The following is a 576,716-nucleotide window of genomic DNA, read 5'->3' on the forward strand; positions in this document are numbered from 1 at the left end:
GGAGACCTCACTACACTTTTGTCGTAATGGAGCCGATGTGTATCTAATATCGAGAGAAAAGCCTGTATGCGCTTAGCTAGTCAAAAGTGCCCCGCCAGTCGGCGACACATAGAGATCAGCAAAGAACCCCCCACACGCACAGAATGTTCTATGTGGTTAAGGGCTTGACGCAACCGACGGCAGAATCGTGGAGGCAGTGCTGACGTTCTTGGATCTTTCTCAAGGCCGGTGAAACACAATCAATTTTTTTTTGAGTGGGGGCACAATTTTGGTATTTAGTACCTATAAACACGCAGTTGTGTTTACTTACAAGAATATAGTCTTTTCTATATCGCTAGTCTTGAATTGAAACTGAACCTGCGCTCTGTCTACTGACAGTCTATTCTATAAGCTGCTCTTACTTGGTGTAGTTAGTGTAAGCATTCCTAGCATGTGTGTAATAAATGAATAAGAGTATACTTTACCTCTCATCAGTGGTGTTTGTTACTGAGTTCAGTTATACGGCTGACTCGATTGCGTTTTAATTATCCGCAGCGCATTTTCTTGCAAAATTGTCTTCAGAATATCTCGTTGTGTCTTCTATAAAACTATCTCAGTACTTGTATTTTTGGGCTTGAGCACCTGTATTCTGATATTTGTACTTTCAGAATACTTTTATGAATGTCGCTGCCCAGCCCTGATTTATGCCAACAGACGCGCTCAATTGTCTCGGAGCTACAAATAAAATGCATTATTTTGTAACATTGCGGCTCTCGTGAAGAAAAACTTGCTCTGCTCTAATGATATTCTAAACGACATTCACAAGGAAGAAACAAACATGGGGACCATTTCGTCTGTGCTATCACGCATTTGCATTTGAACAGAAAGCAAAAAAAAAAAGCTTGGCCAAATGACCTAAAATCATAGGTTTGCGTTCGCACATATAGCTTTTGAAGTGTGTCCTTGTGTAAATTAGGATGGTTTGATCAATTCTTTCTTTTGTTGATCTCTCAGTGTTCCAATCTTTTTTCTCTCTTTTTTTGTGAGCACGGCATCGGCTGTGCAGGGCCGAATTCCGTTCTGTGTGAGTAGCCACGCACAGTTCCAAAAACTTCCTCCCTGACAGGCTTGTTCCTAAAATCTCACGTCTTCGAGCTTTCAAGACAAAAGTACTTGCTCTTTTTTTGTTGACTCAGTTTAAAATTTAGGCAAACAGAGTTCTAGCATTTGCGTTAAACATATCGCACTCGTTATTTGAAAGTGCGGCAAACAAGAGCCCTCTGAGGCGCAAGACCCTAGCGGCGCGCTTCAGGATGGATGGATGGATGGATGGATGGATATGGCTGTACCGTTTAGATCGGGCGTTGGCTAGCGCCACCAAGCCGTAATACTTAATGACCCAAAACCTAGATTTATTTTTTTTCTTTAAAAAGTGCGTTTGAGGATTCGTACTTTGCAGTGAAGGGTTTAATTTTCACTCGTGCCTTGACTTTAGCCACCAATCAGATAACCTCCTTCTAGTTAGGTCTACCCGCTTAAAGTCTATTTTGCCCTCCCGGTCCCCAAACCCCACTGCTTTGAAAAACTCTGCGCCATCATCGTGAACTATAGGGTGAAGCCCTTTACAGAACATTATCAAGTGTTCGGTAGTTTCTTCTTCTTCTCCACACACACTGCATACTGTGTCTACCCCTTCGTATTTGGCCCGATATGTCTTGGTTCGGAGTACTCGCGTCCTGGCCTCAAACAGTACAGAACTACCCCGAGTATTATCATAGATCTTTTCCTTGGCAATTTCCTGCTTAAAAGTTTGATAGATCTCTAGTGCGGAATTCTTAATCATGACCATTCTCCACATGTCAGTCTCCGTTTCCTTCACTTTCTTCTTAACCGACAGTTCTTTTTTGGTTTTGCCATTTGCTCTTTTCTAAGTATTTACCAGTCAATTTCCTGGTTCGCTTCCTCCATTTTGTATCGACATTCTTCATGTACAAGTAGCTGAAAACCTTCCTAGCCCAACGCTCCTCCGCCATTTCTCTCAATCGCTTCTCAATTTTTATCTTGCTGCTAGCTTCCCTGCCCTCAAATGATGTCCATCCCATATCACCTTGTACTCCCTGATTTGGTGTACTCCCGTGAGCTCTTAAAGCAAGCCTACCTATTCCACGTTGCTTAATTTCTAATCTTGCTTGAATTTCTGATCTCATGCACAAGACCGCATTGCCGAACGTCCACCCAGGAACCTCGACCCCTTTCCATATTCCTCTTACAACATCATACCTATTGTAATTCCACAGTGCCCTATTTTTCATCACTACTGCATTCCTGTTACCTTTAGTCGTCACGTATATTTCGTGTTCCCTTAGGTACTTGGTCCTATTGCTTATCCACACGCCAAGATATTTGTAATTATCTGTTATATCTAGCGTGACCTCCTGTACTCTAAGCTCCTGTACCCTAAAATGGGAAACCTTTCTAAGCTGTAGAAGGGATGCATTCCTTCTGATCAATGAAAAGATTAGAAGAAAGGGAGCTCAGTGGCTGGCAGAAGTACATAAAGAAGATAGAAAGGCAGCTGCAAAATTTTGGAACCATCTAAACTCCCTAAAAAATGAGACGAGCCTAGAGCAGAGTTTTATAACTACAGCCCAAGGTGCAATGCTAGAAGGGGACGAAGCTATTGAATATATTAGAACAACGGTGACAGAGAAACTTCAACGAAGAAGTACTTTATGCACCACAAAAGACAAGGATGAATCAAGTGGTGCAATGGCTCCATTTTCACAACGAGAGTGGAAAAGGGCTGAGAAAAGGCTTCCTAGTAGTGCATCAACAGGCCCAGATGGCATTCCAATTATGCTGATAAAGACATTAGGTCCGAAGTCTAAGCAGGCTTTGAGAGAGGCAGTGAGCAAAATAAAAATCGATGGTAAAGTTCCCGATGGATGGAAACTTGGCAGGAAGAGCATGATCTATAAAGGAAAGGGGGACAAAGCTGACATAAACAACTAGCGTCCTCTAACACTGACATCAATGGTCTACAGGCTGGCGATGCAGATTATAAAGGGAAGACTGCAGGCATGCATAGAGAATGAGGGAGTTCTGGGGGTAGTGCCTGATCAGTGAGTTTTCCTTATTTGACTAAAGAGAGGTTGAAGCCCAGTCCACTTTGCGCTAATTTGGCCTCTAATCCTTGTAGGTACGTCATGAATAATAAGGGTGACAGGGAAAACCCCTGCCTAAGCCCACGTTTTACCTCTGCAGGCTTGGATACCTGTTCTTCCCACTTTATAACTACCTTGTTACCTTTATAGATATCCTTTAAAAGATTAGTGACTACATGTTCCACGCCTAGTGTGTCCGGTATTCCCCACAATTCCTCTTTAACCACGCTATCGTACGCTCACTTGATATCCACAAATGCTAGCCACAGGGACATGTGTTCCTTTTCTGCTATTTCGATGCACTGCGTCAGTGAGAACAGATTTTCTTCCAACCTCCTGTGTTTCCGAAACCCATTCTGCAGTTCCCCCCGAATCCCCTCATCCTCTATCCATGCCTGCAGTCTTTCCTTTATAATCTGCATCGCCAGCCTGTAGACCATTGATATCACTGTTATAGGACGGTAGTTGTTTGTGTCAGCTTTGTCCTTCTTTCCTATATACATCATGCTCATCTTGCCGAGTTTCCATCAATCCGCAACTTTACCATCGATTTTTATTTTGCTCACTTCCTCTCTCAAAGCCTGCTTAGACTTCGAACCTAATGTCTTTATCAGCATAATTGGAATGCAATCTGGGCCTGTTGATGCACTACTAGGCACCCTTTTCTCAGCCCTTTCCCACTGTCGTTGTGAAAATGTAGCCATTGCACCACTTGATTCGTCCTTGTCTATTGTGGTGCATAAAGTACTTCTTTGTTGAAATTTTTGTGTCACCGTTGTTCTTATATATTCAATAGCTTCATCCCCTTCTAGCATTGCACCTTGGGCTGTAGTTATAAAACTCTGCTCTAGGCTCGTCTCATTTCTTAGGGAGTTTAGATGGTTCCAAAATTTCGCAGCTGCCTTTCTATCTTTTTATGTAGTTCTGCCAGCCACTGAGCTCCCTTTCTTCTAATCTTTTCATTGATCAAAAGGGATGCATTCCTTCTACAGCTCACAAAGGTTTCCCATTTTCTTTCAACATCATCTGTCGGTTCACCCCGCTGCTTAGCATGTCTGGGTTTCCTAGAGGCTTCCTGGCGTTTTTCTATGGCTCTCTTAACTTCGTCATCCCACCAACTTTCAGGCGAAAGGCGCAGCAGCGCAGCCTAGTGGTTTCCGTGAAAACGGCCTCACCGAGAGGATCAGCCTCGTCCCACTACCCCTATCTAGTTCACTGTACCGCTAGGGTTTAGCGCCTCAGTGGGCACTTGTTTGCTGCGCTTTCAAATAACGAGTGCAATATGTTTAACGCAGATGCTAGAACTCTGTTTGCCTAAATTTTAAACTAGGTCAACAAAAAAAGAGTAGGTACTTTTGTCTTGAAAGCTCGAAGAGGTGAGATTTTAGGAACAAGCCTGTCAGGGAGGAAGTTTTTGGAACTGCGCTGGCTACTCACACAGAACGGAATGCGGCCCTGCACAGCCGCTACCTTGCTAACAAAAAAGAGAGAAAAAAGATTGGAACACTGAGAGATCAACAAATGAAAGAATTGATCAAACCATCTTAATTTACACAAGGACACTCTTCAATAGCTATATGTGTGAACGCAAACCTATGTTTTTAGGTCATTTGGCCGAGCTTTTTTTTATTTTTTTTGGCTCTCTGTCCAAATGCGAATGCGTGATAGCACAGACGAAATGATCCCCATGTTTGTTTCTTCCTTGTGAATGTCGTTTAGAATATCATTAGAGCAGAGGAAGTTTTTCTTCACGGGAGCCTCAATATTACTAAATAATGCATTTTATTTGTAGCTCCGAGACAATGGAGTGCGTCTGTTGGCATAAATCAGGGCTGGGCAGCGACATTCATAAAAGTATTCTGAAAGTACAAATATCAGAATACAGGTGCTCAAGCCCAAAAATACAACTACTGAGAAATATTTATTGAAGACATAAATAGATATTCTGAAGACAATTTTGCAAGAAAATGCGCTGTGGGGTAATTAAAACGCAATTGAGTCAGCCGTATCACTCAACTCAGTAACAAACACCACTATTACACACATGATAGGAATGCTTACACTAGCTACACCAAAGTAAGAGCAGCTTATAAAATAGACTGTCGGTAGACAGAGCGCAGGTTCAGTTTCTATTCAAGACTAGCGATATAGAAAAGACTATATTCTTGTAAGAAAACACAACTGCGTGTTTATAGCTACTAAATACCAAAATTGTGCCCCCCCCCCCCCAAAAAAATGATTCTGTTTCGCCGGCCTTGAGAAAGATCCAAGAATGTCAGCACTGCCTCCACGATTCTGCCGTCGGTTGTGTCAAACCCTCAACCACATAGAACTTTCTGTGCTTGTGGGGGGCTCTTCGCTGATCTCTATGGTTCGCCGACTGGCGGGGCGTTTTTGACTAGCTAAGCGCATACAGGCTTTGCTCTCGATATTAGATACACATCGGCTCCATTACGACAAAAGTGTAGTGAGGTCACCATGTCTTTGCAGTATCAATACATTCAATACAAAGGAAAAGTATTTGACTACTGTGATACAAGTACATTTTTAAAATGCATCTCGATGCAGGAACTCAAGGTATCTCTGAGATACTACTGAATCGCGATACTGACCAGCCCTGTGCTACAAATCTTGTGAGGGGTACAAACGACCACCCAGTCATTCGGTGCGGTCAAACGGCAGAAGTTTCATTCTGTTATACCGTGTTTTACAACATTGCGCAAAAGAATAATTGTTCTGCCGAGGTTTTCGTATCTAACTCAGCGTTACCACCACCCAAAATACCACGCACAAGCAACAACAATCTTCAGTGCCTGCTGTCAAACGCCGGTTGCTCAACTGAGGCTTCAGGAGAAAGGCACAATGGCACCACTACACCGCGCACGAAGACTTCCGTGTGTTTCGCCTCGCCGCCGTTCCTTGCTTTCGCTCTATGCTCGTCCCACTACCCCTATCTAGTTCGCTATACTAGCGACGCGCTTCAGGATACATTGATGGATGAATATGGATGTACCCTTTAGATCGGGCGGCGGCTAGCGCCACCAAGCCGTACTACTTAAAGACCCAAAAATTAGATATATTTTTTCTTTAAAAAGTGAGTTTGAGAATTTGTACTCTGCAGTGAAGGGTTTAATTTTCACTCGTGCCTTGACTTTAGCCACCAATCAGATAACCTCCTTCTAGTTAGGTCTACCCGCTTAAAGTCTATTTTGCCCTCGCGGTTCCTAAACCCCAGTGCTTTGAAAAACTCTGCGCCATCAACCTGAATTATAGGGTGAAGCCCTTTACAGAACATTATGAAGTGATCGGTAGTTTCTTCTTTCTCTCCACACGCACTGCATACTGTGTCTACCCCTTCGTATTTGGCCGGATATGTCTTGGTTCGCAGTACTCCCGTCCTGGCCTCAAACAGTACAGAACTACCCCGAGTATTATCATAGATCTTTTCCTTGGCAATTTCCTGCTTACAAGTTTGATAGATCTCTAGTGCGGAATTCTTAATCATGACCATTCTCCACATGTCAGTCTCCGTTTCCTTCACTTTCTTCTTAACCGACAGTTCTTTTTTGGTTTTGCCATTTGCTCTTTTCTAAGTATTTACCAGTCAATTTCCTGGTTCGCTTCCTCCATTTTGTATCGACATTCTTCATGTACAAGTAGCTGAAAACCTTCCTAGCCCAACGCTCCTCCCCCATTTCTCTCAATCGCTTCTCAAATTTTATCTTGCTGCTAGCATCCCTGCCCTCAAATGATGTCCATCCCATATCACCTTGTACTCCCTGATTTGGTGTATTCCGGTGAGCTCCTAAAGCAAGCCCACCTATTCCACGTTGCTTAATTTCTAATCTTGCTTGAACTTCTGATCTCATGCACAAGACCGCATTGCCGAACGTCCGCCCAGAAACCATGACCCCTTTCCATATTCCTCTCACAACATCATACCTATTTTGATTCCACATTGCCCTATTTTTCATCACTGCTGCATTCCTGTTACTTTCAGTCGTCACGTATATTTCGTGTTCTCTTAGGTACTTGTTCCCATTGCTTATCCATACGCCCAGATATTTGTAATTATCTGTTATCTGTAGCGTGACCTCCTGTATTCTAAGCTCACTACCTTCGTTATCATTGAAAATCATGACTGCTGATTTTTCCTTACTGAATCTAAAATCTAACCTATCTCCCTCATTACCGCAGATGTCAATCGATCTCTGCAAATCTTTCTTGTTGTCGGCCATTAGCACTATATCATCTGCGTACATTAACGCTGGTAGTGCCTGATCAATGAGTTTTCCTTATTTGACTAAAGAGAGGTTGAAGCCCACTCCACTTCACTCTAATTTGGCCTCTAATCCTTATAGGTACAACATGAATAATAAGGGTGACAGGGGACACCCCTGCCTAAGCCCCCGTTTTACCTCTGCAGGCTTGGATACCTGTTCTTCCCACTTTATAACTACCGTGTTACCTTTATCGATATCCTTTAAAAGATTAGTGACTACATGTTCCACGCCTAGTGTGTTTGGTATTCCCCACAATTCCTCTTGAACCACGCTATCATACGCTCACTTGATATCCAAAAATGCTAGCCACAGGATCCTGTGTTCTTTTTCTGCTATTTCGATGCACTGCGTCAGTGAGAACAGATTGTCTTCCAACCTCCTGTGTTTCCGAAACCCGTTCTGCAGTTCCCCCAGAACTCCTTCATTCTCTATACATGCCTGCAGTCTTCCCTTTATAATCTGCATCGCCAGCCTGTAGACCATTGATGTCACTGTTAGAGGACGGTTGTGTTTTATGTCAGCTTTGTCCCCCTTTCCTTTATAGATCATGCTCATCCTGCTAAGTTTCCATCCATCGGGAACATTACCATCGATTATTATTTTGCTCATTGCCTCTCTCAAAGCCTGCTTAGACTTCGGACCTACTGTCTTTATCAGCATAATTGAAATGCCATCTGGGTCTGTTGATGCACCACTAGGCACCCTTTTCTCAGCCCTTTCCCACTCTCGTTGTGAAAATGGAGCCATTGCACCACTTGATTCGTCCTTGTCTATTGTGGTGCATAAAGTACTTCTTTGTTCAAATTTTTCTGTCACCGTTGTTCTTATATATTCAATAGCTTCGTCCCCTTCTAGCATTGCACCTTGGGCTGTAGTTATAAAACTCTCCTCTAGGCTCGTCTCATTTTTTAGGGAGTTTAGATGGTTCCAAAATTTCGCAGCTGCCTCTCTATCTTTTTTATGTACTTCTGCCAGCCACTGAGCTCCCTTTCTTCTAATCTTTTCATTGATCAGAAGGGATGCATCCCTTCTACATCTTAGAAAGGTTTCACATTTTCTTTCAACATCATCTCTCGGTTCACCCCGCTGCTTAGCATGTCTGTGTTTCTTAGAGGCTTCCTCACGTTTTGCTATGGCTCTCTTAACTTCCTCATACCACCAACTTTCAGGAGAAAGGCGCAGCAGCGCAGCCTAGTGGTTTCCGTGAAAACGGCCTCACCGAGAGGATCAGCGTCGTCCCACTACCCCTATCTAGTTCACTGTACCGCTAGGGTTTAGCGCCTCAGTGGGCACTTGTTTGCCGCGCTTTCAAATAACGAGTGCGATATGTTTAACACAGATGCTAGACCTCTGTTTGCCTAAATTTTAAACTGAGTCAACAAAAAAAAAAAGAGCTAGTACTTTTGTCTTGAAAGCTCGAAGAGGTGAGATTTTTGGAACAAGCCTGTCACGGAGGAAGTTTTTGAAACTGCGCGGGGCGTGGCAACTCACAAAGAACGGAATGCGGCCCTGCACAGCCGATGCTGTGCTCACAAAAGAAGAGAGAAAAAAAGATTAGAACACTGAGAGATCAACAAATGAAATAATTGATCAAACCATCTTAATTTACACAAGGACACTCTTCAAAAGCTATATGTGCGAACACAAACCTATGCTTTTATTTCATTTGGCCGAGCTTTTTTATTTTTTTGCTCTCTGTCAAAATGCAAATGCGTGATAGCACAGACGAAATGATCCCCATGTTTGTTTCTTCCTTGTGAACGTCGTTTAGAATATCATTAGAGCAGGGGAAGTTTTTCTTCGCGGGAGCCTCAGTGTTACTAAATAATGAATTTTATTTGTAGCTCCGAGACAATGTAGCGCGTCTGTTGGCATAAATCAGGGCTGGGCAGCGACATTCATAAAAGTATTCTGAAAGTACAAATATCAGAATACAGGTGCTCAAGCCCAAAAATACAGGTACTGAGAAATATTTACAGAAGACATAACGAGATATTCTGAAGACAATTTTGCAAGAAAATGCGCTGCGGATAATTAAAACGCAATTGAGTCAGCCGTATCACTCAGCTCAGTAACAAACACCACTGATGGGAGGTAAAGGATACTCTTATTCATTTATTACACACAAGATAGGAATGCTTACACTAGCTACACCAAAGTAAGAGCACCTTATAAATTAGACTGTCAGTAGACAGAGCGCAGTTTCAGTTTCTATTCAAGACTAGCGATATAGAAAAGACTATATTCTTGTAAGTAAACACAACTGTGTGTTTATAGCTACTAATTACCAAAATTGTGCCCCCCCCCCCAAAAAAAAAATTGATTGTGTTTCACCGGCCTTGAGAAAGATCGAAGAATGTCAGCACTGCCTCCACGATTCTGCCGTCGGTTGTGTCAAACCCTCAACCACATAGAACTTTCTGTGCTTGTGGGGGGTTCTTCGCTGATCTCTATGTGTCGCCGACTGGCGGGGCGCTTTTGACTAGCTAAGCGCATACAGGCTTTGCTCTCGATATTAGATACACATCGGCTCCCTTACGACAAAGGAATAGTGAGATCGCCATGTCTTTGCAGTATCGATACATTCAATACAAAGGACAAAAGAAAAGTATTTCACTACTGAGATACAAGTACATTTTTAAAATGCATCTCGATACAGGAACTCAAGATATCTCTGAGATACTACCGAATCGCGATACTGCCTAGCCTTATGCTAAAAATCTTGTGAGGGGTACAAACGACCACCCAGTCATTCAGGGCGGTCAAACGGCAGCAGTTTCACTCTGTTATACCCTGTTTTACAACATTGCGCAAAAGAATAATTCTTCCGCTGAGGTTTTCGTATCTAACTCAGCGTTACCACCACCAAAAATACCACGCACAAGCAACTACAATCTTCAGTGCCTGCTGTCAAACGCACGTTGCTGAGCTGAGGCTTCAGGAGAAAGGCACAATGGCGCCATCCCACCGCGCACGAAGATTTCCGTGTGTTTCGCCTCGCCGCCGTTCCTTGCTTTCGCTCTACGCTCGTCCCACTACCCCTATTTAGATAGGGGTAGTGGGACGAGGCTGATTCTCTCGGTGAGGCCGTTTTCACGGAAACGACTAGGCAGCGCTGTTGCGCCTTTCTCCTATTCTAAATGGATATCAAGGGAGCGTATAATAGCGTGGTTCAAGAGGAATTGTGGGGAATACTGGACACACTAGATGTGGAACATGTAGTCACTAATCTTTTAAAGGGTATCTATAAAGGTAACAAGGTAGTTATAAAGTGGGAAAAACAGGTATCCGAGCCTGCAGAGGTGAAACGGGGGCTTAGGCAGGTGTGCCCCATGTCACCCTTATTATTCATGATGTACCTACAAGGATTAGAGGCAAAATTAGAGGAAATTGGGCTTGGCTTCAACCTCTCTTTAGTGAAACAAGAAAAACTTATTGATCAGGCACTACCAGCATTAATGTACGCAGATGATATACTGCTAATGGCCAACAAGAAGGAATATTTGCAGAGATTGGTGGACATCTGCGGTAATGAGGGAGATAGGTTAGATTTTAGATTCAGTAAGGAAAAATCAGCAGTCGAGATTTTCAATGACAACGAAGGTAGTGAGCTTAGAATACAGGAGGTCACGCTAGAGATAACAGATAAATACAAATATCTGGGCGTATGGATAAGTTATGGGACCGATTATCTGAGGGAACACGAAATATACGTGACGACTAAAGGTAACAGGAATGCAGCAGTCGTGAAAAATAGGGCACTGTGGAATTACAATAGGTATGATGTTGTGAGAGGAATATGGAAAGGGGTCGTAGTTCTTGGGCTGACGTTCGGCAATGCTGTCTTGTGCATGAGATCAGAAGTTCAAGCAAGATTAGAAATTAAGCAACGTGGAATAGGTGGGCTTGCTTTAGGAGCTCACGGGAATACACCAAGTCAGGGAGTACAAGGTGATATGGGATGGACATCATTTTAGGGCAGGGTAGCTAGCAGCAAGATAAAATTTGAGAAGCGATTGAGAGGAATGGGGGAGGACCGCCGTTTTAGGAAGGTTTTCAGCTACTTGTACATGAAGAATGTCGATACAAAATGGAGGAAGCCAACCAGGAAATTGACTGGTAAATACTTAGAAAACAGCAGGTTGCCAAACCAAAAAGAACTATCAGTTAAGAAGAAAGTGAAGAAAACGGAGACTGACATGTGGAGAACGGGCATGATTAAGAAGTGCGCACTAGAGTTCTATCGAACTTTTAAGCAGGAAATTGCCAAGGAAAAGATCTATGATAATACTCGGGGTAGTTCTGTACTGTTTGAGGCCAGGACGCGAGTACTCCGAACCAAGACATATCGGGCCAAATACGAAGGGGTAGACACAGTATGCAGTGTGTGTGGAGAAGAAGAAGAAACTACCGAACACTTGATAATGTTCTGTAAAGGGCTTCACCCTATAGTTCAGGATGATGACGCAGAGTTTTTCAAAGCACTGGGGTTTAGGGACCGGGAGGGCAAAATAAACTTTATTGATTGATTTGTGGGGTTTAACGTCCCAAAACCACCATATGATTATGAGAGACGCCGTAGTGGAGGGCTCCGGAAATTTCGACCACCTGGGGTTCTTTAACGTGCACCCAAATCTGAGTACACGGGCCTACAACATTTCCGCCTCCATCGCAAAATAAACTTTAAGCGGGTAGACTTAACTAGAAGGAGGTTATCTGATTGGTGGCTAAAGTCAAGGCACGAGTGAAAATTAAACTCTTCACTGCAAAGTACGGATCCTCAAGCTCACTTTTTAAGGAAAATAAATAAATATAGTTTTTGGTTCATTAGGTATTACGGCTTGGTGGCGCTAGCCACTGCCTGATCTAAAGGGTACAGCCTTATCCATCCATCCATCCATCCATTCATCCACCCTTAGAATGCCTCGATGCGCGCGCCCCCGCTTAGAGTGGTGTCAGCTTTTGCAAGGGCAGATGCCGCCGCCTCGGCTTCGGTGCCAGTGCGACCGCCATTTTGACGCCTCCGGCCGGTAGTTCGTGCTTGGCGTGTGAGGTGTTGTTGGCCAATGTTCATTCCCTTCCAGTTTTATGCACCCATCTCCGCATGACTATGCCCGGCTGCTGCGTGCCGCAGTGCTCGAATCACTCGAGAAACGAAGGGAAGTTGTACCGGTTTCCAAGAGACCCAAAAAGGCTTCTTTGGACCGTTAAAATCAAACGAGACAAGTGGCAACCGACTAATACGTCGCATGTATGCAGCGTAAGTAAACATTTTTTTTTTTGTGCGTCGTATTCTGACTGGTCAGCATTATTTAGGGCGCCGTTTTTTTTTATTTAGGTGCACAATGTAAACGCAGGACAGCCAAACGTCGTGCAGGGTACTGTGCGGCGTGCTCGTGTTAAAAGACCACGCTTTAAGAAAATGCGTCAAGTACGGGGGCTTCGGAAGCCCCCGTGTCGATAACATTTCATGGTTCTTCAAGGGCCTCGAGTGTGCTACTACATTCATAGGAATCGCGACTAAATTTAGTGCCCTTGCACGGAAAAGTGTTGCCTTGGCAGCAGCGTTGTGAAATCCTTCCCACCACCTACCCGTGGCTGTTAATTTCGTGCACTGCGCTTCGCAGCTATTGTGCTCGCGAGACCGGCTGCCGCTGTCGTGACCATCCACCTCGCGGCCCGAAGACAGACTTCGTGAAATTGCCGTACTCGCTCGCCAACTCGCCCCGACAGCGTACGCGTCGACCGGGTGCTGGCGGAGTTGAGCTGAACGAAAAGTAGGCAAGAATTTAGAAAGTGGAGGAGGGAGAAAATTATATGCAAGGGCAGAAAACGGGGAGTGAGTTCAGGCCGCGTGCCGGCGAGGGAGTACGGAAATCTGACGGCGCCTGACTGCTGCCGAGCTTCAAGAGTACGGCACGTAGAGTTCACGTAATTCACATAAGAGGAAATTAGACGTGAAATGCGCGCATACGGCCTCGCAGGGAATTAACATAGGCTCGGGTGCGTGGTAGGGGGATTTCACAACGCTTACGAGGCCTGCCCATGTTTATTCGTGCACGCGTTCGCACTGATCGGTCGAAATTTGAACGCCTCTTGTGAAATCAAGCCGTTTGAACATAAACATGCTGTTCCTGCGAAAAACTCGTAATATTACGAGGCCGGACTTCTGCCCGCCTTGTGTGTATCGTCGTATGTATACTTGGGAATCAGGAACACTTCAGTGACAAACAAAACAAGCGCTGTTATGGAGTGTTGTCATTTTTACCTGACAAATAAATTCGATTGCATTGGGAACTTGGAGGCTTGGGTACAATGCTTTCGATAGAACAAAATCTGTAACGCTCGCTATAAAGTCAGACCTGGTCCTTTGTCGGCACAATAGACTAATATTTTATTCACATGAATTCAGGAATCCTTACAGATTTTCAGTGCGAAAATTGAAAGGGTTATTATAACAGCAGGCTGGCTCTATGATCGCGCTCACTGAAGTGGCTTACGTGAAAGCGCGCGTGAGCTCAATTAGTTTCCTTCTTTTTGTGCTTCAATGTTGCTGCTAGTTCCTGCTGCGAATCATACTGCACGCATACATGAAATCTTGTTTATCGGCAGTGACAGACATTTGTTTTTCTTCTGCCAGTGTGTTAATCTCCAATTCTGGTTTTATTTGCAGGCTCACTATGAAGAGAACAACTATGAGCATCATCGTGCGGATGGCTGGAAGAAGTTGAAACCAAATGCCGTCCCAACTTTGTTCACATTTCATTTCGTACTGCATTTGGTTTGTCTTGTATCTGACTTTGATTTTCACTAGTGGGACAGCGCAGCATTAAGGCGCACAAATAAATGGCCTGTTCACTGAAATCGTGGGTGTCGTTTCATAAAGGTAGACTGGTTAAAGCATGTTACTCTCGGGTATGCTGCCTGCACAGTGCATGAAATGGTGAGGCAGGGGAAGGTGGTACCGAATGTCACATAATGGGTGTGTGTGTGCGTGTGTGTGTGTTATAAACACACACACACACGCAAGTATATAAAGTACGGCGATTCCCGCCTTTGCTATTCGGCTGATTCACAAAGACCCAAATATTGCATTCCTTTCAGCAAGCGTAGTAATAAAAGTTCATGCGCCCCTCCGTCTTAACGACGACAATGGTTTAACGCGAAGCTTTCTGGTGTGGGAGTTTGTGGCTCATTTCATTCAGTCCATGTCAGCCCCTGGCGCATTGTACAAGCACAGGCCACCAGTTTGTATGACGTGCGTTGTTCCATTTAACAATTAGGTAACAACAGCACTAAGAGGTGTCCAAGTTGCTCAAAAAAAAAAAAGCTCGCCAACGAGTACTTCTTCCCTACCTGAGCGAGCACCGCAAGCGGTAGTGCGCTTCGCATGCTGCCCCACTACGGCGGGAGCCGTAATAGCGGCCGTCGTAGCAGACGACACGGCTGTCCTCACCCTCAGCGGAGCGCGCGGGCATCAAGGCACCCTATTTCTCCTGAAAGTTGGTGGGATGAGGAAGGTAAGAGAGCCATAGCAGAACGTCAGGAAGCCTCTAGGGAACACAGACATGCTAAGCAGCGGGGTGAACCGACAGATTATGTTGAAAGAAAATGGCAAACCTTTCTAAGCTGTAAAAGGGATGCATACCTTCTGATCAATGAAAAGATTAGAAAAAATGGAGCTCAGTGGCTGGCAGAAGTACATAAAAAAGATAGAAAGGCAGCTGCGAAATTTTGAAACCATCTAAACTCCCTAAGAAATGAGACGAGCATAGAGCAGAGTTTTATAACTACAGCCCAAGGTGCTAGGCTAGAAGGGGACGAAGCTATTGAATATATAAAAAACAACGGTGACAGAAAAAATTCAACAAAGAAGTACTTTATGCACCACAATAGACAAGGACGAATCAAGTGGCGCAATGGCTCCATTTTCACAACGAGATTGGGAAAGGGCTGAGAAGAGGGTTCCTAGTAGTACATCAACAGACCCAGATGGCATTTCAATTATGCTGATAAAGACATTAGGTCCGAAGTCTAAGCAGGCTTTGAGAGAGGCAATGAGCAAAATAATAATCGATGGTAATGTTCCCGATGGATGGAAACTTAGCAGGATGAGCATGATCTATAAAGGAAAGGGGGACAAAGCTGACATAAACAACTACCGTCCTATAACAGTGGCATCAATGGTATACAGGCTGGCGATGCAGATTATAAAGGAAAGACTGCAGGCATGGATAGAGGATGAGGGGATGCTGGGGGAACTGCAGAATGGGTTTCGGAAACACAGGAGGTTGGAAGACAATCTGTTCTCCCTGACGCAGTGCATCGAAATAGCAGAAAAGGAACACAGGCCCCTGTGGCTAGCATTTTTGGATATCAAGTGAGCGTACGATAGCGTGGTTCAAGAGGAATTGTGGGGAATACTGGACACACTAGGCGTGGGACATGTAGTCACTAATCTTTTAAAGGATATCTATAAAGATAACAAGGTAGTTATAAAGTGGGAAAAACAGGTATCCAAGCCTGCAGAGGTAAAACGGGGGATTAGGCAAGGGACGTGTCCCCTGTCACACTTATTATACATGATGTACCTACAAGGATTAGAGGCCAAATTAGAGCGAAGCGGACTGGGCTTCAACCTCTCTTTAGTCAAATAAGGAAAACTCATTGATAAGGCACTACCAGCTTTAATGTACGCAGCTGTGGCTATATAGTGCTAATGGCCGACAACAAGGAAGATTTGAAGAGATTGATGGACATCTGCGGTAATGAGGGAGATAGGTTAGATTTTAGATTCAGTAAGGAAAAATCAGCAGTCATGATTTTCAATGATAACGAAGGTAGTCAGCTTAGAATACAGGAGGTCACGCTAGAGATAACAGATAATTACAAATATCTGGGCGTATGGATAAGCAATGGGACCCAGTACCTAAAGCAACACGAAATATACGTGACGACTAAAGGTAACAGGAATGCAGCAGTGATGAAAAATATGGCACTGTGGAATTAGAATAGGTATGATGTTGTGAGAGGAATATGGAAAGGGGTCATGGTTCCTGGGCGGACGTTCGTCAATGCAGTCTTGTGCATGAGATCAGAAGTTCAAGTAAGATTAGAAATTAAGCAACGTGGAATAGGTACGCTTGCTTTAGGAGCTCACGGGAATACACCAAATGAGGGAGTAGAAGGTGATATGGGATGGACATCATTTGAGGGCAGGGAAGCTAGCAGCAAGATAAAATTTGAGAATCGATTCAGAGAAATGGGGGAGGAGCGTTGGGCTAGGAAGGTTTTCAGCTACTTGTACATGAAGAATGTCGATACAAAATGGAGGAAGCCAACCAGGAAATTGACTGGTAAATACTTAGAAAACAGCAGGTTGCCAAACCAAAAACAACTATCGGTTAAGAGGAAAGTGAAGGAAACGGAGACTGACATGTGGAGAATGGGCATGATTAACAAGTCCGCACTAGAGATCTACCAAGCTTTTAAGCAGGAAATTGCCAAGGAAAGGATGTATGATAATACTCGGGGTAGTTCTGTACTGTTTGAGGCCAGGACGGGAGTACTGCGAATCAAGACATATCGGACCAAATACGAAGGGGTAGACACAGTATGCAGTGCGTGTGGAGAGGAAGAAGAAACTACAGAACACTTGATAATGTCCTGTAAAGGTCTTCACCCTATAGTTCAGGTTGATGGCGCAGAGTTTTTCAAAGCACTGGGGTTTAGGAACCGCGAGGGCAAAATAGACTTTAAGCGGGTAGACCTAACTAGAAGGAGGTTATCTGATTGGTGGCTAAAGTCAAGGCACGAGTGAAATTTAAACCCTTCACTGCAAAGTACGAATTCTCAAACTCACTTTTTTTAAAGAAAAAAGTATAAGTCTAGTTTTTGGGTCTTTAAGTATTACGGCTTGTTGGCGATCGCCACCGCACGTACTAAAAGGTACATCCATAGCTGTCCATCCATCTATCCTGAAGCGCGCCGCTAGATCTAGATCACTGTAGCATAGCACTTCCTGCACGCGGCGCGCAGCTCTTTCAGTACTATTCGACTGCAGCGCTGCCGCTGTGGGCAACGCGGAAGGGATCAGGCAGCGAGGCGTGGTGACGCCACTGAACATTTCTAGTACACTCTAACTTTGCTCAGGCCCCAGATCGCACCGAAACACTGTTGTTATACCTCTTTAAAATATATGTTATTGCTTGGAACATTTTCAGGCTATAAGGCAAACGGGCAATATGTATTTCAACCACCTTCTTCCTTCCTCCGTGGTTTCAACAATTTCCAAAAGTGACGGAACCAATTTCCAAAAGTACATCTGTGTAGTTGCTCGACGTACTTCGTCACAGTAAGTAATTTGCACAACGAAAGTGCTGCTGTTTGTATCTTTATTTAACGTTGTTTCAATATATTTATGGCAGTTTTAATATTACATATTCATTGTTTAAACATAGAATAAAATGTATGATTCCGGTAATAATTTTCTTTTAAATGTCTGAATTGAAAACAAGCTTGACGCATGGCAAACTTTTTTGCTGTATGCTAGGTCTAAAACGAAATAAGTTAAAAGATATTGTGGTGGGACGGCTGTGTTCTCACCTAGCCGTTCTCTGTTTTTTTTTTTAAATAGTAGTCAGGGCTAACAAGTTATAGAACATGTGTGTGTGGCTGCAAGCCACCGGTGATTGTGACTAAAAAGCCCGTAACTCTGAGCCAAGCGGTCACTGCACGCTAGTATTTTAGCTTGTTGAAGAAGTCATTTACGTTATTCATTACTCGTATTTCTTGCATGTATGATATGTTATTACTCACTCGCTCTTGCAACGCAGGTTGTTTTCGATCTTTTATTTTATGTTTTGTTTTTTTTTGCGCACGCACAGCTACCAAATTAACGTACTCGAACTTTAGCACCAGAACATGGCCCCGTTGATGCCGTTTCAAAGATCATTTCTTGCGTTTCCTTGTTGCCCCATCCACTAACGCAGCTTTTAACGATGGGCGAGCTTTACTCCACACCTCATCAGTTAGGTTGAGCATACTTTAAGTGGCCTGCGTGCAAATACAGCGCAATAACTACCGCGCGTAGCAGACGCCCCTCACTTTCCACGCGCGAAAAGCCCACGGGTGCCACGGGTATGGCGCAGCAGCGGCGCGGCGCGGAAGCTCACCGCAAAGCGTCCACGCGGGAGCCGGCGCTTTGGACACTCTTCATACTTTAGGTCACTCTAATGCAGGTGGCTGCATATAAAACTGTGGCGGGACCTTAGAGTGAGCTGGTGGGCAATACTGATAGTGCTCCAGGTTTCTGGAAACTGCGAACATATGGAAACGGTAAGCTTCATTTTATGCCACATTATGGTGGTACGTGGCACGTGCCGTACTTGTTTCGCTCTAGTTTTCATCTCTTGTATGTTCCTTGTGCACACCTTTACTGTTGACGTCATTACTATTCACTTTAACAGTGCAACTGCGAATAGTAGGTACGTGTATCATTACTGTAATTGTTATGCATGGTCTGTAATTATGCCCAGGATAGTGTATGTATGACCATTCATTGCGATGTCCGTACGCGTGCACTGCTGTTGCTGCCTGGTGGGGTCGGCCCCCTCGTCCTGACTGCGGTTTGGGCGCGATGTAAATAAACCTTGACTGGATTGCGATCTGCTTTTGTTTGTATTTGTTTGAGCGCTTTCATTTACGCGTTCCTCAGCTATTTGGAGTTGGTGTCTAGTCAGTGTCAGTATGCGACTTTCCTTGTTGGGCCACTTGACCACATGTTGTCGTTCTGCAGTTATTGAAGCAGAAGTCACTGAACGAGTGTGGTTGAAACCATAGGCGTGCGTAGGTTCCCGTTCAGGGGGGGGGGGGGGGGGGCGAAGGTTCATCGCATCGCCCCCCCCCCCCTCCCTATCATGTCAATGTATGGGCCGGACAGATTTTGCGCCTCCCCTCTTAGGTGACAAAGAAGGGCCCCGCCCTCTAGTCAATGTATGAAGCAGATTTTGCCCCCCCCCCCCCTCTCTGGCCCATCGTCCGCACGCTTATGGTTGAAACAACTGCAGTATGCACTCAATGGGACGGTCCACTGTCTGAGAGAACGTGCGAGTGCGCGCAGCTGGCGCTTGCCGCTGTGAATTCGTCGCCACTTCTTAACAATAAAAATAAGATAATAATCTGGTAATCAGCAGGCAGAATAAATGGTGTGCTATCCCAGCTGGAAAACATTTCCAGTCCCGGCCGGATTATAACACAGGAAATAGTTTCCAGCCAGATTTTTTCTGGTCGGAAATGGAAGCCATTCTGGCCGGGAATAGAAATCCTTTCAGCTAGAAACGAGAGCGGTTCTTGCTGGAGATAGAAGTTGTTCCAGCCGGAAACTTGAAATTTTCCTGCAGGAATTCGCAGTCGTTCTGGCAAGAAATCGGGGGCACTATAAATCAAAAAGCATGATGTTCCCAAGGAAAAAGTGCCTTTTCTGATGCAATAAGGAGGCTATGTTTTAGCAAAATATTTATCGCCTTCAATATTGTTCTTTTGTAGGCTTCATATTCTCTTCTTTATACTTTTCGTAGCACATTGGCAGCCACAGTCACGTCTCGGTGCTTGGTCTTGCTCCACTAGGCCAGGTATTCTTTAGAAAAAAAAAAAGTGAGAGATGGAATGCCAAATAAACAAAAACAAAATAAAAATTCACCGCATTCGCTCAAGAAATTAAGCAACTCAACTAGGGGCATAGGCGAATTATTTTCGATGGGAGGGAGAGTACCTCCTTAATCTGTAGGAGAGGCCGAACCAGACAATGTGGTTGAGGGTTATATGGTGCCCTGTATGCCACGGCAAAACAATATGGAGGGGGGGGGGGGCATCGCCCCCTGGGTATGCCACTTATGCTCACTGTTTCCAACTTTATTTTTTGGGGGTATGAGACGATTATTTATATCGAGCTTAGAGGCCAACTCCGGCGGTTTTTTGACCATGTCAAGGTGTTATGGTGTTTCTATGTTCCTGAGACACCTTGTCACGAGCTCAATAGCTGAAATGCTCAGGAAATTTGAAAATAACTTTTAATAAGCAAGCATGTGCAATACCGAAACCCAACCGAGCGCCATGTCTGCGTATGATGTACCATTTGGTAGAGCCGGAGCCCGTATACTGATTCCGCCGGCACAAAGTATGTAAACTGTGAAAGCCAGTCCAGCGAAGCACCAGCCAAACACCACAGAGGAAGAAAAAAAAAAAAAAACATTCCCATACTATAGCCGTGCCAAACCCCACCGCCGTCGCCTTGTGGAAAGCACAATAAACGCTGTAGTGGCCAAAGTAGCGATGTCATCGGCTGTGTCAATTTCGTTGACATGCTAAACATGACGTCACACAGACAGTGTTGCCAATAATTCTGGCAAGCGAGGTGAGGTTTCCGAGGCAATCTTTAAAATTCATTTTCAAATGATCAGTGCATCACTCAAACCTGTGATTTGTCATAAAGGACTAAAATGTGCGAAGGAACATACCCAGCGAATTTCATTGAAATTCATTGGCCTCGAAAAATCGCCGAAGTTGGGCTTTAAACTTCTTCGAAGAGGCATCATATGGATTAACTCGAACATATGTTACTAGTGACGCTTGTTGCATAGAGGCATGCACATCATAAACAAACCGATCACTTATATATAATTGCATACAGGCAGGTAGCATGACAGCATGATTAATGAAGCCCATGAACATTCGGGCCAAACGTTCACTTGTACTTGGAATATATAAGTGGAACACTTACCTCTAATTTGAAGAATAAGAGTAAAAAAAATCTTTGTCTCTTAGTCGGCGCTCATGTGACCAATACATTGTACACAGTACGGCAATAAAAACCACTGGAACATGCTGGGCATCACTTACAACAGAGATAAAGTTGAATAAACTATAGCTGTTTCATGTAACATTCACATAGGGACACCTCACAAAAATGACTAGCAAGCACCGAACGCACAGATGCACAGATCGTGCTACGACTAGCCGCCATGTGCTGTATGAAAATGCGGCGTCTTAATCATATATTCGGTAAATTGAACCACTGCATTTGATCATTTTTCTATTAAAATTTTAAAAATACAATTTTTTCATGTAATATTTATAATATAATCTAGGTTATTGTTTTTCAGTAATGTCAGAAAGCACCGAGAAATGATGCGGGAATAGTGCTAGGGAAATGTCAACGAAAATTGGCAGTGTGGTGTTGTTCATGGCCGCTGTGGCCACTGCATCAGCGAGAGCAAACTAGTACGTGAAGTGCTAGTCGATCGTGGCAATGAATGCTGAACCTTGAAAGTGAAGCTCTTTTTCTTAAGGAATTCCCTGCTATATTTTTGTTTAAAACATTAGCTGTTGGTGCAACGGCTGAATGAGCAATTGAGCAAGCAAGTGGTTGGATGTCTGCAGTTGTAGCATTAGTAAAACCGTGTCGATGGGGGCACATCTCTGGAGTACCGTAAAGGTAAAATAAAAGTACATTTTACCCCTGGCTTAACTTTTTTTCTCGGCAAACCCAGCATTATAGGGCACTCAAGATCAAGACCACATTTGCGAAATCGGACTATCGGCTGTGTGATGGAATATTTTAAGTCATCTTTAGGTTAATGTGCTCTCAGTTGTAGAGCAATTTTTTTTTGTAGCTGGATCATTTTTGTCAACTTTATCACTGACTCTGCACAAACAGTATAACTTCTTGCTGAGCAAATTATTTCCCAACTGAAGCTGGAAAATTTTCCCACTGGAGATATAACTTCTCATGGAGAGTGGAAAACTTCTAGCTGGAAATGGCTTTCCAGCTGGGAATCATTTCCATTTCCAGCCTGGAAATACCATCCCCTGCTGGGAATAGATCACATTCACAGCTGGAAATGCTGTTTCCAGCAAGAAACGGAAAATTCCCAGCCTGACGAGCCATTTCCTGCCAGAAACCTGGCTGGAAACTCCATTTCCAGCAGGAAAATCACAACCCATTGTCATGTGGGATGTTTGTTCTTGTGCGATGCGATTCCCTGCCATAGCGGCTGAGCTTCGATTTGGACAAAATGCAATGTGTTTTTCTCGGAAGTTGCTCGCACAGAACAGAACACACTTGGATGTGGTGGTGGGAGATCCGTTTATTCCGACTCAGGATTGCAGCTCCAATTGTGGAATAGCACCCGAGTTGGCCTGTTCTGCTCAAACCAGCCGGCTGCTTTTGATAAGAGACAAAGGAATCGATGCCCAATGTGGCAAGCATAGCGAGCCTGTCCTTCCGACCGCAGAAAAATAGATTGTCGCTAGCGTGTGCCGAGCGCTGAAATAGCTGGCAGAAAACGTAGGGCATAAAAAACCGGCCTTGCGATTCTACTTCACATTTCCAAATATCGCCGGCAGTTGGTGAACCGTGTGCTCGCGTGACCCCTACTAGCTAGAGGATGGTGCTTTACATGCATGCGTTGTGTGTTGGCCACCTCTTGCATGCACGGTAAGCTTTATTCCTGCGCTGCTCACATTCCGTTCTTGGGAGTTTTCATACCACCTGTGTACGCTCGTGTGCTCTTCCCCACTGAGCTGGGAAACACTCGCACTGCAGAGGTACTCGCGCACACCTCAACTGCACTGACATGTAGTCAAGCTCCAAGTGCCATCTCCAAGTATTATCCAAGTGCCATGTAATGCTTGTGCCTCTAAGCAGTTTTGGAAAAATGTAGGCCGTCCTTGCACGTTGGCTTGAAGTAGTAGCATATTTTCGAATTCACTGTGCAGCTGACCACAGGCCAGCCTCCAACAATGACACCTTCTTATGAGCTTATGACTGGAGACCAGACGGAAGAACTGAAGAGGCCTCCAGCTGAATCTAAGCAGCTGGTCAGCTCTTTGCTGACATAGGGCAACCACTGAAGGTGAATGCTTCCTCATTTGTGGAGAAAATATCCTTCGATCCGTGCTAAGGTCGCCAGATTGATTGCCTTTTCACAATGAGCATTGAGTGGGTGAATCTGTTCAGGTCAATTTTTAAACAAGTTTTCTTTGTTAACTCATCTCGTAGTGCAAAGAAAAAAAAACATTGGAAACAGGATAAGCGAGCGGACGAAGGGATCGTGCGTGCAATATATATATATATATATATATATATATATATATATATATATATATATATATATATATATATATATATTTTTGCATTACGTAATCAGTTATGCATTACCAATACCCCTGTCCAACTTCATACTCTTGTTTCTTCGGCAACTCTGTTCAAGTGGACCCTTCCAGCAATAACTGGCCCAGGTGAACAGTTTTTTTAAATTTATTTGAGCATACTGTTGACCCACATTTGTGAATCATTATAGGGAAGGAGTACATAAAAGTAACAATTTGTATATAGAAAGCTCTCAAGTAATGTCAAGTGTCAAAATAACAACAAAAAAGAGAAATAGTCAGTAAATGTCAACAAAAACAAAAGAAAAAAATGGTCGAAATTGGCATGACAAAAAAAACGCAAAACATCAACACACCATCCAATGATTTTCAAGTAACATAGTTGTCAAGCAAATGTTCAGAAGCCTTTACCTCTTTGTACTCGGCAGTGTGTGCAGGTCGTGCATTCCATTTTTCGATAACACTTGGAGAAAAACGAATTCCGAAAGACGTTCGTGTGGGTGCCGTTTGTTCTAATGACCGCACTGTGATTTGGTCTTCTCTAAATTCTACCAGGTTCTTGTATGTACATACTTTTATCAATATCTGTTTACTCCTGGAGAATGTGAACTAATAATTTTATTCTATTCCTCTTTTGCCTGACCTCAAGCGATTCCAATTTACATATGCTTAGCATCTCGGTAACTAAGTTTGCTTTTTTTTTGTACCTTGAACATATGAATCTGGCTCCAAGTCTTTGGATTCTTTGCAGCTCATTTATTGGGCATTTTGGCCTAATAAATAAATTTAGTAGGCCTTTTTAGAGCTTACTCTAGAACAAGCCGAATAAAAGAGTTCTATGCCATCAATCTTTGGTTGCATTTTATAGTTTTATGCAAAGAAAACACAGCTTTTTGTGCGATGAATAATAGGCATTTTCAACTTTGCTGCTCCAGTTAAGCTCATTTGATATCACAACACTTCGATATCTAAAACTGCAGACATTTGTCGAAACTGCACTGCCCATTCTGGAAATCGAGAACTTTTACTTTCGTGTAATATGAGCAAAAGTGGTTTTGGCATAATTTATATATCCCACCAGGTATGAAGACTTTCAGCACACCGGTTACTTTTTGCCTGATCGATTTCACAGATAAGTGGAGCATAAATGAAGCAGTCATTGGCAAACAGCTATTACTACATAGTTGGTATAAATAAAAACAATAAAGGGGGCATAGCATAGACCCTAATAAGTACATACAAAAAGCTTGACAAAGAATTATAAACATGCACCACTTTCCTTTGTTCCGTTAGGAATTCAATTTGAAACACCATTATTGATACCAACCTGACTGAGCTTATAAAGCAGCTTACCATGCGGACCTTGTCAAACACTTTTTCTAGAGATCGATGTAAATCGTATTAGTTTGTGGCCTGTGAAAATTCATCAACAGTTTCGATAAGTTGTGTAGCCGTGGATAGACCCCTTCTGAAGCCATGCTGATTGGCACAAAGCAGCTCTTTTGTTTCCAGAAAACAAATGTGTTTAGTGATTGCCTGCTCCTTTGATCTTGCAGCATGTTAAGGCCACTTTTGAAAATGGCTATAAGAACAGAGCAATGCCAACCTTGTAGAATGGAATAATTGCATAACAATTGTTAAAAAATAATTACCAGCATGAAAGACACCCACTCAGCGTATCGCTTTGAAAGTACCGCTGGTATTGCATAGGGGCCACAGGCTTTCTTTCGATCTTAGTTGAACTGTCGTTCCCACAAGCCCTCCTGATGAAATGAAAGAGGCTACATAGGACTTGCTCAGTAATATTCATTTCGTCTGGAATGAACTTTGTGCACCTCTAATAAAGATTGAACGGAAAAACTTTAGACCATCTGCTATCTGTTGTGTATCTGCTACAGGACCACCTTCTATACTTATCTGGTTTATCTTTGATTTCTTTGCTCCCAAAAAATGCCAGAATTTCGGGGGCGAGCTTTTAAGGAGGGTTCTTTGAGTCTCATTGAAGAACTTTCTTTTTAATTCTGATAATGCTGTTTTTAGGGTACTGCGCACTAGAACAGTGCACGGGCAGGGCCGGGTAAGGCATTGTTGGATCGGACCGAGGTTGCGCTCGTCGGTCCTGTGAGCGTCGGGCTCAGGTCTGGTTTGGGCCTAGTTTAGGCCCGGGGCTCATACATATAGCTAAAATAGTGTTGTACAAGGCTTAGCTTTGTTGTTTGAACTTATTATTCAGCCTATTTCGTTGACTGAAACGCTGACGCCTTTTGAAATAAAGCAAACTGCATCATTAGAACATGCCTGACACACTTGAAGTGACCTTCCGCATGGGCATTAGCTCTGTAGAAAGTTGCCTTTTTCTTTACCTTTCACCTCTTTTTTTTTTTCCACCATAGTCGCAGCTTTTTCATTTCTTCCACACATCTCCTTCTCCTTTATTGTCGTTGCCTCGAGCTGCAAGCCTGGAACCTCAGCTGCGAGCCGCAGATAGCCAGACTTTGCTCCCATGCTCGCACCGAGGCTTTCGGCGACTAGGCAACTCACTCTCGCGCTTTCGGTCCCTGCAGGGGATAGCGCTCTGGACATCTGAAATGTCCCATTCGACGGAGGACGCTAAAGAAGCCGCCAGTTGGTTCATTTCGGCACTCCAATAGAGAGTTGTTTTGGACGCCCTTAGGCCTGCCTTAATTTAAGACAACACTTTCAATGATCGAAGGCATAAAGATGATTAGATAAGAATCTTCAGGGTGCAGCGAAGACGGTGGCTCGTTCGCTAACAGATGAGGCTCGATTTGACACTGTGGTGGCGGCAACTCTGGAAAAAGGGTTGGTCAGAGAACCTTCTCATTTTAATTGTGAAAACGTAGTGTACGCTGGGGACATTTGCCTGCCAAGGAGTCGCCATGACAGTTTTAACCTATGCAACACTACCCAGGCTGCTGTATTCCTCCAAGAAGCACCTAGAGCATTTTTTTAAAGACGATAGGGTTTCTTGGAGTACTTCGACGTAAAAATTTGATCTGTCTCTCTGTCTTTCTGTCTTTCTCTTGTACATTTGTCTGTTTGTCCGCCATAGCAATACCTCGAACGGCATCAAGAGATACCCCAAACGGCCAACCCCATCTGCAGCGCCCACCAATATTGCTCAAGTTTCAGCGTTCATACTTCTGTGATTGTCAATGAAAAAGCAATTATTGTGCATATCTGAGGCACCATAACAACATGTCAATATTTTGTTTGACCTTATACTAAGAGAAGGCACACATAAATAATTGTGAGGACTGTAGCGTTTCTTATGCTGCGTTGACAGTGCAACGCGATGCTCAAAAAGGCAAGCGTTTCCAACGTTTTGCCAAGACGACAAAATGGCGGCACCTGCCCGTCGCTTTGCGTTCTACACCTTATCGCCTTCGAGACAGGCACGCATCTTCCTCTGTAGGCGTGCACAGGCCTTCTTTCGTTTTCGAAGATAGATAGCGCTCGTGTCTAACGTACCTTGATGCGCTAGTTCGCCTTCGCTTCACGTATCGAGACTCTCTAATGCAGTGCTTCCAGAATACAATTCATCGATTTTCTCAAGCAGAACACCAAATAAACGTTTTGTTCACTCTCTCCACACGCAAGGATATCGTATTTTGACTACATTTGCAGTGAAACAAATACGGGGCTAATTTTTTAATTTCACTAAATTGTGCAATGAATCAAGCTTGCGAAAGCCTTGATCGTTGTTCTCGACAGCCCCAGCTTGCATGCAATTTATGTAGGCTTAAGCTATAAATTTTTGTTATTTTTTGTATACTTTATGGGGTTTTATATTTTGTAGTCGTTCTTTGAAATGCAAAAATAAAACTGCTTGGTTTGCACTAAGTTCATGAGACAGCCAGCAATGACTTCAGTTATAGTTTATATTACCCTGCACTTATCTCGCAAAATGTTACGAGCGTAATTAACCAAGACTATTACCTAAAGCTAGTGAAAGTCGTGACACTGAAAGAAGTTGTGAAAGCATTCTAGAAAATATCTTATTTGGTGCAGGTATCTTCACAGTAACTGAAAATCGGACAGTGCCTTGTTTATGCTCAAGGCATAATTAGCTGAAACGGGCCCCGCCAGGCCGGGCCCAAACCTTTTGAGTCCGGGCCCAAACCTTTTGAGTCCGGGCCATGTACAGGCCATATTGAAAAACACGGGGCTGGGTTCGGGCGAGCCGCAGGGTGGCTTTTTGGGCCGGGCTGGTCTCGTGCAGGGCTCTATTGTGCACCTGTGCTAGTTCAGTTGACTTCTTTGGCGGCCTGCGTAGATTTTTATTCTCCAGTTCATGTGAAAAATATGGCCAGTTATCGATGGATCTTGCTGTTTCTTTTATATCGATTTGTTACAAATATCTCTATGCAATGACACATTTAAATTGCTCCCACAATTCCTCAACTGTTTCTGAGTGAGAGGCAATTTAAAGTGCAATAAACAATAAATAATGGTTCAAAGTAATCTAAGATCAAAGTATCATCCACTTTTTTGTAATTTTTGACCAACAATCGCTCTTTAGGCCCCAAGTCACCACAATGCTTGCTTATCAAGTTCAGTATGTTCACTGAAATTGTGTTATGGGCAGATAAGCCCTCCAGCATGGACAGGCTATAATCTTCAATCCTGGTGGACACAAACACCAAATCTAATACTGATCGAGATTCAGGTGCTGTTATTAGGTAAGCATTAACAATCTGCCTGAAATTGTGAAAAAAGGCGATCTCTAATAACTTATTTGCACTCGTTATCTCAGTGTGTTGACTAAACAGAGCCTTCCTATCAATGTGTCTTAACTTAGTCGCCAGCCAATATTGGTCGAGTGGTACTAGTTGCATGAGTGCAAAGAAATTCATTAAGCTCATCCAAAAAAAATTTAGGTGAAGTCACCGGTGGCCTGCAAAAACACCAATGTGGTACGCAATGTTTTTAGGAGATATTAGGGGCGAATCTCCTCTTAGGCTAACCTTGTCCTGCGTCTATGCAACCGAGAGAAGAGATGAGAAAAAAAAAAAGGCAGTATCTCTCGAACAGTATAGTACTAAATGGTGCCGTCTCGTAGAAGTACATACAAACTGCTGTTGAGTGAGGATATTCTAGATGGCACTGTACCACTACTCTCCGATTGGCTTCTGCACGGGTTGTACCTAGGTGCACGAAGGAGTGTCTCCCTCGGTCTCCTGGATAGTCGCCGTACGTTGTGAATCGTTGGTGGGGCATGATTGAAGCAGAGAGGCAGGTGCATTGAAGACGGTTGTGCTCGACTTCTTTGGGTCGCGTCTTGCTGGTGCTACCTGCGCATTGCCTGCATTCTCGAATGCGATTGGACGCATGGACGTGCATGCATGGACTGACGGAGGTACGCATGGACAGACCGACGGACAGATGGACAGGCAGGCGTATAGATGGATGGATGGATGGACCCATGGATGGGCGTATGGATGGACGAATGGACAGAGGCACGGATGGACGTACAGATGCTTCGCCCCACTCATCGCCATTCACTCCGTGAATATGTGATTTTTTTTACACCCACTGACTTCGACATATTCCTGTCCACCATTATGGCCCGAACACAATCCTTCATAATAATAGCAATGACCCACCGGGTGCATCTCTGTCACATCTGAACATAATACAATCATTGGTAATGCAGGTGCTTAATCAAGTTTTTGTTAATAACACATGGTGACTCGCCAACAGCAATATGTATTCCAGGTCAGCGATTTTATTAACAATGTTAAGAGCATTAGAAAGAATCGAGCATAGCTATGCTTGAAGGGCTTATTCTTTGTCGAATGCTGCAGTGAGCCAAGCTTAGAACTTGTGCCTCCATGACTTTTGTATGGGTGGTACTGATATGGACAATGTTCATTTTGAACTGTGTCCCACTCTTAAAGCTGCACGTCTATTTTAATGTGGTCACCGATCAGAGTTGTCTTTTTGCCATTTGCCCTGTCTGCAGCGGCACTCTCATATAATTTTCGCAAACTGAGGCATTTTCGTGCGCATAATCATTGCTGATGCTGGTTGAGCTCCTTTTCAACTTTTTGCAATTATGCAGCACACTTTCCTTTTAGGGGCTGTCATAAAAGTTGATTATTATTGGTTGACATGTTGTGGCCTCTTTTCTCCTGATTTGGTGGATTTTTTTGTATTGATGTTACTTCAATGCCCAGCCACTTTCCAAAATGTCGCCCACAACAACGTCCTCAAATTGGACTCGGATTCTTTGTACTGCTCTTCAGCACCAAAAACTAGAAGATTTCTTCTTTTGCTACCATTTTTAATTATGTTAACCACTCAGCCTGGTAAATTACAGTCTTTTTGAGGTGATCAAATTTAGCTCTCATTTGCGGGACTACTTGAAGAATATCGGACAGTCAGTCCGTTTCGTGGTTCAGGGCCGAGATTTACTCTGTAATAGCTTCCAGCCTACAGTCTGATTTAGCCTGGTTGTCTAAAATAGTCTGCAACATCTGTTCTATTGGTGGCCTGATATTCTCCTCAACGACTCCCAATTTCAGCGATAATATCATCATAGGCAATCAGTATAGCACAACATCGCCAATAGCGGGGCTAAACCTTCAGAAATATATCATCCCTACGGTAGAAAACAGTGCGACCCCAAGAAATAACCAGAAAGAGCAATTATAGCCATACCCCCTCAGGGGCATATGTGCAAGTAGGCGTTTGGTGCGTAGCGACACCACGGATCCAACCTAACAGGGGGTTCCTCTGGACCCAACCTAACGTGCCGTGGCAGGGTGGTTGGACCTTTAAGCCCCCCTCCTCCCCCCTCGTAAGAGGCAACACACCTCTTTGGCCCCGGCTTCACGTAAACGACACAGAAGGCGACAGCTTAGAAGACCAGGCAAACCACCTAGCAGCACACTTCAAGCAAGTTTCCAGCTCGTCACACTACTCTCAAGAGTTCCAACGGTACACAACAAGGGTGGAGAAGCAGGAACTAGATACCAAATGTACAAAATACGAGGCATACAACCAACTTTTCTCCCTAGATGAACTATAGGCATCTTTAAACTGCTGCAGCACTTTTGCTCCTAGATGTGACCATGTGGTCTATAAAATGTTGAAGAACCTGCCTCTCCAAACGCAAAAAACCTTACGTTAGCTCTACAATGCCATCTAGATTTCTAGCGACATTACTTTGAGCTGAAAAGATGCCGTTGCCATTCTCATTTTGAAAGAAGACGAGGAGCCATCCTCCATTACGAGTTGCAGGCCCATCGCACTGACAAGCTGCCTGTGCAAGCTTTTTGAAAAGATGATAAATCGCCGACTCGTATACTTCCTTGAAACTGACAGCCTACTTGATCCGTACCAATGCGGGTTTCGAGAAGGCAGATCCACCATACCACCTGGTACGTATCTAGGCACAGATCCAAGATGCTTTCCTCCATAAGCAATTTTTCCTATTGGCCTTTCCCAATATGGAAAAAGCCTACGACACTGCATGGCACTTTGGCCTATTGCGAGACCTCTCATACTAAGGTGTTCGAGGTAATATGCTGAACATAATTCAAAGTTATCTGTCCAATTGCACTTTCCGTGTCCGAAAGGGGAATGTTTTGTCTCAAACTTTCGTACAGCAAACGGGAGTGCCGCAAGGTGGTGTGCTGAGTTGCACACTTTTTATTATAAAAATGAATACCTTGAACGCCTGCATTTCACAAATCTTGCTCTATTGCACATATGTCGACGACGTGCGGATTGGTTACAAATCATGCAATCTCGCAATGTGCGAGCGGCAAGTTCAACTTGGCTTGAATAAGATAACAAAGTGGGCCGACGAGAACGGGTTCACCCTTAGCCCACAAAAGAGCACGTGCATTTTATTTTCAAGAAAGAGAGGTCTCCCTCCGGATCCGGACATCGCCCTGCACGGTCGGAGGCTACCAGGGAAATCTGAGCAAAAATTTTTAGGCATTATTTTAGACAAGAAACTAACATTCATCTCACACATAAAACATCTCAAAAACAAGTGCCTGAAAGCAATGACTTTAAGGTTTTATTGAGGACATCATGGGGCAGTAATAGAAAATGCCTGATGAATCTCCATAAAAGCCTTATATGCACACATCTAGATTATGGGGCGATCATATATCAGTCCGCAGCATCAAGTGCCCAGCAAATGCTTGACCCTATCTACCATTTGGGCATCTGCCTTTCTACAGGTCCCCACAGGGGCGTCTGCGCAAGCAGATGTTTGGTGTGTAGCGCCACGGACTTGAGCTAACGGGGGGGTTTCGACCCCCTCCCACGCCTAGCCGTGCGGGGCTTTGCCGTGTCCGGGGAAAAGGGGATCCTGGGGGTTGAGCCAATGCTGGGTGATTAAACCTTTAAGGCCCCCCAGTGGCGGCAATGCACCCCTTTGGCCCCGGCTTCACGTAGACGGCACCCCCGGACTGACCCGCCCAGGGGGAATCGGCAGTCGCCTTTTCCTGTCTCCACCTCACATCTTCGTCTTTTCTCTTACTTTAAATCTTTCTGTCCTTTACTCACTTCCATTGACTTCCGTGTTTCCTGGCGGCAAGGGTTAACCCTGTGTGGCTATCCTACCTTGGATACACCATATTCGGTTATAGTGGTGGCGTACAGCTGGCGTCTGCAGGGCCTGTACTTACAGACCCTGCAGCATCCCCTTGTAGGACTCCATGGTGGGTGGCTGGCGCCGCTGCTGAAAGTAAACATTTACATATGGCTAGTTCCTTCCCCCACTCCCTGATCGCCCTCAGAAAAGAGGGCGCACCGATGAAGTCTTCCAGTTTTTTGGTCACTAGAAAGTATTTTTTCCTCGATTCCACGTTATCCACACTGACACACCCGGCAAATCAGTGCGAACACTTTCACCTTTTCTAGTTTCAAAGTCTTTGATGGAAATCTTTGGCCCAGGATATAAAGCATCGAGAATGGCAAGTGGTGACCTCTTGTTGGAGCTCCGCGACCAGAAACAATATGAGAGACTGCCTAATCTAATGAAATTCGGAGATGCCAAATTAATAGTAACTCCACACCGAACCATGAACACCACCCGTGGCGTTGTTTCAGATGATGACCTGTTAGGGCTGACGGAGGCTGAACTACTGGAGGGTTTTAGTGAACAGAATGTCAGCAACGTCAAACGAATTAGGATGAGGCGTGATGGCAAAGTAGTTCAGACTAAGCACCTGATACTTACTTTCAGTTCAAGTGTACTGCCCGACTCCGTTAAGGCTGGTTACATCAAGCTTCGAGTGAGGCCATATATACCTGTTGTGTCTTCGCGGTTTCTGTGTGTGTGTGTGCGGGCGCACCTGTTGACGCCTCAGCTGGCCGCCTGCACCACATCAGACTTTTTGCTACTACCACGTGCGCATCGTTATCTGGCTAACACTACGCTGCCTATAAATACGTTATACACTTTTGAATAAACATTCTTTTCATTCTGCTGACTACGTTGACACATTGCTGGTCCGGCGCTGCTATGCGCACACCATGGCTATGCTACAGTGGCGACGAGGATGTTCACCACCCATGCAGTGAAAGATGACCCTGAACCTGACACTACGAAAAATCGAGCAACCAAGGCGATCATGGCTCACCACCAGCTTCCGGAATTCGAAGAGAGCAAAGATAAGTGGACGCCATACCTTATCAAAGTCGAAGCATACTTTGAAGCGAATGCCATTGAAGACTCGACTAAGAAAAGAGCATTGCTGGTTGCTGCCTTAAGCACGCACACGATACAAGTGCTGGCAGGGAAGGTGGCTCCACGCAAGCCGAATGCGCTGACTTATGAAGAAGTCGTGGCAGTGTTGAGTGAGCACTACGACCCCAAGCGACACGTAATCACAGAAAGTTACAGGTTTTTCAGTCGGTGTCAAGCGGAGGGTGAGCCCATTAATGAATTTCTGGTCGACATTCGCTGAATAGCTGATAATTGCAATTTTGGCAGTGCATTAAATCGCATGCTACGAGATCGCATTGTGTGTGGTGTCCGGTCAAATGCACTACAGAAGCAGCTACTTGCGAAGCAGGAATTAACATTAGAAGACGCTGAAGCGATGGTCCTTTCAGCTGAAGCTGCAGATAGTGGCGTGAAAAACATGAACGGATCTGGATTGACACCAGTGTTAAAAGTACAAGCGTATCAGCAGAAAACACCGCAAGACGAGAGACGGAGGGCTACACGTCAAGAATGCTCAAGGTGCAGTAGTGCAAAGCACAATGAGAGCGGTTGCACCTGGTCTAACGCTCGCTGTTATCGCTGTGGAGGACGCGGTCACCTTGCGAGGAAATGCTGAAGCCGCGGTCCTCACGAGCAAGGAACAGCAAGCAGGGCACAAACCAACGTTCTCACGGGGACGGAAGGTTCGACAGACGACGAACACGAAGCAGCGCACATCTGGGCCTTGGCCTCGGAACGGAAGAGTTGTCTGGTGCCACCAATTCGCCGAACGTTCTCTTGGTGTGGTGTGCAGCTTACCATGGAAGTTGATACTGGGTCGCCCGTTTGTGTTATCCCACGTCAACTGTACGAGAGGCACCGCGACCAATGGCCGAAACTGAGACCATCTAGTGTGAAATGATCCTGCTACACAGGACGACTGCCAGTGCTTGGGGAGCTTGCGCTCAGTGTTTCTCACAAGGGAGTGACGGCGGAGTGTGCGCTGACCGTGTTAGACTGTGCGGGACCAAGCCTCTGTGGTCGAGATTTAATTCAGCTGCTGAACGCCGCTGGTGCTCCGGTGGTTCGCGTTGCAGGAGACTGTGAGCCCACAGAACAAACGGGCAAGTCCAGTGTGAATAGCATATTCAACGACTTCAACGACGTGTTTTCCGAGGAACTGGGGCTCATCACAGGCCCTCCGGTCAGTCTGCACCTAAAAGAAGGTGCCGTACCTAAGTTCTGTAAGTCCAGACCCATTTCATATGCGCTACGCGACCGCGTGTCACTTGAACTTGATCGGTTAGTGTCCTTAGGCGTGTTATCACCGGTGGCACACTCGGAATGGGCGTCACCTATAGTCGTAGTTCTTAAGAAACACGGCGCAGTGAGAATCTGCGGTGATTTCAAGGCCACAGTGAATCCCGCGCGCGCCACTGAACAATATCCCTTGCCTATCATTGAAGATATGTTTGCGCAACTACACGATGGGGATTGTTTCAGCACACTGGATTTACGGGACGCATACAATCAAGTGGCACTGGATGAGTCGGCAAAGAAAATTTGCGTCATTAACACACCAAAAGGGCTTTTTTGCTACAACTGACTGCCTTTCGGAATAGCCTCTGCACCCGCGATATTCCAAAGAAAAATGGATGAGGTTCTAGCTGGTCTGGTGGGTGCACAAGCTTACCTTGACGACGTGCTCATTTCTGAAAAATCAAGCGACAGTGGTGAAAGGCTGAAAAACGTTTTGGAGCGGTTTCGAGAGAGAGGCGTAAAGTTGAGACACGATAAGTGCAAGCTGCGCAGCCCAGCAGTTACCTATCTCGGGCATCGCATCGATCGCGATGGGCTTCATCCGACAGAGAAAAACCTCGATGCTATCATGCAGGTGCAGAGCCCCCGTAATGTCAGCGAACTGCGGTCTTTTTTGGGAATGATCACGTTCTACGCGAGGTTTCTGCCTAACATGTCGACCACACTTTTTCCTTTGTATCAGCTGCTGGAAAAGAATGCGCGCTGGCACTGGGAACAGCCTCAAGAGCTTGCGTTTAAGGTTGCTAAGCAAAGCCTCAAAGCAGCCAAGGTTCTCGTCCATTTCGACCCTTTGAAGGAACTAAAACTTGAGTGCGACGCGTCGCCATACGGAGTGGGCGCGGTCTTGTTTCACACGATAGAAAACGTCCACAGGCCGATCGGCTTTCGCTCGCATACGTTAACACAGGCGGAGCGCAACTATTCACAGCTCGAGCGAGAGGCACTGGCACTGGTATTTGGCGTAACTAAATTCCGCGACTACCTTCTAGGTCGGGAATTTACCTTGGTGACTGACCACCAACCGTTGCTGGGCCTGTTGAGGTCAGACAGGCAGACGCCCAAAATGGCTGCTGCCCGGATCCAACGTTGGGCGCTTCAGCTGGGGGCCTACCGGTACCAGCTGCAGTACGCCCCAGGACGACAGATGCTGAATGCTGATGCCTTAAGCCGTTTGCCGCTGCAAACTACGGAAACTGACGAAGACGGTGAGCCACTCGAATATGTACTCTCGCTAAACCAGCTGAACAACGGTGTCGTGACAACGCGTGAGCTGAAGGCTTTCACCGCTTCGGATCCTGTCCTGGCAGAAGTCAAACGGTACATATTACATGGGTGGCCCAGACACTCCAACGGGCTGGCGAGGGACATACTGCCATTTTTTTACCGTAAGCTAGAGCTATCCATTGCACATGACCTTGTTTATTGGGGCAATAGGGTCATAATACCAGCCGAAGCAAGAGTGCAAGTGCTGCAGCTTTTACATGAGACTCACCAGGGTTCGCCGGCAATGAAATCTGTCGCGCGCTCTTCGTTTTGGTGGCCAGGCCTAGACAGAAATATTGAAGAGGTGTCTACTCAGTGCCAGAACTGTGTTCAAAATTTGCCGATGCCAACCACGGTGCCCGTTGTCAAGTGGCCGGAAACCGGCGAAAGGTGGTCCCGCATTCACATTGACTACGCAGGGCCGATCGGCGGAAAAATGATACTCGTCATAGTTGACGCCCACACGAAATGGCTCGAAGCCGTACCTCTGTCACATGCTTCAACGGAAACCACCATTAACTGCTTATGTGCCATTTTCAGCAGGTTTGGGGTACCACGCACAGTCGTGTCCGACAACGGGACTCAGTTTTCCAGCCATGATTTTGAGGAATTCGTAGCAAACAACAACATAGTGCACCTCCGATGTGCGCCCTACCACCCCCAGTCTAATGGTGCAGCGGAAAGGGCAATGCGTACTATAAAAGATGGCCTTCGAAAAATGAGGAGAGGAAAGCTAGAGGAGAATCTGATACGCTTGCTGTTTAACTATCGGAGGACGCCACAAAAGTGCGGTAAATCCCCAGCAGAGTTGCTCTTGGGTTACCAAATACGCTCACGGCTGGACACATGTTTTCCTCCAGCCCTTACAGGATCAAAAGAAGACCAAGAGGACTGGCTGCCGCTACCAGGAAGTGACGTATACGCCCGCAACTATGGTGCGGGGAGCAAATGGACGCTTGGCAATGTGAAGGCGACGTCTGGAGCGAGAATGGTGACCGTGAACATTCCGGACGGGGTCGTCCAGCAGCATGTTGATCAACTTCGCCCGCGACAGGGCTCGCCACCAGTAACAACTGCCACAAGTCCCAGCGAGTCAGACCAAGCAACGGAACCATCGCCTCCGGAAGCGGTAAACTCGAATGCAGGCATGTCTTCTCGGCTCATCCCTAATGATGCTGGTTCTGCACAACGTGCATCACCGAAGATCACGGCCGTCCCGATGAGTACCGGTGTCGCCCAACAAGCCCTCAGGCGTTCAACAGGAGAACGCAAGACAGTACAACGCTTTCAATTCTAAGGGGGAAGGAATGTTGTGTCTTCGCGGTTTCTGTGTGTGTGTGCGCGCGCACCTGTTGAGGCCTCAGCTGGCCGCCTGCACCACATCGGACTTTTTGCTACTACCACGTGCGCATCGTTATCTGGCTAACACTACACTGCCTATAAATACGTTATACACTTTTGAATAAACGTTCTTTTCATTCTGCTGACTTGTTGACACATTGCTGGTCCGGCGCTGCTATGCGCACACCATGGCTATGCTACAATACCAAACCCTTTCCGATGTTTCAAATGTCAGCGGTTCGGCCACAGTTCACAGAACTGTCGAGGCCGCCTAACTTGCGCGAAATGCAGTGCTGAAGAACACACATCTGATGCCTGTGAAAACTGTCTTCACTGTGCGAACTGTAATAAGAAGCATGCCGCATACTCACGGTCATGCCCATGCTGGAAAAAAGAAAAGGAAATTGTCACAATTAAACTAAAACAAAACATTTCATTTAGGGAGGCACGAAGGCAGGTGTCCTACCTACCAGAAATCAGCTTTGCCGAAGTGGCGCGTCAGGGGGCAGCGCCACGACGGCCCCCGGCGGCTGTCTAGCACACGCGTAGTGAGCCAACGGTGACGCCATCCGCCCCCTCGGTGGTTGCAGCCAGTGCTGCTCCGCCATCCAAGAATGACCCACCGACCTCCGGGCTGGGGGCCGCGATGGTCTCGTCTTTTGAGGCGAGGCCCTCAAAACAAACGCAGCGCTCGCAAGAGCGCGTGTCCAGCGCCTTGCAAGAGGCGGTGAACACAACACCGAGCGTGAGGGCTCAGCCAGCGCCTAAGGATCGGGGCGACTCCGTCGACCGATCCAAAAGAGAAAAATCTCGGGTCATGGCCCCTGGAAAGGGTCGGTGAGCTAACTTTCCGTCCTTGAGCACACAGCACAAAACACATCTAAAATGGACACACAGATATTACAGTGGAATGTGAGAGGACTTCTCCGTAACCTCGATGATATTAGAGAACTTCTTAATAAACATACTCCAAAGGTGCTGTGTGTTCAGGAAGCACATCTCAAGTCCACACAAACTTTTTAAAGCAATATGCGATCTTCCGCAAAAAGCGCGACGACGCTGCCGCTTCGTCGGGTGGTGTCGCTATAATAGTTGATAAAGGTGTTGCCTATAAGCAATTAAACCTCCAAACTTCTCTTGAGGCAGTTGCTGTCCGAGCAGTGCTGTTCGAGAAGCTACTAACAATTACTTCTATTTACATTCCTCCTTGCTGTCAACTTTTGAAGACACAATTTCAAAGCTTCATTGATGAACTTCCTCCGCCATATATAGTCGTTGGTGATGTAAATGCACATAATCCCTTATGGGGCGACTCCCGTTTAGATGTGCGAGGATGCCTAATAGAAGACTTTGTTTTCGTCAGGTGCATGTCTACTAAACAAAAAATAACCAACATAATATAGCACTACACACAACACATACTCTTTTATAGACCTGAGTATTGTCTCGAGATACATTAATTCCATAACTGGAGTGGTTCGTTCTCAAGAACCCCTTTGGGAGTGACCACTTCCCGATTATGTTGAAGTTAACAAAAGAAGATACATGCTCGCCTGACTTTCCTCTTTGGAACACCAAGTCAGCCAACCGGGAACTGTTCTGAGAAATTACATTTTTAGACGGAGATGACATTGCTGATTTTAATATAGACAATGCTGTAGCATACCTAACAGGTTTTATTATTGACGCTGCAGTGAAATGTATCAAGCAAACTAACGGAATGACTAATAAGCGTCGCATCCCATGGTGGAAAGATGATTGTCGAAAAGTGTGCAATAGACAAAATAAAGCTTGGAGACTACTCCGAAATTACCCAACGGCTGAAAAACTCGTCAATTTCAAACAGGTTAAGTCCCAAGCCAGAAGAACGCGTTGTCTTGCAAAGAACGTTGGAATAGGTACTTCTCCAGTATAAATTCTTACACTGATGAAACGAAGGTTTGGAATAGGGTAAACAAGTTAATGGGTCGGGAGTCACACCCTCTACCCTTGGTAAGTAGCCGAGGGGAGAGCCTGGAGGAGCAGGCAGACTGCTTAGGTGAACACTTTGAATATGTCTCAAGTGCATCACACTATACAGAAACGTTCTTAAGATTCAAAGATTGCGAAGAGCGGCAACACCTTAAATGTTAACGTCCGTCCAGGGAAACTTACAACTGCAGATTTTCGTTTGCTGAGCTTAAGGCATCTCTTGCGTACTGCAACAACTCGGCGCCAGGTGGCGATCGTATACTGTACGAAATGATCAAGTACCTTCACCCTGAAGCACTAAAAACACTCCTAACCCTCTTCAATACCATGTGGGAAGCTGGGTATACTCTATTGTCATGGAAAGAAGCTATAGTCATCCCGGTGCTTAAACAAGACAAAGACCCGTCCTTAGCCACCAGCTACAGGCCAATAGCATTAACAAGCTGCCTATGCAAACTATGAGAAAATGATAAACCGGCACTTAATCCACTTTCTAGAAAGTAGCAGCATACTAGACCCCCTTCAGTGTGGTTTCAGAGAGGGGAGGTCGACAATAGACCACCTTGTTCACATAGAGACATACATGAGATATGCATTTATTCATAGGCAGTTTGTACTTTCGGTATTCCTAGACTTAGAGAAGGCGTACGATACCACATGGCGATTCGGGATTCTACGCGATCTTGCCGCCATGGGCATCCATGGGAACATGCTAAACACAATTAAAAGTTATCTGTCTAACCGAACCTTTCGCGTAAAAGTGGGAAATGCTCTCTCTAGATCATTTACCCAAGAGACTGGTGTTCCCCAAGGGGGCGTGCTTAGTTGCACACTCTTTCTTGTAAGAATGAACTCTCTCCAGTCAGTTATTCCAAGCGCGATGTTTTATTCCGTGTATGTTGATGATGTGCAGATGAGTTTCATATCATGCAATATGTCTATCTGCGAACGACAAGTTCAGCTTGGAATGAATAAATTGTCTAAATGGGCGGATGAGAATAGTTTTAAAATAAACACCAAGAAAAGTACTTGCGTACTTTTCTCCGACAAACGAGGGGTAATGCCACTACCAAATGTTGCGATTAAGGGAGACCAACTCTCTGTGAGCAGCGAGCATAAATTCCTGAGAACCGCTTTAGATTCTAAGCCGACGTTTATTCCCCATATTAAATATGTCAAAATGAAATGTTTGAAAGCGATGAACGTCCTAAAACTTCTATCACGTACAACATGGGCTAGTGATCGAAAGTGCCTCTTGAAGTTGTACAAAAGCCTTGTCGGGTCGCGCCTTGATTATGCCTCTATAATTTATCATTCCGCAACGCCAAGTGCATTGAAAATCTTGGACCCCGTTCACCATCTGGGTGTCCGGCTTGCAACCGGTGCTTTCAGGACAAGTCCGATCCAGAGCCTCTATGTAGAGTCGAATCAGTGATCACTTCACCTGCAGTGATCCTATAGCAGTTTCACATATTTTATAAAGGTACGCACAAACATGAAGCATCCTTCTATAAACGATATGACCGCTGCCACCCCCTTCCATAATCGACCCTCAGTGAGAAAGCCGTTCTCTTTGCGTGTGAGAAACGTAAGTGAAGAAATGGGTGCTCCACTGCTATAACTTTGTCCTACGCCCACAGCCAAACTTTTACCGCCGTGGCAGTGGCAGCTTATACACTGTGACGCCTCATTTGTCGAGATCACTAAACATGCACCAGAAGCACATATTAAAATGCATTTCTGACAACTACAGTCCAACTACTCATGTGTAGAGTTCTATACCGACGCTTCTAAGTCGCATGCAGGAGTGGCTTATGCAGCCGTCGGACCATCCTTCTCGGAATCCGGTGTACTGCACCCAGAAACAAGTATATTTACGGCTGAGGGTTATGCACTATTGTCGGCTTTAAAGCATATACGGAAATCAAACGTACAAAAATCAATTATATTTACAGACTCATTAAGCATCGTAAATGCATTAAGATCACTTTTTAGATTCAGAAATCCGGTAGTAATTGAGTTGTATTCTGTCCTGTGTACTGCGTATATGTCCAACCAGCATGTTACTATTTGCTGGGTACCTGGCCATAGAAGCATCGAGGGCAATGTGTTAGCTGACCAAATGGCCACATCAATTATATTGCGCGCTATTAACCCTACCGCTACTGTCCCTGCAACAGACCTAAAACCCTTCCTACGTAAGAAACTGCGAAGCCACTAGCAACGCTTGTGGGACACAGAAATAAATAATAAGCTTCACTTGATTAAGCCCCAGCTAGGTTACTGGCCCTCCGCTACGAGAAGACGGCGAACTGATGTCCTATTCTGTCACCTCAGAATAGGACACACTTATGGTGCCCATGGCTTTCTGCTGATTGGCGATGAACCTCCTACTTGTGGTAGATGTGGCGAGAGGCTAACCGTCCTCCACGTCCTCCTGGAGTGTCCGGAAGCTGAAAGAGAGAGAAAGAAATATTTTCCTTTAGCATACTGCTATCATCTTCCTTTACATCCGATTATGTTTCTCGGCGAAGAGCCGCTTTTTGATGCAAAATCGGTTCTAAGCTTTTTAAAGGATATAGTATTGAATGTTTTTAGCCCAACAAGTTCATAGCGCATCCTCTGTTCAGAGGATACCGCTGTGATAGCAGCTTTCAATGAGCCCAGGCCTCCATGCTCTTGTTTTAAAGACTCTGTCGAGGCACTGGTGCTCCATGCCAAGTTTTTATTTCACATGAGTATCACTTTTAAACCATTTTATGTCTCCATAGCACACATCATTTGCCATTGCCATAATTTTGCTATATGTATATTTTTACGCACCTACAGCGACAGTTTTTTAGGCCCATTTACAGCCACGTCACATCTGTTTTAACCACACTGCACATCGCACAGTTCATTATCATCGCTCTGGTGCTCTTTGGCCATATCTGGTCCTTGCGCCAATAAACTCTACTAATGATCATCATCTTTATACTGGTGCTTTTCGCACCAGCCCCGTAGAAAGCCTCTACGGCAAGTCAAATGAGTGGTCGCTTCATCTGCAGAGAACCTACATGTCTTTTGTATATTTTCTTAAGGTGAACGCAGACAAGAAGCACTCCTGATTCTCCACTATTGATGATTTGTCGAGCTCGACTCTGTTTCAAAAGAGGCCTTCAATGAGGCAGCCCTACTCAGTTCACCTCAAGGGTCTAGCTGAGGAAACTGGTGTGTCACTTGCCACCCAGGCATCGTGTAGCGCGAACTTTTAAGAGAGGTTGCTGCTGCGGTGGGTACATTGAAAAACACCTGCCTCGCACCCCTTGGACACAAGGCACTTGTGCTAGTGTCAAATATGTTCACCGTGCTTTATTGTCAGAACCTTTCGCCAATCATTCACACTATACATTTCACATCAATATCATGACTTTATTACTTCTATATTTTACCCGCCTTAGCACGAGGAATGTTAAGGCCGTTTACACAGCCACCCTACACATTCATTGTTCACATCTGTTGTGCTATGCCCTGGCACTGTTCGGCCATAAAATGGCCCTTGCACCACAAAACATCACACATCATCAATGATAGCCATTCGTTCGTACTGTCCGCCAAATATTTGTCGTACCCTCTGGCGTGTTCGATATTTTGCCGCTCTTTTTGTAGTCTTCCAGCCGATGATATCACTGTTGTCGCCTTCTGGTAGCAGGAGAATAAAATCCTCAGCGCGTCATCGTGCTGATGAAGCAGGATTTTGCCGTACATTCCATGAGTGCTTTGTGCTCTTGTCGCCACAATCCAAAACCGCGGCACAATCTGGAAAAGCAATGATAGCCGTTCGTTTATACTGTCCACCAGATATTTGCCGTGCCATTGCAAGGATTTCGTCACGAGGTTTCCATCGTGTTATGGTCTGCCACTTGAGGTTGCATGCCACCTAAGCACATGGCATATTGACTGTGCTGTGGCATGCACCACTCTCTGACCGGCCCTGCTTGCAATAAGTAATCGCGACTTGACAACTTAGGACAACTCCTGTGCCATCTTTAGCAGCTACTCAGAGCTACCTTTTACCGGTACCGCCTACATGAGCCGACTGTCGTGCGAGATTTTGGTGCACTGCCGACAGAGCTTGTTCTGACACTTTCCCTGCACAGCAAGTTCTTGTCACTGCTCAATCAAGCCATGCAACTCGGCTGAGGGGGTTGTCAAGCTGCAAAACCTTTTGTGACCACTTTGGATTACCTGTATTTCAGACACATTGTTACACGAGTTCTGTTCATTTTGAACACATTGACTCAAGTTGCTGCAATACTGTGTGGCATGCATTGGCCACATGATGGTATTTTCTGTGTGCTACATTGTCTATCAAAGACCCTTGGCGTAAATTATTTATTTAATCAGTTATTTACCAAATACTGTGCACACATAGTCTAAGCACTGAGGGCAATAAAAAAAAATGCCAGGCCTGCACGGAAAACGCAACACAGTCACAGCAAAAGCTAGAAGAGTGGTCTTTCAGAGCCTTTTAGGACATTCATTGGGTAACTACTACAAGCACACTTGCTTGATACCCACTAGGGCATTAATAATAAACATTTTTGGGTAGTAGACAGGCATTTGCTATGCTATTTTTCGTCATTCTTCTGAGAGGCGTCGTAAGTTATTTTGTGCCAATTGTTCATGCAGTGGCTGACGACGATGAGGAATTGTAGCGGAAATGGGTATGCGCCATAGTTAATAGGGGAACAAAAAGAAGCTTCTGTAATGGATGGGAGCATTGGACAACCCAATTGTTATGCTATTCGCATTGTGCAACGATTGGTTGTTCTTTCACTGTTTTAAAACACTTTATAATCGTAGTGATTGCTTTCCCGACATCAAGCCTGCTTAAGGCAAGTTTGCCAACAAGTCCCAAGCACCAGTGTGGCTCAGTGATAGAATATGGGGCTGGCAGTCAGCGTACCAGGGTTCGTTTTTCTAATTTCGCGCGATGTGGTTACGGACACCAGCAGAGGCGGCGGCGGTGGCAGACAACTGCGCGTGACCTGAGTTGTGATCTCGTAAAAGCTTAGGCGACCTTAAGGTTTTCTCTTTAGGAGTTGAACGCGATAGTGATCTTCTGTTCTTAGTGTTTACTTCAAATGCTTAGTGCACGAAACCTTTTACGAACTTGCTATGCACGCACAACATGGCTTTAAGGAAACAGGCGAAGTAGCGTGTGTGCCTTTTATAGCGGGTTACCAGCTTCAAACCATGAAATCATTATCACAATTGCATGTTCTGATGCCAGATTGTGATTGGCACTTGTACCATTCATTATTACTCTGATTTAAAGGTGAACATCTTCAACAGATATCTGTCTGGGTGGGTGAACTTTCATACTAATAACATAAACTCTTCAGCCAAGTTTTATACTATGACTTGGTTGGAGAGTTTATGTTATTATTATTACTCTGATATTTCATGTATTGTGAAGCATGTGTAGAATATGGGTGTGTAGTAAAGCATGTGTCACTTTCACTGCATTTCAAGTTGAGCAAGTTCAATGTATTCACAGGCAGAAACGGGGCTTAGCCGTAAGTAGGAACTTGCTAAAACATCTGCTTGCCACATAAACAACCCAGGTTCGATTCCCACTTAAAGCCAAACTACCCGAGTTCAATCCCCACTCTGACCTAGGATGTTTTTATTATTTATTTTATTTTTGCATCATTCTCGATTTTTTGTTCCTGCATAAAATGATGATTTTTCGCTCACAACAATGCCGACAACAGAATTTCCGCGAAACGAGCTCTTTAACGCTATTATATTATGATGGTACAATAGTGAGCACATTTGGAAAAAAAAGTTAGAAAGAACAAGGAAAACAGAAACAATAATACAAAAATGCAGTCAATATGTTTGGCACAGTGCTATGAAACAGGGTAATAATGATGACTATTATGATGTCAATTTAATTATACTACAATTCTATTCGGTTATAGTATGAGGGAAAAAAAGAATGCTGCTCATTCTTGCAAAGTGAGGTGTTGTTGCATGGTGTCTACAATGACGGGTGGTTCTGGTTGATCAGGGCTTTAAATATAGAGAGGCACCTAGCGGGGGGGGGGGGGGGGGGGGTTGGATTGTTTGTGTGAAGCAGTTTGAAAAATTCCACTCTTTGTTTTGGTATTCTCATCCTGAGTGGTTAATACGGTTAGCTTTCATATGTTTTATGGGTAAATACACTCTGCAGAATTTGTTACATATAAATCTAACTGCTTTTTGCTCCACTGTCTTGAGGTCATTGATATTAGCTTTAGATATATGGATCCCAAAAAATACATGCAAATTCCTGTTTAGTTCTCAGAGACGTTATAGCATAGCAATTTCAAGTTTGTACCTCAAGAGGCACATACTGGCTGTACTGACATTCTATACACTGACTGTCTGAAACAAGCTATCAAGCTTGTTCTGCCCACTGCACATAATTTTTTTCTGCTTTTTCGTCTTGCGATGGATATTTTCACGTATTTTCAGCTGGTTGCTGCATTTTTTTGCTTGTGACTTTCAGGAGCAGCTACGAAATCACCATGCAACACTTTGGTGTCTGACAGGTGCCTCTCTGTGTGCGACTCTGAAAGAGAAGCTGTAATGAAACTCTGTGTGCTGGTGTACTGCAATCATTGCAGCCAAATGCCAGCTTGACCAAAATACAAATGCCTTATTTTGGGGTCTTTCTCCTTCGATACTCAAGTGCTGAAGATTGGGTGAATTGGTTCGTCGTACTTGAAGTGGTGTAGAGCATTATGGGAAAGTAAAAACATGGCCGAGCAGACAGATGCAAGAGGACACAGTCCAACTCTACTGTCTTGTGTCGGTCTGCTCAGCCATTTTTTCTTTCCCATAATCTGCTTTACCACTTCACTAGTCAACGACAGCCACATTTCTAAGCTTGACATATAAAGGGTAATTGACCAAGCCTAGGCACATTGGAATCTTTTTGTTCTGCTGCAATCAATGACTGTTGATGTGCTCCTAAACACCGTGATACTCAGTCAGCTCCTCATGCACCTGTTCAAGTGTGTTAAGCTCTGCCTTGGCAGGTGCATGCAGAGAAGCACCGGTTTAAAGAAAGAGCTCATGGAACCCCCCTCCATAACCTGGTCTTGAATCACTTAAGTGCGAAGCATTTCTTAGCAAACTTTGGCGAGTTTGACCATATCTATCTATCTATCTATCTATCTGTCTGTCTGTCTGTCTGTCTGTCTGTCTGTCTGTCTGTCTGTCTGTCTGTCTGTCTGTCTGTCTGTCTGTCTGTCTGTCTGTCTGTCTGTCTGTCTGTCTGTCTGTCTGTCTGTCTGTCTGTCTGTCTGTCTGTCTGTCTGTCTGTCTGTCTGTCTGTCTGTCTGTCTGTCTGTCTGTCTGTCTGTCTGTCTGTCTGTCTGTCTGTCTGTCTGTCTGTCTGTCTGTCTGTCTGTCTGTCTGTCTGTCTGTCTGTCTGTCTGTCTGTCTGTCTGTCTGTCTGTCTGTCTGTCTGTCTGTCTGTGATAGATCATAGATAGATCATAGATAGATCATAGATAGATCATAGATAGATCATAGATAGATCATAGATAGACAGGGCAGGGGGGGTGGATAGCTAGCTAGCTAGCTAGCTATACTAGCTAGCTATCGGGCGGGGGGGTGGATAGCTAGCTATCCGCCCCCCCCCACGCCTTGTCTGCTTGCCTGCGACATTTAGCTCATCTGGCCATTTAGACTATGGGATCTATACCAAAACTGGTATGGAATAACATAATTGTATGATGACCATAAGTGACTAGTCATAGCATATAAATCATGACATTCATGTCACGAATGTCATGATTTACATACATCTCATGGTCTTGCTACTCTTTCGATGGTTTCGTTCACATGACATTACAAAACTGGTATGGTGTGACATGAATGCATGGTGAACACAAGTGACAGACCCTAATGTGGAAATCATGACATACTTGTCATGTAAGTCATTAGTACACGCCACGCTCATGATGCGCTCGCAGTTGTTTCGCTAGCTTCACATTTACCAAATTTAATATTACGTGCTGAGAACCAACGATCAAGGTATATGACTGGGGACAAACATGATAATCATGAGGTGCATGTCATTTGAAAACATGACTACATGCCACACTCATGATGCAATTGCAGTCATTTGGCTAGCTTCACATGTACCGAACCGAATTCGGTACACATTATGGGACCTGAATAGATGAAGGTACATACTGGTGCAAACATGATAATCATTACATGTGTGTCTTGTAAAACATGACTACATACCACACTCATGATGCACTCGCAGTTATTTTGCCAGCTTCCCATATCCCAAATTTGGTATTACGTGATGTGAATGGATGAAAAAGGTATAAGACTGGTGCAAACATGATATTCAAGATATGCGTGTCATGTATCTTTACAGCATGGCTACATGGTTACATGCCATGCTCATGATGTGTTCACTAGTCATGGGCACGTTACCAGTAAAAAGTAAGTGTTACAGTTACAGTTATTGAAGGCATAAAAGTAACTCTGTTACAGTTACAGTTATCTATTTTGTAAACGTAACTTGTTACAGTTACAGTTAATGTGAAAAAGTAACGTCACTATTTTTCCGTTACTGTATAAAATAAGTAATTGATTACAAAGCAAATGATAGATTTGAATGAATAATGGCGTAGGAAGGCATGCAGGTAATGAAAGTTACATGTTGTGAAACCCTAGACAAAAAAAAAACCTGAAAGTCTGCCAATATAATCAATCGTTCTGTAAGGCTCACTTTGTCACATCAGTTCTTTTTTTTTTGTTGTTGTTCTTGTGGTTTATGCACACTTGGTGACAAGTAAGTTTACTTGCAAAATTCGTTACACTTTAGAATGAGTTGCTTTTCAAAGTTTTCATCAGAGAGCTTTCCCCTCTTGATGGACAAAATGTCGCGTCCTTTGCTGAATAGCCGTTCAGCCGGTGCACCAGACGGAATCCCCGTATTTCGCTGAATGAAAATCTTCTTAATCTTAGGGTACTTCGCCAGCTCGCTGATGTCAGTTCCGGGATTGCTGAGCCATTGTTGCACCTCGAAGCATGAAAGGGAGAATTGAGGCAACTGAAAAAATACGTCGTCTTCATCGGTTCCTTCACTGGCGGCTGCATTTTCATTGAAAATTGCTTCTAGAGCATGACACTCTTTCTCAAGAAGTCGTAACGTCACTGTTTTCCGCGCTTCAGTCATCCAGGAAAGCTTGAACTTTGGATGTACCACTGCTGCCAGGGCCAGATCGGCATCCTCCAAAACTTCAGAAAACCTGTATTGAAAAAGGTTACAGAAACAATGTATGGCCCTGTTGAAAACATTTCACTTTCATTCATACCATGGACAATCCGTGGTACGAATGCATATGCACCTCTGCAAGAGCACGCGATGAGATAGGACAGCAAGGAAATAGGCACAGAAAATTTCTCTCACCTTTTCTTGACTGCGTCCTGAAGACTGCTAGCAAGGGGTGTGCAGTACTCAAGCGGCGGGAGGGATCGCTGATACCGCGGTAGAGATTGAAGTGTTCACTGCAGGACGCCAATATACATATATTGTTCCCCTTGTAGTATATACAGCGCCTTTGCCACAGCGTACATCGCCTGGAAAAATAAGATATAGTCAATGCACTGCATCATGTTAAACAAATAATTGAAACATACCTTGCAGCATTCATCAATGAACATAGATTCCTCATGCTGCAGTCATGGCAACGAGAGTGCGTCGAACGTTGCGTCCATCCTTCCTTTCGGTACTTCGTTTAGGTATTCCATGGCGTTGAACAATGAATTCCATCGCGTTGCATTCGGCACAGGGAGATGCCTTCCCAAGGCAGCCTTTATTGCTTCGGCCGCCTACACAGACTGGCTTTGTTTTCTCCAAAGAGTCTTTAGTTTTGAGAAAACGGTCCTCGCCATTTCGCGGCAGGTCCCGTTGTTGCCGGCATTTTCAACATCCACTGAAGCGACGAGGTTTAGGGTGTGCGCGGCACACCTTCTGTGCCATGGCAAGTGGATATCTTGGGAGGAATCATTGTTCGAGCCACTGTCCAGTACCTCCGCAATGTTATTTGCCACAGAATCTTGGTCCCGTTCAGCTTCTCCAAAGACCCTGTGTCCCAAAAAATGGAAATATCCAACAAGTTAGCGCAGAAATGAGCTGGTGGAGGTTCAATATTTTTATACAGCATCCATATAATTTGATTGACTAATTTGTTAAGCTGTATGAAATAAAAGTGCCAACAGCTGGATGAAAAAATACGAGACAGGACAGAGCACTTCCTTAACAATAAAACTGTTAGAAAAAGCAAGGAGTGAAGGTTAATATCCATTAACAAATAAAGATAAACGCGACGACTATGCCGAAGCAGCCGTATAAATGCACCCAAAAGTTTGCGGAGGCTCTACTGCACATGCGAATTTCTGCTCTTTTAGCACGTGGCGCTTCTTAAATAGCTGGTAGCTGTGTAGCTCGCAAGGACTATACTACAGGCTGGAACATCTATTTGGAGGTTATGTTCTCAGACAAAGCCGGAATATAGCTTCCTCGGAAGTTTCGTACTCCGCACGTTTTTGGGGCGGTTTACATCTGTGGTACGCTTCTAACAGAAAAAAAAATATTGCATGGCACCGATGATCAGTAGCCTTAATATGTAATATAGCACAATAACGGGCTTTAGAAAATTGCAAATATCTTATTAAAACAGAAATCCAGGTCTTTTAAAAATACGAGGGACGACACAAAGCGTAAAGTTTCTGTTGTTTGTGCATTGCATTTGCCTCTTGTCTTTTCTATTCTCAGGGCTTTGTACAATATCTCTGTAGAATGTATTTGTGTTTTAATTCCTGACTCTATAAAATAACCACATGACTATTTAGATTTGCGGAGGATATGCAGAAGTTTGTCGTAAATTCTAGGGTTACAAAATGTGCCTTAGTATGCAACAGTTGAGGGCATGCGTGCAACTCTCCATAGTCAGTGAGATCAGCGATTGCAGAATGCCAGGCTCATTAATTTATTGCGATCATAAAAAAAGAACGCAGCTTGATTTAGTTTCTTTTTGGGAAGAATAAGATAATAAAAATAGGCAACCTCAGCGTACACAATGACATTGAAACAGAAGCAGCCTTTTAACCTACTTGAAGGCTTTCACAAAGTTCGAACCATTGTCCGTGATGACGACGCACATCTTGTGCAAAATCTTGTACTCCACAAATACTGCGTGGAGCGCTGTCGTGATTACGTCGTAGGTGTGACGACCTGAGAGCCTCTGGAACACAAGCGCTGCGGATCTTCTTTCCAAAGACTCTTCATCTATGTACTGAACCGTCACACCCAGGAAGCTTCTATGGAAATTGTAGAAGAAAAAGAGAATGGTTAATCTTAAAACTAGCGATATCAGTCTGGTCATTAGAATGGAGGAAGGGACCTCCATAAGTTTGCAACTACCGCACCAATTACGCGGACGCAAATATCCTAGCGGCATTGCGTTGCGGGCGCTGTTTTGCATGTTTACAAACCATTGCCATATAATTTAGAATCCACTTGACTAGATAGGAAGGTCAGCAATGCTTTCCATAATAAACGTTTAAGCTAGATCCGCTTCTTGAGCCTTGATTTACTCGTATTCATATGTCTTCTTTTTTCTTTTTTTTTGTATACCACAAAACCTTGTGCCACACAAGATGCATACTATGCTTACTCGCCTGCTTAAAAATTTTAAGTGTATTTACACAATTTGCTTATTTGGCTTACAAAACATATCATAAATGACTGTTTTCCCGGGCTCTACATTTTGCAAATTTCACGAAGCGACACAGTTCTGCAAATATTTCGGAAGTACATTTCGCAACAACCTGTGACATGTAATGCACCCATATCCACGGGCTGACAAAATCTCTGAACGAATCCTACGTTGTTTTATGAGATCGAGGGAACCTCGCAAATTAGGACCTTGCGAAAAGCAAACGTGCAGCATGCTCTCTATAGCCTACACTAAGAGCCTCACCTGTTTGAGGCTGTCCAGCAGTCAGCTGTTCAGCAGATCGTCGATGCCTTCTCCAAGGCGGCGATGAGGGACGCTTTTTGTTCCCTGTAGAGGATGTCGATCTGATTGACCAATGACTTCCTGTTCATCACCGTTGCCGATGGATGGAGTGCGTTAATGAAGCACCGGAACTGTTCATTTTCAACGACTGAAAAGCACTGCATGTCAGAGACTACGAAGTTCACAATTAACCTGTCTAAGCGACTTTGTGATAGAGCCTTGGGTCGACTAGTTGTTGCTGCAAGGCAGGACTCCAGGGTCTGCGTCGAGCTATGCCCCGCGTGTCTTTTGTCTGCCACAGTGTGACCATGCTCGGCTTTTCTCTTCTTGGAGTCGAACTCCTTCAGTGCAGTCGTATGTTTTTTCTGCGCACAACGAAAGTTTAGGTTAAATACAGTAGTTTCAACTTGATCGGCATAATTGATTACGTACAATGAAACATACACACAAAACCGGAATCTCGACATTTATAATGGTGAAACTTACCTCTAGATGTTTCCGCAGGTTTGACGAAGTCGTCTTGCTAGTAGAGTACTCTTTTCGGCAAATAGTGCACAACATTGTAATACTTGCCGCCATCGTCTTCAACACGGAAAAATATTCGCCGTAGGAAAGCTAAGGCAAGCCGCTGCTCCGAGTCGACAGGCATGGCTTCTAAACAGGAGGAGCAGGGCTGTGCCTGGCTCCTCTGCGGCAACGTTTCTCTGCGGTGCATCTAGCTATATTTATAAGGACGTACCAACGTCTCGTGGCACCAGTAGTCCGCCATCGCAGATGTGGCGCTTTCATAGACGTCCGGACCGGTCTGATATTCTAAAAGCCGCGTGAATTCATGATTGTCATGGTTTACTCCGTCTGAACTATTAATAACAAAGTTCCCTATTGTCCAGCTGTGTTCGACAAGCTCTGTGTACAAACGCATTTAATGGGTGACTAAACCAACGTTTTCTTTCGCGCTCTTCCTTATCATTTACTCAGAGGAGCTCAAGTGACAAAAAGGATATATAGATATTCACCTTGCCCCCCCCCCCCCCCCTCTCCGAAAAAAAAAAAAAAAAACAGGGGAGGGGGGCACGTGAACTTGGCAAGGTATGCAGTGGCAACATGTCTGATTTACGACATGTAGTTTTACGAATAAACATACCCTCCAGACACACTGCACTTCAAACCAGCCAGACAGGTATTTGTCAAATATGTTTCGCTTTAGACACGTAGTATACAAGTAAAGTCAGCACTCAGTCTTGTGCTGGGAGGATATTTCTTTTAGCGATCTGTTCCCTTAAACTGCGATGGGAGCTGTGGAAAGTCGAAAGGTGGAGAGGATATTGTAAAAAAAAATAGTTCGAAAAAATGAAAAGCGTTTAATGTCAGCCTCTAACGAGTGTGGCTGTTGGATAATTTTTTACAAAAACAAAAGTAACTGTAACTGTATTTTCTGTTACAGTTACTCAGTAAAAAAGTAACAGTGTTACAGTTACAAGTTCCTCTAAATTAAAAGTAAGTAGTTACAAGTTACTGAAAAAAGTAACTAGTTACCGGTAACACGTTACTAGTAACCAGTTATTGCCGAAGACTGGTGTTCGCAGTCCTTTCGCTGGCTTCACATGCGCCAAATTTGGTAAAACATGATGTGAATGGGTGACGAAGGTATTTGACTGGTGTAAACATGACAATATGACATGCGTGTCATCTAACAACATGATTACATGCCTTGCTCATGATGTGCTCGCGGCCGTTTCGCTAGCATCACGTATACGCTAGCAGCACGTTACGTTTTTGATATTTATAAATGATATAACCCAACAAGTATCCAGCCGCATGCGCATGTATGCAGATGACTGCTGCATATATCGTGACGTCACGTCTGCTCAAGATTCTGCTCAACTACAAAGTGATCTAAATGCTGTGTTATCATGGTGCACCACATGGAACATGACACTTAACTTTTCAAAATGTAATACCGTTCGCTTCACAAACAAAAAGAACATTCTAAATACGAATTACTTTCTTGGAGACAATTTTGGAAGTTGTGTCTAAATATAAGTACCTAGGCGTTTTCTTTACGAGCAACCTATCCTGGAACGACCACATTGAATACGTCGGTGCTAAAGCGAGCCGTGTATTGAACTTCCTGAAGCGTAACTTTAAACAGGCCCCACCTAAACTAAAGGAAACGCTCTATCTTTCTAACGTTCGCTCAATTTTAGAGTACGGTTGTGTGGCTTGGGATCCAGACACTAAAATATGTACTAATGCGCTAGAAAGGGTTCAGAAACGAGCAGCACGTTTTGTGTCTGGTAACTACGATTTCACTAACCGCTCTTCGTGCATTCCTAAACATTTGGGTTGGCCTCTCCTGCAGGACAGGCGCAAATTCTTAAGAATAAATCTATTTCATAATATTTATATTGGTAGCACTGGTTTAAATAAAGACGTGTACATTAAAGATCCCACTTATGTATCCTCTCGCCTAGATAACTCCCGCAAAGTTCGCGAATACCGATGTCGCATAAATACTTACAAAAACTCCTTCTTCCCGAAAACCACACACGAATGGAACAACCTACCAGAATATATTGTATCAACCCCGCCACCCTCATTTCAAAATGCTCTGTCACAATTTTCGTTGAAATGAAAGATGCCAATTTCTGTCTGCATTTCTGTTTGTGTTTTACTTTTCCTTGATTGCCTCGTGTTCCCGAGAATGTGTACACACTGTATAAGCTGAGCATGCTTACTTGTTTTGTTATCGGTATTCATACCCTGTATCAATTTCAAGTTTTATGTCTCCTCCCCCCTACTGTAATGCCCAAATAGGGCGCTGTAGGTACTCGAATAAATAAATAAATAAATAAATAAATACCAACTTTCATATTACGTGATGCGAATGGATGACTAAGGTAAATGACATAGCCTAACATGATAATCATGATATGCGCGTCATGTAAGAGCATAACTACATACCTAGCTCATGATGCACTCATGGCCATTTCGCTAGCTTCATATATACCAAATTTGATATCATGTGATGTGAATATATGATGAAGATAAATGACATGTCTAAACATGCTAATCATGACATGCTTGTCACATAAAACATGACTACATGCTACGCTCATGGCGCGCTCGCGGCCGTTTCGCCACATTCACGTAAGCCGAGTTCGGTATTACCTGACGTGAATGGACGACGAGCACAAATGCTAGGCGCAAACATGATAATAAAGACATGTAAGTCATGTACGGCACAATTTACGTCCACCTCGTAACCTTGTGCTAATTTTAATGTGATAAAACAACCTTAATCATTCGTGCTTTGCATATCATTGATTCCCACTGTATGGGAGATCTACCAATTTTTTTTCGCAACTTATTGTAGAAGCACATTCTTATTGTTGCTGTGTTTGTCACTGGGAATGGCCTGGGTCACTGAAGTTAACAGATGAGTCAAACAAGCAGATTCTTATTGTTGCTGTGTTTGTCACTGTGAATGGCCAGGATCACTGAAGTTAACAGATAATAAGTTGAGAAGACCAACCAAGGGTATCTGGATTGTATTTAGTACTTCTAAACTGCGCCAGAATTGACCAGGATTGCAAACCGTAGGGTAATTAACCTACTTGTTGGGTATTTTAGGAACTTCAGGTAGTAGAGGGTTGACATAGGGTAATTTCAACATTTCACTCATTCTTGATCTGTAAAAATTGTATAAGATCTGTGTGCTCTATACGAAGTTTAAATTCCTGGAGAGATTAGAATTGGAACTGTCTTAAGGTATGATGCCAAATGACGAAAATTTTTTTTGAGAACCAATAATCACTAGAAAACATGAGTCTGCAGTATAAAGAACATCTCTTTAAGCACATGTAAGTGATATAAAGCAAGTGATATTTTATGTTTATTTTTGATAATTAAATATTTCATTAAAAGTATGCCATATACATACACTCCTAACTCAAGTTCCGCCTGTTAAAAAAGTTTCATTTTTGCTGGCACATACAAAAAAACTTTGGCCTGTGCAATGAACCAAAACAAATGAGATCTTATGAATAGTAAAAACATAGTTATCAAATATCCAAAAAACTATACACTATTACCAGGGGCACCACGGTACAACCGGCAGCGTTATTAAATCTTATGGCACGATATTTCTCATTAATGTTTATTGCACGCCTGATAATGTGATGAGGAAGTGTGCCAAGTTTTAAGGAAAAATGTTGATTAGAAAAGAGCTACGACTACGACAGAAAAATTTTAGAAATATAAGTTTTGAGAAAATAGATAAAAACGGTGTGGAACAGATGCAGTGCTTACACAAGATACTCGGGAGGGCTAAAATTTGCAATATATGTAGCCAGTTCCGTCATGGACTTGGCTATTGTATGCTGCTTTTCTAGCGGCAACTCTAACTTTTTCGAGCTTGTTTTGCAGCAACAGTGACTTGATGAGGTGCTCTCATGCTGTGGTTCTAATCATTCGTGTGGCACGCTTTTCCAGTGTAGGGTTCAGCCTTCATCCCAGTTCGCTTAAAATATTAAATGTGCAAAGCAAATTTGATAGCTCACGTAAGTGTTTTTAAGTGTGAAAAATGCATCTATTACATTTCGCGTTTATCTACTGAGAATATTATGACTCTTAAGAGAAAAAATATTGTGTTGACAGTACTTTTAAAGCATTATTATATGTTTGCTCTTGATATGAGTACTAATAACCAATGAAATAATACATATTGTTATTGGGTGTACATACATGTTGTTTACCTGTTGGGTTTAACCCACCACGGTGAAATGGTTCCGCGGGTTTGTCAACTGGTTGAAGATGGCTAGCCAGTGGCAGCGACATTGTTGTATGACGTTGGCATAACTCGCACGTGGCAACCTCTCAGCGTACCGAGCGAGCAAGGCCTGGCCAGAAGGAACTGTGCGGTGCACGCTCGTACGTGTGAGGTACGCCAAGGTGTCCAGCAGTGGGAGCGTCCTGAAGTTCGGTGAGGACACAGTGCTGCAAATGCTCAGGCACAACATTGAGAAGGTCAGGCCTGTCAGGTTGGAAATAGTGGCGGTATAGGGCACCCTTTTGAAAGACAAAGTGGCGGATGGAAGCATCATTTGAAGATTCCGTACGGCTTATGATGTCAAGTAGCAGTGGATCCCGTTATTGTTCTTCCTAAATGTTAAGGAAGTCGGACGCTGACATGATAGAGTGCTTGGTGGGCGGGTCGGTGTCCTCAGGATCATCAACAGGGTACCGGGAGGGGCGATTGGCATCATGGTGCAGGCGGCCAGATTTGTAGGCAACCGAATAGAAAAACTGTTGCAGTTACAAAGCCCAGTGACCAAAGTGCCCTGATGGATCTTTCAGAGAGTTTAGCCAGCAGAATGCATGGTGGTTGGTAACTACCCAAAATGGTCGTCTGTATTGGAGCATTGCGCGAGCTGGGTCGAGCCCGGTAAGGCATTGTTGGATCGGGCCTGGGCCAGGCTCGGGTCATAAGCTTGAGGCTCGGGTTGGGCCCGGGTCTGAGTCAAGCCTGTATGACGCTCGGGTCTCATATATAGGGTGTTTCAAGAAATGTGTACGATATTATTTAAAAATTGCAGAAAAGAGGCATCTGCATAGCTACTTGCAGTGTTCATTCTCTTTACTTCGGCAGAATGACTCTTCTGATGTGTACAAAAAATAATTATGACAGTAAATAAATAAATTAACACAAATAAAGTTTTACACAATCTAAAACAATTATCTTTTCATTGAGGGCATTTTTTATATGAGTGGCAATTGCGCTGTTTGGGGCATTGCTTTTGGTTTTTAACCTAAATTAGCCTGATTTCGTCGTGTAATTACCAGTCACCATCTATCCGAAATTTCAAAGTGGGTATAGACTATTCTTGATAAGACTATCAATTTGACTCGACTGGCTATTTAATTGGTTAAAAAGTCAGTTGTTTTAATTTCTGTAATTACTGCCGTAATTAGTGCAGATGGAATGTTTCACCATTCCTTTCATCTGCGGCGACATCATTGAATCTTCAAAGACGAATAAACATCACGAAGTTATCATTTATCATTACAGGAGTTAAGCCATTGGCATATGCAGTTGTTTTGCCAAACGCCGCCAGCAAACTCGAAGTAACTCTGATTGGGTCGGACCGATTGTGGAAAGCAATGCCAAACAACAGTGAAGTCTGTTGGGTGTCGGATAACACAGCGTTAATTACTATCAACACGAAAATGGAGAGGACTCCCCAAGCAACATCATCCATCGAGGTGCAAGGTGGACAGTACTTGTATTCGAACAGTCATATCTGCGTCCTGCAAACCGATGTCTATGAGGAGGAGGATTTCTCTTACTCTTCACAGCAGATTTCGGCGCTCGATATGAGTGGTAGGATAGACATTTCCGAAGCAAGACATCGACATAAGAGGTTTCAACTAAGCCGTCGATTTTTGAAATGGTCCCCTTTGTTTTTTCTTGTGTGTCATGTTTACTTGCACTTTCACAATGATTTTTAGGTCGCAATGAAGTTGTGCTACCAGAAAAATCGGGAAAAGATGATAGCAGTGTTGCCATTTCCTTGAAGAAACGGTTAAAACCTTCTTTAAAAAGCTTGAGGCCGCACAAGAGAAACGGACATGCGTAGAAGATCGCCACTGATAAAATGTCAGAAGTAATTTGCGAAACAGGTACGGGAAGAACCCCTGTTGCGTACGATGCCTCTTCGAACGGAGCAGAGTGTACCCTTTATTGTTCTACTCGAAGAGGGTGTTGAAGACAAATACATTCTTTGCGTCGGCTCTCCCTTCGACAACGCGACAACTTCACAAGATGGAAACTGGCCTGGATGACTGCCGCTTTATCAGCACTATGCACACCTCAATTCCAGTGACACACATCGTAGGTGCCGTCATGGTGGCCTTCATGGCGCTCTCTCTGAGCAAAGTGAACTATTCTGGTCACTAAAATGAAACCCACATGTTAAACAAGTGCGCAGTAGTTGTGATGCATGCACACGATTTAGACTAGCTACAACACCTTGCCAAAAGGCAGTGTGTCTCAATCGAAGCTGCTTCAAGTCAACAGTACCGACAGTGTTGTGCCTTGTGGCTGTGGGGGAAGACTCTACCGTAAAAGGGTATATTGTGACTCTTTATTAAACATCAGTCAGTTAGATCAGTGCACATATTTGAAATTTAATTGAGGCTAACGCAACTCCGAAGGCTTTCCATCCTTTTGTCGCGCAGAGTTCGGTATCCTGATAAGGAAGTAACGTGCAAGACAGATAGCCATGAAGTGAAGTTAAAGCTTTTGACACCCATCATCTTAGGGTTAATCTAAACTCGAGAAAATAAGGGGAAACTTCTAAGTTTGCATTATTCGTAATAGAGAGGGTTTCGGAGAGATGGTATGGACTGTAAAATGCTGCCTGTGGAGAATAATAAGGAAAGGTTAGTGAAATTGTTAAGGTCGAGAGAGTAGGAAAGTACGCGCAACGCGGACAGAAGAGGCAAAGAAAAGCTGTGGAGCAGAGGATTGTTTATTCTTGGGCTGCTCGAATGTACGCCATGTTGTAGACAGCACTGCGCTGAGTGCCAATAAAGGCTCTGGAGATATTTTTTTCAACATACTTTGATATTTACAAAGATGGAAGGGTGGGGAAAATAACCTTCTTGTTTTTAGCTCGGAAATATAGTGTACGTAGGAGACAGACGAGGAGTCGACACAATATAGCTTTAATTTATGTAATGCTGTTGAGCCTGCTGTTCTCCTAACAGAAGTAGCTACAGCGTTTTTTTTTTATTGCATGGCGGAATAAATTACACTTGCACGAGATATGTTATTTTTACTCAACAGCCCTGATTCGCATGCAATTTATGTAGACTCAAACTCTAAATGTCTGCCATTTTTTACACTTCATGGGGGTAGTATATTTTGTAGTTGTTTTTTAAAGTGCAAAAATATGATTGTATGGTTAGCCTTGCTTACAGAAGGCAGCCAACTATGACTACAATTATTTTTTATATTACCTTGCAATTACCAGCCGAATCAACCAAAAGTACACAGAGTATACCAGTGAAAAGTCGTCCACAACATTCACTAGAATATTTGTTGTGTTAGGAAGGCATCTTCACAATAACGAAAGAGTGCACTGTGCTTCGTTTATGTTAAAGGAATAACTGGCTGAAACGGGTCGGGCCGAGCCCAGGCCTTTCGGGCCTGGGTCAGGCCTTTTGGGCCTGGCGGTATTTAAAAACACCGGGCTGGGCTCAGGCGGGCCGAAGCAAGATGTTTTCGAGACGTGCAGGGCTTGGGCCCGTATGGGTAAGGCCGGAATTTAATCACTGCCCAAACATGAGCCAAGCAATCATGCTCTGTGATGGAATAATTACGTTCAAGGGTGGATAGAAGGTGGCTGGCGTATGCAATAACGCAATCATGGCTGTGTTAACGCTGAGCCAGCGCGGCACCAATGCCATGTCTCCTTGCATCTGTATGGATTTCCGAAGAAGCAGCAGGGTTGAAGTGCGCCAGAATTGGAGGAGCAGGGAAAAGAGCGATGAAAGTCAAGAACGCAGAAGCCTCTTTAGAGCCCCATGAAAACGGCACGTCTTGTTCGGGGAGCTGCATAAGAGGCCTCGCTATGTGCGCAAAATTTTTCAGGAAGTGTCGCAAGTAGAAACATAGTCCGATGAAGCTGCGTACATCCTTCGCAAAATATGGAACTGGAAAGTTTTTGACGACGCTGATTTTTGCCGGGTCTGGTTGTACACCGTTTGCCTCTACTAAATGGCCAAGTACTGCGATTCGGTGGCGCCCAAAGTGATATTTAGGAGAGTTGAGCTGCAGGCCAGCGGGACGGAAGATGCCTAAGATGGCTGAGAGGCGCTTGCTCTATGCGAGTTTCAAATGTTGATGAAAAAACAACGTTGTCCAAGTAGCACGAAGAGGTAGATCATTTGAATCCTCTCTGCAATGAGTCAGTTGATCAATCAAATGTGTCTGGAGCGTTACAAAGGCCAAAGAGCATGACCTTGAACTGATATAGGTAATCAGGGGTGATGAATGCCCTATTTTCACAGTCCAATTCATCTACCTCAATCTGTCAGTAGCCGTAACGAAGGTCTACGAAAGAAAAATAGTCGGACCCATAGAGTCAGTGTAGGACAGCAGAACCCATTGGAGCTCGTCAATCAGCTGTGGCGTTAACTTGGAAGCAATCATGGACCTAATAGCGCTTTCGGAGCAAGTGTCAGATTGATGTTAAGCATAGGGGTCAGAAAAAGTGGCCATGGTAAAAAAATCTACTGCATTGTTTTCTAAGGTGCAGAACAATGCCAAAGGTATTGCTTACAGCCGCACTTAAAGTGTAAAACTAAAGTTGACATCTGGGAGGCACATGGTGTTCCTTGGGACGGCCAAAATGGTGTGCGGTAACCTAATGCTGTGGGTGATGGGGATATCGATGATAGAGGTCAGAACATAGTCACCGTCGCGAACTGGTAGTATTGAGACGATCTCTGCATAGGTCAATGTTTGTGGAGGAAGATGCGCATGGGTCGTTGTGCAGAGGCGAATCGGCCATTGTGCAAGCGGATCTGTTGCGGGCAAGTGTAGACGGAGTGGATTGGCTGAACAGTCTATGAGGGCCGAATGCGCGGACAGGAAGTCGTGGTTCCCGGCTGCGGCGGCTGCATTTCCGATGAAGGCGGAAATGTTGTGGGCCCGTGTGCTCAGATTTGGGTGCACGTTAAAGAACCCCAGGGGGTCTAAATTTCCGGAGCCCTTCACTACGGCGTCTCTCATTATTATATGGTGGTTTTGGGACGTTAAACACCAGATATCAATCAGTAAGTGGAGGCCTAAGATTATATCCTGGGGTCATTTATCAAGGACAGTAAAGAGAACAACGGTGTGTCGATCCGCGATGCTTACACGAGTGAAGCATATTCCAACGATACTTTATTCTGCCATCCGCAACACGAACGAAGTGGTCGCAGGTGTGAGAACCTTCTTGACGTTGCGGTGAAAATCACTCGTCATAACGGAAGTTGAGTGCTGGCGTCGACAAGAGCAGTCGCATGCAGACCGTCTACTTTAACTTCTATAATTTTCGTCATTGTGGTCAATAGAGCATTTTTAGTTAGTCAGGGCGATGCAGCGCCACCTCAGCAAGATGCAACACTTAATTTTCCGTCGGGGAACCTTGTGGAAAGACGGGGGAAGGTAGTCGGCGGGGCAGTAGAGAATGAGACTGGCAACGTTGAGGGGATGGAGAGCGGGAGTAGCGGTCTTCAGTAGCAGGTTCCTGGGCAAAATTGTTGGGGTTGGTCTCATGATGATAAAAGGGGCGAGCATGGAAGGTACGAGGGGAAGCTTGTGTAGGAGGGCTCCAGCAACTTATGCAATGGCGAGAAATGTGGCCAATTCGGTGACACGAGAAGCAGAGGGGCTTGTCATTGTGTGTTTGCCATGTAGATGGATTACGGAACATTGAGGGAGAGCCAGTTGCGAAGAGATGTGCAGGTGTGTATGGGGGCTGGAAGTCGGTGCGGGAAGCGGTGATGACGATGATGATGATGTTCCTCTTGCATTGGTGGCACTCGCCCACAGAGGGGGATTGGCCATAAACCGGGCGGCAGGATTTGTGGGTTAGTTGGTTTTGTACTTCAAAGCATTCAGTAGAGTTTTAGTAGGATGCAAAACAAATCGTAAATGTTGTATGAAAATGCTACACGAGCTAGCGGTCAAACAATCAGATAGTCTCGGAACAAGAAATAATAGTATCAATAGACTAACAAAGTAATATTTTTGTTTCCATTATGTACGCTCACACAGCAGAGCAAACCTCTCTGTGGCTATAACCTAATGTAATCCCTTCAAAGGACAAAATTACTGCCACATTTGTTTTTAAATCTAGCTTCTCAATTAGGTCGATAAGGTATCTTTTCTTTTGTAAAAATATCAGTGACAGAATAAAAAGGAATGATCTATCGTTCCTATTTCCTTGCAAGAGGGACATAATGGAGATGCTGCGAGTCCAGCTTTATGCAAGTAATAATTCAGGGGAGGGGGAATTCTACAGCATAATCTGGTGATTGCGATTTCTAATTGCCTAGATACACACCACTGTTTATTCCAGTAAAATTTTAGATGTACGAAGTCTCCGACTTTTTTTTCTAATGATAATTTGTCTATTTCCTTGTGCAAACAAGCATTTCTATATCTGAGTGCTGTTATGTAAGTGAAATCAGGTTAAATAAGGAAGAGTGGTTCGCTTTAAGATGCTTTCGCTAATGAGTCTGCCATCTTATTTAGATAAATCCCGCAGTGGCCAGGTGCCCATACCAAGTGAAATTTTCATAATTTTACTAGTAATAAACTACAAAACATACTCATTAATGTTAAATTTTTGCTGCAGAGAGTGCAGTACATACTGAGAGAGAATCAGTAATTATGACTGCTTCTGATTCGCTTGCAGGAAGCTTGCAAAGTGCTAGAACTATAGCAAATAATTCAGCCATGGATATAGGAGTATAGTCTGGTAATTGAACTGAAAAACACCACCAGTCCAGAGAAGGACAGAAGATGCCTACTCCAGCCTTTTCGTTTAATACAGATGCATCAGTCGCAATAATATTCAAGCTGGCAATTTCCCGCTGGACGACTGCTTTAATGAGAAGCAACGTGATTGAATGAGAAGGATCAGGGGACGTTGGTCCCACCGTAGCTGGAGCGGCCGCTTCAAGCTCTCACCTGACTAGTCACATTAGGTTACCACAGGTGTTTGGTAAACGATATGTGTCGAGACACGAGGACATCGGAGCGGTATTCGGAAGGCACTAGAAATGATGGTACATGCGCCTGCTTTTAGCTTGTTGGAGCCGGTGGCATTCTTATATAATGGCATCAAAAGATGACACATTGTTGAATAACAACAAGTTAAATGCATTGTTGACGATATCTTTGAGTATATGCACTACTATTTCAGGCTCGGACTTTTTCTCGTCGGCCTTGCGACATAGTGTGAGGACATCCTGAATGTAGCTTATGTAGTGCTCGGTGGAAGTTGGTGCGCGAGTTGATAACTCATTCTTCACGGCTTGTCGACGACCAAACAGGTTTCGAAAAAGCTCATAGATCTGTTCTTTGAAACTGTCCCAGCTGGTAGTGTTATGCTCGTGAGTGTCAATCCAGACATGAGGGGTTCCGTCAAGGTAAAAGATTACGTTTGCGAGCATGAGCATGGGATTCCACCTATAAGTGGCACTGGCTCGTCTGTAGAGGCATAGCCATTCGTCGATGCGGAACCCTCACGGCCCGAGAACATGCTAGGTGGTCTTTGAGGGCGGGAAGCATCACAAATATTGTTGCGGCCACTGAGCTGGCAGGCAGGGCAGGCGGCGTGGTGACCGGGGGTGATGAAGTCGATCTTGAGTGGTCATGTTGAAAGCCGCAAGCGAGCGTCTGCTTCGGAGTTTCGTGGCGAGGACGGGGATCGCACCACTTCACCAAATATGCTACGAGAAGTGCAGACTCAGAAGAGTAGGACACAGCTATATATTCAGCTGTTTAAGTGAGCAGCACCAGCCATACAGATTAGCTCACACCAGTCTATCTTTGTCCTCTTCATCTCCATGCCACTGGTACGTAGCAATAATAAGCTAATTGTATGATTTACATAAAATTGGCACTTTCAGTTTTGTAGGTGATGAATAGTCGATCATTTTTTGCTTGTTTTTTTGGAAAGAAACTGCGTAGGCAGAAGCTTTATGCAGCAAAATGACGAGCAATAAATTCAGCATTTAACATAACCAGAAAGCAGAGAATGACATTTTGCGATAAAAATTACTTTTTTCACTTGGCATCATACCTTAATTCAAATGTCGCCATCACAAAGGATAATACGTCAAACATTTTTGTGCTAGGTTTGTTTTTCTTGGGATGTTTTCTTTTTCTGTCTGTCGTCGCGCATCGGTTCATTGCATGGAGGAGTTTTTAAATTTTGTGACGGTGATTGGCTTTACTTAATAAAGCAACATCTTTATATGCCCCACCATAATGAAAAGTGATGGTCTGTGTCAATGCGAGTGTTGAAAAAAATTATCATGATATGACGCCATCTCATGATATCATTGTGGCATGACCTACTGGCAAAATGTTTTGTCATGAAGTCATTTTGGTGTCACTGTGGCATCACCATGTGATGCCAAATGATGTCACCGTTGCATGTTCATAAATGGACTGATCCCAAAGGCACCTTATACATCTTAACATTGTGGAATGTCTTTGTTACTCGGTGTCCTTTCTATCTGTAGGGTAAAATGTAGGGTTATAAAAAAGGTTGTGTATTATTGATCTTGGCATAGGCTGTTTTTCAGAAATTGGTTGGCAACACTGCATTGGACTGAAGAACAGCATAAGCAATGAACACAAGTGCACACTCCTGATAGACATTTATTTGTACAAGATCCATGTTCATATGCCCACACCTGCTTGTACAGACAAAGAAAGCAATGGAAAAAATTCAGAGGATCCCATGCTTGTGGGAATCTTTCGTGCCAAACAGCCACACAGTGACTGTATAGATGGTTTTGCAAGAGTCTGCCGGTCTCTGGCAACATTGTGCGTTCACCAGAAAACCGCCCCAGGAAACATCCGGTTTAGCTTGTTCTTGTGTGGGTTTAGCATTTGTTGTTGACCGCGGCTGCTTGTGTTCCAATATTTTATGCAGATAATATTACATTTCGATAAAGCACTTGCAGCTTGGGCGCAGCTGTGTCAAGCCAGGATGCAGTCTTCAAGCCTGAACTAATTTTATGTGCTAGTCAAAACTTTCTGTTTTGATCACGAGAGAAAACTGGATTCCCATTAAGAGCCCGTAGGCTTGTTCTTCCCACTTCATGAAAGGCAATGCAAAGCTCAGCGCACGCTAATGGCACAGAGATAATACTCAGACATTAGATTAGTCGAAGGTCCCGGTTACCGGGAATACATCAGTTGCTGTCGTCTCCCACTTGTGGCAGATACGTGTACTGACGCGTGAAATGGGTAACAAAACGTGAAAGCGAACACTGAAAATTTATCACAAAGGTGTTTCTTGTATAGTTTGAACAATAATAACGATGTGTACAGCTTGAAACAACATCAGGCACAAAGTAGCCATGCTCTGCATGAATCACCACACTGTGTATGTCATGGTGTCCATGTTTAGTTGTCGTTGCATTTTATTTCTTTTTTTTTTTTTGAAAATGACGCCGGCGAGTGGGCACTCATCTGTGCGAGCAAATGACTCATCACCTGTCTTTCTGCCGCTAATTAATATCTCTGCATTCTAGCTCATTTATGTTTTGGTGTTAACATGGCTTAGGTGGGTTCAACTTGAAAGTTTGATTCATGAATAGCTTACTCGTGAGTAAATCATACTAGTTAGCGTGACCAAGCCTCAGTTGATGTCAACACATAACCAGTACATTTTATATTTTCTTGGTCACAGGAACACTTTGGATCGCGAGCAATTCCAAAAGCCAATGATCTCTATAAAGAGTGCCCGGCGTGACGCAGGCGAAAAAATAATCGTTTTATCTTGAGGTTGTAGGGTTTGACAGTAGGAAGATTTTCAGTTCTAGTCGAAAAGCTGAATTGAACAACTTCACTAAGGATTGGGCAACTCTTCTCCTGCATGTCGACAATGTGGGTGAACTTTGAAGACGCGGAAAGAGAAAACACAGGTGTGCGCAGTCAATTTCTCTGTCCGTGTCTTCAAGGCGCGTCCACATCGACAGGCAGAACGAACTGGCCCAATTAAGTTGTCCTGCAGGTGCGGTCACTGCCAGAGGTAACACGGAGGAAGGGGCTGCGCTCATCGGAACGCTACGGTGGATATTTTGTGCGGTGCCTATCGGCCACACGAGCCGTGTTACCTGCAGCAGAGGCCGCACCTGCAACTGCCATTCACTACATCGAGCCCATTCATGTGGCCTCTAGACGTGGCACCAAATACATTCTAAGGAATGCGCCATAAATAATAGAGCAGCAAACTCAAACACACCACGAAAACACTGCCGGGACCATTGAAGAAACATTACCTGAAGTGGCGCACCAGAAGTCTGCTGGGGTAGGCCGTTCGGCGAGGCAGTTTGTTTACTAACACCAAAGCCGAATTTTTGGGCTTTTATTCTGGATTGCGGTGTTTTTGCAAGCAGTTGTGTGCACACCATGGGATCACCAGGAATATCAACTAAACTATTGTTTGAAGGGCAACGTATTGGTCTGACATAACGTTGAAACTCTCGCTACAGCACAGACATGAGTATTATCTAGGCTTGTACGAATAGTGAATTTTATGTTCGAAGCAAATAGTGCTTGTAGTCGATCAATTTTGAATCAAATTCATATGGTATACGTCAGATGTTATGAAAAAAATGGGCATATTTGTCATGACACAACTAACCTGCGCAATATTTTTTAAAAATTCGAACAAGGCCTTGGCAAGTACCATTCTTTTTGGTTCAAAAAAAGTGGAAACAACTTTAAATTGTAGTAGCTGTATTTGACTTTCAGTAGAATCCTAGTGATAACTTGCAAGATATGTTACGATATAAGATTGACTAAACTAGGAGCATATCAGCCGGTATGAAAAGCTTTTATGCGGAGGGTTACATGTCCATTCAACCTTGAAGTGGGGGCTTCCTGGCAGTGCGGATTTGGCCTTGATAAACCTTTTCTTGGCTTAGCACTCCTTCACAGCAGTGAAACCACCTATACAGGAGATTACATGCAGACATACATTTGTTCATTTCGAATACGACTTCAAAATTTTCAGCAATTTACATTGGAATTGAAGCAAATTTGAATACAGTGATATTTTTTTAATACGAATATTATCACAGGGTCGTGACGTGGCTGAAGGAAGGAGGCTGGATTGTCAGATCAAACTGTTTATTTGGGCAAACCTGTGCCCGGTAAACGGAAAGTCGTTACAGTAGCAGACTTGCACTGATGACGGCGAACGGAGCGTCGACAGTCGATCAACTGACAAGCGGCGAAGCATGTCGGCATTTATACTCTTGCCAACGAACGCTCTAGCGTTATCGCTAGTGGCGACGTAGGTTTCAGAATAATCTGTATTACTCTCGAAGCGGGCGTAATCTTAACAAAATGATCCACTGCAGTCCCGAAGCTTCTCGAACATTGCATGTGTAGTTTGCATTGAGAATTACATACAGTGTAATGGGGTGACAAAACTTGTGCAAGGGACGTGGCAGTATTGTCACCAGAATATTATTATCAAAACTGTCCACCTTATGGTGTGATGACTTGAATATTATGCGTAGCTTTAATCTATGCCTGCGAGGTTGAGCAATGCCTAAATATAGTTTGCTAAGTCATAGGAATGCGAACGTAATGTTTATTAGACAGGTATAAACTGCTATGACGCCTGTAGAATAGGAGTAAGTGTGTAATGTTTATCGCTTTGTCATAAAATCTGCCAGCACTGCAACCACAATTAATGTTGCACTGACCCTACGCCGACATTGGGCGTAAAATCAGTAAGGTCAATAAATGTGAACTGCCTTAGAAGAAGGCAGTTTAAAGTACTGTTGTGGCCCTACGATTGAATACCTGACTGCCACTCAAAATGCTTTGGTTCGATTTCTGCTTGAATATTCATTTTAAGTGCGGACAGGGACGTGGCTTGTTGTTCATCCATACATCTGGTGGGATCAATAAAGCACTCACTACCGGCTATAGCAGGGCTAGTGTTGCTCCAACCTGAATCAAGGTGATTGAACAACGTCTGGGGTGTAGTATAGAAAAACGAAACCGAAACAAGAAGGAAGAGTGCACGCACTGACGGGGAAAGCACACATGCCAGCGTTCGAGGCCTGGAGAACTGTCTCGCAGCAACTGAGCCAGTTCTTGGCTGGACGTCCGATCCGGAGAAATCGTGGACGTCCTTGGCATGATGACCTGTCCCTGTAATCCGGCTGGGTGACCGGCCCAGGGACCAGGTGGTGCTCTGCTCATCCAGCTGCTGTCCCTGACAGCTGTGCAATCGACGGACGAGGCCTGCAGTTTGGCTGGGAGACAGGCCCAAGGTTCAGGCAAGGTGCCGCTGCTCCCACCGCTGTAGAGTGGCTGCGAGTTCCGGTCTGCTGTAGGCCACTGCTTCGGCTGCCGTTCCAGGTGGCTGGCACAACCCTGGTATGCTGCCGGGACAAGTGTGGTGGCTGGTGAGCTACCGCTATCATACTGCCATGGGTGGGGCAGATAGCCGTCCCATGGCCCGGACTGACTTGGCTGAGGACACCAGTGAGCCTGAGGCGCATAGTGTTGAATGAGCGGCGACCAAGAAGCTACAAATGAACACAGCGGGAGCCTTTCAATCCTGACATGCATTTAGAAAGGCCTGCAGGGGACAGCCTGATTTTAGTTATGCATCTTTAGCGTTTACATTTTTCACTGTAAATATATTTTTGTTTGTGTGTGTGCACTCTTGAATCGATTGGATTTCTTGGCTGGTGGTCCTGGCCCAACAAAAACAGTGATATTACTTCACAAGGTCTAAACTAATATATTGAACAGAAGTAATCATACCAATTACCTGAAAATCGCTAAACTGTCTGCAAACACAGGGCAGATTCCAGTGAGGCACAGGAGATAGCGCCGTCACCTTGCCGACCGAGAGAATTCCCCTGCGCCGCGCTGTGTGGGGGAAACTGTCTGCAGGAAGTCAACATGACAAAATGTTCAAAAGAATTTTTTTCTAGGCCTCATTTTATTGTTAGACCCAACCAAATAAATCCTACAATTAATGAAGAATAGGGGACGATATTGAAAGGAATTAAAAAGTGGACAAAAAAGTACCCCTTTTTGTTGGTGGGACCCGAACCCACAACCTTGGAATCATGCATCTGATGTGTCTACCAATCGAGCTACCACATAATCCCCGTCTACTTTCATAGATTGGAATCTCTGTGTACATTGTCCCTGGGGCTGTTGCCGCACTTAGCCAAGATGCCAAGTGTGGAACACTTTTTGTCATCACATGCCACTGATGGAATGGATTATCTTTTTTCTCACCTTTAATTCATTTTCTATATACAAGATTGCAACTTATATAGTCTGTTGTGGTGGTGTCTACAAGATTAGAGCGTTCGCTACCAATGCGGGAGGAACTGGGTTTGATTCTCAGTGGTGACTGGGAACTCTCCAATTTTTTCCAATGAGTAGAGGAATACACTGACCCTGCACTCGGTTGTTCATGGATGCTCATCTCAAAAGGTGGTCCTCCCTATAAGGCCTTGCAAAGGCCCTTGGGCACACCTTAATCCACCACAGCCTTGGCGAAATAGTTGAGCATCCGCTGCTGCTGTAAGAAGCACAAAATTGTTGCTGCCGGGTACCCATTGGTGAAATAGATACAAGCACACTTCTGGCCTGGTGCTTGGCAGAACTAAGCTCTAAATTGTTGCTTGGGAGGGCACCCATCGTGTGGGAAATTGGCGGCATGGGATCGCCAAACATAAAATTAAGGTCATCCTCTTTTTGTTTTCAAGTACAACATAATACAACAGTTGGTGGAGTGCATTCTGTTGTGTCTAACAGTAAAATGTTGCCACCTTGGGTGCAGCTTGATGAAGGCCAGTCTGAGCTGCACCTGTGTGCACTTCGAGCCGACTGGTCTCAGCACGGGTCGCTGGAACCAGGAAAGCTCGAGGTGCGGGATCGGTTTGGCCGGACTCCACTTTTCTTCTGTGTCATGCTGGGTGATAGCCATGGAGCACAGATGCTGCTTCGTGCTGGGGCCAGGCCTGACCACAGTGACCATGCTGGGCAAACACCGTTGCATTTAGCTGCAAGAAAGGTGAGCTTGAAACACCATTCATCTTGCAGCTTGCTTACGATGAATGTTTTTCAGTGATTAGGGCCTATTCTTGTGAAGGGATTCATAGACAATCAGATTTGCTTTATTTAGAAAATACTGCGGTCACTGAAGACCAAGCAGGTGGGGAACATTACAATAAACAAATATGCAAACATCGAGAAAAAAATTAAAGGAATAATCAGATCAGATCAATCGATTTCGTAACGGACTAGTTTCTACAAAGCCATAGCTACGTGGGCAGGGCTATTGCATGTGTGCACTACATTGCCAAACAGTCCTTGCCGATGGTTTTATACACCAGCACAGCCACAATACATTAACGTTGAGGCAGGTCTGATTCATCTGGTAAGTGCACTGAAGCCTAGATATAACGAAGTATTGGTTATAACAAACTTAATGAATAGTTGGGTAATATATATAGTTTAGAAATATATCTTTGTAATGAATTTTCAAATATAACAAAGTTATTTTTGTGCGAGATACAACTTTGTTATAATGAAGTTTGAATACAGTAAAAGCTCATTAGTTTGACCCCCTCTAATTTTAAAAATTCAAATTCGGATGTCTTTTCATGTACTGGCCAGTGTACGAATTGCTTATTGGCATCAAACTCATTAATTGGGTCAAATTTGGTTGCAACTCGATTCATTTGGACAATCTTTCGAGCACGCAGAGTGCAAAGCATCGCAAAAGCGCAACCTAGAATAGTGAAAACAGTGTTCCCAAATAGCTGAAACCAGGCAGCACGGTCCGCATTGCTACCTCGGTTAGTTAGTGACCATGGCTTTGTCCATATGCCCAGTTCGCACAGGTACTTGAAACGCCAGATAATATAAAATTATAATTACTCTTGGAGAACACAACCATTGACTTCATGTTGTTTTGACGTGCCTTGAACAGGCTGCCCTTACCCTGAACTCGGATAAATGTCAGTTTGGCCAACGAGAGGTGCTTGGACATTTCGTCGGCAAGCTTGGTGTATGGCCAGACCCACAAAGGGTTACTATAGTGATCAATTTCTTAGCAATCGCAGTCGCAACGTCAGTTAAGGAATTTCTTAGGTCTTTGCTCGTACTCTGATGTTTTGTACCCAATTTCGCCAACACTGTATACCCTCTGACCTCATTGGGATGCATGGACAAGCCTTTCACCTGGAGAATGGATTGCGAATCTTCGTTTCGGCGTCTAAAGTCCATGCTCTTTTCCGCGCCAATACTCCACCATTTTGACCTTTCTGCCACAACAGAAGTGCAAACCGATGCAAGTGAAATAGGCCTCGGTACTATCCTCATTCAGGGTTTCGGGGACGCCGAGCATGCCATTGCCTATCCCAAGCATTTGTTGATCAAGGCTCAACAGAACTACATCATCACGAAGCAACAGTGTCTCGCTGTCATTCTTGCTGTGCAGAGGTTCCGCCAATATCCCTGCGACCATCACTCCACGATTGTTACTGATCATCATTCACTATGTTGTTTAGTTGACCTCTCTTATTCGTGCAGTCGCCTTGCTCGGTGGGCACAGGGCTTGCAGGAATTTGCCTTTGCAATTCATTACAAGAGTGCCAGCCAGCATGCATTGTCTTTCGCAGCTCCTGCTGCCATCAACTGCTTGTGACACTGACAGTTTTGACGAATTCCAAGCCGTCATTGGCTATGCACGTTTTCTTGACTTCTTCACCTTCCGAAAAGAACAGAGCAACAACTGTAGCTTGGATGCCCTTTTTGATTCAGCTGCTCAGCCGAAAAGCAACAATGGCTTTGTTATCTAAGATAACCTGCTCTATAAGAATTACGCAGCTGACAGCGCACACCTACTATTGGGTGTCCTAACGACTTTAGAATATGTGCTCCGTGCTATGCACGATGATGGGCATATTCTAAAGTATTTTCTGCTGGCCTAGATTGCTAAGGACCGTAGAAAAGTTGTGACAAATGCCAACAATACAAGCACCTGAACACTGTCCTGGTTGGACTACTTGACCCTTTCGCACTCTCAACACCTTTCGAAATGATGGGAGTTGATCTGGTCGGCCCTTTCTTGCACTCGTCAGACAACAAGTGTAGGGTAATTGTTTGTCTTGACCACTTGAAGCATCTTGAAGGGACCGCAGCTATGCCAGCAGTCACGACAGTCGATGTTTCCAGTTACCTCCCGTCTTCAGTCATACTTCACCATAGATCACCTCGTATTATTGTGAGTGATCATCCAGATCGTTGGTGACGTAGTTAAAGAGCTCTTGCGTCTCTGTGATTGTTGTTTTCGTTTTGGACTTCTTATCACCTGTAGACAAACGGTCTTCTCGAGCGCACGAACAGAGGCCTCGCCAATACTATTTATATGTATGTAAATTCAAGACACGAGAATCGGGATGACATCCTCCCTCTCATTATGTACTTCTACAACATGGCAAGGCGTGAAACCATTGGCTACAGCCCTTTCTATATTTTTTATGTTCGACCACCCTACGGCTTCCTTAACCCAATTCTGCTTTTTAATACTGATGAGGACTCTTCTATTGCTCAGACTCTCTGCCACGCAGAGGAAGCACGGCGTGTAGCTCAGCTTCGTACGTTGGCATCCCAGGACCGTCCCAAGATCATCCACAATTTGCGCCACAAGGATGTGTATTATGACAAGGGTGACATAGTTTGGCTGTGGCCGCCGCTTTGCAAGCGTGGCCTGTGTCAAAAGTTTCTGGCACATTACTCCAGCCTCTTTGTCATCTCGATCGCCTCAGTGACCTGACGTACTTGAAAGCTCACCTTTTTCATGACAGCTACCATTCTCAGCAACAGCAACTTGCTCACGTTGCGCGCCTTAAGTGCTGTCATCCACGCGACTCCGCATTCATGTAATCTTTAACCACCCGGCGGACTTTGTCTGTGGAGGGGGGAGTGCTATGCTAACGAGACAAGCACGAGTAAAGAAGTGGGGGACGAAGAACAATTGTCTTGTGAGCGCATCAGTGCTGGCGTGGCGGCCATTCAAAACTTTTCCATCAGCCCATCTTTGAATGAAAAAATCACAGCATATCCACGGAGTGAATGATGATGAGTGGGGTGAAGTGTCCGTGCACTCATCTGTCTGTCTGTCCGTTCATTTAGTGAACACTCCAAGTACCGCCATCTGGCATCTTTTCATCATATATTGATCATTACAAGTACCGCCATCCAGCAAACATTCCAAGGACTAAACGAAAGGTGGCTACTGTAGGATCCCAGGAAAAGGAGTCAGGGTCAAGCTGCCCCGATGTACGAAACGAGAACCTTCCTTTATTGTCTGTGTACATCGTTTATATAACAATGAGTTAATGCGTCCCCTGTGGTTGAAAGAACAAAAGCGAAACCAGAATTGAATACAACATACTGCCTCCCTTAATTTTCGTGGTTAGATGTTAGTACATATTATAACAAAAACCAAAGTATACACTACCCCAGTACATAGTACAAAATATACAAAGTTCAAGTCGTAAACTAAAAGTTTGTGATAGTCTTGAAGCCGAGCTGCTGGCCGGGGTCTTTGGATCGGCCTCTCTGAATGTTGCACTACTGGAGCTGGTTGCTGAAGTACTGAAGGTAGTGACTGCGTCCCTGAGAGCAGCTGCAGCTCGGGAGGCTGCACTACACCAGGAGACGGCGGCCGCGGCTCGCCAGGTAGCAGTACGCCAGGAAACTGTGGCGGTGGCACGGTGGGTTGCTGCACACCAGGAAACTGCGGCTGCGGCACGGCAGGTTACAGCACACCAGGAGACCGTGGCTGCGGCAGGGAAGTTTGTAGCCTAGGTAGCTGCGGTATCGTGGCTGAAGACTGCGGCACAGGCAGCTGCGCCTGGCGGCAAACACACACCCCTCTTCGGTCCTGGACAGCTTGGAGGCATTCCGCGTACGAATGTCTTCAAGCCTGTAAGAAACAGGCTCCTTCCTTTTTAACACTTTAGTTGGTGAGGAGAAGGAGCAGTTGCCCTTGAAGAGAACGGATGGTTTATTGACACGAACAGTGTCTTCTACATCCATCCTACGCTTTTTGGCAGCTCTCCTCTTATCCGCCCACAGCTTGCTGCTCTGTCGTTCTCCCTAGACCCTACGACCAATTCGCGTCAACTCTTTAGCCGGTTCTTTAGCAAAGGCTGATGCTGAGAGGCTGACGACATCCAGCCTGGTTCGGGGCATTCTACCATGCAGCACAATAGCAGGGGCAACCCCAGTGGTTGCCTGTGGGGAGCCCTGTATATTGCAAGGTAGTCCATGACTGCTTGTCGAAGCGGGTGCTCTTCGAGAAATGAAACTTGAACAAAGTTTTCGAATGTTCAGTTGAACCGGTATACTTGCCCATTCGCCTGGGGGTAGTACACTGATGAATGCAGCAGCCTGATGGCCCTGTCTTACAGAAAAGTAATGAATTCACGTGAAGTGAACTGAGATCCATTGTCGCAAATGACTTCTTCAGGGTATTCTTCACGGGAAAAAACACTTGTTAAAAAGTATTTCACTATGCTCGTGGATACCTCATGACAAAAATATACCTCTGGCCACTTGGAGTGGTAATCCACAAGCGTTATGGTAAATCTACTGTTGTGAGGTGTGTGCTCCAAGGGACCAACAATATCTAGGGCAAGCTTTTTACATGGTCTTCCAGGCCATTCAACAGGTTGCAATGGTGCTGGTAGAGTCCTGGCAGATTAATCGGCCACCAGGCAAATGTGGCAGTTTTTCACTGCTGTTTCCACTTCTTTATCCATTCGCACCCACCAGAACCTCTCTGAAGTTCGGCTTCGTGAGTGGGCATAAAATGTGGGCATGAAATACATCACTTCACCTTCTTTTCTGCAGCTTTAATATTTTGAAAGCGGCGTGTGAGGTGTCAAGCCTACTCTCGTGTGTCTGTGTTTGCATGTCCTGGCTAATAAGGGCCTAGAACAGCTTTTGATGGTAGACAATCGAGCGCGTTATTTTCTCTTGGCGTTTCTCTTTCTCTTTTATTTTTTTGCACTCTTCGTGACGCTGAAACGATGATTTACGTGGCATAGTTAGGGCACATACTCTCAAATTGTCTATAAATGAGAAATATAAGTTTTGAATTGTCTCCAGCCCTGCTTTGCCTTGCCTTCGGACCCCTCTCCTCCCCATCTTGCGTGATTATTGTGCGCTATTAAATTGTGATTTCTCAGCATTTTGTAATTCTTTTATTGTGCCTACGGAAATAATAACAGTGCAACTGACAAGCTCGAAATGCCGGTACACTCTGGGGTCTCGACGAGGCGAGTGCCTCGCCTTGCTCTTGGAGTGAACGGACACAGCAGACACCGTCGGTACCAACCAAACAACATACATACATTTAACTGATTTAGACGACGATATCGTCCGCTGAATTGATACATCAATCGTTATCAACACGCTACCATACAAACAACATAACACAGTAACACACCAAACACACAATAACATACCCAAGGCGGCATCGCCAACGCTTGACTTATCACATGGGCCCTTGGCGCGCAGGCCGTGGTACCACGCGCCGAAGACCCACGCTAGAGACAACCGTTTGCGGCAACCGCTAGGTGCAGAAGATGCTCGCTCAACTCTCACCCGCCACCAAGGCCTGCCATCCGCCAGGGGTCACCGCCGGCGCTACCATTCTACCAACAGTGGTACTCAACGCGAACACAACGCTACCTACGCTACCTACCACAACGCTACCTACCACAACGCTACCGTCACCCAAAATGCGGCCTTGGGGCGAGATACGTGCGCCACACAGCGCAAACAACTTTACGGGGGGTGTCAACACCCCCACATTCCCCCAACCTTAAATCAAACCATATCCTGAAAACAAAGATCAGCTACACAAGCTTTAACAAAAAAAAAAAGACATCGCATGTCCATAATGTCCTTGCACCACGACATCACCGCTGATCGACACTGCTGCACTGTCCGGCTCGACTTCACCTCACTACCGGCCCCGCAACAGCAACGTTGCCGTCGTCGCGATGACCCATCGCTAGCGCAGACACGTCTTCCAGCTGCGACCAGCACTCACGAGGGCGCCGTACTGCAGGCAGTTGCGCAGGTCCCAGGCCTCTCCATCGCCCGACCTCACGACCGCATTCCTGGCCAGTGATGCTGACGATGTGCAGAAGACAGCCGGCCGTGGATGACATCCCTCCCGCTGAATACATCAACAAAAAAAAACTTGAAAAAAAAAACAATGGAGCAGGACCTAGGGAAGGGAGCTTTGGGATTTTTGGCCACGTAGTATGATGGTCAGTACTGCTAGCTAATACATCGGCAGCGGCCGAGACGCCCATAGAAATAAAACAAAAATCACTTTTTGCTAACACCGTGCATCACAAGATAAAAAAAAGTGAGGGAAGCAGAGTGCAAAACCTCAACGCCACGATCCACCTAGTTGTGCCACGTGCGACAGGCGGCTGCGCAGAGCCTTAGGCCTAATGAGTTGCTCTGCAACAACCGGCATCCACCCAGCACCCAGCCTAGGTGCAGAAGAGGCAGCCGGGAGGAGACATCCACTCTGTGAGGTGGCCCTATCGCTCGCCGCACACAGCAGCTTACCTAGTGATCGGCGTCTACTGCCCCGGGCAGTGTCACGACGCCCTGGCATCGAGCCACAATACAAGTCTGTAATGACGCCCGGCTCCCTGAGCCCAAAGAGATAGAAGAAGCTATTTACAGAAAATCTGGCCATCCACGAGGCTTTCGTACTCACTCGCTTCGGGCCAGGCCTACAAACCACGTGCTCTAGGCCTTGCTCACCCCAGGATGCGGACTGCATGGCTCTGGTCCTAATTTACCAACGTTTCTGAAAACTAACACAACAACAAAAAAAACACTTGCAAGCAGAAACAAATAAAGCTCAACCTGCCGACAAGTTCAAACACGTTGCAAAACCAATCTCCTCGCTTCTCAACAAAGCACACCGCCAACGCTAGCAATGAGAAGTCCCCCCTAGGCCTACTGCACCCCGGTTCAAACAAAAGCTTGTACCGAACCGCAAAACTGTCGTCCGATACTCCAAGAGCCCCACGTTGGGAGCCAGTGTGGGGTCTCTACGAGGCGAGCGAGCGCCACGCCACGTTCTTGGAGTGAGCGGACACAGCAGACGCGGTCAGTACAAACCAAACATACATTTATGTAACTAATTTACATTGACGATACCGTCCGTCGAATCGATACATCAATAATGAATACGCTAGGACATCGTTACACAATAAGACGACAAACACACAACACGACAAACACGCTAACCCATCCCAGGCGGCGTCGCCAACGCTTGACTTACCGCGTGGGACCCCGGCGCAAACCCGCGGTGCCGAGCACCGGGGACCCACGCTACAGACAACCGTTCGTGGCAGCCGCCACACGCAGAAGAGGCTCGCTCAACTTTCGCCCACCACCAAGGCCTGCCTTCCGCCAGGGGTCACCGCCGGCGCTACCACTCTACCAACAGGGGTGCTCAACGCGAACACAACGCCATCTATCGTCCGGCGATTGTCACCTCCCCGAAACATGGCTTCTGTGCGAGACACTTGCGCCACGCGGTGCAAACAACTTTACAAAGGATGTCAGCACTCCCACATTCCCCCAACCTTAAATAAAACCATATCCTGAAAACAAAGAGATAAGCTACACAAGCTTCAACAAAATAATGACATCCCATGTCCAATAATGTTCTTGCACCACGACACCGTCGCTGGTCGACACTGCTGCACTGTCCGGCTCGACTTCACCTCGGTACCGGCCCCGCAACAGCAACGTTACCGTCGGCGCGACGAACAGTCGCTTGCGCCGACACGTCTTCCAGTTGCGACCAGCACTCACGAGGGCGCCGGACTGCAGGCAGTTGCGCAGGTCCCAGGCATCTCCGTCGCCCGATCTCACGACCGCATTTCAGGCCAGTGACGCTGACAATGTGCAGACAGCCGGCCGTGGATGGCATTCCTTCGGCTAGATACACAAAAAAAAAAAAAAAAACTCGACAGAAACAATAGAGCAAGGCCTAGTGAAGGGAGCTTCGGGCTTTTCGGCCACGTGATACGATGGTCAGTACAGCTAGCTAATAAATCGGTGGCGGCCAAGATGCCCATCAAAATAAAACAAAAGTTACTTTTCCTAACTGGTGCATCGCAAGATAAAAAAAAAAGAGGTGAGGGAAGCAGAGCACAACACCTCAACGCCACGATCCACCTAGTTGTGCCACGTGCGACAGGCGGCTGCGCAGAGCCTTAGGCCTAATGAGTCGCTCGGCTACAACCGGCATCCACCCAGCACCCAGCCAAGGCGCAGAAAAGGCAGCCACGAAGAGATGTCCACTCTGTGAGATGGCCCTATCTCTCGCCACACACAGCAGCTTACCAAGCGATCGGCGTCCACCACCCCGGGTGGTGTCACGATGCCCTGGCGTCGAGCCGCAATACAAGTCAGCAACGACGCCCAGCTCCCAGAGCCCAAGGAGATAGAAGAAGCTATTTACAGAAAATCGGACCACCCATGAGGCTTCCGTACTCACTTGCTTCGGGCCTGGTCTACAAACCACGTGCTCTAGGCCTTGGTCACTCCAGGATGCAGATCGCATGGCTCTCGTCCCAATTCAACAATGCTTTTGAAAACTAACAACAACAACAAAAAACAACACTTGCAAGCAAAAATAAATAAATAGAAAGTCAATCTGCTGACAAATTCAAACACGTTACAAAACCGATCCCCTCGCTTCTCAACAAAGCACACCACCAACTCTAGCAAAGAAGTTCCCCTAGGCCTACTCTACTCCGGCTCAACAAAAGCCTGTATCGAACCGCAAAAACTGTCCTCCGATACTCCGAGAGCTCCACGTTGGGCAGCCAGTGTGGGGTCTCGACGAGGCGAGAGCTGGGCTCTTGGAGTGAACGGACACAGAAGACGCGGTCAGTACAAACCAACACAACATACATTTATTTGACTAATTTATAACGACGATATCGTCGGCCGAATGATTCATAAATCGTAATTAACACACTATCATACAAACATCATAACACAGTAACACACCAAACACACAATAACATACCCAAGGCGGCGTCGCCAACGCTTGACTTACCACGTGGGCTCCGGCGCGCAGGCCGCGGTACCACGCGTCGAGGACCCACGCTAGAAACAACCGTTCGCGGTAACCGCCATGCGCAGAAGAGGCTCGCTCAACTCTCGCCTACCACCAAGGCCTGCCATCCGCCAGGGGTCACCGCCGGCGCTACCACTCTACCAACAGTGGTACTCAACGCGAACACAACGCCACCTATCGCCCGGCGGTCGTCACCCGAAATGCAATCTTGGGGCGAGACGTGCGCCACACGGTGCAAACAACTTTACAGGGGGTGTCAGCACCCCCACAACACTGAATGCTTAGCGCCCACATTGGACACGTGCTTTATGAAGACAAAAGTGTCGAAAAAATATGTCCTGCGAGAGTTGTAGTTAAACGAGTCACCGCTTTTGTGTTCATAGTAAAAGTAATACAAAAATATTTTCCACAGTATTTGTGAAAAACAATCCGGTAACTACTCTTCTAACGGCCTTTGGTACAGCTTGAAATAAATAATTTAGCCGCTTTGAGCAGCCTAACAGGAAAAATGCACACTAACTTATCAAACTACTAAAAGAGAAGTGAGCAGTTCCACCATACGCACATCTTGATAGAACTCGCCACGGTCGCTTTTTTTCGCCCTCTACGGCCATTGCTGAAACTTGAAAGTTTATGGGGCCTGCTTTTAGCTTCATCACAATTTGGTTTATAGTATAACTGTCAGTTCAAGGGCACGAATAAACAGAAAGAAAGAGAGAACAAGCGCTTGTCCTCTCTTCTTTTCTGTTTATTCGTGCGCTTGAACTGACAGTTATACCATGTATATCCAACTAGCCCTACTTTCGATTATGTTGGTTTATAGTGATGGACTATATGGTTTATAGTTGCATTGAAAATAATAGGTGGTCTGTAAGATGAGGTGCCATGCAACAATTTTCCCCAAGTCCAATCGACGCATCCAAAAGCATTTGCTTGTGTTATTCCAAATTCTGTTTTAAGTGGCCAAAATATGGTCACTGAGCATGCCTTGGTGCCCACGTTTTGACACCGGATGCTTGAACTGCGGCATCACCAGACAGTGACATTTTTGGTTTCATCATCATCATCATCATCATCATCAGCCTGACTACGTCCACTGCAGGACAAAGGCCTCTCCCATGTTCCGCCAGTTAACCCGGTCCTGTGCTTGCTGCTGCCAATTTATACCCGCAAACTTCTTAATCTCATCTGCCCACCTAACCTTCTCTACCCCTAACCCGCTTCCCTTCTCTGGGAATCCAGTTAGTTACCCTTAATGACCAGTGGTTATCCTGTCTACGTGCTACATGCCCGGCCCATGTCCATTTGCTCTTCTTTATTTCAGCTATGATATCCTTAACCCCCGTTTGTTCCTTAATCCACTCTGCTCTCTTCTTGTCTCTTAAGGTTACACCTACCATTTTTCTTTCCATTGCTCGCTGCGTCGTCCTCAATTTAAGCTGAACCCTCTTTGAAAGTCTCCAGGTTTCTACTCCGTTGCTAAGTACCGGCAAGATACAGCTCTTATATACCTTCCTTTTGAGGGATAGTGGCAATCTACCTGTCATAATTTGAGAGTGCTTGCCGAATGTGCTCTACCCCATTCTTATTCTTCTAGTTACTTCAATCACGTGGTTCGGCTCTGCGGTTATTACCTGCCCTAAGTAGACATAGTCTTTTACAACTTCAAGTGCACTATTATTTATCTCGAAGCGCTGATCCTTTCCGAGGTTGTTGTACATTACTTTCGTTTTCTGCAGATTAATTTTAAGACCCACCTTTCTGCTTTCCTTGTCTAACTCCATAATCATGAGTTGCAATTCGTCTCCTGGGTTACTCAGCAATGCAATGTCATCGGCGAAGCGCAGATTACTAAGGTATTCTCCATTAACTCTTATCCCTAACTGTTCCCATTCTAGGCTTCTGAAAACATCCTGTAAGCACGCGGTAAACACAATTGGGGAGATTGTGTCCCCCTGCCTTACACCCTTCTTGATTGGTATTCTGTTACTTTCTTTATGAAGCACTATGGTAGCAGTTGATCCCCTGTAGATTTCTTCCAGAATGTTTATATATACTTCATCTACGCCCTGATTCCGCAGTGTCTGCATGACGGCTGATAATTCTACTGAATCAAACGCCTTCTCGTAATCTATGAAGGCTATGTATAGTGGTTGGTTATACTCTGAGCATTTCTCTATTACCTGATTGATAGTATGAATGTGGTGTGCAAAGAAAAGCTGCTGGTGAGGATCAGGTAACATCAGATCTGCTGAAAGATGGAGGACAGATTGTGTTAGAAAAACTAGCCACCCTGTTTACGAGGTGTCTCCTGACGGGAAGAGTACCAGAGTCTTGGAAGAACGCTAACATCATCTTAATACATAAGAAAGGAGATGACAAGGACTTGAAGAATTACAGGCTGATCAGCTCGCTCTTTGTAGTATACAAGCTATTTACAAAGGTAATTGCTAACAGAGTAAAGAAAACATTAGAATTCAATCAACCAAAGGAACAAGCAGGATTTCTAACAGGCTACTCAACAATTGATTTTTGGTTTAAATAGAGATAACTTACACGCAAGTGACCCAGCAAAGTAGTTGAACCTGGCAACCCTGTTCCCTATGCCTGTTGCATGGCAAATGTGGATAAATTGACTCGGCAGCTATGGAAGCTGCTTACCTTCTGTGCAGGCTCACAGAAGCCTGGTGCGCCTTCTGCTGTCTGCTGGTGCACCCTGGGCTAGAGGGGATGTGCATGGATGCACGCCTCTGCACTGTGTAGCCACCGTCGCCTTGCCACAGGCACGCACTGTCTTAACCATGTTACTGGAGTGCATGGATGCCAGCCAAGTTGACTTACAGGACAAGCTTAAGGTACTAGATTTTGACTTACTATCAGAACCCAGCTGTGGCATGTGCTACCTGTGTGACCTTTTACACAATGAGAAATAGTGACCAGGGTTTGTGCTGGAATCAAATCCAGGCATGATGTTTCGCAGTCAGTGGAACATTATACCACAGAGAAATCTCAGTGATCGAAACTTCTTCAGGAAAAGATACTAGTATACAAGTGTTTTGTTATATAAGAAGTCACATTAACGGATGCAATGTTGTCTGGCTGATGCATAGAATCAAGCATCACATTATATGATTGGTGTTATGAGCAGTTGGTTTAAAACAGACCACTCATTACATTACAAAGGGCTCAGCCATAATGATCGTTATAATTTGCCTCGGCATCAACAAAGTGGACAGCAATCTAAGTTTTTGTGTTCTCTCACTGGCTGGACTTCCGAACTACGATTTTCTTGTCAGCCATATCTTGCCGCTTTTTGCCAAACGAGGTATGTTGGCTCTTGCTTTAAAGAGAGTCTTTTGAGTTAGCTCGCTTTTGGCCATGTAGCCGCCTCGATGCATCACGCTAAGTGTATCTACAAAATACTCCGATAGTAACTGTGACGGCAAGTTGGTGTGCTCCACGACTAGGTACAAGTAGTTCACTAGGCAAACAGTAGCCAAACATAAGTTTAAGGGCCGCTCATGTTGTCGCATTCTCTTAGTGTGCGTTTTTAATAGCAGCAGAATGTCATGCAGTAGGGCATGACAGCTTCATTTTCGATGGAGGCGAAAATGCTTGAGGCCCGTGTGCTTAGATTTACGTGCATGGTAAAGAACCCCCGGTGGCTGGAATTCCTGGACCCCTCCACTGCGGCATCTCTCATAATTAGTAGATCATGGTTTTAGGACGTTAAACCCCAATAATAATAATAATATTAAATAATGTCATACAGTAGGTGCATGCAATGCTTTACTGATGTTAAGGTCGGTTCCAAGCGAAGTGCTACTACTGACGCATGGTAGATACTTTGTTACTTGGCAAAACCATGGTGAATTATGGTGTGGTATGTACTTCCACCAAAGGAAACACCACAGGAACGACTATTGTGGTCATGTTTTTCTGTGTTTTTTTGTGATTCTCAGTGTTTCGTTGCTGTTTTTTTGTTTTGTACATTGGTTTTGCTGTGATCCATGGTGCAGTTTTAGTGCTGTTGTTGGTTGGATGCTTTGCTGTGGTAGACTTCATCTCCTTTGCGGTTTCTTTCTTTCAAACCTCGAGGTTGAGGGCTTTCCTCTACTGTGGCTTGGCTTGTGATTCCTATTCTACTAGCTCGGGCTTTGCTGCTGATGTTCACGCTACCGCTTTCATGTGAGCCATGTGGAGTTTGTTACCCTTCCCTAGCATGCTCTCTGATTGGTTCCTTCCTTAAACAGCTTGCTGGTCATGCGACTTGTGTGGCGCAGCTGCTCTGACACATTCATCTTCCTTCCTCCTCTGGTTGACCTGGCTGTACAAGGATTGGTCTAGCTAGAACAACTCTGCTGTTGGAAATTGATTCGTGAAAATCGTAGGTTATGTTAAAGGGGACCCTTCAAAACATCTAAGACCTCTTCGTTGCACATTCTTTTTACTTTCAGACTGTGTAGACAGAAGGCTGAAGAGGTTAGCACAGCTAGAATGGCAGCGATAGGGGCATGCAGCCTGAAGTCATTCAGCCTAGAACACTCAAAATATAACAAAATAGATGCCTGCATTCAACTTGATTTACACAAGGTCACCTGACTGCAGTTTCCTTGCCCTGTTACATTGGAGGGCGCTCCAATCTAATGAATTGAAAGCCCTATTTATCGGCATTATTCACATAAAAGCAGCGCCAATAACGAGGGACAAGAAAAAAAGGAGACAGACAGCGGCACTGACTTAGAACAAGATTTATTTGCTGGAACAGCGCAATATATACTTGAGCAGTATTCGGCAAATAAGCCCAACTAGCATAAGCAACCACGTTAGCTATTTATCAGCAGCTTGCATGCCTTTTTGCCATCTCTAATGTATTGATGACACTTTTGTAATCGTAACTAACAATGTAATGCTTGATGAGTGAACTGCACATCCTAATTGAGGCAGCTCGCAAATCCCTCTATTGTGTTTTCAGTGATGTAGTTCCAACACTGCCTATATCAACACTTTTACATTTTTTCCCATTCAGTTTATCCCAACAATGATGTCTGAAGCGTCCCCAGTGCATTTTGTCAAGCATAGTGGCGTTCAGTGCATTCTTTGGCTGGCGCTGCAGTTTTGAAGCTGGAGGTTTGAGAATGTTAGTCTATAAGGCACTCAGTAAAAAAGCATACTAAAAAATATGCAACCAAATAACGTTCCTTTTTTTTTTTTTCATGCAGTGTTGCAGTCACTTATTATATTACGATTATCTTATCACAGACCTATGCCCAGCATTGTAATTTTCGCTCCCGATAGTTCTGACGAGCGCCACTATGCGTTTATGTGATAAGTACTGATGTAGGCGCTTCAAAAAAAAGTTTTGTAAAGCCCGTTCAAGTGTGTTTGTCACTGCTTGCTCAATAACATTTTGAATGTATGTGCATTTCTGTTCTGATTCAACCTAGCTGTCTCTGTCATATCAAGGAATCATTTGAGAGCATAAACACGTAAAACAATTTTTCTCAATCGTGCTGGGTTTTCAATGTAGAGCACCATGCGTTGAAGCTGCGTTACTTACCTACTGGTCCATTTGGCTAAACACCTGTGTTAGCAAATGGAATTACATTTGAACAAAGGGGATGTACAGTGGGTACAAAGGGAATGTATTGTGGGTACACTATAAATGTTGGACAGCTTCTGCAAAGGCCTTGATATATGGGGGGCCCTGCCACGATGGTCTAGTGGCAAAGGTACTCGGCTGCTGACCCGCAGGTCGTGGGATCGAATCCCGGCTGCGGTGGCTGCATTTTTGTCAAAGGCAAAAGTTCTGTAGGCCCATGTGCTCAGATATCATCATCATCATCAGCCTGACTACGTCTACTGCAGGACGAATGCCTCTCCCATGTTTAATTAGTCATTTCGATCCGGTGCTTGCTGCTGCCATTTTATACCCACAAACGTCTTAATTTCATCTGCCTATCTAACTTTGTGTTTTCCCCTAACCTGCTTGCCTTATTTGGGAATACAGTTATTACCCCTAATGACCAGCAGTTATCCTGTCTACGCGATACATTTCCGGCCCATGTCCATTTCCTCTTCTTGATTTCAGCTATGATATCCTTAACCCCGTTTTGTTCCCTGATCCACTCTGCTCTCTTCTTGTCTCTTAAGGTTGCACCTACTATTTTTCTTTCCAATGCTCACTGCGTCGCCCTCAATCTAAGCTTAACCCTCTTTGTAAGTCTCCAGGTCTTTGCTCCGTAGCTAAGTACCGGCAAGATGCAACTGTTATATACATTCCTCTTGAGGGATAGTGGCAATCTACCTGTCAGGATTTGAGAGTGCTTGCCAAATGTGCTCCACCCATTCTTATTCTTCTAGTTACTTCAATCTCGTGGTTGGGCTTCGCGGTTATTACCTGTCATAAGTAGACATAGTCTTTTATAACTTCTAGTGCACTATTACCTATCTCGAAGCGCTGTTCTCTTCCGAAGTTGTTGTACATTACTTCGTTTTCTGTGGAATAATTTTAAGACCTACTTCTCTGCTCTTCTTGTCTAACTTGATAATCGTGAGTTGCAATTTGTCCCCTGAGTTACTCAACAAATTAATGTCATCGGTAAAGTGCAGATTATTAAGGTACTCTCCATTAACTATTATGCCTAACTGTTCTCATTCTAGGCCTCTGAAAACCTCCTGTAAGCAACGGTAAATAGCTTTGGGTAGATTGTATCCCCCAATGCTCAGATATGGGTGCACGTTAGAGCACCCCATGTGGTCAAAATTTCCAGAGCCCTCCACTACGGTGTCTCATAATCGTATGGTGGTTTTGGGACGTTAAACCCCACAGATCACGATATCTCGTGGGGGCTATAAAATAGGAGTACATTATTGCTGAACTCTGTGTTTGTGCAAATGATGAATTCTAGGGTCGAAGTGAATAGTGATTTCGGTAAAGTAATTTTAAATATGAACTCGCCAATTAACTTTCGGACCACAGTTCCCTGCAGCTGCAAAGCAACTTTCCAAGGCGACGTTCAGACCCGCATTGCAGCGGAGGGTGCTAAGAATCTCTGGGTCCGGACAAGCCACCATTGGAATCTTACCTTGGCTACATTTAACGCTAGAACGCAATATGGTGAGGCTAGTCTAGCTGTGCTATTCGACGAGTTAGAGGGTGTTAAATGGTATGTAATAGGGCTCGGCGAAGTTAAAAGAACATGTGTGTCTTATACAGTGCTAAAGAATGGACACGACACGTTCTACGTTAACGGGGATTAGTTGACAGAATAGAGCTAGGGGTGGGGTTTCTTATACACAAGAACATAGTAGCTGGCAACCAGATGTTCATCTACTATTTTTCTTGAACCAGTAGGGGAGACTGAAGTAACAGAAATGTTTTCTGAGCTTTCAAACAGTACATCATGTGACTTAAACAACATAAAAGTTCTTCAGTAAAATGTGTCATGAAATTAATCTGTGCACTGCTTACACATAGTATTTTTAGTGATGGAAGGGCTGCTCCAATCGCTCCAAACTGCTCCAATATAGAAATGCTGCTCCATGCTACTTCAAAGTGCAATATTTGCTAGTAACTGCGCTAAACCTGCTCCAAAGTGGTGTTGGCAAGCTAAAAAGAATGAAGTAGAGCCATGGGACCATCCCGTGAGCATAAGGAAAACCAAAAGCAAGCTGTATACACTATCATCTTAGTATGCTAATCCAGAAAAATTTCAAGGGGTGACAAAGATTAGGTCATGGTGCCCAATTTGTATTTTTAATCGGGTTTGTATATTTATTTATATAGGAATTAAATCATGCTTTCAAATCAAATAAAAAAAATTGAGCATGGGATCTGAGCTCAAACAATCGCATTGTTCTATTCAGTCTCTTTTTTTCACCTTTTTTCGATTTCCATAGTTCACACAGCTGAGAGGCATTTACCACAGGTACACAGTAAAAGGTGAAAAAGCCTTTGAAAAGGTTGAGTGCGCTATACTTAACTGTTAACTCAATTATATCACGTGCTAAAGCTAACTCTCAAGTAGGACACTTGCAAGAGGTGTCCTCCACAGCCAGAAAACTCCAGACTCTCTTGACCCCTTTAACCCCCTGTCCAGGATTTACGCCAACTATACTGCTTGTATACTAGCTGCATACTAGTATGCGGCATGTTTAATATTAAATATAAATATTCATCAGATGCTTAAGTGATGTTTTAGGCTTCAGGAGTCATTACGAGCATGCATCTGCTTCGAAAACACTAATAGCAACCTTAAGCTATAGCATTTTTTCTGCTCTGAAAACACTTCAGCCTGCTTCAAAGCACCATTTTTTTCTGCTCCAGAATCTGCTCCAAAAGGCAAAATGTCGCTTCCATCGCTGTATCTTTAATTTGTGCCTGCAAACCGCAACATTTCCTTCGGCTATGCAAATAGCAAAGCAATCGTGCATTACAAAAAGAGATACAGAAATGACTTTGACAATTATAGGCTAATTAGTATCTTTCCTGTTTTTTTAAATGTTTGGAAAAAATTATGCTGAAATGCATGGAGAAGTTTTTACAATGCAACAATAATTACTGATTCTCAGTATGGAATTTAGAAAAAACTGTTCTACAGAAATTGCTTTGATTCATAAAAAATAATATATTCTTGATGAAGTAGAAATAAATAAGTTAATTTTAGGCATTTTTAGTGGTTCTACCAGAGCGTTTCATTGCATAGTACACAGAATATTAGTTAAAAAATTAAATTGATGTGGTATTAGACGGCATGTTTTGGATTTAATAACATGCTATTTATCTCGTTGGAAGCAATACGTTAAAATCAGCAGTTTTCAGTCCAACACACATATTACAACCGGTGTGCCACACGGCAGTACACTTGGGCCTCTTCTCTTTAACATTTATATTAATGATACTGCGAACAGTGATGATCAATACAGATTTAATATTTATGTGGATTACACCATGATCCTTCTGTAAGCTGATACACACACACTGAGTTATCTTTCCACGGTAATAATAGTTTAGGTAAGCTAGAACTTTGGACAAAGGAAAATGCACTGTCAGGTAATGCAAATACTAAAACTAAAGCTGTAATTATTAATTCCGTAAAAAAAATGTGATACTTTAGTACATTTGTGCTATGAATTCCAACCAGTTTAAAATGATCCGGTTAATGAAATCACTAGGAGTTTATTTCGCACAGCTTTCGTAATGGAATGATCATATCCATAGCGTTTTAATAAAAGCATTGAGAGAAAATGCTATACTTTGGAGACATCAATCTGTTCTACCTTTGAAGGCAAAGCTTGCTATATACCATGCTTTATTCCTTTCAACTACTGCAGGCTAGTGTGGGTGACAACGACTAAAACTAATCTACGAAAAATCTAATCTCTTCATAATAGAATCCTATGCCAAATTTGTAACCTTCCTCACAGACACGCAGCAGATCACTTGTTCAGTGAACATGAAATCATCAATATATACAACCTATACATTTGCAGGCTTTTAAGCCCCTATAAGATCGAACAAAAAAAAAATGTTTATCTACTAACCCAGATATCGCCTCTATGAAACGTGAACAACCAAAATACCCCCACCGTTATCAACCACCTTGGAAGCTTCCTCCTACAAGAGCTATGGACAACAAAAATTATCAGCTATTGTTACAATTAAACAGATTATATTCATCAGGTGTTAACATAAAAGATATCGCCCTTTTTCAACTTCACCCATATTTTATTAATGCTCCTGACAATTAAGACCCTATCTTCAAAGTTTGTAGCTAACAATTAGGAAAAACAATAAACAAAAACCCAAGGGATGAAAATGCAATCATTGCTGCACGTAAATCATATGTTTATTGTATTTGTGGTTAACTTGTTGCGACTTGATTTACATTTCTATATATGTTTATAGCACTGTGTGTGTATGGTTTTTTGCCAGCAGAACCGTCTACAGTGAGTTTGAAAGCTTTATGATTCCTAATTTTGCTAATGTTGTGTTTTTTTGTTGGCTGTGGTGTTCTCTTGCTGCCACCGCCACTGCCTTATGTACATTGGAGGGTGAGAACTTAGTCAAGCGGATAGTCGCTTTTATTTTCACCCCTTCCATCAGCTGTGTATTGGTGGAAACGAACCATAATAATAATGATAATAATAATATTAATATTAATACAGTCGATCCCAGATATATCGAACTCGAAGGGGATCGTGAAATAGTTCAATATATAAAGAATTCGAAATATAAAATATGCATATTTAAGGCCTAAATTGAAGAATTTTAGGTTTCAAAAATTCTTACAAGAGCTAACATAACTATTCGCTGAAAAACAAGGTGCAAACTGCAGGTTATCTCACTTTAGTTAGTCCGTAAACTATACACAAGTATGTCTACCTAGATGCAACAAAAACTATTTGGCCTGATGGACTATTCCCAACAGTCCTCAAAGAGTGTCATGAAACTATTGCTCCATATTTAACTATTATCTATAATTTGTCCCTTGCAACTGGTCTTATTCCCTAAGATTAGAAGACAGCAAACGTTACACCAGTTTTCAAATCTGGAGATAAAAACTCAGAAAAATTTACAGGTCAACTTCATTAACATCGGTATGTTGCAAAATATTTGAACACATTTTACACATTTTACATACCAAGTTATTTAAATTCCTATTCACTCTTTTTACTCCCTCCCAGAATGGTTTCGCGAAAACGTTAATCCTGTAACACTCAACTAGTAGACACGGTTTTTAGAGATTTCCAAAAAGCATTTGACTCAGTGTCCTATAAGCGCTTGGGTGTAAAGCTCGCTGCATTATCTAAATAAAAATTTTCAAACATGGATACAAAATTAATTGAATAGTAGAACCCAGTCCATCGTCTTAAATAATATCAAGTCTTCGTCAATAGCAGTGACTTCGCGCAATCTGCAAGGTAGGGTTCTAGGACCCTTATTGTTTTTAATCTACATAAACAACATAGTTGAACACATTAAATCATTCATAAAGTTATTTGATGACGGCTGTATTATATATACAGCGAAATCACGACTGAATCTGATAGTCATATTTTACAAACCCATCTAGGTCACATAGCGAACTAATGTACTAACTAAGAGGATAAAACCATTCTAGTCTTGGTACCACCTGAACAATGTACAGTTCAAACAAGATAGTGCAGATAAGTACCTAGGTGTTCTACTATTATGTGAATGTTCATGGAGGCCTCAGGTTGACACTCATAGTCAAAGCTAGTGAGGCTTTAAGTTTAATTCTAACAAACCTGTCATGTTCGCATGTGAATTTAAAACGTATGGCATACACTACTTGTACCAGATCTATCTTGCAGTACAGTTGTGTCGCGTGGGACCCCACCAAAGTAACCTTCACTGCTGCTCTCGAACAAACCAAAAAGTTTCGATCATAGTTGCAAAATCCTAGAACACCCAGCTAAAACCAAACTGTATACCAATGCATTTTTTCCTAGAACTATTAAACAGCTTAGTAAGCTAACTGAAAAGCAAGTGCATAGTGAGAACGAAGATGTAATATTGCGATAGCAATTACATGGTCACTCTTGGCTGGGTTTTCCTGCCGGCGTCAGCGTCGCTGTCATTTACCATATATGTATACGTATCCCTATATATGAAAACGCAAGAAAGGAAAATAATCCAGAAAAAAAACGCTGGCGGGCGGAATGAAATGTCCAACCTCTGAATTGGAAGCGCGAGGTGTTAACCACTGAGACACGAAAAAGCACCTTCTTCAATGCTTAAATGGCAAGCTATTTTTACCTACCACTTACCGCTAGCGACGCTAATCTCGGGAGAACCTATTGTGTTTTCAGCATTACCAGCGAGATGGTGCAATGAGCGCGCGTCGCCGGATCGTCACGATGCAACAGCGTGGGCTCTTATCTCCCACGCGTACGTTGCCCTGCAGAGAGGGGACGCTCATGTGTGCGCACGCTTATCTCGCTTTGGGGACAATCGTACCCGTTGGGCTTTCACTGAAACGATTTTGTTGTAGTTACTGCACGCACAAAGGTCATTGTACACATTGCACAGTCTCCGTTTGTGAAAAGGACGCACTTTTCAGACACAGCGAAGTGAAAACCGAGACGTGTATTCGCGTTCATCTGTACCTGTGAGTACGTTTTGTGCGTCATTTGTGCGTGAGAAACGCGGGGCACATTTAAATCTGCTTGCCATTTTTCGTGTGATCTTCCCATTTGTTTCCATCGCATTTATTGCTTCTTCTTTGCGGCAAAGTTGTGAATTTTTTTATTCACTGCTGTAATCTCGTGCTGTAACTTGAACGAAGATGTATTTTAGCTGTTTATGTGTGGGCAAAGTTTATTATGTGTGCGAACGAAGATGTACTTTATTTATTGATGTAAATCCTCAATTAATATCATGTAAGGCCTTCGGGTGCTGCGGGGTTTCTAATGAATAAATAACAAAGACTTTACAATCTAAGAATTGATGATCTTGGTAGTGATAGTCTCGATGGCACCGTAATAATCAATATGTTTGCCAGAGCATTGTTATTCCTAAAGCCTTGTCTACACGTCTGAATTTCATTGCAGCAAACAGCACTGCACAGGAGTGCCCGTGCCTGTCACTCGGAGAACATGCTGATGCTGCTGAGGAAGGTGAGAGGCTTTGGCTGTAATAGTGCGCATTGTGTCTCACTTGTGATTCATGATGAGGTTAGGGAGTAAAGTAAGGTCTATTGTGACTTACTAGGGCCATTGCTGTCCACTGCAGAAAGGCTACTTTCGCATATCCCGTACTGCTGCACTCAGCAGTACGGGATATGCGGTGTCTGTCTGTCCGTCCGTCCGTCCGTCTGTCTGTCTGTCTGTCTGTCTTCTCTATTTCATTCCATTCTATTCACTCCATCCATCCGCCTACGTCTGGGAGTGCGCTTGGGTTCACCTTCTAACTTGGTGTGGACCAAAACTAGTCTAAGAGGGTAGAATAGATAGATAGTTAATTTTATTCGGGTCTGGAAGAATCTTCACCCCGTTTTTATAGGGGCAACACTACAGGCTGCTCCCACGTTGGGACAGGGAGGCCAAGCCTCACCGCCGCATCGTGGGCTTTCTGGACAGCCCGGAGTTGGCCAAGCCAGTCATGGCTCGTGAGAAAAGCAGAGAAGGCTTCCTCTGTCAAACCGTGGATTGTGTGGTGCTGCAAAAAGGGGCATGCCCAGAGCATGTGCTTAAGGTCGCTAACCGCCCCACAGTCGGGACACAGAGGGGAGACCTCTGTGTACCTACTGAGAAAAGAAGAGGGTAGGAGGGTTCGAAGAATATGACGGTTTGGTTAGGGCATGAACTAAGTGAACATTCTGTCACGTACATATCAAACCCTTTTCTCCAGACACGTGTGGCGCATACCCCCATACTGCGGCTGTGGGCATTTGGGTATGAGGGGGTATGCGGGCGTGTGTGTACTGGTGATTGACAGTGTGTCTACCCAGAAACGATGAGAACAGACATAGGTAACAAAATGTGACAGCATTAAAAAAATGGCGTTAGCAGCGGTCACTTATCAAATGCAGTGAATAAATATCGGGGTCCCAGCAGGAATCTAACCCAAGCATTATGCTCTACAAGCTATAAGCAACAGAAGTCTCAAATCACTGATACAGTAGATGTAACAATATTTTCAGCCCAAAAAGATGGAAACAGCTTATAGCATGCAAAAAAGCAGCGACCACTTATTTAGAGGTAGTGTCCAAATTTGGCTTTGCGTGCAGTTGTACAAGTTTCGCGAACCATGACATGCTATTGCTTGAATAGTGTAGCAATGTACTCAGACACTGCGACGCAAATACTGTGCTTTTCTTGAGAGCACCCCGCGAGGTTGATGTCAAGGTGTCTGTAATCAAACTGCGGTTCAATCGAATGCGGTTTTGTATTCAGTCAGAGTGTTATACGACCAAGGAAAGAAAGCATGGCCAGAATATTGTACCCTTTCTTGTTAACAAAGATTTTTGCTACACTTCATTCTTGAAGCCATACACCTCTAAACCTGACACGATCGCTGCACGGGAGTGCGTATAAGGGCAGGGAAGAGAGCTTCTTAGGGGGTCACGGATGTTTAACACCGTTCAAAGGACATGACATTGCGCTTTCTTTGTCGTCTTAATGTTAATTTTACGAAGAAGTGGGGCATAAATACTCACCGAATTTGGAACCATGCTGTTCGCACGCTATAGCTGCTCTGCTGTCTCCTGTCAAATCAGCCGTCCAAGTGGTTGCAGCTGCCACTACTATCCCACAGATGTGTATCTTCTTCTTGGCCCTAGTAGCGCATTTTAAAATGCGAAAAAAATTTAATTTATAGGTGTGGCATAATTATCTTACCTTTCCTTGGTACGCTTTCTTGAAATTGATGTAAGAATAACTTTTTAGCTAGAATATTGCACTTTAGACTGAATATTACACTTTGCAGTGTATGCACATACACTGCAACTATGCCCAAATTAAAGTGATGTCACTGTCCATATTTAAAAAAATTCCGTATAGACATGCATTTCTGCTTATACGATGGGTAAATTGACAAGCGTGATCACCCGTGCTTGCATTTGTCACTGATCTAAAAAAGAGGTCGGCCCAATGTAAACTGGCGACCTCGGGGCAAGCACACTGATTGACCTACTGCTGACCTGGTCAATGGCTAGTCACAGACTGGCCACTTTTTTTGGTAGTCTCGCCGACTAAACTGGCCACCGACTGGTTTGCCGACCCTTAGCCAACCCTCGGCCAATGGCCATGTCCCCTTGGGATTCCATGATTTTCAGTCAACAGTCGAGCCGCATACCAACTAGCCCATTAGGGTGGATAAAACTGTAGATAAAACATAGTTTGGGTAAACTTGCTGCAAGTAAAACATATGTGTCGCAAAGCACGAGCTGTGAGCACAGGTGTGAAAGTCTTATATTGGGCAACACGTGTGAGCTGATTATTCATGACCATGGCCAGGTGCATGACTCATCATTTTTTGCAAGGTATGCACTTGAACTTGTGTAGGTTTATACAGCATAGACAACACTCCTACACGTGCTGCGCATGTAATCGGAATGGAAGTAAGATTAATCGTTACGCGATCGGCCAAATTGGTGAGGGTTCTGGAAGACCACTTGTACCTATACAAATACCCATCCAACTTCTTTGCTTCCAGTCTGGAATTGCGTCCTGAAATCACTTGGTTTACATGCCAATACAGCCAAAGTATGGCTTCTGTAGAGGCGGACAGGCATTCCACAGTCCATAACTTGTGTAAGCGCTAAATACACGTACATAAGACGAGCGAAGGAGACGGGACAAGCTCATTGTGTCATTCTTAGACAGCACGAGCTGTGTCTAGTGCCTGCAGATAAAGAGGGCAGGTTTGCCGTTCTTCCAAAGAGCATATTTCTTCGGAATGCTTTTGAAGCTATTAACCGTCTATTTGACTGCCGCTCAGATATTGCCTTGATTTTTGTCAGGAAGAAAGCTAAGAAGCTCTGCAATGATCTCAAGCTTTCCAATCTAGTAAAGCTGATAGAAGGCTGCAATAAGCTCGTTCTTGATGTTTTCAGTGCTATGATGCAAAAGGATGGCATGCTCTTCCGTGTTATCGTATCTGAGGCTGGTACATAGTAAAAATCAGGGGCAGTTATATCAGTTGCTGTGCCAACTGTGTCTCAACAGTGACCAGTTCTCAGCAGACAGCAAAAGCACCCAGCCTTTATTTCGCACACATTTAATACCCGTAGGGGAAAAGGCACACAAGTGGTGAGCAAGCGCCGACGATGCTGCTTGCAGACGCGCATCACTTCAGCTTATTTACCCGATACATCCTTTTCTCTTGGAAAGAAATGAAATCAGTGTAATGTTTTGACGAGAAGCCAGTCTCTTCAAAATAACACAACATCTATTCACTTCCGAAGGGTTTGAGTTCACAGAACTTGCACGAAGTAGCCGACATATCTCAACCGCTGTGGTTGCCTTCTTTCGCGCTCTGTTTTTCTTGGTTCTCACATCGATGGTGCAGCGTCGGGTGCGCTTTCATCGTTAGATATGACCGAGTCAGTGCACACGTCCTCGTGCAAGTCATTGGGAATGTCGTCAACACTAGGCGAAATGCTGAAAGGTTCAGCCATAACCCTTAGGTGTTGGCAGTTGTGGCGTAATACACTGCCGTCTTTGGTGGCGACCTGGTACAACCTGGGTCAGCGCCCCCTCTATTTTTTCAATGCCTGGGTGAACAAGCGAATTTCAATAGGAAGCGGCCGTCGGTGCTAGTGTGACATTTCGCCGCTAGGCACCGCAACTGGAGTAGAGATGCCGCCGCGGTCTCCTCTCGCGCAAACGAATGCTGTTGCTGTATTCGGACGCATTGCTATACGGCTCGGTTTTTGGCTGTATTCACATTGTTTAAGCTTAATGCAATGGAAACTTGGAAACGAGAATCGTGAAGCACTTGTTGTTCTGAACACCTAGCTCATTTCGAAGGCATGTGTCGTTCAGCACTACTTGATCGAGGGGCTCACGCATCGTTTGCTAGGCCGATACCAGATAACTGATGCCAGTAATCCACAAAAAATCGTTTTGTCACCGTGGTGTTCGCTTGACTGAGAGTTGCTTTTTTGACTTACTGAAAGTTGATTTTTGAGAGAAGCCTTTGCTAGGACCTAATATTGAAAGCTTGGGTGCCTAAAGTTCCTCGATGCTTGCTACTCTCTAGTGGCGTAGCGCACTATGCACAAGCCTGTAGAGCTCATGCACTCAATAGCACAAAATGCCTCAATACTGCTTCCAGGGATATAGGTCATCACCCATTTCCTTTGCAAAGCATTACATGTGTTGCCACCGAGAAAAAGCTAATGTCAGAAAGTGAGGAACTATGGCAGGTGATTTCACCATTAGAAAGTTTAAACAATAAAATCATCATAAAATAAACAAGAACAGCTCCATATGCGGTGCAATTTCTGCAATCATTGCCTATGTTTTGAACAGGCGCCGTTAAAGTTTAAAGTTGAATGCTGACTCTCATCAACTTTTGTTTCATCAGATATGCTGAGTGGTACACAGCAGTAATATACACTGAGGCATGCGAATAATGAGGTTGCAATAACTTGATAAAGAAAATAAAACGTGAATGCTTTAAAACTCGTATGCATATATCAAACCGGTAGCACGGCTTGACACAGCCAGGTCAAAACAGCGCGCCACTACGTTCGTGTTACTTTTCATCTTCCCTGCATCCATGAAAGCCATCAAGAAGCACGACTGCATATTAAATTGCATGAAAACACGAATTCGCAAGCTTCCTAATACGCGCAGCCGGTGAGCGCCAGCATCCCGTAGTCTACTCGCGCAGCGTCATAATGCGACAGCGGCGAGCGGAGTCGAAGCGCGCACTCTGCGGCCTGAAGAGAGCGTTCGCCTAGGCACTGAAAAATAGAGGAGGCGCTGCTTGGGTTGATCAGTCGCACTCAGAACCTTTGCTTTCTGTGCCCACGAGTCTCCTCGTATCCTGACAAGTTGGCCTCTTTGTAATGGACCAAGACTATGTCTTGGGGGTCGGTACTATTCATGCTTCTTTACCCACTGTCTTGGAGCTTCGTTGAAGTCTGGAAGAGCTGTCCGAAGTCGTCGCCCTAGAAGTAACTCTCCAGGTGACTGACTGCCTTCTAGCGGAATGGTTCTTTAAGCAAGTAATCCAAGCCATTTTTGATAATATTTTCATTATTTTTTATTATTATATGATAACTATTTTTTCTGATAATAACCAGAGGACTTACCCAGTCCTTGGCTGCTCTTGCTTGTCTATAATGCCGGCTCTGACCATGCGGTCAATTTCTTCTCGCAGAGGCTCTCGTAAGGCAAGAGGCACATGGTGGGTTGTCTGGACGACTGGGACAGCTTCTTCTCGAAGAACCATGCGGTATGGGTGGTTGATACATCCAATCCTCAGAAAAAGGTGTCGATACTGCTGTACAGCTTCCTCGCTGCTGCTTATTCGGACATCATTGACATTCGGACATCATTAACAGTGCGTGAAAATAGTTCGAGCAGCTCACTCGCTGGCAGTTTCAGTATGGCCTGCCAGTCCTTCTTCACGACGAAGAAATCAATTGTTGCCGTTTTGCTTCAGACTGTCACGATGGTAATAATTATGCCAAGATGCTTGACGACTCCTCCGTTGTCAGATTGTAGGATAAGGTAACTCCTAGTGAAGGGTATTCTTGCTTGCAGCTTTCTGTATGCCGATAATGGCATGAGGTTTGGCTTGTGATCCTGTGTCAACTTTAAGTCCAGCGTTAGGCCGGAAGCTTGCGCTCTCATCTACCAGTCATAGTCACCTGCTCTTCCAACGCTGTTGACACAAGATGTCAAATTCCGCATCAGTATCCTCGGTGCTCTGTGCTTCCCCGTCTTGGTTTCTTGCCTTGCAACGTGCAGCGAAATGATTTTGGCCTTGGCATTTTCTGCATGTTTTTCCAAATGCAGGTCAGCTTCGCGGACTGTGCACACGCCCACACCTGCGGCACTTGGAGGTAGCCGGCTGTTCCTCATATGGCTGCTCCTGTTGTTTTATAGCATTACTCTGTCTCGGCTCTTGTGACCGAATCGCATTTTGGGAGGCCGACATCTCCGGGCCTTGTAGGCTTATTCCGCTTTAGCCAAAGTTAACTTATTATCTTGCAGCACCTTTTGTCTGACTTTGTCATCGTGTGTTCTAAATACTATTTGGTCACCAATGAAGGATTCTGCCAGCGCTGAGAATAATTTTTTTTATTATTTTATTTAAATATACTGCAGGCCCTTCTCGGCCCATGCAGGGGTGAATACAAATAATATAAGCAGCGAATAAATACAAATACACAGTATATCTTGGCACAGCTGAAAAAGTACATAACAAATTAACAACTCGAAGGACATAGCACTCAGCAGTATAGACACACATACACGTTTATACATATACATATATATACACATATATATACACATACATGCAGGCCAAATACATTAAGAAAAAGTATTATTTACAATATATTCTGTAAATGAAGCCAACGAACCAGAGTTTACAACTTCCTCGGACAAGTTATTCCAATAGGTAATCGCGTCAGAAAATAGAGCAATTTTGTGGACATTACTGTGGCTAACTGCTTGCCTAAAAGCTTTGCTGTGATTCGTTCTGGCTGAAAGTTTTGAAGGATGTTAAACGTAACGCTCCCATAATAATTTAAAGTCCCCATGATAAAGCTGGTAAATCAATTTGAGTCTTAATACTATCCTGCGCTGCTCAAGTTTTTGTAGGCTTTCCTTAATACGTAAATAAGTTACACTGGAATGCCGGGAGTACGCGGAATATACGAAACGCAAAGCTAAATTATACTCGTTCAATTTTTAAAATCAAGTACTGCTGCCAAGGGTTCCAAATAACGTCAGCATACTCCAACTTTGGTCGCACTAGTGCTTTGTATGCATTAATTTTAACCGTAGGAGGAGTGTTTCGCAGTTTTCTCTGTAAAAGGGACAACTTCTTTAGTGCACCCCTACAGACGTTCTCGACATGCCGTTCCCAGCTGAGATTTCTCCCGAGTGTGACGCCTAAATATTTAACATGATCTGTTCTAGTGATTATACTATGTCCCAAAGTGTATGTAAATTGTAGAGGCTTCTTTTTGTTGGTAAACGTAATGATATCAGTTTTTGAAGGATTTACTTTTAATCCCCAAGTTGTGCACCATGCATCAATCGAGTGTAAAGCATTTTTTTGTTTAATTTGGTCTTCTTCACTATTTATGACAGTGTATATTGTGCAGTCATCTCTGAATAGCTTAATCTGGATCGGTGGCTCCTCACAGAGATCAGCATCATTTATATCAACTAAAAAAAAGAAGAGGCCCAAGGACTGAGCCTTGCGGAACACCGGAGTACACCTCCAATTCATTTGAGACACACCCATATATAGTGACACACTGTCTTCTGTGTCTCAAATAGCATTCAATCCAAGTTACAACCTTCTGTTCGATTCCTATGGTGAGTAATTTCGTTACCAGATCCTATTGAGGAACAACGTCAAATGCCTTGGAAAAGTCCAAAAGTATGGCATCGGTCTGTCCTTTCATATTGAGCGTGCTGATTAACTCATGAGTTATTTCAGCCAGCTAAGTAACCCTAGATAAACCGAAACTAAATCCATGCTGTTGTGTGTAGATTAATTTATTATTTTCTAAGTAAGTAATGATAGCTTTAAATATAATGTGCTCGAATAACTTACAGCAAGTATTAGTTAAACAGACAGGCCTATAGTTGCTAATTTCTAAGGCGTAGCCGTTTTTAGGTACTGGGATTTTTTTTGCGGAGTGCCAATCATCAGGAATAACTGCAGTATATAATGATATAGTATAAATTCAACATAAATGTGTTTTGCCACCCATTCAGCATATCTATTAAAGAAAGTATGTGGTAGCTCATCAGGTCCAGGTGACTTCTTTACATCTAGTTTGCGCAAAAGGCAAGGAACGCCGTCCTCGTTAATTTCTACTTCTGGCATAAGGCAATCGTAATTGTACTGCAACTGAGCCTGTGTAGCTGTCCGCGTAAAAAGGGACTAGAAAAATCTGTTAAATTTGTTGGCAATGGTAGCCAAGTCAGTTGGACGGGACATCTTGAAATTATGCAAAGTTTCGCCAAAGAGTAGTCAGCAAGGCTCTCACTGGGTGACTGGACATCTCTGGCGACTATGTGCTGCCAATGCAAGAGCGTAAGTTTGTCCCCAAACTGGCTCTCGAATGCAGTCTTGAAATTTTCTCACGTGTCGAAACAGTTTTCTACCACGCTCTTCCAATCTTCAGCAGGGCCACAGAGCTTATGAAGCGCTACGGCGAGGAGAGTAGACGGTGTTCATGACGCTAATACTTGAGTACGCTTGACCTCTTCAAGCCATCGGTGTGCGGAAATGCTGCCGTCAACATTACAGGTTGGTATTGAAGCCGAGAGATCAGGTAACGTAGTAACTTGGACTGGAACCGTCGGCTGTTGTGACGTCAAAAACTGTTGTAGTGAGTCACTCAGCATTTTCGTACTTGAAAGCGACTACTCAGCTGTCGATTCAGGCCCACCTGATGGTTGACGGTTGTGGTCGACGTCATGAAGGAAGCGTTCAATCATTTCTTCCTTCGAGCCAGTCGTCTCCAGGTTACGGTGCAAAAGTTCGTGGCATATAAAGTTTGCCGTGAACCCGTGGAGGTCTTCCACAGTGGCCTCATTCCAGTTTATAAGCGGCATTGTGGTCGATGGACGGGAGGGCAAGATCGAAGAAAGCTTAAGGCAGGCAAAGGCAGTGAGACGGCAGCTAACACAAAACACCAACACACGCAAAATGGACGAGTGGCTTTGGTTTCCTCGGCATGTTTCGTCGATGACTAGACCAAATGTGAAGACTCGACGACGTAGACAAGGCGATTATATGGCAAAAACGACTTTAACAAACAGGAGCTATGGCATCGAAACAGTTGTGGTTTGTGGGTAGAAACAACACTACGAAACCGCATCTCAATTTGCTCAACTTGGAGCACAAGGCTGCCAGATTATTTGAGGTCTCACAGTGTTAAGTAGTCAATAGTGACCACAATATACCAGCTTCCAGACAGAGGCGTGTGATCCCAGCAGGTCCATGCCAATCTGATGAAACGGCGCCTTCGGTGGGTCTATTGGTTGAAGCAGTCCCGCTTATCATAAAAGTGCAATCTTGCATCGCTGACAGTCGCGACATGTGCGAACGTAGTGCTTCACAGTCTTTGCGAGACGTGGCCAGTAGTAGGAGCGGCGAATCCGTTGCAGTGTGCGTATATAGCTGAGGTGCCTGGATGATGGGTCATCATGACAAGCACCTAAAACCTCGCCACGAAGCGTGGTTGGCACAACAAGCAGATACGTAGCCTGTGTAGGATCGAAGTTCTTTTTATAAAGCACTTCATCTCGGAGGAAATAAAAAAGGATAGCGAGTGTGCAAAGCTTCAAGGAGGGTGAGAATTGCGTCCTTCTAGGTAGTCGATGAGCAGGATGAGCTACAAGTCGTCACGCTGTTGCTGAGCCAACCTGGTTGCTGAGACGGCAGAAAGAAAAGTCACCTTCAAGGTCAGTGCCTGCATTTTCTACTGGTGCACGTGAAAGATAGTCAGCGTCGGTGTAATTGCACCCAGGTTTGCGGACGATGGCGACATTGAATTCTTGTAGCTGAAGGCTCTATCGTGCTAGACGACCTGAGAGATCTTTGAGAATCTCGAGCCAACAAAAAAAATGGTGATCACTAAATACCTTGAATGGGCGGCCATACAAATATGGGCGGAATTTCGTTATGGCCCAGACAACAGCAAGGCATTCCTTTTTGGTCGCGCAAAAGTTTTTCTCCGCTGGGGATTACGTTCTGCTCACATGAGCGATCGCGCGCTCAGCGTCATTATGCTACTAAAATTATATTGCTCCTAGCCCAGCGTGGCTGGCATCTGTGTGTAACTGTGTCGGCGCTTTCGTCAAAATGACCCAGTACAGGCGGAGCCTGGAGAAAGTTTTGAAAAGTGTCGAGCAATTGGGGCTGATCTCGACCTCAAAATAAATTAGGCACCATCTTTTGTATGCTTGTTGAGGGGTTCAGCGATCTTCGAAAAGCTTTTGACATGGTGCCTGTATTATGCACAGAGCCCCAGAAATCGGCTTAGGTCACGCTTATTTGTGGGCAGAAGAAAAGTGACATCGGCGTGGGTTTTCTTCGGATCTGGGCGGATGCCGGCATGGCTCACAACATGACCATGGAACTTCAGTTCTTCATATCCAAAATGACATTTTTCGTGTTTGAGAGAAAGCCCCACTCTTCCGATTGCCTGAAGAACTGCCTGAAGGCGTTGGACGTGTTGTTCAAACGTGTCTGCAAAAACCACGACGTCGTCAAAGTAAACAAGACATGATTGCCATTTGAGCCCTGTGAGAACCGCATCCATCATTCTTTGGAAAGTAGTTAGCGCTGAGCATAGACAGAAAGAAAACACTTTAAACTCGTATAGGCCGTCAAGAGTAATAAACGCCGTCTTTTCGCGGTTGCCCTTATCCACTGCGTAGCAGCTACACAAATCCATGGAGGAAAAATATTTAGCGTTGCCTATACGGTCCAACGAGTCATGTATCGGGGGTAGAGAATAAACGTCTTTTTTGGTGACCTTGTTCAGTTTACGGCAATCAACGCAAAAGCGCAACGTACCGTCCTTCTTCTTTACTGGCACAACTGGCGAAGCCCAGGGACTGGTTGATGGCAAGATGACGTCGTCCTGAAGCATCTGCTGAACTTGGTCACGTATAGCATCTTGCTCTTTTTGCGACACCCTATAGGCATGTTGTCGGATAGGTCTCTCGGTGGGTTCCGTGATGATACAATGCGGAGCAAGGGGCGTCCGGTTAACCTTCGACGTAGTAGCAAAGCAGTCTTGAAGTGAACCGAGTATACGCAAAAGGGTGTCTCGTTGTGCCGAAGGTAGACTCGATTACGTCGAAAGTGCTCTCGACGGCCCCATCAGAGTGGTCATTCGTCATTATCATCATTTATTGAACCCTTAAAGGCCCCTTGCGGGGTATTACATAAGGGAGAGGCAAAAACACAATTCAACAGATGCATGATTGTCAATGGTAGAAAGCACAATCGAAAGTGAACTACATGGTAAAAAACAATGTCAACAGAAGGAAAAAATATATATATATACGTGGAAGAAAACGGCAACAATTGTAAATTAACTAACATATCAAGTGATTTGTGATTAGCTGTTTAAATTTTAAGGGGTTTTGTTCGTGCACTATGGATTCAGGCAGGTTATTCCAGTCTTCAATGGCAGTAGGTAAAAATGATTTATTGAAAGCGTTAGTTGAACCATGTAAGCGCTGTAAACATAGGGAGTTAAAGAGGCGACGCGATGAACGGGCGGGAGGTAGAACGGTATTGCGTTGCGACGGGAAATTATGGTATAGTTTGTGCAGAAGGCAGAGCCGAGTGACTTTGCGGCGAATTTCTAGAGGAAGGAGGTTGAGGGATAGTTTGATACTGGTAATACTTAAGCGAGAACTGCATTGAGAGGTGATGAATCTGGCAGCGCAATTTCGAATTGCTTCTAATGCGTCGATTAGGTAATTTTGGTGAGGGTTCCAAATAGCAGAAGCATATTTAAGTTTAGTACGCGTGAAGGTTTCGTATGCTAATTTTCGGATTTGCGGTGGGCAGGACGTAAGCGATCTTTTAATGTAGCCAAGTGATTTTGCTGAAGCGGTGACTAGTTGTTCTATGTGCTCGAATCATGTTAGTTTACTTGTTATTATTACGCCAAGATAACGATAGAAGTCGACGTGGGTTAAGGGTTGGAAGTTTACAGAATACTGGAAGGAAAAGTTAGTGCGCTTGCTTGAAACTTGCATGGATTTACATTTTTGTGTATTAAGCTGCATTAGCCACCGTAAACACCAATTATGTATGTTATACAAGTCATTCTGGAGTGTAATTTGGTCAGTGCAACATGAGATGAAAGTGAAGCGAACCTGGATGAATCATGGGCATTGGCAAGTTTTTCAAAATATGCAATGGCACTGCGTCTCGGAAGGTGGTGATATTTGTCGCTGAAATGCATGACGAGCAGGTGAGCATGTCTGTTGCTAGGCTGAACGATTTCTCCGGCAACGCGGATTTGTCGTGACATAAGGTCTCCGCAAATATTGTGTCAGACACGTCTCAATTCTACCTTGAAAAAAGGCTGCTTTGTGGCGGGTGAGTCAGAATCGTTGGTAACACGGAGCGCTCTCTTCGGTAATTATGTACTGTCAGCTGCAGCACTAAAAGGATGCTCGAACAACACAAGTAATTCACGGAGGACGATGACTGTGCCGTATTCATGAAGAAAGTTCACTCCCAGGATGATTGGCCGAGAGCACACGTGCAATAGTAGGAAAGACCCCCCCATAAAGGTCGACGTGCGGGTTTTAATGCGTGCCGTGCACATACCAGTAGACATCACCAGATGGCCACCCGCCGTGCGCAACGAGGGTCCTTGCGACGCTGTGGTAACCTTCCTCAGTTCAGATGCCAGTGCGGCGCTCATTACGGAATAGTAGGCACCGGTGTCAACGAGGGCGTGGACAGCATGGTTGTCAACGAAGACGGCTATTTTGGCAGAAACAATCTTTCTGCTGTCGGAGAACACAAAATCCGCAATGGTCATCGTCGGGTCATTGTGTAGAAGGAAGGTCTTTAATTGTTCGCCGGATCGCGACTTCACCCAGAAGTCGCGGTTCTTAGTTTTGCCTGCACTAACTTGGTGACTGACTCCTGAAAAAAGCAGAAGACATCCAGGGCAAACTGAGCGACGTAGACCAACGAGGCAATAGTGATCTCGACCGGCGGTGCTGAATAGTCGGAGGAGTTTGCTGGCCCGTGAAATAGGCTTCGATTTGACGGGGGCGCTCACTGTAGCATGGTCATCGAGCATCAAGGTGTAAACTGCGGAGACCTAGTTGGTGGTGCTGACAGTTCTGGTACTGATAGTTCCGGTACACGTGACCAGCTTCACCGCAGTGATAGCAGAGCGAATGGTTATCCGATGTGCGCCACAGGCTTGCCTTGCTAGCACTTTGTCTTGAGGCAGACAGCAGATAGGAGGGTGCGCTCGGAAACCTTGTGCCAAGGGGCGGACTCGAAGCAGTGTCTTGGAATAGGTGCATAGTCTAGTACATTGCCCGCATAGCGGGACCTGTAGCCGATGGCACAGGGGTTTGTGATGCCGGTGCCTATGTCAGGGCTGGGGCCTCAAGTATGGGTGGTGCAATAGGCACCAGTAATGTGACTGCCTTCCAAATTTCTCTGATTACATCTGCGAGGGCTGGCACGGGTGGATGGAACCCCACTGCCTGGAGCTGTCGCGATTCGTCTCGCACGATACTTTAAATGGAGTCTGCAAGGACCTGTCTCTCGCTGTCAGAGCCGACAGAGCATGCGGTGGCCGTTATGTGGCGTTTATATTGTGACTGCTGCTGCACAGTACGTTCCATCGTGGTTGCCTCACTGATGAACTCGGCGACTGCCGTCGGTGGATTGCGCATGAGTCCAGCGAAAAGCTCTTCCTTTACTCCACGCATGAAACGCTGTACCTTTTTTTTTTTCGACATGGCAGTGTCCACGCGCCTGAAGACCTGAAGCATGTCCTCGACAAACATGGAAACTTTTCGTTTGGCCACTGGTTCCTGCAGGATATGGCTTCTTCAGCCCTCTCCTTTTTTTCGGCGTTGCGGTAGGCATCGCGAAGCTATTGGCTAAACTCTTGCGATGTGGCAAAGGAGCCCTTGTGGTACTCGTACCATGTCTTCGCAGGATCTTCCAAGTAGACGTAAACTCGGCGCAGCTTGCGAACATTGTCGCATTCATTGACACTGGCAACTCGATCAAAGTGGTTGAGCCAGTCATCAACATTTTTGAAGATGTCTCTATGGAACAGTTTTGTTGCCTGAGGCGCATGAAAATTATGCGCGAGAGGGCATCACTGATTTCGACCGCCTGGCTTGTTTTTGGAGCTGTCATCTTTCTATGTGTCGACGTCAAGGGACCAAATTCAGGGGATAACAAATGCAGGCGGCGGCAGCTTCTTGCTCTGGGAGATGTAGCTGTCTTCAAGGTGCTGGGAGTAATGGTTGACACAGCCGAAGTATGCGTACCCAGTGTTTCCACCAATAATGGGGCAAGCAAAACAAGATGGACAGCCAAGGGTTGATTAGTACCCGAGCAACAAAACTGTTCTCGTCTTCTTTACAGCCAAAACGTGTATGAGCCACAGTGTGTTGTTCATCAATGGTGGCGTGTGTCAATGTCTACCACTTAGCGCTGGCGGAGCCCATTTTGGGGGAAATAGCGTGTTAAGCATTACCAGCTAGATGGCGCGATGAGCGCATTCGGCATAAGGAGCCTTGACGTGCGCGAGCTGGCACGCACATGAAGGCTGGCGCGCACATGAAGGCTCCCTAGCTCGGCAACCAGCTGGTCACAATGTGCCGATGCGCGCTCATCTCACACGCATGCTTTGTGCTGTGGAGCGGGAGGGACTTATTCGTGTGCTTATTCTGTGATGGGGGAGAATCGCGCACTTTCGGCTTTCACCGGAACAATGCGTTTAGTTGCTGGGCATACCACTTCGCTCGCTGCACAGGCGCCGATTGCGAAAAGAGCACGCTATTCAAACACATTCAAGTAACAACTGGGATAATTGCTGGCTCACACTCATATCTGTACTTGTGATTACGTTTTGTGCATTGTTTTCATTTAAACAGTGCATTAATTGTGAAGCTGTGAGCATTGTTAGTTCACTCTCGTCCTGTGTGTGTTATTTTCTTGCGTCATTAGTGCGTGAACAGTGTGCTGCACGTTTTGATCTGCTTGCCGTTCTCAGCATTACATTCCAAGTTGTTGCTATCGCATTCATTGCTTTGCACTTGCGGCGAAGCTTTGACTTTTTTTTTAGAGGTTTTGTGCTTTGTAGGAACGTACTACATGGAAAGCGCACGACGCTTTTTTTCTTCCGACTATATTCTTTATACCACATTGTCTTTATTATGCTTTATCATGATAATAAAGAAAACGAAATTTCAATGCTATATTATGAAACATCAAAATACTGTGGTGTTTGGTATGAAGTTAGTGATTAATTCTGACTACTTGCTGGATCAGCTTCAATGAAGGGGAGGAAGTGCTAGAACGCACAGTTCAGGTTGACGGAAAACGTATTTCAAGTGCGGGCCTCGGCTCTCATTTAGCTTGGCGTGATGCTGACGTATAGCACGGCGCGTTGGGCGTGCGCTGGCGCCTAGACTCCTGATGATGTCATCAATCACGGAGCACATTGAGGAGCTGTGTTGCCGTGTGCTGTCTTTGCTTGGTTTAAAGCAGCAAAACCGCATTTAAAACTTTAAAAAAGGAAAAATTTAAATTTAAAAGGAAAAAAGCGAAAAAATAAAGGGAAAAGTTTGAGAAATAATTACAAATAAACAGAGCAGAAGAGAAAGAAAAAAAAAGACAAATAAGAGAAAAGGAAGAACTGAAAAGGAACAAACACTGCCCTTCTTTCAGGGTTGGCATCACTAGTGCGGATGCCCTTACTTTATTTGTGGTACTTAGCCGACCGAGTGAGCAACAGTCTGAGAGACTGAAAAACAGTCACATGTAGGCCCAACTGTTCCTATTGCTGTCATGATCATCTGTCATTCAGTTGCAAGCCATGAAATAAAATGCCTTCAGCGGATGATCAGAATAATGCCGACGATTATGCTCGATGCGATCGTTGTGTTGTCACTTCTTTTTTTATGGGCGTGAATTGGCCAAATAATGTTCATCATCATTACTTGTATGGGTTCGGCTACCTTCACTTGATTACCACGTGACAATTATATAGAAAACAGAGCTGATTCAATTGGTCAAGAGAGTGCATGACTTGCAGCATGGGTAAACATATTGTTTTTGCAGGGTGCAAACCCACTGATGCAAGATATGGATGGCCGTACTGCACTGCACCTGTGTGTTGCCTCTTCACATCCAGCTGCATTGGAATGTACACGTCTGCTCCTGGTGAGGGCTCAGACAGTGCTTGACTGCTGATCCGTCGGTGACAGGATGGAATCCCAACCACGACGGCTGCCTTTTTGATAAAGGGGAATATGCTTGAGGTCTGTGTTGTTAGATTTAGGTGCATGTTAGATACTACAGGGGGTAAAAACTTCTGCATTTCTCTACTATGGCGTATCTCGTGATCATTCTCGTTTGTCTTTCTCGAGAATCTAGTGGTTTGGCACGATCTCATTGCGGCGTGTCGGTCTTGGGGCGGGTGGCAGTGTCTTTGTGATCTTCTTTGATTTTTTGCAATTTTCTTATCTACTTGTACTTTGAGTACCTTATTTCTCTTTCTTTTCCTGGTCTTCCCTTTGGACGGCCTCTCTTCTCACTAATGACATGCCTATAGAGGTCTTTTTGCTCATTGATCTTTTTTTTTACAGAATACTGCGGTCCAAAGACCAAGCAGGGGGGCATAATAAAAAGTGATTAACAATGTAACTTAAATAAAAGAAAGTTCAAGCAATAAAAACATGTTAAAGCAGTAGAACACAGGATAACATTTGAACAAAGTTAAATGGCAGCAAGAAATTGCAAATTGCAACCGGAGAATGCAAATCAAATACAACGTGAGACAGTCCGAGATCTTGAGTTGTACGGTTAAAAACGGAAAGATACATAGTTATCGAAGTCAGAATTTTCATTATCACAGAATGCTTCAAAAGGTAACGCATTCCAATCATTGATCGTCCGAGGAAAGAACGAGTTCATGAAAAGATTAGTACGTGCGAAGTAAGGTTCAAGAGTGTAGCTGTGAGTATGTCGAGTTTGTCTTGAGATTCAATTTCTTATGTAAGTTTCTGGACAAATGTTAAATTTACGAAAATAAAGTGAGTGTAGAAATTTCAGCTCGGCAACAGCCCTTCGGTATTGTAAAGTAGGGATATCATTAATGGCCATGATCGTTGTTGGCGAGTCATTTCTGTGGTAGGCATTAAAGATAAAGCGAACCGCCTTTCGCTGCACCATCTCAAGCTTCTTAACATCTTTCTTTATATGTGGATCCCAAACAACACTAGCATAATCTAACTTTGGTCTTATAAAAGCATTGTAGGCCAACAATTTGATTTCTGAGGGCGCTGTTTTTAATTTGTGTCTCAAAAAACCGAGCTTTCTAGAAGCAGATGAGCATGTTTTATTAATGTGGCTTGACCATGTTAGGTGGCTTGCAATTGTGATGCCCAAATATTTATATTCGTTCCCCTCAGTCAATGGACAGTTGTTGAGAGAATACGTATAATTAAAAGGGCGTTTCTTATTTGTAATATGCGTGACAACTGATTTATCGCTATTTAATTTCATTGACCAATCTTCACACCACTTAGAAATGGCACAAAGATTGAATTGCAGGCATTTCTGGTCATTCGGAGCAGTAATCGTTTTATAATGTATGCAGTCATCTGCAAAAAGCTTTATGTGGACTTGTGATGTGTCTATTGATTTAACAATGTCATTTATATACACTAGAAAGAGAATGGGTCCCAAAACACTACCTTGAGGAACTCCTGATGATACTGGTAGAATACCAGACATGCAGTCATTTACTTTAACATACTGCTTGCGATTGTGAAGGTAAGAACGGATCCAGTCAATGAGGTTAACAGGTAGGCCTAGGATATATAATTTAGAAATGAGTTTGCTATGCGTGACAAGATCAAAGGCTTTACTAAAATCTAAAAAAATCGCATCAATTTGATTCCTCGTATCCAGCAATTACGTAAACTCGTGAATTGTTGTAACTAGCTGCGTTGTGGTCGATAATTTTTTCCTAAATCCGTGCTGTAATGGCGACAGCAGGCAGTTTTCTTCAGAAAATGTTGTGATGTAATGTGCGACTATGTGTTCTAATAGCTTATATGATGTACATGTTAAGGAAATAGGTCTGTAGTTTGCAATGTTTAAACGATCCCCTTTCTTAAACACCGGTACTACACGTGCCATGCGCCAGTCATCAGGAATGAAGGAATTTTCGAAGGAGAGGCAAAAAACGCTTGTTAAAATGTGCCCAACGGGTTCGGCATATTTACGCAGGAATGTGTTAGGGATGTTATCTGGACCGGCTCAAGATTTATTTTTCAGGTTAAGCAGCAAAGAAAATATGCCCTCATAAGTTATGAACTCGGAAGACATTACTGCAAGAAGGTTGTCATGTGGTGATTCATGTTGGGGAGCAAAAAATACGGAGCAGAAGTATCTGTTAAACTGATCAGCGACAACCGACGCATCATTTACAATGGAACCATCAACAGTTATTTGACTGGGCGTAGCATCCGTTTGTTCTAAATATCGCCATAATTTTTCAGGGCTTTTCGTCAAAAATTCATGTAATGAATGAGTGAAATACCTAATTTTTGCGTCGGAGAGTTTGGAAGCAAGACTGACTTTTAATTTAGATATCTCACTAACTTGTTTTTTATGTTTTTTGGCTCTGTTTAGCCTACGATGTAAATGAATGATTTCTCTTGTCATCCACGGGCTATTTTTGTTAGTGCGAACATATTTGGAGGGGACAAATTTTTCATTGCAATAATGAATGCTCTCTTTCAGAGCATCCCAGAGAGTTGTGACGCAGCTCGGCATGTTATCACAAAATTCCCACAAACAGTCAAGTATTGCATGGTCATCGGCTTTAGCGAAATCTTTCATTAACTTTTTTTCTTGTTTTTTTGTGCAACTTCGCATCACCAAGCGGAAAGGAAAGGTACACCGCCTTGTGGTCCGACACACCATCAACCACATCCACAGAGTATGTAGAAATACCATTACTAATAAAAATTAAATCTATTACTGAACGGGCACTTCCAGCTTCTCTGGTGTACTTTGTAACAGTTTGTTTTAGATCACACATAATCATAGTATCCACAAGAGGGCTTATGTCCACATCGAAAAAGGAAACGGGGTCATGCCACTCAATGCACGGAATATTAAAATCACCGGCGAGTATCACCCTGTTGTTGGAAAACTGAGCCATATGATCGCACAGTTCGGAAATGTATTCAGGGGAAGCCGATAGAGGCCTATACACAGCACGCACGATAAAGACATGGCCCCAGTAGTTTACTCTGAGGAACAAACTTTCATGACCATCGATTTGGTTTATAACAACACCTGTTAACGGATACCGTAAAACAGTGGCTACGCCGCCGCCCCTACTTAACTGATCACAGCGAAAAATGCTATAGTTTGGCGGTATTAAAACGGATTCACAAACGTCATTTAACCAGGTTTTCGTGATTACTGTTATGTGTGGATCATGTTCAAGAAGCAACAGTTCAAGTTCGCCAATTTTATTTACAAGGCTCCGAGCATTAAAATTTAGTATCCTTATATATTTTACCTCTGCACACGTTGTACGTCAACGAGTGGCGTCCCGCTGCTTTGGAAGTGCTACACGTTCATTTCTGGTATTGTCCCATACAAAGATGGTGTCATCAATTTTCAACTTATCATGCAAAAGAGATACGCGCTTCTTATTCACTCGGTCAACTTTGGCGCTATCCCAAAGAAGCTTGCGCACGCGCAGTGTTTCATGACTGTAGTCATTTTGAATGAAAATGTTTGTCCCTTTAAGTTTGTTTGTATTTTGAATGACAGCCTGCTTTTCATTTAAATCTTGAAAATAGGCTATTACTGGGCGTCGGCCGGCACGGCGGCCAAAGCAGTGAATACGGGCTATAGACTCGCATTTAACTCCAAGTTTTTTCTCAAAAATGTCTCCAACAACACTTTTTCTTAATGATGCCTCGTTTTCCCCGCTATTTTCCAAAATGCCATAAACGATTATGTTTGACCGTCGACTGCGATCTTCAAGGTCAACAAGTTTTCTGCTTTGCAAAGCCACTGAATTTTGAAGGGATAGTGACGATGGTTGAAGCGCTGTAATTATCGGCAAGCTTTCTTTTGATTCTTTCATAAGTTGCTCTAGTGATATTAAACGTGAGTGAAGATCACGAGTGAGCTGTACACACTCGCTAAACCTATTTTTCATTTCAGTAACCTCGGCGTGAATATCGGCCTGTCCCTTCAGTACATTCTGTAAAATATCAGCTGTGGAGGGACCCGGGTTGCTTTCAACATCGCCACAAATCAAAATTCCAAGAGCTACGTAACAGTCATAAGCAATACTCAAACAAGCGCCTGGGCACGGCAAAACCAATAAAAACAACTCATCTCTACTCCTAATTGTAGAGAATGAACAACTAACCTGCACAGCGAGAACTTCTTGGTTAGCGGCACGGTCGCAGCCGTTTCGCCGTGCCCACTGGTGAAATAGTTCTGTGGTAGTGCTTTTATACTGTCCATGATGCATGACGTCACTGACATGCGCAGATTCTGAAGAGGGGTGTTCAACATGCCTGGCGTGAATGTTGATCTTGATTGCTGCCGTGTGTCTGAGCTTGCGTTGGTCGCACTGGGTCCAAGGCACACGTTGCACGAAGTTGGTACGCTGCAGGAAAACCTGCACAGCGACAACGAACTTCTTGGTTAGCGGCATGGTCGCAGCCGTTTCGCCGTGCCCACTAGATTCTCCAGTTGCCGCCGTGCCCACTAGATTCTCCAATTTCGCACGTAACCACCTGTAAAGGTGGTTTCTCTGCGGTATAGCAGTCCTAAGCTGTGAAAGCACCTAATCAGTTGCCGCGAAGCCTCACTTCAAATTTAAAGGGGCCCTGCAACACTTGGAGCATGGTCAGCAAACGCTGCCGATTGGTAGTCGAGGCTACTGAGAACACATAAGCTAAATATTGTAGCTCAGCACGTGGCCTGGAATTCACAATAAATTCTCAGTCAGATAAAAATTGCTCTCTTCTTTTGGCATATGACGCCACAATGTCAAAAATCACTCGTCACGGCCATTGTACCAGCCATTGGCCGATTTGAACACAGGGCGCTCGGTTGTGACTGGGTTCCTGCGGGTGGCCGCGACATGTCCACATGTACATGCGGGATCGCACTGAAAAGCCGAGTATTCAAAGAAAAAAAAAGAGAGAGAAACAGTGGTTAAGGTCGCGACACACACATGACATATTTTTTTTTCCCTATGCCATCTCTCCCGACTTTGCTTCAAGGGCTTTCATTGGGACGATAAGAGAGAATGCAATTGCAGCATGTGGCAAAGCTGAATAAGAAATCAAAAGAATGTTACAACTCTAAGCAGCACAGATATATGTCAGAGCTAAATATAAGAAAAGCCTGTTCAGGTTCCTTCGATACAAAACAATAATCCTGCAATCAATAAATTTAGAGTCAACTTGTTTATCTTCTGCAGAATTAGTAGGGTCACTTGATACAGTCGCAAAAGGGCTTGAGTGTCTTTTCACGTCAGGGTTGCCCTTCCATGTACCTGGTGCAGAAAAAGCTAATGAATATAAGGTGGTTACATTGGAAAAAGTCTCAAAAGTAGTAAGGACACTTCCAGATTCATCATCAGGACTGATAATGTCTGCACATCTGTAAGAAAATTCTGCGATTTATTCCTCAGTGATGTCATTACCTTTCTAAATTTTTCATAGGAAACGCATGGATCCATCCAGATTGGAAAGTAGTTAAAATAGTACCGCTGTTGGAAAAACAGGGTGCTGGTTATGTCATAGATAACAGCTAATGGCTATTATTTTGGCTGTGTGTGAACTCCCAGCACACATTTCTTCGGTACTACTAGTGCTAACAGACTCCTAGGCCGTGTGCACTGCTCTAGCAGCATCTCGCTCGTCATGCTGCCTTGCAGACCTTTATTATGCCAAATCATGTGCGAAACATCCGTCTGGTTTGGGTACCTGGCCACACTTGATTAGAATTAAATGAAGCGGCGGACACCCTAGGGGCAAAATTCGCTAAAGTGGCTGCTTTAAATATTTTAAAACCATCACACAATAACACGTTCGCACGATTCAGAAACTTTTGTCTGCATGAGGAACATACTAAATCTTCTGTACTAAGTGACACAAGTTTTCAACACCTTAGGTATCCCTGGAATAGTTCATGAGGCAGCACAAGACAATTGAAAGATACGTTAATAAAATTGCAATGCAGACTACCATCAAAGCTTTACTTACACGGGCCTAGATAAGATGAAGGTTATTGGCATTCCTCCGGAAATAATTAACTGGGTCATAGCATACTTAACGAACAGAAAACAGTACGTAGATATAAACGGTTTCACCTCTGGTTATTTGGGGGTGTTATCTGGAGTCCCGCAAGGGTCAGTTCTCGGGCCTATACTATTTAATATTTATATTAACGATTTAGTTCAAGCCATCCGACCTGGCGTGTCTGTTAAGTTATTTGCAGACGATTGCATAATTTTTAATACCATAAATTCTATCTCTGACCAGCATGACTTGTGTGAGAACTTAATCTACATAAAAGAATGGTGCAAAAAGTGGGAAATGGTAATTAATTTTGAGAAAACTGCATATTTATGTCTGAGTAACAAAATCCGAAAACTGGAGTTTACTTATAATGTAGGTGGATACGCTATCAGGCAAGTAGAAGAATTTAAGTACTTGGGCGTAACGATTACATCGAAGCTTAGCTGGACAGCACATATTGATGATATATGTTCTGCTGCCAGGAGAAAATTAGGCTTTCTAAAATATAAATTGGGTCGGTCTTCTAGTTCACTAAAACTTAGAGCCTATAAAGTCATAGTTCGTCCTTCTCTTGAATATGCCAGCATTGTGTGGGACCCCCACACAGCTGGTAATATACAGAAAATAGAAAAAATACAACGATTAGCTGCTCGATTTATATACAACCGGTATAGATGTCGCGATTCGCCGTCAGCCCTGTTGCAGGATGCGAACCTCCAACTTTTGGCCGATCGAAGGAAAACTGCACGGCTTAACTTTTTCCGCCTTTTATACTTTTCCAGATCAGGATTGCATGCACCAGATTACATAACACAGGACACAACCAGGTCTTCACGTCATAAACATAGTCGTAGCATTACACCTATATTTGCACGCACTAACATTTACAAGTATTCATTTTTCCCGAGAACTGTCTCTGATTGGAATGCTCTGCCCCATGATTCCCCTATGCTCAACACGCCGAGATGAAACTATACCCTTTTCTTGTTGCTTAAGTCTGCTTCTTTGCCTGTATTTGTCCCTTGTTTTTCACGAATTTTTAATGTACATGAATTTTGTTCTGCAGTGAATGTATACTGCAGCGGAAGTGTATGAATGTAGAAGAATTTTGAATTGTATTGCCCTCTCCTGCATGGACCATACTTGGTCCGCAGTATGTGATAAATAAAAAAAATAAATAAATAAATAGATTCGTTCTTTCCCCGCAATGTAACTGTTGTAATCAAGCAGAAACGATCGAGCACTTATTTATGCAATGTCACAGATATCAAAACCTAAGGCGAAGATATCTGAAACAGTCTTTTCAAAAAAGTGGCCTTGAGCTTTCTGCAGCGGCATTGCTCCCTTTGGGGGCGTCGGCACTAGGGCGCTGCGACAGGCTAATTCGCAATGCTGTATTTATTTATATCATTTAATTTGGGTGCACGTTAAAGAACAGCAGGTGGGCGAAATTTCCAGAGCCCTTCACTACGACGTCTCTCATAATCGTGGTGGTTTTGGGATGTCAAGCCTCACATATCAATCAATCAATCAATCAATCGAAAAACACTTCAACTCATTCAACACTTCAACGCATGACCATATGCACTACTATGAAATCATTTTGGAACTATGAAGAGAGTATACATACTGAAATAGCGGCACAGTTGACGAACCACTTGTGAGGCTTTGACATGTGTGCGTACATTTGTACAGTGATCCAATAGCGAAAACTAGTGCGGTTATACATGAAACGTCTCATTATCATTCGTTAAGCTGACTGCGCCCCTAGCTAGGGTTGTGTAGTGCATTGCCAACTAAGCTCACCCTGTCAGCGCCGCCCCCTGTAATGTGTAAGCGCGCGTTTTCTTAGATAAAGATTTTTTTTCTTCGTGCTCACTCAGCACGGGACCGAGCAAAAGTGCGAAGGCTATTTTGTCGAGCCAATGTGACAGTGGCGGGTTGCCTTGGTTTCCACAATCCTCGAGCCATACACGCTTTATTGACGCGAACCCACGCATGAGGGCACAGGAGCGGATGGCGTGGTGGGTACACTTACGTTAACCACAACAGTGCTAAACTGGGAAGCCACACGTACTGCCGAGCAGGCAGTACACTATTTAAATTGATTGAGATGTTTATCGTTGGTAGGTTTGTCGCGATGAAGTGCCGCTGCATTCGTCGGTAGCCGTCATCAGGCTTCCGTAAATTTCCATGCAGGCGTCACCGCACTTGCGCTGAAGCCCTAGTAATCACTGCATGATCTACCCAGGCTCTTATCGCAAGCGCTCAAAATCATAGCTTCTTCACAGTGACCGAATATTCATGAAGATCAAATATTCGAAATTTTAAATATGTGGTTATCGAATCGAATACGAATACTACAACTGCGATACTCAATGAATACTCGAAACTTTCGAGTATTTGCACACCCCTGGTTAAAACGTATGCTCGATAAACAGAAATATCTTCCACATGTGATTGATGATGCTATTAAAAAAGCTAGAAAACTGAAACGTGATGACCTTCTTGTGAAGCAGCTACCACAATACACCTTAACTTACAGCACGAACTTCTCCAACAATAACAAAACCCTTCAACGACATTACAACATGATGGAAGAAAGTGAAGGTCTGATACGCGCATTCCCATCTGCTCCTGGCTTCGTTTACCTCACGAACAAGCAATCCTAAAGACACACTTGTAAACTCTCAAGTCAATACTTCAACTCCCAACATTTCATGCCGACCTTGTCTAAAGCCTCGATGACTTGTATGCAAATCGATGCGAAAGACAAGCAAGGAAGCCAGCACACAATCCAAGTTTTCAATTAACATACGAGGAAACTTAACATACGATTCCTCTAATGTGGTATATCTACCTTGAATGCAACATGTGCACTGTCTGGCAGCATGTCACAGAACGAGCGTGCCAGCGCTGCTGCCATCTCTGCCCCGCTATCTTCAGGCGCGCCTCCTGTTTACGTACGCAGCCACCAGCGTGATTCCCCTCTCTTCGCCGGTCTTTGCGGGGAAGACGTGGAGGACTGGCTCGATGAGTAGAGCCCCGTGAGTGTTAATGATCGCTGGGACGATAGCACCAAGCTCTGTTACGTCTCTTTCTACTTGACCCCTGTGGTGAAGACATGGTATTTTAACCACATCATCGACATACCCGACTGGGCAACCTTCGAGCAGCAGCTCCGTCATGTTTTCGTCACATCGGCCATTCGGTCCGCAGTCGCGAAAAGAACCCTCGACACTCGCCAACAATTTTTTGGTAAATCGTACACATCTTACATTGAGGACGTTCTTGCGCTCTGCTGGCGTGCCGATACATCTATGCCTGAGTCGGACAAAGTACACCACACTTTGAAGGGTATAGGCCCTGTTGCCTTCAATGCCCTGGTTGCGCAGAACCCGGCTACCATAGCCGACGTCGCCACGACATGTCAGCATCTCGATACTCTGGAATCGGTTCGTCTACAACCAGACATTGGCAAACATTATTATATGACAAAGTTCTTTGTGACCTCATAAGAGACATAATACGTGAAGAGTTGCAGAACATGGGTTTCCCACCTTCTTCACCGTGTTCTCCACACTCTACTGAAGCGGCATTATGCGACATTATCAGGGAGGAACTGACATCTCTGAACTGTCCGGCTCACGTCCAGTCACCCTTGTCTCGGTCCACACGAACCTAAGCGCAGGTCGCTGCTACGCCTCCCAGCGAAGTAAACACGACGTTCCCGCTATCATCATAAGCATCAGTCGCTGCCGCTTCTCCCCTCAACTTTCGTTCGGTCCTGCCTAACCCTTCCTCTGCACACCTGACCGCACTCTCTTCAGGCACTCCTCATGGTTTCTATCTTTCCCTCTGGCGCTCATCTTGCCCAGTATGTTATTACTGCGGGTATCACGGCCACATTTCTCGTTTCTGCCGCAAGCGCCAGCAAGACGAGCGTCGCGGTTACGACATGCATGAACGAGATACTTCGCACTATCAAGGTCAACGCCATTCATCACCTCTGCACAGGCCTTCTTCTCCACCCGCACCGAGTGCGCCTCGTAACAGCTGGAACTCCAGACGCCGTTCACCTTCACCCTTTCGCCGCTCCTCCTCCCCACTTCGGCCTACCTCATTCGCCACTGCCGGTCATTCGGAAAACCAAGTGATGCAGTTTCTGGGGGGAAAAACTGCATTTCAAATTAGAACTGATATTCCTCCACCAGGCCCGTGCAACGTGATTTTGGTGGTAGTGGAAGGAGTGTACGTAGATGCTCTGGTGGACACGGGTGCAGCATTTTCCGTTATGCATGTTGATTTAGGCCAACGTCTAAAAAAAAGTGAGGACCCTTTACGATGGACCCACGTTGGTTGCTGCCCAGGGGTATACCATTCGCCCTTCCGCTTTCTGTACAGCCTGCGTTTTTATTGATGGTATCCAACACCACATTTAGTTCGCCGTCCTAACGGACTGTTTTCACCAGTTAAGTTTAGGGAGGGATTTCCTTTCTCCTGCCTCCGCGGCTATTTGCTGTTGTCAACGCGTCGTCCACCTCTCCGACACGGTCTGCACGCTCAACGACGACCCCCAGAGGCCGCTTTGTTTGACAGCTGCGGAAGATACTGAATTGCCACCAGGTCAAGGGGGAATTGTAGCTACTACCTCCAAAGACATCAACCATGGCGACGCCTTGGTCTCACCATCATTTAGTTGCGTCGGTAAGGGCATCATTCTCGCTTCTGGTGTAGTTCGTTTTTTCAATGGTTCCGCACTTGTCACCGCTGTGAATACAACATCCGAAAAAATTCTACTTCCTCAGAACACCACGGTGGCCTGTGTGATGGATCCCGAGCCTGCGTGCATCGTGCCACTTCATGCGGTCTCCTCCAACGATAGCCCTAGTGGTGAGCCTGCTTCTTCTTCCGCCTTTAATGCAGCCATTAGCGACAACTTGACACCTTCACAGACGCAACAGCTGCTTGCTTCGTTAAAGAAACACAAAAGTTCCTTCGATGTTTACTCTTCGACGTTGGGTCGCACTACTACTACAACACATCGAATTCACCCACTCTGAACATCTGTTGTACGCCGCCGGCCCTTCTGCTTGTCTCCTGCTGAGAGAAAAATTATCTAAGAAAACGTAGCTGACATGCTCAAATGAGAGGTAATTCAGCCCTCATCTAGCCCTTGGTCGTCGCCTGTGGTTCTGGCTCGTAAGAAGGATGGCTCCGTGCGCTTTTGCGTCGATTACAGGGCGCTCAACAAAATCACTCGCAAGGATCTCTACCTAATGCCTCGCAGCGACGACGCCGTTGATTCTCTACAAGGCGCGAAACACTTTTCCAATCTCAACTTGCGTTCCAATACTGGCAAACCACGACGGCTGCCTTTTTGATAAAGGGGAATATGCTTGAGGCCTGTGTTGTTAGATTTAGGTGCATGTTAGATACTACAGGGGGTAAAAACTTCTGCATTTCTCTACTATGGCGTATCTCGTGATCATTCTCGTTTGTCTTTCTCGAGAATCTAGTGGTTTGGCACGATCTCATTGCGGCGTGTCGGTCTTGGGGCGGGTGGCAGTGTCTTTGTGATCTTCTTTGATTTTTTGCAATTTTCTTATCTACTTGTACTTTGAGTACCTTATTTCTCTTTCTTTTCCTGGTCTTCCCTTTGGACGGCCTCTCTTCTCACTAATGACATGCCTATAGAGGTCTTTTTGCTCATTGATCTTTTTTTTTACAGAATACTGCGGTCCAAAGACCAAGCAGGGGGGCATAATAAAAAGTGATTAACAATGTAACTTAAATAAAAGAAAGTTCAAGCAATAAAAACATGTTAAAGCAGTAGAACACAGGATAACATTTGAACAAAGTTAAATGGCAGCAAGAAATTGCAAATTGCAACCGGAGAATGCAAATCAAATACAACGTGAGACAGTCCGAGATCTTGAGTTGTACGGTTAAAAACGGAAAGATACATAGTTATCGAAGTCAGAATTTTCATTATCACAGAATGCTTCAAAAGGTAACGCATTCCAATCATTGATCGTCCGAGGAAAGAACGAGTTCATGAAAAGATTAGTACGTGCGAAGTAAGGTTCAAGAGTGTAGCTGTGAGTATGTCGAGTTTGTCTTGAGATTCAATTTCTTATGTAAGTTTCTGGACAAATGTTAAATTTACGAAAATAAAGTGAGTGTAGAAATTTCAGCTCGGCAACAGCCCTTCGGTATTGTAAAGTAGGGATATCATTAATGGCCATGATCGTTGTTGGCGAGTCATTTCTGTGGTAGGCATTAAAGATAAAGCGAACCGCCTTTCGCTGCACCATCTCAAGCTTCTTAACATCTTTCTTTATATGTGGATCCCAAACAACACTAGCATAATCTAACTTTGGTCTTATAAAAGCATTGTAGGCCAACAATTTGATTTCTGAGGGCGCTGTTTTTAATTTGTGTCTCAAAAAACCGAGCTTTCTAGAAGCAGATGAGCATGTTTTATTAATGTGGCTTGACCATGTTAGGTGGCTTGCAATTGTGATGCCCAAATATTTATATTCGTTCCCCTCAGTCAATGGACAGTTGTTGAGAGAATACGTATAATTAAAAGGGCGTTTCTTATTTGTAATATGCGTGACAACTGATTTATCGCTATTTAATTTCATTGACCAATCTTCACACCACTTAGAAATGGCACAAAGATTGAATTGCAGGCATTTCTGGTCATTCGGAGCAGTAATCGTTTTATAATGTATGCAGTCATCTGCAAAAAGCTTTATGTGGACTTGTGATGTGTCTATTGATTTAACAATGTCATTTATATACACTAGAAAGAGAATGGGTCCCAAAACACTACCTTGAGGAACTCCTGATGATACTGGTAGAATACCAGACATGCAGTCATTTACTTTAACATACTGCTTGCGATTGTGAAGGTAAGAACGGATCCAGTCAATGAGGTTAACAGGTAGGCCTAGGATATATAATTTAGAAATGAGTTTGCTATGCGTGACAAGATCAAAGGCTTTACTAAAATCTAAAAAAATCGCATCAATTTGATTCCTCGTATCCAGCAATTACGTAAACTCATGAATTGTTGTAACTAGCTGCGTTGTGGTCGATAATTTTTTCCTAAATCCGTGCTGTAATGGCGACAGCAGGCAGTTTTCTTCAGAAAATGTTGTGATGTAATGTGCGACTATGTGTTCTAATAGCTTATATGATGTACATGTTAAGGAAATAGGTCTGTAGTTTGCAATGTTTAAACGATCCCCTTTCTTAAACACCGGTACTACACGTGCCATGCGCCAGTCATCAGGAATGAAGGAATTTTCGAAGGAGAGGCAAAAAACGCTTGTTAAAATGTGCCCAACGGGTTCGGCATATTTACGCAGGAATGTGTTAGGGATGTTATCTGGACCGGCTCAAGATTTATTTTTCAGGTTAAGCAGCAAAGAAAATATGCCCTCATAAGTTATGAACTCGGAAGACATTACTGCAAGAAGGTTGTCATGTGGTGATTCATGTTGGGGAGCAAAAAATACGGAGCAGAAGTATCTGTTAAACTGATCAGCGACAACCGACGCATCATTTACAATGGAACCATCAACAGTTATTTGACTGGGCGTAGCATCCGTTTGTTCTAAATATCGCCATAATTTTTCAGGGCTTTTCGTCAAAAATTCATGTAATGAATGAGTGAAATACCTAATTTTTGCGTCGGAGAGTTTGGAAGCAAGACTGACTTTTAATTTAGATATCTCACTAACTTGTTTTTTATGTTTTTTGGCTCTGTTTAGCCTACGATGTAAATGAATGATTTCTCTTGTCATCCACGGGCTATTTTTGTTAGTGCGAACATATTTGGAGGGGACAAATTTTTCATTGCAATAATGAATGCTCTCTTTCAGAGCATCCCAGAGAGTTGTGACGCAGCTCGGCATGTTATCACAAAATTCCCACAAACAGTCAAGTATTGCATGGTCATCGGCTTTAGCGAAATCTTTCATTAACTTTTTTTCTTGTTTTTTTGTGCAACTTCGCATCACCAAGCGGAAAGGAAAGGTACACCGCCTTGTGGTCCGACACACCATCAACCACATCCACAGAGTATGTAGAAATACCATTACTAATAAAAATTAAATCTATTACTGAACGGGCACTTCCAGCTTCTCTGGTGTACTTTGTAACAGTTTGTTTTAGATCACACATAATCATAGTATCCACAAGAGGGCTTATGTCCACATCGAAAAAGGAAACGGGGTCATGCCACTCAATGCACGGAATATTAAAATCACCGGCGAGTATCACCCTGTTGTTGGAAAACTGAGCCATATGATCGCACAGTTCGGAAATGTATTCAGGGGAAGCCGATAGAGGCCTATACACAGCACGCACGATAAAGACATGGCCCCAGTAGTTTACTCTGAGGAACAAACTTTCATGACCATCGATTTGGTTTATAACAACACCTGTTAACGGATACCGTAAAACAGTGGCTACGCCGCCGCCCCTACTTAACTGATCACAGCGAAAAATGCTATAGTTTGGCGGTATTAAAACGGATTCACAAACGTCATTTAACCAGGTTTTCGTGATTACTGTTATGTGTGGATCATGTTCAAGAAGCAACAGTTCAAGTTCGCCAATTTTATTTACAAGGCTCCGAGCATTAAAATTTAGTATCCTTATATATTTTACCTCTGCACACGTTGTACGTCAACGAGTGGCGTCCCGCTGCTTTGGAAGTGCTACACGTTCATTTCTGGTATTGTCCCATACAAAGATGGTGTCATCAATTTTCAACTTATCATGCAAAAGAGATACGCGCTTCTTATTCACTCGGTCAACTTTGGCGCTATCCCAAAGAAGCTTGCGCACGCGCAGTGTTTCATGACTGTAGTCATTTTGAATGAAAATGTTTGTCCCTTTAAGTTTGTTTGTATTTTGAATGACAGCCTGCTTTTCATTTAAATCTTGAAAATAGGCTATTACTGGGCGTCGGCCGGCACGGCGGCCAAAGCAGTGAATACGGGCTATAGACTCGCATTTAACTCCAAGTTTTTTCTCAAAAATGTCTCCAACAACACTTTTTCTTAATGATGCCTCGTTTTCCCCGCTATTTTCCAAAATGCCATAAACGATTATGTTTGACCGTCGACTGCGATCTTCAAGGTCAACAAGTTTTCTGCTTTGCAAAGCCACTGAATTTTGAAGGGATAGTGACGATGGTTGAAGCGCTGTAATTATCGGCAAGCTTTCTTTTGATTCTTTCATAAGTTGCTCTAGTGATATTAAACGTGAGTGAAGATCACGAGTGAGCTGTACACACTCGCTAAACCTATTTTTCATTTCAGTAACCTCGGCGTGAATATCGGCCTGTCCCTTCAGTACATTCTGTAAAATATCAGCTGTGGAGGGACCCGGGTTGCTTTCAACATCGCCACAAATCAAAATTCCAAGAGCTACGTAACAGTCATAAGCAATACTCAAACAAGCGCCTGGGCACGGCAAAACCAATAAAAACAACTCATCTCTACTCCTAATTGTAGAGAATGAACAACTAACCTGCACAGCGAGAACTTCTTGGTTAGCGGCACGGTCGCAGCCGTTTCGCCGTGCCCACTGGTGAAATAGTTCTGTGGTAGTGCTTTTATACTGTCCATGATGCATGACGTCACTGACATGCGCAGATTCTGAAGAGGGGTGTTCAACATGCCTGGCGTGAATGTTGATCTTGATTGCTGCCGTGTGTCTGAGCTTGCGTTGGTCGCACTGGGTCCAAGGCACACGTTGCACGAAGTTGGTACGCTGCAGGAAAACCTGCACAGCGACAACGAACTTCTTGGTTAGCGGCATGGTCGCAGCCGTTTCGCCGTGCCCACTAGATTCTCCAGTTGCCGCCGTGCCCACTAGATTCTCCAATTTCGCACGTAACCACCTGTAAAGGTGGTTTCTCTGCGGTATAGCAGTCCTAAGCTGTGAAAGCACCTAATCAGTTGCCGCGAAGCCTCACTTCAAATTTAAAGGGGCCCTGCAACACTTGGAGCATGGTCAGCAAACGCTGCCGATTGGTAGTCGAGGCTACTGAGAACACATAAGCTAAATATTGTAGCTCAGCACGTGGCCTGGAATTCACAATAAATTCTCAGTCAGATAAAAATTGCTCTCTTCTTTTGGCATATGACGCCACAATGTCAAAAATCACTCGTCACGGCCATTGTACCAGCCATTGGCCGATTTGAACACAGGGCGCTCGGTTGTGACTGGGTTCCTGCGGGTGGCCGCGACATGTCCACATGTACATGCGGGATCGCACTGAAAAGCCGAGTATTCAAAGAAAAAAAAAGAGAGAGAAACAGTGGTTAAGGTCGCGACACACACATGACATATTTTTTTTTCCCTATGCCATCTCTCCCGACTTTGCTTCAAGGGCTTTCATTGGGACGATAAGAGAGAATGCAATTGCAGCATGTGGCAAAGCTGAATAAGAAATCAAAAGAATGTTACAACTCTAAGCAGCACAGATATATGTCAGAGCTAAATATAAGAAAAGCCTGTTCAGGTTCCTTCGATACAAAACAATAATCCTGCAATCAATAAATTTAGAGTCAACTTGTTTATCTTCTGCAGAATTAGTAGGGTCACTTGATACAGTCGCAAAAGGGCTTGAGTGTCTTTTCACGTCAGGGTTGCCCTTCCATGTACCTGGTGCAGAAAAAGCTAATGAATATAAGGTGGTTACATTGGAAAAAGTCTCAAAAGTAGTAAGGACACTTCCAGATTCATCATCAGGACTGATAATGTCTGCACATCTGTAAGAAAATTCTGCGATTTATTCCTCAGTGATGTCATTACCTTTCTAAATTTTTCATAGGAAACGCATGGATCCATCCAGATTGGAAAGTAGTTAAAATAGTACCGCTGTTGGAAAAACAGGGTGCTGGTTATGTCATAGATAACAGCTAATGGCTATTATTTTGGCTGTGTGTGAACTCCCAGCACACATTTCTTCGGTACTACTAGTGCTAACAGACTCCTAGGCCGTGTGCACTGCTCTAGCAGCATCTCGCTCGTCATGCTGCCTTGCAGACCTTTATTATGCCAAATCATGTGCGAAACATCCGTCTGGTTTGGGTACCTGGCCACACTTGATTAGAATTAAATGAAGCGGCGGACACCCTAGGGGCAAAATTCGCTAAAGTGGCTGCTTTAAATATTTTAAAACCATCACACAATAACACGTTCGCACGATTCAGAAACTTTTGTCTGCATGAGGAACATACTAAATCTTCTGTACTAAGTGACACAAGTTTTCAACACCTTAGGTATCCCTGGAATAGTTCATGAGGCAGCACAAGACAATTGAAAGATACGTTAATAAAATTGCAATGCAGACTACCATCAAAGCTTTACTTACACGGGCCTAGATAAGATGAAGGTTATTGGCATTCCTCCGGAAATAATTAACTGGGTCATAGCATACTTAACGAACAGAAAACAGTACGTAGATATAAACGGTTTCACCTCTGGTTATTTGGGGGTGTTATCTGGAGTCCCGCAAGGGTCAGTTCTCGGGCCTATACTATTTAATATTTATATTAACGATTTAGTTCAAGCCATCCGACCTGGCGTGTCTGTTAAGTTATTTGCAGACGATTGCATAATTTTTAATACCATAAATTCTATCTCTGACCAGCATGACTTGTGTGAGAACTTAATCTACATAAAAGAATGGTGCAAAAAGTGGGAAATGGTAATTAATTTTGAGAAAACTGCATATTTATGTCTGAGTAACAAAATCCGAAAACTGGAGTTTACTTATAATGTAGGTGGATACGCTATCAGGCAAGTAGAAGAATTTAAGTACTTGGGCGTAACGATTACATCGAAGCTTAGCTGGACAGCACATATTGATGATATATGTTCTGCTGCCAGGAGAAAATTAGGCTTTCTAAAATATAAATTGGGTCGGTCTTCTAGTTCACTAAAACTTAGAGCCTATAAAGTCATAGTTCGTCCTTCTCTTGAATATGCCAGCATTGTGTGGGACCCCCACACAGCTGGTAATATACAGAAAATAGAAAAAATACAACGATTAGCTGCTCGATTTATATACAACCGGTATAGATGTCGCGATTCGCCGTCAGCCCTGTTGCAGGATGCGAACCTCCAACTTTTGGCCGATCGAAGGAAAACTGCACGGCTTAACTTTTTCCGCCTTTTATACTTTTCCAGATCAGGATTGCATGCACCAGATTACATAACACAGGACACAACCAGGTCTTCACGTCATAAACATAGTCGTAGCATTACACCTATATTTGCACGCACTAACATTTACAAGTATTCATTTTTCCCGAGAACTGTCTCTGATTGGAATGCTCTGCCCCATGATTCCCCTATGCTCAACACGCCGAGATGAAACTATACCCTTTTCTTGTTGCTTAAGTCTGCTTCTTTGCCTGTATTTGTCCCTTGTTTTTCACGAATTTTTAATGTACATGAATTTTGTTCTGCAGTGAATGTATACTGCAGCGGAAGTGTATGAATGTAGAAGAATTTTGAATTGTATTGCCCTCTCCTGCATGGACCATACTTGGTCCGCAGTATGTGATAAATAAAAAAAATAAATAAATAAATAGATTCGTTCTTTCCCCGCAATGTAACTGTTGTAATCAAGCAGAAACGATCGAGCACTTATTTATGCAATGTCACAGATATCAAAACCTAAGGCGAAGATATCTGAAACAGTCTTTTCAAAAAAGTGGCCTTGAGCTTTCTGCAGCGGCATTGCTCCCTTTGGGGGCGTCGGCACTAGGGCGCTGCGACAGGCTAATTCGCAATGCTGTATTTATTTATATCATTTAATTTGGGTGCACGTTAAAGAACAGCAGGTGGGCGAAATTTCCAGAGCCCTTCACTACGACGTCTCTCATAATCGTGGTGGTTTTGGGATGTCAAGCCTCACATATCAATCAATCAATCAATCAATCGAAAAACACTTCAACTCATTCAACACTTCAACGCATGACCATATGCACTACTATGAAATCATTTTGGAACTATGAAGAGAGTATACATACTGAAATAGCGGCACAGTTGACGAACCACTTGTGAGGCTTTGACATGTGTGCGTACATTTGTACAGTGATCCAATAGCGAAAACTAGTGCGGTTATACATGAAACGTCTCATTATCATTCGTTAAGCTGACTGCGCCCCTAGCTAGGGTTGTGTAGTGCATTGCCAACTAAGCTCACCCTGTCAGCGCCGCCCCCTGTAATGTGTAAGCGCGCGTTTTCTTAGATAAAGATTTTTTTTCTTCGTGCTCACTCAGCACGGGACCGAGCAAAAGTGCGAAGGCTATTTTGTCGAGCCAATGTGACAGTGGCGGGTTGCCTTGGTTTCCACAATCCTCGAGCCATACACGCTTTATTGACGCGAACCCACGCATGAGGGCACAGGAGCGGATGGCGTGGTGGGTACACTTACGTTAACCACAACAGTGCTAAACTGGGAAGCCACACGTACTGCAGAGCAGGCAGTACACTATTTAAATTGATTGAGATGTTTATCGTTGGTAGGTTTGTCGCGATGAAGTGCCGCTGCATTCGTCGGTAGCCGTCATCAGGCTTCCGTAAATTTCCATGCAGGCGTCACCGCACTTGCGCTGAAGCCCTAGTAATCACTGCATGATCTACCCAGGCTCTTATCGCAAGCGCTCAAAATCATAGCTTCTTCACAGTGACCGAATATTCATGAAGATCAAATATTCGAAATTTTAAATATGTGGTTATCGAATCGAATACGAATACTACAACTGCGATACTCAATGAATACTCGAAACTTTCGAGTATTTGCACACCCCTGGTTAAAACGTATGCTCGATAAACAGAAATATCTTCCACATGTGATTGATGATGCTATTAAAAAAGCTAGAAAACTGAAACGTGATGACCTTCTTGTGAAGCAGCTACCACAATACACCTTAACTTACAGCACGAACTTCTCCAACAATAACAAAACCCTTCAACGACATTACAACATGATGGAAGAAAGTGAAGGTCTGATACGCGCATTCCCATCTGCTCCTGGCTTCGTTTACCTCACGAACAAGCAATCCTAAAGACACACTTGTAAACTCTCAAGTCAATACTTCAACTCCCAACATTTCATGCCGACCTTGTCTAAAGCCTCGATGACTTGTATGCAAATCGATGCGAAAGACAAGCAAGGAAGCCAGCACACAATCCAAGTTTTCAATTAACATACGAGGAAACTTAACATACGATTCCTCTAATGTGGTATATCTACCTTGAATGCAACATGTGCACTGTCTGGCAGCATGTCACAGAACGAGCGTGCCAGCGCTGCTGCCATCTCTGCCCCGCTATCTTCAGGCGCGCCTCCTGTTTACGTACGCAGCCACCAGCGTGATTCCCCTCTCTTCGCCGGTCTTTGCGGGGAAGACGTGGAGGACTGGCTCGATGAGTAGAGCCCCGTGAGTGTTAATGATCGCTGGGACGATAGCACCAAGCTCTGTTACGTCTCTTTCTACTTGACCCCTGTGGTGAAGACATGGTATTTTAACCACATCATCGACATACCCGACTGGGCAACCTTCGAGCAGCAGCTCCGTCATGTTTTCGTCACATCGGCCATTCGGTCCGCAGTCGCGAAAAGAACCCTCGACACTCGCCAACAATTTTTTGGTAAATCGTACACATCTTACATTGAGGACGTTCTTGCGCTCTGCTGGCGTGCCGATACATCTATGCCTGAGTCGGACAAAGTACACCACACTTTGAAGGGTATAGGCCCTGTTGCCTTCAATGCCCTGGTTGCGCAGAACCCGGCTACCATAGCCGACGTCGCCACGACATGTCAGCATCTCGATACTCTGGAATCGGTTCGTCTACAACCAGACATTGGCAAACATTATTATATGACAAAGTTCTTTGTGACCTCATAAGAGACATAATACGTGAAGAGTTGCAGAACATGGGTTTCCCACCTTCTTCACCGTGTTCTCCACACTCTACTGAAGCGGCATTATGCGACATTATCAGGGAGGAACTGACATCTCTGAACTGTCCGGCTCACGTCCAGTCACCCTTGTCTCGGTCCACACGAACCTAAGCGCAGGTCGCTGCTACGCCTCCCAGCGAAGTAAACACGACGTTCCCGCTATCATCATAAGCATCAGTCGCTGCCGCTTCTCCCCTCAACTTTCGTTCGGTCCTGCCTAACCCTTCCTCTGCACACCTGACCGCACTCTCTTCAGGCACTCCTCATGGTTTCTATCTTTCCCTCTGGCGCTCATCTTGCCCAGTATGTTATTACTGCGGGTATCACGGCCACATTTCTCGTTTCTGCCGCAAGCGCCAGCAAGACGAGCGTCGCGGTTACGACATGCATGAACGAGATACTTCGCACTATCAAGGTCAACGCCATTCATCACCTCTGCACAGGCCTTCTTCTCCACCCGCACCGAGTGCGCCTCGTAACAGCTGGAACTCCAGACGCCGTTCACCTTCACCCTTTCGCCGCTCCTCCTCCCCACTTCGGCCTACCTCATTCGCCACTGCCGGTCATTCGGAAAACCAAGTGATGCAGTTTCTGGGGGGAAAAACTGCATTTCAAATTAGAACTGATATTCCTCCACCAGGCCCGTGCAACGTGATTTTGGTGGTAGTGGAAGGAGTGTACGTAGATGCTCTGGTGGACACGGGTGCAGCATTTTCCGTTATGCATGTTGATTTAGGCCAACGTCTAAAAAAAAGTGAGGACCCTTTACGATGGACCCACGTTGGTTGCTGCCCAGGGGTATACCATTCGCCCTTCCGCTTTCTGTACAGCCTGCGTTTTTATTGATGGTATCCAACACCACATTTAGTTCGCCGTCCTAACGGACTGTTTTCACCAGTTAAGTTTAGGGAGGGATTTCCTTTCTCCTGCCTCCGCGGCTATTTGCTGTTGTCAACGCGTCGTCCACCTCTCCGACACGGTCTGCACGCTCAACGACGACCCCCAGAGGCCGCTTTGTTTGACAGCTGCGGAAGATACTGAATTGCCACCAGGTCAAGGGGGAATTGTAGCTACTACCTCCAAAGACATCAACCATGGCGACGCCTTGGTCTCACCATCATTTAGTTGCGTCGGTAAGGGCATCATTCTCGCTTCTGGTGTAGTTCGTTTTTTCAATGGTTCCGCACTTGTCACCGCTGTGAATACAACATCCGAAAAAATTCTACTTCCTCAGAACACCACGGTGGCCTGTGTGATGGATCCCGAGCCTGCGTGCATCGTGCCACTTCATGCGGTCTCCTCCAACGATAGCCCTAGTGGTGAGCCTGCTTCTTCTTCCGCCTTTAATGCAGCCATTAGCGACAACTTGACACCTTCACAGACGCAACAGCTGCTTGCTTCGTTAAAGAAACACAAAAGTTCCTTCGATGTTTACTCTTCGACGTTGGGTCGCACTACTACTACAACGCATCGAATTCACCCACTCTGAACATCTGTTGTACGCCGCCGGCCCTTCTGCTTGTCTCCTGCTGAGAGAAAAATTATCTAAGAAAACGTAGCTGACATGCTCAAATGAGAGGTAATTCAGCCCTCATCTAGCCCTTGGTCGTCGCCTGTGGTTCTGGCTCGTAAGAAGGATGGCTCCGTGCGCTTTTGCGTCGATTACAGGGCGCTCAACAAAATCACTCGCAAGGATCTCTACCTAATGCCTCGCAGCGACGACGCCGTTGATTCTCTACAAGGCGCGAAACACTTTTCCAATCTCAACTTGCGTTCCGTATACTGGCAAATTCTTGTGCACGAAGAGGATAAAGAGAAAATGGCATTCGCAACCCCCAACGGGCTATACGAATTCAACCTTATGCCCTTCGGGCTGTGCAACGCGCCCGCTACATTTGAGCGCATGATCGATACTTTGCTGCGCGGCCTCAACTGGAAGACCTGCCTCTGCTTTTTGGAAGACATCGTCATTTTTTCGTCGTTTCCTCAGCCCCTACAATGTCTGGATGACGTTCTGACGTGCCTTGCCGCCACTGGTCTCCAACTCAACACAAAAAAGTGCCGTTTCACCATAAAAGCTATCAAGGTTTTGGGCCACGTCTTGACCAAAGACGAAATTCGGCTGGATCGGAACAAAATTGCTGCGGTGCTTCACTTTCCGCGCCTCGAAAGGCTGAAGGAGTGTCAAAGTTTTCTTGGTCTCGCCTCCTATTTTCGCCGTTTTATGCGCAACTTCGCATTAGTAGTGGCTCCTCTGCACCAGCTTCTTGCTTCCGACGTGCCCTTTCTGTGGTCAGAAGAATGTCAAACAGCCTTCGACCTGTTGAAGCGTGCCCTCACGTCCGAACATGTACTTCGCCACTTTGATGAGGCCGCACCGACCATTCTGCATGCGGACGCTAGCGGCCATGGTATAGGTGCTGTTCTGCTTCAGTGTGACACCTCTTCAGAAGAGAGAGTATTTGCATATGCCAGTAGAGTTCTAACTGCGCCCGAGAAGAACTATACCATAACTGAGCAGGAGTGCTTGGCTGTGGTCTGGTCAGTGCAAAAGTTTCATCCCTATCTCCACGGCCGTCATTTTATGATCGTTACGGACCACCACGCCCTATGCTGGTTTTCCACACTGAAGAACTTGTCTGGACGCTTGGCTCAACGGATTCTACGTTTACAGGAGTAGGACTTCGATATCACTTGCAAGTCAGGTAGAAAACACCAAGACGCCGACGTCCTTTCGCGTTGCCCGCTCAGCATCGGTCAAAGTTCAGCCATCACTTCTACTGCAGCGGCCGCGCTCGCCTCAATAGACCAGCTATTCTCAGATGACAAGCGCACATTTCACTCCTGCCAGTTGTCTGATACGTACTGTATGCGTATTATAGACCATCTCTCAGGAGCTTTCCTTCTACCTAACGCGCGACATCGTCGTCAACTCTTGTGATTTAAGCTAGAGAATGGAGTTCTGTATGGTCACATCTACCACCCACATGGTCAACGTTGGGCTCCCGTGCTACCACACTCTCTTCGACTTGACGTGCTTAAAGCCTTTTTCGACAATTGACTGTCGAACATCTTGCAAAAAAACTTACGACCGCATTCGAAGTCGCTTCTACTGGCCTGGTATTTCTACTAGCATCGCTCGCTATGTCGATTCCTGTGTCCCGTGCTAGCGTCATAAAATCCAGACAACTGCACCGGTCAAGCCTCTGCAGCCAATCCCTTGCCCCACAACACCATTATAAGTTGTAGGTATCTACCTTTACGGCCCTCTTCCTGTTGCATCTACTGGCAAATGATGAATAGTGATTGCCGTAGACCACTTGACACGCTACATGGAGACGTCTGCATCAACTGCCTCTGCTTCGAAAGTTGCCAACTTCGTTCTGCACGCCATTATTCTGCGCCATGGCGCCCTTCGTATATTGATTGCTGAGTGACCGTGGAAGGGTGTTCCTGTCAGAAGTGCTAAATGAAGTACTGCGCGCCTCTGGAATAACACACAAGACAGCTTCAAGCTACCATCCTCAGACTAATGGTCTCACCAAGAGGTTTCGCCGTACTCTTGCTGATATGATGGCCCTCTACATCAGTCCAGACCACAAAAACTGGGATACTCTTCTGCCATTCCTCACCTTTGTTTACAACTCGGCCATTTCACGCATCACCAGATATTCGCCGTTCTACCTCGTTTATGGACTTCCCCTGCTTTTTTCCTCGACGTTTCCTTTTTCAACAGTGAAGTCAAATCGTCTCTGTCTTTCAGCGAGGAATATTCAAAACTAGCCTGGTGTCGCGATCGCCCTTACATGAACACGGAAGCACGACAGCAAGATCGAAAAGTCATTTATGACGCATCCCATCGCCTTGTATTCTTGCGACCTGGTGACGAGGTGCTCTTGTTCACACCTATTCGTACACCTGGTCTGTGGGACAAGTTTCAGCCACACTTCATTGGGCCTTACACAGTTATCGACGCCACTTGTTCTGACGCCACTTGTTCCAACAGACCGCCGTCACCGCATCAAAGAGATTGTGCACGTGTCTCGCATGAAGCCTTTCAGGCGATGTTCTCTGTCACATTGGCTTGCTACGGCCAGGTTGGCTGCTTCGGTGTGTGGGGAATTAGTGTGGGCATTCATCATGCAGGTCTTTTCATATATGCATTATCATAATCATCATCATTCGTCTGGGTCTCTGTCCTCATCTTCACTGAGCGTCGCCACAATCATCATCGGGTGTGTGCACGCTCGGTCTCAGACTGCCCGTTCGTTGCTGAGCCCTTGGGCTGAATAAGGGCTTTCTCAACCAAACATCATAATAAATATATATATAAGTGTATAATTGTAGTCATGACATTTCAAGATTTCACGGTACTGTAACTGCGACGAGGACTGGACAATTGCAAATATCTTTCTGTGTTTCAGTGTAACTACCCTTTCTAACGTACTACTGTCGTTCATTTGCCCCACCGCGGTGGTCTAGTGGCTAAGGTACTCGGCTGCTGACCCGCAGGTCGCGGGTTCGAATCCCGGCTGCAGCAGCTGCATGTCCGTTTGAGGCGGAAATGTTGTAGGCCCGTGTGCCCAGATTTGGGTGCACGTTAAAGAACCCTAGGAGGTCGAAATTTTCAGAGCCCTTCACTACGGCGCCTCTCATAATCGTATGGTGGTTTTGGGACGTTAAACACCACATATCAACCAATTACTGTCGTCCATTTCTGTCTCTCTTACTAACCGATGAATGGTTCTACGCCCGACATGTCAAACAGGCACTGCATACACAACTAAAAGCCCCCAAACGCGGATTCTCAGAACAATATAGTTTTCACTTTAAATGCCCATTGCCGTATTTTGGCAGCACTGCCTGGTACCTCTTCAAAGCGAGACAGCGTTTTAAGAAACCTTTTCATCTGCCCTGCCTGCCCTGGAGCCTCGGGATGCTGTCTTACACGGTAGAAAGACGACAACCGGCAGTCCTACCACAGACGCCCATGCCACTGATACCTTATTATTGATTGTCGGTAAAAAAAAAAAAAACTTCCGCAACATTCAAGCCCTTACCTTAGCCAGCCACCGTCTACAATAAAGTGATCGTCACCAGCCACCGTCTACAATAAAGTGATCGTCACCAAACTACACAGAACGCAATACTTCTAAGAAAATACACACTCATGACACAACTCACATGGCGCAGAGAACCCTGGAATTGGTTGGTTGGTAACAACTTTATTGGAAGTCCGGCAGAGCTTTCGCCGACTAGACTTTATGTTCTCGATATTTTTTTGTCAATTTTTCCCCTTTTTTTTTATCTTAACCATTCTTTGCCTCTCATTTTTTACTCAAAATACTATAAATGTCAGAAAAGAATGTACCCTTGTTCCTGACGAAGGCCAGACTCTGGTCGAAACTGTCGAAATAAACGCTTTCCTTGTTACCGTTCTTACAGAGGATCTACTTCACTATATACATCAGAACGCAGCGAGCTCAGTGCTTGCTGCCATATTGAGAAGTGCGTGGCGCCGTCTGTTGCAAGCACGGTGAAGCAACACTCTCAACTGCCAGGCAAGCAGACTCTCTGCAAATCAAATGCGGAACTTCACAACTCGAGTCCAGCTGTAAGCATGTTTTGCGCTGTTCTTGTGCTGGAAGTTTACGCTGATTACGTGGGAAACGTCGAGGAGACCTTCCTCAACAGTCCGGAATGCCTGCAGCACTTGCATCGCAGACTACGGAAGCAGCTTCATCAGATACGCACTATTGTGATTGAAAGAAACGCAAACAACGGAAAGTGTTGATTTCGACTCAGCCGAACTGCGGCGTGCCTTGGCTGTGACAAGGCAGAATTAGTGCTGTAAGCTGGTGTCAACTTAGCGCTAGAATCTGGTTCCAACTTACGCACATGAACTGCATGTGTATCAATTGCTAGTCCTGCCTGGTACTCGGAACACACAGGAGCTTCGAAAGTGCCAGCTAGAACAAGATATATTGAAATGCTACGATGACGCTGGGCGAAAGCACGTGTAGATTCGCCTAGTGACAGTCAAGGCATGTCGCAGTTTGACCGAGTCGAAAGTCGTGCTTTCCGCGCCGTTCAAGTGTCGCGATAGTAGGCCATTTCAGCTGTACTGAACATGCGCGGTTCGTGCATCCACGCGTGTCGTAATACGTGTATCCTATTATTGCCATGCGGCCTGCGAAAGTGTTCGGCAATAGTTTTGTGCCTCATACTACAGGCATATTGCACGCAAATCGCTGTTGTAAAGTGAAACAGCTGGAGTCACTTTTAAATAAACGCAATAAGTGTGCTTATTTGTACACTTCATTGGGCTCGTAGTTTTTCCTGCTGATCGCAATTATATTCTAAGTTGGTGGAGCTCGCCATTTTGCGATGTGGACCGAAACCTGTGCAATCGCAAAACACTGCACTAGCACGATTTCTGCGATGCGCTGTGAACTTCACAAGCAGTGCTTAGCAATCTTTTCCTCTTGCGCTGGTTGTCGTCGCATCAGATGACAGCGCAGTGGTACCCAAATGACATATTATAAGTTGGGCGCAGCGTGAACAGGCGCTTTTTTGCATTCTAAACTTCCAGAGCCACTGCATTTCATGCTAGTGAGGTGCACCTTGGCAGTTGCTAACAAATTATGGCATCTCTGGGAGCGAGAGTATATCGCCGAAGGTGCCTGGGTTCGAGATAGGTGTGCTCTCATCTATATATATAATGCCCGTGCATATATTTGTTTTGAATGTCAACTACTGCCAACACGAACAAGTAAGTGTGTGAAAGCACACAACCTTATTTATTAGAAATCTAATAACATCGATTGGGGAACGAAAAGAAAGACGCACTCATTCAATTATCAAAACTACGATTTGTGTAATTGCAAGATAAACTGGCGCTGGCATAACGCCTTTCTGTAATCAAGTGATCAGCATGTGTGATCACTTGATTAGTATGCGTGATCAATCAAGTGAACTTCAACAGAAGATTTTAGCATGTGCAATAAAGCAGTTCAGCACACAAAAAGCGGGACATCGATGAAGAATGCAACTGCAAAGGCGAAAATCGCCAAGGCTATTTGTGTCGGATAAAGCGTGCCTCGTACCACTGATCGTAAGATAGATTGCTTGTGTATGCACTTCATCGCTATGGCATCATGTTTATGCCCAAGTTTAATGGATTTAGTAAACTTGTGCAAATATTCGAATGCTTCGAATATTCGAACAAATAGTCAAGTATTCGAATTCACGTTGATTCGAATTTAAATTATGAATATTTTGGAAGTATTCGCCATAAACAAATAAAAGTATGTTAGTTGGCCTGTAATGATCGTTTCAATGCAATGTAGGGGTGCTAAACCGTGAAAGCATTTAGCCAGAGAAAATGCTCTTTGCCATGAAGCCCTTCATTAAATTTAAAGGGGCCCTGTAACACCTATTGAACATTGTCAGAAAACACTGCCGATCAGTAGTCAAGGCTACCATGATCACGCGAAGCAATATTATAGTGCAGCACACGGCCTGTAACTCACAATAAATTTTCAAAGCTACAAATTGCTTTCTTCCCTTGGCAAATGACACTATACAAGCTCAAAAATAACTTGTCACAGCCAAGAAGGAATATACGGCTCTGCTCACAGTCATTGGCTAATATGAGCCTGGTGCGTTCGTCGTTACAGGGGCCGCCACAGGAGGCCGCCGCTCTTTCGTGATTATGTGCGCCATCGCACTGAAAAGCTGCGTATTCGAAGAAAAGAAACGTGCTCAAGGTCAGGAAGTGCGTGTGACGTATTTTATTTCGCTGTGTCCTTCTTCCTTGCTTAGCTTCCAGCCATTTCGTCGGAACAAGTAGCGAGAATGCGATTGCAGTGTGCAACAAATTTTTGGAACTCCGCTGTCACAGGTCCCGTTAATTTGGGAGGCGATCGCCGGGCTAATTCCAAGGGCCGATGTATCGGCCCCCCGAACCGCACCACGAAAGCGTGGACAATTTAGAAGTGGTCCTATTTGGCGCGCCAGCGGACGCCGACTGTGGCCCAAAAAACAAGTCAGAGCCGAGAGTTGATAAACAAAACAAAATTATATTCTCAATTAGGGCAGATCAAAACGATACACAAGTATGCACACTCCACAATAGTTGAATACAATATGTCGCCAATCAAACAACGTGCTACACAATACAATCAGCCACAATCGAAACAACGGACACCGACGACAATACGCACTACAATGCAGTCGCATGCATTGAACAACCAAGACTTTTAAAGACTAAAGAGTTAGAAAACCTATTCAGTCCAAAGTTCTTGGAACAAAAGTCTGAATGATACTCTTCCGAGAATCACTCACTCAAAGTCCAGCGTTGTTGTCGTTCCGCTGCCCCCGAAGTTTCTCTTCCAGGAAACCTCGCGTCTTCGATTGGCCGCTCTCCAAGCTCCAAACTTCTTCGCCGGAAACACGTCGGCTTCACACACGCAGCTGTTGCCACGCGTCTTCGCTCGATAGCGGTAGACACACGCTCTTGCCTGTAGCTCGAGCCTTCACCCCTCAGGTGGAAATCCTCTTCTTCTCCTCCTTTGTCACGGAAGACAAAAGGCTTTGCCCACAAGGCGGAACACCCTACGCACTCTGGCGCATATTTTATTCTTCTCCTGCTTTGTCACTAAGGACAAAACCTTCACCGACTACACGGCGGAATACCCTTTGCGCTCTGGCGTTAACTTCCTTCTTCTCCTGCTCTCCCATCTCGGCTGCTCGATGAAATACCTTCCGCGCAAGATTCCAGAAAGTTCTCATCATTTCATCGGCGCGATACGCAGCGAAGGCTGGGGAAAGGGCGAAATGATACGGGGGCCATCCGCGACGGATGACTCAACCCGGCATCACCACGCCCCTTTCCATCGAGAAAATTCCAGGGCTTGCTCGGCCGCCGATGCGAGGAGGTTCGTTGGCGAACCCACACTTCCGAGGGGAGAGGGGCGCGCGCCCGGGGAGTCTTTGGATGCTTGTTTTCTTTTTTTTTTATCGTTGACCTCTTGGCGCTTCGTCGCGAGAATTTGGCGGCGCGCCCTTTTGTGAGCGCTCGGTTTGTGACACTGCCCCCCACTTTAAGAATATTATCTCATAATATTCAAAACCACACAAACGAGCGCGAACAGTCACCACACACCTAAAGACTGTAACATAGTCCGTTTCTCATGGCTCGTCACATTCAGAATAGAACACTCAATACAATTGTACATTGTAATTCAATCTCACAATACATGAAATATAACCACAGGTGCATGAGTACAACACTCCATCACATATTCCAAACAATACAAATGTACAAAGTTCTCTCATTACAAAAATTGTACAATCCTATACATCACGTCACAGCACAAACACTTCGACACTTCTGACACAGGATAACACCCACATTAACACAACATATTGCACTCAGCCCTGCCAAACACAATTCGATTCCACCTCAGCACCTATCCGGTGTACCTTGAGCGGCGCTTGCGCCCTTTCTTGCGGTGCTCGCTCGACCTCTTTTTGTTTTTCCTCGTTCTTTTTCGGCGAGCCTTTCCCAACGACGGTATCTGAGGCGGCGTCTCAGCCGTCGTTGTCACTTCCGACACCATCAACGGGTCATAACGTTCAACGGGTCCTGTCTGTTTAAAAAATTTACCAGCTTGTACATGTCACGGCATTGGGCCTGGCTGGCCGACTCCGTCACCTTTACACTGTCGGTCGGTTGGGGTCGTGCCGACGTAAGTCCAGCTGCCCAGCACGTAAACTTATTCAATACGATGATGTTCTCATTCACTGTCTCTTGCGTCCAGGCTTCACCATGGGCTCGAGTGAAATCCTTCACGCGATTGTTCTCTGCTGTATCTCGCAGTCCCTGTGTCGGCGGGGGCTCCGTCTTCGGGTATTCCCCCAAACATTCTGGATCATTCGGCCCTCGCACCCCGTTGATGTTTCCGATGACGAGGTCAGCAGGGGGGTCGTCATGCATAGAGCCGTAACCTTCCCGCTGAAGTACGGGGTTTCAACCTCAATCTCTGCTTCGGGAAGCATCCGAACCGTACTGTCAATTAGGCAAACCGGTTTCGTTTTGCCTGTTAACTCACTTTCCCATACCAAATTTCTCCGCACGATAACCGTGGAGCTGCCGGTGTCTCTTAACACCGTAATCTTCTTGCCCGCAACTTTTCCAGGCAGCGTTGGCATTCCCTTCGTAACACCGGTTGGCTGTTTTGTCATTACAGCACCCACAGTAGGAAGTTTTTCTCCATTTTTCAACTCTACGAATCTGTCGGTGATGGCATTATCATCGGATTTCGGTGCTGCTAGCACACAGGATACCTGGTGAGTTTGACTCGCTCCGTTACGACATGCGTCTGCTTTATGCCCAGTCTGACCACACTTGAAATATTTTACTACCGTAGGGCTCGTAAAGTTAGTACGACAGTTGTTCGCGCGATGACCCACTCGATTACAAAGAAAACATCGCGGAACACTCTACGGTGCACGCTTTTTTTGTTCGGGTGCCGGATGTTTCGAATCTTCGGGACACTCCTTCTTGGCCTTGGCCAAATTAGTGCCACCTTGCGCTTCCAAGAATTGATTCGCTAATTCAAGCATGTCTTCAAGTGACTTAGCTCTCCTCTCTTTCAAGTACAGCGACAGGCTTGGGTGGCAACTAGTAAGAAATTGTTCTCTAATTAGGAGCTCTTTAAGTTCTTCGTACTCCTGCGCTGTCCCTGAAAGTTCAATCCATCTGTCGAAATAATGGCAAAGTCGGGCGGCATACTGCGTAGCCGTCTCACCATCAGCTGGCTTTCCTGTCCGAAACCTGTCCCGGAATCCTTCCACAGTAAATCTAAATCGCTTCAGCAAAGCTGCTTTCACCTTTGCATAGTTGTCTGCATCGGTCGGCGTCAGCCTACCGTACACACTGAGCGCTTCACCACTCAAGCAAGTACTCAAAGCAGTTGCCCATTGATGTTCCGGCCAATTCTGGCTCCTTGCAATTGTCTCAAATCTGTGAAGGTACGCGTCAAGGTCGTCCTTCTTTTCATCAAACGCTACGAGCAGCTTGCTTGGGTTCAAGCGGAAGCCGTGATCTTCCCGTTCGCTGCTTTCAACTCTAGCTTGGACGGGAGTTTCACTTCGCTGTTGCAAACGGAGCCGCTCGAGTTCCATCTTGTGCTGCTGCTGCCGTTCCCTTTCCTCTCTTTCTTCTTTCGCCCTCTCAGCTGCCAGTCTTTCTCTCTCCAGCTCCAACTTCAATTGCTGCTCTCTTTCTTCTCTCGCCCTTTCGGCTGCCATCTTTTCTCTCTCCAGCTCCAACTTCAATTGCTGCTCTCTTTCTTCTTTTGCTCTCTCAGCGGCCAACCTCTCTCTCTCCAACTCAGCTGCTTTTTCTTCCTTGGCTCTCTCAGCTGCCAACCTCTCTCTCTCCAACTCAGCTGATTTTTCTTCCTTGGCTCTCTCTGCTGCCAACCTCTCTCTCCACCGCCTCTTTCTCCTTCTGGCTTACCCACTTCCGTAGTTCAGCGCCAGAAAGACCCATCTTCTCACTAAGAGCGACTAACTTTTCGAGATCCATTGTGTCTCGCAAATAAAACCTTGCTGCGTGCAAAAAATATCTGCCTAAATCAGTATATCAGAACACTTTCTGCACTCGTTAATGAGAACACTGAACAACACACAAAATCGTTCCGATAGCACTATCAACAATTCGAGGCTCTTTCTCACTACTTTGGACACACTGTGCACCAAAAGGTCCTGTTGCGGACGCGAGATTAATTGTCACAGGTCCCGTTAATTTGGAAGGCGATCGCCAGGCTAATTCCAAGGGCCGAAGTATCGGCCCCCCGAACCGCACCACGAAAGCGTGGACAATTTAGAAGTGGTCCTATTTGGTGCGCCAGCGGACGCCGGCTGTGGCCCTAAGAACAAGTCAGAGCCGAAAGTTGATAAAAAACAAAACAAAATTATATTCTCAATTATGGCAGATCAAAACGATACACAAGTATGCACACTCCACAATAGTTGAATACAATATGTCGCCAATCAAACAACGTACTACACAATACAATCAGCCACAATCGAAACAAGGGACACCGACGACAATACACACTACAATGCAGTCGCATGCATTGAACAACCAAGACACTTAAAGACTAAAGAGTTAGAAAACTTATTCAGTCCAAAGTTCTTGGAACAAAAGTCTGAATGATACTCTTCCGAGAATCACTCACTCAAAGTCCAGCGTTGTTGTAGTTCCGCTGCCCCCGAAGTTTGTCTTCCAGGAAACCTCGCGTCTTCAATTGGCCGCTCTCCAAGCTCCAAACTTCTTCGCCGGAAACACGTCGGCTTCACACACGCAGCTGTTGCCACGCGTCTTCGCTCGATAGCGGTAGACATACGCTCTTGCCTGTAGCTCGAGCCTTCACCCCTCAGGTGGAAATCCTCTTCTTCTCCTCCTTTGTCACGAAGACAAAAGGCTTCGCCCACAAGGCGGAACAGGAACACCCTATGCACTCTGGCGCATATTTTCTTCTTCTCCTGCTTTGTCACTAAGGACAAAACCTTCACCGACTACACGGCAGAATACCCTATGCGCTCTGGCGTTAACCTCCTTCTTCTCCTGATCTACCATCTCGGCTGCTCGATAAAATACCTTCCGAGCGAGATTCCAGAAAGTTCTCATCATTTCGTCGGCGCGATACGCAGCGAAGGCTGGGGAAAGCGCGAGACGATACGGGGGCCGTCCGCGACGGATGACTCAACCCGGCATCACCATGCCCCTTTCTATCGAGAAAATTCCAGGGCTGGCTCGGCCGCCGTTTCGAGGTGGTTCGTCGGCGAACCCACGCTTCCGAGGGGAGAGGGGCGCGCGCCCGGGGTGTCTTTAGATGCTTGTTTTTTTTTTATCGTTGACCTCTCGGCGCTTCCTTGCGAGAATTTGGCGGCGCGCCCTTTTTTGAGCGCTCGGTTTGTGACATCCGCTCGTACTAGACTTATTCTAGAAACTTTGTGGCAGTAAGTTTGTAGGCAACAAGCATGTTTACTAGCTCCATGGCTACTTGAAAAAGTGCTGCAGGGTTTTTTAAAGGAACATGTTACCTTCAAATCAATTCTTCATTTTATTAAGCTTGTTATGACGGCTTATATGCTCAAAGTATAATAAATTTTAAACGTTAAGTATTTTATAGGTTATCACTCGCATCCTGCCAAAACTACTACTCAAGGTTGTCTCGACCTCCTTTGAATGAAAAAAATGGCATTTGCATAGAGGCCCTATTTCAATTTAAAAGAAATACTGTGCAGGTTAGTTAGGTCATGATAAATATTATCTTTCATTATATGTCATACATACCATTCTAATTCGATTCAAAATTATTCGATCAAAATCACTATTCACTTTGAATTCGCTTTGAACCTAAAAATCGCTATTCACACAAGCCTAGCATTGAAGCGTTACAGAACGCTCGTCGGAGTGCTGGCCTTGAACTCGATGTTATGCGATGCTCGTTTGCACTTAAAATGCCAGATGCAGTACACTGAAATAACTGTGTAACGAGGGTAGAGGGCATGGAGCTCGAGGATAGAAAAAGAAGAAGACTTGCTGTGATCGCAGGCTTGCGTTCAGTTAACCCTTGCGCTAAATAAAGCTCTCCTTCGCCGAGTTCGCCTGCTTGTTCAACAACCCGTTTCAAGTGGTGGAAGTGCTGGGCACATCTGGTCCTCACCCTGGAACTTCGCAGCCGCACACTCCAACGACCTCCTACAATGACTGATCCGGGGCCATCTCATGCTGCTACTTCAGATCTCGCACCTGTGCCTGTCTTCTGCGCTGGCGCTCTCCGGCAGCGCGACCCCCCCATATTTGGTGGCACAGAGGACCGAGATGTGGACAACTGGATTGCCGAGTATGAACTGGTGAGCGCCGTCAATAAGTGGAACGCAGCCGATAAGCTCACAAATGTGAGTTTTTACCTGACCGACGTGGCAAAACTATGGTACAGAAATCATCAAAGTGATTTCAGTACCTGGTCGGAATTGGCGAAAACCCTCGCGGAAGTCTTTGGCCGTCCTGCTGTCCGCCGCCTTCGTGCTGAACAGCGCTTGTCGGGCAGAGTACAGAGAGCAGATGAAACTTTCACGAGCTACATCAAAGATGTGCTTTTTCTCTGCAAGCTCGTCGATTCGACTCTGGACGAGGCAGGCAAGATCAAGAACATCATGAAAGGAATCGACGACGGTGCATTCCAAATGCTAACTGCAAAGAGTCCCCAGACGGTCGCCGAGGTGATTCAGCTCTGTCAAAGCTATGATGAGCTGCGTAGGCAGCGCGCTTCTACACGTTGCGCTGCTCAAGACACCGCGGACATCTCATCCCTCGACTATCGCCATGACACCGCCGACCACTCTGCGTTGATGCCAGTCATAAAGCAATTCATACGCGAGGAGGTCGCTCGGCAGCTATCTATAATCACAAGAACTACCGAGCCGATGGCACCCTTGTCGCCTTCACTTCGCCAGGTCATTCGATCGCAAGTTGCCGAAGCATTGCCGCCGACTCAGGCTCCCCCAACTGTTACCGCACCACTAACGTATGCAGCCGCAGTTGCTCAACCACGTGCGCCAGCGTCTCCGGCCATCTACGAAGCTACTCGCCACGTTTATTCGTCGACCCCACCTTCTCGCTCGCTGACCGTCCCATCTCCGGCTGTATATGAAACAGGTCAAAACGTTTATATGACGCCGCCGCCTGCACGACCATTTACGGTACCTTGTTCAGCGAACAGTGCCCTCATCGTCAGCCAATGGCGCACTCCAGATAATCGGCCGATATGTTTTTCATGTGGCATCCCAGGCCACGTAGCTCGTCACTGCCGTCGTCGCAGCTTCCCTTCTCACGACTTTGCGGGGGCCTCGCATTACATGCCCACCATGCCCACTCAGCCGCGATATCCCGTTCCTGCCAATCCACCTCTAGACGTACGTCCCGGTCGCCGACCATCCGGCGCAAGCCGTTCACCTTCTCCTTGTCGTCGATCTATTTCTCCGATGTTACGTCGCAACAGCCCACCGCGAGGGGAAAACTGACGGGCGCAGTTCCGGAGGCAAGAACTGCGTTGGCAGCGAAAATTTTAAGACCTAACTGCTGTCCCCCGAACGAAATCGAACTCTATATTGATGGAATTAAGGTGCACGGACTTGTTGACACTGGAGCTGCCGTATCTGTAATTAGCGAGAAACTGTGCCGAAACTTGAAGAAAGTGACCACACAACTTACCGACCTATCTTTGCAGACAGCTACGTCCCATCATATTCAGCCTTCAGCTTTGTGCACCGCACGAGTCGTCATTCAAGGTGCGATGTACGTCGTCACATTTGTAGTTTTATTCCGTTCTTCGCATGACGTTATCCTAGGGTGGGACTTTCTTTCGTCAAATTCTGCTTTGGTCGACTGTGCTCGTTCTGAACTCGCGTTGTCTGTGCCGTGCTATGACCCCGACGATGGTGCTTCGTGTAGAGTGTTTGCTGCTTCTGACGTTGACATTGCGCCTTTCTCAGCTGTTGTTGTCTCGGTGTCGTGTGCCTCCCCTCCGAAATCGCCTGTGTTGTTTATGCCATCGGTCCCATCGGCGTGCCGTCGAAATATCATGCTTCCGTTTGCTGTCGTCATTTTTCGCAATGGTCACGCTGCCATTTATGTGTGCAATCCGTCGCACAGCCCGTCATCCCTACTACGTGGAGAATGCCTGGGAAGCTACGAACTTTACGAGTGCATTCTTCCGGCTACTATACCCGATTCTGCGGTTTCGCTCCCAATTGGTGCTGTCACTCCTACCAACGCGCCTAATGATGCTCTGGACGTATTCTCGGATGCCATCGACTCTGAACTCGCACCAACTCAGCGCGAAGAGATTATAAATCTTCTTCTCCGCTTTCGTTCTTCATTCGATCGTGACCAGTCAGGCTTAAGCCGAACCTCTGCGGTCGTTCACCGTATTGACACCGGTCAACAAGCCCCGCTAAGGCAGCGTCCGTACCGTGTGTCATCTGCTGAACGCCGTGTCATCGACGAACAAGTGGACGACATGTTGAAAGGTGGCATCATCGAGCCCTCCAACAGTCCCTGGGCTTCACCGGTTGTTCTCGTCAGGAAAAAAGACGGATCCATCCGGTTCTGCGTTGACTACCGCCGACTCAACAAGATAACGCGCAAAGACGTATACCCTCTGCCGCGCATCGATGATGCTTTGGACTGCCTACAAGGAGCAGAGTTCTTTTCTTCATTAGATTTACGCTCTGGCTACTGGCAGGTGCCCATGGCAGAGGGTGACCGCCCGAAGACAGCCTTTGTAACACCGGATGGACTATATGAATTCACCGTTATGCCCTTTGGCCTCTGCAATGCGCCTGCCACTTTCGAAAGGATGATGGATACCGTCTTGCGAGGTCTGAAATGGAAAACGTGCCTCTGTTGTTTGGATGACATTGTGGTATTTTCAAGCGACTTTGCGGCCCACCTCAGCCGCCTCGAGCAAGTTCTTACGTGCCTTTCTACGGCGAGACTTCAACTTAACTTGAAGAAATGCCACTTCGGCGCTCGCAAGCTTGTAATTCTAGGCCACGTGGTTTCTAAGGACGGCATTCTCCCGGACCCTACGAAACTTAATGCAGTCGCGGCGTTCCCAAAGCCAACCACCATCAAAGAGCTTCGAAGCTTCATCGGCCTATGTTTTTACTTCCGGCGCTACGTCCGCAATTTCGCCTCCATTATCGCCCTCTTGACCAATCTTCTTGCCAGAAGTTCTGACTTGTCAGCGTGGTCGCAGGCGTGTGATGATGCATTTCAGGAACTCCGACAGCTCCTCACCACGCCTCCCATACTCCGACATTTCGATCCGTCTGCTCCAACGGAGCTTCATACGGACGCTAGTGGTGTCGGGCTAGGGGCAATACTGGCCCAACGCAAGGAGGGCTTTGACGAGTACGTCGTTGCCTATGCCAGCCGCACCCTCAGTAAGGCCGAGAAGAATTACAGTGTAACTGAAAAGGAGTGTCTCGCCATTATTTGGGCAATCGGAAAATTTCGGCCTTATTTATATGGACGTCCGTTTGATATTGTAACAGACCACCATGCGCTTTGCTGGTTATCTTCACTAAAAGATCCTAATGGTCGGCTCGCTCGTTGGGCATTGCGGTTACAGGAGTTGGATATCCGTGTTATCTACCGTTCTGGCCGGAAGCATTCCGACGCCGATGCCCTGTCACGTTCGCCATTGGCTTCAGAGCCTGTCGGCTCGCCTATCTCCACTAGTGCTGCCTTGGCCATCAGCATCTCGGACATGCCTTCCGAGCAATGCAAAGATGCTTGGATTTCATCTCTTTTGGACTTTCTCTCAAACCGGACGCCCGCTCCAGTTTCCAGGACGCTTCGCCGTCAAGCAGGACACTTCGCTATTCGGGATAACCTGCTTTACCGCCGAAACTACAGCTCGATCGGCCGTAAGTGGTTGCTCGTGATCCCCCGACATCTGCGCTCTGACATCTGTGCCACGTTCCACGATGATCCGCAATGTGGCCACGCTGGCGTGTTAAAAACATACACCCGCTTGCAGCTGCGGTACTACTGGCGCTGTATGTACCGTTTCATTCGCGTTACGTAAGGTCTTGCCTTACGTGCCAGCGACGCAAAATGCCCACTCAACATGCCACAGGTCCCTTGCAGCTGTTGCCATGTCCAGCACGAGCTTTCGATCGTGTCGGAATCGACCTTTACGGTCCGCTTCCCTATACTTCGAGTAGCAACCGCTGGGTCATTGTCGCTATCGACCACCTAACGCGGTACGCTGAAACAGCTGCGTTACCTTCTGCTACCGCAAAAGATGTTGCGTGTTTTATACTGCAAAACCTGGTTTTAATGCATGGAGCACCTCGGGAGTTACTAAGCGACCGTGGCCGCGTTTTTCTCTCCGATGCCATCAAAGCGTTGTTGAGCGAGTGTCGCATCATACACCGCACTACCACAGCCTATCACCCGCAAACTAATGGGATGACAGAGCGTTTTAATCGTACACTTGGGGATATGCTGGCCAAGTACGCTTCATCCGACCAGTCCAATTGGGATAGCATACTCCCTTTTGTGACATATGCTTACAACACTGCAACGCAAAGCACCACTGGATTTTCGCCTTTCTTCCTTCTTTATGGACGCGAGCCATCATCAACAATGGATACCATTCTTCCTTATCGACCGGACCCTTCAGAGATGACTACCGTTTCTAGAGCAGCAGCACACGCTGAAGAATGTCGGAAGCTTGCTCGTGCGTTCACGTCACACGACCAGATGCGCCAAAAACATCGCCACGACGCGTCAACCACGCATATGAGCTTTTCTTCGAACTCACTGGTGTGGCTATGGATTCCTTCTACTACTCCAGGACTCTCCCACAAGCTTTCGTCCAGGTACCATGGCCCTTATCGAGTTGTGCGCCAAACATCCCCTGTCAACTACCTTGTCGAGCCGCTAGATGCATCTCCGGACAAGCGCCGTCGGGGAAAAGAAATTGTACACATCTCTCGGCTCAAGCCATACCATGACCCTTCTGTCTACACCTGTCCTTAGGTCGCCAGGATGGCTCCCTCATCGGCCGGGGGTGATTGTAACGAGGGTAGTGGGCATGCAGCTCGAGGATAGAAAAAGAAGAAGACTTGCTGTGATCGCAGGCTTGCGTTCAGTTAACCCTTGCGCTAAATAAAGCTCTCCTTCGCCGAGTTCGCCTGCTTGTTCAACAACCCGTTTCAACTGAAATATTTTTCTCATTGTACCAGCAGTTTATTTTGATGAACTTCCTACATTTATGAAGTGAGGTTGAATTGATGGTACAAGCTTGCCAGGTCATTGATTCTCAGGAAACCGCGCCTCAAGATGAACGAAGGAGGAGGCCTATGTATGTTTGCTTTCGGATGGTTCGTTTTGAACTATTCATTTATGGCCGGTGCGTTGATGGGGGCTTTTTTTGTGGCACCGCCTGGGCAAAGTCTGATGTCTTTCGCGCCAAAGGGTAGCACAAAAAAACATGAGGGTGCACGGGCACTTATCGGGTGTCATGTGAGCGACCACGACATGCGCGGAGTTATATTATTTGTTGGCTCTACTTTTTACATAACTTCTTTAGCTTTGCACCTGATGTGTGAAGTAGCATTTGCCGCCTTAAGAAGCTGTTAGACATTAGCATTGCAAGCAATTCTTCCAGTAAGCGCAAATGAATTACTCGTACCAAACGAGTCTGAAAAACTTGAAGGGGCCAAACAGTTCTGCAAGCAATTAGACACAACAAAATGGCATGTGCCTTTCTTTCCAAAAGAATAGGCATTTTAGGTAGACTAAGGCACCTTGTTCAAAAAATATCAACCTACAAGTTGAATACGCTCTAGTGCCGGCAACCTGTGGGCCGCATGTGGCCTACAAAGCAGTGTTATAAGGCCCCAGTTCGACACCAAAACCTTCCCTCCCCTTTCCTGCTTTCGCTTCCTATTTCAAGGCCTACATGATGTTTTCGACCTCAAGTGTGGCTAGACATTGCTTTCATTACGCATTGTGCCTCACTTTCAGACTGAGCTTAAGTTAGCAAAAATATAGCCTAAATTTCGGCAGTATTGCTTATTATTCTCACGTTGGATTCCTTAGCCCACAAAGTATCCTCCTCTCAAGATTCGCCCGTGCTGCCTTGTCGGCTTCATTCCAACTTGGCCGCCTAGCTGAAAAGGCTGCCTACCCCTGCTCTAGTGCATTCACGACAAACGTACTGTTTCTTGGTGCACAGACTGTCACAAACTGAATTAGTTCTTCTCCAGTCCTTTAATCCTTTAAAAGTGTGCAATCTTTGTCACTACACTATACCACTAAGCACCTGTCATTTGTGTATTCTCTGCTATTCGTTTTGATGAGACTCTTTATTACGTAATGCTAAGTCTACGTACAGTTATAGTGCAGTAGCTCGGTTTCCCTGTTTTTTTGCGGCTGCTCTCTGTATTCATGTTTGTCTTCTGAAGGGAGACTCGGAAAGGGCGTGGTAAAACACGACAATCGAGGCTTTAGTTGCAAAGTAGTGTTTGTGTGAAGGTTTGTTTTTAATATTATTTTTTTTCAGGATGCTGAACCTTCCCTAACAAGCTGGCAAGATTACCACGGTTGCACGCCTCTTCATCTTGCTGTGGCTTCTGGCTCTATGGCTGTTATTGATTTACTGGTTAGTGTGACCCCTTTGCCCTAGCATAAAAGAACTTCAATGCTTTTGCGGTTTGAAGCAATTTTGTGCTGTGAAAGAATACTTAAGCAGACTCTTGTAGATGTTTGCTACGATTAACAATAGGGCAAAAGAAGATGCATTCTCCTGGTGTGAACAAATTGCCCAACTTGTGGGAAGTTTTCTGTGCTTGCATGCTTGATATTTGGCATTTCATCATTGTATTTTCGGATGGACCAAATCGGTAGTCAGCACTGATCAATTCACACGAATAGCCCCGCCGGGGTGGTCTAGTTGCTAAGGTACTCGGCTGCTGACCCGCAGGTCGCGGGTTCGAATCTCGGCTGCGACGGCTGCATTTTCGATGGAGGCGGAAATGTTGTAGGCCCGTGTACTCAGATTCGGTTGCACGTAAAGAACCCCAGGTGGTCGAAATTTCCGGAGCCCTCCACTACGGCGTTTCTCATAATCATATGGTGGTTTTGGGACATTAAACCCCACATATCATCAATCAAATCAATTCACAGGAACTATTCTCACTGATTAGGAATGTGCTTCCTGACTGTGTCATCAATGAAAAAGGTTCTTTATAAATTATGTAGTCATAAATAAACTACGGAATGCAAAATGCTGTGCAAGAAAAATACAAGGGCAGAAGGAGAGACTAGCATAGGCGCCCCCCTTAGGTCCGCGTGCTTTTCCCACAGTGTCTTTCGTTCATAATGCTACACGAACTTGCCTTGAAATTACGGTTCTTTTAAAGTTTATTGTCTTTTTGTTGTTCTTTAAGAGTTTACTATGCTTACCACTTCTTGCAACCTGTACTTAGTATTGCCACGCGCATTAGTTATTTTCTTCGGCTTCAGGGCAAACAGCTCACTGACGAAGGAATAGTCGGCGCCAGTGTGGATGAGAGCAGTTACGTTGTGGCCATTGATGAGAACGTCAAAATGACTTGTTTGTCGTCTTGCGTTGCTGTTGAGTCAGAGGTCACGGTGTTGGATTATGGCTACGTTGCTTTGCTCTGCTGCTTCTACTTTGCGTCGTTAGGTATTCTGGCCGTGAAGTTTCGATGTTGGAGCTGCGTTTGGGGTGTAGCAGGTTCTTGAGGCTTCGTCGTGTCGTGGTTGTCGACGGTGGCGGCGGAGGAATTTTAGTAGTTCGTTGTACAGCAACTGCACCTCCATTGATTGCTGCCCTTATTTTTTCGAGAAAGGGCTCGGAAATCAGCTGCAAGCAGGGCTGGCATACTGCCTGTGATGTGTAGCGGCCTGGCAACGGCAAACGGTAAAGTCATCGGTGTGTCAACAGCACTTTTGCGAGGCGACACACCGGCGATGTCGTGCGAGCGATCACTCCGCTGTGGGCACGGCGGATTGACCTTGAAACCACGCAGCTCCACCTGGCGGTACTGACAGCCACGGTAAGCCTGGCCAGCTTCGCAGTGGTGGCAGAGATGTCGGTGGTTCGGGCATGCCGCCCATCGGTTTTTTTCGAAGCGTTGCGCTGGCTGGCGGTCGGACAGTAAGGCAGCTGTAGCGGGGGTGTGTGGCGGCGAAACTGTGATGGTGCGGCCTCTTGATGTGGACGTGGAACGTAGCGTAGCGCTGCAGCAGCGTAGCTTATAGCCACCAGCTGCGCGGCTCCACTTGCTGAGGAACGCCCAGGGATTGCTGGATCTCGTGGCCCACAAGTCTGCAGTAGAATCCACTGGAGGCGTGGACGGAGGCAGGAATTTTCACAGCTCTTCCTGCACGATCGCTCTGATGATTCCACGCAGGTCGGCAAAGCAGAGCCTTGGGATATCGGTGAACTGCAGCATCGACTAGTGTACTGGTGGTTGCGCATGTTCAGGGTCTTCTCGGTAGTGGTCGCTTCTGAGACAAGCTCTTGTACACTCTTCAATGGCTTTCGCGCCAGCCCCACAAATAGTTCCTGTTTAGGCCCGCACATGAGGAGGCGAAGTTTCTTGTCTACAGGCATTTCGGGGTCTGTATGATGTATGATGGAAGAGTAGTCATTTCTTCCATTAAGAGCTTGACGGTTTCGTTGGGTCTCAAGATGAGTTTTGGCCTTCTTTTTGCGGACAACGCTGGCGAGGATAGCGAAGAACCTAGTTCGGAAAATTATCACAATTATTTATCTACAGTCTGCAGACGGGTTTGTACGTGGCTTGCCCTACGAGTGCGACCGAGAAGAAAGTCCCGCCAAGCTGAAACGCGCAAAGATGCGGCGACCTGACGTGGCGTAGAAAAGGCCCTCGAGTCAGTTTGCCATGGGCACGGGCTTATTAATCCAAGATGCAGCGCAGTGCGAGAGACGCGAGAGGGTAAACACTGTTCCACGGCTTCATGAAGGCACCATTGTGTGATTCTACCAAAGGGTAATCGGAATGAAAGGGCCTAAGCAAGGGGCACAGAGCATTACATCTCAAGTTAAGAGGAAAGTCCTGCGGGCTTCATTTCAGCATAGAGAACACCCCCTGCAGTTGTGCCTCATGTCAGCCTTCATTGCTCTGTCATCTGTTGTTGTAAAGCTTACTTCACCGCATGCGCCTTCCATTTTTTTTTGTTTATTTTGCTGTTGCTCCTTTCACTGTAAAAATTGTCTACTACACCTGGGGTCCCTAATTATGTGAAAATCTTTGATGAGGTATACGATAACAAGAAAAATATTTCTGTGCTCCAATATGGCAATTGCGCTGAGGGATAAGCGGGACCATTTGTAGGGGATCGTTCTGATGTAGGTAAAGTTATTGAGCAAGTGTGCGAAAACATTTGTTGACTAAGTTCACCTGTACGAAAAAAACAGAAAACAGGAAAATGGAAAATTAACAGAAAATGGGGAATGTATCAAGCTTTTTTGATTGGTCAGTCCTATCGTTCTCAATAAGAGGCAAATTCACAAGCTATCATAGAAGGTTGACCTAAATTCAACGCCATGGCAACACTGCAACCACCATTCGAAAGCATGGTAAAAAATTTTTCCTTGATAATAAGACATAGGTAAAAGATGAGTGACACATCATTGCACTAACTGTAATGGGCAATGTGGGAAAATAATTTTGCTCCACCTGGAAAAGTGGGACGTATATATGTGTCCCGCTGTGGTACAGAGGGTTGACACGATGCACAACTTTGTCGTACAAAGTTATCATGACAGGTGTGATTATGTTATGCCTCTCAGTTTATGGCTATTGCGAGTCGGGCACACATCTTTAAATTTAGTGAAAGTTGTCGCTTGGTCTGTCCTATATACGGCTGACGCAGAAGCCTTGCTACTGTTTCAACCTCACACAGTCGTACCGTGCACTATTAATGTCCCCTTATCCTAGCGAGGTTCATCACTGCTACACGATTTCGGGTGAAAAAGGCAACAGGCTAGGTCAACAAAATGGCACTTGATTGCTATACGTTAGCAATAACGGGTAAATGTCGCGTAAAAGGACATTCATATAACAAAGGGTAGACGCTTACACCTCTGTCGTTGTCGTCCTTGGCTCGCAGGGGGTTCAGGGTTTGTCCTTCGTGTTTGGTGGCTGGTGCAAGAGAGCCTATCTGGTTGTCGGCACGCTAGTTTTCTTCGCAGTCCCGGTTTTTCTCTCCCTGACCAGAATTCATTCCTTCGCTGAAAGAGAGAAAACCCAGTATGCATTTCGGGAAAGTAGAATCGCGAGTGCCGGCCGCGCGGTGTTCCATCTCTTCGCAAGAAGCTTTATGACTCGTGTCTCAAAAGTACAGACATGTCCTCGCAACTAGGCTGTTGCGCTCCTGTAAAATGGAAACGGTAGCGAGGTGCACGTGCTTCCCCAGATCCTTCTCCAATTAAGAAGGCCCCCGAACGACAGAGACTGAAACATGATAATATTTTGTTATTCATCACCAAGGAAGGCTAGAGTGGTGTGTTTCAATCCGCGCCCTCCTGTGATTGGCCCTCTGCCGTGGGTGCTGCTGGTGCCCCCACTCGTCGCTGCTGCATCTAAAGCAGCCACCACCGCTGCTATGCCCACTTGCACCATGGCCAGTCATCGCCACCACTGTCACCTCCGCCACTGTTACTGCTTCTGCTGTCACTTTCGCCGCCATTACGGTTGCCCTGGATCCAGCGCCAGTAGCACTCTGGTCGGGACCGCGCCCCGTTGACCCCGCCACTCAGGTTGTTGGTAATGGCTGAGAGTTGCCAGTTGGTGACGGGTCACGTCCAGCTGTGGCCCAGGCTGCTCTCTCCAGCGTGGTCTGGGCTGTCACACTGGGTCACGGGACCCCGGTCTGGCAAGCTCGAAAGTCTCATCTTCGGGGTTCCGTTCCATGGCGTCGAGGTAGCAGAGGCCATGAAAGTGCCCGGACAACCATGAGTCAGCTAGGTAGGTTTGTCTTTGTGACAGCAGCTCTGAGGCAGCTGGCTCTCTCAGCTGGGCTGGCCGTCGGTCACCCTGGCGCCTCTTGCGTAAAGGCCTGGTTATGAGGGCGATGGGGTAGTTTGTAGTGGCACTGCTTGGTAGGGTGGGGCCCTATCCCCATGACATGGATGGTGTTCTGGCGGTTCTGGCGGTTCTGGCGGTTCTGGCGGCGCCACTTTTCCTTTTGACTCTCCATCTGCTCGGTGGCAGTCCACACAGAAAAAAGGAAAGGTTAACACTGGCACAATTGTGGTGTGTGAACACTTGCATCTCGCTTTGAACATATCAAACACACGCAGATTTGTCTCCGCTTGTGCAGAAAGTAACGCGGTTCTGGGCTCCTCATTCGGTGTAGAGCGTTCGCCGCCTGCGGCCTGGAGGGGTACTGCCCGTTGTCCTCGTGCTCCTCCCGTGACACATAGTGTTTAGAGTCACATACGGGCACCGGTCCGCCGCTCGGTTTGCCTTTTATGTACGCGAGCCAATAAACGACCGAGGAAACTTTTTTTCGCACTCGGTACGGCCCGAACCATTTTAATGCCAGTGTGGTTGCAAACTGTTTGCTAGTATTGCTGAGAACATGATGGCGCCGCAGCAGCAGATTGCCCACTTTGTAGTGTACGTTCCGATGCGTGCTGTCATACTGCACCTTCTGCTGTGCCTTAGTAGTGCTGGGATTATGCTGTGCTTTCTGTGAAGCTTCCGCTAGCTTCTCGCGCAGCTGTGTTGCATAATCAGTACGTGCTGATGTCGCCACTGGCACTCCACTGTGATCCACGAGGACGGTCTTTCGCTAGGTTGAAAGAAGGTGTATACCCAGTTGTACGGTTCACAGTTGATCGCAACGCAGGGCCGATTTCTGGAAGGTAGGTATCCCAGTCCCTATGTCTTTCAGAGAAAGCAACAAGCATGTGCTTGATGTTGCAGTTGACTCGCTCCGTGGGTTTCGACTGAGCATGGTAGGTGGTTGTTTTCTTATGCTTAATGCCCAATGTGGCGCATGTGTCAACAAACACCTTCGCAGTGAAATAAGACACATTGTCTGTAATCAACTGCTCAGGAAACCCGAGCCTGGTGAAAACCCCCATCAACTTCTCTATGATCACTCGAGCCATCAGCTTTCTAAAGGGGAAAGGTTCGACCTGTTTAGTGAAGTTATTAGTGACCACCAGCAAGGACTTGATCTTGCTAGGAGTTGTGGAGTACAGGCCCATTACGTCACATGCTGCGATTTGACAGGAAGTCTGGCGGCTGTTAATCGGTTGCGTGAGGCCGGTCAAGCATCCGCCTCCTGGCTTGACGCTTTCGGCACACACGACATGAATGGGCCTTGCAAATTACATCCCGCTTCATGCCTGGCCAGGTAGCGAGGCGACACAACTTAGCGTAAGTCTTAGGGCCGCTCGCATGCCTAGCAATGCACGAGTCATGAAAGTAGCAAAGAAGTGCTCCTCTCAACGTGCGCGGTATCACGACTTTTAATGACTCACTTGTGTCATCGTCGGAGGAGATGTACCTCAGCAGGACGCTGTCAGAATCCAGCACATATGAATCCACTGTGCTCACAGCACAACCAGCTGTTGCAGAGCACTCCGCACTGACAGCAATACCAGCTGTGCTATGTGCGCGTTGGCCTCACTACCACCCGGCTTCCAGAGCCCGTCGAACACTTTTCGACAAAATCAATCTTTCTATTGAGCTTCTAACAGTGCCCTTCTGCAGAAAAGAACACCGCCCTTCTGCTAATGACAGCCTCTACGTGGTTCACGCTTATGCCTTGAACTAACGTTTGCTCCGCTGTTTTCGTTAGCGCAAGTGTCTCGCTCTCAGTTCGTTCCGAGTTGGTCGGGTGACTTGCCTTGTGTCGGACTGGAGCACGTGATAGTGCGTCAGCCGCAGCATTGTTCTTACTGTTGCGGTAGGGAACGATGAAATCGTAACACTGCAGCAGTAATGCCCAACGAGCCATGCGCCCACTTGGTTCGTTCAAGCGCCTCAATCATGTGAGCGCCATGTGGTCAGTCTCAATCACAAACACAACTCTATCGATGTAAAAGTCAAACATATGGAGAGCAAGAACTATTGCAAGACACTCTTTTTCCGTTACCGAGTAGTACTGCTCCGCTGGCGTCAACAAATGGCTCGCGAATGCAGTCGGCCGGAGGGAACCTCCATGCTCCTGAAGCAGAATTGCTCCTAAGCCCAGGTCACTTTCATCTCTGTGAATCACAAACTGGCTGTTCAAATCGGATATCTACTGCTTGGCCGTGTTGGCCAGCATTTTCGTGAGGTGGTGCAGTGTGGCCTCTTACTCTTGGCTCCAAGCCCAACGCTCATCATTCCTTAAGAGCTTCGTCAAAGGCACCTGCACTGCCGTGCAGTCTGGAATGAACTGGCGATAAAAGTGCACCATCCCCAGAAAGCACCTCAGCTCACTGATATTGTTCGGCGACGGATAGCTGATTATCGCCTCAAGCTGATACTTATCCAGCAAAATGTGACCCTCGTCAAGTGTGAATCCCAATGATGTTATTCGGGTCGACACTATCTGAGCTTTGTTTGGGTTCAGAGTGATGGCCGCAGACATCAATCTTTCTAGAACATCTCATAAGTGGCGCAAGTGCTCCTCGAACATTTTCAAGTAAACCACTATGTCGTCTAGATATGCAAGCGCGTGCTGCCACTTTGCATCTCCCAAAACACTATCAATTAGCCTCTAATATGTAGTGGGAGCGCCCACCAAACCAAACGACATTCTTCTGAATTGTAAAAGTCCTCTGTGGCATGTGAAAGGCGATTTCTCTTTATCCTGCTCATCCATCTCAACCTGAAAATATCCACGGCTAGCATCAAGTGTAGTTAAGTACTTCGCTCGGCCTAGGTTGGATACTAACGATGAAGTGGAGGGAAGAGGGTACACATCCTTCTTTGTAACCTCCTTCAGCCTGCAGTAGTCTACACAAAGGTGATACGTATCATCTTTCTTCGGAACTAGAACTACCAGAAAACCCCTTGGGCTGTTTGACCTCTCAACTACGCCTGTGTCGATGAGTTCATCCAAGGCGGCGTCAAGTGCTTTCTGCTTAGCCAAGCTGGTCAGTCGGGGATTGCATTTCCAAGGTCGTGCATCGTCAGTGTCAATTCTGTGCTTGACCAGCCTAGTGCGGTGGGGTGGTAAGTAAACACCACGTCGTACTCGTACAACAGCGACGACAGCTGCGTTCTCCTTCCGGTTGGCTCTGTGCCTCTACCAAAAGCGGGTGCACTGACCTTCTCTGTAACGTGGCACATTGTTTTGGCAGGGTGGTTATTCGCTTTCGTAGTGGGCCTTCCTCCTCGCGTACTCCCACCTCTCCCTGCGATTGGCATGCCTTTGTCAATGCGGGCACCTTCAAAAAAAGCTTTCGCGCGTCTACGTCACGCTCTTGGTAACCATCGTTTGCAATGTCAATGACAATACCCGTCTTGGCAAGGAAGTCTCGACCCAGGATTAAAGGCATTGACAGCCCAGGAAGATCCACGAAACATTGTCGCCTCGCGTGTCTTGCCCAGAGGATCACTAGCCTAGCCACGCCGCTCGATTGTGCTGTGCCCGTAGGAAGGCGGAAGATGGTGTTGCTCTGTCTCAAGCGAATATTATTCTGATGGAAATAGTGCAACACATCATCTCGAAATAAAAAAAAAAATGCTTGTCCCAGTGTCCCAAAGTGCTACGATCTTCTTTCGAGCCATTGTTAGCAGCTCGTTTGTGCTTGACCCAGTGTGCGGTCGCATTCCCGGGGGATGTGCCCCGGCACGCTGCGCCAATAGCAAGGACCAAGGAAACTATGCTGGCTCGATCGTAAGTCGCCTTGACCAGGTGGTCCTCGCTCCGAGTTGCACTGCTCGTTGGGCCTGCAGGCCAGCGTTAGGCCAGCGCGCTCCTGCAGTGGAATGTCACGCACGCCCTGGGCCGTACGGAGCACATAAGCATAGGGGTCCAAAGCGCAACCTGACAGCTCCTAGCCGCGTGGTACGTGCTCATCAGCGAACGATGCTGATGCGTTGGCCCCTAAACGCTTCTGAAGCTACCGTGCCGCCATTCCACGCACAGCGAGGCTCGATTGACTGCGCTGCCGGCAGAGGTGGGCGATAGGATCACGCTGCGAGGATGTCCCGTTGTATGCGCTTCACCTCGGTGGCAAGCTCTTCTGGGTCTGCAAACTTGCAAATCCTGAAGTGCGCCGCAAAATTCGGGCGCGCTTGTCACGTAACGCGCTTGACTTTTTTCTGCATTGGTGGCGTCAGTGTTAGCGAGACGATACAGTTCATCCATCGCCCGTACATATTCCAGCAAGCATTCTTCGGGATGCTGGGTGCGTAGCTCCAATTGCCTCCGCAAACACTTGCCTCCGCAATTGCCTCCGCAAATTAGCCAGTTGGAATTCGCTGTGGAAGCTGTCGTGGAACTCTTCTACTATGCCGGCATGATGTCCGGTTAGTCGGAATGATAGAGCCGCTTGCTCCTTGAGCGACATCAAGACCACGCACTCGAGAAGTTCGGCGTCAGGAAGACCCATCGTCTGCTGATAATTGAGTAACCGGTTGAGATACTCGTTGGCGCACTTGCAGTAATGGTAACCAGTGTAGGTAGGCATGTCTGCCTTGACACGTGGTCGCACATTCTGCATGGAGGCCTGCGCTGTGTTCTGCAAGGTGCTCGCGAGGCTTTGCATAACTGACAGCGCATTCTGTAAGAGTACTTCGCTCGAAGGCCAATTCTTGCCCGAAGACCCGCATACAGTTGCGGCGTGTGTCTGAGCAGCTTGTGGTGGTGCGTCTCTGTTTGCGTCGCGAGGTGTTGGAGTGCCATGCATGACGTTTCGGTCGTTGGCCTAGTCTCTGCCAACGCAGTCTCTGCAACCTCCTGGTCGTCCCGGGTGAAAGTACCAAAATCTACGTTTTTGGGAAGTCCTAACAGTGCCCCCGTGTTAGCCAGAGGATTGACGCTCTGCGATGCGACATCAGAAAACATGTGCAAATCTGGGAATTCTGATGTGCCTGTTGTTCTTCGTTCGGAGAACTGTCATAGTCGCTTGCGTCAACACAACTAGCCGCGTTGCCAAATTCCTTGCATTGGGCGCCAGATGAAGGGGGTCTGTCCTATGTACAGCTGACGCAGAAGCCTTGTTAATGTTTTAGCCACACACAGTCGCACCGTGCACGATTAACGTCCCCTTTCCGTAGCTTGTCTCATCGCAGCTACACGGGCTCGGGCAAATAAGGCCACAGGCTTGATCAACAAAACGGCACTTTATTGCTATACGTTAGCAATAACACGTAAATGTCGCGTAGAGGGACTTCAGATAACAAAGGGTAGACGCTCACACGTCTGTCGTTGTCATCCTTGGCTTGCAGCGGGTTCTGGATTTGCCCTTCCTGTTTGGTGGCCGATGCAAAAGAGCCCGTCCGACTGTCTGCATGCTAGTTTTCTCCACCGTCCCAGTTTTCCTCTCCCTGACAAGAATTCATTCCTTCGCGGAGGGAGAGGAAACCCATTCCGCATTTCGGGAAAGGAGAATCGCGAGTGCCAGTTGCGGGGTGTTCCATCTCTTCGCAAGAGGCTTTATCGACTCGTGTCTCGAAGAGACAGACATGTCCTGGCAACTGGGCTGTCGCACTGCCGTGAAAGGGAAAGGGTGGCTGGGTGCACATGCTCCGCCACAAAGTTCAGTTCTCGTTTACTTTAATTTTCGTTGCAAACAGTGCTAAAAACAGCACAAGAGAGAACCCATAAGTGTTAAATTGCATTCAGATTTATGAAATATGAATAGAACAAACATAGAAACATTTCAATTGAACTACTAGACTTTTCCATCTCAATTCAGTTGAATGAATTGCATATTACCCTAATACCGTATAACATATCATGCGTTCATTTCTTGATACCCTTGCATGGCTTCATTAAACTAAAGACTGGGGCATGTGCTACGAGAGCTGGGAAAGTTGTTTTTTCTTTTTGTTATAAAATGGATTTTGTGTACCTTTCTTCAGACTCAACGAAGCAACAGTGAGGTGAATGCACTTGATGACCTCTTCCGAACGCCACTGCATTGGGCAGCGATCTTAGGTGAGCATATCATCTTAGTTATGATTTAAGTTTCTGAAGTGGCGGTTTCGCTGCTGATTGGGGAAACCATTTTGTTCTTTCCTATATCGTACAAGTTTCTACGGGTGCATGCATCTTAATAGTTATTCTTCTCTTCGCAAGTTTGCTTTTAGAAATGGATTTCAAAGCCCATACTAACAACGTAAAAAAAAGTGGAGATTGGCGTGGGCGTGTCTTACATACAGTCTTCTTTTTTTCTGACTATTTCTTTAATTTCCCGGGGCACTGCTCTCGGGCGAATCAGCGTAGGCTGCTTCGTGTTCCCACCGTCTGTGCACTGAAAGAGAGAAAGGGGCGTGTCTGGTGGTCTTGATCGTAGAGTGCCTCGATGCGCACTCCCCTGTTCATAGTGCGGTTATTCTTCGAAATGACCGACGCCACTTCGCCGCGCGCGTCCACCATGTTTTGGCAGCGCTGCACTTGCTCAAACGTATACGCAACGGCTTCTGCCTTGTCGCCCGCCTGATTTGTTGCCAGTCCTGCAAATAACTGCATGCTCAGTGTCACACAGCACGAACTATTCTAGAAATGGATGGAAGGTGTTTTCTTTCCCAAGCAATACTAAAAGAAAACTTTTATTTGCAATGACAATGAAGAGTGGCAAGTGGCAGCCGACGAGTGCTGCTCTAGCATGCAGCGTGAATATTGCAAGCTTTGTTGCTGTTTTCTATCACCTTTCCTATCACGATGTTCGAAACAGCGTGTATAATACTAGTAACAATGTCACAGATTAAACCATTACAAGTTATGTGTGTGGTTTTGACTGTGTTTGTGACGTACTTGTACTTTAACACGGTCTGATGTTGAGTGAACTGTTAACCCCAATTTTTTTCATGGTGTTCGAACTGTTCTCATAAATTTGGTGTTCTTTTCGGGGCGTGCTTGGAAATAGTACTTTCGCTGCTGCGGATTTCTTCTTTTGTTTTGTTTTATGCACGAAGGTGTGATTGTGAAATTTTCGCGTCTGTAATTAACTGCAACAATTCAATCCGAGTTGTGTTTTTTTGCGCAGCAAGAGCTACAAATAGAAAATTCGGTGTGCATGCTCACATTGTTCCTGATAGTGCATTTTGACTTCATCTATCGGCTGGCGATAACTCGCATGCCGGTTAACTGCTATATGCCACATACAACCTCTCAGTAAATTATATTACTCGCGGTGGCCACTCCCATAATATACATTAACTCAGTAATATGCACTGATATACACTGATTCCTTTCGCATTTTATGCACAGAGTTTCATGCAAGTGTGTTCGACATGTGTAGTATGTAGGATTGCATTGTAGTCAAAACGGTGACATTTTTTTATTGTGATAGCAAATATATGGACAGTCTCAGCTGGTTTATTGTGATAGCAATTATATGGACACTCGGCTGGATTTTGCCACTGGTGTCGACGTCGTCACTCACCGTGTATGGATACGTAGCTATATATGAAAATGCAAGAAAGAAAAATAATCCACAAAAAGACTCCAGCGCGTGCAATCAAACTTGGGGCCTTTGAGACATGTGCGAGGCATTAACCACTAAGCCACTGAGGAGCACTTCCTTCAACATTCAAACCGCTAGCTATTTATATCTACTACTTACCGCTACTGACGGGCATCTCTGGGCGGGAGGGGGGGGGGAACCTCTGTGTTTTCAGCATTAACAGCAAGATGGCTGGTGCAATGAGCACACGTCGTCACATCGTTACGATGCAGTCACTTGCCCTCTCATTTTCCACGCACACTCTGTCCCGCAGAGAGTAGGTGAGTGGACTCTCAGCCTTTATCTCGCGGTGGGGACGATCGTACGTCTTGGCTGGCTTTGGAAATTTTCCGGAATGATTCTGTTATAGATACTGGGCGCACAAAGAACACTGCAATCATTGCACATTCTCCGTTTGCGAAAACGTCGCACTTTTCATGCGCAGCGACGTAACAACTGAGACACTTATACGCGTTCATCTGTACCTAGTACATTTGTGCATTAGAAACATGGGGCAAGTGCAATCTGCTTGCCATTCCGCGCGTGACCTTTCAATTTGTCGCTATCGCGTTCATTGCTTCGCATTTGCGGCAAAGCTGTGACTTTTTTACCATTGCCATTGCTGCCGTCATGCACCGTACATGTTTACGTATCTACATATTGGAAAACTAAAAAAAAAAAGCCGCCCATGCTCGGCACCCAGCTCGTCGCGATGCACCAACGCGTGCTTATCTCCCACATGTACTTTGCCCCATGCATGGGTGCAGGGAGTCAAGTACTTGTGCGTTTCCACTTATTCTTCGGTGGGGAAAATCGTGTGCCTTGGCCTTTCACTGGAATGATTGCGTTAGTTGCCTGGCCTACAAAAGTCAACTTCGCTCGCTAGGCAGGCCCCGTTTGCCAAAAGAGCACACTTTTCTAACGCAGCAAAGTAACAACTGGGATAATCGTTAAACGGACGGACAGACAGACACACAGACAGATGGACGGATGCATTCACAGACGATCGGACGCATGTAAGGATGGACGGGCAGACAGATGGACGCTTGCATTGATGGATGCATGCACGGATGTACGCACGAAGAGATAGACGGACGCACAGATGCTTTGCCCTACGCATCATTATTCACTACGTGGATATGCAGTGATTTTTTTTTGTTTCGCTAATCGGCCTGCTTCACTGGATGCGAGGGGAGGGGGGGAGTGGTTCTATGATTAGAAAAGAAAAGTGAACTCCGCAACTGTCTGCAGCTAAGTGGGACACCTCAGCAGTGGATGTCGCACACGCTAATGTCAAAGGGCCACTCACCAGGTTTTGACAATTTTGAGCTGACAAGCACAATGCGTAGACGAGGCGTTCATGATCACGTTTGCCGAAATTTGCAATGCTACACGCCGCGAAAATGGGTTAAATTTCAAGGTGAACGCTGCTTCCCCTCCCCTCTGCCGGCGCATGTCTAGAAAATGAGGGCATGACGAGGGAGTATGAATGGCCCTACGTACACGGCAATGCAGTGACGTTGGTCCTCTACGTAGACAACTCTGCTCTGACGTCAACAGTATACCACGTGACATGGCAAAAATTATGTTACACAACAAGCGTAGTTTATGTATTTGTTGCTTTAAGAGATTATTAAACCTCGAAATAAAAAACGAGATGCAATAAAAAAATTGTGCACATTTAAAAAAAAATTTTTCCCGTGAAATGCTACAAAATGCAGGGCTAATGTGCCAGCGTTTTGCATGTGTTCGTGTCCCCGCGGTCAGAGCATCGAGCAGACGACAGGCGTAGAAGCAAATGGAACGCTCCTACACGTTCGCGCACTGATTGCCCTCATCTGTTTTGACCGCGTCTACGCGTCTAAGTAAACACTAATGTAGACACTAGATCATATTACCACCACTCTCGAGGCAGTGAAATGCCGCAGTAATAGGATGCTCAGTAATAGTGTGCTCAGTAATAGGATGCAAGCCTGATGATCAGCGTGGGCACATTTGACATCGCTTGCCGAAAAATGAAGCGCAGCGCCTTACCTGACTGCAATGCATTGGCCTTCCGGCGACGCAGAAGCATGCGCTTGTTTGTGGTTGGCACTTCATGCCGGAGGATTATATCCTCGATCCGCGGATTGAGGATGGATTGAACACTGGGATGAGGCATGTGCTATGCCCAGACACACTACCAACGCTCTTCGTTCCGAAAAAAGGTGGTAAATGTCATTTTTTTTTTATTCCATTCGCAGTGTAAGGGACAAGTGAATATGATAACAGAGCATCATTTACTTGGCAGTTTGGTGTGCGTAGTGCATGCAGTGTCTTTTTGAATGTCGAGTGTGCAAAATCAGACACAAGTAAATAAATGCGCAGTGACTCAATGCGCGAAAATAATTGGAAGATACTTGCATCTTAGAAGGTTGTGTAGAAATTGCAGCAATGCCTCAATAAATAACAGATCAGTGTATTAAAAGTAAGCTTCGTTTTTACCTCCCGTATTTTCAAGATGTGGCCAACGCATGCAGCAATGTCAATGAAGCATCACAAACCGCAAGTGTGACTTTGCATCTTAATGCTGCATCAGTGGTGTCGGCGTGTTTGCAGGGTGAGAGATGCAGATGTAGGAAAACAGCGCTGCTGTCCACAGCCTGCACCCAGACTTCACAGGAAAATTGCAGACATCGTACGACATCTGAGAATGGTATCCGAACGCTCACAATCCCTCGGACGACTGCTACCCAGACAACAAAACAGAGGATTTCTGAAAAAAATACTGGTGAGCCGAGGCTGGCACGCTAAAGGTGTGGGCAATAATTAATATATCAAAATAATGACAATTACTTGCTGCCCTATTGAAAGTATAGAGCAAGATATTCGTACTAATTGTTCATATTTAGATGCTGCACAGAGCAGCATAACTTGGTATTGCACATTTTACACTCTTCACAGCGAAACTGCGCCTGCTGGAATACTGCACCAAAGTGCCATGTAAGCAAACACAGCAATGCAAATTTCGCACAGCTGCAAAGTTAATTATGGAAAGTGTTCTGTCGCTTTGAACAAATGCTACTCTTTTGAAAGCATTCATTTACACCAACAAGTCATAGTACATAACGATGACTAGGTGACAATTTTATTTGGACTTGTCAGTGAAAATGAAAGTATAATATAGGTCCGATTGGTGTGCTTTCATATTTTTTGAAAATATGGCTTCACGGTTCATGCTAGACAGACTGCTTACCCTTTGCATCTGTATATGGAAGAAACATTTGTTTGAGGGGTCCAGATGAAATTCAGCAACCAGTTCAAATATCAGAAAAGTAAATGTTTGTGTTTCTGAGAGCTTCAGATTGCATAAGAGAGAGGTACTGTTTTTGTGACAATGTCCTACATTATTGCAGGCACGCAGACGGACTTTAATGTTCGACTGCAGATCACAACAGCCATGCAGACGGACAGCTGCAACATGCCCTCGCCACCAGCAACACCTAAACAATCCTGTGATCCTCCTGCTTTAGCCTGGGAGTTTGGTGCCCCACCTTTGACACCAGTGCACAGGGCATCCTTTCTAGATGCTGATGAAGCTGAAGAAATGGAGTACAACATTGTAGGATCGTTTGACTCCAACTACAGACCTTCATCAGAATCAACAACCAGCTCGTGCGATACGTATGTTGCACTGAATCTGTTTTGTTCACAGTAATGTTCACAGTAATAGCTTTAGCAGAGTGTTGCACTTGGATAGCTCATGTAATGTGTTCCTTGCATATTCAAATTTGCAAACAAATCAAGCACAGTGATATTGATTGGCTGAGCAGTATGTATATTTTTGTGCAGCTGTACACTTCAATGAATGACACTTTTAGCAGCTGTAAAATGCAGTGACACTTAAAACATTTTGTGACAGCTGTGATTTTGTAAAGGCATTGTGTGTAAACAAAATACATGAAGAGAGTCCTCAGAGACACAGGTGGTACATTTTCATGAATCGTGTATTGCTCATAAGCATATTAGGCTCCTTAGCAATACACGACATACAAGGGCACTCAAGCATTACTAATAATAACATGTGGCTGTATCAAGAAAATTTCAAGAAAATACACATTCCCGACTGCTTGAAAACATGAGAAGCATATGTTCTAGTACAGAAAAAATGGTATTCTAGAAATTGATACCGCAAGGAACACAATGAAACTAATGTGATAGAAGGCGTAGCCAAGCATAGTACATGCTGCTTCTGGGTTAGTGACGGGAAGAAAAGTTTAAGTCAGATTAAACTTTCACTGTTTGTTGACATCAGCATGCTTGTTTAAAGCTATACATGTGAATAAACAGAACAGGTATTGTGCACCCCCTAATGAAATGAAAACGTAAACATATATTTTTGCGACACTCACTCTCAAAATATCTGCTTGCATATATGACAGTTTTAACTTTCAATGTGCAGAAAATCCACCGGTATGATTGACACACTAGTGCCTACCACAAGGTGTGAAGCCTCGGAGCCAACCACAACACTAGGATCTGGAAGCAACAGCTTTGCAGGACCTGCTGCACAGCATTGTAGGAAACCCAAGTTCATTGTTTTTGAAAGCCGCTTACAGCAGCTTTTACCTCCTACCTGCACTATGTGCCGAATGCCCTGGCACAAGCAGCTGTTTGTGGTTGGCTCAATGGTCACGAGTTTGAGCACCTGCAGTAATTGCAACAACACAGCAATGTGGAGAAGCCAGCCTCTTATTAGACAGAAGCCTGCTGGAAACATCTTAATTGCAGCCGGTCTGTTATTTTCTGGATGTCTTGTGGCAACAGCACTGCGATGGTTGAGGTCTATTAATGTCGAGGCCATAAGCTTCCGGCATTTCTACATTTACCAGAAGCTTTACCTGTTACTAACTATCAATAAGGCACGTTTCCATTCATTCAGCTATCAATAAGGCACATTTCCAAGTACAGGCATGCCACGGCAAAAGGTGCTAACAAAATGAATACTGAAAAATGCGTGCCGTTACTATGCATGCAATAACCATAGCCTCAGTGCTCTCCTTGTGTAGTGAGCAATAAGTGCATTGCATAAACACTTCATTGCAATAGGGGTTGTTTCTATGTTTCCACAAAGAGAACAAAGAACATTGAAGTAATTATATTCGTTGCCAAATGAAATTGCGTTATTAATGAGAATATGCTGGGTTGAAAGTATAGTATAATCTATATTTTAAATATTAGCTATTTCAACCACTGGCTGAATGTTGACAATCATCTGACTGACTGTACATTCAAATGTGCAGCGACGCCTGTGGAACTCGGGAATTCAAGCAATTGGAGCGACATGAATGAAATTCTTGTATGCAGCTTCCATGATCAGTAGCAGGCCAAGTTTTCGGCTGGGGATGGTCGCTACGACTTTCCGGGACACAATGCAAAGTACTTGACGTACTTTGCAATGAAAATACTTGAAACTCGGAGGAATCACATCCTGCATTGTGAACAGGTGAAAGTGCGAGAGGTAATCAAAAAAACAATGGTGTGATAGAAGTCATTCAGTGTAACAAACAAGTCTTTGTATGCTCTTGCACACAGAAGCTGTATCTAACAGCAATTCAATGGAGAAGGAGGGCCTGCAGAAAAGTCTAAGGAAGTTGGAAGAATGTGGCATGAAAGTGCGATCATTTACAACAGGTACTCTTAAACACTAATCATTGTATGAAATGCCAGTGCTGCTGTAATCATAAATATACTTGTGTAATAAATCCACTTACCAAATTGTTTGTCAGCAAACTGTTAAAAAAATTTACATGTCACAGGGATTGTACAAGCATTACGACATCCACTGTGCATGCAGTTATACGTGTAATTAAATGGGTCACTTCTTTTTAATGCCAGCAGCTGCTGACATTGGCCTTTCACATTGTGAAGCTTGAGTGCGCTCAGCCGCATGATTATTGTGGCCTATGCATGGCACGCGCAGAGATTAAGCAACCAATATCAGTTGCCTAAGAGACAGCTTATGTGAGGTATGCATAGCTTTAGCTCTGCTAATACGCCCTGCCATTCTTTGCAGATCGCCATCCAGGAGTCGGAGCATTCCTCCGAAAAAAGTAGTTCAAACACTTTTACGATGCATGACACATTTCTAAAGGTATGCCGAAACAATCAAATACAATGACTATGGTGTCACGGTACATGTAGTACAATCGAGTTCCCTTTCGTATTACGCAGAAGCTCGAACATTCACTCATATTTATCGCTGCTGTTTTTGCTCAGGTATCGCAAACAAGCTCAAGGATGCAAGCATGTCCAAAGGCTGTGCCATTATTGGAAAATGAATAAAAAGTGTAGTCAATCATTTGTATTTCAAGCTCCAGCAGGAAATGGCGATGGGGATTTGATAGTCAGCATGTGGTGTAGCATGCTGAATCACATCTGCAATCAGCATGTGGGCCACGAGGGACCATTCACTGCTTGCATACATGAGCCCCTTGAAGATAGAGAGTGGATGAAGCGAGGTAACTGCTGTAGGGGATATTGTCTAAGTGTTTCTTGTGTAACACTCGTGCATCTGTGCATGGACATTTGCATGGTTCAATATTTATGCATGATTCCTTTTTTGTAACAATATGTTACAGAACTACATGTTACCACTTTTCCAGGTTATGTCAACCAGCTGCTACGTGATGTGGTCAACAGATGTACAGGTTCCTCACACAAAGATAGTCAGCTGGTGATCCCACAACAGGCATGCTGGTGCATGACTGACGACTACGATAAACCTAATAAAGAATTATTAGTAGCACAGCTCAAATCAAGGTTTCAATGAGCTGTGCAATTTGCTGACATTTATCCAGTGCTTCCGTTTAGTCAGACGAAGCAGAGCATGTACACTGCATGTTGCTACTTGTAGGTCAATTATTTTGAGGTTAACAGCGACCCACTCACTTTTAACGTTGTACTGGGGCAAAAACATAGCCACGCTTTAATTGGAAGATTCTTTCTGTTGCGCCCATATTCCTCAAAGAAAAATGATAGCTGCTGTGATGCCTCAACGCACGAGCATTGTATTGAAGTGGTTATTTTGAGACTGTCCATCACAAATGTTCCGACTTTTTTTTTTTTTGTTAACTGTATAAGCGACATAGCCCCGTCGCGGTGGTCTAGTGGCTAAGGTATTCGGCTGCTGACCCGCAGGTCGTGGGTTAGAATCCCGGCTGTGGCGGCTGCATTTCTGATGGAGGCAGAAATGTTGTAGGCCCGTGTGCTCAGATTTGGGTGCACGTTAAAGAACCCCAGGTGGTCGAAATTTCCGGAGCCCTCCACTACGGCGTCTCTCATAATCATATGGTGGTTTTGGGACGTTAAACTCCACATATCAATCAATCAATAAGCGACATACTTTTATGTTATTGTGCTTTATCACTGTTCATTTATTGAAAAAATAAAATCACCTGCAACTCGGCCATTGTCATTCCTTGCTTTTAATCTCCTGTTTCTTTCGTGCAGTGTTCATAGTTGCAGTTGAACTGCACACATGCTCTCAAAAAAAGAAATGAAAGCAGCAGAAAACTGCTTCAAGCAAACAATGAAAAGCATTCACATTAGGGATCTGTGTGATCATAAGGTTACAAAAGTTTTGGATGTACAGATGGGGTCACAAAAACTCGGAATCGGTGCAATTTCTAATTAGGCTATGATCAATGACCACTAAACTTGCGCATGCATGTGTGTGCATGCATGCGTGTGTGTATATAAGAAAAAGATTGCAGTGCAATTACCTAGTCCAAAGGAGGGTGTTGAAAGCGAACGTATGTCGCTGAAGGATACTCGTGCTTGATCCTTGCTACAACACATGCAGGCAGAACGACTCTGTTGTGGTGTTCAAGCTCTTTCCACACCCATTTCTTGAACAGCCGGTACGCCACGAAGCGGTACTTCCTGTAAATAGGCAACCACAGCATCTGAAAATTGTTCCACCTACCAGCATGGACATGGTGTTTGTGTACACCCACATTTACCTGCATGTGGAAGCTGCCGCATCAAACTACACGTCGAAATACCGCTATAACTCGTTGCCCACCTTGCACGGGATTTTGACGTGTAGTTTTTTACACGTAGGCCTTCTGCCACCTCCGTTCGCAGATGATAGTGCACGTAGCCACAGCTTAGCGTGCCGGTAAAGAAGACATGGTTACGCTGCTAGTAGAAAGTTTTTGAATAGCGTGCCACGAAGCTTTGCATTGCGGTTGCTGCCACTCCGCATGCATCATAACGCAAAATGCCGTGAGCGTGTGCGGTCCATTTGCCAAAAATCCGAAATAGACTGCAGCCTGCAAAGCCCATTTGCGGGGAGCGAGCATGTGTTGGATTTGCAGGGCCAAACGCTATATGAAAACCTATATGTTGCCCATACTAAACAGATACGCCTGCAACGCCCGCCAACATTGTGGTAAGCCATTTGAAAACAATAGGGAGTTTTAGAGTAACAGTTGCAGGGGCTGCGGGCATAGCGGGCACCATATGAGTTTTATAATAGGGTTTGCTACCCCCAGAGAAAAGTCAAGGGACTTTCGCCCTGACCGCAAACCCAAATGCCCGGAAGCTACTCATAGCACTTTGCAGGGTTCGCGGGCGGCGATTGCCCCACGCTAGTTCGGATTTTCTGCGTGCGGGCCGCAGGAGGGTGACTCGCGTTACGATGCGTGTGCAGTAGCAGTGACCACACCGCAAGGGCTTGTGGTGCACTATTCTATAGCTCCTTCATTTTGTGAGTTTTTTATTTGTGAAGCTCCGCATTCATCTCGACGTCGAAGTCTGCCAAGATGTAAAACACCGCCTCGAGAAACGCCGCATTGAAGCACACATTTGCAAAATTTACATGATGCGTAATGCAATCGTCGTTGCCTTTGGCAACAACTTCCGGCACCCCACGACCGCACACATTTTCGCCTGCGTTGCTGCTTGCCACACAATGTCCACACAAACACCTGCATCGAAGAGAGTGTCACAAATTTAGTGAAAACAGTGCAGCACGGAAGAAGCCTGACCCAAACGTCTTCGCTACTGACAAGCTCTGAGCATGACATTGCCAGTTTTAACACACTCGAGCATGCAGTAAGAAACAGTAAGTGCACGAAGCTGATTAAGTGTAATATAACGTACCAACGCAAGCCGTCTCCTTCACCTAGAGAAGGTGGACTGTCGGGGCTCGGTGCGTCGTCTCTGACAGCGGTTGCAACGATGCGACGCGGTGTGCCACGATAAGGATCCATGATCCGTGCCAACCTTTCTAAACACGCGCGCACCAAAGCATTCATCCCGCAGAAACAGGCAGAAGACCACAAAATAACGCTGGTCAACAAAGCAACGCCGCTCGCATGCTCGAAGGTTGGGCTTGTTTGGGCACATCATGTGCACGTGACCTCTTGGTCGGATGCCTGAGAGAGTGGGAAAGAGATTTGGCTTGCAAAGGCTATGCGGGGAGCAGCAAGGGTTTCAAACTTGCCTCTTCTGATCTTCGCTTCGCTCCGCTTCAAAAAACCTGTTTTCTCCTCTTGTGATGAAGTGATTCGAAAAATTTTTATGCCAAAATGTTCCTCATTGGACACCCAACAACTTCCATTGTCTAACTAAAATTTGGTATGGGGCCTGTTGAGTGGCCCTTTAAGAAAGACAGGGACATCTATAGTGTGTGCAGAAATACTAGCTGTGTGTCGAACTTGGAGAATTCGAGCTGAAATAACGTCAGACGTATATAAAAGCACATATTCTGTGTCTTAATGGTAAGTGCATTATTGCACCGCTTTTCGTTTCGACACTCCAGGGAATCGTACCTCTCCATTGCTGTTTTCTAATACACAGTGTTCCGCATCACTAACTTGCCTAGTAAAGCTACCCAGTCATGTATTAAAAAACACGAACATATCCACTCGTAAAGTATAAAAGTGAATAGTGATGATGTAGCTGTGCACCACTCAGCCGCACCGCCATTGAGGGTCAGTATGGTCTGCAACCCTTTCAGGCGCGAAAAATTTGTTTACTTGTTGATATGCGTGCCTACAAACTCATAACTAGCAACATTCGTGAACAATTTTGCATTTGTGAGGGCAATTCCAGTAGAAAGTGCCTTTGCTCGAAAGCAAAAGGCTTCGAAGCCACGTGCTTGCAGTGCACACACTGTGGAGTGGACCAAGTAGCGACCGCTTTAGCAGACGATGCTCTTGTCTCCACTCTGAGCAGAGCGGAGGCGAACGAGCGCATCGAGGCACTCTACTGACTTGCCATGTAAATGTCTCTCATTAAAGCTGCTTGTCAACTCGCTTCGGGGGTCGTGATAATCTTTACTGAAGAGTCTTACGCACAAAAGAGTTACCACTTCTCTTTAAAGAGAGACATTTACGTGGCAAGTCAGGACCACCTGAAAGGAGTCGCACATGCTCTTTTTGAATGCAAAGCATTTCTCTACGTACTGAAAGTACTTTGAGCATCTATCTGCCTGCCTGCCTGCCTGCCTGCCTGTCTGTCTGTCTCTATCCATATATCTATCTGCCTACATCTGGGTGCTTTTGTAATCACCCCTTAATTTGGGCTAAACCATAATTAGCATGGCAGGGCAAGATGATTTGGAAAATCACTGGTCATGTTATAAATGTCACAATCTAGTCGCATATGCTGTTGAGCCCATCCCGCCAGACATTACTGGATATGCAGATGGCATGTACCACAGGCAAGGGCTCGTGAAGCGTGGCGTGGTAGGGTTCGCAAGAGCTCTCCCTGTCAGCAGGATCATATCGCAGATTTTCAGGGCAAAGCTCCTTGGCTCGAGACAAGTCTCTCAGCGCCAGTGTCCACTAGTTCTCGGGGTGAGCGCGTCTGGCATGATTCCTTTCTCTTTACCAGGAAATCGCTGAGTGTACATCTGCACGCAGCTACTCATCATGAACACCGTGGAAGCTAAGGCAGCTGTGCGGAGAGCTTGTAAGGCGACTGCGATATAGTGGCCTGCCACTAAGACATTGCTGGAAGAGCTCACAAGACCACCCACCGGGGTGGTCTAGTGGCTAAGGTACTCGACTGCTGACCCGCAGGTAGTGGGATCGAATCCCGGCTGCGGCGGCCGCATCTTCGATGGAGGCGAAAATGTTGTAGGCCTGTGTGCTCAAATTTGGATGCATGGTGAAAGATTCCATGTGGTCAAAATTCATGGAGCCCACCACTACGGCGTCTCTACTAATCATATGGTGGTTTTGGAATGTTAAACCCTACATATCAATCAATCAATCAGAGTTCACCAGACCGAAGAGGCCAGTGTCTGCAGCAATCGTGAGTCAGCGCCAGCATCAATCCGAAGGCGGCGGCAGCGGCGAGGGCTCACGCAGTCAAACTAAAGCGGGCTCGTGGACAAGTGGATCCCAAAGTGAGAGCCCTCGAAGTGTAGGTGGCACACAAGCGGCGGCAAGAAAACCTCGAATCGAAGTGGGTGCATGAAGCAATGGTCAAGCGCTGAAGCCGGTTGCTATCTAAGCTTGGTTGTGCCGACGTCGCTACAATTGCGATTTTTTCGATTGCTCGTTTCTTGTTCGACTGCTTGTGGTTTGACAACCTTACCACCATCGCCTCCATCCGCAACGACCATCTGAGGCGGCGCTATAACCGCCGCGCTATAAGGAGAGTTTCACGGCTTCACCTCCGAGTTCGCCCCACTCATTATTGTATACTTTGTGGAGAGCGTGGTATTTTTTGTTGTTTATGTCGCGGCGCGGTTTGCTTCTGCGACATTCTGGATTTCAGCAAATAAAAAATATTACGTGATGGAGGGAGAACTGTGGTGCCTCGCCTCCAATGCCATGCAAATTTTCTCACTAGTCCCGCCCACGTGCGACTAAGTCTAGTCAATAAGCTGCCGATTACCCAAAAAGAGTAATTCAAGGCGCCTATCTTCATTCTCTAATCGCTTCGTCGTCAAGTGGACGTTGACTTTCGAGGTGCAGTTGCACTACCCGGCGGGGCCACTTCAGTCAGGTGACCTGTGTCACGCTGGCCAATCTACCTCTTTTCCCCTCCTTTTAAACACTGGAATAAACATGAGAAAGCAGTCTCCTGTCAGCATCGTCGCAGCTCGGCCCTTATGTTCTAGCTCGGCTTTGTGTCGTCACTTTACACGCTCTTTCGGTCCTAGATGTTTACTGCCCGACACAACATATATGGCTTGACATGAAGATATTGCATTATCTAACGAAAACTACTGAAAAGCGATTCAGAATATGCTAAAATAATTTAAAACATGTCTCTTGCTCGTTTTGTATCCACTGGGTGATCTGTTCGCTTCTGCAGGGCGCCTGGAAGTGGGCCGCCTACTGCTTGAACGGTGTGCAGGCGCGTCTCTTGCTGACCGGGCAGGAGCAACACCCTTGGACTATGCTTGCTCTTCTGATGAGGCAGGCATGCTGGTCGCAATGCTGCTCTCTCATCACCATGCAGTGGAGAGCGTGGATACGGCTCTGAACGATGCTGCTCTCGCGGGGAATGTAGCAGCTGTGCGTGCGCTGTACTACTATGAGGTGCATCCCGAAGCTTCACGTAAGTGGTGGATATCATATGTGTTCTGAGTCGTACTTTGCGGGGTCTTTGGGCTCACTGCTGGGTTGAGGGTACGAAGTATATAAGTGAGCATGTTCTGGAAAAATCCACGTATATCTTCGAAGTGAATGCTGGTGATGAAGCGAATCATAGTACATCCGATTGTGAATCAGGGCCTTTTATTATGTTCTCGTTAACAGCTATTTGTTTCGTTCTTGTGAGCCTTTTGTTCTGTTTGATTGAAGGGTGGTTAAACATCTGAGTTTTTATGGTGAGTTTATGCACTTCCTGAACGCCCAGTCATCATGAATCAGTGCCTGCGTTCATAATGAAGTTCTCCCACTGTAGCCGCCTGGCTGGTGAAAGCATTAGAATAATCTGAGCTGTTTTCTATTGTTGTAGTATTGTGCCTCATTTCCAGCAGTCGCTCATGTACCGACAAAGTTGTTCCGGAGAAGCAGTATCGAGATTTAAGATCATCTTGTTTGTTAGGCCATCTATACCTGGCATCGATTTGATAGTAACCTTTTGTAAACCTGTTCTCAACTTCGCTTTACTGATCTCTCCGTTTAGTTCGGTGTTTGTATAATGGCGGTGTGCCACTGGCTTATTCCGTGATGTGCGGCTACCTCATCAATAAAAGCTTCTGCGATATATTCATATGCGTGTAATATTTTGTTTATGTTTTGCCTGTACGTTGCTTTAGTGTCCGCGGAACTCGGAAGGTACCTGAGGAGGTTTCAGGTTCAGAATACGGCTAACTTTTTATCTATAGAGGTGCATGTTTCCTCCCATTGTTGTTGTAGAGCTGTAGTGCTATGTCACAGAGCTGTTGTTTTGCATATGTGCAGGCCCCGCCGCGGTGGTCTAGTGGCTAAGTTACTCAGCTGTCTGGCCCGCAGGTCACGCGATCAAATCCCGGCTGCGACGGCTGCATTTCAGATAGAGGCGGAAATGTTGTAGGCCCGTGTGCTCAGATTCGGGCGCACGTTAAAGAACCCCAGATGGTCGAAAATTCCAGAGTCCTCCACTACGGCGTCTCTCATAATCATATTGTCACGTAATAGAACAGGGAGAACACACACAATGATTTATTGAGGGCGAACTTGTGCCCAGAAAAGTAGCTATGTCACAAAGAAGAGTCTACTAAAAGCGTTCCACCTACGTGTCCCTTTCTGAACAACTACTCTGTCAGTCTTCCCGGCTTGTGCTCATGCACCAGAGGCATGCGCTGCTCTGCCCAAGATGCGTGAGCACGAGTGAGGCACAGTAGACGCCCACATAGCGTCTCGTTGGTTGCGAGGCACTGTAGACGCCCACATAGCGTCTCGTTGGTTGCGAGGCAATGTAGATGCCTACATAGCGTCCCGTTGGTCCTCTTCGTAAAATAATTAGTAGGAGCGATCTCTGTGGCATCACTCCCTCTCCGAAATGCGCATTGTCTCGATGTGTGAATTCGGAAGGTTAATAGTCGAGGGGATAGATGTTTCATTCTCTTTCATGGTATGGCTTCATGCGGACGTGGGCGACCTCCGCATGGTTTTGCTGTTTCGAGCGCTCTTGTCCGTCAGGGATTACTTCATAAGTTAGGTCACTTAGCCGGCGAAGGACCTTGTATGGACCAAAGTACCGTCGAAGGAGCTTTTCTGACAGGCCGCGGCGTCGTATTCGTGTCCAGATCTATACTTGATCACCTGGCTGGTACTTGACTCCCCTGCGGCGCAGGTTGTAGTTGTCCGCATCCTTGAACGGTTGTTGACGTATTCGGTGCCTTGCCAACTCGCGTGCTTCTTCAGCTTTCTGCAGAAATTCGTCAATGTCAGATGGCTCGTAGTGGTCATTGCTGACTGGGAGCATGGCGTCGAGAGTTGAATTGACTATGCGACCATAGACAAGCTGAAATGGGGTGACGCGGGTGGTCTCTTGGAGGGCCGTATTATAGGCGAATGTTGCGTATGGCAGGATTTCATCCCACGTTTTATGCTCCAAGTCCACGTACATCGACAGCATGTCAGCGATTGTGCGATTTAGGCATTCCGTTAACCCATTCATTTGGGGATGGTACGCAATGCTTTTCCTATGACTGGTGTTCGTCATTATCATCAAACACTGCATCAACTCTGACGTGAAGGCTGCTCCTCGGTCGGTGATTACTACCTTCGGGGCGCCATGTCGAAGAACTATGCTTTGCACAAAAACTTGGCTACTTCAGCTGCCCTTCCTCGCTCAAGGCAGCTGGTTTCAGGATACCGCGTTAAGTAGTCGGTGGCGACTACGATCCACCTCTTGCCCGATGATGACATTGGGAAGGTTCCAAGAAGATTCATTCCAACTTGTTCAAATGGTGTAGCAGGCGGTTCTATGGGCTGCAGCGGGCCGGCCGTCTTCAGTGGTGGTCTTTTGCGCCTTTGACATTCGCGACATGTCTTCACATATTGCTGTACGGACGCCGGCAGCTTGGGCCAGTAATACTTCTGATGAATTCTGGCAAATGTCCGGCTGACGCCCAAGTGACCAGACGATGGTTGATCATGACAAGCTTCTAGAATTTCGGGCCTCATTGCTAACGGAACGACGAGTAAGAACTTCTCTTTGTTATGCTCGAAGTTCCTTTTGTACAGCACATTTTCACGGAGACAGAATGAAGATAATGTTCTCCTAAATACACGTGGGACCTGGCCGCCACGCCCTTCGAGGTGTTCGATCAATGGAAGCAGTTCTGCGTCAGCTCGTTGATGCTCCGCGATATCTGAGGCTTCCATCACACAGAGAAGTGTTGAGTTGTCTTCTTCTAAAGGAGTAGAGTCAAGTGGCGAGTGTGATAAGGAATTGGCATCATTGTGTTTTCGCCCAGACTGGTATACAAAAGTAATGTCGTATTCTTGCAGTCCGAGGCTCCATCTGGCAAGGCATCCCGACAGGTCTTTTAAGTTCGCGAGCCAGCAAAGTGAGTGGTGGTCGCTGACGGCACGGAATGGCCTTCCGTAGAGTTATGGTCTGAACTTGCTGATAGCCCATACCACCGCCAAATACTCTTTTTCTGTCGCGGAATAGGTTTTTTTTTGGCTTTTGAGAGGGTGCGGCTGGCGTAAGCTATCACTTTTTCTTCTCCATTTTGCCATTGTACGAGTACTGCGCCAAGACCAATATTGCTTGCGTCTGTATAGAGTTCCGTGTCAGCGGTCTCGTCGAAGTGGGCAAGGATCGGCAGGCTTTGCAAACGTTGCTTTAATTCGTTGAAAGCTGTTTCTTGTTCTGCACCCCAAGCGAATGATGCTTCGTCTTTTGTGAGTTTGTTTAGAGGTTCGGCGATTATTGAGAAATTTTCTACAAATCGTCTGTAGTAAGTGCATAAGCCCAAAAATCGAGGCACCTCTTTCTTGTCTCTGGGCTTTCGGAATCCTGCGACCGTCACAGTCTTGTCAGGATCAAGGCCAACACCTTCTGCGCTGATTACGTGTCCCAGAAAACGAAGCTTGTCGGAGCTGAACTGGCACTTTTCTTGTTTGATTGTCAAGCCGGCCGACTGGATAGCCTGAAGCACTGACCGCAGTCTCTCTACGTGTTGGTCAAACGTCGCAGAAAATACCACAACATCGTCAAAGTAGACTAGGCATGACTGCCACTTTAGCCCCGTGAGGACACTCTCGATCATGCGCTGGAATGTCTCTGGCGCACTACAGAGGCCGAAAGGTAGTGCTTTAAACTTGTACAAGCCATCCGGGGTTACGAAAGCGGTCTTTTCACGGTCTCTTTCATCCACTGCGATTTGCCAATATCCGCTTTTTAATTCGAGCGAAGAGAAATATCTGACGTGCTGTAGCCGATCCAATGTGTCATCAATACGCAGTAAGGGGTACACATCCTGCTTGGTTACACTGTTTAGTTTGCGGTAGGCTACACAGAATCTCAACGTGTTGTCTTTTTTTCTCACGAGAACTACCGGCGATGCCCACAGGCTGCTAGATGGCTGAATAACATCATCCTGCAACATCTCCTGCACCTGACTCTTTATAACCTCTCATTCTTTCTGCGAAACTCTGTAGGGGTGTTGATACACTGGCCTGGTTGTTTCCTCTGTTATAATCCTGTGCTTCACGATCTGCGTACGTGGACTTTTAATGAGGTGGAAAAACATTCTGCGAATTCATCTATCAGGTCTTCTAGGATTTTCCTCTTGGCTGGCGATAGAGTTCGGCTGATTGAAACTGGTGTTCCAAGGTCATGCGTAGTTTCTGAAGTAGGCGGCTCTTACGCAACGGCACATAAGTCGTTAACTTCAGTAAAGCTGTGTAGAAAAGCGGTGGCAGTGTCTTTTGCGATATGCTGAATTCCATTTCCGAAATTGGTGAGCAGTACGTTGGCAAGCCCACCACGTAAGCGAATATTGCCTCTAGCTATGCAAGTGCCTTTCTTTAGCAGCAGCTCGACATTGCCATCCACTATTCCTTCAGAGTCGACGAATGCGTCATTCCTTACGCCAACCAGGACGCTGCATCGCGCTTGCACGGTTACATCGCCATCGATAACACGCAACGCAGAACTTCCCATTTCCTCGTCTATGGCCAGCTTTGTCGAAAAAGAAATACTAGAATTCTGCAGGTTTATTATGGCGCCATTAGCTAGCAGGAAATCCATCCCGATTATTACGTCTCTCGAGCATTCTGGCAGAACTAGGAAATCAGCTGCATAAGTGGGACCCTGAATCCCGATCCTGGTGGTGCATCTTCCCAGAGGTGTTATCAGATGGCCCCCGCCGTGCGTATTTTTGGTCCACTCCAAGGCGTCAAAACTTTCTTCAAATCTTTTGCGATTGCATAGCTTGCGACTGAATAATCGGCACCCATATCAGCCAATACATTAAATTCCCGCCCAATCATAGTAACATGCAAGTCTGAAGAAATTTTTTCTTTACTTATATTCGTCGTGATTTTCTGCTCGTCGCTGCTTCGCTGGGGCCTTGACGGAGGATCTTTGCTCTGTCGGACATCAGCGGCCTTGCCTCCCCAGGTCGCTGGCTTTAGTTTTCCTGACGCGGGCTCGTTGACCGATGGTTTCGTGAATTTGGTGGTGAAATTAAACGTCTTGGACTTGGCGATCGATAACGATTTGGTGCTCGAGACCTTGGCTGGTGCTGGAAGCTAGCGGCTGGAGATCCGTGCCTTGAAAGGTACTGCTCTATTTCTATAGGCCTTTCATCATTACGCGGGCATGAAGCATACACAGAAAACCCAAGCAGACCGACCCTTCGGTATGGACAGTGTCGGTAAAGATGTCCAGCTTTTCCGCAGTGAAAACAGAGCGGTGTCCTATCAGGTGTGCGCCACACATCACTTTTCCGTGGTCTCTGCTCTCCAAGAAAAAGTGAGCTGGTCGAAGCTGACTGGCGGGCACCGGGAGTTGCGAACGAGGCATTTTGGACGGCAGGTTGGCGTAAAGCATCTGTGTACTTTGATACATGGCGTTCCTGCAGGGGTTGTTAAAGTCGAAGAGGTTGCACTTCTGGTTCCGGCTGAAGAATGGCGTGCCGAACTTCATCACGGATGACGGATGTGAGGGATGAAACTGTCGGCATGACTTGCGGTTGGAGAATGTTACGAAGCTCCTCTTTGACGATGGAATGCACCAGCTCCCTCGGCGTCTCGTTGCTGCTGTCTCGCTTTGCCGAAAGGATGCCCGCGGGCTCACTATCGGCACCCAAACTGTAGTGACGGGTGCGCTACTGCAGTGCTCTTTCCATGGTCTTGGCTTCTGTGCATAATTCAGCAACGGGGGAACATTCAGCAACAGGGGGAACACACACAATAATTAATTGAGGGCGAACTTGTGTCCAGAAAAGTAGCTATGTCACAAAGAAGAGTCTGCTAAAAGAGTTCTGCCTACGTGTCCCTTTCTGAACAACTACTCCGTCAATCTTCCCGGCTCGTGCACCAGAGGCATGCGCTGCTCTGCCCAAGAAGCGTGAGCACATGGGAAGCACAGTAGACGCCCACATAGCGTCTCGTTGGTTGCGAGGCAATGTAGACGCCCACATAGCTTCTCGTTGGTTGCGAGGCACTGTAGACGCCTACATAGCAACCCGTTGGTCCTCTTCGTAAAGTAATCAGTAGGAGTAATCTCTGTGGAAATATAGTGGTTTTGGGACGTTAAACCCCACATATCAATCAATGCATATGTGCAGAACTGTTGTGCTTAGCAGCAGCCGTTTCTCTAGTAACAATGAAGGTAACCTTCATTGCTGCTCTGGAACAAATACAAAATCGTGCTGCCAGGTTCGTCTTGGGACGGTACGGAAGGGGGGAGAGCTGCACTGCAATGAAGGCTGAGCTAGGATGGGAGTGTCTTTCTGACCGCCGCCAGAAGCAGAGATTAAAATTTCTTTACTGCATTTACTACAATAAAACTGGAATTAATAGAGAAATATACCTACACAACCCTCATTACACTTCAAAACGTTTTGATCATAGTTGCAAAATTCGGGAATACCCAGCTAAAACGAACATGTATGCCAATTCATTTTTTCCTAGAACGATTAAACAGTGGAACAGGCTAACTGAAATGCAAGTACATAGTGGGAACGAAGATATATTTTATTCACTGCTGTAAACCCATGCTGTAACCTAACGAAGATATATTATGTGTGAACAAAATTCTGCTATGTGTGTGAACGAAAATGTATTTCAGTTATTTATGTATGAACAAAGTTGTATTGTGTCGGTGAACGGAGATGTACTTCATTTATTGATGTAACCCCCCTGCTATAACGCCTTCGGGTGCTGCGGGGTATCTGATGAATAAAGAATAAAGAATAAAGAACTCTTTCGTTATCACGCCTATTCAGTTTTGCTCGTATTGTTATATCAGAGACAGAGTCGCATCCAGTGTCACTCGTCGTGCCTATGACTCAGTCGTCATGTGCGCATAGGTGTGCACCAGCGCCACAAAACACATGCGCCGCTCGAAACCATCTTGAAACCCCACTTGAATTGAGTGAGGATGAGCTTAAAGTTCTTAGATGACAGCACCTCAACTTCAAGTTTTGTGAAGACGATGTTTTGCGTCAGCCTGAGACATCCATAGCGATCCATGAGGCCTCAAGTTGTCTCCTCCGCTGCAAGTGCATAGCTGCTGACCTTTGTGCACAATTTTATAGCTAGTCTGATTACGTGCGAGGTCCACACTTTGCTGGATCCAGCGAGGTGTGCTAGCGCCGGCTGTAGAGGTTCTCCTAACGACAAGGTTTCCCAGGCACTTCCTGGTTCTAACTACAGAGCAGTGCAAAACATTTTAGAACTGCATACGATCTGGTTCTTTATGTAATACAATGTGCAAAATCTAAGAAATATGCTTCGACGCTTATATACAAATGCCAGCCTAAGCGGAGTGAGGTGGCTCATGGAAAGAGGTGAAGCTAGACGAAATAACGAAGTTCATTAGACATCTGATTTATAGAGTGATTGTTCACATCACGGCTACCATCTATATTGGAACAGCTGGAGGCTCTTATACCAAGACAACGAAAATTTACTGGGAAATGTGTACGAGTCCACTTGTGCCTCATGAAAAAGCAGGCAATGCTACCGCATAGCTCGAGCAACAGAGCATCATCTCGGTTCTGATTTTCTTTGTCTAGGTGAATAGAAACTTTTTGTCCAACATTTATTATTTTTTATGCATTTCCTGGGTAATTTTTTGTGAAGTGTATATTCTGAATTTTCGTTGTTTAGAATATTTTTGCACATATAGTCTTTTATATTGCTCTTATTCATTCCAAACTATTTTTGTTGCTCTGTAGCATATATTTTTTCGAAAAGAGCATTTCATTGCCCGAAAATTGGTATGCTGCAATGCGTACTGTAGTACTTTTCGAACTGCCGAAAACGATGTTCCCGAGACATGAAAAATAATCATTTCCGCGCGGTAACGGAAGAGTCAAGCCGAACTGGCCTTCGTCGGAAAGGCTTTGGGTTTCCCATCATCTCAGAATAACTTCTTTCGCCTGACACATTTGTAGGAGTTTACTGTCTACCTGTTACATTTTGGCTTCCTGGGGGATGCCTTGTGTCGCTAAGTTGACATCCTGCTTAAGCGACGTACTACAGTTAAGCCCGCTTATAACGAACCTGAGCCTGACGCGGCATTCGTTCGCTGTATTCCGAAGTTCGTAGTAAATGAAACACAGCTTTTAAAAAAGTTGCGAGAGAAAACACAAATTTTTTGCCCAAAAAGTCGGTAACGCATGTGGTTCGAAGAGCAGAAGAGATAAGGGCGATTTGGAGTTATTTCAAACGGCAGCATGCTCTTCGCCGAGGCCCGTGACATAAGCTGCATGAGGCACTGGCTCCAAAGTTTCGTCCTTCTCGCAATCCGATTCATTCAAATCGCTCTTGCTGCGTATTTCATTCACAATGCCCTAATCCGTGCACGGTTCTGGGGTGTCAGAATCATCATCGGTCGTAATGAAATCATCGCAACAGATACCCCACCCGCTCTGCTATTTCGGATTGACGATTCGCTGCCACAAACCGCCACCGCAATGGTCCTGTTCGGAAGCTTCAGGCTCGGCATTGGGCCTGATGTTGATGAAGTCTGCCTCGGGAAAACAGTTTCGCGCACATGTAGCCGTCACCGCCGTCGATGAAATATTCACTGTCTCCACAGCTGAATACCGGAATGCCCGAAGAGACAAGTTGACTGCCAGGTGGTCAACAACTATGAGCAAGCGCTCCGCAATGCAGCACCTAACGTGCGAATTACGCCTAAGCCAAGCAGTCCTACTTTCAACGTTTTGTTGAGCGGCAGCAAAAAACCTGCAAGGCCTCCCATCCGCCATCCTGACCACACACGCGCACCCACGCGACACATATGCCAGAACGCATGGTACAGCTCTCGGCCCGTTTCCTGTCAAAAAACGAAACTAATTCGAGCCAGCGTGGCTGGCGTCGCAGAGCGGTGGAGACGAGCGAAGGGGTTGTGATCAAGAGAGGAGAGCAGATTTCCGGGAGAAGGGCAAAGAGTTGCAATAGGGGGAAGAGAAGGGAGGATACGGCAAGAAGGCGATCTTGAATACGCGGGAATGAGGCAGGTTAGGTAGCTTGCTTGAAAGTTCTGCGCGGCTCGCACGTAGGAAAGATTCCCTGCAGGCGTAGAGGTCAAAGCACGGCCGCCTGGATCGGGGCCCACGGCGGTGTACAATGCATCGGCGGCCGTGGACAAAGAATCGTTCTGCTGCGCCAGCGGGTTTGAGTGGCTTCGCCGACCTCGACATTTTGTGATTCGTTCTGCGCAAATTAACAGCTGTTTTTACGCTTCCCCACGCATGCGGACGGCATGCTGAGCCTAGTTTGAAGTGAGCGAGAACAGGTTCTAAACACGAAATTAATCGCAAATTATCAGAGTCGGCGGGGTGGCGTACGTATGTGTACTACAACGATACGATAAAACAAGACGCAGACGATCGGATACAATCGGTGGCCGACGATGTTGGCAAATGGTCTGGTCACTCGAGGCCGGCGACGCCAACGACAGTACCAGCGAACAAAAACTGGGGAGATGGCCGACTGGTCTTCGGAATATCGGGGGCAGTGTAAAAACACGGGCCTCGTATGGCAATGCGGTGTGCGATAAGAGTAGCGGGGGGGACAAAGGGGGGAGGGTTGCGTAACAAAAAGCGGTCAGAGAGAGCAGCAACTAGAGCGGCGCAGAGGCAGGGTCGGCATTTAACAATTAGAATCTATGGACCCCTCGCCAATGCTTGATCGGTGGTTGGAAGTGGTTTCCCGGGAAGTTGGTAGAGCGTCGACTACGTTTGCTGTAACCGATCGGTGGCACTCGGAATTGTTCGTAATAAGTGGGATTTTGTGCCATTGAAACAATGTATATTTTCACGGTGACGCGAATATTGTTTGTTTTAAGTGGGGCTGTTATATGTGGGCTCAACTGTATTTTGGAAATAGTATTATCATTTTCATTGCGACGATGTCTGACTTTCTTCCAGTCTGCAATATTGAGTTGCTTGCCATTAGATTTGCTCGGCCCTGCTTTAATATTAATTTTGAGGATACTGCGGTCGCTTTTTATATCCTACACTCAAACCTCATTATAATGAAGTTGAAGGGGAGCCACAATTATGTCGTTATATTCATTATTTTATCATATCAACTATAACAATTTGTGTCAATGTATGCTCAGATGGGCCACACCTTATAAGCATGCAAAGAAGAAAACTGCCTCGTGGCTTGATGTACCACTACGCGACCATGCCTGCCACAGAAAAATAAACACAGTCGCATCTCATTGATTTGAACACGCTTAATTCGAACTTCCAGTTAATTTGAAATCACGCTGAGGTCCAGTCAAAGCTATGTGTATTCCAATAGGCGAAAAGGCCCTGTAATTCGAACGCGCAAGCACTTGCGATGGTTAATTCGAACATACCGCGCTCCGAAAATTCTCTCAGCACCATGCTCAATCCCGCCGCGGCACCTCTCACCGCTGCACGTGAAGAAGGAAAAGAAGACAAAAAAAAAAAGACTGGCGGATTGTTTGCTCTCTCTCAATGGCCGATCTGCGACGCGCCTTTGTCACACCTCTCCCTTTTCTTTCTCTGCATGTAGAGACTCTTCTCCTTTCAAGGCCACGTGCAGAGAGAAAGGAAAAAAAAAAGAAAGCTGTCACGGAGAGTCCTCCTTTCTCGATACAGAGGGTAGCAGCGATGACGCAGTCGCTGCCGTCGTCTTTAAGGCGCATAAGTGAGAGGAAAATTGCTTTGCTTCCCGGCCCCGCTTCTCGGTCATGTAACTGGTTCGCTGAACGCTTCTTCAATCCTGTCCGCTGGCTGTGTGAAAAGGATGGTTCTCTCGGCCGCGCGTGGCATGGCTGCAAGGTGGGTGCGGTAGTTTTGAAAGAGCCGCCCCGAACGAGCGTCAAACTCCGCAGAAAACGATATATTCAACACACCACGGTTGTTTATTTATAGACTATTTGACTAATTTAATTTGTTATATCTGTTTACTGCTCAATTTTACTTCATTATAATGAGGTTTAAAATGCATGGTTCTCAATGGAGCTTTCAAGGGAAACTTCATTTACTTTATTATATCAATTATTTCGTTATATCCTGTTACTTATAAGGAGGTGTGAGTGTATAGCCTGTTCAATTATAGAGCAAATACTACCAGAGAGAGCAAATATCAGACAGAGAGAGCAAATATCAGACAGAGAGCAAATATATATGCTTTAAAATAATCAATTGGAAATTCTTGTGAATGGGCCTCTAGTCTACGACACTTAGGCTATCTGAACGTGGACTCAATTGTATTGAGCGTTGAAACCGAACTACTGCAGCTTTCTAAGTGTAAATGGTTTTCTTGTTAAAATGTTCGTAAGCCTATCTGCACTTGTGCAAAAACTTGTGTGTTGCCTAGAGGACAGCCAACCATGGCTAGTTTTTCTAGGTTTGTAAAGAACATCTTAGGCACTCTGCTCACCCAAGGAACTGTTGTTTTGTTATGAACAGATACACGGGGATCTCTAAGAACAAGTGCTAAAATGTCACATACACTTGGCGGGTTTCAAGTTCGGCCTGGTGCGTATTAGATGCCAGAAGGGTTGCACTCTAGTGGTTTAATGACGGCATTTCAACATTATTTGCATGTACAGAACACAGCTCTGTATACGTGCTGGGTTTTAGCAGCAAGCTTCTTTGGCGGAGAAGACTGAGCACTGATCAATCTTTGAAGTAATTATAAAAAAATCACCGTACAAGCACTCCGTACAAATGGTTAACCAGCGCAAGCTGTAATGTGTAGTCCCGATGTTTGTTTTGAAAAGGCTGTTGACAATTTCATTTAGAGCACTAGTTACTCTACTATGGGAGAGCATAAAGCCGTCTCGTGGGCCTATACGATCATGATTAACAGCTTGAAGCGAATGGTGCATAGCAGTGGGTTTAACCAGACGTAGAAATAAAGTGTTTCACAACCACTGGTACATGTTTGTGCTTATTACTGAGAATAGACACACATTTTCGTCGGGTTTACCACTGTGTTTATTTCACATGCCGCTCATTGTGTCTCGCATGATCATAGTCATGGAGGAATGTCATGAGTGGTTAAATGCATTCTGCAATGTGGTGATTACAGTGGTTGTTCTCAAACCACAGGTGGGCACAGACGTCGCGGCCGAAGCCGCTGGATATACCACTGTAGAAACGGCCACCGAAAGCGAAGTTGGCACCGGTGAACGCGTTCCCGTCATCATCACATTGACGCCGCAACGCCGCATCGTTGCGAGCGACCGACATCGCGAGCCAACTCGGCAGAAAGGTCTCAGGAGAAATTCTGGCGTATGGGCTCGGCGCCACGGCTGCGACGACGTCACTCACAGCGCAGCCAGTGGCACGCGTGCTTGAGAAGGACGTAACTTGTAACGCAGCCAATGGAGACCGCTCATGATACCGCTGTCGAACGGATTTTTCTTTTTCGTAGCCATATACAGCTTTCGCTTTAAAACATTTGGCCTGTTTTTTTGTTTCAACTATTGGCTGCCACGAATTTTCATTCAGAGTGCGTGCGTGTGCAGATGCGGCGATGGTGGCTGCTGCCTCGAGAGGCCACCTCGAGGTGCTTCAGTTAATGCTGGACGTGTGCGGTGGCAGCGCCCCTCAGCAGCCATCGAATCAGCTGAGCCCATTGATGGCTGCTGCCTGTGGAGGACATGGCAGCTGTGTGCTTGCCCTGCTTGACGTTGGGGCCAGCACTCATGCTGTGGATGCAGGTGGCCGCACTGCCTTGCACTGGTGAGCTCCCGCGTTTGCTTCTTGCAGTAGTGGCAGGTTAATCTACAGAGTGAGTATCTCCCATCGTGTGGCATGCCTTGAGGCACGTTGGTTGAGCTACGTGCAATTAGGTCGTCGAAAAAACGGGGGAACCGACCCTTAAGCATCATGTTTAAAGGTGCCCTCCAATCGTTTTCAAGACTTCATTGTTTTACATGATTTGCTAGTGTGCTGCGCAGACTGAACACTTAAAAGGATAGTGCGGGAAGAACTGCAGCGATACACTGTAAGCAAAAATTATCCGAGTTTGGGGTTTTTTGCAGCTCATGACCTCTGAAAACTCTCTATCATTAAAAGTTACTACCTCGTGTTAGAGTAAAAAATGGTACATGAAATAGTTATATCACTACCTCGGATGCCAAAATGCATCCGAGGTAGTGGTAGAAGGATGTCAAAATGCAGTTTTACCTCGTGGGGAGTTTTCTACCCAAGATTTTTACCCTCCGTGTCAGGGTTTTTTACCACGTGACTGCAAGCTACAGCGGCTTCGACGACTTTTGCCTCATACCCTCTTCCTCCCCCCATCATATTCACTAGTGACGCTCTCAGTGAATCGGAAAGGTATGCGGGGACCATAGATGGTTTTTTTTTTTTTTTTCGAAGTTTGGTATGGCATTTTCACACCTCATGGCTGGCCTCGAGTCAACGCACTTTCACTGCAACTGGGAACAGCATAAACACAACGAGCCAGGAAAGCATGTGAAGAAAACAGGCAGGTGAAGAAATCGTCCCATAGATTTCGTTCCACAGAAGACGATGTCTGCTAGAGGAAAGTGCAGCCCGAATTGTCCACTCTATGTGTTAGTCGTTGTCAAACATCTAGCGCAAAGGCAAGCACTGATACGAGGTAGACTGGACAAACGAGCGGCCGCTGGTAAGCACAAGTGAAAATCTGGATGATGGTCAGTCTCTTTTGTTGGAAGTACATATGCGTATATCACCCCATAATACGCTGCAGATAGTGGACACATATTTTTCATTTGAGTTTCAAATGACGATGAAATTCGCACAGGGGATGTATTCTGTAATCGCCCGCTGTCTTTCATCGTATAGCTGTGCTCCTCAAAAAAGCCTAGTACGCCATCAGTACAGAAGTGGCACTGCTCTTTTATGCCCGTTGTCCTTAATATGTGCTGCTACTCTGTTTGTGCATTGCCGCTGAATGAAAATGATTCAGCTGCCGTCGTTTGTGTGTGCATAGGTATATTTTGTGGACTTGTTCGTCACCAGTGCCAGTACTAGTGACGCTAATAGGCCAGTGTGCTAGCTAATTATTGGATAATCAAAAAAGGTAAAATCGGGTGGGTTTGTAATAAATGATCGGTGTGACTCGTTGTGGCTTGAAGCCCACCGTAAGTTTACGCTTGCTCTTGAAACCGTTAATGTTTGTCGATGCAAAAAAGTTAGCTCTCCTACTGGCACAACATGGCAGGTCAAAATGTTGTGCCTATATACAGTGAAGCCCGCTTATAACGAACCTGACCATGACACGGCATCCGTTCGCTGTATTCCGAAGTTCGTAGTAAATGAAACTCGGCTTTTAAAAAAGTTGTGAGTGAAAACGCAAAGTTTTTTGCCCCAAAAAGTCAGTGATACATGTGTTTCGAAGAGCAGAAGCGATAAGGGCGTTCTCGAGTTCATTTAAAACGGCAGGGTGATCGTTCGCCGAGGCCCGTGGCATAAGCTGCATGAGACACTGGCTCCAAAGTTTCATCGTTCTCGCAATCTGATTTCTCCAAATTGCTCTCGCCACGTACTTCATTCACAATGCCCCAATCCGTGCACGGTTTCGCAGTGTCGGCCTCATCTTCGGCTGTAATTAAATCACCGCAACAGATGTCTCACCCGCTCTCCCATGTCGGAGTCGACGGCGCGCTGCCACAAATCGCCGCCGCAGTTCGGAAGCTTCAGGCTCGGCATCAGGCCCGACGTTGACGAAGTCGGCTTCGCGAAAACAGTTTTGCTCGCATGTAGCCGTCACCGCCGCCCACGAAATATTCAACATCTCCACGCTCAGCTGAATACCGGGACGCCCGAAGCGGCAAGTTGGCTGCCAGGTGGTCAATAGCTATGAGCAAGCGCTCCACAACGCGGCACCTAACGCGCAGATTACGCTCAAGCCAAGCAGTCACACTTTCGACGTTTTGTTGAGTGGCAGGAAAAAGCGTGCTAGTCCTCCTGTCGGCCATCATGACCACACACGCACGCCAAGAGCGAGCAAGATGCGCACTCGCGACACATATGCCAGAACGCGTGGAACAGCTCTGGGCCAGTTTCCAGTCAGAAAACGAAACAAATTCGAGCCAGCGTGGCGGGCGTCGTGACGCGGTGGAGACGGGCGAAGGGGTTGTGATCAAGAGAGAAGAGCAGACTTGCGAGAGAAGGGCAAGGAGCTGCGATAAAGAGAGGGGAGGATGCGGCAGGAGGACGACCTCGAAAACCAAAACACACGGGAAGGAGGCACGTTGGATAGCTTGCTTGAAAGGTCCGCAAAACTCGCTCGTAGAAAAACTTGGAAAGAGTGCGTGCGCGCGTGGCGGTGTTCGAAGAATCGGCAGCCATGGTCAAAAATCTTTTTGTTGCGCCGGCGGGTTTGCCTGGCCACGAACTTCGATATTTCGCGATTCGTTCCGCGCAAATTAACAGCCGATTTCGCACTTCCACACGCACGCGGAAGGCATGCTGAGCTGAGGGCGAAGTGAGCGAGAACAAGTCCTAAACACGAAACAAATCACAAATTATCGGAGTTGGTGGGGTAGCGTACGCGCGTGCACTAGACGCGAATATCGAATACAGTCGAACCTCGATATATCGAATGGCGCGGCGATCGCGACATAGTTCAATATATCCAGAATTCGATATAAAAAAAATCACAAAAAAATGCGTCAACAGCTTGCTGAAAACAACCAACGAACCGTTCAAGCGTGGTGCAGTAAATACTCACTTGAAAATTCAAACATATTATTTATTGTGTTGGTTTAAAATATTGAAAAAGAGTAGCCTGCTTTTTGTGGGCCATGGCGTGTTTGACGACTGCGTCGTCAATATAGTCCAGGCGATCCATAAGTGATAGGCCGGTGCCTTCAATCGCGCCGCAGTGGCGGCGCACAAGGGCCAAGGCAGCTACGACCTCAGCTGATGTCGGGAGCGGGGCACTATCAGCGCTTGCGGGATACACCTTGGCAGAGTCTTCATTTGGCTGCTCAGCAGTAGCTTCGGCGACAATCTCCACATCCGTGAGCTCCGCCGTTCAGAGTTAGGCCTCGCGCGCGCGACAGGCCTAACTCCGAATGCACGAACACTGCGAGCACAACGACCGATGCCTGCCGATGCTACAGCGGAGGAGCTTGCAACAAGTGCGCAGTGTGCCGTTGACACGATAGAGACTGCAACGACTGCAAGCTGCAAGGCTGCGGCGTGAGCCCGGGTGTAGGGCGCGCACATGGCACGCCCATGCCGGCTCGCCTCACTGCTTTCCCTTTCCCGTGGGCAGCGTGGGCCGCGTCCGAGACAGTCGTCTGTGTCCTTTCCCTTCTATACTTTCCTCCTCAATCTTTACCTACCACTCCCCTTCCCCCGCGCGAAGCCGTGTCGGTGCCTTGGTATTGAAAGACAATAACAGCTCCGCGCTTTTCTCTTCACTTTCCTCATTCAAGAACCTCTACCGCAAGGCTGCGGCGCGGGTACGCCCCTATGTTAGAGTGGCGCTCTCGGCGCCATCGATGTGTGCAGCATTCGTAAACGCCCGCCGCTCTACCGCTACTTTCGAGAGTTGCGGGAAAGCTCGCTGACTGTCAATGGAGCGCGGGTGTATTGGGTTGGCTGAGTTCGATATATCCATTATATGTCAGACTTTGTTCGAAATAAAAAATCAATAATGCATGCGACTTCCCGCGTGATATAGAAACCGTTCGATATAGGCAATAGTTCAATATATCCGTGTTTGATATATTGAGGTCTGAGTGTGCAGTCGGTGGCCGACGATGTTGGTAAATGGTCTGGTCACTCCAGGCCGGCAATACCAACGACAGTTCCAGCGATCAAAAATGGTAGATGGCTAACGAACCGGTCTTCGAAAGATCAGTGGCAATGTGAAAACACGGGCCTCAGCTAGCGATGTGGGATGCTCAGAGTAGCGGGGGGGACAAAGGACGGAGGGGTGCGTAACAAAAAAGCAGTCGAGGCTCCATCAGTTGGGGAGAGCGGCAGCTAGAGGGTCGCGGAGGCAGGGTCGTCGTTTAACAATAAGAATGTATGGGTACCTCGCCGATGCCTGATGGGTAGTTGAAATCGGTTTCCCGGAAAGTCGGCAGACCGCTGATTCCGTTCGCTGTAACCGATCAGCAGCGCTCGGAGACGTTCGTTGTAAGTGCGATTTTGTGCCATGGAACCAATGTATATGTTGACGGTCACGCGGATATTGTTCGTTTTAAGCGGAAGTTCGTTTTAAGTGGGGCCGTTATATGTGGGCTCGACTGTATACCGGATCGTCGAACTACAGTCTCTTCAGGTGATGTTTTATTCTACATTTGTTGTGTGTGTGTGTGTTTGTTTTCTTGTTAATCTCTGTGTCATCAATTCTACCATCATTCGATATTTAATAAATTCGTCGACTTTGTGCGAATGCACTCGTGCACTTTTTTTTGACCTCCTGAAATAACTCTCAGAAATTACCTCAAAAACCTTGTGAAGGCAGTAAAAAATTTCTCTCTCTGTACTCGCTCAAATCCTCAGTGTAGTAAAAAATTACTACCCTATACATTCAAAACTCAGTTAGCACGAGAGTAAATTTTTACTTTGACTTGTAAATAGTAAAAAAAGCCCAGAAAAGGTAGTGCACTAGAGGACAAGTGGTTTACCCAGTTTTTGAGATTATTTCAGGTAATTTATGTTTAGTTTGTATGGACACGCAGTTCAAAGTTATTTAGCCTAGGAAAATCAAGGCACAATTCAATAGGCGCCTACTTCAACTTCATTTTCGCGGGGTCATCTGACCACGTTTTCTTTGTCCTGGGCAGTAAGATGGCTGCCCAGTGAAATGAACTGAAAATCCTTACAGGCTGGAAGCTTTTATGCAATATTGCCCAATATTTTCGGTTGCCCAATATTGCCCAATATTAACCGCGGTATTATTCATATGAAAAGAAAGCTAAAGCGGCTCCGGAAAAAAAAAAGGGGCTCTGAAGAAATATCCAGACTTCGCTCAGAATTGAGGCGCACTCTGATGCTAAATAAAAAGCGGTTCTTTGTGAAACACTAACTGTTTTTTTTTAAACTTCCCCTCGAAAATTCTGGAGGTATCTGAGCAGTAGAAAAAATAAAATTGAAGAAATTTCAAACGATACAGGAACGTTAACACATGCAGCTGACATTGCTGAATATTTCAATCGCTTTTTTCAGTTTGTGTTCACCAAAAATGCAAACACCAACTTGGGCGAGCACTTAGAATATTCTACAGTTAAACCTGGTGATAACGAACTTCCATATAACGAATTGCTCGATATAACAAATTTTTTCGATTCCCCGCTTTTGCTCCATGGAAGCACATGTATTTGCGACCTCTATGTAACGAAGCAACAGCGGGAGACAACCTTGATATAACGAATTTGCCCCAAGGAAAATCTAGGAATTTTGCTCTGCATTTTGTCATTTTAGTACGAGTATGCGTCTTTCGCGGTTGCCCCGCCGCCCACCAAGCGCGAAGTGGCGGCGGCGGGCACGCGGGCCGCGTCGGCGTGAGACGGGCAGGTGGGTCTGCACCCCACGAGCCTGCGTGGCAGCTGTTCTCGCTGCCGGGTATGCCCCCCCCCCCTAAAAACACAAAAAACACAAAAAACTACTATTGTGCGATGGCAGTGCTACGCTTTTAGGTAGCGCCACATATGTGGGGCCGTGCTGCATATGGAGGGCGCTTTACCGAATAGTTTTACACGGTATTCGTGTCTGTGTCCGTGTCGTTCGCTCTTTGTTTTGACGCCGTGCGCGCGTGCATAGTTTCACTGCGTGCGCATGGTGTGGCCCCGGACGACGTTCAGCTATGCTTGCTTTTTTTTATGCGATAGCAATTATGTATGTGGACAGTCTTGGCTGCTTTTTGCGGCCACAATCATTGATCGTATATGTATAGTATCTATATATATATGAAAACTCAAGAAAAAAAAGCCACTGTATTGGACATGCGCTGTCTGTGTTATAGTGTCAGCGTGTTGACTGTGTTATCGTGATCCGCGCGTTTATCACTGAGACTGCCTCACCCCCACCACTTATATAAAGACGTGTTAATAAACCCTGCCGTTCTTGTTCCCATCAACATGTAGTTGCCTCTGTCCTTTGTCAGACACTTGACACGTTTTATGGGGTCAGAAGTGTCAGCGACAACGATGGAACTTCTCAAGGCTCCGCCCCCCTTGCAACTGACCGGTAACATCTTGTAAAATTGGAGGACCTTCAGGCAGAAGTTCGACCTGTGCCTGCAGGCGACCACACCGGAGCCTCCTCGAAGCGAAGCTGCGAAAGCGGCGCTGCTGCTAAGCGTAGCCGGTGATGAAGCACTCGAGGTGTTTTACACGTTCAAGTTCGAAGAAGACTAAAGCAGGGACGACTACGCAACGCTCGCTGGGAAATTCGAGTCCTACTGTGCTGAGGTGAGCAACGAAGTTCACGAACGCTACGTGTTTCGGTCAAGGAAGCAGGCGGAGGGAGAACCTTTCGAGAAGTTTGTCCGCGACCTCGAAAGGCAAGCTGCGCAATTAAACTTTGGAAAGCAGCGAGATTCTCTCATCAGGGATCAAATCGTGTTTTGCAGGAATGACTCGAAGCTGCGAGAAAAAAATGCTTCGAGAAAAGTCTTTAACATTGCTGAAAGCGGAAGAACTGTGTGAGATGGCAGAATCATTAGAATAGCAAAAGGAGGTCTGGAATGCCACGGAAAACTGCGTCGATGTTGTTTCAAGGCACGCAACAACATCGCGAGACAAAAGTGATGAAGATTGCAAGCAGTACCGGTGCAAAAAGTGCAATCGACGACACTTGCCAAGAAAGTGTCTAGCCTACAGTAAAAGATGCAATGAATGTCGCAAACTTCACCACTCCGTGGTTTGTTGTCGAGAAATGTATGGTGTCGGCCAAGTAAGCAAGGACAGCAGTGACGACGACTTTGACGTTCTAGAAATTGGAACTGACAGAGGAGGCAGCAAAGATTGGAAGGTGGAAGCTCAAATTGCCGGAGGAAACATCGCCTTCAATGTGGACACTGGTTCACAGGCCAACCTCCTACCATTCTCGGTGTACCGCAAGATTCCAGGGGCGGAAAAGTTAACGCCCACAAGTGCGATGCTGCGAGCTTACACCGGGGGCGTGATTACTCACTTTGGAACTGCGCAACTGAAAATCGCTATCGGTAACTCTTTCACCACAGTCAAATTTTTCGTTGTGAAGAATGGCCGCCAAGCCTTACTGGGACTTGAGGCAAGTGAAGTGTTGGGGCTCGTTCAACGGGCGGTGGCCAGTGTCAAAGCTTCAGAGTACGAAGCAATCAAGGATTACAAACATGTCTTCCGGGGGCTAGGCTGCCTAAAGAAGCCCTACAGCATAGTCATGGAACCTTCAGCAACGCCAGTCGTCCAACCAGCCCGGTGGGTTCCCCTGTGTCTGCGAGAGCCACTCCGAGATGAACTTCAAAGAATGGAACGTGCAGGCATCATCATGAAAGAGGATGGCCCCACAGACTGGGTAAGCCCCTTGGTCTTGGTTAAGAAAAAAGATGGCAGGCTTCATATTTGCATGGACCCAAGAAAGGTAAACGAGCATGTCAAAAGGCAGCATTATCAGCTCCCAAAGCGCAAGGACAGGGAAAGGGAATTGGCAGGTGCAGCCTATTTTAGCTGTCTAGATGCGAATTCTGGTTTTCACCAGATTTCACTGGACGAGAAATTGTCCAAAATATGTACCTTTGCAACCCCCTTTGGAAGATATCGTTATCTGCAGTTGCCGTTCGGCATTTCGTCGGCCCCCTGAAGTTTTTCGAAAACCGATGAGCGAGATCTTTGATGGCCTTCCTGGTGTACACGTGTATATCCACAATATTTTGGTGTGGGGAGCAACCAAAAAAGAACACGACGAAAGACTAGTGGCAGTCATGAAAGCGGCTGAAAAAGCGGGCCTCACATTCAATGCAGAAAAATGTCGGTTTGGCATCTCTGAAATGCAGTTCCTAGGTGACATCATCACTCGCGAAGGCATATCACCAAACCCTAAATTTGTAAAAAGTCTGATTCAAACGTCCGTGCCTAAAGACAAACCAGATGTGCAGTGCATGCTTGGTGTTCTAAACTATTTTGGTAAATATGTGTCACGCCTGTCTGAGCGAACGGCTTCTCTACAAGGGCTTTTCAAATCACATGTACAGTTCGAATATACTGACAACCACATAAGGGAGTGGAAAAGCGTTGTGCAGATTCTAAGCACAACACCAGTGCTAGCTATCTGTGATCCAAGAAAGCAATCAAAGATAACTTGCGACGTTTCAAAAGACCGCAATGGTGCAGTGCTTTTCCAGTGTCACAACAGCCACTGGCGGCAAGTGGCATATGCATCTCGTGTTTTATAGGACATAGAGCAGCGTTATGGGCAAACTGGAAAAGAGGCGCTTAGCATTTTTTTCGGCTGGGACAAATTTTATTAGTTCATTTACAGACAGAAGATGGTCATCGAGATGGACCACAAACCTCTGTTGTCTAAAGCTGCAAAAGGAATTGGCGACATGCCCCCCCGTCTGCAAAAGTTCTTTTCGAGACTTCTAAACTATGACATTGTTTTACAGTATGTCCCAGGGAACCTTATCCTGGCAGACATGCTGTCACGATCATCTCCGGCTCCTCAGGACGACACCAGTGGGGCTGTGGACGATGAAGTACACGCTGTTGTAGTCCTGGGTTACCTGGTCACTGAAGAGAGGCGCCAGAAACTGGTGAATGAAACGGCAAAGGACGACAACCTGCGGGCAGTCATCTCTTGCCTCTCAACTGGCGACAAGATCGAAGGCGAGCTAAAGCCGTTTTTTTCTGAACTTTCCCTTGTGAATGGCATATTGCTGAAACGCATGAAAGAGATAATACCAAGATGTATGCGCCGTGATATCCTGGGAAGAATTAATCCGGGGCACCTGGGTCTTCAAAAATGCAAAGAAAGGGCCAGTCATCTTGTTTTTTGGCCTGGCATCAGCCATGATATTACTACTATGATCCAGAGTTGCCCCACGTGTTGTGAATACGCTTGTAAGCAACAGAAGGAGCCACTGCTGATGCGCCCAGTCCCTGCTCGCACGTGGTATTCAGTTGGTGTAGATATTTTTTTCTTTTGCAGGAAGTTCATACATTGTGGCGTTTGATGCACTTAGTAACTTCCCTGAAGTCGAGAAACTTGCCGATGCCACTGCGAGGACGACCGTCACGGCACTGAGTGCCATGTTCACATGGTACGGGGTACCCATGGTAGTGTGCACCGACAATGGGCCACAATTTGTAAGTCACGAGTTAGCAGCCTTTGCAAGGAAATATGATTTTACTCATGTTACGTCCAGTCTTCGCTACCCACAAGCCAGACAACACAAACACTACCTCAGGGCGTCCTCAGTATGCCTCTGTGTGGACAATATGACGCCCTCAGAATGTCCTCTTATGGTACTAGAACTGCACTAATCCTGTCCCCTTGTCCATACACATAACAACCTCAGCACATCCTCAAAACAACACTTCAGGACTTTTTCAGTATCTTTTCAGAACAACGATAGCGTAGCTGGTTCGGTACTGTTGGCAGTGATATTACTTATGATTTTCTTCTTTTTATGATATTTCCATACATCAAAAGAAAAACACCTGCGAGGTCTCGTTTATATATCCTGTATCAATCAACAGAGAGGTGACAGTGCTGGACTATTACAGTAAAACAAATGAAGCTTGTTGACTGAAATTTATTTATTTATTTAGCAGTAATTAATCACAACTCACAGCTTTGTCAGGCATTCGAGTCCGCGTATAGTCTGAAAAAAGAAAAGCAGTATCAAGGCAGTCGACACAGCTCAATCAACCATGTTTGTAATCTTCCTCAAAAGCTTGATACAGTGTTCTCATCACCACGTGTATCGTGCCTAATGCACTCATTAGAGTAAGAGGCTCTGCTCTGACAGCCTACTAGTACACTCGAAACGGGCGTTGACTTGCCCGAGGTCGGGCCATGTGTCAGATGCAGAAGTCGATCATTTCACGTTGGGACCAGGTTGCTTCGGAGCACAATTCATCGCGATTGGCTGGTTTTCCAGGCTGCTTGTCTGCGTGGTTTGGCTGGAGACAATACATCCATGATCAGTCTGAACGTTGAGCGGCCCAGTGCACCCATCAACATGGCAATTTACCTCCCGTCGTCACCTACGACTTAAACTCTCACACATATCTCACTTTTAACGATGCACACAAACAACAAAGGACACGAACCTTCACTAGAACACTGCACGTTCCCTGAAAGACCCAGTCAGTTGGCTTGGAATGGCTTGGTCACTTGACTATCCAGAATGGTGCCGCATTCGAAAGAAAACCCGCCGCGAGTGTTCATATAATTGGTATCTCAATAATAACGCAGCTTTTTACTGTAAAGTAGGTGTTTTGGGTTACCTCTGCCTTCATTCCCCTGTTGTTTAATTTGTGCGTTATTGGGCCTTCTGTCATTTCTGATATATATCAATGATATCTTTTCAAAGCATGATCAAGTTGGAATTGGTCAATGCTTGGAAAAATTCAGTTATTGGTGTAACTTGGGATATATAAAAGTAAACTACAAAAAATCAACATATACACATATGACTAAAAAAACAGGCGTTAAGCCCTTTCAATATTCTATCGACGGGAAATCACTCCTCCATGCTAACCAATTTAAATATTTAGGAGTCACTCTTACTCAAAATTTTGCATGGCATACATACATAGACTATGGGTGCTTGAAAGCGAACCAGAGACTAGGTTTCCTGAAACAAAAACTACATCAAGCTACGCAAAATATAAAACTTATAGCTTACAATACCTTAGTTAGACAACTACTAGAATATGCCTCAGTCGTGTAGAGTCCTCATCAACACGGCCTGAAAACAAAATTAGAAAAAGTTCAATGCAATGACGTCCGCTTCATATGCACGAGTTGCTGCGGGTTAGACATAGATGTTGGAGTCCTGTGAACTGGCACAGGCACGAAGATAAAGGAACCAGTTGAAAGCTCTTTTCAGGATACTGCAAGGACAACTAAAAATTAACGAAGATTTGTACTTAAATGTGCCAGGGAAATGAAGCAGTCAGGTTAATCGCGACTGTGTTTTAGTACCGTACTCTTATCGGAGTGGTGTGTTTCGTTATTCTTTTGTTCCAGCTGCGATTGAGCTTTGGGATGCGTTGCCAAGCATTGTAGTAAATGCAAGTGATCTTTGCCAATTCGGAAAATTGCTGGACATGTATTTTAGTAATGGAGCTGCCAAATGATAAGCCTGTATGTTTCCTTGGTTTGAGTTTCTTTGTTTTTTTTCTCCCAGCTGCGTTTAAGCCTTGTAATACATAGCCAGGCATTGCTGTAAATGCAGGCAGCGTTTGCCAATTTGATAAAGTATTACACATGTATTAATTTATTATGCTTCCACTTGACATAGATGTATATTGGTTGGTTTGTATTTGGTTGTACCTTCCCTCCAAGAGCCCTCAAGAGAGGGCTGAAAGTATGATGAAATAGATAAATAAGAATAAATAAATAAATCACAAAAGGAAACTCTTCGTGGCGTGGCTTTAAATAATTTCTTTTGGTGGTTTTTTTCCTTTGAAGCAAATGAAACAGGCTTTTGCCACGGGAACATTTCCGAAGCCTTACGGGATTTTTTTAGGGAAACACAACAAATCGAATGTTGACCTTAACTGTGAACTTACTATATTTTCAACCTTATAAACTTGTTATTTTTTCTTTTCCTTTATTTACTTTATGTTTAATCTTTGTTTTTCAAAGTTTTCATTTTTAAACCATTTATTGCTAAACGTACTCGGCTTAAAAAATGACGTTATCTCTAAAGTAACGTACCATCTGCTTCATGGAATTGTGGTGGGTTGCCTGAGAAATATACAAGGAACAACCTATCAACCAATGACCGCCTCCTGACTGCTGAACTAAAATAACTTTTAAATATATTTGCGACAATGTGTGATGTGAAGCAGTTGGTGAGTAGTCGTATATACGGCATCCTGTCTTTCTTCCAGGGCAAGGTTGAAAATTGCACCGACAACTTCGTGCAGTGTATATGCCATGGCTATAAGTCCCCCAACTTTGGCGCTGCGCCACGCCCGTTTCCCCGCCTTTCTAGCAAAAGCGGGTCGCTCGGTACCCTGCTCCCGCCTTCTACCTGCACTCTCTCTGCACACGCTGTTGCTGTTGTATGGTCGCTCTGCTCATGCAGCATCTCCTGTAACTTGCTCCGAAGGTTTATGAAGATCATTAAAACGTTTTCGCGGTGTGAATCTTACCAGAACTGAGAGCGACAACCTTTGCCGGACCAAGCAAGTCAAACACGATGTCTTTGAGCGAGTGATGTGCATGTCGATGGTGAACAGCCACCTTTCTATGACATTAAAAGTGAGATGACGGTGCGAATTCCCGTTGTATGTGACAGGTGAAAGGCGCATTTGCTGCGACAGTCACGTCTTCTTGGAGCTGTCAACAAACCGCCATCACCACGCTTTACCATGTATTTGTATATATCCTTTGGATTTCGATTGCTTGGTAGCCAAGTTTGCAGCGGGGCTTTAAATTTGTTAAAAAATCTGTGTGAAGAGACAAAACTTACGTCTGCCCTGTTAAGTCCCTGGCACCATTGCAATGCACAGTGTTCAATTTCATAAGAGTTTCACTTTTGCCGAAGTTTTCATCGGATGTGAACGTCATATCGCAAATTCAATGCCACCTTGGATTTTTTTTTACTGCTCCTTTGAAAGCATAATGATGAAGTATTTTATGCCCACTTTGACCATAGGTGTTTCTTGCAGCGCATATTTCATTTCGAATAATATGCATACCATTGTTCGTGCAGCGTGTTCACTGATTCAAATGTCGCCTTGGTTGTTTTGGCAGCTCACTTGGTCCCAGTCTTGTTATACAATCCCCACAAGGATCTAGCGTGTTTTTGGTTGCGCCAAGTTTTGCCTTTCATAACCAGGTGTAATTTCGTGATACTATCGAAAATTTTATTGCCGTCTTGGTTCCTTTTTTAACTAGTCCTTATAGCGGCAACTGTATATCGCGCGCGGCTAAGACACATGCAAGGATATTATCATGGGGTAGTGACTTGGATGAAAGAAGCAGACTAGTTATGGATGAGACTGTTAATTTAGCCGAACTTGTGGCCCGTAAACTAAAGGTAAGATTATAGTGATGCCTACTGGCACTGACAGGGCTGAACAGAGCATTCGCTGTCGATCAACTGGCAAGTGGTGAGGCGTGTCGACATTTATCCACGTGCCATCGAATATTCTAGCGTTATCGTTAGCAGTGACGTAGGTTCCAGAGTAATCTGCAGTGTTCGCGAAGTAGGCGTAATCTTAACAAAGTGATCTACGGCAGTCATGAAGCTTCTCGAACACTGCAGGCATGCTTTGCACTGAGAATCACTGGCAGTAAAATGGGGCGATAACATAACCTGAGGAGGGAATGCAGTATAATATAACATTTTGCATGCCAAAACCAAGGTATCATTAGGCAGCATGCTGTGGTGTGAGACTCCATATTAATTTCGGCCACTTAAGGTTTTTTTTTAACGTGCACTCAAGTCTATTTGAGGTGTAAAACCGACAAGGATAACGGACAGAGGGTGCACACACGCTGAGCGCCACTTCTATTTGCATTGAGCGTCACTCCATCATACGCTTGAAATATGCAAAACCAACACACCCTGCCTGCCATTCTTACACCTAAATCTAAGCACAGTGTTACTACATTTTGCTCCCATGTAAATGCAGCTGGCTTATGCGCAAACTGAACTCATGACTTTGATCCTACCATCGGAACACCTAAGCTGGCTAACTTATCGGTGTGTGTTGCTTGCAAGACCTGTGCCTATAAACGCTCACCGTGAACACAAAGCGGGTGGCCAATCTCGAAATGTACAGCGATTGTCTATTTGCTGTAGCTTCAGTTTACAAATGTACGATCTTGTTTCTCCCCATTAATAGTTTGCAATACTGTTCACGACAAAAGATTCTTCAATGTGACAAGACCGTGGTAGTATCGACGAACTGCCACAATCCACTTTTGACTCCTTTGCTTCTGGCACTGCTTGCATTGGAAACGGTAGAAATTCACGGGCAGTTTTCAGCTCTGAGACATTTTTAAACCTTTGTAGCAGCTAACAATGCGGTAGGAGTGTGTGCCTGCTTTCTAAGATGACGAAGGAGCGTCACCCATAGCACGCGAAATGCGAGATGAACGCCCCAAGGAACATATTTTCGGTGTGCGCAATGGGAAAACAAAGCAAGAGCAGGCCGTCCGAACGACTGGAGCTTTACCCTCTCTCCGCTGGGGTGGCGAACGGCGCTGTGCCTATTTGAGCCTGTCTTTCCTATATCAGCTTAGCTGGCTTAGTTGGTACGTCTAGTAATGTCTTGCGCAAAATGGATTTTATGCTTCGACGTCTCTGCCGAACTCATGTGAGAGCAAATAGTAATGACTGGTAGGATCTTACGTCCCGAAACAATGATACAATTGTGATAAACGCCGCATAGGGGGACCAAGAAAACATTTTAGGGCAAAGATATCACTCTCATCGAAAGGAACTGAGGGCTTTACAGTGCAGTGATGTGCATATTATATAATGGCGAGGAACTCGGCCAGTTGGTACATGCCTAATTTGATAAATACCAACGGGGCAAGCGTGTTGAAAACGTATTGTAATCAGCGGTTGTCGGCACATTACTGTGGGGTCGAGCAGCGGCTGACTACGGTGATTTAGAGACAGACAAGCTCATGTGTAACGTTTGTTGCATTGTTACGAAAGCAGATAGCCAACTCTTAGTGTTGCCCCAACATGACGCCTGAAAAGAGTTCCTTTCCTGAAACACATTGCTAGGTGCTGTCGTGGCTTTCTGCTGACTGGTTCATGAAGCTATGTACGGCCTTTTACAGCCCCATCGTAAAAAAAAAAAATACATATAGCATCTCGCAGGGTTTCTTTTTGCGGCTTTATTACATGCTAGCTAGATCTTGAATGAGTCCCTTGAACCATTTGCCTTCTTCATAACTTTACCTTGGCCTTAAATAGACGTTTAGTTGACAGTACACTACGATCATCTGATGCAATTTTAGTTTCTGGAACTCTGACTTGCTATCATTTCAGGGCTACAGTTGGACAGCAAGCGACTATCTGTCGCCTGCTGATACAGCGTGGCTGCCGTGTTGATGCATCTGACAACTACGGGTAAGACTGCGACCTAATTCAAACCTAACCTAGGGATAAGCTGATTTGAAGTTTCTTTTATGTCAGCCCAAACACCACACCGTTACGAATATTTCAGTGACTGAGGAGCTTTTTTTGACAGAAATTCATAGGTATTTCCTTTTTGCCTTTGTGCTGTACAAAAACAGGTGGTTATGAGTTTGCATTTATTGTTTCGCCTTTAATGCAAAACGATGATGGCAAAAACCTCGCTATAAGGCATGACCAGATGACGTTTCTGTAGTTGTGTAAGCAAGAAAATGCGGGCCATAGCCAGAAAAGCCGAGCGCGAGCTGCCTGTTTTCACTCTAGGATGATTGTTGTGTCGGTTGTCACCGCCCGCTCAGAGCGTCCGTAGACCTATCGCTGAAGTACTACTTGAGCCAATAAAGCCCGTTTCACTTGGAACACCAGATTACAAGTACAACCATGTGACGTTGTATATTTGTGGTTTGATATGTACACGTACCGCCATTGTAGTTTTATGCTCTCTAAAGGTTAGGATAGATTGTCAGCACGTCTTTTCAACTTGCTTGCCGAGCATCTTGGGGGCACAACTGAAGGCCTACTGCATGCGCAAGCTCTGTACGTGATATAGAATACACAAAGGCTCGTATCACCGAGCTGCGTTGGCATCTGCCAGAGTGAACACCAAAGAGCCATGTCTCAATGAGGCAAAGGCTGGAAAAGACAGCTTCGGTAGTGAGGACGTTTTTTGACCTTGTTGAGTTTCCATGCGACGAGGCAGATTCCCATCGTGCTCACCCAGAGCTGTTGATGATACTTATTTTCTTTCAAGACTGTGGAAATCCTTTGTGTTTTCAGGCTGGCATACTCAGCCTGAAAGGCATACTCAGCATACTGAGAGAGAGAGAGAAAGAGTATAGGAAAGTTCGGGAGGTTAATTAAACTGAAATTGCCAACCCATGTGTCAGTTCCTTGATGTGGCCGATACTTTGAAAGCTGTTATTGGCACTTTTGAGTTTCTGGCGTCACTTATGCTTTCGCAAACTGACTGTTGCCTCGAACAATGCAAAGTTCTGGGTCCGTATCGAGGTAACCGCAGGAATAGTGTGCCCACGGCGCGCTGTGGTGCAGTGGTCGTTCGATCGCTGCGGTCCATGGTGGTGGCTTTTGGCTGATAGTTGGGACGATGTGGTTGTTGTCTTTTATGATGTCAGCTGCCCGTTGTCACAAATTCTGTGGCGTTCTAAACTAGAAAGGCGACAGTCAACAGTAAAGGGGGGTATTTGCTAGACAGAAAGCTATAGTTATTGGGTGCTCAAATGGCTTCGCAGAACCCAAGGGGAGCTGCAAAACTATATTTAAAGGGGTTGGTGGAACCCATTTTAGAAAAAAAAAAGTCGCCTAACCTTCACCAAACTAGTGAAGCAGAAATGTGTGGCCACAGGCGGCGGCAGCCGAAGTATCACTCGACAAAGTCCTGCCAAAAGCGGGCGGTGTCCCCAGTGAACACTATCCCGTAATTGCCACGTGAACGCTGCTCAACCCGCAACACTGCTGCCTAGTCTCCCATTGTGGCAAGGCATTCAATATCTTGAGTTAGCTTTGCGTCTTGGTTAGAAGCATCCACCAGTCATCGGCTTCTGCACTTCGCTTCGTGATTTCACGTGGCTTGGAAACCTGGCGGATCGTCGGTACGCAGCTCCAGTTTACGCTTGGCCACCCAGGTGTGTGCTTGGACTCAGACTATAGCATCGTCCTGGTGAACACGATTTCTCTCACGGTTCTGCTATCGGCGCTGTTCTTTAAACATTGTCTGCTGTTCGGGAGTTTGTGTGATCCCTGGCCTACCCATGTAAAAGTTGTAAGTTAAAACTGCTGCGCGCGAATTTCACTATAACGGAGAGGACGACGTGAGTGTAACATTGCAGCCAGAGAATGACGTAACTGTTGGGGCAGACAATGAAGAAGTTTTTAGGAACATGTGGACAGGCGAATATTTATTTTGTCTAGTCATATACAGCTTTCACTGTAAAAAAATTTCAAGAGCGTGTTTTTTGGGAGCACATTCGCGTGACAACAGACCATTCTGATTTATGGAGCGTTCTCCTGCGTAACATTTCTGCCTCCGGCAGACATCACACTCTTTTTTTGTTCAAGAGATGGCTGGAATGCTTTTGTTGCAGTTTTCTGTGGCATATGCATGCAAGCAAACATTTTTTAGGTTTGCATTTTTGAAGAGCGCACATAGCTAAGCTCAGATTGAAGTTGTTCAGATTGACTTGGCATGGCACTTTAGTTTGACCCTTTATTGCTGAAAAAAAAATAATAAAAGACACTTATTTTAAATTGTGAGTCGGTCAATGACTTTTCCTTGCAGTGCAAGCATTCCCTTAACTCATCCCCAAAGGTTTCATAACGCATCCATGGCTAAGAATGACTGCTCTAGGGGATAGTCCATCTTTGTCGGTGGAAGAATGGGCTCCTTGCGCGTCGAGCCATGCACCTGTTGCCTTTTTCTACAGGCCGCGGGTGATTATTGACAACCCGCCTTTGCCATCTTCCTTCAGGATGGTGATGCTGCTACAGGAGCATGAATAAAAGGAGGGACGTGCGCACATGCTCAACGTGCCTTTGATTCGCTAAGTCATAGCAGGCCATGTATATGCTGTTTGGCACAAAAAATGCGCGTAGCGCTGAAGGGGTTGCAAAGAATGTCGGAATCGGTCGGTAACGGGAAGGGGAATCAATTTGAGTGCACCAGAACTGAAGTGTGGGTTATTGTGTGAGATTGCATATTTGTGCAAAAAACTGCGCCACGAGCAGGAGCGACTCGAGAGGAGATTGGGTTAATTGCAGAACATTATTATATTCTATAATTGAGGGGGTGGGATACCTAGTTATAACCACATTGGCTTGGGCCCTAGTCCTCGTACGAATCACCTAGCCCTCCTGGACCCACGGTGTGAGCTCCACATCCACCTATCATGGAACCATTGAAGACATTTGTTTTACATGCAATTCTCTGGCACTTTTGGGCCATGTGCCAGATTAACATTTGAACATCAGCCAATGTATGTTGATGTTGCACAACTTGCATGCTGGCGAGGGAGTCCTGAAAGTGAGTGCAACGATAGTGTAAAGTTGGTCATTGGGAGTCGCATTGCCATGAGAAACTGAAACTGGTTGAGAGTCGACGTGAGCTCAGAGATAAGTCTCGCATGCGATGCACAACACTACGAGCTCCATCAATAGTTACCACCCCACTGCACCGTCCTGCGTGAAGCCATCGTCTTGAAGGGGAGCCCTAGTCCATACATCATCTTTATCAGTACTATTAAATAAAGCACATTTGACTGTCACCAGAAGCTCCAACGTATTGGAAGAAATGTATGTGTTTGGCGTTCAACAACCATATTAGTCACTCAATAAGCGGCGAAAGGCAGTTTGGTAGTTATGACAGTCGAACATGTATATATCAAAGTCAAAGGGGATCGCGAATCAGTTTGATATAAGAAAAATTCGTTATAAAAAAATAGAAGCCCCAAGAGCTTACCTGTAGCGGATCATCACCTACAATAGGCGCATTAAAGAATGACAACTAATTTCGCACACATGCTACAACAGAATGATTTATTTGCGTGAAAAAATCGCTAATCTTGGCCTGCTTCTTCGTTTTTGAAGTGTTGAAGACACTAGGACTCCTTATTGCATTGGCGTAATACAGAGCAGGAGCTTCTGCATGCATTGGGGGCAAAGGTTGGGTCACATTTCTGATTTCATGGCAAATGATGTCACCCAGAATCATCGCACTCGGGTGAGAAGTGGGGTGAACTTTTTTGAGCTCTTTGCGAACCACGCTTTGCACAAGTTTGCAGAGTGCTGCTAAATTCTGCCCACAGGGGAAAGGTGACACCGCGGTGACAGAAGCTTGGTGGTCGTACTGCAGAGAGCATTGCTGAAGTGCTCGTTTCATGGTAGTAGTTTCAGCAATAAACTAACCGACGGTGTTGGGGGCTTGCACATGAGTCCAGCCAAAAGTTGCTCCTAGACACCCCACAGGAGGAGTTGAACTTCTTTTGTCTCACCCCTCCCTGGGTCAGCGCATTTGAACAAGCGTGACATGTCCTCCACAAACATAGCCACTTTTTTATTTGGCTTCTCAACCCGGGAGTGCCGAGCCTTGTCGGCTTTCTTTTTCCTTTCGTGGTTTCAGAATGCCTGGCGTAGCTGTCCCTGAAATTCTTGCCAATTGGTGATAGACGGCTCATGGTTCTCAAACCAGGTACGGGCATAGTCTTCAAATGCAAAATAGACGTGGCGAAGTTTCTTGGTTTCATTTCATTCATTGGCGGCTGCGACCCGGTCTAAGTGGTCTAGCCAGTCATCCACGTCCTCAAACACATCACCATCAAACAACTTTGGGATGCGTGCTGCGAAGACAATGCTTGGGGTGGATGTGAGTCCATCTACGTTGCTCTCTTGTGTCCGACTTGCCTTCTTTGTGGTCATTTTTGCCAAGCTCGAGAGACCAAATTTAGGAGGTAGTCCTAGCAAGCGGCAGCTGTGGCGTAGCGCCGGGTTTTCTTCCAGAATCGTTGGAATGGTGGCAAAAGCTTGAAGCAACTTGAGTTTGAACTAGCGCATTGAGATTGTACCCAGCATCTCCACCAGTTTGTCGGGGTAATAAAATGAGTAAAAGTAACTGTGCAGCAAAGAGCGGAACAGCTTCGATCGAGCAGCGTGAGTTCGTCGTCGTCCTTCTTCAACAAAAGCATTCGCTACGCACAAGTAATAAATGAAACTAGCCACTCAACAGCCAGATACCTTCTACATGCCCGTGCTATTATCAATAGAAAGGTTAAGTTATTAAAGTGGAGCTTTGGTTAAGTAGGATTTACATTATGAAATAGAAACAGCGTGATTTTTACTCTCTGACAAAGGACTGCCTCTATCTGTAGTGGTGTTGAAGTGGTTTTTCTGGCACCACTATTATATTTTTCATGTATCACCTCTGCCGTAATAAAAAGAAAGGCAAGCAATGCGTCAGACATCGCAAACAACTCGTGCACTATACCACAATTGTCGTATATTGTGTCCCACTTTCACACAGGCGATGTTATGCAGGCCAGAATTGTCTAAATGACCATCTTCAGGACAGTAAAATACGCGAGGCAGAATTTCTACTGCCATTCCTGGGGATGCATCCTTCGTTTCGAAGAAACTATGATCATCTATTGACATCAAGCCAACGCACTCGCTAAACAGTTGAAGCAGTACAGACATCACATGAAGACTCATCACGTATCAGCCAGGCTGTTTGTCATAGAGAGAATTGTCATTTATGCAGGAACTCATGTCATACTTCAATGTTTCTTTTAAACATCTCGTAACATATGTACCTTTTGTTTGCAATGAAAGTTCACTTGAAATTCTTTGCTTCTTTGTGCCGTTTTCTTTTGCTCCTGTGGGAAAATAATACTGTTTTTATTTCGCAAGGCATGAAATTTGCAGACGCGAAACAAAAGGAACCAAAGCACGAAAATGGCATCTGTCCTCGTGCTTTTTAAATCGCCCTGTGTGTGCCCTGTCAATTCCTTCTTCTTTACCGAATTACTTCGTTACATGGGTTTACTTCTTTTCAGAAGACAGATCGTTTTGTTGCTCTCAATCTGGTGTGTATTTTTCAAATAAACTAACTAGAGGTCTCCCCCAAGGTTTGATACTGCACCCATTATTATTTAATGTAATACTGTGCATGATTCCTGTACAACACTAAATACAGGTGTACGTAAAGGCTGACGACATTGCATTTTTGATATAGCTGCAGATATAAATACACTGTGTCAGAATCTGCAGCATTATATGAACGCTCTGGACACGTAGTTGGACGATATCAATCTATCATTAAACATCGAGAAAAGCGCAATCTTAGTTTTTCCGCCAAGTATTCCTGTGCAGATTTTGCTTCTTTACAGACAGAAAGTTATCCCGCTGATGGAATCATTAAGTATTTAGGAGTGACGTGTAACAAAAATCTAAATTGGAGTTCACGTATAGAAAATGTGGCAGCTAAAGGAGCATAGGCGGTAGGGATGCCTGGTAAACTAACCGATAAAGGATCTGGTTTATGTTGTGATTTGCTCTTCATGATATATTGTATGTATATTAGCCCGATATAACTGACTGAGACTTGTTTTCTGGAGCACCCACCTACAAACTTTCACCGCTGGTACTTCTAGAACGCAAAGTGTTATGAGTGTGTGTGTCGCAAATGATATTTTATATAAAGAAGCATGCCAGTCTCCTCTTCTTACAAGGTTCCAAGTACGAATAGTTCAGACCTTCCTAAAAATATATATGCATCCCCAAAAAATAAATCGCAGTATGTTTTCATTAATCAGCCGATTGCCTTTTTTAACCAGCAGGGGTCTAAGATGTCATCAAACTATTGTTGTATAGAAGCTCTTGGTAGCATTACAAATGAACCTTCGTGAAGTACTGGTACTAAGGAGACCTATTAAGATGATTTTTATAGAGTTGGACAATAACTTACCTAATAATTGCAAAGATCTTCCCAGTAGGCATCTAAATGCTATTTGAAAGATCATTCGACAAGATTATAATTAAAGATTGTAATACAGCTGATGCTTCAGTTTCTGAAAAAAAAGGCTGCAGTGGGAATAGCATCTTCAGAGTTAGATTGGTATTGTTCGATTCATTTACTTGATTTTGTACCTATATATCTAGCGGAATTACTTGTATTTGTCTAAGCATTATGTAAGCAGCCTCTACTCATAACATATGATGTCAATCTTACAGACTGCCTATCTGTCTCTTCTTATTAACTGCACCAATTAAGTCAAATGCTTTAGAAGTGCTTTGTGCCCTTGCCCCTAGAGATTTACTTCTCATTTGCTCGGTATGGCTACCAGGTCATAAAGGTTTAACCCTCAATGAATATGCAGATGCACTTGCAGTGGCCTCACATAATGGTCCCATAATTTCTATATTGACGATGCTAGTATTTATCGCCGTCGCACGATTTCGAAAATTTGCCCCATCGATTATCTCTGAAAAATCTCGCTTGGCAACATTTGAGTTTTCTCATCTTAACTACCCATAGAAAAATTGATGGTGCTCTTCTAGAACGGCTGAAACATCAATTGCGAGACTACTATGTCCAGTCTCCCAATTGAATTTTCACGTACACAGTCATGGTCTGGTAAAGTCACCCTTACACCTCTACTGCAACTAGAGTGAATCTCTGCATCATTTTTCCTTAACATGCAGGTTATTTGCGGATAAAAAAAAATACCGTTAGATGAATCTCTCCGTAGGTCGACTTTAAATGTTCCTTATGGTGGTGATTTCCTTTGGAGCAACTGAAGAGGGCTTTAGCCACAGGAACGCTTGTGAAGCCGTATGTGATTTCCTAAGGGAAACAAAGCGAATAGAATGTTTTGGTTAGGCATAAATTCACTTTATTTTAAGCCTATTGCCTTAATTTTAATGGGTTTTTTGTTTCGTTTCCTTTGTTTATTCTATTTTCATTTCATGTTTTAACAATTTGTTCTTCTTAAAAACATTCATAAGAAAACGCATTTGGCAGGGAAAACTGTTTTATTTCTAAGATAAATTACCGTCTGTTTCATGGTCAATCTCTCGTGCTGGGTTACGCCAGAAATCTGTGGGCCAACCAATCAACCAACCCTTCTCTGAAGCATCTTGGTCATTTGACCCTTGACGCAGGCGTACAGCACTACACTATGCCTGTAGTCGGGGCTCAGCCGAGTGTGCCAGTGTCTTGCTTCAAGCGCATGCCAATCCAAACCTCACTGACGCACAGGTAAGCATCACTTTGTAGACTTGGTGCTGCGGCTACGAGAGCATTTTTGTGTGTCACTATTGATTTCGCTGATTGGACAAAACAGGGCTGCCACAAGCTTTGTGAGGATTAGAGGAAGGCACAAGCATAGTCACTTTAGAGTGTCTAAAGGATGAAACTCTTCCCAATCAAAGGAAGCATTATTAAAGAGACTTCAATAACTTCTACCTTTATACGGGGTGGTAGCTTCAGCCTATCTGCTCAAGTATGAGTGAGGTAGCCAAGCACGTCTTGGGAAGAGGTGCCCATGCAGATAAGCAACAGGTGGAAGCGTAGTTACGGCGGTAGAAGACTATGTGCCTTCAGACCCTCACCCCTTCTCTTTCAGTGTTTGTTGCCAAAAAATTCATCCTGCTCCACCATTCGAACCCGGGGCCAGTGCATTTTCTGTGGCGGTCTTTCTATGTTACATGCAAGGCATCTCTTTGACTTGCCTGTTTAACGCTGTCCCTCCTTTCGCACTGCACTCCCCTGGCCGCAGGTGTTGGGTTAGTGCCAAGTAGGCCTTGCCTTCCCTCGCAGTGCGTGCGCGTTGACATCACTCTCTTTCTAGCCTGCTGCCGTGTGTCATCTCTCTCGCTTCAGCCTCTCCACCGCTTGCAACACTCAAGCCCACTCCCCACTTGGGCATAATCTCACCCGCTTCACCTCTCTCCATCTATCACTGAGAAGAAACCACGAGCCGGCAAGTGCACGCGCGGCTCGAGAATCTTGGGGCGCCGACAATGTGGACAGCATGCTGCTGCTTCCCGCGCGATCGCGTTGACAGGCGGGACGCCTTCGCGGCACGCTTCCGGCTAGTGTGCGCATACCTTTCCCGGCTGTCGCCGGCATTGCGAGAGTTAGCAAAGCTGATCGCGTTCGTGATTGGCGACGTCAACACCAACGAGGCGCGAGCCAGGGAAGCCGAATGCAAGCATTGGTAGTGGAAGACCAGTGACATCAACGAGGTGCGAGTCAACACTGATCACGTTCGAGAAATCAGATAACGTGCGGGTGACACCGACAAGACGTGAGCCAAGAAAGCCGAGCACAAGCATCTTGAACGTGTCCCGCCTCCTCTGTCTTTGCATTTCAAACTAACGTTCACTGGAGTAAACGCTACACCGAGTTCCAGCACCTGCGTTGAGGGCCGTTTCAACCGGGTCAACGCCGTGCGCATCGCTGCTGCTTCGCATCCCATCAAGATTTCCTTCGGAAAGATGGTCCATAGTTTTTTTTTTCTCTTGAGCACACACAGATGGCGGCACCGCTCTGCTTTGCTGGCAGAGAGCATGGAGCAAGAGAAAATGTGTGAAAGATATTAAGCGCGTTCGTACGAAACCCAGGATTTGCCTTGATTCGTCTTTTCCATGGTGCGGCGGCGCATGCACTCTTCCCTAGCGGAGGAGTCAGGAAACGCCTCCTCGTCTTGGAAGCCTTGTCAGTCCTCCCTGCCCCTACCAAAACCTTACCAAAATGCTAGAGGACAGCACTGGAAAATGGAAAAAGTGGATTCTTCAGTCTGAAAAGCACCGGGCACTTTCCATCATTTCCCACGTAGTCAGAGATTCGACGGCAGGCGGAGGATTTCTTGAGGTTAATCTTAGAGCGTCACTGAAGTCTTGGTGGACCGTGGCATAAAACACCATCTTGCAAAAGGGTGCGCGAGGTCTCAACCACTGCACCTTTTTTTGGAAGCGGAAGAAACTGGGCAATATATTTCTCTGATAAATTCAGTGTTGAGACTAACGAAAACAACAGAGACAAGCATTTCATATCGCTAAAGAAGAGTTCAGAGTTGAGTACTGACACCATTCATTGCTCATGATACTGTGTGGCTGTGTAAAATATGAAACCACTGGTTTTATCAATAATACAGACCCCATCGTCACTGTGACGTAAAAAATGCCCCGACCTTCCCAAAGGGAATCGTGAGGAAATGTGAATCCATTGTGTAGCGTCCGTAGCGGCGTTCCGCACGCGAGAACCCAGAGTTAGAAGAATAAAAAAGTTTTTTTTTTTCTTACACCGTGCAGCCAATAGAGCCGTTCACCGCACGTGGCGTTTTTTCGTCGCGGTAAATGCGGTATGCTTTTCCAGCTCTCGTAGCTAGCGTTTACGGTTAAAAAATACTATGAGGTGAACAAAACAGCGTTCTCGGCTCGGCATTGGCGTTTCACAGCGGCGGTTCGAGCACTCATTCCAGAAAACGGTCGAGAGTCAGGCGCAAGCGGACAGGAAAGTGGGTGCAGCAAGAAGGGAGAGTGAACGGTGAGAGGAGTGGCAAAACACGCTCCCACCCTCTTCTACACTCTCTCGCACCATATGCTCCACTTGCTAGGGGCGAGGATAAGCACTCACGCCTGCAGATATTGCTATGGGAAAGGGTGGTGGATGGATACGGACAGACGCCTGACATAGCCCAACTAAGAAATGCATCCCTATTTAAAATGCCCCCAGCTACCTGAAGGGCATTGTCAGGAAGTGTGCATGTATTGCATAGCGTCCATATCGGCGTTTCGCATGCAAGAACCCAGCGTTAGAGAAATAAATTTTTATTTTTTACACCGTGCAGCCAATAGAGCCTTCGCCACCCGCACGGGGCGTTTTTCTATTGCGAGAAACGCGGTATGAATTTCCAGCTCTAGTAGCTAGCAGTGTTGCGGAATGGGCACCTTAATTCTATTCCGATTCCATTCTGGGGAATTGCAACTTGCCGTAATTCCATTCTTTTCAATTCCTTGGAATGAAAAAACTTAGCACATTCTCACTCCAGGAAAGGCCAGACAGGTGAATTCTATTCCAACAATTCCTCAACGTAGGAAAGGCATATGCTCCTAGCTTTATCGAGCTAAGAATGGTTGTGACAACATAATACTGATGTCAACAGATGCATAAGAACTGCAAAACCACACTAAACACGTTACCACGGTCAAGGGATAGTAGCTTGGCGACTTATCTCGTGCAGTACAACCACAATACTATTTGCTATAGGGGCACTTCTCTTGCTACCTATGGTATTTGCATGGTCAGCACAACAATATAAAAAAAAAACGAAAGTTAGTGAACAGTAGGCAACACATGCATTTACTCGTTTCGAGCGTATTTTACTACTTTTGCGGCACCTCTTTAATATAGGCAGCGGCTAGTAAATCTTGAAACTTTTGCTACTACTAACCAAGAATGCTTTCTTGCATACAGTTTTCTATATATACACTAGAGGGAACTCTGGCGCCAGTGTCTCTGGGAGCTGCAACGCATCGTGCCTCAGCGAGCATGGGAATTGTGAGTAGTACACGGATTTGCCCAGTCTTTGTACTTTACTATCTTTTTAGTTCACATCGCTTGAAGCTGCTTTTTCACAAAACAAGAATTGGCAAATGTTTGGCAGTTGCACTTCACCACCGTATTCTTTTAGGCTTACCATTTTAAATCAGGTCATGAATTCAAAACAGTCCATTCTTTCCTTCGAAACAATACCGAAACACTGCAATAAACGAAGCTACAAGTGCGATTCGCCGCCCGCTAGTACGAAGGCTATAGGTATATCAGTGTACTACCCATCATTCCCATGGTCGTTGAACAATTGCAGCGCCAGGTTACCCTCTGGTTAATTTTAGGAAACTCTATGCTTTCCTGGTCTTTTGAACTAGGTAAGTACTAAGCCACAAACGTTGCCAGATCTCTTGTAAACACCACCGTACATCTTGCAGTAATCGTGACACTCTTAAGAAAAATGTCGACCAATCTTAATTTTGTCGATTACTTTGGAATAACAATTTTGTGGTAAGGGATGACACACATATATAGAAGTGCAGAGGATGATGCGCACAAAATGTTCATTATTTTTTTAAATTCTATGGCTGATAACTAGTCCACAGTATGGTATTCCAAAATAGGAGCATAAATACCCTTAAAACGGCTGTTACAATGTACAATACCGTCTAAGTCTTGATATTCTATGTATGTGTTTGCACGTATATCTTCGTTTGTGATTCATTCATGCTTCTATGCATGTTTCTGTGATGCATATTTACCATAGTAATTCCATGAAGTAATTAGTGGCCACTAATTAATTTTATGGACGATTGCGCTTTGCTTATTATTCTATATATGCTTATATAACTTATTTATCTTGACGTGGCATTGCACATGTACCTATAAATGCCCATTTACTGAAAATTCAGTATTGTATTAATTTTTCAAGTCAGCACTATTCACAAACTCCTTTGAAAGCTGGCAAGTTTCACTAATCAGAATTTTACTACCTTCACTCACTAGGAGGTTACTGGTTCTTGTGACAAGTAAACAGTTACTATTTAGTTAGAGAAGAAGGATTGAATAAGCAGGCCTTTTTCTAGGAGTGCATGTTTAAAAGTATGATGTTTCAATATTGTTTAAGCTTAAATGCATCGATGCTAAAATGACGACTTGGCAAATTGTCTCGTAAGGATTCGAGGAGGTGCCGGCTTGGTTATGTAGAATCACCTGCTCTGGCTGGCTACCCGAACCAGTGCTTTCAAACGTCTACTTTTTGTCTCTCTGTACGGTTCATCTTGTACAACAGGCAAAGGCACCCATGTGTGTAGACAGGGGGGACAGTATGTTATGTGGCAAGACTGCCCGCAAGCTGGTATAGGAAAGCTTGCAATTAACACAAGCATTGCACCGTTGTCAATATGCATCACAACTGTACATCCAGGTACATCGAGGCTTATAATATGTTCTATTATTACTTGTGGGTAAAGATAGTGATAATCGCTTTGTGGTCACTGTGGGAAACTGTGATTGGCTCCGTGACCGTTTTTAGCAAGACGAATGTGCTCCTTCTGTCGAGCAGTGTATTCATGTTGTTCTTTTGGTGACTTTAATTTTCGAGGTCTTCAATGAACTCGAGAGTTGATAGCCTTACCTCCCATTCATATTTGAAAGTGCCAAACACACCAAGGGAACACGAACGACCATTTGACAACCTTCGAAGCCCTCATGTGAAGTGCGAAGCAGCTGCAACAGAATCTTTACCGGGAACAAGGTGGGAGGGGGATGCCTTGTTCACAGGTGCGCTATCATCCGGCATGTGGTTTTAATGCTTATTTTGTGTTTTCTTTATTGAAACAAATACTGAGCTCGGTGTTTGATTGCAAAGAAAAGAATGCCGTTCTCCTTGAAATGTGTAAGGCCCCTAGATCACCCAGAGGTCGAAATTTGATTGTGACGTTGAAGTTGTACATGAGTCGACAGCGGACGCATTCATTTGCGTATGTGACTACGTCTCCGAATGCCCTTCCACGGCGTCTGAGGTGAAAAACGAAAGCAGCGTGCGCATCTGTGAGCAGAGGACCACTCGAGCGCAAGCACCTCTTGGTAGCTTAGGGGCCTGTCGTTTTGTTCGTTGTTCACGGAGACCGAATTGTTTGTGGGGTAAAGTTTTGCTGCAAAATCGGTTGTCCATCCTTGGTGTTCAGTGGGGCAATATCCCACAGTTGTGAGGTACAAGGTGCATGTTCTCTAGGCATGGCTCATGGTAACTCAACGTTGTCACCACTGTTGTCAAGTGGCAAGAGTAGTGTGTCTTAGAGAGAGCCTCAAGGCTCGCGATCTGGTGTTGCCAAGGTCGAAATAGCGCATGGTAACGGGACACTGGGGCAATCATTCTGGAAAACGAGAATGAGCACGGAAAGTGACGAAGACTAGAATATGTACGCACACAAGCGCAGAACTTCCAGTTGACTTTATCGACGAAAAGCAGTTGAATTTAGAGATAGCATAACATAAAGAACAAGCAACAGTCACAATGACTCAGTTAAAAAAACAACACTACAGGTGTACGTGTGCATCACGTGCATGGGATGATGGGAGTGACCTGAGGTGTCCATCTAAGAATTCCATACTTCGGCGCTCTATAATAATCTAGAAGTGGTTTTTGCTATGGAGAACGTGTCAGTGATTTCTCTTTCATTTGTCGACTTAGCTTTTAATAAGAACTTCATCTTTTCCTGATGAGGCAAACATCTCTTGCAATGCAGGGTGAGATTGTTGCCAGTGCCACTGTGCTAAAATTGGTTGTGCTCTTTTGCACGCTCATTGAAACATCTGCTGGTATGTAAGAGAGGCATGTGCACGAAATCTCGTAACTAAAGTTGAAAGTGCAACTAAATAATAGCAACCATAAGTCGACTAGCCCGGCAACTTGCCTTACTACGAAAAATCATACCACTGTTAGCAGGTTGGCCAGGAATATATATAGCCGGGAAATCGGAATGCATAGCCAAAAAATAGCGTACCTGTACTGTCAACGGCAGTAAAATTGTGCAAAACTAGCCACGCCAGTGGGAGAACAAGTGTTACTATATTATTTAAATGACGAAATTAAAGACCCCTTTGGTAGAACTATAAACATAAATAAGTGCAAGAACATGTCTAAATCATAATGGCTAAAAGAATAAATTGTTGCCTATGGGGTGTCAGTTGTCGACGGTAAAGGGCAGCTGGTGTCCCAGGCCTCACTCTGTAAAGATAAAGTGACAGTTACGGAGCAGGTCACCATTGCGTTAGTTCTTGAGGCAGCAGAGATGTCTAGTGTGATTTACTCGAATTCAAGATCGGACGTTCGGACCTTCTCTAGACGTTTGATTTCGCAGCAGGTGGCCAGGTTCATTAGAGTGGTCGCAGACAGGCACGATGGTTTGGTGGTCACAATATTTCTTGGTTTTCAGCACAGGCTGAGGGCATTGATAGGGTCAATTCTAATGCCAGCCTCACACCCTTACACATGAATGCACGAACCGTGGGGGGGATGGTGAAGCACCTGAGTGGGACATTGACCTCAGAAAGGGTGCTTTGAGAACGTTCCATGAGATTACGTCCAGCTACAAGCTGTGTCAAAGGCATTTTCTCCTTCCTAATGCTAGGCTCAACAGAGCCCAGGGAATCACTTTTTGTCTCCTACAGACGGGCACATATCTCTGCCTACGAACGTATCAAGGGATAGAGCCAGACTTTCATGAAGGGTGTCTTTGTTGTGGCCTCGAGAGTGACATGACACGCAGGCCATGAATATTATGTAAGGACGTGTCGTTTACATTCGTCATCCATTCACATCACGTTATACCAAATTTGGTGTATATGAAGCTAGCTAAACGGCCGCAAGCGCATCATGAGCGTTTTATGTTGTGATGTTCTTACATGACACGCATGTCATGATTACCATGTTTGCACCAATCATATGCCTTCGTCATCCACGGACCTCATGTAACACCAAATTTGGTATATGTAAAGCTAGCGAAGCGGCGGCGAGCTTCTGTATTCACGGCCTTGCCTGCTTTGGGGATAAAAGTCACAAGTGATGTTTTCTATTCGGGAGGAAGCGGACAATTGTTCCAGACCTGGGTAATGCATTCTAGCAAATGGAGGTAGGCTGTGTTAAGGAGGTTTGCCAACAGTTTGACTTTATGCGGTCACGTCCTGGAGCCGTACCCAGCTAAGGGTACGAACACACTGGCAGCGCGGCACTCTGCCCCGCGCCACTCACACTCGCAAGACGTCGCTTTTCTGCGTAGAATTTCTGCTGCCGATCGAATTGGCACTGGGGTACTTTTTGCCACTTCCGTCGGCTCCAGCACAAGCAAACCACCAATGAGCGCCTGCTTTTCCTTTTTTCCTCCTTACATCGGTGGTGCCTCCTCACCCATGCCTTTTCCTCTCTCCGTATGTTGTGGGGAAAACAAGCCGCGAGCCGGCAGCTAGCAGGTGCGTGCGCTCACCTCGACATGTCCATTCTTGTCTCGCTTTTCTCGCGGCACAGCCAATGTGGACAGCATGCCGGTAGCTGCTAAGCGGAGGCACTGACTGGCAGGACGCCGCCGCCAGTGTTCACGTACCTTAAGGCAGCTTCAAGGTCATGCAACTGTAAATGGGCATCGAGATTCTGATTAAATTTGCCAGAGTACATGTACACCGGCCCAACCGGCTCCTCCTTACGACAGAGATATCTATCGCACAGAGTATCTGCCAGCTGAGCTGTCGTTCCTTGGCACCCATTCAGAGCCCGCCGGAGCTGCCTTTGCGTTTCCTCTCTCCTTTGAGACGGGTCTATGAGGCTACAAGATTATTGACGATGCCATACTACGTGCTCGCAACGTGAACAGAAATTATATAATTAAGGGACCAAACAGCGTATGTAAACCGACTTCCCAAACGAACCTTGTACTAACTTACTCCTCATCAGCGCCACGAATCAATAACATACTTTCCCGCCATTTCAACATGATCAGGCAAAGCAAACGATTTACTTCTACTTTCGCGAAGCCACCTCACGTGGTGTACCACAGGGATAAAAATCTGAAGGACATTCTTGTCAGAGCAAAAACAAACACCCCCAAAATTCAATCAGGGTGCCATACCTGCGGAAAAGCTCGATGCAAGGTATGCCCACAGATGGTCACAACACGTGAATCCAAAGCTAACTTCTCGGATTTCAAATTCTGCATAACTGAAAGCCTTAATTGTGACTCCAGTAACATAATATACATGCTACATTGCAACATCTGCGGACAAGAATATATCGGCCAAACAGACCTGCCATTTCGGCTACGGTTCAATAATCACCGGTACCACGCCACTTCTCTGCCGAAGCTACCTTTATCTAGACATCTGCGCCTGCCACAGTTTTGAAAATATCAGCGTAACTCTTTTGCAGTCCGGTTTCTCAAACAGGCGCGAGCGGGAACAGCGTGAGGCATATTTTATTTTCAAATTTCGAACATTAGTAGCCGGCATCAACGAGGACCCCGAAAACTCTCCTGCCTCCGAGAAGTAAGCCAGGAGGAAATTGGTGACAAAGATTGATTGCTGGAGACCATGCTTGTTTTTTCTGACTGACTCGTACGTGTACACTGTTTTTTCTTGTTTTTTGTTTTTCTTTTTTTCACATGCACATACAAAGTGTTTATGTTCGCCTACCACTTGATGACCATTGAAGGGAAACGGACGAAGATTAAAGGTAAAGAGCCAACCCACCCATTAAGGGGAAACCCTTTCTTTACGCACGCCGTCACGGACCCCTCCTGCCACCGCGGCGACAATCTTGGGTGGCCCGACACACGTCGAGAACTTAACAGCACGTGATAAAAACCGGATGTGGACGTACACGGACAGTTGGTTTTGTTCTCAGTGTTGACAGTGGTTCTTTTTTACTTTCTTTCTTTTCTTTCTTTTTCTTTTTTTTTCTTTTTTTCTTTTTGTCTTTTTTCTTCCCCCCCCTTTTTTTTTCTCTTTCTTTCCTTTTTTTAGTTTCCTCTCAGTCTCGCAAACATCTTTCAAGGCGAGAGGGACGCGGCAGCTACGAAGTTTGGAAGTTCATGTCAGTATAACTCATCCCCTGATGAAGGGAGGACCCCTCCCGAAACTGTTGGGAAATAAATATATTTATCCTTGTTGACAACCCTCCCGTTGTGCCATATCCTATATATATATATATATATATATATATATATATATATATATATAGATATATATATATATATATATATATATATATATATATATATATATATATATATATATATATATATTGTAACAGACTAGTAAAAGATAGAGAAGAGAAGGAGAGGAAGACGAAGAGTCTTGGCACGTTCGCAGTGTGCTGCCGCAAACGACCATCGGTCACCTCCTGTAAATAAAACCATTTTATCACAGCTCACTGTTACAGTTGTGGTGGACGTGCTGGGTTATCAACACCCGAAGACGGAGGGTGAACCGTAAGTTCTTCGACAGAGTCGTCGCATTGCTGGACTTCCACCGAATCCATCTGGGCTGGACATGTGCCACAACGCAAATGAACACCGACCCCTCTCGACTTCTGCGCCGACCAGTTCGGCTCCACAACTGAGAGATGCTCGTCCCTTTGCCGGCAGACCAGATGAAGACGTCGAGGCTTGGCTCATCCATTACAAACGGGTGAGCACCGCTAACAAATGAGATGCCGCTTCTCAGCTTTTGTACGTCGCGTTCTTTCTGACGGATACTGCATTAATGTGGTACGAGAATCCGAAGGAAACACTAACGATGTGGGACAGATTTGTTTCTGAAATCAAAGAGCATTTCGGCGACCCAACAACGATAAAGAAAAGAGCAGAACAGACGCTAATGCAACGCGCTCAAGTGCCAGGTGAAACTTGCACGACCTACATTGAGGAAGTCATAAAGCTATGTAGGACCATTGACTCCGGAATGTCTGAGGAAGACAAAGTCAAGCACATTCTAAAAAGAATGGCCGAGGATGTTTACAGTTTCCTCATCGCGAAAGACACCTTGACATCTGTTACCGATGTCATTCACCATCGCCGCACTTTTGAGCAACTAAAGACGAGGTGCATCACGCCGAAGTTCGGCTGGCTACCAATTGTGACGACCATCGCGAGTATAGACAGCAACCAGGCACTTGATCTTGTATCAACAATCCGGCAAATAGTACGTGAAAAACTCGGCCTGTACGCGCAAGTGGCAAACCGCACAAGCACTTATCCCCCCTACCAGCCACCAGAGTTCGAGCGAAACGTTGCTTCATTCTCCTCGCACCGAGTGGCGGAGGACTTTGAGGATTCTCATGCCACACCTCAGTATCAGCCACGTCTATACGATAGAGGCCCTGCCTATGACGCACGATCACGACGAGCACAGCCGCATTCTTATACTCAGGACTCTCAGCTGGACTACGTCCCGCTGCGGCAAGGACAGTACCAACCTTACTACCAAGATGTAACTTACGACGAATATAATGGATTCCAGAGAGTGGCAGAAACCCGTTCTTCGCGTGATAACGAACTTCCTCGCCAGCAGCAGCGGCCCAGGATTCGTTCTATTGATTATAGTATAAACTGTGACCCTCCCATGTGCTACAACTGTGGTTTCACTGGGCTTATCGCTCGGTATTGCCGCCAACAATGCCGCCAATCACGAAGGACACCAGCCATGTCTTCGCCACCAAGACCCGATGCTTCATATGACCTGCGGACAACCGACTTGTTTCCAAGGGACCGTTTTTCGCGCGAGACCAGACGCAGTGATTCGCCAGCATTCGAGCGGAGTTTGACACCACCATCCAACCTTTCTCGTCGCTCGCCGTTTTCTCTGCGTCGTTCTTCTCCACCGCCGGCAAACTAGCATCCGTGGCCAATAGAGGTGAGGTCGCCGGATGGTCTTTGCAAGATATACCTCTGCCTATTGTTATGATCAAAAACAAAGTGAATGTGTTGATTGATGGAATACCGACGATGGCGTTAGTTGACTCTGGGGCGACTGTGTCTGTGATGAGCCTCGCCTTCAGAAACCGCTTAGGTCGCAAAGTTATGTTTTCATGGGACGATACAATTACCTTTCGTGGTGTAGGCGGCGAGTGGCTTAATCCTCTTGGTGTATGTGTTGTCAGTGTTTTATTGGCTGGAAAAGTATTTGTATCGGAATTTCCGGTTCTATCTCGTTGTTCGCACGATGTCATTCTTGGTATCGATTTCCTGGAGCAATGCTGTCCTTTCGTTGACTGTGGTAGTGGGGAAATATCACTAAACAATTTGTTTCTACCGTCGCTTTCCGAAGAAGACTACTGTGGCGAAGACAGGAACACACTTAGTGTGATTGATGAAGTGATAGCACCATCTTGGTGCCTGACACCCGTTCGAGTCTCTTCCACAGCGGTTGATGATGCTTGTGTTGACCTCGTAGTGGGGCCTATACGCAAGAACTGTTTTAAGAAGGACATACTTGTGCCTTGTTCTGTTGTGTGCATGACAAAAGGAGTAGCAACATTGTGGGCGCTGAACTGTTTTGCCACGCCGGTTGTGCTCCCTCGCGGGATGAAGATAGCTCTCTTTGATGAAGCATCATGCAACTCGATAGCAGCAATAGCTACGGACCTCCCCATCTCTTCCTCTCCTTGTGATATTTCCCATAATGAAGATCTAATGCTTGCTATGATCAACAAGACTCTCAGTACGACGGAACGGCAAACGCTGGTGCAGGTCCTTTCCCGGCATGTGGCTGCTTTCGACTTCAAACATAGAGATGCACCCCTTCAGTTACCCTCGTTTCGCGCTCGTCACAGAATAGACACCGGCTCTGCACACCCCATTCGCCAAAAGCCCTACCGAGTGTCATCCTCTGAGCGCAAAGTTATCGCCAAACAAGTAAAGGACATGCTGAACAAAGGTGTCGTGCAAGAGTCGTCCAGCCCGTGGGCAGCCCCGGTAATTCTTGTCAGGAAAAACGATGGTTCCTGAAGATTCTGCGTAGATTACAGGCGTCTAAACACTGTGACGAAGAAAGATGTATATTCCTTACCGCGGATTGATGACGTCATAGATCGCTTGCATGCCGCTTCCTATTTTTTAACGCTTGATTTGCGGTCAGGCTATTGGCAAATACCTATGGAGCCCGGTGACAAAGAAAAGACTGTTTTCATAACTCCGGATGGCTTATTTGAATTTAATGTCATGTCTTTTGGCCTTTGTAATGCTCCAGCCACTTTTGAAAGATTTATGGACACAGTATTACGTCGTCTAAAATGGGAGATATGCATGTGCTACCTTGACGATGTTGTGATCTTTGTCCGTACGTTTGAGGAACATAACAACCGTCTCAGTCTTGTTCTCGACTGCATCGAAAAAGCTTGGCTGGTTTTGAATTCTAAAAAATGTCGCTTTGGCAAACGTCAAACTCTCGTGCTGGGGCAATTGGTCGACAAGGATGGCATCAGACCCGATCCTCGCAGGATAAAAACAGTGAGCTCTTTTAAATCACCGCAGTCCGCACGAGAACTTCGCTGATTTGTCGGCCTATGCTCATATTTTCGTCGTTTTGTTCCACGATTTGTGGAGATCGTGTGCCCGCTGACAAACATCTTGCGACAGGATGCAACCTTCAACTGTACACCAGAGTGTGACGCCACATTCTCACAACTCAAGTTTGTACTAACGTCAGCACCACTCTTGCGTCACTTCGATCCATCTTGCCCGACTGAGGTCCACACGGACGCTAGTGGTATCGGTGTAGGCGCGGTGCTTGTACAACGTCACAATGGCACCGAGCATGTCGTGGTATATGCCAGCCGTTGCCTGAGCAAATCTGAACGCAATTACACAGTTACGGAACAGGAATGTCTGGCAGCTGTTTTCGCCGTACAGAAGTTTCGTTGTTATCTTTACGGGAGGACATTTAAGATAATTACCGATCACCATTCGTTATGCTGGCTGGTTGGTCTGCGTGACCCCTCTGGCCGCCTTGCATGTTGGGGGCTGTGACTTCAGGAATACGACTTTACGGTGTCGTACAAGAGTGGCCGTCGTCACGCTGACGCAGACTGCCTCTCCCAGATTCCTCGTGCGACTACCGACTGCGATGCTGAGAATTTTGATGACTGCCTTGCTGCTGTTACAAGCACGTTTCCCAACGCGGCTGATTTCCAGAGAGAACAGCGCAACAATCTCAACTCTGATCCTCTTTTTGCCGCCGCACGTGCCTCCCAACACAGCGGTCGCTTTACGGTCCGAGACAAGTTGCTTTATAAAACTAACTACTCCAGGCCTAGAGCACGTTTTCTTCTAGTTGTCCCCGAAAGCCTTCGCTCTGATATTCTAGATGCCATGCGTGACGATACGACGTCCGGTCACTTCGGCTTCATGCGAACGCTGAACCGCTTGCAGGAACGCTTTTACTGGCTCAAGATGTACGAAACGATGAAGCATTACGTCGCTAGCTGCAAGACATGCCAACGTCACAAGCGCCCGGCCACCGCTACACCAGGTCCCCTTCAGCCGTTAACACCACCCAGTACAGCTTTTGAACAAGTAGGAATTGACATTATGTGTCCATTTTCGTTATCTAACAATAAGAAGCGTTGGATAATCGTCTGCTTGCGGGGGAATGTAACAGACTAGTAAAAGGTAGAGAAGAAAGGAGAGCAAGACGAAGAGTCTTGGCACGATCACAGTGTGCTGCCGCAAACGACCATCGTTCACCTCCTGTAAATAAAACCATGTTATCACAGCTCACTGTTACAATATATATATATATATATATTTATATATACGATGGAATGGATTATTTGTATAAGCAGAGAAGGAAAAAGTCGGTGGAATAAACATGGCAAATGAGCCAGGCCATGTCTCCCATTTATCGTAGCGTCACACGAGTCGACAGAATGAAGACCTGGCAGCCACTTTATCAACCGGCCATCATCATCGAAGACCTCAGCAAGACGCAGTGACCGAACGTGGACCACACAAGAGCATCCCAACTCTACACCATGACCAGTATCATGACATCACCATCAGCTGACCTTGACATCCCCAAGTACACCGGATCAGCGGACAACGGACCCGTACAAGACTGGTTCAACCTATTCGAGCACCACGCCGCCGCTGCATCCTGGTCGGAACGGGAGATGGTTACGAACTTCAGCAACTATGTCACCGGTGAGGCATTCAAATTTTACCTTACCCACATATTCGAGAACGACAAGTCTTGGCAAAACATAAAAGAAAAAATGATCATCTGGTTTCAAGACAATAATAAAGATTCGATTAGAACACGCACTCTCAGTGCATTCAAACTCGGTCATCGCAGTCATAAGCAGCCTTCCAGATTCGACCACGGAGCATGAATTTACAATTCCCGTCAGGTGATATTAGCCACATGCTAACCGAAAGACCACGTGGTCGTTTTCCCAACCTTCCACCAGGTTCCTCATCTGCGCAGATATCGCCAATGCTTAACTCTTCACTGCATAAAAGATTTGAATTCACTATTTATGACCCAGATGCATTTAATACTCCATGCCGCATGCGTACTTTGCAAACTGACTTGGCATCACCTGTCATCAACGTTACTGATAAGCCTAATTAAGCACCTCATAAGATCTTCGCATTTACGCATGATGAGTTAGTAAATCCGCACGAAACTAAACCAGACAACGACTGTTCACTGAAATCTCATTCGTTCAAAGTACTGAGCTCAGCAATTTCACAAAGACAGAAGCATTCACAATCAGCATCTTGTGAAGAAATGTCTTCTGCAGAAGCGTCTAGCGTTCATCAATCACAAGATCGAAGCGTCATGAATCCAGTATACAACTTCTCTGGGAATAATGACAACAAAAGCTCAGGTGCGACTTCTTACAACACAAGTACTCTTCAGGCAACAGCCAACAATGAACGGTTTATAAATACAGAAGATTCAAATGCACGAAACCCCCCACATTGTCTTTCGCCGGAAACTGCTGCTTGGTTCGCATCGTAGAAGCCTGCGAAAGACTTGCTAAGAATGCTGGCATACCACAATCAATGTCACATCATAAGCAAGTTGACGAAACCAAGAAACTACAATGTCGACGCACTGTATTTACTCAATTCTATCGCGCCCTCGATTGTAACACGCACCCAGTTTCCACGATGAAAAAAAAAAGCAAGACATCAATTGCAACGCGCACCCATTTTTCTCGTTGGCCCGCACGATCACACCACTCGAAAAAACGAATCTTTTCGGGAGCGTCTTTCATTTAAATATGAGATCCGGAGGAAGCTTGTGCCCATCTGAGATGTAACAGAGCATTGCCGTCACTGTAGTTTTACCGTGGACCGATATCAGCTCGCGAACTTGCTTCGCCCCCTTCTTTTCGACGGTTGTGGTGCCAGGCATGTCGAAGTAAAAAGGCGTCTGATCGCCATTCCCGATTTGCCCAAGCAAGTAGCCGTTGTTATGCCGCAAGTTTAGGACAAACCTCTGAAAACTGTGAAGGTTTTCATCGTACTCCTCCAAAAACTTTTCGCATATGCCCATTCGCCTTCGGAGGAAAAAGCCTTTCCTCTTCATAAAGTTAGTTAGCCAGCACCTGCTCTCTTTAAACTGGCTCCGCATTAGCCCTTTTTCTAAGGCTAGCTGCATAGCCCGCACTTGGAGCAGTTCTGTCGTCCCGGGTCGCTGTGCCGCTCGCTGATCAAGCGTATGCTCACCGAGCAGCTCTTCAGTTTGCGAAAACCGACCCTGCTGTGGTCCACTGAAGCCTTTGTGTGAAGTGTGGCAGCTTGGGCTAGTTGGTATAGCATGACGATACCGTAGTTATAGCACGAGAACAAAACAATAACACAGCTTGTGTCTTTCGTGTCCTTCATGTCTCTGTGTCGTCGTTTTGTTCTCATGCTATAACTATCGCTTTGTGTGAAGCTTTGCTGTCGACAATCTTCTGCTTTTGTTTCCGCCAGTCCCGCACACACGTTTCGGGAACTCCGAACGACCGCTATGCGGCCCGATTTCCGTTCGTTTCTGCACATGCGATGACTTTTCTTTTAAAAGCGGCATCGTGGTGCACTCGAGTTTTTGGAGTCGGCCCTTTCATGCCATCGACGCTAATGCACTACAAGATGACGAACTTCTCAGCACACGTACGAAGTGCCGCACATGGGAAATAGATAGGCAGAAATGGCCGACGCACGTAGGGGGCGGCCATTTTAGAAATGCCGATGGCAATAGAATGACCGTATTTCAGCGTCTCCTGCGCCGCGCAGCGCAGCAGCCAGCCCCACACAGAAGTGGCTCGTGCGCCGCACGGAAATAATGTCACTTCAAAAATTATTATCTAAAGCTAGTTAAATGTGTAAATTATTCGTGTGTAATGCGTTAAATCTACAAACATTTTACTGAGCAGGTGTTTAACGAGTCAATTAGTCCAGGTTTATTATTTAAATACATAATAGAAGTATTTTAAATACAGGGGGCGCCATGTGCGCTGCGGCTGCGAAAGGTAAACACTGCGAGATGGTAGCCGCCTGCGATGTGTGTAGGTGGTGTTATCAATTCAGACTTGTTACGAAACATGGTGGTGATGACGAAAATCCGCATAAGTGTTTTGGGTTAGCTGTGCCTTCAGTTCCCCTTTTTTTATTTGCATGTTTATTTTTCAAGTTTTTGTACCAAACCTGCATATAATGAAATCCTTTTCATAACGAACTTTTTGGAGAATTTATCAATTTCCTTATATTCTGGTTTAGCTGAATATATTATGGAAAGAAGTGCATACTTAAGGGGTCGTTTTTCTGTGTTTGACACAATATTGATGAGGTCTAACTGACAATAATGCCAAAAAAATATAGGGCAAATTATTAAGCCGAATTGTAATGTAAATGTGAAGAAATATAAGTGGGTGAAAAGATAACTTGTCATGGGCAGGAACCGAACCTGCGACCTTCGAATAACGCTGGGAAAAATCATGCGGACCCTGATAGAATAAAAGATAGGTTATGAAGACTTTCGTTGATTTGGCACTGTACATTTTCACTTACATTTTGTCCGGTGGACCAGACTTTGTTGAATTCTCCTGATGCGGTGTTCGATAGACCACTGCATAGTTAAGTAATGAAGAGTCTAATCGAACCATTTGTTGTTTCAAGAAAGAAAATAATGTTTGTTTGAATTTGGCCCTCAAAACACACCCTGCACTTTTTCCGTGCCACTATACCACAATGCACGTTGTCGCCCCTTTGGCTCACACTCGTCACAGGAAGAGGAAATGTGTGAGATGTATGTGAGTAGCTTGTGAGTGTTTGAAAGTATTGTTGCTTTCATGTCAAGGCTATGAGTATTGACTTCACTGTACGATCTGAGCTTGCTTAGTGTGCCCATTGGGAAGTATGGAAGCCGTAGAGCAGCTTGCACTATCCTTGGCAAATTGTGCTACAGGGCTGTCTGAACAACCAGCGTGCATAAAAGAAAGTGTGCACGATTCACTTTGTCTCGGTCTCTGTCTACTAGTAGTGCAGACAGCCCTGTAGCGCAATGTACCAACGATACTGCAAGCTGCTGCATAGCTTCCATACTTCCCACTGGGCATGCCAAGCAAGCTCACATCGTAAAAAGAACTCGATACTCATAGCCTTAATTTCAAAACAACAAGGCTTTCGACCACTCACAAGTCACACTGACATATATATCGTACTTTCTTGCTGCTTCCTGTGACAAGTGTCAGCCCGAAAGCCGACCACATGCTTTGCGGTGAACTGGCAAGAAATGAATGAAGGGTGCTTTCTATCTCGCACCTAAACATTTTTGTACAAAACTAAGCTTTCCTGAGAATCCCAATAGTATTCAGATTGCTTGAAGAGAGTTCCAGCTAGCATAGAAAAAATGGCAAACTTTGGAGAGTTCTGTTGTTTTTAAAAAAATGCCGCCATATCCACGAAGTGAATGATGATGAGTGGGCGAAGCTCCGGAGGTAAACCTGGTAAACCATGAATCCTTCGTACATTTTGCCCACTCGGTTTTATTGCAACGCTCCCCCTAGCGTACGTCGCCGCACTATATCTAACGATGACACGCGCCATATGTGGCATCATTCCTATTTTATAACACCTCACATCTTTCATAATCAACTACACGTACCGCCGTCTAGTTTATAACATCTTGCATCTTTTGGACGGACGGACGGACGGATGGATGGATGGATGGACGGACGGATGGATGGACGGATGGATGGATGGATATGGCTGTACCCTTTAGATCGGGCGGTGGCTAGCGTAATACTTAGAACTGAACGAGAGGTGGCTACATACAGGAGACGCACAGCCCACGCCTTAAGGAGCTTCGCTCCTAAAAGGCCTAGCTGGTAGCTAAACACGAAAATTTCGGAACTGTTTAGTAGCAAAACTAAACAAAACCTATTTTGTAGCTGAAGCGCTATTTCGAAGTTCCACAAGCAAGTATGGCTTTCTTATACATTTTTTTATTGTGCACACATTAGCAAAAGCAAGCGAACTTCGAGGCGGTGCCACGGTCTTGAAAAAGTTTTTCGAGTAAAAATACTTAGCCGTAATACTCCCTGAAATATATGAAAACTATGTCAATGTTATCCGCAGAATCTGGGGTGGTCGAGCGCCACATCAGGGACACTTGACATAGAATATATTGTTATGGAATCTAGTCAGTTATCTTTAATGACCGGCGGTTGTCCTGCCTACGTGCTACATGCCTGACCCATGTTCATTTCATCTTCTTTATTTCAACTACAACAGACGCTCAATGATTCAAACTATGCTCACTTATACTTCATTCTCTAGTCTTTCAATTTATTTAAAAACCTCTTATTTCAAACTTCATCATTCAGTTAATTCATACCTTTTGCAGTTCCGTACAAGAAAATATCTGCTGCTTTCCCACTACTGTCTAAAAATTTTCATGCTTATATAATCCTAATAGTCTATTCCGATGGAGGCGGAAATGTTGTAGGCCCGTGTGCTCAGATTTGGGTGCACGTTAAAAAACCCCAGGTGGTCGAAATTTCCGGAGCCCTCCACTACGGTGTCTCTCATAATCATTTGGTGGTTTTGGGATGTTAAACCCCACATATCAATCAATCCTAATAGTCTAAATATGAAAAATAAGCACCTGAGGCCTTCAAGGAAAAAGGCTTTGCTAGTAAACAAATGTATGAAACAAAGCACACAAATGGTAAACCATGATGCTTGTCAATAGCTATAAAGAGCTTTGTGCTGAAAGCACATACCGATGAAAGCAATGAAGGAGTTGGCGATTCATGATTTTTTTAAAAGGTTTGATCAGCAGTAAATGGCAAATAAACTTGTGGACCTTATACCTCTGCTTTCCCTTCATTTCGTGTAGTTAGGGTTTAATAACACTTGAAAATTTTCTAAATATGATGAAATCAATTCTTAATCATAATGTGTGGTGTCACCTCATCCAGTGTCATCTATCTGAGAACTCCTGATCATTCAAACTTCTTGATAATTCAAATGAAATTCAGAGGTCCCTTCAAGTTTTAATTATCGAGATTCAACTGTATGATATCCTTAATCCTAGTTTGTTCCCTGATCCACTCTCCTCTCTTCTTGTTTATTAAGGTTACACCTACAATTTTCCTTCCCTTCGCTCGCTGCGTCGTCCTTAATTTAAGGAAATAAACTTAAAGTGAAGGTGAAAGCTGAACCCTCTTTGTAAGCCTTCAGGTTTCTGCCCCGTAGGTAAGTACTGGCAAGATGCAGCTGTTATATACCTTCTTGGATAGGCTTTAGAGCGATTCAGATGAAAACCATAGGAGACACACAGAACATGGACGAGCGCTGACTTACAACTGACTTTATTTGCACTTGAACATGCCTTTTTATGTGCCAGAACCTGCCTCTATCACCTATACACAGAAGAGCAGGATAAAAGACAATATAAAGGGAACCCAAGATCTATAAGCAAAAAGAAAAGAAAAACACAAATGCTTACAGTGGGACCAAATATCAAAGATAATGCACACCTATATCACATAAACTGAACTGCGAAACCAAGAGGCAACATGATTTATACTCTAAAAACCACACCTTCAAAATAAAAGCTGACCAAGAGCAAGGCGTGAAACGTTTTAACTTGTCCTAGTGATAATTAAGGTGAGTGTCTAAAAGAAGAAGAGATAAAAAACACGGAAAGCACGTGGGGATGGAACAACAATACAGAACAACTTGGAGAACAGATATTGGCATCACTTACTAAGAACAACACTTTCTTGTGCTCTCGGCAGGCTTGCGCTATACATAAGCAAAAGTATGCTGAAGCAATAAAAACACGTGCAGGAACGGACGAAAGTAAATTAAAACAACTCATCGCTGGGGAGTCAAACCGTGCTCGGTGAATACGAACTCAAATGAAACAAGCGTTAGGTAGGATAAAAAACCAAAGCACTGAGAGCTTTGCAAGAGCGAAACAACACGTCAAATAAAACCCTCTAAGAAGTCAACCTCAGCATGGGTTAGTGATATGTTGTGAGTGAACAGCTCAGTAACCAAGCAAGAATAAAACGTTTTATTTTGCATGTCTTGCTTTTTATGTGCTATGTGATAACATCGTGGCATGATTGGCGACACGCTTGCATAACGTAGCACATTTCTCTCTTTGTCAGTTGAACCTTTTAGGTGGCCTCCGTAGCCTATTGGACCGGCGGAGCGGCAACAGTGCCTCAGCTTGGGTAAAGGGCGGCGACTCCCCGCCGGCTGGCATGGGTGAGGTTTCGTTAGCGTTGGTGGTGGATGGTGCCCCTGGCTGCGGAGTCTTCGAGTCCTTCGGGGTGCGCCGCCGCAGTTGGTTTGCATGACGACGTTGTTCTCCATCTGGCGTAGACACAGTAATTATCCGAGCCCCTTGGGTAGTGGTTGCCACTCCCGGCAACCATTTTGGCCGATGGTGGAAACTTCTCAGTCACACCGGCTGTCCTGCACAGAACGGCATGGTAGAGGGGCGCTCTTCAAAATTCCGTATCTGATAACCTAGCAGTAGTTCGAACGGAGACTTCCCAGCCTTTACCGGTGTTCGTCGGTAGGGCCATAAGAACTGACTGAGACGTGTGCTGAAGGTGCCACCATCTTGAGCTTTTCGAAGGCTTTCCTTGATCGTGCGAACCGCGCGTTCTGTCAAGCCATTTGACTGCAGGTGGTAAGGCGTCAGCGTCACGTGGTTGACCCCATTCATTCTTACGAACTTCATAATCTCGGCTGAGACAAACTGTGGCCTGTTATCTGAAACCAGTTATCTGAAAACCTGGCAAATATGAACCTTAAGGCTTGTACGGTGGCTTCCGTTATCGTACTCCGCCTCGATATGACCTCCAGCCACTTAGTTTCAGCATCTACAACCCTCAGTAGCATGTGTCCTTCGACGGGGCTTGTGTAGTCAATGTGCACCCGAGACCATTTCCGGCCCGTTTCTGGCCATGGCGCCGGAACCTGCGCAGAAGGCATCGCACTGCTTTGAACACACCTCTCACATTTGCGAACCATTCTTTTCATGTCTGCATCCAGCCCTGGATACCAAAAAATGGTTTGCGCAAGGTTTTTTATCGCCGCCATTCCTGGATGTGTTTCATATAGGGGCCTCAAAAGACTTCCAGCAGCCGCTGATGGCACGGCTATTTTATGCCCCCAATAAATGAGGTTCTGATTCACAGTCAGCTCATACTTTTTTTTTGGAAAAACGGCCTGAATCACTTCTCGGTCTCTCTCAGGTACTGCCGTCAGCCCTGCAGGATCCACTTTGGCACCTGCTGTAACATAGCATCAGGGATGGTTAGAACCACTGATTCTTTGGCACTGATGGGTGCTGCACTCACAGCCTCAGTGTATAATACAACCTCGGGAGCGTCGTCTTTTTCGTTGTCAGGCTGCACCTGAGGAATAGGGAGTCGGCTGCAGGCATCTGTGTTGCCGTTTTCGGATACCTTCCTGTAGGTTAGGTTGTACCAATATTCACTCAACAGCAGGGCCCAGCACTGAATTCGGGCAGCGGCCACCAGCGGAATTCTCTTTTCTGGACTGAACAGTCTGGTCAACGGTTTGTGGTCAGTTACCAGATGAAGTGGGTACCATACAGATAGTCTCTGAACCTGGTTATGCCAAATACGAGGGCGAAGGCCTTCTTTTTTAGTTGGGAATAGCTTTATCGGCTTTTGTTAGTCTTCGCCACCTGGATTCGATAGGGTGGTAAATTCCTCTGACTCGATGCAACAATACTGCACCCAGACCTACTGCTGACGCATCACACTCGAGGCGGATGGGCTTTCTGGATCAAAATGCTCCAGAATTTTTGCTCTCTTCTCAGCCTGTTTGGCTGATTTGAAAGCAATCTGCAGTTGTCTGCCCCAGTCCTATCTTACACCCTTTGCCAATAATGTGAATAAAGGCGCTAGTACGTCGACACATTGGGCAAAAACTTGCTGTAGTAATTTAACAGACCTAAAAATGCTTTTATTTCTCTTACCGAAGTGGGCTGGGGGGTGTCGAGCAGTGCCGCGATGTTGTCGCTCTTGAGGCGTAGGCCGTTTCCGTCAATGCAGTGTCCAAGAAAGGTGACTTGCTCTTTTCTTGACTTGCACTTTTTACGACGTAGGCGCAGGCTATGTAGCACTCAGGTGCTGTAGCACTTGCTCCAAGATCACACAGTTGTTTGCCTTCTCCGATACAATTATATCGTCCAAATATGCCTACACGCTGGGGATCCTGCTGAGCATGGCCTCTATGCACCAGCCTGTTGAAATAGTAGAGACTTTTGTGAGTGTTCAAAACGAATAATTTCTTCGAGTCCTCGTCAAAGGGCAACTGATTGTAAGCAAGGCAAATGTGCTGAAAACTTCTCCGCCGTTGAGATTCCTAAAGATATCGTCAACTCGCAGCAGCGGATATTTCTTCTTAATGGTAGCGGCGTTCACCATAAGACGGAAGTTGCCGCATAATCACACCTGTCCATATTTCTTGACTACGGGCATAGCGGGTGTGGCCTATTTAGCAGATTTCACCGGTGATAACACCCCTCATTTACCAGCCGATCTAACTCTGCCGACACCATTTGTTCGAGCGCATACGGCACCATCCGAGCCTTACAAAACCGGAGTCCCGCACCTTCTTTGATGGTCAGGTGTACTGGCAGCCCTCGGAGCAAACCCGAACCTGAAGAAAATACATCACTGTTCTTTGCTAGCGTAGTTTCAAGCATTCTGTTCACATTTTCTGCTTGTACACACACCACATCATTTCCAGTGAGTACCGGCACACCTGCCATACTGAAGCTATGGATAGTGTCACGGCCACAAAGTACCGTATTTACTCGATTCTACCGCGCCCTCGATTGTAACGCGCACCCGATTTCGGTGACAAAAAAAAAGTAAGACATTGATTGCAATGCGCACCCATTTTTCTCGCTGGCCCGAACGATCACACCACTCGAAAAAACGACTCCTTTCGGGAGAGTCTTCCATTCACATATGAGGTACGGGGGAAGCTTGTGCTCATCAGACGTGTAACAGAGCATTGCCGTCACTGTAGTTTTACCGTGGACCGATGTCAGCACGCAAACTTGCTTCGCCCCATTCTTCTCGACGGTTGTGGTGCCAGGCATGTCGAAGTAAAGAGGCGTCTGATCGGCATTCCCGATTTGCCCAAGCAGGTAGCCGTTGTTGTGCCGCAAGTTTAGGACGAACCTCTGAAAACTGTGAAGCTTTTCATCGCACTCCTCCGCAAAACTTTTCGCATATGCCCGTTCACCTTCGTAGGAAAAGCCTTTCCTCTTCATAAAGTTAGTTAGCCAGTACCTGCTCGCTTTAAACTGGCTCTGCATTAGACCTTTTTCTAAGGCTAATTGCATAGTCCGCACTTGGAGCAGTTCTGTTGTCACGGGCCACTGTGCCGCTCGCTGCTCAAGCACATACTCGCCGAGCAGCGCTTCAATTTGCGGAAACCGACCTTACTGTGGTCCACTGAAGTCTTAGTGTGAAGCTTTGCTGTCGACAATCTTCTGCTTTTGTTTCCGCCAGTACCGCACGCATGTTTCGGGAACTCCGAACGACCATGATGCGGCTTGATTTCCGTCCATTTCTGCACACACGATGACTTTTCTTTTAAAAGCGGCATCGTGGTGCACTCGAGTTTTTGGAGTCTGCCCTTTCATGCCGTCGATGCTAATGCACTACAAGATGACGAACTCCTTAGCACACGTACGAAGTGCCGCACATGGGAAACACATAGGCAGAAATGGCCCACGCACCATGCCGACGCACGTAGGGGGCGGCCATTTTGGAAATGCCGATGGCAATAGAATGACTGTATTCATTTTTTTTTTTCGTACTCGATTCTAACGCGCATGCGATTTATGAACTCGCTTAACTGGAAAAAAGGTGCGCCTTAGATTCGAGTAATTACGGTATTGGTCATAGACAGTCGATGATGAAGAGTTCGGCCTGAATGGTCTTGTCACTCATGGTTGCATTAAGTTGCCATTTTCCTGCGATAGGAAGTGGGCTCCTGAAACACCACAGCTTCATTTCTGTGGCCTGAAAACGAGGCCATTTGCCTCTGTGTTGCTCGAACACTGACTGTGGAATAATGCTCACAGGTGATTCCGTGTCTATCAACATCATGAGCGACACTCCGTTTAAACTTATCTGGCGAAAAATAGGCTTCACATGCGCGCTATGGGTCACTTGATGCGCGATCAGCGTGTACAACATTTCTCAGTCATCCGAACTCGCTTGTAGGTCTTGCAAAAGGGTATTTGCTTGTTGCCTCCAATTAGCGTCTTCACCCGACGCTTTATACTTTCGCACTAAGTGGCTGGGTTTCTGGCATCGATGGCATACTGTTCGGAGATGATTTATATCTGCTTGGTGAAAGGATGCTCCACAGTGGGTGCAAAGCCGTTGCTCATCGCGAGCTAACCCGCTTGCTTTCTTAGACTTTGTGCGTGAGAGGCCCGACCAAACAATATTTGTTGAGTCGGGTACTGGGGAGGGTAGTAACTGCATGGGCTGCGCGTTTTCCACAGCGGCCTTAGCAGCACTTACGAAGTCTTCTGCTTCCTTCAAAGTCAAGGAACTGCGGGTCAACAACAGGCGTCTTATGTCATCGTCTCGAACACCACATACAATGCGGTCCTGCAGCATGTGGCGCAACATGTCACCGAAATTGCAGACTTCCACCATGCGGGGAAGGGCGGCTACAAAATCCCGCACTCGCTCACCTTCTGCCTGTGTGTGCGTGAGGAATCGGTAGCTGGCTGCTGTTTCGTTGACGTACGGCTCGTAGTGGCTTTGCAGATGCTTGATGACTTCGCTGTAGGTGAGGTCGTTCACGCTTTTGGGGTGGCATCGTTCTTGAAGTACTTTGACAGTGCCATTGGACAGAGCCGCCACCAGCAGGGCTCGTCGTTTTGTTTTATCTGTGATTTCATGCGCTTGAAAGTATGCTTCCAAGCATACCTTTTAGGGGGACCAGCCTCCTTTTCTTCTGTGAATGCAGGTGCTTGTCCCGGTGCCATCACTGCCTGTTTCAGCAACTGCACTTCGAAGCCTGCTCCCACCGTGCCGATTCGTGCCTCGTCGCCACTGTTATGTCGGGAGTGAACGGCTCATTAACCAAGCAAGAACAAGACATTTATTTTGCGTTTCTCGCTTTTTATGTGCTACGCGAAGATGTCATGGCATAATTGGTGACACGCTTGCATGACGTAGCATTTAGGGTGACAAGGCATGCTTACACATTGATCACCAGCTTTTTTAATAAAAAAATGCTTCAACAATTTCGCAATCAGTCCTACTTTCGGTGCCGTTGAAATTTGGTGTGCAGCCACAACACTTACAGTGCTTGGCTAGGTGGCTACCAGCGTTATTGCGTACATTCAAGTTGTGCTCTCTTGCGCATTCGTTGAAACATCTGCCTGTCTGCCCTATGCAACAACAGCCACAGCTTAGTGGAAGGCCTTAAACCACATTCGACCCACACTCTGTGAACCTGTTTTTGTGCTGAGTCAAGCATTGGATTAATACTTGCCAATTAGTCATGCTGCATAATTTCGACAATTTAAACGGGGATGAGAAGACAACCTGAACATCATGCCTTGATGCTACCTTCTTAATGTTGTGTGAAATTTCGTGCATGTAGGGAATCACTTGTACCTTCCTCTTTCGATTCTCTCATTCTTTTTCTCTTTCAGACCACTTAGACTTTTGAAGCAACGACTTGGAAACCTCAGAGACCGAAATTGATGGTTACCCTACACTGCTAAAACGTGTTACTTGATCTTTGAAGCCTTCATTCATGCAATGTTCACAGGACTTTTTTAGGGCAGACTAGAGACAATTCATCACTATTCCCCTCTTGATGAGTTTTGAATGAGCGCTTTCAAATTGAAGTAGGCCTTTCTTTGACCTCGGACTGAACTTCCAGCAGATTTCCCCTGAACTGAACTGCAGCCTCAAGTCCAAACATTGTAGCCTATTCTGTTTTGGCAGCTCCCACATGAAATTAAGACCCGCACCATATTTGGTTGAATTATCGACTATGTCCTTCGCAGCGCCTTTGTAGCTTTCACTGCATACATCTTTTAGAATTACGAGGAAGTCGCCTGTGTATCTATAGAAACTACGTGTGAGTCCTGAATGTGGGATTAAATGCGCATTCCTACGATTGTCAGGAAAATGTCGTAAGGAACCGGAGCAACTGATGATCCAATGCAAATACCTCGTATTTGAATTTAAAAATTCTTTTCAAACTTTATAGCCGTTCACTTCAGATAGAATTCCAACAAGCGTAAGGAGTCATGACTGCGTATCCCTGCTGTATTCTGTAATTGAGACTCCCTGAAGGCTGGTATCTTTTTTTCTAAGGCGCTTAGTAATTCGTGATGTGGAACAGAATAATAAAGTTCTTCAATGTCAATGGAAAATCTAGTGCACACACCAGAAGGCAAACTTCCTAAACCTTTGACGTCTGATGAACTCCTAACTAAAAAAAGATCTCCGCTCACCAAGACATGAAGACGCTTCTGTGGGTATTCTGCGATGAGGTGTTCCCACATACCTCTTTCGGGGACAATGGCTCCAAGAGGTGCTCCAGCCTTGTGTGCCTTCAACGAAAACAAATTTTCAAAAGATCCCTTCCGTTGCTTGCTAACTTATTTTTCGAGGTGCCCGAGGTTTAGTTCTTCTTGTACTTGCAGGGCTTTTCTATTTTGTTTCTTGGGGTGGAAATCAACCTACTTGAAGTTCTTGACGATTGCGATATTAGCCTTTTCTTTGAACAAGGGTTCGAGAGCACTGAGAACCCACCTTCATTATTATCAGGAAGAATCCCCAGATTGCGCTTCTTAATGGCCTTGGAAACTTTTGTAAGAGGAGGCTTTGACACACGAAAAAATTCGATATTGTGCTGTAGGCATGCCACACCTTCCGACAATGCGGCATCTCTGTTTTGCTCACCACTGCATTCCGCAATCCTCTGTACCATGGCTATAGCATTTCCTGACTGCGCACAGAGGGTGTGAAACTGTACTTAGGCCCTTTGCTTCTTGATATTCGGTGGAAGATCTGTTTCTCTGAAGACCTATACTTGACTGCCTTCAACAATTGGCTTTCTTTGTCTTTTTTGGAAGCTCATGAGGGCTCTTTTCTATAGAAATTAAGTTGACGTGGCTGTCTGCTTCTTAAATGCGGCTAAACGTTTCACTTCTTCAGAAGTATTCTTTCCAGTCAACAGAAGAACCTCTAGCCAGTTATGGAGCAACCTGACTTGCCTTCAATACTCAGGCTTGAGCATTTTGCAGGCACTTCTTCAATGACTGCACGACGACTGAAGTAAGTGGTTTATGTGGCTAAACACTACTAAAGCACTGCTAGACTTTTTCACCTGAAGAAGGAACCTACCTCCAAGCCAGTACGTCCTGTGCAATGCTGCGATTTCTTCTGTCAACTCATGCAACTGCCTCGGCGTCACTTTCTCCGGCGATCTTTCCTGGTCCTCCCACATCACAAGCATCATTAACGAAACTAACCGTACATTAGGATCCTTTCGAAGGTACTTGCATCTTGCTCTGTCATCGTTCAAATTGTTAGCTTATCATGCTTGCAGCCCAAGTTAGAATACGCATGCTCTACTTGGGACCCACATCAAGCTAACCTTACTAAAGCACTTGAAGCAGTTTAAAACCATGCAGTTCACTACATCTATTTAGATTATTCTTTCCACAGTAGTGTTACAAAACTGAAATCTGAAGCACATCTTGATAACTTGGAACTCATAGGCTTTAGGTCTAAGTTGTGTCTTTTTCACAATTTTTATCATTTCTCTTCTCGCATTTCATTAATCTTGCCTGCTCATCGTCTGTCCTGCCGCACGAATTACAGCGAAGCGGTCTAACCATCACTGGCACAGACTACTGCGCATCTACGCTCCTCTTTTGTAAACACAGCAAGAGACGGGAACAATCTACCCAAAAATGCTGTGCTCCAATCCAACCTGCTAGCCTTAAAGTTGTTCACCGAGTCATTGTCACCACATAACAGCCCATCTCTGATGCAAGATCCCAAGCTGGGGTATTTGAGGCATAAATAAATAAAAACTGCGAAAGTACATGCAATCGGCACTCGTTACCACTCATTTTGAAGATGATGCTGATACGGAAGTGCATACTGATGCCAGTAACACTGTTCACGATGCAGTGCTCGTTCAGCATCAGGATCGCAAGGAAACGTCATAACCTGCGCCCGGCACTCTCTATATTGTGCTGAGGTGAGTTATTCTACTACGGACAAAAAATGGCTCGCAATCGTGTAGGCAATTACCAAGTTTCACCCGTCAGTATATCATGTACGAAACTGCATGGTCGCCTATGCATTACAGTGACGCACTGCCATGCCCTCTGTTGGTTGGCAAACATTGGCAACGCTACGGGAGGACTAGTACAATGGATCTTGTGGCTCGGTGTCACCATCGTTTATAAATCTGGCCGCAAGCATGAAGCGCCAACACGTTGTCGTGTGCACCCATTCATCTCGTTAATCAGAGAGATGAGGCGATGACGGTGTCCTGGGCGCTAATAGCTCAACGGACTTCAGCAGACACAGACATAATGCCGAATTCCGTTTTATGATATATAATTTTGAGTTCCGCCACATAGCCATACCACGCCATCTGGCTCGTTAGTTGTGTCTGTAAGAGAGTTTGTTGTACAAGAACGTCCATTCAAATGACCGTGTTTTCTTCCTGGTTGTTCCCAGAGACATGCAAGACGACATACTTTTTGCTTGCTATAATGAACCTACATCTGGCCACCTAGGCTTCTGATGAACACTTGCATAGAATTCTCACATACCTTTTGTTAAGCCATCCGGCTTAAGCCAGTTGAGGCACCTTGTATCGTATTTTCTGGCATATAACCCACCCTCACATATAACCCGCACCCTTAACTTTGATCTCCTCAAAAAAAAAAAAAAGAAAACTCATGTATAACTTGAATGCTTAGCTTAGAAAAAACTGTTTTGGGAAGTCACAACTGCACAGCCCATCACAATATTTTTTACAAACTTTATTTCGAAGTGATCGCCACATTGTTGATGGCGCCGATTCCCGTTCATTCAATCATCGCCTGACTCGCCGCTGTCGCTGCTGCCATTCGAGGCTTTGTACCCTATCTCGAAGACGCAGTTGTCTTCGGTGCCATTCAAGCAATAGCTGATGGCACACTTTTTTAAGCTCTTGTGCGCCATGTCGGCCGGAATCGCCCCGAACACATCCACGATCCACTAGCACGGCAGCTGAATGTCTGGCCTCTGCATGAGCCCAGTCAGTGTCGGGGCGTAACGGTCGTCAGCCATGCACTCGGTATACAGCCGCTTCACATGCGCTTTGAAGGGCTCATTCAGGCATGCGTCCAGTGGCTTTAGAATGGAAGTCATGCCACCAGGTATGGTCACAAGGTCTGTGCGGTGGTCAGTGAGGCGCGCTTTCACTGTGTCAGTGCAGTGGCCTCGAAACGAGTCCAACACCAGCATCGACCACCATGCCAACATGGCGCCTTGCTTATTTTTTCACATCGTGCGAAGCTAGTCACAGATGAAGTCACCATTCATCCACGCATTATCTTCTGTTCACACAACAATCCCGGGTGGCAGTGGAGTGCTGAGTAGCGTTTTGCGCTTGAAAATTATGTACGGGCTCAGTTTGGTACCATCCACCAAATCGCACAACAAATTGTGCAACGTAGTTTGGGGTTTCTGCCTGTCAGTACGCTTACAGATTTCGAGCCCTTTTTCTGCAGAGTGGTGTCCATGGGCATCTCAAAGTACGTGGGCGTTTGATCAGCATTTCTCACCTAGGAGAGCAAGTAGTTGTGCTCCTCCTACAGCCCGATTACGTAATGTTGATAGCTCAGCAGCTTAACCTTGTAGGCGTTGGGAAGCCGCTGGCACATAGTCATTCGCCGCGGCATCAAAAATCTGTGCCTGGCCATGAATACCTGGAGCCTTTCACGGTTCGCACGAAACTCGCGTGAGATGTTCATCTCGCGGGCCAACCTCAGCTTTCATTTGCGTCATCTACGTCGACACAGCGTGAACGCGACTCCTCAGCTCCTCAATAAATTTGACAAGCTGTATCTCAAGAAGTGGGTACGCACCAGTCTTTGGGCCGCGAAATGCTGGTTTCTCCTTGCGTGCACGTTCGAGAGAGGCCTTTTTTTTTTTTTCGCCAGTCGCAAATGCAAGACTCATCGACGTCATTCCTCCTTGCAGCAGCTCTGTTGCCGATTTATTCCACAGCAGTTTTTCTTCCACCGTGAAAGATTGCCGCCGAGACCCACTCATGGTGCCTCACCAGTACGGTGTAAGAATAAGTTGGGTGCTGAAACTCGCCGCTCCGCGCAAGGAGAGGGCGCGGGCAGTTTGTATTCACCGATGACCTTGAGCTACGAGTAGTTGCCGTTGCTCGAGTTCAGATAGCGCTACTGTATGGCGTGCCAGGTATTCACGCGGCACTCATTCTGAAATACGCGTGCCAAAGAGCATCTTCCTGAAAGCTTTGTGTGCATGGAATTTCGTGATTTAGAAATGGGTCGCCCTGTGTCTGTGAGCTGTGCGAGTGCATTTTTTCAGCTGATTCGTGCTTTGTGATTCAGTGTACGTAGACCTCGGCCCTGCATATGACTACGAGTACGCATCAGTGGCCTTGTTGCTGGCTGCGCCTCGAAATGGGCAAGTGGTGTTTTGTCCCAAAGTGCAAGTTGAGGTATCGAATTTGTACAGAGCGTGTGACGCTTTTGAAGGCTCTGCGTGAATCAGAGTGCTTAGACAAGTGCCGACGGGCAATTTCGAAAGCTGATGGAGCCTTACAGCCTACTGACTGACTATATGTGTGCGAAGCATTTCCCGAAAAAGGAATCTTTGCCACATAACATGCAGAATACAAGGGAAACGTTGTCACACGCACCAATAAACCTACGCTCACTTCAGATGCTGAGTCTGTCATCTTACCAGGCTGTCCAAAATACCTAACTGTGCAGCAAAAAAAAAAAAAAAAACAAGAAATAACAGGAGAACTTAGCAAAAAAAGAGACGCGGAATGGGAGGCTGCGTTCGTACGGCTCCTGTGGATGCGCAACTAAATCTGTGTTTCTAGAGTTTTTTCTTCAAGTGTTCATGAACCGTGGCTCGCATCGGTTCCGAGAAGTCATCAGGATTCTACCGATACCATATTTGACCACAGTGAATGAGTTTTTGTCAAGTTAGGAACAATTTCTTTTCCTGTGGAGCGGTGCCCTCTTTAACCCTAACGAGTGGCTCGGGAGACCGCGCTTTTGCTGGGCTTGTTCTCGCCTGCGGCCGGCCCTTCGGAGGCCCGGTGCGCGGAATTATTTTCTCACGATGGAGTATGAAGTGCACGGAGAGGATATTTCAGAAGAAGAGTTTACTCAAGATAAAGGTTGGCAGTCCGCTGGGGCCAGAAGAGCTGGCGCCAAAACACGCACTGCTGACTCTAACGCGCCTTCGTCGCAGCCGGGCGCACGCCGCGGCAAATCAAGAGGCGCTGCACTGAAGTCCAAAGTAATACGCGCGGGAAAGATGCCCTCCTTTCCTCAAGATGACATCAAGATTGTGATCCGGCCGAGAGGTGGACTCAATATCTCGAAAATTGGCGCAGCTACGGTGGCTGACGCAATACTAGTTGCCGCTGGCATAAGCCAGGAAGATTTGTGCCAGGATACTCTATGCCCGAATCTGCAGCAAAATATTATGGTTGCCAGTACTCCCAAGCGCGAAAACGCAGACCGATACATTCGGATGAAGCAAATACTCATTTCAGGCAAGGTGCACAAGCTAAGTGCCTATGAGACTGCCCCACACTCCACTTGCAAAGAAGTGATTCGCAACGTCCCACTTCAAGACGGCCCTGATGTCATCGATGCGAAGATTGTCAACACAAATAATCCACTCGCCTTAGCAGCCAAGAGAATAGCCCAAACTGGCACGGTCATCATCGCTTTCGACGGGTATCGTGTACCGAACTTTGTCAGGTATGAACCAGTGCTGATGCAGTGCTCACTCTACTGCAAGCAAATCGACATGTGTTATGCGTGCGTCCGTCTTGGTCATCGCGCTGACGTGTGCCCCACTCCCGGTGACACGATTTGCCGAGGCTGTGGTGCCGCAAGCCCTGACAAGCAACATGTGTGTACTCCCAAGTGCAAACTCTGTGGTGGCCAGCATCTCACGGCTAGCAAAGACTGTGCTCAAAGGTTCAAGATCCCGTACATTGTACGCCGTCGTCACAGTGAGCATGCCAGAATGGCTGGTGCTGCATCACTGTCCCCGCAACGTCACCTCGACACTGCGGACGAGTTCCAGTCTTCGTCACCCACCACGGATGCTCAGCGCAGAGGACGCCCCCGTTCCAGGGGACGCTCAGGAGGCCGCTCCGGATCCAGGGGCCGTGGTGCCTCCAAGGGATGTTCCGGCTCGCGCTCCAGGTCGACAGAACGTGCCCGAGGAAGTTCCACTTCTCAGCCTCGCTCCAACTCAAAGCCGGGGCACGTTTCGTCGGGGCCGACCAGGTCCCGCTCCCGCACGCCCACCACCTCTAACAGCAAGAAGCCGACACTCTCCTGGGCCGAGAAAGCCCGAGGAAGACGTGAGTCTTCTGGAGGCGACGAATCGAATCACGGTTTTCCCCACGCGAGTGAGCTCGACGAGATGCGAAGAGCTAACGAGCAGCTGAGGAAAGAAAACGCGCAGCTTAAGCAAGAAATGAGCAGGCTAGCAGCGAAGATGGCAGAGATTAGAAAGCTCGCGTCCTCGCCTCCTTCGGCGCAGCCCGCCCCAACCCCGGTCGCCATGGATACGTCTGGGGCACTTCATAGGCCTAGCGCAACTAAGCGCCGAGTGGTTGAGAACACACAAGAATAAGAGGCGGTAAACTTACTGTCGGATTTCCTTTGTGAACATGCAGGCTACCTTAGCGAAAACTCAAGAAGCCGTGGCGCACCCAAAGATGGGATTGGGAGCACTGAGGGAACCCATAAGCAAGTTAGAAGAGGTCGATGCGAGGAGAGACCCCGGTCCGACTCCTTTGCAGGTCCCAGCACAAAGCAATGTACTAGCGCCACCGACTGAGGGCGCGATCCTCCGGGCTGCTATAGCTGCTCAACGATCCCCTCAGCCTAAACATGGATAGTGTGGACGAAAACTTCAGAATCTGGCAATGGAACTGTGGCGGGTTTACTCACAAGAAGCCCATTCTACAGCAATATTTAAGAACTCTCAATGTTAAGCCCCAAATCATCGCTGTTCAGGAAGTTGCGTCTGGCACCCCCATCAAAATCTCGGGTTACCTAGTAGCGTCATCACATTCAGGAGGTAGGGGAATTGCCACACTTATCAGCAAAAGGTACAATTATCTATCGCGTGACCTCGGTGCAGTTTCCGATGGCATTGAGTACGTAATGACTGAAATTATAATGAACTCACCCAAGAAGGGTCTTCGAAGAAATAGCCTTTTTATTCTCAACGTATACTGCAGTCCCAGTTATCGCAGGGCGAGAGCAAACTCTCTCCTCAAAAGGGCTGTGAGCATGGCCAGTAGTTACCCCCTTGTAGTTGTAGGGGATTTCAACGCCCCACACAGCGTGTGGGGATACATGTATGATACCCTAAAAGGACGCGAGCTATGGCAGACTGCGACAAGAGCCGACTTGACGCTTATAACTGACAAGGATTTCGCCACTAGGAGAGGTAACTCCATATGTAGGGATACCACCCCGGACCTGACTTTTGTGAAGAATATAGATGGGGTCAAATGGGTCAACACGGCTCTAGACCTCGGAAGTGACCACTACATCATCGAGGTATCCTTCGCGATTGCCCGCTTTAGGACGAAAAAATTCAAGGTGGTCGACTGGGACGCTTTTCGCGACGTCAGAGCTGAGAGAGCACCGACGGCTGGGACAGACATTGAAGGATGGTACAAAGGAATCAGAGATGACGCCACGGCAGTGACCAAGGAGGTCGTCACTGACCTCGATGTTGAAAACATGGACAGCAGGTTGGCACGCCAAGCAAGCCCTACTCACGAGGTGGAAGGGACAGAAGCATAACAGGAGGCTCCGCAAGAAGGTTTCCAAGGTTAACAGGGCGATCAAGGAGCACTGCAAAACCTTGTGTTAATAACAATGGCATGAGCTCTGTGAGAGCATCGAGGGTCAGCTCAGATCTGCGAAGAGCTGGGGTCTTCTCAAACACCTTCTCGATCAGGGCAGCACCAGGTCCAGTCAGAGGCGATCCCTCGCGCGAGCCATCCATCTTGCTACTGACTCTACCCCGGACGAATTGGTTGTCAACAAGCTTATAGACAGGTATCTGCGAGTCGCGGATAGCTCTGCACCCACACAGTTCCCGGACTACGCGGGGTGTGACGTGCCGGAGTTTGACCAGGACTATACTGTGGCCAAGATACGGCAGGCTCTCTTTTCCCTAAATGCCAAATCCGCCCCTGGCCCTGATGGCATAACCAATAAGATGCTCAAGAACCTTGATGATGACTCCGTCGAATTCCTTACGGAAAAGATTAATGAGGTGTGGCGTAGTGGGGAGGTTCCCGCACAATGGAAGACGGCCTACACAGTTCTAATCCCGAAACCTGGTAAAGCACCAGGAATAGATAATCTAAGACCGATTTCCTTAACTGTCTGCGTCGGTAAGGTCGCAGAGCACGCCCTTCTGAACCGACTCAAGGTGCACCTCGAGACCAATGGCATGTACCCCCACAATATGATTGGTTTCAGAGCTGGTCTCTCGACACAGGATGCCATGAAGCTGATAAAGCATCAGATCATCGACCGGAGCACAGGAGGTACCAGAGCCATCCTTGGAATAGACCTGGAGAAGGCTTTCGACAACGTTTCTCACGAATTCATTCTCCAGTCTATTGCCAGCCTAGGGCTAGGGAAGAGGGTCTACGACTTCGTGAGATCCTTTCTTTACCAGAGAACTACCAAGCTCAAGATCGAAGGGTACTTCTCACGAGATATCAACCTCGGTTCACGCGGCACGCCTCAGGGCTCAGTTATTTCACGAACACTATTTAACATCGTGATGATCGAGCTCTCCAAGGAACTCGCGAAGATTCAAGGAATGAATCATATCATCTACGCAGATGATATAACCATGTGGTGCACCGGCGGGAGCGACGGTCAAGTTGAGGAAGCCATGCAGCATGCAATCGACGTGACCGAACGTTTCCTCCGCCCACCGGTCTCAAGTGCTCCCCATCGAAATCTGAACTTCTGCTCTACAAGAAAAGACCCCGAGGCGGCGGCCACCGTGACTGGAAACCTGCGTCTCAAAGTGAAATACGGCTTTTCGCTAGTGACGGGTCCCCAGTGCCAAGAGTGGATTCGCTCCAAATATTGGGAATGTATATCGAGTCCAACGGCGCTAACGGAGCTGCTTTGAGACAGATTACTACCAAGACGGAAAGTGCTCTCGGCCTCATCTGGAGGATCACCAACAGACACCGCGGAATCAAGGAAGACAATCTCATCCGCATCATACATGCGTTTGTGCTCTGCCATCTTTCGTACTCGGTGGCCATGTATAATTGGCATGTTGCAGAAAGAAGTAAGCTCAATGCCCTCATAAGAAAGGTTTTCAAGCTCGCGCTCAGCTTGCCTGTAAGCACTGGCACTGAAAGCCTTTTCAAGCTCGGTGTTCACAATACACTCGAAGAGATAATCGAGGCGCAAGAGCGCTCACAGCTTCTCAGGCTTTCCGGAACCAAATCGGGCCGCAAGATACTCGATGATTTGGGCCTAAACTCTATCGACCAGTGCCCCGATTCCATGCAGATTCCCAGAAACATCAGGTCTCAGCTGTGCATCGCACCCATTCCCCACAATATGCACCCTGCGCACAACGTCGGTCGGCGTAGGGCCAGGGGTAGAGCTCTGCTCGAGCACGTCCGTAGCAACCCCACTGATGCAAGCTTTGTGGATGCTGCGCCATATGTCCAACAAGAGGCATTCGCTGTTTCCATTGTCGACTCAAATTCCAGGCTCACTTGCTCCGCCACAGTACACACATCGAAGCCCGTGATAGCCGAACAGGTTGCAATCGCGCTGGCTATGCTAGATAGTCGCAGAGAGTCAATATACAGCGACTCCAAGGCGGCTATCAAAGCCTACGAAACCGGGATGGTAGCCCCTCAGGCCCTCCGCATTCTCCAAAGCGTCAAGAGTATCACGCCCCATTCTCTCACTTGGTTTCCCGCTCACCTGGGGTCGATTGAGGGCCCTACCTCTAACCCGAACGAGGGCGCACACGAGGCCGTGTCAGGACTCACTGACCGCGCTGCCTCCACAGTCCCTCTGCCTCGCTGGGAACCCTTACTTACGTTCAACGAAATAACAAAGCACTTCTATCTGTCAAGAAGGGTATTCCCTCTCCCACACCCGGCCTTGTGCAGGGCACAGGCAGTCACCCTAAGACTATTGCAAGCCGGTGCGTATCCTAACCCTGTGGTTCTTCATGCCATCTACCCTGAACGGTATCCAAGCGCGGATTGCCCCGCTTGTGGACTGTTAGCCACATTCAATCATGTGTTGTGGGAATGTGAAGCCATCGGCCCCACCCTCAGCAAGGACAGGTGGGCTGCGCTCTTGCGCAGCCCCGAACTTAAGGATCAAACCCTGGCCGTGCAGAGTGCCCGTGAACGGGCCGCCAAGCTCGGCTTGACGGTCCCAACGTGGGATTAGTCGGGTGGCGCGGCGTCTCCCCTGCGTCTTCTCAGGACAAAAATAAAGTTTTAATCAATCAATCAATCACTTAGCAAAAACAAATTGCTCTCCTGCCGAATTCTTGGAAGCAACGGGGGCCAGAGGTTCAACTGCATCGGAAGTGCCTGACGCGACTGCTGAAAGAACATCAGCTTTATTGTGAGTAGAGACAGTTTTTCAACAGCATGGTGACGATGAATCAGCAGGCACACATGCATAAGGTAGCGCTTTGACTTCAACAGTGACGGGCATCATCCACGTAAAGAAGAGGATGCTTCTCAACACGGCGCTGATCTGTGGGCCTATGCAATACCGACTCAATTATTCATCATGCGGGAAAAGTAATTTCTTGTTTTAAATTGAGATGCCACATTTTTTAGCTGCCTCATCTATGCCTATTTGAACCAAGCAAAATTAAAAGTTGTGTAACCAGTGAACGTATATCATTGTACATAATAATTCTGCGATGCAGCCGTGACGATATAATTAGTTTTTCATGTTTTATGTGGTCAAGCCAGATTTTCTCGTTTTTTGGATGTCTTTAGCGCTTCATCGTCGCCATCATGCAACATTGCTGGCGCACTTCCGACCACGGTACTTACGACATAATACCTTTCAATTAGTAATTCGAAGGCCTTAGATATTCTTAGATGCCTCATAAAAAGCGGAATATGATTGTCAACTTCCTGCGTCAGTGGCATAAGGGTCGAGCTGCACAAGATATACTCCTTTAGCTGGTGCTCTCGCTTCCACTGTCTCATAAGCACTGCATCAAGTTCAACTCCACGCGTCCTAATAAAATAGGGAAACGTATGGCTGACAGCACTGGCCCAACAGTCCCGACATGGTTGCGGTACGGGTTAACCCAGGGTCGACTTTTGGGACCCATTGAAGTTTTCCAACCATATAATGCTGCATGTACGGCCAGAGGAAATCTGCGTGAAGCTAACAGTAAGACCGCCAAGGGTAGTGTGTCAATTTAGGTTCTTAATAGAATGCATGTAAATTTCGTAATGCATTAGTTGAAAGTTTTCTGATGAAGTTCTTTATTCATTATGCTGAGTAACAGAACCCGACAGTGATTTCCGCGCATTCTCTGACTCTCTCACACGCACACTATTGCCTTCCTGATAGCTAGCCGGCCTTTGCCCTCGGGCTGCTATCTTTATTGCAAACACCTCAAATTTTCTCTCACAGACAATGCTGTTTTTTTTTGTTCTGAACCGAAAATGCCTACATCATAACTTCAACAAAACAAGATCTTAGTGCTCTCACATTAATATGCAACAGCTTTCTGCAGGCCAACTTTAGCTGCTGTCGGTGCATTTATATCGCAAAAACACTGTTAGCAAATGGCTTAATATAAAATTAAGAAATCAATTTTATTGCAGTAGAGTCACAATATAGTAATTTATGGACATCCATCTATGTCTGTTCATTGAGCGTAATAAACCAGCGAGGCTCTGCAGCAATAACCTTCCACACCCAGATCGAGTCGCTCACCAATGAGCGTCTTGGCCCACCCTCTGCGAGCGCCATCTGTTGCATCAAACAGTAACAGCCCAGGCGGGGAACACAATCTGGACGCGGCGCCGGGTGCAGTGTCATCACCTAACCTATTCTGACACCGTGCTCACCAGACAAGGCTGACCAACAGTGCAAGCTGGCCACACCCGACTCAGAGAAAGACGCTGTCAAATCGCTGCTGTGCCGTTGTTGACCAAATCAAACAAAGCACACAAAAAGTGAATGAACATGCTATGGAGGGGATTTGTCTATGGCCTGTGTTGGCTTTTATTGGCTTTGCACCAGACGATGCCGATGGAGATGCAGACTGCACGGGATGCTATGCGTTGCCGTGAAGCTGACCTCTGCTTCCGAATTTTTTTTATTCTTACTTTTTATTTATAATACCCTCAGGGCCAAAAAGGCATTAAAGAGTGGAGTGGGTAAATACATGATAAATACAAACAAAACAGTGGAATAAATACAAATGAAACAATACAATAAAAGACAGATAATATCAACATTTCTGCAGAATATACAAAAATAGTTATTTCCAAATATACAAAAACAGAAGCAATAGGCATAGGTAACAGATTTTCTTGGTTATACAATGTTAGCTGATGTTTCGTGAAAAGTTTGAAGTCAGTGATGGTTGCGAAATTCGAGGTAAGGTGGTTCCCATCATGAGATGTGCGGGGAATAAATGACTGAAAGAAAGACCTAGTGTGACATGTTACGATTCCTACCTTATTGCGATGATCAACACGGTTTGAAATGTACAGAGGCTGGAGTATCAGGCATACCTGCCAGGTCTCCCGATTCGCCCGGGAGACTCCCGAATTTTGACCGCTTTGTACGATTTTACGACCGAGATAAAAATCTCCCAAAAGTGCCCGCGTGTTTGTCTCAAAGCGGGCTCTAGTTTGGCAACCTAGCACGAATGCACACGCGCGGAGTGCCGATTGTCATTGCCATCGTTGAAAAACTCGAATGTGCCTAGTCGACCAAGCGGAGCCGTCACAAAAGCGAGCGAGCCTGCCGGTACTTCTCCGATGGATGGATGGATGGATATGGCTGTACCCTTTAGATCGGGCGGTGGTTAGCGCCACCTAGCCACCACCTAACATAATGAACCAAAAACTAGATTTTTTTTTCTTTAAATACTGAGGTTGAGTGTTCGTACTTTGCAGCGAAGGGTTCAATCTTCACTCGTGCCTTGACTTTAGCCACCAATCAGATAACCTCCTTCTAGTTAATTCTACCCGCTTAAAGTCGATTTTGCCCTCACTGTCCCTAAACCCCAGTGCTTTGAAAAACTCTGCGCCATCAACCTGAACTACAGGGTGAAGCCCTTTACAGAACATTATCAAGTGTTCGGCGGTTTCTTCTTCCTCTCCACACGCACTGGATACCGTGTCTACCCCTTCGTATTTGGACCGATATGTCTTTGTTCGCAATACTCCCGCCCTGGCCTCAAACAGTAGAGAGCTACCCCGAGTATTATCATAGATCCTTTCCTTGGCTATTTCCTGTTTAAAAGTTCGATAGATCTCTAGTGCGGACTTGTTAATCATGCCAATTCTCCTCATATCGGTCTCAGCTTCCTTCACCTTCTTCTTAACCGATAATTCTTTTTGGTTTGGCCCCCTGCTGTTGTCCAAGTATTTACCAGTCAATTTTCTGGTTCGCTTCCATCATTTTGTATCAACATTCTTCATGTACAAGTAGCTGAATACCTTCCTAGCCCAACGCTCCTCACCCATTTCTCTCAATCGCTTCTCAAATTTTATCTTGCTGCTAGCTTCCCTGCCCTCAAATGATGTCCATCCCATATCACCTTGTACTCCCTGATTTGGTGTATTCCCGTGAGCTCCTAAGGCAAGCCTACCAATTCCACGTTGCTTAATTTCTAATCTTGCTTGAACTTCTGATCTCATGCACAAGACCGCATTGCCCAACGTCAGACCATGAACCATGACCCCTTTCCATATTCCTCTCACAACATCATACCTATTGTAATTCCACAGGGCCCTGTTTTTCATTACCGCTGCATTGCTGTTACCTTTAGTCGACACATATATTTCGTGTTCGCTTAGGTACTCGGCCCCATTGCTTATCTGTACGCCCAGATATTTGTATTTATCTGTTATCTCTAGCGTGACCTCCTGTATTCTAAGCTCACTACCTTCATTGTCATTACAAATCATGACTGCTGATTTTTCCTTACTCAATCTGAAATCTAACCTATCTCCCTCATTAACGCAAATGTCCAGCAATCTCTGCAAATCTTTCTTGTTGTCGGCCATTAGCTCTATACCATCTGCGTACATCAATGCTGGTAGTGCCTGTTCAATGAGTTTTCCTTGTTTGACGAAAGAGAGGTTGAAGGCCAGTTCACTTCCCTCTAATTTGGCCTCTAATCCTTGTAGGTACATCATGAATAACAAGGGTGACAGAGGACACCCCTGCCTAAGCCCCCGTTTCACCTCTGTGGGCTTAGATACCTGTTTTTTCCATTTTATAACTACCTCGTTACATTTATAAATCTCCTTCGAAAAATTCGCGACTACATCTTCCACGCCTAGTGCGTCCAGTATTCCCCACAATTCCTCTTGAACCACGCTATCGTACGCTCCCTTGATATCCAAAAATGCTAGCCACAGGGGCCTGTGTTCCTTTTCTGCTATTTTGATGCACTGCATCAGTGAGAACAGACTGTCTTCCAACCTCCTGTGTTTCCGAAACCCGTTCTCCAGTTCCCCCAGCACCCCCTCATTCTCTATCCATGCCTGCTGTCTTTCCTTTATAATCTGCATCGCCAGCCTGTAGACCACTGATGTCACTGTTATAGGACGGTAGTTGTTTATGTCAGCTTTGTCCCCCTTTCTTTTATAGATCATGCTCATCCTGCTAAGTTTCCATTCATTGGGAACCTCTCCATCGATTATTATTTTGCTCACTGCCTCTCTCAAAGTCCGCTTAGACTTTGGACCTAATGTCTTTATCAGCCTAATTGGAATGCCATCTGGGCCTGTTGATGTACTACTAGGAACCCTTTTCTCAGCCCTTTCCCACTCTTGTTGTGAAAATGGAGCCATTGCACCACTTGATTCATCCTTGTCTATTGTAGTGCATAAAGCACTTCTGTGTTGAAACTTTTCTGTCACCCTTGTTCTTATATATTCAATAGCTTCGTCCCCTTCTAGCCTAGCACCTTGAGCTGTAGTTATAAACCACTGCTCTAGGCTCGTCTCATTTATTAGGGAGTTTAAATGGTTCCAAAATTTCGCAGCTGCCTTTCTATCTTTTTTATGTACTTCTGCCAGCCACTGGGCTCCCTTTCTTCTATTCTTTCATTGATTAGAAAGGATGCATCCCTTCTACAGCTTAGAAAGATTTCGCATTTTCTTTCAACATCATCTGTCGGTTCACCCCGCTGCTTAGCATGTCTGTGTTCCCTAGAGGCTTCCTGACGTTTTTCTATGGCTCTCTTAACTTCCTCATCCCACCAACTTTTGGGTTTGTGTCTTCTTTTCCGGGGTGACTTGTCACGTGCCTTAGCAAGCTCTAGCTCAAACAGTCTAATTAGATTCGTGTATGTCCACACAAGCAGCACCAAGATGAGGAGGCAGCTCCTCCTGGCTGACATGTAGTCACTGCTACCTCGACAGCAACGATGTGGAAGTACGTGTCGTGAGTACAGTCTCTTCACTCGTTAGTGAAGGCACATGAAGGCGGCTAGCCACGGAAATGGCGCGAGATGAAAAGCTAAGGAATGTGCTACGGGATCCAGAGGCTGGAAAATGTTTGGAGGGGCCGTGGAAACGATACGAGGGAGAGTTATCAAACGTACAAGGAGTCTTGCTCAAAGACTGCTAAGTGGTTATTCCGGCTAGCATGAAAGGCGAAACACTTGAAAGAATTTACCACAGGCACTTGGGAATCAACAAAAGCAAGGCCAGGGCAAGACAAGCCCTGGTCGGGAATGAACTCTGACATAGAATCGTTTTCCAGGCCTGTTTTATGTGCAAAAAGTACGCATATAGCCAGCTTTGAGAGCCTTTACTGATGCCCCCCATGCCGGACCAACCGTGGTACGGCGTCGGCATTGACATTTTTGACTACGCAGGGGGTCGTACCTATGTGTTTAAGACGCCCTGACAAACTTCCCTGAAGTTGAACTCCTGAAAGATATGATGGCCAAAACAATCATTGACGTAACAAGCGCGATTTTTGCTAAGCACGGCATTCTGTTGGAAGTTTGCTCTGACAATGGCCCTCAATTTTCATGACGTGAATTTGCATTGTTCTCACGACTGTATGATTTAAAGCACGTTACGTCTAGCCCAGGATACCCGCACTCTAATGGGTTGCCGGAAAAAGGCGTTCAGATAACCAAGCGCATACTCAAAAAAAAAAAAAAAAAAAAAACAAGTTAAGCAAAACAAGGTATCTAGTTGGAATTGCTTGCTTTCAGGACCACCTCACTCGAGTGCGGCGCATCAATAGCTAAGCTGCTGATGGGACGACGGCTTCACACAACTATTCCTGACTTCAAGGCAACACCAGGCAAGAGGTACTCTGGCGCCCTCAAACAGACCACTCTAGAAACCATTGGCGCACCTGAGCCCGTGAGATAAGGTCCTGAACAAGAAAGGTACATAGGCGACGAAAGCTAAAGTACTCAAATCTGCTGGTCACCGCAGCTCGTACACAGTCACAGAAAACAGCAGTATGCTCAGGCGCAACCGGCAGCACCCGCTACTAGCGTGGGAGCCTTTTCGACGCAACGACCAGGAGCACGACAACGACGACGACTTTGAGGTAGAGTCTAGGCGAAGCAACACGACAACATATCGACATGCAGAATGGACAGCTCCGTCTACGCCCACACAGCCCACGTGAGCCCTCCACGTGTGCCACGAAAGCGTATCGTATCTGTTTAGCGCTTTACTCGAACAGCTTATTTGTTAATGGCTTAAAGACACGCCCCTTCTAAATCCTATATATGTACACGTATGCAATTAAGCTCGTTCTATTTTCCACCAGTACCCAGCGCAGCATGTTTGGCTTCCTGAACAAGACGATACAGCATTGATTGCGCACCCAGGCACAGCCCGCAGAGCAGCCAATCAAAGAGTAGTGGTACAGGCCATCTAAAGTGTCCTCACTCAAGTGCATTTTGTATGTACTTTTATGAGACAGCATCATCTATTATACTGTTTGGAAGATACTGCCTTTTTTTCTTCTTTTTGTCTTTTGCCGGTTAAGCCTGATGCAGGGAGGAGCTTCACCCCTAAAAAGACGTAGTATCAGGTAGTATGTGGTTGCATCGTCTGACACGGAATGAAGAGCTGCTTGATAAATTAAAGTAGACTCTTGTTAATTCAAACTCGAAGGGACCTCTGAGCTTTGTTTCAAGTATCAAAAGTTCTCATATAGATGACTATGGGTGAGGCGACACCACACATTATGATTAGGCATTGATTTTTTGCATCTACAAATTTTGTAAAGTGTTCTTAAGCCATAACTGCATGCTATGAACAGAAAGCAGAGGTGTGAAGTCCACAAGTTTATTAGTCATTTACTGCTGATCAGACCTTTTAAAGAAATCGTGAAATGCCAACTGCTTCATAGCTGTAGGTGACAGCAGCGATGGCTTAGTAGTTAGAGCATCCGCCTCGCATGCAAAAGGTTCGTGGTTCAAATCCCGATGCCGCGCAGTTCCCAACTGGATAAAAACAAAAATCAGCGTGGTGATGGAACTGCATTACGAGGCCTGGGGTGCGGCCTCACCGATAACCACCGCCGGGAACGCACTCCCTCACCAGAGAAGGATTGGCCACCCTGGGGCAGTATCTGGCCACTACCTCCCACATGCATACTTCAAATAACTCACGGCCCTCAGTCCCCAGCAGCTGCGAAGCAACTGACCACGGCGGCGATCAGATCTGCAACGCAGCAGAGAGTGCTAAGAATTTCTGGATCCGGACAGGCCGCCATTGGAACCTGAACTTGGCAACGTTTAACGCTAGAACCTTATCTAGTGAGGGAAGTCTAGCTGTACTATTCGAGGAGCTAGAGGGTGTTAAATAGAATATAATAGGGCTCAGTGAAGTTAGGAGGACAGATGAGGCCTATACGGTGATACAGAATGGGCACCTCCTTTGCTATCGGGGCTTGGCTGACAGAAGAGAACTGGGAGTGGGTTTCCTAATTCACAGAAACATAGCTGGCAACATAGAGGAATACTATAGCATTAATGAAAGGATGGTAGTTATCGTAATTAAACTGAATAAGAGGTACAAGATGAAGGTGGTACAGGCTTACGCGCCTACATCCAGCCATGATGACGCTTCAGTTGAAAGCTTCCATGAAGACGTGGAATCGGCAATGAGTAAGGTAAAAACACAGTATACAATACTGATGGGAGACTTCAATGCAAAGGTAGGGAAGAACCAGGCTGGAGACCAGGCAGTAGGAGATTACGGCATCGGTACTAGAAACGCCAGAGGAGAGCTACTAGTAGAATTCGCAGAACGCAATAATTTACGGATTTTAAATACCTTCTACCGAAAACGAGGAAACCGCAAGTGGACATGAAGGAGCCCTAATGGCGAAAATAAGAACAAAATAGACTTTATAATGAATGCACACCCAGGCATCGTGCAGGACGTGGAAGTGGTTGGCAAGGTACGATGCAGTGACCATAGAATGGTACGGTCTCGAATTCGCCTAGACTTGAGAAAGGAACGACAGAAACTGATACGCAAGAAGCCAATCAATGAGCTAGCACTGAGAGGGAAAGTACAGGAATTCAGAGTCTCGCTTCAGAACAGGTGCTCGGCTCTTAGTGAGGAAACCAACCTTAGCATTGATACAATTAATGATAATCTGACGAGTATCATTACGGAGTGTGCAGTGGAAGTTGGAGGCAGGGTAGTTAGACAGGACACTGGCAAGCTTTCCCAGGAAACGAAGAATCTCATTAAGAAGCGTCAAATCATGAAAGTCTCAAGTACAACAGACAAAATACAAGTGGCAGAGCTTTCGCAGTTGATTAATAGGCATAAGGTATCCGACGTAAGAAGGTATAACATGGAAAGAATTGAACATGCTCTGAAAAACGGAGGAAGCATCAAAGCAGTGAAGAGGAAACTTGGGATAGGCAAAAATCGGATGTATGCACTAAGGGACAAAGAAGACAAAATAACTACCAATATGGATAGGATAGTTAAAATAGCGGAGGAGTTTTACAGAGATCTGTACAGTAGCCGGGACAACCACGACTTTAATACTATAAGAACTAGCAGTAACCCAGATGACACCCCACCAGTAATGATAAAATAAGTCAGAAAAGCTTTAGAGAGCATGCAAAGAGGCAAAGCTGCTGGTGAGGATCAGGTAACATCAGATCTACTGAAAGATGGAGGACAAATTGTGTTAGAAAAACTAGCCACCCTGTTTACGGGGTGTCTCCTGACGGGAAGAGTACCAGAGTCTTGGAAGAACGCTAACATCATCTTAATACATAAGAAAGGAGATGACAAGGACTTGAAGAATTACAGGCCGATTAGCTTGCTCTTTGTAGTATACAAGCTATTTACAAAAGTAATTGCTAACAGAATAAAGAAAACATTAGAATTCAATCAACCAAAGGAACAAGCAGAATTTCTAATAGGCTACACAACAATTGACCACATTCATACTGTCAATCAGGTAATAGAGAAATGCTCAGAATATAACCAACCACTATACATAGCCTTCATAGATTACGAGAAGGCGTTTGATTCAGTAGAAATATCAGCCGTCATGCAGACACTGCGGAATCAGGGCGACGATGAATTATATATAAACATTCAGGAAAAAATGTACAGAGGATCAACTGCTACCATAGTGCTTCATAAAGAAAGCAACAGAATACCAATCAAGAAGGGTGTAAGGCAGAGGGACACAATCTCCCCAATGCCATTTACCGCATGCTTACAGGAGGTTTTCAGAAGCTTAGAATGGGAACAGTTAGGGATAAGAGTTAATGGAGAGTACCTTAGTAACCTGCGCTTTGCCAATGACATTGCATTGCTGAGTAACTCGGGGGACGAATGGCAACTCATGATTACGGAGTTAGACAAGGAGAGCAGAAAGATGGGTCTTAAAATGAATCTGCAGAAAATGAAAGTAATGTACAACAACCTCGGAAAAGAGCAGCGCTTCGAGATAGGTAATAGTGCACTTCAAGTCGTAAAAGACTATGTCTACTTAGGGCAGGTAATAACCGCGAAGCCGAACCACGAGATTGAAGTAACTAAAAGAATAAGAATGGGGTGGAGCACATTTGGCAAAGAATCTCAAATTATGACAGGTAGATTGCAACTATCACTCAAGAGAAAGGTATATAACAGCTGTATCTTGCCGGTACTTAGCTACGGAGCAGAAACCTGGAGACTTACAAAGAGGGTTCAGCTTAAATTGAGGACAACGCAGCGAGCAATCGAAAGAAAAATGGTAGGTGTAACCTTAAGAGACAAGAAGAGAGCAGAGTGGATTACGGAACAAGCAGGGGTTAAGGATATCATAGCTGAAATCAAGAAGAAGAAATGGATATGGGTCGGGCATGTAGCATGTAGACAGGATAACCGCTGGTCGTGCAGCGTAACTAACTGGATTCCCAGAGAAGGCAAGCGGGTTAGGGGGAGACAGTAGGTTAGGTGGGCAGATGAGGTTAAGAAGTTTGCGGGTATAAATTGGCAGCAGCAAGCACAGGACCGGGTTAACTGGCGGAACATGGGAGAGGCCTTTGTCCTGCAGTGTACGTAGTCAGGCTGATGATGATGATAATGATGATGATGTCCACACTGTTTTACTATCCTCAGTGATTACTTTCTCAATTTGTTTAGTGGCTATTTCAATTTGCCTTTCTGAATAAAAATTTTCCTGTAGTTGCTCATCTTGTCTCCTTCCCACTTTCACTGCTCTTCAAACTTAGCTTGATACGTTTGTGATCACTACTCAGATTTCTGGAGCCACCTTCATCTATGTGCATTCCCCTGAGCTTATCATACATCCTATGTGACATCTGTGCGTAATCTATCAACGACTGCAGCCTTCCTACCTCCCATGTTGTTTTCCATTCACACTTCTCGGTACTGTTGCAAATGATCAAATCCAGCCTTTCACACATATCCATGATCATTTTGCTTCGGGTCGGTATACCCATCTATATCTTCTATGTGTGCATTCATATCTCCTATAATTATCTCGCACTCTCCTCCTAACTCCTGAATGTCCTTTGATATACACTCTATCATTGCCTGGTTTTCCTCTCTGGCCTTTGCTCCCGTCCACAAGTACACGAAACCAATGATTGTCATTTGCCCTGCCACTTTCTCTTTTAGCCATAAATGTTCCTTGCACTCCTGCTTGACCCTTTGCCAGTCTGTACATTTATGAATGAATGCCCCAATACCACCCCCCTTTCTGCTGCCTTCTGTTCTATTACAATATTCCCATGCGTAGTCCGCATTGTTAGGAGGTAGTTCCATGTCCCTGAAATGTGTTTCTACAAAACACTATACCATCAACCTCTCCTCCCCTAGCTGTTCTATCTCTTCCCACTTCAGCCTGTTCCTACCGCCCTGCATGTTATTATACCTTATGTCTGACTTGGCTCGGCGCTTGTGGCTTCGTTCATTTCTGCCCTGGACTCTACCTATATTAGATACTGGTGCCACTTTGGAATCGTATCTGTCCATACCACCTGTCGAAGAGTCTCCCTGGTTGTTTTCCTCGTTACTAGCTATCCTGCACACCGAAGGGCCCGCTTGCCCCCCATAAAAGCTACTGCGCGTCCTGCAAGTCGCCAACTTACCTCATGACCTAGCCGCCCATCGAAGTGAATTCGGTCTCGTTGAAAACCACCCCACCTATGCACCTCTCTGTTTATTTCCACCACCTCAAAGCCTTTCTCTTGACTCATCCATCATATCTCTTGGTTTGCATTGACAACCGCTCTTTGCAGGTTGCTATCACGCACAGGTACCTCCGGCATCGTGCATATCGTTACCTGTACCACAGGAGAAGTGGTGCGCATGTCATCGACGCCTTTCGCCAGTATTGTTGCTAGTCCTGCTGTATCTTCATTTAAGACATCGTTTAAACCACCTGAAATTATCATGACGTTTTGTTTATCAGCTGTAGTTTTGAGTTTTGCGCTTGCTTGCCTCATGACTGCTTCCAGCTTGCGTCCTTGGAACTCCCCTATTGCAACCCTCTTGTCACCTCTTACCCTCTCTTTGATGGCTTCTGTGCATCGATTTAAATTCGTGTCCCCAGCGATTATCACATGCTGTGACTTTTCAGTGGGAGCGTCCTGTACCTGGGGGTTACTTGCACCTGTGACGCCGGCTGCTTTGTCCCCTCCCAGCCCCACCACTACTTCGCTGAAGCTGGGCCTTGCAACAAATGAACTGGCTGAACCTGTTTTTTCCAAACTTGCTCTCTCTTTGTTCTCCGCAGTTCTGGTTGCCGGTTCCCTACTTTTCTCTCCGTAGGCTGCTCCTCTGTTTACCTTGGCTAGTGCTTCCTCGGTGGACTTCAGCTTTCCTCCCATAGCCCTCGTTTTCTCTTGCTCTGTCGCCAACGCAGTCTCGAGCTCGGTGATTCTCATCAGCATGTCACTCTGGGTAACCATTATTTTCTCCATTTTTTCCTCGACCTCACATTGCCTACATTTCGCATCAGCCTCTTCTCCTTCCGTTTCAACACTTGGGTCCACTTTCAAACCAACCCCACATCCTGAACACTTCACAGTCTTTTTAACCATGTCTTTCCGACACCAATTGTTCTATGACTTGTCTCACTCGATAATTACAAAACTCGAGCCCTGCCCTACGAAAAAGAGAAAGTCTAAGCTCTACTACAAAAAATTGCGTGTTCAATGTACGTGCACCTCCCCCATGGGGTGACAGAAAAAAAAGAAAAACAACAAAAAACAAAAAATCAAACACACACACACAAACTAATAAATACCTGGAGACTGACCCACGAAAAAGCCGTACAATAAAATAAGTGCTACAGGGATTTTAACTGCTGCCCTATATTCATAAAGACAAGCTCAAAACATGCAAAACAACTTATCTGCGCATTCGATCGGGAGTGCTCAAAAAACACATCCATCCACCGTGACAGTCGGAACCGTGAGTATGGGAATGCAGCGTCACCGCTCTGCGAGCTATGAGGCGCAAGGCAGGTGTGGTGGCGCCAACATCGGATTCTGCTGTATTTTCCCAGCTGATGTCGCTGAGTGATAGTACTAACACCGCTGGCACATTCACTTGCCGTTCTTTCTCTGAGCATTGCTTGTATTCTTGTGTCACGAGCGCTGTTGGCGTGGCTAGCACTGTGTTGCGTTGCTGTCTGCCATCGCACTCGGCAAAGAGCGAAAAAAATATCTTCAGGTATTCTTGAAGCAGTATATGACAGAGTTCGGTTGTGTTATCGCCTCACGGAAAGGTGAGGACCATGCGTTCTGCACGATCTGTAAGTGTAACATCAGTATATCCCACAGCGGCAGGACTGACGTGGTTGTGCACGTTTCGTCGAAGAAGCACTTCAACAACGTTCAGTGCCAGGAGAAACAGCATCTAATGCAACAATTTTTTGGTAAGCAAGACGACGACAATGATGTGATACGTGCGGAATGTTTGTTTACCGCCTTTCTGCTTGAGCACAGCATCCCGTTGAGTGTCTCCGACCACGTGGGACCCTTGCTGTGGAAGATGTTTCCAAAATGCGATGTTGCGAAGCGCTACGGCTGTGCTAGAACTAGGACTACAATGATTGTCGGCCAAATGGCAGGTTATGCACAAGAGTGTTCTGTGAGTGCCTTGAAAAGAGGAGTTTTCGCGGTTGCCACTGACGGCTCGAACGACAGCCAGGCACAGCTGTACCCCATCGTGGCCACCTTTTTTGCGGAAGAATCGGGTCTTATCGAGAGCAAACTGCTTACTTTAAGCACCCTGGAAGGCACTTCAACGGGGCGCAACATCGCCAAGTTAAGTATGGACAGTTTTGCGTCATTGAATGTGCCATTGTCTAATTGCATAGCTTTCTGCTGTGACAATGGCAACGTGATGATGGGCAATAAGAATGGCGTAGCAGCAGTGCTAACCGAGGCCCAAAAAAACCTTGTGAAAATTGGATGCCCATGCCATTTAATAAACATTGGGGCTGAAAAGGCAGCTTCTTGTCTCTCAGCGAAGGTGGACGAAGTCCTTGTGGGCATTTTTTATTATTTAAAAAGAAGTGCTAAAAGAAAATCTTCGCTTAAAGAGTTTCACGAACTGCACAATAAGTAGTTTCGCAAGATTCTAAAGCACGTTCCAACCAGATGGCTTTCGCTGGGAAAATGCCTGGAAAGGCTCCTATATCAGTGGGCACTGCTCTTGAGTTTTTTCCTTCAAGAAGTGAAAAGAGATGCCACTACAGGGTCCCAATTTCTGACCTACTACGACATTCCCAAAATGCCAGCACAAACTGAAGACACTGAGCAGCACAAGTTCAGACAGAAGAGAAAGAAGTCTGTTGAATGAACACCTGTGCCCGTGAAAAAAGTTAAGGCTACTGATCTGTGCAAGACTGGATCAACTTGCATAACACGTGAGGAACGACTGTTCGTGTTCTTGAGCTCGGAGCTTAGCAAAGCTTGTTGTCTGTTTTTAAATAATATTATTCCTGCTTTTGAGACAGTCAACTGCCCCCTGCAAGCACAGGCACCCCTAATACACTAGCTACAGCCTATACTTCTAAACCTTCTTGAGGACATCCTTTCAAGGTTTGTGAGGCCAGCACTGCTAAAGCAGTACAATGACATCTGTTTGATAAACTACCACAGCAGAAATGTGCAAAAGGATTATCAAGACTTGGTAATTGGACACCAAGCTAAGTGTGTTGTTGAAAAGCTCAAGCCAAGTGACAAGCCAAGTGGTTGCATCTCCCTAATGCCTACACTGCCAACCTGGCAGGTATGATTAGGTCATTATGAAGTGTAGGGTGATATAAAATTTTATGAAACAGTGAAAGACGGGCGATTTTTTGTCGGTGAGCCAATGGAATAAGTGATAAATTATTTTTCATTGAAGTCATACTTGCAGTGCGGTTGTAGTTGGAGAGGATGAATGTATCAGAGTTATTTTGTACTAGTTCAAGAGAGGTGATAAGATTAGCATGACTGGGATCCCATATGGCAGATGCATACTCGAGTTTAGGGCTTATGAGAGACTTATAGAGTATTAGTTTCAAGGAAGAGGGTGCTTTGGAGAAGTTACGTCATAAGTAGCTGAGCATGTGATTAGCATTGTTAATCACGTACTCTACATGAGTTGTCCAACTTAAGTTATTTGTGATGTGCACGCCAAGATATTTATAAGACAAAACGGAATCTAAGGGAACGTTTTTTAGGTGGTAGGTGTTATGATTCGAGTTAGTTCTTGATACGTGCATTATCTTACATTTCTTAACATTAAGTTCCATTAACCAGATATTGCACCAATTAGTTATCTTATTTAGGTCAGTTTGAAGTGTTTTAGTATCATCAACATTGGTGATTTCATGGTAAATAACACAGTCGTCATCGAACAGATGTACGTTAGAAGTTATTGAAGAAGCTAGATCATTAATATATACAAGAAACAATAAAGGTCCCAACCCTGAACCTTGAGGCACGCCTGATTGTACTTCAGTGAGTGGTGAATGATGGTCGTTAGCAGTTACGAATTGGAAACGATTAGAGTGAAAATATTCTATCCATTTAAGAAAATTAGTGTCGATATTTAGCAAGCTTAGTTTTAAGAGCAGTAATTTATGGCAAACCTTGTCAAATGCTTTGCTAAAATCTAAAAAAATACTGTCAGTGCAAGATGATCGATCCAGGATTTGATGCAGATGATCAGTAAATGAAGCAAGCTGTGTCTCGCAGCAGTACTGAAACCATGTTGCTCTTTAGCAAAGTATGAGTTAGACTCTAGAAAGTTAGCAAGATTTGAGAAGATTACATGTTCTAATAATTTGCAACAATTACTTGTTAGTGATATGGGTCGGTAATTAAGAGGTGAGTTTCTGCGGTCAGATTTATAGATTGGAACCACCTTCCCTATTTTACATTTGGAAGTTGACAAGTACTCAATGATTGTCCAAATATTTTACTTAGTATCATAAAACTAACTACGTTAGGGCTTTTAAGAAATTGGCTATTAATGCCATCATAGCCAGGAGCGGTGTGGAATGGTAACTTATCTATTAGTTTCAATATTCCAGGTACCTCAATAATTGCTAGATCCGTGGGCATGTAATTATATTGGTGCGCATAAGGGAGTATGATGTTGGCAGATGTAGAGTTCTGGTTTGAAAATGAATCATTAATAGCTGATGTGCACATGTTATCGGGGATATTAATTCCAGATGAATCTTTTAGTGATATAGTGTTGTTAGTGGTTGGGTTAATCATTTGCCAAAACTTTCTAGGGTTATTTTTCAGTGTTTCAGGTGGTGTTCTATTTAGGTAGTTGTTTTTTGCAGTTTTTAGAGCTCTGAAGTAGGTGTTTGCAGCAGATTTGTAAGTTGTCCAGCGCGAAGATGAAGGCGAGTTTTAGCTAAACGAAAGAAACGCTTTTTTCGATTAGATAGGCGTTTTAGATGACTGGAATACCACGGTGCTTGGTGATTGGAAATGAGTGTGTGATTTGAGATGTACTTATCTATCAATTTATGGACTGTGCATGCGAACAGGTCCCAGTTAGGTTGAACGGAACGAGATTCAAAATCTCTAACAAAATCATCGTGAAAGGGAGTTACTTCATTATTTATTGCTTCGAAGTTAGCTTTCCGGTAGTATCGTATGCGTTTCTGCTGTTTAGTCTTTTTTACTAGGGCTAATATTGATGACAAAGTTTAGCGAGATGTGGTCGCTGATTCCTGGTAAGTATGTGGCATCGGAGGCAAGGTCAGGATGCGTTGCCAGTATTAGGTCGAGAGTGCTTGCTGCATTACTTGTAATTCTGGTGACTTGAATTACTAACTTATTCAAACAATAAACAGAGCATGTATTCAGAAAGTCTTCACTCTGCTGTGAAAAGGGGGAAATACGTATCGGCATTGTGTTCCACGTTATGTTTGGAAAGTTAAAATCTCCGAGTAAAACATGTTGATGGGGTCATGCAGTTCGTTAACAAATGTGGATGGATGGTGAGGAAGGTGATCTGTAGCAGGTACCTGGAACCAGTTTACAGTTACCCAAAGTTAGTAAAGCCCAGGTTATTTCTAGTAAACTGTCAACTTGGATTGGTGGTTATGGTATGTCCTTCGAGACCGCAAGTAGTACGTCTCCTCCTCTATGCTCGGTGCGGTCGCAGCGATATACCATAAAGTTGTTTGCCTCGTGAAATATTTCTGAGTCTGTTGTTTGCGCGAAAAGCCACGTTTCAGTTAAAGCTACTATTTTTGCATCGCATGTATCTATAATGGATGAGAGGGCACAACGTTTATTGAGCACACTTCTGGCGTTAGCGAAGAATACAGATATCGGATGCGATTGACGATGCGATGATATGCCACTACCCCTCCTTTCTCCCTACAGTGCGGCATTTCGCCCAGTGGAGTCTCCGCGACCTGATTGGTTGCCTCGCGAGCGTATTTCTTCAACACGATCAAGGTCAAAGTTGTAGTAGAAACGTTCATTATTCATGAGCAATTTGTTATAGCGCAGTTTAGACTGTGGGCGCCCAGGATAGCTCTTTGCAAACTCGATTAGTTTTTGGCAAGAAGTGCGGGTACGTTGACAAAAATCTTCCGTCACTGAAATGTTCTTTTGTTTCAGCTGGTCACAAAGTGACAAAACTTTTTCTCTGGTGTTGTAGTTACAAAATTTGGCTATTATGGGGCGGCATTTGGCAGGTGCAAAAGGGCCAAGTCGATGTGCGGGATCGATTGACTCTGTGCAGAAAGATTCAAGTACTTCATTTATCGCTGCTGATAGCTTAGCTTCAGTTTTGTTCCAGGTTTCTTCAGCGTCAGCTATACCATGAAAGATTAGGCTGTCACGCCTAGATCTGTCCTCAACCTCATCAAAGCGTGTTTGATAGTTATTACTACGGTGCGTTAGACCAGATATTGATGCGTGTATTTGTGATAAATCATTGCCAAGTTGATCAAAGTCCTGTGATTTTTCTTCGAGTTCGTCTAGTCTTTTTTGTGTGCCGGTTATTTTTGTTTCTATGCTTTTTTACCCGTTTTTAATTGCTTTAACGTCAGCAGCTAGTTCGGTTTGCGCTTTCGAGTTTTGGAGTGAACGGCTGTGTATATCTTTGAGTAGTTTAAACATTGCTTTTATCTGCTCGGCGGGATTTTCTCGTAACGAATCAATATCAAGTAGGTTTTCAGAGCATGTGTTAGGTCCCGGGCTAGTTTCAACATCTCCAGATCGTAGGAGCAAGAAAAGCATGGAAAAACAGTCTCATACAACTATGCACAGAAAAGTGCGGGTGTGGGTTATATCCCCATATAACCCGCACCCGCACTTTTCAGGCGAATTTTTTCAATTGTCGGTGCCGGTTATATGCAAAAAAAATACAGTATGCTTTTCGATAAGATCAGCATGGACATTCTTGGACCATTTTCCCTGTCTGCTGTTGGCAACAAATGGGTGATCGTAACGACTTTCTGCTTAAAACGCTATGCTGAGACGCAGGCGATTCCACATGCCACGGTTTCTGAGGCAGTGCGCCACATCGTGTTGCGATACGGTGCTCCTTCCAGTGTATGAAGTTATAACGAACTTAGTAGACAGCATTAGTAGGATAGCTTATGGATGGTGTGATAGAACTAAGCACAACCATACACCGAAAAATGGTCACGTACCATCAGCAAGCCAATGGACTTACCAAACGACTGAATAAGACACTCGCACACATGATCGCAATGTATATGAATGTCTAACTCAAAGCATTAAACGGAATCTAGCCTTTACGCCACCTTCGCATATAACACTGCCGTGCATCACACTGCGCAATTCACATCTGTAATGAAAAATTATTCTTTATTGGGGCTAATGGTTTGTCAACGCTTGTTTTGCGTGTCGTGCGAGGAGATATGGACTTTGAGACAACGCGGTAACAACACACACGATGCCACCTTTACGGGCCACCACAGGTCATCAGCCGATTGGCTGACCTCACGCTCACAGTTGGCTCGAAATTTCATGCGCTTTGCCCCGCACTTCCGTCCATTGTCGTCGTTTTCTTCACTCATCACAATATCATTTCGCCTTCACCATGGCCGTGAAGTGCAGACAATGCTCGACTATATGCTGCCGTGTCATGACGCCTACGAGATGAAAACTTACTCCGAAGAATTTTCAGCGCCTGCTGAGGAAGCTCGGCACCTTGCTCATTAGCGAGTAATAGCAGCAGCTGGATGCTCGAAGCTACAACATCCTCCACAGGGAAGTGTCCTACAACCACATAGACCTAGTTTGGGTGTAGATAGATGCTTGCTTGCCCCTGAGCCGGTATTTTGACCCATGTAAAATTTTACGCTGCGTCAATGACGTGAACTACCAGGTGGTCAATGAGACATTGCAGGCACAGACCACGACATAAGTGTCCGGTCGTTAATGTTGTGCGCATGGAACTGTACACTGCGCGTTCCGTAACAGTGCTTTTTAGTCGTTCACTGGCCTTTGTAAATGCCTTTTATTTACTACTGAGAACTCGCTTGTTCGTTCATTGACTTTATTTTCATCATGTTCATCGTTTTGTTTTTTCACTTCATCTGGAACTTCTATTGTTTTTTCTATGCACACATGTTAGAGCATCAAGACAGTGCTGTTTCTATTTTATTCCACGGAAAGAAGATAATGCCACTTGCGTATAATGGGTCAAGGGCAAGAGCAGCTTTTGCCCCAGAAAAAAAGCTCCCGCCCGCACCTCTTCGCACGAAGTTCAGCCCGACAGGGGCCTTTTGCAAGTGCCATCACCTATAGAGAAAGGCAAAAATCAGAATAAGAACAGCCAGCCTTCTGAACAGGCATTGTAATTTACTTCTCATCATTATAACAGCACAGGGTACGAAGACATAAGTCTCATACATTACGGCTTTCTCGTCCGTGGCACCCACCAACGTGCAACCGTGGTGGGTGCCACGGTTGAGGACGACGTCAAGGCTTCCTTGGCACCTGCCACCACTGCCACCGCCGTTCAGAAATGGCATCTAGGTCTCCTCTGAGGATCCTGGCTACTACAACCATAGCTGTCTATCACAGCAGATCTCGTCTATGCATCTGCGGTCATGGATCTCGCCACCATGAGTTCCGGGATCGCTGTGTATTGCGCGTTCACGATCGAAAACATCGCCGCCATGCTGATTGCTGCGATGCCCGCATATTCCGTGGCCCTTGCCAAGGGCTCTCTTGGCGGCTCTCCCGATGATGTAGCACTGATGATCTACGCTGCCACGCGTCTGTAGCAACAACTGAGCAGCTTGGCTCTCCCTACTCCTCGTCTTGTGGCGCCTCCGTGAGTACCGGGACCACCGCGAGTCTGTTCGTAAACACCCCCCAGAGCTCGCAGGGAGCCTCACATAAGAGCGGTGCAGATCACTTGCGTGTTGTCGCTCCACTATCGTCACAACTCGATCGTTTGGCATCAAACCTTGGCTGCTCATCTGCCACTTTGCCCTCCTCGGTTGTTCGGGCAATACCGGAGCGCGGTTTTCAGGACATCTTCGAGTGGCTTTCAACCATCAACTCACTCGGCATCACTGCCGTGCAACACACAGCGCCATTCACACTATTCACATGCCTGGCCGAAAAAATCAGAAATGGCTGGTCGTCACATACCACTTTCGAGATGCAGCCAAGGCATGGCATGTGTGTGAAGGTGTCACGATACAGTTGTGGTGAGAATGGTGTGTGAGGTTGGCGAGCTTTTTTCTGCCCACTTTTTGTTGCTTGTGACCCTTTTCCTACTGACCAAGTCTCTACCACCAAGGAGAGCTGCGAAGCGCACAACCTCGATAGCACAGCTTGGGCTTCCACCATCGTGCCCTCTCGCAAAGACCCGAGGTGGTTAAGAGCACCATCCTGACGTAGCAACTGTGCCCTTTACCAACGTGCCCTCTCTCGACATCAAGCTCTACTGGTACACCGGCTCGATGGTCCATCAGTGCCCTTGAGCCGCACGACAAAATGGTTCCCCGGATGCCTTGAAGATGACATCGAACGCCACTTCTGCACTGCGCTGCCTGTCTCCGCTTCTGCCCCGGTGTTCGGTGCCATAACACTATTGAAAGAGACCGAGGCCATGCTTTAGACAGTGCAGTTTGAGAAGCCGGCTTCAAGTTTACCTTTGCTGAGGCACATGCAGATACCAAATCCCTCTATGCTTGACACGTATACAGTGAAGGTGCTAGTAGGGCTCAAGGCACGGATCCCTAGGTTTGTTGACCAAAATTAGGGACACGACCTTGGTACTGGAGATAGACATAGCAGCCACTACAACAAAAGTTCCACCGCATGTCTCGCACCAGACAAGACCACCCACAAGCCACTCAAATCACAGCAATTGGCAATGCCGCTTCCGAGCTCGCCCCCGCTGGAACACATGAAGGTGCGAGATATTTTGTAGCTGATAAGACTATGACTCAGTGAAGGAAACCACAAGTGTTCAGGCATATGCAGCTGTCTTCTATCTCGAGCCTCGAAACTGCAAACGCCCGTTACTCTGTTAGGCGGTGCGTTCCACTTAGCTCGTGGAACAGCAGAACATCGAGGAAATTTGGTCTATCACTTGCAAAGCTGCGAGGGCGGGTGCAAGTACAGAACAGACTTTCTCAGAGTGATTTGTTAGGTGAGTTGGTTCATTGTTAACGTAGCTTATGGCGAAAAAAAAAAAAAACATGAGAGAAGAACAAACGCAGCCACCACGCTTGTCCTTCTCTCGTGTTTTTTTCGTGCCATAAACTACATTAAGAACATGCTTTCTCCTTACAGGTACACTACATTAGTGCAATCGTTTTCCTGTCGATCTGAACGATGCCGCTAATGCATCAATACCAATCCCTGCACTTGACATGAAACCTTTCCTGAAACGAAAGCTCAAAGGTTATTGGCAGAACATGTGGAATAGACACATAGGTAATAAACTACATGTTCTTAAGCCACAACTTGGTCATTGGCCGCCACTATCAAAATCATGACATCATGACATGCAGAAATAACACTTACAAGGCTAAGAACAGGGCATACATACTCTACACATTCATATATTCTGTCCGCCGGTGATCAACCATTGTGTGCGAGATGTGGAGAATCACTTACGTTTCTCCACATTCTCGTCCAGTGTAATGAGCTGGATGCTCTGAGAAAAAAGCACTTTTTACTGCCCTACCGACAGCGGCTCCCACTACACCCTGGGATGCTTATCGGTAGGGATCCAATTTTTGAAATTCACTCATTGTTTAGATTTTTAAATGATGTACATAGTTTTCACTGCATATTTCAAGGTGATCTGTAGCAGGACCTGTGGTGACTACATCTCCGCCATAGTCTTATTATCACGACCTTTAGACATTCACTCTCACTGCACATATTTCATGCCACTGTCATGATTTTAATACTTACGTTTTTAACCGCGTGAGCACGAGCAATTTTAAGACCCCTTTACAGCCACGCATCATATCATTGTTCATATCTGTAGTTTATCGAAAGGCGCCCTTTGGCCATCAATTGGCCCTTGCACCATTAAAAAACCACTCATTATCATCATGACTCAGCTATAGTTCATCCTGAAGTACTACGAGAGAAGCGACAACGGCACCTATGACCATTTCTAAATAACAAGTGCCGACCGAGAGAAACATCTCTACTCCAGCATACCTAGACGTAGCTGCACCTACACTTGCGAATCCCACCTGAGGAGCAGTCAGAACTGCCCGCCAGAGACGTTTTCGATAACTATAGTGCTTCTCTGCCCAAGGTCTAGAGACGTGCGACTACGTATCATCGCGGCACAACTAAACTCTTTCGCCCGAAAGCATTTGTGCAGCTCGCCAGGTGATTTCGATGTGTGGCCCCAACCGTCTGACACGCAACAGGAAAAGGTCACCCTCCAGAGACGATTGAGTGATCCATAACGCTCGACAATACAGACGCATATAAGGAACTGGCCCAGCAATTTGTACTTTTAGACTCCAGAGGTCACTAACGAGGCTTCCTAAGCGATTTCACAGCATGGCGAAGCGTAATGTGGATGAAGCGGCACTAGGGCACGGGCACGCACTTAGCTAGCATGTGAAGAAAGGCTCAGATATGCTTGTTGGCTGCGGAACGGGGCACTTTGTGTGTGTGTGTGTGTGTGTGTGTGCGTGCGTGCGTGTGTGTGAAAACAAGTCTTCTCAATGGGCCTCACGTACTTGGGAAGAGATGAGAGACTTGTTCGGAAACCCTGACAGAGACCGATCCACTGGTCAAAACTGTTGAAAATAAAATTAAGACAACCGTTATGTTGTGTCTCATCTCTTCTCGCATATATAGTCTGGTACAGTCAAACCTCATTAGTGCATACTTCTTTTAATTATACTAATGGTTAAAACATAGTTGCGACGAATCCCCGACCGAGTCTCATAGAAACTAATGCATTCGCGGACCGCTTAAGCCGTATTGTTCGGCCTATGCCTTCCGGCTAGTGCGTACTAACTGTGTACCGCGATAAAATTTTGCGCGACAAAATTTTACTGCTTCGCTGAACTTGCAAATGCCACAATGTGCCGTGAACGGTTTTCCATCATGTTGATAAGTACGGAGGTCAGCCAATAACTTATGACGAGTTCCGTGTGATTGCAGCGATAACGCTGCGAGTAATCATCGGGGGAAAAAAAACGAAGGCGAGGTGGCGACCACCGACAAATGGGCCGATATGATTTATTGCCTTATCAAAAGCCTTATCACAGTAAGCATCCTGGTTATCTCCTCAGGCACGCGTGTGGTGTAGTGTCACTTTAGGCCTACTGCAGGCTTTTGGTGGGCGACTACCTGAACGCGCTGGGCTGCGGATCGCTACGGTTTCGTTTTGCGGAACCGTGTTCAAGTGTGCACCGCTTTATGGAAATGCAAGCAGCTCGCTGTCACGAAGTTTAGCGTTGTGGATCGCAGGTACCGAGAAACCTTGCTGTATTATGCCAACACGCGCACCGTTCAGCGGGCGTAGCGCTGTTGTTACCATGCTGCAAACTTTTATTCAGTGAGAGCCGGAATACGCTTACGTCTGCTGCCAGGACTTCTAGAACATTGCAGAGAACACATTGCTTGCGAAAAAGCTCTTCAGCGCCGCGTTAACCCAGCAGGGTACTTGCCAAGTCTGTGCAGCAAGCGGATTGGCAGTCACGGTGTGCGTAGAGTGAATGAAGTGCTGCAAGCGACTAGCCATGCAGTAAATGATTTGACCATGCAGTAAATGATTTTAAAAAAAGAAAACTGCATCAGTTCTTGCTTAGAAGCAGACTGCGGAACAACTGTATCATGGACAGCCCGTTGTGTCCGTTCTGTCCACGCAGCCTCCGTGGTTCTGTTGCTGTACCATGCTGCATATTTCGGATCCCCCTGTGGTTTCGAAATGCTCATTGGCGTCTCGATCGCGTCTTTTCGGGTGGTTCTTCGAGAGCCAGTAACTTTTCTGTAGCTTGGCAAAAAGAAAGAAATGGCTTTGCGGTGGGTACTTTATGCTATATTTCTCGTGGCACTGCATTTGTAGTTTGTTGGCGACGATGGCACATGTCAGGAGATCCAAATTCGTAGCTGGTGGTTAATGCGTAGTACGTTTCGTGCATAATTATGCCGCCATCCCCGGCAGGTACGTATTAACAAATTTTACTGTAGATGCTCCGTAAGAACGGTAACAATGGAAGCGTTTATTTCGACAGCTTCGACCAGATCTAGTCTAGCCTTTGTCAGAAATGAAGGTGCATTCTGTTCGTGATCATTTTTATAAGATTTCGAAAAAAATGAGAAGACGACGACATCTAACACAGAAAAAGAGAAACAAAAATGAAAAAAAAGAAGGAAAAAAATCGAGAACCTCCGGGTTTCACTGTGCTATGCCAGTAGCGTCATGACTGTGTATTTTCTTAAAAGTATTGGGTTCAGTGTAGTTGGGTGGCGGCCTCTTTATTGTAGACGTTGGCTGGCTAGGTAAGGGTCTGCTTGTCGCGGAAGTGTTTTTTTTTTTTTTTTTGACCGGCCATCATTAGTCAGGCGTCGATGGCATGCGCAGCTGTGGTGGGACTGCCAGTTGCTGTCTTTCTATCACGTGAGACATTGTCTACCACATGAAACGCCCATTCCCGTATTCTGGCAACACTGTCTAGTACCCCTTCAAAGTGACACAGCGCCTTCAGAAACCTTTTCTTCCGCGCCGCCTCCCTCGAGTCTCTGGACACCGTCTCACACGGTAGAAAGACGACGACCGGCAGTCTCACCGCAGCCGCCCATGCCATTGATGCCTGATTAGTGACAGTCGGTCAGAAAAACTTCTGCGACACGCAAGCCCTTACCTAGCCAGTCATCCTCTGCAATAAAGGGAGCGCCACCCGACTATGCTGAACGCAATACTTCTAAAAAAATACACACTCAGGACGCCACTCACATAGCACAGTGAACCCTGAATCGTTCTCGATTTTTTCACTTTTTTTTCATTTTTTTCTTTTTTCTGCCTTAGCTGTTCTTTCTCTCTCATTTTTTACTCAAAATATTATAAATGTGAGTGGGAACAGAATGTAACCTCATTCCTGACAGGCTAGAAACTGTCGAAATACGTAAATGCTTCCGTTGGTACCGTTCTCACAGAGGATATACAGTTGAGCCTGCTTATAACGAACCTGAGCGCGATGCGGCATCCGTTCGCTGTATCTCGACTTTCGTAGTAAATGAAACACAGCTTTTTAAAAAAAGTTGCACGTGAAAACACAATTTTTTCATGCCCAAAAAGTCCGTGATGCACGTGTTTCGAATAGCAGAAGCGATAAGGGTGGTCTCGAGTTCATTTAAAATGGCAGGGTGCTCGTTCGCCGAGGCCCACGGCATAAGCTGCATGAGGCACTGACTCCAAAGTTTCATCGTTCTCGCAATACGATTCCTCCAAATCGCTCTCGTCATGTACTTCATTCACAATGCCCTATTCCGTGCACGGTTCCGCAGTGTCGGCATCACCATCGGCCGTAATTAGATCATCGCAACAGATGTCCCACCCGCTCTTCCAGGTAGGAGTCGATGACGCGCTGCCACAAATCCCTGCCGCAGTGGTTCTGTTTGGAAGCTTCAGGCTCGGCATCGAGCCCAACGTCGAGGTAGTCAGCCACACGAAAAGAGTTTCGCGCACATGTAGCCGTCACCACCACCCACGAAATATTCATCTCCACAGCTGCATACCGGGACCCCCGAAGCAGCAAATTGGCTGCCAGGTGGTCAACAGCTATGAGCAAGCGCTCTGCAACGCGGCACCTAAGGCGCTGATTACGCTCAAACCAAGCGGTCACGTTTCGTTGAGCAGCAGGAAAAAGCGTGCTAGTCCTGCCGTCGGTCATCATGACAACACACGCACACCAAGAGCGAGCAAGACACGCACACACGACGCACATGCCACAACACGTGGAACAGCTCTGGGCCCGTTTCCAGTCAGAAAACGAAACTAATTCGAGCCAGCGTGACGGGCATCGCAGAGCGGTGGAGACAGGCGAAGGGGTTGTGATCAAGAGAGAAGAGCAGACTTGCGAGAGAAGGGCAAGGAGTTGCGATAAAGAGAGGGGAGGATGTGGCGGGAGGGCAACCTTGAAAACCAAAACACACGGGAAGGGGGCAGGTTGGGTACCTTGCTTGAAATGTCCCCGCTCGCTGGATTCCGTGCTGACCGGTTCTGCCCTCGTGATCTCCGATGACAGCGCAGCTCTGGCTGACTGGGTTGGTCCTACGTCACCTCCTGCTGCCGGTTCCTTACGACGACGTCAGCACAGCTCTGGCCAACTGGTTTAGCCCTACGCCATCTCCTGTCGCCGACAAGAGCTCTCGCAAGTGGTGCCCCGCCCTCGGGCTCCTGTGACCGTGTTTCCATCTTTCTTATCTCTTATGTCATCACTCCCTGTCCTAATGCATCTCTCTCTCTATATATATATCGTTAATCCTATTCTTTTTAATCCCTCCTCACCCCCATCCCTTGTGAGCTACTGTTGAAGTGTGGCACGCTGATGCAGACAGTTACGGCGCTCACTTTTCTTTTCCCTCTTATAATCACATTGTGTGAAAGGTCCGCGAAACTCGCACATACAAATAGTTGAAAAGAGTGCATGGCCGCCTGAATCGATACGCGTGGCGGTGTTCGAAGAATCAGCGGCCCTGGTCAAAAATCCTTTTGTTTCGGCGGCGGGTTTGCATGGCCTCACGAACTTCGATATTTCCGAAATTGTTCCGCGCAAAATAACAGCCGTTTTCACACTTCTGCACGCGCGCGGAAGGCATGCTGAGTCGAGTGCGAAGTGAGCGAGAACGAGTCCTAAACACGAAACGAATCGCAAATTATCAGAGGCGGTGGGGTAGCTTACGCGTGTGCACTAGGGGAAGACTATCAGATACAGTCGGTGGCCGACGATGTTGGCGAATAGTCTGGTCACTCTAGGCCGGCGATTTCAACAACAGTATCAGTGATCAAAAACGGGATGGACGGCCGACCGGTCTTCCTGAGGCAGGGTCCACGTTTAACAATAAGAGTGTATGGGTGCTTCGCCGATGCCTGATCAGTAGTCGAAATTGGTTTCCCGGGAAGTCGGCAGACTGCTGACTCAATTCGCTGTAACCGATCAGCGGCGCTCGGGGACGTTCGTTGTAAGTGCGATTTTGTGTCATTGAACCGATGTATATTTTCACGGTCGCGCGAATATTGTTCATTTTAAGTGGGGCCATTATATGTGGGCTCGACTGTGGTTGACTATTTGCAACGCTACACCACTTTTGCTACCATGCCTGCCTATATTTTTATATATATATGATGAGACCACGTCCGGTACAGCAGTAACCACGTTATATTTTTAATACATATGCACGAGCCAAAGAGGCCCAGTCCGCGGGACATACGATGATAATCACTACAGTGGTTTGGTCATACAGAAGAAGATGAAGTACATAGTCAAGGCTCACACTATTTTCCCCCCTTCGCGAAAGAGGGAAGCAAGTTAGAAAGGGTTGGGACGCCGAATATATGGTTTCAGTCGAGAGGCGTGGGCGATCTCGGTGCGGTGGTGTTGACGATCAGGAGTCGCGTTGACAGGAACAACGTGATAGTTAACTTTGGATGTTCGTTCCAGGATGGTGTATGGACCGAAATGTCGGTGAAGGAAATTTTCGCAGAGCCCAGGTGCACGAACAGGTGTCCACAAAAGGACTTTGTCACCTGGGCGGAACAGAACAACTCGACGCTTTGCATCAGTGTCGATTTTTCTCTTGTCTTGAATGGTAGCAGTGTTGGCGCGGGCGATTTCTCTGCAGTGGACGACGCGAACGGTGAACTCTTCCGGGAGAAATGAAGATGGAACGGAAGATGTGGACAAAAAGGCGGTGTCTAGAAAAAAAGTCGGTACACTGCCATACACGAGAAAAAAGGGGCTGCAATGCGTCGTACACTGTACGGCAGTATTATATGTGAACGTGACGAAAGGAAGTATAGTGATTCTGATCCAGTTGATTGTACATAGAGATTATGTCGAACAAAGTCCAGTGAAAACACTCAGTCAGACCATTAGTTTCTGGGTGATATGCTGATGTCGTCTTGTGGATGGTGTTAGAGGCCTGGAGGACTTGAGCAAGGACATGTGAAAGAAATGTCTCGCCACGGTCACTAACAAACATACACGGTGCGCCATGTCCTAAAGTAATGGCGCAAAGGAAAATATCGGCGACTTCAGAGGTAGGACCAGACGGAAGAGCTGGCGTCTCCATGTAGCGATTAAGGTGGTCTACGGCAGTCCGCATAAGTCTATGCCCACAAATCTAAAGGGAGTGGACGGGCACGGCAGTGGTTGCGATGGTCCCACGGGACAAGACGTGGTACGTTTTCGGTGCTGGCATGACGCGCAGGAAGCGATGTACTTGGCGACAGAAGTGGAGAGGCCAGGCCGAAAGCAGCGAGTCTTGAGGCAGTCGTAAGTCTTGTGGAACCCTAAGTGGCCAGCTGTCGCGTCGTCATGAAATTCTTGTAAAACTTCCAAACGAAGTGAGCGAGGAATGACGGGAACCCATTGGTTACTGAGAGGATGGTAAATTTGCCGACACATTGTTCTATCTTGAAGCTTGAAACGGGCAAGTTATCGTGTTAGGCGGCTGTTTGGAGCACGTGATAAGCCAGTGAGCCGATCGATGATTGTGCGGCAGTAGGTATCGGCATGTCGGAGCGAGGCAAGATTTGTGGACGAAAGAAGGTCCGCCGAGGCAACAAGCTCTTTTGAACCAGCAGCTGTCTGCTTGGTCACTTTGGTAGGCGGTGACGAACAGATGGAAGTTGACACCTCGGAGCAGGCAACGTGACAAAGCGTCAGCATTTTGGTGCTGTCGACCCGACCTATATGTGACGATGTAGTCATACTCTTGCAATCGTAGTACCCAACGAACCAGGCGTCCTGACAAATTTTTGAGAGATGACAACCAACACAGAGCTTGATGGTCAGCCACTGTTGTGAAATGCCGGTCGCATAAATAAGGGCGAAACTTTTGTTCGGACCACATGATGGCCAGACATTCTTGCTCAGTTATGCTGTAATTTTTCTCAGCAGGTGAAAAAGTACGGCTCGCCTAGGCCACGACTTGTTCTTCAAAAGTGTGGTTTCGCTGCAGAGGGACAGCACCGATGCCAAGTCTGCTTGCGTCAGTGTGTAGCACAGTAGGTGCTGCAGCATCGAAATGGCGAAGCACTGGCCATGATGTGAGGCATCGCTCGAGGGTGTGAAAAGCGGCTTTGCAGTCATCCGACCAGACAAAGGGTGCGTTTGTGGTCAGAAGTTTGTGCAGAGGAGCCGCAATAGTAGCGAAATCACGTACAAGGCGGCAGAAATACAACGCCAAGCCAAGCGTAGCAAATGCAGTCTTCTCTTTATCAGACTCAGAGCACAAGTCGAGACTTGAAAAGTGTGTTCTTCAAAAGTGTGGTTTCGCTGCAGAGGGACAGCACCGATGCCAAGTCTGCTTGCGTCAGTGTGTAGCACAGTAGGTGCTGCAGCATCGAAATGGCGAAGCACTGGCCATGATGTGAGGCATCGCTCGAGGGTGTGAAAAGCGGCTTTGCAGTCATCCGACCAGACAAAGGGTGCGTTTGTGGTCAGAAGTTTGTGCAGAGGAGCCGCAATAGTAGCGAAATCACGTACAAGGCGGCAGAAATACAACGCCAAGCCAAGCGTAGCAAATGCAGTCTTCTCTTTATCAGACTCAGAGCACAAGTCGAGACTTGAAAAGTGTGTTCTTCAAAAGTGTGGTTTCGCTGCAGAGGGACAGCACCGATGCCAAGTCTGCTTGCGTCAGTGTGTAGCACAGTAGGTGCTTGTGATGTGTGGTGCGCGTTCAAAGTGCGCGCCTTCGAAAAGTGCGCGTCACGGAAAAAAAAAACAAAAGGAGAAATACCAGAGTGCACGTGCGGTGCTGCTTAAACAAGAATGACGACGTTAAAGAGCGTCAAGCACGAGGATGCGTGGCAGGACGTGAAGTAAACAAAAGGTAAAACATCCAATGGGCAGCGAACACGGAGATTTCAAGGCCCAATGGCTTGACACCACGAAACAGTAGTATCTCCAATGAGAACGAGACAAGTGGGCCAGAGCTGAAGCAGGAGCCTGGGGAGACCAGAGCAAGGGGAATTCGAGGCAGGCAGTGCAAGCGGAAGGTCGTCACCGGACCGGGCGCTGAAGATGGGCCGTTGGGTTCCGGACCCGAGCCTACAGGACTTCCACCGGCCGGGGCCTCCTGCTGTCGGGTTCCCGCTCCAAAGGACCGTGGCCATCCGGTCCTGAACTCCTTTCCAGAGCCTGCGGACTTCGGTTCCGGCAGGCGAGCTACAGCCGTCGGGCTCCGGGCCCGAGCTGTGCGCCCAGCTGCTTGACTAGGTCGACCCTAGTTCCCGGACGCGTCGCCACCAGCCTGCGTTCTCCCGTCTCCGACGTGTCCACGCTCCTCAAGCCGAAACCATCACGATTTGGTAGGGCTTTTCGACGTGTCGCCAACAGCCAGCGTTCCCTCGTCCTCGTCCAGCCCACGCACTGACGCAGGAGTCACGGCGTTCCGGTTTCTCATCACCGCCGAAAACCAACTTGTGGGTGAGACTGCACCGATACTCTTGCGCTACTCCCATCACTCAGCCCCTTTCGAACGTTAGGTTTAGTTACTGACTTTGAACGTTTTTGTTGGGTGTTTACAGATGTGTTTCGTCATGTCCAGTCAACTGTTTATTAAGTGTTTTGTTTTGTGAGGAATCTTTGCCTTTTTTTCTTTTCAATTAAACTTTTTGTGTGTTTCTTGGAAACCGAACGGCTTTGTCCTTATTAACAAAACTCTCTGAGGCTCAGCCCGGGAGAAACAAATCAGCAACAAGAACCCGCATCACAAATTGGCGTCCGCGACAGGACAAAGTCGTTTGTTTTTCCAGTAGATTTTTTGACGCGGTTAACACGATGACGAACACGTGGGAGTTAATTGAGTTGGCGGATAAAATGGGACTGACGGGAGCGGAGTTTAGAGTATGGTACGAGGAGCGGATGGAGAGGGAGCGTGAGCAACGGGCTGCAGAACGAAAGGCGGCGAAGGAAAAGCTTGAATTGGTGCTTAGAGCTAAGAAGGAGGAGCTAGAGCGCGTAACGCGTGAAAATAAAGTGTTGCTAGAGCGTCAGACACGCATACTGAAGCAGCAGCTCCAATTAGAGAGGGTGGACTTCGAGCGGCGACTCGAGCTTGCGATGGCGAAAAGGGGGCAGCTGGCGATGCAGAAGGTCGAGCAAGCGGTGAATGTTTGCTCCGATAGCAGCGTTTGCTGGAGGGAAGTCGATTCCTGCAAGGTTGGCCTCGAACCTCGCGACAGCCTTACTTCGGAGCGAGAAGCTCAGATAGAGGAAGGCAGAGAGGTGGACAGCCAAGAAAGCAGGAGTCATGAGGAGTTTGTTGAAGCGACGGAAAGCTTCTCTGGCTGGGAACATATTACTTCCGTTAGCTGCTTGGGGACCTCTGAGAGGCCAAGCACCTATGAAGAAGAGCGCCTGGATATGGGCGACCTAGAAGCTGTGGAAAATGTTGTGGAGCAAAGCTTCGATAGCAGGGAACAAAGAAGTTCCATTCAGAATGAGGTGTGTATCAGAACGTCTCAAAGGCCGAGCACATTTCGGGAAGGGGTAGGGCTACCTCTCAATAGCTCCATGGAAGGAGCGCTAGAACGTCATTGGGAAGATGGCAGCGAATGCCATGAAGGCTCTGATATAGTGGCCACTGATTGTTTTGTACCGACAGAGGTAGCAGCAGGCACCACGTCAATGGTCCTAGACCATACGTATATCTCACTCAGAGAGAGAGGGGATTCTAGTTCACAGGATAGCGTAACTGCTATTTGTCCGAGAAAACACGATGGGAGTGCTGAAGCACTCTTCAAAATAAACAGTATCGAATCGGAGGTGGGCTCGATAGTAGGTATGGAGAATGCCAGACAGGGTCTTGAACCTGAGAACGTGATTGGTTTTGAACCTATAATTAAGTCCACTCAAGATGAGCTGTATAATGACCGAGCACAACGGCATCCCTTCTCAAGGATCCGGGAACCTCACACGCTTGTCGGAGCGTTTGGGCTTGCTGAGGGCACCCCGAGCTTGTGTTCATTAGATGGTGAAGTAAAAGAAAGCATTTGTGTGAGAGATTGTGGCATTTGGACATTCGTGTCTCAGTGCGTTTCGTGTCGACGCCGACGGCTCGAGACCGCGCCCTGTTCCTCTGTGACCGGTAAGCGTTCATGTGGCCGGCGGGGGCGCAGACACGCGTTTCAGCGAAAGTGCATAAAAGCATGTTTGCCACAGTTACTTTCGAAACGTGCGAGAAGGGCAGTGCGTCTGGTTTGGGACGCGATAACCTGAGTGTAGGGTTAGAAAACCGGTAGCTCTTTCTGGACTTCGACTTTTAGATGCGGACACAAGTAGCTTTGTCCATAGTCGATTTTGTAGTAAAAAGGTTTATTCCGGGTTTCAGAACTTTTAAATGCAATTGGGTGAATCTAAAGTTTAAGTGTGGACATTTGGACGATGTAGCGAACTGTAGCCCGGTGATGTGTTGAACTGCGTGGTGCAAATATGTGGTTTAATTGTGACGTAGTGCAGAACGCGCACTCATCGGCAGTTTTTTTTTTTCTAAAAAAAAAACTTGAATAAAAGGGGGGCGTATGTGATGTGTGGTGCGCGTTCAAAGTGCGCGCCTTCGAAAAGTGCGCGTCACGGAAAAAAAAAACAAAAGGAGAAATACCAGAGTGCACGTGCGGTGCTGCTTAAACAAGAATGACGACGTTAAAGAGCGTCAAGCACGAGGATGCGTGGCAGGACGTGAAGTAAACAAAAGGTAAAACATCCAATGGGCAGCGAACACGGAGATTTCAAGGCCCAATGGCTTGACACCACGAAACAGTAGTATCTCCAATGAGAACGAGACAAGTGGGCCAGAGCTGAAGCAGGAGCCTGGGGAGACCAGAGCAAGGGGAATTCGAGGCAGGCAGTGCAAGCGGAAGGTCGTCACCGGACCGGGCGCTGAAGATGGGCCGTTGGGTTCCGGACCCGAGCCTACAGGACTTCCACCGGCCGGGGCCTCCTGCTGTCGGGTTCCCGCTCCAAAGGACCGTGGCCATCCGGTCCTGAACTCCTTTCCAGAGCCTGCGGACTTCGGTTCCGGCAGGCGAGCTACAGCCGTCGGGCTCCGGGCCCGAGCTGTGCGCCCAGCTGCTTGACTAGGTCGACCCTAGTTCCCGGACGCGTCGCCACCAGCCTGCGTTCTCCCGTCTCCGACGTGTCCACGCTCCTCAAGCCGAAACCATCACGATTTGGTAGGGCTTTTCGACGTGTCGCCAACAGCCAGCGTTCCCTCGTCCTCGTCCAGCCCACGCACTGACGCAGGAGTCACGGCGTTCCGGTTTCTCATCACCGCCGAAAACCAACTTGTGGGTGAGACTGCACCGATACTCTTGCGCTACTCCCATCACTCAGCCCCTTTCGAACGTTAGGTTTAGTTACTGACTTTGAACGTTTTTGTTGGGTGTTTACAGATGTGTTTCGTCATGTCCAGTCAACTGTTTATTAAGTGTTTTGTTTTGTGAGGAATCTTTGCCTTTTTTTCTTTTCAATTAAACTTTTTGTGTGTTTCTTGGAAACCGAACGGCTTTGTCCTTATTAACAAAACTCTCTGAGGCTCAGCCCGGGAGAAACAAATCAGCAACAAGAACCCGCATCACAGTGCTGCAGCATCGAAATGGCGAAGCACTGGCCATGATGTGAGGCATCGCTCGAGGGTGTGAAAAGCGGCTTTGCAGTCATCCGACCAGACAAAGGGTGCGTTTGTGGTCAGAAGTTTGTGCAGAGGAGCCGCAATAGTAGCGAAATCACGTACAAGGCGGCAGAAATACAACGCCAAGCCAAGCGTAGCAAATGCAGTCTTCTCTTTATCAGACTCAGAGCACAAGTCGAGACTTGAAAAGTGCTCGGCACCTTGTAAAGTATCAAGAGCGTCGTCAATGCGAGGCATTGGGTAGACGTCCTTACGAGTAATTTTGTTGAGTGATCTGTAATCAATGCGAAACCGTACCGAGCCATCCTTTTTTTTTTTTAACGAGTACGACAGGAGAAGACCCTGCGCTTGTCAAAGACCTGATGATGTTGCGCACGAGCATGCCGTTAACTTGTTCTTCTATAAGCTTGCGTTCAGAAGCCGTCACACGGTAAGGGCAGCAGCGAATGACACGGGGTCCGTCGGTGTCGATACTGTCACGACGCGGACACAGCAGGAGTTTGATATAAAAGAGCTCACTTTAATTAAAAATGAAAGGCGCTCGTAAAGAGGACCGGGCAAGAGCTTCGTCTTCTTCTCTGGCTGTGCGAGCTATCCTCTGCAGGTTGAATGCGGCATTTGCCTCCCTCCAGGAAGAGCATCGACCCGATGTTCGGCTACAGAATACGCGGTGTATGTAGTTGACGTATTACGCAACTGGCTCACTGCAATATGGCTTCATCCGCACAACGTGTACGATTTCAGATTTTTGAGCTCGCGAGGAACTGTCAGGGATGACCTCATAATTCACGCCACTTAGACGCCGTATAACATTGTAGGGACCAAAGTACTTCTTCAATAACTTTTCACAAAGGCAGCGTCGGCGAATAGGGCTCCAGACCCACACTTTCTCGCCTGGTTGATAAGTGACGTATCGGTGTCGCAGGTTATAAGGTTGTGCGTCATAACTCTGCTGTCGGGCGATTCGCACGCGTGCTAGCTGCCGTGCCTCTTCAGCTCGTTGGGTAAAGGCTTGAACATCCGTGTCTGTATCCTTGCAGTCGTGCAGCAGCATGGCATCAAGCATTGTCGTCACTTCACGGCCATAAAGAAGACTAAATGGCGTGCTCCGCGTAGTTTCCTGCTGCGCCGTATTATAAGCAAACGTCACGTATGGTAGAACGTCGTCCCAATTTTTATGATCCACTTCGATGTACATACTAATAATATCAGCAATTGTCTTGTTGAGGCGTTCTGTTAAGCCGTTGGTTTGTGGGTGGTAAGAGGTAGTTTTTCGACGCGCTGTTCCACTCAACTCAAGCACTGACTTGAGGAGCATGGCCGTGAAAGCGGTACCTCTGTCTGTTATTATAATTCTAGGAGCACCATGCCTCAGAACGATATTTTCAATGAAAAATCGTGCCGCTTCTACTGCGGTTCCACTTGATAAAGCCTTTGTTTCTGCGTAGCGAGTAAGATAGTTCGTAGCGACAATTACCCACTTATTTCCAGTATGCGAAGTCGGAAATGGTCCAAGGAGATCCATTCCGATTTGTGCAAAAGGCATGGTGGGCACTTGAACTGGTTGCAACAATCCGGCTGGTTTTAAAGGTGGCGATTTTCGTCGTTGACAATCGAGACACGTGCGGACGTAATGCTTTACAGTGCCTGGAAGCTTCGGCCAGAAGTACTTTTGTTGGATTCTGGCCAATGTGCGCGTGTATCCGAGGTGGCCGGAGGTTGGCTCATCGTGGCAAGCGCTCAGGAGTTCATCGCGAATGGATGTCGGGACGACAAGTAAGTGGGCATTTCCGCTGGGGGCAAAGTTCTTCTTGTATAGGACACCACTAGGCAAGCAGAATGATGGCAGGCTCCTTGCAAATATCTTGGGAACGCTTGTAGACTGGCCGTTAAGAAAATTAATAAGAGGGAGCAACTCACTGTCTTCTCTCTGCTTAGACGAAATGGTGACCGTGTCGACCACTCCTAAAAATGCCATGTCATCATCTTCTGAGACGTCATCTTGCTTTATAGGCGACCTGGATAAGCAATCAGCATCAGAGTGCTGTCGTCCCGACTTATAGACGACCGTCATATCGAATTCTTGTAGGCGTAAGCTCCAGCGCGCTAGCCGACCGGATGGGTCCTTCAAGTTGGTCAGCCAGCAAAGAGAGTGGTGGTCGCTGACTACGTGGAAGGGACGGCCGTAGAGGTATGGGCGAAACTTCAGAACAGCCCATACTACAGCAAGACATTCCTTTTCCGTTGTGGAATAATGGGACTCGGCACGGGAAAGCGTCCTACTTGCATATGCAATCTCTCTCTCGGCTGAGTCTTGCCACTGAACGAGTACAGCGCCTAAACCTACGTTGCTGGCATCAGTGTGGATCATGGTTGGAGCGTCCTTGTCAAAGTGAGCAAGCACAGGGGGTGTCTGCAGGCGCTGTTGTAGACCGTCAAATGCTGCTTGTTCCTCTTCGCCCCATAAAAAATGGAACATCGTCCCTCGTTATGCGTGTTAAGGGCGACGCTATGTGCGAGAAATTGGCGATAAATCTGCGGTAGTAGGCGCATAGGCCAAGAAAACGTCTTACGGCCTTCTTTTCTGTTGGCACCGGAAATTTTCGGACGGCGTCGATCTTGTCGGGGTCTGGACGAACACCTTCATGGCTCACCACATGTCCTAAGAATCGGAGTTCCTTGAAACCGAAATGACATTTCTCAGGTTTCAGCGATAAGCCAGCGGACCGTATTGCTCGAAATACTAATAGCAGCCGTCTCAGATGTTCCTCGAATGTTGGTGAGAAAACAATGACGTCGTCGAGGTATACCAGACACGTCTGCCACTTAAGGCCTGATAGGACGGTATCCATCAGTCTCTGAAATGTTGCTGGGGCTGAGCACAATCCGAAGGGCAAGACTTTAAACTCGTAAAGCCCGTCAGGCGTAACAAAAGCAGTCTTTTCTCTGTCCCGCTCATCGACCTCGATTTGCCAATAACCGCTTTTCAGGTTCATCGACGAGAAGAAGCGTGCATGCCTCAGCCTGTCAAGTGAATCGTCAATACGCGATAGTGGGTATACGTCTTTTTTTGTCACGCGGTTCAGCTTGCGGTAGTCCACACAGAAGCGTAAGCTGCCGTCTTTCTTCTTAACTAGCACTACCGGTGATGCCCAAGGGCTTTTTGACGGCTGAATGATGTCATCATTGAGCATTTTCTGGACTTGTTCTTGGATTGCTTAGTGTTCTTTCGGTGCCACGCGGTATGGGTTTTGTCGAATTGGTCTTGCCGTCTCTTCCGTTATAATTCGGTACTTTGTCAGTGGCGTTTGATTTACTTTCGAGGTCGACGAAAAACAATCTTCAAACTGGCCGAGAATATCTAGAAGACTCTGCCTCTGCGCTGGCGATAAATCTGTGCTCACGTCGACAGGCAGTGGTGTTGAAGCGGCCGGCGTCTCTGCCTGTTGTACTGCGAAGCACTCGCGGAATTCTACAATTTCTTCGAAGTATGCAACTGTGGTACCCTCTGCAATGTGTCGACGCTCGTTGCTGAAGTTTGTCAACAGGACCTCTGCTTGCCCAGACACTACACTGACGAGACTTCTGGCAATAGCGATTCCTCGAGAGAGTAAAAGCGTCGATATTTGCTCCGCGACACCTTCTCCACTATGCTGCGTGTTACACGTGACAGAGACGAGGCGGCATGACAACGGTGGCATGGTCACGTCGTCAATCACGCGCATGGGCTTGCGCTGCGCTATGGTCCGCTGAGAAGGTCAGTACACCGTCCGGTATATTTATAATGGCACCGTACTCCCGCAGGAAATCCATACCCAAGATGGCCTGTTTACAACACTCAGAAAGAATAATGAAGGTTGCCACGAATGATGAATCCCCGATCTTGATTCGTGCGGTGCACTTTCCGGTAGGTGTCAGCAGCTGGCCTTCGGCTCCTCGAATTTGCGGCCCCGTCCATTCCATTTTTACCTTCTTGAGTTGGTCGGCCAGATTCGCACTCATTATTGAAAAGTCCGCACCAGTGTTGACCAGTGCGGTCACGTCGTGACCGTCAATTGAAAGTGTAATGTCGGCGGTGACAATCTCGTCTTTCGTCGGTTCATTCGAAATGTGTGGCACTTCATGCGGCGGCAATGGGAGATTTTCAAATCTTCGGCAATTCGCAACCTTCCCCCCTAAGGTCGCTGCTTTTAGTTTCCCCGGCGTGGACTGGGAGAACTTCATCTCGCCATGTCCGTAGTGCTACCTCTATTAGATCGGGGAAAATGACATGGGGAGGGCGAGCGTGACGGAACCCAGGAGAAACGTCTCGCGGGATTGTCGCGCTCGTTTCAACGTTGCGTCTTCCGTCGAAATAGCGCCGAGGGGTAGTGGACGGAAATCCTTGATACCCGGCAACGCGATGAGGACAATACCGCACGATGTGGCCTGCTTCCCCACAATGGAAGCACAGGGGCCTGTAGTCAGGGGTACGCCATATGTCGGTTTTGCGAAGTGGGGGTCGCATCGGCGTCGACGTTTCCCTGTAGTACCAAGGCACTGTCGGCGGCTGTTGCTGGTGGTACTGTTGAGGTGGCGGCACGCTAGATCTAGGCTGTCGACGGAGAATATCTGCATATGTTGGCCTAACTATTTCAGTGTTCGGCTCGGGAAGTGAAAGCGCTTGCCTTATTTCTTGGCGAACAACTTCTGTGACCGACGCAATCGCGCAGTCATTCGGTGTGGCGGCGAGCTTCTTCACCTCTTCTTGCACAATTTCTTGTATCAGGTCACGCAAAGAACGCTCGTCAGGAGTCACCGTGGTCACGGCGGTTGCGCTGATTTGTCCGCTGTTGTTTGGATGGTCGTACTGGCGGTACCGTAGCTGTAGTGCGCGTTCAATGGCGGTCGCCTCCTTCGAAAATTCGTCGACGTTTGAAGGTGGGTTCCGTACGAGACCAGCAAACAGCTGCTCTTTAACACCACACATGAGGTGGCTGATCTTTCTGTTCTCGGACATGTCGGGATCGGCTCAATGAAAGAGACAAGCCATGTCCTCAACAAACATAGCAACAGACTCGTTGGGCTTTTGAATCCGTGATTCAAGGAGTCGTTGTGCATGCTCCCGCCTTTCGGTGTTTGCGAAGGTGTCCAGGAACTTCCGCCGGAACTCGTCCCACGTTGACCACACGCGATTCGTGAACCACGTGCGAGCCCCGTCTTGAAGAGGGAAATACACGTACCCCAACTTCTGTGCGGCGTTCCACCCGTTAACGTTGGCTGTGCGCTCGAACTCCTCAAGCCAGTCATCTGCGTCCTCATATGAGTTGCCATGGAAGTCCACAGGAGTTTTAGGGGTGAAAACAGTCACCTGTGTCGTGCTTGGGCTCGTCATGGTGGGGCAACTGCTTCCCGGCGCGGTCATGTTTTCCGTCCAAGGACCGAACTCTGGGCTCAGGCCTAACAGGCGGCGGCTGGCGCGGTGAACAGGTGTTTCGACGAGCGGAAGTCTTTGTGGACTAGATCCTGGGCTGTTGGAAGGTGTCCTGGACATGTACCCAGCTCCTCCACCAGTGTCACGACACGGACACAACAGGAGTTCGATATAAAAGAGCTCACTTTAATTAAAAATGAAAGGCGCTCGTAAAGAGGACCGGGCAAGAGCTTCGTCTTCTTCTCTGGCTGTGCGAGCTATCCTCTGCAGGTTGAATGCGGCAATACGATGAACGGCCACTGTTGTTTGACCCTGATCTTCCGAACAAATGTCAAAGCAAGTTTTATGCTTCATTAATAACGCTAGCAAGGCATCAGTTTGCATTGGGTTGCGATGTTTTCACAAAGTGGCCTTGAGAGCAGATGAATCTTCCACTGGCATACACTTTGAGAATGACGAACCAGATGAACCAGTGACGACACAAACCGGTGCTTCTTTGGTAATGCTGGCAACAGTGGTCCCCTCTGGCAGAAATAGTGGTTCTGGCATCGTGTTGCAAGCAGTGATGCTTGCATAACCATGTGAAAACCACACTAAACAAGATACGATGGTGATACCTAAAAAAATGCAGCGCTGCCAAGGAACAACCACAGCATCACCAGCTAGAATGTCTCATGACTTAATCATAAGGACACGTTTTTGTCAGGGAGGTAGAAGGAAATTTACAGCTGTGGCAAGGTTGGGCGACGAAAGGTCGGCAGCAGAAGAAAGCTCAGTGTTCGTAATACGAATGAGGGGCCGACCACACGAAATTACAGCAGACGCAGCTGACAAGAAGTCCCAGTCTAAGATTATCTGATGAGCGCACAAAGACAGCACAGCTAATTGTGTGTGATGACGGATTCTATCGATGAGAATTTGAGCAGTACACATTTTGGTCAGGCGAATCGGACTGTCATGAGCGCTGCATAACATGGGACCGGCATAAGGAGTTTGCACTTTACGCAGGCGAAAACACAATTCACGATCAATTACCAAAATGGTGGCACCAGTGTCTATAAGGGCCTCAACAAAAACACATTCCACACAAACAGGCAGTAAATTAGCTTGACAAGATGGAGGAGTTGTAACGTTTCGACAACAAGCAGTTTCCCCTACAAAAACTACGCCTTCTAGTTTTTCGAGTCCAGAGAGATCGGCACGGGACGCAAAGGTGATGCGTACGCCGAAACGGTGACGGAGAACAGCGGCGAGATGAACGAGAAGGATGAGGCCCAGCTTGAGACCGTGGAGGGGAGGGCGACCGACGGGAGGTGGACGAATACGGTGCGGGATTGTATTCATCGTGTCTCGGGGCAAAGTCTCTTTCGTAAGCTGGATAACCAAGTCGTTCATCCTGCTGACGGCGGCGGCAGAAATGGGATATATGACCCCTTATGCCACCGTAGAAGCAGACGGGGTGCAGAGGACTCCATGTAGAATAGTGGGGTGTAGAATAGTGTAGAATAGTGGGCGTTGCCATCGTAGCAAAATTGTCGCATCCGACGTCCCCAGGCATGGTTGGAACTGAGCCAGGGGCCTGTGATGCAACTTCTGTGTACGAAGCTGCCCTAAAGCGCACAGGATATCGAGCATGTACAGCGCTTGTCATTGATGCCAGTTCATCCTTGATTTTCTCACTCAGGTTGGCAAAAACTGTGCGGACAGACGCAATTGTTGGGTTGCCTGGAATAAGGCCGTGGAGTTCCTCTCTGACAATCATGGGGATAAGGGCTCGCAATTCATGCTCTCGGGTAAAGCGAGCATCGCAGGAAGCGTGTGGAAGGCGCATGAAACGAAGCACGTCCAGGCATTGGCATGTGGTGATGACATCCCAGACGGTAGTTGAATTCTGGATAACGAGAGCATTGAAGGCCACAGAGTTGATATTTTTCAGTAAGTGTCGAATCTGATCGGCCTCTGTCATATCATTTAGTGCTCGGCGACAGAGAGCCAGAACATCTTCGATGTAGGATGTATATGATTTGTCGTCCCCTTGGATGCGGGTTGCAAGCTTCTGTTTCACCAATGCACAGCATTCTGCAGACGTGCCAAATATCTGACGGAGATGCCCCGTGAAGGCCAATCAATTAGAGAAGTTGCTCTTATAGTTGCAATACCAGGTTTTAGCGATGCCATTGAGGTAAAAAGGAACGTAGCCCAGTTTGTGCACCTCGTTCCAATAATTACAAAGTCTAGTTTGAACATAACTGTCCAGTCATTCTTCCACATCTTCGCCATGAAGACCGGAAAATACTGGGTTCTCAGTGAGTGGTATTCACCGTGTAGTGAAGCTTAAGTGGCTGAGAAGCAGCAGTTGCTGCAGCGGACGTGTTGGGTTCTGCCGTCGCTGTTGCTTAAGGGCACAATCGTCGACCAGACCGGAGCTCCAGGGTGACGTGTAGAGCAGGAGGACGTGGGAACCAAAGTACGCTCCACCACTTATGAGACCACGCCCGGTACGGCAGTAATCACGTTATATTTTTAATCCAGATGCACGAACCAAAGAGGCCCAGCCCGCATGACATACGATGATGATCACTACAATGGTTTGGTCATACAGATGAAGATGAAGTTCATAGTCAGCGCTTACAATATATATATATATATTGTAGTGAAGAAGATGAGTGCTACTCAGAAAGGCAGAGGGTATCACTCAGTCTGTAAAGAAGATGACGTTTGGTTGGCTCGGTGCACAGGCTGGTTCCGCCATTACCACTTGACTTGCCGTGACCACTCTCCTGTTATATTAAAAAGTGCCTCTCTAAAACGCCTCATTTTAATTGGTGGAGGTGCTGGGTAACACATAACCCTGGAATCGCGGAACCGTAGATTGCCTCCAGTTGCTACTATGTCCACGCACGACGATCAGCAGGCGGCCGCCTCGGCTCTAACTACTGCAGCTCCTGTCTGTCTCGGCTCCTTTCGGCAACGCGATCCTTCTGCCTTCAGTGGAACCGACGACAAGGACGTGGAGGACTGGCTCGACGAATACGACCTGGTGAGCAAGCACAACAATTGGGACGATGTGCACAAGCTTACCGTCGTCCAATTTTATTTGACCGACATTGCCAGTTTGTGATACCGTAATCACGAGAGAGACCTTCCCACCTGGTCAGCCTTCCGAATGGCGTTTGCAGACTTGTTTGGTCGTCTAGTGCTTCGCAAACTACGGGCCGAACAGCGCTTGCATGCTAGGGCTCAGCAGAATGGTGAGAATTACACCAATTATATCGAATATGTGGTCGACCTTTGCCGGCGTGTCAACTCGGCCATGACAGAAGCCGAGAAGATCAAGCACATCTTGAAAGGCGTGACTGACGACGCATTTCAGATGCTTGTCGCTAAAAGCCCTCAAACGGTAGCCGAAGTGATCCAACTTTGTCAGAGCTATGATGAGCTCTGGAAACAGCATGACACCACTCGTCGTGCCAGCGCGCCATGTGCAACAGTCTCTGCTTTAACGTCGGCTGGCACTGCTATAGACCACACCACTTTGCTTCTCGAGATCAAGCAATTTGTACGAGAGGAGGTCGCATGCCAGTTGTCCCTCGTGCCATATACCTCCGAAGGTGCCCCATCTACTTTAGCGCCATCAATACAGCGAGTCGTCCAGGAGCAAGTGTCTAAGGCGCTACCAACCGCTCACGCACCACCTGTGGCTGCTCCACTGACCTATGCCGAAGCACTGAACGGAACCCGATGTCTGCTTATCATGAACGTCCACGTTTCTTTGTCGTGAACGCCTACACCCACATTCCCCTTCATTGTATCACCTGAGCTTATTCAGCAATCTGCCCCTCCTTTCTCCCAACCACCACCACCACGCTTTCAGAACCCTTGGCGCACAATCGCCCCACACGCTTTTCCTGTGGAATTGCGAGTCACGTGGCGTGGTTTTGTCGACGGCGTGAGGTTTTGCTGCGTGACGACGTCAGGCCCAACAATTATGATTTCCCACAACAACCAGAGCCTGCTCTATCTGGCGAGACTGCAACCATGGACACATTTTCACCTCGCCGGAACATTAACAGACACCGGTCGCCTTCACCTCACCGTTGTTCCGTTTCCCCTATGCTACGTCGACTTCACCCTGTCCCTGAGAAAAACTAGGAGCCGCAGTTCCGGGGGCAAGAACTGCGGATCTTTCGAACTCCACAAGACCTTGTTTTTTGCCATCCAACATCGTTGCTGTCTCCGTTGAAGGTATACCTGTTTTTGCATTGGTCGATACTGGCGCCGCAGTGTCTGTAATGACTTATAAATATATAAATATATATATTTGATAAATGTATATATTTTATATACATTTTATATATATTTTTATATAAATATATATATTTTATATAACATATATATATATTATATATTTTATAAATATATATATTTTATATATATAAACTTTGTTTTAAGCACTGCGAGCGAGCAATGAATTTGCCCTTTTGCTGAATGCACAGCACGTGTCACTATTGCTGACGTTATTTATACTGTTGAGTTTATAGTGCTCCCGCAGTATTCCCATGACAATATATTAGGCTGGTACTTTCTCTGCGCTCATCATGGCCGTCATCAACTGTGCTCGCGCGAAAGTGGAGTTCTCATCGTTATGCGATGCTGCGTCACTCGCGTCTTTCACCTGCAAAAGTTTTCGTTACCGCCGACACTTCAATATCTCCGTTCTCATCCACCCTAGTTCCGTTTTCCTGTGACGTTTCTAATGGCTCAACTGTTCTTTTTACGCCTTCTGAAACTGCTGTCCACCGCAAGGGCTTCCTGATCAATTTTGCCGTTCTGAAAATTCACGATGCATCAAGTGCAATTTATGTTTTATATCCGTTTCTCTCACCTTTCAAGTTACTGTGCGGAGAGTGCCTCGGCTTTGTCGATGACATTGATCCCTCAAGTGCACGTGTAGTTCCTGACCATTCGACTACGCTACCTATTGACGCTGTTGATTGCTCCGCGTCACCCTCTTCCCCATCATTCACCGACGCAATTTCGCGCTGTATCGACACCAACCATACGGCTGTGCAGCACGCCGACACCATCGCCTTCCTCGAGCACTTCTGCACCAGCTTCGACCACCAGCAACTGACTTTGGGTCGTGCTGCCACAGTATTTCACCAAACCGACACTGGCCCTTACGCTCCATTACGTCAGCGTCTGTATTGGGTATCGGCATCAGAGCGTCGTATAATCACGGAACAAGTTGACGAGATGTTGAAGCGTGGCGTCATTGAGCCCTCTAACAGCCCGTGGGCCTCCCCAGTTGTTCTAGTGAAGAAAAAGGATGGCTCAATAAGATTTTGCGTTGACTACCGCCGGTTGAATAAGATCACTTGCAAAGATGTTTACCCGCTACCTCGCATAGACGATGCCCTTGACTGCTTACAAGGCGCAGAGTTCTTCTTGTCACTAGATCTGCGCTCAGGTTATTGGCAGGTTCCCATGGCTGAGGCTGATCGCCCCAAGACAACTTTCGTTACCCCTCTGTGACTTATAGGAATTTAATGTCATGCCATTCGGGTTCTGTATTGCGCCTGCCACTTTTGAGCGCATGATCGACAACATTCGCCATGGCCTGAAATGGCAGACATGTCTCTGTTATTTAGACAATGTCGTGATATTTTCAAGCGACTTTTCAACACACCTTCAGCACCTCGAGACAATGCTCACTTGCCTCACCTCCGCCGGTCTACAGCTCAATTTGAAGAAAAGCTGCTTCGGCGCTCGAAAACTCCTAATTTTGGGCGATGTTGTATCTAGACGACAAAACTTCATGCCGTTGCCAAATTTTCTAAGCTGAAGACCTTAAAAGAACTTCGAAGCTTCCTCGGCTTATGTTCATATTTTCGTCCTTTTATTCGCAACTTTGCCTTCATCACATCGCCCTTGACTGACCTTCTTGCCGGCAACAGCGACCTTTCTAGTTCGTCGTCAGCTTGTGATGATGCATTCACCACTCTTCGCCACCTTCTTACGTCACCTACAATACTGCGACATTTTGATGCTCTTGCCCTGATGGAAATACACACGGATGCTAGCGGAGTTGGTCTCGGTGTTGTGCTCACCCAGCGTAAACTTGGATTTGATGAGTGCGTCGTCTCGTACGCCAGCCGTACGCTCACAAAAGCAGAAGCAAACTATTCAGTCACCGAAAAAGAGTGTCTAGCCATTATATGGGTCATAGGCAAGTTTCGACCCTATCTTTACGGGCGCCCATTTAGCGTGGTTACAGATCATCATGCATTATGTTGGCTCTCCTCGTTAAAAGATCCTACTGGCTGGCTCGCTCGTTAGGCACTTCGGCTACAAGAGTACAACATTCACGTCGTTTACTAATCTGGACGAAAACATTCCGACGCAGATGCTTTGTCCCGATCACCTCTACGATGTAGTGACAAGTCGCTGTCTTCACCTGCCCTCGACGTATCTGCACTTAGTGTCAGCGACATACTACAGGAGCTACGAAAAGATCCTTGTATCGCTTCATCTATCAACTTGTTGAGTCGAACTCTCTCGCAAAACTTCTCTAGAGGTATGCACCGTGAAATACAGCACTTCGTTATTAAAGATGGTTTGCTATACAGAGGGAATTATCTCTCCGAAGGACGCCAATGACACCTAGTTATTGCCAGACGTCTCCGCTCAGACATATGCGCCTCCTTTCACGCTGACCCACAATGCGCCCATGATGGAGTGTTAGAAACCTACACCCGCCTGTCCTACCGCTACTACTGGTGTGGAATGTACCGCTTCGTTCCTCGCTACGTACGTTCCTGTCTCGCTTGCCAGCGCCGGAAGAATCCCACTCCACGTTCTTCAGCTCCACTACAACCCTTATTTTGTCCTGCCGGACCATTTGACTGTGTTGGTATCGATCTGTATGGACCTCTTACGATTACACCGGCTGTAAATCGCTGGGTAATCAACGTCATCCATCACCTTACGCGCTACGCAGAAACTTCACCACTCTCTTCTGCGTCAGCAAGTGATGTCGGTCGTTTCATATAGCATCGAATTATTTTACATCACGGTACAGCACGTGAACTCCTGTGTGGCTGAGGGCGTGTGTTTTTGTCAGATGCCGTGGAATCGCTTCTCAAGGAATGCCAAGTCATTCATCCCACCACCATCACGTATCATCCTCAAACTAATGGCATTACAGAACGATTCAACCGTACATTAGAAGATATGCTGTCAATGTACATCGCAACCGATCACTCCGTCTGGGATAGCATTCTCACTTCTGTAACATACGCGCATAATACTGCTGTCCAGACAACCACTGATTTCTTTCCATACTTCCTCCTTTATGGTCGCGAGCCCTCTTGCACGCTAGACACTATCCTTCCTTACCGCCCGGATGTTGCTGAGTCGACGATGGTGTCACAAGCTGCTAAATACGCGAAAGAGTGTCGTCAGCTTTCCCGCTCCCTCACAAGTGCTGAACAGCAACGCCAGAAACACCACCGCAATAGCCTGATCCCTGCGGCTTCCTATGCATGGGATGACCTTGTCTGGCTTCGCATCCCTTCAACCAGCCCGGGTCTCTCAACAAAACCGATGTCCCAATACAACGGCCCTTACTGCCGTTGTATTGCCATGATCAACGATGCCGTGGACGTGAGACCGTCCACATAGACTGCCTAAAACAGTACCCCGATCCCTCTACTGACTTCTGCCCTTGAGTTGCCAGGATGGCTCTTTTCTGGAGGGGAGGAAAATGTAGTGAAGAAGATGAGTGCTTCTTAGCAAGTGCTTCTTATCACTCAGTCTGCAAAGAAGACGACGATTGGTTGGCCAGAAGAAGAAGATAATCTCTCTAAGGACATGACGTGCAGAAGAAGAAGGAGCACTGACGTTTGCCTGCTCTGAGGGTTTGGGCAAGGATTTAGTAGTTGTTATTGATTTTTTTTAATATTATTTTGTTCATGGGCGTTTCTACAGTGTCCTATTTGATTAGCGAGTGTGTTTTCAAATAGTAAGAACAGACAGATGCCGTTTTCTTCACCTGGACCAGGGGCTTTCCTCTAGTCTGCTTCTCTTCCTCCGCAAAAATTACCAGTGGACTTGTTTCTACGCGATAGCAATTCATCCATGCCTGGGGCATTAGTCCCAAGCAACAATTGTATTGTCACAGGGTCGTGACGTGGCCGAAGACAGGAGACTTCGTGTTGGGATTTAACTGTTTATTTGGGCGAACCTGTGCCCGGTAAATGAAAAGTCCAATTACAGCAGTAGTCTTGCACAGATAGCAGTCTCGGACTGATAGCGGCGAACGGAGCGTCGGCCTTCGATCAACAACTGACAAGCGGCGAAGCGCGTCGGCATTTATACTCTTGCCGTCAAATGTTCTAGCATTATCGCTGGCGGTGGCGTAGGTTCCAGAACAATCTGTACCGTTCGCACAGTGGGCATGATCTTATCGAAATGATCTACTACAGTCCGGAACCTTCTCGAAAACTGCAGGCGCGGTTTGCGCTGAGAATCGTGTGGTGTTTTGGGACGATAACAAAAACTTGGGAATTGGAACGTGGCATTGCCTCCCTCTGAAAAAAGGGCATCGTCCCGATGCTTTAACTAAAGATGAAGGTACAATAATAATGCAAGAAAGTACAATGAATAAATTACGATACAACAATAATACCAAAAAAAACACTGTTTCAGTTTGTTAACGCGCATGAAACGGCTTGAGGCGCGCGACATGGACGACTTCAGGTCGCGATCGGCGTCGTTGAGAGTTTGTGATGCCGTCAGGGACAACCTCGTAATTAAGTGGGCCGAGACGTCGAACCACCCTGTACGGTCTGAAGTATCGTCGCAGAAGCTTTTCACTTAGTCCACGTCGGCGTATCGGCGTCCACACCCAAACACGTTCACCGGGCTGGTATTCCACGAAGCGTTGTCAAAGGTTGTAACGGTGGCTGTCGGTCGTCTGTTGATTCTTGATACGGAGACGCGCAAGTTGTCGGGCTTCTTCGGCGCGTTGAAGGTACTCGCTCACATCGAGGTTTTCTTCATCGGTGACGTTGGGTAACATGGCATCGAGCGTCGTTGCCGGGCTCCTTCCGCAAACCAATTTGTATGGAGATATCTGCGTCGTCTCCTGCACCGCCGTGTTGTATGCGAAGCTCACGCACGGAAGAATGGCGTCCCACGTCTTGTGTTCAACATCGACGTACATTGACAGCATGTCGGCGATCGTCTTGTTAAGCCGCTCAGTGAGGCCATTGGTCTGTGGGTGGTACGCTGTCGTCCGGCGGTGGTTTGTTTGGCTGTATGCCACGATCGCTTGAGTTAAGTCGGCAGTGAATGCCGTTCCTCTGTCGGTGATAAGGACCTCCGGGGCGCCGTGACGTAGGACGATATTTTCGACGAAAAACTTAGCTACCTCAGATGCACTGCCTTTCGGCAGGGCTTTTGTCTCGATGTAGCGGGTAAGGTAGTCGGTAGCTACCACGATCCACTTGTTTCCGAAAGCCGACGTCGGGAACGGCCCCAGTAGGTCCATACCAATCTGCTGGAAAGGTCGGCACGGTGGATCAATTGGCTGCAGAAGTCCCGCTGGCCTTGTCGGCGGTGTCTTGCGTCGCTGGCAGTCCCGGCATGTCCTCACATAACGAGTGACGTCGGTGGTAAGACGTGGCCAGTAGTATCTTTCTTGTATCCTCGCGAGCGTGCGAGAAACACCGAGGTGCCCTGCCGTCGGATCGTCGTGCAGGGCCTGCAGGAGTTCTGGTCGCAGAGCTGAAGGCACCACAAGGAGGTACTTAGCTCGAAGCGGTGAAAAGTTTTTCTTTTGTAGAAGACCGTTTCGTAGAAAGAACGACGCAAGTGCACGTTTGAATACCTTCGGGACTTCGGCGGTCCTGCCTTCGAGGTATTCTATTAGGGCCTTTAGTTCCGGGTCGGCCCGCTGCCGTTCAGCGAAGTCGTCGGTAGTTATCGTTCCCAAGACGTAGTCGTCATCCGGGTCGTCGGGTAGCGGTTGGTCGACAGGTGCACGAGAGAGGCAGTCGGCGTCGGAGTGTTTTTTGCCGGACTTGTAAATGACAGTAATGTCATATTCTTGAAGTCTCAGGCTCCATCGTGCGAGGCGACCTGAAGGGTCCTTCAAGGTGGCTAGCCAACACAAGGCGTGGTGGTCGCTCACAACTTTGAAGGGCCTGCCGTAGAGGTAGGGGCGAAGTTTCGATGTAGCCCAGATGATGGCGAGGCACTCCTTTTCTGTTGTGGAATAATTTGCTTCTGCTTTGGATAGAGATCGGCTGGCGTAACTAATAACCCTTTCAAGTCCGTCAGCCCTCTGCAAAAGAACGGCGCCAAGACCTACGCTGCTTGCGTCAGTATGTATTTCTGTCTTGGCGAATTCGTCGAAATGGGCAAGTAACGGAGGCATCTGGAGGCGATGTTTAAGCTCCTGGAAAGCGTGTTCCTGGGGCGTTTCCCACTTGAACTCCACGTCGGCCTTGGTAAGGTTAGTGAGAGGATCGGCGATGCGGGCAAAGTTTTTCACGAACCGCCTATAATAGGCGCACAGGCCCAGAAACCGGCGCACGGCTTTCTTGTCAGTGGGCGGCGGGAAGTCGGCGATGGCGGCTGTTTTCCTAGATCGGGACGAACTCCAGACTTGCTGATAACGTGCCCCAGAAACAAGAGCTCCTCATACGCAAATCTGCACTTTTCTGACTTCAGTGTGAGTCCGGAAGTCTTGATGGCTTGAAGTACAGCTTCAAGGCGCCGAAAATGCTCGTCGAAACTCGAGGAAAATACGACGACGTCGTCCAAGTACACAAGGCAAGTCTGCCACTTCAATCCTGCCAGTACTGTATCCATAACGCGTTGAAAAGTTGCAGGCGCTGAGCAAAAGCCGAAGGGCATCACCTTAAACTCGAAGAGGCCGTCCGGTGTTATAAACGCCGTCTTCTCTTGGTCTCTTTCGTCGACTTCGATTTGCCAATAGCCAGTCTTGAGGTCCATTGACGAAAAGTACTTGGCGTTATGGAGCCGATCAAGTGCGTCGTCTATTCGTTGGAGAGGATACACGTCCTTTCTTGTGATTTTGTTCAGTTGGCGATAATCGACGCAGAAACGTAGGGTCCCATCCTTTTTCTTCACTAACACCACGGGGGATGCCCATGGACTCTTGGACGGCTGGATAATGTCATCCCGCAGCATTTCATCAACTTGTCTCTTCATGGCCTCACGTTCCCGCGTCGAAACCCTGTACGGACTCTGACGGAGTGGTCTGGCATTTTCTTCGGTTATGATGCGATGTTTCGTGATTGGGGTCTGCCGAATATTCGATGACGACGAAAAGAAATCTTCGTATTGCAGGAGCAGGGCCTTGAGCTGTTCTTGCTTATCGCTCGGAAGTCTGGGATTGACGTCAAAAGCTATGGGAGGAGCTTGGTTCCTCTGAGCAGGTTCCGCAGAATCGGTGAGGGCGAAAGCACTGGTGGCTTCGGGAATTTCTTCGATGTATGCGACCGTTGTTCCTTTGTTCACATGTTTGTACTCATTGCTGAAATTCGTGAGCATAACCGTTGCTTTGCCTCTCCGCAGCTCTGCAATTCCTCTTGCGACGCAGATATTTCGGGTGACCAACAGATGCTGACTGCCTCGACGCCTTTTAAGTCAGGTGATTTAGGAGCGCCGACTGAAATAACGACGCTTGAGCGAGGCGGAATGGTGACTTGTTCTTCCAGCAAATTCAAAGCATGGTGTCCTGACGGCGTGCTCGGCGGTAGTGCTTCTTCTGTGGATAACGTTATCGACTTTGTTTTTAGGTTGATGACAGCACTATGGAGGCATAAGAAGTCCATGCCAAGGATGACATCTCTCGAGCAACGCTGTAGGACTACGAAGTCTGTAGGATAAATACGGCCGTTAATGGTGACTCTCGCTGTGCAGATTCCTGCAGGCGTTACGAGATGACCTCCGGCTGTGCGGATTTCAGGGCCTTTCCAAGCTGTCCTAACTTTCTTTAACTTCGCGGCGAACGACCCACTGATGACAGAATAGTCGGCTCCAGTATCGACGAGAGCGGTCACACTGTGGCCGGCGATAAGAACGTCGAGGTCGCTAGTTTGCCGTCTCGCATTACAGTTAGGGCGTGGCGTCGGGTCACGGCTGCGTCGGCTTGTTCCGCTGCTTCCATGTTGCGTCGCCAGGCCACCTTCGGTAAGTGAGCTTTTGCCGTCAGGGCTTTGCCTTGTTGGCATTTTGTTCGGAAAGCTCTGTCGCGGTGTCGTCGTCGGAGGAGGAGGATCTTCGGTAGTTCGTCGCACAGCAACCGCACCTCCACCGGTTGCTGCCCTTAGTTTCCCGTATACGGGCTCGGGGACCGGCCCCGTGTTGGGCCGGAGTACTTCCGGGGGTGCGGTGACATGCGGCGGCTGGGCGACGGCGAACGGGAAGGACTTCGGGGTGTCCATTGAGTTCCTGTCAGGTAGTCGGCGATGTCACGTGGCCGTCTCCTGGCTGCGGACGTGGTGCATCGACGGCGAAGCCACGCAGTCCCATCTTTCGGTACTGGCAACGGTGGTAAGTGTGCCCGGCCTCGCCACAGTGGTAGCACAGTGGGCGGTGGTCAGGGGTGCGCCAAACGTCGGTTTTCCTCGGCACACTGCGCTGGTCCGCTGGTGAACGGTAGGTCATCGGTGGGGGTGGTGGCGGCGGTGGTGTCTGGCGACAGAAGTGCGATGGGGCGGCGTGTTGGCGTGGACGGGGAGTAGCTTTGTGGCGCACTGCAGCGGCGTAGCTCATAGTTTCTGGCTCGGGCAGTGGTGCTTGGGGAATTCGAAGCGATTGCCGAACTTTTTCTCGCACAATGTCGGCGATCGAATCCACTTGAGGGTGCGGCGAAGGCAACAGTTTGCGCAGCTCTTCCCGCACGATCGCTCGGATCGTTTCATGCAGGTTTTCGGAGTCACTGGTTTGAGCAGCAGCGCATTCTGGAGTCAGGCGACGATTATACTGTCTGGTGCGCATGTGAAGGGTTTTTTCGATGGTGGTCGCCTCGGATACAAATTCTTGGACGGTGTTCGGTGGATTCCTCATTAGTTCCCCGAAGAGCTCCTGTTTGATTTCTCGCATGAGGAAACGAACTTTCTTCTCCTCAGGCATGTCTGGGTCAGCGTGACGAAATAGGCAGGTCATCTCCTCTGTGAAAATTCCAACCTTCTCATTTGGTAGCTGAACCCGGGTCTCTAGTAGAGCAGCGGCCCTCTCTTTGCGAGCGAGGCTCGCGAACGTTTGCAGAAATGCGCCGCAGAAGACATCCCACGTTCGGAGCGTGGACTCACGATTCTCGAGCCAGGTCCTTGCGGTGTCTTCCAGGTAGAAGTACACGCGACGGAGCTTTTCTTCGTTGTGCCAGTGGTTGAGGGCGGCCACACGGTCGTATGTTTCTAGCCAGGTTTTTTCCGGGTCTTCAAACGATGACCCATGAAACATTGGTGGTTCCCTGGGTTGATGAATGACGATCGCGGGCTGGGACGCTCCGGTTGTCATTGTCGCTGCAGTAGAGGTCATGGCCTTGGCCTTCCGCGCCTTGTCTTGTAGAATCCCGTACTCCGGTGGGAGACCTTGCTGTTGGCGGCTTGTTCGCTGCTCCTGGATGGCGTCGGTGTCTTCTCCGCGACGTGGGCTGGGTTCGCGGCTTGACGGGGGCGTCCAGTACATGAACGAAGCAGCACCTCCACCAGATGTCACGGGGTCGTGACATGGCCGAAGACAGGAGACTTCGTGTTGGGATTTAACTGTTTATTTGGGCGAACCTGTGCCCGGTAAACGGAAAGTCCAATTGCAGCAGTAGTCTTGCACAGATAGCAGTCTCGGACTGATAGCGGCGAACGGAGCGTCGGCCTTCGATCAACAACTGACAAGCGGCGAAGCGCGTTGGCATTTATACTCTTGCTGTCGAATGTTCTAGCGTTATCGCTGGCGGTGGCGTAGATTCCAGAACAATCTGTACCATTCGCACAGTGGGCGTGATCTTATCGAAATGATCTACTACAGTCCGGAATCTTCTCGAAAACTGCAGGCGCGGTTTGCGCTGAGAATCGTGTGGTGTTTTGGGACGATAACAAAAACTTGGGAAATGGAATGTGGCGGTATCATACGGATGAAGAATCTAAGAATGATTTGGACGGAGCTGAGAGCCGCTACAACTCACTACCAACACATCACAGAGGTCAGACAGTTCGGCAAGGGTGGAATTCTCTGCTTCTAATTTCATCAGCTCTGTGCTTGAGACCTACTAAAATGCTCGGTATTCGCTACCAACTCAGTGAGCACATTCATTTCACCTCACCTAGCTTGTGTCAAAGGCCTCATTCGTGGAGTCGATGTCAACTTTACTCCAACTGAGATATTAGATATGTTTTCAGAAGCAGGTATGACAGCGGTATATAGATGTAGTCGAGTTGTGGACAAGAACAAGGTCCCAACGGAGTCCGTGATTGCTACATTTGGTGGGTCAAATCACCCAACCGAAATCAAAGCATGGCCTTTAATATACAGAGTGGAGCCGCTATCACCTCGTCCCCTACAGTGTAATAGATGTTGGCGTTATGGGCACACAGTGAAAGGATGCAGGTCAGTACCTAGATGCAGAATTTGTGGTGAGACGCACAACTCAAACGACTGTAAAAGTAATGAAGAAAAATGCTTTCTTTGCAATGAAGCACACTGTGCTGATAACCCGAATCGCTCATCCAAGGCACATGAAATCCAAATTCTTGAAATTGTAGACAGTATACGATGCTCCCAAAAGGATGCCATTGCTGAAATTCACGCGAGAACTCAAGGGTACGCAGGAGCAGCTGCCCACCATTATATAGCAATGAAAGCATCATTTTCTCTATCAATTGCGCACATGATCGAGAACGCTGCGGATAAGGCTATGCAATGCCTTGCTACCACCCTGGTTGAGTCGCTGTCGCATATTATAAATAACCAAATCGCACAAGTCTATGGAGCGCTGATAGATATAAGTACGGCTTTAGAAAATGCTGAGTCTGCAGAGCCCACGTTTTGAGGCAAAGCGAGAGTGCACAGGAAGCTTCTCAGGATACACAAAATATGGACATACATCTCAAATGCCTAAAGCGTTCTAGATCACCTGTATCGAAAAAAACCTGGCTCGCCGAACCATGTAAAAAGCAAGAAATACCAGAAGAACCACCTTTCAACAACCGATTTTCTAAAAGAAAGTATTTGTTAGTTGGGAGGCGGCCACGCCGCTCCAGCAGTAAACGTGACAGTCGGACCATGCCAACAGAAAAGAACAGCCAGTTTTATTCACACTCGTGAATATATATAGGAAAGTAAGGGGGAGAGGGAAGGGGGATAAGATTGTGCACATGCGCACTTGAGAGCTTGGGTCGCGTCGTTCAATGGGTTACAGCATTTCTTCCCCCTTAGTAGCCAAAACGCACGACCGGTTTCTTGGCTCGTGTGGAGCGACGTAGTACGTATGGTTGCGATTCTGGGGTACTCTGAGAGGTAGCCGGCGCCGTTGTTTCTAGTCGTACCGGCCCTGGGGAAACCGGTGTAGATGGCCTCGACATGTCGTCGGCTGCTGGCGTTTCATCTGGGCTCCGCTTGCGAACTTGATCCACGTGGCAGCGGACAAGGCCATCCACAGTCTTTACCTCCAGGAGGCGAGTGCCACGCGTGGCCTCCACTGTGCCTGGGAACCACTTGTCTCCGGCGCCGTAATTTCGCACGTACACGTAGTCTCCCGGTGCGAAATTCCAGCCTGGGTCACTCGCAGCTTTGGCAGGATAGACTCTGGAAGGAAAAGACATCTCCATTCTTGTGCGCAGACGGTATCCTAATAGCCTCTCTGAGGGAGAAGGACCCTCCTGGTGTGGTGCGTTCCGATAATTGCACAATACACGTGCCAGTGAGGTGAGGAGGCAAGTGCCGCCTATCTTCTTCAAGCCATCTTTGATAGTGCGCACGGCTCGCTCTGCTAGTCCATTACTCTGGGGGTGATAGGGAGGTGTTCGAATATGCGCAATGCCATTGCGCTCCATGAACTGCTCGAACTCTCGTGCCGTGAATGGCGTCCCGTTGTCAGAAACCACCGTGCGCGGTATACCAAAACGGCTAAATATCGTTCTGAGGGCCTCGACTGTGCTATGCGAGTTGGCCTGCGACACGGGAAGCGCCTCAATCCACTTAGTGTGCGCGTCGACAACGATGAGTAACATTTTCCCTTTTACTGGTCCCGCATAGTCCACATGTAACCGCGACCACCTTTCGTGCGTCTCGGGCCAATTTACTGGTTCTTTTGCCTGAGCCATCGGCAACGCTTGCACACAGTTTTGGCATGTCGCCGCAACGCGCTCGATGTCTTGCTCTACGCCGGGCCACCAAAATAACGATCTGGCCTTCGCCTTCATGGTGGAAATTCCTTGGTGGGCTTCATGCAGTAGCCTTAGCAACTTCCCGCGTGCTGCTGTCGGCACTACAAAGCGATGGCCCCAGTAAAGAAGTTCTTCACTAACAGACAGCTCATGCCGCCTTTTGTAAAAATCGGCGATTTCTGTAGTTTCCGTGTCGAGTTTTTTCGGCCAACCTTCCCAGGTATACTTGCGTACCTGGAAAAGTACCTCATCCGCGACGGCGAGTGCCTGGAGTTCCTTCCATGGCAGGGCCGGCTGATCCCACTGGTCCAGGGTCAGAACTTGAGCTTCGTCCTCCTGGTCCACTTCTTCCTGCAACGGTTGGGGTAGACGGCTAAGAGCATCAGCATTGCACATGAGTTTACCCGGTCGATGTTGCAACCGATAACGGTAGGCACCAAGTATGATGGCCCAACGCTGAATGCGCGCAGCGGCCATAGCCGGCGTCTGACGATCCGCTCTTAGGAGACCCAACAGTGGTTGATGGTCGGTTAGAAGCGTGACTGTCTGCCCAGCAGATAATCTCGGAATCGCGTGACGCCATAAACCAGAGCCAACGCCTCACGTTCAATCTGTGCATAATTCTTTTCTGCGGCAGTAAGCGTCCTGGATCGAAATCCAAGGGGCTGATACTGTCCTTCAATTCGGTGGAATAGTGCCGCTCCCACACCGTAGGGTGACGCGTCGCACTCCAGAAATAGCTCTCGTGCGGGATCGAAGTGAGTTAACACAGGCGCGGAACACAAAACGGCTTTTGCTTTTCGGAAGGCATCGTTTTCGTGCTCATCCCAAGACCATTTCGATTTCTTTTCCAGAAGAAGGTATAGGGGACTCAGGAGCGTGGACAGATTAGGCAAGAATTTATTGTAGAAAGTTAGCATGCCCAAAAAAGACCGCGATTCCGTGACATTGTGAGGAGTCGGTGCCAGCTTAATTGCTTCGATGTTCTTGTCTGACGGGTGCAACCCTGCCGCGTCAATTCTGTGTCCTAGATACGTAACTGACTCCTCACCTATTCGGCACTTGTCCGCGCGGAGCTTCACGTCGTACTCCCTGAACCGCTGCAAGACTGCTTGCAGGTTCGCAGTTGGCTTATCGTTCGCATCTGCTATCAGGACGTCGTCTAAGTACGCTTGAACCCCTGGGAGGCCTTGCAGCACCTGCTCAATTGTTCGTTGAAAAATCGCAGGGGCCGAGGCTATCCCAAACGGTAGCCTGTTATAACAAAAGAGGCCCTTGTGAGTGTTTATAACCGCTAACTTGCGCGAATCTTCGTCTAGAAGAATTTGGTTGTAGGCATCACGTAGATCCACGATACTGAACTGCTGCCCTCCACGAAGCGTAGCGAAAATGTCGTCCACTACGGGTAGAGGATAACTTTCCATTTCACATACTGGGTTTAGAGTAACTTTGAAATCGCCACAGATGCGGACTGTTCCGTCACGTTTCAGCACTGGCACCACCGGGGTTGCCCATTCTGAATAGGAAACTGGCGTAATAATGCCTTCGGCCACGAGTCGATCTAGCTCGGCGGACACTTTGTCTAGCAAAGAAAATGGAATTTTTCTTGCCTTACAGAACCTTGGGGTTGCTCCGTCCTTTATATGAAGCCGTGCTGGTGGTCCCTTGATGGCTCCCAGGCCCTCCGCAAAAAGGTCTGCGTACTGTTCCAGCACGGGTGCCGCTGTCCGACTCTCCAGCTTCCCGTCCGATGAGAGTGACGCGATGTGAAGAAGCGGTGCCCCTTGTGTCTCGAGCATCTGTAACAGGTCACGGCCGCAAAGGCTAGGACCTTCGCAGTCTAACACAACGAGATCGCAGTCAACTGTTGCAGACTTGTAGGAAGCTTGCATTTTGACAATGCCCCGCACTGGTATCTTCCCAAGATAGCATGACAGAGTTAATGCAGCTTTACAAAGCGGTGGCCACTTATGACGATAGGCTTCGTATATCGCTTTAGGCACTACGCAGACAGGTGAACCTGTGTCGATTATCATATTCAGTGGCACTCCGTTCCATGTAACCTGCTTGTGTAGGGGCGGAACCAGGCTTCCATTACCCTTCACTGACCATATTTGTAGTGCATTACAATCGTTATCTTCACTTTCCGCTGAACACTCTGTTATCGCGAAGGTTCTGTTGGTGGTGGCTGTCCGGGAGCATACTCGCGCCAAGTGACCTTGTCGCCCACATTTGTAGCACCTGCGCCGTCGTAATGAGCATTCCCTGGCTTGATGTCCCTGTTTGCCACAGCAGCTGCAGTGCTGCGATAAGCTGCTCCGTTCGCTCCTGCTGATTTCGGGTTGCCTGCTACGCTGCACGTTGAACACCCCAACGGCGTCACCTTGCCCGGTCATCTGTTGCGACCCTAACTCCGCGCTTTCGGCTGCTAGAGCTAGTGCTTCCGCTTCTGCCAGCGTCAAGTCCTTTTTGGCTAATAGTTGTTTCTGCAGGTTTTTCGAGCGCACTCCACAAACGATGCGGTCCCTCAGCATTCGCTCCAACATTGAAGAGAAGTTGCAGTTATGCGCTAGCTTGCGAATCTCGACGATAAATGCCTGCACGGACTCCCCTTCTTGTTGGTTTCGGTGAAAGAACTTGAAGCTTTCTGATATCTCGTTAGGGGACGGATCATAGTGCTCGTTCAAGGTTGAAACAACTTCTTCGTAACTCAGCGAGCTTGGTTTTCGCGGTGCGATTCTGCCGCAAAGGATTTCAACGGTCCTCGATCCTAACGCAGCCACCAACAAGGCCCTTTTCTTCGCGTCGTCCGTAACTTCGTTCGCTTCGAAGTAGGCGTCAATCTTAACGAGATACGCTTGCCACTTATCTGTCTCCTCTGCAAAATCCGGAAGCTTGAGGGCCATGGCTGCGGGCGGGCTGATGGGCGTCTTCGTCTTGGTCTCGCCGCTGGCGCCCGGCTTACACGTATCGGTGGGTATTCTCGTCGCCACTGTTAGTTGGGAGGCGGCCACGCCGCTCCAGCAGTAAACGCGACAGTCGGACCATGCCAACAGAAAAGAACAGCCAGTTTTATTCACACTCGTGAATATATATAGGAAAGTAAGGGGGAGAGGGAAGGGGGATAAGATTGTGCACATGCGCACTTGAGAGCTTGGGTCGCGTCGTTCAATGGGTTACAGCAGTATTTTAGATAAGGTAGTTGCCAAAACCATTCTAACGAAATCTTAGGGTCTCTTAAAATTATACATCGGAACTGCCGATCTCTTTACTCAGCCATAACAGATCTGTTATACCTGTCTTTGAAATTTGATCCGGCTATTATTACGTTACTAGATACTTGGCTTTCCATACACCACTTGTTTCACCTACCCAACTTCCAAAATTTTCGTCTAGACCGTCCATTCAATGGCGGAGGTTTAGCGATCTTTATAATCAATAAAATTAGTTTAAAAGTTAGTTTATACAAATGTATGTCTTCTGAATGCGAAATTTTTGCGTTAGATATTACCTTGCCAGGATACTTGCCTTTCTCGCTAATAAACGTCTACTTTCCTGTAGGCGTTCAAGACATGAGATTGTTAGATATGGCTGCTAATTCAGGCTGTAAGGAAAAAATTATAGTTGTAGACTTCAATTATCACCATCCATGCTGGGGTTTTAGAACGGATCAATGTGGACAACGGTTGTGGGACTGGTCAGTAGACAACAATTTATTGTGCCTTAACGCTAGAACTCCCACATTTATTCGAGGTCATTCACGCTCCGCTTTAGATTTAACTTAGAAGTGTGGCAGCTTGGGCTAGTTGGTATGGCATGAGGATAGTTATAGCGCGAGAACAAAACGTCTTTCGTGTCCTTCTTGTTTCTGTGCCGTCATTTTGTTCTCGCGCTATAACTATCGTCATCGTTTAGATTTAAGCTTTGTAAGCTCGGCTATTGCTAGTACATCGTGGACAGCCTTTGATGGAGCCTCTAATAGTGACCACTTTTCTATAATGTTCCAGATCGCTTGCCCTGTTAAACCATCATGCTTCCATGCCCGTATCTATATAAACTATCCAAAATTTCGAAACAACCCAAAAGCTGCTTTAGACTCTCCTTCTCAAGATAGTGATGACAGTAAAGCTATGAAGTTAAGCACAGTAATTAAAACGACATACAAAAGCACTGAATTTGCTGTTCAATCGGCAGAGAGAGTACCCATAGTCCCTGGTGGAATTCTGACTGTTCACGAGATCACAGATGACAGGCAACTTGGAAGAAGCTAATACATAATCAGTCCCCTAAGAACTGGTAAGATTATAAATTTCTTGCTGCTGTATTTAAACGCACAGTGGCCCAAGCTAAATAAGAATATGATAAAAGACATTTTGGTATTCTCTCAAAACCTAAGTGTAAGAAAGCTTTATTTCAATATATGCAATGTCGCAAAATTCTGCCGTCTACAGTAAATACTGATTATGAAAAACTATCATATGAAGAAATCAAAAGCTCTTTAGAGTCAATTGGCAGAGGTCTAAAAATTATATTTTCTTTGACTATGGCTTTCAACTGGGAAAAGTCCAGCATAAGCGGTGACTGCAAAAACGTAACGCTGTCTGAAGCATCAAAAGTAATTCGAGATCTACCCTCGTCAGCTCCTGGTCCACATGGAATCACAGTTCCTATGATTAAAATTTTATTCAAGCTATCCCCTAGCAAGGTCCTCAATCTTATAAACTACTCTTTAAAAAACACCTGGATACTATTTAACTGGAAAATAGCTAAGGTAATCTCATTAATAAAAAAGCAAGGATTACGTTTTAACATAGAAAATATCGGACCCATCTAGCTAACTCCTAACATGGTGAAGCTCATAGAGAGGGTCCTAATTGGCCGAATAAACTTTTGGATGACGAATAAGTTAATATTAAAGCCAAACTAAATTGGTTATCGCAGTGAATGCTTCATTTGGTGTGCCCATGCGAATTTTGAGAGTCAAATACAGCTCGCTCGTAAAAGGAAACAGTACGCAGCATTAGTAACTCTGGACATAGCTAAAGTGTATGACAGTGTCAAGCACACTATTCTACTGAACACCTTGCAGAGCCTAAAGTTTTCTCATCATATTATTGAGTGGATAGCGGAATTCTTAAAATCAAGGAAATTTTATTGCGCGATGGATGGATGTTGTTCGCATAAATTTGAACAGAAACGCGATGTTCCCCCAAAGTCCGTCCTATCTCCAGCATTATTCAATATACTATTCTAATTGTTCGGAATCTCAGAGTCTACATTTATGCAGATCATATCGCATTCTTCGCTGCAGAGAGCGACATTTACTCACTACACCGAAAATTGCAAAGGTATACTACTACTCTAGAAATTTGGTTGCAATTCATTTCATTATCATTGAACGTCAGTAAAAGTGCACGCTTAAAGTTTCCTTAGCAGATTCAGTTTCATTTTTTGTATTATATAATCGGGAACCTATTCCACAAGTAGATTCAGTCAAGTACTTAGGAATGATTTATAATGAAAAGCTAAATTGGAGCCCACACATAGAATATATAACAGCAAAGGCACAACGGGTGTTAGGTTTATTACGCAGGCTAAGCACGGAAAATACGGGCTGCGCAGAGACACGATAATAATGATATATAAAATGTATGTGCTCCCAATATTGGAATTTGGGTGTGTATTATTTTTGGGGGTCGATGGTTATAAACTTAAACCTTTAGTAATGTTAGAGTGAGAAGCCCTTCGAATATGCCTGGGACTTGCCAGGTTCGTGGCGAATAATGTAATGTATCAAAAAGTGCGACTGCCAACACTCCTCTGTCGATTCCGCATCCTAACGGTTCAAATCTTAAAGTTCTACAGTTTACCGGCACGAAGATCTGAGTACGTATTTATCAGCGACCCTGACTCTTTCTTTCTTGCACATTTGCCTCGATTTCATACACCTCAGATAATTTTTGTTAGAAAAAAACTGGATTGCATAAATGTAAACCTTAGCACGGTAATTGAAACTGATTCCTCAACCCTCAACATTAGGATAGAGTACGATAAAATATCTCCCCCACAAGCCAAGTTGCAATCTTTTAGATTTTTGGCCACTACATTAAAATATTACTTGGTACAAGCAGAAACAAAGAATGTAATAGCTAGAGATGCTTCTGTCAACAATGAAAAGGCAGGCGTAGGAATTGCATCTGATTTCCTCAACTGGTCTTTTGCAGTGGGGCTTCCAGATTTCACTCCTATATTTGAAGCCGAGCTAGCAGCTATTATTTTAACGCTTCGAAAAATTGCTACGACTGAAACCAGTGCAATCATCCTAACAGACTCTCTTTTGGTGTGTGCAGCTCTGAGTACCTCAATACAATCTCGTTCCCTAGCAGTGTTCCACACAATAGCACCGCCGCATTTAAAACTCCTAAAGTTCTAGTGGGTTTCAAGTCACCGCGGATTACAGTTAAATGAATCGGCAGATGCCTTGGCGCGAGTTTCACTTGATGGACCAGTAATTTCTGTACTTCCCGAGTTAGAATGCTTTTCAGGGGTTAGATATTGGAAATGCGCTATTTTCACAGATAGTTTGGAAAATATCACAAAATGGACAGATTATCAGCACCCCAAATTTCCATGAAAATACCAGTGAAGTCCGTCAAAAAAACTTGAAGTTATCATCTCCAGATTCCGGTGCCGTGTTTCCCCATTGAATTTTTATTTACACTGAGCTGGTCTGACACTTTCCCCCCTTTGTCCATTCTGCGAAGAATCAGAAACTATTGAACATTATTTTGGCTCATGTCAGAGCAATGCAGTAATTAGGAAAAGACGTCTAGCTATTCTATTTGCAAAGCTAGGTTTAAATTTAACCACAGAAAATGTTCTAAATTGTGTTGTTGTTTTGGGAAATTGCCACAGAGATGCATTTGATGCAGTGTGTAATTTCATTCAAGCCTCTAAACATTTTTCAACATAAAGTCCACGTTGAGAAATACTAAAAAAAAAATAGCGGGAATGGAATGGAATGAAAAAACTTTATTTCGGTCCTGCAGGACGCGCTTAGCGCGTAGCGGGCATCTCCCACGTAGGGACCCACAGGGAGCACCTGGCGGCCGATAGCGGGTCAAGAAGTAATTTTCGAAATATGGATAAATCCGCGACATACCAAATTAATTGGGTTTGGCAAAACCAGCTGTCTGGTCGGCTCCCAAAATCAAGGTATAGTTATTAGTGTCTATTTTCTTTTGATTTTTTTTTTTTCACTCTCTGGATTTTTATTTTTCAATATACTGTCTTCATACTACAATATTTTTTCCTTTTTTTTGTCGTAAGCAATAGTGCAGTTATCGTATATATGAGACTGTGTGTTCTTTTGGCCAATCTCCCAGAGTGGAAATGAGCCTTGGATTAGAGGCTACAAACAAACAATCAGTGCACAGGCTGGTTCCGCCATTACCACTTGACTTGCCGTGACAACTCTCCTATTATATAAAATAGTGCTGCTCTAAAACGCCTCATTTTAATATATATATATATATATATATATATATATATATATATATATATATATATATATATATGCACTCCCACGTTTAAATTGACATAGATACCCAATAAAGTGGCTAGGGGGATAGCTGTCGTGGTAGCTCAGTGGTAGAGCATCGAACGCATTATTCGAAGGTCGCATGTTCGGATCCTGCCCGCGGCAAGTTATCTTTTCACCCACTTTTCTTTCTTCTTATTTACATTACAATTGGCCTAATAACTTCCCCTATACCTTCCTTGGCATTATTGTCTGTTAGATCTAATTATTATTGTGTAAAAACACAAAAAACGAGCCCTTAAGTATGTACTTGTTTCCCTTATATATATATATATATATATAAATATATTACTGCTCAAGGCAAATTATTTTTTCAGCCCCTTTTCATTTTTTTTATTTACATTACATTGCTTCTAATAACTTCCCCTATACATACCTTCACATTATTGTCTGTTGGATATCATTATTATTGTGTCAAAACTCGGAAAAACGAGCTCGTATACATGAAGGCCGTGCCACAACTGAAGCATTAGTAAAAGCATTTTCCTTCTCAATGTGTGCTACCTTCAACTTCATTTATTGCCCCCGCAGGGGCGCCAGCGCAAGTAGGCGTTTGGTGTGTAGCGACACCACGGACCCGAGCTAACAGTGAAGTTTTGGCTCCCTCCCACGCCTAGCCGTGCGTGGCTTTGCCGTGTCCGGGGAAAAGGGGATCCTGGGGGCTGAGCTGACGCCTGGTGATTGGATCTTTAAGGCCCCCTGGCCGAGGCAACACACCCCTTTGGCCCCGGCTTCACCTAGACGGCACCTCTGGGCTGACCCACCCAGGGGAAATCGACAGTCACCTTTTCCTATCTCTCCCTCCCTACATCTTCGTCTTTTCTCCTCTTTAAATCTATCCTGTCTTCTTCTCTTTTCCGTTTACTTCATTGTTTACTGGCGGCAAGGGTTAACCTCGTGTAGGTATCCAACCTTGGGTATGCTATATCCGGTTATAGTGACAGCGTACAGCTGGCGTTGTGCAGACTTAGTTCAAGTCTTGCTGCGTCCCCTTGTTGGACTCCGTGGTGGGCGGTTGGCGCTGTCGCCAAACACACGCACTACTCCCATGGCTAAACAAGCTACTTTACTCCTTGATCGCCCTCAAAAAAGAGGGCGCACTGAAGCACCCTTCCACTTTTTCCTAAAAAGCAATGACATATTTCCAAAATACCATGTGATCCATAGTGAGGGCAACCTAACTGCTCGCAAATTGTCTTCTTTTCTGGTGGCGAAATGCCTTGGAAACATCATTGGACCAGGCTACAAGGCCTCAAAAATGACTAGCGGTGATTTGCTACTTGAACTTAAGAACAAAGATCAATTTGAGAAAATGATTGAGTTGAAATGCATTGGTGATGTACCAGTCACAGTGTCTGCACATAGAACAATGAACATGAGCCGCGGTGTAATATCAGAAGATGGCTTTTTGCACCTTAGTGATGAAGAACTTCTTGATGGGTTCCAGAATCAAAATGTCATAAAGGTTGAAAGAATATTGATTTGCTGGAAAAATGAGCAGATCCATACTAAGCATATAATACTAACCTTTGACAGCTGTGTGCTTCCTACCACACTAGATGTAGGCTACATCAAACTTTGCGTGAGGCCGTATATCCCAAACCCTCGGCGGTGCTATAAGTGCCAGCGGTATGGGCACGGATGGCAGACATACCGGGGAAAGCAGACATGTGCCAAATGCAGCTCCAATGAACACAAGTCAGACGATTGCGAATCATCTCCTCATTGTGTGAACTGTGATGGAAGTCATCCAGCCTACTCTGGAACATGTCCTAAATGGAAGATCGAAAAAGAGATCATCTCACTAAAATTAAAAAAAAACATAACATTTCGTGAAGCAAGGAACTGTCTGTCATACCTTGATCACATCAGTTTTGCTGAGGTGGTGCAACGGGGGGTAGTGCCACAAGTGCCTCGGCAGTCTACTACAGTTGCCAACAGTGGCCCAGTAATCACTTCGTCCACCCCCCAGGTGGCTGCTGCTATTGCCGCGCCACCAACATCAAAGGTGGGTCTGCAGGCCTCGGCTCAACAGGCACCGAAGCTGAATCGAATTCTAATGCCAGAAACACAAGTCTCTGTGCCCGGTTCTCGACCTTCCAGTGCCTCGGAGAAGGCAATGGAAATCGATGGATGAACATCAGCGTCGTTGACGCCCAAAGATCAGCACTCCTTGGAGCGCAATAAGAAAGGGAAACATCCCGTAACCGCTCCATCAAATGGGTCGGTAACCTGAAGGGTAGCCTCCCCTTTAACACATATTTTTAGCACATTCATCTGAACACAGGACACATACATTTCTTCTCAATATGACCACACAAATACTACAATGGAATGCCAGAGGCCTATTTAATAACCTAGATGATATCAAAGACTTGCTAAATGGCTATCAGCCAAAAGTGTTCTGTGTTCAAGAAACTCATTTAAAGTCAACTCATGAGAATTTCTTAAATCAATATGTGGTTTTTCGTAAAGATCGAAATGGTGGGAATTTCTCTTCTGGAGGTGTGGCCATCATTGCAAAAAAAAGCGTAGCATGCCAGCACATTGTGCTACAAAGCTCTCTTGAGGTTGTGGCTGTTCGCGCTATTCTATTCAACCATCCTATATCTATCTGTTCAATCTACATAGCCCTTGACAAACCATTCAATAAAACAGAGTTCGAAAAGCTTATCGATCAGCTTTCAGAACCATGTGTGTTAATTGGAGATTTAATGCTCACAGTTTGCTATGGGGTGATACCAAATGTGATGCGAGAGGTCCTGCAATAGAAAACTTTCTTCTCGCATCTGGAGCCTGTCTGCTCAATAAGGCAGAGCCAACATTCTTCAGTACCACACACAATACATATTCATGCATAGATTTAGCCATTGGGTCACCATCACTCCTACCTTACTTAGATTGGAAAGTTATTAATAATCCATATGGAAGTGACCATTTTCCAACTCTTTTAGTAACAAAACAACGGGATGACCGGCCGTCTTATCCTAAAAAGTGGAACTTTCATGTTGCAAACTGGGTGAAATTCAGAGAGCTATGTACGCTACACCTCGAAGAGGTAGACCATTTGGAAGTAGAAGAGATGACCAACTATATCTCTGAATATGTTCTTACTTGTGCAAACAAGTGCATACTGCAGTCCAGGAATGATAAGGTTAACACAAAGCCATGGTGGAATCGGGAGTGTGAAATTGCTAAAAAACGGCAAAACAAAGCATGGAGGAGAGGACTTTTTCTCGCTACCCAACAGCAGAAAACTTGATAACCTTCAAAATTTGCAAAGCGAATGGCAGGCGTACTCGCCATACAGCCAAACGGGAAAGCTGGACACACTACATATCCTCAATAAACTCCTACACAGACGTCAGCAAGGTTTATAGTAGGGTGCATAAACTTAAAGGACAAGGCCCAAATCCCTTCCTTTTGGTGAATGACTGTGGTGATACAATAGAAGAACAGGCAAACGCTCTTGGCGAACACTTCGAGAAAATGTCAAGCTCAGAAAACTATACCCCTAAGTTCTTATGCCACAAAAGCATAGCTGAAAGTGTACCTCTGTGCTGGAACAAGCCTGTATCAGACGGATACAATAAACCACTAACGCTATTTGAACTGAAGCTTGCCCTTGGTTCCTGTGGAAGTTACCGATGAAATGATCAATTACCGATGAAATGATCAGAAATCTCCCTGATGAAACCCTGAACTGCCTTTTAGCACTTTACAACAAGATTTTCAATACCAGCAAAATACCTTCTGCTTCAAAAGAGGCAATAGTACTACCAACCCTTAAACAGGGCAAAAATCCCTCTTCGGTAAATAGTTACAGGCCTATTGCCCTCACAAGCTGCCTACTCACAGTGTTTGAAGAAATGATTAACTGCTGCTTGGTCTATTACTTGGAATACAACGGTATATTGGACCCGTGCCAGTCTGGTTTCCGTACAGCTAGATCCACAACTGGCAGTCTTGTCCTCCTCGAGTCGTATATACGTGACGCGTTTGTACACAATCAATACTGTCTGTCTGTTTTCTTTGATCTTGAGAAGACATATGATACTACCTGGCGATACGGAATCCTGCAAGATCTACTGTCTTTCGGTATATGTGGCAGGTTGACTACCATCTTAAGAGATTACCTGTCTGAAAGGAAGTTCCGTCTAAGAATAGGTACTGTGTTATCGCGCACATTTCTTCAAGAAAATGGAGTGCCGCAGGGAGGAGTATTAAGCTGCACACTATTTATAGTTAAAATGAACTCTCTTCGCTCTGTTATTCCACCTGCGATATCGTACTCCGTATACGTGGACGACATCCAAATTAGTTTCAAATTGTGTAACTTGGCTGTATGCGAATGCCAAATACAGTTAGGTGTTAACCGACTTGCAAAATGGGCTGACGAGAATGGTTTTAAGTTCAACACTGACAAGACTACTAGTGTGCTTTTCTCTAGATGACGAGGTGTACATCCTGGCCCCTGCATACTAATGAATGAACAAAACATAGTCATCGCGAAAGAACAAAAATTCCTCGGTGTAATTTTTTATTCCAAACTCACCTTCATCGAGCACATAAAACGGCTGAAGTTAAAATGTCTCAAGACCATGAACCTTTTAACGATCTTATCACATCAGTCATTGGGGACAGACAAGCACTGTCTCATATCTCTGTTTCGAAGCCTGGTTCTGTCATGCATAGACTATGGATGCATAGTATATTAGTCAGCTTCAAGGACAGCACTGAAAATGTTGGACCCTGTATACCACTTAGGTATCCAGCTGGCACTTGGTGCCTTCCATACCAGCCCTATTCACAACCTTTATGCAGAGTCAGATCAGTGGCCACTGGACTATCAGCGCACATATCTAGGAGTCAACTAAGCAGTTAAGATCATGTCTCTGATGCAGCACCCATGCAAAACACTTATGAACGATGTGTCTACTACCCAGTTATACCTAAACCGTCCTTCTATTGCCCCACCGATTCCATTGGCAATAAGACCTGCAGTAGAAAAACTTGCAATTTTTTTCAATGACTTAGAAGAAAGTGACTATGTCGAACACATCCCTCCCTGGCAGCAGTGTCCAGTCACTTGTGACTGGTCTTTCAAAGACATCATAAAGGAAAATTGTCCAAGTGCACTCATTGAGCAACATTTCTTGGCCCTTGAACACAAATATCGTTCAACCGTGTTCTTCTCTGATGGCTCAAAGTCTCAAACATCTGTATCTTGTGCAACCTACGGACAAAAGTTCTCGGACACCAGAACCATGCATACACATACCAGCATTTTCACAGCGGAAGCCTATGGTATCCTGCCTATTATACAACACATTAAACAATACAGGATACAAAAGTCTATAGTGTACACAGATTCTTTGAGTGCTGTCAGGGCCCTGTCTTGTGGCAAGTACAGCAAGAACCTTACTTTCAACAAGCTCCTTAACGAAATCTATGCAGCCTATAACCTAAAACTTTTTATTGTTATTTGCTGGGTTCCAGGTCATTCTGGAATTGCGGGCAATGAAATAGTGGACAAGAATGCACGAGAAGCTGCTGGCTGACAAACCATAGATATAACCTCTGTTCCGGGTGTAGATCTAGACCCTGTTGTACGTAGAGGTCTACGCAATCACTGGCAAGCTGAATGGGACAAAGAAGTCGACAACAAACTCCACCTTGAAAAACCCCAACTGAGAAAACTTATCCCACAAAAACTCAACAGTTTCGCCGAAGTCACTCTAACACGGCTCAGAATAGGCCACACTTATGCCACACATAAACACCTTTTGACAGGCACTGATCCACCTACATGTATACGCTGTGCAGAGAATCTAATCATTTCGCATGTCCTCATACAATGTCCTGTGCTTCACCAAGCACGACTGACCCATTTCAGGGAGCTCTATCGATATTCTATCCCACTTCATCCAGCGCTGTTTTTATCACTTGATGCAGTGGTTGACCTTAAGAGACTTCTTCATTATCTTGGGAAAGTCACATTTTTAACAATGATATCATTCCATCCTAGCCACCAGGCTGCGCCTCAAGTGTGAGGTACCGCCAGGTGCATAAAAAGTATGTCTGAGCCTTCGCAGTTCTTGCTCAGGCAAGGACTTCAGCTGCGAGGGTCTTGGGCCTTGCAGACTAATTTATTGTCACAGACTTCAGTCAACAAATGAAGGTTTTTAACAAAGTGACATTCCTTCTAAATGCACCGTGTTTTAAATGGTTCATATATATTTGTTACACATCATTTGTTTTAATTTTTAAACTAATAACCTGAAACGAAACAACACATGTACTGGCGCTCTTTGGCCTTAGATGCCCTTGTGCCAATAAAACTTAACGTAATAATAATAATTCATTTATTGCAAAAATTACTGGACCTCTCGAATATTCTCTTCAAGTCATATATATATATATACTTGGTTATTTGTACTTGGTTATTCTTGATGTCTCTTCATTGTATACAAATATTCTTCCCGATGACGGCATAGCTGCATTACAAAACATGTACACAAAACATAGACAATCTAACACCCCAGATTTCTCTGCCATCGCAACTTTGACGAGGATGGTCCTCAAATTAAAATCATTTGAGTTTAACCAAGAGTATTTTCGACAAGCCAGCGGGACTGCTATGGGCACCAAAATGGCACCCAATTATGCCAAAATATTTATGGGGAAAGCTAGAATCGGAATTTCTTGCACAAAGTTTCTTGAAACCAGTGTTATACAGAAGATACATAGACGACATCTTTCTTATTTGGACACACAGCAAGGACGAACTTCTCAGCTTTATCGACACTTACAATGCTGTACATCCGAACATACACTTCACACACACATACTTACAAGTAACCGTAAATTTTCTTGATGTTACCATAACGATAGAAGAGGACAAGCTCTCTACAACCCTATATCGCAAACCAACGAATCGACAACAATGCCTCCATTACCAAAGCGATCACCCGTGCCACTGTAAAAACAGTATTCCATACAGCCAGGCTCACTGGTTTAAGCGAATCTGCTCAAGAGACGCTGATTTTGACACGAGCTCACAGAGGCTAAAATTTATGCTCGAGAAACAAAAATACCCCCCACATGTAATTGATCACGCTGTTCAAAAAGCGAGAAAACTGAAGCATGATGACTTACTTATGAAGCGACCACCGCAAGAAGACCTACAACGAACAAACCTCTGTTTGACTTACAGCACAAACTTCCCCAATGTAAACAAAATCCTTAAACGACTTAACAACATTCTGGAACAAAGTGAACGTCTGAAACGCGCATTCCCATCCGCTCCAGGTGTCGTTTACCGACGACCACACAACCTCAAAGGCACACTTGTCCACTCTCAAATCAATACCTCACCCCCCAATAATTCACCCCGACCTTGTTTAAAGTCACAATGTCTTGTATGTAAGGCAATGCGAGAAACACACAAAGCAACCAGCACACAATCCAAGTTTTCGATTAACATACGAGGAAACCTAACATGCGATTCCTATTATGTGGTATACCTACTCGAATGCAACGTGTGTAGTATGCAGTACATCGGACAAACAGAAACACCATTTAGGATTCGCTTCAATAATCAGAGCCCATGCGAAATCAGCCCCAAATCTACCCCTATCAAAACATCTTAATCTTCCCGACCATGCATTCGACAAACTATCAGTAACCCTCTTAGAGACGGAGTTTAAATCAAACTGAGAAGGTGAACAACGAGAGTCATACCTTATCCACCAATTTAACACCCTCGATAGAGAATCGTGGTACACTTGCAGCTGTGAAGAAGAAGATGTGCCTGCAGCGAGCAGCATCGCCAACGCCCGGCTCTCTCGGCTCGTGCTTCGGTTCGTTGCTGTGCCGATCGCTGGACGGTTCATCACGCTGTCTCGTCGCTGCCTTTAACGGCTAATAAACCTCTTCACACAGCAATTAAAGCATTAGAAAACAATAGCGGCAATAATCAAAATAGTAACTGAGTTCACGGCACTGGAGCTGCGAAGGGCACTGGACGACTCAAAACAATTCCAAGTGTAACTACTCTTCCTAAGTATTGCTGTCGTCTGTTTCCTGTTTTTACTTTAATACCTAATCAATTGGGCCAAACAAGACATGCCCAACAGCAACCCTGTGCACAGTCGGGAGGCTCCTACTGCACGCGTAATCCACAAGCGGACAAAGAATTCGTATTGCGCCCGCTTACCAGCCTCTGCCGCAATACACGGCACCCCTCTTTCTGCGACGAAATGTCGACGGGGGGCTGAGTAGCTAAAGGCTTAAGCTTCTTAAAAAAGCTCTTTTTGCCCCACACCGAACCGCCAGAACCAGGAGGCGCCGTCCGGTCGTCTGGTCGGGAAGAATGCGTTAGTGAAAAGAAGCATACACAGACCTCAGACATCAGAAAGGTGAAAAGGAGAAAAGGGAGAGAGATGGAGGGGGAAGTGGAAGGAAGAGTGGAAGGGGGGGGTGCCCTGAGGGGGGGGGAGTCCACCTTATATTCGTTTTCTTTTTTTCTTCTTCTTTTTTTCCTTTTTTTTCTGTTCTTTTTTTCTTTTTCTCTCTCCCCTCTCTGATTTGAAATTGTATAAAGCTGAGCACCAACAAATTGTACCTTCAATCCTGATGAAGGCCAGACTCTAGGCCGAAACGTCGAAATAAACCACGTTGTGACCGCTCACAGAGGAGGGGGATCTACTTGACTATATATATATATATATATATATGTGTGATGTTTATTCCAAAAGCACTTCTTCCTCATCTACGTCTCCTAACCATCCCTGCCTTCTTACGTCACAGGATTCCCCCTCCCCCCGAAAGATGGCACCGGTTACAACTACAATGAATTGAAGAAGAGAATAAACAAAACAATGGCCAAGTTCACAGTTTCACGTCCCGACGGAGTTTTACAATCTCACTGAATCTTCAAGGCTGAGGGAGTAGTCCGGTGGTTTCTATGACGACTCTGGTGGACGAGCTTGACTGTTGCGTCCTGGATGACATAACCACACCCTGGAAATCTGAACTGGTGATGACATCAGTTGAGTTTTTGTGAGGAACGGATAAGATTGGGAGCGCCTGTAGCATTTGAAGTTCGGATGTTGTCGGGGTTGTATTTTTCATCCTGAATGGTGCCATCCCAGTGCTTCTTGCTTTCGTGCTTTCTGACAGACTGTGATGAAGTGCCTGAGTGCTTGCGGTGTGCAAGCAGTGCTTCCGCGTCTTTCTCGGCATTTTCTGTGGTGGTGCAGTCGGTGTGATAGCTGAGGCAGGGAGTGTCTCTGGTGACTTCTCTTTGTGCGAAAGTGTCTGACGTCTTGAATTGGTCTTTGGTTTCGAGACCTTATTTTCCGATGTTCTTCAATTGGTGAGTGCACTTCCATTGAATTTTGCGTTCTTTAATGCCCTCGTTGCAGTCTCTTTCGTTGTCTCCTGAGTTTGTGTACTTGGCTTTGCTTGCTTCACTGGTGCTGCTCAGGAGATGGCTGTAGAGGCACCCCTTCTGGAATTGGGCATTCGTTTCCTTCAATGTTTGACGTGCCCTGTAGACAGCTGATGCATGGTGAAATGGTGTCTTGCTTATCGGGCATAGTTGGTAATGTGACATCATTGCTAGCATGCTCTTCAATAGCTTCGGTAAGGTGCTCCACTATGAACGCTTCTGATAGACAGCTGCGTGCGAGGTTTGATGTATCATGCACTTCTGAATTTGTTCGATTCATGAATTGGTGAGCTCTGCATGTGGGCACCACAGGTGTCATGGCATTTCTAGGTTTGAACTGCAGATTTTGGCAAGTCTGCGGTGCCGTAGAAATATCACGAAGCTCTTCAGGGGCTTCGTTTTCGCTGTTCACTGCGAGTAGTTCTTGCGCCTGGTAGCGTGCGACATTCGATGCGTCTGAGCCTTCCGTTTTGTTTGGACTCTCGAGAGTGTGTGCACCGGACGGTGATGCATGAAACCGTACAGAAGAAGAATGGCTTGATAGGGTATTTTTCCGATGCACCAGGTCATCTACCATGAATACGGCATCCTTACAAGGCAAGTGGTGAGCGCTAGGAGCGCTTGAAGAACCGCATGACGAAAACCCAGGTGGTGGACCACATATGCGAGACGAAGAGTGAAGGGCATCAGGTGGTTGAGCAACGTCTCGGGTCATATGCTGAAGCGATGACTTTCGCGCAGAAGGGATGCGCGCTTGACGGTTAGGTTTTTCCCAATATACGCATGGCCTTCTGTAAGTAAACTCATGTGCCACTTCGTCTTGAGGAAGTTGTCGATTCGCGCTGTGCTTTCGAATGGTTGGGGACTGCTTAAAGAATTGACGATAGTGCGCGGTTGTCTCTAGATGGTTGGCAATGAGGAGGTCTTGGTCATAGTCGTTAAAACGGGTAATCATCTCCTCTTTGATTTTTTGCCATGGCTCGTCGTTCTCGAATATGTGGGTGAGGTAAAATTTAAATGCCTCACCTGAGATGTAGTCAGTGAAGTTGATGATCATCTCCCGTTCCGACCACGATGCAGCGGTAACGTGGAGCTCGAATAGGTAGAACCAGTCCTGTACAGGCCCATCGTCCGCTGCTCCGGTGTACTTAGGGACGTCAAGGTCGTCTGATGCTGCTGTCATGATGCTTGGTGGTCTTGGTGGTCGGCGTTCTTCTGTGGTCCGCATTCGGTCACTGCGTCTCGCTGAGGTCTTCGATGATGATGACCGGGCGATGAAGTGGTTGTGAGGTCTTCATCCTGTCGACTCGTGTGACGCTATGATGATTGGGAGACGTGGCCTGGCTCATACGCCATGTTTATTCCAAAAGCACTTCTTCCTCATCTACTTCTCCTAACCATCCCTGCCTTCTTACGTCACATATATATATATATATATATATATATATATATACATATATATATATATATATTGCTATTATCAAGCGTCAATCTAGACACTTCCCTTCGAGGCCGCTTATCGACGCTCACTTATTCTTCTCTCCCAATGTGAGGGATACAGTGTCATCATTGAGAGTGTTGTGGAAGTGAATGATAGATGCGCTGTTTGTTGCGTTGGTTTTGATTTCGCCAGCTAATTAATTTGGCGAAATTGCACTGCTTCTCGGTGGTTATCAAAGGCTGCTTTCCAAAATTTCAAAGTGGCATAGACCATTTGTAGTCAAATTCGCCCATTTGACTCCACTGGCTTCACCACTGGTTAAAAGTTAGTTGTGTTAACTTCTAGATTTACTGCCATAATTATGTTATTATGCATCTGAAGATGCCTTCTGCCACAGTAAAGGAAACACCGTAAGTAGCATGCAGATACCTCTTTTCTGTGATTTTAAAAGAATATTAGATACATCTCTTGAAATACCCTGTATAAATTATATGGTGTGTGCTTGTGTGCTGAGATGTTGTGTTGGGGCTTCTCGCCCACTCCTAATATACTTTGCACCGGGTGCAAAGCCGTATCAGCAAGTGTAAGTAAAACATTTCGTAATAGTTTTCGTTCAGATAGGCTGTCATTGGCTCTTGTAGTGCTTACTGCTAATAAAATTGTTTATACAAACTTAATACACACTTTTATGGAGGTTTAGGGTGCATTACGGGGGAAGATGACGTAAGAAATTACCGTGGCAAGACGGTGCTGAATTATGACCCTTGGGTGTCTCGTAAAATGGTCTGATACTATATTTTGCATTTGCGGAAGCTAGTCAACCTGTAAAGGTCGTGGGCGTATTGATAAACACTCTTCTGGGAACGCTCAGCAGAGCACAGTCGGACGCTCAATAAAATCGCTTTCACATTCTCCCTCCCCGTGTCTGCTAAACAACAGGCTCCTCTGTAAGTGTTTGTAAGCTCTCCCAGCCGTAGAAGTTGTTTCACACGATGTGGCTCTGCATGCGGGATCGGCCCGCCTTCGAACGAACGACAACCTTATTTTCTCACCGTGCACATGTAATAATTCTAGTGCTTTAGATACATGTATCAGAAATGCAGCAACGGAACTTGTTCTGACTTCTTTGCAGGGCCGGACACCATTGCACTGGGCAGCGCGTTGCGGCAGCTTGGCTGTAGCTGAGTTGCTGTGTGCAAAGGGGGCCCTGCTGTCGGTTCTAGACTTCACTCACCACAGGTGCGCTACATTTCATTACCTCACACTGCTATTCACTAGTCACCCACACTGCTTTTGAGGAATATTGATAAGGAACCTATCAGCTGTTCTTTTTGTGTCATATGAAAGCCCAGGCCCACGAGAACCCAACAATGTGCTGGTAAGCGTGGGTGGACACTGAAAAATCGATTGTGACACATTCTTAAGTCTTGCTTGGTAGTACCGTGACATCACCACACTGTATGTGCTGTTCGACACGTGCTCACGCCAAATATTGTAACGTTTCACAGCCGGACATCTGCGTAGCTACTCTGCTTGAAGAGTACTGGACGACTGGCCTCGTAGTCATGATATCCTGTGTGCCCTCCTTGCCGCGGAGGTGGTCGATTTATTTAGTTTTTTCCGCGTTCGCTTACGCGATTTTACTCGCGGTTAAGCATACGATTCGCGAGCCAGCATTATTGACTCCATGCCGAGCACGATGGCGAAAAGCCCCCGACAGTGTCAATGTAATTACCATTGCAATAAATCGGATGTTTCCCACTTACAGACTTCATAAAGCCAGGAAGTGCCTTTTTTCAAGGTGCGAGGGATAAAGCTTTTTTTGTGTGTGTGTGTCTCAGCTTTCTTTCAAGTGGTATGTGAGCATTTTGTTTTATTAACAACAGCTAGCGCGCATTTTAGATGCCTAGAATTGGGAGTAAAAATACGTTTACGGCCTCTAAGGTTGCAAATGTAGGTGCAGTAAATATCTACATTCTCAGGTGGTCATGACGTTGACAAAAGGAGCAGACTGTATGTCGAAAATTAAATATGGATCCATAAAAGTCCATGGATCCAGTACACAGCGGCTTGTTGGCACCCTCGCAATCTGCGAGAGAAGGGGACAAATAACAGCAAACAAAAAATAAAATATAAATTATGACGTCACAACCGGACGCTGTAGCGACATTGCACATTTGCCCTGACATTACGCGAAATTGATTTTTTTTCTTTTTGGTCGGCCTCTTAGCTGCCGTTCTTAAAACATGATTTTATTGCACCTTGTGGCTCACTAATTGCATGCGGAAGAAAAAAGAAACAAAAAAGCAAGAATTTAGGAAGCAAAGTTGTTTTATTAGTCGAATGACGTAGTTACAAAATGCACAAAATCCTTCCCTGAGGCAATTGTGAGACAACTGTTCACGGGCATAATAGCTCAAGAACTCGCGTTGCTCAATCGTTGAAAACCACTGTAGCAAGATGGCAGCCGTAGAGTACAGCGCCTCGTTGCTTAGCGTTTCACGTTCACAGTTCCCAAAGGTGAGGGCACATTGGCTGTGCCCCTGCGAAAGCAGTCGGCAGTCACAGGAGCAGCTATCTACACATTTTGTAAGCTAGTTCAGCTCTGAAATGTCACACCAGTAAACTGCACGTGAAAAGCAAGTAAACTACCAAAGGTACACATTAAACAACTACGTAAAAGGGGTTGATGCCTCGTTGACCTCACAATACGCCGAACTAAAAAACACATCGAACTTAAGGCAAGCTCTGAAAGCAAATTGCCTGGATACGCCCCCCTCCCCATTTATGGCACTCGATGAAAAATTGAGGCAATCAATCATTTAGCCAGGTGTGAGATACACTGTAAAGTAAGTTTGTAGTTAACTTTGGCATATGTGGAATTATGCCCATTTCAAAAAAAAAATTATGTTGTTTGTTTGTCCCCTCCTCACCTAGTCGTGCTTCAAGCTACGGCAGGCGTGATGGCTTTGGCAACAAGTTTCCGACGCTTTTCGTTCCAAGTTTCACCACCCATGTAATTTGACCATGATTAAACTGTTTATTCGACCGAACTTGGGGCCTCTCAATGAAAAGTCAACTTGCAGCGGTACACACTGGCACAAATAGCGGCGAATTGAGCGTCCGCTGTCAATGAACTGACAAGTGGTGAAGCCCAACGGCTTTTATACATGTGCCATTGAATTTTCCAGGCTTATCACTGCTTGTCGCACAAGCTCTAGAATAATCTCGATAGTTCGCATCTTGCACGCAATCTTAACAGAACAATCTACAATAATCGCAAATCTTCTTGAACAATGAGGTGCAGTTTGCACTGAGCATTCTTCTTGCAAACTGCCATCGCAGGCGCGAAGTCAGCGGTGGTAATGACAGCAGGTTAGTACTTTCCGTAAGCAAGCAGAAGCAGTGAAGAGATCAGAGATGTGTATGGGGAAACGAAATGATGGATTTATTATACGAGTATGCTGCGCAGGGAATGCAGTTCTTCAAACAACTAACAAGCATACATATATAGAAATAATAAATAGGCTTGCAAGCAAGAAGTAGTAAGAGGCATTAAATTAACACACAAAGGAACTAACAGTTGAATCGTTGAACAGAAGATAAACACGTGAAAGTTCATGAAGTATTTACAGGTGATGGCATACGTGTGGTGACCAGCAGTGTTCGGTCCGTGACTATCGCATGTGAGAAGTCTCGAAGAGTTTTGGTGCTGCTGCGATGCCATCGGCTGATGTTCCAGGAGCTGGGGTTTGACGGTGAACCCAGGCAGGTTGAGCTAACCTGGGTTGAAGTACGCATGTCTACGTGGCAGACGTTGACTACACGTCTCAACTGGATGAACAGGTGGTCAGCTGATACAATGCCATACTTTTTAACTTCTAGAAGATATACTCAATGTTCTTCTTCTCTCCCATGTTGTACAAGCAACCAGCAAGGTGATATCCTTTAAATCTCTTCGTGTCTCCTTCATTCCCGTGCTCGCTGAAGCTCCGTGCATTGCAGCTCCCATAGACACTAGCATCAGAGTTTCCTCTAGTGTATATCAAGAAACTCTGTCTCGTTTAGCCGTTCGGTGAGGTCGTTAATCTATGGGTGGTACGCTGTCGTCTGGCGGCAGCTGGTCTGTTTGTATGCCAAGATCACCTGAGTTAACTCCGCAGTGAAAGAGGTACCGCTGTCAGTGATGAGGACCTCTGAGGCTCCATGAAGCAAGACAATGTCTTCAACAAAGAACTTCACTACTTCGGTGCCCCGCTTTTCTGCCTCATGTGGCTTTTTTGGATGATGGTGGTCATCCCGCGCATGTGCAATGGGCATATGCTTTCATCGCCCTGCATCTACCGTGCATGCTATAGATAAGGGCTCGTCGGTCCAACAACAGTCACCTGCGTTTAGTTCGTCTGTCTATCACCACATGCTGCGTGACTTTTATCTCCAATTTCGCTCGATATCAAAAAATGCGTCGGAGCAAAAAGAAGAAAAACATCAGATAGAAAGTTCAAGACGTGGCTTGGTTTGGCACCGTTCATCATCGACGGGAACAGAGATAAGACCGGTGAGCCTCTACGTTAAAGAGGCTAGTTGTTCCCCCATTCTACGGCAATGAATTGTTCTACGCATAAAAAAAAAGAAGAAATGCTGCCCGACTGCACCCGTAATTTTGAAAAGGCAGCCAGATGTATTATTTTTTTCTTCTTCACAGTATTGGCGATTTGCCCACCATTAGTCTGATTTGCGACGTAGAAAAGAAGCCATGATCATGCTTACGCGGTGGCAAAATTGTAAATTTTGCAAATGGCAAAATCGCAAAAGCAAAATTGAGAACAGCTATGCCTAGCTAAACCAATGTAACTATACGGAAGCCGTATAAAGCCTTGTTGATCATTGTAAAACCTAAAATCGGCTATGTATTAATGAAATCAAACTCTAATAAACCCTATTTAAGCTGTGCTGAGATTCTTATGCGCCTCATCATACCACGCAAAGTAGTTTTGTTGAGCGTAGTCTAAGACTAAGTAGGACTGAGCCTAACTCTAGTGGTAATTTTTTCAATTACCTAACTAAGCTTAGTTTAACATAAGCTACAACCTAATCAATCAAGACTCAAATATGCAAATTTGACCAATTACTTATTTAGAGAAATAAGGCACTTGGTACTGAGATTGCAAAGTGATTCTCACTGGAACCCGATCGATACCTAGCCAATACTCATGAATTACAATGTGATCGCGTGAACATTTTGTGCATGGGCGTGTGAGAGAACCTTTGCTTAGTCAAGCCTAGACTAGCCAGTGCCGACTAGCTTTGCTCTGCCCCAGCCTTGCACGACTCCGCGAAAGTTGAGCAAATTTTTACCGTGTTGATGGCAGATCTTCAACGGGTTAGCATACATTTATTGACCTAACAGTCGAATGGTAGCATTTGGGAATGTTGAGATCTAAATTACCTGACTTGTAGGGTAGGTTAACTTGTCGTCCCTGCATTTTTCATGCTTTTTTCTACTACTTAGCTTTCTCTGGCTGCACAGAAAGCGGTTATACTTCTTATATTAATTTTGGTGGTTTTCTGACCAAAAACGTGATATAAATGTGAGAAATTCTGTAGTGGAGGACCCGGTAGTTCCACCACGTAGAATTAACATGCTTCTATATCTTAACACTTGGGCTTCTACACTGCTATGCACAGTTCACCGTTCTTAACTGTTTTACTTCCATCAAAGTGCGACCACTGCAGTCGGCACCGAACCTACACAGTTCGGATAACTAGCCGCTGATCTCTATAGTTGCTCTACCATTACGGCGGTATAGCTACAGTGTCTCTACAGCCACCATAGTCCTCCATGGAAAAAAAAGCGGGATAAAATTTTAGTTAGGAATAATATAAGGCAGGGAGCTGTATATATACCATCTCTCTAATGTTATTTAACGCATTTTTACAGAAGGTTTTCATAGCGTTGGAGTGCGAACTGCATGTGATAACACTTAATTGAGAGTAGCTTAGTAAACTGAGATTCCCTGATGACATTTGCCATGTTCAGTAAATATTTCAAGTCATAATTACTGAATTCGACAGGGAAAGCTGGATTGTGGGTCCCAAAATAATATGGAGAAAACTTAACTACAGTCAAATCTCATTAACTCGAACGCACCTAATTCGAACTTCTGGTTGATTCTTACTCACGATGAGGTCCCGTCAAAGCTATGTGTATTCCAGTCGGCAAAAACGCCCGGTAATTCGAACGCACAAGCACTTGCGGCGACGGTTAATTCGAACATACCGCTCTCTGAAAATGCTCTCGGCACCCCGCCCAATCCCGCGGCGGCACCTCCGACACCTCAACACTGCTCGCGAAGAACAGGAAAAGGAAAGAAAAGGCTGCGGTGGAACGCTTTCTCTCCCTTAAATGCCGATCTGCTATGCGCCTGTACCACGCTTCTCCCTTTTCCGCTTCTGCCATGTAAAGACCCCTCTCCTTCCAATGCTGCACGCAGAGAGAGAGGGAAAAAAAAGAAAGAAGTCGCGGAGTGTGGCTTCCTCTCACATGCCGGTGCCACGCTTCACCCTTACCCGTCCCCGCCATGTAACCCTTCTCCTTTCAACAACGCACGCCAAGAGAAAAAAAAAGCTGATGTGGAGTGTTGGTTCTCTCTCAAGTGCCGATTTGTTTCTCTCCGCGTCGAAACGCTCTTCCTTCCTCGTCACATGCTGGGCACACTGCAGCTTTGGCGAAGAGGGTAGTAGTGGAGATACAGTCGTTGTTGTCGTCTTTAGAGAGTGTCGGCGCTGGACATTGCCACGCGCAACTTCTCTTGCCAGGAAAGTGCTGAAGCCGAAGTAGACTTACTTTGCAAGCTGCGTGCAGAATTGATTGACTCGTTGCAAGAGAAATGTATGCAGACGTGCATAACCAATTACTTCAATTAATGACCGACATCCTGTGATTTTTGAATAAATTTAAGTCTTCTGAGACATCTTCCTCTTGTGTTTTGATTATCGGAAGACGTTGAAAAATATCCCGGGCCTACAGATGCAGAAATATTTAAGGAACTGCTTGAAACACAGAAGGTAATCTTGAGCAAACTTTCAGAAATTAAGGAGAAACAGGCCTCTTCTGAAGCAAGGTTGGTTGAAATGAATATTAGACGATCAACCATAGAAGAAAATCTGAAGAAATTTGAAGCTGTCAAGAACAGACTAACCGACACTGAGGGCAATCTAAATGAAAGAGACAGGAATATAGATTCGCTCTGCGGGAAGGTAGATGATCTAGAAAAAAGATCCAGAGAAAATAACCTAATAATAAGAGGCATTTCAGAAAAGGGACGTGAAACTAATGAGATTTTGATGAAAACGGTGAATGATGTGTTTTGTGACATCCTGAAACTCGGACTAAATTCAATTGAAAGATTACATCGCCTTGGTAAAAGAACTGGAGGTAGAGACCGTCCCATAATCATCAGATTAGTTGACTTCCGAGATAAAACTAAAATCTTGGGTCATTGTTGCATGCTTAAGAGATCGAACAAAAGCATCAGCGAGGATTATTCTAAGAGAATTGTTAAAATACGAAAAAGTCTTTGGGCGTCTTCACAGGAATAGCGGTCAAAGGGAGCAAAGGTTAACTAATACACGATAAAATTAATATCAACAATGTCCTTTTCGTGTAGAATGAAGGCACGAACGAGTGCTACGAGTATCGTGCTCGTCAGCAGAGCGACTCCACCTGAATTTCAGAAAGAGAATGCTTCAAAGTGTTGAATCTGAATGCTAGAAGCATTTTAAATAAGTTTGAGGATGTTCAAGCGCTAATTTAAGAACATGAACCGGATAGTATATGGATTATAGAGACATGGCTTCATAAAGACATATTAGACAGTGAGATAACTCCCAAATCCCATATTATAGTTAAAAAAGACCGAAATGTAGGGGTGTGCGAATATTCGAAAGTTTCGAATATTCAGTAAATATTGCATATTTAATATTCGTATTCGATTTGAAAACCAGTTATTTGGAAATTTTGAATATTTTGAATATTCAAACTAACTCGAATATTCCTCTAATATTCGATGTTCACATATATTAGTTCGTAGGTTTGTGTGGTTATTTGAATGCTTCAAATATTCAAATGAATATTAGGGTATTCAAACTCACTTTGGTTCGAATTTAAATTATTGAAAATTTTAAAGTATTCGCAAAAAACGAATAAGTGCATATTATTCCAAATATGCTGCCTCTAAAGGTGGTTTCACTGCTTTGTAGGGGTGCTGAACTGTGAACGCATCCAATCAAAAGAAATCTCCTCTGCCGCAAAGCCCCCCTTCAAATTCAAAGGGGCCCTGCAACACTTTTCGAGCATTGTCAGAAAACGCTGCCGATCGGTAGTCGAGGCTAACGAGGACGCGCAAGCCAAATATTATAGCGCAGCACGCGGTGGTGTGCGATTCACAATAAATTCTCAAAGCCAGCTGAAAATTCCTTGGCAAGTCACTTCATAAGCTCAGAAAGCACGTGTGACTATTTTGTTTTCCCGTGCCATCCCTGCCTGTTTAGCTTCCAGTGCTTTCGCCGGGATGAGAAGAGAGAGTGCACTAGCAGCGTGTGATAAATCTTTGCAACCCCGCTCGTACTGGATAGATTCTAAAAATATTTGCGGCGGTGAACTCATGAGGCAATAAATAAGCTTCTGTAGCAATAGCATTTCATGTCTATTCGAAAAAGTGTCGCACGGCCCCTTTAAGTGAATATATTACTCTCGAATCAATTCATTTTATTAGGCTTAAAAGCTAATAATGGTGGCTTAAGTATAATAAGTCTTAAAATGTTAAGTATTTTAAGGTATGACTCCCATCCTGCTGAAAGTGAAATTCTGCTACTACTCAAAACTCTTTCAACTTCTTTTGAATTAAAAAAAAAAAGGAAATTTGCATAGAGGCTCTATCTTATTTTTTTTAAATATTGTGCAGGTTAGTTAGGTCATGATAAATATGCCCATATTTCTTTGTATGTCATATATACTGTTCCAATTCGATACATAATTATTCGACCGAAATCAATATTCACTTCGAACCTAGAATTCGCTTGGTGCAGATGACTGAGGCGCGAAAAACATTTCATGAAACAGGAGGAGAAGAAGAGGGGAACAAAGAACACAGCATTCTCAATCGTAAAATTACTAGCACGGTCCTCGAGAAAAGCAATGGAAGCAAGCGAGATAACGAGTATTGCTATTGTAGTTGAAAAATGCCCCTAGTACTTTCATTTTCCTTAGTGACTTGACCGGATATGAAAACAGGGGATAAAATTAAAAATAAAACTACAATATTGGGGTCTTTCGAGCTAAATCTTGATGAATAGTGACCTCCTCGACTGCTTTAAGAATAGTTTAGACTTAAGTACACGGATGTTACCTGTTACAAAACCAAACCAGTTGGCCTCAAGCTCACTAGTTCTCAAGGCAGGTGCAAAAGCTTTTCTTTCTTTTTTTGTAATAAAGTGCTACCACATAAAAAAAGATACAAAAGATTTGTTCATCATGTAAATTGAATCCAACATCACAGTCACAAGCTCACCTATTACTCTTATGCTTTCTGGCAAGTACAAATGGTGACATTTTTTTTGAAGTTTTTGTCTGCAATAACTGACTATAATAACAATTGTACTGCTCCCAATCCGAATATATAATTGAGTAAAAGATTACTGGTGAAAAAAAATCGCATCTCTCTATTATTCAATATTCGATTCATGTTAGAGGCTTTGTATTTGTAATCGAAAATTTTGATATTCGCCCACCTCTACCGAAATGGTAGAGGTGGGGGGGGTCGCATTGCTGATTCATGACAATATCGAGTTCAGTGTACTTCCTGTTCCTTTTGACATAGAGGCTGTGTAGATTAAGGCAGTTTTTAAAAATCACGTAATCTACACAGGTGGTTTATATAGACCACCAAATTCACCAGTTCAAGTTCTTTCTAGTCTCCAGTACTTTATAATTAGCAATTAGCAGGGTCTTTACAAGTAGACCTCAATTGAGTTCAGGCCTCAATTGAGTCGTTAAAATCGGAGATAGCCGTAGAAAAAACCGTCAGGCCTCAATGGAGTCGTTAAAATCCGTAGATAGCCATAGAAAAAACCGCGAGCCCCCAATTCAACTGAGAGCGTCAAAAAAGACTTATTCAGAAGACACACTCAGTGTTGCCAGACTGCTGTCACTGCTTGAGCTAGGTTTGGCGAAACAGCTTCCACAGCGAATTAAGCCCACCGGAACTGCTCCTCCACCTCTTAGCCAATAAGCACAGATTATTCCAACTGCGGGAGCGGGAGCGGCCGCGTCAGCAGCACGAGTAAGTGAGCTCTGCACATATCTACCTATAACATATCTACCTATAACTTTAGCAATTTTGGTCCTAGGAGGGTCAGAGTGGTGTCCATTTGTTTGTGAAGATACAAGGAGTTCAACCGCTACAAATACTGCTATTACAAACGAAAATTTTAAATTTTAGGTACGGAAAACAGTGTGAATCTGTGAAAACAACAACAGTCGGACCACGTGCCCGATGCCGCGCAGTTTCCAACTGGAAAAAAAAAAATCGCGTGTTGATGGAACTACAATAAGAGGCCTGAGGTGCGGCCTCCCCGGTAACACCGCCGGGAACGCACTCCCTCACCAGAGAAGGATTGGCCACCCTGGTACAGTATCTGGCCACTACCTCCAACATGGATACGCCAAATAACTCACGGCCCTCAGTCCTCAGCAGCTGCGAAGCAACTGACTACGGCGGCGGTCAGATCTGCAACGCAGCAGAGGGTGCTAAGAATCTCTGGACTACAGGCCGCCATTGGAACCTGAACTTGGCAACGTTTAACGCTAGAACCTTATCCAGTGAGGGAAGTCTAGCTGTACTATTCGAAGAGCTAGAGGGTGTTAAATGGGATATAATAGGGCTCAGTGAGGTTAGGAGGACAGATGAGGCCTATACGGTGCTACAGAATGGGCACGTACTTTGCTATCGGGGCTTGGCAGACAGAAGAGAACTGGGAGTGGGGTTCCTAATTCATAGAAACATAGCTGGCAACATAGAGGAATACTATAGCATTAATGAAAGAGTGGTAGGTATTGTAATTAAACTGAATAAAAGATACAAGATGAAGGTAGTACAGGCTTACGCGCCTACATCCAGCCATGATGACGCTTCAGTTGAAAGCTTCTATGAAGACGTGAAGTCCGCAATGAGTAAGGTAAAAACACAGTATACTATAGTGATGGGCGACTTTAATGCAAAGGTAGGGAAGAAGCAGGCTGGAGACCAGGCAGTAGGAGGTTATGGCATCGGCACTAGAAACGCCAGAGGAGAGCTACTAGTAGAATTCACAGAACGCAATAATTTGCGGATTTTTAATATCTTCTACCGAAAACGAGAAAACCGCAAGTGGACATGGAGGAGCCCTTATGGCGAAAATAAGAACGAAATAGACTTTGTAATGACCGCACACCCAGGAATCGTGCAGGATGTGGAAGTGGTTAGCAAGGTACGATGCAGTGACCATAGAATGGTACGGTCTCGAATTCGCCTAGACTTGAAGAAGGAACGACAGAAACTGATACGCAAGAAGCCAATCAATGAGCTAGCACTGAGAGGGAAAGTACAGGAATTCAGAGCGTCGCTGCAGAACAGGTACTCGGCTCTTAGTGAGGAAACCATCCTTAGCGTAGATACAATGAATGATAATCTGACGAGTATCATTATGGAGTGTGCAGTGGAAGTTGGAGGCAGGGTAGTTAGAAAGGTCACTGGCAAGCTTTCCCAGGAAACGAAGAACCTAATCAAGAAGCGTCAAACCATGAAAGTGTCAAGTACAACAGACGAAATAGAACTGGCAGAGCTTTCGAAGTTGATTAATAGACGTAAAGTATGCGATGTAAGAAGGTATAATATCGAGAGAATTGAACACGCTCTGAAAAACGGAGGAAGCTTCAAAGCAGTGAAGAGGAAACTTGGGATAGGCAAAAGTAGGATGTATGCACTAAGGGACAAAGAAGGCAAAATAACTACCAGTATGGATAGGATAGTTAAAATAGCGGAGGAGTTTTACAAAGATCTGTACAGTAGCCGAGACAACCACCATCTTAATACTATAAGAACTAGCAGTAACCCAGACGACACCCCACCAGTAATGATAGAAGAAGTCAGAAAAGCTTTGGAGAGCATGCAAAGAGGCAAAGCTGCTGGTGAGGATCAGGTAACATCAGATCTGTTGAAAGGTGGAGGACAGATTGTGTTAGAAAAACTAGCCACCCTGTTTACGAGGTGTCTCCTGACAGGAAGGGTACCAGAGTCTTGGAAGAACGCTAACATCATCTTAATACATAAGAAAGGAGATGACAAGGACTTGAAGAATTACAGGCCGATTAGCTTGCTCTCTGTAGTGTACAAGCTATTTACAAAGGTAATTGCTAACAGAGTAAAGAAAACATTAGAATTCAATCAACCAAAGGAACAAGCAGGATTTCAAACAGGCTACTCAGCAATTGACCACATTCATACTATCTATCAGGTAATAGAGAAATGCTCAGAGTATAACCAACCACTTTACATAGCCTTCATAGATTACGAGAAGGCGTTTGATTCAGTAGAAATATCAGCCGTCATGCAGACACTGCGGAATCAGGGCGTAGATGAAGTATATGTAAACATTCTGGAAGAAATCTACAGGGGATCAACTGCTACCATAGTGCTTCATAAAGAAAGCAACAGAATACCAATCAAGAAGGGTGTAAAGCAGGGGGACACAATCTCCCCAATGCTATTTACCGCGTGCTTACAGGAGGTTTTCAGAAGCCTAGAATGGGAACAGTTAGGGATAAGAGTTAATGGAGAATACCTTAGTAACCTGCGCTTCGCCGATGACATTGCATTGCTGAGTAACTCAGGGGACGAATTGCAACTCATGATTACGGAGTTACACAGAGAGAGCAGAAAGGTGGGTCTTAAAATTAATCTGCAGAAAACGAAAGTAATGTACAACAACCTCGGAAAGGAACAGCGCTTTGAGATAGGTAATAGTGCACTTGAAGTTGTAAAAGACTATGTCTGCTTAGGGCAGGTAATAACCCCAGAGCCTAACCACGAGATTGAAGTAACTAGAAGAATAAGAATGGGGTGGAGCACATTCGGTAAGCACTCTCAAATTATGACAGGTAGATTGCCATTATCCCTTAAGAGGAAGGTATATAACAGCTGTATCTTGCCGGTACTTAGCTACGGAGCAGAAACCTGGAGACTCACAAAGAGGGTTCAGCTTAAATTGAGGACGACGCAGCGAGCAATGGAAAGAAAAATGGTAGGTGTAACCTTGAGAGACAAGAAGAGAGCGGAGTGGATTAGGGGACAAACGGGGGTTAAGGATATCATAGTTGAAATAAAGAAGAGGAAATGGACATGGGCCGGGCATGTAGCGCGTAGACAGGATAACCGCTGGTCATTAAGAGTAATTAACTGGATTCCCAGAAAAGGAAAGCGGGTTAGGGGGAGACAGAAGGTTAGGTGGGCAGATGAAATTAAGAAGTTTGCGGGTATAAATTGGCAGCAGCAAGCACAGGACCGGGTTAACTGGCGGAACATGGGAGATGCCTTTGTCCTGCAGTGGACGTAGCCAAGCTGATGATGGTGATGACAAGAAGAGGCCTGTACTCTGGCCGTAGACTCGGTTGCTCGTGGCTTGTTTGTTGCTCGGGATTGGTATCGATGTCTCCTTCGCGGCCTGGGCTGGCTTCATGGCTTGATTGGGGCATCAGGTATTGTGGAAGAAGTTGCACTTCAACCAGATGTCACAGGGTCGTGACGTGGACGAAGGGAGCAGATTGCAGGTGGATTAAAAACTGTTTATTTTGGACCGAACTTATGGGCATGTAAAGGGAAAGTCAGATTACAGCAGCACTGATAGCGGGGAGCGGAGCGTCGGCCGCCAATATTTTGGCAGGCGGGGAAGCGTGTCGGCGTTTATACACTTGCCATCGAACATTCTAGCGTTATTGCTAGTGGTTATGTAGGTTTCAGAACAATCTGAAAGGTTCCTGAAGTGGGCGTAAACTTAACAAAACAATTTACTACAGCCTCGAAGCTGTAGTAAATTCTCGAACATCATAAAGCCTCGAACACCGTAGGCACGGTTTGCGCTGAACACTGTGTAACAGGGGGATAACAAAAACTTGACTCTTTCGTTGCCACGCAAAAATGGTTATTTTTCATATGTCTCCAGAAGACTGTTTTGCCATTTCGTAAAGTACTCCGGCACGCATTGCAGCATACCAAATTTTGCCCAATGAAATCCTCCTTCCAAAAAAATATATGTTGTAAAGCAAGAAAAATATTTTGAAGTGAATAAAAATGTGAAAACTGTGTAATTTTTGGTTCCCAGCTGGTAAACAGAGGAAGAAAAAATATATCTGGAGAAATATTTAAGACAAAGAAAATATGAATATACATATTGATGAAAATTGACCTAGGAAGGGTATAAAAACAATAAGTTAAATACAAAATGTTTCTGTTCACAGAAAAAGAAAATCAGAACCGAGGTGCTGCTTCATTGCTTGAGTAATGCAGTGAAGCATTTCCTGGTTTTTCGTGAGACGTAAGTGAACCCGTACACATTTCTCAGTGAACGTTTGTTTTTCTGGAACAAGAACATCTAGATGTTCTTCTAGCCTGTGATGTGAATAATCCCTCTATAAATCAGATGTCTAATGAACTTCGCTATTTCGTCTAGAGTTCGCTTTTCCCATGAGTCACTTCACTCCGTTGAGGTTGGTATTTTTATATATGCATCCAAACATCTTTCTCGGCATATTCTACTTCATATTACAAAAAGAACAATATCGCGCGTAGTTCTAAAAAGCTTCACGCTGCTCCGTAGTGAGACCTGAGATGTGCTCCGGTGTCCTTCTTGTCGTGAGGAGAAGCTCTGCAACCGGTGCCAGCGCATCACGCCCCAGCGAAGTGTGGACCTTGTGTGTAACTGGAGTAGCTATCAGATTGTGCATGAAGGTCAGCAGCTACGCACTTGCAGCGGGTGAGACAACTTGAGGTCGTAAACAAAACAAAACCATGAACAGCTGTGGATGTCTCAGGCTGACGCAAAACACCGTTTTCATAAAAATTGAAGTTGAGGTGCTGTCATCTTCAAACTCTAAGCTCGTCCTCTCTCAATTCAGGTGGCGATGCTAGGCAGTTTCAAAGGGCGCATGTGTTTTGCAGTGCTGGTGCGCACCCATGCGCGCTTGACGACTACTCTAAAGGAGGGACTAGTGACACTATATGTGACCCTGTGTCTGATATAATGACACAAGCAGTACCAAAGCTGCTGCAAACTTGTTGAGAAGGCCTTCTCGACACTTTAAACATGCGGCGGACCATTGTAAATATTTTTCGTGAAATAAATTTTCTCTCACTCCTAGCAACAGCTGTCTATTGAATAGCTGGTGTGAATTTCTGGCAAATATTATTGCTAAACACTATCCAATTGCGAAGCTGACACTTTCATTTGATATTTACCTTGCAAAGGTTCTTTTTGTTACACAACTTTGATGTTATCGGAGTATAATCACTAGGGGCATGCTCTTTTCTAAAGTTCGCCATCCTATGCAGTTTTTCAGCAGTACATGCGCATTGCTTCACGCAAAGGTCTGTCGAAAATCACTATGCTGCCTAAATGGGCAAATCAAATTGGTTCTGCGGGTTGAGTGGCTGAAGTAACTACTAGAAAGTGCTGGGTGCACGAGAAACAAATTTAACATGCTAAAATTGACAGTCTATATCGTAGATCACCGGTGATCAATTTAAATAGGCGTTGTAACGAAAAAGTTAGGGAAAGGAATGTGGCAATATACATTCACTAAGTCCTGAATGTAAATGAATAATTTTTGCTATTTTGTGCTTGTGCACAATAATATGTTGCAATAAATAATGTTTTTTTTTTGTTACAGGGGTAGTGAACACTTTTTCACTATATTTTGTTGTGCATTCACTGCTTTTTGTGAGCATGTTTCCAGTGGTATTCATAAAAAAGTCTGCTTATTGCTTAATGCGAAAAAAAAAAAATACTGTAATGCGCTTCCCGTGCACGGTAAGAAGGGATGGTGATAGGCTTGGGTGAATATTCGAATGCTTTGAATATTCGAGCAGACAGTTGAGTGTTCGAGCTTGGTTCGATTCGAATTTAAATTTATTGAATATTTTTGAAGTATTCGCAATGAACAAAAAGTGTATACATCCGCAAGTAACCACTTGTAAAGGTGGTTTTGCTGCGGTATAGGAGTGCTAAACCATGAAAGCATATATACAGAGGAAATTCGCTCTGCCGCGAAGTCTTCTTTAAAATTAAAAGGGGCTGTGCAACACTTACTGAGCAGGGTCAGAAAACGCTGCCGATCGGTAGTAGAGGCTACTGAAAACACGCGGGCAAGTTTTATAGCGCAGCATGCGGCCTTAAATTCACAATAAATTTTCAAAGCTAAAAATTGTTCTCTTTCCTCGGCAAATGACACTACAAGCTCAAAATTGACTTGTCACAGCCAAGAAAAAATATACAGCTCTGGTCACAACCATTTGCTGATTTGAGCATGGTGCGCTCGTCGATACTGGGGCCACCCCAGGAGGCCACCGCTTGTCCACTGGTACGTGTGTGATCGCACTGAAAAGCCGTGTATTCGATGAAAAAAATAAAGAGAAAAAGTGCTCTAGGTCACGAGGTGCACCTGATGCTTTTATTCCTCCCTACTTAGCTTCCAGCTTTTTCATCAGTACTAGAAAAGAGAATGCAATCGCAGCATGCGACAAATTTTTGGAACTCCGCTCCTACTGGACTGATACTAAAAATTTTGTGGCTGTAAATTTGTGAGGCAACAAGCGTCTTTACTGGTTCCATGGCTACTTGAAAAAATGTTGCAGGGCCCCTTCAAATGATCATGTCATGCTCAAATCAATTCATCATTTTATTAAGCTTAAAGGCTTGTTATGACGGCTTATATGCTCCAACTATAAGAAATTTGAAAGCCTTAAGTGCCTTTCAGGTTACCACTCTCATTCTACCAAAACTCATATCCTGCTACTACTCAAGGTTGTTTCAACTTCCTTTCAATTAAAAAGAAATGAGAGTTGCATGGAGCCCCTATTTCAATTCAAAAGAAATATTGTGAGGTTAGTTAGGTCATAATAAATATTTCCTTTGTTTTTATATGCCATGCATACTATTCGAGTTTCATTTTAAGTTATTCGATCAAAAGCACTATTCGCTTCGAACCTAAAATTCACTATTCCGACAAGCCTAGATGGTGAAATCAGCGAGAAGATTGGCGCAGGGTCCCCCAGAAACTTGTCTCGATCCCAACAAGTAATCACAGGGTCATGAACTTCACGCCGTATATTTACTGCCAGAGCTGCAGTACTAGAATTTGGCGCAACACCAAACGGTAGCTTTTTAATGCACGCCAACAAAGTGGTCTAGGTATCTAAGTGGTTCCTTCTCTTTTTATGAGCAATGATGGGGTCTTGTTCAAGTTCTGCTTTGCTGATCATCAAAAGCATGAGCGTCTCACCACACTGTTCGCGCGCTCCCCAGATCCAGCTTGCCATTCCGAGTGCACCACCTACCTACAGCAAACACACGAAAACCAGCAAATTTAAGTGAAGAGCTGCTTCGTACAAAATTTTGGAAACATGACAATTATGTTCGTGTCTTTTATGCGCCAAGTAGTATAAAGTTCACAGGACGTGCGAGAACCATCTTCAAATACTGGCATGCGTTTCATTAAGAAGCATAGAGACCATGCTTGCCGCACGTCTCAAAACCCCGCCTTGCTTGGTGAAAAGAGTAATCAATTTTCGCTCTGGCAGAAACAATGCTCTTGTGTAATTAATGTCGAAATTTCTGCAAAAGATTGGTTGTTATAACAACGCCTCTTTCTGTTTTGAAGTTGCGTTTACTCGCCACCGGCAGCACTGCCAGCAATGGTCCGACTTCATCTGGTCTGTCGTGTCTTGCGAGTCTCCTCACCTAAAGTGTTTGTATTTTGCACCGTGGTCACAGCCTTGTGTGGCCACGTGACCAAGTTACACCTGAGTGTCACAGCCCAATTGGGCGCCCAGAAACCGAAGCGGAAAACGGTCTACATCGCAAAGGCGATATCAATTCATCTAGCGAGAATAAATGAATCTTGGTGCATGTATTTTGCTTGCTGGAGCTATAAGAAACACTTGCAGCAAACATTGCGCCAGCCACAAAAATATTGGCGCCACCCCTTTAAATGTGCAATTTCTTGGCGTAGGCGGGTGTCAGCAGCGTGTTTTTTGAGGATAGCGTTATTGACACAGACCTCAAGTCAATAACAAGGCCATGTTGACTTAGGAAGTCCGTCCTAAGTATGATGTCCCTGAAGTAATGTTGTAGGATTACAAAGTTCGCAGGATGTCTGGTTATTGATGTTGACTCTTGCTGTCCTGACTCCAGCCGGCGTTATTAGATGACTTCTAGCGGCTTCGATTTCAGGGCCTTTCCAAACTCTCCTGACTTTCCTCATCTTTGATGGGAATGGTTCACTGACGACAGAATAGTCGGCTCTAGTGTTGACGAGAGCAGCGATGTGGTGGTCGTCGAATATTATGTCGAGACTGCTGGTTCGTCGTCGTGCATTGCAGTTGGGTCGTGGCGTCAGGTGACAGCTAGGTTGGCTTGCTCTATTGGTTCCACGTTGTGTTGTCAGGTCGTTTTCAGTACGTGAAAAGTCCACGTTAGGGCTACATTCAGGTTGCAGGGGGTTTTAGAGCTTTCGTCATGGGGTCATCGTCGGCAGCGGAGGACCTTCAGCAGTTCATTGGACTGCAACCGCACCTCCATCGATTGCTGCGCTTAGTTTTTTGAGTAAGGGCTCGCTGATTGGTCGCGAGCAGAGTTGGCACACAACCTGCGATGCGGTTACACGTAGCAACCTGACGACGGCGAACAATAAAGTCGTTGAGGTGTCGACTGTGCCCTTGCGAGGCTGTCGGCAATGTCATGTGGTCGCTGACTGCACTGTGAAGGTGATGCGTTGATGGCGAATCTTCGCAGGCCCATCTGGGGGTAGTGGCAGCGATGGTAGGTGTGGCCTGCTTCCCTGCAGTGCTAGCATAGTGGGAGGTAGTCACGGGCACACCAAGCGTCAGTCTTACTAGGAACGTTGCGCTCGCCGGCAGGTGGGTGCTATGGCATTGGTGGTGGCGGCGGCGGAGTCTCGCGGCATCACAGTGGCGGGGCAGCATCCTGATGCGGTATTGGGAAACCTCATCAAAACAAAATCCGAACGAAATAAAATTCCGAACGAAAATTCCGAAATCCGAACGAAATTCCGAAATCCGAACGAAACCGCATCAAAAAACCGAACGAAACAAAATTGAAGATATGAAACGCATGTGCCAATATAAATGTAAATATTTTCAAAACAAACACATGTGTGACCCCTGTCTATGACATGAACACTGTGGGGGTGCTGACAGCCCCCCCCCCCTGTAAAGTTGTCTGCGCCGCGTGGCGCACGTGTCTCGCCCCAAGGCTTTATTTCGGTGGTGACCACCGCCGGGCGATAGATGGTGTTGTGTTTGCTTTGAGTACCACTGTTGGTAGAGTGGTAGTGCCGGCGGTGGCCCCTGGCGGAAGGCAGGCCTTGGTGGTGGCCGAAAGTTGAGCGGCTCTCTTCTGCGCGTGGCGGCTGCCGCGAACGGTTGCCTGTAGCGTGGGTCCCCGGTGCTCGGCATCGCGGGCTTCGCGCCGGGGTCCCACGTGGAAAGTCAGGCGTTGGCGACGCCGCCTTGGGTATGTTTTAGTGTGTTAGGTGTGTTAGTGTGTGTTTATCATGTTATTGTGTGTTTAGTGTGTCAATGCGTTATGTTGTTTGTATGGTAGCGTGTTAATCAAAATTGATGTACCATTCGGCGGACGATATCGTCGTCTAAATCAGTTAATAAATTAACGTATGTTGTGTGCTTTGTACCGAACCGCGCCAACTGTGTCCGTTCACTCCTAGAGCGTGGCGTGGCGAGGCGCTCGTTCGCCTCGCCGAGACCCCACACTGGCGCTTGTTCGCCTCGCCAAGACCCCACAACACAAAAAAAAAGAAAGAAAGGTTATTTTGTTATGGTGGCCAAAGAAATCAACAGTTGAATGTAGTTATGGTGTACTGGAATGGGGCAGTGGGCTATGTTCACAGCAAATCAATGGGAGAGTGGTGGTTGCTTTCGCGATGACGCCACTAGTAGGGCGCTATTATCGAACGGTGTGCCCAGCGCCCATATATAAATCTGCGTTGCAAACATTTCAGCAGTTTTTCAGTAAACTATAGTCACATCGCATCACTGAAATTAAAACTATTTGCAAGATTAAAACACATCCAACACATATGGATGCAATTAATGTGATAAGTAATGTTGCTTCTGCGTAGTCTGAGCTCACACAATTCTTATCGCAGAACAGGGACCTAGATAGTCCGCTTGCTTACTGTTTTGATTTCAAAAAGCATAAAAGAGCACATGGCTATTTATGTGATTCATATTGTTACGGGGAGGTAGAAAGAGACAACTGTATATACAGTGTTTACAAATGAAAGTGATTGGGGCAACAACAGGCCAGATGGCACAGACAGGAGACAGACCATTGTCCTCTTCTTCATCCTCTGGTCAGTGGCACATAACACGCCCTTTGGCGGCGGCGAAAGCACTGATTCAGTGCATCCGAAGAAAAACAAATTTCTTGAGAAGGGCGACTATGCACTTGCGTCGGTAAGGTCTGGTGTGCGATAGCGCTTGAGACGTGAATGATGTTGGAGCGTTAATGAGTCGACGAGGACGAATTAGGACAACGGTTTGATCTCATACTTCATATCGGTCACTTGATGGCATACACAGTATGGTCTGGTGAACGGGAACAGGAGCTCAGAAAGCCCAACACGGCATGCTTAAGACCAAAGAAGTAGAAGATATTCTGGAAGAAAGTGGATGTTTCTGTTATGCCTATTGTCACGCACTTGCTGGTCCGTTTGCGAGTTGGTTAATTGAATGCGTGCAAGTTAACGTGCATGGTCAGTGTGGGATAATAGCTGTTTGAGCCTACTCAGTTGGTGGGTGTGTCGAAGGAGGCATGCATCATCGTGTCCATGGAAAACGTTGGATTACGGTCGATTAAAAGAAAGAAAGGCGAATAAGAAGCTGTCGAATGTTCGGACGTGTTAAACACAAACGTGACAGAAGGCAATGCGGACACTCAATCTTTGTGGTCGCTTGGTATGTACATGCCAGCATGTTGGCAATCATTCGGTTCATTCGCTCCATCAAGCTATTGGTGTGTCTATGGTAGGCCATTTTTAGCCCATGCTTGGTTGAGCAAGACGTCTGGATGTCATTGATGACCTTGGGAAGAAAGTGTCTGCCATGGTTAGTTAACAGCTGCCGCAGTTCTCCGTACTGAAGAATATTGTTGTGGATCTAGAATTTCGCTACGTTGGTTGCGCAGCTGTTTGGAATTGCACGAGTAATTGCATATCGTGTGGCATAGCCTGTGGCAACAGCAATCTGAGGATTCTCTGAATGTGACATAGGGAACAGGCGAAGCAAGTCGAGGCCGACACAATGAAAGACGTGCTGACCTATACATTCCTGGCCAATAAAACCGGTGGCATGTTTGATTGTATGTGCGGAAAAGCTGAAGTGTCCCGCTGTTGGTACATTGTGCCACTGGCCCAGAACAGACAAACGAACGTCTGCCAAATCGACAAGCAATCAAGGTCGTCAGATAGCAAACTGCGACGAAGCGAGGTGCCATAGCATAGCACGAAGGGACGAAAGAATGAGCAAGGAGCCAGTGAGTTAAAGCGGTTCATGATCTTGCAGACTCTCGGGTCACGGCGTTGCTCAACAGGAATGTTGAGATTGAGGGTCTGCGAGATAACGAGGCAGGCAGTCTGCATCTTGGTGCTAGCGGCCAGACTTGTAGGCAACAGTGAATATACTCTCTTGAAGCTGTAATGCCCAACGACTAAGGCGACAAAGCGGGATTCTTCAGAGAAGACAACCATCAGAAGGTGTGGAGATCGCTTACAATGATGAAGGGTCTGTCATATAGACATGGACTGATATTCCCGACGGCCCAAACAAGAATGAGGAACTCTCGCTCTCTCTGTTATTGAATGGTTCTGTTTAGCTGCACAGAGAAGGTGGCTGGCGCATGCAGTAACACAGTCGTGACCACGTAAACAATAGCCGATACTATGGCTAATAACATCGGTACGTACTTTCATAGGTACAGAGTCGTTGAAATGGGCCAACACAGGGGTGACGTCATTATGTCGACGAGATGAGCAAAAGGCGACGCTTGGTGAGGTCCCAAGGATAAAAGAATGTCCTTTTTGAGAAAGGGCGTGATGGGTTGTGCACTAAATATTTAACGATAAGGTGGAAATAGGAGCGCAGGTCAAAAAAGGAACAACCTTGGAAGAACATAGAATAGGGGATTTCATGACAGCGTGTATTATTGCTGGATCATGTCGTTTATCAGTAGGCCAACAAAATAGCCGAGTATGGCGATCTCTCGGCGGCCAAAGCGGCATTTTGAAGAGTTGCAAGTCAAAGACGGACAGTGCGAAAAACTTGCAAAATAGCTGACAAGCGTTTCACGTGACTGGTGAACGTAAGTGAGAAAACGACAATATTGCCACGTTCCATTTCACAAGTTTTTGTTATCGTTCCGAAACACCACACGATTCTCGGCGCAAACCGCGCCTGCAGGTTTCGAGAAGGTTCCGGACTGTAGTAGATCATTTCGATAAGATCACGCCCACTTTGCGAACGGTACAGATTGTTCTGGAACCTACGCCACCGCCAGCGATAACGCTAGAACATTCGACTGCAAGGGTATAAATGCCGACGCGCTTCGCCGCTTGTCAGTTGTTGATCGAAGGCCGACGCTGCGTTCGCCGCTATCAGTCCGAGACTGCTATCTGTGCAAGACTACTGCTGTAATTAGACTTTCCCTTTACCGGGCACAGGCTCGCCCAAATAAACAGTTAAAGCCCAACACGAAGTTTTCTGTCTTTGGCCACGTCACGACCCCGTGACATCTGGTGGAGGTGCTGCTTCGTTCATGTACCGGACGCCCCCGTCAAGCCGTGAACCCAGCCCCCTTCGCGGAAAAGACACCGACGCCAACCAAGAGCAGCGAACGAGCCGCCGACAGCAAGGTCTCCCACCGGAGTACGGCCTGCTACAAGACAAGGCGCGGAAGACCAAGACTATGACCTCGACTGCGGCGACAATGACAACCGGAGCGTCCCAGCCCGCGATCGTCATTCATCAACCCAGGGAACCACCAACGTTTCATGGGTCATCGTTTGAAGACCCGGAAAAAACCTGGCTAGAAACATACGACCGTGTGGCCGCCCTCAACCACTGGGACAACGAAGAAAAGCTCCGTCGCGTGTACTTCTACCTGGAAGACACCGCAAGGACCTGGCTAGAGAATCGTGAGTCCACGCTCCGAACGTGGGATGTCTTCTGCGGCGCATTTCTTCAAACGTTCGCAAGCGTCGCTCGCAAAGAGAGGGCCGCTGCTCTACTCGAGACCCGGGTTCAGCTACCAAATGAAAAGGTTGGAATTTTCACAGAGGAGATGACCCGCCTATTCCGTCACGCTGACCCAGACATGCCTGAGGAGAAGAAAGTTCGTTTCCTCATGCGTGGGGTCAAACAGGAGCTCTTCGCGGGACTAATGAGGAATCCACCGAACACCGTCCAAGAATTTGTATCCGAGGCGACCACCATCGAAAAAACGCTGGACATGCGCACCAGACAGTATAATCGTCGCGTGACTCCAGAATGCGCCGCTGCTCAAGCCAGTGACTCCGACGACCTGCGTGAAACGATCCGAGCGATCGTGCGGAAAGAGCTGCGCAAACTGTTGCCTTCGGCGCAGCCTCAAGTGGATTCGATCGCCGACATTGTGCGAGAAGAAGTCTGGCAATCACTTCGAATTCCCGAAACACCGCCGCCCGAGCCAGAAACTATGAGCTACGCCGCTGCAGTGCGCCACAACGCTCCTCCCCGTCCACGCCAAAACGCCGCCCCGTCACACTTCCGTCGCCAGACGCCACCGCCGCCACCACCCCAATCGACGTCCTACCGTTCCCCAGCGGGCCAGCGCAGTGCACCGAGGAAAACGGACGTTTGGCGTGCACCTGACAACCGCCCGCTCTGCTACCACTGCGGCGAGGCCGGGCACACATACCGCCGTTGCCAGTACCGACAGATGGGACTTCGTGGCTTCGCCGTCAATGTTCCGCGTCCGCAGCCAGGAGATCGGCCACGTGACATCGCCGACTACCTGGCAGGAACTCAATGGACACCACGAAGTCCTTCCCGTTCGCCGTCGCCCAGCCGCCGCATGTCACCGCACCCCCGGCAGTACTCTGGCCCAACGCGGGGCCGGTCTCTTAGCCCGTATCCGGGAAACTAAGGGCAGCAACCGATGGAGGTGCGATTGCTGTGCGACGAACTACCGAAGATCCTCCGACGCCGACGCCGACGCGACGGAGCTTTTTGAACACAACCCCAACCAGGCAAAGCCCTGAAGGCAAAAGCTCACTTACCGAAGGTGGCCGGACGACGCAACATGGAAGCAGCGGAACAAGCCGACGCAGCCGTGACTCGACGCCACGCCCTAACTGTAATGCGAGACGGCGAACTAGCGACCTCGACGTTCTTATCGACGGCCACAGTGTGACTGCTCTCGTCAATACTGGAGCCGACTATTCTGTCATCAGTGGGTCGTTCGCCGCGAAGTTAAAGAAAGTTAGGACAGCTTGGAAAGGCCCTGAAATCCGCACAGCCGGAGGTCATCTCGTAACGCCTGCAGGAATCTGCACAGCGAGAGTCACCATTAACGGCCGTATTTATCCTACAGACTTCGTAGTCCTACAGCGTTGCTCGAGAGATGTCATCCTTGGCATGGACGTCTTATGCCTCCATGGTGCTGTCATCAACCTAAAAACAAAGTCGATAACGTTATCCACAGAAGAAGCACTGCAGCCACGCACGCCATCTGGACACCATGCCTTGAATGTGCTGGAAGAACAAGTCACCATTCCGCCTCGCTCAAGCGTCATTATTTCAGTCGGCGCTCCTGAATCACCTGACTTCAAAGGCGTCGTTGAAGGCAATCAGCATCTGTTGGTCACCCGAAATATTTGCGTCGCAAGAGGAATCGAAGAGCTGCGGGGAGACAAAGCAACGGTTATGCTCACAAATTTCAGCAATGAGTACAAACATGTGAACAAAGGAACAACGGTCGCATACATCGAAGAAATTGTCGAAGCCACCAGTGCTTTCGCCCTCGCCGATTCTGCGGAACCTGCTCAGAGGAACAAAGCCCCTCCCATAGCTTTCGACGTCAATGCCAGACTTCCGAACGATAAGCAAGAACAGCTCAAGGCCCTGCTCCTGCAATACGAAGATTGCTTTTCGTCGTCATCGAAAATTCGGCAGACCCCAATCACGAAACATCGCATCATAACCGAAGAAAATGCCAGACCACTCCGTCAGAGTCCGTACAGGGTTTCGACGCGAGAATGTGAGGCCATGAAGAGACAAGTTGAAGAAATGCTGCGGGATGACATTATCCAGCCGTCCAAGAGCCCATGGGCATCCCCCGTGGTGTTAGTGAAGAAAAAGGATGGGACCCTACGTTTCTGCGTCGATTATCGCCGCCTGAACAAAATCACAAGAAAGGACGTGTATCCTCTCCCACAAATAGACGACGCACTTGATCGGCTCCATAACGCCAAGTACTTTTCGTCAATGGACCTCAAGACTGGCTATTGGCAAATCGAAGTCGACGAAAGAGACCGAGAGAAGACGGCGTTTATAACACCGGACGGCCTCTTCGAGTTTAAGGTGATGCCCTTCGGCCTTTGCTCAGCGCCTGCAACTTTTCAACGCGTTATGGATACAGTACTGGCAGGATTGAAGTGGCAGACTTGCCTTGTGTACTTGGACGACGTCGTCGTGTTTTCCTCGAGTTTCGACGAGCATCTTCGGCGCCTTGAAGCTGTACTTCAAGCCATCAAGACTTCTGGACTCACACTGAAGCCAGAAAAGTGCAGATTTGCGTATGAAGAGCTCTTGTTTCTGGGGCACGTTATCAGCAAGTCTGGAGTTCGTCCAGATCCACGGAAAACAGCCGCCATTGCCAAATTCCCGCCGCCCACTGACAAGAAAGCCGTGCGCCGATTTCTGGGCCTGTGCGCTTATTATAGGCGGTTCGTGAAAAACTTCGCCCGCATCGCCGATCCTCTCACTAACCTTACCAAGGCCGACGTAGAGTTCAAGTGGGAAACGCCACAGGAACACGCTTTCCAGGAGCTTAAACATCGCCTCCAGACGCCTCCGTTACTTGCCCATTTCGACGAATTCACCGAGACAGAAATGCATACTGACGCAAGCAGCGTAGGTCTTGGCGCCGTTCTTGTGCAGAGGGCTGACGGACTTGAAAGGGTTATTAGTTACGCCAGCCGATCGCTATCCAAAGCAGAAGCAAATTATTCCACAACAGAAAAAGAGTGCCTCGCCATCATCTGGGCTACGTCGAAATTTCGCCCCTACCTCTACGGCAGGCCCTTCAAAGTTGTGAGCGACCACCACGCCTTGTGTTGGCTAGCCACCTTGAAGGAACCTTCAGGTCGCCTCGCACGATGGAGCCTGAGACTTCAAGAATATGACATTACTGTCATTTACAAGTCCGGCAAAAAACACTCCGACGCTGACTGTCTCTCTCGTGCGCCTGTCGACCAACCGCTACCCGACGACTCGGATGACGACTACTTCTTGGGAACGATAACTACCGACGACTTCGCTGAACGACAGCGGGCCGACCCGGAACTTAAAGCCCTAGTAAAATACCTCGAAGGCAGGACCGCCGAAGTCCCGAAGGTATTCAAGCGCGCACTTGCGTCGTTCTTTCTACGAAACGGTCTTCTACGAAAGAAAAACTTTTCACCGCTTCGAGCTAAGTACCTCCTTGTGGTGCCTTCAGCTCTGCGACCAGAACTCCTGCAGGCCCTGCACGACGATCCGACGGCAGGGCACCTCGGTGTTTTCCGCACGCTCGCGAGGATACAAGAAAGGTACTACTGGCCACGTCTTACCACTGACGTCACTCGTTATGTGAGGACATGCCGGGACTGTCAGCGACGCAAGACACCGCCGACAAGGCCAGCGGGACTTCTGCAGCCAATTGATCCACCTTGCCGACCTGACCTTTCCAGCAGATTGGTATGGACCTACTGGGGCCGTTCCTGACGTCGGCTTTCGGAAACAAGTGGATCGTGGTAGCTACCGACTACCTCACCCGCTACGCTGAGACAAAAGCCCTGCCGAAAGGCAGTGCATCTGAGGTAGCTAAGTTTTTCGTCGAAAATATCGTCCTACGTCACGGCGCCCCGGAGGTCCTTATCACCGACAGAGGAACGGCATTCACTGCCGACTTAACTCAAGCGATCTTGGCATACAGCCAAACAAACCACCGCCGGACGACAGCGTACCACCCACAGACCAACGGCCTCACCGAGTGGCTTAACAAGACGATCGCCGACATGCTGTCAATGTACGTCGATGTCGAACACAAGACGTGGGACACCATTCTTCCGTATGTGACCTTCGCATACAACACGGCGGTGCAGGAGACGACGCAGATATCTCCATACAAATTGGTCTACGGAAGGAGCCCAGCAACAACGCTCGATGCCATGTTACCCAACGTCACCGACGAAGAAAACCTCGATGTGAGCGAGTACCTTCAACGCGCCGAAGAAGCCCGACAACTTGCGCGTCTTCGTATCAAGAATCAACAGACGACCGACAGCCACCGTTACAACCTTCGACGACGCTTCGTGGAATACCAGCCCGGTGAACGTGTTTGGGTGTGGACGCCGATACGCCGACGTGGACTAAGTGAAAAGCTTCTGCGACGGTACTTCGGACCGTACAAGGTGGTTCGACGTCTCGGCCAACTTGATTACGAAGTTGTACCCGACGGCATCACGAACTCTCAACGACGCCGATCGCGACCTGAAGTCGTCCATGTCGCGCGCCTCAAGCCGTTTCATGCATGTTAACAAACTGAAACAGTGTTTTTTTTTTGTACTATTGTTGTATTGTAATTTATTCATTGTACTTTCTTGCATTATTATTGTACCTTCATCTTTAGTTAAAGCATCGGGACGATGCCTTTTTTCAGAGGGGGGCAATGCCACGTTCCATTTCACAAGTTTTTGTTATCGTTCCGAAACAGCACACGATTCTCGGCGCAAACCGTGCCTGCAGGTTTCGAGAAGGTTCCAGACTGTAGTAGATCATTTCGATAAGATCACGCCCACTGTGCGAACGGTACAGATTGTTCTGGAACCTACGCCACCGCCAGCGATAACGCTAGAACATTCGACGGCAAGGGTATAAATGCCGACGCGCTTCGCCGCTTGTCAGTTGTTGATCGAAGGCTGACGCTGCGTTCGCCGCTATCAGTCCGAGACTGCTATCTGTGCAAGACTGCTGCTGTAATTAGACTTTCCCTTTACCGGGCACAGGTTCGCCCAAATAAACAGTTAAAGCCCAACACGAACTTTTCTGTCTTTGGCCACGTCACGACCCCGTGACAATAGTGTCGACATAGCTGAGGCATGTAGGCCATTTGAAATCCCGAAGTAGTGTTGATCATGCACTCAAATGTTGCTGGTGCGTTACACAATCCAAAGGGTGTGACTTTAAATGGGTAGAGCCCATCGGGTATAGTTAAAGCGGTCTTCTCCCGATCAATTTTATCCACAGCAATTCGCCAATAGCCCGAACAAAGGTCTATGGAAGAAAAATGCCACGCGCCATGGAGAGAATCAGGGGCTTGTCGATTCCTAACAAAGGGTAGATGCCTTTCTTGGTGATCTCGATGAGGTGCCGGTAGTCGACGCAAAAGCGCCAGGTGTAGTCCTTCTTTTTTACGTCTATCACGGCCGGCACCCAAGGACTCGACGGTGGCTTGATGATGTCCATAGTGAGCATCTTGTCAACTTCTGTTTGAATGATGCTGCGCTTGGTCGCAGACATACGGTAACAACATCGTAAATGAATCGTGTGTCCCCGGTATTGATTCAATGGGTAACCTAAGATTTTTTGGCCATGTTGGTGTGAAGCAAAATCGAAAACATTGTAGTATGACGCCAGCAAAAGGCGTAGGCCCTGGCTTGGAGAAGGACAAAGGTCTGGGGCAATCATGTTGTCGAACGGATCATCATGTGTCATGCTAGTAGCAGGGCTGCCTGAAGGTGGCTGTAGAACATCAATGGCTAGGGCATAAGGGTGATGTGTGTCCAAAGGTGATATTGTACCCAGCGTGATACCTTCGAAAAGCAGTTGTGGGCAACGTCCAAAGTTCAGTGCAGGTATGCAGGCATTGTTCGCAGAGACAGTCTCAAGTGAGTGAGGGAAAGCTACACGTCACGTCAGAAGAACGTCTAAAGAAAGGGTAATAAGGTAGTTGCCATCACATACTGGTGAGTCAGCAGTAAATGAGCCATAAGTTGCGATACTTGGGCGTAAGCGAGCATACTGAACCGCACATAAACGTGGTGGCAACACAATGGTGCGATCAGGCATAGCAGGAAGCTCTGATTGTAACTGACCAGAACAGTCCATAAGGCTAGAATGCGTGCTTAGAATGTCACCGCCAAGGATTAGGTCATGGGGTACTCGACCAGAACAGCAAGGAGAACTCATATATTGCGGTCAACGAAGCTCACACACGCAGTACAGATTCCAAGAACACAAGAATCACTGCATCGGCGTAAGAAACAGGTGATGAGGTGGGCATAAGGACCTGGCAAAGGTGACGACAAAGGTGGGCATTCATGACTGACAATTGGGCTCCAGTGTTGATTAGCGCCGAAACAGGCAGGCCACATATTTCTATGTCCAAAAAGTTTTGTCAGGTAGCCAGACCTAACAGATGATTTCCAGGTTGGTAGGTCAATGCAGCATCACATCCGGGAGCTGCATCGGTCAATTTTTCGAAGAGAGACGGCGGGGAAAAGGCGAAAAGGCGCGACGGGGCACAGGTGTCTGAGAGCGTCGCTGGTTCTGCGAGGGCGGCGAGCAGTCGTAACGTGTAGCCGATGTGTAGGCATGAAGGTTCGGCGGGCATTCGTGGGCTAGAGAAGGGGAGGATCAAGTGTTGTCTAGACGGTATGGTGCGCAAGAATATGATGGCCGACAATAGCAAATATAGCAAGAAATGTGGTCTAGCTCCTTGAAATTTAAGCATATTGGTCTGTCATCATTTGTGTGCCACTGGTTATGATCGTGGTACCTGTTATAATAGGTCGGTTGTTGGCGGTAGTATGAAGCGGGGCACATATGGGCCGAATCCCTGCATTCAGCAGTTTTTGGCGCAGGACGGCCTGAATTGACGACACTGTCAGGTGTACCCCTGCCTAGCTAGCACATTAACTATGTCATGCGATATAGAAAAGGAGGAGGTCCTGAAGGATAATGCTATCATCAGGTTGTTCTACAACCGCACTCCATCTTTATATCGCATTGTTAAAAAATAACGCTCAATGACGAATGCTGCTCTACTTTTTGTACAACGCCAATAGGACGCCAAAGTCTAGAAACGTAACTATAAGTACTCCGCAAGGTACTCAGGGTGATGGATAAAGTTTATGTGAGTAAACCCCTGAATTCTTGTTGGTCTGCAAGAACTGCTATGCACACGCTTTTGCAAATAGCGAGTCTTCCATGCACATGCTGAAATTCGCTGATGCACTATCATTAACAAACGATGGCAATCGGAGCGTTTCCCCTTGCACACACACCATCATCATGGCAATTTCAACTACCAATCTCGGAGGCCTAGCACAGCCTAGTATTTCAGCTTCTCGTACATTACTTCGGAAAGCGCTGACATGTGGTGACGCAATATCAGGGTGTGCTCCAGCACCGGTCACCGTCATCTTGAAAACAGCCATGCTTTTGGCACCATGCGACATACTGCCCCATTCCAGTACACCATAACGTAACAGCGATGTTGTCTTTTTTACTCCTTGGCTCGCAGAACATAGTCTCTGCCTTTATTCTCTTAGATGGTGAGTAAATTCCCAGCTTTCGAATCCGGGTTCTATCTCTTTTCGGTACGGCAGACAAGGGCAGCCGAGGACCGGATAGCCAGACCTTTAAGAGACCTGATGGGCAGAATGCCTCGTATTAGTCACATCTAAATTGCTTAGGGTGCGTTTCTCTCCTCAGTGAACACCCCAAACACTGTTTAAGGCTTGACTTTTTTGTATGTTTTGGAGACCGATGGCTGAGGATAATTTTGCAATTTATTTAGGCAATTAAAGGACTACATCGCGGCTGACCGTATCAATGTATAGTGGTGCTCGTCATTACTATTGCATGCGTTGAATGCTGAAGGAGAGTGCAGGCCTTTAATTGCATAAATTGTAGATCACAACAAATTTTTAAAAATATATATGTAATAAAGATATCATTATCGGTTTAGTTTTGCATAATTTTCCATTCAACGCTAAATAGGCACCATTACAATAACACCGACAGATGAACGGATGGTTGGGTAAACGGGCATGCAAGCACGCAGGCAGGTAGGCAAGCAGGCAGACCACAAATGTTGACTCGTGTATTTTTCTCTTGCAGTACAGCTACCCATTGGAATAACAACGTGGCCTCTAGCCGTGCAAATACGTGTCCCATTCCACGTTGTCATCACTTTCTTAAGACTGGTCACCAATTTTCCGGCCCCGCCGCGGTGGTCTAGTGGCTAAGGCACTCGGCTGCTGACCCGCAGGTCGCGGGTTCGAATCCCGGCTGCGGCGGCTGCATTTCCGATGGAGGCGGAAATGTTGTAGGCCCGTGTGCTCAGATTTGGGTGCACGTTAAAGAACCCCAGGTGGTCGAAATTTCCGGAGCCCTCCACTACGGCGTCTCTCATAATCATATAGTGGTTTTGGGACGTTAAACCCCACATATCAATCAATCAAATCACCAATTTTCCGCTCATAATAGAATAATCTGCTGACCTGAAGACCGTCTATCAGCATAGGGATGTCGAGCGAGACTCGGTCACTTGGTTCAGACGCTCAATCTGGGGTTTATCTCGCACTGCACTCAGAGGTTAATTCAATGTCTGCAGCATTTTATGCAAGCGGTGATGGGAGGTCTTCCGCACTTCGGGTTCCAGTGACTATAATGAGCGTGTGGCGCCCTGCCTAGCCTATTTTCATTACCTCACCAAGTTCAGCAGACAACCTTGGTCGTGCTTGGTAAATAAACACTGACGAGTGCTTTATTGCATTACACTACAGATTATTTACAATTCAATCATCAAATTTGTCTTATTGCATCTTTCTTTTATGACTCGTAAATGGATTAATTTTAATCTGTTATTAAACAAGAAATTCATGAAAACTATCCGGTTCTTGGCCAATCCCCCAGCGTGGGTATGCGCCACATCGTCAAGGATCTTGACTTGGCTTGACTTCAGTGCTGCTCGGCAGTCAGTAGCTGTTACTCCACTATGAGTGTGTAGTGTTGTCCTTGTCAGAGAGCGACGCCTCTCGTCCACAGTCTTCAGGACAGATTGTGACACTGCTGACGAGTGCAGTCAACGAGTCGTCCCACGCCATCGCGAGCGGCAAAACAATACCCCCCGCATCTCATGCCATGCCGCTGTACGGAAGGCTCGAGCCGTTTGCGGGAGACGGGTCCGCCTGGCCCATCCATGAAGAGCAAGTTCACATGTCCGAGGAGAAACAACAGGCCATTTTCTTGGCAAGTTGCGAAATCCAAGTCTTCAGTCTCCTGCTCCACCTGCTAAAACCAGCTACACGACATACCAAGACGCTCAGTGAGTTGCTCACTACACTGCGCTTGCACTTCAGTCCGGCTTTGTCCACACTAATGGGGCGTTTCCGCTTCAACAACCGGAGCTGCCAGGAAGGGGAGAGCCTCAGGCACTTCGTCACTGCCCTACAAGGTTTGGCAAGTATCTGCGCTTTCGGGCACTAGCTGGACTCACTGCTACGGGACCGTTTTGTCTGTGGCATAAACAACCCCGGCATGTAGACGCGTGTCCTGGAACTTCCCGACCCCTTGCTGGACGACGTGGTGAAAGCGGTGTTGGCGATGGACACAGCGACAAAAGACGCCGACGAGATTGCGCGAGCGGCACCAACGGAAGCTGCGGTCAACAAGATGGTGGCAAGGGGCGGTATATGCAGTCGCTGTGGTGACGCCCATTTCCCCTCACAGTGCCAGTTCATACATTCGCAGTGCTTCACGTGTGGAAAACTGGGTACCTTGCACGAGCATGCCGAACAGGGAAACAGAGCAGCGGACCACAGCAGCAGCCCGGATCAAGCCCAGGTTTCACACCAGCCCGCGGTCAGGGTAGGCGTCGCAAGTAACGGCGGGGAAATGCGGCAGCAGGCTCGGGTTCTTTCGTGGCCAGGCTTAACGTCATGGCCGAGGACTCCCCTATTTTTGACGTGTGGCACACAGGCCTTGTCTCATAATCTGTGCCGCCATACATACTAACCGTCGAAGTTTCCAGGCACCCCATTTCCGTAGAACTGGACACGGGGGCCAGTGTGTTGGTCATGGCTGGCAAGATTTTCAAAAGAACCTTCCCCGGAGTGGCCGTAGAGGCTTCAGGTGTCATGCTGCGAAGTTACTCGGGCGAGCTTTCCCAGGTCCAAGGCCAGGCCCAGGTCAGCGTTTTGGCAACAGAGAAGCTACCCTTCCTCTGTATTTGACCACAGGGTCGTCACCAACACTGCTCGGCAGGAATTGGATTTGTGTACTGTGTATTTCGCTGCCAGAGGGCCAGGAAGCAGCCATACATAGCGTACAAGACATCCCAAGTCTCCTAACAGAGTTCCAGTCACTGTTCAAGCCAGGGGTGGGCACATTTGCCGGTACAACTGTTGGCATTCATGTACCCATGGGAGTTCGGCCTCAATTTTTCAAGCCTCGCCCACTGCTGTTCGCATTTAAGGACGGGGTCACCTAGGAGTTGCATCGGTTACAGCGACAAGGCATCCTGGTACCAGTCAATACTGCGAAATGGGCCGCTCCCATCATTGCAGTTCCCAAGCGAGACGGTAGTGTCAGAAGCTGTGGGGATTTCAAGGTTACGATCAACCCCGTTGCTACCATCGAAAAGTACCCCCTGCCTCGGATTGAAGATCTCTGGTCGGCTTTGTCTGGTGGCCAGAAATTCACAAAGTTTGACCTCAAGGATGCGTACCAGCAGTTGGTGCTCCTGAAGGCCCCACGGAAGTACGTTGCAATATCAACAACTATGTAGCGTTCCCAGTATATGCGGTTACCATTCGCGTTGCGTCGGCACCAGCCTTTTTCCAGAGAGAGATGGACAACCTCTTCAGGAGCATGAGGCGTGTCGTAGTGTACTTGGATAAAATTAACGTGGCTTTTCCTATCAAGACGAAAGGGAAGATGTGCGTCAGTGAGCCTCCACTCGCCCTCCTGGAAAATGAGATAATGTTTCTGAGTAGTCAACTTGTACACTCGACTCGTGGCAGATTCGGTTTTACTTTCCACTTTTGTGTGCTGGTTATGTGATGGTTTTTGTTTTTGTTCTTGTTTTCGGGTTATATTTCCAAGTGCAATAAATTTACACACAGTTGTTCGTCAGCGCTTTTGTGGTGTGTTCAATCTTTCTTTGTCCTGTTTTTGTGCTGTTCCCCTCAGTAAGAGACAAGAGTTTTGCTGACATGTTTTGCAGTGGTTGTAAACTGCACCCTTCTACGCATGCCCATACTCTTCTTTTTTCGCCTATATATTGCCACGTTCCTTGCCTCAAGTTTTGTAATCGCCTCGTTACACTACATTCAGCGCAAACCGCGCCTACAATGTTCGAGAAGCTGCGAGACAATAGCAGATGGTTTTGTTAAGATTACGCTCACTTTGTGAACATTAAAGATTATTCTGGAACCTATGTCGCTGCTAGCGATACTGCTAGAATAATTTATGGCAAGGGTATAAATGCCAACACGCTTCGCCCCTTGTCAGTTGATCGACGGCCAATGCCCTCCACACCGCTATCAGTGCCGGCTTCTTGCTGTAATCTGACTTTCCTTTCATGTGGCCACAAGTTCGGCCCGAATAAACAGTTTATAATTTGACCTGCAGCTTGCTTTCTTCGTCCACTTCACGACGGAGGTGCTTTCCGGCCCGTGTACCGAAAGCCTCCCTCCAGCCGTAGGCTGAGCCCAAATTGTCATGGGGATATCGACGCCAACTCTGAGCAGCGAGCCAGCCGCCGGCAGTGAGGGCTTCTGCCAGAGTCTGGGCCTCTACCTGACCCAACCCGTAAGACTAATACCCTGAGCTGGACCACTACGACGATGACAGCTCCTGCACCACCTGTACACATCCTGCTCCAGCAGCCTAAGGAGCCTTACACGTTCCGGGGATCATCGTTTGAAGAGCCCAAAAGCAGGCTGGAGACCTACTATAGAGTCGCTGCCTTGAACAGCTGGGACATCAACGAAAAACTGCGTCGTATCTACTTTTACCTAGAAGACGTCGCAAAAACATGGTTCGAGAACCGGGAACCCACTTTACATACCTGGAATGTCTTTCGGACGACATTCCTGAACACGTTCACGAGTGTCGTTTGCAAGGAACATGCCGCTAGTGCCTTGGAGATACGGGTTCATCTTCCCGACGAAGGTGTGAACATCTTTGTAGAAGAGATGACTTGGCTGTTCCATCACGCGAACCCCAACATGATCGAGGAGAAGAAAGTGAGCTTTTTATGAGGGGTGTAAAGCAAGAACTTTTCACCGGACTGTTCAGAAACTTGTCGAAGACGGTCGCAGAGTTCGCCTTGGAAGCATTCACAATCGAGAAGACGCTCGAAATGCGGACACGGCAATTCAACCGCAGCTTCTCGGCTGCCCAAGCGCTGGGAGCCACTGACCTGCGTGAGACGATCCGAGCGATTGTGCAAGAGGAGCTGCGGAAATTGCTACCTTCAGTGCAGCCTTATATGGACTCCATAGCGAACGTCGTACATCAGGAGATCCAACAATCCCTGGGCTCTCCTCAGCTTCCACAGCCACAGGTAAAAGCCATGAGCTATGCTGCCGCAGCCCTCCATCAGGTCCCTCTTCCGCGCCTCCGCCGAGGCACCGCATCGCCGCAGTTTCCTCGCGAGACAACATCAAGGCCCCCAGCATCGTCATAGTGCCCGCCAGCCGGCCAGCCATACATGCCGAGGAAAACCGACGTTTGGCGTGCTCCCGACCATCGCCCACCACGCTACCACTGCGGCGAAGCTGACCACACCTACTGCTGCTCCCGCCCCGCCGCGGTGGTCTAGTGGCTAAGGTATTGGGCTGCTGACCCGCAGGTCGCGAGTTCGAATCCCGGCTGCGGCGGCTGCATTTCCGATGGAGGCGGAAATGTTGTAGGCCCGTGTGCTCAGATTTGGGTGCACGTCAAAGAACCCCAGGTGGTCGAAATTTCCGGAGCCCTCCACTACGGCGTCTCTCATAATCAAATGGTGGTTTTGGGACGTTAAACCCTAATATCAATCAATCAACTGCTGCTCCTGGTACTGACAAATGGGGCTAGTGGATTCGATGTAAACGTGCCGTGTTCACAGTGGAGTGAACGACCTCAAGATATTGCCAACTACCTCGCAAGAGCACAGTAGACAACCCGACAACCTTACCGTTCCCCGTCGTCAGGCCGCTACATGTCACCACAACACCATCAGTACACCAGCCCTACTCGGGGCCGTTTCTTGAGCCCATACTCTGAAAACTAAGGGCAGTAGTCGATGGAGGTGCGGTTGCTGTACAACGAACTACCAAAGATCCTCCGCCGTCGACGACAACGCCGCCGCAACGAAATCGCAAGCACCCACCGCAAGACGAAAAGGGTCTTGACGTCGAACCTTCACATCATGAAGACGGCACTACGCAGTGTGGAACCAGTGAAGCAAATAAATGTAGCCGTGACCCGATGCCACGATCCAACCGCAACACGTGACGACGAATCAGTGACCTCGTCGTAATATTTCACGGTAATCTTGTCTCTGCTTTCGTCGATACTGGAGCCGATTATTCTTTCGTCAGTGGGTGTTTCGTGACAAAGTTGAAAAAAGAGAGAACTGCATAGCAAGGCCCCAAAACTCAGACCGCTGGAGGTCGCCTAATAACGCCGACTGGAGTCTGCACAGCTAGAGTCACCATCAATAACCAGACTTATCCTGCGAGCTTTGTCATCTTACAAAATTGCTCCAGGGATGGGATACTTGGAATGGACTTTCTAAGTCAACACAGCACAGTCATCGACCTGAGGTCTGAGTCAATCAACCTAACTTCAGAAAACACCCTGCCGACCCCTACAAGTCAGGTAATCACGCATTGAATGTGCTAGAAGAGCAGGTCACCGTGCCGCCATCCTCCACCGTCGCCATTTTCGTTGGCACCGAAAAAGCCGAAAACCTTGAAGGCATCATCGAGAGCGATCAGCACCTCCTCCTGTACCATCAGATTTTCGTCGCAAAAGGCATAGCTGAGCTGCGTAATAGCAAGGCAAAGGTAGTGCTGACAAACTATAGATGCAGCCCTGAACCGACTTTACAACACAAAGTACTTTTTCTCGATGGACCGTAAAACGGGCTATTGGCAAATTGAGGTTGAAAAGAGAGATTGAGAGAAGACAGCCTTTATCACGCCAGATGGCCTCTTCGAGTTTAAGGTCATGCTATTTGGTCTTTGCTCGGCGCCTGCGACGTTCCAGCGCGTTATGGACACTGTGCTGGTTGAATTGAAAGGGCAGACTTGCCTCGTGTACTTGGATGACGTCACCGTATTTTCCTCTAGCTTCAAAAAGCATCTCAAGCACCTTCAAGCTATCAACACCTCTGGACTAACCCTGAAGCTACAGAAGTGTCGCTCCGCGTACGAGGAGCTCTTATTCCAGGGACCCATCATTAGCAAGTCTAGAGTTCGTCCTGACCTGCGAAAAACAGCCGTCATCGCTGATTTCCCGCAGCCCTGACAAGACTGACTGACAAAACTGACTTACAAGAAGGCTGTACGCCGATTCTTGAGATTGTGCGCCTATTACAGGCGTTTTGTGAAACGTTTTTCACAGATTCCCGAGCCGCTAACTTACCTCACGAAAAGCAACGTCGAATTCAGGTGGGAAGCAGCACAAGCGGGAGCATTTTAGGAATTTAAACGACGCCCCCAGGCACCAACGATACTTGCGCATTTCGACGAATACACCAAAACACAAGTACACATCTACGCCAGCAGCGTAGGACTCGGCGTCGTCTTTGTGCAAAAAACTGATGGCATGGAAAGGATTATTAGTTATGCTAGCTGGTCGCTATCCAAGGCTGAAGCTAACTATTCCAGAACAGAAAAAGAGTGCCTTGCCATCATCAAGGCAGTGTCAAAGTTTTGCCCCTATCTCTACGGCAGGCCTTTCAAAGTTGTGAGCGACCACCACACTTTGTGTTGGCTAGCTAACTTGAAAGACCCTTCGGGCCTCCTCGCACGATGGAGCCTTAGACTCTAAGAATTCGACGTGACCATCATTTACAAGTCTGGAAGAAAACACTCTGACAGGCCGACTCATTGTCTCGTGCCCCCGTCGAACGACCGACGCCCAAGGGCTTGGATGAGGACAGCTTCTCAGGAAGGATAACTATCGACGATTTTGCCGAGCAACAGCGAGCTGACACGGAACTCTGAAGCTTTGTGGAATACCTTGAGGGTAACAGCACGACTTTTCCGAATGTTTTCAAGAGAGAACCGGAGTCGTTCGGCTTGCGAAACGGAGTTTTGTTAAAGAAAAACGTTTTGCCCCTTCGAGCCGGACACCTTTTTGTGGGTTCTTCAGCAGTGAGACCAGAAGTACTTGAAGCTCTACATGATGACCCGACGGCTGGACACCTCTGCGTTTCCCATACGCTCGCAAGAATACAAGAAAATTACTCCTGGCCACGACTTGCTGCGGACATCACTCATTATGTCAGGACCTGCTGCGACTGTCAGCGACGAGAGACACCGTCGACTAGGCCAGCCTGACTTCACCAGCCCATCGAGCCACCTCGCCGATCGTTCCAGCAAATCGGCATGGACTTACTGGGGTCAATTATGACGTCGAATTCCAGGAAGAAATTGATCGTCGTAGCTACTGACTACCTCACACGCTACATCGAGACAAAGGCTCTACCCAAAGGCAGTGCCTCCGAGGTAGCAAGGTTCTTGACAAAGAACATCATTCTGCATTACAGAGCTCCACAGGTCCTCATTACTGATAGAGGTACGGCCTTTACGGCAGACCTAACTCAGGCGACCCTGAGGTACAGCCAGACAACTCACCGCTGTACCACTGCCTACCATCCACAGACCAATGGCCTCATCGAACGTCTTAATAAGACCCTCGCTGATATGCTGGCTATGTAAGTCGACATCGAGCACAAGACATGGGACGAAATCCTTCTGTGCCTGACCATCGCGTACAATACAGCTGTTCAAGAAACGACGCAGATCACGCCGTGCAAGTGTGTCTGTGGAAGGAGCCCTGCAACGACGCTCAACGCTATGCTTCCAAACGAAGAGAACCTCGAGATCACTGCTTACCTTTAGTGTGCTAAAAAAGCTTGTCAACTCGCCCACCTGTGCATCAAGAATTAGCAGGCGATCGACAGCTGCGGTTACAGACTTCGACAAAGCTTCGTTGAGTACCAGCCCGGGGACCGTGTCTGGATATGAACACAAATACGCTGACGTGGGCTCAGTGAAAAACTTCTGTGATGGCTTCGGACTGTACAGAGTAGTTAGACGTCTCGGCCCACTCGACTACGAGGTTGTTCCCGATGGCATTACAAGCTCGCGATGCCGCCGTGCTCGACCAGAAGTCGCTCATGTTGTGCGCCTCAAGCCATTTCATGTGCGAACCTTAGGACTGAATTTTTTGTTGTTGTGCTTTATCGCTAGTGCTCATTGTTTATTGTCTTTATTATTGTACCTTCGTCTTTTGTTAATGCATCGAGATGATTTCTTTTTCACAGGGGGGGCAATGCCACGTTCCTTTCGTCAAGTTTTGTTATTGTCTCATTACACTACGTTCAGCACAAACTGCGCCTACGATGTTCGAAAAGTTGCGAGGGCATAGTAGATCGTTTTGTTGAGATTACGCTTACTTCGTGAACGTTACAGATTATTCTGGAACCTACGTCGCCGCTAGCAATAACGCTAGAATATTCTAGCGAAGGGTATAAATGTCAACAGGCTTAACCACTTCTCAGTTGATCGAGAATTGACGCCCTGCTCATCGCTATCAGTGCCAGCTTCTTGCTGTAATCTGACTGAATCTGAATAAACAGTTTATTATTTGACCTGCAGCCTGCTTCCTTCGTCCACGTCATGACCCCGTGACTATATGTATACCACTCCGCTATTAAATCATTATTGAAAGTCAGCGCTCTTTTCTATCCTTGTTTCTTTGCTTCCATAGTTACACTGTAACTACTTTTAAGTTGCACTGTTCGTATAATCAGTTATGGTCTGGTCAATTGTTCGAATTATTCTTTGTGTACCAGATGTAGACAAGCTTAGGATTTTAAGTTAGATGGGAATGTGATCACTCACGTTTGTCTCAACGTCCGAAAACCACTTTACATGTCTCACGAGAAGGCTGAGGACGAAAGCAAGATCGAAGCAGCAGCCATATGCCATGCCTCGAAGAAAGGTGTGGCCATCCTTCAGGAGAGTAAGGTGATAGCTGTGGGCTATGCTTGCTAATCTCTGTCGTGCACATTTTTCTTAGTACTTCCCCAGGCAGGGTCGTGTGCATTGAGATCTCTTATGATGACCCTTGGTGCAGGACAAACACTTAATATATCCGCTAATCTTCCTGAACAGAAGTTCCTTAGTGGGGATATATACATGCCTATCAGAGTAAATGCAAGTTTTTTTTTTTTTTTGACAGTGATACATACACATTGATTGTAGTCATGAGCCGCAATTTTTTCCACAACTTAGGTGAGTTCATGATGAATAGAAACTATCATTTTGCTCCACACGCCATTTCTTAAAGAGATGACAGCTTCGTACCCTGACAGTCTGATTGGTTTTGACAAATTGGGCCCACATTTGACAATGAGTGCAAACGCGTTGGTGTATACAAACTGACGAAAATCTGAGACGTGATTTTAGCCCTGTGACATGCCACTGGATGACAGACGCTGCCTGGACATCTTTATGGATAGATGAGGTGTAGGCAGCCATCTTTAGATTTAATGGATTAAAGCATTGGGCTAAGGACGTCCAGAACATTAAGCGTTCTTTGAGGAGAAGCTAATTTTATGTCCACCGATATCGCTTGGAATACTTGCAAGAGGAAAGGCACGACAGATGATTTAACAGTTCGTTTTTGGTGTATTATTAGAATGGAGGTTTGTGGTCTTGGTATGAATGCAAATATATAAGTTGCCAATGACCACAAGATTGACATATAACGTGTGCCCAAGTCACTCTTCATATTCTGATCTCTCAGTTGCAAGTCGTGTTACGCTGATGCAGGAAGACTGCGCTGGACGAGGCAAGCACACACGAAGACTTCTGCAGATGGCTGCGTTCACGGGGCGCTGTTGGTGCACAAGAAATGCGTCACACTGCAGCCTTCGTTCTTCAGGTAATGCAGCGCTTTTTCTCAGCGTTTTGCATCACCACAGATGCAGTCACGTCGTAGAATCGTATGGGCGTGGACAGCTAGCAATCACAGAGAGGGATGCTCCATACCCTACGTGGGTTTCTGGATTTTTCCTGCTTGCATCATTTTAAATCAACGTAAATGCCAGTTTTTGCAAGTTCGGCACATGCATAGTCAAGACTCTCTTTCTGAGTACTCGTCTAAGTACAGCTTTAAGCCTCGACAGATGCTCGTCGAAGCTTGATAAAACTACGACGACATCGTCCAAGTGCACGTGGCAAGTCTGCCACATCTACCCAGCCAGCAAGGTGTCCATAACACGCTGGAACGCCGCAGGCGTTGAGCAAAGACCAAATGGCACGGCCTTGAACTTGAAGAGGCCATGTAGTGTTATAAAAGCAGTTTTTTGTCAGTCTCTCATATCTAGTTCGATTTGCCAGTATCCTGTGTTGACATTCATCAATAAAAGGTATTCCACGTCATGTAGTTAATCGAGGGCGTCGGTTGCGGCGATAGTCAATGCAGAAGTGTAGTGTTTCATTCATTTTATTCACTGACACCCCTGCAGTGGACGCTCACAGACTCTGAACTCTGAATGGTCGAGTGATCTCGTCAGGTTGCAGTTCGTCAACTTGTTTTCTTATAGCCTCGCATCGAAGCTCGTATAGGCTATGACTAAGGGGTTTCGCACTTTTCTTTGTCATGATGCAGTGTTTGGCGACTGGGGTCTGCCAAATTTTCGACTATGACAATAAACACTCGTGAAATTGCAGAAATCACAAAATTGCAGAAATTGAATTGCAGAAGCAGGGCGTTGAGCTTGTCATCTTTGCACTTCGGAAATTCGGCTAAATAGTTTCACCCTGGTCGTACAGTCTGCTCCCTTTGTTGACATCGTGACCCCATGACATCTGGTGAAGGTGCTGCTCCTATCAATGTACTGGATGTCTCCGTCAAGTCGTGTACACAGTACCTCCACCAGAATCCATGGGGTCGCGACCTCGATGAAAGAAGCAGACTGTAGGTCCAAAATGAAGTTGTTTATTTGGCAGAGCTTATGAGCTTTGAACGGAAAGTGAGATCAGAGATACACACTGGCTCTGATAGTGGCGAACTGTGCATCGGCCGTCGATCAACTGACAAGCGGCGAAGCCCGTCCGCATTTATACATGCGTTGTCAAATATTGCAGCCACATCATTGGTCTTCGCGCAAGTTTTGTATTAATCTTGAGTTTCTTGCGAGCAGTCTTAACTGAATGATCTACAATAGTCGCAAACATTCTCGAACAGTAAGGCGCAGTTTGTGCTGAGCTTTTCTGACAGGCTTTGTGGATGAAAACCAAATGAAACACAAGTAAAAAACAAGAAATTTGCGTGGCTGTATGACATCTGTTATACAGTCGAATCTTGATAATTCGAACTTTAAGGGGCCCAAAAATTTGTTCGAAATAAAAGAAGTTCAAATTAATGAAAGCTAAGTAAACAGCGGGCTCCCCATGCAATGGCGAATGTGCATTGAGCTAACACACCAGCGGGATGTTTCAGAAGACTTACATTTATTCACAAATTACAGGACATCAGGCATTAATTGAAGTAATCGGTGATGGGCGTCTGCACTTGTTTGCCTTGCAGAAAGTAAATCAATTTCGCACGCAGCTTGCAAAGCATGTATGGCTTCAGCATTCTCCTGGCAAGAGAAGTTGCGCGCGGCAATGTCCAGCTTCGACACTCTCTAAAGACGACGATGACGACTGCATCTCTGCAACTACCCTCTGCACCAAAGTTGCAACGTAGCCAGCACGAGACAAGAAAGGAGGAGCGTCTCCATGCAGAGAGAAGCAAATCGGCATTTGAGATAAAGCAACACTCCACGGCAGCTTTTTTTTCTCTCTTTGCGCACGGACCTATGGAAAGAGAAGGGTCTTTACGTGGCAGGGGTGGAAAAGGGAGAAGCGTGGCAAAGGCGCGTCGTAGATCGGCATTTGAGAGAGCAAAAATTCCACTGCGGCCTTTTCTTTCCTTTTTTTCCTTTTTAGCGCAGCGTTGAGACGTCGGAGGTGCCGTCGCGGGATTGGGTAAGGTGCTGAGAGCATTTTCCGAGCGCGGTATGTTCGAAGTGCTTGCGCATTCGAATTACCATGCGTTTTCGCCTATTGAAATACACATTGCTTTGACGGGAACTCATCATGAGTTCGAATTAACCGGAAGTTCGAATTAAGCGTGTTTGAATTAATGAGATTCGGCTGTATAATATTCCGGCCGCAAGCATGCTGATACTAATGCGCTGTCGCGGTCCCTATTATTTCCAGACATTACATCAATTTCGCCAGACCACACGTTGTCAGCTCTTGACGTCGACACACTTGCTTTTGCATAACGCAATCGCCCATGAATAGCTTCGCTTCTTGATGCGTTAGTGCCCACTCTTTAGACCTATTATGAATTCGAACACATGCTTTGGCTGTGCCCTACCCACAGCCAGCACAACTAAACACCAAGAGGATTGGCAGGAAGTCCTCAAGAGCAACACATACAAGCAGCAACTACAGGCGCTTCAGAGTGCCTGGGACATCGCTACAAGCCTCCGCCCATCGCTCCGCCCAGGATGCCAGCGCCATCCTAAACAAAGCCTCCAGGCTGACTTAAGGGTCAAAATGGCCCCTACTCAGCCGCCTCAGGATATTTTCAATAAAGACAATCTCACTCACTCTTCCGACCCCTCGAGCCCTGTGACGTCATGTGGCAAGACCTACGTCGGTTAAACAAGGAGATGCGTTGTTGAAAAAACAGGTCACTGACCAATGTCAAATAAAAACAAAGACGTTTCGGGATCCGTACGGGTCCCTTGTTCACAATGGGATGACGGCTGAGCAACAGGTTCTTATGTAACGTTGAGCGCATGACGCAAAGTCCGGGAGTACACGTGGTTTAGTGTGCCAGATGATCTATTGATTGTGTTACGTGTCGTTTGAATGATTAGTGATTCGAGGTTCAGTCTGGTTGTAAAATTCTTCTCCGTGGCCATGATGCGTGCGTTGTCCCAGCTTATCTCGTGGCCCGTCTTCTCGGCATGCTCTGCGAGTGCATTTGTCAATGTGTGGCCCTTGGCGACGTCATTCTTGTGTTGCATCAGACGTCTGCAGTAATTTCCACTCGTGCCAATGTACACCGATTCGCAATCGGCGCATGGTATCTTGTAAACAACACCAGGAAAGTGTTGCCGAGGGAGAGGATCCTTCACATTTAGCAACTCAGCCTTAAGCTTGCTTGCTGGAACATGCGCGATCTGTACACCATGTTTTCTGAATAGACGGGCTAGGGCTTCGCTTATATTTCGAATATAAAGAATCGATGCACGCTTTTTCGTAGACGATGTGTTATGCACAAGGAGATGCGTCAACCAGTGACTCCAGGGACATGCAAGAAAAATTGACTTTAAAAAAGCAAGAATGCCGACAGAGGAGCACATTTTGTGGCCCATATTTTAATTCTTGCAGTAGCCATGAAGCACAATTTATACAGACGTCGATTTTAAGCACACCGAGTGTTATTTGATTGCTCTGTGTCCTACTCAAAAGATACGGTTCGGTCGAGGTGTACTTTTCACCTCGTCTTTTGTTCTACTTTCTGCTTCTTTATTTATGCGGGGATGTGCAACTTAACCCCAGGGGCTGGCAGTAAAGGCAAAATTGCTATAACTTCTACATGGTCAAGGTGCTATTAAAAAGAAGCTTAGTGCTTTTGAGGTTACACAGGCAAAAGCACAGTTGCAATAGGAGAGCTTGGTGGTCGCATCCCTAGGTTAGAAACAAAACTGTCGGACATTGACAATCTGAACGGTTCAATATTAGACTGTGTTAAAATGCAGGAAAACCAGTTGAAAGAAATAGAGTCACTGACAAAAAAAGTTGATGAACTAGAGAACCGTAGTCGACGACAAAACCTCGTTTTTTATGGAGTGGCAGATACCGAAGCTAATGAAACAAAGAATCGGAGAAGCACATTACTCAGATATGCAGCTCCAAGTTGGGTATCCAGTCTTTAACTATAGAACGTGCGCACTGACTCAGTAAATTCTAAGTTGGCAGAAACAGACCGTTAATAGCCAAATTTCTGCATCCTAAAGAAAAGCAGGACATTGTCCATAATGCTGGTAAATTTAAAAGCTTGACTATTACTGTCTTTAAAAATTCTTCTCAGCAGGTGCATCAGAAAATGAAATTACTGTGAGAATATGCAAAAAAAACATAAAAAGGAAGGTGAAAAGTCATACTGAAATATGACACACTGATACTCAATTGCAAAAAATATGGTTTCTACACAAAAAAACATCAAGTCCTGGCACTGCAATGACCTTGTCAATCTGGAAGTGTGAACCTTTCCTTTCTGGTAATCAACTGCAGAACCATCAAAAACAAAGTGGATGAGTTTCGCACATTTCGTCTTCAGATGTCCAGGCTAACTGTGGTACTCAGTACTGAATCTAGGTTGAAGGATAAAATACGTGATGACCAGGTGTTTCCGGCAGACTGCACGTGCTACCGTAAAAGTAGAAATAGTCATAGTGGTAGTGTATTTATGTAAGTGAAAAGTGACATAGTGTCTTCCAAACCTGACGTCGTTGGGACATGTGAAGCTGTCTGGTGTCAACTCGAGTTGGCAAATAAGAAACTATTAACTGTGTTTTGCTATGGTGCACCTGATTTTCCCACAGATGTGGTGTCATAGCTTGTAAGTGCCATTGATGACCTGCATTCAGACTTCATGATTACCGCGGGGGCAAGGGAATTTTAACTTGCTAAACCTTCATTGGCATCAGCACTAAACCACGATATCGACATCTGGGGCATCTGCTCAAGAGGTGTTTATTATCGGCAATCTGCATGTATTTCACCAAATGGATTTGGTACTACAGCCCACACGTGGAAATAATATCCTTGATTTATTTTTTTTCAAGAGCGAAGCTCCTCATGGTGTGGGTCTGTCTTTCCTCCGAAGATGTATATAGCCACCTTGCAAACATCCCACTATACCCCAGCACCGATTTACCACTTCAGCGGCCATAAAGCCAACACTGTGGAGAAGTAGCCAATATGAAATGCAAGATGGTCGTGTACTTCTATCCAGGTGTGCGTTAAGGAACCATGGATTTTCGCACTGTGTCCATCCCTTGTTTCTACTTAACCGCGTATGATCCACCTTTGCAAACTGCCCACTACTTCGTCCTCGCAAACATCCCGCTAAGCCCCATCACTGATCCATCACTTCACCAATCATAAAGCCGTTATAATGAAGGGGGAATAAAGCGATGTATTACCACTTACCAGTAATAAAATTTCTTGCATAATTATATACAGTGTTTGTCACATCTTTGATGATGTAGTGGGTGATATTCTCGGATGGTTCACAGTTTATCGATGAAACCCTCCAGCGCTTCGCCCCACTCATCATCATTCACTCCGTGGATATGCTGCGATTTTTTTTACGAACCAACCAATCTTCTTCACTGCTACTAATGTCGTGCCCGGAATTAGCGATGACGATGCCATGCTATGTGAAATGAATGCACATAACATTAAAATATCATTGTGCGAGCAAAGGCGTGTATGCAATTATTATAAAGCTAATGTCGAACAAATAAATGAATCACTGGGTAATTACTTTATTGTGTTTGACACCCTTGCTGAACAAATGAACATCAATGAATTGTGGGTTCTTTTGAAAAACCAAGTGATCGACTTAAGAGATGTGTTCATTTAATGCTGGCACTTAGCAGCTAGGAAAACCAAAAGTAAGCTGTGGTTCACGAAAGTACTGCGCAAACTTACGCGAAAACAGTTGAGATGTCACCATACTTTTTGTAATACCTCAATCGATATTATAAGACAAGACAGAAAAAATGTAACACTTCAAGTTAAAACATGCACTTTTAAAGCAAAAAGGGATTACAATGAATCTTTACAGTCCCTTCTCAAAGCTAAACCAAAAGATTTCTGGAAGCACGCGAAGAGAAATGGTAAAGACAATGTGTCGATACCAACGCTTATTTTGGGCGATCACGTCTTTCATGACAACATTGGTAAAGCTGAATGCCTCAGTCATTATCTGAGTCCTGTTTTTACACCACTGATAGCGCCAGGAGATGGTGATTACCACCTAAAACAAATACGAACCGACAATATGCAGAATAATAACATCAGCACACACGGCGTTAGAGTTCAAAAGTGTTGTGGCTCGGGCGAGTTTGTTATCCATGAACTTAGCTTGTATTAGCGCAGCACATATGAAATAAAAGGGGAAAGACGACATACACGTCTGGAAAGGTAGGCGTTAAACTTCCAACAGTTTATTTTCAGCTGTTTATTTATGAGATGGATGTCAAGGGCATGAAATAAACAGTTGGAAGTTTAGCACCTACCTTTCTAGACGTCTCTGTTATCTTTCCCCTTTCATTTTCATATGTACTGTGCTAATGCAAACCAAGTTCATGGCATTCAAGTGTTGTTGCAAAGATTAGATAGCTCTAAAGAATGTGGTCTAGCCTCACAAACGCGTTTCCTAAGCTTTGTGTGCCAACACTGGCATAGTTTTAGAGGTACTATTTGATAAATCACTTCTACATTCAAGACTTTCTTTAGACTTGAAAAAAGCAATGATTGTCCCTGTACATGTCTGGTCTAAGAAGTGACGTCTCTAATTACCGACCAATACCGCTCACTAGTGTGGCATGTAAAATTTTTGAAAACATAGACAGTCAAATCTTGGTAGAACGAACCCCACATTAACAAACTTTTCAGATTAACGAACTTTTAAAAAATGTCACGTCGACTGGTAATAGTTTCAATGTAAAATTATTTCACTACTACGTACTTCGAAATACTGAACTTTTCAGAATAACAAGTGCAAATTTAGTTCCTTGTTATATTAACAATGCCTCAGTACAACGAACTCATGTTCTGAAATCCGTAGTGACCACCAGAGCGGTACGCAAGCAGACAACACAGCAAACGAATGCCTTGCTTCTCAGAACACGCGCGACGGTGTGGAAGGGAAAAGAAACACAAAAAAACTTTCTTTTCTTTCTTTTTTGTTGAAACGCCGACGCTGCAGGTGCACAAGCGCTGAGGCGAGGGACGAGGGCGAAGTCGGAAAGGCAGAGTGGGAGTTGCAGAGCAGGAAGCATGGGCGCCCCGCCACGGTGGTCTAGTGGCTAAGGTACTCGGCTGCTGACCTGCAGGTCGTGGGTTCAAATCCCGGCTGTGGCGTCTGCATTTCCGATAGAGGCGGAAATGTTGTAGGCCCGTGTGCTCAGATTTGGCTGCATGTTAAAAAACCCCTGGTGGTCGAACTTTCCGGAGCCCTCCACTACAGCGTCTCTCATAATTATATGGTGGTTTTGGGACGTTAAACCCCACATATCAATCAATCAATCAAGGAAGCATGGGCGTGGAAAACCTGAGACAGTGAGGGAGCAGAAAACTGATGAAATGCGAGGAATTTTCTTTTTTAGCTCTTTTTTTTTGGAAAAAGCAACGACAGCCATATGTTTCGGGTTTTTCTTTGTCACTTCTACATGTGCTCCAGGAGGCCTTGTCAGTCTTGCTAATCTTTTTTTTGGTGATTACTTATCGCATCCACAAAGCAAGTTCGCGCCCGCGTTGCAGTGCTACTGCAATGAGTTCATCTCTTCTTGCGACGAAAAAGCCGAAGCAGTTTTCGCAAAGTGCAAAAGTTGATCTCACCACAGGAATGTGGATAAGCTAAAGACCTTCGCACTGCAAGGTTTGTGCTGCACGCGTCCAAATTTTAAAAAATCAGACTTTTTAAGTAAACGTGCATTTTTTAGTGTTCTCTTGTGCAGTTGTTTTTTGTCCTGAAAAACGAGTTCAAGGACACACCGTTTTAAAGATAAGTCCTTTTGGTCAGTAGAAATTATGTATTTATGATTAATTTTTGGGCTTTCACTATAACAACCTTTCAAAATAACGAACGAATTGCCGTGACCCCCTGAAGTTCGTTATACCGAGATTTCATTGTATATTCCTCCATTGTTGAACACATGAATAAGTATTCACTATTTATGCCACAGCAACATGGGTTTATTAGAGGTTTTTGTTGTACTACCCAACTGACTGAATTTGCACACAACATAGCATATGCGTTAGACAAAAGAACAACAATTTATTGTATTTTATTTGACTTTAAGGAGGCCTTTCATGCAATTCTTATTGTTTACTTTGTGGGAATTGAGGCTGGCCCGCTGCCTTTGCGCGGGCTTTGCCGCCTCTTTTCTCATGTCCCGACATGTCTGCCCTCCTTTGCCGTCAGCCGCGCTGGGAAGGGCGGAGTGACGTTTAACTCCCTCACCCGGTAGCGGATGTTGACTGTGGCGCCGCGCGGGGAGCCTCCCGAGAGGTTTTCGCGCGCTGCGTCGGGAGCGGTGAGTACAGTCCGGGACTTCAAACGGTGAGCCACGCATTCTTTTCCGTCCGTCGAGTCCCGTCGCTCGGGGGCTCGTCGGACTTCGCTGACGGCGCCTCGCGCCCGATGCGAACGCTCACCTTTTGTTGCCCCGCTGCGTACTCACGGCCGAAGGGCAGTACGGTGTCCTAGTGCGTGGCCTAGCTACGCCGACCCGTCTCCCTTCGAAGCCAACGCGAGCGCCTTTGCCCTCGCTCGAGCAACCGGGCCCCTTTGTCCCGGTGTCTCCGTGGATTACCTTTACCGCGGAGACGTGCTCGTGGCACCCTGTGTAGTACTTTGTGCCCGTGGCGTGGATAAGCCTACTTGCTTTCCCGCCGCGCCTTTTTGCAACGGGCTGTACTGCGTTTGGTGTTGCCACAATAAAGTGTTGCGACTTGAGCAGTATCGTGTTTCCCGCCACGGCGACGGTTAACGCGTGCCCTGCGGCTCGCTGAGACCGGACCCACGCTGGTGGCCGTACTCCTTCGGGATACGTGTACACCACACTGGCGCCCAACGCGGTATCAAAAGCTCTAGCTTTTGACTGCTCTTAGCGAGTCAGTTCGCCTGCGCGATTCGGGCTCGTCGCAACATGGCTGCTTCGCGGGACTTTTGTCCGCTGTCCCTTTTAGCGGATGCCGCGTTGCACACGGAGGCCATTGCCTCTATGGACGGGAACCCTTCTGCACCCGTCCGTGTCGGCACCCCCTATTGCGGTGACGACACGAGGCGCCTAGCCGCTCCCTTTGGAGATGGCGCGTCGCTTCGGAATGGGCCTCTTGCCCTACCCGAACGTTACGCACAAGCGCCTCCGACACCCGTCCGTGTCGGCACCCCCTATTGCGGTGACGACACGAGGCGCCTAGCCGCTCCCTTTGGAGATGGCGCGTCGCTTCGGAATGGGCCTCTTGCCCTACCCGAACGTTATGTCTGCTTCGTGGCATGCCGCGTTGCACCAAGAGGCCACCGCCTCTATCGACGGGCGCCCTTCGGCGCTCGCCTGTGTCGTCACCCCTTTTTGTGGTGAATACACTCCTACGTGGTAGCTGACGCGCTATCTCGTGCCCCTGTTGTCTGCCGAGAACCTGGATTTCGGTGCGACGGCCGCTCGCGGTGCCTTAGCACATGCAAGCGTCGGGGGCGAAACAGCAGCTTCGCCGCCATTCGGCGAGAAGGGTGAGTCCCCATGCGGACAAACCTTGGCTGCTAACCAGGTAAGCGGCGCACCGCGAAGCGGCCGAGCGGGGGAGCTTTCCGAAGGCCACGAGGCCGAGAGCGAACCCGTAACGCCGACTCACGCGGCGGTTGCTGCGGCCCTGAGTGGGCGCGATACCAGACTCCCCCATTTGGGAGAATGGGAATTGCTTTCGGCAGCGAAGAGCTACTGAAGGCTCAGCAGAGTGATCCGTTTCGAGTCTCGGAGGGACGGAGCGCCGTATACGCTGCTTGCTTTGCGGCGGGCGCCGTTAAACCGTCTTGAGAGGCGCGCCGTTACGCTGCTTGTTCTGCGGCGGGCGCTATTAGGGGGCTGAAACAGCGTGTGTCGCTGAGTCCCCGGCGGATTCATTTTGCTGGACCATGACGGGCTCCTGCTGAACTATATAGCCACTGACGACGAGTCCATAGACCCGTTTAAGGTGGTTATGCCCAAAAGTCTGAGAGCCGCACTGTTGCGATCCTCTCACGACGAACCCATGGCCGGTTACCTGAGTGGCTCGAAAGTTTTTGCGAACTGAGCAATGTTGTGACCTGGCCCGGCACGAAGCGTGGCTTTTATCGCTATTCCGTGCCTGCCACGTCTGACAAACGGTTGAGCCAAGGGTTGGAAAGCCGCCCGGTCTTATGAACCGATTGTCAGTGAGCGTCCGTGGCGCGTACTAGCTGAAAGATCCCCTTTGGGAAAACTCAGCCGTGCCCACATCGCAGACCTGAAGCCCTTTGTCACGGTCTGACGAGCTCGCGCCAGTGCCCTGCGGCACTTCGCGCAAGCAACGGGCACACCCGGAGCGACGGACCGCATTCGGACCTCGCGCCGGTATAACCTGAGGAAGCGGTCACCTTTGTGATTTCGCGCCGGACGGCGGACTTCTCCGCAACCGAAGGCCCTCAGTTTACTGTCTAGCCTCAGTATAGGTTAGCTTCTTTACGGCCTTTTCTCGTAAAGGAGTTGACCCGGCCCTGTCTGCTGCCAGTGTTTCTTTTTTTTTTGAAGTGTTCATGTGTATTTTATGTTTTTTTTTCTAATATTAAGTGTTATTTGTGTTTTATGTTTTTTCGCCAGATGTTGAGTGTCGTTTTGCTCTGTTTTTACTTTTTTTTTTCGTTTCGTCTACCGCGAAGGGAGCTGTGTGTGACCTTGAGTATCGGTGCTTGCCGGGAGGGAGAAAGACGAAGGGCTTTGCGCCTACGCTCGCGCAGCCGTCGGCGGTGTGTGTGCGTGTGTAAGTGCGTGACGCTTCAGTGCGAGCCCGCGAAGAGTGCGTCATGGCTTCCCCCCATCGATGCGGACGCTGGAGGTGCTGGGGGGTCATTGACCCACTGACGTCAGACCATCTGGCTGTGCTCTGCTCTCGGCCGTCGTCGAAGAAGCCCCGCTGCCTTTACCACCATGGCTCCTGCGCGAGGCCAGCTGAAAGCAGCTATATGCTGCCGGCCAACGCCATTCGCAGCCAATTTGGGTCGGCCTCCCTGAGCACTGGAGGGGCCCAGCTTCGCGCAACGTTCCAGCTTCATCATCGAGCCAGAAATGCGGGGGCCTCCGAAGCACAGCCGAGGCAGCGTTCGTCGGACTCGCTGCTTATCAAGACCAGCAACGAGCCATCAGTGAGCCCCCTCCCGTACCTCTGAACTCGCACTCGGGCATCGCACCCAGCGGACACTGTCACGCCTTTACCGCCCCTCCGCGCACTGGACGCTATCCCCCTTCAGCACCACGAACACTAGTGCCACGTTGCTGTGCTCCCTTCCGCAGTTATTTGTATAGTGTCATGTGTTTATTTTGTTATTTATGTTTTGTTTCTCCTTGTAATCATTTTTTAGCAGCAGTAGCAGGGCTGGACTGAGGTTAGCTGTCGCTCATAGCAGTGTCATTTTAACTGCATGGGTGACGCCCGGCTGCCTTTTGCAGACCGGTAAAGGGCAAATTTAGGAGAGGGGGATGTGGGAATTGAGGCTGGCCCGCTGCCTTTGCGCGGGCTTTGCCGCCTCTTTTCTCATGTCCCGACATGTCTGCCCTCCTTTGCCGTCAGCCGCGCTGGGAAGGGCGGAGTGACGTTTAACTCCCTCACCCGGTAGCGGATGTTGACTGTGGCGCCGCGCGGGGAGCCTCCCGAGAGGTTTTCGCGCGCTGCGTCGGGAGCGGTGAGTACAGTCCGGGACTTCAAACGGTGAGCCACGCATTCTTTTCCGTCCGTCGAGTCCCGTCGCTCGGGGGCTCGTCGGACTTCGCTGACGGCGCCTCGCGCCCGATGCGAACGCTCACCTTTTGTTGCCCCGCTGCGTACTCCCGGCCGAAGGGCAGTACGGTGTCCTAGTGCGTGGCCTAGCTACGCCGACCCGTCTCCCTTCGAAGCCAACGCGAGCGCCTTTGCCCTCGCTCGAGCAACCGGGCCCTTTGTCCCGGTGTCTCCGTGGATCACCTTTACCGCGGAGACGTGCTCGTGGCACCCCTGTGTAGTACTTTGTGCCCGTGGCGTGGATAAGCCTACTTGCTTTCCCGCCGCGCCTATTTGCAACGGGCTGTACTGCGTTTGGTGTTGCCACAATAAAGTGTTGCGACTTGAGCAGTATCGTGTTTCCCGCCACGGCGACGGTTAACGCGTGCCCTGCGGCTCGCTAAGACCGGACCCACGCTGGTGGCCGTACTCCTTCGGGATACGTGTACACCACAACTTCTTCAGGAAATGACTATGTATGGCATTAAATCACAGGCCATTGCATGGGTTCATGATTATTTGACATTACACCAGCAGACTCTAATTGTTAATGGGGTCAGTTCGTGCACATCGCAGGTAACATCAGGAATACTCCAAGGGTCGGTATCGGGACTGCTTTTATTTCTGATATACGCCAATGACTTAACTGAAGGCATAGAATTTCATATACGGTTGTTCACGGACGACTGTGTTTTGTATAGGGAAACTGCGTATTCGCGAGACAAAGTGCTCATTCTCAGGGACCTGGTCAAAATCAGTGATTAGTGTACTTGGTGGTACATGCAGTTTAACTTGAATGAGACAGCTTACATGGAGTTTACTCTTAAGAAATTACAGTCTCATACCTCGTACACAATTAACATCAATAAAAGTAAGGTTAGTGAATACAAATACTTAGGAGTGTACTTCTTGTCTACCTTAAATTGGCAGCGACATGTTGACTATGTAACAGGCAAAGCCGGGAAGGTGCTTGGGTTTCTTCACCGTAACACAAAAAACTTCAATTTGTCGTCTAAAGATTCGTTTTATAAAACATGTGTGCGTTCTGCTTTCGACTATGCGTGTGTCGCTTGGGACCCCTCTGCAGTATGAGACACACTAAAGCTTGAAAGGGTGCAGAATTTGGTCATTCGATTTGTTTGTGGACGTCATGTACCTAATTAGACAATATAATATTGTCATATCTTAGGATATCACTAAAACTATTCCAATTAGTGTTTATATAATGATGTGACCTGGTGACTACCTTTTTTCTGCTTGGATTGTTATGGATCATTATTTCTTTTTTAATGCGCATTGAGAAACACTCTTATCTTGGTTCTCTTTAACCACACGTCTTTTGTGCTACTCTGTGTACTAGGAGGTCAGGGCTACTCAACCTGTTCTCACAGCTTTTACCTGCCCTCCTCGTAACATGTTTTTGTTGCCAAATAAAATTTCAATTTCAATTATTCCATAAACTTCAGTCCTACGTGCGCAAAAGAATTATTGGAATGGAATACACTGGATTGTCAAAGACAAAGGCTTTGCTTGAAGTTTTTTCACATCTTTCATTCAAAAGTTGGCATTGATGGGCATAAATCTACATAACTACTAGGGATGAGCGCGAGAACAAGGTTTCGGAATTTTCCTACAAAACACACTCTTTTAGCAAGTCTTTTTTTCCTAGAACGATACGAGACTGAAATCAATTAAACAGGTCTGTCCCAAATATATCATTTAATGACATTTTTCGCTCTGCCAAAATAGTTCTTATATTAGAGTTGCTGTTCTCTCATGCTACTTCTGGTGATGCCTGATATATGCTTGTACTTTTAATTTCTTGTACTGTACATTAGTGTTATATATATATATATATATATATATATATATATATATATATGACGTATGAAGCGATAGTTGGTAGAAGCAGAGAAGGAAGAACTGCAGAATGGAATAAACATGGTGTATGAGCCAGTCCACGTCACCCATTCATCATAGCGTCACACGAGCCGACAGGATGAAAACCTGGCGGCCACTTCATCACACGACCACCATCTTCGAACGTCTCAGCAAGACGCAGTGACGGAACGTGGAGCACGAAAGTACATCCCAACTCTACACCAAGACCAGCATCATGACAGCACCATCAGATGACCTTGACATCCCCAAATACACCGGATCAGCGGACGACGGACCCGTACAGGACTGGTTCAACCTTTTCGAGCTCCACGCTGCCGCTGCATCCTGGTCGAAACGGGAGATGATCGCAAACTTCACTGACTACATCTCAGGTGAGGCATTCAAATTCTACCTCACCCACATCTTCGAGAACGATGAGTCTTGGAAAAAGATCAAAGAAGTGATCACCCGTTTCAAAGAATGTGATGAAGACCTTGAAACCAATTCATCAACTGGCCATTATTATCGAAGACCTCAGCGAGACGCTGTGACCGAAGGCGGACCACAGAAGTGCATCGCCACTGGACACTGTTGCAACCATCAGGACGGAACCATCAACTGACCTTCCCATTCCCAAGTACACCGGAGCAGCGGACGATGGACCCGTGCAGGACTGGTTCTACCTGTTCGAGCTCCACGCTACCGCTGCATCATGGTCGGAACGGGAAATGATCAACTTCATTGACTACATCTCCAATGAGGCATTTAAGTTTTACATGACACACATATTCGAAAATGACGAATCATGGCAAAAGATCAGGGAACAGATGATTGCCAATTTTAACGACTACGACAAGGACTTTCTCATTACCAACCATCTGCATACAACCACACTCGGCCGTCACAGTCCACGCTTATTTCTCAAGAAACGTAGCTTTCCACCAGGTTTCTCTTCACGAAAGCTGGTATTTTCAATGTCGTCGTTCCAGCACACGACACGAGACGTTGCTTACCCACCTCATGCACTTTATTTTTCGTCTCGCATACGTGGTCCACCACCCGGTTTTTCATCACGCGGCTCTTCAAGCGCTCCTGACGCTCACCGTTTGCCTCATAAGGACACCATGTTCATGACAGACGAGTTGACACACCGAGAAAATACCCAGTCGAGCCATGCTCCTTCCGCACGGGTTCATGCATAACCGTCCTGTGCATACACACTCGACAGTCAAAGCAACACCGAAGGCTCAGACACATCAAACGTCACATGCTGCCATGCGCAAGAGCCTCTCGTAGTGAACAGTGTAGAAAAAGCTTCTGGAGAACTTTCTATCAACTCTGACACGTTTTTCTAACGGTAAATGCCTACTTCATGATAACAACATTTTGACCATTTCAGAGCTCCTCAATTACAACTTCGGTATCATATTCTATAAATACATAACGAAGACACTACCTCCTATCTGTTTCTCATCTTCCGACCTTGTTGCTCATAGTAATACTAGATTTGCACGTAACAATAACATACTTTTGCCTAAGGTACGTTTTAATTATGGCAAACTAACTGCTGAATTTTCATCTATAGCATTTTTGAACACAATACCATCTGTTATTAAAAATGCTAAAAACTTGCATCACTACAAGAAAAAACTAAAATCACACATTATGCATGCCTAGTCTTACTGTTTCTTACCATAGCGCTACCTTGTTTGAATGTGCACATGTTATGTATTACAACTTTTTGTGTTCTTTTTCAGTTATACACTTCACATTATTCATTGATTCATTTGGTTTTCTTTTATGTTTGTTTTTCTTTGCTATGTATATATTGTATGTGTATGAATGTATTTATGTGTATATATATATGTGTGTATATGTATGTATATATATATATATTTCAAAGTTCTGTTGCAATTATGCTTAGTTTATAACCTTTGATTATTGCTTATGTTGCCTCTAACAGTGTTTTACCTCACTTTGCCCTTAACAGCAAGTCCCGATACAGTCTTTGACTTTGGGACCTCCTTTTGTATACTAAACACATCTCACATCTTGTATTCGTACCAATAAAAAATCTGAAAAATCTGAAAAAAAAAAAGCATCACCTTCATTGCCTGAACTGCATGACAACAGCTCACAAACTACCAGCTGCCGACTGGAGACTTCATCAGGTTGTCATGAAAACCAGCGCGATGCTCAAGAAAGGCTTCCACCGCAATACGGTCCACAGCAACATCAGCAACGCCATCAAAAGCAAGTCCGTGAATCACAGACACTCTAACCGACACACCAACAAGTATGACGACGCAAAGCAAGCCTCTTAAAACAAATTCAAGAAGCGAGGTAACTTCGCATAAGGGATCGGTGTCAGGAACGCATTTGGCACAAAATATCAAGACTGCACCTAAGATTACAGCTCCGAAACCTCAGGAAACACCGAACAAGACAAGAAGTCACCAGTTCTACCACGCAAAGATTCAGACACCATCCCATTAGTTTACGACAACGGAGCCAACGCCACTGAAAACTACAAAAGAGACTGAACGTTATAATTTGTACAACTCACGAACATAGACATAATTTCTTGAACTTCAGTTCTTGTACACGCAGGCTGCAAGCACTAATTCTGTCTCAGCCATGACACAGAATACAGCGTGTACGACAGAGGATTTGGCGCCTACGACATTCGACCTTCAAGTGCTCCAAGGACTTCCAACCTTGTTTGTTCCTCGCAGCTGCTCAAGTCATGTCATGGTCAGTGCAGTTTTGCAAGACGCGGTTACCTTCTCCAGAACGCCACAGCCAACCTCGCCCACCAGAACTCTTCCATTCACCAGACTGCCGCACTCTTTTCTGAAGTTTTGCGAGTTTACGAAACACCACTGGGACATGAAACCAATTGTGCATTTTGATATTTGTGACTTCTCAACGTTGCCTTGTTTACTTTTTCTTATTCGCAATCCATGCCTTCTTTCGAGGGGAAGGGGAATCATGTGACGTATGAAGTGATGGTTAGTAGAAACAGAGAAGGAAGAAGTGCAGAATGGAAAAAACATGCCGTATGAGCCAGGCCACGTCACCCAGTCATCATAGCGTCATATATATATATATATATATAAAGAAGCATAATTCACACAACGAACATTTCGGCCATGGGACCGGCCTTTGTCTGGGAATACAGAGCATAGAAATCACGTACTTATGTTTGTCAATGATCGAGGCCGCCCAAAAACAAGTCACCTGGTATAATGCACAAGGCTATTCTGTATCAGCACAGAAACAGTTTTCAGTGATAAAAGCTATATCTATACAGCACTGTGTGATGTCACCCTGTGTCAGGCATTGGCAAGTGATACGGCTTTACGGGATACACGCGTAATTCGTGGCATTACAACTGGCATAGTTTTCTTACAAAGATAGTTGGTATGTGAAGTATACACGTTACAGATGACAAGTATTCGCAATATATATACACTGATCGCTTTTTTCATTTGTATACAATCTTAGCAGAGCGCACTCTCAAAAGCAAAGTTCTACTGTCAAAATAATCGGCTGTGATAAAGAAGCAGGTTAGCGTACGCTTGTTGTACTGTTGACCAAGATAACTTATGTAGAAGGAAGCCACATTAATGTGCCTGCATCCTCATTGATACCATCTGCTAAAGTATTAAACTTGAATATCGAGTATAATTCCCGGAGTTGGTGATCATGACTTGAGCAGAAATTAGATTCAAGAATTGTTGCTTTCATTTGGTCGAAATAGTGGCCTGGCATGCGAACGTGTCGTGATAAGGTAGGTGAGGGAAAATATTTACATGAGATTTGTGGTTATTAAAGCATATCCTGAAGAGAGTTTCTGTGTGACCAATATATTGTTTCGAGCCTCGCCGCGGTGGTCTAGTGGCTAAGGTACTCGGCTGCTGACCCGCAGGTCGCGGGTTCGAATCCCGGCTGCGGCCGCTGCATTTCTGATCGAGGCGGAAATGTTGTAGGCCCGTGTGCTCATATTCGGGCGCACGTTAAAGAACCCCAGGTGGTCGAAATTTCCGGAGCCCTCCACTACGGCGTCTCTCATAATCATATGGTGGTTTTGGGACGTTAAACCCCACATATCATTATCAGTATATTGTTTCGAGCAGACACTAGATTCTAACATGTACACGGCATTATAAGTGTGGCAGTCAAATCTATCACGAACCTTTAATCTAAAGTCCGGAGACGTGCTCACGACGTTTTGAGTGGTTTGCATGTACACACATACTTTGCACCGTGGTTTGTTGCAAGCTGCGCAACCCCGTTCTTTACGGGCACCAATCTTAGATGACGTTAACATGTCGTGAATGTTTTTTGACCGTCGGTAAACAACAGGAGGTGGCCCAGGAAAGACTATTTCAAGATTATCACTTTGTGTTAAGATGTTGTGGTGCCATTTAAATGTAGCAGAGACCTTAGGAGCTGAGGATGAAAGTGTTAGAACAAGGTTAGTTTGAACAGACCTATCGTTCCCGTCGCTTCCCTTTAGAATATCGGCGCAGTTAGGTTGGTCGGCTCGAGTTATGGTGTCGTCTATTAGTTTTTCTGGGTATTTTCTTTTTACTAGAGAACATCTGAGCCTAATACAATCTTCAATGAAATCTGTACGGTCAGAGCACAGTCGTTTAAAACGGTGAGCCTGGCTATAAGGGACTCCTGTTTTGCAATGCTGGGGGTGGCCACTCTGAAAATGCAGAAGTTCATGTCAGTCAGTGGGCTTGCGGAACAGCTTTGTGGCAAGTTGTTTTTTGGAAATAGTGACTGTGACATTGAGAAAATTTATAGAAAGTGCGCGAAAATTGGTGTGAGAACTTAATGGTCGAATGGAAATCATTAAGCTTTTGAATGAAACCAAGCAGACTTACTTTGTCATGCGTCCAGACAAGAAAAATATTATCAATGAAGCATCTATAATAGAGAGGTTGAAGCGTGGTTTTACCTAAAAATTTGCCTTCCAGAATGCTCATGAAAATGTTGGCGTAGTTTGGGTCTACTTTCATACCCATTGAGGTGCTGTTGGTTTGTATGTAGTGAATGTCATTAAACTCAAAATTGTTTAATTCAAGGATAAGTTTACACAACTAAACAGAAGAAGTTTCTAAGTGATGGTTTAAGTACACACCAGTGCGAATTTGAGCCAACCAAACGCACCGCAATACATTCTGATTTGAAAGACCAGTCCTCTCAATTTGATAGCAGCATTGTAAACCTTTCAAAAATTGTTCTTTCGAATGAACAAGTGGGTTCTTTGTCAAGGGGCCTCAACTTTTGCCCCGCTTCAGGTGGCTTCAATGAGTTTCAACTTCTGAAGGATCTACACAATTTTTCCCGTAATTTGCACCTTAGAGAATACTATCATGACTGCTGAAGCCCGAACGAAACCCGACCTGCACTACTGACATATTGTTACGTGAGTAACGAGACAAAGTATTGCGAATATATTCGAAAAATATATTTGCAAGAGCGGTTGCAGCACTGGCCAGTCTGGTTCCGAGCTCGAGCAGCCAGCGAGCCTCATCTTCTTCGTCGGGCGCACACGCGCATTCGCACTATGGTTTGTGGCAGCCTACAGGTAGCATATAACCCCCGTCGGCAAAGGCGCCGTCTCGGCGCATCTAGATGTCAAGATCATTGGGCGAGTGGTATTGCTTCAGGCGTGCGACGTGTACGATGTCGCTGGCCCTAGGGGTGGATGAAGACGGCGAGGCAGCAGGAGTGATTTCATAAGTGACGGGAGTCACCTCACGAAGCACTCTGTAGGGCCCTGTGTACCGAGAGAGCAGCTTGTCAGACAGGCCAACGTGCCTGGTCGGAGACCACAGCAGAACCAACGAACCGGGCGAAAAGTGCACATCGCGGTGTCGTTGGTCGTACCGACGCCGTTGGTTTGCTTGGGAGGTCAGAAGGCGAGCACGAGCGGTTTCGCGTGCGTGGGCGGCCCGGCTGATGGCGTCCAGAGCATATTGTGAAGTTGGAGCTGCTGGTAACGGAATCGTCGTATCGAGGGGTAAGGTGGGTTCGCGGCCGAACAGCAAGAAAAAAGGGGAGTAACCAGCCGTGTCGTGGCGCGAAGAATTGTAGGCAAATGTCACGTATGGTAAAGCGATGTCCCAGTCAGAGTGATCTGAGGAAACGTACTTTGCAAGCATGTCAGTTAGGGTTCGGTTCAGGCGTTCTGTGAGGCCATTTGTTTGCGGATGGTACGACGTAGTGAGCTTGTGGCGTGTTGCACAAGAGCGTAGAATGTCCGCTATGACTTTCGATAGAAATGTGCGGCCTCGGTCCGTGAGCAGCTGGCGTGGAGCACCATGTTGCAAGATCACGTCGTGTAGAAGAAAATCGGCGACGTCAGTGGCGCAACTTGTTGGAAGGGCGCGTGTGATTGCGTAGCGTGTGGCGTAGTCTGTGGCCACAGCTATCCACCTGTTGCCAGCAGAAGACAGAGGAAAAGGGCCGAGTAAGTCCAAGCCGACGCGAAAGAAAGGTTCAGTAGAAATATCGAGTGGTTGAAGGCGCCCAGCCGGAAGCGTCGATGGTGTTTTGCGGCGCTGACATTCCTCACACGCCGCGACGTATCTTCTGACGGACCGTGCCAGACCTGGCCAATAGAAGCGACGGCGAATCCGGTCGTATGTGCGGGACACACCCAGGTGACCGGCAGTAGGAACGTCATGAAGTTCGTGGAGTACAGCCAAGCGGAGGTGTTTGGGTATGGCAAGCAGCAGAGATGGGCCGTCTGGATGGAAGTTATGCCGGTATAATGTGCCATTCTGGAGTACGAACGAGCGATAGGATCGGTTCGATGGGGAGGAGTCGAGGCGCTCAATGATAGCTCGTAGGGCTGCATCACGGCGTTGCTCGTCGGCTATGTGGTTCAGTTGAGAAACGGAGCACACGCAGGCGTCGTTGTCAGGTATGGTGGCCGATGGGTCAACTGGATAGCGAGAAAGGCAATCGGCGTCCTGGTGCAGGCGTCCAGACTTGTATATCACAGAAAAGGTGTATTCTTGCAGTCGCAGAGCCCAGCGACCAAGTCGACCTGTAGGATCTCTTAAGGATGAAAGCCAGCAGAGCGCGTGGTGGTCGGTGACGACGGAAAAGTGAGTGCCATATAAATATGGACGGAATTTTGAGACCGCCCAGACAAGAGCAAGGCATTCTCGCTCTGTGATCGAATAGTTACGCTCTGCAGGTGTAAGGAGGCGGCTAGCATACGCGATAACGCGGTCGTGTCCCTGTTGGCATTGGGCGAGAACGGCTCCGATACCGTGACCACTGGCATCAGTTCGGACCTCAGTTCGGGCAGATGGGTCAAAGTGGGCGAGGATAGGGGGCGTCGTCAAAAGTGTTATGAGGTGAGAGAAGGCGGCAGCTTGAGTGGACCCCCACGAAAATGGAACGCCTTTCTTCAAAAGATCGGTAAGTGGTTGGGCGATTGCCGCAAAATCTTTCACGAACCGCCTAAAGTAGGAGCAAAGTCCCACAAAGCTCCGGACATCTTTGGCGGATTGGGGTACTGGGAAATTCGTGACGGCACGAATTTTCTCAGGGTCCGGTCTCACACCAGAAGCATCGACAAGGTGGCCCAGCACGGTAATCTGTCGGCGGCCGAAGTGACACTTCGAGGAGTTCAACTGGAGGCCAGCTTTGCGGAAGACGTCGAGAATGGCCGACAGACGCTCAAGGTGGGTCTCAAACGTAGGTGCAAATACGAGGACGTCGTCTAGGTAACACAGGCATGTTGACCATTTGAACCCGTGTAGCAGAGAGTCCATCATACGTTCGAACGTGGCGGGGGCATTGCATAGGCCGAAGGGCATAACCTTGAATTGGTATAGGCCATCTGGAGTGATGAAGGCGGTCTTTTCTTGGTCTTTCTCGTCTACGGCAATCTGCCAATAACCAGAACGAAGGTCGATGGATGAAAAGTAGCGTGCGCCGTGGAGACAATCGAGGGCGTCATCAATACGTGGTAAAGGATACACGTCCTTTTTGGTGATTCGATTTAGATGCCGGTAATCGATGCAAAAACGCCATGTGTTGTCCTTCTTTTTAACCAGGACGACGGGTGACGCCCATGGGCTTGATGAGGGCTCAATAATGCCTTTAGTTAACATCTTATTCACTTCAGCTTGAATAATCTGGCGCTCCGACGCGGACACGCGATACGGTCGACGGTGAATGGGAGCAGCATCACCGGTGTTGATGCGGTGCTTTACAAGAGAAGTTTGGCCGAGTGGGCGGTCGTCAAGGTCGAAGATGTCACGGTAGGAAGCTAGAAGGCGTGCGAGAGCGGCTGATTGCGCTGGGGGAAGGTCAGGGTCGATCATGGGACGTATTGACATGTCGAGGCATGTGGCATCGAGTGGGCGACAAGGAAAATTGGGGCATGCGTCGGCTGCGAAAGTGGTGACGTGATCATCGGCTAAGGACCGCAACGTGGCAATTAGGATGCCTTCAGGGAGGACTTGCTTTGTGAAGCCGAAATTTATGACGGGTAGACGGGTCCGGTTGGAGGCTACAGTTACGATGCAGTGAGGGACGGTGACGTCACGTGCCAGTAGGACATCAGGAATCGGCGTGACGATGTAATTCCCATCCAATACGGGTGAGGTCGTGGCGAATTCGGTGAATGTGAGGGCTTTAGGCGGTAAGCGGAGGAAGTCTGTGGCAGAAAGGCCGTGTTGAGGTTCAGGGTGAATATCCGGCTGAAGAGGAAGGTCTAAGCAAAGAGTACCAGCGGAACAGTCGATCAGAGCAGAATGGGTCGACAGGAAGTCCATCCCTAAGATGAGGTCATGAGGACAGTTCTGGAGCACCGTGAATAGAACAGGGATGTAACGGTCGGCGATGCGTATGCGAGCCGTACACATGCCAATGACAGGAACAGTGCCGCCATCGGCCACACGTACAGCTTCGGTAGCAGGGGGCGTGAGTACTTTTCTTAAGCGGCGACAAAGATGAACGCTGATTATGGACACATGAGCGCCAGTATCGACTAGTGCCGACAGAGAAATACCGTCCACGTGTACATCGACAAGATTTTTGTTCGTATGAAGCGTCAATGGAGGGTTTGGTTCAGACAGGGATGATGCAGCACTACCTCCAGGGGCTGCACTGTCTAGTTTTCCGTCGGGTACGATGAAAAGTTAGGCGGCGAGTGATGGCGGCGTGGCTGGGGCGACGGGGAACGACGGCGTTGAGGGGACGGAGAACGAGCAGGAAGGCGGCTGTTAGACGTGTCGAAAGCAGGGGCGGTACGGCTGGACGAATACCGGCGAAGATCTTCATATGGGCTATAAGGTGCGAAAAACTGGCTCCTATGTGGCGGCGTCCAGGAGGCACGGCAGTAGCGGGAGACATGTCCAACGCGGTGGCACCGGAAGCAGATCGGTTTGTCGTCAGGAGTTCGCCATTCCGCCGGGTTGCGAGATCGTGGAGCAACAAATGGGTCACGTCGAGGTGCATTAATGGGAATTGGTCTGGAGGAGGGGCAAGAGATGGGGCAAGCATCAGGGAACCCGCGGTTGGCGAATTCTTGTCGTACGACCGCCTGAATAACGGAGATCGCGGGGGTTGTCGGTATCGTATGTTCGAAAGAAGTGGGCTGAAGCGGCGCTGGGCTTGCTGCTTCAAGTTCCCGTCGAACGATACGCGTTACACTCTGCTCAAAGGGCGGTGTGACGGTAGAATCGGAGCAGGTGGACGTAGCCGCCGTGTTTGGCAACCGAGAAAAAGGAGGGCGCACCCGACGGCTTTTTGCTGTTTCGAAACGGCGGCATTCTTGAATTACACGGTCGATGGTCGAGACGTTAGTGTACACCAGCAAATTGAAGGCGTCGTCCGCGATCCCCTTCAAAACGTGTCCAACCTTTTCAGCCTCAGACATCGCCTCGTCCACTTTTCGGCAAAGAGCGAGAACTTCTTGGATGTATGACACATACGATTCAGTTGGCGACTGGACACGGGTAGCCAGCTCCTGTCGTGCAGCTGCGTGGCGACCGGTCGGGTCCCCAAAGATGTCACGTAGCTTCTCCTTGAACGTGTCCCAGCTGGTGAGTTCGGACTCATTTGTCTCGTACCAGACACGCGGGGTTCCGTCCAAGTAGAAGAGAACATTAGCGAGCATCATGGTAGGGTCCCAACGGTGAGTTTGACTGACCCGTTCATAAAGGCGAAGCCATTTGTCGACGTCGAGGCCAGGTTGCGCAGAAAATGTCCCGGGATCACGTGGTGTTTGGACGGCGACAAAGGTTGTCGGAGAAGCCGCAGATGATGAAGCGGACGCGTTGTCACTGGAAGCCATGGCGGGAAGCTGGAGGATGCGGCCACTGCGGAGCTGCGTGGTGAGGACGGGGATCGTTCCACCTCCACCAAATATGTTACGTGAGTAACGAGACAAAGTATTGCGAATATATTCGAAAAATATATTTGCAAGAGCGGTTGCAGCACTGGCCAGTCTGGTTCCGAGCTCGAGCAGCCAGCGAGCCTCATCTTCTTCGTCGGGCGCACACGCGCATTCGCACTATGGTTTGTGGCAGCCTACAGGTAGCAATATAAACAATGGACACCTCCACCTCATCGCGACAGATGCCTAGATATTTACATGAACGCTGTACAATGGGACATTTTGGCTGTTTATAATAAAACCGTGCCTTACCGCCACAATTTGTCTAAAAAGGATAAAGTTGCTCTCGAAGCATTGTCGACAACTCGTGACATCGTCATTAAACCAGCCAAGAAAGGGGGGACTATTGTAGTTTTCAACGCGGTTGACTATATAAACGAGGCTGACAGGTAACTTTCAGGCGCCACTTTTTACAAAGCTTTGCCCTCCGATCCTACCAGTGAATTTAAATATAAGCTTAATTACATCTCCACCAGAATATGGTAAATGGGACGAAAAGACAGTCCACTCTTTGGTACTACAAAGTCCTGTAGCGGGAAGATTTTACGTGCTTCCTAAAATTCACAAGCAGAATAATCCCGGCTGCCTCATAATTTCTGGAATTGGCACCGTCACCGAAAATTTATCTCGCTACGTTGACTCTCTCAAAAACAAGATTCCAGCCACATTTCCATCATTCATCAAAAACACCAATCATTTTCTTCACGAAATTGTAGATCTTTATGTTCCACCTGGTCCAATGTTAGTAACACTGGACGTAGCATCACTATACATCAACATACTGCATGAAGATGGTATTTCTGCAGTAATAAAGGCCAATGAAAGTTCCCCTTTTGATAAACCTATTGATAAAAAAGCGCTTGGTACTCTTTTGAAACTTATCCTTGAACTACACAATTTTGAGTTTAAAGACACTCACTATGTAGAAGCCAACAGCACTTCAATGGGTACGAAAGTAGGCCCTAACTACGCCAACATATTCATGGGCATTCTGGAAGGCAAATTTTTTGGTAAAACCACGCTTCAACCTCTCTATTATAGGTGCTTGATAATGTTTTTCTTGTCTGGACGCATGACAAAGCAAGTCTGCTTGGTTTCATTCAAAAGTTTAATGATTTCCATTCGACCATTAAGTTCTCACACCAATTTTCGCGCACTTCTGTAAATTTTCTCGATGTCACAGTCACTATTTCCAAAGAACAACTTGCCACAAAGCTGTTCCGCAAGCCCACTGACCGACATCAACCCCTGCATTTTCAGATTGGCCAACCCCAGAATTGCAAAACAGAAGTCCCTTATATCCAGGCTCACCCTTCTAAACGATTGTGCTCTGACCGTACAGATTTCATTGAAAATTGTATTAGACTCAAATGTTCGCTATCTAGTAAAAAGAAAATACCCAGAAAAACTAATAGACGATGCCATAACTCGAGCCGACCAACTTAACCGTGTCAATAGTCTGAAAGGAAGTGACGGGAACGATAGGTCTGTTCAAACTAACCTTGTTCAAACACTTTCATCATCAGCTCCTAAGGTCTCTACTATATAGAAATGGCACCACAAGATCTTAACACAAAGTGATAATCTTGAAATAATCTTTCCTGGGCCACCTCGTGTTGTTTGCCGACGGTCAAAAAACATTCATGACATATTAACGTCATCTAATATTGGTGCCCGTAAAGAGCGGGGCTGCGCAGCTCGCAACCAACCGCGAAGCAAAGTATGTGTGCACATGCAAACCACACAAAACGTCGCGAGCACGTCTTCAGACTTTAGATTTAAGATTCGTGGTAGATTTGACTGCGACACTTATAATGCCGTGTACATGTTGCAATGTAGTGCCTGTTCGAAACAATATATTGGTCACACAGAAACTCCCTTCAGAATGCGCTTTAATAACCACAAATCTCATGTAAATATTTTCCCTCATCTACCGTTATCACGACACGTTCGCATGCCAGGCCACTCTTTCGACCGAATGAAAGCAACCATTCTTGAATCTGGTTTCCGCTCAAGTCATGATCGCGAACTCCGGGAATCATACCTGGTCCTGGTATTCAAGTTTAATACTTTAGCAGATGGTATCAATGAGGATGCTTCACGTTGACGTGGCTTCCTTCTACGTAAGTTAACTTGGTTAATAGTACAACAAGCGTTGTTTCAGTGCATGCATGCGACTCTCTGGGTTTCTGCAATTCACCAGTACGTCCTAGCAGTTATATATATATATATATATATATATGCGCGACGCTATAAAATGGAGACACGTCGTGGTCCAGATGCCATGCGTTTATTCTAATGCACGCGCACTTCCTCTTCATCGGCTTCTCCTAGAATCACCTTGTTTATGCGTCACACTTCCCCCTCCCCTCGAGAAAGTCCCAGTTCAGAAGGTGCAAAATAACACAGCAGTTTGCTAACATGCACAATGTCAGAGTTTCTATCTAAGGGTAGCACGGAGTGGTTGATCTCATAGTTCACTGTTGAAACCTTGCGTAGCATCTTGTAAGGTCCTTCCTTCCATGACGGAACTCAGTTTGCCGTTGTTGGGATGCCATGGTGTCTCGTAAAGGACAAGGTCACCGACTTGGAACTCAATCAGAAGAAATTTTCTATCATAAATGACTTTGCTCTTATTGTGGTAGGCGATAGGATTGGTAACTGCAGTTTTTCGCGCTTCTTCGACAGTTTCTTCTCGTTGTTCCAGTACAGTAGAATAAGATGGAATTCCATACATCAGGAAGGAAGGTGCGTAGCCGGTTACTTCGTGGGGTGTTCTGTTGTATTCGTCAATTACCTCCGGAAGCAGCTTAGTCCAAGACTTCTGTGGTTCTTCATTGATCTTACATTTAAGTCTCGTTACGATTGTCTGGTTTGTTTGCTCGTTCATGCCGTTGCATTGTGGATAATGAGATGAGGTAAATAGTTGGTGTACACAATTATGTTTTAAAAATTGCTTGAATTTTCCTGAGGTAAATCTTGTTCCACGATCTGAAAGGAGCTTCCGTGGTTTTCCAGAAGAAAAAATTGTTTTTAAGCATGAAATATAGACGTCGCTGTTCTCACTTTTATGAGCAAACGCCCATACGTAGCGAGTCGCATGATCAATAACCAAGTGTATAAACCTTTTTGACGAGCCATATCCAGAAAATCCTCCAATGGTGTCTATTGCAAAGAGGTCGAAGGGCTCTTCAGCTGGAGGCAGTGATTCAAGCGTCCCAAAATTTTTTGTTTTCGTCTTCTTGCATCTCTGGCATGTATCACAATGCCGAATGTAAGTGGAAACATCGGTTACCATATGCGGCCAATAATATTGCGGAGAGAGGAGTGATAGCGTCTTCTTCACTCCGACACGCCCAAAATGTTGATGTGCATTCTTCAGAAGGGTTGGGCGTAGTTCATGGGGCACGTATATTTTCCGTAGTCCTTTTCTTTTAACGATGATGATGTTATTTTCCAATGAGTGCGTTCCTTTTGGAAGCTCATTGTTGCATCGCTGAAGGTCCTCGTGTGATGGAAGATTAACTATTGGGGCTCTGGAGAGCACATCTGCTTCGACATTACTTGCGCCCTTTTGATGTTTGATGTTCACATTATACATAGACAATTTCAAAGACCACTGGAAGAGACGACCTTGAGGATTTTTAACATTCTTCAGCCACTGGAGTGCAGAGTGATCTGTTACAACTGTGAATGACTTTCCATGAAGGTAGCAATGCCATTTATCAATGGCATCTACAATGGCAAGACATTCTCTTTCTGTAATAGCATAGTTCACCTCGTGCTTAAGTAGCTTGCGAGAATAGTAGACAACAGGATGTTCTTTGCCTTTGTCATCAGGTTGTTTCAACATTGCACCGATGCCTTCGCCAGATGCGTCACAGTACACAGTACATGGTCTCGAATGGTCATATATGCGAAGCACCGGTTCTTCAGTTATCTGCTCCTTCAGTTCACGAAAGGCTTGCTCGCATGCTTCTGTCCACACCCACTTGCTGCCTTTGTGGAGTAGTTTTGTGAGTGGAAGAGCGGTATCGCTGAAGTGGGGGATGTACTGACAATAGGTGTCAAAATGCTGGAGATCTTTTTTTCGTTTTGATGTCGGAAATTTGAGTATGGCAGCCACGTTACTTTGCTTAGGTGTCACTGTTCCTTGTAAAATTTTGTGGCCCAGGTGATCAATGCTGCAGCATGCAAATTGGCACTTTTTTCGTTTGAGTTTTACGTTCTCTGTTTTGAGAGCTTTCAATAGTGCCTCAAGGTGTCGTATATGATCATTAATTGTCTCTGAGTATACGAGCACATCGTCAAAGTAATTGCTAACATTGGTGAGCTGATGTTTCGCTATTATTGATTTCATGGCTCTTTCAAATGTAGCCGGAGCGTTCTTCAACCCAAATGGCATTACCAACCACTTAAAATGACCATCAGGCGTGACAAATGCAGTTTTCTGAACATCGTCAGAATGCATTTGGACATGCCAGTATCCCGACGTTAGGTCCAGCGTAGTGAAAAACTTCGCCTTTCCGAAGTGGTCAAGCATATCGTCTATACGTGGAATTGGTTGAAAGTCGGGTACCGTTATGGCATTGAGTTTCCGGTGGTCAATAAATAGACGACTGCGTCCTTCATCTTTCTTTTCTGCTAAAATGACAGGTGCGGCGTAGGTCGATAATGAAGGCCTCACAACACCTTGCTTGAGGAGAGCGTCTCCACTTTGTCTGCCTGTGAACATCGGTATGGTGCTCTACGAATAGGAACAGCATCGGTAAGTGCGATCCTATGTTTCTCAGTAGTGATCCACCCAATATCTGTCTGAGATTTCGAAAATATCTCGCCATACTTGCTTAAAAGAGAGGCGAGCGCTGCACACTCATGCTCTGATATGTTTTCTGAAGTCAGAGTTCGCATCAGCGGGGCTTGAATGGTTTTCTTTTCATTGTGATGCGGAAGGTTCATATTCTCACGTGCTTGCGTCACTGACTTGCTTTCCAGATTTACAGAAAGATTGAAGTACGAAGCACTGTCTAAGCCAAGAATTAATTGCGTTCTCATGCCTCGCAGCACATGTGCATAAACTTTCTTTATGACATTCCCAATTTCTAACTGAATGTATACGCGACCCAAAGTTCGAATGCTTGATGCAGCTTGCTGGACCATGATGCTGGAGTCTCTCATCAACTGAAGTTTTAGCTGTTTGTACACATCCTCGCTGATACTAGTAATTGTTGCTCCTGTATCAAGAATTTCATTTACTGGCTTTCCATCGATGAGAGCACTGAAGTGTATTAATAAAACTCTGGGTCGCCCTCCTCGTTTCCCCGTTCAGTATCAATAGTGGACACATTGCCGCGGTGCGGACATTCGTTGTGCCAGTGAAACTGTCGTGGGAAACCAGCAGCTGAGCAGTATCTACATTTGTTTTGCGGGGCACGCGGTCGAGGAGTTCTTGTTGGCTGCTGCAGTCTGCTGAAGAGACGTGGAGCTCTTGATGCAATACTAGCGTTGCGAGTAAAGGAAACTCCTCTCACCCGTTTTAAAGATGTCTCGACCCGTTGAGCAGCACTGAGCCACTCTAATGACGAGTTGAAAGACAGTCTGGCGAGCGCCAGTTCCACATCAGGAGGAACATCATCAGTCAGTCCAGAAGTGATGTGGCACTCTTTCAGGTCAGCCAAGGAACCCAGTCGCTTTTTCTCGTCGTAGTAGTCCTTGATGGTCTGCCCTCCTTTCAGTCGGTAGTGAATGAAGAGACGGAAGGTATCTCTGTCAGTCGTTGCAAAGCGGGCTTGCATGTCGCACTTGATATCGTCCTAAGTTGTCTCGCCATTGCCAAAAATCTCTGTCAGGTACCACTTGAACACTCCCCCTTCAATGTATTCACTGAAGTGACTGACCCGATCGCGGTGAGTCTATGACGCCTCGGCTGCCTTCATGTCGAAAAGAAGAAGCCACTTGTCAATGGGGACGTCTTCTGGTGTTCCCTTAAACTTCTGTATGTTGATCGGAGGCTTTGGCCTAGCCATGGCACGTTGATGAGGTCAATCCTGTCGACTTGTGTGACGCTACAAAATGGAGGCACGCCGTGGTCAAGATGTCATGCATTCATTCTAATGCACGCGCACTTCCTCTTCGTCGCCTTCTCCTAGAATCGCCTTGTTAATGCGTCACACACACACACACACACACACACACACACACACACACACACACACACACACACATATATATATATATATATATATGTGCATGCTTGTGTACCTATAATTTTTTAATTTTTTTGTTTGCACATTGATTCACTATGATGCACTCTACACCCTGAGGCAAAAGGGTGTTAACAGGATGAGTGTGGTTTGTCCTTTTGGGAACTAATGTGGCTGCCACAATCATTAATCCTTTTATGGACTAAGGGCACCGAATCTAACAGTTGGTCTCTACAGACTAGCTCAAAAGACTTACATTTAGTCCTCACATTTATACCTTAGCGGGTAAACGTTAGTCCCACAAATCACCTCAATTGACTAACATTTAGTTCTCAATTACCCGTTTGAGAACTGGCTAACCTTCCTGTCCTTCCTTCTTCCTCACAATTACACCTTAACGGGCAACTATTAGTCCCTCATTTACACCTTACCAGACAACCGTCAGTCATCACAGTTGCACTTTGCCAGATGAACAGTTCATCCTCTAAAATACTCCAATTGGATGAACTTTTTATCACCAGTTCAAATATTCTTTTTTTCTTTACTCTCCTCCAGGCCTAATACTCTTTTCACATGTTTCTCTGCGCAGTGAGCTAGAAATGGTGCAGAGAAGAACACGCAAAAAATTATTTGGCCATCTGTGTGTCACTGCTTTTGCAGTCACTGCAACAACGAAATACACTAGTGAGACATTGAAGTCTTTTATTTTTTTTATATACTCATGAAGTTTCTACATTATTTAGGTGAATTTATGATGAAATGTACAAGTCCAGCCTCGTTGTCACATCTTGTACAGTCCCTGTGAAGCTCCTCTGACGGAAGCAATAGATGACAGGTATTGCAGACCCCAGCGCAGACAGCCTTCTGCATGTTGCGTGCCCACAGCTGTTACAATAATATTGTAAAAATGATTAGTCAAATGTGACAGAGGATGAAGATGCACGCATATGACAAGTACGTGCAAGTTGATTTAAAAAAATATGTGTAAAATATGACACGCAAATAACTTTACCTTCACATCTTGTACAGTCCTTCTGAAGATTTTCCAAAGAAAGCGATAGATGACAGGCATTGCAGACCCCAGCGCACACAGTCACAGCCTTCTGCACGGTGTGTGCCCACAGCTGCACATTAAGATTGTAAAAATAGTTAGTCACACATGCTGAGAATGAACATGCATGCATATGACTAAACATGCAAGGTGCAATAAAAACATAAGTGTAAAATATGGCATAAATAATTTCACCATGATGTGACACATTGTCAAAGATGCAATTCAATCCCCATAGTGCAACAGCTTAAGTGCATTGGCTGCAACCATAACTCTAAGGCGAAACGAAGCACAGTGCCGCCAACAAGTTGGCGAGTTCTAAGTGAGCGACGTCTTTAAGCTCAAGCAAGCGAACGCAACACTAAATACGACGTTGCACACGGAGCGTCTGTCGCCAGGAAACCGCGAACAGGAAAATGAGCGTACACTGGGCTGCCGCCACGAAAAGTGCCGAGCTGGTTTGAAGCGATGCCGAAGAAATCGACGGTGATGCGGTCCTTTTCTACAAACTCGAGCGAATGCAGCGAGCAAATGCAAGTCTGCCACCAATGGCCAACGTTGAGCTGCTTGCGACCTATTGACGGGGAAGCCAACTGTAATGCCGACCAATATTCACTGAGTTCTGACGCCAGCCCGTGCCCGTGCACTTACAGCTCACAACATAATACAACCAAGCTTGTTACGAGTAATAAGTGCAACGTGTTTTGAACGACTCGCAACACAGCGACGAAGTCTCCGCCCAATATTGTGAGCCCGGAGCTCATCACGGTGGCGAACATAGGCCAGCGCTTGATGAGCGGGCGTCTGGGCGCCGGCGGCAATAGTGGCTAATTTCTGAGTGGTCGAAAAGCACAGGCGAACTGCAAATGCCCAACCCAGGTGAAAATGTGTAAATGGGAATCCAAATGGTTTCAACTGGAAGTAACTGGGATCAACTGGTCCCAGTTGCAGGCCTACTAGTTTCAGCTGGGAATCAACTAGAAACAGTTGTTTCCAGCTGCAAGTGGTTCCAGTTAGTAGCTGGTCCCCGTTACAGCTCAACTGGCTGTGAATGGGGACCATCACCAGTTGAACTGGAAGCTGTTGGTCACAGTTATGTTCCAACTAGAAGTAGGATATGTTCTGGTTGTACGCTTCTTCATGGTGAAAAACGAAAAACGTAGAACTCGACGTATAATTGTTCCACTTCAACAAATGGGCTTTAGCCCATTTTTTTGTTATTTTAGTATATACACACAGAACTTTACAGACCACCAGCCTAGTAAGACAGATAAGGCGATAAAAAAATGAGTGTCTCATGGTTTGCAAAACTATCAACTCTTTTTTTCCTCATTCTCTGTGCATTGTTTTAACATTACTGACTCAATTAAAATAATATTATTGCGGAATATACAAGTGTGCAAACACATTGCAATCAAATGCACGCTGTTTTAGCTGTAGTAAATTCATCTGCATTTGGCTGTTGCCTGCATTTTTACATCGATCGTGGTGACAACACCCAGGGAAAGTGGTGCCAATTGATGTTAGGCTGTAATATTGCCGAATTATCTCACAGCGGGCATTCCTGCTTGACAGGTGCATTAATTTCGAACAACAACAACAAAAAATAACGCAGTGCCAAGCCTGTTGCTACCATGGCCGAGACTGCCAATATCCTATAATGCTGTAAACTCCAGCGCTATCGTGCGTCGCACACCACCACAAACCGTTTTACCATAAGCATCTACCACTCTCTCCCACTTGCTCTCTCATGCTATGCCTGAATGGCCGGCAATCGTCACTGTAGTTGCGTATCTAATCTTTCATTTCATTTATTTACTATTTCACGAAGCAGAAGGCATGGGAAAAAAAAGCTGGACAGAGCTTGTCTAGGCTTCCCAGCCGGTTACAGTTCGGCGTCACACAGTCAAAGTACACATATTTTGCAGAATAAAAAGTAATGGAAAACATTCAATGAATGCAGAGAGTCATCAGCATCTGAAACAAGATAAGCACTCTGAATACTTCATGAAGGCCACTCGACAATTGAAAGACCAGATATAGGATTCATTAGAAAAACGCAAAAAGTTCAGACCTACAGCATACATCAATGTCAACATCACTTCGTCCTAAAACATTTAAAACAGAGGGTAAAGTAATTTTTAACATTTGGGCACCGTAATTTGTGCAAGAGGACTTGACCTTAAATTTTTCCATCAGCCTCAAAGGCTACATAGGAACATATTTGGCAAGTTCTGTCATTTCGTTAAGCATCAAAATATGTTGTTTTATTTCGTGTTTATATCGGAGAAATAGGCGTAATTTATAGAGACTAAATACTTTTAGAATAGCAGGGGTGTGGAAGAGCTGCACAGAAAGGTAATCTCTGGGTAAAGCGTAAATGTAGTGTAAAGCTTTCTTACACTCAAATACTAAACAAAACAATGAAGTATAATCAGACATAAACATAAAATAGACTAACAATGATTTATTAAGCACTGGTTCCACAATTTGCAATTAAATAAGCGCACAGGCAGGAAAATTTTTAACACAGTGACAAGAAGTTTAGTACAGCATATCTGGTGAGGGTAAGCTACCATGCAATGGATATACAGGAAGAGCGGTGCTGTTGTGTTGTACGTCATGAGGAACGAAGGGTCATGGTATGCATAATTTAGGTATTTTGATTAGTGCTCGACAGTTTCATCTCTGGAAGTCTTTACGACTTCAGACGATTGTCGAAGAAGTGTTTTTGCCTGTGACAAGACGAATATGTGGATCCATAATTTTCGGAATGCCGCACTGGCTGCCTTGTCCGCAGCACAGCAGTTTGAAGGCAAATGATTCCTCCTGCTTTGAGTAAGTTAGGATCTAGATATAATATAATGTAACACAGAGGGCTTTGAGAATGCATATGATGGAACAATGCTTTATAAACAATGCTATAGACACTGCAGATTCGCTGCCATTTGTGGACAGCGAGTGTGACGCCCAAAAAGACGTACAACAACCACTTCAGGGAGCAGTGACACTGCAGCCCTTACATGACCTCTTCGGGTGGCAGACGGGCTGTTATAACTGGCAATGCAAGAATCCGCCCTGCAAGAGACGGTCATCGGCAAGCCCTCCTAACGCGGTCCACGTCCTGGAAAAATGCGAGAGGTGTCTGTGTGCGCAACATGGAACACGCATTGGCTCACAGAGATGTGCAGTCGGCGTCAGTCAAGATGCGCGTGCACAAAGGCAGGATATAAGAGGAGCGTCACGTGTGCGTTGGGTGCTCTCTCTCTCTCGACTTCTTTACGGCAGGTCGTGTAAAGGCCCGTATCGACGCCTAGGATGCTTGATCCGTGTATGTAAATAAACCATGTGTTCTTTGTGTGAACAAAGCCTCGCAAGGGTTCTTCCTCACACGGCGCCTGGGTGAATGCCTGTGCCCCTCTCCTCAGTCACATCACGTAGCAAATATCATTCACGTAGAACGCCTTAAGTCATACTTCAACCCACTTGTTCCCACCTGTTAGGTCGCCAGGATGGCTTCACCTTTGTAGAGGGGACTGGTTAAATATATTGAATAAATGAAGACGATATCACAGGCTCAGCTCTCATCGCCACGAGACGAAGGGGGGAAACCGACGTTCGAGCACCATCATTTGGTTCTGCGTGCATATTCTTCGAGCTACCACCCGCTTGTTCTGCTCGCTCAATAAATTGATTTACGATATTATTCCTATAAATTCATTGCGACCCATTCAAGGGCGAGACGATGTGGTGCAATAATAATTCTTTTTATATCACCTATGTCTAACAATTTTCTTTAATATTGAAAGCACAACTCTTTTTTTTTTCATTAACTCTCTCATTGGTATGTACCATTTTATATTGTACAAAGCAGTGTTAACGAAAATTTACAAATTTGATGCAGTTATTATGGTATGCATCAAGTGAAGCTATTTACATTCTTTTTGAGGCCAATGCTGTGCATGATGTGTGCTTCGATATTTTAATACTCACTTAATTGCTTGCACGTTTTTTATCAATTCAAATGTAAATAAACAATTGTGCTGGTAATATGGCGATGTAGAATGCCCAGTGCCAAGAAAAGCTTCAATGTAAAGCATATTCTCAATACAGTAACGCATGATAATTTCACAAACCGTATTACATTTGTAATCAGAAATCTGGCTCCCTAATTAATTGGCTGAGTGTAAATTTCTTATGTGTAAAGGGACGCTACACGACTGGCAGCCAACATGACTGAAATGCATAGCAGTGATGTTGTAGTCAGTTTTTACGCAGGGCTGAAAGAATAAACGAGCCAAAAAGATAGCAAAGCATCTTTCTGTGTGCCACATCTCTCTTTAGTTCTTGTGACTGGTGAATTCTCTGAGCAACAAAAATGCATGGTTGGCATTAGATTTCTATTCGTATGTCGATCAGCTTATATGTAAACTTCATGGTGCATACATTTAAAAATTCCATGGCTGCGCATTGATCGTATTGATTTTTTCACCTACTTGCAGGGAAAATTAACCTGCTAGTCGTCACTTAGAAATGCCGTGACAGTGAAGATTGTCATTGTCTCTCTTGCAGAGATGGTTTCGGAAACGGAGGAAACTGAGGCAACTGGCAATCGTGGAAGCGGACAACCCCGCGTCGCCAGGCATGTTTGTTTTAATGCGTTGCTTGACACTTTAGCTCCTTACCATAGTAGTCGTTGTGTTCATATTGCTGTGGGAAGACACACAAAAAAAACTAGGTGTTTTAAGATTTATTTACACAGCGCCGAAGCGTAAATTAAGATGGAGAACAAGAGCACGCCCCACACACTAAAATAACATCATCTTTCTCGATGCTTCTCTTACTGCTTTAGTGTGACATTGTTTATAACATAAACCCCGGATGCTGAAGAACCGTCTCGGTGCTTTTTATGATGTTGCCGAATGGTAAAGCTTTAGGCAAGATCGAGAAATCGGTTTTCAGAAAGTTCAACACGTCTAGTTGGAGTCCACAAGGGAACCCGGAGTAAAGGAAACATGGCGATGATGTGACTTCTAACGCTGCCGCTGCTGATATTACCATGCTAAAAGGCACTGACGAGCAGCTTTTTGTGCTTTGCGAGCTCTCTAATGATGGCATCGCTGGCGTATTCGGTCGTCGAATCGACGGCTGTCGGAAAGATGGTGTCACAAGGTGAAGTTAGATCACGGCCAAACGCGAGATAGAAAGTTGAAAAACCAGCTGTATCGTGGCGTGAGGAATTAGAAACAAATGCAAGGAAGGGAAGCTCTACACCCCAGTCTCGGTAGTCGGACGATAAGTACTTAGAGAGCATGTCAGTTAAAGTTCCGTAGAATTGTTCAGTCAGTCATTATTTTGTGGGTGGTAGACCACTGTAAATTCGTTTTCTCTCGCAGAAGAAAAGCAGGTCGTCAATAACTCAGGAAAGGAAAAAGCACCCGCAATCTCTGAAGAGTTAGCGTGAGGTGCCATGATGGAAAATGACGTTGCGCAGGAGAAAATCGGCAACGTTCGTAGGACAGCTGGTTGGTAGAGCCCGTGTAATGGCATTGCTTTCAACTTATCCATGCTAGCAAAATTCACCTATAGAAAAACCACTAGCCTATTGGATTATTGAACATATTGGTCTATTGGTATCCTATGTGTCTATAGGTGGCATTGTGGCCTATTAGACCTCCATTTGTCTATTGGTGTATTTGTCTACTGGCGTTCTATTAGCCTATTGAGTATTGTTCTATTGGCGTATTAGTCCTGTATATGTCTATTAGCATTCTATTTGTCTATTAGTGCTGCGTTTGTGAAATTGAAAATCTATCGCGGCCTATTCCTAAGTTGAGAACTCTTAGCTTTGAAATAAAAATATAGGACGTTTCAGGGCTGCAACATTGCAGCACCTTTATTTATTTATTTATTTATTTATTTATTACATACTGCCGGCCTCATATGGAGGCATTAGGCAGGAGTGGGGCATAAATACACAACACAGAACAAGCTCGAAGTATTGAATAGAACTATAAAACAAAACAGATCCATTCCAAGTGAGGCCTGTATTATATTTATGTATAATAGAAGATAATTTCATCAAATGGGCAATCTTCCCCGAAACAAGCTTTCCAAGCTTGCTGTTCTTCCTTGTCGAATGTGTGCCACTGCATTACTTCTCCGGATAGTGTCTGAAAATAAAAACATAAAATACCAGGAAGAAGGAAGAAAATATTTTATAAGTGCTACTCAAAAGAGTGATGCATTAAATAAAATGTAGAACCAGCATGAGGGAAGTCCCGGTGAGCTCGCAGTAGGTAAGAGCTTCACACAGTAGGAACGAATATTTTGTCACTTCTGTGCTGTGGATTTGATTATGCTTGTGTTCCAAAAACAAAACCTCAGTCACTTAGGTGGACCTTGGACACTTGTGGGCAAGGCGAAATGGCACTAACACCAAACCAATCCCAGCGCCTGAGCTTTGGGAGTCACACAAAAAGCTTCACTGAATAAGCGCTTCTCTATTGCAACCATGTATGCTACAGAATGGGGTTCAGTGAGCACGAATGCGAATTAATGATGGGAGAGCCGCACAGTATTTTTGTTGGCAATAAGCTTAGCTTCTTTCCTATCCCCGAAGTTTACTATTATGATTGAATGGAGACATTACATATTTTAGTCATTTTGAATCACCACAAAAACAATGCGCTAGCCAATAACGTGCATTTATGCCAGTGTATGTATATGCTAACAGCCCACACAATGTTCAAAAGTGTTGTACTGTAGAGTGGAAAAACTACTGAATAAACAAAGCGGCCAAACACTTTAATGGGGACGCATTTTGATGGCTGGCAAATAAATGAATTAGAAGCACAAGAAAAGCAACTTCAACTGACTAACAAATATATAAAACAGTTCTCTCACCTAACAGCCGCAGTGTATGCGCTCGGAAGAAATCACCTTGGTGGGCATCGTGTCGGCATCGGCACCATTCATTGCTGTTTAAGTCCGAGACACTGTTTTTAGCACTGTAACTCCTTTGACGTTCATGACTAACCTAGCATCATCGTTGTGATTCTATATATGCTAGTTAAACTTTGAAATACTTTTAAATATATACAAACACCGAGCCCAACCAGGCAAGGTTCCTTTTGGCGTTGCATAAGTGGTTGCCAGCCTGAAAGGATGGTCGTTGCCAAACTGCCGCTAAATTTAGTTGAAAAATTTCCTCTTGTAGTTGTGGCTTCTCTGTAAAAGTTTGGTGCTATCCGCGGTGCATTTCTTGGCTGAAAATTTTTTTTCCTGTAGTTGCGGCTTCTCCGTAAGAGTTTGGTGCTATTCGTGGTGCATTTCTTGACTGAAAATTTTGCTCCTGTAGTTGTGGCTTCTCCGTAAGAATTTGGTGCTATCCGCGGTGCATTTTGTGGCTGAAAATTTTTCTCCTGTAGTTATGGCTTTTCCGTAAGAGTTTGGTGCTATCCGCGGTGCATTTCTTGGCTAAAAATTTTTCTCTTGTAGTTGTGGCTTCTCCGTAAGAGTTTGGTGCTATGCGCGGTGCATTTCGCGAGTGCATGAGTGACGCTGGCCGTTTTAATTAACGGAATGAACCGGGCCTAGCAGAAGTCTAAAAAAAACACCACCTGCAGTGACGTTCTTTTTTTTAACTCTATGATAAGTTTCCCATCTGTGAACACTTACTTTGTGGGCTTATATAGCCTACAAACATAATCTTGAATGCAGAATGAAATTACTAATATTGACTGTGTGTCAAATTATTTTGGTGATATTTATAAAAAATATGGGTGCGATATTTTGGAATACACATATATCTGCCACTTTGCTCATACATTGAACAAATCAAAAACTCCCTTTTGATTTAATTTGCCAATAAGTGAAATACATATATGAATGCCCTCTTAATACCACACATATAACCTAAAGATTACTTGATTCTAGTAGAAATTCACACCAGCTAGTTTTATAAATGACAAATAGCTGCTGTTTATTGGTTCCATAAGTGACAAATGCGTCTCACCTATTACAGCCTATGGGCACCAATACGCAACAATAGCTGTCACCTATAGGTACCAATACATACTTATTGGTCCAATAGGGGACAAATAGCTGACTCCTATTGATCTCTAATGGCACCAATACGTGTCTATTGGTTCGATAGGTGACAAATCACTACAACATATAGGCACATTATTGGTCTTATCGGTAACAAATAGGTGTGGTCAATTGGGTTTTATTGGTGCCAATAGATTTCTAATAAGACCAATGAAGTATGAATACAGCTCATATAAAACCAATAAGATTTCTCTATAGGACCGATACATGTCTCTATTGGCATTTTTGCTAGGAGAACACAAGTTTTGCAATAACATATCGCATACTTGCCGCTTTATTTTTATTAGAATATATGTCACACACAAAACAAAACATGTCTACGATGATTCAAAGGTGGCTACATATATGAAAAATGGGATGTTTTGGCATGCCCTGCAATGCTGTCTTGGCCCCATGCAGCTGCCATGGAAAGCTTGCACTGAGCCGTGCAGTACCACCGCATCTCTATTCTCAAAAAGCTCCATTTGCGAGTTGAATGCTGAACCGAGGAAAATGAAGTTCGGTGGTGGCCATGTGACAGAGGTATTACTTGGGCGAGTTAATAGACTTGGGTGCTATCTTTGTAACCCATTCTGTTAGTTTGTTTTGTTACACGAAATATGTCTCACTCTAAGCACCGCATCACCAAAAGAAACGAAACATCCATAGCCTAGACGTAACAAATATTAACATAGAATGTTATTGTTCCTTGGCTTTTTTTTTTTTCCTTTTGTTCAGCTCATTCCTCTAGAAGCACATTAGTTCCGGCACATGCGTGGTCGTTGTCACTTGGTTAAATATCATTTCTATTTAACTGAGTTGCAACCTGCAAGTTCAGCATCTTTCCTGTCTGACCTCAGTTTTCCCCGATCGTCAGCTTCTCGCTCTGCAGCACTTGAAGGGGTCATGACACCTAATTTTCGATCATAATCTCTGTTGTGTGGGTTGGTCTTTGTACGTTCACAGAGAATCTGGCATACCTTTAGCGCATTATCTCGTGTCGTTAGTTTCTAATCGCATATTTTTATAAATGAGCAAGCGGCCTGAGAGTCGGGCAACACTGGCTCGCTCACTAACCATGACATAACGAGCTGCTGCTTGGTCTGCATTCCGGAGAACAATTGTGTTCCGTGGTCAGCTGCTCTTGCAATCAAGCTTTTTCTGCAATGTTCAACTTACCACTAGAGCTAAATGACTTTCAGCTGTTGAAACAATACCACCGTGTCACCTATGTAGCACTGGTTCTTGCAGCGTACAATTTTCGTCAATATGTGTGAGGTCAAAAAGTGTCCTGTGGATGTGCAATGCGTATGTCGTTTGCCTCTACGGATAAATATTTATTGAAACTCTTAGCAGGCAGTACCATGGTTAAGCGTCACACTTGCCATCTTTCTTACCGGAACTGAACGCTATTGACAGAGTTCAAGTAAATATTCGGCCCAATTATATATTGTGAGTAATCCTAGCGCTACACTGAAATGTCGTTCGGTTCAGCTAATAGAAAGTTTTATTCCTTGATACACAAGCGCTTGGGGTCCTGCGGACATGATGGCATGCAGCGTTGCGTAATGCCTTTTGCTGTAATGCCTTTTAGCAGCACGTACAGAAACACAAGCTGCACGGAGGTCACGTGCGCTCGCAGCACCACAGTGTCTAGTTCTGTAGAGATATTTTTTTTACAATTTAAACTGTTGTAACAAGCAAAGATAGTGATATGAAGTGAAATACTTGCAATTATAGTGAACTAGAACCAATATCCTAGAGGGGCGAACGGAGGAGCTTTGCAATGCAGCGACTGAGGCAGAATGTGTTTCTTCGCCGAAAGAATCGCGGCTGCGCTTTTCTTCGCTTTTTTTTTTTCTTGTTCTCTTTATTATTAGAGGTAGGAAAGTTCAGCGCTAGAGCGGCGAGACAACGCAAGTCAGCATCTCCCCAATGTCTTGAAATGAGGCAGCCGCATCATATAAAATGCTGCTATATACTGATCTAAAAAACAAACGTAATAAAAAATATTTCACTGCAGATGCCGCCACAGATGTACGTCCCGAAAAAACGCACCTTAATTTAGTAGTTTCTGTTGCGGTGACACTGTCTAGTCGGAAGGGCTCTCCGGTTTACTTACTCGCGTATTTTTTCATGGCTTTCCAAGAAGCTATTTGAACAGATTCCCAACCAGCATGCCATCTATGCAGATGATATTACAATTTGGGCAACCAAAGGATCAGACGCAATGATTCAGGACACTTTTCAGGAAGCTGCATTCATTGTACAAGACTACACTGCAGCCAGCAGCCTTACGTCTTCAGTGGAGAAGTCAGAGTTATTACTAATGTACAAGCGGCGCCTCAAAACTGATGATTGCCCTGACATTTAACTGTGCCTTGATGGCCCTCCTATCCCTCAAGTAGCTCGACTTCATATTTTAGGCTTCTACTTTCACTCTGATGGCAAAGCCTCACATACTACAAACCTTCTGATTCAACAGATAACTCATATTATACACATGATCCATGGCATCACGAATCACAGGAGAGGTCTTTGCAAGAAGGATATACTCCGCTTAGTACAAGCACTCATAGTTAGTCAGCTCACCTATCACCTTTCATATCATAATCTCACATCAGCTCAAACCAAAAAAGATTGACATCCTTCTACGAACAGCTGTGAAGGCACCTCTCGGCCTGCCTCTACACGCATCTACGAAAATGCCTCCTTATACCCCTGTCACACGGGCACTTAAAAGTCTTTTAAATAAGCGGTCTTTTTCCGAAAAGGAGTTCCTGACAGCAGACACACGGCACAGAGCGAACTCCTTTTCAGAAGCGGTCTTTTTCGTAAACTGAGTTCGTCGATCTCTTTTACGGCTCCGAATGAGTAGCCTCGAAACCAGTGGGCGCCAGCAATTTTCGAGTGGTAGAAAAAAAAGAGTGAATGCTTATTTTTCTGTCACCAAAATTCTTTGTAAAAACAAACTTCATATCCTGCAGAAGGTGTATTGAACTCTTTTAATGGTTATTTCCTTTTCTACTCTCGTGAGCAGCTACGACGCGTCGGCAATATTACGTGGGGACGCTCGGTCTCGCGCCGAACCATTTTGCACAAGCGAGGAAAGCGTGGCAGTCGTGTGTTTGCCCGTCATTCAAGTGGTCAAGCTTGTATAAGGCAATGCCGACTCGCTTCTCAGGAGTGATGGTTTCACGCATGCTGGTGGACTGTCTTTCGAGCTCACTGCGCAAACTCTCCACAGTGGTGCCCAGTGGTGCCAGACGGACTTGTGCACGTCGCTAGTTATGGGAATGCTTCCTTAACTAGAGCAACAAACTTTCACATTGGTGTTTCTTCATCTCTTATTCTCAAATTTATTTGAAGAAACGAGCAGTGCAACAAGTCTTTAATTTGTACATCGTGATACATCGTTTAATTTTCATTGCTTCTCTTTTAACTGCTAGCGCCACGCCTTCGCTAGTGTCTTCGAACGAAAACACTAAAAGGAGATCGTTGCTGCCGTGTGTCTGCACCGCTACACCTCTTTGTTAAAAGTCTTTCAACTTCGTAAAAGACCGCTTACTTAAAAGACTTTTTGCGCGCCCGTGTGACACGGGTATTAAACTCGGTGTCCACAACACCATAACAGAACTGCTCAAGGCCCAGTGCAATAGTCAGCTCTAACGGCTCAGGCAGAATTTTCAGGGCTGCGCTGTTCTGTCTCGTTTTGGCCACCCCATTCCTGCGAAATCCACAGAAGTACCGCAACATAAACTTGCCTCTACTCTTCATGCTCTCATCAAAGTGGCTCCGACTTCATGCAACATGAATCCCCACCGCTGCCCAGGTCATCGACGTGCCCTAGTTCAAGCTATGACACACGTCGTTGGTGATGGTATCGCATATTTACAAGCCGTCTATACTGATGCAGCATGCTACCCAAAGAATCCAGCCATGTGTTTAGTCATTATAGATGACAAAGACGCCCTCGTGACATCTGCCACACTACGCACTACGGACAGTAGTTATGACTTGTAGTGATCAGCGTCGTCTGCTCCCTTGTACTGTTCACCATGCTGCTGTTGCGCTGTCAGCATTGCAGCGTGCTCTGCAAGGAGCTGGGCTACCTCAATCTCTCTTAAAGCTTTGTCAACATTGCTGCTCTCCAGGTTAACGTCAGGCACATCGCCATCACTTGCCGACACACGACCCTCGAGATTCACAGTCTTTCAAAGTTTTGGGGGTTTGATATGTGGGGTTTAACGTCCCAAAACCACTATATGATTATGAGAGACGCCGTAGTGGAGGGCTCCGGAAATTTAGACCACCTGGGGTTCTTTAACGTGCACCCAAAGTTTTGGGGGTTTGCTTTTGCATTTTAATGCTGCTGGTTTAGGCAAGTGTGCAGAAAATTCCAGGAAAATCACCGAGCTTAAGTGTCCGCCTACCACTTGGAAGATTCACAACGTTTCTGCCTACGATGTCCTCGTAGCAATTGATTAGGTTCTCTGATTCGAAGTGTAGATCGTGGATGTAGATCTTGACTGTCACACCTGGAAGGCTTTTCCTGGAATAGCAACTGTCTAGGTCTTGAGAACTGCAGGGTCATTTGGGGTTTTGAAGAAGTGCCACCGGTTGGGTTTTTCTCGGAGGCCTAGTCACTTTGACTGCCCGACTCACTGCAGGCTGGCATCTAGGAGGATATATATAAAAAAATTGCTGGAGTGGAAGCCGCCTATACTTACCCATAGAGCACAGTGAAGCCGGCGGCGGCCATCTTGTGGTGGGCAGGAAGGCGGCCGCGTAGCATATAGTGCACTTCCGCGGCCGTTTTTTTTTCGCAAATGATTGCTGCTAGAGAAGTAAAAACGTGCTCACATAGTCGCCGATACACTGGCAGTATTTAAAGAGACTACAGAACGGTTCGTTTTTCATGTGTTAAAATTTTATTTGTACAGCTTTCTCAGCCTTTAGCCAACATGAACGTTATGGCAAAGTTGTTTCACTGATTCCTAAAAATGACGAGTCTTGAAAGCAAAGACCTAACTTTGTCTTTCACGAGTTCCCGGCTTCGTTCCTTTGTCATGTGGTGCAGCCTGATCTTGATGTACAGCTCCAATACTTGCTTGCTCAAGTTGTAAATATGGTTGTCCAACACGTCGACGTCAAAAAGATGTTGTTCCAATTGTGAAAACCACCTCTTTTCCAGTGATTGACTCAAAATCTCCAGGACTAGTTGTTTGGTATTGGCATGTATGTTCTTAAGGCATTGAGTGGAAGCCTGCAGTCGACGCAGCCCCTTTTCCGCTGTTTCGCACAGTGACACAACGTCTTCGGAAGGGTAAAAGAGTCCACCTCGATTTTTTTGTCTCACCAATAGAGATGTATCCGCTCCATGAAGAGCTTCTATGCACAACTCACAGGTGTTTGTAGTAGCGATTTTGCGAGCGACAAAGCCTGCAATGTAAGGCACGACAGAGCAAACGAATGTGGAGAGGCTCTCTGGATAGTCAATTCGGTCTGTGTAATCGTGGTCCTCTGGTTGTAGGATGGCACACCTTCGCGATGTGACCTCAGTGGTTGCACAAAATGTAGTGGCAGAGGCAGATGCACCCAGAATAGAAACAATATCTTGCGAACAGTTGCCTGAGGTGGACGATCTCACTTCTGTCTGGACCAATAGACGCTTGTAAGCTGCCATGAATTGGGCAGCTGTAGGGTTGTTGTTGAACCCCCCACGTCCTCGCACACAGCCAAAGAAAGTTTCTGCGTGATCTTGACTCATCTTGTGCGTGAGCAGATAGTTAAGTTGACCTTCATGAACGAGTTCCTTGAAGATACTTTCTGTGCTCTGTATACACACAAGAAAACCCACAAATCCTGTCCTCTTTGTTCCCTGCAAAAGTGGTCGACCGAATGGGTCTTTTAAAGCACATATGTACTCTCGAGCGTCGGCAAAAAATGGTTTCCAACAAGGCTCATTTTGCTTTCGAAGGGGGGCTTTGTATGATTTTGCAAACGCATTTCTGGAGTTTAGCAAATCGAAGAGATGATCAAATACCCTCACAAATTTTGCCGTGGCACTAGCACCTCTAAACTGTGGCAGCTTCAGCGTTTGCTCGCAAAATTCAAGAGCGTCTGCGACTGAAGCGCTGAGTGCCTGAACTGCGAGCCGTACCTTCATCTTTTGCTTCTCCCACTGCATATGCACCTTAGTTAGCTTATTGCCAAGGCGGAGCCCTTCCTCGCGCTGTAAAGCCTCCAGTGCCTTTATGTAAGCCCATTTTATGTGGTTTCCATCAACATCAGTGATGTAACACATTGTTGCCAGTGAATTTCTAATCAACTTAATCATGTGGCATGGGTCAAGCAGGATATGCACATCCCTTGACTCATCAACTGGGTTTTTAAAGGATGTGGAGAACTCGACAGGATCAGGCTTCAGTTCTGCACCAAGGCATTTTGCCATAGTGAAATTTGATGACGCACCATCAAATGTTAGACTGACAACTTGAACTTTCACAGATTCCAGTCGTTCAATGCATTGTTTTGTTAGTTCAGCCCTCTCAGAACCAGTGAGCGAGTGGATAAGAAAGTAGCCGACTGGAATTTTCAGCCTCATGTTTATGCCAACAACAATATAAACACAAACATTTGTGGCTTCAGGAAGGCTGTCATCATCAAGAGATGCTCCAAAATCAACGTAGCCAACTACCCTGTCTCCGACAAGTTCAACATGTTTCCTAATCGACATATCATCGACAATCAGAGCGCAGTAAAGAGTTTCAGAGCGACCTTGAACCAACTTCTCCAAGAAAGAAAATGCTTCACCTGTAAAGCCTGGTTGGCCATCAACAGACCTATACCATTCTCTGATTGTGCGCTGCGAAGGGAGGGCGTCATTAAACTTTGATCGCACAAATTCGTAGGCTGCTGGTGAGTAGAAATGTAAAGTTAGTGCAAACGTTCGCAGCTCTGGAGGGTATTTACCTCCACTTTCTGTCCGTGCCCGGTGAAGCAGCTGTTGTATGTCAGGAGAAAATGCTGCATCGAACATCTTGGAGCCCTCTTCTGACAAAAGCTTTTGTTCTTCGATGCCTCTAATAATTTCTTCAGCGGTGATTTTCTTTTGTGTCAGCCTTCGTTTGCTCTGCTGCAACGTTTTAATTTTTTTCTTCAAGTGCAATCTTTTGTCTTCTGTTTCCTGCAACTTCGTCTTGTACCACTGCTTTGATGGTGATACAGTGACATGATCTTCAGTATTTAAGGCCTCTTGCTGCTGAGCAGGACTGCATCCTCGAGGTTTTGGTGCTGGCCGCTTCCTTTTCACCTGAAATAAGCACATAGTGGAAATTAACTACTTTTAGAATGATATATATACTTCAATTATTGCTCATAACATGAATATATGTATTCACGAAAGCATGTTCGGGAACATTCGACAATGATCATGCGCTAATCGTGTGTTGAGCGATATTGTAAACGAGCGAACGGGACGAAAAGCTCGCGAGGAAACACGCAGCAATGCAGTCACGTCGACAAAACACGACAGAAGAGATATGTCTACGTCATTCCAACCTCCTTGATGTCAGAGCACTATATCTGCGAAGTTCCGATGCTTACCGGTGCCTGGAGGTGGGCAGGAAAAGCAGCGAACGAAGTCGGCACACTTCCCGCTTTCAACCTTGTTGTTTGTCCGGTCCGGTCAAAACACGCCGGATCAAAGTGCGCAGAGCAAAGGCGATCTTTATCTGTCGGTTTCCAGTGTTCACGACGCACAGCTCGCTCCCATAGGTTCCGTGTCTCAGCATCTTTTGGAAACCTGCCAATAATTTCCAAATATTAATTCCTTAAGCCTACCAATGAAAAACACGAGTCAGCCGTATTAGACCGCGTAAGCACTACGTGCTTTCAGTACGCACCTGTGAAATGTGATCTTGGAAGCAGGAATCGCGCGATTTGTGCACCCATACGCTACGCAGGATTGTACCATGCTCGCTTGAATCGAGCCGCACGCATTCGAATGCACTGCAGAGACACACTTGTCAAGGAAAGACAGGCGCACGAACCGCAATCCACCGTCGCTGCAGGTGAACTGGCAGCGCTGGCCGCCACCGAGCCAGCCGAGCCGAGCTTTCTGCCCACCACAACATGGCGGCGCTGGCTTCACTTGAAGAGCGCTCCCTCCACTCCAGCAATTTTTTTATATATATCCTCCTAGGCTGGCATGTTTACCTGTTAAACTGCTAATTCACTCAAGCTTGCTTGATCGTCGTGTCACACGTGAAATACGATTTGCGATAACCAAAATCTAATTTTCAAACTCTACTTCATAGAAGAGACTACTTCACAGAAGAGTACATGTGAAGAAGAATACTGCCCATGTACTCTTCTGAGAAGCAATCCAGCTAGGCTCGCTTTTTGAATGACGGCCGTGTTCAAATAATCGCACAGCATAAAGCTTGCTACATCTGCTCGCCTAGCCATTTGTGAGTGAAAATCAACACAAGCTTCTTCGGCGTGTCGTCGGAATAGCTGGACAGCGACTCGCTCTCATCTAAAGGTGAAGATGCCAATTTGACTATGAGGTGCACTTAAACCTTGCGACTTTTTGAGACGTTCAAATCGCGAAACTACACTTTATAAAGCAAAACAAATAATTATATCTTGTTGGTTCGTTCAGCATCTCTTTAAAAACAGCATCGTGTATAAAATGAAGTATAATGTTTTTTTTGTGATTTTCGCGTGCAGAAGATGAGGCATTTGTGGGACTATATTCTTCAGCGATGGCACTCGCCCGCTTTGGTTCTGTAGCCTTCTTAACATTGCCACAGAAACTTGTGCCCAAGAATACTAGCCGAATAGCTATTGCTTCCTTGCCCTTATTGCCGTTATTGGCATTTACCGCTATTGCCGTTTGTTTCAACTGCTTAACAGGACAGCTCTTACACAATTTACTCACAGCAGTTCTTGTTTGTCATTTCTGTAATTGATGGAGTCGCTGCTAAGCGTGCCGACCAGCTAGAGGGTTGCCACTTAACCACATGAGCTTCAATAAAAAGCCTTCGCACGATTGTGTGAATACCGTTGTGCACATTGCAGTGTTCCCTTGTCCATAAAAAAGCGTTTCGTAAAACCAAATAACCGGCGTACAGTAGAAACAACGGTGCAGTGAATTCTTTGTGGCACAATGTGTACGTAGAGCACACAAAACTGCAATTCCTTTTCATACTTTTCTTATCTGCTGGTGTGAATTATCTGAGGTAAAATCATTTTTTTTTTCAATGAAAGAACATGAGCTCAAAAGAAACGCCTCTGATTTATTGTATTGTCACGAGGTGGTAACCATGAAGGAAACGGCAGTCACCTTGGTTATGAAAGGTGTAAAAACAGAGGCTCCGGAAATTTTCACCGTGAGGGGATCGTACCTGCAATGAAATCAAAGTACACATGCCTCTAGCATTTTCCTTCCATCGAACTACAGCCACCACGGCAGCATTTCTGCGTAACTTTAATAGAACCATCAGAGACATGTAGTCACAAGTTTACTATATATTGGTGGCACAGCTTACGCCGCCCAGTGATAAGCTTTTTTCTGGCTTGGACTTAATCACTCAAGATGAAAAAAAAAAAGAAAATGCCAGGCCTGCATGGAAAGCGCAGCACAGTCACAACGAAAGCTGGAAGAGCGACCTGTTAGGACCTTTCTTAAATATCATTTGGGTAACTGCCACAAGCACATATGCCACCAACCCACTACACCATAAATCGTTATAACTTTGTGTAGTAGGCAGGCATTCATTATGCCATCATTCATCATTCTTCGAAGAAGCATGGTAGCCACTACACACTTTCAAGGAGTATTTTGCAATGCGTTGATGCTGTGGCTGACGACAATGAATAATTATGCCTAGCGCTATTGTAATGAGGAATTGCAGTACGCAATTCGCATTGTGTGGCACCTCGCTTTCCCTTTGCTGTTCAAAAGTGTTTATCACACACAATAATGCGATTCTTTCCAGACAATAAGCCTGCCTAGGGCCAGTTTGCGACAAAGTTCTAAGCACAAGCACCCGTGTATCTCAGTCACAGGGGTTGTGCAAGGCTACATAAAGAAAGTTGTGGCCAGCGTGCAGTTTCTATGTGTCCATTTTTCGACTGACTACCTGTGGTTTGTTGGAAAGAAAAAACTGTATGAATATTTATGTGACACTGTGCTCCCCATCTCACTGTACAGGGTGCTATATACAGCACGCAAGGGTCAGAATGTACCTAAATGAGGTAAAAAAAATGCAGGCAGCTACAAATGAAAAAACGCTCGTTCTTTTTTTTTTAAATTACACACCGTGACACCTTCTGTAAGAACATTCCTAGAGGAGCGTGGTTTTTATATGTCATGGCGATCTGACTGCCTAATCTGTAACAGACCAGTTTTCCTACGCAACTGGGAACGAGTATACTTTTGGGACAATTAAAGAATAATTTTTGTTAGACCCTCAGGAACCAGGTATTTAGCAATAGAAAATGATACAGATACAGAGAGTTGCAATACAGATACAGATAGTCAACTTGCGGGATATGTCGTGATACGGATACAAGATACCTCAAAATTATATAAGACACATGCATTTTCTATACCACCCAGCCCTGCTACCACATTATAAAGCTACTCATGCTATCTATAAAAACATATAATATTGCATATTACCTGCACTATGTGGATCCAAGCTGTCACAGTGCGCTCATCTCATGTTGGGTGACGGCCGCTTTATGAACGCTGAAATATAATTTTGCAGGATCTCGTTGTCTGGACATCATTGAAAATGTGGGAGGTGCGGCACTCATCATTCAGACAGCATGGCGACGGTAAGGCTGCGTATTAACCTTCTTACCGGAGGAGTGCAAAGTGAAACAGCATTGCAGGAAAATATCTTTGACTTGCAGATTGATGGGTGTGTTTCACTCAAAGGTGCTGCAAATGCAGAATACGCATCCACTAAAGGTCACAAATATGTGAATAAAAAACAAGACTATTCATAGTGTCCTAAGACAATTGGTTGGACACTAACGCCCCGCTCCGTTGGTCGAACACTGTATGACAGCGGTGGTGTCTTCCTCCTCTTCATGCTGCCTTATTTAGAATGCGTGTCGCGCATAATCTGATGCAAGGGCAGCTAAGCAACACCCTGAATCGCCAGACAAGCAGACGCTCCACAAATAAAACATAAAACTTGCCACTTCAAGGCCGGCTGTAAGCATAATTTGCACTTTGCCTTTCTTTGTTCTGTTTTCGTGTGAACCGTCGAGATCTTCGACAGGCCGGAATGTCTACAGCACGTGCATTGCAGATCGCGGAAGCAACTTCATCAGACACGTCCTAGGGCGATGGAAAAAACGCAAACTGCGAAATTCGACTCAAACGGCGGCATGCCAACTGGCCATGGCAAGGCAAGACTCGTGCTGTAAACTGGCTTCACTTTAGCGCTAGAATCCCGCTACGGTTTTTTGTCATTCGCTAGTCATCTGTGGCATTCAGACACACATGCGGTGCAACTGTGCCACCCAAAACAAGATTTTGTAGTGCTACAGTGACGCCGACTGAAAGCACAGATCCGCCTAGTGAGCCACTTTGCAGTTCGACTGAGTCAAAAGCCACGCTTTCTGCTGCTCACATTCCTTTGTTTCGCGATAGTTGCAATTGTACTAAATGTGCGCAATGGGTGCATGCAGGTGTGAATCGTAACATATTCTATTATTGGCATGCGGCGCGCAAAACAATGCGGCAATGGCTTGGTGTCGCTTTCTACAGGCATACTGCATGCAAATCACTGCTATGAAGCGAAATAGATGGCGTCACACTAGAATGAATGCAGTAATAACTACTACATCTTTACTGGGCTCGTAGTCTTCACTCTTGATTGCAATGATCCACTGGCGGCGGAGCTCAGCATTTTTCGATGTGAATGGAGATCTGTGCAGTCTGAAAACACAGCACTGGCACGATTACCACGTCATGTTCTGATCTTTTCAGAGATAGTGCTGAGCGAAATGTTTTTCTTGCACTGATTGTTTTAGCAGCCAAAAGCACAGATGCCATCTTTAGATGTAAAACTTTTTGTAAGCGGGAGTGGCATGGACGAGCACTTTCTCGTAGTTGAAAGTTCTAGAGATGCCGCTTTTCATGTTAAGTTGGCACCAGAGATGCATGCCTTAACATTTGAAAAAAAGATTGCGTTTGCATGCGAGAGTATGCCACCAGCAGCCTATATAGACGCCTCACTGCGATATAGGCATCTTCTAGTTCATACCTCTCTACAACATTCTGTGTAAAAAAAACTAACAACTTTCTTCTTTATTACACTTCTGCAGTAGTCCGCAAATGCTAACATTTGTAGACACTTAGCCTGAAGGAAAACACTCAAAATAAAAGAAAACTGTTTATTTTCAAGATCGTTTTCTTTGTAAGAAAGTTTATCCCATTAACAAATTTCATTTTTGCTATTTCTAGTTTTTTGGTGCCGATTTCACGTTATCCTGCTCTTGTAAGAAAGGATGGTGTCGCTCTATTGCAGAAATTGCATGTCTAAGTTTGTTCATAAATATGAACGCGTGTTCATCATAGAAGATTATCGAACAGATAGAAAGGAAGGCAGTTGGTTAAATTTCTTGTTTCCCGCAAACAAGTGCCAGTTTTTCGCATGATACAATCAGCACAAGTGGATCGCGACAGCAACCTCAATGGTGACGCCAGCGACCTTTAGCAAGACTAGCTGCTTAGAAGCAATACTGCTACTGCAAACAGTTCGTAAAAGACCTGGCCTATTTTACAAATTGTATTACATATGTGGTGGGTATTTCGATTGTCTACTTTTGTTGCAGCGAAGCTTTACATCGGTAATTTTATTGTCGTAAATCGCCCTCGTTGTGAAGCGTTAAGAGCGTCTGCGGCAGTAGCCGCTCTCGGCGCTTCTGACAAGAGTGATTTACATCAATAAAATTACCAGTGTAAAGCATCGCTTGGAAAACACACACTTTCACGTATATTGTGGGGTATGACAGCCTGATTTTTACTGCAGATTTTGACCATTTCTGGTTACGAGTGCTTTTCACCCGCTCGGAGGTATAAACGTTAGACGCTCTATTCCCACAGTTTGGTCAAGGCTCACGCAGCCAGTCAATGCCTATGTATCTTCTGACGAAAAAAGTAACGAGAGTGTTTTAACACAGTAATGGCGTCTCCAAAAGTAGGAAAATGATGATGCTGACCTTGTATATGCGCCGAAACTGAGAAAAAGCTTTGTGTCATGTGCGTACGATTTCCAATTGCCGCGCCATTTTCTCTACCAAAAATAAAACAAATGGCTTTAGTTCCGCCGATTCTTCCACTCTCATATCAATGGAATATGTCTAACGTTAGGCAGACTCTAGACCAACACACCAGCTTAACTGAGTAGCACGAAAAAATTGAAGTACAAAAGTAAGACATCTTTTGTCCTTTAATTTTTCATGCAACTCAGTTAAGATGAATTACCAACTCGCCCAGCAGTCCGTGCTAACACCAACTTAAACAGGCTACATGTATTCTACGTACCCCACAGCATACTGAGATATATGTCCCCGGTGCAGAAAAATCTATTTTTCTAATAAGGAGTTTCTCTCTTTGTTTCACATCACGTTGGAGCGTGCACTACGCACGGAAGAACGCCACAACATCAACAACGCAAATGAGAAATGGGTGGCATGGCAGTCCAAGTAGGTCGGCCTTCGTGGATCAGCCTTAGCTGGAACGGGCAGAGATGATGTCAACATTGGCAAGGTCAGCAGGGCCTTGAAAATAGGGCCTCAACCATCTGCAATGCTACGCCTTATGCAATAATAAAGTGTTGTTCTCTATCTGTGTTCCTTTACAATACATAATATTATATTTCTTTCGAAGAAAACTGAAGTGTAACCAATTATCTTCGGTGCTCACTCTCTACCTAGACTTCAACCGATGGAAAATTGGTGCTGTGTAATATGACTAGGAGAGCAGTTCAGCAATTATCCATGATATTTTTTCCTTCACTACTTCAATCACAAGTATAACAGCACTTCTCGTTTCTAGCTAGGACTGTATATAATATATATATCATTATACTATACATTACAAAGCTCAGATATTTGTATGCAAACGCAAATTTTGGTTGCACTTTGCCAAAGCAAAACCGAAATCGCGCTCAAACACACTACTTGCTGTAGTCACAGACGTGCAAAAGTACTGCCTACGTAAATTTGGCTCTGGTGCTACAGAAATTTCGTTCCTGTACCTATTCCTGCTCGCACTAGCCCGCGCAATGAAAAGCTTAGAAGCTCAAGAAAATGGTAGAAAAAAATAACCACGCCATGTGTTCTCTAATCGAATCTGCAGTATGAGAGGGTGAAGCGAGCACGTACCAGATGATAATTCTGGCTCGCACTACCTTGAGCAAAGAGAACCTTAAACACTAAAAAAAAATGAAAGAAAAGAGCCAGGTTACGTGCTGTGTAAGCAAAAAATAAAATTGAAGTAGAGGAAGCGAGTGCGTACTGGATAATACCTTTACGCTCTACCCAGTGCAACGAGAAGCTTGAAAAAGTCACATCACGCGTTGTGTAAGCGAAGCTAAAGTTGAAGAGGACGAAGCAAGCGCTAACTAGATAATAAATCTTGTTCGCTCTACCCGGCGCAACCAAAGGGGAAAAAAAGCAAGGCCTGCATGGAAGGCACAGCACAGTCGTAACAAAAGCTACAACAGTGGCTTTTTAGAGCCTTTTTTTAAACACTCATTGACAATTGCTGCAAGCACACTTGCTGGGTACTCACTACGGCATTAATAATAATAATTTCTAGGTAGTACGCCAGCATTCGCTATGCTATCCTTCGTCATTATTCTGAGAAGCGTGGTATCTGCTTAACACTTTCCAGGAATTTTGTGGTAATTGTTCACTCAGTAGCTGATGACGATGAGGAATTATGCCTGAAGTGGGTATGCGCCACAGTTAATAGGAGATCAAGAACAAGCCTTCATACTAGGTTGAAGCATTGCACGACCCACTCATTACGCTATTCGCATTCTGTGATGCCTAGTTGTCCTGATGTTCTAAAATGCTTTATTGCTCAGAATAACGGGATTGCTTTCCCGACATCAAGCCTGCCTGCAAGTTTGCAAACAAGTTCCAATCACCAGCGTGGCTCAGTGAGAGAATACTGGGCTAACATGCAGGGGACCCGGGTTCGAGCCTTACTGTGTCCTTGGTACTAGATTTTTTTATTTCATGCGATAGTGGTTACGGACTCCAGTGGCGGCGGCAGACAGCTACGGCACTGCGCGTGACCTGAGTTGTGATCTCATAACAGCTTTTGCTTTAAAATAGCCACGCCACATGTTGTGTAAGCAAAGCAGAAGTTGAAAAAGACAAAGCGAGCGGATATTCCTACCGGATGTTGTAGAGAAAAGGAAAAAGTGCCGTCTTCATGGCGAAACAAACCCGTCGACCGCTTGTTTATTACTAACAGTGATCTAATTTCCCAGTGATGACTACGTCGCTCCTCGTCTTCTACACAATTTGCAACATCCTCCATGCTCTCCCACTCTTGTGGCGCCCAACTACAAAGAAAACTAAGCGTCTTCAAGATGTACGTACTCAACCTCCATGGACGGGCTTGCTTTGCGAACCTCAGGCTATTATCGTGAAGGGCGAGTCAGGACAAAGCCGAAGTAGAATGAGGACTTCCATCTCGCGGGCCTCCAGGCGATGCCTGCAATCACGTGGCTGCACCTTCAAGACGTACGTACTCGACCTACATGGACTGCATTGCTTCGCGAACCTCAGGCCATCATTGTGAAGGGCAAGTCAGGCCGAAGCCGAAGTAGACCTGAGGACTGCCGTCTCGCAAGCCTCCAGACGATGCCTGCAATCACGTGGCTGCACCTTCAGGATGTAGGTACTCGACCTCCATGGACTGCCTCGCTTTGCGAACCTCAGGCCATCATCGTGAAGGGCGAGTCAGGACGTGTTCCCATGAGACAATTCTGGGCATAGACTTCCTGTAAGCAAACAGTGCCGCCATAGACTTGTAGAAATCTCAAGTTTCTTTCTCTACAGAGAATGCTGTTGCCATGTGTCATGCTGAGCAACCAATCGTTTCACCACTTCGTATTGTGGATGAAGGCGTGACAGTGCCACTTTGCAGCAGCATGACAGTTGCTGTGAAAAGCAATGTTTTTTGTGAATATTGTTACGTGAAAAATAACAGTTGTCTGTCCGCAGCCACAACGCAGCTCACCGACAACGTCCACTTCTTCACTCTCAGTCTGAGGCACCTTTCTTGGGTATGCCCCACTATGCCCTCTTTCAGTCAGCCGAAATCACGCAACAAGACCCCCGGCGGCAAAAGCGCCGACCCGGCGAGTTTACGGGGCCACAGCAGGAGCAGTGTGGTAAGGCTTGAGCCTTGATACGTGGACGATATTCCTTGACAGCAGAGCGGAAGAAGTTGATGGATTATCAGGGACAATTTCATATGTAGTGTCGGTCACTCGTCTAAGCACGCGGTATGGGCCCGTGAAAAGAGAGAGAAGTTTTTCTGAAAGGCCTGCATGTCGCGTACGGGACTAAAGAAAAACGAGGGAACCTGTTGGAAAGTGTTCGTCATGATGCCGCTCGTCGTAACGATGCTTCTGCGAGTCTTGGGACGCCATTAATATGCTGCGGGCAAGCTGATGAGCGTGGTCAGCTCGGGTAATAGCGTCGCGTGCATATTCAGAAGTAGACTGTGCAGCGGCTGGCAGAAAGGTATCCAACGACAATGTTGGTTCGCGTCCAGACAGAAGGTAAAATGGCGAGTACCCAGCAGTGTCATGCCGGGAGGAATTGTATGCGAACCTCACGTAGGGTAGTGCAAGGTCCCAATCACGATAGTCGGCCGAGACGTGTTTCGATAGCATGTCTGTCAGGGTGCGGTGTAAGCATTCTGTAAGCCCGTTTGTCTGGGGATGGTACGATGTCGTGAGCTTATGTTGGGTAGAGCAGGAACGCAGGATATCGTCAACCACTTTCGAAAGGAACGTATGGCCTCGGTCTGTCAGCAGTTGACGAGGGGCTCCATGCACTAAAATGAGATCACGTAGTAGAAAATCAGCGACGTCTGTAGCGCAGCTTGTTGGCATGGCTCGCATAACTGCATAACAGGCTACGTAACTGCATCCGTAGCCACGGCGACCCACTTGTTTCCGGAGGCGGATGTTGGGAAGGGACCGAGAAGATCCAAACCAACACGGAAGAATGGCTCCGATGGGATGTCGATGGGCTGAAGATATCCGGAAGGGAGTCCCGACGGCTTTTTTCTGACGCTGGCAAATTTCACAAGCATTGTCATAGGGACGTTCAGAGCGTGAAAGGCGAGGCCAGTAGAAGCGCCGGCGGACACGGTCATATGTGTGAGAGACACCAAGGTGACCCGCAGTTGGCGCGTCATGGAGCTCACGTAGGGCTGTGGAACACAGGTGCTTTGGTATGACCAGAAGTATGTCGTGACCATTGGGCGATAAATTACGCCGATATAAGGTACGGTCCTTTAAGGTAAACATGCGAACAGAAGCGTGTTGCGGTGAAGATTCGAGCTGTTGTATTAGGTGGCTGATATCCGGATCGCGACGCTGCTCGTCCCCGAGATGAAGCAGCTGGGAGATGGAAAGGACGCAGACCACAGAATCAGTGCTCGTAGGATCGTAGTCGGCCACAGGGTAGCGTGACAGACAATCCACATCTTTGTGCAGTTTTCCTGATTTATACACTACGGTGTAAGAATACTCCTGGAGGCGGAGTGCCCAGCGGGCGAGACGACCTGTGAGATCTTTGAGGGAGGCGAGCCAGCAGAGAGCGTGGTGGTCGGTGAGAACTATAAATGGTCGGCCGTATAAGTAAGGGCGAAATTTTGCGACTGCCCACACCAGCGCTAGGCATTCGCGCTCTGTGATGGAATAATTACGCTCCGAGGGGGACAGCAGCCTGCTGGCATAAGCTATCACGCGATTCTGCCCACGTTGTTGCTGAGCCAACACAGCGCCTATTCCGTAACCGCTGGCATCGGTGCGGACTTTTGTCGGTGCCGTAGGGTCGAAGTGAGCCAGCACAGGAGAAGAAGTGAGCAAAGTGGTCAGGTCGGAAAATGCTGCTGCTTGCGAAGGACCCCAGGTAAACGTCTCATCTGGTTTGAGTAAATCTGTTAGGGGCCGAGCAATTTCTGCGAAGTTCTTGATGAACCACCGAAAATAGGAGCAAAGCCTCACAAAGCTGCGGACATCTTTGGCGGTTTTTGGCACAAGAAAGTCGTTCACAGCTCGAACTTTTTCTGGGTCAGGCTGTACGCCGTAAGCGTCAACCATATGTCCAAGTATTGTAATGCGACAGCAACCGAACCGGCACTTGGATGAATTCAGCTGAAGGCCAGCGAGACGGAATACATCAAGAATTTTCAACAGTCTCTCAAGGTGCGCTTCATAAGTGGGAGCAAACACAATCACGTCATCCAGATAACAAAGACATGTAGACCACTTGAATCCATAGAGCAGGGAGTTCATCATTCGTTCAAAGGTGGCGGGGGCATTACATAAGCCGAAAGGCATGACTTTGAATTGGTAGAGGCCATCGGGTGTTACAAAAGCCGTCTTCTCTCGGTCCATGGGGTCCACGGCAATCTGCCAATAACCAGAACGAAGATCGATGGAAGAAAAGTAGGCGGCACTATGGAGGCAATCAAGGGCATCGTCAATGCGGGGCAGAGGGTATGCGTCTTTCTTGGCAATGTTGTTAATGTGGTGTAAAGGTTGGGGAAGGTCGCTGATGGCATCCCACCGCTGCCACCAGTTGTTAGAAGTGGGAAGGAAGAAGCTGCAGGTGGTGGCATCAGGATGGAGGAACTGAACGCCGACAAGAGGATACGAGAAACATAACAGAGGTTTATGACATTATTTACACATATTTACAGAAACAAAGGGATAGTGGTTTCACAAACCACGAGCGTGGTGGTTGAGCGTTACATAGTTCAGAGCCTGATGTCCAGCACTCTGCCGCGTCGTTTTATGCCCTATCGGGCTCCTCCTCTCAGAGTCGAACACCAATCACGCACACACAGGTGAGGGGGGCGAGCATGCAAGGTCCACGTGAACACTGCACTGTGGTGGCGCCAGCAGGGCTCTTCCGCGTCGTGTGTGTGCCGCCACTCGAGAGTTCCCACGATCCTGGCAGCATACTTCAAAGGGTCCGCCGATTTTGTTCGCTCAATTAGCGGGGTGATCTGCGGTGGCCGTCAGTCTCCTCCAGGAAGAGGCTGTCTTTGTTGGCCTCTCTCGAATGGTTAACGGCGTCTTGGCGACACGACGTCTCGTCCTCCGGCTAGCACGTACAATGCATGACGAGCATAGGCAGTCGGCCGGTCGGCTTGGTGAATGGGGATCAAAAGGGAGCGCCGCTCCTCGGTCAGCTCCGGCGCCGGCCACGCCAGCCCTCCTGTCGCCCGACGAGTCGACGAGGTCATCAGTCACGCTGCTGCTCGAAGGGACGACCAAAGGGTCCGCACTTGAAGGACGGGACTCGCCTCTGCCCGCCGCCTGGTCTGGATAATCACTCAAATACTTGACAGCGTCCGCCAGACTGGGCGCCGAAGGGATTGAGAGACGAATCCCCAGGCCAAACCTAACAGTGGCGATAGTCCACACAAAATCGCCACGATCCATCCTTCTTTTTTAACTAATACTACCGGGGATGCCCAGGGACTGGAGGATGGTTCAATAATGTCTTTCGCTAGCATCTTGTTCACCTCCTTCTGAATTATGCTCCGCTCAAAAGCAGACACTCTGTAGGGACGGCGGTGAACAGGGTTGGCATCGCCTGTGTGTATGCGATGCTGGACAAAGGACGTCTGCCCAAGAGGTCGGTCACCAAAATTGAAAATATCCTGGTAGGCCTCAAGAAGATGTTGTAGGGCTTCAACTTGCGAAGGCGGAAGATCAGTGGCGATCATGTCTACAATTTGACGGCTGCCCGAATGTGTTGCGAGTGATGTGCGCTGCGGTGAAACAAGTGTGTCTAAGGCAAGCACTTCAATTTGTGAATCGAGCAACGAACACAGGTGGGCCACAGAAATGCCTTGTGGAAGCACATGATTCATGTAGCCAAAATTGACAAGAGGTAGACAAGTTTTGTTATCTGTGATGCTGAGCACCGTATAGGGCACTGCAACATTGTGCACAAGGAGTACGTCGGTGAGAGGCGTAGCGTAATAGTCACCGTCGGGCACAGCTGGTGAGCACAGAAAATCGACGTACGTCACAGTTTCGGAGGGCAGGCGAACAAAGTCGCTGCATTGTAATTGGCATGTAGGTTGGTACGGGGCGGCACTGATTTGTGGCAGTTCAAGGCGGAGCACACCAGCGGAGCAATCAATCAGAGCAGAATTGGCGGCAAGAAAATCGAGGCCTAGTATGAGGTCGTGGGGACATGTTGCAAGCATGGTAAAAAGGACGACCACTTGATGACCGGCTACGGTAAGTTGAGCTGTGCACATACCGACGACAAGGACTGTTGCACCATCTGCAACTTGGACGAGACTGGTCAAGGGGGGCGTGAGGACCTTCTTTGTGCGACGATGAAAACGCGAACTCATAACAGACGTGAGCGCCCGTATCTATCAAAGCTTCAACAGGTGTGCCATCAACATATACTTCTAGGGTGTTTCGGTTCAAACGTAAGGGCAACAGAGGATTTTTGGGTAAGGTCGACAGGGCAGCGTCACCTCCAGAAGCTGCGCAGCCTAGTTTTTTGGGGACATGCGGCGGTTAAACGATGGCGAGGGAGAGTGGCGACGTGTATTTGAACGAGAAGGGCGGCTTTGAGGCGGTGGTGACGACGGGACAGGGTGGCCATAGTCCTCAGGGGCAGTGAATGCTGTAGACTCAGTGCGGGTCGGGTAACGGTGGTTTGGTGGACGGAATGAGTTACTGTAAGCGGGGTACGAGCCAGAAGACATAGATGGCCATTGGCTGCGGCAGTAACGAGCGATCTGTCCTGCGCGGCCACAGCGGAAGCAGATTGGCTTATCTTTAGCTGTTTGCCATTCAGACGGTTTGTCATTCAGACGGGTTCCTGGTTTGAATAGAGTACGGACGGCGACGGCTCATGTCCACAGAAGCTATCGAGGGACCAGTATTATCTAGGGTGGGTGCAGTGGACAGGATACCAAGGTTAGCGAATTCCTGGCAGACAACAGCCTGGATCAAAGTGACAGCTGGCGTTGAGGCGTCGGGCAACGTCGGTTTGTTGGCAGCCGCGTAAGCGGCCTCCAGTTCGCGTCGGACGATGCGCATCACGTCTTCGGTTGTAGACGGATGACAAGGAGTGGCTTTGCAATACGACGTTGCCGCAGTGTTGGGTAGGCGCTGAAACTGCTGCAAAATTCGTCGACTCTTCGCCTGCTCGAGACGGTGGCACTCGTTGATCATGGCGTCGATGGTCATTACGTTGATAAATACAAGCAAGCTGAACGCATCGTCGGCGATTCCTTTTAAAACGTGCGAAAACTTGTCGGCCTCAGTCATGTTGGGATCGGCCCTTTTACACAACGCTAAGACATCTTGAATATAAGTCAAGTAGGGCTTAATGGACGTCTGTGTACGTATAGCCAATTGCTTTTGGGCATCAAGCTGTTGACCAAACGGGTTGCCGAAGAGGTCGCGGAGCTGTTGTTTAAACATTTCCCAGCTTGTGATTTCGTGCTCGTGGGTCTCAAACCAGATGCGAGGGGTCTTGTCAAGATAGAAAATGACATTCGCAAGCATAACGGTTGGGTCCCAGCCATATTGCTTGCTGACGCGCTCGTACATGCTAAGCCATTTGTCCACATTCGCGTTGTCCTCTCCAGTAAAGGTACCCGGATCGAGGGGTTGCGTTAGGGCGATGTACCGGGTTGCTGTCATTGCTGAGGTAGGTGGCGAGGCCGTATCCTCACCCAGAGCCATGGTAGCAGACTCAAGGAGGTGTCCACTGCGTAGCTCCGTTGTCAGAACAGTACCAAGCACCTCCATCGAAATGTTACGTGGAAAATAACAGTTGTCAGTCCGCAGCCACAACGCAGCTCACCGACAATGTCCACTTCTTCACTCTCAGTCTGAGGCACCTTTCTTGGGTATGCCCCACTATGCCCTCTTTTAGTCAGCCGAAATCATGTAACAATATGTTGAACTAGTTGATGTAAACATTGGACTGCTACTCATAAAAGGTATACGCGTGGCGTGAGGCCTAGTGAACCTGCGTGATGAATCTAGAAAGGTCTAGTGAACCTGGGTCCAGCAAGCTACAAAATGATCCCTGAAGGATCAAGTATGCACAACACGACGCAGGAATCTCCCGGAAGATGTACATGTAGTACGAACGAAACAGTACCACAAAAGAAACTGAACAACCAAACTGACTCACGTCCTCTGACACCGAGATAAGTCCTATTGTTTAGAAACTGTCAGCTGGCTGTATGCGTCGGGACAATGTGTCCCAGGAGGAGGACTAATGCCACAGTTCGACATTCACGGAAGATGCGTGCAACAATTTTCGTCTGTAAAAGCCACCACACAAGTGGCAAAAAAATCACACCAAGGAAAAAGCGATTAAGGCTTTGCACAAAAACAAGAAGATTGCCGTACTTCCTGCGGACAAAGGCAACGTGACGGTTGTGCTTGACCGGTCGACGTATGAGTCGAAGATGACGGAGATAGTGGGGGACTGTACAACGTACGCCAAGATTAACAAGGACCCTACCTCGAAAGTCCAAACGGGCCTGCGAAAGACGCTCTCTAGTATTTTCCAGACGCTTCCTGCATCAGCAAAAAGGTTATACTTCCAGCTGCTGTGCACCAATGGTTCTGCTCCAGCGATATACGGTTTACCGAAGATTCACAAAAGCGGAACGCCTCTAAGGCCCATAGTAGATTTCACTAGGTCACCCCTATACAGCCTCTCAAAGTATCTTCACGGCATCCTGGCTCCCCTTGCAGGCAAGACTGAAACTAACCTCCGGAACACCAATGACTTCATAAGCAAAATGAAGAGTGTCACTGTGGATGTCGACGAAGTACTGGTTTCATTTGATGTCTGCTCCCTCTTCACAAGTGTTCCCGTCGACCTTGCGGTAGACACTTCCAGACAATTGCTTCACAAGGACACGACATTGGCCGATCGCACACCGTTCGACGTCACCGAGCTGTGCACGTTGTTACGGTTTTGCCTATCCAACACTTACTTCTCGTACAAGGGTGAATTCTACAGGCAAGTTTTCGGTACCGCAATGGGAGCTTCGATTTCGGTCACAACTGCAAATATCACAATGGAAGCAATTGAGCAGAAAGCATTGAAAACATTTCAGCCGAGACCCAAGGTTTTTCTGAGATACGTCGACGACTGCTTCTGCGTGATAAAGAAGAAAGACGTGCAAGCTTTCCTTGACTGCCTAAATGTCGTCGAGACTTCCGTCAAGTTCACTGTGGAAGAAGAAAAAGACGGTTGCCTCCCTTTCTTGGATGCAGTTGTAAAACGTACTCCCACAGGCCTCGCCTTCGCTGTGTACCGAAAGCCAACGCACTCCGGTAGATACCTCGACTACGAGTCAGTCCACCCGGTAGCCCACAAACGCTCAGTGATTCGGTCTTTAGTTCAACGAGCGATTCGCATTTGTTCCGATGAAGAAAGCCTGCAGGAGGAGCTCCGGACCATTGAACATGACCTGATCAAGAATGGATACCCCAAGATTTTTATTAGGAAAACAACTAAATCCGTCATGCATAAACTGCAGTCAACTAGTCAGGCCATGCATAACACATCGTCTACAAAAAAGCGTGCATCGATTCCTTATATTCGAAATATAAGCGAAGCCCTAGCCCGTCTATTCAGAAAACGTGGTGTACAGATCGCGCATGTTCCAGCAAGCAAGCTTAAGGCTGAGTTGCTAAATGTGAAGGATCCCCTCCCTCGGCAACACTTTCCTGGTGTGGTCTACAAGATACCATGCGCCGATTGCGAATCGGTGTACATTGGCACGAGTGGAAATTACTGCAAACGTCTTATGCAACACAAGAATGACGTCGCCAAGGGCCACACAGTGACAAATGCACTCGCAGAGCATGCCAAGAAGACGGGCCACGAGATAAGCTGGGACAACGCACGCATCGTAGCCACGGAGAAGAATTTTACAACCAGACTGAACCTCAAATCACTAATCATTCAGACGACAAGTAACACAATCAATAGATCATCTGGCACACTAAACCACGTGTAATCCCGGACTTTGCGTCATGCGCTCAACGTTACATAAGAACCTGTTGCTCAGCCATCATTCCATTGTGAACAAGGAACCCGTACGGGTCCCGAAACGTCATTGTTTTGTTTGACATTGGTCAGTGACCTGTTTTTTCAACAATGCCTTTACCTGACCAGACGGCATTCCGTCGAACTCTCGACTACGTGAGCATCCGCCACAAGTATGGACAAACGGCTATCACCAGGATTCGTCAGTTCTTGAGTGCATCTACACGACTGGCAGCCTTCAAGACGCACCTGCGTTTCAACATAACCTGTAAGTCGAAGCAACTCATCCCAAAATCTTTGCAGCTAAAGCACCCTGTGAAATCGGCATTCGGTCATCAAGTCATTTCGAAAGCTGAACGGCAGCTTCTTCAAGCACGGATAGATGACTGCAAGCAGACTGTGAAGCGCCTTGAGACTGACATTTTCTTCACAACACGCCAGCTGGAATTCATCATGCCTGAATTACTCCCTGAAATACATCTCGTGGCGAACCAAGCATCGCGACGACGAACAGAAAAGCAGGAAACGTCACAAGAGCGCAAACTGAGTGCTTTGCTAGAAAAAGGCAAGAAAACCAGAGGACCCATGTTCGAGGTCAGGAACTTGTCGTCATACGAGCTTACTCCTGCGGAATGCCAAGTTTTGAGCCGTGGTCTCAACTTCAACCAAGCAAAGCAGCCGGACACACGCAAAGTCGTGTGTGCTGTCGAAAACGCTATTGGTTTACTTGGAGAAAGTGAACGAGACGAAATCCGTACGAGAGCAGTAGGTATACTATCAAGAATTCGCAAGTCTGGCTGCCAGCAAGTCCTCTCGGAAGACGAGGAAAAAGCGATTAAGGCATTGCACAAAAACAAGAAGATTGCCGTACTTCCTGCGGACAAAGGCAACGTGACGGTTGTGCTTGACCGGTCGACGTATGAGTCGAAGATGACGGAGATAGTGGGGGACTGTACAACGTACGCCAAGATTAACAAGGACCCTACCTCGAAAGTCCAAACGGGCCTGCAAAAGACGCTCTCTAGTATTTTCCAGACGCTTCCTGCATCAGCAAAAAGGTTATACTTCCAGCTGCTGTGCACCAATGGTTCTGCTCCAGCGATATACGGTTTACCGAAGATTCACAAAAGCGGAACGCCTCTAAGGCCCATAGTAGATTTCACTAGGTCACCCCTATACAGCCTCTCAAAGTATCTTCACGGCATCCTGGCTCCCCTTGCAGGCAAGACTGAAACTAACCTCCGGAACACCAATGACTTCATAAGCAAAATGAAGAGTGTCACTGTGGATGTCGACGAAGTACTGGTTTCATTTGATGTCTGCTCCCTCTTCACAAGTGTTCCCGTCGACCTTGCGGTAGACACTTCCAGACAATTGCTTCACAAGGACACGACATTGGCCGATCGCACACCGTTCGACGTCACCGAGCTGTGCACGTTGTTACGGTTTTGCCTATCCAACACTTACTTCTCGTACAAGGGTGAATTCTACAGGCAAATGGGAGCTTCGATTTCGGTCACAACTGCAAATATCACAATGGAAGCAATTGAGCAGAAAGCATTGGGAACATTTCAGCCGAGACCCAAGGTTTTTCTGAGATACGTCGACGACTGCTTCTGCGTGATAAAGAAGAAAGACGTGCAAGCTTTCCTTGACTGCCTAAATGTCGTCGAGACTTCCGTCAAGTTCACTGTGGAAGAAGAAAAAGACGGTTGCCTCCCTTTCTTGGATGCAGTTGTAAAACGTACTCCCACAGGCCTCGCCTTCGCTGTGTACCGAAAGTTAACGCACTCCGGTAGATACCTCGACTACGAGTCAGTCCACCCGGTAGCCCACAAACGCTCAGTGATTCGGTCTTTAGTTCAACGAGCGATTCGCATTTGTTCCGATGAAGAAAGCCTGCAGGAGGAGCTCCGGACCATTGAACATGACCTGATCAAGAATGGATACCCCAAGATTTTTATTAGGAAAACAACTAAATCCGTCATGCATAAACTGCAGTCAACTAGTCAGGCCATGCATAACACATCGTCTACAAAAAAGCGTCCATCGATTCCTTATATTCGAAATATAAGCGAAGCCCTAGCCCGTCTATTCAGAAAACGTGGTGTACAGATCGCGCATGTTCCAGCAAGCAAGCTTAAGGCTGAGTTGCTAAATGTGAAGGATCCCCTCCCTCGGCAACACTTTCCTGGTGTGGTCTACAAGATACCATGCGCCGATTGCGAATCGGTGTACATTGGCACGAGTGGAAATTACTGCAAACGTCTTATGCAACACAAGAATGACGTCGCCAAGGGCCACACAGTGACAAATGCACTCGCAGAGCATGCCGAGAAGACGGGCCACGAGATAAGCTGGGACAACGCACGCATCGTAGCCACGGAGAAGAATTTTACAACCAGACTAAACCTCGAATCACTAATCATTCAGACGACAAGTAACACAATCAATAGATCATCTGGCACACTAAACCACGTGTAATCCCGGACTTTGCGTCATGCGCTCAACGTTACATAAGAACCTGTTGCTCAGCCGTCATTCCATTGTGAACAACGGACCCGTACGGGTCCTGAAACGTCATTGTTTTGTTTGACATTGGTCAGTGACCTGTTTTTTCAACAATGCCTTTACCTGACCAGACGGCATTCCGTCGAACTCTCGACTACAGTGCTAAAGACAACTCTGAAAAGCAGTGTGACGCAACTCTGCGCAGTCCCGCATTAGAGGGGCAGTTGTGGGAGTCCCAATGGTTTCGCAAAGCGGCCAGAAAACTCTTTTAGAGAGCATGCTCATTAGGGCTGAGTCTTGTCTGTCCGTCATCATCACATGGCAATTAGAGCACCCGCTAGGGGTGCTGCAGCACCCAATTTTTCTCTATGACAGTGAAGACAATAAAGACAAGGCGGTAAAGCTTAATGCGTAGCTGAGGACTAGCAGTACAGCTGCTGCACGGCAACACAGACAAGCATATTCAGGGTTGCAGGCTAGCGAAGCTGTAGTGGTGTAGCAGCAAACGAACCTGGAGGTTGTGAGGGCTAGCGAAACTGCAGCGAAACCGCAGCGCCAGCAAGCTGACCTTAAGCTCACCTGGAGTTGAGAGCTCACGAAATTGCAGCACCACGTCAACAGCAGCAAGCGAACCCGAGTGTAGCAAGAACGCATCAAGCGGCTACAAAACGCCGAAAGTGGTCGCTAGATGAGGTTGGTGATGCCGATGCGCGGTTTAAGCATTTTTTCGACCGAGGTTTTGGGCACAGTTGTAAAGTTCATAACCACTTGTAGTTCGACAATAATTTGACGAAGACTGCTAAGATTCAGAGCGAGTGGTACCACGCCAATGCTGTTGCCTTGCTGCAGCAATAGTTTGCCGCTGATGATGAAGCTGATGGCGAGAACATGTTTTGCTCTACTTGCAAAGATACAATGGTAGTAGGCAATGTCCTGGCGATGTGTGCTTCGTGCGGCTATACTACCCACCCAGGCATGACGACTTACCCGCTTCGGACTATGTAGGGGAATCTAGAGGAACGCCTGTTCTCCCCGCGCTTTGCCTATTGATTAGCTCCTTAGGGTGTATGCTTGTCCGACGTCGCAGTAGTTGCTGTAGTCACTGCTGTGGCGATGGCGAGGGCGCTGTGGTGCTCACATCGCTAGTACTCGGACAGCCGACTAGGTGGTGCTATGGCGCCCTCTGTGCCGGCAGTCTGTGTGCTTCGGTTATGAGCAACAAAAAGAAGGCATTCCTTCCCCAAGGCGTAGGGTGGCACACCGGATGCATGACTAGTTGGACTCCCCGCTAATACTCAGCGCACACACTAGATGGCAATGGGGCTATGACGCTCGTACCGCTAGTACTCTGATTGTCGACTAGGTGATGCAGCAGCGCTCGCTCGAGCACGGTTGTGTTAGCAAACACAAACTGAGCGTGCCCTTGTGCTTGTGCTTTCTTCTAATATTCCCCACCCTTTTCTGTTTGTTCGGTTTTCTTCCTTCTTGCTGAACACGTCCGTTGAGTTTTTTTTTGCTTTTTTACACCCTTTTTTGAATTTCAAAAATTTTTATTTTTCATATCTGTGAGCTGGGGTGTTTTTACATACTATAAGTACTCCCACCCGTTAAAAAGGGAACAGCAGCAAATCATTGTCATCACTCTAATGCTTGCTCTAGTGTGATAGGAGTGGACGGATGGACAGACAGATGGATGGAGGCTTGGCCCCACTCATCATCTTCACTCTGTGGATATGTTGTGAACTTTTTGTTCCAATGTGGAAGCAACCTGTTGGACCTAATGATGTTCCTCCATCCATTTTAGGTTAAATTCCCTGGTACCATTTAAGTTTCCTGGGCTAGACTCTTCTGTTTAGTGCAAGTTCTAACGAAGTGAACAATGCAGAACAGTGAAAAATTCAAGGATCCCATGCACTGTGAGAATAAACTTCATGGAAATTTCAGATTTTTTTGTTTTTAGTGATGTCTTCAGAAGGCACATGTAGAAGATCTGAAATATTATGGGTGGTCTTCTGACATGCTTCAAATGTTCATTATGACGTGCTTCTGTTTCAAATGCAAAACTAATCAACAATCTCTTTGTGGTGTTGTGGCCTGGCGCCAGGAAGAAGAGAATGGACACGCTTTTATAACACAACACAATGAATGACGTCTTATTTTAAAACACCCATATGTATATATGCAAAAACACATGCAATGTTGCTAGAGTACGCATTGAAACCGAAACTAGCAACACAGCATATTTTCCTCCTTAAAGCCTTCAGTGTCAGTACGCTGTTAGTGTGAAAACAAACAGTTGCGACCACTTCAAGGAATACGTAATATACAATACTAATTACTGATGAAAAAATTGGCCCTATATCTGCATGTTACACTGCAAATATCTTCGAAAGACAATAGCCTTGCATCTAGAGAGAGTGAACAAACATTTATTTGATGTTCTGTGTAAAAAGATCAGCGAATGGTATTTTGGCGGATGCGTTAGAGTGCCTCAAGCGTGCAGTGGAGGCGAAGAAGTGCATCAAGTCATGTCACACGTGAGACATGAGCACCATCTGGCAGTTATCTTGAAAAACGAAGTGCGTGCACGGCGTGCGTGCCCGTCTTGGAGGTGATAACGTGTTGAACGCAAGGGAACGCATAGGTACCACCACTGTGTCGTCTTAGCAAAGCCTTGGGAACACTTGCATTTCGTGCAAGCGTTGCGTGGTCAGCACAGCGTGATTAACGCTATGGTCCTTAAAATTGCTTATGTATGCCTTGTCTAGTAAAATATATACATACAAAATATTGACGTGTTGTTATGGTGCCTCACATATGTGCAATAATTGCTTTTTAATTGACAATCGCACAAGTATAAACGCTGAACCTTGAACAATAATGGTGGGCGCTGCGGATGGGGTCGGCCGTTTGGGGTATCGGCCGGTCACTCCAATGCCTTTTAAGGTGCTGTTAAGGGTAGACAAACAGACAAACGTACAGACAGACATAAAATTTGTTGCGTCGAAGGTCCCCAAGAAAGACTATCATCTTTAAAAGGAAACAAACTGTGCAAAAGAAAACCCACTCGTGATCACACATAGTCATCGTAACGTTTCAGAGGACGTCTTGATCTTGCTGGTTGAACACGTGCCGAACATGGTTGTGGCTCAAGGAGGTCCAGGTCTGAAGCAGCTTAAGAGTTGGGACGACCCCTGTTGTTGCGTGCGGTGTGCGCCGATAGTTGCCAAGGTACTTGATGACCACTGGGTGGAGTGGCTGATGTTCCAGCAAAGCTGTCTGTATGAAGTTTTTGAACACGCGGGTGAAACATTCTACAAGTCTATTTGCCCTGAGGTAGTACAATGAATAGTGAGAGAGGCAAATGGCCCTTCAGGAACTGCTTGAATTCTCGGGGGCAAAGCTGAGGGCCGTTGCCACACACAAGTGCGTTAGGGTAGCCCTCTCGAGAAAAAAGTGACACCAGAAAGCTTGTCACTGTGTGCGTCGACAACTCGCTGCAGGACTGTACTTCCGGCCAACAAGAAAAGTAGTCTACGAGAGTGATGACGAACCGGCAATTGTGTGGCGCTCTTTCCAAGGAACCAATGATATCGATGGAGACCTTCTGTCATGACCACTCTGGAAAGGGAACAGCCTGCAGTGGGATTATTCTAGTATTGGCACTCTTGTCTGGATTCTGGCAAACTACGCAATTGTGGATATTAAGCTCCACTTCTCTGTCCATTCCAGGCCACCAAATTTGCTCTCGCAGTCATGACTTAAGGCGAACTATCTGAGGGCGTGCTTTGTGTGCAGTGGCAATGACCTGTGAGGTAAGGGATGGAGGGACTATGAGGCGTTCTCCACGCAGTTGTCGACCACATACAGTTCTTCACACACAGTGGAAAATGGCTGTAGTTCACCCGAGACGAACCTGTGAAGTGGCCAGTATGATGAGCCGTAAGCCTTACTTGTTTCAAGGTAGCATCCTCACGCAAGGGCTGCTGGAACTGCTCTGTGGTAAGGCAGAGTGGGGCAATGAGAGACACCACTTCTTCGTTAACCGAGGCATCTTCCTGCGAAACAGGCTATAGAAGAGAACATAGAACATCTGCAGCTTGATTTTGTGAGCTTTTGCGGTACTCCACCGCATATTTATAGCGCATAAGACGTTCTGACCAGTTGCACGATAGACGTCGTCCTGAGCCTTGAGATGACAGAAGGGAAACCAAAGCTTGGTGATCTGTACGAAGTGTAAACCGCCGTCTCCAAAGGTATGTGTGCCAATGGTGGCAGGCCCAGACGCGGGCAAATGCTTTCTTTTCACCAACTTTATCTTCTCTGCTGTGGATAGAACACGAGATGCAAATGTAATTGTGCATAGCTGGTGCCCAACCACTTGTTGAAGAACAGCTTGGAAGCCGCATTCAGGCGCATCCATGGAGACAACCACCGGAAGAGGGGGAAGCTTAACTTGTGTATCTGCAGTACTCTGCCAGATAGCAACAAAAACTTGACCTTATGGAAACTAGCGTCAATGGCATCACTCCACATAAAGACTTGACTTCATGGAGCAGAGCACGCATTAGATCCGCAACTTCATCAAGGTAGTGAACAAATTTGGCGTAGTACTCAATTAAGCCGAGAAACGAACACAGACAAACAGCGTCAGTAGGGAGATGGGGTGTGCAGTATTTAATTCACTCTTTCAGGAAGTGGTGAAATGCCTTAGGCTATGACCCTGTGTCCTAAGAAGGACAATTCTTTGACACAGAAGGTGCACTTGTGGTGGAGCTTAAGCCCAGCGTCCTTTATGCGGTGTAGAACTGCGGCTAAATTCATCAAGTGCTCTTCTTCGATGCGGCTGAATACAATAATACTGTCTATGTAAAGCAAAATGCCAGAGTATCCTTTGAGAATCTGCGACATCAGCTGCTGGACGGCTGCTGGGGCAGACGCCAGCTCAAAGCATACATGCTTGAAACGAAACCTTGTGTGAGCCTTGTGCAACGCTTTGTGCGAAGCAACACCCTGCCGTTATTTACTTATGTTGATGATTTCCTTGATACACAGACAAATACAAGACTATAATTCTGTTAATAAAGAAAAAGTCAGATTTTCCGCAAAGGGAAAGCATTAAACGTGATAGCAACAAATTGGTAGGTCATGCGCAGAATGGCAAGCAGATTGAAACGTGCCCCGTGTTTCTCAAGCACAAAAGACGTAGGAAACGCACTCACTCATAGAGACGAACGCAAATAAGCAACTCAGTTGTTACTTCGCTGTGTCTGAAAAGCGCGCCCTTTTTGCAAATGGAGATCGTGTAATGACTGCAGTGACCTTTGTGCGCCCAGTAACTACAACAGAATCGTTCTAGTGAAAGCCTAATGCTAGCCAAGGCGTACGATTATCCCCATTGCGAAGTAAAGGCACACAAGCAAGCGTCCACCCCCTTCTCTCCACAGGGCAAAGTACGCGTGGGAGATGAGAGTGAGCGCCGCCGCATCCTTACGATGTGCCGACATGCGCTCATTGCGCCATCTTGTTGGTAAATCTGCAAATATGATAGTTCCTTCCCAAGATGCCCGTCGACAGCGATAAGTGGTAGATATAAATAGCTTGCTGTTTGAGCGTTGAAGGAGGCGCTCCTCAGTTGTTCAGTGGCTAATGCCTCTCATCTATGACTCAGAGGTCCCACATTCGATTCCACATGCCGTAGCCTTTTCCCCATTATTTTTTCCTGCATTTACATATATACATGTATCTATATATACACTAGAAACGTATACATATACAGTGAGTGACGGCAACGACAACGCCAGTGGCAAAATCCAGCAGAGAGTGTCCATATAATTGTTATCGCAATAAAATACCAACTATTAAACATAAGCATGCTTTACACGAATGTTTCGTGTGCAGATCGTGCGGGGCTATTAGTTCGAAGCGTTTCTTCGCATACTGCGGGCACTTTGAGCATTTGTTTCTATCTATCTCTCTATCCATCTACTTACCAAACTACCTACCTATCTATCTATCTATCCATCTATCTATCTAGCTCCCTGCGTTTTGGCACTGTCAAAATCGCCCCTTTAAGTTAGAGAAGAACAAAATTATTGTAGAAGAGTAAAAAGGCTTGACAAATATGTCTGGCTGGTCATGGCATGAATAACTTGAAAATCCTGTCTAGGGGTACATCGTGAAACGCTTTCGTCCAGACATGTGTGGCACATACCGGAAAATCATGGGTCATGGTATGTGAATATGAGCCATGGGTTATGGACAGTTAATATACACACGAGAACCGTGAGAACAGACATTTGTTACTCATGCGAGACTCAAGTGCAAGAGCGTTAAGAAAAAATGACATTAGCCGCATTCACCCAATGGATGCAAAGACTGCATAACAAGGTCTCAACTGGAATCCAATCCAAGAATACTGCGTGCCAATAGAGTATTCTACCATAAAGCCACGCCAGGTCTCGAAACTATGAAAAAAGATCTTACCACAAAGCCACACCAGGTCTCGAAACTATGAAAAAAGATCCTATGCTGGCATAATGTTGCTGAAATGTTGCTTGTGGTTACAGTGCTGGCTATTTATTTTAGAAGCATTACATATATACTTTTATGATACTGGCTACATGCTGGGTCAACGTGTATTGTAAACTTCAGCCCCATTTAAAGAAGTCGGTCTACCTAGCTCTAGCCAGCGCTAACGTCCTCGCAAGCACAAGCGCTACATCACAGCTTACCGCTTCTGTAACAACTGGTCAACAACTGTAAACAACAGGTTACATAAATATGTGTGACCGTTCAACATGTGTATGTGCATTTCATCCATGTCTATCCCTTTTTCATTCTGTCATATTTAGTTCCCCTTCCCCATCTCGAAAAACGCTGAGCCATTCTCTCTGCATCAGAGGCAAAAAACCAGCGTCCTTTTTCTATTTTTCTGTCTCTGTGCATAGAACTCTTGTATATATATATATTTGCGCACTTAGAGACAATGTCTACTTAGGGTGCTTCCTTTTGACACCTGAGTCGCCGGAACACGCCTTCAGTTCTGCAACAAAAACAACCCACGTCTTCAGCGTGGCCTCGTGGTTTTGTACCACACAAGTGGAGTATTCATAAGGCAAAAGACCGCATTGGTGAGCTGAGCGGCGGCATCACAGCCGTTGGACTTGCTCCCTCGCTTGTACTGGACGAATCACGCGTCGACATTTCCCGATTTTCCCCCGAAGGGTGGTGGGATTGAGTAGTACTGCAGCAGACCACAAGGTGCTGCAATGGGAGCACCTCTTTCTGCGGGCATGTCGAAGGCAATCTCTTCAGATGATGGGAGGCCAACAACTCCACGGTTTCGAAGCTACAGCAGTGATGGCTCTGTCGGTGTGTGCGTGTACCCAATCGTCGCTTGGCGGTAGGTATGTTGCTCTTGGGTCATCGTGCAGTCGTTAAGACGATCGTGTAAAGTGTTGCGGTTGGCCACAGTGTGTTGCTCGCGTGTCGTCGGATGGTCGTGTAAAATCAAGTGGTGGACCGTTCCGTGGAGCGACACGTCGACGGTTGCGCAATCGCGAGATATCTCTAGGGACACCGCAAGAGTAGCAGACAGGAAGAGGTCGAAACACCGATTGTTCTTCGATGAATCGAGCATCATCTCCTCTGGCATAGTGGGTGGGTTCATCCCGTATATTATAGTGATAGACCGGGCATCACAAAGAAGGGGGACGCTGAGGGTGCCATCATGGCTGGGAGCTGGAAAGCATGATACGCACGAAGATGACCAAGACGTATACTGCTGAAGGGGACGTTTATTAGGTAGCGAAGGAGAGTGCAAGAGAGGTTTGTTTTTCTTCAATATATGGCTCGTACCCACTTTGGGGGATTGGCCAAGAATGCGACGTTGAGACTTTTAAATGCTTTAGGTATGGCAAGAGCGGTCAACAGGTTGATGGTCGCAGTGTCATTGTCTTCTCTCTAATTGCTGTTGGGGCTGCCAGCACGTTCACTAACCTTTGTTTTACTTCCAGGTACGTGCTATATATATATATATATATATATATATACATACATACATACATACATACACATACATACTGAAGAAGTTCTTCCATTGGGCCAAACGTACTTGAGAAGAGAAGAGACAAAACTTACCGGTTGTCTTAGTTTGATTTTCAACAGTTTCGACCAGTGGACCGGTCTTTGTTGGGGGTTGTGAATAAGTTTGTGAATAAGGTTTGTAAATAAGTCAGGGTTTGTGAATCGGGAAATTCACAAACCCTGACAAAGACCGGTCCACCAGTCGAAACCGTTGGAAATAAAACTAAGACAACCGCTAAGTTGCGTCTCTTCTATATATGTATATATATTTTTTTAACATAATTTTTTAACGTCTCGCTGAATTAAAAAAACACAGTGCCCTGCTCTTCTGTCCTACCCTCCACATGCTTCGCATAAAACAGATTCTCGTGGTACGTAGAACCTGCCATATATCGTGTTTTTTTACAGGTATGCACAAGGGGAAATAAAGTAGAGAAATTACATTAAATAAAAGCTGTAAGTTCGCGTATTTTAATAAGAGAGCGCTATTATTTAGATCTGATGGCTTAACTCGAAATTGCATATTTACTAGGGGTGGGCTACACGTTACACACGAAGGCTTCACCAACGTACGTTTCGTCTCTGCGGTTGATTGTTTAGTGCCGTTAGAATAAGTTCCTTGATTCGACGCCAAAACTTATGCTCGTTTTTTTCTTTTTTTGTTACTGTAATGGTAATGTTGAAATAATTAAAAATACAACATATGTTTCACAGAAAACAAACTGATCACCATGGCAAGATGGGTGTCCGCTAATGTGATTTTTCTAGATTTATGCTGCGGGTTGTCAGTCCTCTTTGGTGCGTTCCAGCACTAACATGATCTCCTGCGCAGGTGGGCTATGCGGTGGCGTGTGTCTAAAGCGGCGACTGATGCAGACGAACAAGCCTGGACACAGGCTCTTGACCACTTGCAGCTACTCACCAGGTGCAACTTGTCGATGCACTGACTTCGCGTGCGGAATCTGTGGCTTGATTCTCCTCAACCGTCTTCAAGCGTTCCTCGAATGCACATTCAAATAAAAAGCCTGAGCCTACTTCTACTGCTGCAGCATAAGTAGAAAAACTTTTTGTTGAGCCCTCTATGATTCGTACCCCGCAGGGGCATCTGCGCAAGCAGGCGTTCGGTGCTTAGTGGCACCACAAATCCAAGCTAACAGGAGGTGGGGGGAGGAGTTCGACTCCCTCCCACGCCTAGCCGTGCGTGGCTGAGCCATGTCAGGAAAAAGGGGATCCTGAAGGTTGAGCCTACACTGGGTGATTGGACCTTTAAGGTCTCCTGTCAAAGGCAACACACCCCTTTGGCTCTTGCTTCACGGCACCCCTGGGCTCACCCACCCATGGGAAATAGGCAGTCGCCTTTTCCCCTCTCTCTCTCTCTACACGTTTGTCTTTATATCTTGCTTTTTTATTTGTCTTGTCATCTTCTCTCTTCTGTTTCCTTCCGAATTTCTTGGCAGCGACGGTTAACCCTGTATAGTTGCCCAACCTTAGGTAGTTATATTTAGTTACAGCGGTGCTGCATTCCTGACGTCTCCAAGTGTTTACTCTACAACCTTGTAGCTTGGGCTCGGCGGTGGGTAGCCACCATCGCCGCTGAACATTACACAATCTGTAACGCCAACATCCCCCATCCACTCCCTGATCGCCGTCCGAAAAGGTGGCATACCGACGAACTGTTCCTATTTCTAAAATCAAAGCGGTCTTTTCTCGAGTTACATGTCGTGCATAGCCAGAAAGAAAACAAAACAGTCTGAGCACCCTCACCTTTTCTTGTCTTGAAAATACTCGCCGAACCAATCGGATCAGGATATCATATAACCATGGCAAGTTGGGAAGTGGCGACCTCCCTTTGGAGGTTCGCAACAAGCTCCAATACGACAACTTATGTAAAATAGTAGTGTTTGGGGATGTCCCAGATTACGTAGGCCCACACAGATCCATGAACACAGTCCCCGGTGTCATTTATGCTGATGACCTTCTTGGATTATCAGAGAATGAATTATTGGAAGGCTGGCAAGACCAGAATGTAGTGAAGGTCCAAAAAATAGTAATACGACGAGACAACGAAGAAACACCAATTGAACATATAATTATCGCTTTTGGTACCAGTGACTTACCCGATTCAACTGAAACCGGCTACTGCAAGCTTCGTGTCAGGCCCTACATACCAAATCCTCGTAGGTGTTTCAAATGTCAGCACTCTGGACATAGATCGCAAAACTGCAGAGGGCACGCTACTTGTGCAAAATATAGCTACAATGAACACTCATTGCACAATTGTACTGCTGCAGCCTGCTTTGCGAATTGCGAAGGAGACCATCCCGGCTACTCGCAATCGTGCCCATCCTGAAAAAAGAAATCCTTGAGCTTAAAGCAAAATGCAATCTGTACTTTCAAGATGCGCGCCAGTGCTTCTCCTTCCATAACAAGCAATCTCTTTCCCTTGCAGATGTGACGCGACAGGGCACCCCGCCACATCCTTTCATGCCCGCGAGTGTCACATGAAGTGTGACTGCAGTCGCGCCATCTGCACCCATAACTGGAGTAGCCTGCGCTGTCCTGCCTCCTGCCAAACAGGTTCAGCAGACTTGAGAGTCTGCTGGACTGCGGAACACTGCAGTCACAGTTAGGTCCGAAATTTCTGTGAATGCTCCTGCTCCTCAGGTACCACACGCCATCTTGCAAGAGACGATTGATGAATACAAGTCCCACCCCTCCGGCTCCTCAGATGCTGAGAATAGGCATAATTTTCTGGAGCGTGCCCAGAAAGAAAAACGTCGAGTTACGGGGCCCCAAAATCCCTGCAACTTGAAGTAGCACTTTTTTGCACACAGCACCACACAACTTTAATATGACACATATAGCACAGTGGAACATCAGAGAACTGCTGAGAAACCTTGACGATATCCAAGACGTTTTACGCAAACATGCACCAAAAGTGCTGTGTGTGCAAAAGAGACACTTAAAATTGAAACACACCAGCTACCCACGCAATTACATTATTTTTCGAAAGGACCGAGATGATGTGGTTGCGCCATCTAGTGTTGCCGTAATAGTTAATCAAGGATTAGCCTGTATGGACTTATCCCTTCAAACATCCCTGGGGCAGTAGCTGTCCGAGCTGTCATCTTCAACAAACTGGTAGCAATTTTCAGTATTTCCATAGCTCCACACCATCAACTGAACGAACACGAATTTCAGTCAATAATTGACAAACTCCTAGAATCGCATCTCGTCCTACGGTACTTTAATGAACATAGTAGCCTACAAGGTGACTCTCGCTGCGATGCACGGTGCCGCTTAATTGAACAGTTTCTTTGCTCTTTTGGCGCATGCCTCTTAAGTCGAAAGAACCCAACATACATTGCCTCGCTAACAATACCTACTCATTAATAGGCCTCAGCAATGTCTCTCCATCACTCCAACCTTTGCTCACATGGAAAGTCATAAATAATCCTTATGGAAGTGACCATATTTCTTTAATATTTAATACACCAACATCATCTGAATGTTCTGCACACGTTTCGAATGGCTCATAGAAAAAGTCGATCGGGACCAGTTTCATAAGACTGCTCGCTTAAATTGGACTGACATTTGCAGTTCCAGCTTAGAGGCATCTGTACAGTACTTTACTGCTTTTCTAGTTGAAGCTGGAGCTAAGTGTATTCCGTAAACATCCGGACTACCCAGAAAACTGCGCATCCCCTGGTGGAACAGTGAGTGTGTCTCAATGCACGCAAAAAATAAAACGAAGCATGGAGGCTGCTGCGAGTCTCACGAACCGCCGAGAACCTTGTCAATTTTAAAAACATCAAGTTTCAAGGCAGGAGAATGCGTCATATGGCCAGAAGGGAGAGCTGGCAGAAGTTTATATCTAGAATCAACTAATATACACAAGCAGCAAGAGTCTGGAGCTTGGTCAGTAGGGTAGTGGGACGAGAAGCACATTCACTTCTTCTAGTAAACACACAAGGCAACGGTTTGGAAGACAAAGTGAACTCCCTCGATGCACACTTTGAACAGGTCTCCAGCTCATCCCATTACAGTCCAGCATTTCATTGTTACAAAGCAAGAATAGAAAAAAAAAATAGAGTGCAAATCTACAAACAATGATGCATACAATGAACCTTTCAACTTAGCTGAGTTACACGCATGGCTAAATTGCTGTAACAGAACTGCTCCAGGCTTCGACCATATAATATACGAAATGCTGAAACATCTGCCCCCTGAAACCCAAAAATGCCTACTTTCCTTGTATAATGCCGTTCGGTTTTCTTGTGAGTTGCCTTCCACTTGGAAAGAAGCCATCATTATTCTGATTTTTAAACAGGGCAAAGACCCGTCTTCAGCATCAAAGCTACAGGTCCATAGGGTTGACAAGCTGCCTTTGCAAGGTTTTTGAAAAACTGATGAACAGACGACTGATGCACTTCTTCGAAACAAATAGCCTACTTTACCCATACCAGTGCAGGTTTCGAGAAGCTAAATCTACTACTGACCACCTTGTCGGTATCGAGGCAACGATTCGTGATGCTTTCATTCATAAACACTTTTTTCTTTCTGTGTTCCTTGATAAGAAGAAGGTGTATGACACTATGTGGCGCTTTGGCATACTCCAAGATCTGTCACACTTACGTGTGCAGGGTAGAATGTTCGCAATAATCGAAAGCTACCTGTCCAATCGGACATTGCATGTTCGAGTGGGTACTGCTTTGTCCCATACTTTTGTTCAAGAAACAGGAGTTCCACAGGAAGGTGTATTGAGTTGTACACTTTTTAGTCAAATTGAACTCGCGCCCTGCTATCCTACCAAATTTATGTTTTACTTCAGATATTTTGATGATGTACAGGTTGGTTTTAAATCACGTGATCTCTCCTACGCCAGGTCTAATTAGGTTTGAACAAGATATCGCAATGGTCGGACGAAAATGGGCTTAAACTGAACGTACAAACGAGCACTTGCATCCTGTTTTCTAGAAAGAGGGGCCTTCACCATGACCCTGGCATCGACCTGCATGGTCAGCGTCTGCCTGTAAATATTGAGAATAAGTTTTTGGGCACACTATTAGACTCTCAACTGACCTTCATACCACGCATTAAACATATAAAAAATAAGAGTCTAAAAGCCATGAATATTCTGAATGTGTTATCTCCAATTACGTGGGGTAGCGACAAAAAGTGCCTGCTCAACCTTTACAAAAGCCTAAATCGAACTTGTCTAGACAAGGGGATTGTTGTTTATCAATCTGCAACACCAAGTGCTTTGAAGATGCTGGATTCTGGGCACCACTTGGGCATCCGCCTTTTTATGGGTGCTTTTTGCACTAGCCCTGTAGAGAGCCTGTATGTGGAATAGAATGAATGGTTGCTCCATCTACACAGATGTTACGTGTGTTTTGTATACTTTCTAAAAGTTAAGGCAGATAATCAATTTACCTCTTATTTCACAATTAGTGATTTGTCTAATTCTGGCTTGTTCCAGAACTGTCCTTCGTTGAGACTGCCCTACTCGTACCGTGTGAGGAGCCTCACTGAAGAATCAGGTGTGCCACTTCTTGAACACAGTTTGATGGCTCCTGCTGCATATCTGCCGCCGTGGCAGTGGCAGCTTATAGACTGTGATGTCTCTTTTATGGAAGTCACAGAGCATGCGCCGTTTGCACACATTCATACATACTTCCTCGAACTACTGGATAAATAAACATGCCCAGAGTTCTTTACCGATGCCTCAAAGTCTAACACTTCTGTGTCATATGCAGTGGTAGGCCAAACCTTTTCAGAGGCCGGCGTTCTCCATCCTGATACAAAAACTTTCACAGGAGTAGCTTATGCAATACTGGCAACCGTAAAACACACCAAACAGATAAAACTAAAGGCGGTAATATACACAGATTCCCTCAGTGTGGTAAAAGCTCTGAAAACTCCTAAAAAACACAAGAACCTCGTCCTAGTATCACTTTACTCATTTTTACGCACAGTTTATTCATCCCAACAGCATATCGTTGTCTGTTGGGTGCCAGGGCACTGTAAGATAGTACATAAAAAAATTTTAGGGGACAAGCTGGCTGCATCCCCCAACGACATCACTTTCAATGCATCAATACCAATTCCTGCACTTGACTTGAAACCTTGTGTAAAACGAAAGCTCAAGTGCTATTGGCAGAGCATGTGGGACAGATGCACAGACAATGAACTACATGCTATTAAGCCCCCAACTTGATATTTGGCTGCCACTATCAAAATCAGAGCACACAGAAGTCACACTTGGAAGGCTAAGAACAGGACACACAAACTCTACACACTCATATCTTTTGTCTGCCGGGGATCCACCATTGTGTGAAAGATGTGGAGATTTACTTACGGTACTCCACATTCTCGTCCAATACATTGAGGTAGATGCTCTAAGAAAAAAGCACTTTTTACTACCCTACACACAGCAGCTCCCGCTACACTCTGTGATGCTCATCGTTAGGGGCCCAATTTTTTAATTAGAAGCATTTCTTGGCGAACTTCGGTGACTTTGAGCGAATCTATCTGTCTGTCTGTCTGTCTGTCTGTCTGTGTAGCCACCTATGATTTCTAGCTCACCTGGACGTTTCAATTATGGTATCTATACCGAAATTTTTCTATGCCATAACATGACTGTAAGACGAGCATAAGTGACTAGTCGTAACATTTCAATCATGACATATGCATGCCATGAATGTCGTGATTTACTGTTCATGGTGTTGCTGCTCTTGCGGTGGTTTCGTTCACATGACATGTTGCAAAACTGGTGTTGTATGACATGACTGCATGACGAACACAAGCGATAGACCCTAAAATGGAAATATTGACATGTATGTCATGTTACAACATGACTACACACCACACTTATGATACACTCGCGGCAGTTGCACTAGCTTTGCATATACCAAATTCGCTGTTACGAGATGTGAATGAATGACGAAGGTATGTGACTGGTGCAAACATGATAATCATGAGATGCACGTCATGTAACAACATGACTACATGCCACCCTCATGATGCGCTCGCAGTTGTTTCGCTAGCTTCACATATACCAAATATGATATTACATGACGTGAACAGACGACGAAAGTAAATGACACGTCCAAACATGATGACCATGACATACGTTCATGTAAATGATGACTACACGCTACGCTCATAGTGCACTCACGGTCGTTTTGCTAGCTACACATATGCCAATTTTAGTATTACTTGACTTCAGTGGATGACGAAGGCATATGACTGGTGCAAACATGATAATCATGACACGCGTCATGTAACATGACAAAAATCACGCTCATGATGCGCTTGCAGCTGTTTGGCTAGCTCCCATTTATCAAACTTGGTATTTCGTGACGTGAATGGACGACGAAAAAAATGCCAGCCACAAAGATGATAATCAGGACAGGAAAGCCATGTCATAATTACATATGCTCTTAGCACACTTGCGACCGTTTCGCTAGCTGCACATGTACCAAATTTGGTATCACATGACGTGAATAGACGACAATGATATAAGACATGTCCAAACATGATAATCTTGACATGGAAGTCATGTACGGCATAAGTTACTTCCACCTCGTAACGCTGTGCTGATCTTAAGGTGACATATCAACCTTCCTCATTCGTGCTTCGCATATCATCAATTCCCACTATGCAAGGGATCTGCCACTTTTTTTAACTTCAATCACAGTTTACGTTTTTAAGTGATATACATAGTTTTCACTCCATATTCCGAGCTGATCCAAAGCACGACCTCTGTACTGAGGGCACGGGTGCGGTGGCTACATCCCTGCCATGGTTTTATTATCCCGACCTTTCGCCATCCACTCTTATTGCGCATACATCACATCACAGTCATGATTTTAATACTTCTATGTTTTACCTGTGTTAGTAAAGAATTTTAAGGCCTCTATACAGCCACGCACTATGTAATTGTTCACATCTCTTGTCTACTTGAATGGAGCTCTTTGGCCATCCATTAACCTTTGCGCCATAAAACCCCACATTATCATCTTCTACAAATCGTGGAAGACTGCCACAAACAACGGATCCCGAACTTGGGAGCCAAATAGAAAGGTGCGCTGCATCCCTTTGTGCCCAAGCATCTGCCATCACGAAAGACTAAAATGCGATTGTTGCACGCCATAGACCCAGGCCTTGTGACCGCTGCAATCATACTTTCTGGCCACGTGCGCCACGATTAAACCGTGACTTCGGTGCTCGGCTTAAAGCTGTGCACCGCTGCATGCACCGCCGTCATCCGTTAATGATTCTGGCGCACCGCCGTTATTCTTGATTATTGTGATAGCAACTATGTGGGTACATTGGATTTTACCGCTCGCATCGACGTCGATGTTACTCACCGTATATGTATACATATGTATATATGTATATTATAAAAACAAAAGAAAGAAGAATAGTTCAGATATAGACTCCAGCGCGGAAAATTGAGCGTGGGGCCTCTGAGTTGTGAGTGCGAGGTGTTAACCATTGAACCACAAAGAAGCACCTCCCTAAAAGTTCAGATGGCAAGATATTTATACCTACCATTTACTGCTGGTGACGGGCATCTCACGAGAAACTATCGTGTTTTCAGCATTACCGGCAAGATGGCGCAATGTCATTGTCACAACGCGGCGGCGCGCGCTCTCATCTCCCATGCGTGCTTTGCCCCGCGGAATGGGAGTAGAGTGGATGCTAATGCGCGCGCTTATCTCGCGGTGCGGACACTCGTATGTCTTGGCTGGCCTTGAGCTTTCACCGGAATGATTCTGTTGTAGGTACCGGGCGCACAAAGATCACTGCAATCATTGCGCAGTCTCTGTTTGTGAAGAGGGCGTGCTTTTCAGACACAGTGAAGTAACAACAGGGACGCTTATTCGGGTTTATCTGTACCTGTGAGTAGGTTTCGTGCGTCATTTGTGCATGAGAAATGCGGGGCACGTTTCGATCTGCTTGCTATTTTGCGCGTGACCTTATAATTTTGTTGCTATCCCGTTCGTTTCTTTGCCTTTGCGGCAAAACTGTGACTTTCCGTTACCCGAGCGGGGAACCTGGGCATAAAATACATCACTTTACCTTCTCCGCAGCTTTAAGATTTTTGATAGTGACATTTGCGCTGTCTTGACTATTGCCTTGAGCCCGTGTTTGCATGTCCTGTCCATATAAGGCCTTAAAACAACTTCTGATGATACATAACCGAGCGCATCATTTTCTCCTGTTTTTTTTTAAGGGGGGTGGGGTTTCTTTATGAGGCCAGAACTTTGATCCACGTGACATTAAGGCACATACTCTCGAATGGTCCATAGTATAAAAGAAATGTAAGTTGTTATGCTCTGCTCGTATTCCCTCTATCCATTCCCATATTTCTTTCACTGCATAATGAAATGATCCGATTCCACAAGTAACGGCTGTAGAATATCTTGGCATTGTTTAAGTGGACAATTTAAATTGGCAGCAACAAATAGAATAAAACACCTGTAAAGCAGAAAGCGCCCTAGGATTGCTGCGCCGGTTTTGCAATAAGAATTCAGGGATGCACAGGGATACGTTACTTATGATATACAAACTTTACGTACGCCCAATTCTGGAGTTTAGTTGCGTTCTGTTTTCCGGATCAGCTGAATACAAATTGAAACATCTTATATTGCTAGAAAGGCAAGCTCAGCGGCTGTGTCTCGGGCTACCTAGGTGTGTTGCGAATAGCATGCTTTATTTGGAAGCTCGAATCATTTCACTTGGTGCTAGATTTCAACAGCTTACCGTGCAAACATTTTTAAAACTCTACGATGCACCCCTCTCCTGTTCACAGACAGTTTTCATCAAATATCCAGTTTCCTTCTTTAAGCGCCCGTCGTGTCGTCATCAAAGACCCCAAGTCATTTTCGTCGAGTCTTCATTATCAAATCTTCACGTTTCCCTCCAGCATTTAACTCCCCAAGACCTATATGCTCGGTGCCAGTTGACTTAATTTTCGATTACATTTTCCTAAATAATGCCAAGTTACTTCCAAAGCATGTTCTTGAGGGCCTCCTTCAAGACCATCTGAGCCATTTTCTCAATTACATAGTAATTTCGACTGATGCAACGCAAAATCTTCAGAAGGCTAGAGTAGGTATTTTTTGTCATCAGCTTAATTGGTCTTTTGCGCTCCGATTGCCTGACTTCACACCAATGTATCTTCAGAATTTATAACTATTACATTGGCTCTTCGAAAACTAAGTTGTCAGCAATCAAAAGCTATCGTTATTTCGGATGCTTTGTCTGTTTATACACAGCTAACGTCCGCAAAGCAGTCTCCTCAGAATATTTTGGTCTTTTGTACCGCGTAACCTATCACAAGTACGGTTTATTTGGGTCCCTGGGCATGCTGGAATTGCACTAAATGAAATTGCTGACTCGCTCGCTTCAGCATCTTTAAATTTCCTGGTGGTACTAACAGCTCCAGAGTTTCCTTTTATTACTGCCGAACGATTCAAACGCCTGTTAATCTTAAAAATCGACGAAACATTGCTCCTACACTTAGAAAAATTTCGGCACTTGCAATTCACATGGAACACCACAAAATGCCTTTCCCGTCAATGTGAGGCGACCCTCACAAGCTTTCGCTGTAGAGTTCCTCGATTAAATTTTCATCTCCACAAATCAGGATTTCCATTAACTACTCTATGTGTAGTTTGCAATGAACCGGAAACAACAGATCATTTTCTTCTTACATGCCGCCGCTTCGCCTCACTGTGCCGAATAATTCTTGAGAAACCGATTCTTATGCTCGGATTGCCAGTTAATACAACCACCCTTTTATCGTTTGGAACCAGTCAGTCAGGTGCGAGCCGCAGTGCTATTCTGTCAGCGCCATAGAGTTTCCTAAAAAAAAACTGACCATAGAGTTTTCTAAAAGAAAACTTTATGGTCAGCGCTACGTAAATTCATTCAGGCAACCGGAAGGATACGCTACTAGTGGTACTGCCAGAGCATATGGCCAGATATATCCAATTCTTTGTCCTTCTTCTTCGTTCTTGCCAATTTGTTTTATATATTCTGGTTTACCGAATTCTTCTGCACTTTTTTACGTTTTTCAAAGGAACATTATTGTTACTATTATCTAATTTCTCTCTTTTTAGCAAGCGTTGTATAAAAAATTTCCATTATAAGGTACAGTGTGACCAATCCCCCTTGTGGGTATATGAGCCAAGATCTTCTAGGCGACAAGACAAGTTGTTAATTGTCTCCAACCTTGCTTTCTCATACATTCCCTATTGCTCCTACTGATCTTGCATGATTATCGCGTGCGATGAACTTGTAATATCGCGTCATTTTGTGAGTTTCTGATCGCGTAAGCGGAAATGACAAGAGTGTAGGCGACAAGATCGAAATCGTGATAGGCTCTACGTTTAGTGCCCACGTTGCACGCGTGCTTATTGAAGACAAAAGTGTCGTAGAGATATAGCCTGTAAGAATTGTGGTGAAAAACTTTAGTGAAGTATAGTGGATAATGCAACCAAACAAAGAGGAAGCAGATTATTTCATTCTCTCAATGAACAAATTCTTTACAGCGATGACGATGCAACTTTCCAGAAAAAGGCCAGCCCAATTTGACAATTTTTGTAATTTTTTTATTGCGAGAAAAATTATATGGAGACTCGGTAGAGGCTTTCAGAATCGCTGTCATGTGCCATATAAAGTACAAATTAATAAATTTTGTGTGCACAGCGCATTGTATGCTTCACTCAAGAGTAAAATCTCGCGAGTGCTAGCGAGCAACATCTTCTAAGCATCTATGTGGACCAAGCTAGCTGCTTATTTTCATCACACTGAAAGCACATGCGATTAATCAGTCTGAGTGCGACGCTTGCCCCCAATTGCTGTTGAACCAGAAAGGGAGCCAGCCCTGTTTGTCTTTTGCTGGACGAAGGAGTATGAAGAGACGTTGAGGTAGGAGGCTGCTTGGCTCGATCCGCAACTGTGAGCTTTGAATATAAGGGTATGGTTGCGAGTGGGGGTACCTCCGCTAGCTGTTTCAGCATGCATTAGCAACGCTTTGTGTCACGTTCTACGCGCTATGATATTGCTGCACGACATTGCTCTTTTCTCAGAAGGGGTCGTATTTACTCTCACCAGTGTTTTACATTTCCACGAGATTGGATTAAAAAGAGTTAGCTGCAGCCTTAGTTCACTGCCGCGCTGCGTGCTACTCTCACACAGCGTAAAATGTGAAGCCATTAAAAAGTTTTCTGACCATACAGCTATTGAAGTTGCCTCGAACTGAACGTATTTGTTCAAAGACCTGATATCAAAAGTTTGGAACTGTTTAAAAGTTGATGATACTTCCGTATATACTGGCCACATTAGCCTCACCTCACCTTTTGGGGCATTTGAATGTCGTGGCAATTTTTGCAATTTGAAAGCTCTGTTTTTTAATGTCTGTGACTTTCTTCGTGAAGGCCTATCAAACTATGTGCCTCAAAAATATATTAAATGGAACCCAAAACACCCATGGTACAATTCAATCATAATGCGTCTCACTCATCGCATATAGAGTGCCCACATAAGAATCGTCTTTTGAAGTTCGATCATAATGCTTCATTTAATGCCTTGGAAAGTAAATTAGAAGCTAAAATGAAAGAGGCTAAGAGATAATGCTTTAGAAATGCCTTTGGCTACATTTCTGAAAAAAAAAAATTCATCCAGATTTCAGAGATTGGTTAGTCCTGCATTGTTTATGCCTTGATCGCTTATTTTGATGAAGATCATCATCATCATCAGCCTGACTACGTCCACTGCAGGACAAAGGCCTCTCCCATGTTCCGCCATTTGTGGATGATCAATCCTCCACAAATCCTGAAGCTACAGCAAATGCCATGGATAATAATTCAAATACGTTTTATCTACTGATAATGGCATCACTCCTTCATTTTCCACGCGAAACAATCTACCTGCTCTTTTTAACTTGAACTAAGCTTTTCTGGGGCACATAAACTTATATGAAATCTTCAGGTTACGAAACTACCTGGCCCAGACGCTATTCCAAATATATTTCTAAAGTAGTACTTAGAATGATGCACTATCATACTGCAATATTTAAAAAATCAATGATATGTGCAACAGTTTGCGGTTGTGCAAATTAGCAAACGTCGTGCAGTATTTAGGCCCGGAAACAAAGAAATTATTTCAAATTATAGGCTAATGTCCTCGCTCTCAGAACTTTTCGAGCATATCATTAACAAATGCATTGTAGAATACTTAAAGGCTCACAATATACTTTCCTGATCACAGCACCGCTTTCGTGCTTGCTATGCTACTGTTACACAGTTGCTTGAATTTAAGCACGACATTGATTCTTCAATAGTGAAACCACAGCAGAACAGTCCAGCAGCCGTTTAGTAATCTTAATATACGTCAGTATTCCCTTTTTCCACATGCTATATCACAATGAAAAAAATTACCTGAAGAAGTTGCAAACGCTAATACAGCTGAATCATTTGTTCAGTTTTTAAATAACCCTTCGTTTGATATGTAAAGTTCTGTTTATGCTGAACAGTTTTGTGGCAATTGATTCTCGCATTCACTTTTTTATACATATTGTTTATCTCGATCATGTGTTGAATTATAGTACAAGCTCATTGTATCACTTACAATGTTGTGTGTTTGTTATTATAAAGCATTTTCTTCTGCTTGGTCATTGTGGTTTACTACCTAACCTGTCGATAGTTGTAAGCTTTATTGTTGGTACTGTTTTTATTGATATTCCCACTCCTGCTTGGGTCCGAGTAGGGCCTGCAGTATTTGTAAATAAACAAATAAAAATTAAAAAATATGGGGCAGCGTTAGGACAAACACAAGAACGAGAAAAGACAGGAGATGTGCTGCTCTAACAATTTTTTTTCGAAAAAACGTGCCACTTATATCATTCAAATTCTCCAAGCATCACTTCTTAGCATCATTCGAATCTCCAAGCAACAATTTGTTTTCGGAAAGAAGTCGGCGAGAGGTATGTTACCGACTGCGAAGTGGTTGACCCGATCTTGGTAACGAACGTAGGGCAGGTGTTGGGGATTGACATTGGCCTCATGACGACTGATGTCGGAACACAACGTAGGCCTGACCACGTTCGCCGAAGAGGCACGAGCGTGTACCGCACGCGGGTTGACCATGGCCCGACCTTACATACGTGTCGATTTACCGCCGGCTGCAGGTGGCTCGTCGATGTTCCTTGCTCTGCTTTTCTTTATTTTTGGTATTTTGTGCACATGACATTGGCTCAGTGCACATGTAAGACTAAATTAAGCACCTCCAAAGTATGCACTTGTTAGCTTGTTAGTACGTAACACGCAATAAAAGCAAGACGAACCTAAGCTTTCTCACTTTATATGTTTATTCTGCAGTTATATAAATGCACTATGTTTTCATGCAGCAATTTTCTCATAGAACGATTTGCAGGAGGCCTTGTGCAACCCAACTATACAGTCGATGGAGTGGTATTCCTGCTACATCAGTTCTCCCTTTGGGTCAATTTTTGTGCTCTTGGCATGAAAAGGATAGTTTTCTATACCTAGAGGTATAGTTGTCTACACCGAAAAGGCCAGTTTTCTCTCATGACAAAATTCGCTTTGATCTGCGCAACTGATGTGTCAATCAGGTAGACTCTTCTAGTTGACGGATAAGAATGGTTCAGGTGAACGGCTCACGTATCAGCCATCGTTGATGGTTTACGTGTAAATACACGCCTTTCGTGTTTTTGTTCATTTGTATTAAAAGAGCATGATAAATATTGCTATTTTTTCCTTTATAAAGCACTGCAACAAGGACTGAAACAAGGACTGCAAAAAGTGTGGATAGCGAAATGCACTTGTCTCGTTGTAGTGAAAGGAAGTCTGGCAAGATGCATGCTTGGTTGCTAAAGTCCTACGAAATATTTTCACGTTATATCAGGTCACAAATGGGTGGTGAATGCCGACTGAAAAATATCTGCCTGGCCCATTTTGAAAGTAAGATGGGTTGTCCTTAATATATTTGTTGTACTCTTTGTTTTTCAGCAACATATTACGAAGAAACTGTGTGCTCCGAGGCTTCAAGCACGTTCAGAATCTCAACGCATTGACATAATTATTGTGTGTGCATAGTTTTTTTATTTGTGTATATACCCACAAACTTGTTTTGCCGAATTGTGCGAGTAGAGCTTATAAACGCATGCGACTGTGCAACTAGTCATGTAAATAGTCTGCCTTTCTCTAAGTATTAATCATTATGTTTGTTCTTTCCAGCTATTCCCAGCAACAGAATGATACAAGCCTCACATCTCGGTGGTAAAACGTCGCACACCGAATACGTATTCACGGCCAAGAGCACGAAAATTGACTGAAAGAGAGAACTGATCTAGCAGGAATACCACTCCATCGACTGTATAGTTGGGTTGCATGAAAACATTGTACATATATACAACTGCAGAATAAACATATAAAGTGAGGAAGCTTACGTTTGCCTTTGTTTTATTCTGTGTTACGTATTCACACGCTAACAAGATCAGACTTTAGAGGCATTTAGTTTCGTCTTACATGTGCACTGAGGCAGTGTCATGCGCACCAAATGCAAAAAAGAAAGAAAAACAGAGGAAGGAACGTTGGCAACCGACCTGCAGCCGTCGGTAAATCGACGCTTATGTAAAGTCGGGCCATGATCAAACCCAGTGTGGCACGCACTCGGGCTCGTCGGCCAACGAGGTTGGGCCTACGTTGTGTGCCGACGCCGCCAGCGTGAAGCCAATGTCAATCCCCAAGACCGGCCCTACGTTGGTGGCCAAGGTCGGACCAACCACTTCGCAGTCAGTCACAGACCTCTTGCCGACCTCTTGCGGAGACAAATTGTTGCTTGGGATTAAACCCTTGGCAGTGGGACGCGTCTGCCTCTAGGAACATGGCAAAGTTAATGCTGCTCAATGCATGCGCGTCACTTTGTATAGCAGTGCTTCAGCAAGTCCTCGGAAAGAAATAGCGTTGTCTCCTTCCTAACGCTGCGATATCAGTCAAAAACAAAAAAGTAGGCAAATAATCGAAAGGCCTGACGCATGCACCGCACATATTGGTACCAGCGACTCCGTGGCAGCGTTTTTTTTTCATCCTTTTAGGTATTTAGGTGTCATTAGACAGATTTAGTCACGCGTCAGCAGCAGCAGGACACAGCCTGCTAGCCATTTGCAATGATGGTGGTAGTGGTTAGAAGAAGAAAGCGCCTAATTTCTGCAGCCGGCCCACGATATACAAGAAAAGCTAAAAAAGTTCTAGTAAATGTCCAAAAAGAATAGTCCAAAAGTATATAAAAAGTCTTCTTGAGATGTTATTTAAACCTAAGCAGCTTGAAAACCTCCTGTAGCTGTGCTAAAACCACGTTATTGTACGGCTAGAAAACTTCTAGCAAGAGGTCTAAAAAACATCTTTCTACATTTTTGAAAGAACCTTTGTAAACGTTTCCTATACTTATATTATTAGAAGCCTAGTAAATTGCTTGCCAAGATTCTAAAAAGACTTTTGCTAGATCTTTCAACACCTTTTTTAGACATTTATTTTTCATGCAAACCAGCTTGTTCAGCGTTTCCCATGGTTAATTTGCTGTACCACGCCAGCGTTTTACAATCGGTGCATTTAGTTGTTCACTGTCGAAAGCGAAAAGTAGAACGGTAACATAATTAGGCATCAAATTATTTATGGCACTATTCTAATCAGCGAAATTAGTGCCATAATTATTGAAAGAATTAGTGACTGCCATCTATCAGGACGATAATCTGTTTTGCTTGAAGACAACAGGGGCTTTTTACCGTCAACTCATTATTGTTTCTGGTGTTGCCTGGAATGCATTATACTGCACATATAAATGTAAATGCAAAATTTCAACAAATCTTGTTGTATACCTGTAACCTTTATTATACATAACAATGACTGTACGCTTTGTCCCAAAATTTGCATGCTTTTTAGTAACTATAATTATACAAAGCAATTGAGGGGCTGGCCAGATACTTGGTCCCGAAACCTGCACACATAAAAAAGGCACAAACTGTTCTCTTCGAGCAGACTTCTATCAGTGCAACGAAATTTAGAAGGCTAGCTTAGCAAACACATTGGCCCAGTAGCAAATATATAAAGGTAGAAAATTTGCTACAGACAAAAAGCAGCAGTCGAACAATTGATTTTTTTCTCATCCAGTCCGCCTAAATTTAGGTATGTTAGAACCATGAATAGTTGAAATTATTGGGTTTCACCACAAATGTGTGTTTGACAACCGAATTGCGATTTTAGCAACACCCCATATTCTAATTCCATCCCAAAATACTCGCACAAAGACACAGTGAAGTTAAAAACGCTAGAGTATTCCAGAATGCCTTCTGTCAGTCATCATTACCAATGTTAAACATGGTTAGGTATCACTAATATATCACTAAATGGTTAGGTATTGGCAAAGTTAGGTATGATTAAGTATGACAATAGAAAATCACTTGATTGCACTTATGGCTATATATTTGAGAATACAATGAAATAAGGTTACAAGAACAATAATACAAAATATTCAGTCAATATTACAGTGAAAATAAAACCATTCATCTGCTCCAGCCTAATTGTAATGCAAAAAGTTCAATTTTAAGGGAACTACAGATTACACATAAATTAAACTTGACATAAAACCTTAAAAAGCAGCACTGACCCATTCAGAGACGTGCTTTGTGCTTGTATAAAATTCAGCCTTAAGAACAGAAAACTGCTTTTGCATATGAGTTATTTGTCCAGGGGAACACAAAGTAAGGCAATAATGCTGTCAGCTGCCCAATCAACTAAGAATATTGAAATTTTGGTGCCTGCAATAAGTGGGTATGTTTGCATAGAACAGTTTGTGGCAGTCATTTTTCTAGACACTCCCACTTGGAAAAATTCTTCTAGCATGTCTATGCTCCAAGATATTCAACTCGGAAGTTTATTGTGCTTTCCATGATTACGCATGCAAGGCAGCGATGATAACCAAAACATTACTCCCTGGTGAGACAAGCAGTCACTGCTTGCTATTCCAGCCGGTAGTAAAAGGCAACCAATATAATGCTTGTCTATGGCTGCAATCCATGATCAGATTATATGCCGCACCTCAGGGAGTAGTAGCTGTGTGCTAGTGCTCACTGTCCTGCATGCATAACGATACAAGCCACAACTATACTTTCCAGCGGGATATCTGAGCACAGGCATGCCAGAATGTGACTGGCTAAAATATTTAATACGTGCATGGCCGCCTTCTGCAGTCGCTAATAAAATCATTATTGAATCTTATTCAAGGGCAAGGCTGACAGTGATAATTATTGCACACATTGTGTTCCCCTGAACACTTAGCTATCTGCAAAGGTGGCTTTTACACACACAACTTACAGCACTGACTTTTTTAAAGAAAAGCAAAAGCCTTAATGTTGAACATCCTGAACATGCGAACTACTTCAATACAGCAGCCAGGTGGCTCAGGGAAGTTCCCTTTCCATAGGAAACAAGCCATGCGCAGCTGCCATACATTCAGTAGCCAACTTTTCCACGAGCCATCATTGACGACAGGCTTGTCTGGAATTCTTTCACACTCAGTTCTTATGACATGCATGCATAGGCTGCAATGGAAACAACAAAAAAAAAACAATTTAGTGACTTGTGTCTCTTAGAAAAACTAAATTTGTCATTATATTTTAAATGATTTGGAACAATGTGTCTTAAAACAAGCAGGGCGTACACAAAGTAGAGATGTTACAAGCAAAACTTTCTTGATGCTTTAGGCGAACACAGTTGCAACCTTATGAAAGAAAATGCAATTTACACATTGCAGATGTGTCGAAACCATGCTTTAATTGCGCTCGTGCATAGTGCTTTGAAAGCCAATTCAATGACACCTAGACACATACATGATGGTATGCACTTTCATCAAATATCCATTGCAGGTAACCTATATCATTCAACATGAATTTAATTTCAAATACAACTAATGTAGCTTTTTTCAGGCTGCTCACACTGGGACAATTATGTCTATGTCTTAAATTGGTGTCAATAAATTACTATTGTGTGCTGCCAAATTATGGTCATCAGTTTCAATAATTCTGGTTGGCTAAAATGGCAGTACCCCTCACTCAAGCACCACAGGCTGTCAATGCAAAAAAAAAAACATGAGGCACCCATCTTTAACCACACACCATCCCAATAAAGCATGCAAGCTTCTGCAACAATCTCCGGGAACCAGAATCTTGGAAGATATTGACCGCGATTTAGTAATAAGATCTGATGAAACTGATTTCCGAGTTTGTAATTTCCATCAGTGCCAATAGCTTGAAAACTTGCAGTCTATATTTATTGTTCTCAAATAAAGGCGGTGTCCAATTCTGCATTTTAACAGCAATACGTGCATGACTTATGCATGCTTATTATGATTTGTAACATTATCGCGAGTTTTGAGTGATAAATAAAATATTATTTCTGCACAGACCACAGATTCCATCAACATCTGTGGCGCATAACAGCAATACGTGCATGACTTATGCATACTTACCATGATTTATAACTTTATCGCGAGTTTTGAGTGATAAATAAAATATTATTTTTGCACAGACCACAGATTCCATCAACATCTGTGGCGCATGCTTAGAAAGTTTACTTTATCCAATATACTGTTAAGCTTGTCATTAATCAGAAAATTTCATTGGAGGTGGCGCTATAAACTATTCTTAATGTTCATACACGTAAGAGTGTTTAGCAAAGTTTCGACACCAAGGTTGGGCGAGGTGCATAAAAGATTTAATAAACCAAATCAAAATACAAGCATAGCGGAAACAAGCAGAGTAAAATCGGTGGTGCTCGAACGCGTGGATTACGACTGTATTAGTGCTCGCACAGTAAGGTACAACAATTTGACCACATTTAGCCATGAAACATTCGTTCGAAAATACAGTTCAGGATAAACGAATGGCTTAAAATGCACGGATTCAGGCCGCATGAGGCAACCTATGTTGCTGGTGTATACTGAAAGTTAGAAATTTGCTAAACTACCTGCATGAACACTTAAGTGTAGGTGCAACCTTTGTAAGCCCTACCTAGGACGACGCAACACGCTGCACACGAACACGCATCAACTCGAGTACCACGGTAGTTTATAAAGACGCATGCCGGCGCGGATGCACACACCGGCATACATTCGGCCATTCGCAAGGAAAAAATTGAGAGACGCCAAAGAGAACCTTGCCAGAACTACTCTGATAGTTGTCATAACGCATAAATACTGTAGCTGTTTAAAATGGAACATACAGCAGAGGAAACTGCCTTAGACACGTCTACTTCAACAGCGCACAATATAAACAAGCATCAACGCCTACAGCTAACAAACGCCCCAGAATTAATAAACGAAAATAGTGGTCGCTAGCGAGCAGGGCCCCCTTCTAACATCACTGCCTACAGAGGCGGACAGCCGCCACAACTCTGCTCGAATCTGCCGCCGAATTCCCGCTTGCATGCTTCACACTCCACACACACACAAAAAAAACTTGTCTGCGCTTAACTTCGCACACCTTCACACACCACTACTGAAGTACTACAGAAAAGCTGGGCCCCCATGTTAACAAAAGCTCACTTATCGCGCACATGGTAGAAAACATGGTGACAAAGCGCCGACAGCAGCAGTGTGGTACTTACCTGGCGAGTGCTCCGCGATACGAACCCACACGTTTTCGCTTGAGTATAGCGCATCTTCGTAATCAGCAGCACTGGCAGAACACAAAACACGAACACAAAGCGCAAGCACACTTTTAAGACACAAGAGAAACCGACTCAAACCCGCTTCTTCAAGAGGCGACTGAGCGGCCGATAAGCACGTCCCAGTGGTGGTAACTTTTGGGGGGCCTAAGTCGCCAGAACGCTTCCTAAAAGTCGTCAATTTCAGCCAAAAGTCGCTAAGTGATGATGATGATGACGTTTTTCCTGAGTTTTTAGTTTTCGACTGGATAAAGCACGTTAAGGGATTATTTTTAAACAATGATTTAAATAAATTTCTGCTGTGGTGAATAAAGTGAACAGTCAAAATAAAATAATCATTTCTAGTGTCGGACTGCGCTGTTCAGTTTTGGTCTGGACAAGCAACTCTGGGTCTGCCGGGAGACGTGGATTGCGCGGAATAAACTTCTAGGTCTGAACCACAGATCGGAACATGGAGGAAGGAAAGACAGGAGGGAGCGTTGCGCAACTCGATTGAAGCCCACCAAGTCGGCCCAACAAGTGACCAAAACGTCAGCGCTCGCGGTAGGTTTTAGTTCTCTCGGCGCTGTTCCGTCTTTGAAACACCTCCGTGAGCCGGCCAGTCTGCGCCGAACCAGTTCATTTCGATTAAAAGCTACCGGGCGCCGTATTTCGAGGTATCGGCAAGTCTCGTTTATTGCGTGATCTCACGGCAAAAGGGCCGACTTTGTTGGCTTCAAAACGGGTTGGCTTGCCAAGGCTGGGTGCGTGACGTCATGCTCCCTCCTGTTATTTCCTTCCCCCATGATCTAGCCACCATACCCATGGGTCGGAACCCAGCGCAGCACTCTGCCGGAAATTAAGTTTTCTCTCTCTCTCTCTCCGCGAAGCAGGGGAACGCGTGGTGTGCATAAATTTTGTGCATGCACGCCACGCACGCTTTTTCTGCCTCATGAAGGTACTGCAATTCCACCAAAGAGCCCATACTTCGTCAATTAGCTTTCAACAATAACCTACTGCGTGCACAGCTGCTATCTAACGTTTGATGTAATATGTTACTACAATGCTAGGAACGAGTGAAACCTAAAATTATTTTATTGGACACATTGCACTCAAGAAGATCGTTTGACCAAGTATCGTCTCGTAGGGAAGAAGCATGAAGAACAAGCAAATTGAAACAGTGCCGGCCAAGATGACAAGATTTAAAACATCTGAAATGTTTTAAATATTTTCATTTTGGCCGGCGCTCTTTCATTTCGATCGTTCTTCACATTTCACTCAAGTCACTAAAGTCTATATGTCAAGCAATAGTTCCACCTCACCAGTCCACACCTCCTCGTCTGCAGACTCTCCACTGCTTTGCGCACGTGCACTACTTCTTGGCGCGAACGCTGAGGAGTACGCTTGCATGGTTCCAACTTTTCTTGTCACTGTGTCAGGCAGGTCATAGGTGTGGCAGCACTTTCCAAGACGGCGAAGTCCGCTACGAACACTTAAGACCGCATTTGTGCTGGCAGTGCTGAGAGAATTTCTGAGTTTTGTCTTAACCACGCTTAGTTGGCTAAAAACTCTTTCCACTTCTGCGTTTGAGTGCGGCAAGGAGAGCACATCAACTGCGAGCTGCGCGACCTCGTGAAACGGGTTCGAGCCAGCTGCATCACGGTACGCAGTGGCCTCGGACCAAAATGCAATGGTGTCGGTGGTGTTGGCCCAGCCCACCAGGGTCAGCTTCTTCCACTGCGCGTTCACGAGATCTATCTCGTTTGGTTGAACACCGAAATGTTCCGCCAGCTCCGTGATAGGCTCCTTGAGTACTCGCAAGCATGCTCCCACAGACAGCCGTGCCATGCCCTGCAATATCTTGAAGTTCGATGGCAGACGTTGCCGGAGCTCATTTGACAGCTTTACTGTGAAATTAACGCATCGCTGGCGCACAAAGTCAACTTCAGGACCAGCTGGTAGCGTGCTCGCCAGTTTCTCGAACTCGTATCCCAGGTATGGCTTGGGGTCCAGGTGACCATCGATAGGCTGGCGCAGCGGATCTATCTTCGCCGTTGGAATGAGCACTTTGCTGCAAACCATCTTAATTAGGAGCGTGAGGTCTTCAAGAAGCTTTGCGGGATCCGCGTCGTTCCTCTCGTAGGCCTTGTTTGTACGCTGAACTTCTCGTAGCATTGGTCGAAGGTAGAGTAGATAAAGCTTATTCAGCGGATCAGAGTACATCTGATACAGGAGCTCTGCGGTGTAGCATCCTTCCGTTGATCTGGCTTGTTCGAAATGTTTCAGCAACATGTCCCATTGATCGAGGACTCTGACGACCGCTGGCTCCAACGATATCCATCTGGTATCGCACACCCTTGGAATTGATAGTGGTTCTTCCCCATCGCAGAGGCTACGGTAAAGTTGACTGTACGCGGCTTTACGCTTTGAAGAATGGGAAAACCACATGTGGGTTTCGCGCACCAAGAAGTCCACATTCCTGGGAAGCGTTCCCTGAACAGCGTGGGAAAGTGCGAGTTGCAAAGAATGGCAAATACACCTTACCATTATCAAGTTCGGGAGTTGCCACTCACGCTTAATTGTCTCGAAAATACCGTTGTTGACACCCGTATTCACCGAGGCGTTGTCAACTCCAATGCCGAGGAGACGCTTCTTGTCAAGTCCCATACGCGTGAGGAGGTTTTCCAATGCCCTGACGATTGTCACAGCTGTGCCATCGTCCAATTCGATAAGCGCAAGAAACGTCGTCACAATGCTCTTCCGAGCAGCACTGAAGTATCGCACCACCACACCCAGTAACTTAGTGATCGAAATATCTGTACCCTCGTCGATTATCAGGCTGTATTTTGAGTCACCGATGTCAGCCACCAAGAGATCCACGAAATGCGGAGATAACACATTCACTATGATCTTCGTGCATTTGCGCCGGTGCATGCGCATGCCTGCTGCACTTTTGCTGTCCATGAACTGTTTCTTGCAGAGTTCTGTCAGGTGGTCAGCGGTGAGGAATGCAGTGTGCTCGCATATAAACAGACAAAGAGCTGCTTCACTTCTGCCGCAGGAAGACTCAGTTGCGGCTGAATACTGCAGTTTCTTCTGCCGAGAAGAACTGGAGTATGGTTCAGATGACTTCTTGTGCTTGGTGGTGGCGGCATGCTTCTTGATATCGCACAGCTTCGCGTAGAATTCGCTCATGCAGTAGGCGCATGATGCTTTTGTTCTTTCGCTCTCCACAGGACGTAGCCAGCCTTTAAACTCGGGCAGTGATTCCCAACTTTTTCGATAATGCTGCTCATACTTTGGAGGCATGATTAAGCTAGAGCGAGCGAGTCGGCACGCTACACCTAGTCCTTGAGTGTACTGGAAATAGAGATGTGTCGCTCAGGAGTGAACGAAATCTTTTGAGCGGCTGTTTTTTCTACAGAACGAGTGATCTGCGGCTCAGTGAGCCATGGTGAAGCAACGCTACCACGTGTTGTAGGTTGAACCGGTTGAACCACTTCGTTTGAGTTCGTGTTCTCTGAAGGGGTACGCTGGGTAGACCCCCGCAGAATCGGCCATGAACATGCCCGGATTTCAGAACCCGAGGAGCGAGAGGGATGGTGTGAGAGATAGGCTTGCCGATGCTCGCGGAAGCACGTGGCGCACAAGTGCGCATTCAGAACTTTTAGCATGGGTATGGTGGCTAGCCACCATAGCATGGGTGTGCATTAGCGAGGGGGGGGGGGGGAGACATCCAGGCTCCAGCAGTGACGAGCGCAGGCATCGTTTCTTTCGAGCTGCCTGCATAGACAAGGTATTCGAAATTCCAGGAGGAAGGGGCAAAGGCCAGCTTTCCTGTAGCTTCCTCTCCATCCTTGTATTTTCAACGAAGCGAAAAAAAGCGCTTGGTCCGTCTCTTTCACTGTCCGGTGTTCCGCGCAGTTTTTTTTTTTCGCTTCGTCGATCATGTACCAACCAGCCCAAAACAGCCAGGTGGCCACATTGCACGCACGCTAAAGATCGCAGCGGCTCAAGAAGCTCGATCCTGTGTGCCCTGGCCTCATTTTTGAAGCTCGTTCCGAGCATTCCCCAGTTCTCATTAGTTTCCTAATATTCTATGTCTGTTTTAAAGGACCCCTGACACAAAATTTGGAAGCTTGGTGTGCTTGCGACGTTTGAGACTCTTGCATGCACTTCTTAACGATTATTAGGGGTGAGTGCTGCCTGTAAAATATTTCAACTTGGTTTTAAAGCGAAGGTGTGTGCTCATCCGAGTATTCCGGTAAAATCGACATTTTTTGTGGTTTTACGTAGACAAAGGCTCCCCTTGCGTGGTTGCAGAGGTCAAGCAAGTATTGTGGGCATCGGAGATTCCGAGAACGTTTTCGGGGTGAGTACAATTCGCCGACTGGCTCCCGGCGAGGACTATTGTTCGTCACCCCTCTCGCTCTGTTGTCGGGCTGCTCTAAGGTGGTTTTCGCTGCTTACGCCAGGAATGCTCTTCTTTTTCCTGAGGGGAACACGCTCAACGCACCCACATCGTTCTATTCTTCCCCACTCTCGGGTCACCCTATTTGGAAACCGCACGTTCAGCGTCACCGAAGCTTGAGCGCATGTAGTCTCAGGCACTGCCCCGCTGTGCGGCGCTAGTTTCTTATGGTATCTAGGCGGGCGTTTTGAACTGAAACAAAATCGTCCTCAATTAACGATGCTAGCATCAATTATACGATGCGTTAGAACATTTACGATTGAATTTTGGCATTACTAGACGCAAAGCTACGGATTACTGTAAAAAAATGTCGAAAACAAAACTTTTCCTGTCAGTAGTCCTTTAAACATTCAATTTCAACTTTTCAAAGTCTCCAAAAAAGTCGCTAAGACTCCAAAGTGATAAAATTGTCGCTAGCACGACTGAAAAGGCGCTAAATTTAGCGACTTTCTCGCTAAGTTACCACCACTGGCACGTCCAGACAAGTATCTAGCCGCGCAGGCGCACACCGCATTTGCGCACATGGCATTTACGCCTTTCGGGAAAACGTAAAAGCTGGTCCCGGCCGTGGCATACGTGTTCAGGCAGCCCACGGCCACGCATTTCGTTGGCATCGTGCCCCAACCTTCACTTTCTGAATAAGCTGCTCGCGGTCGGGCGTAGCGCATAAAAGAGATTTCGCGGCACGGTCGCATGATGGTATGCTGCGCTCACGTTCACCCACGAGGAGCGGCGGGCTGTTACCTACGTCATGTCTGGTTGTGTCCGAGTTGCCTGGGCACACCGCTAGAGCTTCACGTCGTCTGCTAGCTGGCAATTAGAGCACCGATTATCAATTATATTCGTGACTGCTAGTTTTTTTATTGTCATTATCATGACATTCCTGACATGTACTACGCGATTCTAGGCGATTCCGTCGGAGTCAAATTTCGTTGCAGTTGGCCTTTAATGCTGACTAGAGAGCTCAATTATTACATATAAATATGTAAAAATATGTAAGAATATATACTACATAAGTATGTAAAGCGAATAGTATTTTGATTTAAAAAAGAAAGAAACGTAGAAAACATTCCGGAGACCTCATCCACGAATTCTACGAAAGTTCTAGAAAATAACTTTTAGTGAACGTTTTGAAAAAGACTTCTTGTAAAAAAACGTTTTCTCAACGTCTTCTAAAAAAACTTCCTTTAAAAAACGTTTATTCAACGTCGAGTATTATACCTAGATGTCGGCATACCTTTCTAGTCGTTGAGAGAAGTTTCGTGTTTCTTGGGGGGTGAGCAAGGCGCAGCGCTTTTTACACTGGCATTCCGCCTCCTTGCAGGTATCGGGAACAGGCGATGCGCGAGTCCGTTTTTGAACCGCACTCCATCCACATGGTATGATCTCCTGGCCACGCGGGTCTCCCCGGTAACGAAGCGGCTCATGCCGCTGCCTGCGTTTCTCTCTCCAGTGCCGTTACCTTTTTCGACCCCGCGTCTCCCCCAGGCACCTCAGCTCTTACGCAGTACCGCGAAATCCTTGATTACTATCGAAACTCGCGCCGTCTTTACCCAGAACCTGCACGGGGTCTCTCTAAAGCGGATGAGCGACTTCTGAGACACTTGCAGACGAACACCTTCTTGTGTCCTGCAGCCGCCCAGCATTTCATGCCGGGTATACACAGCTACTGTGCGCACTGATGGGTGCTGGCCGACACGTGCCACATAATTGCAGTATGCCCAGCTATACCTCTTCCGTTTTCATCCCCCTTCCCCCTACCCACAATTGAGGCTTGAGAGTAGTTCCTGATCGGCTGCTCCACCCGGGACGCTCAGCGCTCCCTGCTGGCCCGCGCCCGAGCAGCGATGACCTCCAGTGGACTTCCGGAATAAGGAAACCACCCAAGTGCATTTGTAGTGCAACTCTCTGTGCTTTTCTTAATACATGTTCTCCACCACCACCACCATTCCACGTCCTTACGGCTGCTGCTGCGGACGCGCAACTAAATCTGTCTATTCCACCTGGGAGAAGGACGTGACGCGTGGTGTATTCCAAGATCGAAACGACGGGACCCCAACTCTTTTTTTTTCTTTGTTTCAAAGAAATGAACGTTCTGCTCTGTGTGGTAAGCAGTAAGCACGAGTGGCCAGGGCGGTAGGACCAGTAGTAAATGTTTTTTTGCATCTTGTTTTTTTTTCGTTGCCGGTTTTTCTGCTATCTGTAAAGCAGCACGCGATTCCTGTGTTGACCTTGGCTTGCCTGTACTTTTCCTGCGCTTTTAACCCGTCTGTTCTGAGAAGACTACAGTTTTGCGTTCATTCTAACAATCTTGAAGGATTATTTCTAGTTTATATTGTTTGTGTGGTTGTACTAAAATCTTATATGAGGTCACGCCTGTCGTGGACACCTTTCTTGAAGGATTTCAAGTTCGGGTCCGTGACCTTGGACCATCGAAAGCACACTCGAATCAACGGCCACTGTTATCGCCTTCTAAGTGGGTCATAAAACGGGGCACATGTCCACTAGTATGTGTGTTTACATATATGTGGTGCAAGGAGGAAAGCCCACAGGAATCCCAAGGACATCAGAGACCAGTCGCCAGTGAACCATCTGAGCTGCGCGGACGTTCCCTTTTATTGGTGTCATTAAATACATCGTATAACTGTCAGTTCAAGCGCACGAATAAACAGAAAGGAAGACAGGACAAGTGCTTACTCGCAACTAAATGATTTATTAGAAAGGGAAGAATATATAATCGGGCAATTAAAAAAGAACGCATGCGTGTGCATGCAAAAAGTACACCCGTGGCACCTCGAGAACAAACGAAGAAATATTATCTCGGAACAAATTCTAGAAAAGCAAACTCTTTATCGTGCAGCAAAACTGAAGCTGGCTGACGCATTGTTCACCTCTTTTTTTATGTGAAAAGCTTCCGTCAACACACAAGTTGATTGCTAGATCGAAAAACCACTTTAGTATCCTGAAAAAGAGGATAGCAACCACACTCTCTGCAATCATCCATGAGATGCGATGCTCCCGAGGATTTCAAAGAAGAATTGTGCTCTCTGAGACGAACATTGATGCACCTTCCCGACTGACCTATGTACACTTTACCACAGCTAAAAGGAGTCATGCAGACAACGCCCATTGCACATTCCACGAACCTTTTGCTGTGTTTCATGCGACATTGCGGAAACTCTCTGCGCATGCGCGAACAAATAGACTGCAGTTTGCTTTTGGCTGAGAAAAGCACATCGACTTTATATCTATTGATTGATATGTGGGGTTTAACGTTCCAAAACCACCCTATGATTATGAGAGATGCCGTAGTGGAGGACTCCGGAAATTTCGACCACCTGGGGTTCTTTAATGTGCACGCAAATCTGAACACACGGGCCTACAACATTTCCGCCTCCATCGGAAATGCAGCCGCCGTGGCCGGGATTCGATCCCGCGACCTGCGGGTCAGCAGCCGAGTACCTTAGCCACTAGACCACCGCGGTGGGGCGACTTTATATCTATTACCAAGTTGCTTAAGTTCATGCGATGTCTTATGAAGGTAAGGAATTGCTGCTACCCTCCTACCTTTTCTACTGTCATCATGACACCCCGAGTGGTTCCCTTCGAATTTTAGTTTCTTAATCATGTTGTTACACACGGACGTGATGACATCATTAGGATACCCTGCTTGTACCAGTTTCCCTACTTGACTGTCAAAGCTCATTTTCATTCTGTGTTGGCAGGACTTCTTCAGAGCAAAACCGAAACTCATAGTAACCATACTTCTCTTCACTAGCTTAGAGTTGCTCGACCTGTAATTAAGTATAGGCTTTACGGATCTAGGACAATATTCTAGGACTGACAGTTATACCATGCATATCCAACTAGCCCAACTTTTGATTCTGTCATTATAAGTTCGTTCGCAGGCTTTGTTTCTCTCTTCGATATTTCACAACTTGAGCCATCGAGTCGTAGGGACACTAAAATACCTTTCGCGGAGTTTGTTTTTTCTCCCCGCGTATATATATGGCGTCGCCGTTTTCATTTCAAGCAGTCAAAGAAATATGCATTACTCGTATCTACTACTCTAATAACTGGCTTCTGCAACAAAACGTTGCGTACCTGTAATTGTATATAGACTAGAGTTTCGCAGTGTAGTGCTGCCCGGGCAGCGCTGAAAAAATCTTCGTGCGTGTATGAGTATCGATGATGCTTTTTTAAGGTGTAAAGAATAGTTTTTAATGGTCGTAATTTAGTTGAGAAATGGCATAAACGCATTGAGTGAGTCAAATTTACTCCAAGTGGTGGACGTTACTTCCATAAAAAGTCAATGACGTTAAATAATGATCTTGAAGTTAATTACACATTGGTACACATACTGTAACTGATGAACAGTATCTAGGCTCTGATTTCGCTGTATTCACCCATAGCATTAAATCTTACGGTAGGGAGATTGTAATATTAACGTCATCGAATATTTGAGGCAGGAATTTGCCGTTTTTCAGCCACTTTTCTTATTATGGAAATCTGCTACTGTATCGAAGAAGAGCAAAAGCGCAGTTAATGCCCCCCCCCCATATATATATATATATATGACGACTCGGTTGTAGCGAGGTTTATTGGCCGTGAACTCGGGAACGAACAAGCGCAACGGACCCGACAAAGAAGCGCTCGTGCCAAGCAGATGATGATTGTCAGCCAGAACATATGATGATGATTGACTGCTGTTCAGATGAGGATGAAGCGCATAATAGATGCCTACACTGATCCCCCCCCCCCCCCACCCCGTGGAAGCGGCCAGCCTGGCCGCTGCGGGCGGGTAGTCAAGGTGACGAGGAACGTCGTGTGAAAAGCTTCATGGGGGAAACGTGTACAATTTCGGTGCTGCGGTAACGACGGTCAGTTGGCACGATAAGAGGCGTCACACGATAGTTGACAGGTGAAGTCTGCTCTAAAACAACATATGGGCCGATGAATCGAGGCTAGAACTTGTCGCAGAGACCAGGTGTGCGAATTGGTGTCAATAACAGCACCTCGTCACCCGGTCGAAATGATACCACACGATGAGAGGTGTCGTAGACGGCCTTCCTTGCTTGTTGCGTAGCTTCCGTGTTCATACGAGCGCGCTGGCGGCACTGGGCAAGGCGAGAAATATATTCTTCGCAAGAAGATGGTGATGTAGGGCCATTGCTGGTGAAGAAGGAAACATCGATAAAGAAAGTAGGTGAACGTCCGTAAACGAGATAAAACGGTGAGTAGCCTGTTGTGCGCTGAACAGCGGTGTTGTAGGCGAAAGTGAGGAACGGTAGAAGTTTATGCCAGTTTCTGTGATCCGGTTGAATGTATACGGCTATCATGTCGGCAAGGGTTCGATGAAATCTCTCGGTCAGACCATTTGTTTGAGGATGGTAGCTAGACGCCATCTTGTGTGTGGTACCAGAAACGCGAAGAACTTCACCTAAAAGCTGTGATAAGAACACCTTTCCACGGTCACTCAGAAGTACACGAGGTGCACCATGACGTAGTATTATGGCCGGAAGGACGAAGTCAGCAACTTCCGATGCTGAACCAGTAGCTACTGAAGTTGTCTCGGCGTAGCGTGTCATATGATCTACGGCGGTGACTATCCATCTATTTGCAGCACCAGTAACAGGAAGGGGTCCATAAAGATCGACACCGACGACCTCGAAAGGTGTTGTAGGGCACGTCATTGGCTGTAACTGACCAGCTGGGGGAGATGTCGGAAGTTTGCGAAGTTGGCATGGAGAGCAGGAACCCACGTACTTTGCTACGCTGGTAGAAATCCCAGGCCAATAAAAGCGGCTTCGAATGCGGTCGTAGGTTTTGTGAAAGCCTAGGTGGCCAGCAGTCAAATCGTCATGAAAGGCGTTAAGTACATGATGTTGAAGAGCGCGTGGCAGAACAGGTACCCAGCGTGTGCCGTCAGGATGATATATGTGACGATACAGCACACCGTCCTGAAACTTGAAGTGCTCGAGTTGTCGACGAAAGCGTGCGTTGGGTGGACGCGTAGCTCCTGAAAGGTGGTCTATAATGCGCCGACAATACGGGTCAGCCTGCTGGTGAGAACTGAAGGGTTGTTCATCGTCGATTGGCGGTTGGTACAGCGAGGCGAGCAAGGCAACAGAAGTGGGAGTCACGTCCACACTGGTGTCGTTGGAGGTGGCAGCTGGAGTGTCGAACGACGCTGTAGGTAGTGGGCCACGAGAAAGAGCGTCGGCGTCTTGATGTTTTTTGCCCGATTTATAAATAATCTCAAACTGATACTCCTGTAGGCGTAAAATCCAACGACCCAAGCGTCCGGACAAGTTCTTCATTGTCGAAAGCCAGCATAAGGCGTGGTGGTCCGTTACGATGGTGAATTGACGGCCGTACAGATAAGGACGGAACTTTTGTATGGACCAAACCACAGCGAGGCACTCCTGCTCAGTGATGGTATAGTTTTATTCGGTAGCAGTTAGCACTCGGCTAGCATACGCGATGACCCTTTCCCGTCCAGAGTTATCGCGTTGGAGGAGAACAGCACCTATACCGCAGCCGCTGGCGTCGGTATGCAGGAGTGTTGGGGCGGTGTCATCAAAATGGCAGAGTACAGGTTCTGACGTCAAAGCTTTCTTCAATAGGTGAAACGCCGACTGGCATTCCTCGGACCACACAAAGGGTGCATTAGATGCAAGTAGTTTGTGAAGTGGCGCAGCTATTGAAGCGAAATTTTGTATGAAGCGACGAAAATATGATGCGAGGCCAAGAAAACTTCGCATGTTGGGCGAGACGGGCGCCAAGGCGGGTAGTAGAGGTCGTTCAGCACACCGGGAGATAGCGCACTCAAGTGGACTGACGGAGGGTCGGGTGGGATTGGCCGGAAGTGGACCGGTGGTGCAGCAGCAACCGGCGTGAATGATGGCAGCGGTGAAGTAGAGTTTACGTTGCGAGGAGACGCGGCCGCAACTTGCGCGTACGTTGGAGGGCTAGACGGAGGTGGCTGGACGTAGGCTGGACCGGTGAATGATGTTAGTTCCTCCCTTACGATGTCACGGAGGGCCATGCTTGAAGGCTGTGTGACAGATGGAGAAGGTTGTGAGATGCCCATTGATTGAAGTTCTTCTCGTATGATCTCCCGTATCATGTCACGCAGGTCCCGGTCTGCGGTACGGTGTTCACTATTGCCCGACTGAAGGCGAACAGAATCAAGTTCGTCGAGACGCTGACACGTAGAGACGACGTCCGTGACAGTAGAAGGATTCTGGGCAACAAGGGCATTGTAGGCAATGCTTCCAATGCCCTTCAGGATGTGGCGCAGTTTGTCCGACTCGGACATCGAAGAATTGACGCGCCGGCAAAGCGCAAGGACATCCTCGATATAAGATGTGTATGACTCGCCGGGATGTTGTTGGCGAGTATCTAGGGCCCTCCTCGGTAGAGCGGATCGAACGGCTGGCGTGCCGAATACTTGGCGAAGCTGCTGCTTGAAGGCAGGCCAGTTGGTGAGGTCGATCTCATGGTTCAAGAACCATGTCTTGGCAACGCCCGTGAGATAAAGCGATACTCGGCGGAGCTTGTTAGAGTCGTCCCAGTGATTAGTTGCGCTTACCCGCTCGTAGTTATCGAGCCAGTCCTCCACATCTTCGCCGCGGAGACCAGCGAAGATCGGAGGATCACGCTGGTGGTTTACGATGTAAAGAGGAGGGGCTTGCGGCGCAGTGACGGCTTGCGGCGCAGAGACGGGAGCCGAAAGGACATCCACCCACTCACTCTGAGACATGTTGGCGGACTGAGGGTCCAAGCGGCGGCCTGAACGGAGCTCCAGCGAGTAGGCGTTGTAAGTAGAGGTACTGGGAACGTCAATCCACCTCCACCACGTATGACGACTCGGTTGTAGCGAGGTTTATTGGCCGTGAACTCGGGAACGAACAAGCGCAACGGACCCGACAAAGAAGCGCTCGTGCCAAACAGATGATGATTGTCAGCCAGAACATATGATGATGATTGACTGCTGTTCAGATGAGGATGAAGCGCATAATAGATGCCTACAATATATATATATATATATATATATATATATATATATATATATATATATATATATATATATAGTGTCATGACCAAGAAAAGACGCTGGCGCTTCGGCGTGCGGGTAGCTAGAGCAAGGAAGAGAAGAACGAAGTCAGAATAAGAAGAGCTGGCCCAGGATCGGGCCCAGGACGAGAACCGAACGGGGCCTCAATCAGTGGCAGTGGATTCGGCACTCACGAGCTCACGACCGTTCGACCGTTCCTGCAGGATCGCTACGTGGCTCAGACATCGGCTCAACGTCGAGCGGCAGGATCCTTTTAGCTAAGATTTGGTTTGCTTTTCATTCCTCGTATTTCTTGTTAGTTTCCCTCAACTGAAACGTTGTTGCAGCCCTTTGGAGGTCTGGTAAGTCAGAATATTCTGATGTCTTTCTCATCACCTGGCCAAGGGCACTCCCCTTGGCGGGCCTCACTACCGGTCAAGGATTGGCCGCTCGATACCTTGCTACGCAGTGGAGATAGCTACGTCCCTGTGACTCTGGTTCCTACAAATGGGGGTTCCATTTTAATGAGGAATCCGAAGGTGATACAAGTGGAGCTTCAGAAAGCCTCGTCGCTTTTCCAGAAGATTACTGAGGTCAGCCAGTTCGGCCAAGGGGGTATCCTGTGCTGCTCTGCAAATCAGGATTGCGTGCGAGAGCTTCTGATTTGCTCTGAATTTGCTGCATGGCTGGTGAGCCCGTTTATTCCAGCTCATCTTGCATGTACGAAGGGAAGTCCAAGGGGTGGATACGAGTCTGCCACCTCAAGAAATTCTAGACTAATTTTCTGTAGCTGGGGCAGTTTCAGTCTATCGATGCACCCGAACGACTGATAAAACAAAATCGCCTACTGAATCAGTTATAGTAACTTTTGCAGGAAGAGTCAGACCAACAGAAATTAAGGCATGGCCACTAATCTACAAAGTAGAACCACTTTCCCCGAAACCTTTGCAGTGCTCAAAATGTTGGTGATTCGGCCACAGCATGAAAGGATGCAGATCACGGGCTAGATGTCGTCTGTGCGGAGAGAGTCATGACAGCTGCGATTGCAAATCTGATGACCAGAAGTGCTCCTTGTGTAATGGAGCGCACCCTGCAGACTCCGCTGAATGTGGCGCAAAAGAAAGAGAAATGGGTGTTCTAGAAATCATAGAACGCAGGCGTTGCTCTAGGAGGGAGGCGGTAGCAGAAATGCATGAAAGATCGAAAGGTTACGCAGGCATAACATCCCGACACACAGCGGCAATGGATGCATCACTCGCAAAGTCGATAACTGAGGCTATTGAAGTCTACTGAAAAGGCATTGGAGCGTCTGGCAGCTACTCTTTTTGAATCCTTGGCTGATATGTTAACACAACAGCTGACACAAATCATTGGTACAGTTTCAGTGCAAAATCGGAATTCACACGCTTTGTTGATTTCAAGGGGTACAGAGGAGGAAAATCAGGCAGTTAATCATAGATCTATCTCTCCGAAAGCAGGACCTTCAAAAAATAGAGTTCAGGCTGAGTCAGAACCTGTGACAGATGATTCAGGAGACTTTACAGATATGGACACAGAATCTCTAAGAACTTTGAAACGTAACAGATCTCCCCCTTCTAAAAAGTCTTCGCAGAACCAAAAATCTAAGAAATACTTGTCAAAGAAAGACTTCATTGAGAACCTTTCAAAAAATGATTTCTTGAAAAAAGATATTCTGGATCAGGCAGTTTCTTCTGCCGGTATAGCATTAAAATAGGTTCCCTAAAAATTCTGCAGTGGAACTGCCGGTCTATTTGGTGGGGAACTACAGATTTACAATGTATTTCTTCGCAAATTTCTACCGAGATAATTGCCATTCAGGAAACCTGACTTGCTAACGGTAAAAAAATTTTACATAAAAAATTATCGACTAATCCGGCTGGATCAGCCAAGTAGAGGTGGCGGTCTGGCTTTCTTAATATCAACTAAATTTAGTTACAGAGCCAAGAGATCGTATCAGTGTGTGGATACGAATTACAAAATTCTGGTGTTAGACATAACACTACCAGACTGCTTGCCTTTCTCCTTCGCAAATGTATACTTTCCTGCAGGACTTCAAAACACGAGATGACTCGATATTATGGTAGCTTCATGCAGAAAAGAAATAGTACTGTGTGGTGGTTTTAATTCACACCATGTGTCTTGGGGCTTCAAATCTGATGTATGCGGAAGACGTTTGTGGGAATGGACGCTTGATAATAACTTTTCCTGCTTGAACTCACACGTTGCTACATTTGTAAGAGGTAACTCTAAATCGACTATTGATTTAACATTTTCCAGCTCCACTTTAAGCATATACTCGTGGAATATATTAGATTGTGCTACAAACGGCGACCACCTTCCCATTACTTTTGAAACTAAGTTCCCGAGGTTTAGTTTGGCAGGGAAAGTTAGCTCATTCGTAAACTATGCTAAATCACAAAAAGACTGAAAATCTACGTTATTTTTTCGTGAGGAAATGTAGGAAGACCTTAAGGCTATGAGTCTATGTGCGGTGTTGAAACGATCATTAAAAAATTCAACGTTTACTCTAAACTCGAACACAGTGGGATCTTTTAGCCCGTGGTGGAATCTAGAATGTGTCAGGGGGTATAGAAAGCGAAAAGCGGCTTGGAAAAAGCTGTTATATTAACAATTGCCCCAAAAATTGGAGTGACTATAAATTCATGGCCACTGATTTTAAGCATCTAATGCGCAAAGGAAAAGAAGACTATGATATGAATAAATTTATTTATCTGTCTGTCTAAAAATAAAAAAAATGCTTTTCAGGTTTTTACGTGCGAGAAAAATGATTCCACAGACAGAAAGCAGTCATTCCACCATTATGTCGCCTCGCGAACTCTGATTTCTTGGAAAATATTGCTTAAGGCTTGCAAACCAGGTTCACGACAATTATGCCAAAGTCCATGGTGAAATTAAGGGTGGATTGTGATTTCCAGGAGGTTTACTTAGTTGAACTGGCGGATGTGATGAAGAGCTTACCGCCCGCTGCTCCTGGACCTGATGGGGTGACCTCTACAATGATTAAAATGCTATACGAAATACCCCCCATGAAATCCGTAATATAGTAAATATTCACTGAAAAATTCTTGGATTCCGGCAGATTGGAAGCTTTCCAAAATAATTCCGATACTTAAGAAACAGCGAATGGAGTTTACTCTAAATAACGTAAGGCCTATTTCATTGACATCTAATCTGGTCAAGCTTGTAGAGAGAGTCTTAAATGTCCGTATAATAAACTACATCAAAGAACGTACAATACTAAACCCCAGACAAATTGGCTTTAGATCGGGATACTCCATTTGGTGAGCACATGTGGATTTGGAAAGTCGCATACAGCTCACTCGGCATCGCCGCGAATACTGTGCACTAGTCACTCTAGACTTAGCTAAAGCGTACGACAAAGTGGAGTATCCTATCCTAATCCAGCAGATGCAAGACTATTGCTTTCCAAAATATATAACAGCATGGATTACAGAGTTTGTGAAAGACTGAGAATTTTATTGCTTCTTGGGTGGATGCTCTTCTAAAATATATGAGCAAACACAAGGTGTACCTCAGGGCTCAGTATTATCCCCGGTTTTATTCAACATATTACTAAGTTTCATTACAACTCATCAGGATATCCAAATTTACGTATATGCAGATGATGTTGCTTTTTTCGCAACAAACAGTGATCTGAACTCATTGTATCAGGCATTACAGAATTACATGAACATGCTAGAAGGATGGCTTGACAATATCCATATGTCATTGAACGTCAAAAAAAAGTGCGCTTCTGCCATTCTCTTTTAAGGATCGTGTCAACATTTCCCTGATGTATCGTACCAAGCTCATTCCCCAGGTCAATTTCCTGAAATACCTAGGCATCGTATATAATACGACGCTAAATTGGGAAAGCCATATAGACGAGGTTGGCTGTAACGCGTCACGTGCCTTGGGCTGGTTACGCAAATTGGGAAACAGAAAAATAGGATTGCGTAGGAGTTCATTGTTAATGATTTACAAGATGTATGTGCGGCCTATTATGGAATTCGGGTGCGTATTATTTTCAGGCAGCGCGGCTTACAAGATGAGACAATTAAGATTACTAGAAAGAGAAGCTTTGCGCTTGTGTCTTGAACTCCCCAAATTTGTGGCAAATAATGTTTTGTATGTTGAAGCGCGCCTTCCACCTTTGTTAACTCGGTTTAGAATACTTGCAGTTCAAACTTTATAAAAAAATACAATTCGCCTCTGCGACAAGCTTCTTACGTTTTTATTCAAGAACCAACCGCATTCTTTGGAACACAATGGTCTAGACTACACTTTCCTCAGATTTGGTTCGTCCAAGCGCTGCTAGAGCCGCTCAATGTAAATATTTATCATATTGGCATAACGAAGACGCCTAATTCAAAACTTTAAATTAAATTTGATGATATTTTCCCCTCTAATGCGAAACAACTGCCCCTTCAATATTTAAATATTCGGTTAAAAGATTACTTGACTCATCTGTCCATAAACAACATTATTGCGACGGATGCATCCGTATTGAACGAAAAGGCTGCAGTAGGCATCTTCTGTACTTCTCTCGAATGGTCTTTCTCAGTTTGATCACCAGATTGCACACCTATATTCATCGCTGAATTATTTGCTATAATTCTAGCGCTTCGTAAACTTCCTCCGCCGCTTCAGCCACCCTTCAGACCACCTGTGGATGGCGTCCAGGCCTCACTTGTGGTTCTAGGCCATGACCTGATTGAAACCCTGCCACCGTTTCGCGGCAGGAATCCGCACCGGCTCCTGTCTCTTGGGAATGCCGTTCACGTTTTCCATGGCCTTAATTCCTGTTGCGGTACTCTTTCAACAAAGGAGCCACCACGAAACGCCGTCCAGGCTTCCCTGCTCGTCGACCTCACTGGGGTGAGTGCTCCAATTGCTACTTACTCAGAGACCACGATCACTGACTCTTCGGGCTTAACGCCCGACAGCACCGCGGACCTGTGGCGTACCATCGCGCTACTTCGCGTCGAGACTAACGAACTGACAGCGTTGATCGCCGAGCTAGCTCCTACAATGTTGCCAGCATTGTGTTACATTAACGCAGTGTTGGATTTAGCTGCCTCATACGACCTTGAGGCAAGCACACCGGAGCAACGCAGGCAGCTTCGGTCTTCTTTCATCGAGCTCTCACACCAGCTCGACGGCTTCGCGTCGGTGATCTCTGCGTTGCCACCTGCCATCCCACAATTACCAGCCGTCTGCGAACTACTGGAATTTCACGGGGTCCGGAACGACGCCGACAGCTGGGTGGCAACCGTCAACGCGCTAGCAATGCGCGCGGCCTGGACAGAGAATCAGAAATGGTATGTGGCTATAGACCGTCTTCGGGAAGGTTCAGCGGCGTGGCACCGGTATCAAGGTTGGAAGCAGCAGTCATGGGCGGAGTGGAGCTTCAAGCTCATAGCTGCTTTCGGTCCGATTCCCTGTGCTACCTACCCATGCAACTCGGCCTTCGCTCAGGACGGAACTCGGGAAAAGCCCGACCTAGAGGATGCAATTCGAGCCCTTACCATCCTGTCATCTCTCGGTGACCAAGATGTAAGGAACAATCACAATTGTGTAACTCTGCCTTGCACAGGCATTTCTGCTGTCATGGAGCAGCGGCCCAATGGTGCACCTGTGTCCGGTAGGTCTCTCACGGCAAGTTTTGCAAAATGCCTTGCGACAGGCCCCAACGAACGCCATCCGGAGTCGTCAGACCATTTGGTAGACGCTGAGGCGCCAGCCACCATCTTACTGGACATTCTACCGCGTCATCAAACGCACGTGCCTGTGGATTTCACCATGCTCATCCCTCACCAGACGAAAGCTGGTCTGCATGCTTGAAATGATTCAGTAACTGAACATGAGAGCATTTCCGCCTTGCAAAAAGACGCCTCTCGAGAAATGAAATATATTGAGGACTTTCTTGCGGCTGACCGTGACCAAAGTGACCACAGTCCTCCTCTGCAGGTCGTGAACTCTGCATTCGTATTGAACTCTGCACCACCACCTGACCTTCCTCAGGAGATACTGTCCTCGCGCTCGTTGTCGTTTGAGGACATGGAGTCGCTCACATCTATCGTACCAGACACAACTGAACCCCACCAGATCATGATCGTCGGAAACAAAATGCACTCCTTACCACTTCACAAAGCAGGCCTTTCCGAGGATGCGAGCAAGATCAGCCGTAACCTGACCCAGCCATGTTTGCAGACGACCCAAACATTCATTTTCGAAGACGCAAATTCGCTCAGCCGCGCAGACACTTGGCTCCCAAGGGATGTTTCCTTTGAGAAAATCCAGACACCTAGCCAGGCTGAGGCCACAGCCATTGAGAACTTGCCGAGGACCAGCCCTCGTGCTGTTTCCTCTCAGGACACCAAGTCTGCACGCGACAGTTCACCAGAAGCCACCAGCTGGACAACTTCAGAGAGTTCTGCTGTGGTATTGATGCCCAACCATGAGCTGCGTCGCAACTCATTTCGAGAAATGTCACAAACGTCCACACGGCTGCCTCACAGAGCGTCCCGCTGCAGTTCAGTCCACCAACGGTAGTGGGACAAACACCAGCATTTCCAGGTTACTCTGTGACCTTGCCGGAACAGTCAGTGCCGTCCGCCGGAGCGGTATTCTACGAGTTGTCAGAAAACGTTGTACCATGGACGAGTTCAACCGCAGCGACAAAGCCAATTCCGCCCACCAGAATACACACTGACAGATCTTCAAGCAGAGGCGCACCATGGCGTAGACCAACCGGCTCGAGGCAGCCAGTGCCCTCCACCAGAGATGCTTCCCCCGGTCGTCGCTCTATGTTGCATTGTGGTCCGGGCTGACCACCACGATGCAGCCAAGCCCGCCCACCAGAAAATTTGCCGCAAGCTCCGCGCGCACGTGGTCATGGCCGAGTGTCATGAGCAAGAAAAGACGCTGGCGCTTCGACGCGCGGGTAGCTAGAGCAAGGAAGAGAACAACGAAGTCAGAATAAGAACAGCTGGTCCAGGATCGGGTGTTGTCTCTTGTTCTCTGTCTAGTACATCACAATGTGTGTGTGTGCGTGCATGCGTGTGTGTGTGTGTGTGTGTGTGTACACACGAGGGACTATTGGTCAGCTGCCAGCTCGTAATAAGTTCACTTGCTACGTGACGCCACACAGGCTCATAGTATGCCAAACTCGCCGCCATGGCTACTGGTGGCACTGGCTGACACTCCCAAGTTTAACATATATACCCAATAAAGCGACTGGGGGTGTAGCATCCCGCGGGTCGCGCAAAGGCGCGTTGAAGAACAGAGCTTACGCCGGTCAGCAAGAGAACAGCAGGACGTCACTTTATTGTCAAGCCAGGCTCGCTTATATTTAGTATGAACGTAAGGAAGGAAGGAAAACGAGGGAGAGGCGCGGCGATAGCTGCCACCGCGACAGAACGACAGATGCGCACGTAATCGTGCACTCCGCGCAATGGTGACGTCGGCGCACAATATGCAGCACTTCTTTCTCCTTAAAAGTGGAAATGCTCCTCGGTCGACGTGTTCTCGTAGAACGCCTCAGGATTTGTTGGGGGCTTCTTGCAGTGTTATTCGTGGGGGCTGATCTGGTCGTAGGTTGAGGTGGGGAGGCGACGCCGGGGACTCGTACCGGAGAGTTTGCACACCGAGGCGTGTTGGTCGCCGGATCACCTTTCCTTGCTGTCGTTGGCGGGCTGGATGCCAGGCGCTGCTCGATCACCCCGTCAGACTGCTGCTGGTGCTCCACTGAACTGTTGCGTTGCAAGCGCACTTGATCGGCGTGTCGCTGGGCCAGTCCTCCCGAAGTTTCCACGGTAGCCATCCTTGATCCAGACGTAGTCTTGACCCGTCCCGGTATCCACTTGTCACCGCTATAATAGTTCCGCACGCAGACACTGGTCTCGGGTAGTAAGGTCCAATCGTCTTGACTCAGCGATGACTCTGCAAGAGTAGAAGGAAAACACAAGTCCAACCGAGACTGGATTTGGTAACCGAGAAGCATCTCTGCTGGTGACTTCAAATTTTTCTGTGGAGTTCTCCGGTAGTTGCACAAAAGTGGCACTAGATTGTCCTCCATTTTTCCTCCTTTTATTTTTCGAAGCCCCTCTTTTATGGTTCGCACTACTCTTTCGGCCGCCCCATTTGACGGGAAGTTGTAGGGGGGCGCACCTTAGATTTACGATGTTGTTGTTCTTTACAAATGTCTCTAATTCCTGGCTGGTAAATTGCGGAACATTATCAGAAACTAACATTCGTGGGACACCAAACCTGCTAAATATAGCAGTAGAGTTAGCAGTAGAGTAGCTCATGAGCCACTGACAACTCCAACTTCCGATCGAAGTATGGCAGGACCAAATTGTGTAAGGAGTTTTTTGTTTTAGGCCATTCGTTCAGTGTATAATGTTTAACCTCGGACAGAACAGAGTAAGTGGCAGTCAAAACCTTCAGCTCACGTGTGGTCACTCCCCCTTCTTCGAGCGTTTCCAGGGACAGAACGTATTCGGCCGGTTCATCATCCGGGACAGGTTCTGGAGCTCGCCGGGGTAGACGGCTCAGGGCGTCGGAGTTGAACATCTGCCTCCCTGGAGTGTATTGAAGCTTGTATTGGTATGCCCTAAGGCAAAGCACCCACTGTTGGATTCGGGCTGCAGCCATCATTGGTGTCTGGCAGTCAGGTCTCAGCAGGCCCAGAAGTGGTTGGTGGTTGGTCACCAGTGTGAACTCTCGCCCTAGAAGATAGTCACGAAATTTTGTTACGCCAAAAATGAGCGCCAGAGCCTCTAGTTATAGTTGAGAATAGTTCCACTCTGCTTGTGTCAATGTTCTGGAACGAAACCCAATGGGTTTATAAACATTGCCTACTGTGTGAAACAGAGCTGCTCCGACACCGGGGGAGGATGCGGCACATTCCAACTTCAACTCTTTGTTTTGGTCGAAAGGCACTAGCATTTGTTCATCTTTGAGCCTTCGCTTCGCAGCTGTAAAAGCAGCTTCGTGCTGTTCCTTCCAGTTCCAGCGCGCATTTTTTTCTAGCAGCTTATATAAAGAGAAAAGCGTAGTTGACATGCTAGGCAGGAACTTCGCGTAAAACGTCAGCATTCCAAGAAACGAGCGCAGCTCGGTAACATTGCGCGGGCTTGGTGCCTCAACAATAGCGTCCACATTCTTTTCTGTCGGGTGAAGACCATCTCGGTCGATTCGGTGCCCAAGATATTTCACAGACGGTCTGTGCAGTTCGCACTTATCAAATCCGAGCTTTATTCCCCGTTCACGTAAGCGCTGAAGAACGTTTCTTAGTCGCTCGCCATTATCATTCTTTCTCTCCGACACAAGTACGTCGTCTAGATAAGCTTGCACGCCCAACCCTGCCAATACATCTTCAATCTTTCTTTGAAAGATTGCCGGTGCGGATGCTATTCCGAACGGCAGCCTATTAAAGCAAAACAGCCCTCTGTGCGTGCTAATGACGCAAACTTTTCTTGCAGCTTCACCGAGCGGCACTTGGTTGTACGCATCGCGCAGGCCAAGAGTGCTAAAGCATTCACCATCGCTTAAGCGAGCAAACATGTCTTTAATCACGGGCAACGAGTATTGCTCGGCGGCACAAGCTGGGTTCACGGCGGCTTTAAAATCCCCGCAAATTCTGGCAGTGCCGTCTTTCTTTAAGACCACCACAAATGGCGTTGCCCAATCGGCATGCTTCACTGACGACAACACTCCTATTGAAACCAGCCGGTCCAGTTCTTGCGTTACTTTATCACGCAAAGCGTAGGGAAGGGGCTGCGCCTTACAGAATTTTGGAATGGCGCCTTCTTTTAGGTGCAGAGTGGCATGGGTTCCCTCGATGAGGCCCAGGTCGGCAGAAAAGACGTCGTGGTAGTCCTCGAAGATGCTGTTGATGCGGTAGCTGCTGTCTTCGTCTTTCGGAGGGATGTCCCGTGCTGCTACCTGCCATAATGGAGCTCCTGCATTGTCGAGTAAACGAAGCAAATCACGGCCGCACAGGCTTGGCCCGCATAGTCCAACACAGTCAGCAAACAGTCACCCCTTCGTAGCGGACGCGTAACTGAAGATCTCCGAGGAAAGGTAGGCGGCCTACGTAGCAGGAAAGCTTCATACCGGAGGCTCTCAGACTTGGCCACTGCCTGCGGTGCTTCTCATAAAGTCCGCGAGAAATGACGTAAATCGGTGACCCGGTGTCTACCTCCAATGGCGATTCAATGCCCCCCCCCCCCTCCTTCGTGAATACTCGCCGAAATGGGGGTTCCAGAACGTTCTTCCTTTTACACGCTAGTGTCCAAATATGGGCTGTTTCCATTTCCTCGTTGGAGGAGCCTTCCGAGACCATCAAGGTGTTAATTCGCCACGTTCTAGAGTCGTTTGCATGCAGCGCACGGCTTCGGCGCTTTCGTGCAAGGTGCCCTTTACGTTTACACTGATAACACCGTGACCTGGCCCAGGGACAGTCGTCGTCCTCGTGCTTTCCACTACAGCATCTGCCACAGCTTTCAACTTGAGAAGTCTTCTGTTCCCGTTGTCGGTATATTTTTCCAGACGCGTCTACTTGTAGTAGTGGTGTGACCTCCGCATTCATCTTTTTTACATCTGTTTCTGCAGCTTCGACTGCTATTGCTATAGCTTTTGCTTCTTCAAGCGTCAAGTCCATTTTTGACAATAGCTGTTTCTGCAACGCACTAGAACGTACGCCGCAAACAATGCGGTCTCGTAGCATCCGGTCTAGCGCACCTCCGAAGTTGCAGTTATCAGCTATCCGCCGAATTTCCACCAAAAAGGTATGCATGGGCTCCTTTTCAGTTTGGCGCCGGTTGAAAAAATTGTAGATTTTGAAATTTCCGTTCCTTTTTGGGTCATAATACTCGCCGAGCGTGGCCACTGCTTCTTCGTTAGTCAAGGAATTTGGCGCGCGTGGTGCTATTTTCCCTGCCAAAGTCTCTACTGTGTGCGTGCTCAATGCCGCCACAAGTAATGCTCTCTTTGTTGCTGAATTCTCAACGGCGTTCACTTCTAAGAAAGCTTCCACCTTGATAAGGTACGGTTTCCACTTTGCTTTCGTCGAAGTCTGGTAGCTTGAGATGGGCCATGTTGTCCCACGGCGTGCTGCGGTCTTCGGGTTCCTTCTTCGCGACTAACACGTCGCCAATCTTCGTCGCCACTGTTGCATCCCGCAGGCCGCGCAAAGGCGCGCCGAAGAACAGAGCTTACGCCGGTCAGCAAGAGAACAGAACGTCGCTTTATTGTCAAGCCAGGCTCACTTATATTTAGTATGAACGTAAAAAAAGGAAGGGAAACGAGGGAGAGGCGCGCCGATAGCTGCCGCCGCGACAGAACGACAGATGCGCACGTAATCGTGCACTCCGCGCAATGGTGACGTCGGCGCAGAATATGCAGCAGGGGGGATAGCAACTGTGGTAGCTCAGTGATACAGCATGAAACGCATTATTCGAAGGTCGCAGGTTTGGTTGGTGCCCACGGCAAGTTATCTTTTTACCCACTTAATTTTCTTCACAATTTGGTCTAATAACTTCATCTATACTTAACTCGATATTATTGTCTGTTAGGTCTCATTAATATTAACACGAAAAAACGAGCCCTTAAATATACATTTCTCTTATATATATATGGTTGCCTCTTGGCAACTGATGGTGCGGCTAAATTTCTCAAAGTGAATACGCCCACCTGGCACAACTATGTACGAAATAAAGTACTAATATTTTTGTTATTAGTTAATGTAATCATATTGTCGCACTAGTATACTCTCTGCCAATTAATGCAATCGAGCTTAAACCACGCTTTGCCGTGGTTGTCTAGTGGCTAAGATACTCGGCTGCTGACCCGCAGGTTGCGGTATCGAACGCCGGCTGTGGCGGCTGCATTTCCGATGGAGGCAGAAATGCTGTAGGCCCGTGTGCTCAGATTTGGGTGCACGTTAAAGAACCTCAGATGGTCAAAATTTCCAGAGCCTTCCCCCACGGCATCTCTCATAATCATATGGTGGGTTTGGGACGTTCAACCCCACATATCAATCAAAGTTTAAGGCAACAGGTACATTGTCTTTTACTGGCTCCGAGGTATAATTTATTTATTCGGTTTGAGTACATAGAAAACACGACGACAGAAGAAATAAGGAGGGAACAGGCTAACAACTGCCAGCTATAGGGGCACAGCGCCTGCCTGCTCCTTTGGGAAGGGGAGGTACAGGGGCAATAAAGGAAGAACGAAAGAGAGAGAAAGGAGGATAGTTAAAAAAAGATGGAGAAAACACACACGCATAAAAAATAAATGGTGATACTAAAAAAGGCAGCGTCTCCTGCACCGCGCGGCGCAGCAGCCAGACCCACACAGAAGTGGCTCCTGTGCCGTTCGGAAGTGATGCCACTTAATAGATGCTTTTGCACAGTTCACGTGTGAATGACCGGACGCACATGCATGAAACCCCAGTGCGTCTGCGAAGTGTTCTTACGATGAATGGAAACAACTTTATTGTAGCGTTCTTACGAAGCCTGTGATCTCGGAAGGCCAAAGCCACTGCATTGCCGGCTGGTTTGTTAAGTGCGAACAAGTACGGCCGTTCTCATTCGTTGCTACGTAAATGCTGCCGTGCTGTCACAGGCCGCGCGTGTTTTTCAGCAAGGCAGACAAGCTGTTATGTAGTTAGATGAGCTAACGCCGTAAGCACTTCTTGGACATCGTTTATTAAGTGCTGATCGCCCAGACCGTTGCGGTGGCACGTCAGTATTTTGAAGTGGCCTGCCGGTTACCTCGTCAGGTGATTGTACACTGAGCGACATAAAGTTTCTTGAGACTACGTTGCAGTGCGCCTTTCTGTCATCCAAACTTTGATAAGCCGTGGAAATCAACATTCCTGACACGTGTGCCGGAGAAACCAATGCAGCCAGCTGCACTTGAGTTTTTCGTTTTCTTTTGCGTCTCGCTGATTAAGAGCGATAATTCCCAAAACACTTTATCAAAGTAAATATAGCCAATTCCGCGAGAGTGATAAAACATCCAATATTGAAAGGCCTGTGGATAGGACCACCACCAGCAGCAGTCAGGCTGACGGGAGGCCGATGAGGAGGCGCAAATGTTAAAACAATTCATGCGCGAACAAAAAAAAAGAAAAAAATAACAAAGACCGCAATAAAGCTCAAACCACCGACCTCACTAGTTCCTATTGTGCCGCTCTAATCTACTACGCCACAGCTGCTGACCGGGTCGGAACGATTAACAAGCCGGTTTTGCATTGTTATCACGCTGGACCTAACAAACATATTTTTTACTTTTCGTGGCTTTTACTGATTCTATCGTTAAGTCTAGGCGTACCGCTAACACTCCGACTATTCAAACAAAACGCCTAACCGAAAAAGTGCATGACGTCATTTCCGTGCAGCGCAGCAGCCATTTCTGTGTGGGGGTGTTTCGTGCGCGGCGCGGCGCAGCAGTCTTTGCCAATAAAAAAAGTTTATAAACGTGACGCAAAGTCTGTTTTTGTTAAGAAAGTTAAAGGGGCTCTGTGAGCCTGGTCTCGCCTAGAAGCACATCCTCCTGGGAACAAGCAATTGTCAAGGGCCGTGCCTCTAAGTCCAATCAGCCCATAGACTTTTTTTGAGTACTGCTTGCTGTACAACAAATTTAGGGCACTTTAAATCACGTGTTTTAGTGTCTCACAGGAGCCACACGATGACCATAACGAACTTTCAGCAAGTCCTTGTTATCAACACAATCAGGCATTACCGTCAAGGTAATGTTTCTGAACGTTAAAGAAAAAAGAAAACACACCGATGTTCATAATAATACATAGACATGAGAATGTTAAAATCGCACAACAATATATTTTATGCCACCCTAAATAAATGCACGTTTTATTTATTTATTTATTTATTTCAATACCCTCAGGGCCCGAGGGCATTACAGAAGGGAGTGGGTTACATTTTCAACACAACCTAATGAAAAAGCGGAAAATTGGTGGTTACATGGATCAGTGAAAGAAACCAACAACAAATAGTGCACATTATAAGAACGAAAACAGATATTAAAGAACTACAAAGCTTAACAGGTCTAGTACTAAAAAAAAAGAGAGATCAAGCAAACGATATAACACTCAACCACAAGCACGTGCATATAAACAAAGAAAAATGCATCATTTCAACACAAAGTGCTACTGAAAAATGGAAATACTATATCCCTACAAATTATGCCGACAGGTTAGTTATAGCAGCCTTAAACATAGTTATTAGTAATCTCGACTACAGATCGGGGAAGGTGATTCCAACTTGCTGACGTACGGGGGATGAATGAATTGTAAAAATGATTGGTGTGGCCTGCCAACCTTATGACGATGGTCGATGCGAGCGGATACATAAGAAGAAGGGGTTATCAATTTATTCTTAAGGACTGAATTGTCGTAATATATCTTGTGAAACAGGCAGAGGCGAGATATTTCCCTACGTCGTGAGAGCAGAGATAATGATGAAGTTGTTTTCATGGAAGTGACGCTGGAGGTGCGATGGTAGTTAGAAAGAATGAAACGAGCAGCCCGACTCTGGATGGATTCAAGCTGATGAATGAGTGTTTCTTGGCTAGGGTCCCACACAAATGCAGCATATTCCATTTTGGAAGGGACTAATGATTTATACAAAAGTAATTTTACTGGAAAGGAAGAGAGATGAAAATTACGGCGTATAAAGCCCAGCGTGCGATTAGCGTTATTGGTTACATGTGTTACATGCATCTTCCAGGAAAGATCAGAAGTGATGAGTACGCCTAGATATTTGTAACATGACACAGTTTCTAGGTTAGTATTATTAAGATGATAAGAGGGCAATGTTGTATCGCGACGTGAAACACGCATGTGCTTGCATTTGTTAGCGTAACTCCATGTTCCACGAGTTAGTCCAGTCACGAACACGTTTTATATCAGGTTGAAGATCAACGTCAGAGTCACTGTTAATAACACGGTATATAACACAGTCATCAGCGAATATGTTTATTGATGAACATAGATTATCAGGTAAGTCGTTTATGTAGATAAGGAAAAGTAAAGGTCCCAGCACAGAGCCTTGAGGCACGCCCGATCCAACTGCAGAAGTGATGGATGAGGTGTTATTCACAGTGACAAATTGGGAACGATCAGTGAGAAAAGAGTGAAGCCATTCAAGAACGTTCGGATCAATGTTAAGTTTGCTGAGTTTTAAAAGAAGCAGTTGATGAGAAACCTTGTCGAACGCTTTTGACAAGTCTAGGAATATGCAGTTGACAATTAAACCCCTGTCAAGAATGAAATTTAGGTCATGTGTGAATGTCAAAAGTTGTGTTTCACATGAAAATGACATGCGAAATCCATGCTGGTGATCTGTAAAAAAGGAGTTTGACTGTAGAAAAGATGCGAGATGAGAGCAAATAACATGTTCCATAACTTTACATGAAATGCATGTGAGTGAGATTGGTCAATAATTATATAGAGAATGCCTATCCCCAGACTTGTGCAAGGGAATCACTTTCCCTACCTTCCAGTCTTCCGGAATGCAACCGGTATGAAGCAATTGCTGAAATATATTAGTGAGAATAATGGCACTGTACACTTTAGTACTAATTAAAAACTTTTAATTGATGCCATCTACGCCACGTGATGATGAAACTTTTAGATTTTTTATGATTTCTTCTATACCGGCAGCATCAAAGACAATGAGGTTCATTGTTAAGAAATACGAACTAGCATATGTGGGAGTTACGGAACACCCATCTTGTGAGAAAGCAGAAACAAATACCGAGTTTAGAACATTTGCGGATTCATCAAGTTTGATTATGCGATTGTTTGCATCTTTAAGGGTGATTGAGGAATTGTCTCTTTTGTTCACTACATTCCAAAAATGCTTAGGGTTGGTAATTAAGAGAGATGGTAATGTAGTATTGAAAAATGAATCCTTGCCATCTTTTAGGGCTTGTTTGTATTCCGTAGCTACGGCCTGATAATCACTCCAACGTTCTTGAGTGCCAGTTACCTTTGCAAAGCTGAAAATGCGTTTTTTTTCTTATTGCGTAGTTGTTTAAGCGATTGACTGAACCGTGGTGATTGCAGGTTAGATGTAATGACTATGCGTGGCACATTTTTTTCTATGAGTGATGGAACATTTTCTTTGAATAAAGTCCAGTTAGTATAAACGGAGCGATCATAAAAGTTGTGCATGTAATCACTTAAAAAAGCTGAAAGATCGTGATTAATACCATCAAAATCTGCACGCTTATAGTCCCGGATATATTTTTTGGTGTTCCTACTATGAGGTACTGTGCAGGTAAAAAAAATGAAGCAGCAAGTGGTCGCTTAGCCCCTGTAAGTAGGATATGGGATGGAAAAGATCAGGCGCAGTGGTGAGCACTAAATCTAAGATGTTAGATTTGGTAGACGTAATTCTTGTTGCCTGTGTTATTAGCTGGGACAAGTTAAAATCGTTGCACAAACTCAAAAACGCGTCTCTCGCTCCGGAAAAAGGATGACAAGTGGAATGCACGTTTGACCAAACTATATTCGGGAAATTGAAGTCGCGTAGTAAAAGGAGCGGACTATTCGGATACCGTACTGTTAACATGGAAATGACGTCATGAAGCTCGTCAACAAAAGTGTATGAACAGGATGGTGGTCGATAACAAGCGCCCAATATCAACTTCTTGGAACACGTTTGTATTTCAACCAAAACAAACTCCAAAGCACTACTAAAATGAATTGGAAAAGACGAAATCGTGTCTGAAACTGCGATAAGCACACCACCGCCACACCGAACACCTCTGTCACAACGGTAAATCTTGTAGTGTTTTTTGTAATCAAATAATTCACTGTTATCAACTTGCGCAGACAACCAGGTTTCAGTAAGGCAGATTATGTCGGCGTTAGAAGCATCGATAAAAAAGTAAAGATCGTCACGTTTTGGAATTGGGCTTCGAATATCTGCGAAAAGAAATGAAAGTTGGTTTGCGACTGGTAGCTTTGATCCACTTCCCCTCGCGTAGCACTATTCGGGTTTGTGCACAGATGCATGCGGCGACTCATGGGAGAGATGTGAAGTTTTGACTGATGACTTAAAGGATTCGGAGATTTCACGCACGCAATCATCAGGGGGGTTGTAGATGTAGCACTTTGTATCTACGTACAGTTTGTTAAAGCGAAGCTTCAATCCTGAGGATTGGGTCTTGCCAAATTCAGCCAGTTTCTTTCTGGCAAGGCAATTAGCTGGCGAATAGTCTTCACTAACGGCAACATTTACTTCTTTCAGCTTCGAACTACTCAGAAGTATTTGCTGCTTGAGCTTGAAGGAAAAAAATTTGGCAATGATTGGCCGGCACTTATTGGAAGAATAACCGCCGAGCATGTTTGCTCGTTCGATTAGTATTTCAGAGGGTGCTATTTCTAATCTGCATGAAAACACATTCATCAGCTTTTCCTCTGACCGGGCATCAGGTAGCCCGTAGAATAAGAGGTTGTCTCGCCGTTGCATATTCTCGAGCTCACCTTGCCGAGCATGCAGTTGATCGTTTTCGCTGTTAACATGGCTAATCGACTGGTGAAAACGCTGTATCTCTTCCTGGGCTTTCTCAATCGCGACCATTTTGCGCTCTACTTCAGTTAATCGTTTGTCTAAAACAGTAAAATTTTTCTTGAAAACTCGCCTGTGTTTTTTTAAGCTCATCAACAGATTTGATTAGATCTGTCTAGTCTCCATTTTTTCGGTACGCGTGTTTACACTTTGTAACATCTTGAACATAGTGTGGGCATTTAGTATACCAATCCTCTTCATCTGTACATTATCATCATTATCATGTGTTGCTCATGCATCTTCATAGTTGTCACGTATCATCATCATCTTGGTCCGTTCATCTCAGCTGTCGGCTGCCGGTTCTTCGGGCCTAATAAAGGTCTTCCAAACCAAGACTTCATACGTGGTGGAGCATGCTGTTGGATCCCCCGTCATCCTCTCGACCACTCTACCCCCTGGAGCTACGTTCAGGTCGCCGCTTGGGCCAGGTGTCCGGAAATATGTCGCACCAAGAAGAGGTCGGTGCTGCAGCCGTTCCCACTCCACCACCGCGTGCCGCGCCTTTTCACGTCATTAACAGCCTCCAGCGTGAGCCCCATCCCTTCGCTGGTATGCGCGGGGAAGATGTGGAGGAATGGCTGGACGATTTCGAACGCGTCGGCGCTGCTAACCGGTGGGATAACACGTACAAACTCGCTTACGTGTCATTCTACCTCACGGGTGTCGCAAAGACGTGGTTCCTCAACCACTTCATCGACATCCCCGACTGGTCGGCCTTCAAAGATCAGCTTCGCCATGTCTTTGGCACACCGGCTGTTCGTTCAGCTCTCGCAAAGAAAGCTCTTGCGACTCGGAAACAGCACATCGGGGAGTCGTATACATCCTACATCGAGGATGTCCTTTCACTTTGCCGCCGGGTTGACACCCCAATGACAGAGTCAGACAAGGTACGCCAGCTTCTTAAGGGGATTGGACCCGTCGCATTCAATGCCCTTGCAATCCAGAATCCGGCTACCGTTGCTGACGTTGCGACAACCTGTCAGCGCCTCGAAGAACTTGAGTCGATGCGCCTACAACCGGACAGTGACGCGGCCCGTATTACGACTGATCCAAACCTACGAGAAACGATAAGGGTGATAATACGCGAAGAATTAGAATCAATGGGATTCACACTACCTTCAGTATGTACCATTCAGCCTTCATCAACGTCATTGCGGGATGTCATCAGGGAGGAGCTTACGTCCATGACCCATATGGCCCACCTGCAGCCCACTGTCGATCGTACTCTCCCATCGTTCTCGCATGCCGTCGCCGCACCATCAGGCACCGTCAGCTCGACGTCGCCACCACGAACGTACGCGTCGGTTGCTGCCGCACCTCCCAGAAGCTTTCCGACGAGCTTTGCATCATCACCGCCTGAGCCATCATCTGTCCCTCTCACTGCTCTCTCTCCCGGTGCATCTAACACAAGCTACCACCCTCCTTATCGATCGACTCGCCCTACGTGCTATTATTGCGGCTATCGTGGTCACATTTCACGCTTTTGCCGCAAGCGCCAGCAAGATGAGCGCCGAGGGTACGACATACGCGAACGAGACTATATCGCAAGAGCCTTGTACCAGGGCCGTCGTTATTCGTCACCGCCGCGTCGGTCTCCATCTCCGCCAGCATCCGGTGAACTGCGCAGTAGTCTTCGATCAACCAGACGCCGTTCACCATCGCCCTACCGTCGCTCCTCTTCTCCTCTTCAGCCTGCTTCCCTCGCTTCTGATCGGCGTCCGGAAAACTAAGCAATGCAGTTTTTGGAAGACAAACTGCATTCCTACACAGTACTCCAATTCCTCCAGCGCGCCCTTACAATATGATTGCAGTCTCAGTTGAGGGAGTGGACGTTGATGCTTTGGTGGACACTGGGGCTGGGTTTTCTATTATTCGTGCTGATTTGTGTACCCGTCTTCGAAAAGTCACGACGCCTTATGATGGACCAACACTGGTTACAGCCCAGGGAACGATGATTCGCCCTTCCGCTCTCTGTACTGCCCGTGTGCTAATCGACGGCATTCTTCATCACATACAATTCGCTGTGCTATCACCGTGCTGCCACGAACTGATTTTAGGCTGGGACTTTCTTTCGTCTGCTTCCGCGGCTATTTGTTGTGCACAACGTGTCGTCCATCTTACTGACACAGACCACTTGCTTAGTGACGAAACCTACAGGCCACTTCGACTCATCGCTGCTGTAGACATCGAGTTACCTCCGAACGAACATCAATTAGTCACAGTTTTGTCAAACGACGTCGACTCTGGTGACATTTTGGTCACTCCATCGCCCCGTTGCCTTAATAAAGGCATAGCTCTCGCATCAGGTGTGGCTCGCTTCAACGATGGATCAGCTGTCCTCGCTGCTACGAACACCACACCAGATAAAATTTTACTGCCGCGGGGCACTACTGTCGCCTGCGTTGCCGATCTGGAGCCTGTGTGCGTCGTGCCTCTTACCCCTGCCTCCTCTAAAGGCCATCCTGGAGATCATGCTGCTTCCTCGGCCTTTACAGCAGCCATCAACAAGGACTTGACAGACTCGCAGAAGCAGCAGCTGCTTGATTTGTTGCAAAAGCATGCAAACTCTTTTGACGTTCATTCATCCAGCCTGGGTCAGACAACTGCTACAGCACATCGTATTCAGACCGACGGAACATCCATTGTGCATCGTCGTCCGTACCGCGTCTCCCTAGCCGAACGAAGAATCATTGAGGAAAACGTAGACGATATGCTGCAACGGGAGATAATCCGACCCTCAACCAGTCCTTGGTCGTCTCCAGTGGTTCTGGTGCGTAAAAAAGACGGTTCCGTACGGTTTTGCGTCGATTACCGAGCACTTAATAAGATCACTAGGAAGGACGTATACCCCATGCCACGTATCGACGACGCCCTCGAATCTTTACAAGGTGCTGAATTCTTTTCAAGCCTCGACTTGCGTTCCGGCTATTGGCAAATCCCCATGCACGAAGAGGACAAAGAAAAAACTGTGTTTGCAACCCCGGACGGCCTATACGAATTCAATGTTATGCCGTTTGGTTTATGCAATGCGCCCGCCACTTTTGAGCGCTTGATTGACACCGTACTGCGTGGCCTGAAATGGAAGACTTGCCTATGTTACCTCGATGACATTGTTGTATTTTCATCGACGTTTCCTCAACATCTGCAACGCTTGAACGAGGTCCTGACTTGCCTTGCGGGCGCTGGTCTTCAAATTAACACCAAGAAGTGCCATTTCGCCAGCAGATCTATCAAGGTCCTCGTTCATGTTGTGAGCAAGGACGGAATTCGTCCAGACCCTGAGAAAACTGCTGCGGTGCTTCGCTTCCCTCGCCCTGACAAGCCGAAAGATTTGCGAAGTTTCCTTGGTCTCGCCTCTTACTTTCGGCGATTCATACAAAACTTTGCCTCCATAGCCGCACCACTACATAAGCTACTTGCTTCTGGTACGCCCTTTCAGTGGTCTCAGGAATGTGAATCGGCTTTTGACAGGTTGAAGAGTGCCCTCACAACCGACCCTGTACTTTCTCATTTTCACGATGATGCACCGACCTTCCTGCCCATAGACGCTAGCGGCCGCGGTTTAGGAGCCGTGCTCCTGCAACGCGAGGAGGAGGAGGTAAAACTTTATTAGACCAAGGGATTTGGGCACTTACGTCCCAGGGTCCCCGCACGACCCCACTGCGCTATGCGTTCATGAGTTCATGCAGTTCCATGACTTGGGCGGCCCGGTCAGTGGCGACAACTCTTCGCGAGAGCGAGTCGTTGCACACGCCAGCCGCGTCCTCTCCGCAGCCGAGAGGAACTACACGATCACCGAGCAGGAGTGCCTCGCCATCGTTTGGTCAGTGCAGAAATTTCGTCCCTATCTTCATGGCCACCATTTCACCATCGTGACCGACCACCATGCTTTATGTTGGCTTTCGACACTCAAGAACTTGTCGGGACGCCTCGGCCGCTGGATTCTACGCCTACAAGAGTATGATTTTGACATCGTATACAAGTGTGGCAGAAAGCATAGCGACGCCGATGCTCTCTCTCGCTGCCCACTACCAGCGGCTCCCCTCAGCGCTTCCGCAATCACTTTGCACAACACGCCCTCGGAGACCACGTCTACGGCGGTTTCCTCTCTCGCCTCTATGGACCAGCTGCCTTCGGACGACCCGCACGATTTTTCTTCTCGACAGCTGGCTGACCCACACTGTCGACGTATTATAGGCTACCTCACTGGCAGTTCCCGTCCGCCTAATGCGAGGCTCCGTCGCCGACCCTCGCAGTTTAAGCTGGACAACTCGGTGCTGTACCGCAAAATTTACCATCCTGACGGTCAGCGCTGGGTTCCCGTTCTACCCCGATCGCTTCGGTCCGAAGTCCTCAGAGCACTTCATGACCATCCGACGGCAGGTCACCTTGGTTACCACAAAACCTACGATCGCCTTCGAAGTCGGTTTTATTGGCCAGGTATTAACACTAGTGTAGCTCGGTACGTTGGGTCCTGCACTACCTGTCAATCTAGAAAACTACCCACATCTGCTCCAGCCGGTACACTACAGCCTCTTCCATGCCCAGCCACACCATTCGAAGTTGTAGGCATCGATCTTTATGGCCCCCTTCGAGTCAGTGCTGCTGGAAACTGATGGATAGTAACAGCCGTTGACCACTTGACGCGCTACGCCGAGACGGCATCCGTCACTACCGGTTCAGCTTCTGAAATTGCCGATTTCATCCTCCGAGCCATTATACTGCGTCATGGTGCTCCACGTGTATTGCTCAGTGACCATGGAAGGGCCTTCCTTTCACAACTAGTGAACGAACTTCTTCGCGCTTCTGGCACAACTCACAAGACTGCCTCTAGTTATCATCCCCAAACTAACGGCCTCACTGAGCGATTCCACCGCACTCTTTCTGACATGATCGCCGCCTACATTCAACCAGACCACAAGAACTGGGATATAGTCCTACCATTCGTCACTTTCGCCTACAATACAGCTATTCAGCGGACAACCGGCTACTCACCATTTTACCTAGTTTATGGACGCTCCCCTGGATGTCTCTTTCTTTACCTGCCATGTGGATTCATCTCCATCCTCTTCAGAGGAATACGTTTTACGGCTCGCAGAGAGCCGCCAACGTGCTCGTATAAACACTGAAGCCCGACAGCAAGACAGAAAGCTGGTTTATGATGAATCCCATCGTGCTGTATCCTTTCAACCTGGAGACGAAGTGCTTCTTTTGACGCCTATTCGCACACCTGGTTTGTGCGACAAATTCCAGCCACGGTTTATCGGGCCGTACACAGTTCTTGAAGAAACTTCACCAGTGAATTATCGCGTGACGCCACTTGTAGCCCCAGCTGATCGCCGTTATCGAACTACTGAGGTCGTCCATGTCTCCCGTATGAAGCCCTTCATGCGACGTTCTTTGTCCCCTTGACTTGCCGCGGCCAGGCTGGCCGCTTTCACGTGGGGGGAATTAGTGTGGGCATTTAGTATACCAATCCTCTTCATCTGTACATTATCATCATTATCATGTGTTGCTCATGCATCCTCATCGTTGTCACGTATCATCATCATCTTGGTCCGTTCATCTCAGCTGTCGGCTGCCGGTTCTTCGGGCCTAATAAAGGTCTTCCAAACCAAGACTTCATAATATTGTTACGTAAAAATGACACGAGGCGTGTCTATTTAAAATCTATATTCAAACTAATGCCTATGGCGTCGACTAAGATGGAGGACAGCACGCACAACCAACAGACCACTTCCTCGTTGTCGTCTTCTGACCGCTGATATGTCAGCTACGTAGCATTACCCCCCCCCCCCCCTCGGTGGTAAAACCGCCGTCTCGGTGCACATTAACTACGTTTTTCAGTAGGCAGATGGTAAGGTTTTAGCCTGCTGACGTGCACAACATCACTGGGTGTGGTTGCAGGCAGGCTTGTGGTCTCAGATGCAGGAATGATTTCATAGGTGACGTCGGTTACCTGGCGGATGATACGGTAAGGACCCATGTAGCGAGACAACTTCTCTGAAAAGCCAACTCGACGAACTGGGCACCACAGGAGAACAAGAGAACTGGGTGAGAAGTGAACGTCAGCATTCCGGCTGTCGTAGATGGCTTTCTGGGTGGCTTGCGAAGCCGAAAGTCTAGAGCGGGTGATCTGACGTGCGTGGAGCAATAGCGTCGTGTGCATATTCAGTTGACGGCGTTGTAGGGGTTGGAAGTAGGGTGTCGAGTGGTAACGTCGGATCACGGCCATAAAGCAAATAAAAGAGTGAATAACCAGTGGTGTTGTGGCGCGAAGAATTGTACGCGAAGGTCCCGTGAGGTAGTGCCAGGTCCCAGTCATGGTGGTCGGAAGACATATACATCGCGAGCATGTCCGTGAGGGTCCGATTTAGCCGTTCGGTAAGGCCATTTGTTTGGGGATGGTAGGAAGTGGTCAGCTTGTGGTGCGTCGAGGAAGAGCGCAGAAGATCGTCGATTACCCGGGACAAAATTGCGCGGCCGCGATACGTGAGTAATTGGCGAGGAGCGCCATGGTGTAGGATGACGTCGTGGAACAAAAAGTCCGCAACGTCAGTAGCGATGCTGGTGGGGAGCGCTCGAGTGATGGCATACCTAGTCGCGTAGTCTATAGCAACAGCGACTCACTTGTTGCCCGATTTCGACTCGGGAAAAGGACCGAGAAGATCTACACCAACACGGAAGAAAGGTTCGGTTGGGATGGAGATCGGTTGAAGAAGTCCAGCCGGGGGCGCAGTAGGTAGCTTCCTACGTTGGCATTTATCGCAGGAGGACACGTAACGGCGAACGGACCGGGTGAGACCGCGCCAAAAGAAGCGGCGACGCACGCGGTCGTACGTCCGAGATACAACGAGATGACCAGCAGTTGGTTCATCGTGAAGCTCGTGCAGGACGGTTGAACGCAAATTTTTCGGCACGACAAGAAGGAGCTCAGGGCCATCTGGCTGGAGGCTACGACGGTACAGCGTGCCATTCAGGAGGACGTACATGCGAAGTGACGTGTCGTTCGGAGCAGATTCGAGACGGTCAACAAGTTGTCGCAGAGAAGCATCACGACGTTGTTCATCACCAATCTGAAGAAACTGGGACTTAGACATGACGCTGAGGCTTGGCTCGATGTCTAGTTCGTCGGGCTGATCAACAGGGTAGCGGGATAAGCAATCGGCGTCCAGATGGAGACGTCCAGACTTATAAGCAACCGAGTAGGAATACTCCTGTAGGCTTAATGCCCAACGACCTAGTCGTCCAGTGGGGTCCTTCAGCGAAGAAAGCCAACACAGCGCATGATGATCTGTGATGACACCGAAAGGGTGGCCATACAAGTAAGAGCGGAATTTTGAGACCGCCCGAACAAGGGCAAGACATTCCCGTTCTGTTAAAGAATAATTGCGTTCAGACTTAGAAAGCAGACGGCTTGCGTACGCGATTACACGGTCGTTGCCCCACTGAATTTGCGCCAAAACTGCACCAATTTCGTGACCATTCGCGTCTGTTCGCACTTATGTAGGAGCATCGGGGTCGAAATGTGCAAGAATAGGAGGTGTCGTTAGAGCGGTGATTAGCTGAGAGAAGGCGTCAGCTTGAGAAGGGCCCCAACAAAATGAGACGTCTTGTTTGAGAAGGTCGGTGAGTGGCTGTGCGAGTGCCGCAAAGTTTTTCACGAACCGGCGAAAGTAGGAGCAGTGGCCCACAAAACTGCGAACATCATGGACAGAGCGTGGCACTGGGAAGTTTGTTACAACGCGTACTTTCGCCGGGTCTGGCTGTACGCCGGCAGCGTCAACAAGGTGACCCAATATGGTAATCTGACGAAGACCGAAGTGGCACTTGGAGGAATTGAGCTGCACGCCAGCCCGTCGAAATATGGATAGAATGGTAGAAAGGCGTTCAAGGTGGGTTGCGAAGGTAGGTGAGAAAATGATCACGTCATCCAGGTAACACAAACATGTCGACCATTTAAATCCTTGTAGGAGCGTGTCCATCATTCTCTCGAAGGTTGCTGGAGCGTTGCAGAGACCGAATGGCATGACCTTGAATTGGTAAAGACCATCAGCGGTAACGAAGGCGGTCTTTTCTCGGTCCATGTCATCTACAGCAATTTGCCAGTAGCCAGATCGGAGGTTGAGAGATGAAAAGAAGGTGGCGCCATGGAGGCAATCGAGGGCATTGTCAATGCGTGGTAGAGGGTACACGTATTTTTTGGTAATTTTGTTGAGGTGGCGATAATCAACGCAGAAACGCCATGAGCCATCTTTCTTTTTACTAATACCACGGGAGATGCCCAAGGGCTCGTTGATGGTTCGATTACGTTTTTCGTAAGCATTTTAGCCACTTCTTTCTGAATCACTTCTCGCTCGGACGCTGACACGTGGTACGGCCGACGGTGAATGGGCGCAGAGTTACCAGTGTTGATTCGGTGAGTGACAATTTTAGTCTGGCCCAAGAGACGATCGTCGGTGTCGAAAATGTCACTGTATGAGGCCAAAACTTGGAAGAGAGCGTCGGCCTGGTGAGGCGACAGCTCCGATCCAATCATGTTTCGAAAAATACCATCGTCTGAGCTGGGTGACCGTGAGACTGCGCTTCGATCAAGAGCAGATACAGCGACAACACTGACATCGTCCTCTGTTATGGCAGTTAGCTGGGCTAAATACATCTGGCAAGGCAACACTTGAGGGGTGAAACCAAAGTTAAGGAGCGGAAGTAACACACAGTTATCCGCTATGGTCACGGTGGTATAGAGTACAGTAACACTGCGCGTCAGCCGAACGTCAGTAATTGGCGTAACAATATAATCACCGTCAGGAACGGGAGGGGTCGATGACAAAGACACGTACGTGACGGCTCGAGGTGGCAGGCGATTGAAAGTGGTTGGGCTCAAGCGGCTGGTGGGCTTTGCAGAGTAGTCGGCAAAGATTGGAAGATCAAGGCTGAGGGTACCAGACGAACAATCAATTAAGGCCGAGTGTGCCGAAAGGAAATCAAGACAAGTATGAGGTCATGAGGGCAGCAGGCTAGCACGGCAAGAAAGACCACGGCGCGACAACCGGCAATGCTGACACGAGCAGTGCACATTCCGGTTACTGGTACAGTACTGCCATCGGCAACACGCATTGCCTGCGTCGTAGATGGGATCATAATTTTTTGTAAGCGGCAGCGTAGAGAAGTGCTCATAATAGACAGGTGCGCACCTGTGACAATGAGGGTGGTCACAAGAACATGGTCGACTTGTACTTCAAGCAGGCTGTGGTGCGTGGGAAGCGTCAGTAGAGGATTTTCGGCCGTCATTGGTATTGCAGCTTCACCTCTATAAGCTGCAATATCTAGTTTTTCTGCTGCGGTCGTCGAGAGAAGCTCGGCGAGAAAAAGCGCCGAGATGGCTGAGAGCGGAGTTGGCGACGTAGCGGCGACGGGGAGCGAGAGCTGGGCGTCAGGGTAGCGGCGACCAGACAAAGGGGCGTCAGTGGAAGGCTCGTAAGATGACGACGAATAGAAATTGAAGGGTGCGGCGGCTAAACGTCGAGGGGTCGTCGGATGCATGAGCGCCGAGATAGAGAAAGTCTGACGTGGTTGGTTTGACCAACGGTGGCGGCAATAGCGAGAAACGTGCCCAGGCTGGTGGCAGGAAAAACAAATAGGCCAGTCGTCGGGTGTTCGCTATTCCGAAGGGTTACGGAAGGGCATTGTTGGAGGTGAACGGCGAGCATGTCCTCTGGAGTAAGACGGGACTTCAGGGCAAGTCAAGGGACATGCTGATGGAAGGCCGAGGTTCGCAAACTCCTGCCTCACCACAGCTTGTGTTAACGCCACTGACCGCTGTTGTTGGTCAGAGGCAAGCGTTGCGAAAACGGGTGGCTGAAGAGGAGGTGGACAGGCGGCTTCGATTTCCCGACGAACAATGCGTGTGTCGTTGTCATACGTGGGGGACTGGCGGCTGGCTTCACACGATGAGGTTGCGGCCGTGTTGGGCAGCCGGGTGAATCGCTGAGTAATACGGCATACGGTGGATCTTGGCTTCTTCGAACCGCCGGCACTCTAATGATGGCGTTGACAGTGGCAACGTTGTTGTAAACTAGAATAATAAATGCGTCGTCTACTATGCCTTTCAGCACATGGGCCACTTTCTCTGACTCACTCATGGGCTCGTCAATCTGGCGGCATAGGGCGATGACGTCGTGATTGTACGCGACGTACGACTCCGTCGACGTCTGTGCACGAGCCGCCAGTTGATTCCGCGCTGCGATCTGCCGCCCAACGGTGTCGCCAAAAAGGTCACGGATCTTCTCTTTAAAAAAGTCCCAGCTCGTAATCTCCGCTTCGTGCGTCTCGAACCACACTCGCGGTGGGCCATTGAGGTAAAAAAGCACATTGGCAAGCATAAGAGTCGGGTCCCACCTATAGCTTGCGCTGACCCGTTCGTACCGGTTGATCCATTTGTCGACGTCAACGCCATCCTGACCGGAAAATACACCGGGATCACGAGCAGGAGGTAGAACGACGTATGTGGAAGTCACGGAAGGGGCAGGTGGGGAAGACGATGGTTGTTCAACCTGTGACATGGTTGGACCTATGATGATGCGGCCGTTGCGGAGCTTCGTTATGAAGACGGGGAAGTACCCAGCACCTCCACCACAAAGATGTTACGTGAAAATGACACGAGGCGTGTCTATTTAAAATCTATATTCAAACTAATGCGTATGGCGTAGACTAAGATGGAGGACAGCACGCACAACCGACAGACCACTTCCTCGTTCTCGTATTCTGACCGCTGATATGTCAGCTACGTAGCAATATCATTAAACTTCTTAGTCTGTGAATCAGTAAGAGGACTTTGCACTTGGGCTCTAGTGTTAGGTCCGGGACTGAGCTCAACATCACCGGACAACATAAGTAATTGAGTTACAACGTCAAAGCACTCATGAAAAACAGAAAACAAAACTCCCAGGCGTGGGAACAGCAACAAAAAAACGTTATTCAACTTTTTATCATACAGAGATGTAACCGAACTAACCTGAACGACAAAGTAGAATGGATTAGTGAACTGCATGACCGTAAACACGTCGCCGTTGCACGGGCAGGCTAATACTTTCATATCGTTGAGATGGCAGGACAGCCTGCTGGTATCGCTTATCGCTGAAGATATCAGTACGGCGGTGAAGTGAATCCATGCCGAAACCTGAACGAGAAAGCAGAATTGATTAGTGAACTGCATCGTAGTGCTGTTCACACGCCCACTCAACGTTATTATACTATGCTCATTCGGCAACCAAGGCCGGCCCGTTGTGTTGCCGACTGCCCACCCCGACGAGTGTTTGGCACGATCGGCATTCACTCGTGTACCGACGACTGGCTCGAACCACACCGCTGACCAAGTGCCGACGTAGCCGGCAGCGCACCTATAGGGCCGACCCTTTGCGAATGTCTGGTCTGGGGGCCAGTAAAGTCGGCTGCCGACTACATGCCAGCCATCCACCAATCGTCGGCAGTCGGCCAAGGTTTCTTAAGTCATTGTCACCAAAGGCGCCGCGTGAACAACGTCAGGGCGATATCAGCTGGAAAACAGCCTCCGCAGCACAAAAGTATGCAGTACATAAAATAAGTACAAAGTAGCACTATAGTATATATGCACGTGTGCATGAGATAATCTAATTTTTTAGATAAAAGGTCTATAGATGCTTGAATAATGTATTTCTTTTTTAATCAGTTGATGAAAAAGCGTATAAGATTTCTCTAGTAGTTTTATTATGAAGACGTGAAAGAACGGTGGGGTCATTAAAGTGTAGATTTTAATGACATGACCTTTTAATAACCCTCAATGCCATTTATGTGTACAAAGACAGAACCGCGTAATGTTACAAAAGGAAGGGTTTGTGCCCTAATAAAGTCCAGGTTGTCTTCTGAGGCCTTCGTTGGGCCATTCCCGTCGAATCTGCCACATTGTCTCTTTAGAAATGTGGTGTTACTACAAGGACTGTCTGCGGGTGGCGAGCTGCAAGGATCGAGAAGACCTTGGCGGGGACCATACCACAGAGTCACTTTGGTCGCATCCTATGCAGCATCTTCCAGAAAAGTCAAAGCCACTCCTCCCGAAAGTGTTGGTGCCTGGAAATTACACCGTTACGGAAAGACACCTTTGAGTGCTTCAAAACGGTCCCGAGTTTGCCACTGAACTCTGCATCTCGCAGCCAGAAAGACTAACCTGTGTGCGCAACATCACCCACAAAGTTCAAGATCTTCGTCAACGTTTTATCTCGGATGCCAAGGACGCTGCGTCTTCCACTGCTCCCCGTTCTCGTAAGCCACCTAACATTTTTTCATTGATGCTAAATAATAATGATCCGTTTGTTCTTGAGTCAGACAAAGAGGGTTATTTAGTTGTTTTTTAGACAAAGAGACAAAGAGGGTTATTTAGTTATCTAGTTGTATTTAGACCAGGGAACATACAATGCAAAAGCACAGGCTGCTGTAGAGAAAAATTTTACACTTGTTTCTGAAAAAGCTGCCGATTAGAAAACATGCTTTGTCTCTGTTGAACGATGCATGACTCGATCGTCTTGGTAAATACACCAAAAAAGCCAAAGAAAAAAACCGTCGGTATAGTTTTAGTATCAAAACACGTAAGTTAGTAATGCCCTTTAGATCCATAATGTCTGAAATAATACCTAGCAACGCGTTGTGTCAAGATCTTGTTTGGTACAGCATCTGTAAAAGCAGTCTCCGAAAGGTTGTGCTACCCTTAGCGTGGACGTCGAGGATTTGTTCCTTACGTTATCGCACAGTGAACTCATCAAAAGTGTAAAAATTTGCATTTCACAATTTAATAGTGACGTTTCGCTCTGATCCTCTACTGCCATTGGTGTTTCGCTCTAAAATCTATCATCGTTGGTTGGAAAGATGAAACTCTGTGTCAGAAAACGGGTGTTTGTATCGAATCGAAAGTTGCGCCCGTTTTAAGTGATACCTTTCTGAGCCGCGTTAACAGGAAACTGAGCGGTCCCCTTGGCGATAGTATCCGCTGTCTGTAGCTACGCATGTAGATGATTGCCTGGCGATCTTTCACAACGATCTACAGTTGACCTCCGTATTACTGGAGCAGCATCAGCTGCAGTATCTTTCTTTACACCTGCTGTTCATTCCACAGCATGTATGTTGGAAGTACCAATCCAGATCGAAAAAACCAATGTTGCTTGCAAGCTCAGCGCACTCAAAACTCAACAAAAAACGGCATTATTTTCTTTTCCACTTTGTGCTTTTTTAAGTTTACATTCAAGAAGTCATGCTATCATCATGTTCAAGACAGCTTCAGTAATCAGTTTTTAGGCTGGAGACGGCTTGTTATGGCAAAGTTTCGATTACCACTGCATGGAAGAAACCCATTAAATGGGTAAAGAAAGACAACGCCTGTTATAGGCGCGAAAATTGAGCCACCCAATTCACTGTTGTGCCATATCTGCATCGCTTTCCCCATTATTTTAAGAATGTTTTCAATCTCTACAGGCCTGTTGATTAGGTGTTTTACGACCCCGAAAGATTGGAAGAATTTGTCGACAAATCTTGAAAAAGAAGCAGGTTCATCTGTAAAAGTTTGATGCAAAAGTAATGAAGTTTACAGCTTCATACCTTGTGGAACACGTACTACTGTGTGTAATGCCACATCCCCCCCCCCCTTTTGTTTTGTTATAGCCCCGTTTTACTATCAGTGAGTATCGGCGCAAACCGTGCCTGCAGTGTTCTAGAAGCTGGACTACAGTAGATCACTTTGTTAAAACTACGCCCACTTCGCGATAATTGCAGCTCATTCTGAAACCTACGTCACTGCTAACGATAACACTAGAATATTCGATGGCACGTATATAAATGCCAGCGCAAACTTGTCAGTTGATCAACGGCTGACGCTCCGTTTGTCGCTATCAGTGCCAGAGGGCATCGCTGTAATCTGACGTTCAGTTTATGGGCCACAACTTTGGCCGGATAGATAGTTTCATCTTGTGATTACAGTCAGTGTCCTTCGTCCACGTAACGACTCAGTGACAATATGATACCTAGCTCCGTCGTGCGGTGAAGTTTATGTGGGACGAATTGGGAGGTGCATCAATTTTAGACTGAGCAAACGCTTACACTTCACTGTCTTGCGCTAATCCTACAACTTATTTATCAGCTAGCCAACCACAGCCATTCATGTGGATGTTTTTTCTCCTGCTTTTATCTGTGTGTGAATATATATATATATATATATATATATATATATATATATATATATATATATATATATATATATATATATATATATATATATATATATATATATATATATATATATATATATATATTCTTGCTGCTGTACCTTCACACACGTCATTGTTTATTACGTGTCACCATTGGATGCTTTATTATGTATCTGTATTTATTTTATGTTCAACTCAGTGTTAATGAACTGTCGCCTTTCTGCATTTCGAAATCGTTATCTCCCCCCTACACTAATGCCACTCGCGGGCGCTGTAAGTACTGTAAATAAATAATAAATAAATAAATAAAATAAATGTAATCCACACCTTAATGACACCGCCATTCTTTCACGTCATAGTATTAACTCTTTCGTTACTACGCCTTGAAAACGATCACTGGTAATTGACGCTTTGGATCGTCGATTTTGGCATGCTGAAATTGTTTCTCGCGCAGCCAACACTTTCTAGCAGTTAGTCCAGCCACTCAACTTTCAGAATCAATTTGAATTTGCCCGTTTAGGGAACATATCGATTTTTGGCGGACTTTTGCGTGAATCAATGTGCTTGTGTAGTTGATAAAACGCACTTGGTTGGTGAACTTGACAGAAGTGCGTGCCCTTTGTGGTTATCCTACAGTAACATTAATAGTTTTGTAATCAAAAGATCCTTTTCAAGTCAAATATTAAATTAAGGTGTCAGCCTCGCAATGTGACAGTGTTGAGTAGTAATAATTCCAATAAATTTATGCCAATTATCCAATTAAGAGCTGTTGCTAGGGGTGAAGGAAAATTTATTTTACAAGAAAACGTTTCTCAAGGTCCGCCGCATTAATAAAACGTGGAGGTGGCCTTCTCCGACAGTTTTCAGCAGCTTCGATATCGCTTTTACCGTCACATCAGGCACAGGGCCTCATCTAGTGTCGCAAATCGCTCTTATGTCGTCTCGCGTGCATGGGTGCGCACCATCGCTGCTAAATATACGTGCTGCTCGAAACTGTCTTGCAAGCGCACCAGAAGTGAATGAGGACGAGCTTATAGTCCGATGATGACATCACCTCAGCTTCAATTTTTATGGCTATTAAGTTTTGCGTAAGCCTGAGACATCTGCAGCTGTTCATGGCCTCAAGATGTCTCCTCATGGAGACCTCAAGATGTCTCCTCCGCCACAAGTACGTAACTGCTGACCTTTGTGCACAATCTTATATTATTTTGGTTACGTGCGAGATAGGTCCCCACGTTAGTGGGGTGCGGTGCGCTGGTACCGGCTGCAGATCTCGTCCTCAAGACAAGGCCATCGGAGCACATCTTGACCCTGACTACAGAGCACTGCGGAAGGTTTTTGAATGGCACGTGATTATGTTCTTTTCTTTTAATAAAATGCGCAACAAAAGCAAAAAAAAAATGCTTGGATGCAACGATTGGAACGCCAGCCTATGCGGAGTGAGGAAAGAGGTGACGCTAGACAAAATAGCGAAGTTCATTGAACATACAATTTACAGAGAAAGTAATCAAATCACGAACATCTATCTATAGCGGAATACTTGCAGGCTCTTATGGCAAAAACAAAACATAAATTTAGTAGGAAAAGTATACGAGCTCACTTCCGTTTCACGAGAAACCAAGCAATGCTTCACCGTATGGCACGAGCAATGAAGCAGCACAGCGTTTGTGTGAATCTATCTGAATAGATTCATTTTGTACTAAATTGATTATCTTTATAATGTTCCTGGGCCACCCATCTCCAAATGTATATTTTGAATTTTCTTTGTTTTGAATATACAAACATATATGGTGTTTTTATTGCACTGTCAACCATAAGGCAAACTCAAATTTTAGTTTTCATATTTTTATCAATTCCAAAATATTTTGTTATAAACTGTTTTATCACTCAACAACGTATACATGTTTTTAAAGGGCCCCTCACCAAGCCCCATACCAAATTTTAGTTAGACCGTGAAAGTTGTTGGGTGTCTGATGAGGAACATTTTGCCACAAAATTTTTTTGAATCGGTTCATTACGGGCTGAGAAAACTGTTTTTAAGAAGCGGCGCGAAACAATGATGAGAGGAGGAGAGCTCGAATGCCTTGCCGCTCCTCCACGTAGCCTTCGCAAGCCAAATCTCTTCCCTACCCTCTCGGGCACCCGACTAAGAGGTCACGTGCACATGACGTGCCCGAACAAGCCGTACCCCCGTGCACGCAAGCGGCATTTTTTTTTTTTAGCAGCGTTGTTTCGAGGTTTACTGCCTGCTTCTGCGGGGTGGTTTAAAAACGCTGGCTTAGACGCGGTAGAATAGACGAGCACAATGATGCACAAACGCGCGGAAGCGTTCCCCGGCAGTCGTCCGCTTGATGGGCTGACCGCGACCGCGGGAACGCGAACGCATGCGAAACACCGGCACACGAGCCCTGCATCTCGTTGCAGTTCACGGGGTAAAATGAAGGAGAAAGAACGCTCACATTCCCTTATTGCGTCTCCTTACCTATTTAGAGATTTATTAATCTCTTCAAGCAACAAATACATAAACTACGCATGTTGTGTTAAATAATTTTCTCCATGTCACGTGCCACTGTTGGCAACGTCAGAGCATAGTCGTCTACGTAGAGGACCAACGTCACTGCATTGCCGTGTACGTAGGGCCATTAATACGCGCACGTCGTACCCTCATTCTCTGGGCGCGTGCCCGCAAATAGAAGGGAGAGCAGCGTTCATCTTGAAATTCGACCCATTTCCGCGGTTCGTAGCGTTGCAATTTTTGGTAGACGTGCTCATGAACGCCTCATCTACGCATTGCGCTTGTGAGCTCAAAATTGTCAAACCTGGTGAGTGGCCCTTGAAAAGAGCACTTCATTGTGGAAAGTTTGTATGCTTCAATGCGAGCTGGAATAGTAACCATTTTAGTGCGGTAACAAAGAAATTAAAACGACAAGAGAAACAATAGAAGCTTTTCATATCAACAGATTAAAACAGAAATTCAATAGCCAAGCATCTGTAGAAGTTTCACCTAAATAATGGGATTATCTGTGGTATTCGCACTGGTTCAGAAGGCTGTCTGTTGTGGTTTGGATATACACCTAGGGCCCGAAAAAATTGAGGTTGTCAAAGAAGTTTCATTATTGGGAGTAATTTTTTATGAAAATCTTAATTGGGACGAACTCCTTAATAATGTAACTAGAAATATAGCTAGGACGTGTGGTGCTCTCTCTAAACTTCGACAGATACTTCCAGCAAGCATTAATCTTTTACTCTATAATACGTTGTTTTCATCTCACATAAACTATTGTAGTCTAGTGTGGACAGATACATCTAAAGCAAATCGGAACAAAATATTTTTACTGCAGAAAAAAGCGATTCGTCATATTGCAAACGTATCATAAGACGCACATACAAGTCATTTATTTAGAGAATATAACATTTTACCGATCAATCACATACACAGCTTCAACCTTATTATGAAATACAAACAAAGCTTGCTATCAAACAACGCTTGTTTTCTTAAACTGTGTAACCTCATAAAAATACACAATCCCATTATGACATTCGGAAAAGGCCTTCCTGGTTGGTTCCTTATTCGTGAACTAATCATGATTTGAGAAGACTTGAACACTGTATTCCTGCTTGTTTTAACATGTTTGAAAATAAAAACATCGACATCTTTAATATACATAAAAAACAACTTAACCTTCTCATCCAGAATGGGGGCGTGTAGTTTAGCTTCTTCTAATTGTCCGGCTAAAATACTATATGTAAAAGAAACACCCTATAATAGTGCTCGTGTGTAACATGGCATCGTATAATGTTTGCTTTATTTGACATTTTTTTCGCTTCTTTTTTTACGAGTAAAACATGCAACATTTCACTCATCAGTGTTTCCCCTGTGCATCAAAACTTGTGCTTTTCGCATACCCAGTGTTGTAAACGTCGTATAATCATTTTGTAATACTTTGGTAGCCGTTTAGCAACGTGTGGATTGTTTCATGATTGACCGTACGCTGTTTGCTTGTTTTATTTGTTGTTTTTCTCTCTTTGTGGTTTGCTTATATTATGTAAACCTGAAACTGGTGTAATTTTGATGCATTTTCTTTTATTTTCTAATTTCTTAAAGTTTTGAAAATCGACGTCAAATTGTTTTTTCACGTTTGTGCTCTGCGAATTTTTGTAATGCCAAGTGAAAAGGGGTAAGAGCCTCGTCAAGCTGCTAACATAGCAGCTTTTTGCTCTTATCCTTGCGTTTTCTTTTTCGCAACTCTGTGAAGAAAATGTTCAATAAAAATGACACTGAAACAATTATCTCATGCAGACGTGTATAGCATACTGCTACTTCGTACTCTTTTTCTGTATTGCGTACTTTTATGCTGTGTTTTTTTTTTGCACAAGGCTGTTTTCCAACTGATGGCACCCTGACGTTGTTCACGGGGCACCTTTGATGACAATGATTTGAATGATGTTGGGTGTATAAGTGGCATTTTTTTTCAATAAGACTTGTCAGTGCAGCACACATAGTATGTCCTGTTTTTTCTCGTCTTTGCATTCGTCGTAGCGCTGCCCCATATGAACCCAAACCAACGAGCCCACCTTTACGTTATCCTGCATTTACTTAACAATCGAAGCCAGATTGATGTAATATTGTCGTATTGATGTCGTATTGAAGACAGTGATTGATTATTGTAGGAGTTTTGACACGGCTGCCATGCCAAAGTTATAGCTTTTTCACAACTTTCTGGCGACAAGCTAGTTATTTGGATAGCAGATTGCTTGCGTTCGAACTAAACATTTGTTACGTTTAACCATATGAAAACATCTGACGTACAGTTCACATCAGGGTTGCCTCAAAGTCCGGTGCTTGGGCCGCTTTTGTTTATTAGATGCGAAGCAGTTCTTGGACTAGCCTGCGTAACGCTGTCTGTCCGTGTCTCCGTGCCAACGCGCCGAACCGCGTTCCTCCCGATTCAGTTGTTGGAACGTTGCCAAGTATGTCAAGTCGCAGCTGCGTATTGACATGACTCTCTCCCTCACCCGCAGCAGCTGCTGGTTCCTCAAAACACACCTAGGTGGTGTTGCTTCTCCGCCCGCTTGCAGTTCACTTTTCTCTCGCTTCACCCTCTCCCCCGCCTGCAACGCTCAACCGCACGTCGAGTGGAAACACTCTTCCGGCTCGGTTATCTGCGATGAAACTTACTCGAAACCCAATACGCATCCAGTGTCTTTGCGTTTCAAAGAAACCTTTACTGAAATAAAGGCTGCATCGTGCTTCACTTCTCACCATTCTTCCAGCAGCCGCGTCGTCGCCCGTTTCAGCCGGGTCAACGGCGTGCGCACCGCTGCTGCTTCGCATCCCATCATTGTTCCTTTTGGAAAGATGGTCCATATTTTTTATTTATAGAAATGGCCTAGCGACAATGATCCCTAACATTAAAATTCTACTTGGAATATATGAAGACGGCTGAGTTATCTGTAAAATCCAGTCACGATAAAGATGCGCTGAATATTTTTTATTCCTCATTTTGTAACTGAAGTGAAACATGGCAAATGTGTATTCACTGTAAAAATACTGCAGTCACAACCTTTTGAGTTCTCCGATCCTTGGTATACCTGCGTCTCAATCTAAGAAATGCTTCTTAGAATGTTCATTAGCTAGTATACCCCACTCTTGTTCGCCCTCAACTTGAGTACGCCTCCCCTATTTGGTCCCCTCACCAGAAATAGCTGATCGACATATTATAACAAGTTCAGGACAGGACAAGCCGCTTCATTCCTAAGAATTGCAACTACCAGTCTAGCGTCACACAAATCAAAGTTGACTTTTCATTGCAACCTTTGAGTACTCGCCGTGACATTGCCTTGCTGACACTGTTTCACAAATTCGTGCACTTCATACACTCATCTCAAATATTGCCATGCTTGACACGACTCTATTCTACGCCACACAGACTTCATAATCATTTTAGCTTTTTGTGCATTTACGGATCAACACGTGTGTTCGATGGGTCAGAACTCTTCCCTGCTGCCCGTTGTTGGAACTCCTTGCCAGATAGCATCGCATGTCCAAAAAATACTTATACATTTTGTGATACATTGACCAGTAATCGGGCCAAAGGAGCGCAAAGAAATCTGCCATTAAAGCTGTACGCCAGTTGTGTCATTGCCATCATTTTTTCTTGTTTATTATTAATTCATAGTTTCATAACACTGTAGTGCCTCTTTTTCGTTTTCTTCTTCTTCATATGTCAACCGTTTCATTGTATAAAATGTCAAGTTTGCTTGGCCCCATCACTTGATAAATAACGCCTCCCGTGATTGTTTCCCTGTTATATGTTTTATCTGTGCTAGCGTTGTGATTTTTTAAATTCAAATGCATTTTTTAGTCGGGCTATGTCAGGCGTCCGTTGGGATCCGTCCAGAGTCCTTTCCTATAGCAAAAGCTGTGGGCGCGTGCGTCCATAGCAACCGGAACCCCCACCATGTCACGCTTCGGCGTCGGCAGCTGTCAGCAACAGCTGCGGGCACGCGCGCTTATCCTCGCCCCTAGCAACCGGAGCCCTCACCTCCTTGACTTGAACATGACTTGCCGCCACTTCAATGCGTTTGTGTTGATAGCACGCGGACGTTATGGCCAACAGGTACAATGACATGTGCACGCAGTGCTTCGCCGCTCCTTCTTTCGTCGTTAACCCTCTCTCCTCCCTGCGCCCCACTTTCTCGTCCGATCGCGCCTCACTCTCGACCATTCGCTTGCTGGGCGCCTCTCAAGAACATTGAGAAATGTATGATGGAGACGCTGCTGTGAAACGCTAACGCCATGACGAGAACGCTGTTTGTTTTGTTCACTTCATAGTGTTTTTTTTCAACCGTGCACGCTATCTACTAGAGCTGAAAACGCATACTGCGTTTGGATGGATCAATGCTATAAGCGCCCCCTTTATAACGAAGCAGTGACATGTGTGCCACCAGGCTCGCAAAAAGGGGGAGCAGCGTATACAAGCTATTTACCAAGGTAATTGCTAACAGAGTAAAGAAAACATTGGAATTCAATCAACCAAAGGAACAAGCAGGATTTCGAACAGGCTACTCAACAATCGACCACATTCATACTATCAATCAGGTAACAGAGAAATGCTCAGAATATAACCAACCACTATACCTAGCCTTCATTGATTACGAGAAGGCGTTTGATTCAGTAGAAATATCAGCCGTCATGCAGACACTGCGGAACCAGGGCGTAGATAAAGTATATATAAACATTCTGGATGAAATCTACAAGGGATCAACTGCTACCATAGTGCTTCATAAAGAAAGCAACATAATACCAATCAAGAAGGGTGTAAGGTAGGGGGACACAATCTCCCCAATGCTATTTACCACGTGCTTACAGGAGCTTTTCAGAAGCCTAGAATGGGAAGAGTTGGGGATAAGAGTTAATGAAGAATACCTTAGTAACCTGCGCTTCGCCGATGACATTGCATTGCTGAGTAACTAAGGGAACGAATTGCAACTCATGATTACGGGGTTAGACAAGGAGAGCAGAAATGTGGGTCTTAAAATGAATTTGCAGAAAACGAAAGTAATGTACAACAACCTCGGAAAGGATCAGCGCTTCGAGATAGGTAATAGTGCACTTGAAGTTGCAAAAGACTATGTCTACTTAGGGCCGGTAATAACCGCAGAGCCGAACCACGAGATTGAAGTAACTAGGAGAATAAGAATGGGGTGGAGCACATTCAGCAAGCACTCTCAAATTATGACAGGTAGATTGCCACTATCCCTCAAGCGGAAGGTATATAACAGCTGTATCTTGCCGGTATTTGGCTACGGGGTAGAAACCTGGAGACTTACAAAGAGGGTTCAGCTTAAGTTGAAGACGACGCAGCGAGCAATGGAAAGAAAAATGGTAGGTGTAAACTTTAAGAGATAAGAAGAGAGCAGAGTGGATTAGGAGACAAACGGGGGTTAAGGATATCATAGTAGAAATAAAGAAGAGGAAATGAACATGGGCCGGGCATGTAGCGCGTAGACAGGATAACCGCTGGTCATTAAGGGCAACTAACTAGATTGCCAGAGAAAGGAAGCGGGTTAGGGGGAGACAGAAGGTTAGGTGGGCAGATGAGATTAAGAAGTTTGCGGGTATAAATTGGCAGCAACAAGCACAGGACGGGGTTAACTGGCGGAACGTGGGAGAGGCCTTTGTCCTGCAGTGGTTGTATCCAGGCTGATGATGATGAATACCTGATCTACTTCGCATAAATTGATATTATTATAACAAAAAATACTTTTATGTTTCATCTCTGCCTCTTCAGGATGAGTGGCGTCATTTCCAACTATTACTGTCCTTTATCTCTACTTCTCTGCCACCAATATTCTAACCGTCTCTTACTTGCTTCTATCGCGGACGCGATCAGTTTTCCATGTTCGTCCCTAAAACCCAAAGCCTCATGTAGGCTTGTACCCACATGTATACCTGGGTGGATATCGCCGCATTCAATCAGAACATGTTCCATTGTTTCCTTAGCTCTCCCACAACGTGTACACCCGTTGGCAAAATAAGTCGGGACGTGCGATCGACGACCGAAATCCAATAAAACTGCATCGTCATGCCATCTGACATGAAGAGTGTGCATGCGCGCCCTTTCAGTTTCGCAGCCATATTTTCTTACTCTCTTGCAGCGTGCCAGTAATTATAAATGTAGCGATTCGTGCTAGGCGCCACTTTTTTTATTTCGAGACATGCTCAGTTCAACGGAGGCACAGTGGCGGTGAAGTGTATGCGACTCGCTGCACTCCGATTAAATAGATTCTCTTCTCTGCTCGGCCGTTTTAGTTGAAGCGTACCATGTGATAGTGAAATACGAACGAGGGCATCGAAAACGAAAATGCGCTGAGCCTAAAAATGCTTCTCTTTTTTAACATATGATAACAAGATGCAGACAGATCAGCATGCACATGCAACAAAAGAGGCGAATGGACTAAAAAAAGAAAAAAAGAAAACATTGCTGTATTAGGTGAGGTCATGACCTTCAAATAACAAAAAAGCAGAGCAATTGAGAGCACGTAAAATATAGCGACGGCGAAACTTATCACCTCTGCTCCCGTCACCCCCTTTGTAACAAAAACTTATAGTGCGTCAAGTCCCATGCACAATATTTCTACTTGTCCATTCACGTACATTATTTCAGACATCCTTTTTGGCATAGATTTGTATAACGAGCCAACATAATCGCCGTCATACCGAAACGCTTCCCACTCTTACTGAATCGCGTTCCACAGCGCATCCGACGTTGGCCTGGACAAGTTGCACCTGGACAACCCCACTTCATTCAAGCCCACACATTCTCGATCGGGTTTGCGTCCGCGCCACAGGGAGGCTACGGCAAGAAGCGTACGCCAAGGTCTTCAAACATGGTGGTCACCTGACGAGCCATATATGTGTACGGGACTTTTGTCCGGCTCTAAGATGAAACAGCCGTCGGGGAAATGTTCGTTCAGGTCATATGAGAGCATGGTGTCTTATATTTATTAACTATTTATTTATTTAATTTACAATACTGGCAATCTTATTCGGGATCATTGCAGGAGGAACGCAGTGTAACATACGATAGTAATAAAGAAACAAGAAAGAAATACGTTGTACATAGTTACCTCCTTAGTACTAAGCACTCTGCGTATCATCCAAATAACGTCCGCAGCGAACCAGTGTGGCTCAAGTAATAAAAATTAAAGTACATCGCATGATAAGCACAAGGCATTCTATAGGTATACGCGTAAGCATAAGATGGGGAAAAAATTGTGTGATGTTTGTATTGCGTAAATGCATTGAGAAGACTACACCAGCAAATTTGCAATGCAAAAAGTATGATGATGAAATTAACCTTTTATTTTTCAAAATGGTGTCCCCGAGTTCGTCAGCTCTGGGTCACCCGATGTGGGAGGGTCCCTTATTCCAGGAATCCTCTGGCCGCAATCACCTCCCGGGCCCTGGCAACAAGTCCTCGTTGGTCGTCTAGATCGCGTACGGCAATCTTGGCCTCCCACGTCTCGGCTAGGGGGTCAATACGTGCAGTCGTTGTGGACATGGTATTGGCATATTCATGGCGCCACGGGCACTCGAGTAGTAGGTGGGCCAGTGTGTCTGGCACGTTGCATATCGGGCAGTTGTAGGTGTATAGCGTTGGGTAGATTCTATGCAGTAGGGTGCCGTGTGTATAGGTGTTAGCTTGAAGTCGCCGAAATGCTGTGGCCTCTTCTTTCGTCAGCTTGGGGTGAGATGGCGCGTACACCGTGCGAGCTAGACGATAGTGTTGTAGGATGGCGTTGTATGTTGGTGGTACGGTCTCCACTTCATCTGCAGCGCTGGCTAACTGCGGGTCAAGCGAGGAGCTGAGAAAAGCCCGGTTGACGTGACCGCGGGCCGCGGCGTGAGCCGCTTCATTCCCCTCGAGCCTTTCGTGCCCCGGCACCCATACCACGTGTCTCGTGCACGTGGCACAAGATATGCGCATGAACTGTGTAGAGATGTACCTGATACGCACGAATTGAGCGCATATTACCAGCTGACGTTCAATAAACCGGGTTCTTTTCCCCACCGGCTCCCAGGCGTATCATGTCATCGATACATGGTGTCAGAAATGCCGCGCACCCATCGCCGCACACGTAGGTGCTCAGAGCGCGCTGAGCAGTCGGGATGGAATTTGTTCGACCACCGGATGCAGTGCGCTTCACAGGAGACATAGGCAAGAGCTGGCCACTGTTCAAGCAGAAATTTGAGCTCTTCTTGACGGCTACAGAACCTTCCAAAAGAGCAGACGAAGACTGCGTTGCTGCTGACAACTGCAGGCGAAGAAGCCATAGAGGTACCTAATACCTTCGTTTTTTTTTCGGAAGGCGAAAGCAACACCGATTACGCTACGGTAGTCAAAAAGTATGACGAGTACTGTGAGAGCCAGAGCAATGAGACATATGAACTCTACTTGTTCAGAAAACGAATGCAAGAGTCAGGCAAACCTTTTGAGCACTTCGTGCGAGACTTGAAGACACAAGCTCGTCTGTGTAACTTTGAAAAGTTGCGTGACTCCATGATCCGTGATCAGATTGTTTTTGGAATACAAAACTAGAAACTACGAGAGAAGCTGCTAAGGAGCACAAATCTCACGCTACAGAAAGCGGAACAGACTTGCAAAGCAGCAGAAGCAACATCAGCCCAGCAAGAAACATGGCTACGGGACCATCAAGTGCATTCAAGTCGGAAGTTCCCAGCGCCAGGAAGGCTGCACCAAGAAGCGAGACAAGGAAACAGCAACGCCAGGAAGCCACCAGACTACATATGTCCCAGATGCCCGCGAACACAGGCGCCAAGAATGTGTCCTGCGTTCGGGCGTGCTTGTTACAACTGCCAGCGGAAGAACCACTTCGCAATTTGTTGCAAAGTAGGGAGTCAAGTTAACGAGCCCACTGGCGATGAAGAATGCTTTGGTGTGCTGAATGTATCCTTGAGAAGCAAGGTCAGCGGCCGCGACTGGCTTGTTCGCGCGAACGTTGCTCACGTATCAGTGAGCTTTAAAGTCGACACTGACTCGCAAGCAAACATCATTCCCTTGAGTTTCGTCACCAAGATGCAGCCAAAACCACTGTTAAAATCCAACTGCTCAGTTCTACGCTCGTACGGCGGCAATGAAATCAAACACTGCGGCAGCATAACAGCCGATGTGACACTGAACGGACACACCGCGGTCCTTCAATTTTAGTCGTACGTAAAGGTCAAGCAATCTTGGGACTGCAAGCAGGTGAATGCCTTCAGCTGGTTTCACGCCCAGTGCGCAGCGTGGAAAAAAGCACAGCGGAAGGCGTAGCAGAGGATTTTTGGCACCTTTTCAGTGGCACGGGATGCGTCAAGCGCCATTACCACATGATACATCACGACGACGCAGTTTTATTTATTTTATTTTATTTATTTATTTATCTCTATCCTTGCAAAGCTTTTTCATCAGTCATTACAGTGTTCATCGCTACCCGCTGATTGGAATTCCGGAAAGGTGGTTCCCGTCTATAAGTCAGGTAACCCGCATCTTCCAGAAAACTATCGACCAATATCTCTCACAAGCATTTCCTGTAAGCTACTCGAACATATTATTTTCTCTCAGTTAATGGACTTCCTTGAAACAAATTCCTTTTTTAATCCTTGCCAACACGGCTTCAGGAGAACATTTTCTTGCGAAACCCAACTAGTATCTTTCACTAACGATCTCTTTGCCAATTCTGACGAAGGTTACGACACTCATTGCATTTTTCTTGATTTTCATAAGGCGTTCGATACCGTTTCTCATGAACTTCTCCTCGTTAAAATAAATCAATTGAACCTTTACCCTAATGTGCTTGGCTGGATTAAGTCCTTTCTCTCTAACAGGTCGCAATATGTCACTGCTAACAACTGTTCCTCAAATACCTCTGCTGTAACATCAGGGGTGCCGCAGGGCTCTGTGTAAGGTCCATTGTTATTTTTGATTTATATAAACGACCTTCCTAACTGTGTTAAGTTTTCAACCATTAAATTATTTGCTGATGATTGTGTGCTGTATTCCAAAATCACTAACCCAACTGATTCTATCAGACTTCAGAATGTCCTAGATAACGTGTCTCTTTGGTGTCGTGACTGGCGGATGAAACTTAATTCAACAAAATGTAAAAGCATGCGTGTATCTCGAAAAACTTGAGCTTCTAACACTTGCATGTATCTTCTTAATGATGCTCTCTTATCATCAGTGCACTCATATAAATATCTTGGGCTTAACATTACTAACAATCTATCCTGGCAGAAACACGTCGAATACGTCACTAATAATGCTCACCACATGTTCGGATATTTACGACAAAATTTTTCTTCCGTACCCATGTCTGTGAAACTAAACCTTTACAAAACGTTAGTACGCACTAAACTGGAATACGCATGCGCCATCTGGGATCCTGGTCAAGTAACCCTAACTCTCACTCCAGAAGCCATTCAAAACCGCGCAGCCCGTTTCATTTTGTGCAATTATTCCCGTCATGCCAGCGTCACAGCCCTGAAAAAAACTCTGAATCTAACCGACTTATCGTTCCGTCGAAAATGCTCTCGCCTTTCTCTTTTTCATAAAATTTATCATTACAATCCATCTTTAAAAGAAAGCCTTCTCTCTTCCCCCTCTTACATTTCACCTCGTTTCGATCATTGCTTTAAAGTAGGTGTGCCATTTTGCCGAACAAACCACTACAGTGTTTCCTTCATTCCCAGAACAAGCAAAGACTGGAACTGCCTTTCCGCTGCCACCGCATCCCTCATCGACCCTGCAAACTTCACTCTCCATTTTGCAGCAATTGTAACATTTCGCTTACTTTTTGTTGTATAACCCCCACTCCTTTCTGTAAAGCCTTCGGGCATGGCAGTATTCAAATAAAATAAATAGCCTTGCGAGAACCACTGCGTGAAGGACTGGAGCGTGTGGAACGAGGCGGCATCATTGCATGGGTGACAGAGCCTACAGGTTGGGTGAGTCCTCTCGTGATAGTACGTAAAAATGATGGAAAGCTTCGAGTGTGCATGGATCCGAGGGAGATTAACCAATGCATAAAAAGGGAGCACTATCAAATGCCGATGCGAGAAGACATAGAAGTGGAACTAGCCGGTGCAAAAGTGTTCACTCACTTCGATGCTAATGCTGGTTTCTACCAGATACCATTGGATGAAGAAACTTCAAAAATTTGCACGTTTGCAACGACTTTTGGTCGATACCTCTTCTTGAGGCTACCGTTCGGCATTTGTTCAGCTCCAGAGGTGTTCCAAAAAGCTTTGAATGAAGTGTTTGAGAATTTGCCAGGGGTAAAGGCACACGTGACGACGTGATAATCTGGGCTCTTCAATGAAGGAGCATGATCAACGACTGAAGTCTGCCTTGCAAGCAGCAGAACGAGCTGGACTAACTTTTAATGCGACTAAGTGTGCAGTGCGTGTAAAAGAAATAGAATTCTTAGGTGATGTAATTAGTCATGAGGGCATCAGACCCAATTCTAATCAGGTGAAGTGCATGACTCATATGCCAGAACCAAAGGACAAGCATGTGGTTCAAAGGATGTTGGGTGTCGCAAACTACTTCAGCAAGTTCTTGCCATCCTTGGCTCAGAAAACGGTACTGCTCCGGAGCTTATTAAAGCACGACACACATTTTGAAAGGACCAATGACCACGCTAAAGAATGGCAGATTCTATGTGATAGAATGTGTCGCCAGCCCTTCCTATCGCTTTTCTATCCAAAAGAGGAAACGTAGGTTTCATGTGATGCGTCGCAAAACGGAGTAGGGGCTGCCTTGTTACAGTGTGAAAACAGCACGTGGAAGCCTGTGGCATACGCGTCTAAATCGCTCACCGAATCTCACCAAAGGTATTCGCAAATTGAAAAGGAAGCCATGGCACTAGTGTATGGGTGCGAAAGATTCAACCATTTTACATATGGTCGTAATATTATCATGGAAACAGACCACCGCCCACTGATAGCGATTTCTCGGAAAGCAATCGGAGACATGCCACCAAGGCTGCAACGCTTTTTTTTTGCGCCTGCTTCGATACGACTTAGAAATTACGTTTATTCCAGGGAAACACCTCCTGCTGGCCGACATGCTGTCCTGAGAGACTGTCAACTGCAACAGCAATTTCACCGACGACGATGCGGACGTACACGCCGTGAGTGTGCTTTCATCCCGTATCGGCAACAGGACCCAGCAACGACTGGCCAATGAGACAAGTAAGGGCAAATACCTGACAAAAGTTCTAGAAAGCCTGAGCAAAAACATACCTATTGATGGCCAGCTAAAAGTGTTTAACGGAGAGCTCTCACACATGCATGGTGTGTTGTAGAAAGGGTGCAAGATTGTGATTCTTGCTAGCATGAAGCATGAAATACTAAAAAAATCCACCAAGGGCATTTGGGCATCACTAAGTGCAAGTCCAGGGCACGTGGTAGCGTTTTCTGGCCTGGAATGAGTCGAGACATTGAAGACTTTGTACAAAAGTGTTCAGTTTGCAGGAAATTTGCCTACAGCCAGCCTCGTGAACCATTGCAGATGCACCCGATACCTGAGCAAGCATGGAGCCGAGTAGGTATAGATCTTTTCCACTACGGCGGCAAAACGTACCTATGCGTCTACGATCCATTTTCGAACTTTCCCGAAGTAGAAATGCTCAAAAATGCATTGGCTGTCACGGTTATCCAAGCGACAAGTGCCATTTTTGCCAGATATGGTATACCAATGGAAGTGTGTTCCGACAGTGGGCCACCTTTTTCGAGCAAGTCTTTTGCCGCGTTTGCGCGAAAGTATGATTTTCAGCATGTCACTTCTATCCCTGGCTTCCCACAATCGAACGGTCTAGCAGAAAAGAGGTACAAATAGTAAAACGGATTTTAAAGAAAACTGATGAAGCAAAACACGAATTTTGGCTTGATTTGCTTGCCTACAGGACAGCACCCCTGAAAGGCAGCGCGGCACCGGCGGAGCTTCTGCAGGGCAGGAAACTGAGAACAAGCATATCAGACTTCGGAGGTGATCCTTTTTTTTCGTGCCTTTTTTTCTTTTTCTTTTTTTTTTCGTGGGAGGTCCCGCCTGCGGTTCTTACCTTGGGACCTCCCAGTGAATCTGTACCCATGCACTTTTCCATGTTCACACTTGATGAATAAAGATGATGAGTTAGGAGTTAGGTTACATGTAATAGTACCAATGCAAAAAAATTAATTACCATGCGACAAAAAGCATTGGAGGTAATAACTAAAAGGCCAGATAAACGTAGATATTGCCATTTATTTTCTGTTTTTCGTCTATTGTTTCACCATCCATGTCTCCGCATCATGAAGCATCGTCAGACAGACAGCCAGAGGCGTCCCCTGCCAGCTCTGAAGCGCAGTGATGTGGTGAGTCTAAAGGAGCAATCGTGGGACACAAAAGCACGGGTGGTGGAGCAATGCACACAACCTAGATCTCACAATGCGGTCACAGAAGAGGGGAGGATCCTACGACGTAACAGGAGAGATTTGTTGCGAACCAGAGAACATTTTGTGCGTGATTATTCAGATGACAACGAGGACGACAATGAGGTTGACAGCAGCGGAGGTGTATCAGCACAAGAACAGTTGCTATCAACTGGGGCATCAGTGACGAACGCTTCAACATTCCGAAGATCACAGAGGCAACGTAGACCACCAAATCGTTTAATATATAACAGAAACTTCGAACAAGATCTAGAGGCGTGCTTTTTGGTGCATGCCACTAGCAGTGTACTAACACTTCACTAACAATGTACTAACCTTGCGGAGGCGGTACGATGTTTGCTTGTTCTGTTTTTGTTTTCTGAAAGAAGAAAGATGTATCGTACACGTGGCACAAGATATGCGCATGAACTGTTTAGAGATGTACCTGATACGCACGTATTGAGCGCATATAACCAGCTGACGTTCAATAAACCGGGTTCTTTTCCCCACCGGCTACCAGGCGTATCATGTCATCGATACACCACGCAGGTGTAAGGAAGGGGAGTTCGGCTCTTTCTCAGAATTTTGAGAGCTTCGGCGGAGATTCGGCCTCGCGTGTAATTGCGGACAGCGGATTGGGAATCTGTGGAAACTACGACTGCGTCCTTACCAGTCGTAGTGGCAAGGGTGATCACTGCTTCCTCGGCAGACTCGGAGCTCCGCACCTGGAGGGTGGCGGATGCCAGCTCTTGTCCTTCCGCGTCGACCACACTTAAAGCGTAGGCATTTTTGCCAGGGTATTTTACCGTGTCGGACGTAGCGAGCGTCTGGATTGTGCTGGTGTCTTCTGCGAATGGTGTCGACTCGAGCGATTCGTCTTTCCCGATGTTACTCGGGATGCATGTTACGCGGGACTTGGGCGATGCTGAATGATTCTCGCATGTACGGCGGTATCTCTTTGTGGTCTGCCTCGCCGATGTAGCTCTCGCTGTAGCCCAAGCACTCAAGGACCGATCTGCCCGTCGAAGTAAGCTTAAGTCTCTCGAGTTAGCTGGTCCGTTGGGCTTCTACCAGCTCTTGCCAGGTATTGTGTATACCCATTCTTAGGAGTCTGGTGGTCGACGCCATTGGAGGTAGCCCTATGGCGAGCTTGGTAGCTTTGCGGATGAGCACATTAAGCTTGTCGACTTCAAATGTCTTGAGGGCGAGGTACGGGGTTCCATAGGTGATTCGGCTGGTTAGAAGAGCCTGCACAACGCTCAAGGTATCGTTTTCCTTCAGGCCACTGCGTCGGTTTGTGACTCTCCTTACAAGGTGCGTGAGCTGGAAGACTGTGCGTTGAAGTTCAGGAAGCGTGGCGGCTCCTGATACGTTGTGGTGCAGGTGCAAGCCGAGCACGCGAAGCGACGTGACTTTCGGTATTTGGACCCCGTGAAGGATGATGCATGGGGATTCCGATTTTTCAGGTGCACAATGGAGGCCGCAACTTGCGAGGTAGTTCTCTATGACATTGACCGCCTCCTGAAAGCAGCTTTCTTGCTCTCCAGTGCTCTTGCCTCGAGTCCGAAGCGTAATATCATCCGCGTAGATGGCGTGACGTAGGCCCTGTTTTTTTTCGAGAAGCCGGGGGAGCTTAAGGAGTGTCACGTTGAAAAGGAGTGGTGACAACAGAGCCTTGAGGTGTACCCCTGCTCGGCACTTCAAATTTTCGCTCCGTATGTTGTATATTCCTACCGTGGCCGTACGACCGGTGAGGAAGCTTCGAACATTGCCATAAATCGTGGAGCCGCAGCCAGTATTTTCGAGATTTTGTAGTATTGCCTTATGGCTAACATTGTCGAAGGCGCTTTTCACATCAATGGCAAGAAGGGACGACTTGCTATTCTTGCTCAAGTTATCAACTAGATCTTCCTTAAAGAGTAAGAGGATGTCCTGCATAGAAAGCAGCTGGCGGAAGCGGAACATGGTGTGTGGGAAGTACCCGTTCTCCTCAAGGTGCGACGTGAGCCAGTCATGGATCATGTGCTCAACCAGCTTGCCAACACACGAAGTAAGAGAATGGGTCTAAGGTTGTCAACAGCTATGCACTTGTTGGGCTTAGGTATTATGATAACCTCCGAATGCTTCTACGCGGCTGGAAGCTCTCCTTTGTCCCAGCAGTCATTGTAGTACTGTAGGAGAGCAGTCATAGCCTGATTGGGTAGTGTCAGAGGTGCTTGTTGACTATCTTGTCTTTGCCTGGACTCGTGTTTCTTGTAAGCTAGGAAAGAGCTGCTTGAAGCTCTGCTGGTGTGAAGGGCCTGTGAAGGCCTGAGTTGGGCATGCCTTCGTATTCTTTATGTGGTGGCGGAATTACTGCTGATTGCACAGGACCACGGAGCTTGGTGCATAGTTTGTGGAGCAGGGCTTCCTCCAAGCCGTCGTAATTGCGTGTTAGCTGACGTACTCGTTGCCACTGCTGCGTCTTGGTGGGGCGGTCACCGAGGAGAGTCCGCAGCAGGTGCCACGTCTTCTTGGTGCTGAGCGTACCCTGGAGCTTATCGCAGAAGTAGCGCCAGTTGTGCCTCGCTAGGTGATTGGCATACTGTTGCGCCTCTTCTGTCAATAAGGAAATTCTTTTCCCGAGTTTCTTGTTCAATTTTTGCCTCTTCCATTTCTTCAGTAAGGCTCGTCTGGCCTCCCAGAGTTGAAGTAAGTGGGAATCTATTGCGGGATTGTCTTCGTTGAGCTGCATTACTTTGGTGCACCGTTTGGCGGTATCCAGAATATTGGTGAGCCAGGCGTCTATGTCCGCTATTGCGTTGTCACCATCGAGCTCGTTTCTGAAGGCGTTCCAATCTGTCTGTCTTGCTGTGCCTGTCTTTGTAGGTCGTTGGTCATATTCGATTTCGAGTTGAATTATGTGGGGATCGCTGCGAAGCGTCTCGGGGAGACAGGTCCACCCCACCTTCTTGACATCTCGTGTAAAGGTGAGGTCGGGCGTGGTATCTCTCGAGACGCTGTTTCCCACTCTCGTGAGCTGGAGCGGATCATTCAACATTGTGAAGCCGTGCTGCTGAGCGGAGTCGTGAACTCTCGCGCCTTTCTTGGTAGTGATGACATAACCCCAAGCTGTGTGGGGTGCATTGAAGTCCCCTGCGACCACTAACCGGTGACCTTTTGTCCGTTTTCTGAGTTCGCGGATGAAGTAATCGTAGTCCCTGAGCTGATCTAGCGGTGGGCTGTGCACGTTTGTGACGTAAAGGCTTTGTTGCCATTTTCGTTCCGGTATGACTTCCACGATGGAGTGTTCAAATGTAGTGTCTTCTATCTTGTGTACTTGGGCTGCAACAGTTTTCTTAAGTAGAATGGCGGTTCTTGGGGTCAGAGAAACGGTGTTGTATCCCGCAAACCGCACTTTTTTCGTATTGTTTTATTGTAGAGCGATGAGGTCGGGTTGATTTACTTTTATAAATTCTTGTAGATTAGCCAGTCAGAGTCTGTATGATCGACAGTTCCACTGCCAAATGCGAAAAGTTGGTTGCGGAGTAGAAATCCTATTTTTAGAGCCTGCCATCTTCGTGAATATCTGGTACGTTTACCTGCTCGCCATCGGGGGAGAAGGAGTGAGAAACTTTTTCTCTCTTTCGGCGTGGTTTTTTTCTGCCATGGCAGTCTTTAAGTTCCGCGTGACTAATGCAGTTGTTCTTGACATGAACCAGGAAGTTGGTTAGCTGCGACTTGAGATCGTTGATTTGGGCTGTGTGAGTGTCCATCCTACGGCTGAGCGTCGTGAACGTGTCACCATTTGGGCGGAGATGGGCTCCAACTTCGCCAAGACGAGTGCTTCGAGCGTCGACTCGACTGCTGATGTGTGTTGTGGCTCTACTGTCGCCGTGAGCTGCGAGTCGACAAGGGCGGCGACTTTTGTTTCTATAATGAAGAGTAAAGAGTACTTTGGCCTCCATGACAGCTTCAATATCTGGTGTGGTGAGTTTCGTGGATAGTTGTTTAGCTTGGTGCTGTTCTTCGAATAGCCGAGTGAGCCCCTCTATGCTTGCATTCTGCTTCTCTATGATCTTTTCTTGTTCTTGGCATAGTTTTACGAGCTTATCGACAACTGCACCTTGTTTTTAGAGCTGGTCACGCTGGCTTTGCAGAGCTTTTTGCTGATTCGAAACCATTTTTTCCAAGTTCTTTAATGCAGTGAATTCAGTGGATGAGCAATCTGGAATGTTCTTGTTGTTCTGTGAAGTCGAATCTACGCTAGTTGCATCAGCATAGCTGAGGCGTCGGGCAGAGAGTGAGCGGGATCTTGTGCGAGACCTGGATCACAATCGCAGAATAGACCTAGACTTGCTTCGGCCGTGCTTGTCGTGCAATGTGCCGCTGGGGCTAGGAGATGGTTTGTCAAGCTCAGTGAAGTCTTCGCGGCGGGAACTACAACCATTCTCTCTGGCTTTCGCCTTCTCGAGTGTTTGTTGTCTAACTTGGTAAGGTGGTGGGTTTGGTCGCAGCTTCTTCTTGAATTCCTTGCCGGCGGTTTCATGGGGCTGTTCGCATATTTCGCAGTTGGGAATACATTCGTGATCTGTGGTGAGTGCATCTTGTCCGCACTTGTAACAGAAGTCTTCTCTAGGTCTGGGACAGATGTCTTGTCGGTGCCCAATGGCACCAAATTTGCGACAGAACTGCACAGACTTTCGATAAGGTTTGCAGTGGCAGTATCCACTTTGGTACGGGACGTGTGGGCCATTGAAAGTGATGACGGCGGTGGAAGACTGACCAAGCATGCGGGCGCCAAGGACCGTGTATCGTGAGTAGACTCTGAGGCCAGCTACAATTTCGGCACTGCTGGTTCCTGGCAGAAGCCCGTAGATGACACCTCTGCATACATCATCTGGATGTCTCACGTGGGAGTTAACACTGAAGAAAGTGCCGCCTAACTGGATAGTAGCAATGCTTCCCAGGTTGGTTGCGCGTTCTGTGTCGACGATACTAGCAAAGATTATGTTTTCAACGCTCTGCACTTGAACTCGAACGTTGTCGTAGTAATCTTGTTTGTGAGACCGCTTGATCGTCCGATAGCGTTCCTAATTGATGTTAGACTCCATTTTGATAAGTCGAGTCCGGCTTGTGGCCTGTAGATGATTTTAAAGTCGTCTGTAGGAAAAGGGGCCATCTTCAAGTTGCATTGCTTCAAAGCTTTTTGCGTGGGAACGGGCTCTTTCTCGGGCTTCTCGTTGAATGCTTAAATCCGGCTCGGCGCTCGTTTTTCTTTGCGTCCGACTTGCAGCCATTCTATATGCTTCTTTCCTGTTGTTTTGTGAATGCTTAAATCCGGCTCGGCGCTCGTTTTTCTTTGCGTCCGACTTGCAGCCATTCTATATGCTTCTTTCCTGTTGTTTTGCCACGGTTGACATGATACGTCCATGCAGATTTCTCCATGGGCGTCTCGGCGTTCACTTCGGTTTGCATTGATGTTGGTTCTTCTTGTGGTCCTGTAGTAGCCATCAACACGCTTTGAAAACCTACGTGGCTGGTAGCTAGAGGCGTCTCCCTATAATCAGGTTTTGTGGTCGAGAAAGGAACGCGAAGCTCCTTCCCAGGCCCGCGCGTGCGGCGGGTGTACATGCAACGCGAGCTACAAGTGCAAGACGCGCTCGCGCGTCGGTCACGGCGTAAGGGCTAGCGGGGAGGAACTTGGCGTCGAGATGTGAAAAGTTCGTGTAGATAATCACTCACCACTTAGTGGGAGGTGTCGGTCCTTTTTTTCCAACTTAGTGAATTGGCCAGCGCAAAAAACAGCAGTAGCACAGCGTTGAACCACAAAAACTAGCATGAAAAGCAGGAGCCCATGTGAAGTGCGCGCGCACTCCGTGGCCCCCTAGCGGAAACTCCCTGCAAAAAGTACAAACATAACAAATGGAAGGGCTATATTTATTACATGGGCATGAGAGCATTTTGTAATCACAAATGTATTTACGGACTTTGCGTTAGTGCTAAATTTATCTAGTTCATTTCATTGTGTAATTGCAGGAGGAAAATAAGAGTATTTTAGGAAGTTTGTGTTGATTGAGTATTTATTCAATGTTTAGGAGTGTTTCCGTCTTGTAATGTTTAATGAGATGAACTTGATTTTATCGATCCTAATGTCTCTATTCATATATAGGAACAGAATTTGTAGTCTTGCTATTTTAGCTCTGTTTCTTTCCTATGGTTAGTAATCCAGCTTGCTTTAGCAGTTCTGTTGGCGAATCAGTACTTTTATATTTATTGAACACAAAGCGAATCGCTTTCCGTTGTGTGCCTTCTAATTGACATAGAAGTGTTTTGGTATGTGGAAACTACGCAACTATGGCATATTCTAGCATTGGTTGAATTAGTGTAGTGTAGGCCAGCAGCTTTATTTCAGATGGTGCGAGTGGCAGTCGATGTCGAAGAACAAAAAGCCTTTTTAGGGCTGATGAAGTGATGTTTTTTATGTGGGTTTCTCACCTGAGATTGTGTGACAGTGTCAGTCTAAAGTATTTGTGTTCTTTCACCTGTCAAAGATTAATGCCGTTGATTGTGTAGTTGAAGTCAGATTTTACCTTTTTACGAGTTACTGAGAGTACTGCAGACTTTTTGATGTTAATCTTCATTTGCCATTCCTGGCACCAATTAGGAACATGGCTTAGGGCTTCGTTAAGTGCATTTTGATCTGCTGTGTAAGATGCAGTCATCTGCAAAGAGTCAGAATGTTAAATTGCTTATGAACGGTAAATAATTTATGTACAAAAGGAATAACATAGGTGTGAGAACACTGCCCTTCGGTACCCCCGATGTGGCGGGTTGTGATGAGCATCCCAAGCAACCTTGGCCGACTGCCGACGATCGGCGGATGGCTGGCCGTGGCACGTAGTCGGCAGTCGGCTTCACTGGCCCCCAGACATTCGAGAGAGAGAGAGACAGAGAGAAAGAGACGTCTTTGTTCAGAAAATCATGGAGAAGGAGGGCGTGGGAGGAACCCCTAGTTCGGGGTCCCAAGGACGACTTCAGCGACGAGTTGGGTCCGCTGTATCAGAGCTCGGAGGACCTCGGGAGGTCCATCATGGAGAGCATCATCCCACAGCTTCTCGCGAGAAAGATGGTGGTGGGGCACTCTGAGTGCGACGGACGTTCCTGTATAGTGACGAAGAATGTCGTTGTTAGTGAGAAGAGGATCCCCCACTTCGAAATGGTCTCCTCGCCTTGTCGGGCCGCCCGGAGGGAAATTTCGCGGGCAACAGCGTGTGCGCGTTCATTGCCCGGCAGAGAGGCATGACCAGGAGTCCAGAGTAAGTGGAAGCAAAAAGTACTGATTGACTCAGCGGAATTTGATTTAGAATTGGATGGGCTGCTCTTGGGATGCCATGTCCTGATAGAAAGGCTCGAAATGCCTGTTGCAAGTCTGTCAGTATGTAGAGCTCACTGCGAACACGACTAGCGTACCTCTAGAGCGACTCCAAGAATTTCGCCGTGAGCGGCAGGTCTCCCACGCATCGCAATCGAGTCCTGCAGGGAATCGGGACCTCATAACACTACCCAGGTGTAACTTTCGCGAGTTCGGGCTGTGTCCGTGTAAAAAGTATGTGATTCCGGGATGTCTTCGAGCGTACGGCTTGGGGTATCTTACGTGGGATTTTCGCCAGCCCTTGTCATGCGGGGGGTGCTTGTTACGTGGTAAGGGATGAACAGTTAGTATTTTTCGTATCGCAGGCGATAAGGGCGTGGGGCGGGTTTCAGTCTCAAGTGGTAGAACGGGATATTCGAGGCGTGAGAGAACATTGCGGCCAGTAGGGGTGAGTAGGAGGCGTTGGCGCTGACTGACCCTATCTGCCTCAAGCAGCTCGCTTAGTGTGTTGTGTGTCCCCATCTTAAGAAGACGCGTGGAAGTGTAGCTCGGAACGCCGTGGGCCAGCTTTGTGGCTTTGCGGATCATGGCGCCTTTGCGTAGTTGTTGCGATTGGGTCAACTGCTGGAAGGGCAAGTGATATGTCACCTGGCCGATCACGCAGGCCTCCACCAAGCGCAGCAGCTGTTCTTCTTTAAACCCTGAGTGCCGATTTGAAACCCGCCAGATCATGAACAGTAATTGGTAAACTTGTCGAGATAAAACTCCAACGGTGTAGTTAGCTTTGCCATCCGCTTGAACATGTAGTCCAAGGATGCGGGCATGAGGGATGTGTGGTATGGGTATGCCATCCACGTGCACAATAATTTGGGAGGAGGGCTACTGCTTCGGGAGCGAATGACGATGAGCTCTGATTTTTGAGGAGCACGTTGCAAGCCTTTTTTTAGCGCACTCAATGACAGTATCCACTGATTTCTGCAGTCGGTCCAGGATGACCCCATCAGAGTCCCGTGTCGACCAGATAGTGATGTCATCCGCACAAATAGCATGGGTGACATCGGGGATCTGGTTGAGCAAGCGAGGAAGCCCTGCCAGTGCGATATTAAATAATGTAGGGGAAAGAACGGAGCCCTGTGGTGTTCCACGTCTTGTAAGGTGGATCATACCAGACCGATGCGGTATTATTCCCACAGTGGCCGTACGATCACGAAGAAATGAGCGGATGTAGTTATATATTCGAGTTCCACAATTCGACTCGGCTAAATTGCGAAGGATGAGGTCGTGTTCAACATGATGGAATGCCCCCTCAATCTAAAGCAATGAGTGCTCTCGTTTGGGTGCTAGAAGGAGGCCCTAGGACATCCTCTTGTAGCTGTAACAGTACATCTTTGGCTGAGAGATGAGCTCGGTATCCGAAATATGCGTGAAGAAGGATTGCTGTTCTAAGAAAGGCTGCAGACGTCGCTAGAGTACATGCTGAATCAGCTTGCCAATGCAAGGGTTGGGATATGGGACGTAGGTTTTGAACCTGAACTGGTTTGCCTGGCTTGAGAATCACCGAAATATCGGCGTGTCGCCACGCTTGGGGAAGCATACTTTGGCGTCAGTATTAATTCATTGAATATACCGGTGAGGTGGGTGATATTCGCGTCACTGATGTTCAGGAGTGTGGTGAACCGAATGTGGTCTGCTCCCAGTGCCGTGTTACGGTGTAGATCGTGTAACACTATCCGTACTCTCTCAACCGCGATATCTGCATCCAACAATTCATTTGCCTCACCTACGTGCGGAGAGTCAGGGTAATCGATGTTGGGCTTGTCGGAACGAAATGTTTTTCCAGCTCACTGAGAAGCCTCGAGAGGTCGTCCCGATACTCGTGTATTATCATGCGTAACTGTTGAAATATTTTTGTTTTCGTGATGTTGGGGTCTGTGCGGGATCAAAAAATTGACAATGTTTTTGCGGTGCCCAATGTTCCTGAAATCCGGTTGCAGAATCCTCGCCAGTTATATCTGGTGAGGGTCGCTGCGTATTCTTGAGATTCCCGCGTAATTTGATTTATTAGTTTTTTTCAGTTTACGGTTCAGACGTACGCGTTTTCACCGCCGTGTCAGTTCTCTCCACGCGTCCCAAAGATGAAGCAAATTTAGGTCAATGTCTGGTGTGTAGAATGGTCGCCACAATATAGTGGGCACTGCCAAGGTGCTCCTCTAGAGGACCATGCGCTACCACCGGGCATGTATTGCGTACAAAGATGAGGTCTCGGCAGGTGTCACGTGATATACTATTGCCAATACGAGTGGGGCGCTCTGGGTCAGCTAGAAAAGTGTATCTCATGTTACAAATATCATTTTACAAGCGTGTTCTTTTGGCCTGCGATTTGACATAACCCCAAACTGTATGTGGAGCGTTAAAATCCCCGCATTCCACACGAACCCACCCCGAACTCCCAAATTCCGCGACAAGGCGGTGAAGGCAGTGCTTACGCGAACGGGGAGAACTGTACACATTCAGGAAAAACAAGCATTCACTGTTTGATCTTTACGTAATTATTTCGATTATTTGGTGAGGGATGTCACTACTAGTGGTATACACGCGACACGTGACATGTTTGGGCTCCGAGGAGGGGCACCCAAGAGCATGTTGTAGTCTGATAAAGAAGGCGGACAGTTTGGTTCTTGTAAGACGATAACATCAAGAGCGTCAGTGGATGCGGCTACGTACTGCTGCAGGGAATTCCGCTTTTGGCGGAATCCCCTGCAGTTCCATTGCCACATCACTAGTTGTGGCGTGTCACGCGACGCCATCTTCATGGCGGGAGGAAACGGAAGGGCGTGTGTAAGGGCGTGGGTGCCGTGCACTCGCAATGGATGTTGATGGCCGAGAGATTTTATCAAATTTAGTCTCGGTAGTTGGCACGGCGGTGATACGTGCGAACATGCGTTCCATGCATGACTGGACGTGCTCCATCATCCCAATTAGAAGGGCTTCCATGCGGCGTTCTATTCTGTCGAGTGCGGCCTGCATACTGGTGCCCGTTTCTGCCACCAGCGCGTCCATTTGCTTTTGCAGGCAGTCGCAACGTGCCTCCATGTCTCGACGTAGGCGGGCTATTTCCGCGAGAGGATCAGAGGACGAGGATTTAGTGACCTGGGGGGACGTGGTGGGGAGTGATTGGCGAGACGGAGCAAGCTGTGGGGGACCCTCTGCCTGTCCTACCTTTCGAGGAGCCACCTTATTTGCGTTTCGTTCCAGGGCCCGCTGCAGCGTGTACCTCTTTTTGCTCTGCAAAGCCTACTTAAAGGGTTGTTGCGTAGATGAAGAAGGTGCGCGCGTTTCCAATAGACGCCATGATTCCTTGCAGGAGGAGCGGGTCTTGGAGCAGGAACGGGATTTTAGGCGAGTCTGGGATTGGAAGCGGGGCTGGTATTGGAAGCGGGTCTGGGATTAGGAACGGGTCCGCGATTTGAAGAGGGTTCGGGACGCGTATTTGGAATTGCTGGCCCCACATCGCACGAAAGAGGAAAAAAAAACAGAGTGCGAGGAGGACACCAGCGCCAGCGTCAGGATTGCTCGTGCGCTATTGGTTCCTCTCTGTAGGGGACGTGCACGCCTGTAGGTGACGTGCTGGTGACGCCCGCACGCGCCCGCGATGGAATGTGCGGAGTTTCTCCGGCTATTCCATCGTATAGAGAAGTACCCACAACCTGCCGCCACACTCTTTCTCTACCTTTCCCTTCTGCCTTTCTGCATCCCTCTTTCTCTCTCCCTGTAAGAGCTGAGCCGAACCGTGCTACCCGCAAGAGTTGTAGAAGAGTGACTTTTGTTTTGTTTTATTCAATCATCTACTACATCATACGCGCCACAGCTGGCATGGTCAACGCTCATGTGCGAATTAAAGTTCAAAATTACATTGTAACGTTCAATGACATGCATCGGAGTTCTGTCACACACCATACCAGTTCCAACTGCCCTTCCAGAAACACGATTACGACTGTCATGGCAGACGCCCAGACGCTCACGTCTGAATTAGACGCCAACACATCAAACGTGAAGCGTGTTTCGGTCAACTACGCGGTTCCGAATGACATGGAAGCCTCGCGCACATTTACGTGCGAAGTAGGCGCTAGTGTCGCCGGCCCATCTGACGTGAAGTGCCTCCTCGTCGACTTCTTCACGGACAGATGCGCACGAATGCCCCGCCAGCTACAGCAAGGCAACTAATACGACAAGCTACGTCATATTAGTTGCCTTGCTGCTGTCTATGCTGAAGGCATCGTGGAGGCACTTCACGTTGACAGTCGTAACCTCTTCTCTCATTGAAACCATCACCATGCTATCGCCATCGTATCGAAACCCACTCGCTCGCGCCCTCGCCACACGGTAGCGATCCATCCAAGGCACCGAAGGGACGAGCGCGATTCCGCACGATGGAACAGCCGTAAATACTTCTCTTTGTTTCTATGACTCCGCGACGACGACAGTGAATGCCGGCGTGTCTTCGGGAGATCGGCGGCTGAGCGAAAATTTGCCCCATGTCTTTGTTTAAAATGACCACGAAGCGGGCAATCTTGGGGGAGTTAACAATGCCCACTCCGAGGCTTCCGCGGCGTCTGAATAGGTAGCTCGAGCACACAACTGAAGCCTTTTCTTCGCTACCTTATTGTGTAACCCAGACCCCGTCCTTCGTTACCGTGGATTATGGCAGGGGCTGCGCCGCATAGCCGGAGAGGGTCTATGGCCAAGCGGGGAGCATGGCTGAAAATGAGGTGCAGGTGTGCAAGTTTAGTCGGTGTCGCTGCGTCACCAGCACGCGCGTCACCAGCACGTCACCTCCAGAGGCGAACCAATAGCGCGCGAGCAATCCTGAGGCTGGCACTGGCGTCCTTCTCGCACTCTTTCTTTTCCCTCTTTCGTGCAATGCGGGGTCAGCAATTCCAAATACGCGTCCGGGACTTAGAGCGGGTCTTTGATTTGCGACGCGATTCGGATCGGCTCTTAGAGCGCGACTCTTCTGCCTTCGTCGGGGTGCATGAATGGTGGGTCTCAGCTGTCTTGCTTGACACGGTATGACCACTGGAGGGTTGGAGTTCACGCAGTTCATTTTCGAGGGCTTTCCGCACCCATACCTTGTTGAGTGCCTGCTTCTCACGCCGAGGACAGTTTGGATTCGTCGTAGAGTTCAAAGGTCCATCACAGGATTTGCAGTAGGGAGTGCACAGATGCGACTGGGTGGTGTTGTCGGTGCCGCACGTCGGGCATATGACAACGTCTGGTGCAGGGCAATGATCATCCCGATGGCCCAGCTTACGGCAAATCTTGCAAACCACTTGTCAGGGGCGATGGGAGTAACAACGCAGTTCGGCTCCGTAGAATCGTACGTAGCGAGGGACCTTCAATCCTTCGAAAGTAACCACCGCAATGTTGCTCTGACCCATCATGCGTGCTTGAAGTACTTGGATTTCAGGAGACACAAGTTCATGTACTAGCGCGGGAGACGACGTACCGGGCACGATGCCAGGAACAATACTCTTGAAAGAGTTGTCCGGAGCCGCAAAGTATGTTGTGATGATACATAACGCGTCGGCCACATTGGACCGAGGCGTGCTGATGATCGCTAGGTTTTGCAGTGGTCGCAGTCGGAATATGCATGATATTGCCACGTTTCATTTCCCAAGTTTTTGTTATCGTCCCAAAACACCACACGATTCTCAGCGCAAACTGCGCCTGCAGTTTTCGAGAAGGTTCCGGACTGTAGTAGATTGTCGCGGGGTCGTGACGTGACCAAAGACAGGAGACTTCGTGTTGGGATTTAACTGTTTATTTGGGCGAACCTGTGCCCAGTAAACGGAAAGTCCGATCACAGCAGCAGTCTTGCACAGTTAGCAGTCTCGGACTGATAGCGGCGAACGGAGCGTCGGCCTTCGTTCAACAACTGACGAGCGGCGAAGCGCGTCGGCATTTATACTCTTGCCATCGAATGTTCTAGCGTTATCGCTGGTGGTGGCGTAGGTTCCAGAACAATCTGTACCGTTCGCACAGTGGGCGTGATCTTATCGAAATGATCTACTACAGTCCGGAACCTTCTCGAAAACTGCAGGCGTGGTTTGCACTGAGAATCGTGTGGTGTTTTGGGACGATAACGAAAACTTGGGAAATGGAACGTGGCAAGATCATTTCGATAAGATCATGCCCACTGTGCGAACGGTACAGAATGTTCTGGAACCTACGCCACCACAAGCGATAACGCTAGAACATTCAATGGCAAGAGTATAAATGCCACAACATCATACCTATTGCAATTCCACAGTGCCCTATTTTCTATCACTGCTGCATTCCTGTGACCTTTAATCATTACGTATATTTCGTGTTCCCTTAGGTACTCAGTCCCATTGCTCATCTATACGCCCAGATATTTGCATTTATCTGTTATCTCTAGCGTGACCTCCTGTATCCTAAGCTCACTGCCTTCATTATCATTAAAAATAATGACTGCTGATTTTTACTTACCAAATATGAAATCTAACCTATCTCCCTCATTACCGCAGATGTCCATCAATATTTGCAAATCTTCCTTGTTGTTGGCCATTAGCACTATATCATCTGTGTACATCAATGCTGGTAGTGCCTGTTTAAAGAGTTTTCCTTGTTGGACGAAAGACAGGTTGAGGCCAAGTCCACTTCCTTCTGATTTGGCCTCTAATCCTTGTAGGTACATCTTGAATAACAAGAGTGACAAAGGACACCCCTGCCTCAGCCCCCGTTTTACCTATGTGGGCTTGGTTACCTGTTTTTCTCACTTAATAATAAATAATGAAAAAAATTATCATCATACGTAGAAACTTCCAAAACCTCCCACAAATTAAAATGTTGGTGGAACGTAATAAAAGCCGTTACAGTCAAACATAAAAAAATTGCACAACACAGGAGCAACATATGAGCCTACGAAAATGCCTTGTCATTGAATATAACATTGCTAATAATTTTGACTTTAACATAACACTTAAGAAGGGCCATAAAAGCTTATACTGCCATGACTGGGGCATTCGTGAAGACAACCACACCACTCTTGTCTGTGCAACTTGTTATGTAGAAAAACAATTCACCGTGCTGGACAGAATAAAATAGGTCCTCAACATCAACCAAGAACAAGTACCCATCGAAGGATTCTTTGAAGAAAGTGGATGATGCATTGGAAATTCTCAGTTTAAAATGGGTCTCTGATGACAAGCGAGTCTAGCCGCTTTATTAAAAACTGACTAATCACTTTCTGCCAGATACTTCAATCACTCACAATTGTCCTGAATAAAACACCCGGATTATGCGTCTTGGCCGTAAAAAACACAGAAAGGGTGTTCTTTTTGCAAGCTGCAGCATGCAATAGACTCTGCTAGTTGTGAAAGTTCCAAATCCTTTCTCAGAGCCACTACCTTGCTTTTCAAAAGTCTTTTTTTGATTACTTTTAACTTAACGAAGTTCATGTAGACTGGTTGTCTTGCCTTGTTACACAAATCTACATCCATTGCTACGGAGCCACTACTTCTATCCATTTTAAATGGGCACAAATGGTTGCACTTGAAGAATGACAACACCCACCAACGTATCCTCCTGACGAACAGGGTTTTTCTCCTGCTTTTGCTAGAGCTTAGACATTGTCTTGTAAGCAATAGTCTAACTGCGACATCGACTTTTGCCGCAACTCGTCGGTGCAATGCCAGTAATTAGTGAGACAGCAACAGAGGTTTGTGGCTAAATTTTGGGCCTTTGTTGAGTACATAGCGTACACTTTCTGCAATGTGAACATTTCTCAGCCCAGTGAGGCTTTCCCAGGTTGTGCAAGCAGGCCTCTTCAGTATGAAACAGAGGGCATGTCTCATCTTCAAGTTCCAGTTTGTCTCAGTTATGTGGGCTTCTGAACGCTTGGCATCGCGAAACTTCTTCAGTGCCAGTCCCTCCAGGTCCAAACTGAAGCAAAGCGCACGAAGCAGGTAAAGAAAGCACACTTGCTGCCATTAATTATAGTTTCACATACTTTTGTAACATGACCAAATGAAGGTGTGACTTCATCTTCTTTCTTTATTTGTCTATGTTTTTTAAAAGTTGGTGCTGGTGTTCTCTTTTATTTACAACATACTGCGGTCTTGATAAGCCCAAGCAGGAGAGGCACAAAAATTAAGTCGAAAACACACGTAAGCGTGATAGATGAATGATGTGCACAAAATACAAGAAGATAAGTACATTATACAGAGATATATAGATGAGCTTAAACACAGGTTAATATGACCTTCAGAACAACACAGATGGGTCTATCTCCCTATTATACATTCACAATTGCGATAAACAGTAAAGCAAGTCGAGTACAGACTACAGTACAGACAACATGGCACGCTTAAAATGGCAAAGAGACTGAGATGTGAAGACCACTTCAGGCAGTGAATTCGATTCCGATACTGAACGTGGAAAAAACGAATTCTTGAAAATGTTTGTGTGGGCTTGATACGGAAGCAAATTGTGCGTGTGCCGATGTCTCGTGGGGCGCGATTGAAATTGCTGAATGTATACCGATGCAATTACCTTTTGGAACCAGTATAAAGAGCAAACAGCAGTTTCAGCCTATCAATTTTTCGTCTTTCTTCCAGGGTTGAAATGCTATTCGCTGGCATGAGAGAAGTCGGTGAGTCAGTGGTCCTATATTTGTTGAAAATGAAGCGTATAGCGCGTCTTTGCACCATTTAAAGCTGGTACTTATCTTTTTTAAGGAAGGGGTCCCATACGACCGAAGCGTATTGCAGTTTAGGAAGTACTATCATTTTTAAGGCCAGTAATTTGACATGAGTTGGTGACGTTTTGAGTTTATGCCGTAAAAAGCCTAACTTGCGTGTGGCAGATGCGCAGATGTTTTCTATGTGCTTTGACCACGACAGAGTATTGGTGAACGTTATCCCGAGGTATTTGTACTGGCTTTTTTTCTACCACTGGTGCACCATTTAATGAATAAGAAAATTGAAAGGGTTGTTTTTGCTTCGTTACATGAAGTAGAACTGTTTTGTCAGCGTTCAAGCTCATACCCCAGGTAGTTCATCACTGACCAACTCCCGTCAAACTGCTGTTTAACAAGACTTGGTCATTGGTGCACGTGATTTCCTTGAAAACAAGACAGTCATCTGCAAACAATTTTATGGAAACTCTCGGGTCAGTAGCAGATGTTACGTCATTGATGTAAATTAAAAAAATAACCGGTCCCAAAAAACTGCCCTGTGGAACGCCAGATGTTACACCAACTCTTTCGTATGCGCACTAGTCGACTTCCACAAACTGTGTTCTGTTTGTAAATATGATTTGATCCAGTTAATTATAAACGCAGGAAGGCCCAAAGAAGAAAGCTCTGTCAGTATTTTATCATATGGTACGCGATGAAAGGCTTTACTGAAGTCAAGAAAGACTAAATCTATTGGGCTGGATGAATCTAAACCTTGTGCGATTTCATGAGTTGTAACAAGTTGAGTAGTGGTAGAAAGGCCTTTGCGGAACCCATGTTGGAACTCGGAAAGGACGCTGTTTGTTTCCAGAAATTTGTTATAAAAAAAGACGCGATTATGTGTTCCAAAATTTTGCGGCAGGTTGATGTTAGTGAGATGGGTCGATAATTTTCCATTTTCAAGCTATTTCCTTTTTTAAAGACAGCCACAACGCGAGCTAGGCGCCAATCATCAGGCAAGACTGAGTGGAGAAAGCATAAACGAAAGATGGCGGTCAAAATGTTCGATATCGGCTCGGCATAATGGCGCAAAAAAGCATTTGGAATTAGGTCTGACTCTTCTGACGACTTTTCATTCATATCCAGCAGAAGTGCAAGAACGCCTTCGCAATTAAGATATAAATTCAGGATCAATATCAGTCACATTCCTGAACAGCCCGTTTGTTTGTCTGGGGAGAGAAGGCCGAATAGAAATACTCGTTCATTGTAATAGCAATGATCTTCGGTTGAGTTATAAGGATGTTGCTTTGTTCAATTTGTTCCAAGCGTTTTTTACTGCCGCCCAGATAGCGCCAGAACTTTTGTGGTTGTTTTTTATAAAATTTGGCAACGTGGTCAAAAAATATTTCTTTCTGGCTGTAGATAAACTTGCTGAAAGCTGTGTTTTAAGACTCTGAATGGGTTCAGCTCTAGGTGGTTTTGTTTTCTTGGCCAGTTTCAGTTTCCGCTTTAAATGAACGATATTCCTGCCTACCCAGGGACTGGCTCGGTTTGTTTTGATTTTTTTACGAGGGCCATAGGTACGAATACAATCGAGGACCATCCTCTTAAATTCAAGCCATAGTGAGAGGGGATTTTTATTTGATACGTTGTCGGCAAACGCCCAAAGCTTGTCTAAGAGTGCCTGGTCATCAGCACGGGCAAAGTTACTGTAATGATGAATGTAGTGGGTCATGCATAGCTCGGAAAACGCATCGTCAGTGCTAAGCACGAGACTCTCGCGCCAGACGTTATCGCTGCTTTCGCTGGCTAGGCCTACGGTCCTACCTAGTTTCAAATAACAGTTCTGACTGTCACAGTTCTTTATTATATTTGGTGGAGGTGCTGGGTATTGGCAAGTGGGTATTGGCAAGCAAGGTGGGCATGGAAGCATCGGCAGGTGGGCATGGAAGCATCGGCAGAAGCATGTACTCATTCATGCTTCCCTACGTTTTGCAGTTTCTCGTCGAGTGCCTGAGTACAGCCAACGCCGGAGCATTGCTACCGCTCAGCGTACATTCCAGCGTGACTTTCCCTTCGACTGCTAACAGCACCTACCTGGATACAACCCAGGGTCCGGTGCTCTGCACTTTATCTCATCAGAGCTGGTTCTTCGAGGGGAGGGATCTCGCACGTGCCGCAGCAAAATCGTCATCGGCCACGACGACAGCGACACCACTGGCCCCTTTAAAACCGTGTTGCACGCATGCCACCGGCAGTGGGCATGGAAGCATCGGCAGAAGCATGTACTCATTCATGCTTCCCTACGTTTTGCAGTTTCTCGTCGAGTGCCTGAGTACAGCCAACGCCGGAGCATTGCTACCGCTCAGCGTACATTCCAGCGTGACTTTCCCTTCGACTGCTAACAGCACCTACCTGGATACAACCCAGGGTCCGGTGCTCTGCACTTTATCTCATCAGGGCTGGTTCTTCGAGGGGAGGGATCTCGCACGTGCCGCAGCAAAATCGTCATCGGCCACGACGACAGCGACACCACTGGCCCCTTTAAAACCGTGTTGCACGCATGCCACCGGCAGTGGGCATGGAAGCATCGGCAGAAGCATGTACTCATTCATGCTTCCCTACGTTTTGCAGGTCAGTTATTTTAACAGACTACCGTGTAGGAGTTTTCGACCTGACAACCCTTTTATTATGGTGCTTCCATGCCCAGAAGCCCTGTTACAGCCTTTTTGTGACCTTTTGTTGTTAATATGTGGTGATGTCGACCAGAACCCGGGACCCAAGGATGATCAAATTACTGAAATACATAAAATGGTGAAAGATATGCAAGAACGTTCGATTCGCATTGAAACCACGCAAGCGGTAATGTCAGGTGACATCCAGGAGCTTAAGCAACATCAGCTTTCGCTTACTAAAGACATTTCCAACATATTGACGCGCCTGGAAACGGTTGAAAAGCGGACATCCATTATAGACAACATTCAGCGCGAACTGACGGCAACGAGTCAACTTACAAGGCAAGTGCAGGGCGACATGCTTGGTCTACGTGCGCGTCTCGATGAGGCTGAGGATCGCTCTCGGAGGGATAATCTAGTATTCTTTGGTATCGCAGACAATGCCTCTGAAACTACGCAGCAGACTGAGGAAACTATCTTGAGCTTATTTCGCCAGTCCCTTGATCTAACTTTATCTGGTGATAACGTTGCACGCGCACATAGAATCGGCCGCTTTTCCACTAATAAAGTTCGTCCGATTATAGTAAAATTTTCCACCTACAAAACGAAAGAAATGGTTCTTTCAAAACGTCACATGCTCAAAGGAAGCAAAGTGGTTATGCGGGAGGATTTTTCTGCTAACACTCGCCGTACTAGAGCAATGCTGACCAACTTCGCCAAAGAGCTTCATTGCCCTTTCAGTGTGCGCTATAACAAACTTTTTGCAAATGAGAAATGTTATGGCTACGACTACGTTACTGATACAGTGCATGAAATCGGGCCATCCAGACGCGTAACTAATAACGCTAGTGTCGCCAACTCCTCTTCTCGGCAACTTCGTTCTGGTCGACAATTTAATGCTTCCTCGGGAAGCTAGGATGAAGCAAGGGGTGGTGGCACTTGCGTTGACCACAGAAAATTGATCGTGCTGTCTACTAATGTTCGCAGCCTCCTGTCCAAGAAAGATGAAATGAGTGCAGCAGTTAATGATTCAAACGCCGATATTATTGCGGTAACTGAAACGTGGCTTTGCGACAAAATACGAAACGAAGAGCTGCTGTGCTGTGATAAAAAATACAAAATATATCGCTGCGACAGACCTAATAGATGTGGCGGTGGTGTTCTTCTTGCGGTGAATGAGAGCATTGAAAACTACGCTGTTGCAATAGACTCGGTTTTGGAGGCAACATGGTGTTGCCTCAACGTGGCTTTTAGAAAAGTTGTCATTGGCGTATGTTACCGCCCACCTTCAGGAAGTGCAAACTTTTGCAATGACCTACATGATTGTCTGAGCCATGTGAAGGTTTTGTTTCCTCGCGCAGCTGTGATTCTACTAGGCGATTTCAATTTCCCTAACATTGTGTGGTCAAATTCTTATTCATATTCCTTGCCTAACTCAGCGGAAGCGGAGCATTTTATTCGCATCTGTTCAGATTTTGGTTTGACGCAGCTTGTTAATTTTCCTACGCGCGTTACCGATACTACGTCATCCATTCTTGATCTTATATTGACATCAGAACCAGATATTGTATCTTCAGTGTCCAATGTACCTGGTATCAGTGATCACGATATTATTCAAGCAAATATATTGCTGCCATTCTCACGCATGCGTAAGCAGCTTAAAACTATACGGGATTACAGAAAGGCTGACTTTGACTCAATTAACAAGGATTTGGGCACATTCCTAGATGAGTTCTTACCCAACTACCCTGAAAGATCGGTGCAGAGCAACTGGGACTTATTTAAAGCTAAAGTTTCAGAGCTAACCGTTAAACATATCCCTATAAAACAAGTTCTTTCCAATACACGTGCTCCATGGTACAACAGATACATAAACCGCCTTTCAAACCGTAAGAAAAGGTTTTATCGTGCTGCTGTCAAATCCCCGTCTGATAAACGTTGGTCTACTTACAAATCTGCTGCCACAACCTATTTATCTGAAGTGAAACGAGCTAAGTCTTCCTTTTTTAGTCACACTCTACCGGTTATGCTGAAAAATAACCCTAGACAGTTTTGGAATTTCATGCGTGGCAGCGAGCGCCGCGCTATAGCCTTGCTGACAGCTGAAGGGCATCCCGTGCCCGACGTAGAATGCGCATCTGTACTAAATGACACATTCATAAAAGCTTTCTCTCACCAGGCGACCATCAACAACCAAATCTCCTTGCCGTCACCCCATTACCTACCTATGGACGCTATCTTCGTTACCTCGGAAGGTATTCGTGCGGTCATTAAGAAACTTAAAAACTCATCATCATGTGGAGTTGATGGTATCAATGCTAAATTCCTGAAGAACACTGTTGAATACTCCTCTATTATCCTGTCATGCATTTTTTCACAGTCCCTGCAGCATTCTAGCCTTCCGGAAGACTGGCTGGTCGGTAAGATAGTGCCAGTTCACAAATCAGGGCTAACACACAATCCATCAAACTTCCGTCCAATTTCACTGAAATCTGTCCCGTGCAAAATACTTGAGCATATCATTTTCACCCACCTTGTTAACTTTCTCGAGTCTAACCAGTTTTTCACACCCTCGCAACACGGTTTCCGCAAGAATTTTTCTTGCGAAACGCAGCTCTTAGTCTTTACAAACGACCTGCATGTCCTACTCGATTCTGGATTCACCATTGACTGTATTTTTTTAGATTATTCTAAGGCATTCGATAAGGTCAGTCATCAGTTACTACTTCTTAAGATGAAACACTTAAACCTAGACCCTAACGTGTTTAACTGGATTCGAGCCTTTCTTTCCAACCGAACACAGTTTGTTTCTGCTAACAATATTGATTCCCCCGTCCAGCCGGTGCTCTCGGGTGTTCCCCAAGGCTCTGTGTTGGGACCCTTACTGTTCTTAATTTTCATGAACGACCTGCCAACTAATGTCTCATCAAAGGTATGCCTATTCGCAGATGACTGTGTAATTTATCGGAAAATAACTAACCAAAATGATGTTACCTCGCTCCAGACGGATTTAAATAACATATTTACCTGGTGTCAATTATGTAACATGGAACTAAACATTTCAAAATGCAAAGCAATGCGTGTGTGCCGCACCTCACTTGCGTATCCAGATTATCATCTCAATGATACCCACCTCGAGTCTGTTTCATTTTACAAATACCTAGGTGTTCATATTTCCAGTAACCTGTCATGGAACCACCATGTGGAGCACATCATCGCCAAGGCTAACCGTTCTCTCGGGTATTTTCGCAGGAACTTCTACATGGCGCCCTCATCCCTTAAGAAACTTCTTTACACTACTTATATTCGTCCATCACTTGAATACGCATCATCCGTCTGGGATCCTGGTGGCACTACACTTACACATGAATTAGAAGCAGTCCAGAATCGTTCAGTTCGCTTCATTTCAGCCAATTATAACCGCACGGCCAGTGTTACCTTAATGAAGTCCCAGCTCAACCTTCCTGAACTCGCCATTCGGCGTAAAATAGCCCGACTCAGTCTCCTTCATAAACTTTATCATAGCAAAAATCTTCGTGAACAGTTTATTAAACCCCCCTCATTCATATCACCCAGATTGGACCATCTGCAAAAAGTTCATGTTCCCCGCTGCAGAACCGTAACCTATTCGCATGCCTTCATTCCAAGAACCACATCCGAATGGAATCTACTACCACAATCAGCTACGGCTATTACCGATACATCACGTTTTAGGGCCTTTTTGCAAAACATGTTTTGCGATGTTTGATTTTGCTTCGTGTTATATATGTCGTGTTTTTTTTTTATCAAAATCGTTGTCATGTATTCCCGCTGCTACATTTACTTCTTTGTTACTGTGTGTTTTTGCCAACCGCTTTGTATTTTCCCTTCTTTTCCTTTACGTTTTGCCGTTTTGCCGTTTTTTTTTTAACAAAATCGTTGTAATGTATTACCGCTACTACATTTAATTCTTTGTTACTGTGTGTTTTTGCCAATCGCTTTGTATTTTCCCTTCTTTTCCTTTACGTTTTGCCGTTTGCTGTATTATTTTGTATTGCCACTCCCCTCTGTAATGCCTTCGGGCCCTGAGGGTACCATAAATAAATAAATAAATAAAAAGTGCCCATGAATCCGGATGATAGACGAAAAACTGTCTTTGGTACACCAGACGGCTTATACGAATTTAACGTGATGCCATTCGGCCTGTGCAATGCGCCGGCAACATTTGAGCGCATGATGGACACTATCTTACGAGGCCTCAAATCGAACACGTGTTTGTGCTACTTAGATGAAGTGGTGGTATTCTCGCCCGATTTTCCCACGCATTTTTCGTCGCTTAGAACAGGTTCTACGCTGCCTTCCTGCAGCTGGCCTCCAACTAAACTTGAGAAAGTGTCACTTTGGAGCATGCAAGCTGACCATTCTCGGACACGTCGTGTCGAAGGATGGCGTTCTCCCTGACCCCGCTAAGCTACGTGCTGTTAGCGAGTTCCCAAGGCCCGCGTCTCTCAAGGAGCTGCGTAGTTTCATTGGGCTTTGCTCATACTTCCGCCGCTTTGTCCGGGATTCCACCCCGATCATAGCACCTCTGAGTGACCTACTTAAGGGAGACCGCAATCTATCTGGGTGGTCTCCAGCCTGCGACAGTGCTTTTGCGAAGCTCCGTGAACTGCTAACAACACCACCCATACTGCGACATTTTGATTCAAGTGCTCCCACAGAAATCCACACAGATGCTAGCGGTGTCGGTCTTGGCGCTGTACTCGCCGAACGAAAGCCTGGTTAACAAGAACATGTTGCATACGCGAGCCGCACTCTTACAAGAACAGAAGCAAATTATTCGGTAACTGAGAAAGAATGCCTAGTGATCATCTGGGCCATTACCGAATTTCGGCTTTATCTATACGGCCGCCCTTTCGATGTTGTTACCGATCACCACGCGCTCTGCTGGTTATCCTCCCTCAAGAATCTCTCCGAACGCTTGGCACAGTGGGCTTTACGGCTCCAAGAGTACGACATCCGTGTCATTTATCGCTCAGGTCAAAAGCATGCCGATGCCGATGCTCTTTCGCGTTCGCCTGTTTCTGCTGATATTGCGAGTGTTTCCATCCAAGACAACTTACCTCCACTATCAGGACCCATCGACATGGCTGCGGAGCAGCGCAAAGATTTGTGGATTGTGTCTCTGATGGATTACCTATCTGAAACACTCGTCCACCCGCCATTTCGAGCACTACACCGACAAGCCTCTCACTTCGCCATCCGTGATGGAATACTTTATCGCCGCAACTACCACCCTGACGGCCGCAAATGGATACTCGTCATACCTAGGCATCTCCGTGCCAGCATATGTGCTGCTTTTCATGCTAATCCGCAGTGCGCACACGCCGGTTTGTTTAAAACCTACGCCAGGCTACGTTTTCGGTTTTATTGGCGTGGCATGTACACATTCCTTCAAAAGTACATTCAATCTTGCACAGAGTTCCGACGCCGCAAGCACGATCCTAGCCGTCCTACTGCACCAATGCAGCCGTTACCGTGCCCAGTGCGACCATTCGACCGGGTTGGGATAGACCTTTACGGTCCTATGCCATACACATTAGGTGGGAATCGCTGGATAATTGTAGCGATCGACCATATCACGAGATATACAGAAACGGCCGCTCTACCAGCCGCGACGGCACGTGACTTCGCGTCTTTCCTCCTGCAACGTTTTGTTTGGCGTCACGGTGCTCCACGTGAAATTTTGAGCGACCGAGGACGCGTCTTTCTCGCGGATGTTATTCAAGAACTTCTTGCAGAATGCCACGCGATTCACCGCTGTACTACCGCATATCGGCCACAAACAAACGGCTTGACCAAACGTTTCAACTGCACTCTTGCCGACATGCTTTCTATGTATGTCGCCTCCGACCACACCAACTGGGATCTTATTCTTCCCTACGTAACGTACGCTTAAAACACGGCACCTCAAGTGACGACAGGCTTTTCTCCCTACTTTTTACTCTATGGTCAAGAGCCATCATCTCCAATCGACACTATTCTCCCTTACCGACCCGACTCATCCGAAGGAACACCAGTTTCCGAAGCCGCTCGGTATGCGGAAGAATGTCGACAATTAGCTCGCGCCCTTACAACACAAGAACAAGGGCTACGAAAATTTCGTCACGACGATGGATGGTCCCACTACCAGTTTTCGCCCAACTCTCTTGTTTGGCTGTGGGTGCCTCCCACTGCTGCTCCTGGTACATCGACAAAGTTCGTCAGCAGGTACCATGGGCCTTATCGCGTCATAGAGAAAATTCCCGGTGTCAGCTACCTCAACCTCATCGAACCCCTCATGCCTACTGCGGACCTGCATCGCCGAGGACGCGAAATCGTACACGTGGATCGTCTCAAACCGTATCACGAACCACTTGTTCTCATGACACCTTAGAACACCTACTTGGCTCCGTCTTCGGCGAGGAGGAAATATGTAATGATGAATGTAGTGGGTCATGCATAGCTCGGAAAACACATCGTCAGTGCTAAGCACGAGACTCGCGCCGGACGTTATCGCTGCTTTCGCTGGCTAGGCCTACGCTCCTACCTAGTTTCAAATAACAGTTCTGACTGTCACAGTTCTTTATTATATTACTAATGACTTTTGCTTTGGGCTTAGCGTTTTTAGCACAGTTTTCAACGGAACAAGTAACAAAAACGAACTTATGGTCTGATATACCCTCTTCTATTCAAACATCGTGCTGTAACGTAACTTTGCCGATAAAAACGAGATCCAAAACTGTGCCATCATCACCACACGGTCGGTGACCTCCTGTACCACTTGGTCCAAGTCACATGCCATCATTATGTAAAGAAGTGGGTTATCCTCTGTTTGTGAAAGGTGGTCACTCTTCCAGTTGATAGATGGCATGTTAAAATCACCCGCCATATTAATCTTGCCCAGATTTGTTGCTGTCATATAATCCAAAATCATCGTTAGAAACTCGGGTGGGGAAGACAGTGGCCTGTATACCGCGCACACTGTGAACACATATGACCCCAGAAAGTTACTTTTAAAAAGAGGCATTCATGAGCATCAATCTGTGGAAGCAGAGCGACTGAGAACGATTTTTTTAATATGGCAGCAACTCCTCCTCCCCGAGAAGAGCGGTAGCGACGGAATATTTGGTGCGATTCAGGTACAATACAGTCGTCGCTGACACCATCGTGCAAACATGATTCACTTATGACCGTCAGATGGGGATCATATTTGTACAAGAGACTTTCTAACTCAGCAGTTTTATTTGCTATGCTTCGGGCATTCACATTTAGGATCCTTAGCTGTTTTGGTGCACCGCAAGCTTTTCGTCAAGGCTCGGCAGGTGTGACTTTGTTTGCAGATGCCATGTGCGCAGTACCTGGAAAGGGTTTAACACAAGTTACACGAGTGCTCAAGGCAATGCGTGTTGCCTAGTGTCATCCCAGGTATAAATTACACCATCGATATTCAGCTTATCACACATAAGCGATACGCTTTTGCCATTTGCCTTGTCAGATTTCGCGGATTGCCATAACAGTTTGCGCTTGCGTAGTGTGGATTGACTGAAATCGTTTTGAATGAATATACTAGTGCCTTTGAGTTTGCTGGCACTACGTAGGATAGCTTCCTTCTCTAGGAAATCCTGGAAATATACGATCACTGGTCTATTTCCAACTCGCTTGCCGAGACGGTGAATTCTTGCAACAGATTTGCTGGCTTGTTTAAGTATTTTTGTGAACACATTATCGATGACTTATGCACGCAACACTTGATCACTTTCATCAGCCTTGTCCTCAATACCATAGACAACAAGATTGGACCGTCGACTGCGGTCTTCAAGGTCAGTTATTTTGCTTATCTGTTGCTTAATTATATTCTCAAGGGAAAGTACTTTATCCTGTAGTGTCTGAATTTGCGAAGATTTTTCGCGTACATCGTGTAATACCTTATCCAGTTCGGTCCAACGGTTATTTAAAGAAAGTGACAGCATTTTCGTTGCCTGTCAGCCTACTTCGGATATCAGAAAGCTCTGTTATAATTTATGACTGACCCTTCATCAGTTGCTCAAACATTTCTTCGACTGTTGGACCAGGATTTCCTTTTACGTCACTGCAGACGGCGAGTTTACAGGCATGAAAACAACTGTACGCAATGAGAACACATGTCCGTGGGCACGGCGGAACAAAGAGTGTACGATCATCACTGCGTACTTTGGAATAGGTTGAACTAACCTGGACAGTGAACAAGAATTGCTTGGTTATTGGCACGTTCCCTGCCGCTTCGCCGTGCCCACTGTAGAAGAAATGCTGTGGGCCGTCCTTTATAGCCAGCAGTGGTGTTGTCCCGGTCGAGAGTAGGTCACGAGGTTCAATCAGATGTAGAACCGTTGGTGACCAGTTCTAGCAGAATACGCTGTCGTATCTTGCATCATGCACAGGAAGCGCTTGACACATGCTGGTTGTGATGACTAGCAGGAAAGCCTGGACAGTGAACAAGAATTGCTTGGTTATCGGCATGTTCCCTGCCGCTTCGCCGTGCCCACTCTTCCCCAGAAAGAGCACTCACTTATTGTAGAACATGGCCTTTCGGGGAGTCATGCCTTCATTTGGTTGTGTTAGCAAGTATGTAAAATTTTAAAATACGAATTATGGTGGCAGGTGCGCTTATTTTTTTACCTCCTTCATGCAATGTGCTTTAGTTTGGAACTGGAGTGGTTGGTGCAAAAGAAGTTTTCCAATGCCAACCATATCATACTTGACCAAGCACAATAAGAAGTGCCGAGTCAGGCATGAGTTATCAGTCGAAACGCGTCATCTCTCAGAATTCGCGTGCTGAAAGCGCCCTGAGAAACCATGCATCTACGGTTAAACAGGCACACCTTTCAACATGGTCACTCTTGTGCGAAGCAGCCCAGCATGTCTATTAGGTCACGCGTGCTCCTGGGCACACCACGTCGGAGCCCACAACTTCCGCAAGGTACCACGGATTAAGCCTGGCTGCATATGCACTATACAGAGACGGGGACTTGGCTGTACATGGTTCTGCTAAATGTTCCAGATATGTTTCAGTGTTGCTAGAAACCTGTCGAAAAGCAGTTGGTAGTACAACTACAATACGTAAGCAGCAGCACTACGATGTGAGGTGAATCTGTTGGTATTGAAACCAACCTGCGATGTGCAACAGCTCGATAACACATGCTCTTCTTGTATATCAGCCTTTTTTATGTCCAATGATATACAAAGGCTTCCCCTAGTTACCTACAATTTTTCCAACCCTGTGCAAGCTTGTTCGATCTTATGCGTCCGAATTCCATCTAGCCGTCTGCCTTTCTCAGCTATTTTTCCCATCTTTTCATAGCCACACAATCTCTCTAACTGGTCACTTGTCTCTCCTTCACATTGCTTGACCTGCCCAGGTCCACCTTTTTTTTTCTTAATGTCAGATAGAATGTCATCTAGCCCTGTTTGCTCTCTATCGAGCTCTGCTTTTTTAGTATCTCTATTTTATGCTAACCATTTTCTGTTTCTATTTTGCATAGTTCTTGGTCTGTTCTGGATTTTTTCTTCTTTTTTTTACTATCATTCAAGTTTATGCACCATATGTTAGTACTCGCAGCATACAATAGGGGAACACTTTCTGCTTTAGAGACAGTTATAATTTGCCTTTTATGACTTGGGAATGTCTGCCATTAAAGCTTTAGCTCATCCATATTGTTTGGTGAATTTCCTTTTCATGAATAGTGTGTCCTGTGCATATCTGACTTAAATACATATATATTGTAAAGATTCTAGTGTGTTGTTGCGAACTCTCGCTCTCTTGTTTGGCCTCCTAACATTGGATCCTTGTCTTCTACCTATTTATCTGGGATTGGTGGCACCGTTCGGAGAATCATGCTAAACTACGTGCTCTTCGTTATACAGGTCGTCTTGGTCTGGCTGCCGCTTGTGGTTCACTCCGGAAGGCCGGTTGACACCCCTGCCAAACAGCTGCAGTTTCCAGAAGACTGCGGCTTTTCTACGGATCCGAGTGCCTGCGCTGACACACCTGAGCTTTCCAGGCCATTCGAGACATCGTCATTGTCAGAGACATTCTTCTTATCAAGCAACAAAAGCGGCAACCGCGAACGTCAGTGGTTTAGTGGGCGTGAAGGCAGCACAACTGTGGCAATGGCTTACGAGCTTCGCTTTCACGTTATACAGGTTGGTGAAACCGATTCATTATATGCTAAGAAGACAAGTAACCGTTGTTTACTGCTGCTTCCATGCCCACAGGTGTTATACTTCTTGTCGTGAGAGCGTACTAACGCCCTTTGCTCGCTACTCTTGTGTTGCGGTGACGTTGAAGCAAACCCAGCGCCTCCAAAAAAGACCCCTGGGCCACTAGATGATGTCGAGAACCACACAGCTTCTTCTGATGCGCGTCATAAAGAAGTTATGGCAATGCTTTCTAAGATAAGTGCCCGCTGTGATTCATCTGCCGTTGAGCAGCCCAATTTGGCAAAGGCGATCGACGAGGTGAAAGCCAACCAGCAACTTCTGGCGAGCAAATTATGCGAGATTGAAAGGCGGCTTTCGACGGTTGAACTGTGGACTAACTCGGTTGCGGACATTGAGAAGGAATTGCAGGTCACGAATGAAGCTATCGGCAGCATCACTCAAAGAAATGACGCATTGGTGTCCCGTCTAAACGACCTCGAGGACAGAGCCCGAAGGTGCAACTTAGGGTTTTTCGGTATGCCCGATAAAAATGAGACCTGGCAAGCTACTGAAGAGGCACTTACCAACTTGCTCTCTAGTAGCCTAGGCGCCGAGTTCGACCCGAATGCAGTAGAAAAGGCCCATCGTTTAGGTGGTCCATATATACGCGAGAAAACTCGACCAGTGATAGTAAAATTTGCAAGCCTTAAAGCAAATGAACTTGTGCTGGCACGTCGATCTAAGTTGAGAAGTCATAACGTCTCGGTATCGGAGGACTACTGTCAGGCTGCAAGAACAGCGCGCAAGATGCTGCACAATTATGCAAAATCATTGCCTGGCCGACCCGCTTTTCAGCTTCGGTACGACAAGCTCGTAATTAACCACAGAAACTATTGTTATGATGCTTCCGCGGGCATTGTTCGCGAGACTACTGCGCATTCTCGCAGTAATGGCAGCGAATTCCGCATCGAAAATGGGGCGCACTCAACTTCCGATCACAGCCATGACCTTCACGCACGTTTATTGCCTGAAGCCGCACTTTTGTCACGTGGGCGGACATCCAATGCCTCCTCATAACAATCAGCAAGGGGAAGTGGCTGTATCGTATCACGTCCTATTTCGGTGCTCTACACGAACATCCGTAGTGTAATGGGAAAGCGGGACGCTTTTGACGCTTTTATCGATTCTTGTGAAGCCGACGTGATTGCCGTGACCGAGACTTGGTTGAATGCTCATGTTTGCGATAACGAAATTTTTACTACTTCCAAATCGTTGAACATTTACCGCCACGATAGAGGTGGAAGACAAGGTGGTGGTACTTTGCTTGCCATTTCGAAGCGTTTCAAGTCCTTTCTTATAAACGTGACGTCTACATTGGAAGTGATATGGTGCGGGTTGGTTGTGAATAATAAAACGCTTGTTCTTGGCGTCTGTTACCGCCCTCCAGATACAGACATCAGCTTTGTTCAGGAGTTTCACGATAACATTAATGAAATTACAATGCGGTACCCATGTTCTTCGATAACTATTCTCGGTGACTTCAACTATCCTACCATAATGTGGGCGTCATCGTTACCAGACGTCGTATCATTTTCTTCAAATGGCCAATGTTTTCTCGATACTTGCAACCTGTTTAATTTTACGCAGATGGTGAATAACCCAACTCGCGTCACCAATTCTTCATCGCACATTCTTGACTTGATTCTTACAACAATGCCCGACAACATTCATGCACTAAACTCACTTCCTGGTCTCAGCGATCACTGCCTGCTACATTTTTACATACGCAACAGCATGCCAACTGCTACTAAGAAACGCAAGGATATCTATAACTACAATTCTGCAAAGTTTGAGGCAATCAGCAACGAACTCTCTCTATTTTACGACACTTATCTACATGACTTTGATAATAGAACCATGCAGGAAAACTGGGATCTGTTTGTTACCAAAATCTATGAACTTACTCGTACCTTTGTTCCCTTAAAGTCTATACCTGTTAGCTCTTGCTCACCCTGGTACAACACATACCTAAAGCGACTTTCTAACAAAAAGAAACGCTTGTTTCGTGCTGCGAAACTCCAGAGTACGGAGAAACGCTGGCGCTCCTACGAGAGTGCTGCGCGAGTTTACTCGTCAGCAGTTTCGGATGCTAAGACTAACTTTCAATCTAACACTCTGCCATCAATGCTTGTCAGCAACCCTAGAAAGTTTTGGAAAACTATTACAAATACCAACGACAGTGAAATTGTACTTGTTGACTCGGACGGCCTTCCCGTGTCTTCCGAGATGTGTGCAGCACGTCTGAACGAAAATTTTGTCCGGAACTTTTCAGTGTCGTCCACTTCTGCTACCGTCTCTTTACCAGCGCGCAACTATCCATCAACGTCTGTTATAGTGACTGAGGCCCATGGAATTGTAAAACTAATTGAATCACTCAGAATATCCTCTGCTTGTGGTGTTGACAACATAAACGCAAGAATCCTTAAGGGAACTAAGCATGCCTCATCTATGTTCCTGTGTAAAATATTCCAAAAGTCTTTGAATGAAGGCGTGGTGCCACGCGTTTGGAAAGAGGCAAAGGTGGTTCCGCTACACGAATCAGGAAACAAGCATTCTGTTACTAATTACCGACCTATTTCTCTTACTTCTATACCATGCAAACTTTTGGAGCACATAATCTTCTCTAACTTGGTCAACTTTCTAGAATCAAAATCGTTCTTTAGCACGTCACAGCATGGATTTAGGAAGTCATTCTCATGTGAAACACAGTTGCTTTGTTTTACCTATTCGTTACATATAATTATAGATCAGAGTTCACTGGTCGACTGCATTTTTTTAAACATTTTGAAGGCTTTTGACGAGATTAATCATCGCCTACTACTATATAAGCTTAGGACTCTTAATATTGATGGCGGCATTCTCGCTTGGATCGAGTTTTTCCTAATTAATTGCCCACAATTTGTTGTTGCTAACAACTACAGCTCACCCTCTTCTCCCGTTACTTCTTGTGTGCCCCAGGGTTCTGTGTTGGGCCCTTTACTATTCCTTATTTATATAAACGATTTACCTAATGTTGTAACTTCTTTTACCCGATGTTGTAACCTTTTCGCCGATGACTGCGTTGTTTACCGAGAAATTTCATCTAACTCTGACGCTAGTTCTTTGCAAAGTTACATTAATAATATTTCCAGCTGGTGTAGAACTTGGCACATGAACCTCAACACTAACAAATGTAAAGTTTTACGTATCTCACGAACTACCGGACCCCCTACTAACTACATCTTAGATGACATTGATCTAGACTCTGTAACTTCGTATAAATACTTGGGGATTCATATAACATCTGACTTGAACTGGAAACATCATATTACCTATGTTATTAACAATAGCAACCGTATGCTAGGGTACCTACGACGCAACTTTAGCCGTGCCCCTCAAGCCGTGAAACTAATCATGTATAAAACACTAGTTCGTCCAAAACTTGAATATGCATGCTCCATTTGGGATCCTTTTCAACTGAACTTGATTCACTCGCTTGAAATGGTACAGAATAACGCAGCACGTTTCATTCTATCTAACTACCATCGCACTAGCAGTGTTACGTCAATGAAACACAGCCTTTCACTACAGTCACTTGAATCACGTCGCAAAGCATCTCGTCTCATGCTTTTTCACAAGATATTCAATCATCCACTTTTGAAAGCTCAGTTCATTACCACTCCTGCCTATTACTCAGCCCGTTTAGATCATCAACATAAGGTACACGTCATTAGCTGCCGCACTAACACTTTTCATGGATGTTCCAGTCGTTGGATGTCCCACGCACATCCAACGACTGGAACCACCTTCCCTCGGACATGGTTTCCATGTCAAATCATGACTTGTTTTCTTCCGCAGTACAGGAGTACTTACGTGATGACGCGTGAAGTGTATATTGTACATTTATATTATTGTATTCTGTTTCTCCTATGTTTCTGATGGTACTTACAGATACATCCAGTGTATTGCCTAACATCAAATTTACATGTCTTGTAATCTTTATCATTTTGGTGTAACTATGTTTTTCTTGTTCATAGTTTATTATTTCCTTGTACCCCACTCCCCTCTGTAAAGCTATGTGCGATTAAAGGTAAAATAAATCAAATGAAATGAAATGAAACCCTACTTGAACACTTTCTCGGTTTAGACCTTCAGTCCATTGTAGTTGAACGGCACCACGGCTGAAAAGCAAAATGTCATTTGCAAAGCGTAAGTACCAAGATATTCTTTGTAAATGTTTATTCATGTTTCTTATCAACATGGTGACTCAAGTACTTCTGCTAAGCATGCTGTAAATATTGCTCAGATTGCGTCTCCTTGCCAGATCCACTTCACGAATAAAATTTTTCTGCTCTGAGACAGCTCCTCCCTCATAAAGGGACTTTTCTAGTCTACCCTCAAGACCTTATTAAAGTTCATTGTCTGTCTGTCTGTGTCTGCTGCAAACACTCTGTAGATGTTGGCTAGGGTATTCATGCATGCATTATGCACTAGCTGCTCTAAGACTGCTGGTATCTCTACCGAGTCTAATGCCTTTTATTAGTCTCTGCAAGCTAAGTAAATGAATATGTTCCGTTTCGCAGATTTTTCAGTTTGACAGTGCATGGCTATGATCCACAATGGGACGTCTGCTGATCTGTGTATATTTCTTCAAATCTTTCATATCTTTTTTTCTGTATTTGTTTGGTATTCGCATTTTTACAGTTCAGTTGTACATTTGATTTGCCAGACGTGAGGCATTGTGCAGAAAGTGTCACAAGCTTGTTAAACACAAGATCTCCATCTTTGATCGGATCAACAATTTCGCAGCATAATTTTTCGTTTGTCATGTTTTGTAGGGCTCTATTCCATTCTCTCAGGGTAGGGTATCCAAAGAGATTCGTTCCTGGTTTAGCTTCTGATTTTATGTTTCTTTCTAACTTTGTTTATATTTACTCATGGAGTTTAAGTGTTTTGTTGAACTTTTGCTTCTTTTTCTGTTAAGTGGCTTATTCGTGAGCTGTAGTAAAAGTCTTCTACCACTTTACTATAGCTGTTGAGACTGCTGAATATGTTACTCTCTGTTGGAGTGTGCATTCGTAATTAGTTTCCTGTTGTCATGCTTTGTCCTTTCTTTGAATTCTTGATCTAATTCTTTGGTGTTATGAATCCCCATGTCAACAATTTTCTTTTTGTTAATCAGCCCTTTTAGCACAGTTAATTTAACTTTAGATCTTGAGTGGGTAGCTTTTGTAGATTGTTGTTTCTTTCTCTCATTTTTTTGTGATTTGGGAGAGTTTACTTACTTCTTGCCCTAGTGCTTTAACCTAACTGCAGTTGCGTTTTAGGAATCAATGTAGTTATGATTTTGTTCATTTCCTCGATGTCATAATTTTTCTCTTGTTCCAAGGCCTCGCATACGAGTGTTCTAAGGCAGTGCTGAGGACGCGCGTGACTGTGGCTCTGCTCCTTTTACGGAGGAGCCTTGCGATATCTCTGCAAGTTATAATAATAATAATAATAATAATAATAATAATAATAATAATAATAATAATAATAATAATAATAATAATAATAATAATAATAATAATAATAATAATAATAATAATAATATAAAATAATAATAATGACATTTTTGGGTGCCTTGAAGTACCGCATTCAACTTTGGCGGGCTTACTGATGATCATGACTATAGAATTCAAGCATGTGAAGAGAACGTTTTCATAAAACATTTAAAATGAAGGTTAAAAAACGAAACAATATTAACCACGAATCGCCGGTCATCGCTGCTGTATTTGTGGTGGTAGCTATAGACGTTGAATTTTGCTTTGAACAACTTAGGCTTACGTTGGCTCTTTGGCACTGCGTCTGTTTCCTGTCAGGAAATGACGGCTTCCGGTTTTGTCGCTGGACCAGCGCGAAGTTCAAGCTACGCGTTTAATTGTCGCAAGCACTCTTCCTCGCAATAAATCTACTCTTAAGTGACCACAGTGATAAACACAAACGTTCACAACTTCATAGTGCACCTCGTGTCAAGGACGGGTAAGCTGTCAACCTCTAACTAATCTCCGGGTGAACGCGCTTTTGCATTAATAATTTCATGGCAGTGATGGTAATACCCCTCTGTGTTAATGTACCACAATTCGAAAACGTTCTCGCTGGGCAAATTGCTCGGTTTGTACAGCAGCCCGATGAGATTATTGTAAAGGTTAATACAGATATTGACAATAAAAGTAAGACTTTCATTGTTTACCGTACTTCCGCCGTACGTGTTGCGTATTCCTCTTGTTGCAGTACCTGTACTCATGATGTCCATTTATTGTGTGTGTAATTTAAACACGTTGCTGGTTTTAGGATCCCGTGTCACTCTTATGCTGTGCCCGATCTGCAGCGGGAGCGTTTCAACCAGGTAAAATCGGCTGCGCTGACACTGAGTGATGGACGAGTCAGCTGCTCAGTGCTGCATAACAAATTAGGGTGATACGTCGCATTTGGCCCACTTTTAAAATCGTTATTCTATTTGAATAAATGAACCACCGAAAAAAAAATTGCACATAAGCGCTGGCGGGGGGTAAAATGTTTTTCACTTTCGCCCAGGAATGAACTCTTCATTAGTTAGCCAGCAGTCATGCCTCCGGCACTTGACATGCTGGTAGTAAATTAAAAAGATGCAACTACTAAATAACCTAATTTCGGTGCTACAGCTGTGTACAAACATCATTCTTTTTGTTTCTTTCATATTTTAGTTTTAGTATATTACGTACTAGTCTGTATACGCAAGATGGCAGAAAATAAACAAAAGATGGCAGGAAATAAACGATGAAGAAGAATCGTTGGTTCACTAACTCAGTCAAATGATTGCTAAAAATAAACCAAGACAATAGGTGTATTGAAAATCTACCAAAACACAGACAAAATTGAGCTATTACTAACACGAGTTATACAAGGCAGTACCAATTTTGTTATTTTTTAAATCAGAAGTGTCATGTTATGAAACCAAAAAGCACAGAAGTTGAGAGGAAGACAAGCTTAAGGAGATGAAACATTTGTGAACATGGGTTGTCGCTAGAGCCATCGTCTCAACATGCAGACTTCTTCAAGGCTGCAACTGCGGCCCTATCTGAATTGTGTAAAGCAGATTTATCAAGACGAACGGAACCTACACACACTGGTGCAAACAATCAGCAAATGACCACAAAACATTTCACATATGTTGTACCAACAAGGCTAAAATTCATCCCTTGCCTACCTTAGTGCATTTTGTATATTCTTCATACCCTCTCCTCCAACTTAAACAAAGCAGGGAAGGCCACATGCGAAAACGGGGAGATGAAAATGAGCAGTCGGCATGCTGAATTGGGTGACTTAAAAGCCGATCCCCTTTGATGGGTTGCGCCAGGGTAAAAGGGGCAACCAATCAAAAGCCCACGAAAAAAAAAATGAGGGACAGGAGAGAGCAACCGTTTTGCATGGATCGGTAGAAAAGGAGAAGAAATTTTGCTGAATTATCTTTGCCTCGAGGAAGCACCACCTGACAATGGGGATAATTAGCCTTAGCAATTCCTTGAAGAATGGCTTATTTTGTATAGGTTTTCGTTGTGTATGTGCCATGTCAAATTGGTTCAAGTGCCCCCTTTGAAATATTTATACTTGTTGGCTGGAATGTATTAAGCTTGTAAATAAGGTGCGGCAATTTTTTTTCCAAAAGCTGGTTACTGTATTTAAGGTTTAAGATCGTTGAAGATATGTCCTGCTACTATAAAATGCTGCGCCATTGCTTCCAGTTATTTGCCATGCTTGCTTGATGCCTATTTAATGAAACGTTAACAGGTTGTCCTGTTTGTTCAGTAGGATTGAGAGCTGGGCTAGTAAGTGAGATATAATTTTAACATGTGGTGTAGTAGCGCAACTTCGACGGGGACACAGAGGACAAGAAAAGCGAGTGTCGTGTTTTCTTGAACTCTGTATCCCTGTCGAAGTTGTGCTACTACACCATGTTAAAATGTTTCCTGTTTGTGACAATATGTATATTTGATCATGTTGGTAATGTTTAAACTAAGGCAGGTAAAACTAGATTTTATACTATGCATAAATCACTTCTACTGTTTTTAATTCTAACATAATCTTGAAGGTATTTGTACGTCTTAAATCTTGGACGACTACTAGGTATTATGTGTACAAAAAAATGCGGGTTTACTTTTGCATGCACTAACATGTCAGGGAACGTTTTGCGAAGCGGCTCGTTGCGTGTTGATGTTGGGTAATACTCGCGAAGGATATTATTTAAGTTTAGAAGTGCGTTTCAGTATTTCATTGCAAAGGCTACCGGCTGGTTAGGCTGTGCTATGGGACATGTTCAGCTAGTGATTATTTCCTAATTTTCAAGCTTCATTTTAGATTTTGTTTATAATGTTGTGCAGGTCATTTTGCCAAATGTCTCCTTTAGCTTGCTTAATTGGTGAGCATAGTGATCGTCGCTACAGACGCTTCCTAAACGCTTTGCCTGTCTGAGGAATAATTCTTTGCCATGTCATAGATGATGGCTTGTGTAGTCTATGTATTATAGTTGGCTATTTGTTGGCATTATGTAGAGCATAACCTTTGATTTCTCTGAAAAAGCAAGAACACCAAGACAGCCCCATTAAGATGCGCGTTACAAGAATTCACCACTGAAGATGAAATTTGGCCAAACATGTTAGCAGCAAGAACAACACTGTAAACCAAACCAAGATCTTTTTCTTTTTGTTTAGTTCGACTGGGGGTGGAGTCCGCCTTTCCTGCACACACTTCCCCTCAAAGTTTGACTTGGTTCTGCCCTGTTAATTTTTCTTTTCTGATTGGCATTGCCTGCTATATGTTTATGGTGTGGGCGGTAAATTTGTCTTTTTTTTATACCTCACAACAAAAAATGTTTCAATAAATGCCGTCATATTCAGGAAGTTAATTTTGCTGAAACATTGATGCATGGTAAATTTACTATTAGGGTGAAAGTTCTGACAATTGCCAATGAATGTGATTGTCATTAATGCATGTCAGAAAGGAGGCTAGCAGCAGAGCTATTGAATCTATTCTTCAAAATGATTCAATTTTCAATAATACTAGTGTTACCTCAAGACAACTTATCCACTGAAAGATCAAAAAACAACATTCAAACCAAGAAAAATGCATGTGTTATTCTCTGTTTATGATAGAGTTGTAAACAACAAGATGAATAAATGTCATGTTTTGCCACTATTGAATTCCTTTGGTTGAAACTGTGTAAGGAAACTCTGGAGGGATTTAGGGGCCTCATCTGCTGTAGTCTCAAGCAGTTTGGTTCCCTTCACTGCAGCAATGCGACATGGTGAAATCACATTGTACAAACTCTGTACTCTCAACACCATTTTGCTGTGCAGCTTTGCACTTGATTCACAAGCTTCTTGTTTGTATTTAACAAAAGCATTACAAACATACTGAAAAGAAACAGTGACCTTGTTCAGATTGACAAACTTCAATCTGAGAACTCTAATGCCAATGCCATATGTTTCACTATCTCAAGCTCATTATTAGCAGAGAAAATTAAGGTTGAAGTTTCACTATTGAAAGTTGTGCCGAAATGTCCATGCGTGACGTCAAAAGTTTTTACATGTATTTTTTATAATTTTGCAATTGGCTCAGTGATATTTTCTGAAACTTCGTATGCTAGGTCTATGACACCCACAGATGACAATGTCCTTCATTTTTATCGATTATAAGCTATGTAGAACCCAGTAAGTGCCATCAAAATTAATGATGTCTTGGCGTTTGGTGAGACATTTTCTTTGCGCGGTTTCGCACTTGCCAATCGTTGTGCCTGTTAAGAGTGGTGCTGTGAAATCATACTTCAATAGTATGCAAAAAACTACTTCGCTTTTTAGTGTCCCTTCAACACCCAAAGAAAAAAAACTAACAAGAATGATGTAGAGTAGCTGACCAGCTCATTGACCTGGCCTAAAGAGAAATGAAAATCAGTGTAGTTGTAATGTTAGGTGTATCACATCTGAATGCGTATAATCTTAGGAGGATGGTGTCATAATATATAGCGCGCGGGGTTAAAATATACAAAAAACAAAACAGTGCGCCGTGCGGTGGCGACTTGTGTGTCGACCCTTTTGAATGTGTGCGCCGTGCGGGGGCGAATCGCGTATGTGCCGTGCGGTGGCGAAGAGGACGGCGATCGTGTGCGCAGCGTGCCTCGAGACAGGGTGAGCAGTGCGTGGGCGGTGCGCGAGGGTCGGAATTTCAAGGCTGGGCTATCCTTCGCTGGGCGTCCGGTCCATAGGAGAACCCGGAGCCCTACCTCCTGCTGCCTCGACTTAGAGCGCTCCCGCCTGTTCCGCTACGAGGAGATCGGGCCAGGGAACGTGCACGAGGCCGGGCCAAGGCCTTGACGCTGTGTGCAGACGGGCACACTCAGAGTTCGGCCCACGAGCACGCACAGGCCGAGGGCGTCCACCTTGGGGCGGGTCCCTTGGGCGCAGCGTCCCGGCATCAACTGGCGCGGAGTGGACCTCCGGGACTTCACGCGGCCAGACCAAGAACCGAGCTACGGCATCGGACAGATGGTCTACGCACGACGTCCTCGACTCGGCGATCTCATCGGCTCCGACAAAAAACTGTACGCTACTGCTTGAATATTTCGCGTAGCACCCCTTATGTCAAATGTAACTTTTACTATTCGTTGAGTCCTGTCGTGTGTGTAAAGATGTCCTACGTGTGTTTGTCCACTTGCGTGCTGCATAATTCTTTCTGGAGCGAATTCTGAACCCAAACATAACATCACAAACTGGCGAGCCTGCCAGGATTCGCTCAGTAACAGTGAAAGAAAGCAGTTTCGCTCGTGTAACAGCACACGTTTGACTCCAAAATGGACTTAGAAAAGCTTACCGCTGTAGGGATTCAACTCGGGCTGACAGGCGCAGAACGGAGCAGGTGGATCGAGGCTCAGCAGGCAAAACAAAGGGATGATAGAGCTGCAGAACGAGAGGCACTGAAAGAGGCTGCGGAGATAGCGCGCTTAGCTTATGAGAGGCAGCGTGAGATCCTCCAACTAAAGCTACAGCTTCAGGAAGGAGCTCGGAATGTACCGGTCGCTGCTAATGATGTTCTGCCTCTACCCAGCACTTCATCACCACTTAACCCGCAGAAGCTACTTCCTCTCTTTGACGAAAAACGCGATGACTTGCACGCGTACTTGCAGAGATTTGAGAGAGTAGCAACCGGACAGGATTGGCCGCAAGATAAATGGGCCCTGGCTGTGAGCATGTGCCTCACGGGTGACGCCTTAACTGTGATCAGTAGGATGACTGCCGCCGATTCATTGGACTACCAGAAGGTGAAGAAAGCCTTGCTGCAGAGGTTACAATTTACGGCGCAGGGTTACCAAGACAAGTTTCGAAAGGCAAGAGCTGCGGACGGCGAAACTGAAACGCAGTTAGCCGTGAGAATTGCGAGCTATTTTGATCACTGGATCGACATGGCCAACGTGTCGAAAACGTACGTAAGGCTACCTAATCATATAATCTCCGAGCAATTCCTACGCTGTTGCCAACCGAAACTAGTTATCTTCTTAAAGGAGCGAGAGGGCAAATCGCTTGACGAGCTTGCTAAGCTAACTGATCGCTTCCTCGAAGCACAGAATTTACCAAACATTGGAAAAGATCCCGATACCAGGCAGGGTTTCAATAAGAAACTTAATGAAGCACCCCGGAAACCGCAAGTGAAGTGCATGCTCTGCAATCGATTCGGCCATTCAGTTCCCGACTGTCACAGCCAACCTAAACAAAGGTAAAGTGCAACTTTTGCGGCAAACCGGGACACACAGCTGAAAATTGCAGAGGTCACCGCGCAGATAACAAACCGACTTCGTCCTGTGCATTCACAGAAGCACAACCGACTGGACGTCGTCAGGTCAAAACATCAAAGTGCCCACAAAAGCAAGCTAGCCGCTCAAGTAACGACGACGAGAGCAGGAAACCCGCTGTACATTTCCTAAACGACGGGATGCCAGTAGTTGAAGGGCGATTGCTAGGACGAAAGGTTCGCGTGCTTCGGGACACAGGCTGCAATACAGCAATTGTCAGGCGAGAATTGATTCCTGAAGAGTGCTTGACGGGCAAAACAAGCAATGTCGTTTTGCTTGATGGATCGAGTAGTCGCCTCCCCGAAGCCATCGTACAAGTGAAAACGCCTTACTTTTCAGGCAGTATAAAAGTGTCTTGTATGAACCACCCACTGTACGATGTGGTTTTAGAAAACCTTCCAAGCGTCACAGGACCATACGATGGTGATTCGGACTGGGAGCGAGCAGATGCAGCTGAGGAAGAGTGGAAAGAAACGAACGTGACCAGAAACCCTCCACAGGCTTCAAGCGTGGCCAAATCCAAAGCTACGCAACAAAAACAAAACAAGATGCGTCCATTGTACGTCCCGGAATTTGTGTCGAATGACATTACAAAAGCGCAACTTATTGAAGGACAGCAGAATGACCCGAAGTTAAAATCGCTTTTTAGTAAAGTGAACAAAGAATTCAAATCTGGAGAAGGCCACAGCTATGATTTCGTTGAAGAAAATGGATTACTCTACCGTCGTTATCGCCTTGCGACAGGTAGAACATTTAAGCAGGTGGTAGTTCCAAAGGCGTTTCGACGAAATATTTACAAGTTGCCCATGGAAACATCATGGCTGGGCATCAGGGAATGAAAATAACAACCGATCGTATTTTGCAAGAATACTACTGGCCTGATTTACACGGAGACGTAAAACGCTTCGTGAAGTCATGTGGCATATGCCAACGAACAACACCTAAAAAAAAATAGGAGTCGCTCCATTGGGCAACATGCCTCTGATCCGCACACCTTTCGAAAGAGTCGCAGTGGATCTGATCGGCCCCTTTTCACCAATGTCAGACTGAGGAAACCGATACGTTCTGACCTTAGTTGATTTCGCAACTAGGTATCCGGATGCTGTAGCACTTCCTGCAATTGATGCCGTTCATGTTGCCGAAGCGCTTACAGAAATGTTTTCTCGCATTGGTTTGCCCAAAGAAATAGTGACCGACCAGGGAGCAAGCTTTACCTCCGACTTAATGAAAGAGGTTAGTCGGCTCCTCTCCGTGAAGCTTCTCAAGACGACGCCATACCATGCCATGGCGAATGGCCTAGTCGAGAAATTCAATGGCACCCTGAAGATGATGTTAATGAGAATGTGCCAAGAGAGACCACGGACATGGGACAGGTACCTCGCCCCACTTCTTTTTGCGTACCAAGAAGTACCACAGGCAAGCCTCGGGTTCTCTCTTTTTCAGCTTATCTATGGTCGTCATGTTCGAGGACCGCTGACAGTATTAAGAGAGCTGTGGACCAATGAGGAACTCGACGGAGAAACACAGACAACATACACGTATGTCTTTGACTTGCGGAATCGGCTGGAGGAGACGTGCAAGATTGCGAACGAACAATTGGGGAAAGCTCGCACCAAGCAAAGAACATACTACGACAAGAAGAGTCGTCCTAAGAAATTGTGTTCAGGCGACAAAGTTCTCATATTGTTGCCTACTGACTCCAATAAACTTCCAATGCAGTGGAAAGAACCATTCCCAGTAATTGAGCGAAGAAATGACGTGGATTACGTCATTAACGTCTTCAGTAAAAACAAGATATTTCATACAAATATGCTCAAGAGGTACGAAGAACGGGAGCCTAGCGTGCCCCACAGGTGTCAGTTGTCACAGGGGTTAACGAAAACACCACAGAAGGACAAGATGAAGTGAAACCCTATGCCAGTGCTGAACCTGCATCGCACGCAATTTTGCACCGATGTCAACGTATCCACAGACCTCACAAGGAAGGGCCAAAGTCACAATGTGTCGTGGGGTCCAGCTCAAGAAGCAGCATTCACAACACTAGAGGAGAAGCTCGGTGAGGCGCCAATACTCCTCGCTCCCGACCTTTCGAAGGAGTTTGTACTTCGCACAGACGCCTCGAATACGAGCCTGGGTGCGGTATTGCTTCAGATAAGAAACGATCAAGTGCTACACCCTGTCGCTTACGCTAGTCGTAACTTATTGCCCAGGGAGATCCGCTATTCTACAATCGAGCGGAAATGCCTCGCACTTGTATGGGCCATACAGAAGTTTCATATTTACCTGTATGGAAAGCCGTTCATTGTGCAGTCCGACCACTAGCCCTTACAGTATTTGAATTCTTCCAAACACCTGAACAATAGGGTGCTAAGATGGAGTCTCCTTTTGCAAGAATATTCCTTTTATGTTCAATACATAAAAGGCTGTGACAACGTAGGAGCGGACTACATGAGTCGTGCTTAACATGTAGCAACAAACTGAACCGCACAAACTGGAAAGCGTGCTGAGCATTAACTCTTTCTTCACGCGCGTCTCTCTTAATATAGTTGTAAACAACTTTCTTGGGAAAGGGGGTATTGTCATATATATGGCGCGCGGGGTTAAAATATACAAAAACAAAATAGTGCACCGTGTGGTGGCGACTTGTGTGTCGACCCTTTTGAATGTGTGCGCCGTGCGGGGGCGAATCGCGTATGTGCCGTGCGGTGGCGAAGAGGACGGCGATCGTGTGCGCGGCGTGCCTTGAGACAGGGTGAGCAGTGCGTGGGCGGTGCGCGAGGGTCGGAATTCCAAGGCTGGGCTGTCCTTCGCTGGGCGTCCGGTCCATGGGAGAACCCGGAGCCCTACCTCCTGCTGCCTCGACTTAGAGCGCTCCCGCCTGTTCCGCTACGAGCAGATCGGGCCAGGGAACGTGCACGAGGCCGGGCCAAGGCCTTGACGCTGTGTGCAGACGGGCACACTCAGGGTTCGGCCCACGAGCACGCACAGGCCGAGGGCGTCCACCATGGAGCGGGTTCCTTGGGCGCAGCGTCCCGGCATCAACTGCCGCGGGGTGGACCTCCGGGACTTCACGCGGCCAGACCAAGAACCGAGCTACGGCATCGGACCGATGGTCTACGCACGACGTCCTCGACTCGGCGACCTCATCGGCTCCGACAAAAAAATGTACGCTACTCCTTGACTATTTCGCGTAGCACCCCTTATGTAAATGTAACTTTTACTATTCGTTGAGTCCTGCCGTGTGTGTAAAGATGTCCTACGTGTGTTTGTCCACTTGCGTGATGCATCATTCTTTCTGGAGCGAATCCTGAACCCAAACATAACATCACAGATAGATGACAAGAAGCGTGACACAGAGGATAATTAATTGCAACAGACACATATTACATGTACATTTAAACGAGCCTGAGCCTAATGGCCGACAACAAGGAAGATTTGCGAAGATTGATGGACATCTGCGGTAATGAGGGAGATAGGTTAGATTTCAGATACAGTAAGGAAAAATCAGCAGTCATTATTTTTAATGATAATGAGGGTAGTGAGCTTAAGATACAGGAGGTCACGCTAGAGATAACCGAAAAATACAAATATCTGAGCGTATGAATAAGCAATGGGACCGAGTACCTAAGGGAACACGAAACATACGCAACGACTCAAGGTAACAGGAATGCAGCAGTGATGAAAAATAGGGCACTGTGGAATTACAATGAGTATGATGTTGTGAGAAGAATATAGAAAAGGGTCATGGTTCCGTGTCTGACGTTCGGAAATGCGGTCTTGTGCGTGAGATCAGAAGTTCTAGCAAGATCAGAAATTAAGCAACGTGGAATAGGTAGGCTTGCTTTAGGAGCTCACGGGAATACACCAAATCAGGGAGTACAAGGTAATATGGGATGGACATCATTTGAGGGCAGGGAAGCTTGCAGCAAGATGAAATTTGAGAAGCGATTGAGAGAAATGGGGGAGCAGCATTGGGCTAGGAAGGTATTCAGCTACTTGTACATAAAGAATGTCGACACAAAATGGAGGAAGCGAACCAGAAAATTGACTGGTAAATACGTAGAAAACAGCAGGGGGCCAAACCAAAAAGAATTATCGGTTAAGAAGAAGGTGAAGGAAGCTGAGACCGATATGCGGAGAATTGGCATGATTAAGAAGTCCGCACTAGACATCTATCGAACTTTTAAGCAGGAAATCGCCAAAGAAAGGATCTAGGATAATACTCAGGGTAGTTCTCTACTGTTTGAGGCCAGGACGGGAATATTGCGAACCAAGGCATATCGAGCTAAATGCAAGGGGTTAGACACAGTATGCAGTGCGTGTGGAGAGGAAATGGAAAGTGCTGAACACTTGATAATGTTCTGTAAAGGGCTTCACCTTATAGTTCAGGATGATGGCACAGAGTTCTTCAAAGCACTGGGGTTTAGGGACAGGAAGGGCAAAATAGACTTTAAGCGGGTAGAATTAACTAGAAGGAGGTTACCTGATTGGTGGCTAAAGCCAAGGCACAAGTGAAAATAAACCCTTCACTGCAAAGTACGAGTCCTCAACCTCATTAATTAAAGAAAAAAATATAGTTTTTGGTTCACTAAGTATTACGGCTTGGTGGCGTTAGCCGCCGATCCATGGAACGGCACTGGAATGTAATGTCGCAGCCCGAGGTGCGCCGCCGGCTATGTTGGCACTTGGTCGGCGGCGTAGTTTGGGCCAGCGTGGGTGGATGAGTGAATGCCAAGCGCACCGAACGCAGGTCGGCTGGGTGGTTCGGGCCACCGTCAGTGGCCGAGTGAACGTCGAGCGTGCCGAAGTCAACACCTCCTAAAAAAATTATGCCTGGAACGTGAGCCGCAAACGCGCTGCCCAACCCCATGATTTTACCCTGCTGCTTCGTTACGAAGGCGAGCGTCTCCGACGGCCGCCCCCTGTGAACACAGCAATGCTTTCACAGTTGCCCTTGAGCAGCCGTGATGTCACTTGACAGAGTGGTACGGTTATATCAAGTGACTGTGCGGTATGGAGGCGAGCGGTCTCACGTGGCGGCTGATCGCAACATAAGGCAGGAGGCATGACCTCCAAGATTACGTGCTGGCAGGAGGATCCCAATTGAAAAGAGAGCGACGTTCCAGGCATAGTTTTTCTAGGAGCCGTTGGCCAAGCACTCGTCGGGGTGAGCAGTCGGCAACACATCGGGCCAACCTTGGTTGCCGAATGAGCATAGTAAAATAAGGTGTATTTGTTTAGGGTGGCATAAAGTGTATTGTTGCCTGATTCGTCTAATATTCTCATGAATACGAATCAATATAAACATCAGTGTGTTTTCGTTACATTCAGAAGCAATACCTGGAAGACAGTGAGAGACAATATACTTGAGGTCCTAAGCTCAATTACTTTGATTGGCAGAAAATACTTGTGGGACAATCCGATTATATTATTGACTAAATGACAAAAAATACTAGTAATTTATTTTGTACATGGTTTTGCCTTGTGAGCGTATTCACTTTGAGAAATTTCGCGGCACCACCATCGCCAGCAGGGCAACAAACATATTCTTACGGTTGAATAAAGAATGTCTGGGTTTATTTTCAGGATGAGGACGAGATGAGGCAATCGGAAGTAAAGATGGAGTCCTCAGATCGCACCAGATAACGTCGTCTTCCTTCTTCACATCATCGGCATATACCACAGCACGGCTAGTACCGTAGCAATATATATATATATATATATATATATATATATATATATATATATATATATATATATATATATATATATATATATATATATATATATATATATATATATATATATATTGTAGTGAAGAAGAGGAGCTTCAGCGGCATTTCTCGACGCATCAGGGGCATCGCCATCAGCATAAGCTCGTGCTTGCTGCGCTTGGCCGGACGCTGCTGACTGCTTCGCTTTCTGCGTTCTGCGCTGCAAATAAACCCCGTTACAAGTGGTGGATTCTGCGGGGTTTCGATCACCCTGGAGCTTCGGAATCGCACTTTACCATCCATTATGCCTACCGACGCAAGCGCCGCTCCAACTCCTCCACCGGCACCGCCTACTGTTCTCTGCGCCGGTTCTCTGCGTCTGCGAGATCCCCCTGTCTTCTCAGGCACAGAAGACAAGGACGTTGACGACTGGATTTCAATGTACGAGCGAGTGAGTACTCACAACAAATGGGATGACACCGCCAAGTTGGCCTACGTCTCTTTCTACCTGTCGGACGTGGCCAAGCTGTGGTTTATAAACCACGAAGCGGAACTCCCTACATGGTCGGCCTTCAAAACGAGCCTCACACAAGTTTTCGGGCGGCCTGAGGTACGCAAACGCCGTGCGGAACAACGCTTACATACTCGGTCCCAGCAGCTTGGTGAGAATTTCACAAGCTATATTGAGGACGTTCTGGACCTTTGCAAGCGAGTGAACGAGTCAATGTCCGAAGAGCTTAAGATCAAGCATATCATGAAGGGCATTGAGGACGACGCTTTCCAAATGTTGCTTTCAAAGAGTCCTCGCACTGTCCTAGAACTGACCGAGTTATGCCAGAGTTTTGACGAGTTGCGCAGGCAACGTCTTTCCACCCGACGTCCCTCGGTGCTCGACGACTCTTCGTCCAGCCTTTCCACCCTTGGCATAGGAGAAGACCATGCCCCTCTTCTCTCCAAGATCCAAGAGTTCATCCGCGCTGAGGTCGCTCGTCAGCTCTCTTTGATGTCCTGTGTACCCGATCAACCACGCAGATCGCCGTCTACACTCCGCGACTTCATTCAAGACCAGGTCGCACAAGTTCTTCCTCCCGCCCGTGAACCTCCCCCAGTCGCCGCACCTCTCACGTACGCCGAAGCCGTTGCTCGACCTCGACAGCCTGCGTTCCAGTCAGCGCCTATGTATTCGCCGCCACCCTTTTCGCCGCCGACCTATTCACCGCCGACCTATTCACCGCCGACCTATTCACCGCCGACCTATTCACCGCCGCCTATGCAGATACCACCTCGGCCGCAGTTTTCTGCCCCCCAGCCGCAAGTCGGAGTCTACTCCGACCAATGGCGGACCTACGACAACCGTCCCATATGTTTTTCTTGTGGTGGTGTTGGCCACGTGGCACGTTATTGTCGTCGTCGCCAGGCTGCCCAGAACATTCGACGAATGCCCTCTTTCGACCCTCAGTTTTCGTCTACGCCTTCAAGCCCTCCTTCCTCTTCCTTTCCTTCTGATCGTCCACACGGCCCGACCCGCCGCTCCCCATCTCCACGTCGACGTTCGCTTTCCCCTATGCGTCGCCGTTCCGGACCCACCGACCAGGAAAACTAACGGCCGCAGTTCCCGAGGCACGAACTGCGTCCCCGTCGCCATGCACAAGTCCTCGCCCCTGCCCAGCTAACGTCATTGAAGTGTCAGTCGATGGTATCGTCGTCATGGCGCTTGTTGACACCGGAGCCGCTCTATCCGTCCTGTCCATGAACCTGTGCCGCAAACTCCGCAAAGTTCTGACACCATTATCCGGCCTCTCTCTTAGAACGGCTAACGCAGAAAGTGTAACACCTCTCGCAGCCTGCACCACACGAGTCGTCATCGAAGGGATTGTGTATATTGTCGAATTCGTAGTGCTGCCCTCGTGTTCCCATGACATGATACTCGGCTGGGACTTCCTTGCGAATAATAATGCCGTCATTGACTGCTGTCGCGCTGAACTTGAGCTATCTGCACTTCCTGATGTTGACGCTGTCGAAGCCTCCCTGCCGTGTTATAAACTGTTTGTTTCCGACGACACCACCGTACCACCGCGCTCTTCTCTGCTGGTGACTGTGTCGTGTGACGCTATTTCCGACGGTGATGTTGTATTTACGCCCTCTGCCCTGTTCATTCAACGGAAATGTTCTCCACTGCCCATTGCTCTCCTTACTCTCCACCAGGGCGTCACGAAGATGCTCGTGTACAATACGCTAGAAGGGCCTTTACCTTTATTCTATGGTGAATGTCTCGGTCACGTGCATCCGATCGACGCCCGTCACATTTTTGACGCTCCATCTAGTTTACTTTCTACGGACCTCAGCGCACTCATTTCTGACTCTGTTGTTGACCAGTCACTCCTTGACGCTTTCCACCGCTCCATCGATGTCGCAACGTCTTCGTCAGAACGAAGCCAGTTAGTGAACTTGCTGCAAAAGTTTCGTGCTTCTTTTGACAGCCACGCTTCTGGCCTCAGTCGCACATCGAACATATCTCACAAGATTGACACAGGAAGCCATACGCCTCTACGGCAGCGCCCCTACCGGGTCTCAGCGTCGGAGCGCCGTGTTATTGACGACCAGGTTGCTGACATGCTCCAGCGGGGTATTGTACAGCCTTCTAACAGTCCCTGGGCGTCACCGGTCGTTCTTGTTAAGAAGAAGGACGGCTCCATTCGGTTCTGTGTGGATTATCGACGTTTAAACAAGATCACCCACAAGGACGTTTACCCGTTACCTCGAATAGACGACGCCCTTGACTGTTTGCAGGGAGCAGAATATTTTTCTTCGCTGGATTTACGGTCTGGATACTGGCAAGTTCCTATGGAAGCATCTGACCGACCGAAAACAGCATTTGTCACACCTGATGGGTTATACGAGTTTACCGTTATGCCTTTCGGCCTTTGTAACGCTCCAGCCACTTTTGAAAGAATGATGGACGCTATTTTACGAGGCCTCAAGTGGAACACATGTTTATGCTACCTCGATGACGTAGTTGTCTTTTCCACCGATTTCGACACCCATTTAAATCGTCTCGAGCACGTCCTCACACGTCTCACCGACGCCGGCCTTCAACTCAACCTCAAGAAGTGTCGTTTTGGTGCTCGGCAGCTCACCATTCTTGGCCACGTCGTATCGCGGGACGGCATACTTCCCGACCCCGCCAAGCTTCGAGCAGTCGCCGATTTTCCGAAGCCAAAAAAAAACTTGAAGGAACTTAGAAGCTTTGTCGGCTTGTCGTCATACTTCCGACGCTTTATTAGAAATTTTGCTTCCATATGTGCGCCCCTTACGGACCTTCTTAGCGGCGACAAGGACCTTTCCACCTGGTCACCAGCATGCGACGATGCATTCACCAAATTACGCCACCTGCTGACTTCACCACCCATCCTCCGCCACTACGATCCTGCCGCTCCCACGGAGGTTCATACTGATGCCAGCGGTGTTGGACTTGGCGCTGTGCTCGCGCAACGAAAGGCAGGGTTTGATGAATATGTCGTCGGCTACGCAAGCCGTACTTTGACGAAAGCCGAGGCTAACTACTCCGTGACCGAGAAAGAGTGTTTAGCTATTATTTGGGCCCTTGGAAAATTTCGCCCCTACCTGTATGGTCACGCATTCGACGTCGTCACTGACCACCACGCGCTTTGTTGGCTATCCACACTTAAAGACCCTTCCGGACGACTTGCTCGCTGGGCGCTCAAACTTCAGGAATACGACATCCGCGTTATTTACAGATCTGGTCGTAAGCACACGGACGCCGACGCCCTTTCTCGCTCACCCATATCGGATGAAGGTGTTTGCCTCTCTTCTCTCGAGCCTGCACTTGCGTCATCCGCCTTGCGCAACATGACGGTGGAACAACGAAAGGATCCCTGGATCAGTGGCCTCATAAGCATTCTTTCTGATCCTCTCACTCCTTCGCCGTCTCGCGCTCTCCGCCGCCAGGCTAGCAACTTTTGCCTAAGGGATGATCTTCTTTATCGACGCAACTACCTTTCTGACGGTCGCAAGTGTCTCCTTGTGATACCCCGCCATCTTCGAGCTGCCATCTGCGAAGCTTTTCACGCGGACCCACAGTGCGCCCACGCAGGCCTCTTCAAGACATACGCTAGGCTTCGACTCAGATATTATTGGCGTGGCATGTATAACTACGTGCGAAAGTTCATTCGCTCGTGTGCTCAGTGCCAACGACAAAAGTTACCTCCCGGGCAAGTCTACCCGTCACAACCTCTTCCTTGTCCTAGTCGACCTTTTGATCGCGTCGGCATTGACATTTACGGACCACTACCATCAACTCTAGCTGGTAATCGCTGGATTATTGTTGCGATAGACCATCTGACACGCTATGCCGAAACAGCCGCGCTGCCGACTACCACAGCCCGTGACGTTGGAACGTTTCTGTTGCAACGTTTCATTCTGCGTCATGGGGCCCCTCGCGAGCTCTTAAGTGACAGAGGCCGTGCCTTCCTTTCTGACGCCTTGAAGGCATTACTCAACGAATGCCGAATCGTGCACCGCACAAGTACAGCGTACCACCCTCAAACAAATGGCATGACGGAGCGCTTCAACTGTACTCTTGGAAGTGTGCTGTCGATGTACGTCGCCTCTGATCATTCAAATTGGGACCAAGTTCTCCTGTTCGTCACCTACGCGTATAATACTGCCGTACAAGCTACTACTGGGTTTTCACCATACTTTCTTTTGTACGGACGAGAACCTTCAAATACAGTAGACACTATTCTTCCATATAAACCTTATGAGTCCGAAAGTACAACTCTGTCCGAAGCTGCCCGACATGCTGAAGAATGCCGCCAGCTTGCCCGCTCTTTTTCTACCGAGGACCAGTGGCAGCAGCAATCCCGCCAGACTGGGGACCGTTCGGCTCCGAACTTTCCACCTGGTTCATTAGTATGGCTTCGGGCACCTGCTACCGCGCCTGGCCGCTCCGCAAAACTTCTTCCCAAATACATCGGGCCATACCGCGTTGTAGAGCAAACGTCACTCGTCAACTATATCGTGGAGCCCATCATCCCATCCACAGACCTACGCTACCGCGGCCGCGACACTGTCCACGTCTCTCGTCTCAAGCCATATTACGACCCATTAGTCGTTTCTTCTCCCTAATCCGCCAGGATGGCGTCTTTTTGTGCGGAGGGCGATTGTAGTGAAGAAGAGGAGCTTCAGCGGCATTTCTCGACGCATCAGGGGCATCGCCATCAGCATAAGCTCGTGCTTGCTGCGCTTGGCCGGACGCTGCTGACTGCTTCGCTTTCTGCGTTCTGCGCTGCAAATAAACCCCGTTACAATATATATATATATATATATATATATATATATATATATATATATATATATATATATATATATATATATATATATATATATGACGCTATGATGACTGGGCGACGTGGCCTGGCTCATACACCATGTTTATTGTTTATTCCATAAGCACTTCTTCCTCATCTTCTAACCATCCCTGCCTTCTTACGTCACAGGATTCCCCCTCCCCCCGAAAGAAGTTGCGTCAGACGAACAGAAATTATAAACAGAACATGAACATGCGGCACTACTTAAAAGTGAACACAGTCAAAAAAGGGAAGATCGCTCCATGTCCCAGGAAGTTTCCGTAAACACACTTTAGCTTCACAGGAGAGTGCAGCAGTCCGGCAAGTGGTGGAGTTCTGGTGGGCGAGGCTGACTGTTGCGTGCTGGAAAACACCAGTACACCTTGAAGGTTGAAACTGCAGATGATGAAAGTGATTGTATACTTGCAAAGAATGAACGTGGTGCGAAGGCTTTGGAGAACCAGCAGCTTGATTTGTGTAGGCGTCGTGCTCTTTGCCTTGACTTGATTGGTACACATGCAGTGGCACCCGTCTGTGTGTTTGTTGACCAAGACTGATGCGGTGATTTCTGCGTCCTTTCGTAATGCAGGTGTGATTTTGTGCCTTTTTCGTCGCTTTGTGTGCTATTGTCTGAACAGCTTTGATTGTAGAGTGAATATTGATCTCTTCTGGAGAAAACTTGTGTGATGTTCCTTTTTGCGAAAATGTCTTGAACTAGAAGACTTGTTTGTCTTAAGCAAGACATTTTTAATTTGTCCTTGCTTCACTTGACCCGCTTGTAGACGCCATTGTTTAATCCTCGAGTGTTCTTCTAAAGATTTTTCCTTTCGTAGTCGTCCTTGCTGGTGTAGCCTATGGAGACTCTGTTGTTCTTGGGCTTGCTTCTGCTGGCATTGATGGTGTTCATGTGGGACGAGCTGAGGTGGCAGCCATTTTTGACCATGGCACTGATTTTCTGGGCAACTTGATGTGGTGTCCAGAAGGCAGATGGTAGTCAGTGGACTGTTATGCTGCATTTCGGGTAATGAAGATTGTGCGCTCGAATTTACTGGAGACTTCTTTCGGGGGCTCTTGTGACGCCGTTCCTAATGGATGCTTCTGGCTCTCGGCAACATGTGCGACTTGATGGTTCCGAGCCTCCTGTGTTGTTAAGACTCCCAGGTGTCCATGCACTGGATGGTGACATCACAGCAGGCGTAGTTTGGTCAGATTTCAGTCGGAAATGCTTGTCTTTCTGTGTAACTAACGGGTTAAGCTGTTCTGATGCATACACCTGCACAGAAGGGCCAGAGCCTGGCTGAGTATCTTCAGGGTTCCTCACCTCCATATCAAACGTAGTAAGCATGTGAGATGCGAGGTGAGCGCTGTGAGCAACTGAAGAGCCAAGTGACGGAAATGTAGGAGGTGGTCGAAATGCGCGAGACGGAAAATACTGTGCACAGGGTCGCTCCCTAATGTGAGTGCTACGGTGCAGTGATGGCGTAAAGGTTGGTTTTTGATCGGGCAGTTGCAAAACTCGGTGCGGTGGAGGGTACACTCTTCCTGCAAACAGATCTGGCTGCCTCTCATTGAGAGGGTGCTTTAATTGCTCCTGTTTCAAACGCCGATTCATTTCTGGTGTCCCAATGCGTGAGCAGTGCTTTTGACTTCGGCGACCGAGCGCGGTTGTCTGTGGGTGGTCGGTTATAAGCGAATCTTCGTTGTAGTTGTCATTGCCTTCTTTAAACCAAATTATCATTTCTTTTTTGATCCTTTTCTCATGACTCGTCGTTTTGAAATATGTGGGTGAGGTAGAATTTGAAGGCCTCACCGGAGACGTAGTTGGTAAAGTTGATGATAATCTCCCGTTCTGACAATGATGCAGCGGTTGCGTGGAGCTCCAACAGGTCGAACCAGTCCTGTACAGGTCCATATTCCACTGCTCTGGTGTACTTGGGGATGGGTAGGAAAGTCGATGATTCTGGCATGGTGCTGGTCGCTGTGTGCGGCCAGGAGATGATTCCGTAGTCGATGTATGGTCACGGCGTCTTGTGGAGAACGGCGTCGATGATGAGACACTGATGAAGTGGCTGGGAGGTTTTCATCCTGTCGACACATGTGACGCTATGATGACTGGGCGACGTGGCCTGGCTCATACCCCGTGTTTATTCTATAAACACTTCTTCCTCATCTCCTAACCATCCCTGCCTTCTTACATCATATATATATATATATATATATATATAATAAAGCCTTGGTAGCCTTGGTTGCGACAGCATTTGTTTAGGGGGCAACCTCGCAAAATGAACGGGCAGAGCCAGTACAGACGATAACAATGACACAGAGTGGCCATGAGGACAAAGAGACAATTGCGGATGATGGTGATTATGATCATGCAGTGATGAGAACGATGTAAGTACCAAACGCTCACACTAATTCTCCCCACTTAGAAGCGGACACCTTGGGCGCCGTAAATCAAAGTGACGGGAAACGTCGCGTGAAAGGTTTCATGCGAGAAATGTGGACAATCTCGGTGCTGTGGTAACGGCTGTTGGTTGGGGCAACAAGTGGTGTCACACGATAATTCACAGGCGAAGTCTGTTTTAAAACTATGTATGGCCCCATGAAGCGCGGTTGGAATTTCTCACAGAGACCAAAAATGCAAGTAGGTGTCAAAAGCAGCACCTCGTCCCCAGGCTGGAAAGACACAACGCGATGGGATGCGTCATAGATGGTCTTCCGCTCGTGCTGTCTCGCTTCAGTATTGATGCGAGCCCGATGGCGAGACTGGGCCATACAAGTATTGTATTCTTCGCTAGAACACTGACATGAATTACCATGGCTGTTAAAGAAGGAGACGTTGAGAAAGGTAGTCGGGGTGCGGCACACGAGGTAAAACGATGAGTAGCGAGTTGTTCGCTGAACCGCGGTGTTGTAGGCGAAGGGCAGGAACGGTAAAAGAGTATCCCAGTTTTTCGGTCGGGTTGGACGTAAACGGCTATCGTGTCAGCCAGGATTCGATGAAATGTGGCGATAGAGAATCCCATTGTCCAGCTTAAAGTGCAGGAGTTGACGACGAAGTCGCACGTTAAGGTGGGTGAGAAGCTCCCGAAAGGTGGTCCATCATGCGTCTGCAGTATTAATCGGACCGCTGACGAGAAATAAATTTTGGCTCGTCGTCCGAAAAGGGTTGCCCTATTGATGCGAGCGTATGCACTTTGGTAGATGTGGTGGTTGAGCTCTCACCGACGCTGATTAGGGTAGTTGGAAGCGGGCAATGAGATAAAGCATCAGCGTCTTGATGTTTTTTACCTGACTTGTAAGTTATGTCAAAGTCGTACTCCTGCAAGCGTAGTATCCACCGGCCCAAGCGTCTGGACAAGTTCTTCAGTGTTGAAAGCCAGCATAAAGTGTGGTGGTCCGTAACGATTGTGAAGTGACGGCCGTGAAGAAGGGACGGAACTTCTGCACCGACCAAACCACAGCCAAACGCTCTTGCTCAGCTATCATGTAGTTCTTTTTGGCAAGGGTGAGTACGCGACTGGCATATGCAACAACTTTCTCCAGGGAAGACTTGTCGCGTTGTAGAAGAACAGCTCCTATACCAAGGCCGCTAGCGTCGGTATGGAGGATAGTCGGTGCGGCTTCGTCAAAGTGGCAGAGCTAAGGTTCAGACGTGAGGGACCTTTTCAACAGGTTGAATGCCGTTTGAAATTCTTGAGAACACAGAAAAGGGACGTTGGAAGCAAGTGGGTGGTGTAATGGAGCAGCTATAGAGGCGAAGTTCTGGATAAACCGGCGAAAATCGGAGGCGATGCCAAGGAAACTGCGAAGCTCCTTTGGTCTTTCGGGACGCGGAAAGTGAAGAACTGCATAAATCTTGTCAAGGTCGGGCCGAATCCCATCTTTGCTGATGACGCGTCCTAAGACCTTGATAGATTTGTTAGCGAAAGAGCATTTCGTAGTGTTTATTTGGAGCCCTGCACCGGCAAGGCACGTCAGAACTTGGTACAATCATTTTAGGTGCTCAGGAAATGCCGACAAAAAGATAATAATGTCGTCCAGGTAGCAAAGGCAACTTTTCCATTTCAGACCGTGCAGCAGGGTGTCTATCATGCGCTCAAAAGTCGTGGGTGCGTTGCAGAGCCTGATAGGCATCACGTTGAATTGGTATAGCCTGTCCGGGGTAGCGAACGCCATTTTTTCCTTATCGTCTTCATGCATGGGAATCTGCCAGTACCCAGATCGCAAGTCGATGCTTAAAAAGAATTCCGCACCTTGTAGGGAATCAAGGGTGCTGTCAATGCGTGGCATAATTAAGGTACACGTCCTTGCATGTAATCTTATTGAGCGCCCGGTAGTCCACGCAAAAACGCACAGAGCCATTCTTTTTACTGACCAAAACAACAGGAGATGACCAAGGGCTAGGTGAGGGACGGATGACTTCCCGTTTAAGCATGTCAGCAACGTTTTCTTCTATAATTTTTCTTTCAGCTAGAGACACGTGGTAGGGTTGGCAGTGTAGGATAGATGTCCCAACTGTTTGGATTCAATGTGCTGTAGTAGTACTGCGGCCCAGCTTAGACGAGTAAATATCAAAAGAATTTGAATGTTTGTGTAACAATGCGAGCAGCTGCTGTGTCTGTGAATTTGCCAAGTCACTGCTGATAGTGATGGTAAGGGCGGAGGAAGAAACATGCTCACCGAGGGAAGGGTCTTTTAATGCAATGGCCTGAAGTGGCATGACAAATACAGGCTCGAAGTCGGCAACACAGGCCACAGTAGTGCCCTGTGGCAGTAGAATCTGCTCCGGTGTAGAGTTTACAGCGGTGACAAGTGCAGAGCCACTGCAAAAACGAGCGACGCCGGACGGAAGAACTATGCCTTTACGAACGCAAAGTGGTGACGAAGAGACCACTACATCACCGTGATAGATGTCGTTGGACATAATGCTGACAATTTCCTCTTCTAGTGGCGGCAGTTCTATGTCTTTCGCAGTGACCAGACGAAGTGGCTTTTTATTGTCGTCGTCAAGTTTGTAGTCGGTGTCAGTAAGGTGAACCATGCGTTTTCCACAACAAATAGCCGCGGAAGCAGATAGGAAATCTCACCCTAATATTAGTTGGTGAGAGCAGCGGGACAGGACAGCAAACTGGACATGATGGCGGATGCCGTCGATGAAAACATGCACAGTACAAAATGTGGAAGGACGAATGACCTTCTC

General features: G+C 46.2%; 5 protein-coding genes, 2 long non-coding RNA genes and 1 pseudogene across 22 annotated transcripts; 2 read left to right on the forward strand and 6 right to left on the reverse strand.

Annotated features, from left to right (window-relative positions):
• The first annotated feature begins 18,645 nt into the window (after positions 1 to 18,645).
• Positions 18,646 to 453,951, forward strand: LOC119178128 (uncharacterized). Of its 14 annotated transcripts, none has more exons than XM_075890937.1 (16): positions 18,646 to 18,763; positions 69,895 to 70,128; positions 81,936 to 82,118; positions 91,843 to 91,908; positions 107,801 to 107,902; positions 149,216 to 149,314; positions 159,744 to 159,819; positions 173,648 to 173,893; positions 186,476 to 186,692; positions 202,138 to 202,218; positions 209,953 to 210,049; positions 323,251 to 323,357; positions 363,832 to 363,943; positions 400,007 to 400,076; positions 414,307 to 414,376; positions 453,757 to 453,936. In XM_075890937.1, exons 1-16 carry the CDS (start codon positions 18,755 to 18,757, stop codon positions 453,800 to 453,802), a joined length of 1,815 nt encoding a protein of 604 aa, XP_075747052.1. In that variant the 5' UTR covers positions 18,646 to 18,754; the 3' UTR covers positions 453,803 to 453,936. The 14 variants fall into 14 exon arrangements, 13 of the variants coding, with proteins under 13 accessions (XP_075747052.1, XP_075747055.1, XP_075747051.1 ...); XM_075890940.1 differs by lacking the exon at positions 453,757 to 453,936 and adding an exon at positions 443,964 to 444,446; XM_075890936.1 differs by lacking the exon at positions 453,757 to 453,936 and adding an exon at positions 439,314 to 439,515.
• On the reverse strand, positions 48,037 to 49,136 carry LOC119164736 (uncharacterized; annotated as a pseudogene).
• Positions 51,256 to 51,844, reverse strand: LOC142803547 (uncharacterized). The gene is made up of 2 exons (XM_075888672.1): positions 51,752 to 51,844; positions 51,256 to 51,630 (listed from the first exon to the last, which is right to left on the reverse strand). The coding sequence occupies exons 1-2, from the start codon at positions 51,842 to 51,844 to the stop codon at positions 51,256 to 51,258; spliced, it is 468 nt and encodes a 155-aa protein (XP_075744787.1).
• LOC142804229 (uncharacterized) lies at positions 163,928 to 166,295 on the forward strand. The gene is made up of 2 exons (XM_075890948.1): positions 163,928 to 164,992; positions 165,771 to 166,295. Exons 1-2 carry the CDS (start codon positions 164,706 to 164,708, stop codon positions 166,258 to 166,260), a joined length of 777 nt encoding a protein of 258 aa, XP_075747063.1. The 5' UTR covers positions 163,928 to 164,705; the 3' UTR covers positions 166,261 to 166,295.
• Positions 401,330 to 406,238, reverse strand: LOC119159833 (uncharacterized). Its single transcript, XR_005108123.2, has 2 exons — positions 402,341 to 406,238; positions 401,330 to 401,607 (listed from the first exon to the last, which is right to left on the reverse strand). It is a non-coding gene; the product is annotated as an uncharacterized LOC119159833 (long non-coding RNA).
• LOC142804230 (uncharacterized) lies at positions 408,434 to 411,726 on the reverse strand. Its single transcript, XR_012894532.1, has 2 exons — positions 411,134 to 411,726; positions 408,434 to 410,840 (listed from the first exon to the last, which is right to left on the reverse strand). It is a non-coding gene; the product is annotated as an uncharacterized LOC142804230 (long non-coding RNA).
• A 1,434-nt stretch (positions 453,952 to 455,385) lies between the features above and the next one.
• LOC119159830 (uncharacterized) lies at positions 455,386 to 464,156 on the reverse strand. Of its 3 annotated transcripts, XM_075890951.1 has the most exons (3): positions 459,181 to 464,156; positions 456,892 to 457,118; positions 455,386 to 455,515 (listed from the first exon to the last, which is right to left on the reverse strand). In XM_075890951.1, the coding sequence occupies exon 1, from the start codon at positions 462,526 to 462,528 to the stop codon at positions 460,513 to 460,515; it is 2,016 nt and encodes a 671-aa protein (XP_075747066.1). In that variant the 5' UTR covers positions 462,529 to 464,156; the 3' UTR covers positions 455,386 to 455,515; positions 456,892 to 457,118; positions 459,181 to 460,512. The 3 variants fall into 3 exon arrangements, with proteins under 3 accessions (XP_075747066.1, XP_075747065.1, XP_075747064.1); XM_075890950.1 differs by lacking the exon at positions 456,892 to 457,118 and having other exon boundaries at positions 455,386 to 456,652; XM_075890949.1 differs by having other exon boundaries at positions 455,386 to 457,118.
• A 14,947-nt stretch (positions 464,157 to 479,103) lies between these two features.
• Positions 479,104 to 483,101, reverse strand: LOC142804232 (uncharacterized). Its single transcript, XM_075890952.1, has 3 exons — positions 481,586 to 483,101; positions 480,248 to 480,523; positions 479,104 to 479,735 (listed from the first exon to the last, which is right to left on the reverse strand). The coding sequence occupies exons 2-3, from the start codon at positions 480,450 to 480,452 to the stop codon at positions 479,146 to 479,148; spliced, it is 795 nt and encodes a 264-aa protein (XP_075747067.1). The 5' UTR covers positions 480,453 to 480,523; positions 481,586 to 483,101; the 3' UTR covers positions 479,104 to 479,145.
• Between the last annotated feature and the right edge of the window lie 93,615 nt (positions 483,102 to 576,716).

Source organism: Rhipicephalus microplus, chromosome 3 (assembly GCF_043290135.1).
Source record: "Rhipicephalus microplus isolate Deutch F79 chromosome 3, USDA_Rmic, whole genome shotgun sequence".
NCBI classification, from domain to species: domain Eukaryota; kingdom Metazoa; phylum Arthropoda; class Arachnida; order Ixodida; family Ixodidae; genus Rhipicephalus; species Rhipicephalus microplus.

What these genes read in the sequence shown, in the direction of transcription:
- LOC119178128 (XM_075890934.1), top strand. An exon ending in TGCATTTAGCTGCAAGAAAG is followed by an intron (nt 70,129 to 81,935) that starts GTGAGCTTGAAA and finishes CCTTCTGTGCAG; the next exon opens with GCTCACAGAAGCCTGGTGCG. An exon ending in TGGCTGTTATTGATTTACTG is followed by an intron (nt 149,315 to 159,743) that starts GTTAGTGTGACC and finishes ACCTTTCTTCAG; the next exon opens with ACTCAACGAAGCAACAGTGA.
- LOC142803547 (XM_075888672.1), bottom strand. Translation starts at nt 51,844, where the DNA reads ATGGCGGCAAGTATTACAATGTTGTGCACTATTTGCCGAAAAGAGTAC. An exon ending in ACCTGCGGAAACATCTAGAG is followed by an intron (nt 51,631 to 51,751) that starts GTAAGTTTCACC and finishes CGTTGTGCGCAG; the next exon opens with AAAAAACATACGACTGCACT.
- LOC142804229 (XM_075890948.1), top strand. Translation starts at nt 164,706, where the DNA reads ATGTCCTACATTATTGCAGGCACGCAGACGGACTTTAATGTTCGACTG. An exon ending in ACAACCAGCTCGTGCGATAC is followed by an intron (nt 164,993 to 165,770) that starts GTATGTTGCACT and finishes TTCAATGTGCAG; the next exon opens with AAAATCCACCGGTATGATTG.
- LOC119159830 (XM_075890950.1), bottom strand. Translation starts at nt 462,528, where the DNA reads ATGCCTCCAAAGTATGAGCAGCATTATCGAAAAAGTTGGGAATCACTG.
- LOC142804232 (XM_075890952.1), bottom strand. Translation starts at nt 480,452, where the DNA reads ATGATGGCTGCAGCCCGAATCCAACAGTGGGTGCTTTGCCTTAGGGCA. An exon ending in AGAAGGGGGAGTGACCACAC is followed by an intron (nt 479,736 to 480,247) that starts GTGAGCTGAAGG and finishes CTACTCTTGCAG; the next exon opens with AGTCATCGCTGAGTCAAGAC.